This window comes from Neovison vison, chromosome 2 (assembly GCF_020171115.1).
Source record: "Neovison vison isolate M4711 chromosome 2, ASM_NN_V1, whole genome shotgun sequence".
Lineage (NCBI taxonomy): Eukaryota > Metazoa > Chordata > Mammalia > Carnivora > Mustelidae > Neogale > Neogale vison.
The window spans coordinates 52,551,459-53,128,174 of NC_058092.1; the positions used below are offsets into that span (position 1 = coordinate 52,551,459).

At 41.7% G+C, this 576,716-nt stretch overlaps 2 protein-coding genes and 1 pseudogene across 3 annotated transcripts; 2 read left to right on the forward strand and 1 right to left on the reverse strand.

The window, feature by feature from the left end:
* Positions 1–8,983: 8,983 nt before the first annotated feature.
* On the reverse strand, positions 8,984–9,630 carry LOC122899128 (annotated as a pseudogene).
* A 33,280-nt stretch (positions 9,631–42,910) lies between these two features.
* On the forward strand, positions 42,911–455,297 carry ROR1 (receptor tyrosine kinase like orphan receptor 1). 2 transcript variants are annotated; one of them, XM_044238375.1, is made up of 9 exons: positions 42,911–42,952; positions 276,995–277,066; positions 322,018–322,305; positions 322,940–322,970; positions 414,302–414,429; positions 416,517–416,834; positions 418,385–418,630; positions 435,666–435,877; positions 451,197–455,297. In XM_044238375.1, the coding sequence occupies exons 3-9, from the start codon at positions 322,044–322,046 to the stop codon at positions 452,622–452,624; spliced, it is 2,625 nt and encodes an 874-aa protein (XP_044094310.1). In that variant the 5' UTR covers positions 42,911–42,952; positions 276,995–277,066; positions 322,018–322,043; the 3' UTR covers positions 452,625–455,297. The 2 variants fall into 2 exon arrangements, with proteins under 2 accessions (XP_044094310.1, XP_044094309.1); XM_044238374.1 differs by lacking the exons at positions 42,911–42,952; positions 276,995–277,066; positions 322,018–322,305; positions 322,940–322,970 and adding an exon at positions 388,253–388,338.
* Positions 455,298–468,568: 13,271 nt separating this feature from the next.
* UBE2U (ubiquitin conjugating enzyme E2 U) lies at positions 468,569–512,404 on the forward strand. The gene is made up of 8 exons (XM_044236428.1): positions 468,569–468,883; positions 470,659–470,740; positions 472,773–472,865; positions 476,748–476,845; positions 482,716–482,836; positions 498,481–498,529; positions 504,946–505,034; positions 512,319–512,404. Exons 1-8 carry the CDS (start codon positions 468,818–468,820, stop codon positions 512,402–512,404), a joined length of 684 nt encoding a protein of 227 aa, XP_044092363.1. The 5' UTR covers positions 468,569–468,817.
* The last annotated feature ends 64,312 nt before the right edge of the window (positions 512,405–576,716 follow it).

The window sequence follows — 576,716 nt, forward strand, 5'->3', positions numbered from 1 at the left end:
CAGAATAAGACATGAAGATGTATTCATATATATTCCAACTCATAGGACAACAAATGTGTGTATAAAAACATTGTTTTCCACCAAGTTGAAAATTTTTAGAAGTCTGTTTGAACCATTACAACTCTAAACATTAATTTTCAAATAGCTTCTATTACATTTGATGATTCTCCTGAGCAATTTCATACAAAGCAGTTCGAAATGATAGTAAGGACTGCCCTTAAAACACTTTACTAAAATTTGGTAAGAAATGCTAGTGGTTTATGACAGGGATACGATTATTACCCCTATTTTATAGAGCTGGGTCAGGACTAGGGTGAGGCAAGTGAGTTTCCCAGAGCACAAAATTTTATCAAGCCTGCAAGTAGGTGCTTCCTTAAATTTTGAGCGCTGAGTGCCTTGTTTATCTCATTCTAGTCCTGATGCTTTTATAGATGGAGGAACTGGGGTTCTAAGATGCTAATTGTCTGAAGTCCTCACCTAATAAGTGGCAGAGTGAAAATTTGAGCCTGATCCTGGTTAGCCCCAAGTGATTTCAGTTCTTCATTTACCAAATATTGGCTGTTTCCATGGGCACCATGGAAACACAGCTTCTACCCTTCAAGAATTAATAAACACGGAGGGAAACACGTACGTGTAATACTATGTAATACTATGAACTGTGCATTATCTTAACTATAGATATCAACTAGCATCTTTAAGGCAATGAACGTTCTTCATTTGCAAAAACATCTTGATAAATTCCTGAGGTAAAGGAGAAAGTCTATGTTGGCTGAAAAATAAAGAAAAATAGAGTAGTTAATTTGCTCATGGGAAAATGAGAAATTGAAGAAGGAGAAGGAGAGGAAGAAGGATGGAGAGGAGGAGGAGAGGAAGAAGGGAAGGAGGGAGTGGAGAGGGAGGAGTAGGAAGAGTTGGGGGAGGAGGAGGAAGGGGAAGGGAAGGGAAAGGAAGGGGAATATTGCAGAGATGGGTGGGACGAGAGGATCCAATGAGCTGGTGTGAGGTTGGGGATTATAGGAAGAAATGGCACTAGAATTTCCCTGGTAAAGAAGAAACTTAAAATAGTGGGTTTTTTTGTTTGTTTTTTTGTTTTTAAAGATTTTATTCATTTATTTGACAGAGAGAGATCACAAGTAGGCAGAGAGGCAGGCAGAGAGAGAGAGGAGGAAGCAGGCTCCCTGCTGAGCAGAGAGCCCGATGCAGGACTCGATCCCAGGACCCTGAGATCATGACCTGAGCCGAAGGCAGCGGCTTAACCCACTGAGCCACCCAGGCGCCCTAAAATAGTGTTTTAAGAATAGAAATGCCACTGCCTGCATTTCCCCTTGCTCCCCCACCCCAGGTGTTCAAGTAGTCTTCTGTATCACAAATGCTTCCTCTAGGGAATGGTTTGTATTGAAAATTTAGGAAGGGCACGGAACCACTGCCAGTCCATGTTGCACATTTGTGCAAATTGATGAAAGGAGCCCTTTTGGGTGGGTGCAGAAGGTGAGCAGGGCATGAGCTGGTTTTTCCGACCTCCTTGCCCCCTTAGCTTGGTGGTACCCTTGGGCAGAACACAATCTATATAGGCTTATATAATGGCTCTGGTCATATTGGGGTCAACATCGTGCAGATCAGAGGCGACATGCCTACATGCAGAGGTGCAGCTGGGGGCCAAGGAAAATACAGATCCCTGGGAATTCACAGAGGCCATAGGAAAGGCTTCAGACTTCCACAAGGTGCAGAATTAGAATTCAATGAACCTTATCCAGCTCTATGGGACTATGATCTGGATTGCCCTTATAGACACACAAGTACACCATAGCATGGTCCTGCTTGGGAGAACTGGGAGGTTTCTTAGTGGAGGTGACATTTAAGATGCTATTCAAAGGCTGAGCTTGCTGAGAAGATGTTGTGTTAGGCTTAGGGAGAAATCCAATTTAGTAGTAGCAAGGCTTGTGTATGGGGAAGTGACATGGCATGGGAATGGAGGAAAGCCACAGCTGAACTATTAAGGGTCATAAGTGCAAAGTTTTGCACTTTCCATTCCTACAAGAGCAGAGGAACCACTGGAAAATGGCTAAGTAATTAGCAAGTTTTTTTGGCATGGAGGAAGAGGGTGGAGCAGGGTGGGAATCTTTTCCTTATTCCAGGTGGCTCAGGATGAGACCAGAACTAAGGTAATAGCAGTAGGGATGAAGAAAAATGTACTCCGTTAAGCAAAGGGTTTCCAGGACTGAGGAGTCCTATTGGTCATAGCTGAATGGAATTTTCTAGTTTGGACCACTGGGCACATTTTTGTTTTCTAGTCCCCAAACCAAAGTGCTCATTGTTGTATGTTGAGGGTCTCACCTGCCTCCATGCCTTGTGCTAAGGACAACAGAGAAGTTGTTTCTATCCTGGACCCAGGGTCAAGGAAAGGGGGACATCCAAGAACAGGGTAGCTCTGCACAACTTGGCTTTTTCTTACACATTCAGGACAGAGTAGCATCAGGTCAATCTGGAAAGAGCTTTCCAGATGGTGGCTGATGGAGCAGGGAGTAGGCAGAGAGCGAGAAGGAGGCCTTCTATGTGCCTCCGCCAAATTCCCGAGAGCAGAGCAAGTGAGCTGAGCTAGCACTTGGCATGAACGTGGAAGAATGTCACTAGCACTGAATCAGTTGACAAATGTCCTGATAGTAGAAGAATGACTGAACTCCTCTCCCCCCCTCAAGAACCCTATCTTTGTGGGTCAGCCTGAGTCAAGGCTTTGTTCCAAGGGGCTCTCAGGAGCAGGAGAGGCCATCTGAGCTTTGAAGCTGAAGGATCCTCTAAGGTAAGTGCTGTAGGTTTGACAGGTAATATTTCTCCCATTTTACAGATGATGGTATTTAGGCCCAGGGAGACTAAGTAACTTATTCAAGGTCTTCCAGGAAAAAAGGCCCAAAGCCAATAATGGCAGGTCCATCTCTGGTAGTGGATACCCTGGGCAGGCATTTTTCTCAGCATGGTGTTTTTTCTTTCCAGTTTGATTGAGATATGATTGACATATAACATTATATTAATCTAAGGTATACCAAATAATAATTTGATATCTCTATATATTATGAGATGATTACTACAATAAGTTCAGTTAACATCTGACCTCACATAGTTACTATTTCTTTTCCTTTGTGATGAGAACTTTTAAGATATATTCTCTTGCAACTTTCAAATGTATAATCCAGTATTATTAATTATAGTCACCATGCTGTACATTACATCCCCAGGACTTATTTATCTTATAACTGGAAGTGTATACCTTTTTTTTTTTTTTAAATGTGGGACTTAAACTCACAACCCAGAGACCAAGACCTGAACTGAAATCAAGAATCGGATGCTTAACCACGGAGTCACCCGGGTGCCCCAGAAGTTTATACCTTCTGACCACCTTTACCCATTTCTTCAGTCTGCCACCTCTGCTTCTGGCAACCACCAGTCTGTTCTCCGTACCAATGAGTTTGGCTTCTTAGAGTCCACAGACAGGGGAGATCACACTGTATTTATCTTTCTCTGTCTGATTTATTTCATTTAGCGTAATGCCTTCAGGGTCCACCCATGTTGTCACAAATGACAGGATTTCTTTACTTTTTATGGTTGAATAGTATTCACATTTTCTTCCGCCATTCTTCTGTCAATGGACGCTTAGGTTGTTTCTGTGGCTTGGTTCTTGTAAATAATGCAGCCCTGACCATGAGGGTGTAGATATTTTTGAGATGGTGAGTTTGTGGCCTGGTTTTTAGCATCTTCTTTGAATCACATAATCCCTGTGACATTGGCACTTCTTTAAGCCCCATTTCATAGATAGGGAAACCAGGATACAGAGAGCTTAAGTAACCTACTCATATGTATGGAGCTGAATTTCAAATCCAGGCAGTCTAACATCAGAGTGGGCCCCATCTTGCTCCTTTGACTTCAGCACAAGCAAAGTCTGGTCTTTTCAATACATTAACAATCAGTTCTTGGCATACAGATGCCAAATGTGATGGCAATCATTTCACATATAAGGGATTTTAAAGGCATACCTTTGGGAAGCTCACTTCAGCTATATTGTAGGAAATTGCTGGAGTTTAGAGTCTTCAGATCACAAGCACAGTATTAGCAGTGGGGTGGAAGTATTAGTAGTATTCATCTTATTAAAAGAACTTCTTTTTCCTGGAATTCGATGGCATTCCCATATACATACAGACAGGCTGGGATGCTTCATGGAGAAAGTGTAAGTATATTTCCTAATGCAACTTTCTCAGTTATAGAAATTATAGAGATGGAATCAGTGGGTAAGCAATCTGAATTTTAGTACCCCTAAAAACAAGGCATTCTTTTATTTGCCTGACTATAGATTCATTATAACACTCCCTTCCTGATCTGGTACCAATAAGACACACAAAGATTGGACAAAGATATGGCATTTAGTGGACAATAGGTTTTTGGCAGGGAAGTGGGTGTGGCCCAGGATATTGGAAAATGACACTGCTTTTCATCTACTTTTGGGATTGAGATTGAATCCTGTGGTCGAATGACTAAAAAGAAAAAAAAAAAAAAAAGCCTGCCGTTCTCCAAGTACTTTGTCATAGGACTTTGTCAGCCATTAAGAGATGGCATCTTTTACCCTACCCGTTGAATCTGGGTTGTCTTCTGAATTGGATTGGCTGGTAGGATGGGGCAGAAGAGATGGATGTCAGTTCCAAACCTAAAGTCCGGCCCACTTCTGCTCCCCTCTTGCTCTTCTGCCTTCAGTATGAGAACAATACTGAGCTCGCCTGCTGGGAGATGGGATACTATGTGGAGCAGAGCTGAGTCATCCTCTGAGCTGAGGCTGTCCTAGATCAGCCACTTCCAGCAAAATTTCTAGCTGGTGGCAGACATGGGAGCAAGCCCAGCTGACATCATGTGAGCCCATTTCAGATAAGCATAGATGTTCAGCCAGCCCCTAAAATGCACGAGAAACAATAAGTGGTTGTGATTTTTAAACCACTCATTGTTGGGGTGGTTTGTTAGGCAGCAGTTATTAATGGCAGTAGATAAATGATGAAAGTACAAAAGGCAAATCTCATCAGTGATACAGGACGTCTGTTCCCCTCCAACATGCCCTCTTTCCTATGTCCCCGCTTTCTTCTTTTGCATTTGCTTCCAGTAGTGCCTGCAGCTCCTTCCTTACCCAGACCCACAGACGTCAGGCCACGAGTTACCTATTTGGAAAAAGTGGCCAAGTCTTATATTACAAATGTACTGAGGAAACCACACTCATGCTCCCCTAGCCCAGAAAAACAAGTCACCAACATGGAAGGAATCCAGACCTTTCTCCCTTATTCCCGCACTTATATTTTAATCCATTTCCTCTCAATTCTCAGCCCTGGTTTCACTTCCGGTTTAGAGGGGGCTATGGCAGAGAGTTTAGAATCAGGAAACCTGGAGTTGCCCAGATCTGGATTTAAACTCTGGCTCTGTTGCTTACTAGTTGTGTGTTTCTAGAACTGTCCCTTAAATCACTGAGCCTCAGTTTCTTTGTACTAAAAATGGGGATGATACTCTCTATCTCTAGGATTATTGTGAGGATTCAGTGAAGTATATATTTCGGACATATTAAGTGCTCCATAAATAGTAGTTTTGACTAACTGGTTGATTACCTAACCCATTCTAACTCTGGGGCTCCCTTTCAGAACTCGATTTGGATTCATACTGCCCACTCTCCCCACACAGTATTCCCAGGGAATCTGGTCCACTGAGCCCAGTCTCCAGTGCCTGTGAGCCCCGGGCTGACGTATTAGTGGGCCCTGGTACAGATTCACTCTGGAATGGCACAAAATGCAGTCAAGGCCCTTTTGCAAATGGGTCAGTGGGCAAGCCCACCTCCCCAAACCCCCAAGCTCTGCTGACCGCTTGCTATTATTTTCATATGATGCAATGTTCCTTCTCCCCTTTGGAGCAGTATTAAGTTTCCTTCCATTCCCATACACTTCAGAGACTGCTGCCCCTCTCACATTTCAGACGCTGACCCGCTCCTTTGCACTTTTCCCCTCTGCTTGTCTGGAGACCTGCATAATGAAATTCAGACAGCGGTGACTGCTGGGCTCTGTCTAACTTCCCCTCAGTGTGGGTGACGAGGGCTGGGCTGCCGGGCCTTGCAGGGAGCGGGTTCCTCCGATGGCCTAGACGTAAACTGGGGCCACAGCAAGCCTGGTGACTTCATTTCTTTTTGTCAGATCAGAGCTTCCTCGCTCTGAGGAGAAAGGCAAACACTTTTGATCTGACTGTGGGGGGTGGGGTGGAGGATACACGCGATATATAAAATGAAACAAGCTTTCCAAAAACAACAAGGCTGAATCATAATAACTTACATTTGTGGAGCACTGTAGCTTGGAAAGCGCCTTTCACACGCGGTGTCTCCTTGGATTCTCACAGCAGCCCTGGGAGGCAGGCGGGACAGGGATTAACATCCCTGTTTAACCATGAGGTCACACGGCGAGTTGGGCGACAGAGTCCCAGCCCACACACACGTCTCTGGACCCCACACCCAGCACTCCATCCTCTGTTGAATGCTGTCTTCTCTCTTGCATTTCACGCCATGACTTAGGCCCAGCATTTGTAAAACTTTCCCATAGAAACATCCCCTTCGCCAGAGGGGAATGAACATCCTAGAAACGCAAAATTACTACCAGATTCTGTGTTTTATTTTAAAAAAAAAGTTCACTCAAGCGATGAATTCTAATTCAATAGTTATGTCATATTTATATTAAATAGAGCTTTATCGTCTTAATATACAAGCCCGGTTTTATGGTAGCTTCTCTCAGATACCATATTCCAGGAACATGGTTTTGCTTAACCCCTGGTAACCCCTGGGGTTTGTGGCCCCAGGTTCTAGATGCTTCCAACCAGTGGGCAAGATGAGTGTGCAACACACACGCCTATAACCACAGCAACCACCTGAAGAAATGCTTTATATTAGCCCTGACCCTGGTGAGGATGTTCTTTTTTAATTGGCATTTTTGGATGGCCTTCCTTTAAACCATCTGCCGCAAGCATTCCATCTTGTGTCGACAATGGAAAGACACATGTTCCTAAGGTATGTTCAGCATCTGAGAGGCTGAAGGAAGGAGCTTTTCAGGCATTGCCAGATACACCAAGTGCCTGGGCAGAGCAGAACACGCGCACTCTCGGCAGGAACCAAAACCGGAGAGCAAGCCCAGCTGTGCGGCGTCCCATCCAAGGGGTGGAACACGAGATTTAGGACCTTGGAGTAGTCATAAGCTCTACGTAGTACCTTACATCACCCTTTGAGCAACTTTCTTTAGGCAGAGCCTTGAAGAGGGATCCCACTGTCACCCAGGGATCACTATCCTCTCCACTCCCGACAGGTCTCTAAATCCTTGGATTCCAAAGGGCCCCGCTGGCTCCAGCTAGCCTGCCAACCTTGCTCATGGGCTGTTTGCTTCACAGAGGCCTCCTGGTGCCAGCAATCTACGCAGGTGGTAGGGACAATTGCAGCATGCTCATCAGAACAGATGAGATGTAGCCCCGAGTCAGACATAGGTAGACTCTCGTGAGAGCTGATTCCTTTGGTGTGGCTTAAGAAAATGGGAATATATTCCAAAGTGCTCTTTGATTAATTGGTTGCAACCATAGACTTGAGATTTGCTGAAGGAAAGAAAGAGGGATGATCTCAATAGCTAGCATGTACACAAGCTTCTTCTGTGCCAAGAGCTCATCTAAGCATCTTAAATGCATTAGCTCATTGTCTTCTCACCATGATCCTACAAGCTAAGTGCAATTGTGATCATCCCCTTTTCACTAGTAAGCACACTATAGCACAGAGAGGGTAAGCAGCGGGTCCAAAGTAAATGGTTAGTATGTATGGAGCAGAGCTGGGATTTCAACCTAGGGACTCCACACTTTTAATCATACCATGCTGCCTCTTTTTTTTTTTTTTTTGATGTCCATGCTGCCTCTTATTGCCTGCACAATGCACCCAAGGATAATAGTAACAGAACCTTCTTTAGTCTTATTCATGCCAAGCACTGGGCTCAGTGCTTGACACGCTCTATCTCCCACAATCCCTAAAACTGTCTTGGAGAGAAAGTCGTGTCATTACTTCCATTTTCTAAATGAGGAATCTGAGGCTTGGAGATGTTAACTTGCCAGACGTGACATAGCTAGTAAATGACTCGAAAATCCATGCTGTTAATCATTTTAATTTACCGCCCTTCCGTGTAAACTGCACACTGCAAATAGCACAAAACAAATAAAACAGTTTTGCAAAGAATTTCCTTTGTATTTGGGACACTGAATAGGTACAAATTCATTTCCAAGGAAACGCTGTGGGATTTGAGATCTGGGAGGCAGGCAGTGGGGTGAAAAGCAAAGGACCCCAAACTCATGGTCAGAAGATCTAGGTTCACATCCTACCTTTGGTGCCCGCCTTCCAGCCTCAGTTTCCTCATTTGTAAGGTGGTGATGATGGCAAAACCTAGCTGCGGGGATTACATGGTAAGGCATATGTGGTGGTGTTATTATTTAATGTGTATAAGGTGGGGCTTTTTGTTTTTGTTTTTTCATTACAGTTCACTCCTGATGGTGTACATTCTAAGGATTCTGACAAGTATGTAATGACATGTATCTACCATTCTAGTATCATAAGGAAGAATTTTAGTGCTCTAAAATCCTCTGTGCTCCACCTGTTTACCCCTCCCAACCCTCCCAACCCTCCCAACCCCTAGCAATCACTGATCTTTTTAATGTCTCCATAGTTTTACCTTCTCCAGAGTGTCGTGTAGTAGGAATCATATAGTACATAGGAATCATACAGTACATAGCCTTTTCAGCTGCTTTCACTTACAATATACACTTCAGTTCCCTCTGTCATTTCCCTGCTTGATAGTTGATTTCTTTTCAGTGCTGAATATTGATCCATTATCAGGATAATTATAGTTTATGTATTTATTTTTCTTTCCCAAATCAGTGCAGCTTGTGTTCCATTTTTAAAATATCACTGATAAATCTGAGATTTCATCTGGCATCTTGCCATTTCCATAGCTGGACACCTTAGATCTGATTCATCAGTCTGCTGAACCAATCCTTTTTCAGAAACATAGATACCTCATCATCCAGAAGTTTTCTGCTCTCCTTGTTTTCAACTTTTAAGGCGTGCTGCATCACAGCAGATGACTTTGATGTGAGTTCAATGTCATTTCCTTCAAGAACTAACTCAGCTTTTTGGGCTTCAGATACTGAACAAACAACACCTGTCCACATCTGAACTCTGTGGATGTAGTTTTCATCCAGGAAATTCTGGATTTCAACAAGAGAGTCCTTCTCCTGAATAACAACATGGATGGGGAAGTGAGCACACACAGACCTCATCTGGTAACGGGAGCCCAGGGCGACACCCTTGATCATGTTCTGTATGCAACTACAGATAGGGCGAACAGTAGCCAGTTCTTTCCTAGTTCCCCACCATTTGTCAACCCAGAGTGTCGTCTTTTTCTTTCCAAGGAGACTGAACTCTACATTGATGTGATTGAAGTCCCTTTGCAGGGCTCCTCTGGGGCCCTTTGCAATGATAGTGGGTCCTTTCCGAGTGTTGTCCACATCCGTTGGAATGTTGACAGTCTGATTGATGAGAGTGGTCTTCATTCTTGCAGTAGGTGTGGCAAAGAGCAATAATTTATTAAGGTTTATTTTTTTTAAAGCCCAACTCTTCTTTTTATAGTTGAGAAAACTGAATCCTAAGGAAGTTTGAAAAACTTGCTCAAGTCCCGTAGCTAGTTGGTGACAGTCATGACTTGAAAGTAACTCTTCAACCTCCAGTCCAGCACTTTTGGCTCCTTAACTGCGCTAAGTTTCTGACATTTTCTGGAGTTTTTGTTTTAGGATCTCCTCTTGTTACTTGCATCCATTTGCTAATTCTCTTGTATTTGTGGAATCAGAGGTCAAAAAGAGTTTGCATAAGGCAAATGCACATTCTCCACAACCGTCTGGGGGTTTAAGGGCTTCTGCTTCCTTCTTCTTCATGTAGAAGGCGTAGTAGGGATTCCTGAGGTAGTCTCATGTGTTGTAATGGCAGGGGTGGTGTAGTGAGAAGAGAGAATCACGAAAAAAGAAATCCAATCAGAATCAAAAGAAAGCCCCACACTTCAGTTCAAAAAAGCAACTGTACCAGAGGTAGCGAGTGGTAGAATATTCCACACAAATAAGGCCTTGGGATTTTAATTGTGTAAGCTCAGTAGGAAACACAATTGCTACGGGGTTGTCTAAAAAGCTGTCACACTCTTAGAGTGCATTAACAGGGCTGCTTACTGGTGCTGAACCTGTCACAAACTGATGGAGAGACTCGAGTTTTTAAAATGTCGACGAGTGAGGAATGTTGTAATCCCTCTGTATTCTGTATTTACGTACAGATGTACAAGAAGGCCCATTTATGGATGTCATATGCAAACTGTGTATTGGGGCACTGGGGGGCTCAGTCAGTTAAGTGTCTGCCTGGGATGGAGCCCACATCAGGTTCCCTGCTCAGCAGAGAATCTGCTTCTCCCTCTCCCTTTGACCCTCCTCCCTTCTTGGACTCGCTCTCTGTCTCAAATAAATGGATGAAATCTTAAAAAAGAAAGAGAGAGAGAGAGAGAGAGAAAGAAACCATTCACCGACAAGCTGGACTATGACCAGAGGCTGCTGATGGGGCCGTGGGCACTGGAAAGGAACCCACTTTGTGGGGGGCTTCTAAGTACTAGGTACTGGGCCAGGGAGGCTTTAGCTACATGGTTTCACTGCATCTTCATACCAACTCTGAAATAAAGTTCTTATTAATCTCATCTACATATTTTGAGAGGAAGACATTTACCCAAGATCACTCCCCTTGAAAGTGATGGGGCTGGAGCTTAGCACCATGTTCTTCCCACTACCAGGGAAGTGAAAGCTCTTAAAAACCATATCATAAGAGCAGAGAGGAAGAAACCAGGCACACACAGCTATCCAAATATATTTGAAATATTGTCAAGTGAAACCAGAAGCTAGATTTATTCCTCTTTGGTCCCAGAGAAAATTAGAGCCTGAAGATAAGTGTTGCAGGGAAGCACATAAGAAGTTAATGTCAGGAAGAACTTTCTATCAGAGGATGGTTCCGTAAATGATCCAGCCTTCATTCATCCCATGTGCCTCCTCGCTGGAGGAGCATTCAAGGAGAAGCCAACTGGCCAGTTGTCAGGGGTGTTCTTCATTCACTCAACTGGTATTTAATAAGGGTTATCCCTGCTTTAGAACTTGAAGATTCAGCAATGAACAAAACAGGGAAAAAAAAAAAACAAACCAAACCTATAAATACTTGTATTCTTGCCTTAATAGGGTTGACATTGCAATGGAATATAGTGGTAGAGGTCATTGCAGGATTCTCTGGTCTATTCAACTAGCAGTTTGAGGTGACACTAAGACACCAGTCATACATGGTCATTTGTGCCTGCCAGTGTCCCCTCAGCTTTACCACTGCTGGGCATGCTGGCTTAACCTCTAATTCCCAAATCCTGTGAATCTTTGCTGAGGGCACTGTGTGGTCACTGGAGCCCTTTCTAGCCCATATGCTAGAAGTGATGAAGGGATTGGCATTCCCCCAGCAGCTGTCATCCAATGACTGATGAGATTAAAACTGTGGTCTTCTCGTCTCTCAGTTGGGATAACACTGAGGCAGAGGATCCACGGTGCCTCCCTGATTCCCTCAGCAGGATGGCGCTCCCGTTTCCATAGTGGAACCTTGCTTGATTGGTTCTTTCTTGTCCCTATCTGTTTCCCATTGCCTGACTTATGGTCCCTGGAGCTACTTCCCAAATAAACCACGTGCACTTGCATTCTTGCCTCAAAGCCTGCTTCTGGGGGATCTCAAAGTAAGGCAACCCTTATGATTCTTGAACACTGGCTGAATGTCAAAAGATCTGAGTTTTCATCATGGCCCTTGGCTCTGTGCAAGTCACTAACCCTCCCACTCCTCATATTATCACTTGTAAAATAAGAGCATCAGACTAGATGAAATATATGTGCATATAATTTGAAATATATGTCTATATTCCTACCCACAAACATGCCTAGTATTTAATTTTGTAGCCTCCTTTGCATGGTTTTGACAGAGCCTTCACATTCATGTCCCACCGATCCTCAAAATACCTCTGTGAATTAGACTGAATAGGGACAATTTTGCCTATTTAAGAGGTTAGACAATTGCACCACCATAATGACGGGTTTCCTTTTTCCTCTTCTAAACATTTAACTAATGTCCTAGAGTTTGAGTGATCCCCATCCTGTTTTCCTAATCTCTATCTCCAATCTGATGCAAAGAACAAATTTCCTGTTGCTCGATTATTGGATCAAGAGGTTATGGCCAGCAAATGGCAGACTCATGGCTAAAATAAGGGATCCAGATTCTTTGGAATATAAAATTCCATCAGCGACCCATACAGGTTAGGTGCTGTGTGGGACAAGACTCTGGGGGCAGACACAGACCCGGGCTACATGCAAGTAGTTTTGTGAGTCACACACACACACTCTGGTAAGAGGCAGGATGGGATCCATTTTTATATTTTCTACGGTTTATAAAAGCACTTTTTGCACTCACCCCGTGAGATACAAGTTTTATTATTCTCATTTTGATGGGAAAACAGACGCTGGGAGAGGTCAAGTAGTTGTGATAAATGTGCATTCTGCCTTGAAATGTTAAGGCGGGTGCCAGTGGAGGTTTATCATGCCCAGGCCTGTCCCCTGGAGAGCTGTGGTTATGCGTTCTCTTGTAGCCATGTAGATTCAAACAGAGGCGGCTTTCCAGAATACACTGGAAGAGCTCAATCATAAGGAGACGAAGAGTAAAGACAGTGACGTTACAGATTCTCTGAGGTTATAAGTAGAGAGATGTTCCCGTGTCACCAGGCAGAGAGGGAAATCAGATGGTCACACTCCAATGAACCTTAGAGATCATCCTGGTCCAAATTCCTCTGTGAGCCAGAGCACGGAGGTACTTTCTTTAAGGTTACACAACTTGTCGGGTGAGCCATCATCTGGTTTGTCCTGAAAGTCCTGCCTTCCAGGAAACCGGAGTCTGGAGCCAACTAGGACAGTTGGCTACTCTATGACTGATAAATGTATCTGACATTCCCCAGTCTGTCTGGTTCCAGAAGACCACTTGTTTAACTACACCGACACTGAATGTGATCCTGAGGGAGTCACTTTGCCCCCTTCAATTTCATATTCTCATCTGTAAAATGGAAACAAAAATACCAAATATAAAGAGTTGTGCAGGGCGCCTGGGTGGATCAGTTGTTAGGTGTCTGCCTTCGGCTCAGGTCATGATCTCAGGGTCCTGGGATCGAGCCCCGCATTGGGCTCCCTGCTCGGCAGGGATTCTGCTTCTCCCTCTGCCCCTAAACCCTGTGCCCGCTCATGCACACGTGCTCTCTCTCTCAAATTAAAAAAATAATAATAATAAAATAAAAAAGGATCGTGTGGATTAAATCAGAAAATGCATGGAAAATGCTCGCTAAATAACACATACACTACTATTGTCACTACTTACCAACGCTAGAGCTAGGTTATCCTGGACTTTGGTCTTCCTCTCTGTTACTGCTCTTTCTTCCGGCAGGATTCCCAAATCACTATCGTGGTTTTTTCTGCACTTGAAACAAAGTCTTCATTTTATAACTGGAAATGTTGGTAAACTTGTATGCCTGGGAAGCGTACCTCTTTTTAGTGACCAAAAAGCTTTTGCTTTCCATACTTAAAGTCACATGTTCCGAGAAAGGAGTTTTGCCATATGGTTCCACTATACCCAAATGGTCTTTTTTTTTTTTTTTTGGATTGTGAGAATAGCTACTATCCAATGCACAATGAAATGGAAGGATTTAGATGTATGCGGCACCAAGGGCCTCGCTAATGTCGTGGCAGGGGAGAAAGTATATTTCTTAAATCACACCCAATTTGGTAAAATAAGACTATTTTGGATATAGCTACAATTGCCTCACATTTTTCTGTTGCTCTCCCTCCCCATGCAACCAGGCTACATGACGTTATATATAGAGAGAGTAACAATGTCCAGCGTTTCATGCTAGTTGTAGAAGGCTGTCTCCTTCCCCTGTTGACGTGTTCAGAGTGGGCGTTTGAACTCTGAAACCCTGCAGACTGAGCCCCTGAAACAGGCTCTTTCTGTGTCTCAGTGGGAAACTCTTTGCTTCTCTTCTTCAGTTTCTTCAGCTGTAAAACAGGAATCCAAATAATTCCCTTTAGCTCAGGGATTCTCTGAGCTTGTCTGTAAAATGACACAGAGATGAAAACCCTTTAGTGACAATGCATGCCTAACACTGTTATAAGTCTAGAGCTCAGAGTTCAATGAGATTTTTAAAAAAGGAAGAAAGAAAGAAAAAGAAAAAAAATCCTGCATCCAAGAGGAAAACCCAAAGTACTCTCTGATCAAATTTCGTGGATAACTTTTGGGGATCAATTTCCGTGCAACTTCCTGGGGTGAACTTGCAAATGTTTTTCTACTCACTTCCCTAAAGGAAGCCTCCTCCATTCCAGTTTTATAGGATTCCACCCACTTTTTTTTTTTTTTTTTTTTTTTTTTTTAGCTGTAGTAAAGAAAAAAAAATTAAGTACAGCTTCCTTGTAGATTGTGGAGAAGATATCTTGTATCTCATTGGAAGCTTGTTGATCAAAAGATCTGTGTCATCTGTGGGTAGTACATTTCTCTAAGGGGAAAAGAGAGTAATCAAGAATGTTTCTCTTCTGAGAGGAAAACAGATACACTGTGTGTGCATTGGGGCTGTGTTTAAAAAACCAAGTCAAGAGCCTGGGAGAATTATAATGGTGTTCTCCCTGCAAAAATATGTGGGGATAAATGGTGGCTCAAAGAGAGACCTCACATTCCAGAGCTTTTGGTGTCAATGGCAAGAAGCAGATAAAGTGTGACAATAAAACCTGGCATTTATTAGAGAGAGAAAGAAGCCTGGAGTAAATGGTGTACTCTGAATAAGACAGGAAAACAGCATTTCTGTACCTTGTTACCAAATTTTATCTCAGGCCGGGAGGTAACGGGGTTTATTATTTAGAATTTTTAACATATTCCCTTAAAATGATTGTTCCTTTTTGGAGTGCTCTCGTCTTCGCTTGCTAGTGTTTACCAATCACACCCGGCAATAGATTTTAACTCTGTTATTACATAATAATAATAATAGAAAGTGTGTAGTGCATTTTCTCGAGGGAATGAAATCACAAAAATAATTAACCACAAGCATTTCACTATTTGAAAAAGCAAAACAAAACAAACCATAGATGTCCAGAGAGTCAGCTGATTCTCCTCCCAGGGGTAGCTCTTGGTCTAAGGCAATTATGTTTGCAGTGACCTCTGTTTCATAGTGGCAAAATCCAGGATAGTCAGCATACGTAAAAGCTGGTTATTCTCGGGGCATCTGGTGGCTCAGTTAAGTATCTGCTTTTGGCTCAGATCATGAACTCGGGGTCCTGGGATGGAGCCTCTTGTGGAGCTCCCTACTAAACAGGGAGTCTGCTTCTGCCTCTCCCTCTGCCCCTCCCCCTCCACCACTCATGCTCCCCCACATCCCCCCCCCGCCACTGGGCCCCAAACTCCCACCCCCAGCTCATGCTCTCTCTCTCACTCATGCTCTCTCTCTCAAATAAATAAATAAAATCTTTTTAAAAAAAGTTGGATTCTTCTTTGTATTTTGTAGTTATGGTGAGAGACAAATGAGAAGCCCTTTTCTCGGGTTTCAAAAATGTTTTTAGATTGGCTTGTGCTATATAGTTCATTACAGGCTTCCTGATCCACTGTTTAGGATGAAAGAGGAAAAATATTTTGTATTGACAGAAGATCAAGAGCAGATGTACACCAAGGTCTTAGGCATACGTTTTAACTTATTTTTGCGTGCTGTGAGGAACTATTGCAGAGCCAAAAAGTGATTTGTATTCACTAATTGCAGGCAGTTTGGTAGTTTTGTATATAAAAAATAACATTTTAATGTGTTATCTGCTGGTTTTCCTCTCTCTCTCCTCCTGAATATGTTTTGTGTATTTACTTCCTGTGCTCACTTAAAGTTTAATGTGGAACTGTCTCAGTGTCCTGGGCAGCACTAGTTTTCATAACCTCAGCTTCCTTAGAAAGTTTAATGTGGTTATGAACTGCTTAAAATATCGTGGCTCTGGGAGCACGGGTCTATGGAAACAGGGAAGTTGTCTGGTAAATTTGATCAAGGTAGAATGTCAAGTTGGATCATTCAAGAGTCAGGACCCCCAAAATATATCCACTTTTATGCCCAAGAAAGTCCAGATTGAATATCTCCATGCCTCAAAGATGCTGGAAGTTTGCCAGATTTCTGCTTCAGTGGATGTGCATGGAAAACTGCTTACACATGCAGCCTCGAGGGAGGCCATCCTGTAGAGTGGCTGTCCGAGTGTCATCATAGCTCACTGCCATTTCTAGATGACAAATCATAAACACGGCTGGCCCTCTGGAAACGGTGGTTAACTGTGTGAGGCAGAATGGTGGAAAACATGGGTTGCACATACAAATGTCCACAGGTGCCAGGTCTCTATTATAAGTGAGGCAGGTTTAGTGTCAGGGTGTGAGGGATAGTAGGGACTGCAAAGACCTGAGGGGACTCACCCATCTAAAGGGTCATCTGCTCCTCACCTCCAGCTCTCCACTGCCCTTCCTCGGTAGATGCTCAGTGTTGTCAAATATGTTCATTTTTTCCAAAACAATCAGGAAATTCAGATTTTTATGTGAAATTTCGCAAACTTTAAATCTTTACTTAAATTTCTTAAAACACTTTGCACTCAGAATCTAAATAGTTCAGAAGGCTAAGTATGGCCACCAGGCTGCCATTTTGAGACTTCTGAATTAAATGACTCTCTGAGAAGAGAAGACCTTCCCTACTCTACATTTAGAGATGGTTTTTCCAGTAACCTTGGCTAGTGTCTTTTTTTTTTTTTTTTTAAAGAAAAGAACACTGGACTGGGGTTTAGGAGATTGGGTAAAGCCATCTCTATCTTTCCTGATTGCATGATCAAGGGAAAATGCTTAACTTTCCTTATCCTCAGCTTTATAATATATCAATTAATAATGCTTATTCCCCCCATCTATCTCACAAATAAGATTCACTCAATTAATATTTATTACAAATTTACTTGACCAGGGATCCTGGGTAGCTCAGTTGGTTGGGCATCTGCCTTGGGCTCGGGTCATGTTTTCAGCATTCTGAGATCAAGCCTTGCTTGGGGCTCTCTGCCCTATGGGGAATCTGCTCCTCTGTCTCCCTCTGCCCTCCCCCCACCTTGTGCTCGCTCTCCCCTCTCTCTCACTCTCTCCCAAATAAATAAATTTTAAAAAAATTTACTTGACCATAACCTATTCTACTTAATTCTTAAGAAGGGCTTATAAGGTAGGTTTTCTTGAGGTGCCTGCGTGGCTCAGTTTGTTAACATCTGCATTTTGGGTCACGTCAGGATCTTAGGGGCATGAGATCAAGTGCCACATCTCGCTTCCTGCTCAGTGGGGTGTCTGCTTTTCCCTCTCCCTCTGCCCCTCCTCCCTTGTGCACATGCTCTCTCTCTCTTTCAAATAAATAGGTAAAAGCTTTTTAAAAAAATAAGGAAGATATTCTAAACATGGATGTACAGATGAAGAAACTGAGATTCTGCAAATTTTAAGGAAATTGCTCAAGGTCATAGAACTAATTAGTGATGGAGTAGAGATTCAGACCTAGAGCTTTTGATTTTAAGCTCTGCTTTCCATTGTGAAAGCAATTCTTAAAATAGATAAGGAGCTACAGTTAATTTAAATCATCATCCTCATTAAGAACATCATTTTGGCTTGTTCTTGTCTAGACACTAGCTACAGAGTTAGCAAGTATAATCTTACCTGAGCAAATCATTGTATCTCTCTAGGTCTCAGTTTTTTTGAACTCTCGAGTGGTCATTGGTATTTCAGCAGCTATGTTTTGCTCAGAGGTATTTTTAGTTGGGCCTAAATAATTTTTTTGTCTTTTTTTTTAAAAAAACAAGTTATTGTGGGAGTATAGCTGACATAAAGTAAAGAGCACATAAATTAAGTGTATAATTTGGTTAATTTTGACACATGAACATACCTGTGAAAACCATTACCACAATCAAGATGATGAGCATATCCATCACCCCAAAAGTTTCCTTATGAACCTTTATAATCCATCCTTGATATTTCACTCTTTGTTCTAGGTAACAACTGATTTTTCTTTTACTATACATTTGTTTGTATTCCCTAGAATTTAAATAAATGGAACCACACAGATTATACTTTATTTTGATCTAGTTTCTCTCACTCAGCTTAACTATTTTGATATCTATCCATGTTGTAATGTGTATCATTAGTTCATTGTTTATGATAGCTGAGTAGTGTTCCATTATATGAAAGTACAATAGTTTGTTTATTCACTAATCTGTTGATGGACATTCTGAGCTATTCCCTGTTATGAATGTACCTGCTAGATTGTCTAAGCAGAAGATCAACAAGGAAATCAGGGCTTTGAATGACACACTAGACCAGATGGACTTCACAGATATATTCAGAACATCCCTTCTTAAAGCATCAGGTATATATTCTTCTTGAGTGGACATGGAACATTCTCCAGAATGGATCACACGCTGGGTCATAAATCAGGTTTCATCTGGTACCAAAAGATTAGGATTATTTCCTGCATATTTTCAGACCATAGTGCTTTAAGACCTGAACTCAATCACGAGAGAAAATTTGGAAGGAACACAAATACGCAGAGGTTAAAGAGTATCCTACTAAAGAATGAAAGGGTCAACTAGGAAATAAAGAAGGATTTTTTAAAAATTTATGGAGATAAATGAAAATGAAAACACAACTGTTCAAAACTTTTGGGAGTAGCAAAGGCAGTCCTAAGGGGGAAGTATATAGCAATACAAGCCTTTCTCAAGAAACAAGGTCTCAAATACACAATTTAACTTTATACCTAAAGGAGATGGAGAAAGAACAGCAAATAAAGCCTAAATTCTGCAGAAGAGAATTAATAAAAATTAGAACAAAATCAGTGAACTAGAAACCAAAAGAACAGATCAACAAAACTAGGAGCTAGTTCTTTGAAAGAATTAATAAGATCAATAAACTCCTTGCCAGACTTATCAAAAAGAAAAAAGGACCGAAATAAATAAAATCATGAGTGAAAGAGGAGAGATCACAACAAACACCAAAGAAATACAGCAGTAAGAACATATTAAGAGGGGCGTCTAGGTGGCTCAGTGGGTTAAAGCCTCTACCTTCAGCTCAGATTATGATCCTAGGGTCCTGGGATCGAGCGCCGCATTGGGCTCGTTGCTCAGCAGGGAGCCTGCTTCCTCCTCTCTCTCTCTGCCTTGCTTCTCTGCTTACTTCTGATCTCTGTCAAATAAATAAATAAAATCTTAAAAAAAAAAAAGAACATATTATGAGCAACTATATGCCAACAAATTAGGCAATCTGGAAGAAATGGATGCATTCCTAGAAACATATCAACTACCAAAACTGAAAAGGAAGAAATTACTATTATTGTATTACTGTTGATTACTTCTTCTATGTTTGTTATTAGCTCCTTTACATATTTGGGCGCTTCCATGTTGGGTACATAAATATTTATAATTGCTGTGCCCTCTTGGTGGATTTTCCACTTTGTGATTATAAGTGTCATTCTTTGCTTTTTGTTACAGTCTTTGTTTTAAATTTCATTTTGTCCAGTATAAATATCGCTGTTTTCTTTTCACTTCCATTTGCATGCTAAGTGCTTTACCATCCCTTCTCTTCCAATTTGCTTGTGTCTCTAGGTCTGAAATAAGTCTCTTATAAGCGGCATTCAGATGGGTCTAGCTTTTTTATCCATTCCATCACTCTATGTCTTCTGACTGGGGCATTTACTCCATTTACATTCAAAGTAATTACTGATAGGTATGTACTTATTGCCATTTTGTTACTTGTTTTATGGTAATTTTTGTAGTTCTTTCCTGTTCCTTTCTTTTCTTCCTCTCTTCTTTCATGATTTTATGTCTTTACAATATATTTGGATTCGTTACTCTTTTTTCTTTGCTTACCTATTATTAGTTTTTTGATTTGTAGTCACCATTAGATTTGTATATAACATCTTATGCATACGACTGTCTATATTAAGTTAATGGTCATTTAAGTTGAACCCATTCCTTATTCCTTTCTCACCCATGTTTTTGGTATATGATGTCATATTGTACATCCTTTTATTTTGTGAATTTCTTGACTGCTTTTTTTTTTTTAATAGACCTACTTAGTTGTACTGCTTTTGTGCCTCTTACTTTTCTTACTCCTGCTTATGTTCTTTCCTTTCCACTCATTGTTGCTTTAACATTACTTGTAGGGCTGCTTTAGTGGTCATGAATTTCTTTAACTTTTATTTGTCTGGGAAACTCTCTCTCCTTCTATTCTGAATGATAGATTGCTGGATAGGGTACTCTTAGTTGCAGGTTGTTTTCCTTTCAGCACTTTGAATATCTCATGTCACTCCTTCTGACCTGTACTTTCTGCTGAAAAATCAGCTGGTATCCTTATGGGTTTGCTCGCTTGTATATAACTGTTTTCTTTTCGGTTGCTGCTTTTAAAAGTCTCTTTTCATCATTATTTTTTGCCATTTTAATTATGATGTGTCTTAGTGTGGCCCTCCTTGTGTTGATTTTGTTGGGATCTCTGTGTCTTCTGGGTCTGGATTTCTGTTTCCTTCCCAAGATGTGGGAATTTTTCATCTATTATTACTTCAGATAAATTTTCTGTCCTCTTCTGTCTCTCTTTCTGGGATCCTTATAATGGGAATGTTATTATGCTTCATAGTGTCACTGAGTTCTCTTAGTCTACTTTCATCTATTATTACTATTTTTTTTCTCTCTTTCCTGTTCAACTTGATTCTTTCTATTACTCTGTCCCCCAGGTTGTTGATCTGTTCTTGTTACTCTAGTCTACTATTTACTCCATCTAGGGTATTTTTACTTCCAGTTACTGAGTTCTTTATCTCTGATTGATTCTTTTTTATGTTTTCTCTCTCTTTGTTGAGAGTCTCACTGAGGCCCTCTGCTCTTTTCTCAAGTCCAGTTAGTGTTTTGATGACCATTACTTTATTTTTTTAATTAACATATAATGTATTATTTGCTTCAGGGGTACAGGTCTGTGAATCATCAGTCTTACACAATTCATAGAACTCATCATAGCACATACCCTCCCCAGTGTCCATAACCCAGCCACCCTATCCCTTCCTCCGACCCCCAGCAACTCTCTGTTTGTTTCCTGAGATTAAGAGTCTATAACAATTTGTCTCCCTCCACAATCCCATCTTGTTTCATTTTCTCCCTCCCTAGCCCCCCATGACTCCCTGCCCTGCCTCTCAAATTCCTCATATCAAAAAGATCATATGATAATTGGTCTTTCTCTGATTGACTTATTTCACATAGGATAATACCCTCTAGTTCCATCCATGTCATTGCAAATGGCAGGATTTCGTGTGTGTGTGTTTTTTTTAAGATTTTATTTCTTTATTTGACAGAGATTACAAGTAGGCAGAGAGGCAGGCAGAGAGAAGAGAGAGGGGAAGAAGGCTCCCTGCTGAGCAGAGAGCCTAATGTGAGGCTCCATCGCAGGACCCTGGGATCATGGCCTGAGCCGAAGGAAGAGGCTTTAATCCACTGAGCCGCCCAGGTGCCCCGGGATTTCATAGTTTTTTTGATGACTGCATAGTATACCATTGTATATATATACCACATCTTCTTTATCCATTCATCTGTTGATGGATATATAGGTTCTTTCCATAGTTTGGCTATTGCAAACATTGCTGCTATAAACACTCAGGTGCATGTGCCCCTTTGGATCACTACATTTGTATCTTTAGGGTAAATACCCAGTAGTGCGATTGCTGGGTCATAGGGCAGCTCTATTTTCAACTTTTTGAGGAACCTCCATGCTGTTTTCCAGAGTGGTTGCACCAGTTGCATTCCCACCAACAGTGTAAGAAGGTTCCCCTTTCTCCGCATCCTCGCCAGCATCTATCATTTCCTGACTTCTTAATTTGAACCATTCTGACTGGTGTGAGGTGGTATCTCATGGTGGTTTTGATTTGTATTACCCTGATGCCTAGTGATGGTGAGCACTTTTTCATGTGTCTGTTGGCCATCTGGATGTCTTCTTTACAGAAATGTCTGTTCATGTCTTCTGCCCATTTCTTGATTGGGTTATTTGTTCTTTGGATGTTGAGTTGGATACGTTCTTTATAGATTTTGGATACTAGCCCTTTATCTGATATGTCGTTTGCAAATATCTTCTCCCATTCTGTCAGTTGTCTTCTGGTTTTCTTGACTATTTCCTTTGCTGTGCAAAAGCTTTTGATCTTGATGAAGTCCCAATAGTTCATTTTTGTCCTTGCTTCCCTTGCCTTTGGCAATGTTTCTAGGAAGAAGTTGCTCTGACTGAGGTCGAAGAGGTTGCTGCCTATGTTCTCCTCAAGGATTTTGATGGATTCCTTTCTCACATTGAGGTCCTTCATCCATTTTGAGTCTATTTTCACGTGTGGTATAAGGAAATGGTCCATTTTCATTTTTCTGCACGTGGCTGTCCAATTTTCCCAACACCATTTGTTGAAGAGACTGTCTTTTTTCCATGGGGCATTCTTTCCTGCTTTGTCAAAGATTAGTTGACCATAGAGTTGAGGGTCTATTTCTGGGGTCTCTATTCTGTACCACTGATCTATGTGTCTGTTTTTGTGCCAGTACCATACTGTCTAGATGATGACAGCTTTGTAATAGAGCTTGAAGTCTGGAATTGTGATGCCACCAACTTTGGCTTTCTTTTTCAACATTCCTCTGGCTATTTGAGGTCTTTTCTGCTTCCATTTAAATTTTAAGATTATTTGTTCCATTTCTTTGAAAAAAGAAAAAGGGTGGTATTTTGATAGGGATTGCATTAAACGTGCAAAATTGCTTTGGATAGCATGACATTTTCACAATATTTGTTCCTCCAATCCATGAGCATGGAGCATTTTTCCATTTTTTTGTGTCTTCCTCAATTTCTGTCATGAGTACTCTATAGTTTTCTGAGTACAGATTCTTTGCCTCCTTGGTTAGGTTTATTCCTAGGTATCTTATGGTTTTAGGTGCAATTGTAAATGGGATTGAATCCTTAATTTTTTTCCTTCTGTCTTGTTGTTGGTGTATAGAAATGCTATGCATTTCTATGCATTGATTTTATATCCTGACATTTTACTGAACTCCTGCACAAGTTCTAACTGTTTTCAAGTGGAGTCTTTTGGGTTTTCCACATAAAGTATCATATCATCTGCAAAGAGTGAGGGTTTGACTTCTTTTTTGCCAATTTGGATGCCTTTAATTTCTTTTTGTTGTCTGATGGCTGAGGCTAGGACTTCCAGTACTGTGTTGAATAGCAGTGGTGATAATGGACGTCCTTGCTGTGTTCCTGACCTTAGGGCAAAAGTTCTCAGTTTTTCCCCACTGAGAATGATATTCGCTGTGGGTTTCTCATAGATGGCTTTGATAATGTTGAGGTCTGTACCCTCTATGAGTACACTTTGAAGAGTTTTGATCAAGAAAGGATGCTGTATATTGTCAAATGTTTTATCAGCATCTTTTTAGAGTATCACATGGTTCTTGTTTTTTCTTTTATTAATGTATCGTATCACATTGATTGATTTGCGGATTTTGAATGAACCTTGCAGCCCTGGAATAAATCCCACTTGGTTGTGGTGAATAATCCTCTTAATGTACTGTTGGATCCTATTGCCTAGTATTTTGGTGAGAATTTTTGCATCTGTATTCATCAAGTATATTGATCTGTAATTCTCTTTTTCAAAGGGGTCTCTGTCTAGTTTTGGGATCAAGGTAATGCTGGCCTCATAAAATGAGTTTGGAAGTTTTCCTTCTATTTCTATTTTTTTGGTAACAGTTTCAGAATAGATAGTAATTCTTTTTTAAATGTTTGGTCCCCTGGGAAGCTGTCTGGCCCTGGGCTCTTGTTTGTTGGGAGATTTTTGATGACTGCTTCCATCTCCCTACTGGTTATGGGTCTGTTCAGGTTTTCTGTTTCTTCCTGGTTCATATGTCTCTAGGAATGCATCCATTTCTCCCAGATTGTCCAATTTGCTGGCGTTTATTTACTCATAATATGTTCTTGTAATTATTTGTATTTATTTGGTGTTGGTTGTGATCTCTCCTCTTTCATTGATGATTTTATTGATTTGGGTCCTTTCTCTTTTCTTTTTGATAAGTCTGGCCTGGGGTTTATCAATCTTGTTAATTCTTTCAAAGAAACAGCTCCTAGTTTCATTGATTTGTTCTACTGGTGTTTTTTGTTTTTTTTTTTTTGTCTCTATTTCATTGATTTCTGCTCTGCTCTTTATTATTTCTCTTCTCCTGCTGGGTTTAGGCTTTCTTTGCTGTTCTTTCTCCAGCTTCTTTAGGTGTAGGGTTAGATTGTGTACTTGAGACCTTTCTTGTTTCTTGAGAAAGGGTTGTATTGCTATATACTTTCCTCTCAGGATCACCTTTGCTGTGTCCCACAGATTTTAAATGGTTGTGTTTTCATTTCCATTTGTTTCTGTGAATTTTTTCAATTCTTCTTTCATTTTCTGGTTGACCCATTCATTCTTTAGTAGGATGTTCTTGAGCCTCCATGTATTTGAGTTCTTTCCAACTTTCCTCTTGTGATTGAGTTCCAGCTTCAGAGCATCATGGTCTCAAAAAATGCAGGGAATGATCCCAATCTTTTGGTACCAGTTGAGACCTGATTTGTGACCCAGGTTGTGATCTCTTCTGGAGAATGTTCCATGTGCACTAGAGAAGAATATGTATTCTGTTGCTTTTGGATGGAATGTTCTGAATAAGTCTGTGATGTCCATCTGGTCCAGTGTGTCATTTAAGGCCTTTATTTCCTTGTTGATCTTTTGCATGGATGATCTGTCCATTTTAGTGAGGGGGGATGTTAAAGTCCCCTATTATTGTATTATTGTCAATGTGTTTCTTTGATTTTGCTATTAATTAGTTTATATAGTTGGGAGCTCCCATGTGAGGGGCATAGATATTTAAAATTGTTAGATCTTGTTGGACAGACCCTTTGAGTATTGATATAGTGTCCTTCCTCATCTCTTTTTATAGTCCTTGGCTTAAAATCTAATTTATGTGATAGAAGGATTGCCACCCCAACCTTCTTTTGATGTTACTATGGTAAACTCTTTTCTACCCCCTCGTTTTAAATCTGGAGGTGTCTTTGGGTCTAAAATGAGTTTCTTATAGACATCATGTCAATGGGTCTTGTTTCTTTATCCATTCTGATGCCCTGTGTTTTTTGATTGGGGCATTTAGCCCATTTACATGTAGGGTAACTATTGAAAGATATGAATTTAGTGCCATTGTATTGCCTGTAAGGTGATTGTTACTGTATATTGTCTCTTTTCCTTTCCAGTCTGTTAGTTTTAGGCTCTCTCTTTGCCTTGAGGACCCCTTTCAGTATTTCCTGTAGGGCTGGTTTGGTGTTTGCAAATTCTTTTATTTTTTGTTTGTCTTGGAAGCTTTTTATCTCTCATTCTATTTTCAATGACAGCCTACCTGGATATAGTATCCTTGGCTGCATATTTTCTTGTTTAGTGCTCTGAATATATTATGCCAGTCCTTTCTAGTGTGCCGGGTCTCTGTGGATAAGTCTGCTCCCAGTCTAATATTTCTACCATTGTATATTACAGACTTCTTGTCCTGAGCTGCTTTCAGGATTTTCTCTTTGTCACTGAGACTTTTAAGTTTTAACTATTTGATGACAGGGTGTGGACCTCTGTTTGTTGATTTTGAAGGGAGTTCTCTGTGCCTCCTGGATTTTGATGCTTGTTCCCTTTGTCATATTAGGGAAATTCTCTACTATAATTTGCTCCAATATACCATTTGCCCATCTCTCTTTTTTTCTTCTGGGATCCCAATTATTCTAATATTGTTTCATCTTATGGTATCACTTATTTCTTGAATTCTCCTCTTGTGGTCCAGTAGTTCTTTGTCTCTCTTCTGCCCAGCTTCTTTATTCTGCATCATTTGGTCTTCTATATTACTAATTCTCTCTTCTACCTCACTTATCCAAGCAGTAAGAGCCTCCATTTTTTTTGTACCTCCCTCATTAATAGTTTTTTTTTTTTTTAATTTCAACTTGGTTAGACTTTAGTTCTTTTATTTCTCCAGAAAGGGCTTTTATTTCTCCAGATAGATTTCTCTAATATCTTCCATGCCTTTTTGGAGCCCAGGTAGCACCTTGAAAATCATCATTCTGAACTCTAGATCTGACATATTACCAATGTCCATATTGATTAGGTCCTTAGCCTTCAGTACTTCCTCTTGTTCTTTTTTTGTGTGGTGTGTTTTTCCACCTTGTCATTTTATCCAGATAAGAATATATGAGTGAGAGAATAAAATACTAAAAGGGTGGCAAAGACCCCAGAACAATGTATGCTAACCAAATCGGAAGAGACCCCCAATTGTGGGGAGAAGAAAGGGGGTAAAAAGAAGTATAAAAAATTAAAAAAAAATATATATATATGTATATATTAGACTGATAAATAGAACAGAGCCACCCACTTGATTTTGGGTGTATTTTGGTCTCTTAGAAGAAACTATGTCCCCAAAATTTTAAAGAAAGAATAACTTAAATATATACAAAAGCAAGGGTAAACATTATGAAGAGATGGAATATGAAGAGATGTCAATTTAAAAAAATTTAAAAAAGGAATTGATAAGATAAGTTGGTCGGAAAAAGAAAGTAAAAGAAAGTGGAGAGAATTTGCTCAGGCTGGAGACTAGAACAAAGCTCTGTGCTAGATTTAGGGTATATTTTGATCTATTAGAAGAAATTGTATCCCCCAAATTGCTTAGAATAAAAAACCCTATATGTGTACAAAAAATAAAGTTAGATACAATGAAGGATAAAATATGACTATAATAATGAAGGTTTAAAAATATTCTTTTTGGAAAGGTATTGTTAAGATAAACTAGTTTAAAAAACATTAAAAGAGGAAAGAGAAAAAGTCTTAAAAAATTAGAATATGAAAAAGTAAAAACATTAATTAACTTTACAAGACTGAAGAATCATGGGGAGAAAGCCATGAATTCCATGCTTTGCTTTCCCCTCCTCTGGAATTCTGCTCTTTTCCTTGAGCAGTGAGCTTGGTCTTGGCTGGATGTTCTTCCTGATCTTCTGGGGGAGGGGCCAGTTGTAGTGATTCTCAAGTGTCTTTGCCTGAGGTGGAATTGTGCCGCCCTTCCCAGGGGCTGGGCTAAGTAATCTGCTCTGGTTCACTCTCAGGAGATTTTGTTCCCTGAATGCTTTCCATAGAGCTCTGGAGGATGAGAATGAAAATGGTGGCCTCCTAATCTCTGGCCCAGAGGAGCCGAGAGCTTGGGGCCCCACTCCTCAGTGCACCCTCAGAGGAAAGTGCTCAATCACTCCTGTCTCCCTGGTCTCTGGCTGTGCTCCAAGCTCAACTGGCCTGTGACCAGGTGTTTCTGTCTCTGGCACACAGCTCTGTTTGGATTCTCCAAACCCAGCAGATTTCTGCCTCCAGAGAAGGAAGGTGGGTTTCTCTGGATGTGCTACTTGTGGCACATCTGCTCAAAGAGCAGTGGCCTGACTGTGCTGCGGATCACAGTTTAAGGAAACTCGGAGCTGAGAGCTCACTCCTCAGGTCTGTCTCTGAGGTGGGCTTCCCCACTTTAATATCTGTGAGCTCTGAGACACTCAGACACCCCTAATCCTTCTGTGACCCCGTAGGACCTAAGACCACACTGTCTCCAAGAGGCCTCCACCCCTGCTTGGTCTCTGGAATGGTGTCCCTCAGTGGAGCAGACTTTTAGAAGTTTGAATTTTGTGCTTCACTGCTTCACTGCTTGCCAGGAGCTGGTCCCTCCCCCCACGATCTATCTTCCTGTTGCTTCAGATTCACTTCTCCACACATTCTACCTTCAGAAACTGGTCAATTTTCTGTTTCTAGTGCTGCTCTTCTTCTCTTCAATCTCCTGTTGGTTTGTAGGTGTTCGGAATGGGTTGATAACTATCTAGCTGAACTCCTGGGACCTGATGTCATCTCATTCTGATACTCCTCCACCATCTTGACTCCCATATTTATGCCTTTGCAATAAAAGAAATTTTTATTTTCTTGCCTCATGACACTGGCAAACACATTAATGTGATATTGAATAGAAAGTTGAGAATGTACATCCTTGCCTTGTCTCCCACAGTAATGGCAACACGTTTAATAATTCATCATTAATCATGATGTTAGCTGTAGGTTTTTCTTAGACACCTCTTATCAGATTGAGGAGGTTCTCTGTTATTTCCCATTTTATAAGGTATTTCTTTTAAAAGCACAAATGTGTTTTGGACTTTTTCAAGTGGTCTTTTTCCTTAATTATTGAGCTCATTAAATGATTTTATCATTATATTGTTAATTACATTGATTAGATTTGTGAATTACATAGTTTTAGAATGTCAAAGAAACCTTGCATTAGTGGGATAAACTCAACTTGGTCACAATATATATCCTTTTTAAATTATTGAATTTAATTTGTTAATATTTTGTTAAAGAGCTTTATGTCTATTTCATGAGAAATATTGGTTTGAATATTTCTTTTCTTGACATATCTTTTATCAGGGTTTGTTATTAAGGTCATGGGCTTATAAATTAATTAGATGGTGGTCTCTGTTCTGTCTTCCTCCATTTTGTAAGAGTTTATGTGGTATTGGTATTATTTCTTCCTTAAATGTTTATTATAATCCACCTATAAAGCTATCTAGGCTAAGGGTATTCTTTGGTGGAAAGGTTTTAATTTAAGAATTTAGTTTTTTGGGGTGCCTGGGTGGCTCAGTGGGTTAAAGCCTCTGCCTTCGGGCGCGGGTCATGATCCCAGGGTCCTGGGATTGAGTCTTTTATCCGGCTCTCTGCTAGGTGGGGAGCCTTCTTCCCCTTCTCTCTCTGCCTGCCTCTCTGCCTACTTGTGATCTCTTCAAATAAAGAAATAAAATCTTTAAAAAAATTCAATTTTCTTTCATAGGAACACAGCTATCTAAATCTATCAGTTGTATTAGGTTGTGTTATTCAAAAAATTCATTTATTTCACCAACAGTGTTTAATGTGTTGGCATGAAGTTGCTTATAATACACCTTTATAATAGCCCCATCCTATAATGTATATAGGATCTGATCTTGATGTTGGTAATTTGTGGAGTCTTTTCTCTTATTTTTTTATTTTTAAAGATTTTTATCTTCAAGCAATCTCTACATCCAACTTGGGGTTCGAACTTACATCACTGAGATCAAGGGTTACATGCTTTATGTACTCAGCCAGGCACCCCATCTTTCATCTTATTTTTATTGGCCAATATCATTAGCAGTTTACCAATTGTACCAATATTTTCAAAGAGCTCACTCTTGACTTTATTGATTTTCTCTATTATTTGTCCTCTATTTCACTGAAAAATCTTTTTACCCTTGCTTCTTTCTTCCGCTTACTCTGGGCTTATTTTGCTCTTTGTTTTCTAGCTTCCTAATGTGGAAGCTTAAATCATGATTTTAGATTTTCTTGTTTTCTTACATAAATTTTTAAAGTTATGAATTTCCCTTTATATATGAATTTCCTCATTTCGATGAATTCCCCAAATTTTAATGTGTTGTGCTTTCCTTTTCATTTAGTTCAACATATTTTCTAATTTTCTTTGTGAATTGTTCTTTGATCCCAAGGTTATTAAAAATGTTAATTCTCAAGTTTCTTTGGATTTTCTCCATATAATTTTATATTAATTTCTAACTTACTTGACTTGTAGTCAGAGAATATATGCTATGGTTTCAATATTTTGATTTGTTCAGACTTATTTTATTTCTCAGCATGTGGTCTTTCTTTATGAATGTTCTGTAAGTGCTTAAAAAGAAAGTGTATTCTTCAGTTGTTGGATAAAGTGTTCCATAAACATCTGCTATATCATGCTGGTTGATATTGTCCAAATTTTTATATTCTTACTAATTATGTATGTTTATGTCAGTTACTAAGAGACAGGAGTTCAAGTCTCCAACTAGGATTGTTCATTTTCTATTCTCCCTCTACTTTTGTTAATTGTTGTTTTCCATATGGTTTTGAACTCTGCCATTAGGGCATACACATTTAGGAACATATACACATAAGAACACAAAAATTTAGGATTTTTATGTGTTTTTGATTAATTGGCTCTTTTGTCGTTATGAAATACCTCTCTTTAGTGATACTCTTTGTTTTGAAGACTATTTTGTCTATTAATAGGAAAGTCATATCAGCCTTTTAATGTTACTGCTTATGTGGTGTGTCTTTTTCATGTTTTTGCTTTCAGTCTGTGCTTTTATATTTCACATTTTATGTTTCAGCAAATAGGAAATTTGTGGTTACCTTCCTCATAACCCTTGGGTTTTGTCTCCACAGAAAGAACTCTTCCACTATGATCATGATAAAAGTTCTATTATGGGCACCTTGGTGGCCCAGTCAGTTAAGCATCTACCTTTAGCTCAGGTCATGATCTCTGGGTCCTGGTCATAATCTTGGGGTTCTGGGATCCCTGCTTACTGGGGAATGGGCTTCTTCCTCTACTTCTGCCCCTCCCACTGCTTGATCGCTCACTGTCTCTTTCTCAAATATGTAAATAAAAATCTTTAAAAAAAAAAGAGTCCTATTAAAATTTAAGCTGCTGTCTAGTTACTTTGGGTTCCTCATGTCAAGAGACCCATAGGAAAGTAAAGACATTATCATCCTGGGAGAAGTACTAGGCTCTGATCATCATGAAGAGGATGCTGTTTTTTGAAAGCATTTGATTTTTTTACTGTACATGGCATGGCTGTGCAGAACCCTAGTGATCTATACTGTGATTCTCCTATTGAAGATTGCCATTAACTCTATAAAATATATTTTCCTGCCATAGACATCCTCCAATAACATATGGTCTACCAGATCATATGGTCCCAAGCAGCAGGGCCACTTGCACCCCATGTGGTTCTGCAGAGGAACTCTTTCTTTTATATAATTGCTGCACTGCGGTAGGAACCTTCTTCCTGAGGATCTGGCCTCTCACTTAGTCAATTGAGTTCTGGTCAGGAACTGGTCCTGTCCTGGAACCTGGGTAAAGAACCATGAATTTTTATTGGGGGAGCATCCCTGTGTCTCCTAATCATCTGCCCTTGATTTCTTTTGGCTGGCTGGTTTAACAATGCCCTGGGTGGGAGGCCCATGTTTTTTGCTTCTAGGAATGCTGTGTTGTATTAAACATCTCCATCATTCTGTGAGCCAGGCTTCCCTGGTTGCCCCTCCAACCACATTGCTGATCACAATAATTGTGTCCATTTTGTGTCTTCAGTTAAGCACTTCCAGGTTCCAGTCTTAAAACAGCATCTCTTGCCCCAGGCTGCAGGGGGGCGCCATCGCAGAGCACCACAGTGAAGCTGGTGTGCTACCATCATTCATCCCCTTTCCCATGCCTACCCCTTGATTTCAAGTCTTTCTTTCAGCTTTTATCTTCATGATCTTAAAGAACAAGCTACAACTTGATATTTCAGTTTTAGTCATTATCTATTAACTGTCCACTATGAAATGTGAGCTCTGTCTCACAATCCCCAGCACCAGCACCATTACCATACACTTCTCATCCTCTTACTCTTCCATTGTAATTGATAATAATTTCGGCGAGATTCACTATTTGCAATATGATGCAGTTGTTAACTACTGTTAAGCCATGCGGCATACTATGTTTATTTTTCCTTTTTTGGACACATTTTTATATTCCATGGGGTGGTAATTGTTTGTAGCTTTGCTTATTTAGTTTTATATATGTCTATCACCAGTTCATCCCAAATTTCCTGAAAAGCAAAAGTTTCTCTCAGGCCTACATCCACCTGAGAGTCTATCAGATGGTGCCTTTTCTCTCAGAGTCTTAAGACTTCTTCCAGTCTTGGATATTTCCCTCTAATCACTTGTTCAGTTTTCTTTCTGGAACATGCCTTGTTATCCTGGAAATTCCCCTTTTCTCTCTTTTTCCTAGATCCCATGTATTCTTTTTTCTATGTTTATTTCCTGAATAACTGGACTATATCTTCTGATAGTGTCCTTAGGGAGGGTATGTGGCAGGCTGAGCAATGGCTCCCTGAATGTCTTTGTGGCTTAATCCCCAGAACATAGCAAAAGGGACTTTATAAGTGTGAGTTAAGGATTTTGTGATGAGATTATCCTGGATTGTCCAAACCTGTCCTGTGGAATCCCAAGGGTCCTTATAAGAGAGGAGATGTAAACGTGGAAGCACAGTGAGACTTGAAAAACACTACACTGCTGGCTTTAAAGATGGGGAAGGGGACCATGAATCAGGGAATGCGAAACATGGAGCTCTAGAAGCTGGAAAAAACATTCTCTCCTAGAATCTTCAGAAAGAATTAGCTCTGCTCACACCTTGACTTCTTCCCAGTAAAACTGATTTTGGACTTCTGGCCTTCCAGACTAAGAGAATAAATATGTATTCTTTTAACCTACCAGGTTTGTGGTAATTTGTTACAAAGGCCATAGGAAACTCACATAGAGTATATGACAGATAATTTTGAGGCTTTGAATGTCCCAGATGTTCTTCTCTCTCTCTAAATGATAGTTTACCTGAGTATAGAATTCTAAGTAGAAAATAATTTTCCTTCACAATTTTAAAAACATTCCTCCAAGGCCACTTTTTAAAATTTCAGCCATAATCATTATTTTTAATTTCCAGAACTGTTGTTGTCCACTGCCTCTTCCTCCCCTTTCCAAATCCCTGATGTTCTTCTTATTTCAAAAAAGTAATATCTTCACTTATCTCTCTGAATGTATGAATGATAGCATGTGTGTAAGTTTTCTTCTACCTAAATAGTCTATTGTTTACAAGCTGTTTTTTCTTGTTTATTTTTACCTATTTTATGTTTAGAACCTTTCTTCAAATGGTGTTCTTTGACTGTCAGCATGTTGCTTTGAAAGTTTATTGAGGTAGAACTCACATATATTAAACTAACTATATTTAAAGTGTGCAGTTTGGGGTATTTGGGTGGCTCGGTTGGTTAAGTGACTGCCTTTGGCTCAGATCATGATCCTGGAGTCCCAGGATCAAGTCCCACATCAGGCTCCCTGCTCAGCAGGGAGTCTGCTTCTGCCTCTGACGCTCCACTTCTCGAGCTCGCTCTCTCTCTCTCCTATTCTCTCTCTCAAATAAATAAAATCTTTTAAAAAATCTTTAAAAAAAATGAAGTGTGCAATTTGATGAGCAAGTGTTTTGAGTGTGTGAGTTGGGGGAGAGGCAGAGAGGGAGAGAAAGAGACTCTTAAGTAGGCTCCACGTGCAGTGTTAGAACCCAACACGGATTCAATCTCAGGACCCTGAGATCATGATCTGAGAGAAATCAAAAGGTGGATGCTGAACTGACTAAGCCATCCAGGCACCCTTCTACGATGAGTTTTAACATATGTATACACCTATGAAACCATTACCGCATTCAAGATAGTAAATATAATATCACTTCCATGCCATGTCCTTACGCCTGTTTATCTTCTGTTTTCATTTCTCTGGTCCCAGATAAACAGTAGTCTGCTTTTTGTCCTTACAGATTAGTTTGCACTTTCTAGAATTTTATATAAATGAAATCGTGTAGTATATATTCTTTACAGAAAATCTACTTTTACCCAGTATAATTATTTTTATATTCATCCATGTTATTATATGTATTAATAACATTCCTTTTTATTGATGAGTAGTGTTTCATTGTATGAGCACACTGGAGTTTATCCATTTACCTGTTGGTGGACATTTCAGTTGTTTCTAATTTTTGACCATTAAAAATAAAACTGCTTTAAATTTTCTTGAGAAATTTTTTTTGGAGTAGGGAACTATTTGATCCAGTTGCTTTATTTTATAGATGAGAAAATTGAGGTTCAGAGAGGTCAAATGACTTGCTCATTTGGCATATAAAATCCATGACAAAGCTTAGATATCTATGCAATTTTCTCAAACACCAATAAATTGTTTTAACTCACTTGACTGTATTATTCATATTGACATGACTTGGATTAATTAATTCAGGAACTATTTACTTAGCATCTATTTATTAATTTAAACTTCTGGGACACCTGGGTGGCTCAGTTGGTTAAGTATCTGTGTTTGGCTCAGGTCATGATCTCAGAGTCTTGGGAGCCCTGTGTCACTTTGAGCTAACTGCATGGCAGGGATCCTGCTTCTCCCTTTCTCTCTGCTGCTCCCCTGATTGGGCTCTCTCACTGACTCTCCTTCTCTCTCTCAAATAAATAAATAAATAAATAAGCTTTTGTTAGTTACAGAGACTAGGGATAGTTAGGGTGCTTCACTCTTATATTGGTTCAGTTTTACTAATTTTAAAATGCTTTTCTGGGGTCATCTGCCTGGCTCAGTTGTTAGAACATGTGATTCTTGATCTCAGGGTCATGAGTTCCAGCCCAACATTGGGCATGGAGCATACTTTAAAGAAATGAAATAAATGCTTTTCTCTAGTATTTTCTCAGACCTATGCTATGTGAAAATAAGTCTGTTTTTTTTTTTTTTTTTATGAGTCTGACTGAGGTGATATTCACAGCAACATTTTAGGAAGGAATTTTATTACCCCTACCTGAGGAGGCTCTGTTAATAGCCTGGAACAAAGACTGTTCTTGATGACCTCTTTCCTTGATTCTTACAATATGTTCCATTTAAAATATTTTGATAAAAAACACATTTTAAGTTTAAAATATGATCATTGTATTAAGAGCACAGGATTGTGTAAGTCCCTAAATTGAATCAAGTCTGGAAAATATAACCATCATAAATATGTGATAGTAGAGTACGTTAAAGGATATAAGATCAGTTGTCTGAGTCTAGTTCATGATAGGGCTGAGAACAGACATGTTTGGTGCTGTGGGCTTGAGAGAACTGGAGATGGGGAGACCTAGAATTAAACATTCTCACTGGTTAAGGAGTCAATCCCATTTACAATTTACACCAAAAATCATAAGATACTTAGGAATAAACCTAACCAAAGAGGCAAAGAATCTGTATTCAGAAAACTATAAAGTACTCATGACAGAAATTGAGGAATATACAAAGAAATGGAAAAATGTTCCCTGCTCATGGATTGGAAGAACAAATACTGGAAGAATATTGGAAGAACAAATACCTAAAGCAATCTACATGTTTAGTGCAATCCCTACCAAAATACCATCCATTTTTTCCCAAAGAAATGGAACAAATAATCCTAAAATTTATATGGAACCAGGAAAGACCTTGAATAGCCAGAGGAATCCTAAAAAAGAAAGCCAAAGTTGGTGGCATCGCAATTCCAGACTTCAAGCTCTATTACAAAGCTGTCATCATCTAGACAGCTTGGTACTGGCACGAAAACAGACACATAGATCAATGGGACAGAATAGAGACCCCAGAAATAGACCCTCAACTCTATAGTCAACTAATCTCTGACAAAGCAGGAAAGAATGCCCCATGGAAAAAAGACAGTCTCTTCAACAAATGGTGTTGGGAAAATTGGACAGCCACATGCAGAAAAATGAAAATGGACCATTTCCTTATACCACATGTGAAAATAGACTCAAAATGGATGAAGGACCTCAGTGTGAGAAAGGAATCCTTTAGAATCCTTGAGGAGAACACAGGCAGCAACTTCTTCGACCTCAGCCGCAGCAACTTCTTCCTAGAAACATTGCCAAAGGCAATGGAAACAAGGGCAAAAATGAACTATTTGGACTTCATCAAGATCAAAAGCTTTTGCACAAGAAAGAATACAGTCAACGAAACCAGAAGACAACTGACAGAATGGGAGAAGATATTTGCAAACAACATATCAGATAAAGGGCTAGTATCCAAAATCTATAAAGAACTTATCCAACTCAACACCCAAAGAACAAATAACCCAATCAAGAAATGGGCAGAAGACACGAACGGACATTTCTGTAAAGAAGACATCCAGATGGCCAACAGACACATGAAAAAGTGCTCACCATCACTCGGCATCAAGGAAATACAAATCAAAACCACCATGAGATACCACCTCACACCAGTCAGAATGGTTCAAATTAAGAAGTCAGGAAATGATAGATGCTGGCGAGGATGCAGAGAAAGAGGAACCTTCTTACACTGTTGGTGGGAATGCAACTGGTGCAGTCACTCTGGAAAACAGTATGGAGGTTCCTCAAAACGTTGAAAATAGAGCTGCCCTACGACCCAGCAATCGCACTACTGGGTATTTACCCTAAATATACAAATGTAGTGATCTGAAGGGGCACATGCATCTGAATGTTTATAGCAGCAATGGCTACAATAGCCATACTATGGAAAGAAACTAGATGTCCATCAACAGATGAATGGATAAAGAAGATGTGATACACACACACACACACACACAATGGAATACTATGCAGCCATAAAAAATGAGATCTTGCCATTTGTGACGACATGGATGGAACTAGAGGGTATTATGCTGAGCAAAATAAGTCAATCAGGGACAGCCAATTATCATGTGATCTCCCTGATATAAGCAAGTTGAGAGGCAACGTGGGGGAGTTTGGGGGTAAGAAAGGAATAAATGAAACAAGATGGAATTGGGAGGGAGACAAACTGTAAGAGACAGTTAATCTCACAAAACAAACTGAGGGTGGCCAGGGGGAGGGGGATAGGGGCAGGGTGGTTGGGTTATGGACATTGGGGAAAGTATGTTCTATGGTGAGTGCTGTGAAGTGTGTAATCCTGGCGATTCACAGACCTGTACTCTTAGGGCTAATACATTATATGTTAATAAAAAATAAATTATTAAAAAAAATTCTTACTGGGACTGGGTCAAGTATCAAGTAATGGACAGGTATTCAATCCAGCAGACACAGTACAGAGCCCAGAGGGTTTGGATGACATTTGTGCTATAACTGATGTGTTAACTGAGAGTTCTCTGAATGAGGTCTTCCAAAAAGAGAAGGAAAGAATTTGTCATTGCTCATCTAATCAGGTCTGGGAGCCAGAGTGACCTGATTTTGGTGCAATTGTACCTGTTGTCCAGTGGAAATAGGCCCAGAGAAGAAAAATATATCTAATGACTTTAAAAAAAAAATCCTCTAAGACTATCCAATGTCCTTTATTCATGTTCTTTGTTCATTACAACTCCTTTTATTTTATTTGCTCCATGTGAAAGTATTTGTATGGACATATGTTTTGATTGGTCTTGGGTAAATACCTCAAAGTGGAATAGTTGGATCATGTGATAGATATAGTTTAGCTTTTAACTATAAAACTGTTTTCCCAGGGCGCCTGGGTGGCTCAGTGGTTTAAGCCTCTGCCTTCGGCTCAGGTCATGATCTCAGGGTCCTGGAATCGAGGCCTGCATCGGGCTCTCTGCTCAGCAGGGAGTCTGCTTCCCTCTCTCTCTCTATGCCTGCCTCTCTGCCTACTTGTGATCTCCCTCTCTCTGTCAAATAAATAAATAAAATTAAACAACAAAACAAAACCACCAACTCTTTTCCCAGGTGACCATACTGTTTTTCATTTCCATCCGCAATGTATGAAAGCTCTACTTGTTTCATATCTTTGCCAGCACTTGATGTGGTTCATCTTTCTAACTTTAGCTATGCTAGTAAGTATGTAGTAATATCTCATTATGGTTTTAGTTACATTTCCTTGATTATTAGCGATGAAAACATTTTAAAGTATTTCTTTGCCATCTGTATTTTTACTTCAGTGGTGTTTGTTCAAATATTTTGCTCATTTAAACAGTTAGATTTTTGTCTTATCATTGAGTAGTGAGAGTTCTTTGTGTATGCTAGATGCAAGTCTCTAACTAGACATACATATTTTGCAAATATTTTACCTCAATGGCTTACTTTTTATTTTCATAAAAGTGTCTTTTGAAAAGCAAAAGGTTTTAACTTCGAAGAATTCCAACTTATCAATTTTTTCTTTTGTAGTGCTTGGCTTTTGTCTCTTGTTTAAGAAATCTTCGGCAAACCCAAGATCACTAAGATTTTCTCCTATGTTTTCTTTCAGAAGTTTAATAAACTATAGCATCTTGGTATTGGTTTTACTAAAAAAACCCTACTGTTCTTGAATTTCTTGTTTGTGAACTTTGATGATGATACTAGATTAAGGAGCTGTTACACATACACACACACACACACACACACACACACACACACGGCAGCAGAGAGATACAGCATGGACAAGGAGGGCACATGGACTACAGCAGGGAAGCCAATTTGTCTTTTTAATCATCTTTTTTGCCTACTATACAAATGGACCTGTGAAGCTAATGGAACAAAAGATATGAAATCAAGATTGTACTAGAAGTCCAGGCTGTATGATCACCCAATTTATGCCTCTCTTGCACACCATAAGGTAGAGGTTTGAAGAAAAAAAGAATAACAAGTCACAATTTGTTGAATAGGTGCCATGCCAAACACTGTGTTGATAACTTTATATTCTAGGTTATATATTTATATATAAATATATAGGTTATATATTTATATTTATATATATTTATATATAACTTTATATTCTAGGTTATATTCTGTGTTATATTCTAGGTGTAATGTATATTATTTTATACTTAAAATGACTTCCTATGTTGGTTCTATTATTATCTCTTTTTTCTTTTTCCATGAGAAGATTATATCATAAAGAAGTAAAATAACTTACTGAAGTCATCTAGCCATGTCTATCTAATGGTAGAGCCCATGTTCTTAATCACCAATAATTATAGTTAATGAATATTGGCTGCTTACTGTGTGGTAGACACTGTGCTATACCCTTTACAAGTATTAACTAATTAAAATTTTTTTTTAGAGTATTAAGTAAGTTAATCTTCAGAACAAAACTAGATGGTAGGTAGGACTATCATGCCTTTTTTATAGAGGAGGAAACTGACATGCTAGACTCCAGTTCTCACTTCTACTAAGAGCAAAGTCAGGATTTGAATCCCTGTGATCTGGCTCTTGAGTCTTCACTTGTAACCATTATGCTACTCCATTTCTCCAAGAAGAATAACTGATGGCTGAATTTGTTGGGTAAATCAAGCAAATGCCCTCAATGAATCTCCCTCTCCAAAAACTTTTCCAGATGGAAGATGGTTTCTTTTACACCCCTCTTGTCCCCAGCTCTCAGTGACTTGTCACTCTCCTGTTCCTTCCTCACCTTCCCACCACGGCTTACCCTGACTATGCCTTCTAAGTGTCTATGGTGATAATAAACAGAGCCATGAGTGTGCTAGTGGGAGAGGCCAGGGGCGATGTCCGCCTCCCTCAGCAGCAAGAGCCTCAGGGTGTACCATAGAGCTTGAGCTAGGACCTCTAAAGAGAGTGACTCCTCTCGTAGTCTTTAATCCATTTGTTTCCATTGCTGGTTTGGTTAAGGGAGAGGAGAGGGCCATTGAAGACCCAGAAGAGGAACCTATGGACTGCCTGCAGTTTTTTGAACATCCCACCACTTGAGTACTATGCAGAGAGAGATGTGACTTAGGCTTGACTCCTACATTTTTGCCTTAATTACTGTGACTTTGGGCATTTTAAAAAAGATTTTATTTATTTATTTGAGAGAGAGAGAATGAGAGAGAGAGCATGAGAGGGGAGAGAGTCAGAGGGAGAAGCAGATTCCCCGCTGAGCAGGGACCTTGATCCTGGGACTCCGGGATCATGACAAGCCAAAGGCAGTCATTCAGTCAACTGAGCCACCCAGGCTCCCTTTGAGCACGTTTCTTAATCTCATTTCACTTTAGTTTCTTTGTTTGTAAAAGATAGAGATAAGATTGGCTTCATAGGAATTTTCATGGTCTAAGTAAACTGTTATATGTAAATAATATAATAACATCTAACATTAAGTGCCCAGTCTGTGTGAGATACTCATAACAGTACTTTTTGTAAGTTAACTCACTTAAAGTTCATGAGAGTATGGAACAGGTACTATTATTATTATCGCTGTTTTACAGATCAAAGACCAAAGCACAGAGGGGCAAAGATATTTGTCCACAGTCACTCGGCAGAGATCAGAAAAACTGCAGCTTGAGCCTCAGCAGCCTGATGCTAAGTACTGGCATTTACTGAACTTGCCTAAGTATTTCCTTTGTCCTTTAAAAAAACAAAACAAAACAAAACAAGAAGAACCTTTTCTAACCTGTTCTTTGGGAACTACTGTGTTATAGCCAAACTTCAAACCATCTCAGATGCTCGGGTAAGTGGTTACCCAGGTCTGGACTGGTTGATGTAGGATCCAGACTTGGCTCTGACCAGCTGCGTGACCTTGGGCAAGGAGGTTCCACCTCCCTGAGTGCCGTGTTTCTCTCTTATAAAATGTTGAGGGGGGTATACTAGTTAATTTCCAAGGCCTGTTCTAGCTGTCACATTCCTCACGTCTATGATTCTGTGATTAAGTTCCTGGAAGGTTTAAGTACTGATAAAAGTGCCATTAAGTTCTGTATACTCAGCACTGGCAGCCGTCTGTTACCTAAGATACCTGGGACAAGCAGTTTGGGGTGGGGTGGAGGTGGGGGCAGGGTGGGTGGACAGGAAAGGCTCCTTGTCTGGCAACTGTGTGTTGTACTGTGTAGACCATGGGAGACTGTCACCAAAGTGCAGTGTCACTGAGTTTCCTCTGATTCCAGACCATAGTATATTGAGACTGACCATCAAAGACACTTTCCTAACAAGAGAACCTTGTCAGTAAGTTCCTCAGGCAAGTGACCAGATATTTGAGACAGGATTGAATAGGTCTCAGGCAGAGAAACTTGGAGGACAGACCTATTTGGGTAATGAACTGGTTGACCCAGGGCCTCTCTGTCTATCATTCCTTGACCTCAGGTCAGAGTGATAGGAAGGAGGAAAGCTACCAAGGCAGCTGGGGATTCTCTTGCCCTGAAGTCTTAGAGTTGAATAAGTGACTGTTTGTCCTACATGGGTTAGTCATTCACCTGCCTGAAGGCAGAAGGCTACAAGTCTAGGGTCTATGACCTGCTGGACATATTTTGGCCACGAGGTCCTTGCCTCCATATGGTGACTGCTTATTATAAAATCCTAAAACTGGCTTCTTCAACGTGATTGCTGCATCAATGATGACCACCGCCACTGAGCCAGTGCTTGTCCTATGCTAGGTGCTGGCCAAGAACTTTTAGCTCCGTCATGATAAATGCACTGAGTCTTAGCTTGGCCACCCATTGTCTGTTCCACTGCTGGGAAGTCTGGTACTGTCTGCATTTCAGTTTCTAAAACTGTAATCTACGTAAAAGTACAGAGAGGCATCAAAAGTTGTCATGACTTTAAAAAAAAAAGTCAGCGGAAGACCTATGAGCACACACACACAAAGCACCAGGCAAACAGGAAGTATTCAATAAGTGAGTATCATAGACTGGGTTTTTGGTATTCCTCTAAGGCAACACGGATCACTGTCCCTGTGACTCTAGCATCCTTAGAGCCCAAAGCAGGGCCTGGAGCACAGCAGGTACTCACTACATTATATGAGCAAGGGGCCTCTCCACAGGGAAAGTCAAACTGCCATGAATTTTTTTTATGTCTCCCAAAATTCGTAACACCTAAGCTGGAGACACAGACAAAACATACTGTTAGTAGGAGGCTTGAATGATCCCCTTGGCCCATAGTAGAGTGGCTGGACCAAAAATAAATAAATAAATAAAACTTTAAAAAAAAAAAAAATATATATATATATTCCCCCCCTCCCCACAAAGATACAGATGGCTCAAATAACAGATGTAAAGAAGATCAAATTGAGATAGTCAGCTATCTCCACATTCCGAAGTTAGAAAAACACCTTCTTTAAGAGGTCACGAGACATTGACAAAAACTGACCACAGAGAAATCCTCAACACATCTCCAAAAAGAAGTGGTGCAGATGACATTGATTTCAATACAACGAAAGTAGAAATTAAAGACAAAATGGGGGGGGGACAAAATGGGAAGACATAAATCACTAGGGTTAGGGGGAAATCAAAGGGGAAACTGGTATCATAATCAATGTTCTTCCGCCCAGAAGCACACAGCTAGCAGTGGCAGAGCTGAGACCGCTAGAATCTGGCTCTCCTGACGGAGCCATTCAGCCACGGACTGCTTTGCCTCTCAGGACAAGTCTCCCCGAGCCTCGGCTTCCCCATCTGTCAAATGGCCTCTAGAGCCCCAGGTCCAGCTGTGGGTTTGAAGCACGGTGGGGGAGGGGGTGGGTTTGTGAGAGGCGCGGGAGCGACCGGGTTGGGGCAAGTCAGGGAAGGTGCGGGTGTCGAGAGGCGGCAGCAGAGGGCGCTGGGTCGCCGGCCTGAGCCCGCGTCTGCCATTGGTCGGGCTCGGGCGCTGGGCTGGAGAGTTGGTGGAAAGTGACAAGTTGAGGGAGGCTGAGAGCCAGAGAGCGAGGGTGCAGAGCGGGAGGAGCCGCCGCAGCCGCCACCGAGAGAGTCCCGGGACGGGAGCCCCCGGGCGTAGGGCGCAATCCTCTCCGAGTCCGGGCGGGGGGGACCCGCCTTCCGCGAGCGCGACCCCGACAGCCCGGGACTGACCGGCCGGCGGAGGCGAGGCTGCAGCTGCAGGGCTGAGGAGGGACCCGCGCGCGTACGGGGTCCAGAGGCGGCCGGGCGGAGCGAGGGAGCAGGTTAGAGGGACAAAGAACTTTGCAGACGCCCCCGGCATCCTGCGGGGAGAGCGGCCGGAACGAGGTGGCCGGGACACCGGGCAGAGCCCGTGGATGTTCTGCGCGCGGCCTGGGAGCCGTCGCCGCCGCCGCCGCCGCGAGAGGAGGAATGCACCGACCGCGCCGCCGCGGGGCGCGCCCGCCGCTCCTGGCGCTGCTGGCCGGGCTGCTGCTGGCTGCGCGCGGGGCCGCTGCCCAAGGTAAGAGGCGCATCCGCCGGCTCCCCGGCCCGCGCGGACCCCGGGGACCCTCCCGTCCGCCGCCCGGCGCTGGGCAGCAGGGGAGCACCGCGCCCGCCGAGGGGGACGGGGCGGCCGGACACCCCGTCGGGGGTCCCGCAAACGCGACTCCGGGCGCCGGGAAGGCGGGCGAAGATTTGCCCCGGGAGCCCTGCTGCGGTCCGGAGGTATCCCGGGGGCTTCCTCCTGGGCGCCCAGCAGCAATTGTCAGCGCTGACAGAAAGCGTGGAGGGGTCGGGGGGCGTGGGGCGCTGGGGGCGCCTCCGTGCCGTTGTTCCCCCAGTCCCTCGCTGGACCTCTAAAGCGCCGTAAGCGGTGTTCAGGCAAGTCTACGGAGCCCCAAGGAGCAGCCGTCCCGGAAGGCGCGGTCCAGGAGGGAGTTGGTATTTTCGGTGTTGCCTGCGAGAGCCCAGGCTGTCCACACACCGACCCAAACAAAAGCCCTGGAGTCCCGAGCCTCGGGCGGCCTCACAGATCCGCCATCCCCGGCGCTCCTGCCTCTGGAGGCTCACGATGGAGGCCACAACGTGTGCGCTGCCGCGGTCGCCGCCACTTTGTGCAAAATGTGCTGTCAGAGGCGGCCTGCTGCTCCAGAGTTCTCTGAGCACTGTGTGTGTGCATGTGCGTGCGTGTGTGTGTGTGTGTGTGTGTTGCACGCAAGGCAGGGGGGAAAGGCCATCTAATGCATACTTGATTTTGGTAATCTCCAAAGACAATTGCAACAGTTAGAGAAAGACTCCGCCGAAAGCCGGAGCGTCTTAGTTCACTGCGGGAAGCTTGGATCCTTGCTGCGTCCGAGCCGGTACACAATGAGAGGGAAGAGCCCGGCTGCGCCTGTGGAGACAACCGATTCATTCTTTGGAGGTTGGAGGGGGAAAGTTGATTAAAGTCTCCGGGGTCTTGGGCCTCACTTTTAACATGCATCTCTTGAGGGGGTGCTGGAGTCCCTGGATTCTGCCTTCCCCCACTCCCAGCCCAAACCGGTGCAGATAAATAGGTTTCTGCTCTTTTATTATGCATCTTTGATTTTTTAAGTTCGCGCTGTGCTTTGGAAAAGAAAAGACTTTGGGTTATTTAGCAGTTGAGGGGCAAAGATCTATTCAGTACTTAGACTATGGCTGCAGAATTAACTTTTACTAAAATCTAGCTCATAGTTTTTGTGGTAGGAACACACTCGAAAGGAAGTTGAAGTTGTGTGTGAATTTTGATTTCTTAGAGTTGAGTTTGAGAACCACATTTTCTGAGAAATATTCTGAAATTGATCCCCTAGTGTGGTTGTGGTAATCTAGAGGCCCCTCCGGGTAAATACAGTTCCTAATTGTAATTAAGATGTACATCAGCAGGGAGTGCACCTTCCTGATGAAAAATACTAATGAAATGTAAACAGCTTGGTCTCCTGGATGTTTGGTTCCTTCAGGGACGCCAAACATCTGGCCCCACACCACAACACCTGGGTCAGAAGTAAAAACTGGGCCATGCTGCCTAACCCACGGAAACATCCTTCTTATGTCAAGTTGCCCAGCAAATTGAGGTGAAGATAATCAGGGAAGGGCTCTTAGCTTGGGTCCTTGTTTAATTTGGTTATATCCTCTCAACTTCTTTTACTTATACATAATCTTTCAACAGTGGTTGCTTTTGGATCATGGGGGTAGGAGGGGGGAGGAGCGGACCTTTCTTTGGTCACCTGCCTTTAAGTAAACGTCCATGCAGTGATTTTGCTGCGTGTAAGACAATTTTATTATCAGCAGTCAGCCAAATTTTCTTGTCTAACTGTATACAGGCTTTAAAAATTAAAAGAAAAAAAAAAGAGTATTGCCTATTCCAAACTCTTCAGTAGTGAGCTCAAATCTGTTATTTTTGTCTTATTTGTCATAGTATACATCCCTTTCCATTTTTGTGAATGCTTGATTTTTTTCTCTGGGGACAAGTCTTCCAGGGGAACTTGGGTTTACTTTCTTGTCTGATTCAGGATTCTTAAGGTAACCCAACCACTGGCTCAAGAAATGAGCTTAAGGGGAGACAGCTTTCAGTTACTTATTAAAAAAATGCTCAGTATTTCTCCCATTATTTTTTAATTTTGTTAGCCAGGAGGAGCAAACCTTTATATTTACTTTTTCTGGCCTACTTATTGTTGATCTCCTCACCTACCTCCTTCTTACCTAGGACTAAACCTTCCTGGGAAGCTGAAGCCATTAATACTGTGTACTCAGCACTTAGGGCCTTAGGAACCCATTTTGCCTTTCTCAGAATCCTGTAGATTATGTGGTTTGCCTCTTAGAGTCAGAGGGAGGTGGCCAGCTACTGTGTTTGCTCTCATTTCATAAACCTTCCAAACCTTCCAATGCCATTTTAATACCTGTCTGTCCTGTCTACTTTTAGAATAGGAGTCTCTTGAGGGCAGTAAGACTGTCAGCTTTCCTGGTGAAAACACTGAAAGCCAAGTCAGCCAGCCCCAACTTTATTGGAGATGCCTGAAAATCCTCCCTAGGGGGGGCCACACAGTGGCCCAGTGGACAAAGGGTGTGGTCAAGCTGTGTCTGGCTGTGTGTTGGAAATGTTTAATCCTCTATATTGGTTCAGCATACCTGGTAGGCTGTTTTGCTACACGGATGCTGGGCTTATCTTTCTGATATTTACTTAGGAGTCTTTAAAAACTCAGCTTTGGTCTGTATTTTCCTTTCTCACTCTCCTGCCTGGTGAGCCCAGCCTTCAAATTAGACTTTAAAGTTTCTAAATGGTGTGTCGCTTGCATCCATTAGTATCCATTTTGGCTGTGGTTTGATGGAGACCACATACCCCATTTTGAAAATTTTTGAAAAGTTTGCACAGCGTTTATGTAGAATGGAATGCTTTGTAGCCTATGTGTATATTGATGTAAATGTATATCTACATATAAATGACATGCATGTATGCATCTATATAGTAAGTAGTCCATAGATTTTTTATTGAATGGAGAATAACTTTTTTGGTTGCATGTAAAACTGTGGTGTCATATTTGCTCTTAGTAAAAATGTAACATGACATACTTTCAAGGACTTTTTTCTTTTCTTGCCCCATCATTTAGTTTGAATGGTGTATAGTAGAAGTTAACAGTAGAACTTAGTGGTTATGAGCCTAGGCCTTGGAGTTTAAGAGTCATGGGTTTGAATCTTTTCTCTGCTTGTTGACTGGTTTTTCTGAACCAGTAAGTGTTAAGAGATTTAAAATGAAACCATGTGTGTGAAGTACTAGAGAAGAGCACCCATCTGAGAGGTCTTAAGTTGGGGTACCTGAAACCAAGAATATGCAACCCCCCAGAAATAATATACAAAAAATAATTGCATATTTTTGGTTGTATGTTTCTAGCTGTAATCTGATATTCTGAGAAAACAGCAATCCCCCAAAGATGGGAACCATTGTTTTGTGGAGTGTTTGATGCCTGGGGTAATAAGTTGCCTTCCTGGGTAGGTTGTGGGGGCTTGAGGGTTGGTGGTGGATCCTGGGCCCGAGACCAGATCTACAGAATTTGTGGAGTCTCCTCACTTTTGCGGTTTCCCTTCCACCAGGCCAGGTGTCATGGGGTTTAGGAGAAACTAAAGAATGGTGCCAAGTCCTTTGACCTCAAGTAAGTATGTATTTCCTTGAAAACAAGCATTCTGAAATGCCTCTGTTTATACAATTCATTTAATAAACACTTGGGTAGTCCTTATAATGGGCCAGTGACTATTCTGAGCAATTTGCCAATATTAGCTCACTGCCTCCTCACCACAAATCTATGAGGGGACTGGCATAATTAGCTCATTTTAATTTAGACACAGAGAGGTTAAGTGACTTTCTTCAGGTCACATGGCTAGGAAGTGGCTGCTGAGCTTCCAAACCAGTCCCTGAGTTCTTGCTCTTCTCTGCTGCCCTAGACAATCTATGCTGGTTTAAGTCTTAGAATTTACACTACGTATGGGCCAAAGGTGCCAATTCCCCATGTTTTCCAAGAGCAATGGGATGTTTTCTTAGCTCTATCTAGAGGTTACAAGAAATGATTGGAGACAGTTAACTTCAATTTTTCTTTCTGTGCTGGGGTTCCCTGAGCCAGTAGTTCTGCTGCAACTCAGGGATAGACCAGAAGGTTCTTTGGTGGTCTGCACCTCTGATCAGGAGGAATTATGCTGTTGTACTGAACTATAACTTTGATGCGGTCTGAGGAGTGTGTCTGGCAGTTTCTTCCAACCAGCGATGAGATATGTTTTGATGAAGTGCCTTTGTATTTGCATCTTGGTGTACAACTGGGGTTGTAGGCTGAGCAGAGTGATTTATTGGAGTTCTCTTTAGTGGAAGAGCTGGCTTGCCAGCTCCAAGGTCCCTATGTAGACCAGACCCTGGCAAATCCAGCCCCAGCTAGGAAAACACTCGAGTCTCTGAGACCTCCTTTTCAAAGAGAAGGGCCTCAAGCTGGCCTTCCTAATTCCCCTGCGGTGTGACAGGAGAAACTGTTGTGTAGACACATGAAGAGAAAGGAATAGTCTTCTAGGAGTCTGAGAAGGCCCTCTGGAGTTGAGGGGGAGGGGATGGCAGGGGGTGGGGTGGGGTGGGGAAAACTCTTCGAAATCCTTAACTAAATGCAGCTGCTTGTTACACGGAGCCTGACTTGCATGCCAGGAATATCTAAAAAGCTAACGAATACAAAATAAAAATAAACAGCAGTAAAAAGGCTCTCTCTTTGTTGCAGTAAGCTCGGTTGGGGTTTTCAGTTTGTTTAGGAATGGGATAATTGTGGCATCCACTTTATTTTGGTAAGGCAGCGAAACGTGGATTGATGTTATGTCATTGGGATGCTCCCACCACCTGAACTTTTTCCTTCACACCTCCCCCTCCGAGCGCCCCGGCACGGACGTCCACCGGCCCCCGTCGCAAACTGTTGCCCCTGAGTGAATTACACGGGAAGAGGGCAGATAATTTAATGGGATAATCTTGGCAGGGCCAGCAAATTTCACACCCCATCTCTCACTAATAGAAAGGCAGGAGAAGGCTACAACATCCTCAGATGAAAAGGTTGTATAAAAAGGCTCTGCTTAACAGTAACTGTCTGTCCATAAATAAGGTTCTGTAGAGTTTTGATCCAAAAGCTGTTATTAAATACTGATAAGCCAAGCCTCATAATGTTTGGCCTCTTTACATTTCCTTTTTTCTCCTTCTCTCCATAGAATCATAGATTTTTTTTTTAAGAGGGGAAAGGGACCTTAAAAGATCAACCAGTTCAAGCTGTTTATTTTCTACAGTATTGCTATGCAGAAAGGATCTTCGTTTATGGCCATTTAAAGAGGTAATGTGGAATAACAGAAATGGAATGGGATTTAGACCATGACAGACTAGGGTTCGAACGGGGGCTTGGCTACTTGCTGGCTATGTGGACTTGGGCAAAGTTCTTTGAACTTCTGAGCCTCAGTTTCCTTCTCTGCAAGATGGGGTAAGAGTAGTGTCTGACTTACTGGTTTTTTTTTTTTTTTTTGGTGAGAATTAAAGGGGATAATGAACATAGGACACCTAGCGCGGTATCACGGACCTAGTAAACCCACAGTGTGCTCATTACTGTCAGTGTCGGGAGCTTGCTGGAAAAATCACAAAATTTGCCCTCAAAACAATGATTGTTTTTCTGTAAGGTACGAACCAAGACTCAGAGAGCAGCAGTTCTTACAATATTTTAAGACACGTGAGTATTTTGTTTTAAGGGAGCTTGTAGGCCCTCTAGAACGAAGCAGTACTCAGGCCAGTGCTGAGGACCCAGATGGGAGATTCCACAGGGCCGTTTTGTAAGCCTTAAAACAAAGGCTTTTTTCAGAACAGCAAGCTCTTTGGGGAAGAGCAACCCCTCCCTGGTGCTTGGTGTAATTCCAGAATCCTGCAATGGGGAATGTTACATTTCAGGGACCTCCACTTGTAATCTGACCGTTTGTAGCTCCAATATCCAAATAATCTTGCTGAGCACAACTTAAAAGAGAAGGATAATGGCCGGAGGAAAGAATCCTGAGGTGCTCTGTTAGCCATTTAAAATTTCTGAGTACAAAAAAAAAGTTCACGTTACCCAAAAAGAGAAGAGTAATGAAGTGTGGGAAGGGGGAGGGGAGATAAAACGAACTTCTAAAGACCAGGGCACAGTTTGTGTTTTCTATTTTTATTTTTATTTTTAAAAAAATTTTTAAAAGATTTTATTTATTTATTTGACAGAGAACACACGTAGGCAGAGGCAGGCAGAGAGAAAGAGAGAGGGAGGCAGGCTCCCTGCTGAGCAGGGAGCCAAATGTGGGGCTCGATCCCAGGACCCTGGGATCATGAACCGAGCCGAAGGCAGAAGCTTCAACCCACTGAGCCACCCAGGCGCCCCTCTATTTTTATTTTTTAACGGTAAACCTAGTCATTCAATGCGTTGCCACTAACATTTATTATATATTTTAGACAAATATGGTGTGGTGCCCAGGAATAAAACATTACCCTCGCCCTCCAGGAGAGATGGAGGAGGGAAATTCTCAGTTTTTGAAGAACCTATTATGTGCCAGGCCTAGTTCTTTACGGATATCAAGTTTCTATGTTCCAGCAGCCCTTTATGGTTGGACCTCTGACCCCATTTTACAGATAAGGAAATTGAGTCTCAGGCCATGTCTTGGTGAACCTCTCACAAACTATTAGTTGGTATGTGTCATTTGAACGTAGATGTTTGGAACAGATTTTTTTTGACTCTCAAGTGTATGTTATTTCCACTGTCTTTGGAGTATAATTGGGGAGACTGGATGAACAGACATGTACCTCCCTATGCCAACTACCTCTCCCATGAGTGAATTACAGGAAAGTGCTATGGGAACACAGGGTTAGAAGACATCAGTGCTCACCCAAGGGATTGGAGAGAGAATGTTAGTGTCCTTCACAGGCTTGTTGCGAGGATGCAATGGGGTGATGTGTGGAAAATGCCTAGCCCCTTGCCACACACATAGTGAGTGCTCAGTGATAGTCCTGCTATAGTTACATAGCTGGAGAAAGGCCCTGCCATGATTTATCTGCCTCAAAAGCCTGGGCTCTTAATTTTTTCACAGTGTTCCTTTTCAGCAGACATGGATTTGGAAGAATAAGTAGCCGTGTAGTCCCTAAATGGAAAAGATGACACTACGACAGTGTCTCTGGTATTTTTCCCACCTATCCTAATCCAGATTTTTGGACTCAGCTCTGCTTTGTGTGGGGAAGGGGATTTGCACAGGTGTGAATTTGGAGAGAATCACAATGCCTAATCAGGAAGTGTGACATTCCTGGAGCTCTGGCTGGGATCAATCATGTTTTCCACTCATTCACTGAATGTACATCATTTTTTTTTTTTTAAGATTTTATTTATTTATTTGAGAGAGAAAATGCCAGTGCCAGAGAGAAAGCAGGAGCAGAGGCGGGATGGGGGTGTAGTGGGCAGAGGGAGAGGGAGAAGCAGACTCCCCACTGAGCAGGGAGTCTGACCACACAGGGTTAGATTCCAGGATCACAGGGTCCTGACCTGAGCCGGAGGCAGATGCTTAAGAGACTGAGCCACCCAGACATCTTTGGTCATATATTTTCTATGCACTTACTGTGAGCCAAATATTTTGCTAGTCACTAGGACTAAGAGTGAATAAGGCTAGGTCCTTGCCTTGGAGGGTTTTTTCAAACGGCAGATCTCCGGCAGAGATTGCTAGCTGATCAGAAAATCTGTTTCCATATCTTCTTGGTAACTTGGTTAAGATTACACTTCCTAGTTCCCTGTAGTTAAGTGAGGCCATGTGACAAAATATTAGCCAATGGAATGAAGCAAAGAGTGTCACTTACAAGGGACACTTAACGGCTTGGTCCTTAAAAAACATTCCAGGCAGGATTGCTATGATTCTGAACATGGTAACCCAGAAGTCATCTGTTGAAGACATCCCAAGTTAGAAACAACCTGGAACCCTCCCTTCATCATGGCACTGTGGAAGCCACCTGCCCTTCTATACTTGTTCAGGTTTTATGTGAGCAAGAAAAAAACTTCTATGGTAGTAAAGGCTGAGATTTCAGAGTTTTATCAGTAATAGCTTCTAATGTTACCTTAACTAACATTATAGAACTGAATATATATATATATATATGAACTGAGTATTGTTTCAGGAAACTTTAGCTTCAGTTGTGCTTCTGCTGATTTGGGTTATTATTTGGCTCACGCTCAACGGCTTGAAAGCCACTGGTCTGGTAGAGGCAAACCAGGCAACAGCTGTGTACAACGGAGTGCGGTGGTTATGACAATGATGGTTAAGTCCCTGTGCCACAGGGACTCCGTGAAGGAAGTGCCTAGGAAGCAGAGATGGCAAAATGGGTTCATTTTTCTAGCCAGTTGGTATTGGCTGCCTGCAGTGCAGTGTTGAGAAGGATTCCGAGCTTTCTTCCAGGATCTCTGGGAGGGAATGCTGTGACCTGGTAGCAACATTTACCATGGGTTTGGTGGGGAGGAGGAAAGGCTTAGACCTAGCTGGCATCTGACCAGTTCACATGGATTCTGGGCTCCTTCCAGTGAATTAAACCCCTTCCCAAATTATTTATGGCACGTATACGAGGTTTCTAGCACTGGGCTAAGCACTGTGGGGAAGGTAGGAGCACTATGACTAGCCCTTGGGGAGTTTACCTTTTAGGGGCAATAAAATAGGCACTTGTGAAATAATTATACCCCCAGTGAGTACAGAGTTGGCAGTTATAGAAGCAGAATGCTGAGGAGTGAGAGGGCTTTTGGGAAGAAGTGGAATGTGATGTGAGCCTTGAAGGATAGGGAGGATTAAGATGGGGACAGGAGAAGAGGAGCTAGACATTCTGTAGCTGCCCTGGTGTCCACGGACCTGCCCGAGCAGGGCAGGTGTCCTGAGTTCTGAGCAGCTGTCCTGGGTTCTTAAATTGGGCTTCACCCTGGCCTGAGGCTAGTGTCCATGGGATGGATGGAGAGTAACGGAGAAAAAGAGGACCTTAAATGGTGCCTGTTATGTTTTTTGCATATGAAGGAGGGTGGGTGGGGGGAGCAAGGTTTCACTGGGAGCATGAGGATGTACCTTTCTCTCCAGAAGAGTATCCTGGAGAGTTAAAAATGACGTCCATTTCAGGGCTGCTTGTCAAAGGTATAGGATGTCTGCTGTAGCAGTTTCGTTTTATAGTGCGGGCTAATAAATCCCTGTCCATATTTTGCCTCCTTGATGAGAATCATAATAGTATTGTAATGATAACTCATCCAGCATCCTGTCTGCCAAAGAGCCATTTTAAGTAGTCTAAGTACTTTAACTCCCACAGTCTTCAGGGAACCCTATGAGGGAGGCATGAATTATTATCCCCATTTTCGAGATAAGAAAACTGAGGTCCAGAGAAGGTAAGTAACCTGCTCTAAGTCACACAGCAAGTGAAGTGAGAGAACCAGAATCTGAGCCCAGGGTTTTGTCCTTCCTTGAGCATTATGCCATACCACATGCAGCTCAGCATTTTTTAAAAATCTGTCTGATGATTCAAATTCCCTATAAGATCCCAGCCAAATAGTGGAATCAAAATAATTATAATGAAATCCTCTATTTGTATAGGGTTTTGCAGCTTACAAAATTATTTCATGTATAATGTTGTCATTAATTTTCCAAATAATCCAATAAAATGGGATTTCTTTATTTCTGTTTCTCTCTTCCTTTCAAAATTAGGCATGTGTGGTTGGTTGGCAGCTCACCTAAGGTCACTGTAGCGGATGGAAGCTGCTGGAAACCCAGCCTCTTTGACTTCAGGCCCATAGTGCTTTCAGTTTTAAAAGACTACCTGTGTTTGGGATTCGTGACTCCAAGAAACTAATACATGTCTACTTTCACTGTACTTTTACTAGCAGGCGAATTTATCTGATTCCCCTTAAATGAGCATTTTTTTTTTCCCCAGAAATGTTTGTAAGGCATTTGTAGATGGGACCTGGAGCTAGGTTTCCTGTAGCCTAAGGAAAGTCACTTGCAAATAGACTGAGAGAACTTACTTACAGACAAGGAATGAATGTCCTGAGTGGTTGGTGGTTGTGGCAGGGGGAAGAGCCACTGGGGAAAGGGCTTTGGCATCAGGAGGTCTTGGTGTGAAACTGGGTTCACTGCTTCCCTGCCAGCAAATGCCCTGAGCTCTCTGAGACTCACTTTCCTCACCTGCACAATGGGAGGTCCAATGATGCTTATGGTGCTTGGCAGGGTGGTGGTGGGGACCATGGGGAGCTCATACAGTTCCTGGGACATGTTCCGTGTGTGCTCACTTATTCCTCTGACATAAATGGAGACCAGCACGAGGGTACTTCCTCCTTTGAACTTTTCCCAGGATGTGGTGGGGAAAAATTGCTGAAACTTAGCACCTTCTTGGCCTTTATTTTACAATATAATCAATTTTATAACAAAATCATGCAGGCCTTCCTAGCACTTGGAACTTTTAGGTTAAATTATATTAATATTTGTCAAGGACATGACTTTCTTATGCTCTGGGATGGTTAAACACCCTAAGGTAAAGTCAGATCCTGCTGCCCGAAATCCTAGATTTCCTTGAAAGACTCCTATCTGTTTTTTGTGGGGAACTGGCCCTATTTTCTGATGGGTTTGAGGGTACATTAAAGCAATTTATTGTACTTTTTCTCCATAAGAGAGATTATGTCCTCACTCTTGGATTTCACTCCAGCTTGGGTACTTAATAGTTTTTACATAATTTTCATACTCCCTGCAGAGTCTTGGTTGTTTTTCTTTTCCCCACCTGAACTTTCGGTGTGATGAAAGCTACGGATTCCTCTGGAAGGCATGCCTTAAGAAAGCAATGCTTAATTTAGTGGTGGCTGTTTACCTCCTCCCTTCAAAGAACTTCCAGTCCCAAATGTTGCCTGTTTGAGAGGAGCTGTGTAGACTGCTGGCAACAAGAAGCAACATTTTTTGATGATGTTCTGAGTGTGCTGGTGTGTCCTGCGTGTGCTCTTTCTCTCTGTGCTGCTCGGGGCCCTCTGCCCACTCACATCTGGTGTTCTTAAACTGAAGAATCAAGTGCTTTGCCTGTGGCCAGAGAATCTTCAGAGAGTCTCAATGGGCTGGGGGGGAGGGGAGAAGGGTTCTTCCAGGGGACACCTGATAAAGGTAATTTCTCCTCCCTACTGAGCAGGGGAGGAACAGAGCTGAGCATGCCCAGTTTGTTCTACCCAATTTATCAATGAGTCACTGTATTATACTAAGCAAGCTCCTGCAAGAAGTAGCGGGGCAGAGACAGCCCAGCACTTAGCATGAATTTGTTTCCCTCCCCAACAAGTAGCACTGAGTGTGGGGAGGAAAGCATTCCCCCTTACACTGGTTTACAACTTGATTTTTTTTTTTTTTTAAGGGGTAATTGCCAGATTTCATGGTTGTGTTGGGGTTAAAACTATATACACAGATGAGATGGTCATAATTTTTATAATTAACTCTCCCACCTCTTTGCCTCAGGTTTAGAAAGCTTCTCAACCAACCCAGGACGTTGGTGAAAGTGGCTTCTTCCCCCAGACTGATAGAATCAAATCAACACGACAGCTGGTCTCCCTGCTTAGTGTGGGTTCAGGGGAGCAAAGGAAAGAAGGGACCCAAGAGGCAAAGTCCCTTCATCTGTCGAGTGATGTGTCCTGTGTAAACTACCAAGAAGTCACTGGCAATTCTATTTGGTTAAATATTTATTTAGCAACTAAAGTGGATGCCGAAGAAATATATGGGCAACATCCCCTCCCGTAGGACATTCGTTGTTTTTGTTAGGGAGGCAAGGTGGAGACCCCCAAATGGTATGAGAATAACACTGAATCAAAGCTCACTGCTCTGACCTTTGCTTAGGGCGCTTCTATCTTGCAGCTTCTAGAAACTGGGCACTCTAGTACCTGCCCCAGCTCGCTGGCACAGCAGGGTCATGCTGGTTTCTCTCCCCATCTCTCTTTCCTGAAATCTTCTTCTTCAACGCCCTGTCTCTCACACTCAAGAATTCACCTTCCGCCCTTCCTTGCCCTGTGCCCCCACATGCAGTCAGTATTTCCAGAGAGGTCGCCTAAGCCACACTCACTTATTCTGATTCAGCCTAACACCTAGATTTTAATCTTCATAATCATAGTCACTGTCATTTATTGAGCATCTACAATGACGCCTACATCTGGCAAGACATTTTGTATTTTGTAGCAGAATCCTGTTTTTTCGTCTCTCTAGAATTGTTGCCCCCTCCCCTCACTGCTTCCTTCTGCTCCTTTATCAGTTGGGAAAAGAAACTGCGCCTGCCTGTCCTCCAGCGTTGTTATGGGGAGAGCGCCAATTGTAACCTCTGACCCCTACCCTCACTGTGCTGGGGTAACCGTAGTCCATTCCTGGGACTTAGGGGTGGTCCTCCTGGGGCAGGGAAGCTGGGAGATGGCCTTGGCTACGTCTCTGCCCTGGAAAGAAGATTGTGTGAGGGAGAGAATGACTTGATATCCTGGGCAGACATTGTTGAAAGGCCCGCCAGTGGCCCAGTGTCATCTCCACATCTCTGAGCTTTTCTGTTCAGAGCCCGGAGACTCTGCTTTGGGTGAAGTGACCGTGCCCCGACCATACACACAATTTACCTCACTAATAATCACAACAAAATGAAATGATGCCATTATTTTTAACCTGAAGGAAGCATTTTTAGTGCTTTTTCTCATGAGAAAATACACGTTCAATAAAGATAAAATCACAAATGTAGTATGAAAACAAAATCACTAACAATCCTACTATTCAGAGAGCATCTCTGATCATCTTTCCTATACATGATTATATTTCTGTTCATAAAAGAAGCCACACTTTTATTCCCAAGAGAAAACAGAGGCTCAGAGATGTTAAATAACTTCTCCGCTGTCATATAACCAGCCACTTTCCTTTCCATTCACTTCTTTGTGAGCAGGGACTCAATCTTAGTTAACTGCTGTCTGGTCCAGCACATTCCACTCGGTTCGAAATCACCAAGTATGCGTTGAGCGAACGCTGAATTAGTGTGATTGTGTGTCACAAGGAAGCTGCATACATTGTTGTGTAGATCAAGGAGAGAAGTGTGCATTGTTCAGAATTACCGGGAGGGTCTTCTGAAGGAGGTGGAGATGGCCAAGCAACACTAATTTGTTTCTCTCCAATATGCAGTGTCCGAGTGGTCAAAGCTGGAGAGGAGGGACACCTGAGTGCCTCCTGCTGTCAGAATTGGGCACTGCCCAGGACTTAATGACTGTGTGGGAGCTTTTCTGAAAATGCAAAAGGGACTAAGTGAAAAGGTGTGGGTGTGGACTTGGCAAAGAGGGCTGGAGGAAGGGATACATAGTATCCAGAAGGAAATGCACAGGTGTAGGGGCAGGGAATAAGTCCTAAAGGGATCAAGGAGGGGGAGTGAGAGGGTGGGAATATGACCAAAATAGTACCAAGGATACCATGACAGGACTTTCCTGCTTGTCAGTCTGCCTTCCCCCACTCTTTGGTCTCATCTGGCACCTTTGTATGTGGTGGCTTTCCCATGGGCTGTCCCCTGCCACAGAAATGTCCTTTCTCAACCTATCAGCTACCAGTCCTGCTCTGGCTTCATTGTCCTTTCCCTGACTTGCCAGACTCCATTGGGTTCCCACTTCCTCTTCATTGTAGTTTGTAATTAAGTATTTATTTGTGCATCTATGATCTTTTCTTAAAATATATATATTTTTAAATTTTCCTTTTTTAAGAGAGAAAGAGTGAGAGAGAGCATGAGCGGGGAGAAGGTCAGAGGGAGAAGCAGACTCCCCACGGAGCTGGGAACCTGATGCGGGACTTGATCCTGCTACTCTGGCATCATGACCTGAACTGAAGGCAGTTGCCCAACCAACTGAACCACCTAGGCGCCCCATCTATGATCTTTTCTATCACTGGCTTGGATGCTCCTTAGAGTGGGGTCCGGGTCTGGATCACAGCTGATACGGTTACCTGCTGGCCCGCTGAATGGACTCTACTTACTTTTCCCGAGTTTTGGTCTTACTTCCTAGAGCTTGGGATACTTCCAGCTTGCTCTGCCATTACTGTCTGGCCGTTTAAAACTGCATCTTTGAACAACTGAAAATCTCAAGGCTATCTCTTCCAAAAGATGAGGAATTCAACCCTGTAAAAAGTCAATCTGGACTCAATTAAACCTGCTGTGGGCTCTGTTTGCAGGGGAGCAGTGGGTAGCTCGAGAACTGGGCTGTTTTCCCAAGATGAAAAATCTGTGATAACTCTTGAGTTCTGCTGCTATAAATTAGGGTCACTCTGCCCTTAATTGGCAACAAATTAAAATTCTCCCTTACAGTCCTCCTCTTTCTCTTCTTTCATGTACAGTATGTTTGAAAGAAGGTGCTGAAGATATTGGCCCCTTGCCACAGGGGAGAGGGCACCGTGGCTGAGCCTACAGGCAGGTCTGGGCTGTGAGGGCCACCGAGGAGAGGGGGTGGTGAGTGATTCTTCCCTGCCCTGACAACCCTTCTCCTCCCTCCTTTGGTCCTCCTGCTCTTCCCTCCCCTTTCTTTCTTCAGGAATTTTGAAAGGTCTCATTACTAGGGAAATATCCCCTGGGGAACTCTTACTCTCTCTTCTTTCGCTTAATAAGCAGAGGGGAAAAAATTCTCTAAGTTTTGAACTTGCGAGCAATCTGGATGCAAATATGGCCAGAAAGGCCCGGGAGTCTTTGCATTTTAAATCCCTTGAACCATCAATTTCAGGCTGGGCCACCTTTTCTTCATAAGGGGAAGAGGAAAGGGAGTTTAGCAAAGTGGGTTTCTTGGCTGCCAAGGCCATGGTGGGGAGAAGAAGGGCTGGGGCTGTGTCAGTGTTTGCCCTCCCAGTGTTACTTGGGAGGGTAGTTGGTCAGTATATGTACTGAGTAAGGCTTCCCAGGGGCTAGGTACTGGGCTGGGGCTACCCGCACTTCTGGTGGGAGCATGACTGCTGAACAGTCAGGATATGGGCAGATTCTGAATGCGTGGCAGGTGGGCAGCTAATCAGGGCTTGCAGTTGACTGACTGAGAGGGAATCAGGAGGTGACTTGGGGAGGCTTCCCCGAGAGCAGGAGTCTGGAAGGTCCTCAACCCATAATGCATTTTTTTATACAACTGATCCTAACGAGTGCGTTGATTTTGACAAATGAGTTAGCAAGAATCTGCTGTCTGTAATGTTTGGTGCTCGACTAAGTGATAAGAAGCATTTCTCAGTCCCCTCTCTGTAAACCAGCCCTTCTCAGGGAACCTCAGCTGCTCTTCCAGGACCAAAACAACTCAGAGGGAGGCCGAGACCCTTCCATCTGAGTGCTGGAGGCTGGGGTCAGGTTCAGAACCCAAGCCAGGCCTCTCCCTCTCCAGGAAGTTGTCCTGCTTTGGGTTATGGTGTCTCATTTCTTCCTCTCTGTGGTGGGGATTATAACTCCTTCCCTGAAGATTATGGAAGATTAAAGGAGATGAAGGATGTGAAAACACCTGGTAAACTTTCAAATCTTATCTGACATCCAAGGGTCAGATAGCAAGCAAGAGTTTGTCTCCATTTCTTGGTGAATGGACCCATGGGGCTTCCTTTATTCACTCCACAAATATTTATGGGCCTGACACTGTTCTAGATGTGGGGGTGAAGCAGGAAACACAACGAAACCCCTGCTCATGGAGAAGTCTAAAAATGGAGAAATATATGTTCTATAGGGTCACAGTAAGCGCTGAGGAAATGGAAGCCGGAGGGAGAACTTGTGAGGAGGGGAGTGGTGGGGCGGGGCGGACGCCATTTTGTGGAGTGGCAGGGAAGACCCTGGGATAAAGTGACTTTGGAGCCCAGACCTGCGCTAAAAGGCGTGAGCACCATGGCTGTGGGTGGTGAGGGGAGCCCTCCAGCAAGGTCCAGCGAGTACAAAAGCCTGGAAGTGGGAGTGGGTTCTCAGCTAACAGTGCAACAGCAACTACCTCTTGCCACTAGGAACGTTTGTCCAGTGCTTACCTATATGTCAGGTGGTAGGCAAGCCTCCCTTCACCGTTGCATCAGGGAGGCTGGATTATTACTATACCTGTTTCATAGATAATGAGATTCAGGTAGCACCAGCAACAAGCTAAGTGTTCAGACCACTGCTGGAGAGGCAGCAGTGTGTGTGGGAGGCAGCCCTGCACCAAGGGAAGAATGCATGGTTTGGAGAGAACAAGATCCCGGTTGGGTTCATTCACCTGCTGTGGAATCTTGGGCAAGGTGCTTAACCTCTCTGGGCTTCGGTTTCCTAGTTTGTAAAATGAGCTAATAAAATCTCAGAGAATTGTTACGGATATTATGGGGTGAGAAATGAGGTCAAAGGATGCTGCAAACCCCTTACACCACAAAAATGTTACTTCACTACTCCTGCTGCTACACCAGCTCTCCTTTGCATCCTTTTGAAAAGACAGTGAGTGAGAGAGAAATGGAAGTTTATAACTTTTATATAATTTCCTTTGTTCTTTCCTGATGTTTTATTTTTAAAGATTTTATTTATTAGAGAGAGAGGGCGAGAGAGAACATGAACGGGGTGGGGGCTAGGGAGAGGGGGAAGGAGGCTCCCTGCTGAGCAGGGAGTCTGATTTGGGACTAGATCCCAGGACCCTGGGATCATGACCTGAGCCGAAGGCAGACACCCATCTGAAGGAGGCACCCACGTGCGGCTCCTGCTGAGGGTGAATGAGCTACAGTATCCAGTTGAGTTAGAAAGTATTTCTCTGCAAGATCAAAGAACTATGAGGTACGGTTGGTGGTGAGGCTTCTCAGGTTTCTGAGGAAATCGCTTGAGGTCCCAGAACCCCTGGTCCCCTCCCTCTCTCCCTGAAGACCTGGCTCCTTGGAATCCCCAAACCTTGAAGTTTATGGTAGTGTAGTCTCTGATTTTGCCTTGTATAGATAGTAGTTGCTCAATAACTTATAAGTAAGTGGCTCTAAATAATTATAGCCTTTCAGATGATTAAATCATTCATTCTCTGCATTTGTCCCAGGGTCCCATGGGATGACTGGCTAAATCACGGGGATCTGGAGAGATGGGTTTTATTACCTGGAACTACAGAATGGGAAAACTGAGGTGATAGGACCTATCTCAAACTGGAGACTTGATGGTGAGCCTTGGTACCCATTTTCATTTGGCTGAGGAATGCTTTGCTTCCACCCCATGGTCGGGTGTCCTTAAAGTCATTTGTTCATTAACCGACTGAAGACCTGCTCTGTGCCCGGCTCCGTGCTAAGTGCTGGGAATGCAGTGATGGTTGTTCTGGGAACGCCCTTTGGAGATGCTCAGCATGTATTATTTAATTTGAATGCTTGCTGCTGCCCTTCCCGGGACCTCCAGAAATGCAGAGATAGTTGCTTCTTCACCACGTGCTGACCACTGGCAAGCGTGTGCCCATCTAGCTGGCCCATCGTCTGGTGCCAGTGACCTGAGTCATGCAGCCACATTTTGCTTCCCCAGCGCTCCAGTGGCTTTCTGTGATAAGCTCCATCTTGGCTGGGATGCCGCCCTCCCCTGGGGTTGGGATAACAGCCTCCTGGGGACCGTGGCTAATCTCTCGAGAAGCAGAGCCCCCAGGGGAAGAATCCTGTCTCTCCTTGTGTGCACCTAGGGTTAGGCCGAGCTGCTGCTAAGGAGGGATGACTGCTGGGAATAGGAAGCATGGGGGCGAACCTCCTTTCTGCCCCCAGTGAGGACCTTCCTCACTGTTACCTTTTCTTGCAGCTTGAGCCCACTCTCCCCACCCCGCCCGAAAAAATGAAATTAGACCAATATCAAAATACTGGCTCTAGAGCCAGCTAAACCCATTCAATTATCTGAGACCTAAGGCAAACCTCAAAAACCCAGTTTTCCCATGTATAAAACTTGGGGTGCAAATCGTGCCTACCTCATTACCTTTGGGTGAGGATGAACTATGATAATACTCCTGGCCCCCGGGCACACACTAAGTGTACACAGTAAGCATCAGTAACTATGAGCTAAGATGACCATTTTACAGGTGGGCAGCTTGAGGCCCACATTGGGGTTGATTGGAATGAACTACCCAGAGTTCCGGAGGGCTGGAGTCTGGAGTAGAACTCAGCCCTCTTGGACGCCAGCCCTAGGCCACCAATGAGCCAACTTCCTTTTCTCACCGGTGGTGACCTTCTGTGCCCTGCTGCCTGGCCTGGAAATAGAGAAGAGGAGGGACTGGGGTAGTTTAGCAGCAGATGTCAGAGGTTGAGCATCTCTTCCAGCTAGGGAGAAAGAGCGAGTGAGAGAGAGAGAGAGCATGATCGGGGTGAGGGGCAGAGGGAGAAGCAGACTCCCTGCTGAGCAGGGAGCCCCATGTGGCGCTCTATCCCGGGACAATGACCTGAGCCCAAGGCAGACCGCCCAACTGACCTGAGCCACCCAGGCGCCCCGAGCCCTACATGTTTGTAAAGACACCTACTGGAGGAAGCGGACAGCCAGAAGGGAGAAGTGGAGGGAACACATTCATTCATAGTACATATTAAGAAAAACAGTCCTGAGTAGGTACCAGCAGCTATATTGGGTACCAGGGTACCCTGGGACCAGAACATTCTCCCCGTTTTCTAGGGGCTCCGGGACTAGTGGAGCCGGCGGGGCAGTGGGGAGAAGAATGAGGATTTGTTCTGACCTTTGCTGTAAGGGAAATGTGAATGGTGAGCTGTGGCTCTGAGATGTGGCCTTCTACGTCGTGGGGCCGCCCTCGTGGGCAGGGCCATCGGCACACAGGGAGCAATGCTCTGAAAAGGGAGCCAGAGCCCTGTGTGCTGGGGAAAGGGAGTCTGGGGGTCGGGGGTTGGGGGGGTGGTTTGCTGCCAGGCAGCCAGGCCAGAGCTCCAGGGGGCTGATGGATTACATTCCTCCAGTTAGAAACCGTCAGAAGCCCCGCTGAGCAGGACTCTTTGGCTTTGGAACTTTGCTGATGTTTCCTCTGGCCAGGGGAAAAATTAGTTTCTGATTGAAGTGTCACCTTTCTGTCCTCTTGCTTTTCTGAGTGCGGCAAGAACCAAACCCAGATGATTTGCACTAAACTTGTTAATTTTCACAAAGCGGTAGAATAGAGTAAGAATTTGAAACAGCTGAAATACTGCCCATTTTCTTCCCCGGGAGGTTGTGTTTTCTGACCTTCTTAAGAAAGTTCTTTTGAAAACCTGCCTCTAGGTGATAGTGTGGACCTACTACGTACGTGGGTCCTAGCTAAGTAATGTCATGGAACCAGTTTTCTCGAACTCTTAGGATTGTTGAAATACGGTTCAAAAGCCACAAAAGCCTTTGGGAGCGATTCCTGAAAGGTGGGAGGCTGAGGAAGCCTTTGAAGCTGCCCCAAGTGAACACTTAGACTCTCGAGTGCAGCTTTTTAAGCCTTTACGTGCCCGAAATGGTCTAGTGCAAAGCGTATTTGGGAACATAAAATCTCCTGCTGTTACAGGGATAAAAACCCTTATCTCCTCCCTAAATATTGATTTAGAGTAATAGCTTGTTTTGAACTTTCTCTCAATAAATTGATTTTTAATTTAGAAAAATACCTCTAGGGAACACTTAGACAGTATGGAATTCACAGAAAGTTTTGGAGACACAGGTAGGTGATTAGAAGGGTGTCTTTAAAGGAATGAAAAAGGGTGGAAAAAAGGTGAAGGCATTTCTGTAATTAGAAGACTCCTCTTTCCCCCGATTGCATAATCCATCAACACATATTATTTTCATATTATTTTGAGTATCTTTTGTTTTCAAGACCCTGGGCTGGACACTGAGGAAATGATTTGGACACTGAGGAAATGATTTAGCCCCTGTCCTCTGGGGGAGATGTATGTGTGTATTTTTATGTGCTTGTGTGTGTATGTGTGTCTTGTCTTTGATGGGAAAGGAATATAAGATTTCTTTTTTCTTTTCAAGAGAAAGGACAGTATCAGGGCATTAGAAGAAAGGGCTCTGGACTAAAAGTCGACCAAACTTGAATTCACCTTCTAGCCCTGCCAGGCAAGACATTTGCCTACTTTGATCATCAAGTTTTCTTTTACATACAGCAGTGGCGCTGGATCCCGCTCAGTGGACAAGCAACTTTATCTCTCGAGAGTTTGTGAGAAATGCAGAGTCTAAGGCTCCTCTCCAGAACTACTGGATTAGAATCTGCCTTTTAACAAGATCCTCAGGTGAACTGCATGCAAATTCAAGTTGAATAAGCATTATTTTAAAGAATGATTCCTGTTCTAGTACTCTAATGTTCTGTGCTTCTTTCCCCATATTTTATGATACTCTATATTTTCCTAGTTGATTGATGTTAAATGTTAAATCTTTTAGATGGGAGGGGGGCCAATAGGTTTTGCAATAAAAGGTGTCTTTTTCCTTGAAACCATTGGGAACCATTGATATAGGGCATATTAATTAATAATGATACTGATGATTATAACTAACACCTATTGAGAACTTTCTAGACACCAGACACTGTGCCTTACAAGGAAGGACTGTACAAGGAAGGACTGCCAGTCAGTTTATATATATGGAAACTGAGGTTCAGAGCAGGGATGTGACTTGCTCTGATTCACACCTTGAGGGAGTGATCGGGATTGAGGACTAGCACCCAGGTGTCATGGCTGTCAGCCAGACGTTGTTGGTTTGTCAGTCTGCGCGCCAGGGGGAGCGGAGGTGAGATCACTGAATGGAGAGGAAGAAGTTTTCTTCTGTTGGTGCCCTGGAGTCCCAGAACCCAGAACGCTAGGGTTGTGAGGACCTCCTGGGCATCTGGCCGCTGGGACGATCACTGTGTTTACAGGTGAGCCCACCTGGCCCAGCAAGGGAAAGGAACTTGTCGAAGGTCAAAAAGTGAGTTGGGTTTGTTTGCTTGTGTTGGTCTTTCTCTGCCTGAAGCTCAGCTCTTTATAGATACATTTTTTCCCAAGGGGAGCATGTGAGTGAAGCAGGCCCTTCTGTGAAAGCAAATGAACATGGTTTCTAATAACCTCAAGATTTGTAAAGATTTCTATATCTTTAAAAAGGACTTAGCAGGGCGCCTGGGTGGCTTAGTCAGTTGGGCATCTCCCTTTGGCTCAGGTCATGAACCCAGGGTGGTGGGATTGAGCCCCGCATCTAGCTCTCTGCTCAGCAGAAAGCCTGCTTCTCCCTCTCCCACTCCCCTTGCTTGTGTTCCCTCTCTCACTGTGTCTCTCTCTGTCAAATAAATAAATTAAAAAAAAAAAAGGACTTAGCATAGTCACTTGTAATTATAAGCACTCAAATTCTTATTATAATTTATTGTTTCTTATTATTGATATAATTTTGTTTTTTACCAAGCTTTGCACATTACATTTAGGAACAGTTTTGTGTTTTTGGAAGTTGGAATGGGGGCACCTAGGCAGCACAGTCCGTTAAACGTCTGACTCTTGGTTTTGGCTCAGGTTGTGATCTCAGGGTTATGGGATCGAGCCCCACATCGGGCTCCCGGCTCAGTGGGGAGTCTGCTTGCAATTCTGTCTTTCCTTCTCCTTCTGTCCCTCCCCCTGCAGTCTCTCTCTCTCTCAAATAAAGAAAGAAATCTTAAAAAATGAATTTCGAATGATTGTAGCCTTGACTGCCCCTCCTTCCCCCACTGTGTTCTCTATCTTTGAGATAACTTTTGAGGGGGCAGACTTCTAAATTCCTTGTCAATGAATACAGTATCACATAATCACTGGAAACCATATAATGGAAAGGGAGAGAGTTAGCACTGGCCATTGGGGCAGCTTCATCTTGTTAAGAGCTCACAACTTACTACTGACTCTCTTCGAACTTAGAAACTGTCTCCTAGGCTATAGATCTCCTGATACTCATGAAATAAGGCTAGAAGAAGCATTCTCCAGGAAGCAGTCAGGCACCTTTCTGGGCCACATACAATTGTTACCAATCCAGGGAAATAGGACCTGGGTTAGAATCAGGGCCAGTTTCATAGGTATGGGGCCTGTGAGGCTGGACAAGACCCCTGCCTTCAGGCTTAGCCATGGGTGTAATGCTATGTTATTGCTGTCCTGAAATTGTTAATGCAGAACCAGGACCAAGGGCTCCTGAGGAGCAAGTCAGTGGGGATTGCAGCCTTTTGGGGAAGAAGAAGGGGGAGAAGGAAGAGAAGGATATGAAAGAGGATGAGGAGAAAGAAGAGGAGGAGGCAGCCACCTCAGGTCTGACCCCTTGTGGTGGTTTCCAGTACTGTGTGTGGACTGAGACCAGCGGCCTGAGGTCAGTTGTCCTAGGAAGGACAGAAGGGAGGATCTCTCATGTTCCTATTTCTTTGCCTTGTGATTATAGACAACTCCCTCTTTGCATCCCTAGATCTACTCACACATAACACCCAGCACAGAGCAGGTCCTTAACATGGTGTGGCTGTTGACTTTCTTGCTGCCCTGCGGTGCATCATCTCTAGATAGCTTTGGAAAAGTAGATGGACCTTTTTGTGGTGAACTATATTAGGACCTTGTCTGTTTTCAGTGTCCTCACATACCTCTCACCTGCACTCTACAGGCGCCTTACACTAACTTCCTTGCCAGTAATCTCTTCCTCATATTAAGCCAACTAGCCAGATTAACCTTCCCAGGTCCATCATTGACCAGCCATGTGACCTACATACACTTAATGTTTCTGAGTCTCAGTTGCCTCATCTCTAGAAAGGGGATGATCATGTCTATCTTGAAGGGTTGTTAGGAAAATTAGGGATAATATTTGTAAAGCCCTGGAAATGATAGTGATTGGCACATAATAGATGGTCAATAAAGAGTAGATTTTCTTTTTATTAAATTATTTTATATCACATATATCACATACATGATATATGAATGATATACAAGCAGCTTTCATCATGTCGTTTCCCCTCCTCAGAAAAAACTCTTCAATGGTTCCCCATTGCCTATGGCATTGGAGGGTCAAGGCTCTCATGTTCTAGCCACAGTCTCCATTGTTTAACTTTCTCCCAATAGTGTTTAAAAAACTTGTAGAATGCCAGTGTGGTTGGGGTTTTTACTCTTTTCTGTATCTTGTTTCCCAAGAGCATTGAGGACTCCTTGGCAGTGGAATTCTATGTCACCCCTTGACCGTCCAGGAGTGCGCCTGGCTTACAGTGTATGTTTGTGGTTGTTGATTGCTAACCACAATGTATTTCAGGAATATAGTGCGACTTTACTTGTTTTCCATGTGTTTATACTTCTTAGCCCCTTCAGAATGGAAAAGGATTATGATTTTGCATTTGAATCAAGAGGAGGAAAAAAATAGTCATCCTTCTTTTCCTGTGTGTGTGTGTGTGTGTGTGTGTGTGTGTGTGTGTGTGACTGCGTGTGTGACTGCATTTCCTGACTAGCCACTGTAACTCGATTGGGGTTGTTTGTTTACATGTTTGTCTCCCCTCTGGACTGTAAGGATGGGGAGAGAGAAATGGTATTCAATTCTCCTTCCTAGCTTCGGTGTCCAGCCATTGAGCGTGGCACAAATATTCATTAAATATTTGTCAAATCAGTGAATATTGGAAAACCCAAATTTTTATGGCAGACATGGGAGACAGTGGGAGCCGCCTTTTTACTGGAAAAACATTGTTTATTAGATCTGTATGGATCATTTAGAAAATATGCAGTTGGATATTTTTTATAGTCAAAGAAGAAAATCAGTATAAAATGCTTAATTAAAAGCAGAAGCTAACATTTCCCCTTGTAATGAAGGCAGGATCATGAGTATTTTCCTTTTCTCATCCCAGGAGATGGGCAGGCAGCCAGACTCAAAGACAAGGGTGCTGTGCAGACAGATAAGAAGGCCTGACATTAGGAGGGATGGGTCCATGTTTGCTTCAGTGTTTCTCCACATGGAGTTTGAAAATGCAGAATATTATTTATACTCCCTGAAGGTATTCCAAACCATCGTCAACTCCTTTATGATGTTATGCTTTGTTACCTATGAAACTACCATTTGTTTGTGAATTTACTATAATGGCATATTTTCAGGAGTAGGTTCTGGATTTGAGACTAAAATCCCCGAGAGGGGTGGATCTTTTTCTTGTTCTTCTTGGTGTTCCTGGGCCTGTCCAGCCATGAGCTACCTGGAGCCCTTAACCCACATATACCTGTTCAGGATATAAGAAGTTGGTGAGGACCAGGAGCTGGGGAGGCAGAGAGGGTAATGATGTTCTGGATGGCCTCTGCCCTATGGAGGAAACTGAGAAGGGCAATGAGTGGATATGGTCTAGGTCAGGACCTTGCTACTCAGACTGTGATCTGATGACTGAACACATCAGCATCCCCTGGGAGCTGCCTCGAGATGCAGGCTCTGAGATGCCTCCCAAACCTATGGAAGCAGACTCTGCATTTTACCAAGATTCCCGGGTGACTCATACACACATAAATGTTTGAGAAGCTCAGCTCTGATGAGAAAGTCTTTGTCATCTTTGAGGTTTGATAGTCTGGATTTTTGTAATTCGAGGACGAAGCATAATCTTTGATTTGAGAACTGCCTTGAATCCCAGAACTGCCACCATGGCATTTCTACTTGGCTCACTTTAGTCTTAGTTTTCCATCTATGAAATGTATACTTTGAGTGTTTTGCTGGTTTTGTGCATTAAATGAAATAATGTAGTGCTCTTAGCAGATAATAGGAACATAATAAATCCATTTTACTTGTTGCTGATATTAGTATTATTTTTTTAAGCCCTAGCACAGACAGTCAACTATTTATTATGATGGGAGAACTGCTGTGCTATCCTTACTAAGATGTAATTTTCATTAACTTTATGTCTTTTGTGTGACTTAATAAGTGGCCTTAAAGAATCACTGGCTCCTGAAGTGTCCCCCTTTTTACCTGATTTTGTATTTTCAGACCTTAGCATGGACATAGGCATTATGTGCCCCTACTTATGGCCCTCATCTTTTTTAAAATATGACTGAGGGGCACCTGGGTGACCCAGTTGGTTAAGTGGCTGCCTTTGGCTCAGGTCGTGATCCTGGGGTCCTGGGAACAAGCCCCGAGTTGGCCTTCCCACTCAGCGGGGAGTCTCCTTCTCTCTTTCCTCTCTCTTCCTTGACCGCCCCCCCAGCATGCTCTCTCTCTCTCTCAAATAAATAAATGAAATCTTTGAAATATGACTGAGTCATTTACATGTTCTTTTTTTAAAGATTTATTTATTTATTTGATAGAGTGTGTACAAGCAGTAGGGGAGGGGGCAGAAGGAGAAGGACAAGCAGACTCCCCATGAGCAGGGAGACCAATGCCATGCAGGACTTGATCCCAGGACCCTGTGATCATGACCTGAGCCGAAGACAGACACCCAGCCAATGGAGCCAGGCTGGTGCCCTTTTTGAGGTTCTTTCTTCCCCTTTATTCTGATGATAATGATTAAGCAAAAGCTTTTTTATCCAGCACTGGTGAGAGAGTTAATGATAAAGGTCAGTTAAAGCACGGAGTGAAGAGATAGTGAAGACAGAAAGTCAGACTTCTTACTTAACTTTAAATGCCTAGATGTCCATTCATTTGATCTTGTGGTTTAGGGCCAAGGCTTTTCCTTTGACCCCGGGTCTGATATTTGCCCATCCTTATCCTTTGTGTTCACACCTCATTTCTCATACATCTGTGACATCTCGTTTGGGTTTCTCTAAAGTGGATGGAAATTTAAAGCCAACATGGAAAGAAATCCCAAATGGAGAATTCTTTTAGATATTTACCCCCTCCCCGAGTTTTTAATCCTTATCTCAACAGTTAGTGGCGATTTCAGGGAAGGAGGGTACGGCGGGGGGAGGGGCAGTATTTTATCTCACCTTTCCAAATTTGACTTAGTTTTCATAACTAAGAAAAAAGTGGTAACAACCCTCTTTTCATACTCGTTTCATCAATTCATATCTCGTACAGCTGAAGTCATCATTACGGAAAACTGCAAACCAACCCGTGTAATGGATGAGCTTCGGGACCAAACTCTACCTCCCAGTTCTCATCAGGATAAAACTCCAGAGTGGGTGAGGATGAGAAGGGAGCAGAAGGGCAAGGCTTGTCCCGGGGCACCCACAGGCAGCAGGCGGATGCTTTCCAGAGCGAACCTGGGGCTTGACTAGCCCAGGAAGCCCCCTGTGTGGAGGATGCTTAAAAGCTTCTTTCTTTCTCTTTGGGGGCATGCTACTTTACAGTAATTGAGGCACTTCCAAATGGATTATCCTATTTAATTTTTCACCACACTTTTGTGAAATGGGCAAGGCAAGAACTTAGAGGTGAGAAAATGGAGGTTCATAGAAGTTGAAATGTGTGGCCATGAGTAAATAATTTTCCTTGAGGATAGGTTGGGAATAAAATTCTGATCTTTCAGTCATAAGCCAGATCTTTATTCGCCTGTGTTGCCTTTTTTTGTGCAGTTTTGAAAGCAGAGATGGGACCCTGGCTATAGATAATTACCGTTTTCTCACAGCATTATGCTAATGCTATAGAGACTATCAGTAATAGTCACGTACCGTGTATCTCGGTGTTAGATAATAATCATCTCTAGCAACTTAGCTAAAAGCAAATAAATAGACAAACAAAACCCTTCTGGACCAGGGTGGCCCAATAAAATTATAATATGAGCCCTACATATAATTTTAAATTTTCTGGTAGTCTCATTAAAAAAAGTAAAAGGGAACAAATGAAATTGTTTTATAGTGTATTTTCTTTAATCCTATATGTCCAAAATAGCATTTTAACGTATAATCAATATAAAAATTATCAATGGGATATTGTGCATCCCTTTTTTTTTTAAGATTAAAATTGTTTTTTTTTAAATTTATTTGAGAGAAAGAATGAGAAAGAGAAAGAGCCTGAGAGGGGCGAGGGTCGGAGGGAGAAGCAGGCTCCCCGCTGAACAGGGAGCCCAATGCGGGACTTGATTCAGGGACTCCAGGATTATGACCTGAACCGAAGACAGTCGCTTAACCAACTGAGCCACCAAGGCACCCTTGCATTCTTCTTTTTAAACTAAGTCTTCAAAGTCAGGTGTATATTTTACATTTATAGTGCAGCTCAGTTTGGACTTGCCACATTTCAGGTGCTCAATAGTCATATATTCGAGCAACACGCCTTGAGACTTTGAGGAAAATAATTGTAGCAAATGCAGGAATGGGAGCACGTGGAGATCAAAACCTCTAATGCGTTGGGGCAATTTAATGTAGAGACAGGTAGTTTTATAGATTTCGGTGACTCATAATAATGGCCCCAAGTAATTAAAAGTGAGATGAAATGATTTACATTGTACCGTAATTAAAAGCCCAGAGTTCTGTGTGAAACGTGTATTTTTAGAAAACTCCATCCAATTGTGTTTTGAATAAAAAAGGTTGACCTATGACCCAGCTGTTGTACTCCTGTATATTTGTTGCAGAGATATAAAAACATTTGTCCACACAAAACTGGAAATGGTCCAAATGTCCTTTAGTGGATAGATGGTTCAATGAGCTGCGTATGTCCCTACCACGGAATATTGCTCAACAGTAGAAGAAGTGAATGATTGCTGTGTGCGTCAGCTTGGAAGGATCTCAAGGGAACTGTGAAGAGTGAACAGAAACAAATCTCAAAGAAAAGACATATATGACATTTTCAAAATAAAATTATAGGGATGGAGAACAGATGGATGGTTACCAGGTGTTAGGGACTGGGTTGGGGGGCCTTGGTGGGGGGATGTCCGGGACTATAAGATGGTAGCCCGAGGGACCCAGTGGTGATGGAACAGTTTTCATCGTGATGATGATGCTGGTCACGTGAATCTACATGTGATAAGACTGCACGGACTCTTCATGTACCACCCGAATGAGCGCAGGCAAAACCGATAAAACCTAAGGCCCCCGGAGGTCCCAAAGTCAGTTTCCTGATTTTTCTGTGGTATCACAGAGAGGTAAGAAGTCATCTCTGGGGAAACTGGGGAAAGAGCCCTCTCTGTATTATTTTTGCAACTTCTATTGAATCTGTGATTATTTCACATTTAAAAGATGTTTGGTGTTGGAACAGTTGTTCTGTTGTTTGGAAAGCCTCTTGCCCGGAATTCCTAGTGAAGCTGAAAAAATAAAGATGAAGTACATAGACCCTTGTTCAGGTCTTTCTTTTCTGTGCGCTTGGTGCTGGGCTCATGTCTGTGCAGGGGGGAATGGCGGTGGCTGGGCTGCCCACTCTCCCCTGCCTTGATCACTCCACAGGGCACTCTTGTTCTGGTTGCCTGAGGTCCCTGCGTAGAGTGCTTATTCCAAGGCACCCTGCCCAGTCTCTACACCCGAATGCCCCCTGAGGTGCCCTTCTGCTGTTGGAGCCCACCTAGCCAATGCTGGAGACACAGCGTTTTGGCAGCCTGAGCTCGCTCTGCGCGATTCTATATTCATGTGTCACTGGCTTTCAGCACTTGCCTCTCAGTAATGCGGTTAGTCCCTGGTGAGCATTCCAGAGCCAGATGAACTTTAATCCTTGAATGTTCTGAAAGGGAGGGTTCTTTTTCCTCTTTTGAAGATTCTGCTCCCCTATAAGAAAAGTGCATGATTTAATTAATGGATGAAAGAGAAGGGCCCAAACTGAGCCAGAAGGGAGTCCGCGGCATTGCCACCCACCTGCAGACACACAATAAGATAAAAGTAGCATCTGATCTGGGAGGGGAAGGACCCAGGAGGGAGAGGATAGACTTTGCCACCGTTGAAGGCAAGACTTGAGAAGCCTGTTCTCCAGGACCAGCTCAATCACTGACTAAGTGTGACCTTGAAGCTCAGTTTCGTGGGATTCTTTCTTTTCATCCTTTTAAGATGGAGATGAGAATATAGATTCTTCCCACCTCCTGATACGGGTAGATAACAGAATGAGGAAGGAGGCATGTCCATTGCAAGGGCTAAGACGCCATCCAGGGCAGTTTTTTGTTTTTTTTTTTAAGATTTTATTTATTTATTTGAGAGAGAGACAGTGAGAGAGAGCATGAGCAAGGAGAAGGTCAGAGAGCGAAGCAGACTCCCCATGGAGCTGGGAGCCTGATGTGGGACTCGGGGATCATGACCCGAGCTGAAGGCAGTCGTCCAACCGACTGAGCCACCCAGGCGTCCCTTCAGGGCAGCTTTTGACAGTTGCTAGTACACATTATCCAGAATGAAACAACCAAGCCAAATTAAGACAGGAAAGGAGGGAAAATGCAGAACCTTGTTCTTATTCTTTAAAAAAAAGCAAAAATGTGCTCACTTGGTAAGTAGTCTGACATGTCTTATCATGATAATAAAATTAGGGTAGTGATGTTCTGTTCATCCACAGAAGCATTTCCTAAAGTGTGAGACGCTCCATTAAAACACCTAGTAAGAGGCATTGTTCTGCCCTTTGGAGGTTTAGAATGAATGCACTAATGGTTCTGCCAAGCAAGTCCTGCAACCACGAAAGCTGTTTGACTTTGTTGAGTCCAGTAATTCCTGAGTTTATTCTCCATGGATCTCCCAGCTTCCTGCCATTCCTACCCCAACTTTCTCTTAATTTTTACATACTCAGGTTAAATTTCCCGGAACTATTATATGGCTTAGCAAAATTTTGAACTGAGTTCTTGGGGTTTTTATTTTTTTATTAGCTTGTATGTGTTTTTCAGATGGTATAAACGTTGTAAATAATTTAGTTTTCTCTTTTTTTGCTTTGGCTTCAAGGAAGCTCAGGAGAAATTAATAATTTGGGTTAGCTTCCGTTTTAGGACACTGTGACCTTTCTTATCTCTGAACTACGTTTTTCCCCGTTTTTTTTCCTTGTCTTGTTGGTAGACTCACCGAATCTGACTTAAAAATACCTGTTATTATGTTGCTCACTGTGTCATAAGTCACCTGGCATTCTCTCTGGGTTGTGGTGGGGTATGAATATAGATAAAGAAACAACAAACTAATAATAAGATAAACATTCTAAATATGACAGTAATGAGTTTTTACTGAGGGACCATTATTTGTCAGGCACTGTATTGGGTCCTTGGCATGAATGATTTTTTCTGCATTTGATCAAAGTCTTATCCTAGGAAGTTTCAGATCTCAGGGTTCCAACTTAGATGCTCAGAATTTTCTAGCTGGGAGTGACTTTTTGAGAGTATCTGACCCTAAGAAATAACCTCGAAGGAGGTGAAAGTCTAAACCATCCAGGACAGATGGTCTTCTGAGACTCTCCATGGCAACTGCAGCTAATCTCTCCCCTTCTGCCACTTCTGGGAAAATTGCTTTAGGGAAATGCTATTTTAACTGGGACCATGAAATCATTAACGATGGGCAAGCTGGGGGCTTGAGGGGGCTTCTGTTTGGAAGATAAGGATTCAATGCCTATCTCTCTGGGGGGTGGGGGAGGAGCAGCTGTGCACTGGGATTATCAAAGACAATTTCTGCCTGATGAAAGAAGAGGGCGATAACTTCCTCTGCCCAACTGGGCTTACCTAGCAAGGCTCTCTCACATGCTGAGATAGATAGTGCCAGTGTTGGTCCTCTAGTGACCCTGCCTTTACCTATCCCAACATCTCATCTAAGATCTGATCTGCAGGCATGAGTCAACTGATGTCATTCTTCCCCGTCCGGAGCCATCTGTGGCTGTCCCAGGCTTCAAGAGCTTTCCCTCACTTGGCACCAGGCTTCACAGTTCCTCACTGTGTCATCTTTCCATGCATATGTCCCCTCTTGTCCTCTTGACTACTGGGCATTCCCAAGGGCAGGAATGATGCCATATCCACAAGTCCCAGTTTCGTATTGGTCCTGGGGGGTAGAGTTACTATTCCTACCAATTGGCATCGACAAATTTGCTCAGCATCAACAGAGTGCAGGGCTCTGACCTGGTCTCTGGTTATACAAAGGTGCTTGCACACTTTTTAGTTTGTAATAACAACTCTTGAGTTGTTTGAGAGGAAGGACTTGGATTTATTCGTCTCTATTCTTAATACCCAGCATAGTGCCTAGCATCTAGAAGTGTGGCTACTTTTTCTTCCCAGTGTTTGCTGTCCTTCTCCTCTTCCTTCTCTTCCTCTTCTCCTTCGATAGTAATAGGAGCTTTCACTGGGCACATTTCCCAGCCTTTCTTGCAGATGAATGTGGTTATGTGACAAGGTTCTGGCTAAAGGATATGAACAGAGGAAATATATTTAACTTCTGTATTTTGCTCTTAGAAGGAAAGGCCATCTCTTTCTCTTTTTTCTCCATCTTGGGCTGGAGTGCCTATGGGCCAACTTCAAATCTATGAATGAAGGTAACACTTTCAAAATAGTAGAGCAATGAGATGGAAGGATCCTGGGTCCTCATTATCACTGAGCTATCGTTGTAGCTCTAGACTGAATATCTGTACTTTTTATCTGGAAGAGAATGTATACGTGACAGAGAAATGGGCTTCTGTCTTGTTTTAGCTTATTTTTGTAACTTTCTTGTTACAGCAGCCTGGTTTATATTCTGATTAATTCAGTAATTAATAGTTTGTATTTTGATTAATCTAGTAATTCTCTGTTTAGTAAATGTCTTTTGGATGAATTAATGAATATCTGCCATACCTTTCTGTCTTACAGTTTTAGCAGCAGACAGTGCACACATTTATATTGGGAAAAATAGTCTCTCAAGAGACTTTCTTCTACGTTTCACTGGCCAGGACCATGTCAGTTGTATTTCTCTAGCCACAGATGAGGCTGTGAATTTGAATTTCACTTTCTAGCCTCCATAGTTGAAGAAGGCAGAAAAGGGGGCAGGAAAGGGGAGGAATGAGTGAGCCAATCTATAGTGCCTATCAGTTACAAGATTAGCTTTGACTTACATTGTTTAAAATTACAAGGTTTTACATTTTTTTTTAATTAAAAAACAAGACTGTAAGCCACCTAATTTGAGTATTACCAAGAAGAGGTACAGTTCTTATCCCGGATGAACTAGATTCTGGAAGGATAAGATGTCTTCCAAAGAATATGGATAATTATCAGTAGGGACCCTGGGGCTAGATGTAGTCATCTTGTCATACAACTTGATTCATGGCTACCTGGAATTGACTACAAAGGGATATTGATGCTGAGGCCTACCCGCTACATTCAGTGTCTTAAATACTTCTTTGGCGCCATAGCCAGTCCCCAGTAAGGTATGGCCATCCCAGAGTCTGCAGACGAGCTGGAAAAGATAGTAGTATCAATGAAAGACAGAAACATTCAGTAGATACTTAATAAGTTCTGCATACCAGCCTAGCTGGGCTCTGGGGATCCAGAAATAAGCTCTCTTTCTGCCATTAAGAGAGAGATGAAGAGGCAAGCTCCTGAGTATTCTACGTGGATGAAAGTCATATAGAGTGTCTATAATAAGTATTGGGAATGAAGGAAAAAAGGCAGAAAGTCATCCTAAAAGAACAGCAGAAGGTGTCTAGAGCTGAAATCTCTCTCAACACACTCAAACACCCAGTGTGCTTCTAAAACGAGTTTGAATTAGCATGTTTTGTGCCTGTATGCATTGTGGGGAAGGAGAGTTTCAGAGAAGTCTAGAATCAAGGCACCATCCTCCTCTCTGTCTAGAGCAGGCACTTCAGAAAACCTGAGTCCCCTTCCAGTATGACTGCCAAACAGGGGAGCCATGGAAGAACCAAGTTCCATCAAACGAGTTTTTCTCCTTCTGACTAAAGACAGTTGCTTCTGAGTATACTTCACTTTAGGTGGATAGGAAGCCTGAAAATATCTGTGTAAGAAAATCTTGATAAACTAATCATCTGTTATACTTTTCCAAAGCCACGTATAAATTAGACATTTCACTTTTTAGATTTTAGGTTTTCTTAAAACAAGAGTATGAGAAGTTCAAAGAAGGTGCTCGGAGATGTTGACAAAGGAGGTACACAGAGCTCAATTCTGGTTAACTCATCTTACCAGGAAAAATTTCATAAAACAAAGAAAACTCATCCGTGGTTTAACTCACCAATCCTTGGATTCCAATGCTGTGAACAGGCTGGAAGCAGGCAGCGTGCCCAGGTTCAGTGGAGTTTAAAGGCCAGGTGTTTGTGTAGGAGAGGGGAGAAGCATATGAAATGTATTCAGGAAAAATGTATTCAATTAAGAAAAGAGAAACCCATTTGGAGAATTTAGCGCATGTGTTCATTTTATAGGTATGTTGGGAAATTATCAGCAGGTCACTGAATTTGGTCACAAAGCCTTTTTGGTTGATTTGGGGGGAAGAATGTCGCTTCTTGGGAAAGTGGCCAGAGGAGTCGAGATATTTTGGGAACATTCTAAAACATTCTCCTTTCTCCTTTTTGTTGATCCCTTCCCAGTTTTCCGGCCCTGAAACTTTTATATGCATTAGGAAATCACATAGAAGTAGAAGGCACTCTTTCTTTCTTTACTTAGCCATGTGTTCAGGTCTAGGGCTGAGTTCTGGAGATGAAAAGACACAGTTCCAGCCTTTAAAAGACCTCAGAGGTGGGTGGGGACACACATGTATAATCTAAATCATGTAATGTCATGTGATAAGTGGTATAAAGTGTGGCAGTTTTGGAGAAAAAGGATCGATTGATTGTCTGGAGGACATCAGAGAAGGCTTCCCAGGAAAGATGGAGTTTGAGCTGGATGTTGAAGGGTCTTGAAGGTGATTGCCAGGAAAAAGAGGAGAAAAAAGCCGACCAGGTGGAGGGATCTGCATGTGCCAAGGCACGAGGTGTGAAACAGATGTTACTCTTCCAAGCACGGCTGGGAGTTCAGTTAGCCGGAGCAAGGGTTTTGGGAGGCCCATGGAGGGTATTTTGGGAAACAATCCTGAACTACAAATGGCTTGATATTTTAGGCTAGGGAATCTAATTGTCATCTTTTGGGAAGTAAATAGTCTTTCTGTAGACAAGTGACTAAGTGATAGAGAAATATATTATGTCTGTCAAAAAAGCCAGAGCTTCCAAGTGTGGACCCCAGGCACTCCCATGTATTGTCTGGTCTCCTCTTGGTTCCATTGGGGTGCTAGCAACCTGAATTGTGATTCAAAACTGACCCAAAAGGACACAGGAAGTGCTGAGAGGCTGCAGAACCAACCAACTACACAAAACTGTGGGATTGAGGTTGATGGATAATTTGCTGTAACTTGATGAATATAGAGTAGGGAGAATGTCAAGAAGGTAAGTTCGTGGTCATCTGATAATCATGTGCTCTGAGCCCCTTTCCTTTTAAAGAGGCCTGGACATGGAAAGAAACGAGCATCCCTTCATGTAGGCAATGCCTGAAAAGGTCAGAGTAGGAATGGCCAGGAGCTGAGTTGCTTGTGGCTGGAGAACCCCCGAATGGATGGATGTGAATGACCAGAGCTCCTAAAACTGTCAGGCAATTAAGTGTGAGAAACGGGTCCAGGTGTTTAGGTTACTTTTTTTTTTTTTTTTAAAGATATTTATTTATTTGAGAGAGGGAGAGAACACAAGCAGCGTGGAGGGTCAGAAGAAGAGGGAGAAGGAGACCGAGCAGGGAGCCTGAAGTGGGACTTGATCCCAGGACTCTGGGATCACAAGCTGAGGTGAAGGCAGACACTTAATCAACCGAGGTTACGTCTTAAATCAAGATGTCCTGTCTCCTCAGAGTCAGTTGTCACAAAATGCTATTTGGTCAAGGGGAGCCTTGTGGCCTTTTTGCCAAAACACTGCAGGCTTCTGTGGGCAAGCTGCTCTTGGTAGACTTTCTAGGGGAACCCCTCCTTCTATCTTTCTTCCTTCTGGAAAGTGAAGTGGAGTACAGCAGAAGGACCCTGGTCTTTGGAGGCTTGGTTCTAACTCTCCTTCTGCTCTATACCTGGTGACAAGGGACACAAATAACACTTCTTTTCTCTGGGCCCCAGTTTCTTCATTTGTGAGGTAAAGATATTGATGACTCGAGGGTTTTTTTTTTTTTTTTATGATCTTATAAGCTAAGGTTCTCCCTGGCTTCATGGCCCATTTCGGCTCTGTACTCATGGAGTGCCATATGATCTAGAAGGGTCTGGTTGGCTTAGGTATTTGGTACGAGAAGAGCGGTCTTACCCTTGGCTCTGCCTCCTCAGGTCCAGGTTGGAATCATTTCCAATAATAGAGAAGGGTTTTGGGAAATAAAACTATACTCTTAGATTAGGAGCTGGCAAACTAAGGTCTCCAGGCCAAATCTGTTCTGTGGCTTGTTTTTATAAATGAAGTTTTATTGGAACACACCCACACACATTGATCTGCATGTTGTCTCTGGGGGCTTCTGTGCTACCATGTTAGCTAGATTTGAGTAGTCTACAACCCAGATGAGGGCCTGCAAAGGTTAAAATATTATCTGGCCCTTTATAGATATATTTGCTGGTTTCTATTCTGGATCAGAAGCTCTAAGAGGGCTGGAGACATGGCAAGTGCTCAAAAAACTCTGGTTAAGTGAATGGATGGACAAGAACCCTGAATTTATTGGATGAGTACATATGTTGATAACCACCTTTTTGTGGCACACTTGAGGTCCCAATTTCCCTCTAAATAAAATAAGAACAGTAGTAGTTATGAAATAAGCAGCACTTATGAGGATTATTTCCCATAATACAACTTCAAGTGTTTAAATGCTATTAAAAATATAACTACCGTCTATTAAGCTTTATATGTGTCAAGCACTCTATTAAGGACTTTATTTTTATTACCTCATTTAATCTTCATGACCATGGTGAGAGAGGAATTATTGACCCCAATTTATAAATGAAGGAACGGAGCCCAGAGAGGCTGAGTCACCTGCCAAGGTCACACAGTTGGTAAAGGATTGAGCTGGGAGTCTGGTCACACAGTTGGTAAAGGATTGAGTCCAGGGTGTCTGGTTCCAGAGCCTTTCCGCCATGCCCTGCTGCCTCCACATACTCTTAAGTGCTTTCCACCTTGTTTTTAACTAAAAGAAGCAGGTGTTTGTCTTGGGGGTCTCAAGATATGGACCAGCAAAATGAAAAAGAAGAAGACTGGCTTTCCGATTTTTTTTAACCATTTAAATATTTTAAAATGTACACTTCAGACAACTCTCTCTAAAATTCAGCTCAGTTATGTCTTGTGGGAAAAGCTAGATTAGAGACCATGTTTTTTCCCTTAGAAAGACAAATCTTGGTAAGTTTCAGGGAGTTGGAAAATTTTCATTTATTTAGCAATGTTGGGTATAATGGTAACGTGCATTAAATGTTGCCTTGTTCCAGAAATCTTCTGCTCCATTTGGAAAGGACCTCACTCAGAGCTGTGTGCCCAGCACATATCAGACATGAATATATGTTGGTTGAATGACTGAGCAGATGATGGATGGATGAATGAATGAATAAATACCTTCTAATACTTCATAATACTGCTTTCCAGTATACGTGTGTGTGTGTGTGTGTGTGTGTACTTACCTATTACAGAGGAAGTCCCTGTGCCCTTGCCAACTCTTTGTACCCCTTATTAAGTCTGTCTACCATAGTGCTTGGCACTAAGTAGATGCTCAATAAATGTGTGTGGCATTAAAGTGAAGGATGGTCTGTGGCCCCCATAGCTTTTGTGCACGGAATGAAAGAAATGTCAGACACTAGTGTGCAGGGGCACCTGGTGGCTCAGTTGGTTAAATGTCCGACTCTTGGTTTCAGCTCAGGTCATGATCTCAGGATCCTGGGATTGAGCCCTGCCTTAGGCTCTGCACTCAGCATGGAGTCTGCTGGAGATTCCCTTCCTCTTTCCGTCTCCCCCTTCCCTGATTGCACATGCACATGCACACACATGCATACACACTCTCAAAGTACACACTTAAAAAAAAGTATGTTATTTATTTATTTGACAGACAGAGATTACAAGTAGGCAGAGAGGCAGGCAGAGAGAGAGGGGGAAGCAGGCTCCCTGCTGAGTAGAGAGCCCGATGTGGGGCTTGATCCCAGGACCCTGGGCTGAAGGCAGAGCCACGGTGCCCCAAGAAATAACATCTAAAAAAAAGGAAAGAAACTAATGTGTAGATCAGATCAATTTCTCTCTGTATCAGAGAGAGATTTAAACACAATTCTATCAAGGGGGGAAAGTCCAATGAAAGCAAAGAAGAAACAAATTTGTTGCTTTAGATAGGAAAGCATATTTGTTTCTTTTATTCTGGAAAATACATTCACGCAAGGTCATTGAGCTTGCTTTTCTCCCTCTACTAAGTTGCCAGTTTGTGGGCTTGTTTAATGCATATACTTAACTTTTTAAGTGAAACTTTCATAGCATATGTGGCTCCGATTGAGAATTTTTTCCTCATCAGTCTCTTTTGCTGCCAATTATTTGTTTATCTCTCTTGGGCTTTGCGTACAAGCTATTTATTTGCATGCTGTTTGGTTTGCTCAGTGTTCCTGGGAGCATTGTAGCTTTTGGGAGGTGGGCAGCTGGTGGGGGGTGGGGAGCTTTACTCGGCCCAGGGTCGGAGATGCTCACCTGCTTTGATTCCCATGGAAGAAGTTGGCTCAGAGCTCTGGACAGACACTGGTACCTCCCGAGCCTTTTGGCAAACAAGAACAGCAGGCAAAGTCACACACCAAAATCTCAGCTTGGTCTGACCCCTTACAGACCCATTCCCCAGGTTTTTCACCTATTCTTTTTCTTAATTTTTCTTGCAATTGTATATTATTTGGGGTAACTCCTTTAACATGCCAATGCAGCTTTTGAGGCTGCTGAAAGGGTCGTGTGGAGGTTGGAGCATTTTCACGGCCTCTTCCTATTGCTGTATTTCATTGGCATGTCTCTGTTCCGCTCAGCTAGGAGTTTGGATCGGCTCTGCCGGATTCCCCTCTCCACCAGCTTTCTTCTCACTTAATTCGTTTCTGCCCGTGGCTTTGATCTGTTTGGAAAAAAAGCACCCAGGCACTAGAATATTATCACTGGCCTCTGTTAATTTTTGCAAACGCACTATAATTTGTGGTTGGTCTTTTGGCCAGCTCGAGACCACCAGACGCTCAGCAGCCCCAGTCCCGGTAGTTACTTCCCAGGAGAATACCATCCTTGCCCATTTCTGTCGTTGACACTGTTTCAGAGTCTTTGAGCGATGAGGGCTTGTTGGAAATGAAGAAAAGCAGAGCCAGGGGAATACCAGTAATTACGCTAATCTGAGAGCATTAAATCTTCAAATATTATACATTTTTGGATAAGTAATTCTGCCGTTTTTGAAGTTTGGTTGCCTTTTTTTTTTTTTTTTTCCCTTGGGTGGTGGCCTGTAATTTTGTACGAAGGAAAAACGCCTAATCCTCCTATGTTGACTTGCTGTGGAAATAAGGCTGGTTTCTGTTGTTGTTTTCTTGAGTGTTCATGAAAGGAAACCAGGAGAATGTGTCTGTCTAATAATATACTACTTTGTGTATGAAGATGAAACTAATAATAATACCCTGTTCAGTGGTGAAACGCTTTTAACTTTCAAAGCATAGTTCCTTTTATGAATTTATGTTCTCAGCCAGAAAGGTGATTTCAGTTACTTTCCCCTGCAGTGATGGTGGATCTGTGGGAGCTTGTTTCACCGTGCAGGTGAGTTTGAGAGACTCCGTCCCAGTGGGTCTCAGTCAGGGGCAACTACAGAATCATCTGGGAAGCCTCTGTGAATTACACACGCTCGGGTCCTGCTCCGGACTTACAGACACAGGCAGACTGGAGGGAGGGGGATCATGCCCATTTGGAAGAAGCTTCCTGGGTGATTCTGTTGTGTCCTGACTACGCACACCCCTCCGGCACCCCCCCCCGCCCCGTTCACGCCCTCTACTGGACCCCTCCAGTGGTTGTGGTCATCTAGTTTGGCTGGGATGCCATATCCTCTGCGACTGGGACCGAAGCAGAGTGATTACTGATCTAGGATTGTGTAGAACCCCGAGTGGCACTCACTCTTACCTCTTGGCCACAAGCAGAGCTTTATTAAGTATTTTAACAACTGAACATTTTCGTTTGTGCCCAATGACTGTCCCTAGAGGATCCCTACACATTTCATCTCATGTAACCATTTAAACTCGTTCCATCGGCAGAAACATGTGTGACCAACCCCATGAAAGAAAATGAGCCTTGGGATGCCTTGGTGGCTCAATCAGTTAAACGTTTGCCTTCAGCTCAGGTCCCAGATCCTAGGGTCCTGGGTTCGAGTCCCACATCAGGCTTCTTGCTCAGTGGGGAACCTGTTCTTCCTGCTGCCTGCCACTCCCCCTGCTTGTGTTTTCTCTCTCTTGGCAAATGAATAAAATCTTTTTTTTTTTTTAAAGATTTTCTTTATATATTTTATAGAGAGAGATCACAAGTAGACAGAGAGGCAGGCAGAGAGAGAGAGGGAAGCAGGCTCCCTGCTGAGCAGAGAGCCCGATGCGAGACTCGATCCCAGGACCCTGAGATCATGACCTGAGCCGAGGGCAGTGACTTAACCCACTGAGCCACCCAGGCACCCCAAATGAATAAAATCTTTAAAAAAAAAGAAAAGAAAAGAAAAGAAAAGAAAATGAGCCTTCAGTTGGACTTAGGCCATTTCATCCAGGGAGAGTGATTTAATGGATTTTCACCAACATGGATTTCTTTCCCCTCACTGTCTTTGCCTGTGGTGTGGGGCTAATGACACACGCCTCACAGGAGTGGGGTGCTCCCTCTGTTCCTCAGATCTGTCAGCCTCCCTGAGGATCCATGTCCTCATTTGCAAGATGAGGACACACTTACCTACCTTGTGGGTTTGTTGTGAGGATTAGAAAAAGATGGACGTGCTTCGTGACCTCATGGAGCTTAACAATGAGAAAGCCCTAAAGAGAACATTTTCAAAGCATAACCGTTCTGTGTGTGTAAGAGGAAAGCTTTAATGTAATAGGATGGCTTCTAAATGTGTGTTTCATAATGTAGTGGGTAGAGTGTGGAACGTGTCTTCTGGGAGGAAACTGGAGTTTTGCATTTCCTGCCCGCTTGTGCTTTTGAATTTGTGGCTGTAAGGCTGCCCTGCCTGAGGTTTCAGCCGTTAATATTTCCCAGGGCAGCATGATGTAAATGCCTCGTGGTCTGTATACACTAGAATTCTGGGTATGGCCAGGGCAGAAGGGAAAAAGGACCATTTTCAAAGTCTCTCTTGAAGACTTTGTTGAGTTTTAACTTGAATTTCTCCCCATCTTCTTCCTCAAATGTCCCTAGTGCTTGGTACACATAAACCATGCCAATGTTTTGGAAGATTCAGGTTTGACCACTGTAAATTGGTTCATATTTCGAGCAGGGCAGTTATTTAATTTCCTGTTGGAAATCTACAAATGTTGGCACTGTTCGCTCTTTGGCAAACAACCAAAACCCAGTACAGTATCATTAGCAAGCTCTGGTATATAGATTAAAGCATGATTGTCTTACAAAAGAGGCCATCTCTGTAGGATAGGGTTTGGGGGGCTGCAGGGGTGTAGGGAAGCACATTCGAGCTTTCTAATCAAAACCAAAGTGTAGTAACAGGGACCCGCTCAACAGAAAGGTTAGAAAGAGGGCAGAATTTTCTTTTCTTGTCTCGATTTCATTTGTTTGGGTTACTTCTCTCTACACTCTGGGAGAGTTTGGAGGGTGAGTCTTGCTTGGTTTGTGGAATGTCCTCATTGAGATCGTCTGCATCTTCCTGACACCCTCCGTCTGTCGACAATGCTCCTGGGAGCCCACCTATCTCCAAGGTCTTGGGAGAAACACAAGAGTGTCCCTACAGAACCCACCGTAATAACTGAAACGTGATAGAGGGGGCCTTTATTGAAGCTGCGGGATGGAGGAGGCACTTTATATATGCTCCTTCTAATCGTCACAATACCCTCGTGAAATGCAAATTATTATTCCCATGTTGAGGATGAGATTACTTACTCTGTATAGAGATTAAATTATCTGTAGCCAGTGAGTGTCTGAGCTGGGTAAGAACACAGTTCTGTCTCTTTGAAAGGTTCTTGCTCTTTCCATATACCATATTTAAACCCTAGTAGGGTCCTAGAGGGAAAAAAAGGGGGTTTGTGTTTTTGGAGGTAAGGTGAGAAATTGGAAAATGAACTTTGGAGGATTCTTCTAGTTTTTTTTTTTTTTTTTTTTCCTTTTTACACCGCATTAACCCGGTCTTTCATTAGCAAGGATCCTTCTATGTTGGCTCGTTGGTACAATGAACACAGAGATTGTATTTTTTCCCTCCACACATTGTATCACGAAAAATGTCAAATATATTAAAAAGTGGATGATTGTGAATATATAAGTTCTAACCAATTATTATTCTCTTCTTGGTGCCAGGCACAACGCTAACTGTTTTATTAACCGTGATTTCATTTATTAACCATGATCTCATTTATCCTTTCAACAATATCAGTGCATAGATGAGCAAACTGAGCTTTAGAGAGGTTTAACTTCCTGAGTTTCTCTAGCTAGTGAGTTGCATTGCTGGGATTTGAAATTGATGCATGGAGACTGGGGTGTGATTCCTCTGCATTTCAAATTACTCTTACTGGTATTTCTGTTCTTCCTCAATGTCAAATTATTTAGAAAATCAAGTCTAAATGGGAGGTCCTAGAAGGTTACTAATGAGGCAAAATTCCCAAGGTCCCAGAAATTGAAGGCTCTCATAATTTCCAAAGATTCTCTGGGACAAGACCTAGTTCTCCCGAGGATCCTTGTCAGAGTTTCGTCAGGGAAGGGGCAGAAGTTCTGTTCTCTCCAGAGTGTCCCTGAAAGTTTTTGTAGCCTTTGGATTTCTTAGGACTGACTTATATCTTCCTTTCAGACACTTAAAAAAAAAATCCAATCCGTTCTCTTTGGGCAAGGTTAATATTGTTATGATGGCCTCATCTATGGCATCCTCAGACCTACATGGCATCTTTCCTTCCTGGGGAAGAGGATAGCATTTGTGGGCACTGGTTCATATGGAAGCAGGCATCCATGTATATATGCCTTCTGTAAGGGACCATGCTTGAAAGGTAATTGGAGCTTTTTGGCATGTTTATGCTTGAACCTGCTTCGTTGCTGACTGGATGTAACCTTGAGCAAGTCACATAAGTTCCTGAAGCTCTAGGTCTCCCTGCAACAGTAATTACTGTCAGGTGGGTAGAGAAAAGATACAGACATAGTTCCTTCCATCAGAAAATTTAACCTTCTTAAGGAGCCAGGGCATATACCCATGAAGTAGATGCTGCTAAAGACTGAGGATATGGCATAGGGAGGAACTGCTCTAGAAGGCAGCAACCAGAAGACACAGCTGTCAGTTGGGATAGTTGAGGGGAGGAGTTGGGGCATAAGGTCAGGTGCAAATCCCAGTGCTGTAACTCCACAGCTGAATAATCTGGACTCTGGTCCTAAGTTTTCATCATAAAATGGGGTTAATAATACTGGCATCACAGGACTCTTGTGAGGATTAAGCTTATGTCATGTACGTGAAACATGGCAGTTCATAGGCGTTGACAGAGATTTCCCTGTACATGGGAAATGGGGAAGCTGAGATAGCTCTTGAACTCTGAGGAGGATTTGGATGTGTGAAATGACTCACTTCTGAAAGGATCTTACCAGTATCACCATGGAATATGATGTAGGCATCAAGAAGCCTGGTTGAAACCCCAAAACTCGTCTTGTTCTTAGTAAGGCAAAGGTGGTTTATTGACTAAGCCCGAAATTCCAACTTGTTTGATTAAATGTCACTGGGAAGATGTGAAAATGTCTGGTCTCATTTTGGCTGAAGCCCACGTCAGTGAGGGGCAGTTGGCTAGCTGGCTGACACATTGGATGCTCTTTTAATGTTTTAGTGATCTCAGCAAGGCACCTTCCGAGGGTGTTGGCTCCCCTCTGCCCCTCACAGCCCCTGTAAACTGCCGTATTTTCTACACAGCTGTTTGGTTATTTAATGACATTTACCCCCTTATACTGCCCCCGGCACAAAGAACCAATGTTCAGTAAGACAGACTTGGGAAATTGCAGTTGTAATGACGTTGTTGAAGACTTGTTTTTTTTCCTTTTGTTTTTGTTTTCTTTTTGCTTGTAGTTTTTAGTTGGGAGGTCAAGGGGAGGAAAATCATCCCCAGAAAAAGTGAAATCCTAGTCTAGCACTCTGAGGGACTGAGTTTTGTCTTCTCTTTATTCTTTCCTACCTTGTAGTCATTTTTGCTGGGTGCAGATTAAGGTCTGATGTGAATTTTTGGTTTAGCTGGAATTAGGTCTTTTATGGCTTTGAGGAGTATGGGAGGGGTTGGCAGTAAAATCTAAAGGTCAGATGAGGTTCTGAATGTATCACCTGCTTGGAGAGGTTCTGTAGTGAGACTCTTAGGACTTGATAAGAATTTTCCCATATAGTCTTTCTAACAACCCTTTGTTATAAGATAGATCTTTTTTCAATGTATTTTATGTATTTGGATGTATTTATATCTCAATAGGCATTTTTAAAAAAAGTATTTATTTGAGGAAGAAAGTGAAAGATCACAAGCAGGGGGAGCAGTAGAGGAAGAGGGAGAAGCAGGCTTCCCATGAAGCAGGGACCCTGACGTAGACCTCAATCCTAGGACCCTGGGATCATGACCTGAGCCAAAGGCAGATGCTTAAGCCTCTGAGCCATCCAGGTGCCCCTTGATAGGCATTGTTTTTATTGCTGTTGTGCAGATGAGGACACAGAGAGAGGAGATTTAATAACTGCGTGAGGTGATGTAGCTAGGAAGTAGCTGGGACTTGAACTCACGTCTGTGACACCTAGCAGTTGCTCTTTTTTTTTTTTTTTAAGATTTTATTTATTTATTTGACAGAGAGAAATCACAAGTAGGCAGAGAGGCAGGCAGAGAGAGAGAGAGAGGGAAGCAGGCTCCCTGCTGAACAGAGAGCCCGATGTGGGACTCGATCCCAGGACTCTGAGATCATGACCTGAGCCGAAGGCAGTGGCTTAACCCACTGAGCCACCTAGGCACCCCAGCAGTTGCTCTTAATTGCAGTGAAATATACTCTCCCCATTACAGGCTTCTCTCCTAGAGCAGGCTGGGTTTGCTGCTGCACTGTAAGGAGCCGCCAGTTGCAGAGGGAGGAGGAAGAGGACTTCTTTGTGTTCACTTTTCATCCGAATAGGCCTTTTTATGCCCAAGATTATGACAAGGAGAGAAGCACTGGAAATACTGTGTATTAAGGACTCCTTTGTGCCCTGATCAGAGGAAGGTGTGTTGCATAAAGCCCACATTGAACCAGAATGTCATTATCCTTATTGATGAGCTTCCGAAAAGCAAGTACCTTGTGCCCAGGTCCCCCCAAGGGAGAATTGCTGGTGTTAAGCAGGTGTTGAGCACACAGTCTTGCCTATTCAGTTTCTGATGACCTCTGCCTGACAATCATAGGATGTTTGTGGCTTTCCTTTCAAAGACCTTTAAAATAGTTTCATGGTTGATATATTTGGTATCCATTGGAAACTGCCAAAACTTCTCATTGCTACATTTGGAAAAAAAAAATAATAACGAGTTGACGTGTTAGTGATTCAGGACTTCTGGGAAACTGAAAGCACCCATGTGTACTTATTTTTGAGTCAAGACGTTCCGAATGAGTCTGGCCCAAAAGGAGAAATATCTGTCTTCTGAAATTGAGTGCAGGTCTCTTAGTGGCTTACCCCAGCAGGGAGCCTGTTATTAAATAAGCTGAATACCAGGACCATGGGTTTCCTTAGCCCAGGAAAGCAGCAGCATCTGTATTTATGAGGAAAACAGAGAGACCCATTTCTCTGTGGAGTGATCCTTAACAGGCAGCTTCAGCAGAGAGGATATTCTGGCCAAAGGAAAACGTAGCTTAAGAAAAGCCCCAGCTGCTTCAAGTAACCTAAGCCTTGCTATTCATGAAATATTATCTGACAGCTCCCCCCCCCCGCCCCCAGTGGCTAGGGACTGAGTCAGAGTTGCTCCAGGAACCTGTGTTCTCATTCTGACATTCGAGATTTACCCCACTTTGCACACTGGATGGTTTTGTGAAAGGCTGTATTTAGATCACACATTTTTTTGTGTGAATATAAAAGGCATTTAATCAATGTAGTGGAGAGCTTGCTCTGATGATTCCTTCTGGTAAGAAATTAACTGACACTGATTTCTAAATGAGGACTTTCAGGTGCATTCAGCACCGTGCTTGTTGATGGGATAGAGGCAAGGGTCTGAGAAACATTGGAATGGAAGCTCTTTGAGAGCCGGGATTTTGTCTGTTTGTTCACTAATACACAGTAGTGTTTGGAACAGTGTCTGGCACAGAGTGGATGCTAGATGGACACTTGCTGAATGCGTGAGTATAGGTCTCTGCCTATAAGAGCTTGCAACCTAGTTTGCATTAGAATTGTTAATTACTAGGGCTTACAACCTAGTATGTTTGCATTTGATTAATTAATTAACACTAATTAATGAGTAATTTTATTCCTTTATTCTACTTAGGAGTGTCCTGGAGTCCTTGGTTTTATTAGATCCTTAATCTCTTTTACTATGTTATTTTAATTATATTTAAAAATAAAACCAGTGATATGTTTGTTTAGAACATGAGAAAACAGTTAAGGAGAAAAATAGTTCATTAATTATATTCATTTAAGCTTCTATCTTTCAGAACCTTTTTCTATGTAAATAGTAAATATACATTTTTTTTAAAAGATCTATTTATTTATTTGAGAGAGAGAGATAGCGAGAAATTGCATGAGCAGGGAGGAGAGAGAGAAGCAATTACCCTCACCCCTGGCTGAGCAGGGAGCCCAACATGAGGCTGGATCCCAGGGATCTTCTGGGATCTTCCTGATCTTCCTGAGATATTCTGGGATCTTCCTGGGATCCTCACCTGAGCTGAAGGTACTCATTTAACCGATTGAGCTACCCAGGTACCCTAGTAAATATACATTTAAAAAAATAGGCTCGTCTTTAGGCAAAGTTGATTTTTTTTTTTAAAGATTTTATTTATTTATTTGACAGACAGAGGTCACAAGTAGGCAGAGAGACAGGCAGAGAGGCATGCAGAGAGAGAGGAGGAAGCAGGCTTTGTGCGGAGCAGAGTCCGATGCAGGGCTCGATCCCAGGTCCCTGGGGTCATGACCTGAGCCGAAGGCAGATGCTTTAACCCACTGAGCCACCCAGGCACCCTGGCAAAGTTGATTTTATGATTTTGCTTTTTCCCTCCACTTATCAGTGTTATTGTGCAAAGCTTCTCATATCCAAATACATAACTCAATCATTTTTTAAAACATTGCACAGTTTAGTATTATCTGTGATTATATTATAATTTAATTTTTTAAAAAAATATTTATCTTTAGGGAGACGGCATGTGCTCGTGGGAGCAGAAGGAGGAGTGGAATGAGAGGGAGAGAGAGAGAATCTCAAACAAACTCCCCATTGAGCATGGAGGAGCCCTGCTCAGGGTTCATTCTCATGACCCCGAGATCCTGACCTGAGCTGCAATCAGGAGTCGGACACTTAACCAACTGAGCCACCTAGGTGCCCCTATATCACGATTTTCTTAATCCCTATTATTGGACATTAGGTTTTTTCCTCCCTCTCTCTCTCACCCTCCCTCCCTCTCTCTTTAGAATAACCAATGCTGTGATTGTCTGTAAACTTTCCCACATATCCATGATTATTTTCTTGGCAATTATTCTTAGAAGTGGAATTGCAGGTTAAAGGTCAAAGGCTTTTGATGTATATAATCACATTGCCTACCTTAGAGACTGGGAAAATGCATACCCTTCTCCATAGTCTGTTGATGGAAAGAGGCTTTTTCCTTTGCCTGTAATGACACTATGTATTATCATTTTTTAAATAATTGACTGTGTTCCGAGCTAAAAATTGAATATTATGGTTTATATACTTTGGATTTACTAGTGATACTAAATATCATTTCAGATGTTTTTGATCATTTGTATTTCTCCTTTTCCTAGTTCATACCCATTGTCTTACTCAGAGATTCATGAAGACAGATCTTTTCTTGGTCCCTTCCAATCTACAATGGGACTTGCTATGGCACTTACCCCATAGTTAATCCTCAGTAACTATTGATTCTTTACCATCTGTCCATCCATCCATCCATCCATCCACCCATCCACCCACCTGTTATCCATTTATCCAACTGTTTATTTGTTGATTTATTTAATAAGTATTGAGGACCCACTAGATGCCAGGCAGAGAAATACAGGCTTATTTTTACTTATTTATTTATGAAATACAGGCTTATAATCTAAAATACTACTTTGAAAGTTTTCGATATTGCTGTTATCAGCTACCAATCTTATATTTTTAGAAAAGACATAGTAATTTGATTTAATACAAGGAGTGGCTTATCCAGATGTTTCTTTCCCTAATGAATTTTCTTTAGGATAATAAAGGGCAAAGATGAGCTTATCTTTTCTGAATACCCTCTAGATGTCAACAAACTTTTTCTGTAAAGGGCCAGCTAGTAAATATTTTAGGTTTTGCAGGCCATGCTGTCTCTGTAGCAACTACTCACTTTGTTGTAATAGTGCAAAAGCCGCCACAGACAAATGAGCCTGGCTATGTTTCAATAAAAGTTTATTTATAGATGTTGAAATTTACATTTCGGATAACTTTCACATGCCAGGAAATAGCATTTTTCTTTTGATTTTTTTTCCCCATCCTTTAAAAGTGTAAAAACCTCTCTCAGCTTGTAGATTATACAAAAACAGGCAGTGAGCTGGATTTTGGCTTGGGATTTGTAGTGTGCCGACTTCTGGAGTAGTCTCAGAAGCATGCTTTAAAGCAGAGAGAAGTGAGCCTGGTTTTGCAAATTCGCTGTAACCAACTTCCAGAGTAGATAATTCATAAAGGGATGATAGATTGGAGTTTAGAAGAGGCTTGGGTATATCCTATATCCTGACTGTTAATGACTTGCAACACATAGCTAGTGTTTTTGCAATATTTTTGATTTCTGAAGTGTACTTTATTATACATTGACTCATACAGAAATTTCATAGTTAAGTATAAGGAAAAACATGGTCTCTTACCCTTTGTCAAGAATAGATGTATTTTGGATGTTTTTCTTTTTAGTCTTCACATATGTATAGGGCTCACATATGTGGGATTTGTGGGAAGTCATTCTATATAAATAATTTGAATCCTGCTTTGCTTCTCTTAACACTATATGGTAATATTTTTCAGTGCTGCTAAATATTCTAATGTAAACTAAAACCACAGTAAGCTACTATTACACACAGAAAGGCTATAATTAAAAAGCCCCCAAAATTGCTTATCTAAGGGAAATGAAAACACGTGTCTACACAAAGATATGTGTGCAGGTGTTCAAAGCAGCATTATTTGTAATAGCCCAGAAGTAGAAAGCACTGAAATGTTCATCAGGTAATATGTGATAATCTGGTAAATATGTGAACAGAGTATGGCATATTCATACAATACAATACCATTCAGCCATGAAGGGAGAAAAATACAAGTTACAACGTGGATAAACCTCCCAACATTATGTTGAATGAAAGAAGCCAGACTCAGAAGAACAGATACTGTATGATTATAGTTATATGACATTTCTAGGAAAGGCAAAAAATGAGACAGAAAGCAAGTTAGTGTTTGTCTAGGGCTGGGGTTGGAGTGGGACCTAGCTACTAACAGGAACAACAGGACATTTTTGGGGCAATGGAAATGCTCTAAAACTGGAATATGGTGATGAGTGTATAATGAGACACATTAACTTTGGACTGTACTCTTACAACGAGTAAATTTTATGGTCTGTACATTATTCCCCAATAAAATTTTTAAAAATATTCATTGAAAACTGAATTTTTAATAGTACCATACTTCATTGTTTGAATATTTCATTTCTTTATTGTGTGTGACTTGGGAGAAATATCTAGTATATATTCCCTTTTTAGCCAACATCTGTATTCTGTAGGTTACACTTGAGCCATTGGTCTTGAACAAGAATGATTTAGTGGAATGAATCCTAATCCAGTGGGCAAGGAACCTCGAGTGGCCTCAGCTCTGCCTCCAGCTGGGTGGGCCTCAGTTTCTTCATTTGTAAAATCTAGAAAAGAAGCGGATACAAGGAGATACTGGATCCTAGAGGTTAGATGATTGGAAGAGAAAATATGGTGGTAGCAGGAGTAAAAAGACTGATTTCCCCAGAATTATAAGTGTAGTGACTCATTATTTACCCCACATGTCCCTGGAGTGCTCTCCTGCTCTCCTGTGTGGTAGGAAGTCAGTAGGAATTGTATTCAGTGATCCCAGGTGATCGTTGCGAAGGATTCTATCAGACGTTGGAGACTGAGGAGAGACTGCAATGATGAAATGATGACCAGAAGCTGGGGGGGGGGGCAATCTGCTTTGTAAACTGGAAGTTCTTGGCTTTGGCCCTGGCCATGGGAGGAGCCCCAGTGGATGATTTAATCACTGGGAGGCTATCTAGGTTTTGTGCTCCCGAGTAAGAACGTAGAGATCGTTATAGGAATATTGAGGTTGGAAATACTTTAAGAGTCAAGAGTTTAGAAATGTTGCCATGAAAATAATAGGTCATCATGTTTGCTTTCCAAGGGAGGGTTTAAACTGAGGGAGATAGAATTGGTCTCTGATTCCTTGTGTTCTCTGTTTCCAGCCGAGTTCCAGGTTTTCCTAGAGTACAGCCAGCAGCATCTATACCCAGAAAACACAAAAGAAAAGCTATGGAAACGTAACTTGTAAATGTTTTTTTCATTAGCTCCAGGCTCCCAGCCACCAATAAACTGTATGCTTTTAAAAATCCTTTATTATTTTGTGAGCTTAAAAAAAGTGCTTTTTACCCTTACTCATATGCTTTCATACGCTTGGCATTTTCTTAAAATGTTACTTATCAAACATTTATCTGTTTAGTCCCTCCAAAAGGTAACTGCATTCTAAGTTTTTGCTTAAAAGAGAAAAAAAACCCGTTTAATAAACTCGCTGTAACTTGAGCCTGTTGGTGGTCTTGGAAGAAACCCAAATGCAGGTTTGGTTGATACTGTGTAATGTGAATGCAATTAGTAGTGGTTTTTCCAAAGCAGAAAGAGATGTAGAAAAATAATGCACAGCAAATTTAGGTCAGAGCTGGGAAGCTTATAAATCCTTATTTTTGTTTTCATTACCTTAAGTAATAGGGAAGCTTTTGTCTCTATTACGTAATTTCCCTTGCAATAATACGTTTTAAAACATTTCTGTGTTAATTTCGTATGTTTGATCAGAAGGCCAGAGTTCACAAACCCCGTAATGTGGCTGCTGGCACAGTTTACATACAGAAGATTTCTTGTTCATCTCTAGGAAGCCAACACTGAAATTACTGATGGGGGCAACTTTTACCACCTGTTTCTCCGTCCAGTATGAGGTCTGACGAAGCAGTTTTCTAGGGACTGACATCCTCTGGCTCGGTGAGGAATGAAGTGACTTGTATATTGATGTTGTTGTATTTCAGAGCATGGGATTCAATTCTGGAGTATTTAAACCCGTGTGACCAGATGTAAAGCGTGTGAGCACAGGGGATATGTCTTTCTGGTGCATTGTAGATACTCAGGAACTAATAGCTATGGGTATCCTCACCCTCCAATAGTCTCACCTTCTAATGTTGAGAGACAGTGACGCCTCCCAGCTCCACCATCCTCTGCTTCTCCTTAAGTTTGTCAGGCTTGCGCCCGCTTCTGTACCTTGGCATTTTTTATTCCTTCTTCTTGGAGACCTGATACCAGCCTGGACCACTTCCTTACCTCTTCTAGGTCTTTGTTCAAAGATACCATCTTAGTGAGGCCCTATCTATAGGGCCTATTGCTTCGTTTTTTCATTGTCTCATTACTACCGGATAAATGGGTAGGCGGATACGCTGTGTATCCTAGTTGTTTATTTGGTTTATCGTTTGTTCTGCCACCGGAGTCTGAGCTCCATGAGGGCGGGGTTTCTATCTGATTTGGTCATTGCTGTGCACCCACTGCCTAAAGGTCATCATTGCAACAACTTGGTTTACTGGATGAATGTATGAGTGAATATTCCACCATTTACTAGTTCTGTGGCAGTGACGAGTGTGTTCGCTCTGTTGGCTCCTTTGCTTGACTCCCCATTTGTTTCAGGAAGTGCCATGCATGGGTCACGTGATGTGTTGCCCTGTGCGTAGCTCTTTCATGCCATGTTCTGCAAATGCCTTCATTCATGTTTTCATTTAAGAAAGCAGACATCGTTCCTGCCTTCAGAGAGCATAATCTTGGGTGGGAGGCAGGAAGTGGACAAACATACTAGTAGTTCTAGTGACGTGGGCTGGGAACAGTGATAGGAAAGGTACAAGGAGTTATGGGAGCACCCATGAAAGACTCCTAATCCAGATGTGGAGAAAGGGCCATCGAAGGCTTCCGGGAGGGAGGGGCATCCTAGCCGACATCTGGAGGTAGAGTGGGCATGGGGCAGGTGGAGTCAGGTGATGTGATGGGTGATAAGAAGAGGGTTCCAAGGAGGGAAGAATAATGTTCCAAGGAGGGAAGAATAAGTGAGTTAACTGTGGAATATGGGGGAGCTGAAAGGAGAGGCAGCCGGCCCCGGTGGGGAACTTGGATTTGAGGCTAATGGCAGTGTGGAGCAGTGGAAGGATTTGACAGACAGGAGTGACCTGGTCATTTTCATTTTCAACAGTCTTTTAGTGATAAGACAGTTATCTCCCAAGATAAGGAACTCCAACAGAAGTTCCCTGAAGGGATATTTTGAAAACAGTTAAAGGGACTTCCAGAAAGTGAATCTTTAGTCTCTATAAAGTCTGCTGAAATAATATTGAATCTGACCAGTGAGTGTCACAGCAGTAAGTTTAGGGTCCGTTCCTATCCCCAAATGCTTAAGAACCTTCATTATCTTTGGGTGTACAGTCCCTAGCTTGAGTTTAGGGACACAGTATTGCTAAGGACATATAGATATTTCCACCGAACTCAAGATGACTGTAGGGCAGACAAATACAGCAGGAGTGGAGGAGGCAGAGAAAGTTCTAGTCTGCTTTTAGACCCAGAAGGAGTGACAGCACCTCCTCCCCAGTGCTTGTTACTAAATGGAAATAAAGTGGCAACCATGGGGTGTCAGGCAGTGGCCTTCCAGATCTCACCCAGCTTGGTCCTGTCCTGGCTCTGCAACTTATGATGAGTGTTGTGGTGTTGGGACCTACTTAACTTCTACGGTCCTCAGTTTGCTACCTATCTTTCAGGGCTTTGAGGATTCAGGGAGATAAATTATAGTTGGTTCTGCTATAGTACTTGTTTGAAAATATGAATTTGTTCCAACCTGGTTGATGTGTTAGGGAACAATTGGAAGATAACACAGAGGTGATCAATGTTATCCCTAAGAAGAGTTTGGTGTACTCAGAAAGCTGCCCCAAGCGGCAGGGCGCTGTGTAGGAGTGTGCGGAACACACATTTCGAGCATCTAGCGGCTACTGTGCGTTGTGAGTGACGCCCAGCCACGACTGGTGTTACGGTTTTCAGTCTCATTTCTGATCACCCTCCTTCCACCACTGCTCTATAACCCATGAGCCGCAACCCTTCCAACGCCCACTTCTACACTCAGACTTCGGTCTTTTTCAGGGTAAAGAGCCACGATCATTACTTATATAGGTCGTTGTCATTCAGCCTATGTAAACAAACAAACCTGGGCTACCATTTTTATTAGCTTCTTATCTTTTGTTTTGTGTCACTAATGAAGTTTTTGAGTGGCATGCCTCAATCCCATTTTCCCATTAATCTTGTCATTTTTAGTGCGTGGTCTTGCATAGCAGGGTGATATCTTGGAACTTGCCTCCCCTGTGACAGCAAAGCTGACTATATTTAAAGAACCCTGCACAGTTCCCAGCACACAGGTGGCACTTAGGAAAAGGTAGCTGCTTTCTTATTAGTCCGTTTGAGTGGGATGTTGGATTGCAGCAGGAATGGCTAGCATCTAATTATTTGATTGTGAATGTAAGTGAAATGGAGCAGCTGAGTGGGAGGGTTTTCGCTGCTTATCTTTTCCGAGTGTATGCTAGTCGGACCACTGTTGGGGTGTTGTTTGTGACAAACCAGATGTGTCTAGAAGAGAGCAATCCAGGAAGAGAGAAGCCATAAGTGATCTTTAAGCAATTGCGAGGGCCACCTTGGGGAAGAAAGATTGCTTTGCTTTGTGGGGTTTCACACAAAGTAGAAGCTTTCAGGGTCTCGGAGGCTGCTTGGCATAGGAATGGTGTGACCACTCTGGGAAGGGCAAGGACAGGGAAGTGTCAGGCTTGGGCTTGGAGGTTCTACCTTTAAAGTTCCTTTTTTAAAAAAGATAATGTGCAAAGACAGATAACTGCAAGTTTCCCAGAAGAATTTTTACACACAGAAGGAAACCCCGTGAAGTTTTCCTATAATACTTGGGCTCTTGTTTCCTCTTTTTGATGGTCTAAAAGAATAGCTCACATGTGGACATATTTACATACTGACTTTTCTTTAGTTATGCCCTTGAACACTGGAAATCTAAAGACTGTGCTTTACAAATATTTATGGCTTGGGGCATGCTTAGGAATAGTGAAATCACATCACTGTTTTCCATCCAGATTTCTTCCCCTTCCCCTGCCTTTTTTTTTCCCCCCCAACTCAAGGAGAAAGCTCAACTAGTTGCTGATCTGGCTTTAATTTCTCTTTAACATCCTGTATGGGTTTTGTCCTCTCTGCTTGGGCCAGGCTGTTAGGCTCTTGTAATAGGATGATATGACCCTAGTCTTGAACTCTCCCAGTTGAGCTAAGATGGAGAGAAGCACTAGAATGCACGGGGAGTTTGAGTTGAGTGTTCACAGTCTGCTTCAGGTATTTGCAGGGAAACTGAGCCGGCACACTAGAGGGCTAGGTGCAGGATCTCTAGAAGAATTGTTTTTTAGAATTATAATTTTAGAATAAAAATTAATTATTCTGGGCAGCCTGTTTATATACTAATGTAGAAGATTCTAGACTTCTATCTGATCTTGCTATTAAGAACAGATGTTTCAAACATATTTGATTTTATTCAAAGAGTTTTCTCTCTAATCATGGATTGGGAAACACTGTTCCCATGCTAAATCTTTCTTTCTTTTTTTTTTTTGAAGGTTTTATTTATTTATTTTGAAAGAGCAGGAGCGTGTGAGAGCACAAGTGGGGGGAGGGGCAGAGGGATAGGGAGAAGCAGGCTCCGGGCTAGTTTGATCCTGGCACCCTAGAATCATGATCTGAGCCAAAGGCATATGCTTAACCAACTGAGCCACCTAGGTGCCTTCCCATGCTAAATCTTAACAAAACTATTAAACCTAAAATGGCATATTTTAATGATAACCATGTTGCCCTGAGGATTTAAACATGCATGTTACCCTTTTGTTTGTTTCTATGAAGAGCACAGGCGGTTAGACTTGCTCTTAAACTGATTTTTCCAAAGCCAATAAATCTCTTCCTTTGGGATCTGTTCTCCCTTTCGAGCTCAGTGGAGTATGTGGATGGCCTTTCCACATGAGAATTCTTGAGCTAGGTGCATTGGCAGGACGGACATGGGGGAAAGCAGCTGCTGGCTCTGAGAGCTGAGTCTGAGGCATTCTGATTGGCTGGCCTGGACTCCTAGATAGTGACCAGAAGGAGAGGGGCTGGTGGGGCCATTTTCCGCAGCCACTAGCCTGGATGGACAGTTCTGCTTGGCAAATGACCCTAGCCAACATTTCCAGCCCAGCTGGGCATGGTTGCATGGCACATGGTTCAGTCATCAGCGGGGACAACCTGCCCCAACTGGTCAGCCTCTCTCCTTAAGCCTGATCGACCATTTCCCACCTTCTTTCTCCCCTAAAGCCACGTAACTTCAAATAAATAAGGTTGTCCCATCTCTTTTGGTGCTTTCCTCTCTCCCTTAGCCTTGCATAATGGAAAGAACGTGAGTTCCAGAAGCTTGGGTTTAATCCCAGCTCTGTTATTTTTTGGCTTTGTGATTCTGGGCACATGACTTAATCACTCTGAGCCTTTGCTTACTCATTTAAAAAATGATGTCATTCATCTCTCACTACCAGGGCTGTTGAGAAAATATCATGTACGGTGTCTGCTACCGCGTCAGGCACCCAGAAGGCCTTCCAGAACTGGAATCCTCACAAACTTTGACCAATCCCTTGTTTGTTCTGATTAAGCCAGTTGTTTCAATCCCAGTTGACACGTCTCCAGAACAAAAACATTAGTGGATCCTGCTTTCTTCTTTGGGCCAGGCCCTGTCCTAGGCCCAGAGGCTTTAGAGATGAGTAAGTAAGAAGAAGACACGGCCTATGAAGGCATTCCCAGTTTTGCTCAAATCCATTCACTCAACAAACATATTTTGATGCCTACTGTGTGCAAAAGCCCTGTGCCCCGGGGAGGGTACTAAGATGGTTCAGTCACTAATTCATTCCACACTTATTGGTCATCTGTTGTGTGCCAGATATTTTTATAAGTCCTAGGGATAGAAAAAAGCACATAAGGCAGCTCTTCCCTTTGAGAAGCTCACAGTGTAATAAAATAAACCTAAGGGTTGGGAAAGCAGATGGAAAGACAATATGTTCTGGTTGTTAAAAGGCACTTACTTTGCTGAGTAACATAGGCTCCATAGAGCAGTGTAGGTTGCATTTTTCCAAATATGCAGATGTTGAAACTTGGTGTTTCACAGAGGCAGCACTCTTCTTTTACAGCTGAGGAAACAGAGCCCAGGAATCGTGAACACATCACGCATTTTAGGGGCAAGTAATGCTGAGACTGGACCCGCAGCAACTTTGACCTGTATGGTGATTACATTTGAAAATGCCTTCTCTCCTTTCTCAATCCTGCTGTCATCAGATCTGCTCCTTGCTTTCTGTAAACTGTCCCTTTCCATCCCTCCAATAGCTCTCTTGGACCATTATGGTTTTAAGGAACTTGCTCAAGGTCACACAACATAACATACAAAGTCAGGGTTTGTATTCAGGTCTGTCTGGTTCCAGAGGCCAAGCCCTCAGCCTCTGTATCACAGCCCATCCATGATTCATGCTCATTGTAGTGTCTGAAGCTGATTGCAAGCTTTTGAGACAATTCGCTGAAAAGACACATGTCACAAATTGTTTTTAGGACCTGCTTATCGGAACCAGTGGGAAAGCTAAATTTATGAACAATAAATAGAGTCTATAGATGTTGGAATGCTAAGCGAGTCAAGATATAAGTAGGAAAAAAAGTTATGATCAAAATGGTTCTCTCCACACAGTTTCTTTAGATTTTATAATCAGAGCAGTTATTTTGAGCAAACGATATAAAAAGGCCTCTGCAGATAATGCAAGAGATGATACTTAAGTCCAGAGGTCATAAAAAGAAAAAGGAGCAGGAACTGTAGATTTTCCTGGGCTCTGTGATGTCTTATGGCAGAATTTCTACCCTTGGCGCAGATCAAGCCTAAAAATAATTCCTTAAAAATCATTGATACCTTGATTAAAGAGCTCACAGTTTTGAAGATGGCTGCTTCATCACCAAACCAAAACACCCTCTGGTTCCTTGTGACCACTAACGCAGTTGACTTTTCCTCTTTTAAGACTGCTGCCCTCCTTCTCCTCCACCTTGTCTCCCAATTAATCCATGTTTATTTTATAAAAAACATGTGGGTCTGGTGAGCTGATAATGCTAAATGCTGACAGCCATATAGAAGGTAACCTGTTCTAGCGATGAAGTGTGGGAGCATGTTTGCATTTTCTGCCCACTGGCGTCAAGGTGCTGACTCTCTGTCCTGGGTGAATGGTGGGGAGACTAGACTTCACTCGGTCAGAGCAGCAGGCAACTAATAGGATGTTTCTGCTCCCCTTAAAGGTAGTCAAGCGTCTGTGCTTCCAACTGAACTCCGGTTTCCATTCTGCCTTGAAACCCTGCTTGCCCTGTCAGGGAGAGCCAGATGACGAATGCTGAGTATGTCAGATTTGTTTTCCTTTAGAACTACATATGAATTTGACCTCCACAGTAGAGCTGCATGAATTTCCCAAAGCTCTTCCAATAATTGTATTCTTCTTCTTCTTCTTCTTTTTTTTTAATGTGCATACTATTATTCTTTTTTGAGTTGTGTTATGACTGGTGTTTTGAAGCTGGTTGGGGGATTACTGGTTGCATATGGGGTGATGTGTACATGATGTATGTATGTTCCCAGATGTAAACAGCCACTGAAGTTCATTGTGTGGATTGTACAACTATCCTGCTCCTTTTACCAGACTCGACTCAGTCTTTCCCGGCCAGCACAGTATGTTTTCTTCTTCAACTAAGTAAAGTTTGGGCAACCTTTTCTGAAAAGCAGTGTCAGTTTTGTCACATTGATATTTGTATTTGATAATTCCTTGTTTGTGACTGCCAGAGAACACTTGTATCTGATTGTGTGTGTGCTGTTACACTTCCTGTTGTGTCTGTGTGGTGACTAGTTGATACATTAATGGGCTACTTGTGACATCCGTTCAGAGTTTCAGAGGTCAGATCTCTATGTTTAGGACGCCTACGAATAAGTTTCCCTTACTTAAACAAACAAACAAACAAACAAACAACAGTCAATTAGAGAAGAGAGAGGTGGCTGAGGTGGACAGGAAAGTCAGATCTTGAGTATAGTTCTAAGATGAGCTATTCTGGAATGTTTCTGAGGAAAGAATAGCTGTCTCTGTATCCTCTATCCATCTATGTATTTATTGATCAATCTGTGGATCTATCATCCATCTGTCCATTATTCTAACCGTAAAACAAATATTCCAGACATTCAAGAAACATAAGCAGTGCAGATCTTGAAAGAGATTACTACTTTCAGCAGAGAACTCTGAAAGCCTCAAGTAGAGACAGAAAATTAAGTGATCTTGATGAAATGTTCTTTTGATGTCTTCCATCTCCCCATCACCTCTTCTTAAATTGTTTTTAAGTAAGTTTGCTTTAATTAAAAATTACAAATAACATATGTCTATCAGATAAAATAGAGGAACATTGGGAAAATAAAAAACATCAGTCTCCCTTAGGCTCCTATTATAAACATACATAGTTAATTTTTTTTTTTTTTGAGAGAGAGAGAGAGAGACTGTGCAAAATAGGGAAGGGGGCAGAGGGAGAGAGAGAGAATCCTAAGCAGGCTCCACGCCCCGCATGGAGCCCATTGTGGGGCTCAAGCTCATGACCCCTGAGATCATGACTCGAGCTGAAATCATCTGAACACCCAACCAACCGAGCCTTCCAGGCACCCCACAGATAATCACTTTTAACATTTTGGTCTATTTCCTTCCAGCCTCTTTTGCCCTATGTATACATTTTTTAAAATTCCATAGATGTAATTAATAAAAAAATAAAATTCTGCAGATGTATGGATATATGTGTATATATATATATCTTGTATATACTCTTTTGAATTAAGCTTTTTTCACTTAACGTGAAAATATTATTTTTTCTAGGTCTTGATAAATATTTTCTTTTATGTCTGTGTGATAGTACACTGAACAGGCATAGCCTAGTTAGCTGTCACTTGGTGGTTGGATTACTTCAGCATTTCACCTGCCTTGTTTTTGAAAATGGAACCACAATAAAACAACAACAAAAAAACCTGGTTGAAGTTGAAGATGGCCCTGAACAATGTCTATATAGGGTCGCAGTCCATTCCATTATTCACATGGAAACGTGAGGGAAAAAACCCCTTTGTATCTATGAGGAGTATATATTAAACTCTATTTAAGGAGGTGCTTATGAACAGCCAACAGATCTGTTAGAACTGAAGACTGGTAATTGCAGTCATTTTGTTTTAAAAAAGTACCTCAGAGATCAAAGCCTTATACCTCTCTATTTTGAGTCGGTTTTGATTTCATGTCATGAGTCAGGCCACGATGCACCATAACTTTATAGTGTTCAGTATGAGATCTTAAGTCTTCCTTACTCCATTTACAGAATCTGTGAACTAGGACTCCTGTCAACCTAGAAAAGTCTGCTTGTGTGTTTAGATATTTAGGAATAATCTTTCAACACTGAGTAGAAGAATGTTTATAGTTTTAGGTTGAAGGTAAATGCCTCCAAAGTTCCCTGTTTTTTCCTTTTTTTTTCTTTTAAGATTTTATTTCTTTATTTGACAGACAGAAATCACAAGTAGGCAGAGAGGCAGGCAGAGAGAGAGAGAGGAGGAAGCGGGCTCCCTGCCAAGCAGAGAGCCCGATTCGGGGCTCGATCCCAGGACCCTGAGATCATGATCTGAGCCGAATGCAGAGGCTTAACCCATTGTGCCACCCAGGTGCCCCCGTATTTTTGTTTTTTTTTTCATTAAAAAAATATAAGTAATAAAAAATGCATTCTTTTTCTCCTTGAGGATGACAGCCTGAAGCCAGACAGTCTGGGCTTACTTACTGTTCCCCTACTTACTGCAGGGTGGCCTTGAGCAAGTTATTTGAGTTGTCTGGGTGTCAATTTTCTCATCTGGAAAATGGGAATACTACTACTCATTTGTAGGTTTGTTGGAATGTTTTAAATATGTTAAAACACAGTAGGAACCCAATAATGTTAACTACAGTATTACTGTTTTGACCAGGCTCCAGACTGCATTTCTAGGGCTTTAGCCCACTCAGTGGCATTCATAACATTTTTCAGTATCCCTCAGTGAGTGACTTTTCTCTGAGCACTTCTTTCCCAACTGGCTCATGATAATGGTACTAATACTAACTACTACTTTTTGAGGGAATACATTATGCCAGGTGCTCCACATATATTATAAAATGTAATTCTCATCACCTTTTACAAGATTTACATTTTTTATTGTCCCCTTTTCACAAGTGAGGAAACTAAAGGTTACAAAGTTTAAGGAACATGTTCATGGTCATAAAATTGCTAAATAAGGACCTAGGAACTAAATTCTTATCTGGCTTGTTTGTCACCACTCTGCTTTTGTAAATTCCCTCAAGGAGGGACTTTTATACTTTTAGATTTCTTCAGAATTTTAGTGCAGTTCTCTGAACAACATAAGTCTTCAGTACGCAGTTCTGTTCTTTGTTTTTTTAAGACGAATGAATGAAGAAATGATCCTTTGGATAAGAGAAGTTGGACCTTTTCTCCAACAGAAAACCAGAAGTACTGCTTTTTAATGACCATGAAATTATGAGTCTTAGAATTGTGTTCTGCTTCTGGACAGAACATTGCACATGAGAAAATTTTTAATTTTTTGCATATGAAACTATTTCATATGAAACAAATTTTAGATACTGTGTATTTGAGATCCTGATTTGAAAAAATCTGGATTAGCATTACAGAGGTAATTATTGAAGCAAGTCTAATTTAAACGAAGGCTATAAGTAATTCTAGGTTTGGTTTTGGCCATTTGTTTAAGAGACATTTATTTAGCATGTGTAATGTGTCTTGTCCTCTGCCAGACACTGAAGGCTTAAGAATAAATCTGATGATTCCTTTGAATGCTCTGTCTTTGGCTTACTAAGGTCCAACAGTCTTTGTATTTGTTGGAGAGAGGATTTTTTTTTTTTTACTTATATGGTTTCTGCTACCCCCTGATGCCAGTAACCAGTATATCTTTAACCCAGATCCTTTCCTTTTAGCTCATTTCCTTGGCTCTTTGCTGGTATGTCCACATGGATGTTTCAGACACCTCCAAACTGAACTTGCCATCTAATCCCCATCTAAACCTCCTGGCCCCAACTTTGTATCTGTTATATATTTTATCTCAGTTGGTGGCACCAGTGTCCTTATTTATCCAAACTAAAATACCAGAAATAAACTTTGATTTTTTTTTCTCCCTTACTTTCTACATTTAGCCACTCATCAATCAACACTGATCAATCAACCCTCATCAATCCTGCTGGTTTTCCCAGCTAAAATAAGTTCTAAGAACCGTGAAGGATTTGAGACTTTATCTCACTTGCAAATAAATTAGTTAGCCTGGTTTCGTTTCATGGATGCTGGCAGAAGACACGAGAATCCTGGGTTAGAGACAAAGGAATTTGTTACTGATAGCAATAGCAGTAGCTAGAGTTGTTAGCATTTTCTTGTACCAGTTTGCGGATGGTGTCACAGGGAAAGCCAGTTGACAGCTACAGTTGACAGCGTGCAGTGCATTGTGTTATAGGAGAGAAATTTTGAACTTGGGGAAACAAAACCTTTTATGTAGGACAATAAGCAAGCTTTCCCTTTGCTTAGGAGGAAGACCATATCTTCCAAAGCTGTTTTCCACATAAACATCTTTGAAAGGATGATCTGGAACCAAGGGCAACCAGTGTGTTGCTTACAATACGTACAGAAACTCAAGAGACCCGTGGAGCGTTGTCTCCCAACAAATTTGTCTTGTATCTATTCACTGTGCTTCCTTATACGATCAGGGTGCATTCTCACTGTAGTGTTAAATCAGTTCTTAACTAGTCTCCCCGATTCTTCAGATCAGTCCCTCACACTCTGCTGGAACAGCCTCCTGAGACAGATTTGACTGAGCCACCCTCCTCCTTAAAACCATTCATAGCCTCCTCATTGTCCGTGGGAAAGCCCGAGATCCTCGCAGGATACTAATGGGGTTTTCAGAGGAGCCTCTTCCAGTCTTTGAACATTTGCCTCCCTTACTGCCCAGGTTACTTCACCCTTGTGGCCTCAGTTTCCTCACCTGTAACATTAGACTGGGGGAACCTACCTCCACAGGTTCTTCTGAGGACTGGGTTAGCCTCACACAGAGGAAGCCCTCAGTGAGTGTTGCCTGTTACGGTTGTGTCTTTACAGTCTGCCTCACGCTTTTAAGGTCTGGCCACATGGTTTTCTCTTCATTCTGTGCTGCTTTTTGCCACAGGTAGTGCCTTTGCCTCTGCTGCCCCCCAATCCCTGTTGCCTGGGTGTAGACTGGTTACATACATCCTCTCTCCTTGCCCTTGGATGCAGTGTGTGTGTCTCAGCTATTGAGCTAAAGGTATCTGTTAACAAGTCAGTTATCGCTTCTAGAATATGAGCTTTGTGAGGATGGGCTGGCTGTCTTATCTTTGCCTAGCTGGCGCATAGCACGTGTCGAAAAAATTTTGAATGAATAAATGAAAGAATAAAAGGAGATCACAGTCTACTGGGGTGTTTGGAGGTTAGGGAAGAGGAATGGAAGGCAGTTAAGTAGCTTAATAACGGTGAAGGGAATCTGAGCACGTGTTGGGCTGAGGTGAAAATTAGGTCCCAGAAGAGTCCAGCATAGGGAGTTTGCTCATTGAGTAAGTCTGTGTGGTTAGGAAGCCTGTTTAAAGTCATCTCTTGAATGAAAGAAAGCAGCCCCTTCTATGTGATTCTAATTATTCCCCTTCCCTAAAAGAAGCTATTGCAAATGGAAGGTCATGCAATCTGCCTTCTTGTAAGATTTGCAGTTCCTCAGAAGACAATGAATTCTCTGTTACCTGGTGAGATGGGTAGAATGGAACTTCTTTTTAATTAAATCGTCTCTGCAACAGAAAGGGACTCTGTGTGTCCTTCTGAAGTCCTCCAGGTTTCCACGGTCTGGCCCAAGTCACCCTCCTTGGATTTACTGTCCCATTGGTTCACCCTGAATTATGAGTTATGATTTTATATGAATATTGCTAGTTCCCTAATGAAATTGAGACTCTTTGGGAATTTCTATTTGTTTCCTGAAATGTTGAATGCTGTGCTTTTGAATTATGAAGTCTCTGCACATGTATTTATTGACCAACTGGGATTCTCCATATATGTGATAACAATTTTTGAGTAATTAGAACACAGTCCTGGTCTCAGAATGCCAGTGATCTCCAGGACTTCAGGTCCCTCTTACAGGAGCTTCTCAATGCACGTTATTAAATGTTATAAAATTCTATGGAAGTGAGAGTGTGTGTGTGTTTATAAATTCATAAATATATACATATACATAAAACTTTGGAAAATATTGATAGACAAATATAAAACCCTAAAATAACCTGGTATCTAAACCTTGAGATAAGTACTTTCAGTATTTCTGTCTCTTGCCTCTCTTCCTTTGCTTTAGGTTATTTTTTCTCTGTTTTTCTCTCTCTCTCAACATGAAGTGGGATTATATTTTTCCATTCCTCTGGCAACCTGCTTCTCCCCTTCACATCAATAGATATTTATTAGAAGTGATGGTGCTGGAGACTTCCTTGTAGTTTTTTTCAGCCCTTGGCCCGCCATTTTGCCTTGCTTGGCACTATCTTGTCCTTTCTTGATTTCTGTTAGTCTCTCTGGACTGACTCACCACCATGCTCTGATCTTCGATACCTGCATGCATTGTGATAATAAGCTCCAATTTTTTGGAGCATTTTCTGTGTCTCTAATACTTGAGTGTGTTTTAAACACTTTAGAAATCTGTCTTCTATCAGAATATTCTATCTGAATATTCTATCAGAATATCTGAATATTTGTAATATTCATCTTATAGATGAGGAATTTGGTCAAGGGGAAGTTGATCATATAGTTTTTATGCCCAACACCCTCTCTGGTATGTGAAATTGCCACCTTACCTTCACACAACTTAGCTTCAGACTTTTTGTGGAATATTGGTTTTTAGGGGCTGTGTCTAATCAGCATTTGGCTCTATAATATCCCTCCAAGGGCACCACAAGCCACACCCTTTGGGCAACATAGTGAATTTCATATGATGTGTGTGTGTGTGTGTGTGTGATTGAGAGTAGCTGTGGCTTTTGCTTTCATTCCCTATGGTGCTGAAGTGGACTGCCCCTCACATCTGTTTCCAACCCCCAACCCCAATACCAGAGTTATATTCTATTAACTCAATGCACCTTTTCTTTGTAATTCATGTCAGTTTTCCTTCCAGCCACCTGCACAGTCTCTGGCTCTCTCTCTGGCTTGCTCTCAAGACTGTGAGTAAGTTCTTTGTGTATTTGCTGTTTTTGATAACCTCAGCCCAAGATTTAATGTCAAGGTGGGGGCCCTATTAAAGATGCTATTAATCATCCCATCTGTGTTTGAAGATTTCCCTGTTGGCAAGCGAGTAGATAGAAGTAGCTGTATGTTTCGTGACCAGATGTACTGGTAGCTGGGATGGGGGCATTCAGCTGAAGCACATTCCTATCATAATTTGGCAAAGAATGGGCCACTGAGATTAATACAATAATCCTTGCTTGTGATCCAGACTCACCAGCTGAATCACAGAGCCTCAGTGTTAGAAAGGACCTTAAAACTGTCTACTCCAACTGTATGATTTTATACTTCAGGAGACTGAGGCACGGATAAAGGAAGTGATTGAAACTTACAGAATGCTAAGGCTTTGCGGGACTTTAGGCATGACCTTACCCTACTCTCTTATTTGATGGGGAAGGATGGTGAGGCTTAATGTAACCCAGCTTGTTACTGCAGAACAAGGACCCCTCTGGATTCCTGACCTCAGGCCCAGCACGGGTGACCTAGCTCAGTCTCCAGGATGGGTCTTTACAATTTGGCTGGTAGAGGAGCATCCTTTCTCCTTGCATTGTGGGGCCTATTTAGTTCTAGTTGGAGAGAAGGAAGTTTCTTTTGATAAGGGTATAGTCAGACTGAGTCCCCCGATGACCCTTCAGGTTGATTCCCAAGGGTCTCCGTTGGAACTCTTAGTCTGGTGTTCTTGCTTCTGCCCTCTCAGCCATATGGAGGTCTTTTGCCTTGATAGATGGGACTGCCTTCTCCCATGTTCCAGGAGTGAGGGAACCAGTGAGGGCAAGAGAGTAAGACAAGAGGTGCTGGCAGGTGAGAGGTGCTAGTTGCTTGCTCTGGGTTTGAGGTTTTTAGAGGATTCAACTTTGCAGTGAAGACAGGATTGGAAGAATCCCCTCTGTGGCAGGAAAGGTGTATTTTCCACATCCTTCCCAAAGTATTTCACCCCAAGAACTCCTACTCATTCTTCATGACCTAGCTCAGATATACTTGTCCACTCTTGCAGTTTAGCAGTTTAGGATTTTAGCCTATGGATTGGATTGAAGAAAGATGGAGTTTGTAAACCGTTCTTTCTGGTCCTTTCAGGACTAAAGCCCCTTGGACACGTGCCAGGGAGATTCATCTCCCAGAGATTCCTGTGCTCTAGTTGATGGTGGAGGCTTCCTGCCAGAAGGATCTAAGGCCGAGGACATGGGCGCTGCCATGCCTTCATCTCTATGCGTCTGGCAGTGCAACAAAGAACTTCTGTCTGCCTCACAAGGCTGGGTCAGTAAAACCCACTTCAGCTGAAAGCCACTGTAATTTAACAACTTGATAATTAAAATTCTAATATATGAATGAAAGAAGACATGGACAATGTTACTGAAATATTAAAGTCCAGCTGTTGTGATTCTACTATTGTCTCCTCTTCCAGATCTGTGGCTTTCCCACACACCTTCTTTGTTTTAGGCCTTGATTCAGACATCATCTTTGTAGGAAATAAGTCCCATGTGTTTATTCATTGGTTGGATGATGCGTGCAATGATTCTTTTGTGATGGGGGAAATAAAAAATAGTGTCTTCAAATTACGTGAGGTGCTGAGGGGCATCTCATCAATAGAAGAGGGAAACTGAACTGGAAACGGTAGGGAAACTGAACTGGAAACGGTACTTCCGGAGCTCCCATTTTGTTTACCTAGTGATTAAAAACACGAAGGCCAACTAGAAGAAAAAGCTTACAAAGCGATATTGCTGAGGTAGGCCATCAACCTGAACGTATGGATTGATTTATTTCCTTGCATGCTCTGAGAAAATGGCCACTTGTCGCTTTCTGTTGTTAATAAAGAGGTCACTTTATCATTAAGCCTTTGAATCTGCATTTAATGGCTAAAGCAGATGGTTATAATTTCTGGCTTAGTGTGGCCACCTTATTAATAACAAAGAGCTGATGGAAAGGAAAAGGCTTCTTCATTTTTAACTCCAGAAGCATAACACAAATGTTTTCCAGCCTTTCTTTGTGCGGGGAGCAGACCTAGTGACTGCAGTAAGATCCTGTTACACATTTGAAAAAAAGACTTTTTCAGAGTGATGGTAACTCCATTTGAATCCTTCTTTTGTTAAACTTTAAAGGGACACCATAACTATGTGCTCCCCCCCTTCTTGGGGAAGGTATTTTGAAGGAAGCTCCAGGATTATATTTAAAAGTAAATTAATATTTTAATAACATAAAGAAAACAGTAGAAAACATCCACCTCATTTCAGATAGTGGAGGTCTGTGGTATATTCTAAAATTAGTCTTTTTGCTTACACTATTTTAAACTGGTTTTTGGATTTAATTACTAGGATTGGATGAATGTATCATGTATCTTATTTTGATTCTTTTTAAATTCACTTGGAGTTTTGTGGGAAAAAAAATAAACAATGACAGAAATGGGTGTTAGTAGATTTCGGCTTGGTATCACTGAGTACCTATACTCCCCTATAATGGGGAAGAATTTGAAATCACCATGATTACCCTGGCAATTTTTTGTTACATTCTAGCATTTTGAAAAGTTTGGAAACAACTTACATTCATGAAGACAAAATGATTTAGAATCCTAGTGCACCTGGTAAACAAGGCACAAAAAGTCTGGGAACCCTTCACATGAGGCTCAGAAGAGCACTTTAATTGACTGACTTACTTTAAGACTTATTTATATTTCAGGCTATTTGCCATATCCCGGGGTCTGTTATGGCAATGAACTCCCGATCCATTAGATGAGTAGAATGTGATGAGTGTGATATGCCTGTCTCTGAAATAAGGAAAAAGCACTAAATTTTAGAGATATACAAATAATCTTATTTGTATACTTGTTTTCAGGTTTTTTTGTTTTGTTTTGTTTTGCTACTAATGTTGCCTTTAAGAAGAACTCTCCATGAACCTATATGTATAAATAGTTTGAATTTCAAATTATTAACAATAATTATTTGGTTTTTCATTTTTAGTAATCGAAGGCATGTGTAACAACCCATTCAGTTCATTTGGTCATTCACTTGTTTGTTCATTTATTCATTTTTTTCAACATTTAGTCTGTATCACTTTTTAAAAAAAGATTTTATTTATTTATTTATTTTAGAGAGAGGGAGCACATGCACAAGCAGGGGGAGTAGCAGAGAGAGGGAGAAGCAGGCTTCCCACTGAGCAGGGAGCCTGAAGTGGGGCTCGATCCCAGGATTCTGGGATCGTGACCTGAGCCCAATCTGTATCACTTTTGACTTAGGCACTGTGCTGGGGCTTGGGGATGCAGAGGAGTGGTGATGGCCGTCAGACTTGTTACTGTGCCAGAAAGAGTGGGTGGATGATTGTTATTCCCTGCCTTTTCAGACTCCTGGATATCTAGAACAATCCATGGCTAAACAATCATGCTTTGTTTTCTTATTTTATTTTATTTTACTTTTTTAAAAGATTTTATGTATTTATTTGGCAGACAGAGATCACAAGTAGGCAGACAGACAGGCAGAGAGAGAGGGGGAAGCAGGCTCCCTGCTGAGCAGAGAGCCTGATGCAGGGCTCTATCCCAGGACCCTAAGATCATGACTTGAGCTTAAGGCAGAGGCTTAACCCTCTGAGCCACCCAGCGTCCCTGTTTTCTTTTTTTAAAATATTGAAATATTCATAAGCATTTGGAAAATCAGAACTGAAAAGATGACAAATTCCTTTTCAGATAAAAACATTTTGTCAGATTTACCTCAGTTTTTTTTTTTTTTAAAGAAAGAAAATACTGTAGATACAACTTAAGCTCTCCACTAGCCTTCCTAAATACTCTTTCTTTCCTTCTTTGGAGATCATCTCTCAGCTAAATTTAATGTGTTTTTATGTCCATGCATGTTTTTATGCTTTGGCTGCTAAGTATGTTTAAATCCACAAATGATAACATGGTCTTGCTTTTGCCAATTTTTAACCTTTATTATTTTTTTTTTTTTGAAAGTGTGTGCACGCAGGTGCGAAAGAGCGGGAATGGGGGTGGGGGTGGGGAGGGACAGAGGGAGAGGGAGAGCGAGAATCTTAAACAGGTTCCATGTTCAGTGAGCCTGAGGTGAGGCTTGATCTCATAACCCTGAGATCATGACCTGAGTGGAAATCATGAGTTGGATGCTTTTAACTGACTCAGCCACCTAGGCACCCCCCCCCCATTTTTGTAAATTTTATATAAATGGCAGCTTACTGTACCTGACCTTGCACACCTTACTCTTTTTGTTCAGTGTTTAGTGTTTGATAGTTAATCATGTTAATTTAGGAACTGCATGTTAATCTAGAAAGTTACTTTAGCTGGTATGGTAGTAACTTTTTTTTTTTTTAAGATTTTATTTATTCATTTGACACGGATCACAAGTAGGCAGAGAGGCAGGCAGAGAGAGAGGAAGGGAAGCGGGCTCCGCCAAGCAGAGAGCCCAATGCGGGGTTCGATCCCAGAACCCTGAGACCATGACGTGAGCTGAAGGCAGAAGTTTTAACCCACTGAGCCACCCAGGCATCCCTGGTAGTAACTATTAATTGACCATTTCACAATGAATCTATTCATTCTCCTGTTTTTATTTATTTATTTATTTTGTATTATAAGCAATGCTGCTTTGAAAAATTTTGACTTATCTTTCTGTGAACATGTGGGAAAATTTCTCCTGTATACCTAGGAATACCGTGGTGTATGAGTGTCTTTGGCTTACCAGATGTTGCTGAATATGGAATACGGTGGCGTATGAGTGTCTTTCTCTTACCAGATGTTGCTGAATTGTGTTCCAAATGCCTTGTGCCAGTGTGAACTCCTGCCTATGGTACGAATCCCTTATGCTCCTCACTTTCTCTGACTCTTGGTTTAGAAGTATTTTTAGTTTTTGCTTATTTGGTGGGTATGAACTACACTGTCACAGTTGGGTGTACAGAGATGTGTCAAAAGTTGAGTTGAAGACATTGAGCAGAGACTGGAGATTTCTCCTTTTCCTCCTGTTCTAGCTATATTGCAAGGCAAGGTTGAGTTTCTGGTTGAGTAGGGTCCTCAACATCAAGGGCTTCTTTGGCCTTAACAAGCTTGGTCTGCATTGATTGTACACAGGACACGTTCTTGTGGACCTTTCAAAGGAAAATGAAGATGCAAAATCCAAACTCCTAGAATCTATGATGGAGGTGGGTAGCAGTGGTCACTATGCCCTGACTTAAGGTTGATTCATTGCAGGAGACCTGGGTCTCTACTCTAGCAGAGACTGCTCTCAGCTTGTCTTGGGGATTTCGTGTTCTTAACCCATTAAATGAGAAGTTGGATTACTCATTCTTTCTTCAAGTGCTAATTTTTTTTGGTGTCAAAAATTCTGTGTTTCTAAATAGTAATATCCTTTGGTACTGTGAAATGTTTTTGAGTCACTGATGCTCAGTTTGTTTTGAGAACAGAAGAACTTAGGCAGGAGCCATCTCTAAGTGAAGAGCAGATAAAAATGCTAAAAAGTCACCTTTGAAATTGCAACCGAAATTAAAATTCTGTAGAAAAAAGGTCATCGTCACTCATGCCTTAAGACAATAGTGGAGACAGCAGAGCAATGTATAAACTGTGAGTGATTATTCCCCTCACTGTTCCATTTTTCTGTTTTACAAATTTTCTTTAATGGTCACACAGTAATATTCTTGGTATAAAATAATAAACATATGCAAACAATTATAAGCTCATTTGTTGGAAAAGAAGAATGTGATTTACACAAAACATGTGTTGGGCAAAAGAGGAACACCTGTATATGAAAAATGATTTGTAATAATTTCTTAGATAATTCCTATAATCCTTTCCTGGGTTAAAGTTGGTGGATGATAAGTGTCTTTCTTTATGTATTGCTGTTGGAAATACCCAGGGAAGATGAAAAACAGCGAGACCAGCATTTTACATAAAAGCAGTGGCGAAACTGAGCGTAGTAGAATTCGACCATCTCTCAGTAGGTTTTAAGACCAAGGAAGAAGTGGAAAGCACTAGGGAGAAGATTTTAACCATTACATCATGTGGATGAACCTAGCCCAAAGGCACGTGATAAACCTATACCATTTGTCAGAGCAACAATAAGACTGGGAGTAACCATAATGTTTATTACCTTGAGCATCAAATATCTGCATTTTCTCTCAATGCTGGGGCAACCATGGAAGGTAGACTATCCTGATGGATAGTTGAGGGTTAGCCCCACGTGAAGGGCCAATCAGTGGTACGGCGCAGATTTGCTCTAGCCTACGTAACTCTGCTAAGGCACGTGTGTGTGCTCTTATTCTGGGAAACTCCCCTTATATAGACCTGAAAGCTGCCTCCTTGTAACTTTTCCACACGTTTGTTCCCATTCTGCCGTCCTGGGCGCTCAGCATCAGAAGCCTGCTTTTTTCTTTCACATGACAGCCCTTCACATCGCCAAAAAGGGTTCTCGTGCCCAATTTCCAACTACCCCCTACCTCAGTCTGTCATTTCTGAAAAACGTGGAGAGGTGTTTTTATTCACAGATGCCTTGGGAAATTTCATGGTTTTTAGACTCATGCTGAGTTTGTCCAGATGTGCCAATATTTGTCTTCTATGATATAAATTAATTGTCTAGAAGAGGAAGAAACCTTTGTAGGCACTTACTCACTAATGCAAACCAGTTCCTTTGGGTATTGGTGGAAGGGAAAAAATTCAAAATGAACCAGATCATTTTCATTGGGAAAGTGTAGAATTCACATCCTACTTTTTAGGACAAATCTGTAGCATGACAGTTCAGTATTACCACATACTTTCTCCATGGGAAACTCAGGATGACATTTGTAATAGAGCCCAGCTTTTATGTGAGGACATTGCAGAGATGGAGAAAGGGTGATACTCTTCTATTTTATTACCAAGATCTATGACCCTGTGTTTACAGCATAAGGTGGCAAAGAAATTTATAGCTCCCAGACTTAGAAGGGTATTACTATAAGATAAATAATTGTGACAATATTGAGTAAGGTTTAAATTTATGGAAAAACACACTCTTAGGGAGAAGATTTTTTTTTTTAAAAGATTTTATTTATTTGAGAGGGAGAAAGACAGAGAGAGAAAGCATGAGCATGGGGTAGGGGCAGAGGGAGAGAGAGAAGCAGATTCCCTACCGAGGAGGAAGCCCAATGTGGGGCTTGATGCCAGGACCCCAAGATCATGACATGAGCCGAAGGCAGACACTTAACTGACTGAGGCACCCAGGTGTCCCAGGGGGAGGAATTATAAGAATAAACTGTTGTAACATTGTCAGTGCCTGGCATATATGCACCTGAGTTCTCTGTGAGACCCAGAATGAAGAAAGCTCTCCAGGGTGGATGAACCTCAAGATATTCATAATAGTCACGGCCCCTCCACTCCCATCATCACAGTTGACTTCAGCAACAACTGTTTCCAGTGTTTTTTGAACGCCTATGATGTACGTGGCAACGTGCCTTGCATCAACTTATCTCAATGAATTCTCAAAATTCAGAAAGTAGGTACTATTGCTAGCCTCATAACTGAGATTAGGTATCCTGCCTGAGATCATGTACCTTCCACGTAGCAGAGCGAGAGTCTTAGCTCACGCTTCGTTCCTATACCTTGTTTCTTTCCCGGCAAAACAGGCTATACATTGAACATTAAACAGTGCACTAGGGACACATTAAGAAGTCTTTCATTGTAAATGGAACATGAGTGAACATTTTCCCAGTGTGAGATTTTCTTAGTGAGAGCCTCATTCTTAGAAAACTGTTAAACTGAGGCTCATTATAAAGTATCTGTTTCCACATCCAAATATACCTCTTCTATGTTAGTATAATTCTCTATTAAAATCACAGCACTAAGTGGTTCACCCTAAGGGATAAAGGCAACACAATTTACTCTAAATCTCACCAGTTTCTCAGGGGTAGGATGACATGAATTTTAGCTAGCCCTTTCCCTAACCCTCCTTGGCGTTGGCCTTGCCTCTTACTCAGTCTGGGTCTCAGCATTCCCATCTGTAAAATGTGAGTGTTGGAGTCTGATTACAAAAATTCCTTCTAGATTTGCCTAATGTGGAATTTGCATAATGCGTATAAGGTTTGCTAGCTTCAGGAAAAATAAAGTGTCTTTTTTCTTTAATGAGAAAAAAAAAACCCAGATACCCAATCTCTGCCAATTTCTTGCTTTAAAATTTTTTTTTAAAGATTTTATTGATTTGAGAGAGCGAGAAAGAGAATGAGCAGTGGGGAGGGCTAGAGGTGGAGAAAGAGAGCGAGAGAAAAGCAGATTCCCTGCTGAGCAGGAAGCCTGTTGTGGGGCTCAATCCCAGGACCCCAGAGAACATGACCTGAGCCGGAGGCAGACGCTTGTTAACCCACGGAGCCGCCAAGGCTCTCTTCTTGCTTTAAATTTTTTTATTCACGGAAGCTAAGGACCTACCTCTGTCTGCTGCCCATCTCTTTTAAGTCATTTCTCCAGCAATTTGTCAGGGCTTATCTAAATCTTAGTACTGTTTAGGTGTGGCTGATTGCCTGGAAGGAGGAGAGCCCGACGTCTTCCTCAGGTGGATTAGTGAATTGGAATCCCCTGAAACACTGCTTGGCTTCTTGCTTTTTTCCTTGGTGGACTTTGCCACTTATTTTCCTGAAGCACTTTTTGGCAGTCACATCTGAAAGCGGGACAGGATGGAGATTTTAGAAACGGGTGGTAGTTGTCTGTCTCATGAATTTCTTCTCTGTTTGCTTCCTTCTCCAGCCCAGTTAAGTGCCCTCTTCTCCCAGCACTTGAGCACACATCCATTAGAGTTTATCTTGAAGGGTAGTTGGTAGCCATTTCTCTTTTGCCTTCTCTGGATTATAAAACCATCAGGGGTATAGACAGAACATGCCTGTGCTTAGCTAGTATCTGGCATGTAGATACTGCTCAACAAATGGTGAATGAATGAAGAAAGAAGGAAAAAGATTGCATTTCTTTTTTTTTTTAAGAATTTTATTTATTTATTTGACAGAGATCACAAATAGGCAGAGAGGCAGGCAGAGAGAGAGGAAGGGAAGCAGGCTGCCCGCTGAGCAGGGAGCCTGATGTGGGGCTCGATCCCAGGACCCTAGGATCATGACCTGAGCTGAAGGCAGAGGCTTTAACCCACTGAGCCACCCAGGCACCCAAAGATTGCATTTCTAAATATGTACTAGTGAACAATGCTTTAAGTTCTATGAAAATACTCACTTATGAAACCGATGATTCAGATGTTTCCTCTTTGACCATTCTTTACCTGATCTCCCCTGCCTGAAATAGTCTTTTCCTCTCCTCTGAACAGTTAGGTGTGCTATTTGTTTGGTAATTAATGACGTAGTGCCTCATGACATTTTTTTCCTGTTTTATAATGTTTTCTGGTTTTCAATTATTTTATGACTTTATTTTTTTATTATAATTTGTTTCCTCACAAAGGTTGTAAATTATTAGATGCCAGAGATAGATACTGCATTTTTATTAAGTATTAAAATTCATTAATATTAATATTTATTAATAGTAATTAAATAGGACAGTTTTCCTGTTTATATTTTAAATTATATTTTCTCTCATTCTGGATAGTTTTGATTTTTGTGTTTACAGGTTCACTAATCTCTCTTTTCTGTAACATCTAATATGATGTTAATCTAATCCAGAGTATTTATTATCTCATACATTGTAGATTTCCTCTAGAAATTTGATTTGAGTCTTTTTCATACTTTTTTCAAAGTCTCTACTTATTTTTCAGCATGTGGGATATGGTTATAAGAACTGTTTTAATGTCCTTGTCTGCTAATTCTCACATCTGTTGTCAGTTCTAGGTCACTTTTGGTTGATTGATTTTTTTTCTCCCTGTCAGAAGTTGTATATTCCTGCTTTTTTGTATCCAATTTTTGATTGGATATTAGGTGTGATTTTCACCTTGTTGGATGCTAGATATTTTTGTATTTCTGTAATATTCTTTGTTCTGGGATGCAGTGAAATTGCTTAGAAGCAGTTTGATTCATTTGGGTCTTGATTTTAAGAGTCATTAGGCAGGACTGGTACAATACTCAGTTGAGGACTAATCATTCCTCATGACAGACACAAGGCTCTTCTGTGTACTCCTCCCAGTGTTTGGGGAATCATGGAGTTTTCCAGCTGGAACCATACTTATGGATGTTTTTTCCCTGCAACCTTGGGTAGTGGCCTTACATGCATGCCCTGAACAGTATTCCACTGAGGATTAAGAACTTCCTTTGGGTCTCTGAATAGCTCTCCCTTCTCTGGTACTCTGCCTTTTTCTTTTTATCATTTAACACTTTTATTCATTGATGAAATGCAAAAACCCAAGTCTCTTAAATCTACACAGTCTCTTAAAATATTTGACTGTGTCCACAAGACAGATTTCGAGTTGCCTCGGTCTCCCTGGACTGTTAGCTCCCTTTACTCAACCCAGGATGTCCACTTGAGTTCTCCCTTCCCCCACAAACCTCCACCTGGAAGCCCTCTCGGGTAGTAAGTGGGGGCTCAGAGGACTCACTTCGTTTGTTCCTCCAACCCTTTACTGCTTGTTATCCAGTTCTTGACAACTGTCCCTGTAACTCCCAACTTGGCCAGAAGCGGAAGTGATCCATTTAATTCTTTTGCCTTGACTTATCCTCTATTAGTTTCCAAATTTCATCTTCCCTGACTCCATGACCCTGGGAGAGGAGTGCTGCTTCCTCTGTGTCTCCACCAGACCTGTGCTTGCCAGCTCAGCAATCACCTCCCTGTGCTATTACTCTGGTTTTTGCTGTTTCTCCATTAGATATTATTTCCTTGAGGGGAGAGAGTGTCTTTTATCTGGTTTTCCCACACCTCAGGTAGCAGTCCCAGGCATTTAACAGTCGTTCAATAAGCATTTGTTGAACGAATGAATGAACAAATAGGATTCAATTTTCCAAGTATTGGTTTATGAACAACATTCAGGAGCTTGCTTGCTTGCTTGCTTTTTAAAGATTATTTATTTATTTGACACAGAGAAAGATCACAAGTAGGCAGAGAGGCAGTCAGAGAGAGAGAGAGAGGCGGAAGCAGGCTCTCTGCCGAGCAGAGAGCCTGATGTTGGACTTGATTCCAGGACCCTGAGATCATGACCTGAGCCGAAGGCAGAGGCTTACCCACTGAGCCACCCAGGGGCTCAGAAGCTTTCTTTTAACAGAAGATGGACTGTATTTTTATATGTGCAGTTGAAGTCTCTTCTAATTTTTAGATAATCTATTGTTTTTGATGGCTTAGACAAGGTTTTTATCTGTCTGTTTTTTGGTAGCCTTTTAGTCCATCTAGTTAGTGCTTAAATAAAACATGAAAGTAAATAACGAAGAATAGAATAACCATATTATAGATAATCAAAATGAAGACTGACTTTTAGGTAATCCATGTTATGCTTGAGCCTCAGGTGAGGTGTACCCCAAGTCTGAAATTTGGTGAGGTGGTGCTCTTATCTCAAGTGGCTTTTCCATGTTGGATGTACTTGGATATCTGTTATCTGAGGAGACCACAACTGGTCTGCAAATAGCTGTGAGTCTGTGCATTCTTATCAACTGGAGACCATTGACAGTGGATATGTGCCACGGGGGCCATGGTCAAGTGCAAGTCCATACTATATTTGGGTCTTTTAGAGTTGGTAGAAGGAACCATATTTGGTAAGCCTCTTAAGACTATCTTGTTCTATTTCCTCAGCAGCTTTTGGTTCCCGGAGGTGCCCCTGGAGTCCTCTCTCCCCCCATTGCCATCCCTGCTGCACAGTTGGCATGATGGCAGGAGATGGAGGCTTGTGTTCCTCGAGACTCAGTATTTTTTTCTAAGTAGGGATAGTGAGATTTAACTTGGCAGGTTGCCGGGATGATTAAATGAAATAATAAATGTATGGTGCCTATCATGGTTTCAGGCACACAGGTTCCCCCTTTTCCCTCCCCTCCCAGCCTCATCTAGAAGGTAGCTGTCTGCCTCTAATGTTGAACTGTATTAACTGGCTACCAATATACAGACACATGGAGTTATTCTCTCTGTATCTCTTAGCAGCTTTTCCTTTAAGGTTTAATGTGCATTCCTTTACTTTCAGACCAGATGTCTATTTTCCTGAAATGGTATTTTCTTGACTTAAAGTACAGTCTTCTTCTCCTCTTTGTTTTTACCCCTTTGCCTGGTGATCAGATTGTCTAAAGCTACCTTTGCCCTTCTTCCTTCTAATCCATGGCCAAGGCAGGGGGTAGCTTTAATTTACAGAAGCACTCTGCCTTAGTTAAACGATTTCTCATTCTACCTCTCCATTATTGATTAAACCTCTCCCTGATGCACAAATGAAGACTGGGTGTATTTTGCATATTTTCCTAGAATGGCACAGTGATTCTGTGGCTAAACCAAGATTAGACCTTGCAAGTTCTAAAAATCTGAACTTTTGCTTTAAAGAGTAAACTGTGTTGGCTCCAAAACTACTAGTTGAATTTAACTTTCAAGTGTACTTTGTATTTAAATCTGATGATAGTGTTGTTTTTCCTTTTGTCTTGTTTAAATGAAGGAATTGAACCTTTTTCTTTGCTGGTCTGGTCCAGCTGCCCTGACTGTGACCTAGGCAGCAAGTTTCTTGATGTTGTCAAGAATGCTAATTAAGATATTTATTCTCTTTTGTCCTCCTGTTTACGATGCTTGTAATTATGTCTATTAGATGGTAAGCTCTGTTATCTCCCACTGTGATGAGTATAGCACTCTCTACACAGAGAGATTATGAATGTGTGAGTGTGTAAGTGAAGAAATCAACTATATTTAAGAGTTACTGCTTTTAAAGTCTCCAGGTTAGTGGTTGAAATGTATGCGGTCTTGGGATATGAGGTGGGATAATTGAATATGAAATGAGACTATGTTAGGATAGTCAAAGGCCTTTCGGTGCCTTTGTGCAAATTAGGAAAGGTGCCCCTTCCCTTGCGTGTCTGCTGTCCCTGACCACAGTGCTCATTGTGGCTGGAGGATTTCTAGATGGAATTTTGTCCTCACTTGCTCCCTGCGCAGGACCTATCCAGCACAGCCATAGGAGGATCCTCTGACTTTTGTTTTCAGACTGTCTGTGGGTTTCGGTGTCATGTGGTCTCAAGGAGGGCAGCTGCCCTTATCCTAGTGAGTTTTTCCTTGAAGAGCAAGCCTGATGAGCATGAGAATCCTTCATTCTATCTTTGGACTCTTTTGTGATGCTTCTGTCTGCCTCTCCAACTTCAAAAATTCATTTTCTCTGTGAGACTTGTCTGTTTTGTTGAAGATTTGGAGAATGGTCTGTGCCTTGCTGCTTTATTAGCTTCTCCCATTTCCACGGAGTCAAGGCCAGTCACCCATCTGAGTGTTTGAGGTTCCTCTCGTACTGGCCTTACTCTAGACATTTAATCACCTTTCTTTTCATTCTTCCAAAGATAAGCCTTGACTTGGCCTTGCTCTTCTCCTCAGGCCATTGATCACAGTGGGCACATCACTCATACTTCCTGGCTATGGCCTGTGTGTCTCCCTTTGTCTGGATGCCTTCTACTGCCTCTACTAATTCTGTAGAATCCCTTCTGTTCTTTAAAGCTCACTTCAAAGTACCTACTCTTTAATGAAGTAATGCTACTCTCTCCCCCTTGACCTCCCTTGATTTTTTAAGTTGAATATTAAATATTTAGTCAGATGTGAGCACACATTGATTCCTTAGAATGGTACTCAGCACATCGTTCATGCTTAGTACGGAGAGTCCTTATTCATTGTGATTGTTTAATTTGGATCACTTCATTCATTCATTCATTCATTCACCAGGCAAATGTCCCCTCTGCAGGGGCTGCTCCAGGTCTGGGGATGCAGAAATGGACTTGCAGAAATGTAGGAAAGGACTCTGAGCTTGGGTACAAGCGGCAGGGGTGATCCCCTGCTAATTCACTGGAGAGGGATACTGTGGTAGTGGTAAGACAGTCTTCAGGGCTCTCCCAGTTGCCATACTCTAGGCTTCTAAGGTGCCCTCCTCCTCTGTCCTGGTCAGCATGAGAGACGAGAAAGAGAAAAGTCTTCACGTTGGGTGGATGTGGATCTGAATCCCAGCTGCTTCATGTGTTAGCTCTGACCTTCAGCCCCCGTGTCTTAAAATGGGGATGACAGAGTCGTTGCCACAAGTCATTATGAATGAGGTCCTGGGCTAAGTGCTTTACACTTGGGATTTTATGGACTCCTACTTTATTTTACAGATGAAGAGCCAGGGGCACAGAAGGGTGAAAAAAATGGCCTAAGGGCTAGAGCTTTGAACTGAGCCCAGGCCTGTCAGAGAGCAGAAGCCACATTCCTCCTCATCATGTAGTATCATGCTGTGTCATGCTATGTCATGTTAAGATCCCTGGCACACAAGGTCAGAATAGACATCTATGATTTTTTTTTGAAAAGATTTTATTTATTTATTTGGCAGACAAGGATCACAAGTAGGCAGAGAAGCAGGCAGAGAGAGAGGAGGAAGCAGGCTCCCTGTTGAGCGGAGAGCCCAATGCGGGGTCTCAATCCCAGGACCGTGGGATCACGACCTGAGTCGTGAGGCTTTAACCCATTGAGCCACCCAGATGCCCCGACATCTATGATTTTTATTGTTACTTGTATTTTTCTCTAATTTACACTTTTCTTCACCATGCTGCCTAGCAAAGAGCTCTTCAATAAAACTTGATTGGATTTAATTGGTTATGGGTTTTGTGTGTGGAAAGGTGGGTAACTCTGAGTGTCCCAAGGGAAATGCGTAAGACAGTACTACCTTAAAGTGGCAGAAGTTACGACAATATGTAATAGCAGCCATAGAAGCAAACCAGTTAATGAGATTCTGTATTGGAAAGTTGGAAAGAAATTAAAAAGAATTGAAGAAACAGTCTGGCGGTTGACGACACTTAGAAATTTTCTGGCCAGCAGATAGTATTCTTGAGCAAAAGCATCAGAGATGATGAATTACTTAGTTATGTGGCCCTGCCTTCTAATGATGACAGACAGAGAGGAGGCTTTAAAGTTGAAAAAGAAATTTGTCCTTCTGCCATTTCTTCCCTTCCCTGACACCAAGTTGGTCACGACCAGAGGATTCTGTTTTTCCTGATGATGTTTTGAGTAAGTTGGCTTAAGTTGTCTTGAAAATGGCTGTACCAGAAAATAAAAGCCTTTCTTTCTTCGAAAAGGGGCTTTACTCTGGGGAAGAGTACAGCTTTCCAGGAGGAATCTGGGACCACTGAGACCAAAAACTTCTTTCTTTCTGCCTCCTCCCCAGTGTTGCTACACATTGGGATATTGTGCCCAGAACTTTTATCTTTTTTTTTTTTTTTTAGATTTTATTTATTTATTTAACACAGAGAGAAAGATCTCAAGTAGGGGGAGAGGCAGGCAGAGAGAGAGAAGGGAAGCAGGCCCCCTGCCGAGCAGAGGTTCCCATGTGGGGCTCAATCCCAGGACCCTGAGACCATTACCTGAGCTGAAGGCAGAGGCTTAACCCATTGAGCCACCCAGATGCCCCCAGAACTTTTATCTTTATGATTCTCTTGAGTTTGTGGGAGAAGTAATTATAAGGCTGCCTATGCAAATTCAGGGGAACATTGTTCACTTTACTCATAGTCAAGTGGTCTTCTTTTGGATTTGTATCTTTCTCTCTCCTTTGGCTATTGCTTTGTCCCACCCTGAATGAGTCTGGAATCTTTAGGAGGGCCGGAAAGCCAGGTTTGGATGCTGCGTAGCCAAGAACATTTGGTAGCAGTGCCCAGTTATACTATGAGGTGGCTCTAGAGAAATTACCCCTGCCTGAGCGTCTAGCACATTGAACTGACCGGGCTCAGGAGAAAGAGACCATAAGCCCCACCAGAGTCCCCTTTATCGTGGGGCTCGCTGGAAGATTGTGTCCCAGAGAGTAGTTTCTACTTCATGCGATTCCTTCTTCAGCATGTGTTTTTTTTTTTTTTTTTGAGATAATTATTTATTTATTTGACACGGAGAGAGAGAGATCACAAGTAGGCAGAGAGGCAGGCAGAGAGAGAGGGGGAAGCAGGCTCCCTGCTGAGCAGAGAGCCTGATGCAGGGCTCGATCCCAGGACCCTGAGACCATGACCTGAGCCGAAGGCAGAGGCTTTAACCCACTGAACCACCCAGGCGTCCCCAGTGTGTGTGTTTAGAGAGGGCTTGTGGTGGCCTTGCCATATAGTGAACCTGGGAAACACAGTGGTTTTGGATTTTGCTTGGAGATGAGGGCCCTTATCAACCAGGTGGAGAACCACCAGGATGTTTCGAAGGTTGTTTAGTAGGTTTTGGGGAAATCTGGATATCCCTTTCGATCAGCCAGGAGGTTGGTATTGGGCTTTCTGTGACAACATAGGAGAAATTTGGGGGTGGGGTGGCCCTTTGGGGGTGGGGTGGCCCTTTCTGACAAGTATAGGGTTGATTTTATGTATTTGATGATGTGTACTAAAATAAAATTTTAAGAGGGCATATTCTATAAAGAAAGTGAAAGTTCGTGACATTTTCATTCAGCTTCAGCAATACCTAATGAGTATCACATAATTTCCGTTTATTATCACTTTCTGCATTTCAGGATCTTTCTTCCTGTGAAGTATCAGTGAAATGCTGAAAAATACATTTTGCTTTGTTACAGGGAGGAGGCTTTCTTTCCCCTCTGTGTCTGATCCCTCTGCCAAATGCCTCGACTTTATGTCTTCCATAAGACGTCTGATCTTCCTGTGGCCCTAGGAGATGTGTATCTTTGAAAGGAGCATTTTGAATAGAGAAAGCTGGCCCTTAGGGAGTGATGGCCAGGCTCCACAGCCTCTTGTTTATTCTAGCCTGAAACTACACTCTGTCTCCTCTTGGACCCTTCCTCGGCCTTTGAACATCTCCTTTTCTTTCTGTGTGTGAATTCTGCCCTTTGGTGGAGGTAGCATTTGCCACTTAATTCTGATGTAAATATGTGGCTGCTCTGTGCCTTGGTGTCATCATCTATAAAATGGGGCTTTATTTCCTGCCCTACGTCAAGGTTACCAGGAAGATTAAGTGACAATGTACAAAGAAGCCTTTTAAGAATTATCCAGTGTACTATAAGCGTCGAGCAGCATAATTGACTATAGCCTCTATTAGTTAATTCTGTTTTGTGACCTCATAAAATTTGACTCCTTTGGGCTCTCTCAAGGGTCGCACTTTGTCTTGTCATCTTGTCTTGGAAAAGTTAAATGCTGACCCCCAGGTGGAAAGCGGGATAAGGTAAGGTAGACATAGGTCAAGCGCTCAGGTCTCCTGATTCATGGACCAGCAGCACGCTCAGGCTTGATGGCTGCTTTATCATCGGCATCATGTTTTCCATGAGTGGGATAGCACAGTCTCCTCTTGGGGTTTAAAATAATACCTTAGAGGGGCTCCTGGGTGGCTCAGTGGGTTAAAGGCTCTGCCTTCAGCTCAGGTCATGATCCCAGGGTCCTGGGATCGAGCCCCACGTTGGGCTCTTTGCTTCGCGGGGAGCCTTTTTCCTCCTCTCTCTGCCTGCCTCTCTGCCTACTTGTGATCTCTGTCAAATAAATAAATATTAAAATAATACCTTAGAAGAAGGAAAGAACATGGTGCCACTTGGGTTCATCTTAACTCCCATTTATACTTGGCTTCTGTGTCCCCATGTGCTGGGCTGGGTGGAGGGTAGGAAGACGTAGGTGACGAGGTTCTGGCCTTCAAAGGGCTCCAGTCTGGTGGAAGGAGGCTAATGAGCAAAAATTATCCCAGAATCCAAGTTCTTATCTCCGCTCTTTACTCCCAGGGTCTAGCTGGGCAAGCGATGCACATCTCTGGGTTTACGTGTCCCAGCTGCATCATGAGGGCACGGGCCTGGATGCCACCAGCACTGAGGCATCTTTTTTTTTTTTTTTTTTTTTAAAGGTTTTATTTATTTATTTGACAGAGAGAAATCACAAGTAGATGGAGAGGCAGGCAGAGAGAGAGGGAAGCAGGCTCCCTGCTGAGCAGAGAGCCCGATGCGGGACTCGATCCTAGGACCCTGAGATCATGACCTGAGCCGAAGGCAGCAGCTTAACCCACTGAGCCACCCAGGCGCCCCAGCACTGAGGCATCTTTTCATTTGTCACCATCGTGGGTCTGTGACACTGCCAAGCTGCGTGCTGGCCAGGCCTTCACAGACGGATGGCATGTTTTTCTTAATCATCGTTCCGTGATCAAGTTCACAGGCTAACTGCACTCTCTTCTCACTGACGCTACCATCACAACGAAACATAGCTGTGACCCCTTTTTAGTTAACCAGGCAACTTTGCAATGATAGCAAAAAGGGCATTTGGTGGTGATTTAAGAGGGGGCACGAAAGCTAATGCCAGCATTAACTACTACTCTCTGCACTTCTATAGCGCTTTTCTGATAGGAAGCTTTGTAATATTAGGCCATTTTCCTTAAAAAGGCCCATAGGGTAATAATAGCAGCTACACTGATTTCGCAGTTGCCTCTGTGCTAGGAAGGTGTTCTAAGTGCTTTCCATATATTTATCTTTACAACAGTTTCAACTACCTCTGCCTCTGTCCTGGGGTAAGGAAAACAGAGGTACAGAGCAGTAAGGAAAACTTGGTTAAGATCAGCCAGCTCTAGGAGACAGAGGCAGGATCAGAAGCCTCTGCAGCTGCCCTTTTCATGGCTGCACCCTCCCCTAAAACCCGAGCTGCTCACTCGCAGCTCATGTCTGAGAACCCGGGGAGACTCGCATGTTCAAAATAAGCAAGCAGCTGAATCACCTTATTGCCGCTCTAAACTGGGCCAGGTCTGTAAGCGGGAGCGTTCTTACTTATTCTGTACAAGTGTTCTCAGTCTGGATTTTATGTCTCAGGTGACTCACGAACCCTTGGAAATTGTGTGCAAATTGCATTTACGCATCTGTGTGTGTTGGTGTGAGTGGGGGAGGCTGCTTGACGATATCCTGCCCGTTATCAGAGCGGGCTTCCCTCTGCTGCAACTGGGATAATTCTGGCCGTGCAGGCCCTCGTCAGCCCTAAATCTGTGTTGCTATTCCAGGCTGGAAGTTGGGGCGTAACCACCAACTGAACGATCATGTGGCTGTGGGAACACAGAAGAACCAGACTTTCCACGTGTCCCTCCGCTGCTCAGACCTTTGTTGCTTTGGTACAGTTGGGCGGCTCCTTTTTCTCTCCTTAAAGCCTTCCAAAATTTTCAGTCATTTTTTTCCCCTCTCAACAGTTTGGAACCTCAGGTTTTAAGGCCTTTTGTTTTGTTTTGTTTTACTTCTTCCCTATAGGTTTTGTTCAGAAATCAGATGTTCCTAAGCTCTTCATTACTTATCCAACCCATGAGTTCAGTTTCTCGTTTAACTTTTATGACTTTGTTGTTGCTGTTGTTAAGTCCTTTCAAAACCACGTGAGAATGGCTTACTGTATACTAACGTAAGAACAGGATAGTAAAACTAGGAAATCCAACAGGAGACACACACACACATGCTCACAGGCAATTTAGCTTCTCTTCACAGAAATTGAGTGTATCTTCTAGGGAAAACATTGTAAGGATGTTATCATTTTGATAACTGTGTTATGTGGTATCACCTAGTTTTTCCTAGTCTCTGTTTATGGTTGATTACTTGAGATCTTTTTAGGGATGAAAGTGGATGATGCATAGGTTAGAGATGACAAAATTCTACTACAAAGTAATTTTGTTATGCTTTTGGTTTAGATGAGTAATACAACTGTCCTGTTTTGCTATCATCTGTAAAACTTTGCCATCCTTCTTATCCTCATTCACTACAACAAACTTTTAATGTTACTTCAGTGTGATCTTTAAGGATATGAAAGAGACAGGCTTGGGTTCTGATTCCAGCTCTGTTGTTTACAAGCCATGTGACTTTGGGCAAGTTTATTTAATCTCTTGGAATCCTCTTTTCCTCATCTATAAAAGGGGAAAGTAATAATTATATGTTGCTCAAAGGGTTTTGAGGAGTGTTATCAGGCATGTTTCTACATTTACCATAAGCTTCTCCCACAGTAAGCATTTGGTAAATGATTGTTGTTGATTTTATGCTTTCTGATTTTTTGGATTATTTTTTAGGATGATTGTTGTCATTATAATAACATATTATACATATACACACACACACATATGATATCATCAGTCTCACCAGTAAGTTAATATGTATAATTATGCCTAGTACAGTTCCTGGCACATGAATAGGCACCAAACAAATATTTTATTGGATTTGATGGTCCATCATTAGCTTTTGTGACCAAATCAGACTAGGGCTACTTTTTTATTTATTAGATTAACAAGGATGAAATTCCTGGATGGAACAAATGAGGGCTTTACCTTTAAGTTAACAAACTTGGTAGCAAGGTAATCTTGAAAGCCAGCAATGAAGTGTGGCTGGTCTGCTGGGGGAAAACAAACAAAACCCCAAGAACCCTGAAGCTGTTTTAAGGAGCTACAGTTTCCTTGTCACCCTGATGGCGGAAATTTTGCTTCTCTCCCTCAAAGGAGGAGAGGGGAGGAGCATGGGGCAGAAAGGTTACTGTCGTGTTCATTAATTTTCTTTCAAGAGCTGCCACATGTCACCAGGCTGGCCCCTGGCACCAGCACTATTTGGCTGTTCTCTGTTTGCCCACGAGAAGCCAAAATGTTACGTTGGCGGAGCTTACTAGATCTGACAGAGAAATTCTTCACGTCTGGCCTGGATGTCTAAGTAAATTTGGTGTACTTCTTGTGGTCTGGGGCAAATGCTGGAAGCTATTAGGATTCTGAACAAAACCCTCCATTCAAAGACTGCTCGTTTCCTGCTGGGGTAATCCAAGTATCAAACACGAAGAAATATGGGCAAGGAGAATGCGGCTGTTCAATGCAGAACCCACCAAGGTGTCTACGACATCTCCCCAAATGACTTAGAATGTTACTTCCACTTGATCATCTTGAATAAGTGGTTTCTTTTGAAAATAAGAGCTCTCCTTTTCCTGCATCAAGTATGGAGGAGAACAGCTTGGATTTCCTTCCGTCATTCAAAGCAAGGACGGGGTGGTTTGCTCCCTCCCTTGAAGTTCTAAGGACCTCCATTTCTGTTTTTTTGTTTTTTGTTTCCTCATCATTTCTTTTTGAGTTTTCCAAAGTCAGAAGGTATCTTTCATTAGCTCTGGCTGTGGAGTCTACGTTTGGGAGACGAGGCCTGTCCAGGGGCTGGAAACTATTTTATTAAGAAACCTGTATGGAGAAGTGATGGTTTATCTCATGAAATATCTGAGTTTGTCATAAACCGTTTCCTTTCTGTACTGAAATTTATTTTCTGTGAAATTCCAGGTGTTCTTTTATATAGACTTGAAAGGAATAGATTCAGTAGTTCAGGGTTTTTTTTTTTTTCCCTCCAAGAAGCCTATTTTCTTATGATGGAGTAATTGAATAAAGAAATCAGATAACATAGGTGAAGTCATTGGGTATGCATAGTGCAAACCATTATTTTAATTAATTGTCGTTACCCTGAGCTGTAGGGCCGGTTACACAGTTGAAAGGGAGGCCCGCTGTGCTGTCCTGCCCCTGCTCTCCTGTCTGAGAACCCCGAGACAGCCTCTCTCTTGCTGGACTGCGCACTTACCCAGGACTGAGACAAAGCTTTATTCATCACGGCATCCCTAGTTTGTGGCACCACGGTAGGCAGACAATCAATGCTTTTTAAAAATGAAGGAATGCGTATGGTGCTTTTACAAAACCCAAATGTTAGATCAGGTGGTTTCTCAAAACAAAACACCAGCGTTGGTTTACTGGACTTCTTCCTCTTATGTTTTCATCCTCTTCTTCAGCTTCTGTCAATGCTTGGATCCGTCTCTGAGATGGTGTATGTAGGGAGTCCTGTGTTCTTTCATCATGAAGGAATCCAGCCGCATGACTTAATGGTCCCAATCCTGTTCTCTTCCTTGTAGGATCTGCTTGAGATGTGAAATAGGGGACCGATAACCCTGAATGGGAAAAGTTAGCCTATTCGGATGACATTGAAGGAGTTCTACCACATGCGATAGCAGGCAGCCTGCCTATCAGCAGACGGAATCCTGCCTTATGTCAGGGGTCATGTGGTGGTTCATGTTCAGAGAGTTTTTTTGTCTTTTCCTCCAAGTGATGCTGACCCCTCGGACGAAAATATTCCCCGTCTAATAAAAGTCAGAGCAAATTTATGGGCCTGCTCCTGACCACTTGTCCTTTATGCTTTAAAAGAAAAAAATAAATCTAGATTAAGATTCATAGGTTTCTGTTGGATGGTGTAAATGGTGGGGAGGGGCCAAATATTCCCCCATCCTTGGTTTGCCTGGTTATTCCTTGTTCCAGCTGTCTTGGGGGAATAGTGGAGCTTGGGGAGTGGAGGTTCCTACAGAGAATGGTAATGTAGTTAGATCGCTTTAGAAATACAAGCTGTCGTCACTCTCACTGCCTGGGGCTTCATGCTTCAGTACCACACAGGAGACCCCAGGAGGGGCTGAAGTGAGGCCAGTAATAAAAAAGTAGCCAAGGCACGTCAAGGTGAATCAAGGGGGACTGAGTGAAAAGGAGAATGTTTTGTAATTACAAGCCCAGGAAAATATTAGAGCTGTCATTTGTTGCCAACATTATGACAGTTGTCTTTTCTACCTGTTCCCATGGGTTTTCTGTCATTTTGTCATTCATTCAACAAGTGTTTATGAACGACGTACCCTCTTCTGTTCACCACATACTTCAGGTCGTACTTCAGACAGCTCATAAATGAATGTGTGTTGACTCAGACATGGGTCTGACCCTCAAGGACCCTGTCGCCTGGTTAGAGAGATGAATATGAGGCCAAGAGGGGCTGGTCCATGGAATATGGCAGAATGCAGAGCAAAAGGGCTTGGGCTCTGGTAGACCTGGGTTCATATTCAAGGGCTACCACTCATTAGGTCTTTTGACTTCAGCCAGTTGACTCATTCATGTTCAAGGTTGGTTTCTAAGTCTTTCAACCATGCATAATGCATGCCCTTCCTGGAAGAGTTGAGTTAGGCTTTAAAAAAGCTGGAACCAGGGCCTTGGTACAGAGTAGGCACTAGTTACATGGCTGCTCTTATCATCTTACTGTAACCGCCCAGGGTCAGATAAGCTCCTGTGTGAGTTTGAGGGTGGTGAAGGGACAGTATCAATGAAAGGACCAGGGGGTTGATGGGGGGGACATGCATCTGAGCTGAGCTGGGGGAGATGATACGATTTGGGAATGTGGGGAGGGCAGCAGAAAAGATACTGTCTTCAAGACTTATTGTGTATTTTTATACTTTTTTTTTTTGGCTTGTCTTTAGCAAATAGGCACCAATTTTGCATCGTTTTTTATTTGCAATATGTGAATCAGATCATCGTGTCACTTAAACTTTAGCATGGACCCCAATGCCAAGAATCCTATATTTCTTCTGTTTTTCTCCTGTTGCATCACAACCCTCTGTAAACAGCATCTATTGAATGATTGTGGGGGGGTCTCATGTCTTAGCTGTGTTGAAATGTCCTGCCTTGAGTGGGGATGTTCCTCTGAATCCACTGTGATCAGTGATGTTTTTTAAACACCTTTAAAAGTTGCCCAGATCCCAAATTCTAGTTGCTTCTCAGAATAGTGAGAGCCTGGGGACATGTGAGCAGGATCATGGTCTGTGGCCTGTGCTTGGCAAGCCCTCGACTATGCTAATGATAGTTGTGATTATTATTGATTATATGGAACTTCTAATAACTTAGAACTTTATTTACCAAAGACCCCTCACTCCTTGGTGAGTCTGAAAATGCTGGCATTAGCCTAGTATTCTTCTGCACTGGCCTGTGGCTCATTTGGCTTGAGGTAACTTTGGCCCTTGTGCCTAGCTTGTGTGTGTGTGTGTGTGTGTGTGTGTGTGGTGTGTCCCTGTCTGTGTATCTGTCTGTCCCTGGTCTCTGTGCTAGCCTGCCAAGTACTTGAGATAATGCACATCTTAAATCTCTTGTCAGGCCTACTATAAAGGGGCTCTGTGCTGCTGGACAGGCATAACTAGGAGGCCCTTAGTATCCGTCAGACTCACAGTATGCTCCCTCTTTGCACTTTCTGAGCTGAATCTTTCTCTTCCTTACATTTTTTCCCCCCAGAACAGAACTTAGCTTTGTGGTGTCGGGTTGTTAGGAACCCAACCTGTATTCACTCTAGTTGTAGTTTTGCTGGTCTTTCTTCTAGTAGGAGGGCAACCCTTGGAGAAGACCTCATTTTAGAATACTTGTTAAGCTCCAGGAGCAGGTAATGTGCTGTCCATAAGATTTCGACCTGGACACTCAGAGCATATGATCAAAGGAGTCATCAATGGCACCTTGTTCCTTCTGAGGGAGACAGAGGTAAGTAACACCAGAGAGGCGTCCTAACTTGGAATTTTCTAAATGGTTAATGCTTGGCTGACATGTTATAAAGCTAATTTGTTTATACTTGTGTCACATAATTATACACTCTGTATATAATATGCTTTTGAAATTATTATTTATTACACAAATATTGTAACAGAAACTGAACTCAAAGCACAAGGCATAATGTGTGTGGGCTCATCATTTGTACAAATCAAACCTTTTCTGTGTTTTTAGTTCATTAAGAGTCCCTGGCAAGTATCTATGACCGTGTGGTTAACACCGTACTGTAGGCATCGTTTGGTATTCTCCTCTTTCCAGCTACCCACTCCACACACATCATTATGTTACTCATATGCTTTCAGAACTACTTATATCTGCGTGCAAACATTATGCTATTTTTATAGAACCTGTGTTCTAAACTTTGAGCATCTAGAGGAAGCTCCCACCCTATCCCACCCAGGTACTTCCCTTTCTGTTCATGGTAAGAGGGGGAACTAAGGATGGTAACAATGAACCAGGGTTCATTGTCCAAGGCTGTCCTCGGTACTTTCATCAGAAACCTAGAAGCACTATCAGAGTAAAACCTCTTTGCTTTTCGCATTCAAAGAAGAGAATTCAGAAGGGATATTTGAGAATATTTAGAAAGAAATATTTGAGGCTATTTAGAAGGAAATATCTGAAGGTGTCCTGAGACATCCAAGAGATAGACCTACATTATTACTTTGAGTGGAGGCAGTCAGGTGCAGGTAAATGGTGACTGAAGGAACCAGCCCCTTGGTTTATTCTGGAATGCTTTTGCACGTTGGGTTTGAATTCTTCTGATGCTCTAGGCATTTCTCTCTCTCTCTCTCTTTTTCTCTCTCTCTCTCTTCCCTTCCCTTTTCCTTCCCTCTCTTATGTGTAAGAATGCAAACCTCCACAGACTGAGGAAGGTGGTGGCAGAGAATAAGATGATGACTTGAATCTTTCTGAAAGTTCCCAAGGTGGGCATACTGCACATGATGCTTTCCAAAGGGAGCGAGAAGGATCTGGGAATGCAGCTAGGAGGGAGAGGCAGGGGAGCCAGTGGAGTGGAGACGAGCAGTGGCTTTGAAGTCAGATAGCGCGGTTCAGATTTTTGCTCTGGCACTGGTTTGGTGGCCTTGGGCAAATCACTTAACATTTCTGAATATTTCTATGAGAAAGATAATTATAGTGCCTACCTCACAAGGTTGTGGTGAGATTAAATTGGATAATGTAAATAATGCTCTTAGCACAATGCCTGGCATAAATAGTAAGCATTCAGTAGTCGTCAAGTGTTATTACTATTTTTGTTATTTCCTGTTTTATAATACAATCTTACAGCTTTCCAAACTGGTATCCCTGGATGAAGGTAGTCTATGGGATCTGTAAACCTTGTCGGGTCTTCTTGCAAAGTCTAAGAGATGCAGACGATTCTGGTCATTGTAATGAGCACATGGTAGAGTCTTTGAAACAGGACACCCTCAGAGGAAGACTACCAGAAGGGATCCTTGAAGCTGGAAAAGTTGGGTCTTCTAGCTCAGGAAGTTAGCAAGTTCTTTAATGGAAGCTTGGGGGTTTCCAAGTAGGAATGGGTGTAAATAAAGGATGATAAGTGCAAACGATGTGATTGATTGGTACAAGGGATCGTTCCCTTCAGAACTCTAGCCATTGATAAACCGTGGAGTCCTCAGTACTCAGCTGTGCGAACCAGCTTGTTGCGTGTGCTTTTACTGCCAAGGACCTCTTTGGAAGCTGGAAGCAGTGGGAAAACTACTAGGCAAATGGAAACCGGTTTCTCTACCCGACTTGGTAGAGCATTTGCTCTAGGCAACCAGACAGGCTCCAGGAGACATTGTCTTTATGGTGCCTTTCTCTCTCTCTCTCTGTCTCTCTCTCTCTCTTTTTTTAAGCTGTAATTTAAACTGACATCACTTGATTTTGACATTGCAACAAGGTCTCTGGAGACTTAACATTATGTTCATTTTCCCATGTACATCCTCACTGGAGAATGATGGATTTACACCAACATGGAAACTGGTTGGAATGGAAACCATCCAGAAAATGATTAGGGAGCTTGAAGCTTTCTGAAACCGGGCACAGTGTGTATTAAGTCATTATTGTTTTAATGAAACTTGTCTTAGCTGGGGTCTCTTAACCACTTGTTTTCTAGTTTTAATATTAAGTCACTAATTTACACTAATGAGTCACTGTCAAGATAAAATACCAGTCTTATACTGTGTTCGCCAAAGTGTAAGATCTAATGTGAGATGTGGCTTTGCAAAATCCTCTGGGTTAAACTTGCTGGAGAAATAGAAACAAACAAACTGCCTGGTTTCAACAGAAACTGTCAACATCGTATCTGGGAAGAAGTTCACATTGAATATGTTTTATATTATACCAGGGTGGCCTATAGTGGGTCCCATCAGTAAACAGCTAAATATTACCCTTCCCGGGTCACTGTACTCTTATGTCTTGTGTGAAATGCTGTATACACCGGCTTTTGGAGATCTTGGCTGTGGATTACCCACTACAAGAATTGTTCCTTAAAAAATAAGAAGCAGTAAGGCATAGTGGAAAGAACATAAATGGTGGAGCCACACACATCTAGGCCTGTGTCCCAGATTTCTTCTACTCCGTTTGCTTGTCTCGGTAACTTCCTTAACCTCCTTTTGTTTTGATTTTTCTCGTCGGCAGCATGGGGATGGTGATATTCATAGGGGAACATGGTTGAAAGGTTTAGTAGAGGTACTACAAGTAGATCATGTAGTGCTTCAGAAGCAGTTAAGTGCTCACTTAAAGGTCCATTGAGGGGTGCCTGGGTGGCTCAGTGGGTTAGAGCCTCTGCCTTCGGCTCAGGTCATGATCCCACGGTCCTGGGATCGAGCCCCGCATCAGGCTCTCTGCTCGGCAGGGAGCCTGCTTCTCTCTCTCTCTCTCTCTCTCTCTCTCTGCCTGCCTCTCTGCCTACTTGTGATCTCTCTCTGTCAAATAAATAAATAAAATCTTTAAAAAAAAAAAAAAAGGTCCATTGAAAAGTACACACATCATTCAGTTGAATCCCTCCCGGATTTGTCCAAGGCCACCCAGCCTCTCTTGGCCTTCTCCCCTGTTATCAGTTAGTGTGTGTTCTTGAAGGCAGTCCAATTATATCATTGGTTCGGAGGGGGGAAAATAATGAGGAAGGCAAGCCTACCGTAAGAGAACTCCTCTCCCTTGTTGCAGGATCAAATACAGATGGTTTTTGGGTTGTCTGTTATTCACTCCTTCCCTTTGTTAGTGGTGCTCATGGAGACATAATTATTTTACTTTGTCAGGCATAATCTCTTGGTCTCTTCAAGTCCGACGACAGTGAAAATATGTTGTGTCTTAGTGTCCTCTCTCGGCTTTCCGACCCCAAAGAAAGCCGGGGAGAAAGTAGAAGATGATCTGAGAGGTCATTTTGCATACAAGAGTATCGGGATGGGTTGATGATTTTATCTTTATGGAGACAGTATTCCTATAGAGAAGTATCCCCTCCCCGTCTCTCTCAGTTGGAGTTGGAGATATGGTAAGTGATGGGAGAGACACACTCTGAACTGCTTTCAACAAATCCTGCTGTGATTTCTGTTTGCCCTCAGGTCTGAGGCCATCAGTACTGCCTGGAGACTTTTGCCCTCTATGGACCTGTTTGCTTCTAGATTCAGGGAAAAGCCTGGATGCCTCTGTTGGAGTGATTCCAGCTACTGCTGAATGGTGTTTCTGTTTCAATAGTATCATAAACTAAAGAGTAAGATATTTTTTTGGTTGGGAGATCTTGTTTCTCTGCTTAATCCCTCCCCCACACTCACTCCTCCAAACCATTCTTTAAAAAGCAAAACAAAGCAAACAAAAACTTGCATTGAGAAAACATCTGGAAATAAGCAGGCTAGGTCAAAGCCTTTTCCTGATAATACAGCAGAATTCTGTGACCATCCTTTTGATTGGCTAATTTCAGTTGTTTTGGACTGATTCATGCAAATCTCTCTAAGTCTCATGAATGGAGACAAAAAAAGAAAAAGTATCACTAAAAACTATCGAATTGGTTCAGAAAAAAAATACTCTTTCCCTGTGGGAAAATTCATTATCCTATCTAGAAGAATGCCTTGAGATAGCGTAAGATTTACAATGTTGTTGTTGTTTTTTTTTCTTTTACTAAGGATTACATTGTTTAAAAGAAAAGGAAATGAGAAAAAAATTTAAAAAATCATCCTAACAGTATGGCTGCAAGTATGTACGCATCTTCATTTTAACAAAGGCAACAGTTCCTGGGGAGTATTGTCTGACTTAAATTTTAAAACGATCGCAGTGGTTTTGATTGTTTTTTTCTCTTGGAAGTACTCATATTCTGGAATGTGTTTATAGATCTTGACCTCAGATGCTTCTCCTGACTCAGAAATTGGAAAACATTTTGTTGGAAGGGCCAATGGCGAGGGCCTGCCCCTGGTCTAAACAGGGCCCAGGGCTGCCACATTAGGACCTGGTTCTGTGGTCCAGGGAGACCCAGAACGCTGATGCCACAGTTTCTTGCTTAGTATAAAAACATGAAAAAACTGACTGAGACACACCTAGGAACAAGATGATAATGAGGTATGCTAATGAGGAATTTGAGGAGGAGGAAGTGGAGGAAGGAAATTGCATTTTTCCTTCTCAATTATACTCTTGTTTTAGAACACAAGTAGTCCTTTGGCTTATTTTGAGTGTGGTATGTTTTCCCCTTGTTCAGACTTGTCAAATGCTCAGTGCCAAAGGCCACTGAAAACATGTTTCTTCATTTTGGGGGGCGCTGCTACTTTTGGGGGTTTTTTACAGGCTTTTTGTTAGTGGTAGTGCAGGATGGTTAGGTGGCTCATGAGCAGAGTCTCAGAGGTCACGTGCCCACTGTTCCACCCTGTGTGGGGAGCCTCCGTGCTGTCTGATCTGCTGAATCTCCCTGATGAGTGAGCAGAACTTCCGCTTCTGAAATGCAGGAGTTGTTAAGCTAGAGAAATTTCCCTCCGTTTGACACATCCTGGCTACTCAGTAAAATTGATGAGCAAATGAATGGTAAAACAGTCAGGTCCTAGGGCTGCTTCCCACATCTTCTCAGGGTTCTTAGGGCCCTCTTGGCATTTTAGTCAGATGGTGTATGTATGCTCTCGAAATTTCCTTTCCAGGCCAAACAGTCCCTATTACTCCATACTTTTAGGACATCTTTTCCCTGTTTCTTCCCTTTCTTGCTCTCTGCTGGACAAGTTTCAATTTGTTAGTGTTTTTCTCAAAATGTTGTAAAAATACCTGAATGAAATGCCCCAGGTATAGTCAGACAAGCACAGGGTACAGTGGAACATCTCTCTTGTAGTTCTGGACTCTGTTATTATCCTTTTAATGGAACCAGAATTTATCAGACCTCTTGGGGCCACCATGCTTAGACAAATGGCCAGCAGACTGGCAAAGAGAACGGGCTGGTACACAGCTGCCTGGATTTGAATCCAGACCCCATCAGTTATGGACTGTGGGACACTGGCAAGTTGCTTAATCTCCCTGTGCCTCAGTTTCCTCATCTATAAAGTTGGGGATCATCATAGTACTTACCATACAAGTCTATGATAAAGAGTAAATGAGTTATTTTATGCCTAGTACCCACAACAGTGCCCAGAACAAACCATGTTCTCTGTGTTGGCTTTAATTGAACTTAGAGTAGAAAAACTCCAGGTCTTACGATCTCAGGAGGCTCTAGAATTAGGCTGTGCTTAAATTCTAGCCCTACCACACTCTTGTGTGCTTTGGGCAGATTACTTCACCTTTCCAAGTGTGCTTCTGATTCCTCATCTGCATATCGGGCAGGAAGAATAAAACTATCTTCCCTAGAGGCCGGTTGGGAAGAGAAAAAGAGGTAATATGCATGGTATTTGATATATCGTAAGTGCCCTAGAAAGTTTGGCTAGTGGTATCATTTGAACTTGGGGGCCCCAATCAAGATCCTTGATGGCAATGCCCACGGTTTGCTTCTTTTCTTCTTCTTTTTTTTTTTCCTATCTGGTGTGCCACGTGTCTAAGAACTGCTAAATTAAGAGTAAATATTTAAACTGAGTTTTCCCTTTGGGTCTTACGTCTGGTAATTAGAAAAATGAAATTCTTCTCAGCTACTTATAACTGTGTGCTCACAAGTTTATGGTGCTGTTGGCCTGGTTGTTCTGAAGAATGTATTCTGTTTGCTACCGTGCACTGGCTAATTTACTTGGGCTTCAGGATAAATAGACTCTCTTGACCACTTCTCTCCTCATTATTTGCTGTCTAGAGTTTCTAGGGAATATTGAGGCTGGTAACTCTCACCGATCACCAGCTGGAGTCCTCTCCCGCCTTTGCAATGCCTTGTGAGGTGGGTTAAGTAATCTGGGGAGTGACAAAGGTTATAGCCAATTTTCTAGGGACCCTGGGATTCATTTTTCTTATGTTCTTGAAGCCTTAAGCAAGTGCGTTTTAAGGTTGTGGAGAAAGTGGGAGACCATTTAAAAATGGTTTGTAGTTATTAATGTTTTCAAATCTTGGTTGGATTTTAAAGGTGGGTTAAACTGCTAAAGTGAATATAAATTAAAACCAGTTAAACAGAGGAGTCCCTCGTCCATTCTGTCTTTGGTGTGCTTAGAGTTCCATAAATTTTATGGCTTTCAAAATACTTGCCTTGTTTTTGAATGTTTCTAATAAGATGGAGTGAAGTGGCTTACACCTCATGAGATATGGAACTGTTACCCAGGAATGCTGTTTGGCGCACATGTAAAGAAAGCACTGGTCTCTTGATTCATAAAAAATGTGTGGCTCATTTCCCTGGGACATGTGCATTATTTTCACAGAAGAATTTCATTTTTCACTCCCTCCTACCCTGTGCATCACTTGCACACGTTTGCAATTCATCAACTGTGATTTCCAAAATTTCTGCCCCTTCTTCTCTCGGGCCACCTCCATCCAACTAACCAAAGAGAAAGAGATTATGTGGGGAGGAGGGAAATTTCCTTAAATGCCTTATTTTCCTGCATGTAAGGGGCATGGTGAATTTGAGAAGTGGTCTGAGTGTTAGCCCAGATGACTTAGTGCAATTATGAAACAAATTGGAAACTGTTTCCATGAAAGGAGGCCGGGAGGGGGGGTGCGGGGGGCCACATGTGTTTATGTCAGCTCTTTCTCTCTTTTCCTCCGCCTCCTTTTTGCAATCTCAAGGCTATATTTTAGGTTGGCTGTACAGAAGTGAGGTCGTGCTGCAGAACCTCGCCATCTAAACCAAAGTATACCATGTGGAAGACGGCGTAGCTCATCCAATGAGAATCTCATGTATTGCACTCTTGTCAATGAGCTTGCCAGAAAAAAAGTAAATAACTAGCTTTGGCTAAGAAAGCAATGACTCTTTTGCAATGAAAATAACATTTTTTTTCTTTCTGAAAAAATTTTCTTAGGAAATGAGAGCATTCAGGGATTAGTGCTAACTTCTCTAGTTCAAATGTCCACTTTCGTTTTTCTAGTGAGGCGAGATCGTTTTCCATTGGGTGCTTGATGTAGTGGAAAGGAGCACTGGCTTCCAGTTCTGTTCTAATTCAGCCACCAAAACCCAAAGTGTTCATAGGTTTGCCCAATGTTGAAAGAAAAATTCCTCTGGGAGGGAAGTTACATTCCTCTCTGTGGAAGGCCATAGTGGTTAAAAATTTGGCTTCTGGAACCAGATCGATCTGGATTCACATCTGGTTCTGCCACAAGCAGGGCAGATGGCTTAATCAAAGTCTCAGTTTTCTCATCTCTAGAATGGGGCTAACAATGCACACTGCCTGATTTATTGTCATGATTAAGTGACGGTTTAAGGTAGGAGAGTAGAATTGGGCATGTGGACAGAGTTAAAGATAGGGTGAATTGTAAATTTGTGAAGTTACTCTAAGAGGACTGGCCTTGGTGGGAGTCGGGTGAGGAGCCATTTGTGGAAAGGTGGGTTGGTAGCGTTCGAAGACCACAGAAATTCCTGATCTTGCGTGGTTAGAGACTGAGCAATAGCATTTCTTCTTACTGCAGGCCAGAGGAGACCTCTGTATTTTTCTCTACTATTGTTAGAGAAAATGGGTGGGATATTGATTTTTAAGGAAGATTTAGTCTTCCAGTATAAAGGGGAAAGTTTAGCTGCTATATTCTGTGAAAACAATTTATTAGACATTTTGTGGGGCCAGGAAGCATTAAAAGATGAGACTGGGAGCCTTTGATATGTGTGGTCACCGTTTGAGGACTTTATGATGAATTTAGTAAGAACCTGTCACGTATGGCAAAGACTTTTCTTGTTGAGACGGGGAATGGCTGTGTTGGGATGTGGCTTTTGGGTGAGTGTAAAGCCTTTCTTACTTGTGAGTCTTGGTTCTCACCACAAAGACTTCCCTCCTGAGGTATAGAGTGTTTCCCGAGCCCTTTGCCTCCCAGGACCTCTCTGGTATTTTGCTAGATTTCATGCCATCTTTTTTCTCCTTTGCCTCTGCTTCCTTACCGTGCATTGGTACACAGCCAGGAAGAGGGTGGGCTGATGGTGTGAATGCCCTCGCAGCCTTTCCCTGCCAACATGGAAAATGTAACAGGGTTCACCTGTGGGGAACCAGGGAGAGGGATGGATCTTTATAGGATTTTATCTTTATAGGATTCCTGTGGCATGCTTGGGAATGCTTGATTTCCATACATACCATAGCATCTCAAGCTTCTTATGTTCCCGCATTTCCTTTTGGCTTTGAAAACACTGTTAGCATTCCTTGGCAATGAGGAACTGATTGAAAATAAACCTAGTTGTTATTTACCTAACAGTTTCAGACCATGAAACTTGTAGAAGCCTCATGACAGTTTCTGTACATTTTCTCTGCTCCTTCTAATCTGTTTGCCACACTGTAGCTGGAATGATTTTTTTTCAAAAACAGAAATCTGATCACGAGCCTTCCCTGTTTAGAACTCTTTACTGGGTGTCACTTGCCCCTAGGCTAAGGACTGAAACCCTTACCTGGACTTGGCTTACAGGACCCTGTGGGTCTGGCTTTTGCCTGCTTTGCTGTCAGAACTTGCCTGTTTCACCCTTCCCCTTGCCAGAACACCTCATCTTCAGATAGGGTTTCCTCCACCCCCCATCCCATGGTGAGTATTCTCAGTCACCCCAATCTCTCCCTGTCTTTATGAGCACCACCAAACGTTGGTTACTATTATATCATCGTGTGTTTATCTGTCAGTCTCTCCCACAAGACTGTAAACTCCTTGTGGGTGGAGACCATAGTCTGTTTCTTCACTGCTGTACACCTCCTCAATGTGCATTTGTTGAATAGATTCATTTCTTCATTCATTCCTTCCTTCTCTAAAGGGATTGATAACCTAAAATATTAAAACTTATATTGAATGGACAATTTTATTTTAAAGGAAATAAACCATCAGAGGGAGAAATAGAAGTCATAGGAATTTGGAATGAGTCTTAAGGTTGAGTAGGAGCATAAGCTTTGAGCAAAGCTAGCTAGTTTGCTTGCTTGCTTGCTTGCTTCCTTTCTTTCCTTCCTCCTTCCCTCTCTCCCTCCTTCTTCTCTTTTTCCCTTCATTCCTTCCTTCCTCCTCACTTCCTCCTTCCTCCTACTCTTTTTCCTTCCTTCCTTCCTATCACACAATGTTTATTTTTTTCAATTTCCTCTTGATAGTAGAGAAGGAAACACATACAGTTAACCTAGTTCTTACTATCTGGTAAAAGGAAGCTCATTTGGAGGGTAACTATTTCCTGGCAACAAATGTGCCCTGAAGGTTAGATAATGTATCATTAAAGGAAAACAAAAGGAAAAGAACCCAATTCCTGCTCCCATCATGGATGATGTCTTCTATTGTGGTTTTGCCCAAGGGCCACGGTTTATGGGAAGGGGAAAGGCCAGATGAGATGGGAAGTTAAGCGTGTGTATAGTTTAGGGAGAATTGCAGACAGCTAGGAAGATAATCTATAGTCTGATACGAGGGACCAAGGTCACAAAGGACTTGGGGACCACCTCCCCATGAGGCAGTGTTTCTTGTGTGTATTCTGTGGGACATCAATGTATTCTATGGGAAATAAGGGTTCTCTAGTCAGATATCTCTGTAAGATATCCTGGCCTTGTGCTGAAGATGTACTGTGTACACACACAAATAAAGACCTTGAGAAGTTTTACAGCAAAGAAGTGGTTAGAGGTTTGGTCCACCATTTTTCAAACTTACTTGAGCATGGAAAGCATTATTCCAGAGCTTCCCACAGAGCAGACCTGGGGAAATGTGAGAAGTTGATGGGAGGAAGAAGAACTAGCACATTGGATCAACATAGAATTATCTCCTTTTTTGAGAAAAATGGTGAAATAGAATTCTTTCAAAAATTGATTTAAAAAAAAATCATCACGGATCTTCCCTTGATGAAGATGGTGTGGATCACATTTATTTCATAGCGCAACCTGGTCCTGAGGAAGACAGGTTGCTGGCTATGAATTCAGGGTCTCCCATGTCTCAGTTGGGCAACACAGGAAATTACCTAACATCCTGATGTCTATTTCTTCATCTGTGAAATGTGGGTGGTGATAGAAATGATGAGACGCTTCTTCTAGAAGCTAAATATGATGCTGAGAACAGTACCTGGTTCAAAGTAAGAGCTTAATAAATATTGGCTATTAGTAGTAATATTGCTGATTAAGTTATGCCAAGGAATTAATAAGCACAAAAAGATTAGAACCTCTTACTCAGAACAAAATGTAGAAACTTCCAATAGCCAAGTTATTCTACTCATGGGGTCTTTTCTACCTTGAAGCAAGTGATAGTATTTTGAGAAGCTTATGGGGTAATGGTTTCCCAGCTGGAAAAACCCTGGGTTCCACGATAAGCAGAGAGGACCACACTGTGTGGTCCTACAGTACCACTGTGGAAGTCATGCCATATGTGTGTCTGTCCAAACTGTTAATCATAGTTAACTTTGGTGGCCGAATCCCAGTATTCCTTGATAATCTTTTAAATTGTTTCTTTAAGTGATACTCTCCCTATAAAAGAAGTCGAGCCTAATAAGTTTACTTATGAACTTCTTCGAGCTTTGTTTGAGGCGTTGGCTCTCTTCTTAATTATACCAGGGTCTTTTGGTTTCTAGGAAGTGGAATTAAGAGGTAGGATGTCTGGTTTTCCAGTTATTCCAGTGACGGAGTTGCAGGCCACCCATCCTTCCTTTCTTCCAACCATCCACCCACTCATCCACCCACCCATTCGTCCATCTGTCCATCCATCCATCCATCCAATAAACAGTTTCTGACTGCCTAGCTCTCACCAAATGCTGCTAACCACTCCTAATTAACAAAGCCCCAGATGAGGTTTGAATATAGTAGTAGGAATTCTAAAGAGGCCTCTGAAAGTTATTTATGAAAAGCAGGGGGGACTTTGCTCTATCTTAACTTTCTTACCCTCCTCATTGACAATTCTGTTTTGCATACATTGTGGTTCTGTCAAAGTAATATTGAGATTAGATTAAGATTTGGACTATCCTTTCCATAGACAGAGATATACAAAGAAGGGCTGATTACTAAATGATTGGGTCAGTGGTGCTGATGGCCCTATTTTGACCTTTGCATAAGTACAGCTGCCCCTTGACTCATCCCAGGGGCTATCTTTAACAACACTGACATGTGGTAATAAATGAGTCTCTTTAGGAATTCTTCTCTTTGGTTCAAGTGGCTGGTTCTTACAAGTCCCATGGGGGAGCAATCTTCATAATACATATTTCTTGTAGATAAAAATTTGGCAGACCCATTTTCAACCCTGGCATTCAAGCCTCCTAAAATCACTATCAACTAATGGATATTTAGGATACATAAAGCTGGAAAGGCAGTCAGATTGTCTGCAGGCCTCTAAGGACCACCATGTATGTGTATCAAGTGCAGGCTATCAATACCAAGACCAACCAAGCCAGCCGTCTCAGGGAGATCAGTTCAGAATCTGGTGGAGAATGTTTTTAAACACCAGTCAGTTATTATTCTCTAATGTGAATCATAGTTAGTGCAAGTGGCCAGCTCTTGCCATTCCCAAAATTATTTTGTTCATGGGGATCTCATATGTACATGGGAGAATTCATTTTCTGAATGCTAAGCTTCTGCTAAACAAAGTCATTCTATTCAACAGTTACTGAGTTAATTTTATGCCAGATACTTTGCTAGGCCTACCAATACAAACGTGAATGAGGTATGGTCTCTACCCTTAAGGAAATTCAAAAACAATATAGGGTTTCAATTTGAGTGTCAGATCCAATCAAGTAATTGGTAGTGGCTGCCTGGAGGGTTGTGTTGGGAAGAATTCTGAGGCTTCATCCAGACTTAGTGATTGATTAGCACAATTTTCATGAGGGTGGGAGAAGGGATCATGGCAGGTGCACCACCGATTTGCTGTCCCTAGCCTTCTGGGAGAGAGACAGGCAGGTGCACCTGAGCTAGGCACGGTAGTAGAGGACTGAAGAGGATGCTCTGGGAAGACCTGCTTCTGCTTCCAGAGCAGAGAATGGCTGTAGGAGAGCTGGAGCTGAGGCTTGAAAAATAAATAGGCACTCACCAGGTGAATATGCATGCAAAGGGCACCCTAGGCAGAGGAGGTGATGTGAACACACAGAGGCAAGGGATAGCAGGATATGCTTGGGGAAAGGCAAATTTTGCTGTGTGACAGGGAGAATGAGCAACTTTGCAAAGGCCAGATAACACTGAGCAGTTTGGCTGATAAAGCCCAGAAGACAATGAGACAGCACCGTAGACTACTGTTTGTGTCATAAATACTAATCTGGAAAGAAGGCTCTTGCACCCTTTCAGAGTCCTGGTCTCTAGCCTGTTCTGTTCAACTTTTATATCAATGACTTGATTAGACAAAGATGACATACATGCTGATCAGATTAGTAGAAGACAAAATGTTTGGAAGGTTTGTGAATCTGGATGACTTAATCTGAAGCCAGATGTCTCAAACAGCTTGAATGATTCCAACCAGAGGATATTTAATAGGGAAGAATGTTAAATTCTCTACTTTGGTTCAAACAACCAATTGTACAAGAGCAGGATGGAAGAATGGTTGGCCTAGCAATAATATATGTAGAAAGGATCAGATCTGGGTTGCAAACTTTACTAGCCCACACAGTGTGATATGGCCTTATTGAGAAATGGTAATGATGGACACAGAGTATGTGGAAAGAGACTATGTGGAAAGAGACATGATAGGCCTGTCCTTGTCTATCATGTTCAGACCATAGAAGGAATGATCATATTGGTAAAGAATTTAAAGGTAAAACTCAGGTGGCATGTGTCTAGGAAAATAATCAGGACGGGGAGGTCTTTTGGTGTGTGATTCTGATGATTGCTAAATGCAAAAAGAAAAAAACACAGAAACAGTTCTCAAAAATTTTGAAGATTAGTAGTAGGATAAGAATTAGGTTTAAGTTATATGGAATGATGAAAATGCATAGACATTTCTGGAAAGCAAATTTCCGCCCAGTTTCTGAATAGAACCTCCAGTGATGAGTTCCAAAGTGGAAAGTACAAATAGTAAGTTTCCTCTCCCAGAAGTGAGGAGGCAGAGACTGGGTTGGCCCTTGCTAGAGATAAACTGGAGGAGGAATTTATATATTAGATAGGGGTTTGAGCCCCTAGGCGCTTCCATCTCCAAGACTTTTTTACTCTAGAGAAAATAAGATATCCCAACAGTGTACTGTCCTTGCTGAAGCCAGAAAATAAACATCTGTAAACTAGAGCCCAACCTTTACATTGAATCTCTTGGTGGAATTGACTCCTCATTAGGAAAGTTTCCTTGATCTGCTGTGATGACAGCAAAGCTTTTCCCTCTCATCTGGCCCTTCTTTATTCTATTCTTAGAATCCTCATCCTTTTTTCTTTTCTTTCTTTCTTTCTTTCTTTCTTTTTTTTAAGATAATTTCCTCCTCCCTTGCTTTTTTGGGCCACTCACATCAAAGACACTCCATAAAATACTGCCCAGAAAGGAAGGCACCTTTCTATAAAAATTCCTATAACCTGGAGGATAAGACACAAAAAGCCCCATTTCCCAGCTCTGAGCATCTGTTAAAACCTGTGTTATGACTGGGTGAAATGAGCTGGTTTTAGAGTAAAGGCCAGACAACACGAGGAAGCCCTTTTGCTGATTGGCGTTCTGAGCCATTTGCAACTCCACGCAACCCGTGTTGTCTCTGGCTGCCAGCCCCCGTCAGATGTTTTGCCAGCTTCAGTTCTGAGTCTGATTTCTCATGCCAGGTTCATCTTGTTGTTGCTGCATAAACGAGATTCCCACCGTCATGATACTCCTTCCCGCACCTCCAGGAGAAATCTTCATCCAATGGGATGGGCTGCCATTGTGGATGAGATGGCGGTGTGGATATGCTGTCCCTGCGGCAGCTCCCAGGAAGGGGGCGGGAGGAAGCAGAAAATGTACATGCTTATGCCCCAGCTCCTGGGATCCAACTGCTGCTCCCATTTCTTCCAAAACCTGCCTGTTAATCATCTGTTTACATTGCCAAGAATGCTTGACTGGGTAATGATAGTAGGGGGAAAAAGCAATGAAAAGAACATCACAGGTTTTGTTCAAGTAGAGTAATCCCTTCCTGAGTTCCAGGCGTTTCAGTGGCTTTGGTGCAGACAGAGTGGCTGGTCTTTCTTTTCACGCTAATGGCCAGTGGCCTCCAGAAGGCAGCTGACTCTGTGTACCGCTTGGCTGTCCCCTCTCCCGTGTGGAACTTGGTGCCATGGGGCTCGGTATGGTCTTCCGCCTCACCCTTTCCCAGTTAGCATTTTTGCCTGCTGTTTCTGGTGACTATTTGTAAAGTTAGACTGGTGGAGTCATACCTTTGAATTGAGTGAGGGACAAAGACAGGCTTGTCTCCTCCAGTCTCTTCCCTTGTTGACTTGCCTGGATGGCACAATCCTAGGATGCTATAACTGAAAGGGAGCTTCAGAGGTATTCAGTCCTAACCCTGTTACTCTAGTTGTGAGGAGACTGAGGACCAGAGAGGTGAAGGAAATTACTCAAGGTCACACAGCTATTGGTGGCCAAGTTGACCTTGGCCTCTTGACTCACAATCCAGGGATCTTTTCCTCTTTTAACATTAAAATGTCTCCTGTCCCCATCCACTAATTCAATTATTTACATATTTTCACAGTTTTGATAAGATATAATTGATACACATCACTGCATGAATTTAAGGTATATATAGCATGATAATTTGCTTTATATGTATCTTAGAATGATTTTAAGAAGTTTAATTAATATCTATCATGTCATAAAGATATAATAAAGAGAAAAAGCAAAAAGAAGAAAAACAATTTTTCTTCCTTGTGATGAGAACTTTTAGGATTTACTCTCTTAACAGCTTTTTTGTCTATTGTACAGCAATGGTAACTGTAGTCATTACATTGTATGTTATAATCTTTGTGCTTATTTATCCTATAAATGAAAGTTTGTACCTTTTGACCAACTTCCTCCAATTTCTCCTCCCCTTACCTCCTGCCTCTGGTAACTGCAAATCTGATTTCTTTTTCTATGATTTTTTTTAAAGATTTCTCCTATAAATGAAATCATATAGTATTTATCTTTCTCTGACTTATTTCACTTAGTATAATGCCCTCAAGGTCAACCCCATGTCATCACAATGGCAGAATTTCCTTCTCTTTTTATTATTTATTTATTTAATTTATTTTTTAAAGATTTTATTTATTTATTTGACAGACAGATCACAAGTAGGCAGAGAGGCAGGCAGAGAGAGAGGAGGAAGCAGGCTCCCTGCTGAGCAGAGAGCCTGATGCAGGGCTCTATCCCACGACCCTGGGATCATGACCTGAGCCGAAGACAGCGGCTTAACCCACGGAGCCACCCAGGCGCCCCACTCTTTTTTTTTAATGGCTGAATAATATTCCATCAATTAAATCATCCATTAATTAAATAAATAATATTTCAGTGATATCACTCACACATACATACATACTACACACACTTTCTTTATCCATTTATCCATCACTGGACACTTAAGTTTTTTCCGTGTCTTGGCTATTGTAAATAATGCTGCAGATATCTTTCTGAGTTAGTGTTTTCATTTGGATATATTCCCCAAAGTAGCTCATATGGTAGCTATGTTTTGAATTTTTTGAGGAATCTTCATGCTATTTTTTGTTGTGGCTATACCGGTTTACACTCCCACCAATTAGAGCACAAGAATTTCCTTTTCTCCACATCCTTGCCGGTATTGATTATTCCGTGTGTTTTGGATGATGACCATTTTAACAGGTGTGAGGTGATAGATCATTGTGGTTTTGATTTGCATTTCCCTAATGACTCGTGTTTGAGCATCTCTTCATGTACCTATTGGCTATTAGTGTATCTTCTTTAAAAAAAAGTCTGTTCAGGTCTTTTGCCCATTTTAAAAATTGGATACTTTGCTTTTTTTTTTTTTTTTTTTTTTTTGCTTTTGAATTGTATGAGTTCATTTTATATTTTGGATATTAACCGCTTATCAGAGATATGGTTTGCAGATATTTTTTCTCATGCTGTAAGTTGTCTTTTCAATTCTGTTTTTTTGCTGAGCAGAATCTCTTTAGTTTGACGTAGTCCCACTGTTTAGTTTTTTATGTTATTGTTTATACTCTAGGTGTCGTCTCCAAAAAATCATTGCCAAGACTCATGTCAAGGAGCTTTATTCCTATGTTTTCTTTTAGGAGTCTCACAGTTTCAGGGCTTATATTTAAGTCTACAGTCCACTTTGAGTTACTTTTTGTGAATGGCACAAGATTGGGGGTCTCGTTTTATTCTTTTTACATGTGAATATCTGAATTTCCCAGCATCATTTATTGAAAAAAACTATCTTTTCTCCATTGAATATCCTTGGCCCCCTTGTCAAATATTAATTGACTGCATATGCTTGGGTTTATTTCTAATCCAAGGATCTTTATTCTCTCTGAGGTTTAAGTGTTGCCCCCTTTGAAATGGACATAGTCATTAATTAATTTATTTATTCAGATTCAGCAAATATTTATTGAACTGTGACAGAGATGAATAAAGTCTGTCTCCACAAGCAACTTGCAGTCCAGGAAAGAAGACAGGCATTTACAAAAACAGTTTTTACCCAATGTGAAAAGTGCTGACAAATATGGGAACTTAGAGGGGGAAGTGCCTCACTGATTTTTGGAGAGAGGGAGGGAAAAGGCACAAAGGTAATCTAGAGATAGATAATCCAGCATAGTAGTGATCACGAGGTGGGGTCTCAAGCCAGATTACCTGCACTTTCCCACTGAATAACCTTGGGCAAGTTGCTTAATTGCTCTGTGCCTCAGTTTTCCACTCTGGAAAGTGGGAAGAGTAATAATCCTTAACCCCTGGGGTTATTGCAAGGTTTAATGACTTAATACTTGTTTTTTTTTTTAAGATTTTATTTATTTATTTGACAGAGAGAAATCACAAGTAGGCAGAGAGGCAGGCAGAGAGAGAGAGAGAGGGAAGCAGGCCCCCTGCTGAGCAGAGAGCCCGTTGTGGGACTCGATCCCAGGACCCTGAGATCATGACCTGAGCCAAAGGCAGCGGCTTAACCCACTGAGCCACCCAGGTGCCCCAATGACTTAATACTTTTAAAGCATTTTTAAAGTGTAGTAGAAGAGAGTCAAACCCATGGTGATGACGATGATGACGATGATGATGATTGGCAAAAGCTATTCAAAGAGTATGCTGAGGAGTGGGACAGACCTCTTGTTTCAGTGATGACCCAAGATCCAGAAATGGTAGCATAGTTGCTAATGGGAAATAGTGGTTTTGATTGGGGTTCCTCAGAGGACAACCAGGCACCTGGGTTGGAAGTTCCAGGTACCACATGGAGGCAGCAGACAAGAAGGGATTTGGAAGAGAAGAAATTCTGAAGATTGGGATTTTTCCTTTCATGGCTTTGTCGAAATTGGGCCATGGAAGGGGAGGGGGGAGAGTTATTTAGTTGATAAACCACAGATATCAGCAGCGTCTGGGGCTTTGGGGGACTAGTAATTGTTCTGGGCATGATGACTCTTGCTTTGAAGGAATTTCTTTCCAGAGGTGAAAACAAATGTGTCCACAGATATTATGCCCTGGAGAGGTGCTACTTGGGAGCAGTGGGAAAAAGAGGAGAGAAAGCTGCATTTTAGGGTGCTTTCATGTAACAGAGAGATGTCATCTCAAAGAGATGCCAGTTCCCTCTCCTTGTCTCTTTCTTTAGTTTCTCCAGCCTGTTTGTTTACTTCCTGAAAACATTTTCCTCCCAGGAATAGATGCATGGAGATGCCTGTGGATATAGAATCAATGGGAGGGCAGACTTGATCTTTCTGGATGGGAACCCTCCTGTGTGTTAGAAAGCTTATCTCTTTATGGGCTGGATACACTTTCTTTTAGAAAATGAGGTGGTCGAGGTGAATGGTTTCTGGGGTTCCTGCTGGCTCTGACATTCTAGTTCTTGGGCCTTGGCATTATGGATTTTATAGATATTGTTTTCACTTCATGCTAAGAATCTGGGAAGGTGTAAGACACATAGTAATTTGTAAATCTGCTGAGGCAAGACTTTGCCGAGAATGAGTCATATAGCTGATGAGTAAACCTAGCTGACCATTGAATCTCCACACACAGAACACATGAACCTGAAATGTGCAGAGGTCTCTGTGTCTTCTCCTGTTGAAAGCCAGCTGCTGCACCATTTTCTCTCAGATTTAGAGAGGGAAATGTTTTTCTTCTAGGGTTTATATTTCTTTCTTCTCCAAAAAAGACTATTATTTTAAAAATTAGAAACACCCCCACATACTCAACCACTCTCCTGTACACTAGCACAGATCTAGCTGAAATCTGGAATCCTGAGCTATCCCTAAGCTGTGCTGAGTTACCACCACCAAGCAGGTGGGCTGGAGCTGGAGTTAAAGTTTGAGGAACTTTGAATTATTACAGTTACCTGGATATATGATGTTTTTCTACTCTGTCTAAAGGAGGATGGAAGGATCCTGACCCATCCATGCTCCCTCTTCCTCCCAAGTGAATTTCCTGTGTGTTTGAGGGGCTAGAATGGTAGTCCAGGAGACTGAAGCCTTCTCTCTCTACCTGGGCAGGTCAGGCAATGGCTCAGGTGGGTGGTTCAGAGCAAGTCCCTGGAGACTGGGCACAAGACCACCTCTGAGGGAGAGAGAGGAGGTTATCTGAGGGCCCACTGAGGAGCTCACTTTCCTCTGCCCTATTGTTTCCTGTTTGGTCTAGGGATTTTGGGGGAGATAGGGCTGGCATGCTATGTCTGTCCTCTCTGACTTTCTGTCTTTTCTTTCATAAAGAATACATGGAGGGAGGAAGAAGAGAGTGGGCTTGAGGTCATGACAGGGGACCGAAGTTTTGAATATGTACAGTAATTTTGTTTGTTTTTGTCTTTATTTTTCATCATTTTTATTGAGGTGTAATTAATGGAGATAGATTTTAAGTGTTCAGTTCCATCTGTTTTAACAATTGTGACCACTTGTGAAACCACTACCTAAAGGAAATTACAGAATGTTTTCATCATTTCAGAAAGTTCCCTTGTGCCCCTTCTCCCAGTTAATCCATCTCCCATGCCTACTTCTTCTGCCTGACCCAGGCAATCACTTTCTGATGTCTATCACCATAGACTGTACACAGCGCCATTTTGAAAAACACATATTCCCTGCAACCTGTGTAAATCCAAGAAAAGTTCCATTTTATCTAAGATTCTACCTTCAAAAATCAGAATGCTGGAGTTAAGGGCAGCTTTTCCTCCTTACCTTGAACAAATCCTTTGACATGCTGGGCCTAATGAGTACAGTGATAATAATTCCTACCACATAGAAGAAAATGGGAAGAAAAATAGCACACAATTATTGACCACAATTATTGGCACTCTTCTAAACACTTTAGTTCATTATTTCTTTAACCCTCAAAACAATACCCTTAACTAAGTACTGGCATTCCTCTTTTGTACGTGGCAAAACTGAAGCTCAAAGAAGTGAACTAATTTGCTTAAGGCCACAGAGCAGTTGGTCATGATTCAGAGTCAGGAGGACTCTGCATGGAAGACTCTCATTAACTGATATAACAGCTAAGCAGAGGTCATTATTATTTTAAAGGTAGTATCTGTTAGTTACAGAGTATAATCTTCCTTTATTTCCCCATTACCTTTTATAAAAATGTGTAGAAAATTTCTATAGTGCCTCAGAATGCTTGACATCATGAGTTATCTGCCAATTAGAGCTATTGGTGCTAAAATTTAGCCTTGAGCTAACAAAAGGAGATATGAAAAAAAAATCTATCATTAAGATTGATGACCATTCTGCTAGTTTCTTTCCCAGTAGAAAGACATTTGATGAATCTATCATAAAATTATATTTATTATTTTATAATATGGCATTGTTAATAATAAAATAATAAATGATGATATAATTATTAATAACATAATTTTAATTTTCATAGCTACCATTTGAGTGCCAATATGTGCCAAGCATATGCTCAGCATTTGACATATATTATTTTTAAAAAATATTTTATTTATTTATTTGACAGACAGAGATCACAAGTAGGCAGAGAGGCAGGCAGAGAGAGAAAAAGAGAGAGAGAGAGAAGCAGGCTCTCTGCCGAGCAGAGAGCCCGATGCAGGGCTTGATCCCAGGACCCTAAGATCATGACTTGAGCCAAAGGCAGAGGCTTTAACCCACTGAGCCACCCAGGCGCCCCTGACATATATTATTTTTGATCCTCAGCATAATGCAGTGTAACTCTGCTCCGTAGACATTGTGTTAGTTACCTATTGCTGCATAACATATAACATAGCATAACCTCAAAATTAAACAGTTGAGACAATAAACTTTTATTATCTCACCCAGTTTCGAGTGGCTTAGCTCAGTGGTTCATGAGATTGCCATTAAGCTGTTGGCTGAGTCTGCAACCCCTGAAGGCTTGACAGTGCTAGAAGTTCTGTTTCCAGGTTCACTCAGTTACATGTCAGCATCTGCATATGGTGGCTCACAGCGTGGCTTCTCCCAGGGTGAACGATGAGGGAAGACTCCCAAATGGAAGTTGCAGTCTTCTATAACCTGTTCCGAGACATGATATATCACTTCTGTTGTACGATATTGATCATAGAGATAGACCCTGATAATACAGTAAAAGGTGGGAGGGGATCATACAAGAGTGTGACAACAAGGAGATAGGGATCATTGGGGCCATCTTGGAGGCTGGCTACGCTAGGCATTACTAACTTCATTTTCCTGAGGAGAAATGAATGCTCAGAGAGGATCAATGAGTCCCCAAGTTATATATCTAGGAAGTGAGTAAGCTGAAATTTGAACACTGATCTGGTTGACTGCATTGCCTATGTGCTTTCCAGAAGGCCCAGTGCAGGGAAGTCTGAAGAAAGAACAAAGTGCATGCATACCTGGCTTTGAGTATCCTAGCATGTTCCTGAGGGTGCCTTAGAATGCTGTTTGCTCAAAGATACCTATCTTGATAGAGTTAGTATGTCCCTGAAAAGCTTGGCATAACCAAAGATTTCCAAATTCCGTTTTACTAAAAAATGTATGATGGGAGTTCAATATTTAAAAGATTTCTGCTTATATCTCTCTGTAGCATTCTATTGGTATTTGTAATTGATTTTTAAATAAATGTTCAGGTATTAGAGTACACCAGTGGTATTCTAATTGTGTATGAATGGAACTACCCTGAGAAGACGATTTTGCTTTCCTCTTCTAGGGTAAGTGTGGTATTAGATTCTGTTTTAAACTCTTTTGAGATCCATGGAGGACACTAATAAACCATGTGAAAGTCTAGTCTTGTTTAAGATTTTAGGGAGTTGGTGTGTTGATGGTGTTTTCGCAGACCATCCCAAGCCACCCTGGCTTACCACATCCAGGAAAGGACATTTTTATAGTTGGTTCTCCTGCAAGAGGACCTGACCACTGAGATAAATCTCCCTGTCATGACCTACTTAAGGGAATTTCATTTTAGGGAAAGAACTTGGGGAGATTACATGCTCTCTAGCTGGCCCATTAAGAAGGTAAACATTTATCCATTTTTTAATGTCTATACCAAGCTAATAATAAAAGTTACACATAGTTCTCAAGATCTCTCTTTTTTTTTTGAGACTTTGGAATATCTTACAGAAATACGAAAATGTCACCTTCCTAGTCCTGTTCACCAGTTCCTTCTTTTTATTATTAATTTGCCAACTTTTCCTACTTATATTAAGGAAACTCTTTATTCATTCCACTCATTTGTTCAGTTAACATTTATTTTATACCTACTCTGTGCTAGAAGTAATAGGTATAAAATTCCTTCATAGATACTTGGAAAAAAGATGAAAAAAGGTGAATTTCCTACCCTTGCGAAGCTCACAGTCCAATGGGAGATTCTAACAAGAGAACAATGGCTATTACCCAAAGTAATTTTTGATTTCTTATAAATCATAGGGGAAAGAGTACTTTTTTTCCAGATAGGATTTCCCAGAGGTGATGCAGAGGGGTTTGCTAAAAGAGGAAGCAAGGGAGGAAAAATGGAGGGTTAGGATGGTAGCGGAGGAATTCCAGGCATAGAGAATCATTCACAAAGACACAAATTGAGAGACAGCATGGCCCATGTGGGAACAAGTTGTCTGGGTTCTAATTGGTAATGTCTCTCTACCTTCTACAGTTTCGACAATCAGAATGCTGTATTCCTCTAGGACTAGTCCAAAGACAAATGCTGTATCATTTACCACAAAAGAGATGGTATATAGTAAAAATCTCAAAAGATGGCAGCTTTTATTACTCTTCTCATCACCATGACTGATACTTTAAAACTACATTTTCTGCTTAGTGCTCATCATGACCCTTGCAGACAGACACCTCTAAGGACACCTCGTATGGGCCCACCATGAGTCAGACATGAGAGCGTGGTATGTCACACTGCTTCCTGTTAACCAGACTCACCACGATGCTGATTCTCTCAACGTTCTTCAGATTTTTGCAACAGTCACAAGTCCTGGTTTAGTGGGAACTTCTCCGGTGCTCAATTTATAGCATGAAGATTTCCATCTTTTTGCAAGATGCAGGCTCTGTTAAAAATTAAGTGCGTGCACGCGCGCACGTGTGTGTGTGTGTGTGTGTGTGGTGTGAGTTAGGAACACCCCAGAGGCTGTCAGAGTGATATATGGAGAGATTATTACTAGTCCAGTGACAGTGACAGGAGAGTGGGAGTGGAGTCCTTTGTGGGAGGCATTCAGAGCTGCCAAAGTGGGTCACCTGGAGATAGACCTCATAGGCAGACTTCTTGGTGTGAGTGGTTGCCTAGGAGTTTCATTTCAGGATTTGTAAGTCAAAGGAAGATTGTGTGGTCACCTTCAGTTTGTCTTGAATCATCTTGCCGTTTAGTGATTTTGTTCTTTTTTATTATTTCAAAAATAATCATTGAGTTCACTTCTTAGGGGCCAAGAATTGTGCTAGATGCTCAAAGTACAAAGATGATTAAGTCCATTTTTTTGAGACTGTCATAATAAAATGGGGGAGAAGGCACAAAAATCATCATGGTATTGGGCAAGAGAGATGCACGCAGGGTGCCCCTCACTACATCTGTGCGGGCAGGGAGGCACTGGAGGGGATGATAGCAGGTTGAACCTGAGAAGATGGCTAAGAACCCATCTGACCCAGAGACCTAACAGGTCTTTAAACAAATGGAATAAAGTCGGTGTGACGTATGAAGAACAATTTGTCCCCAAAGCTGTAACATTTTACATTTCTACAGGCACTTTCAAATGTATTATTGGAGTTGAGCATGTACTTATGGAGTTGTACTGGTGTTTATTTAATCTATTTTGAGACAGAAGAGCCTGAGAAGGCAGAGATAGGTGAATGTTCTTTCCCTAGCGTCACCAATCAGCAAGTAGCCACTCCAGGACTGAAACCTGGCATTCTTCTTCTTACTATAAGTCCCGTGCTTGTGTAAGTCTCTACTGGACTAGAACCAGCACAGACTAGAACTTGGCCTAGTTCTGCCACCACTAATCAGTCTTGTGAGCTTGGACAAGTTGCCAGATTTCTCCTCGGCACAATGAAGAGAGTAGGCCTTGAGGACCTACAGTGAGGCAGCCTGTGATTCCTAGGAACAGAACCAGAAAGGGCAGTGGGGGTGGCTGAAGGGATGGCAGGAAATACCAGCAGCTGTAGGCACAATGAGTCGCTTTGTGGCAAGTCTGGTTTCCCAAAGGGATAGTCCCTCCCCATCCTTGCCTCTCCACCGTTGGTGCTATGAAATGGGATGTGTTGGGGTTTATCAGGTCTTTGCCAAGGACCAGTTGGCAGAAGAAAGCAGAAAGCGGCACAGTGTGTTTCGAGAAGAGTTCATTTTTATGGCATCAGCCACTGAGGGTACGAGTTTCCTGCCTCAGTGGCGGTGGACACGGTGTGTGCGGGAAGAGTGTTTTCTTTGAGGGCCCATTGACTGCCTTTAGGCAGCAAACATCTTCTGGGCACAGTGTCACTGGAAGGATTTTGTGTGGAGAGCGCAGTGAGGCGTGAAACCGCAGACTTCTGCGGTACTTCCTGCTACCAAAGTGATGTCACAGGTCTGCTGCTCAGAGTTCCCAGCTCTGGTCCTCATTTCTCAGGTTCTTCCCTGAGATGGGGACAGGAGCCGGAGGCATATGCTTAAAGGTGGTGCTGAGAGAAAGGAAAAAAGGATGCATTAAATTTATCCTTGAAGGTAATTACTTACTTGTTTGTGACTGCTTCTATGTCAGGTTGAGTAGAAAAGGGACTGATTTTTGACCATTTTATTCAAATATATCTCCATGAGGTCTAAACAAGGGTTTTTGGGTTTTGTGGGTTTCTTTGTTTTGTTTTTTACTGACTGAATATAGACTTTTTTTTTTTTTCTGGTCTTCTTTGCTAGAATTTATAGGTTTCTACGTTTCTGGGGATATAAGGGAAATAGCGATTTTTTCACTCAATTAATGACATCAGAAGTATTGATAATCTTTGGATGGTGCTATCCCAACTCGATTGGCTGATGTTTTCTACAAGTTTATAATACAAGAGAAAGCAATTTGATGGCTATTACAGATGTCATTGTGTTGCTCTCTGCAGTAACCCCTCCCATTCATTCATTCATTCATTCATGTATATGTAGCCTCTCGCCCCTTTCACACATCACGTGTGTTTAACATTAGTGTGATTGATTTTTGTGAACCTGATGTTTATTCCTGTCATACTCAGGATTGGGCCTCTACAGTACAGGGGAGATTTCTGGTTAGGTGAGTTTAAAAAAAAATAAAAAGCCAAGGAGGAGCAAAGAGGATCTGATTGTTCATTGTTTGTACACAGAAACCTCTGCCCTCTGCATAATCCCCCCTTCAGGGCAATGGACTATGAGTTGGCAAAGTGGGAAGGACGGAAATGGTAGTTACAAATATTCTACAAATTGTAGAATAAAAGCTGGTTTTCATTTGAGTTGGCCATTAGGTTGGAATCTACTTGGCCAGAAGGTCAAACCCCTTTCTCTGGCAAGAGCCATTACATCTTAAATGTATTTTCTTTATTTTGCCAAGTAGACTGAGGTCCTTCAAATCTTTGATGGGAGTGTGGGAAATCCTACAGTACTTATTTTCCCTTGGTCCAGAAAATTCTTGGACATGAATTACAGGAGGTTTTAGGTCACATTATTTAAGCCAGTTTCGAATACCTTTTATAAAACATACTTGGAGGACACATAGCACTGGAAAGTCTCATGGCATGATTGTACTTTATGTAAATATATGACTTGACCAGAGTTGGGGAAAGTTATAAAGCATTTTAGGAAAAATGTCGTAATCCCTGAAGGTGGAGATGGCAGCCAACAATGCGGTGGTTGGCAGATGAAGAACCTTGGACAGAGTCAACAGAGTGTTGCATTCTTGTAATATGTTCATGTTCTTCTTTGGACACAGGCCTATTACTTGGATTTAGAAAATCAAATAGTAGTTACTCACATTTTTCTTTATTGTGTCTGGTTTGGGATATTGTCTTATAAACTACATTTCTGGACTAGAAACTTTGGGTAAAGCCTAACCGGCAACATCCACTCAAGAAAATAAATTCTGTATCTAGGTCTCCTTAGAAAGATGGTTAGAATGGAGGAAGAGAACCATCTCTTAGTCTGTAGTTAGAGTTTGAAGTTGAGGTAGGATGGAGTCAGCCTGAGATTTTGGCTTGTGGAGTCTCCCAGATAGGAAGAGTAATGATTGAGAATTTGTATCTACTTATCTTGATTTGGCAGCCAGTGCACCATTAGCATCTTCTTGAATCATTGAATCAGACTATTTGAGGTCTTCTCTCTGATTTTGTGATAAGTGGTCCAAGACTCAGAGAGTTAAAAATCATTGGTCCTGAGCCCTTCATCAGCTATCAAATACACTGGGTCTTTTGAACACTGCTGGAAAATTTTTAGGACTTTTTTCTCTTCATCTTGATTCTAGACATACCATATTCTCCTTTCTCTTTTATCTTTTTAATTTCTTTGATACTAGGTATGTTTTCTGCTCAGAAAGTAATACCCAGACAGGTCTTAGAGATGGAATCCATAGATTTAAGAGTTAGGATTCCTCTACGTCCTAGATGATCTCTGTTCAGTACAGATGATCACAGGGTCACTAGATGGACTGAGAGGTCATGGTATCCAGCCTCCGACATGATGTATGCTTCCATCTACAGTGTACAAGATGGATTGAATTTTTGAAGTCTTTATTCACAGTGTGCCTTCTCTTTATTTTTTTAAATTTTTACTTATTTATTTAAAAAAAGATTTTATCTATTTATTTGACAGACAGAGACCTCAAGTAGACAGAGAGGCAGGCAGAGAGAGATGGGGAAGCAGGCTCCCTGTTAAGCAGAGAGTCCGATGTGGGGCTTCATCTCAGGACCCTGAGATCATGGCTCAAGCCGAAGGCAGAGGCCTCAACCCACTGAGCCACCCAGGCGCCCCCACAGTGTGTCTTCTCTTAAACTGGTTTCATATTGTGACACCTTCACTCAGTATCTCCTACCATATTATTAAAAGAAACATACAAATAAACAACACATGTGAAGTCATTTTGATAGCAGGTGGAATTTTTACATGAGCTCTTTGGAACCTGAATCCGCAGGCTTTGCTTGGATTGTGGTGGCATTTCTGGAAATACAAGCATGAACCCTCTGGTGTCATATAATTTTCCATTCAATGACTTGAACTTTGTGCTATCTGAAACCTCCAATGTATACTAGCTTTTCCTTTACTCTGAAATTTTTCTTTAACACTTGGTAGGTACTGAAGAATGCTTCCTCCCTCCCCCTTCCCTTTCAGTTTAAAATGGACTTGTTAAAATTATGTGTTTCTTCCTCAACTAACCAGAAGTGGTGGATTCTGTTACCTAATAATACAAGCAGGGTAAGATGATGATGTTGGTGAAGCACTGGCTTCACTGATTGGCAGGACACTGGGGAAAAACTGACTAGTCCATAGTTCTTTTATGAGACAACCTGAGAGTGACCTCTCTATAAGTAGAGGTGAGTTGGTCACTGGAAATGTTGACTAGTGTGTGAACACATTTAACCCTCTGCTCCAGGGAGCCTATCCTATGTAAAGCCCCTTAAGTATGCCTTGCACATTCCCATATCACCTGGGAACCTTATTCCAGATGCAGAAAAAAAGGACCAGAGTTCAAATTCTGACTCTTTATTAATTATTAGCTCTTGAACTTATGCACATCCCGCAATCTCTTTGAGGTTAATAATAACTACTCCAGAGAGCTATTAAATGTGTCAAATGAAGTAATATGTGTGAGAATGCTTTGTAAGCTCTACAAGGTCATAAATAGGTGAGCCGGTATTATTAATGGTATTTTCTGTAAAATTTTCCTGGCTACTTCAGCTCTCAGGATTTTGCCTTTCTCTGAACTCACTGTTGGTACTGTCTTGTGGGCCTTTCATGTGTCCATCTGTGATGCTGCTAAACTCATCCTCTAGGTAGAGCTGCTCTCTCTGGTGGGCCTATTGTTTTAATAGTTTAAATTGGTTTTGTACTACAAAAACAAAATATCTTTTTGTTTTAAGAAATACAAAATATCTTTTGATAAAATAAAAGGATATGTATAACATACATAAATCTTAAAGTATAAGACCAGGTTTTATTCAACATTTATTGAGTGCTTATGAAAGTGTTCTTATCCTAGATCAAGTTGCTGTTTTTAATCAGTTTTTTGGTTTGTTTACTTATTCTTCAGTTCCCCCACTCTTTTTTCTAAAGTGTAAGCTCAGTGAGTCTTGGAGTTATACCTTCAGTAAATTTTTTTTAAAGATTTTACTTATTTATTTGACAGACAGAGATCACAAGTAGGCAGAGAGGCAGGCAGAGGTGAGGGGAAGCAGGCTTCCCACTGAGCAGACAGCCTGATTCTGGACTTGATCCCAGGACTCTGGGATCACTACCCGAGCCTAAGGCAGAGGCTTTAACCCACTGAGCCACCCAGGTGCCCCCAATAAATATTTTTTGAGTATCTACTGTGGTGCTATGTATCCAATAGAATTTTAGCTCCAGGAAGCAGAGATCTTTGTCTCTTTTGTTTACTGATATATCCTTAGAATAGTATCTGGCATATAATATGTAATATATTAAAAATATTTGTTAAATGAAATATCACATTATATTTGTTAAGATAATGCACAGCTGACATAACTGATAATCCTTGAAAACTCAGGGGCTTAATACAATAGAAGTTTGTTTCTTGCTCATGTAAAGACCAATTTGCTGTGGATTAGGTGATTCTGCTCACACAGCAGGCTGATGTGGATTCTGCCATCTTTAACCAACGGCTTCTATGGTTATCTTAATGTTAGTCTTCAGATAGGGAAGAAGGGAGAATGTGGAGCATTACAAAGAGTGTGTTTTTAGCCAGAGCTCACTTTGTTATCTGACCACATTTAGACATCTGGGGTGGGATTGGGGCAAGAGATGTAGATTACTGATGGCTACGTCCCAGCAGTGAGTTTCCATTTTGAAAGAATCACATGAGTCTTTGGGCTGCTGGCCATGACTGCCTCATAGACCAAATGCCATTTATTTTTGTTCACATGTGGGTCTCCCACAACCTGTGAGCTCACTGGGGGCAAAGGCTATATCTTAGTCAATTATTTACGGTTCTTGGCATATTCTAATAGTTCAGTAAATGTTTGAATTGAAATAAAGATATAGTTTTTCTGCTGGGTACCTGGCACCATTTTTTTTTTTAATTGTTTTTTTCACTGTTCCAAGATTCATTGTTTATGCACTACACCCAGTGCTCCATGCAATACGTGCCTTCCTTAATACCCATCACCAGGTTCACCCATCCCCCCACCTTCCTCCCCTCCTACACCCTCAGTTTGTTTCTCAGAGTCCACAGTCTCTCATGCTTCATCTCCCCCTCCAATTTCCCCCAATTCACTTTTCCTTTCCTTCTCCTAATGTCCTCCATGTTATTCCGTATGCTCCACAAGTAAGCGAAACCAATAATTGACTTTCTCTGCTTGACTTATTTCACTCAGCATAATCTCTTCCAGTCCCATCCATGTTGATACAAAAGTTGGGTATTCATCCTTTCTGATGGCTGAGTAATACTCCATTGTATATGTAGACCACATCTTCTTTATCCATTCATCTGTTGAAGGGCATCTTGGTTATTTCCACAGTTTGGCGATTGTGGACATTGCTTCTATGAGCATTGGGGTGCATATGGCCCTTCTTTTCACTACATCTGTGTCTTTGGGGTAAATACCCAGTAGGGCAATTGCAGGGTCATAGGGGAACTCTCTTTTAAATTTTTTTTTTAAAGATTTTATTTATTTGGCAGATCACAAATAGGCAGAGAGGCAGGCAGAGAGAGATGAGGAAGCAGGCTCCCTGCTGAGCAGAGAGCCCAATGCAGGGTTCGATTCCAGGACCCTGGGGTCATGACCTGAGCTGAAGGCAGAGGTCCAAACCCACTGAGCCACCCAGGTGCCACTCTTTTTAATTTTTTGAGGAATCTCAAAAAATCACCGTTTTCCAAAGTAGCTGCACCAACTTGCATTTCCACCAACAGTGTAAGAGGGTTCCCCTTTCTCCACAACCTCTCCAACACTTGTTGTTTCCTGCCTTGTTAATGTTGGCCATTCTAAATGGTGAAATGTGGCATCTCAGTGTAGTACCTGGCACCATAATAGATGCTTAATTTTTGTTGTTATTGAAAGAATTAAAAAAAAAGGGAAAGAATAGAAGAATAAGAAACCATTCACTACAGTAAAGGTATGCCAAATACAACTGGTGCTAAAATGGAAGGTATTCAAGAAGGTTTTTTTTAAAGATTTTATTTACTTCATTTTATTTATTTATTTTTAAAGGTTTTATTTTATTTATTTGACAGAGATCACAAGGAGGCAGAGAGGCAGGCACAGAGAGAGGAAGGGAAGCAGGCTCCCTGCTGCACAGAGAACCCGACGTGGGGCTCGATCCCAGGACTCTGGGATCATGGCCTGAGCTGAAGGCAGAGGCTTTAATCCACTGAGCCACCCAGGCGCCCCTCATTTTATTTTTTATTTAATTTATTTTATTTTTGGATCTTTTAGAATCTCTATTTTTAAAAAATCTTTTTATGACTACTGGATGTTATATGGAACTAATAAATCATTGAACACTACATCAAAAACTAATGATGTGCTATATGTGGGCTAATTGAACATAATACAAAATCAATAAAAAGATTTTATTTATTTATTTTATTTTATTTTTATTTATTTATTTTTTAAAAAAGATTTTATTTATTTATTTGACAGAGACCACAAGTAGACAGGCAGGCAGAGAAAAGGAAGGGAAGCAGGCTCCCCACTGAGCAGAGAGCCCGACACGGGGCTCGATCCCAGGACCCTGGGATCAGGACCAGAGCCGAAGGCAGAGGCTTTAACCCACTGAGCCACCCAGGCGCCCCTATTTATTTATCGAAGACAGAGTCTCAAGCAGACTCATGGCTGAGTTGGGGAGCCTGACCTGGGGGCTTGATCCTAGGACTCTGAGATTGTAACCTGGGCTGAAACCCAGAGTCAGACACTTAACCACCCAGGCGCCCCTCAGTAAAATTTCAAAAGAGAAAGACAAAGGAAAAGAAGAGAAAGAGGGAAGGACAGAAAGGAGGAGAGAGAAGAAAGGAGAGACCGAGTGAGAGAGGAAGAAGAAGGCGATGTGCTGCAGTGAGTGGGAGAAGGAGGGAGACCCCAGAAACAGTGAGAGGGAGAGACGGGAAGAGAAGGAGGGAGAAGAGAGAAGGAGAACACAGGAGGTTCCTAAGAGGTAAGTTTTGTGGGATCGTTCTCATGAAGAGAAGGGTTTCCCCTGAGGAGGTCAGGGAAGGCTTCCCAGAGCAGTCTTGTGTTTGGCTTCTGCTCTTCCTGGTCCCTCTGCCTAACTTCTGGGACTTTACGGCCTGCCCACCCTAACACAGGACAAAAATATCTCCCTGTCCTCTGATGGAGAAATGACGTTCATCAGTCTCCTGGGAAGCTTGTGCTTCTCTATGGAAACGGTACAGAAAGTACCCCTGCCACCCACGGAGAAGGCCCAAGGGGGGCCAACACTCAGTCACACGCGACCTGCTCCCTCCAGCACCCTTTCCCCCAGGTCAGGCTGCTATGTGCAGGCCTGGTGGTGGACCCGGTGGCCTCTGAGGGTCGGAGAATCCCGTGTTTACTTTGCCTCTCTAACCAGCCTCTCTCGCTTCTGGCTCATTGCGTTTCTCCACAAGACGCACTTTCAGAAGTTTTTTGGTGATTTGATTGATGGCAGCTGCAAACATAGGCCTGGGTATGTGGCGCTCAGACGCCTCCCAGAGCCCCCGACCACAAACCCAGCGCTGTTAGCGGTGGCCTCGCCATCCATACACCCTGGAATCTCTGCTTTTGGTGTCCTTCTGTGCCTTGAACATCTTTCCCCCTTTGTGCCTCCTACATTTGCACGTTTGTAGAGGGCCCTACATTTTACCAACCCAGGCCCCCTTCCAACAATGCTTCGACCCTGCTGTCAGGGATGGGGTCGTGAGTCCTAAAGGGGACACACGGTCATGGGTCACACTGGCAGCGGGAAACCAAGCTGTACTTGCATGACCAGGGTCTAGCAGAGAATTTAACACGGAGAGGAGGAAGGGAATTGGTTTTTTTGTTTGTTTGTATATATATATATATATATATATATATATATATATATAGCGACACTATATAGTCGCTTTCTTCTATTTGCTTGGAGTTCACAACATCCTTCTAATTTCTACATGTAGGATTGAAGAAAGCAGTTTTAATGCCACTATAACATTGCTAAAACCATAAGCTGTTACCCTTGGTTTTTAATATCAAACCAGGTGAGGGGGTGGGGGAACTCCCAGTGTCAGGAAAGGGGAAATCATTTAAACAGCAGAATGGACAGCATATGGCGGGTTTTTTTGTTGTTTGTTTTTCCTTTAAAGAGAGTGTTATTTCTTTCCTCTGGATTCCAGTAACCGTCTGTCACCACATAATCTGGGGCTGGGAGAAGTATCGAGGGATTTAGGATTCAATGAGATTGGCATTGTTGAAATTAACTTCGTAAGAGAAATCTGTTTATTCTTTATACTAATTCCCATGCATACCACTGGCTCTGATTTAGTTTGAAGGAAGATATTCTAAGAGGACATTCTTACCATTATGGAAATGAAAAGTAGCTGTGTGAGATTTAATTTTCTTTGGCTGCACCTCTGATCACCCTGTATCAGTGGACAGTGAGAGCCATGGCGTCTTAAAGAATAGGCAGTGCTTTCTCCATCCTATGGATTAGGAAACTGAGGCCTGTGTTATTAATTATAATAAAACATTTTTATAGTACAAGTTATATAGAAAACAAGTTATATAGAGAACAAGATAAAAATGAAACAGTCTCTAATCCCAAATCTAAGAGGGAGCTACTGGTCTATTTTCTGTTCATACACATTACACAGGAGTCTCTCCCCCTTATTCATGGGGGATCTATCCCAAGACCCCCAGCGGATGCCTGAAACTACAGTACTGAACCCTACATACACTTATGTTTTTTCCTATATATACACCTACCCATGATGAAGCTTAATTTATAAAGGAGGCACAGTAAGAGATAAATGACAATAATACTATAATAAAATAGAACAAATATAACAGTATACGATAATAAAAGTTATGAGAATGTGGTCTCTCTCTCTCAGTATCTTGCACTGTACTCACCCTTCTCGTGAGGACGTTGGAGGACAGAGCAGCTGTATGATGAGATGAAGGGAGGGCATGTCAGGCTCCTGATCTTGTGACGACGCGGTGGGGGGGTCATCTGGTTCTGGCGGTTGACCGTGGATAACTGAAACCACAGAAAATGAAGCCAGGGAGAAGTGGGGGGACTACTCTATATCAATTCGGCATGTTTTGAAATATAATTTTTGAGAATTTAAATATATATGTATTCTTTCATTTGACGATTAGTGATAATAGCTCTCCTGTGCGCCCGCACTCTTTATACACATGATAGACAGGGACTTGTTTCATCCGCACGCCACCCTGAGGAGGCAGTGGTACTGTTATTACCCTTGTTTTACCGCCGCGGACATGGAGGCACAGGGGAGTTACACGAACCGCAGGGTCACACAGTTAGGAAGTGGCAGAGCCAGAGTAGACGCCCATGGGGTGTGGCTTCTCGGTCCCCTAGGACCTGACACAGCTCCTGGCCCACAGGAAGCTAGCAACTCTACAAGCTGCGGGAGAGTTGGTGTTGAGAAGACTGGCTTGACGAAGGAGAAGCGGCTCCTCCTGGTTTGAGGATCGATGGCCACACATGCCTGTCTGTGGGTTCCGCACTTGCCCTTCTCTGCCTTGATTCCAGCAAGGCTTCTTAACCAGCAGTGGATTGCCTACGGGTCTGCAGAAGCTGTAACACAGCCACTTTGCATTTGGCCTTGGATCTTGTTGTCTGGCTCCCACTGACCCCCGACTTAATTCTTTTCCAAAGCCGGTATCCTGTGTTGGTAGCTGGAACAGAGGAGGGAGTAGCAGTGTGTTGCCTGGCAGGCTATGCTCTTGGATGTGCCTGCGGTTTCTAGCTAGCCAGAGGGACTCTGTAAAAATTACTCCACTTTTTAAATTCTAATAATGTCTTTGAATTGTTTTAGTGAGAAAATTTTCTCTCAAATCAATGAACAGAGTCTGATTCCAAATACAATTTTTAATTCCAAAGACGCTCCAAATACACTTGCCTTACTTTGGAGTCAGAGCTCTTTATTTATTTATTTTAAAGATTTTATTTACTTGTTTGACAGACAGAGATCACAAGTAGGGAGAGAGGCAGGCAGAGAGAGAGAGGAGGAAGCAGGCTCCCCGTGGAGCAGAGAGCCCAATGCGGGGTTCGATCCCAGGACCCTGAGATCATGACCTGAGCCAAAGGCAGAGACTTTAACCCACTGAGCTACGCAGGCGCCCAGCTCTTTCTTTAAATTGTGCCTTCTGAAGGCCACAAAATTCATCTTTCTCATTCTGTGTTTCGCTTCTCTGAGGTCCCAAATAATTCTTGCTCTAAGTAACATATACACTTCTTTCCATCCGTTTATTGATGAAGACAGTTCTCTTGAGATACACATTATGCTAGCTAGTGGGCATACAAGACCTAATGTCTTGCCCTCAAGAAGCTAGCAGTCCAGTGAGGGTGAAGATCAATGCCAAAGAATTGCAGCACAGTGTTCTCAGTGCTGAGGTAAAGCACAGAGAAGGAAGGTGAGTGCGAAGGTGGAAGTATGGAAGGACCTCTTTGTGGCATGGTGTCCTTTTGCTAAAGCATCCAGACCATGATAAATTCAAGTTATGCTTTCAAGGATTAGCCTTCAAGGCTTTTATGAATATGTGTAGTCTGAGTCTGTAGATGTCGGAGACTTATCCCCAGTTTACAAGCATTCTCTATTATCTAGTTGAAAAGAAAAGAAGGAAGCCTTGGGATAGGCAATGTTTTCAGTGTAATTCACAGAGTTTACTATGAATTAATAGACTATACTTGAAGGTAGGACCCTTAAAGAGGAAATTAAGTTAAAATGAGGTCATTAGGCAGGGTCGTAATCCAATATGACTGATGTCCTTATAAGAAGAGGAGGTTAAGACACTGACATGCACAGAGAAAGGACCAGCTGAAGATACAGAGAGAAGACAGTCATCTGCAAGCCGAAGAGACAGGTCTTGGAAGAAACAATTTTGATCTAGACACCTTAATCTGAGCCTTTTAGCTTTCAGAAATGGGAAAAAATAAGTTTCTGTTGTCTCAGTCCCCCAGTCTGTGGTACTCTGTTATGGCAGTGGGAGCAAACTACAACACAGCCTTAACCAGCTCTTAGAGGCTGCCGGTGGGATCTCACAGCAGCCCATTGTCTCAGCCTTTGATTATTGTAGCTCATCAGCCTCCCCTTGGTGGACCCTGTCCTCTGTCACCCACTCAGCCACCTCGCCCAGAGATAAAAGGACAGGGGAGGAGAGTCTCTTGTGGTACAGAGAAGGGCAAAGGGCAGATCCTGCTGGAGCCTTTCACAACCAAATCCTTAACCACTGGGTTTCAAGGGTGTGGTTGATCTAGGTGTCTTTAAAACAATTTCCAACTGCTAGATTCTACAAGTCCTATAGAAAGAAACTCTTTAGGGCGCCTGGGTGGCTCAGTGGGTTAAGCCGCTGCCTTCGGCTCAGGTCATGATCTCAGAGTCCTGGGATCGAGTCCCGCATCAGGCTCTCTGCTCAGCAGGGAGCCTGCTTCCTCCTCTCTCTCTCTGCCTGCCTCTCTGCCTACTTGTGATCTCTCTCTGTCAAATAAATAAATAAAATCTTTAAAAAAAAATAAAAATAAAAAAAAAAGAAAGAAACTCTTTATTAGTTTTAAATGCATATTCAGGGATTTAAATTTTTGAAACTTTAGAAATTATTATTTTTTTAATTGATAAAGTAAAAAAACTTTTTTTCAATTTGAAAACTTTTTTTTCAAATACTCTGCCTCACTATGGACTTTCATACACCCAACATATTAACATTTTAAAATTAGGTGGTGAGATTATAATTTATTTTCTATTCTTCTTTATGGCTTTGTAGATTTTCAAAATTTTCTTTAATAAATGTACCTGACTTTTATGGCCAAGATTGGGGAAGTGTGGATCATAAAGGTGAAAAGAATTGCAATCCTGTGTTAGAGGCTGATGAGAATAAATGAATCTTCTTAACTTCAAGGAGTTCTAGAGGAAGAAAGCACATTTTTAAAAATGAATGAATAATGAGAATAGTTGTAGGGAACAGGGTGTATGTATTAAGCTCTTGAATTCATGAATATTTAGTATTTTAAAAATTTCTCTCTCTATGGGAAAAAACTAATCATTTTTTTAATGCTAATAGAATGCAACAGTGTACATGATTTTATATTAATTGACATATAGTGTGTAAAAGGGGATGTAGATCTAAAAGTAATAAAATACGAAAATATTAGTCAAGTTGAAAATAGAAAAAAACTATCACAAGATTCTATGATTTGTTATTTGGTTTATGACAAAGGGTAGGTGATAATTGACTTGCAACATTGTGGAAAAACTCCTGTTAGTATCCTGGCTTGGCCTCGATTGTGCTTCGGATGAAGAGGGTGAAAATGACAATATAATTTAAAATTAGAAAAAAGGAAAAAAAGAAGAATTACTGGATCAAACAGTATTCTTAATCCCCCCCCACCAAAAAAAAAAAATAAAATTAGAAAAAGGAACTGGATTCAGAAATTATAGGTACAGCCAAATGGTCTCATAAGAAAAATGAGCAAATTTTGCCATAACTTGAAGTGCAATTTCTCAAGCTACTGTTATTTAAGTTACTCATACTTAAAGTAATGCATTTGACAATATTAAGACTATGTATGCAAGAGAATATTATAGTTATTATCTGTTAGCCAAATGTAATCAAACCTTCCCATTTAGAATACCCTTTGAGTATCTGGATTCTTGTCTTTTCCTGTAGATCTCGTCTAAGCACAGGTAAAATACAACGCCCTTGTAGTATGAAGAAGAACAGATCTTGGCAAATGGGATTGCTTCCAGGCCTTTTGCTAGCTCGCTGACCAAAACAAGCTGGTGATGAAAATCCATCCACCTCGATGCACATTTTAGAGAAAACTGCCTGTTCCCACATGTGCTCAGCCTCATAGATACAGGTCCTGATAACCTGAGACCTCCTCTTTGGTACTGATTGCAGGAATGATCGTTCCTCCTGTAGAGAAGAACATTTTTGTAGAGAGCCAGGATCCTCTTTTGTAGAGAGCCAGGATCATTTTGGAAACATATGGTTTAATCTCAGGAGCACATGTGCTATCAAGATGTGTGTGTGTGTATGTGTGTGTGTGTGTGTGTGTGTGTGTGTGTGTAAAAGTCATTTCGTGTATGCCTGGAGTGACCCTTCCAAGAATCTCACACAGCTTGTGGACATTCTGGCCTGTTCCTTGGATTTCTCTTAAATGCAAATCCAGCTGTGTTAGTTCCCTTAACCCCTCCTGTGCCTGACCACGTTTAAGCGTTGCCGCGTCAGCTTTTTACTAAGTGTCCGGAGAGTAATTACCCAGATGCACCTGGGTGGGGTTTAACCCCTTGCACCCCCACCTTCTCTGTCAGAGTCATGGGGGAGATTCAGATGTTCAAAAGAGGCATAGTCAGTGAAATCACTTCTCTCTCCTGAGGTAACTTGATCTTGTCAAACAAGGCCTTTTACAGAACATGTGTGCTTTAGTTTTATTTTAAGTTTCTGAAATAGAAAAAGAAAACCGTCTTTTGGTTACACATGAAACTTTATTATTATTGTTATTATTATTTTGTCAGAAGAAAAGCCACAAACTTGCCCAAATCAAAATACAAGCGAATACTGCAATGTCACTTCATCCAGAGCCAAAGGCAGGAGGGGAAGGTTGTGAAAATTAAATTCAGGGAAGACCAGAAGGAAACCAAACTGACTTGCCCAGAAATGAGTATTCAGCTGTTGTCCCTTGGCTGGATTTTAGGAGAAGAGAAAATAAGAATTACTTTTAGGGATGCTTGGGTGGCTCAGTTGGTAAGATTCTGCCTTTGGCTCAGATCTCAGGGTCCCGAGATCAAGTCCCGCATCAGGCTCCCTGTTTGGTGGGGAGTCGGCTTCTTCCTCTGCCTGCCATTCCCCCTGCTTGTGCCTGTGCTCTCTGTCTCTGACAAATAAATAAAATCTTAAAAAAAGAAGTATTGTTAAAAACAAAACATGAACTCCTCCAATTATGAATAACTCTCTCCATAATGCTCACCTCTAGATGCCCTAGGTCTGATTTTTGCTGGAAATGAGGTCAGGTCTCATAGACATAGGACTTTCTAGGTGGGAGGTGGTTCTTACTCGACCAGGCCTCTGGTGGCCTAGCAGCACATTAGACAGGGACTTGGGGATTCGCTGGAGGTGGAGTCTAACAGGAGAAGAACGTGGGTTTGGGTGCCCTCTTGTTGGCTCTGTTGTGCAACCTCAGGCAAATTGCTGAAGCTTTCTGAGTCTCAGTTTCCCTCTCTGAAAAGGGGGTGTGGATGTTCATGTCGTAGCGTTGTTGTAAAAATGAAAATGAGGGGCACCTGGTCTGGCTCAGTAGGTAGACCATGTGACTCTTGAGCTTGAGCTTGTGAGCCCCATGTTGGGTGGGGTTAGAGTTAACTTAAAAAAATTTAAATGAAACCAACAATGTCAGGGGTGTAATACATGCCAGGTACATTACAAACACTCAAGTGAAAGCTGTTTATCCTATGTTTACAAAAGACGGCTCTGCCACCAACAGATATGTGACCTTGGGTAATTCATGCTGTGTTAGGTGGCTGTCCTCTGGTTTTCTTATCTATAAAATGTAAATTTTTAAGCTGTAGCTCCTTCTAGTTCCAAAATTGTAGTGAATCTTTGAGGCTCCTCTGAAACCTGGGTGAACCCTTAAGAATATTTTCAGTGCCTAGCAGTGGGCAAAGTGGCCAGAGTTCAGGTTAAGTTCTCGACAGAAGGTGCTCAGAACTTGTCTTAGATCTTAGGCAGTTCTCATCATCCTGGGATCAGGGCAGCTCCTCAGTCTTATTACAAATCTGAAAATCCTCCCATATCCCGAATCTGTATTCTCCCACATCTCCAACTTCTGATCTTCCTTGATGCTTTAAGATACTATCTAATGTGTCGGTAGTACGTTGTTGCTTGCAGACGATCTGGGTGTAGATTATGACCCTGGCTCCTCAGAACAATTCTACAGGGCATGTTCATTATCATCCCCAATTTACAGATGAGGAAACTGAGGTCTGGATTTGTTGAGATCATGAGGTCAAGAGTTGGCAGATACGCAGTTCATACTCAGGTCTTTTACTGCAAAAACATGTCTCTGCTACAGAGCAAGTCTCCCCTGTAAAGTAATGGAGCCTTTCATTTATAAATGAGGAGGAGAGGCAAAGAAAAGGGTAAAGTCACAACTGGAAAGAGGCTATAGAAATCCTGACTCCCTCATGGCTCATAAGCTCAAGCCTGTGATTCCCAACATCTTTTTATATATATGAGGACATATTTTTTTTTTTTTGGGCACACAGTTTATTATTTTGTTATATGTGTAAAATGCAGATGAACAAAAACGAAGATAAATAAAAGGGATTCCTACTCCAGTGATAACCACTGTTAACATTTTAATATAATAACTTCCCAGAGGTTTTTTCCCCCCATATTTCTGTATCGATGTGTATATGAAGAAGATGCACATACTGTTTAAGAACCATCTTCAGTAACAAAAAATAAAGGTCACTCCACAGTCAGGTGGAGGGGACCCAGATCTTGTGTCTCCCTAGAATGGCTCCCCTGCCTGCCTCTTGGGCCCTAGGCTCCTTGCTCTGTGGAGGGCTGGCTGTGGTTCCCTCCACCTCAGTCTTTGGGACAAAGCCTATAGCTCAGCTTCTGTAGCTGCTGCTGCCATTGAACCCAGCAGCGTCAGCACCCACGCCTGACTCCACTCATATCACAGAAGCCCTCCCTTATCCTACTGTGCCAGGACTCAGGTGAGGTGGGGTGCCAGGAGTGGGCACTAGCTTCTCCAGGAGCTCTCCATAGAGACTGGCTGATACCCCCAGAAGGTCCATGCATGAACCTCAGCCAGGGGGAGGCAGAAGCTGGGGAGAGTGTTCTGAGCCATGGTGGGTTCTACACATGCTTGTCCTGGTGACGAAGCAGCCAGCAGCTTCTTGTGAGGTGGTGATAGTTCTGTAATTAATGTGTCACCTTGTTTCTGCTTGCTCTCCCTCCCTGCCTTACCGCTGTTTCCTCTCCAGCTTTCTACCCTGAATTACACCTTCTCTCCACACTCCCATAAGACTAGCATAGAAACTCTCTCTCCAATCCTTTTGTTTTCACTGAGGAAACTGAGCTGAGGTGAAGGCCGCCATGTTTTGTTCTGTCTCTGTGCTCAGTAAACGCATGTGAGAAAATACCCTCAATGCGATCACTTTTATTGAATGTGGGTCTTATTAATGACAACAGCATCTGAATGCTCTTTTTTTTTTTTAAAAGATTTTATTTATTTATTTGTCAGAGACAGAGGGAGAGAGAGCGAGCAAGCACAGGCAGACAGAGAGGCAGGCAGAGGCAGAGGGAGAAGCAGGCTCCCTGCTGAGCAAGGAGCCCGATGTGGGACTCGATCCCAGGATTCTGGGATCATGACCTGAGCCGAAGGCAGCTGCTTAACCAACTGAGCCACCCAGGCGTCCCCTGAATGCTCTTGAAGAAAATTCGTGTATCAAAGTTCTCTTCAGATACCATTTGGTGATTGGTGGATTATAGGACCCCTGGAAACCACTGCCTGCCTCTCCCTACACTTTGGGTCCCCAGGAAGGTCTGAAATCCTTGGTTGGGTCGTTTAGGTGAGATACAGGTCACCCCAGCTCTTTTACCCTTAGCTTGACCTTCCTGCTGCAGTTAAATACTCTCAGACACAAGTGTGGTGTGTGTCCAGCCTCGCCCGCCTGCTGCCTTTCAAGTGTGTGAAGTATTGAAATCTGTGCACATTTTCCCAGGGCGAGGTGCTGTACACATCTGGGTCAACTTTATTCCAGTTTTCTTTCCTTTCTTTTCTTTTTCTTTCTTTCTTTCTTTTTTTTTTTTTAGTCAGTCAGTGTGAGTAACTGCAACATGAAACCGTGAAGAAAATGGAATAAACATGTTAGAAATGCTAGAAAGTGATCTCCGGTTGTTTATTCTCCTCATTCTCAATTCCTGGGCTTATATTTAAGCATTCATAGAGTTTCAGTGATCTCTAAGAGTGTTTGGTGTGCTGCCAGGGGGCGGGAGGGAGTCTGTTCTCTAATAGGAAAGAACGTCCACACTGCGTTTCCTGGTTTGAAAGTATATGGGAATGAGGGGAAAACTAGTCTTGAGGGACAGGGCCTCTCGTGCTGATTCACATTTCTTAATAAGACACTTAGGCTGTGACATCATCATTCAGGGCACTTCATCTATTAAGCAGCATTCACTGGGCCCCTTTTTGTTTCTCTAGGGCAGAGATTCTATCTTGTACATCTTGTGTTCTGCGGCAGTGCTGACATAGCTAATAGGCATTGCCCAAGCTCCTTGAACGATGAGGTGGATGGTGAATTTTTCAATCTAAATAATGGTGAGTTGCAGAAGCTGTCCGTATTGCAAAAAACAAATGCTAGAGACACAATTTATGTGTAAGTAATGAGGGAACAAGACAGTGTATTTGTACAATGTACTATTTTCAGACAGAGCTCACTGGCTCTATTCACAGTAAGGGTTCATTGGCTGGTTTAGGCAGAAACAGAGAAGAGAGATCTGTCAGGGCAGAAATGGTGAAGGAAGGCTTGTGTCCCAGATTCTCATGGGGGTGGCTGAGGGTGAGGCAGTGGACTGTGGTCTCAGAATGCTGGGTTCCGGTTTTGCCTCTTGAAACCTGGTCTAGCCTTTAGGGCCTGTCTCCTCCATCAGTCTTTTCCTGATTCCCGAACTAGATAATTAACCTCCTGGGACCTCAGAGCTCTGTGTTGGGACTTTCTCCTGGCTCTGCTCCCATATGGCCATTTGTGTTGTTGTCTGATTTCCTTCCACTGGATTATGAATAAATTCTGGACTCTTCCTGACTTATCCGTATGACCCCTGTAGTGCCTAGCATAGTGTCTTCTACTCAGGCCACTGCACAGATGCTTGAAGAAGCAGACTTACCAACCCAGAATTTCAGAATGATAAGGGCATTCATCCCAATCTGCAGTGTAGTGGCTCGAATAGTGGCCCCTAAAATGATAGGTCTACATCCTATAATCTGTGAATGTGACCTTATTTTAAAGAAGGATCTTGCAAGTGGAAGTTGAGGATTTGTGCCTTTGGTCTTTTCCCTGTGGTCGTTATCCTTCATAATACATAATCATGGGTTTAATGATCCTTGTTTTGAATAGCTCACCATGAAATAATTAATTATGCTTAGTATCAGTAGGAATTATGAATGGTGATGCTGAATGACACCTTGATACCACAAGAAACAATGATGTTGGTCTCTATCAGCTTACCAACTACTGTGGGTAGGGTGGTGGCTCCCTGGGTCCTAATCCCCAGAAACTGTGAATGTGATATTATTTGGAAAAAGTGTCTTTGTAGATATAATTAAGGGTTTTCAAGGTGAGATCATTCTGAATCACCTGGGTGGGCCCTAAACCAATGACAAGTGTCCTTATAAGAGACATAAGAGGAAAAGACAAAGGGAAGTCCATGGGAAGACAGAGACAAAAGTTGGGGTGTTGCAGCCACAAGTCAAGGAATGACTGGAGCCACTCATTGCTGGAAGAGGCAAGAAAGTATCCGTCTCTGGAGCCTTGGGGAGAAGTATGGTCCTGTGATTTCAGATTCTGACACTGTGATTTCAGATTCTGGTACCTAGAACTTAGAATAAATTTCTGTTGTTTTAAGCCAAAAAGTTTATGATTATTTATTATGGCAGCCTTAGGAAATGAATACATGCAGGCTGGTTTGAAATTTCTATTCTACCTCTATATAAATTCTCTTCTACCCCTAACTATAAATTTCTTAAGGGTAAAGCCTATGTTTGCCTTGTTCCTAGTGGGGGCCCCCTGTGCCTAATTGTATGACAGAGTCATAATGTCATTTCCTTTTCCCTTCTTTCCTCCATGTTGTTCGAAGTTCCTTGTCTGCTGGTATAAGCAGAAGTGCTTCCAGAACACAATTCTGTTCTTCCTTAATTTTGTTTTTTTTTTTTTTTTAATTTTATTTATACCATAACTCAGCCAACCTGTCCCTCCCCACAACCCCCCCCCCGTAACCCTCAGTTTGTTTTCCGAGATTAAGAGTCTCTTATGGTTTGTTTCCCTCTCCTGTCCCATCTTGTTTCATTTTTTTCCCTCCCTATCCCCCACGACCCACTCTTCTGCCTCTCAAATTCCTCATATCAGCGAGATCATATGATAATTGTCTTTCTCTGATTGACTAATTTCGCTTAGCCTAATACCCTCTAGCTTCATCCATGTTGTTGCAAATGGCAAGATTTTTTTTTTTTTTGAGATCTCATTTATTTATTTGACAGAGATCACAAGTAGGCAGAGAGGCAGCAGCGAGAGAGAGGAGGAAGCAGGCTCCCGCCAAGCAGAGAGCCCGATGCGGGACTCGATCCCAGGACCCTGAGATCATGACCTGAGCCGAAGGCAGTGGCCTAACCCACTGAGCCACCCAGGCGCCCCATCAAATGGCAAGATTTTATATTTTTGATGGCTCCATAGTATTCCATTGTGCATATATACACACCACATCTTCTTCTTCTTTTTTTAAATTTTATTTATTTATTTGACAGAGAGAGATCACAAGTAGGCAGAGACGCAGGCAGAGAAAGAGAAGAAGAAGCAGGCTCCCCGCCAAGCAGAGAGCCCAATGTGGGACTCGATCCCAGGACTCTGAGCCAAAGGCAGAGGCTTAACCCACTGAGCCACCCAGGTGCCCTATACCACATCTTCTTTATCCATTCATTTGTTTATAGATATCTAGATTCCTTCGACAAAGCAGGAAAGAATGTCCAATGGAAAAAAGACAGTCTCTTCAACAAATGGTATTGGGAAGATTGGACAGCTACATGCAAGAGAATGAACCTGGACCATTTCCTTATACCACACACAAAAATAAACTCAAAATGGATGAAAGACCTCAATGTGAGATAGGAATCCTTAATTTCCTGTTTGTAGCAGAGGTTGTTAGTTTTTTCCCCCAGGATGTATTCTCTTCTTCTTTTGTGATGCTAGAATACCAGATCTTGGACTGGCCTCCCTTTACATCTGGGTAGGGCTATCCATCCGTTTTCTGGCCTGTGGGCTGTAAATGGGAGTGTGGTGAGGTAGCTTCTGGAAGCATTCCTTAAAAGATAGCTGGTAAATGCCCTTTGTCCCTTCTTCTTCGCTCTTCTTTCTGTCTGCCTGGAACACAGGTGCTACCGTGTTGGACCATGAGAACCAGAGTCCCACATAGGGATGGTGAGCAGTGACTTGAGCACATGTCCCTGTGTGCAGCATAGCTGTCTTTCTGGCGCTGAGTTGCATGCTTCTAGATTTTTGTTTCAGAGGGAAATAAAGTGCTTGTACGAGCCACTGTTATTGAGGATGTGTGTGTGTGTGTGTGTGTGTGTGTGTGTGTGTGTGTGTGTGTGGTGTGTGATTTGTCACCGCTAAAACTTTGGGACTGCAGGAATGTTATTTGCTCTGAGGGGACAGCAACTGAATGAGAGATACTTTGAGCCTCTGTGCTGTTTCAAAACCTGTGGTCTTGATTTTAACTGAGGAAGCCTGTGGCATAAACTCTGAAGTTAAACAGACCTGAGTTTGAACCTTGACCTTATTCCGCCCTCCTGTGGAGTGGCATAACCCCCCTGAGCCTCAGTTTCTCCTCTGTAACATGGAGATAAGGGTACCCACCTGTTGGGGGTTATCATTCTGTGCATCAGAGTGCTACCGTGTCTATCAGGAAATACTGTGGTAGTGGTATATTTTTATTTTGTCTGGACTAGTGAAATTACCAAGGCTGCTGTTCCAGCAAATAAGGAAACAAAAGCTGGATGAATAAAAAGTTTATGCCATAAAGCATTAAAAGGAATGCTTGAACTTTTACGAGAGATATACTTAGGGGGCTGGAGAAGGAAGTCCTGTTCAAGCTGTGAGTATCAGGTTTTGGCCATGTGGACAGGACTGGATTTTTCTGCTCCTTCAGCAGACATTTCTTAGACCCCTCCCATATGCCATGTGTGTAGGGCACACAGAGATAAATGAAGACATAGTGTTGATCTCTGCCCTCAGGAGCCCTTTGTCTAATGGGAAAGACAAAGATTATTATAAGGCAAGGAGAAAACAGCTCTAAATGCAGCATTCACAAAATGCCATGGGAGCACAGGGGGCTGTCTGAAGGAATTGAAGAAAGTCAGACCTGTTTCCCTTCCAGCTGGGTTCTGAAGGATGAGTAGGAGTTCACCAGAAGGCGCAAACAGTCTAACAAGGGGCAATCACATGGACAAAGACAGAGAGACAAAAAAGAGCAATAACATGACGAGGGTTGTGGCTGGCCTTTTCCATTTCAGGAGGTGGGAGAGGAGGGTTAAGGGACATGAGGCTGCAGATGTTGTCTGTGGTGCTATTGCTTACAGAGCTGGATTGTCCCTTTTTCATTTGGACAAGGCCAAGGACCATTTAAAGGAAGGGAATGATGTGGGCAGTTCTCATCTGACGCTTGTGCTCCTCATCTCCCTGTTCTTTTGATTTGGAATACTGCCACTTAGGGCAGAGATGGAGAGATCTTCTGGCAGTCATGGGAAACACAGATATTCTTTATCTTGGTTGAGATTAACAAAACAAATTAACTTCGGGTGTGAGGAGAAGCCCTTCAGATGAAAAATGGGCAAACTCCAGTGAGGTTGCTGGTAGTGACGCCAAATCTTCCCTAATTTTACTTGGCTGGGCCATTTATTTTTATTTTTACTTTATTCCTTCTTTTAAAAAACTATTGTATTTCAAAAAAGCTTCCACGTTCCGGAATGTAGTGTGGTTTTACTTCTGGTCAGAAGTGAAGAAAATAGAGCTTCTGGATTTTTCTATGCTTGATAGAGGGCATAATGTGTAAATGTAGGTTACAAAACTCTATCTCCAACATGATCACAAATTTATAAAAGAAAAACTATGTATGCATATGTAGTATAAATTGCTTTTTGGGTTATAGGATTTTCTTCTCTATTTTCTATGTTTTTTTAAGGGAGCACATGAAACCTAAGTATTTTTATTTTTTTGGAAGATTTTATTTATTTGTTTGAGACAGGGAGAGAGCATGGGTGGTGGGAAGGGACAGAGGCAGAAAGAGAGAGAAGCCGACTCCTTGTTGAGCAGGACACCTGTCCAGGGGCTTGATCCCAGGACCCGGAGATCATGACCTGAGCCAAAGGCAGACACAAACCCGATGGAGCCATACAGGCATTCCCCAGTCTTACGTATTTTAACTCAAGTTCTCAGTGTCATCCCTGTCCTAAACCTGAGAAAGAAAAACAAATTTCTTAGGAGGAGGAAGGCTAGAATTAGAGGTCTACTGTGTGTTTTGGGAAGAGTTTGGTTCGTCCTCTGTTGATCACTTTTACTGAGCTGTTGCTAAAGATTTGGATGGTTGTTTCATTATTCCTTCAATGTGGACTTATTGAGCAACTACTCAGCAACCAGCCATACCTATCTGGGCAGGCTTATTTTAGACAGAAAGCCAATTCCTTGGCTAGCCTTACTGCCTCCCCCTGAGGTTTTCTTAGCTGGGCTCAGTGCGGCCACAACACCCTATGATTCTGTCATCGCCTCTCTTGCTGCAAGGGGCCACTCTGGAGCCCTTCATAAACAGGCTGTCCAGGCTGTTTGGATAAGAGCAGGGAAAAGACAATAATAAACTCAGGAGGATGGCATGGCCAAGGTGGTTCACACTGAGGGTTTTAATGGGTTTTCACACATGAGGAGCACTTTATTGTCTGCCCTTCAAAACGCTATCCTCACACGACCACCCTGTAAAAGCCCACCCCTCCTGGGAGCCTTCTGTCACCGAGCAGCCTCAAGTTCAAGGGAAGGCGCTGGTTGTTTCTTCTGAGAACAAACATAAATACCAGAGGCCCCTCTGCCTGCGTCGGGGGCTGTAGGTTAGATGTGCCGAGCGACAGCCAAGTTTGAGAGGCTGTGGGGGTGTTTTAAAAATAGGTGTTTTGAAGAAAGCTTTAGGAAAAAAATAATGATTGGCTACTGGTAGCTCTCACTCTCTCTTTTTTCAGCACCAGCTGAATAACCAGGACCCTGATGTGAACCAGAGTATTCAGGAAGGTGAAGCACAGAGGGAAATGTTTTATTAAAAACAGGCTTTTTAGTTGTGACAAATTATATGTGAAGTTTCAGGTACAGACCTACAAGGCTGTGATGGCTTCAAGCGTGTTCAAGTGCAGCCGGAAGGAGAAACCTGCCCTGCCTGGTTTATCATTGGTTTTGCTTTCTGGGGGAGAGGGTAGGCAGGGGGAGAGAATGAGGGGGGTATGTTCCAGGTTACTGCTGAGGTCAGGCTGTGGCCATCCTCAGCATCCCAGCTCACGTCGGAGGTCAGAAGATGGAGAGAGTGCATGGAGAGAGCGAGTGAGCTGTTGCTGGTAGGCAAAGCTAGGGACCTGTACGTTGAGGCAGGAAGATAGTCCAGATTCCTTCAATGAATCTCAAGGCTTTTTAACAGTCTGATTCTTTCCAGATCATTCTCTTCACCCGTCCAAGCACCAAATGTTGCTCCTCTTCTGTCTTTGGCAAACTCCGAATCCTCCTTCAAGAATAAGTTCAAAAGTGGTCAGTGAAGTTTGAATCATTTGAAAAAAGAATGGTTTAACTCTGACCCCCTTCTTTCTCTTCATCCCCTCTCTATCCTTCCCCAGGACAGAGTCCATCACTCCTCATGTTGCTTCCGTGTGACTTGGCTCATGACCACTGTTAGAGCTGACAGTCACAGCATGGAGGAACAGATGGGGTCTGGGAGAGCCTCTCCAGGAAACTGGCACAGGATCACACGAGATAATACATGGGGGGGGGTGTTAATTGTAAAGCACTGTGATAGTGTGGTCATCACTACCTTTTATGAATATGTGCTTAGCATTTTCTCAGTAAGTCCTCACAACAACGGGTTAAAGGTAGGGATTATAATCATCTTCCTTTTCAAGATGAGGGAGTTGGGTCTCAGCGTGGTTAAGAAGTGGCCTTCCCAAGGTCACATCAATAAAAGTGGCACAGTTAGAATTTAAACCCAGTTCTGACTCTGTGGTCTTGACCCCACAGCACCGTCTTGCTGGGCCAATGGAGAGCTCAAACAGCAAAGAGATAGCCCACCACAGGCTTCCAAGCTGGGTGGAGAAGTAAGACAGTTGTTGCCAGACAACATATAGCTTAGGATGGTGTAAGGGTTCCAGGAAGGTGCACGGAAAAATTGTTTGGAGATCGGAGTTACATTTTAGGGAGAAAAACAGGCTTTGTGGAAAGTGCTCACTTCACCTATACCTTAAGGAACCGGTCGGGTTTTATACAGCAGAATTGGAGAACAAAGAATGGGAGAACCTACATGAATAAAGACTGGGGGGGGGGGGCAAGAGCATGAGACTCTTTCAGCCACTTCTTCTTATTATTAAGGACTTGGAGCTCATGACATTTACCACCACCCCTCACCCCTGTTCGTCAAGATAGAAGATGGTTGCCCCTAGCACGTAGGAATAATTCTTAGAATGGTTCACACCGGAGGTGCTACTGCTTCCTTGGCCTAGGAAATGTTTTGATTGTCACAGTGATTGGTGGGGTGGGGTGTGTTGATTGTGTGGGAAGAGAGGTGCTGGGCACTTGGTACCCCCCCAACAAAATATGCTAAATATCTCACAATATATAGACCGGTCCTGCCTAAGGAAGAATTCTCCCACTCCAAAGGCCTGTATCTTCAGCTAAGACATAGTGTGGCCTCAGCCTCTAAGCATGCATGGGCAGACTTACCCTGGACCATGCAGTGTCCTTCTGGGAGGCCTGATTCTGTTCCTGGTATCTTTCCCTTATCAGACACCCTACAATGATCTGGGTGTTTTATCTCCAATCTATGCCCACCCTCCAGAAACTGCTTATTTATGCTGCTTCCAAGGCTTAGAACTGAAGTAAAAATGCCTCCCCTATTTCCTCTCCCCTGCAGTCTCCTCTGCTGCAGAGGCCATGTAAGGAGAGTACTGCCCTGAATGGTTTCCAGAACCTTCCTCTTAGTATGAACAATAACTGGAAAATGATCCGTCTGATCTGGCTACCTTTGTGGTTGGGAAGAGGATAAAAAGAGCATTCAGTGGGCCGGGCTCTTCTCCACAAGGGCTCATCAAGGTGGAAAACCAAGTGGCACATACTTGTGGAGAACGTATGAAAGGAGTAGGGGTGGGGGAGCGGTAGGGATGGAGGAAAAGCCTTAATAACATGGTAATAAGAGATATCAGACTACAAAACCCCAGTGAAGCCGGGGATAAAAGAGCCCAGTGCCTCACAAATACAGGACTGAATGAGTTTCGTGTTTAATGTAAATACACCTGCCATTTGTTCTCTGAAGCCTTGGTTCCAGGTTTTAAGATAAAATAGAATTTTGAACACTGTGCCAGTGTAATTTGCCTTTGCCCGTGCACTGACTGTACACTTTGTTCCCAAATAGTCCCCAGAGACCAAATATTGCTCCGGCTACCTCGCGGGTCACACCTCCTGCCATTTTCCTCAGCCAGCTCTGCTTCTACCTGGCATTCAGCTAAGGTTCCTGGGCTGCTGACAGAGCAGAGGGAAGGGAGGCAGCTGGCCAGGAGTAATACGTGCTCGATGCCAAGGAGATCATTTTACTCTCCTGCTTCAAAGTTTCCCCCTGCCTTAAGCAGAAGAGTGAAAACCTCCATCTCTTCTGCAAAGCTCCTGTCTGCTTTTTGCCTCGAGTCCTCACCTCCCTCAGCCCCAGCGCCCAGACGTGCTTGCTTTCATTTCCTGGGCTGTTGGTGGGTCCCGTCTAGCTGCAATGTCCTTGCTGCTCCTCTCTCTGCAATGCTCTCTCCCCGTTCCACCGTCCCCCTTCCGTTCTTCTGTCCAGAATTCAGCCTGACATGGAACTCCTGACGGGATGCTTTCCCGGAGCCCACTCTCACACTAGAAGAGATTGGGGCCCCTCCTGTGTTTGGTCGTGGTGCTCTCTACTTTTCCTTCATGGCTCTTATCCCGGTTGATAATTATATATTTGTGTGATTACTTGATTAATGCCTCCCTCTGCCACTGGACTGTGGTTTCCATGATGGTAAATCTGCTTTGGGCCCCGCAGTCATTCTGGCAGTCAGCACCAGCCCGACATGTGGTAGGTAATCAATCAGTGTTCATTTAACGAGTGAGGTATTGAATATATTACAGATAGATTAGAGAATTCAAATGAGCAGAAGGGAAGAAAGAAGATTAAAAGCAGTTGTAATCTTAAAATCAAAGCGAAAACACTTTCAATTTTGTGTGTGTGTACCTTTCCTGTTTTTTTCATTCTACCAAAGATGATTATTTTTCCCTTGATAATATTGTAAACAAGATTAAACATCCATTAAATTTATTTTAGTGTAGCATCATTTTATTTAATCCTGTATTGTTAGACCCAAATTTGATTATGTGATCTACGCTCCATGGAAACCGATGGAAAATAATAAAGAATTGTGGCATGTTTTACTCACCCGGTCAACCTTCTACCTTGTCCAGAAGGAGTATAAAATGCCAAATTGGGACTGGCTGTCCAGAAACATGGAGCCATGTGGCAGATGGAGCTCTAGACCACAGGGGGAGAGCCCTGGCCACGGGAAATGGCTGTGGTTGCTGGAGGGGAAAGTGGTGGGGCTGTGAAGGAGTTGTCACCTGTTCCTAGCGTCCTTGTAGGGAAAGCCACAGTGCATTATGGCAGGCAGGGTCTTTGCCAGCTCCGTGATGTGGGTGAGCAAAATGGCTGCCTTGGCATTATCTGGGAACTTCTGGGGCTGAGAGGGTGGGGCTAAGCGTGGGGAGAGAATCCCTTAATACTATTTTGCTGGCCTAGTGCAGGGCAGAGAAGATGAGAAAGCCAGCCCCAAGCTGGGAATCCCCACCATCAACCCCTCTCTGTGACTCCTATTTAGTGCCCCCTTGTGGCTGCCCTTGGAGTTAACTCTGACTTGGGTGCCTTGGTATGGTGGTGAAGCCAGGTGAGACTCAAGTTGGAGCAGGAAGAGGTTTTAGGAATTTTTGTTAGTGTTGCACCCATTTGTTCGTTGTGCTGAAGGGTCCCCCCCACAAGTTAGGATGGTGGAAGGCTGACTGAGTTTTCAACCACCACCACCACATCCTGAATGCTTATTATGAATAGATGTATTATACCCCATAAGGATCACAACAATCCAATGAGGTCGATTCCACCATTATCCCCAGTTTGTAAACTAAGTAGCTGAGACTTCGAGAGTGTCACAGTCAGAATCCGAACACAGGTCTGTTTGACTCCAGGCCCTATGCTGTTTTTTTAACCATTATTTTTGAAGAAGCTCAGTAGGTTCTCAAGCACGAGTCATGCTACTTTCTAGAGCATTTGTGACCCAACCGTATGAATTGAAACAAGGCGAGCTCTGTCCTCCCTTTTGGGGAAAGTTAATATTTCACATGCTCTCGAGAATTTAGGAGCTTGGTAAAAACTTACTATTAAACAGGGATTTTCTTTAATTCCTTTTGTTTAAAGATTTTCATGTGAAACACTCTATGTACTGTGCCTCCCTCTGAGACGTCAGTGGTGCCAGAGACCGTTAGGGAGTTTGTGTAAATAGAGAGCAGGCCAAATGCTGCCCACACAAGTAGTGAGGCTCGAGGCCGAGCGTGTGGAATGGTTTCCCGGTTGGCCCAGGGCTTCGTGGAGTGTCCTGAGGCCTCATCCTGGGCTGCAGATCCGTGGACAGACAATGCCAGCGGGGGCCAAGTTGGCTTTTTTCTGTAGGTGTGGTAGACTCCAGCCAGGAGACGAAGGCCAGCGTGAAGAAGTATCTTTAACCATTCGTGTTAAAACAGATAAATTTGCCAAGGAAATAAAACCTGTGAGTCTTGAAAGAGCAATCTTAACTAATGTTAATGTACATCTTGATAATTTTTTTTTTTTTAACTGACACTCCTTACAAAAGACAGAAATATCTAGAGAGTAAGTAACAGGACAAAAATGCTTTGAAACATCTTGGAAATGATGGTTCAGTGCACAGGGTCAAAGGGTGGAACTGGTTCTCTTCAAGCCTTTTTTTTTTTTTTTTAAATGCCTCATTTTTATTTTACTTTGTTTTGGGAAGGACTGCATTCTATTGACATACTGAGAAAAAAAAATTACTTTTTGTTTTTCTAAAACTAATAGGAGCTTAGGCATTATGATTAAGGACCAAAAAGAGCCAACTCTGATGAATGCCCCCTTTCTTAAGCTGCAAAATTTAATAGCTGCCACAGAGAGTTTTTTCTTTTAATCAGCAAAAAATTTATTTTGTCCTTGACATTTTATGCCAAAAATCAGCCTAGAGAGTGTGTTTTATAGCCTGAGCTGAATTGCCCTACAGGTAGTTTTCCTGTGAGTAGTGTTCATTGAATTGGCTTTTTTGCATCAGATAGCCAACCTGTATCAATTTACCAGATCACCTTTTCAGTGTTTCTGAAGGATAAGAGAAACTGAAGCAGCAACAACAGAGCATTATGGGTAAGCACCTAGGTTCTTATGGGAACCAGATATAGGTACCACTGGCCCCATTGCTTCCTAACTCTGTGACCTTGAGTAAATCACCCTCCTAGAGTCTGTTTCTTTTTGCAGTTGGGGACAATGACCGTGCCAATGTCATCACATTGTTGTGATGGTTAATGCACCTAAAGCAAGTTGCGCAGCCTTTAGCACTAAAGGTTGGTGATGCACAGCCCTATATATAATTTAGCACTTTGCCTCAGAGAAAGGCCTTCTTATGATTTGATGGGAGAAGGAGTGAGCAGAAAATAAGATGTTTCGATCGTCCAGGAAAACAACCCGGTATAAGTTTAGCATGGTCCAAATAAATGCAGCTTAAGATACTGAAAGCAGATTTTGTTTCTTGAGTGTTTTGCTTCTTAAATAGAAATGCAATTATTTTATTAAAAGTGATTGGATATACATATGAAATCTCTTGCCTTTCTTTCAGCTGTTTCTAAAATGAGCTGGTGCAGTCCACAAGCCCTGCAACTGTTCGGCGCGAGGGACCAGGATAGGCATAAGGGAGAGCTCATAGAACTGTGACTTGCAATCCCTGCACTGGTGGGAGTTTTAGTGAAACTTGGGGGGAATTAAAAAGAAAAATCGACTAACCTAACAACACCTCGCTGCCAAGTATGTGGGGAAGGAAAGACCCCAGGCTACAACATGGGTGATAGGAAATAGGATGGATTTGAGCTGATACGGAAAGGATGGGAAGCAGAAGAAGTGGAAAGGTCTCTCACAGGAATGGGTTAAGGGCAGGAGCAAAGTTAGTCTAGTGGGAAAGAAGCAAGGCACAAGGAAGGAGACATGGTTGGCAAGTGCAGACTCATTAACTTTGGAAGCTACCTTTGAACCAGAAGTATCTGAGTAGATGGACCACACCTGTCCATCAAGCCATCCTCCACCACCATGATCCATTACCTCAGGGCCTCTTATCTTTATATCAAGAGTAAGACGAGAGGCAGATACAGATAGGAGGAAGTACTTTGCTTTTCACTGCTATGCCAAACATAGTTTACATACCAACACTGATAATCTGTCAGCCCACCTCTCCGGGACACTTAATCATTTTCCTGGAATCCACTGGAATAATTTTTCTGTGCATTACAAAGTAGGCATCAGAGGGTCTGTTTTTAAAGATAAGTTTATATTTTTTCAAGTGGCATTCCCACAAAGATCTAAGGTGGCCCATGTTACACGTTCCTTCTCAAAGTCAAAGTGGCCAGTTTTGAAAGTCGTTACCTTCAGGACCTGTTAATAATGATGTTCGAGACTTCTTGAGCACTTACTATGTGCCAGGCACTGTTCTAAGACTTCACGTATACTGACTAATTCACTGAATTCTCCAGAATAGAGGAGCATGAAGAGAAAGGGGAGATGGAGTCACACAGGGATTAATGGGCTAAAAAATTAACCCATTTGCTGTATAGATCATTAATTTTGTGCCCATTATATGCCAGGTACCATAATTAAATGCTGGTGAAATTAATGAATAAATACTTGAAGATGGAAGCAGCTCAGAAATCGCATCCTAACAGCCACAATGGTTATTTTATCACTATCCCAAATCCTGGATTGACTGTTTATTGAACACATACTGAGTTCTTGAGAGCAGTGCTTATTTGTAATTTAATGTGCCTACAGATCACCTGGGAATCATGTTAAAATGCAGATTCTGAGTTAGAAACTATGTGGTGAAAACTGAGGGTCTGTATTTCTCACTAGCTCCCAAGGGGTGATGATGCTTTTCATGCAAGTGACTTCATTAAATAGCAAGATTTTAGAGAGCTGAGTAAATGGCAGAGGAAACACAAGAAAAATAAAGGCAGGGATATATGGTCACTTTGCCACCAGAGGAGACAGCAGGCCTGGATTCGGCCGTAGACTCCAGCAAGGCACTTAGCATGATTATTACTTGTCATTGTCATTACCATGGGCACCTGCAGAAATGTAAGAGATTGGACCGTCCAGGCATACTGGCTCAGTTACAACTCCTAACACTCATTGAAGTTAAAGGAGCAAAGCAAGCTCTTTTTTTCAGGAACTTGCCTGATAGGGTGTGGCTGAGAAGGAGGTAGACTAGAAGCCGGGAAACCTGCATTCTCGTCAGACCTCATTTATAGACTCACTGTGTGACCCTAGTTAAATCACTTAGCCTTTCTGTGTCTTGGTTTCCACAGCTGTAAAACAGACCAGAAACAGCTGCCCTGCCCCTGCTGGATTAGTAGATGAGATAGGGTGTGTAAAAAATCAACGCTCATGGAAAAACCAAAGGAATGTTACAAATATGCTTTTTTATAATTAAAGATTATAGGGTTTTTAGCAGTAGGCAGGAACGAGAAGGTGTCTTATGAGTTCCTGCTTTGGTTTATATCTCTCTGGGGGATTTTTATGACTCTCAGCTTAGTCTGATTCAGGGCACATACAGAACCCTATGGAAGTTAACTTTGTGCTGTTCAAGAACTGGCCATCTCAGCCGCTACTTGACTCGTGGAAACCTTCAGACTCTAACTACTTGTCCTTCCTTACACCGAACTGGGGAGAGTGTGAAGCAGAGGGAAGGTAGCATTTATGAGTTATTTTGCTTAGTCTTTACAACACTCCTGGAGGAAGGTATTACTGTAGTTTTACAGATGAGACACCTAAAGCCCAGACAAGCTCATTTGCCTGGGGTTTCATTTTGTTCCTCTTAGTAAAATGAGAAGCCTTTTCAACTTTGTAGCTCGATAAAGATGTGATTGCTTCACATTCACAAGGCTGGAAAGTTAGCAAGCTCTGGTATCTTCACGGTTCGTCCCATGCATGTAGACACCATGAGTTTAGGATGAAGCCAGGAATTTTGTGGTTGATGCCCATCTCTTGGTTGCAGCGTTGGAGAACTATTGCAGAATGCTCTGGATTTAAGATCCACAGATTTTTACAAGGACTTCCACAGCTCACCTCTCCTCGGGATACAGGAGGGCTGTAACTGAAGACAGTGGCTTATTCTTTTTAGTATTGGAGGAGGAGGATGATAATGCTGAGTTTTTATGGAGTCATTTTCATGGACCCTGCAGGATGAAGCTTCTTCCACAGGTCGTTCACGTAAATCCTCATAGAGCCCTGTGACATTGGTGGTTTTGTCGTCCATGTTTCAGAGAAGAAGAAACTGGAGGCTCAAAGAGTTAAGAAACTTTATAAGGCCCAGCACCTCCCAGGTAGGTCAGCCTGGGCTGTGGGTCTTTTAGGTCCTCACACTCAACGCTCATTTCCGCCTTCCACCATAGCCAATGGGTGAACCATCATCATTGACTCTCCGGGTTTAGAAATTGGCAGTGGCTCCTGGTGGGAAAGAGCTGCTCAAAACAACTAGCACTGCCATTACTGCTAAAACAACGGCCAGCTTGCTCCTTTGAGGGTAGAGTCCCTTTGGTGTGGGCCCTGTCACATCCCATCACTTCACAGGGCATGTGAGCTCACAGGGCTGAAATAACTCTGGGCGAACGCTGTGCAACAGATTGCACGTGACACCTGCCCTTGGATTTCGCAGCGTCGTTCTTCAGCCCCACTGAGCTCAAAGAATGCTTTATTTACCATCAGAGGACTTAGATCCTGGAAGGGCTTTCTGCAGGCAGTATGACTTTGCAACTTCCCCTGGAAAGGGATCCCAGACTCTGTGGACTCTTGAGAGGCACAGATCACTGGAGGCCCATATTCTAGCTTCTTTTGGGCTAGTTACTTAACCTCTCTTAGCCTCAGTTGGCCCATCTGTTAAGTGGGAGAGGACGGTAGTACCTCCTTCTCAGAGTTGTGCGGTTTAAATGAGCCCGTGGTGGCTGATCCACAGTAGATTCTAGTCAAGGAGAAACATTGTACCTTCTTTTCTTCTGGGTTATATCAAGGCTGATTTTTCTCTTTGTCTTCACTTACAATCCAGTAACACATTCTGTCACTTTATCTCTAAATGATGCCTTAATTTTTTTTTTTTTTGGTACCCAGCTATCATCTCAGTCTAAACCAGCCTTATGTCTCGCCCAGATTCCCAGCCTCCTACCTGGCCTCCCACTTGTACTCCTGTTTGACAGACCATCTGGAGTGATTTTATTAAGATACAAGCAGGATTATCCATTCCTTTTCTTAACCCCGTCCCCCCTCGATGGCTTCCCATTACACTTAGAATTACTCTGTACCCCATTTCCCTGCAAGTCATTACGTGGTATGAAGCCTGCCCACTGCCCCACATTCACCACCAGCCCCTCTCCCACTGTGCTCCAGTCATGGTGACCTGCTTTCTGTTCCATGGATGTGCCAAGCTCAGTGGCCTGAGGGCCTTTGTACTTGCTTGTGTCCCCTCTGTCAGAGGGGATCTTGTTTCTTAATATCTTTGCATAGCTGGAAATGCTTTGTCACTTAGAGTACCCTCCCAAGTTCTCAATAGAAAGTCACCATCTCCCACAATTATTTTCTAACATGCCACTTTGTTTTAATTTTCTTCATGTACTCATCACGACCTAAACTTTTCTTGTTCATTTGTTTAATCATTTGTAGTTTATCTCCCCCAACAAGAAGGTAAATTCCATGACTCTGCTCAGAGTTACACCACTAGTTCTTAGAAAACTGCCTGGTAGAGATGAGCTACTCAGCAAACATCTACTGATTGAATGAATAAATGTCATCTTTATTATAAATTAAAAGGAGACATAAGCAAGCTGAAAAAAAAAAGGTAGACCATCTGGATTTATATTCAACCTGAGGTTTGGAATCTTGTGGCCATGGATAGGCTGAATGGGCACGAGTGAGTGGACGAATCAGCCCATCTTCAGAGCAGGAGGGGTGTTCTAGGAGGGCATCTCCATCAGCCCCCTGCCTCCAACCACACCTGTTTATTTATTGAGCTATTCAATAAGAGCTTGCTGCGTGCTGGACTGTGTGCTGAACTCAGGGCTTACAGCAGCTGACCGTGAGAGATCTAGGCCCAACCTTGACCAAGCTGACAGTTGGTCCAAGACGACTGGCACAGAGCACAAACATTTTCAGAAGAAACAAGTATTTGACAAGGAGACCTGTGCGGAAGCACAAGGAGCATTTTGTAGGAGGGTCTGTTCCGGAGGATCGGGCAGGCATCTGCAAGGGAGTGAGGCTTGAACTAAACCTCAAGGTTGTCTAACTCTGCCCACGCTTTCTCATGAATTTCTTAGAATGAGCCCTTGCAGAGGGTGCAGAGTTGGGGGGGGGCAGCGAAGGGATTGTGCTTTTTTTTTTTTTTCCAGAATTCTCCCACCCAGAAGACACCTTTTTCTCCCTCTGTTTATAAAATAGTCTGTAGGTAGCAGCTTTGGCTGTGTAGGGATGGTGGCCTCTTCATTGCAGGTGAGGGACACTGAGGCTTGGTGAAGTAGGGTAATTGTCCCATTCATGCCACTAGTAAGTGGTGAACGAGGCCCCATGTCTTCATGACTACCCCCCTCCCCCATGCTAAAGACAACTTTAGGAATACCCGCTCCTTGGTGATCGGGAAGGATTTGTGGTTTAGGGTATTCCCTCTTGTTGATATTATGTCCTCCCCCGCTTGGCCTGTTCTGGATTTTTAGGAGTTAAAAAGTGGGCTGATGCTCCTTTCAGTCCTAACAAAGTGTCTCGATATCCATAGTCCTCTGGGATCTCCTGGCAAGTGAGAAACCAAAATGCAAGTAGGTCCTTTTTTGCCAGCCAGCCTAGTGATTTGGCACACTGGACCTGAGTGGTTTTGAACCTTGAGGCCGCCTTGAGTACCTGCATCCCCACACTCCTGCAAGCCCCTGAAACTCTCTGTAAAATGGCCAATACAATCTTATAGAGCTGGTCGGGGAAATGCTCATGAAATTGATCTTGAAGTACTTGGCAATTGCAAGTTTCATGAGAATCCCTAGTAAGAATAATTAACTTATTTTGGAGGATGGATTTACTTAGGAAAGCTCCATCTGCAATGAGGGTGGGCCCCTCTTTCCTGTTGCTCCTGGCACGTGTTCTTCTCTAAGTAACATTTGCAGCAGTCTGGGTGGTTTGTCTGCTTAGAGCCATGCAGTAAAGTCAGTGGGAAAAGCCAACAGGCCATTGGCACTTAGAAACTGGGGTTGGCACCAGTCACGGTGAGACTCATTGCTTTTATTAGCAACGTAGTCATTTCACAGTGGGCAAGGCAAAAGTGCCTCACATGCAGGCTCACGATGGTAATGTGGTTCTCAGGCTAAGAGGAGCGGATACCACCAGCATCCCACAGAAGTCCCAAATTCTAGAACAGCACACCTTTCTCTAATGCGGTGCTAAGACCTGATTTTATATTCTTGTTTCTGGAGAGACTGACTGTCATTCTCTCCCAGGTCACACGGTGTGGTGTTTGAATCCTGGTTCTGCCACTTACTTTCCATGTGGCTTTGTGGTCACAGACCCATCTCTGTTCTTGTTTGTAACACAGGGATGCGAACGGCTTCGGTGGATGTTGGCAACACGGAGTTGTTTGTGGGACTGGGCAGGTTAATACAGGTAAAGCACTTAGAGCACAGTCTGGCATGGAGTAAGTGCTCAATAGCCAGCTGGCTCTGGCTGACACTGAACTGTCGCTGGATCTCCAGACCGCATCTCCCGTTCCCTCCTCAGAGGCCTTTGGGAAACTCCTGGAGAATCTGAGCGGTGTAGCCCACTGCTCCCACAATGAGAGGAAACAATGTGCCCTCACATAGGCCCCTGTTAGAGAACGGAGCTCATAAAAGTCAGAGGGAAGGGTTTGGAAATGTAACACAGCTGGGGAGTCCCAGATGAAAAGGATACATTTTAAAAGACCCATTGCGGTTTATACCAAACACACAAATAGCCAGACTGACACTTCCTGCCTGGAGGATGTGAGGTGTTGACCCTTTCCAGTCCCCCTACCTCCATTGCAAGGATCACTTCCTCTAGGAAGCCTTCCCAGTATTCTCCAGGCATTGTCAGCCGTTTTCTGTTCTTTTGTGGGGGTGGGGGGGTGGGGGAGGTGTTTGCATCCATAAAACTTTGACTTTAACCTCATGGAGATTGTGATTGTTAACTTGTCTGACCTGCATATTCGACTGGGAGTGTCTCGAGGGCAGAGACCCAGGCAGGCAGTCTAGGGGATATTGTGTAGTTTTTACATCTCCACATGGCCTACTGCTTGGACTCGCAGGACCTGTTTGTTGAATGAAGAAGTAAATGTAAATGGTAAATAATGAAATGAGAGCTACCACCGATGTTGTGCTTTTGGAAAAGCAGTTCTTAGTCCTCCAGTGCTCTAATGTAACTAACGTTGACTGAGGGCTTCCTTTGAGATCTGTGTGCTTTTCCTTCAGTAGTAGCTCACTTGATTCTCTGAACTGCCCCAGGAGGAAGTCTATTAGTGTTGCCATTCTATCTATCTGTCTATCTATCTATTTATATTTATTTATTTTGAGAGCAAGAGAGAACATCAGCAGAGGGAGAGGCAGAGGGGAGAGGGAGAAGCAGACTCCTCTGCTGAGCAGGGACCCCGATGTGGAGCTTGATCCCAGGACCCCAGGATCATGACCCTAGCCAAAGGCCGATATTCAACTGACTGAACCACCCAGGTGCCCCTAGTGTTGCCCTTTTATAGGTGGAGACGGAAGGCACAGTGAAGTGTGAGAACTCGTGCTGGAATTCTCACCCAACCATCTGATCCAGAACCTGAACTTTTAGCAGCTACATAAACTGTTTCTCATTGTGAGACTACAGAGAGAACTTTAGAATTAAAAAAAAAAAAAAAAAGATTTTATTTATTTATTTGATAGTGCAAGTAAGCAGAGCAGCAGGCAGAGGGAGAGAGAGAAGCAGGGCTCTCTGCTGAGCAGGAAGCCCTATGCGGGACTCAATCCCAGGACTCTGGAAACATAACCTGAGCTGAAGGCTGCCACTTAACCAACTGAGCCACCCAGGTGCCCCAGAACTTTAGAATTTTCAAAGGGTCCTCCTTTTACTTTGAAGCCAGGGATTCTGGCTTGTTGGACTCTGCTACACACTGACCTAAGTTAATTTGTCCATTCAAGGGTGGTCAGGTTCTTTTTGGTTGGTTTGGGAACTGTATTTCTCCCCAGTAATCTGTGTGACAACGGAAGCAAGTCATAGGCTACATTTTTCACAAGCATAAGCATTTGTTAGCCAGCAAGCCTAAAAGCCATCATAAATCTTTTTCCTTTAGGTTCTGTGAAATTCATTCTCTCTGTCCTGGAGGCCCACCGACTGTACTTGCATAAGAAGTTTAGACTGACACAAGCATAATAATAATCTAGTGTCTGAGTTGGCCAGTCTTCTGGCTGCCTCCGGTGATAAACTCCCAGTGTTGAGGACACAGGATCTTAGAGAATTGCGGACCTAGGTGTAATTCCCTAGTCCTCTTCATGCTAGATTAGAGATACGCATACAGTGCTGCAAGCCAATCAGATCTCTTAAATGTTGCTCATTTTAGCAATGGAGAGTTTTTTCTAATGGCCCTTGTTAGTTAATGTTTATTAATAACTCCTGTGAAGATTAGAAAACAATATTTGAAGTGCCTTATAGTTGCATCATTTATATTCTAACCCTTCCTCACTGTGAATTCCTAATTAGGGGACTTGCGATGTTCATAACCACTCCCCCTAGAATATAGATCTTTGTTCAGTCTACATAAATGTTAATCATCCATCCCTCAGAGGTAAATTAAATTTAACTTAGCAACATGTGTTTATCTTGGGGCACCTGGGTTGAGCATCTGACTCTTGGTTTTGGCTCTCATGTCGGGCTCTGTGCTCAGTGCAGAGTCTGCTTGAGATTCTCTCCTTCTCCTTCTATCCCTCCCACTCATACCCTCTCTCTCTGAAATAAATAAGTCTTTACAAAAAAGAAACGTGCAAATCTCACTGTCATTACTGCAGGGCTTTAAAGTAAATCACAGACAATATGATAGCTTTGCTCAGAGATTGTGTGAAATAGTGGGAGGCCTTTGAGTTCAGGCAGGATTTGAACCTGTGTCCAGCTGACTCGATGGCTCTTGCTGTGGGGGAGGGGCTGTGCATGGGCATTCCCCAGCTGCCTTGGGAAAGCCTGACCATCTGCTGGGTACCCGTTCCAGCGATTTTTACCTGAAGCTTGAAGACTGAGCCTGGGTTTTGGAAGGGCAGATATGGGGCCAGAAAGAGCTGGTGGCATGGACAGTGACCATTCTAAGCCTTTTCTGCCCACCTGCCTTAAAACTCTTTGTCTCTGCATCTTTGCTAGAACTGCCAGCAGTCCCAGAAGATGCCTTTTCCCTTTCGGGTGGCATGCCCTACTCTTGAGGTCAGGATCATGCCAGACTTAATTGACTTGTGTTGAAAGTTGTAAGAACTGATCCTCCCTTTAATTTTTCCTAAATTAAACACCGTGGAAGGATGAGATGATGGGAAATGACCAAGAGTCTGGTAAAGAGTCATCATAGTGGTGACTTATGCTGCCTCTCAGAGCTGTGGGACCTTGACCAAGCTTCTGGGACTTTCAGAATGAGCCTCATATCCTTACATGTAAAACAGGGGCTAATGACATTGGCCTCAAAAATGGTTGTGAGGGTCACTTAGATTCTCCATGTAAGTGCCCGGTGCTAGGTAGGAGCTGAAGCAGTGTTCCATTGCATTCCCAGAAATGTGCCTTGACAGCCTAGTGTGGGTCTCAAACCCTCATTCAAATGACTGGCACACAATAGGTGCTCAGTAAGTGTTTGTTGAATGAATGGATTGGTTGCTCTTCTCTTTCAGAGGTTTTCTGGCTAGATGATAGAAGAGTCAAGAGGCCATTAAAAGATCCTACATTTCCATGGGCAAAAATGCTAATGGTTATTGAACACCAGCTCCCAACAATTGCTATACGTGTAATTGCAACAATCGTGAAAAAATTTATTATGCCTGTTTTTAATGAAGAAAGCTAGGGGTCTGAGAGGTTGAGTGAGAAAGCCAAGGTGACTGATCTAAGTGGTATGGGTGGACCCTGCATCCCAGAGCTGATTCCAGAACCTGTATTCCTAGCTGCCACCATGCAGGTGAGAATGTTGAACCTGCACATCTCAGGTGAGACATACCATCTGCCTGAATTGAATATATAGGACCCAGAATAAGTCCCATATCTTCATATTGGGGTGTGGGTTATGTATGGCTTCTGTATGATCAGCTGCAATAAGGAAGAAATGGAGGGAAGCAGGGTAAGGACAGATTAGACCCTCAGTGCTTAGAAGTTGGGCTTTGTCTCTACTTCTGTCTCCGTTCAGCTACTACTTTGCAGGTGTGAGATTCAGTTTGGGCTGAGGGCATTGGTGAGGCACAATGTCAGGGTGAGCAAGACGCAGTGGTGGCAAACATAAGGGGTTTAACAATAAGGACAAGGTCAAGGGCCCATGGATGACGTAGAGTGGTATGAAACCAGGTGGTTACTGTGGAGTGAGGGACTCGGGAGCTTACCAGTGAGAGCCCTACCTTGGAGCTGCACCCTCCTGGTGTGAACCCAGTCCTGTCACTCACTGTATGACCTTAGACAAGGCTCAGTTTGGTTATCTATATAATGGATCATGATGTGTTTGATACCAACCTCATGGCCTACACTGTGTGTGTAGTCAAAATAGTCTTGGACACATACAGTTTTCAATCCTGTATTTGGCTCTAGTAGGCATCTAAACAAATGTGAGGTGTTATCATTGACCCAAACACCACATTCTATCCAGAACTTTACTTATTTCCTGAATGGATCTTGTGGGGCGATTTTGACAGGTAAAGCTGTTTACTGAATTCTTACCCCCTGATTTAGATTTGGAAGAACGGCTGGGCAGACTCCAATTGAACACATATTTAAATTTCACAGAAAGAAAACATTTGGGTTGGCTTTGGCAGAGTGTTCTTTTTTAAAAAGTTTATTTAAAAATTTTTGGTTTTGCTCTGTCAGGGTCTTGAGTGACGGACAGCGTGTCTAATGTCTGAGGCTGAGAAAATCTAGTTAGAGTCAGGCCCACAGGGTCAAATTGGCCTTTCAGTCAGCCTGCCATAGATTTTCTGAGGATTTAGACGATGTAAGGGGAGTTAACCCATCCCACGTTGTAAATTATTTTTTCAAAGAAGAACCAAGGGAGCCAAGAAACAATTTGTCATGATTTTTTTACATTTGACTCGGCAAGAACTTAGCAATCTGCCATCCATCTCCAGCTCTGTGTGATTGGGGGCTATTTTTATAAACCAAACATTTAAGAGAAACCCGTTGGGTTTTTTTGTTGAAATGTAAAATATGATTCAGTAATCCACCCCACCCCCAACACCACCCGAGGAACAAAAACTATTGTCCTTGTTTGTGGACAGCAAGAATTAATTTTCGGTCTTTGGTCAGGGAGACAGAGTGGGAGAGGTTCATGTCTATGACTGAGCTGGACCAGTCCAGGAGGTCATTAACTAGCATCAGGTGGGCTTCGACACTGCTCTGTACCTTCTGAAGTTCAGGCCCTGTTGACTACTAGTGAACGTGTATTTGTCTGCAAAGTTGAGCACAAAGGCCCGTGTACCTATACTCTTCACATTCTAGGGATAAAAATACAATGATGAGTAGCTCACATGGTTACTGAGGGGGCCTTCAAACTTAACAATATTGATGATGATGATGATGGAGGGAGGAAGAGGGGGAAGAGATGCTGTTCATCGCTTCCGTGCTAGTCGTTCTTCACATCTTTTCTCGTGTAATCATCTCATATGGCCAATGCCTGCTTCAAGCAGGCATTTTTAGCCTCATTGAATAGATGCGGTAGGGAAAGCTCCCTGATAGGAAGCGACTTTCCTAAGTCTCCAAAGGGAGCAAGATCAGCTTGGGTTCGGACCTCAATCTGCCTTTGCAGACTGGTGGAAACCAGGATGCTTCACTGGGCTGTGATAAAAGCAGATGTATATGGAAATCACTAGAATATAGAGTGGTGTGTGTTAAAGCAGAGGTTTCCAAGTTACCTTGGGAACATGGGGTGAGAGAGGCCTCCCTTTGACTGGGATTGTTGGGTGTGAACCCCAAGAGGAGGTTCCACCTGAGCTGGGTCTGGGAGGGGAGTGAGCAGGAGTTCCACTGGTGAGGAAGTGGGGGTGTGTGTGGCTTTGCCAATAGAAGGCACAGGTCATGGGAGGTCGTGGTACGCTGGGGACATGAGGAAGTGGGTAGGTTTATTGTAGAGGATGGTACAGATGAGGCCTAGGTGTAGTGAGCTAGCAAAAATCAAGTTTCTCTGATTGAAACTCCAAATGTGGTTAAGACACTGTAATCACTGCATGGTTAGGTTACCAGGAAGGCCTCTTCTTGTTATTATATATAATGTCCGCATACTTGATTGCTGGGAAAGAAAGCCAAGACCGTATTTAATCACAAAGTACACAGTGTCAACAAAAATCCTGGTACCCTATCTTGTCACTGTGCTGAGTAGCAGTAATTTATAGTCTGAAACAGCAGCTGGAGCCAGAGGGAGCCTTTAAAGCAGTCAGATTTGTTGGTTAACTTAGGTTAACCCAGAGGTCAAAGGCAGTCTCTGTCTAGCACATTAGATAACTTTGGAAACGCTTGACATGTTGCAGGTAACATTACAGGAACATCCACACTTGTGATAAAAGGAGTTATTTATGAGGTAGATGAGGTTTCAAATGTAAAAGGAAAAAATGTCCTGTAAATTATGAAGGCTTTGGAAATAAACCCCAGTTGGATGTTGCTGGGGTTCCTTCGAGGGTGGAAGGGAGATTAGCCAGGAATAAAATGGGAAAGTCCATTTAAGCACTAACTGGAATTCCAGTGGCATTACCTGCTGATTGAAAGTGACAGCCCAAAGAAATGTAAGTGACCGTTGTGGAGAGAGGATTAATGCCTTCAGCCTTCCGATTGGAGGTCTTTTGTGTCATGAGTTGCTATGGAAAACTCTAACCAGTGTTTTCCAGCTGATTTAGTATTGTCTAGAAATAAGTGAAAAAAATCAATTGGTTCCAAAGGCATTATCACAAAGCATTTATAATCTATTAGTTTCCTGCCTTGGCTTATCAAAGCTAAGAAAGAAAGATGGTGCTCTAAAGTGAAAAAAGAGAAACCTCAAATTCAGCTGCTTTCTGGATTTTTTTTTTCCAGCAGAGCAATCGTTGTTGTATTCAACAATAAAGTACATGCTTTTGGGGGGGGCGGGTAATGATTATTTTTTTAAAACACACTTCCCTCAAATGCTAGAAGGTTTACATTCTCTGGGAGACATGATTAAGTCAAGAACCACTTTTTGGGGGTACACATTTATAGTTACTGGAAAAGTGGAAATTAATGAGGAAGAAAGAAATTGTATTTGGCACTATTTAGACTTTCCCCCCTCTTCTTCTTGCTTTCCTTGTCAGCTTGTGTGCATTCAGGTCACCTGCAAGGGGGGGTATAGTGACCTGAAAACTGGCTTTGAAATAACATATCCTGCCAAGGTCACTTCCAGCTGGAGATCTGGGGCAAGTGCCTTAACCCATCTGAACCTCAGGGCCTGACCAGCCCCTGCTTTAGCTCTTCACTAGTTATTACCAGGATCACATGAAGTTCTGTGTATTAAGAATTCTTTTGAGTATTTATAAGGTACCTCTTTGTACCTATTTGTGCAGAGGTACAGTAATGAAAGTAAACTCTCCAAGGGCAGGGGCTGTTTCTGACTTAGGCCCCTCTATATTGCCATTACCAAGCACAGGGCCATTTGTTGAATAAACAAGGCAATCAGCCATTAGACAACTTTATATCATCAGTGGCCCAGTTTTTATTGCATGCCTAGGCTATTTCCTACATATATATGAACATTTTGGTTGATGTGAACCTTTCCTATATGAACATTTTAGTTGATAGTTTTTAGAGCTAGGAGCCAAAGATGATACAGTTTCTCAATTAGGATATGCCTGATAATTGGCCAAAGAAATGGCCAATTAGAAAGATGTTATAATTTTCTGCTTCCTTCGGTGGGGGGGCAGTCATGTCTCATTCATTTTTCTGTCTCTTAGCAACTGGCAGTATGATGTTTTGCATTTGTCACTGAACAAGAGATATTAACTAGATGGAATTTTCCATGGCCCTGGGCCATCTCTTTGCTGCTGTCTTAGACCTGTTTCCACTTCCTGTTCTGGATTGGGATTTGAAGCTAGTGCAGACCTTTGACAGGACTTTGGCTGTGGTCTTGTCCTTCTTGGGCTATCCTGCTTGCTGCCAATACTGTTCTAAGTAGACCCTTCCACATTCCACAATGTGTTTATTACATAATCTCTAATTGCTCACTTGAGAACCCACTGTTCTAACTTCTGCAGATTCATCAAAGATCATATATATATATATATATGAATGATATGGCTGAATCCTTATTCACATGTGGTAACCACTTCTCATTTTCTAATGCAAGCTGCCTCAGATAACCATCTTGGACATGGCCAGCTCAGAGAAGTGAATAATCTTAATCCTGAACAGGGAAAAGGAGAAGGAGAAGCCACATTTGCAGAACAGTTGTAAATCGGAATGCCAAGGTGCTCTTGGAAAGTGGGGCTTACTGTAATAAGCCCATAGGCAAGAAATATGACAGAAGAGGAAATTTGTATTTTGTTGGCATGTTTTTAATGTTCATATGAGACCGATGATAAAGGAGCAACTTGCTAGGTCTGTGAGTTTTGACTAGTTGCTTCTTCTGGTATTTTGGTAGTTCCTATTACCTTAGAGCCTGTTTAGACAGGCTTAGGGTTGACCAGATGATCAGAGGGCTCAGGCCTGGTCTACTGAAATGTTCTGCCTAATACTAACCACCGACAGCTTCTCATCTCCCCTCCCAAATCTTAACTCCGTTTTATCCTCCCAGGCTCAAATGGGATTTTACCTCCTCAGAGAAGTCTTCCATGATATTCCTCAGGGCGTACGCCTGGACTGCTGCTTGCAGAATCCCCTGCACTTGGACTTAGTGACTTTTCTCTAGCACCCTGTACTGTTTATGGGTTTTTACTCAAGGTTTCTTTAGGCCCGAGCACAATGACATGCTCTCCACTATATTCCAGTGCCTTGCCAGGTGCCTAGCACTGAGTTGCTCTGTGAATGCTGATTAAATCATTGTTTCATGAAATCTCAACTTAGTCCATCATTTTAATCATACCTTTTTACAAAGCCAGGTTTTTACATTTTTGTTTGTTGTTTATTTCTGTTTTATTTTTAAATTTCAGAATTTTAGTAAGAAACAAATTTCAGCTCTAACTTCATTTCCTAGAATACCCTGGGTCATTGAAGAAAAAAAGCATCAGGTGAATTTTCAGGATGCTTGATTATCCCTTAAAGAATTGAGAAGTGGTTCCCTTTCCATTTTATTTTCATTGTGTCTGGCATTATTTCCCTAAATTTGCTGCACGTTAGAATCATTTGAGGATCCAGTTGGTTAAGTGTCCAACTCTTGATCTCAGCTCAGGTCTTGATCTCAGGGTGGTGAGTTCAAACCCTGTATTGGGCTCCACCTAGTTAAGGAAAAAAAAGAAAAAAACCCAATGCCCAGCTCAGCTTCAGACCAGTTAAATGAGATATCTGGGGGCAGGAACATCACCAATTTTTAAGGATCCTAGTGATCCAAATGTGTGATAAAATTAAGCAATACTGGTAAATGGATTTTTGTTTTTGTTATTTATGAAAATTATGTATCAAGTATATAACAATAAGGAGTGAAAACTTATTTTTCCCTGAAATGCAGAGAAATGAAGTTCCAAGAAATATCAGGAAATCAGAATATCAGGAAAGACATTACTCACAAAAACACTATAGGTTAAATGTAAAAGACACAAATGGGAGGCAAATCTCTATGGAATGGGTTTCTTCGGTGTATTTCAGAGCTTTTGCCTTAGAGTCAAGTGGTCCCAGGTTTGGATTCTGTAGTTCACTGGCTCTGTGGTCTTAAACAAGGATCATTATACCTCTCTGAGCTGCAAGTGAGAAAATAGGGATGGAAATACATAATATAGACGAGTGTTATAATGATTAGAAATAATGTCCTTCGGGAATTTAGTAATAAACATTGCCCCCATTTCTCTTACCTTTCTCTGTATGTTTTGAGTTCGTGGATTCGGCTCTCTTTTCCTATGCCTTTCACCCAGCAAGAGGCCTGCAGCAAGTGTCCCTGAGGTTTAGAGAGATTCACGTTCCCAAGTGCATTCTGAACTAACAAGGACAATTCAGTGGATGTTTGCACTTTTTTTATTGTGAAGGGTGGAAAGACAAATGGGAAGAAAAGTTAGGAGCTGGACCTGTGTGTTTACAGGCAGGGGTGTGTTAAAGTCTCCGTTCTGATATGCCCACCTTCAGGAAGAGTCAGATGACAGGTTTCTGTCTCTACAGTGATTCATGAGCTGCACAAGGAAGGCAGATTTTCATTCTTTCAGTCATCCTTTCAATGATTATACGCCAGGCTAAAAATCGAAGTGTTGGTTATACCATTCCGCATTACAAAGAACCAGAGGCCTTCAGGGAAAAAGAAAGAAAGAAAGAGAAAAAAAGAAAGGAAGGAAGGAAGGAAAGAAAAGGAAAGGGGAAAAAAAAAAAAGATTGATTCCATTGCTGGAGCTGAAAAGGTACAAATTAAGCCAGGAATGTTTTGTTTTGTGCCAGAAAGTAAGCAAACGTGATTGATGTCAAGAAGATACAAGAACCAGCTTGAAGGCGCTCCTGCCAGCCAACAATCTGGTAATGAAATAAATAAGGATAGTAATGGATAACTATCCATTGAATAAAATAGGAATCCATGAGTCCATCCTGTAATAGATAGATGGATGGATAGATAGATAATGTGAGGAAAGGGAAAGATTCCTCCTTACAGCGTAATGCCAGCTGTTAAACGTGGAGGAAGTGATAGATTTGGAAGGTCACCATTTTGCAACCCTACAATTGTTTGGGCAAGAATCATCAATGGATGTTAAATCTGGAGTGGGAGATTTGATAGGGAACAGATTATTTGTAGGGTCTTAAAATATATCCCTACATATTGCTTATTGGTTACTAGTGGGCAAAAGGTAACTTTACTATAGAGAAAGTAGACACGATCCTGGCCAGACGATCAGGCCGATAGAGCCAATGAGAAACAGACAGACATCACGAGGCATCCAGATGTCCAGATCCAGGAATATGATACACTGAGCAGGGCACAGCTTTGCTGATGTCGTATTCTGGCCAAGAGCGCATAACCTGAATCTAATCACGAGGAAACAGCAGATAAACTCAAGCAACAAGCATCCTGTAAAATAAATGGCCTGTTTTCTTTGCAGGCCAATATCATGAAAGAGAAAGGCTGAGGAATTGTCAAAGTTAGGCACATCTGAGGAGATGTGACCATTAAGTGCATTAAGTGATCCTGGGCTGGATTTTGTACTGGAGGGGGAAGAAATGCCTTGATGGACATTATTGAAACAACTGACAAATGGGAATATGGCCGCTGGATTAGATGAAAATATATATCAGTATTATTAAATTTCCTGAATTTGGTCATTTACTTTGAAATATTTTTATTCTTTTTTTCTAAGTTGAGATATATTCAGTGTATACTATTACATATATTTAAGGTATAAACAGTGTTGATTTGATACATTTATATATTGCAATAAGATTACCATGGTAGCATTAGCTAACACCTCTATCATGTCATACAGTTGTTTATATGGTGAGAACATTGAAGATCTAGTTTCTTAGCAGCTTGAAAGTATATAATATGTTATTTTTGAATATAATCACTATGCCATGCATTAGATCTCCAGAACTTACTATGTTCCAGCTGCAGGAATATTCTTATTCTTAAAAAAAATACATACTGGAGCCTGAGGGGGTGAAGGGACATGATCAGTAACAATGCTCTTCCAACAATTCAGAAAAAAAGCAAGTAACACGGAACAAGGTAGCAGCAGTGGTGAAATGTTGAAGATTGACAGATCAGGTGGAAAAGGGTACATGGGAGTCATTTAGACTATTCTTTAAACTATAAATTTGAAATAATTTCAAATTGAAAGTTTTAAAAAGGATCATGATACAGTAAATAAGTGGAACCCTGCAATCTGCTGTGGCTTAGCTATGTTAGTTTGGACAACTCCTTGAGATTCTCTAATCCTCAGTTTCCTTGCCTTTCAAATTTGGCAGAAATGGGTTTGTGTCATTTCAATTACAAAGATAAAAATATGCCATATAATTTATTTATATGAAAATTTATTTTTGTAGTGTACATAGTAGTCATCAAGTCTTTTGACAGAAGTATATTTTTAAAGAATTTATATGTGATGAATCCATAATGTCTGGAACTTTGCTGAGACATGAGTGGGGCACATTTTTCATTGTAAGTACAGCAGTGTTAAGAGAGTGAGAGATCGAGTATATATTCATGCAATTGTGAAATGTGTATTAGTTACCATTTTGACCTAGTGTGGTTCTCATTTTAAACCTTGGAAGGCAAACATGTACAAACTCTCTAAATATTAATGTTCAAACACTGATAGAAATTCTAACATGGGGGCGCCTGGGTGGCTCAGTGGGTTAAGCCGCTGCCTTCGGCTCAGGTCATGATCTCAGAATCCTGGGATCGAGTCCCGCATCGGGCTCTCTGCTCAGCAGGGAGCCTGCTTCCCTCTCTCTCTCTCTCTGCCTGCCTCTCTGTCTACTTGTGATTTCTCTCTGTCAAATAAATAAATAAAAATATTAAAAAAAAAAAGAAATTCTAACATGAATAAAAAATAATATAACTTGTTGGTTAAAAAATAAATCCTTTCTGCTTTGGAGGGTGTGGGTGTGACAGTCTTTATAATTGCAAAGAGCTGTAGACATATTTTAATCTAAACACTTACTCACTTTTTGGGCTTTGTATTGATCTTGAGGCTTTGGCGTCTTCTGCTTTATTTACCAGTCACTTATGTTTATGAAATCCTTCCTCCCTCATGAAACTAGGACATAAGGGTCATGCTACTACCATCGCTATTAACAACAACACTTGTGGGGCACCTGGGTGGCTCAGTGGGTTAAGCCGCTGCCTTCGGCTCGGGTCATGGTCTCAGAGTCCTGGGATCGAGCCCTGTGTCGGGCTCTCTGCTTCCTCCCTCTGTCTCTGCCTGCCTCTCTGCTTACTTGTGATCTCTGTCTGTCAAATAAATAAATAAAATCTTTTTTTTTTTTAAATCCCAGGACTCTGGGATCATGACCTGAGCCGAAGGCAGAGGCTTTAACCCACTGAGCTACCCACGTGCCCCAATAAATAAAATCGTAAACAGCAACAACCACAACAGCACTTGCACAGCACTCCAGTTTATATAGTGCTTTCTGTGTGCCTGGCCGCATTCCTTTTGCTTTACTTATTACCTCATTTAACCCTTACCAAAATCCCATTAGGTAGGTAAGTTTCCTCCATTTTACAGAGAAGGAAACTGAGGCAAGAAGAGGGAACAGAGCTAGGATTCAAACCTAGGCAGTCTACTCTTAGTTAATGCTCTCAAGTAGACCCTTCTCCTCCTCCTCCTCTTCCTTCTCCTTCTAATTCCTCTTCTTTTTTTTTTTTTAAATTTTTATTTATTTATTTGACAGACGGAGATCACAAATAGACAAGAGAGGCAGGCAGAGAGGAAGGGAAGCAGTCTCCCTGCTGAGCAGAGAGCCCAACTTGGGGCTCCATCCCAGAACCCTGGGATCATTGACCTGAGCCAAAGGCAGAGGCTTTAACCCACTGAGCCACCCAAGCGCCCCATCTTCTTCCTTTTTTAAAAAAGTGGGCTCCATGCTGGAGCCCAGTATGGGTCTTGAACTCACAACCCAGAGATTGAGACCTGAGCCAAGATCACGAGTGGGATGTTTAACTGACTGAGCCACACAGCTCTTCCTCAGCTAGACCCTTCTCTGGCTTCTGAAATCTGTGTCTCCTATGCCCAGCACCCTTCCTGGCACAGCCTGCTACAGACCTGATAAATGTCTGTAGACTAAAGGGTGGGGAACTGAGTGTTTTAGAAAGCATTCTGGAAATAGGTGGGTTGACTTAGAATCTTCATTCTACCTTTACTAGCTACACTTGGCTTCTCTGAGCCTCATTTCCTGTGTTTGATGTGGACAAGAAATGGTCAGAATTCTCTTCCTTTTCCTCTCCTTTATATGTTTCTCCTTATCCTCCTTTTTGAACATTTCACCACTGTGGATAGTGCTTTTAACCAGGCAGTCTTTCTCTGTTGGTTCTTTCGTGATTTTTACATACCATTTTTACGGTAACATGATGCCTTATTACAATTATTTGCTTTCTGTCTCCATCTAGATTAATTTTCTTGAGGGCAAGAGCCATGCCATTTTAATCTTTGTATCGTTATTGCCCAGCAACACATAGCCCAGGAGCAGGGCCCATAGCACACTTTTGTGAAATTTAGGAAGTGGCCTTTCCTTTGGCCAGGTGTAGCTCTGCATGCACTGGTCAGCCGTCACCACCTCTGTACTCAGAAAAGCATGCTTGTTTTGGAGGGCTGCAGTCCTTTGCGAGGAGGCACAGCTTGGCAAACGGAACTGTATTCTACGTCCCATTCTTCCCCATAGCCGGGCCCTATATATGGTGTACAAGGTAAGTGACTGGATGAAACGGCTGTGCCAATAGGCTACTCAGGGCCTGTCTGTGGAATGAAGGAGCGAATGGACGGGTGAGCAGGTGACACGTCGTTTCTGGATTCCTTTCTGCGCTCAGCTGTGGCTCAGCTAGAGAGTGATCCCCTGGTTGCTTTATCCATAACCCCAGAGACTTACCATTATCTTCTTAGTCAGATTTTTCACCCTTAATGATGCTATCAGAAGACGCATCCCTAACTGAATTTCTCAGTCCTAACTGTGAGGATAGCTGTTCCTCTGTGACTGGCCTTGAGTAGAAGCCACTCGAAGCACAAACCTGGGGCAGGGCAACAGCTCTGAATTCCCGTTGCCCCTCCTAGGCCAGAGCAGATGGTCTCTGCGTGGATGTGGCTCAGGGCAGAACCCTGGGCTCTGCTGCCTTGGTCTTTAAGAGGTGTGCGGAGGGGGCGTCTGGATGGCTCAGTCAGTTGAGTAACATTTGATCTCTGCTCAGGTCATGATCCAGGGTCATGAGAGAGAGCCTGATGTCGGGCTCTGTGCTCAGCAGGGAGTCTGCTGGAAGATCCTCTCTCTCTGCTCCTCCAAAGATGCATGCTTGCTTTCTCTCTCTCTCTCTTTCAAAAAACGAACAAACAAAATAACAAAACTTAAAAAAAAAAAGTGTGCAGAGCAACTGGTCTCTGCCAACTCTCCCCAGTGTGGCCTCCAAGTCCCTCTGAAGCCACTCTCCTTAGCCGCAGGAAGGGGAACAAGTTCATCTGGGTAATTGCTGTTATTGGCTGGGCAGGTGGCCCGAGTGCACTCTGGCTGTACTGGTGGGAGCCAGAGCATCATGGTTAATTGGCTCCAGGCTGGTCAGTCACACTTGCAGAGAGAACCTTGATTTTGTCATTTGACGACAGGTAGAGCCATTTTTACTTTTCACTTATGATTTATGATTATTGTGTTTCAGTTAAAACACACATATTTTTAAAGTAGGTTCCCTGCCCAGTGTGGAGCCCAGCTTGGAGCTTGAGCTTGCGACCCTGAGATCAAGATCAAAGCTTGAGCTTTGTCAAAAGTTGGATGCTTAACAGACTGAGCCACCCAGGGGCCCCGGAAATAGTTTTTTTTAAGATTGCAAAGTGATCATTTGTTACAGAAAAGCTATAATAATAGACAAGCAAAAAGAAAAAAAAAGAATATCTATACTCTCAGTGAGTCATAACCACAGTAAATACCTGAGTTTACTCTTCACTCTTGGTCTCTCATAAACACACCTACACACACACACACACACACACACACACTCCATACACTCATCTCCATTTATTCATTGCGTTTTGGAACAGTTTGGAAACTTCGAGATTATGTTGATTGGCAAAAATAATCAAGTAATCGACAAAGGTCAAATGTTATTAGTATGTTGGGAATGAAGGTAAGATTATACCTTAAATTCCACAGATACATGATTCCAGGCTATCATTCCTGAAATAAACTTGCTGGAATGTCTTTCTTTTATGCCAAACGTATACTACTCAAAGAGCCTACTTCCCAGGAGATTGACTAAACCATGCACATTGTGTTCCATCTTTATGATGAAATACAGATTTCCCATTAAAAAGAAAATCTCTTCCTTTCAGAAGGTTGAAAAAGATGATACTTACAGAAAAGGGAGGGAGGGGAAAAAAAAAAAAACCCCAGCTGGTTAAATTTAGGGCGCTGAAAGAGATCCAATTGGCAGATAATCCCTGGCCACAGGCCCACAACATTTTCATTTGATTGTGCATTGGATACATTTTCATTCATTTTAAGCCCTTGCCTTTCAGTATTTTGTTCCTTGGAGACAGGCAAACTAGTATCAATAGCTCTCTCGGCCTCTATCAAATGGCTTGATTTACTTAAGTGGTCTATTTCGTTATTCCAATAAGAAGGGACGTGCCTTTGTTGACGCATTTCTGAGAACGATTATGCAAAGAAATTCTGCGATTCTAACCGTCTTTGTCTGTCCTCTCATTGGTGGCCCTGTTTTAAACTGAAAACTGCTGGATAAAATGGTGAGTGTGGCACACCGGGAAGCGGACACGCTGGCCCCACGGGCAGGAGACCTGGCTTCTCACCCAGCTCTGACACCAATCCATGGACACACGGTTTAGCCTTGGCTCAATCTCCTAACTGCCTTGGATCTTACTCCTTGTCTGAAAAGTAGGGGTAATTGTCTCTTCTCTGTTTTTCCCTCAGGGGTGTTCTGAGGGTAGAATGACCTCATCCAGAGGCGCTCAACCTCGGCTGCACGTTAGAATTACCTGGGGAGGTTGTAAAAAATACCCTTTGCTAGGCCCCACCCAGCCCGATTAGGTCAGAATCCATGGGTGTGGGACCTGGGCACTGATAGTTTTTAATTTCCCAGGACATTCTGGTTTGGAATCAGGGTTGGAATAACCACTGAAAATCAAGGAGATAATACCTCACATTAGGATGATGCTCTGCACCTTTTTCTTTCTTCCTTTCCCTCCCTCCATCTCCCCCCGCCTTCTCTCTTTCTCTCTTTCTCCCTTCCTTCCTTCCTTTCGTCTCTTTCTTCTCTTTGTTTCCCCTCCTTCCCTTCCTCTTCCCCCTTTCCCCCCTCCTGCTTCCTTCCTTCCTTCCAGATTTATTTATTTGAGAGAGAGCACAAGTTGGGGAGGGGCAGAAGGAGAGGGGCAAGCTGAGTCCCCACTGAGCAGGGAGCCTGCCACAAGGCTCCATCTCAGCACCCTGAGCTCATGCCCTGAGCCAAAGTCCGGCATCTAACCAACTGTAGCCACCCAGGAGCCCCTCCTCTACCCCTTCCAAATGGTGTCCCATGGAAACCTATGGGGCCATAAGGCAGTGGATTTCAAACTTTTTTGACTGTAACGTAAAAAAATCCTTTACCTCCCAGTGCACACACTCAGTTACACATAAATACACTCAGATTCATGGCAATACAGCTTTCCCGGAACAATGCTTTTCCCTTTCTGTGTGCGATTCCCTCTAACATTTTTCTCTTCCTGTTCCATCCCGGTTTAGATGGCTCCGCTTCCTTTTTTTCTGTTTATGCGAGTGGAGAGCTGATTTAATGATCTGCTAATGAGTGCTCACTTGTAGTCTGAAAAACTCCGATGAAGAGTGGCATATTTCTGGGAAGCAGGCTTACCCGGTCTTTGATGTTTATTCCCTCGAGGCCCGGGCTGAGACTCCTGGTGCTCAGAGCCGCTTCCATCCGCCCTCTCCCTCCCACCGACACCTCTACCTGCCGCACCAAACCTTCCCACCGACGGCTGTCCTCCTGTGAAATGTATTTGGCCCTGAGTTGGGTGATTTGAACCCTTGCTTTCTCTTCCATCCTGTAACCCCTGAAATGGTGGATCTTCTACCTCGGATATTTTACTTTGCATAGAATTTGTAAATCAAACTCAACCTACGTTATCGATTGAATTATACACACTTCACTGAAGGGCTTCCTTTGCATAAACACAAGAGATTACAGTCGATAGGTCCCTGTAGCTGCAGTGTGGTGGTGCGGATGCTAAGTCCGGGCTCTTTATTTTGGAAACCTGGGGAGGCCCCTAGATCACATGTGGTGGACAAGACTCTGTCCCTCCTGCTCTGCCCAGATCCTCTTCTTCGCGAGCTTTCTGCTCCTGCTCTGTGTTCCGGGCTCTTCTATGTAGGTTTGTTTCAGCTACAGAAAAGGCTCAGCTTCTCTCTTTTTATTCATTAACAGTTTGGCCAGCCCAGCCCGGTATCCTCTGTCATATCCTTAGCCTTGACCTTGATATTGCTTCTGTTGGTTGGTTTGTGACGGTGGGCAGGTGCTCGAAGCTCGTAGTTCTCTCCCAGGACATCCTCTCTAATATGCAGCCTAATCAAATGCCTACCGCTTCCTTCTCTCTGCTGTATTTCCATGGGGAACATTAACTACTTCCAAATTTTTTTTTTTAAAGATTTTATTTATTTATTTGACAGACAGAGATCACAAGTAGGCAGAGAGGCAGGCAGAGGGAGAGGAGGAAGCAGGCTCCCTGCTGAGCAGAGAGCCCGATGCGGGGCTCGATCCCAGGACCCTGGGATCATGACCTGAGCTGAAGGCAGAGGCTTTAACCCACTGAGCCACCCAGGTGCCCCTACTTCCAAATTTTTATACTATTTAGAAGTAGTGTAAGTATTTTTTTTTTTTAAGATTTTATTTATTTATTTGACAGAGATCACAAGTAGGCAGAGAGGCAGGCAGAGAGAGAGGAAGGCAAGCAGGCTCCCTGCTGAGCAGAGAGTTCGATGTGGGACTCGATCCCAGGACCCTGGGACCATGACCTGAGCCGAAGGCGGAGGCTTTAACCCAGTGAGCCCCGCAGGCCCCCCAGTATAAGTATTTCTAAAATGTTCTTCCAGTTTTTCCCCCAATGTCTGTTAACCTTTTTTTTTTTTTCCAGTCTGCTTAATTTGTGCTATCTTGCCTCTCCCTTTATTTGACAATGGCACAAAAACAAATGTATTCAGATCTCCACTTCCAGGAATCGAACGGATTGACGTGCTATTCTCAGGTTCTAAATCAGTGTTGGAAGAGAGATTTTATCATTTAGACTGTAAGAGAATGTTATCTAACAGGCTGGGAGCTGGCTCTCCAGTGTACGAGGTGGGACTTGACCCCGGGTCTTTAGCATGGCTCCTCTCTTACACATCAGGGTTCTGTGTGTGTGGAACAGGCAATTCTTGCTTCCTCGGAGCATTTTTTTTGACCCAAGACTTGAAAGACTGATAGAAAGGGTGTCCCAGCCCCAGGCACAGTGTGTACCCTGATAGGCCTGAGTCCCCGGTGGTAGGTAGGCTTTACCAGACCTGTCACCCTTCTGAAACCTTACTTTGGAGCGGGCTTGCCTGCGGCTACTGTAATCGACCAACATACCAAAATTTTCCTGGCAGTGGGGGCTGAGTGAGGCTGGGAAAGGACTCATGTGAAAAAATAGATCCACCTCACCCCACCCGCGCTCTGCAGGGGATGCGGGCAGGCCTCTCTCAGACAGCTAGTCCCGGCTGTCTCGGTTCCACGGTGATAGGCGTCCTGAGTAAATACTCTGATAGACTAAACACACGTTGCCCGTGTTGGCCCAGAGAGCAGCCGTCCCAGGAGTATTCCCAGTGCAGTCCCCTGCGTGTGGCAGCCCGACTTGTTAATCATCCCACTGGCAGGCGGGCCAGGCTGGAGGTACTTAGCCTGGGACTTGTGCGTTACCCTGTATGCTAATGGGAGCATTCTTAGAACCGTAATTTCCGTTCCGACCTCCGTCGACCGTCCTTATAGAGAACGCAGACATAAAACAATTCCTGAAATGTCAGGACGGAATTGCATCTAATGGGGGGGTACCTCTGCCAAGGAAAACATACTTCATTTTTAAAGCATTCCCATCCAAACAGGGAAATTTGGAAACTGCTCTTGGATCTGCACTGGGGCCTGAGCACTTTCATAAGCTGTAATGTTGTACCCACTAACTCCATTGCATGCCCCCACCATGGGCCGGAGCGCTGTCTATGAAGGAGGTGGGGGCAGGAGGCAGAAGTCCTAGCTAAGACCTGTACGAACTGGTATCCTCTAGAAAACCTTCCCAGGGCTCCAAACAAGAAGATTTACAATGGGAACTGATACTAAATACCATAATGTCCTACCCGCATCTGTTACAATGCAGAGCATGGTCTCCAGTTGGGTCTTAAACCCTTGGCCTTCCTGATACCTGACACTAATGGCTAAGAAGCATGTCCTAGAGCCTTTAGAGTTTTCTGTTTGGAGATATCCTTTCTGTCTCCCAAAATTATGCTTGTGAGCAGATACCACTTAGAATAATAGTAATAACACATTGATTATACTTGCTATCATTATAAATGTCTATAATATGCCAGCAATAAGCATTTCACCTACATTGTCTCACATAACCCTCTCCGATTTAACTTTCTGTCATATGACATCATAAGTTGCTGTTGCATCCTTTTTGCAGAGAAGACTGAAGCACAGGATGGTTGCATAGTGTGCCCAAGGTCACACAGGTAGTAAATGGCTGGCTGGAATTTGAAGATCACACTCTAGAACTGTGCAAGGTGATCCCACTGGGATAACCAAAAAAACAAACAAAAAAAGGAAATAATAGAACTTACATTTTTACTTACTTTTTATCATAAACATGCATTTCTTTTTTTTTTGAAGATTTTATTTATTTATTTATTTATTTATTTATTTATTTATTTAGGAGCGAGTGGGAGGAAGAGTGTGAGCAGGGGGAAGGGTACAGGGAGAGGGAGAGAGAATCTCAAGCAGACTCCCTGCTGAGCCCGGAGCTTGATTTGGACTTGATCCCACAACTCCGAGATCATGACTTGAGCCGAAATCAAGAGTCGGACGCCCAACTGATTGAGTCACCTTTATGCATTTCTATTTGATGACTCTATTTTATAAAATACACTTTGATAGTACAGAACCACATAAAATTAAATTCTGAATATGTATATATATATAATGAAAGATTGTGGTCAGATATTTTTTACTTATGGGTCAAACAAATTTGGAGATCATTTCATTTGAGCACTAAGTCCACTTGAAAGAAGAGTCTCTTTTCCTGAGAAGTAGCTGATGTTGATAATATCATGGGAAATCTGATATTTCCAGAGAGTGTAAGCTTCTTGAAGCAGCTATTTATGTCTGACTGGTTTATTACCCTATTGCCAGGGCCAGACCTAATGCATGATAGGCACTCAATATAAAAGGTGGTAATGAGTGGCGCCTGGGTGGCTCAGTGGGTTAAGCCTCTGCCTTCGGCTCAGGTCATGATCTCAGGGTCCTGTGATTGAGTCCTGTGTCGGACTCTCTGCTTGGCAGGGAACCTGCTTCCTCCTGTCTCTCTGTCTACTTGTGATTTCTCTCTGTCAAAGAAATAAATAAAATCTTTTAAAAAAAGATGGTAATGAAATTTGGAAACATAAGTGAACATCGCTAATGAATAAGTTACTGCTATCACATTATAACACATGCTATGTTCAGTGACATTGCACGGTGTGTTTAATGAATTATCCTTCACTGAGAATTCAGGGCTGGACATGCTGTGCAAAAAAGTACAGTGAGTGTGGTGTGATTTCATCAAACCGTGCATAAGCACTGACCTTTTCCATGTAAGGAAGGCAGGGCTGAGGGCTTTCACTAAGAAAGGTGCTGTGACAAGTTAGGAGAAGGCAGAGGGGAAAGCCAAAAATAAATAAAGGAATCACATCCAAATTCAGTTTCATGAAGTGATTTCAGTGATCGCCTAACTGCTCTTAACCTGCTCGCTGATGAACTTACTTTCCTGTTGCCCACTGTATCCTCATAGAAAAGGGGGTTTTGCCCAAGGTGAGGCAATAGGGGAAGGTCCCTGTAAAGAGGTAAGATCTGAGCTTGGCTTTGGATAGGTGGAGAGGAGAAGAGTCACATCTGAACAGTGTCTTGTGTACAAATTGGAACTTGCTTTATTCTGTGGGGTAGCCTGGTTTTATGCTCATTTTGTAAATGAAGAAATGGGGGCTTGGAGTGGTGAAGCTGCTTGCCCGAGCTCACAAAGCCAGTTTTCTGGTTATGGTGCCACACGCCACCCTGGGCGACACAGCATTCTTAGGATGTGTCTGGTATCTTTTCTGTGTCTGAAATCGATTTCTTCTAGGTGCTACGAGCTTAGTGGTTCTCTCCTTCAGCATCCTGTCTGGTTCTCTCAAAAGAGGAAAGCTTGCATATCATTTGTAGAAGTGCTTCTATTTCTGAAAGGGAATAATCTGGGAACTTGAAGACTTTGGTAATCTTCTCTTCCTTGAATGCCCTAGTCGAGCCAGTGCTGTGACTTGTACAGATCAAGGAAAATTGGGTGTGTGTGTATGTGTGCATATGTGTTTGAAGGGTGGGAGTGGATGCTTTTTTTTTTTTTTTCCATTATGCAGCATTGGTAAACCTACTCAGTTTTCCTGAGTTGGTCCAGTTGTTTTGACTTTTTTCTTGTAAATATCTTGCCGATCCCTTTCTCTTAGAATCCTCATAGCAGTTTCCAAATGGGACTGCACATCTGAACCATCTCAGGGGCTTATTCAACACACAGAATGCCCTGCCAACCTCTGCAGATTCTGATTCAACAGATCTAGAGCAAGGTCCCCAAATACAAGGTGGTAACAAATATCACGGGTAGACTTGAGGGCAGCCATATTTGAGAACCTGTGGGCTACCCTTCACTTAAAAAAGGAAATAAAGACAGCTGTCTCACAGAGGTTCAGCTAGTGTGAAACCACTTTGAAGGAAGCAGAAAATGACACTGAAATGTCATCAATGCTATGAACTTAGTTGGGAGAGATCATGGGGAAGGATGATGAAAATACAACCACAGATTTTCATAAAACAAATGGTAAACCTCACTAAACTCACTAGAAAATCCCAGTATCCACAAATACAGTATGTGAAGTAAAGCCTTTGATCCTTTCTGAGTAAGAAGTTTTTCTGGATATTCTGTTGAACTTTTTGAGTTATTGCAATAAATGGAACCCAGTGAGAGCCACAGGTAACTTGTTGTCTTTGTTCATTAGCAGCAAAATGACCATGTCCCCCTTCTCAGAGATCACTGGAAAAGAGGAGAGTTAACCACCAACTTTCTTTGCCCCTGATCTTACCACTTGGGTTTTCAGAGAAGTGGGGAGATGGTTCTTGGGGTCATTTTATTATGCAGCAAATCTTTTCAGACCATGGTTACATGGCAAACATTGTTCCAGTCTCCTTGTATGGTTGAACTAGGCAGAGTCTCTCATTAGTTGATATTCTTGTGGTAAAAATGGACAGTAAACAAGTAGATGAAATGATAGTAAAGATCATATCCTTGCATGATAAGGGACATAAAGAAAACAGAGTGATGGAGGGGAACTCAGGAGAATTCTTCTCTGAGGGGAGGAACACTTGAATGGAGACCTGGTTGTTAAGGGAAGCGCCATCTGAAGAGTTAAGGGAGAGTGGTCCAGGCAAGGGGAACGTGTAGTGGAAGATTTCCCAGGAAACTCTTGAAGGTGATGCTCTTGGCTCTGACTTATGTGGCCCCTCCAAGTCCTTGAGAAGGGCCTTATTTATTTTGTGTTTTTGATTTCTCTTAAAGGCACACCCCACCCACCTACCCACCTACCCCTGGTTTTCTAAGCTTCAGACCCCATAAAACCTAGACCTACTCCTGGGAATGTGGGGTACAAGGGCGCTGAAGTAGGGATGAACTTAGAAAACCTAAAGGAAAACATAAAACTGGTGTGGAGAAATCTTTGTTTAAGATAAAGTGTGGTGCTAGAGTCATTCATTCATCCATTGAATGATTCATCCATTCATCCATTGATTCACTCATTCATTCATCCATCCAATGTTAATTCATTGAGTAATAGGCACTGATAAATAGCAAAATTAAATCCTTATCCTCCTGGAGCTTCTGTTCTAATGGATACAGGAAAAAAAAAGAAATACATATATAATATGCCAGATAACAGTGGTGAAAAGTAGCAGGCTAAGAGCTGCACAGAGTGTGTGGTGGGGAGGGAGGAAGCAGAGTTTAATTTTTTAAGGGATGGGCAAGGAAGGCCTCTCTTGTAGTTCCCATCTGGAATAAAATCTATTTTTTTAATAAAGAATACGAATATTTTTATTAACATTTGCTATTTGAATTCAATCTATTTTTTATTTTATTCTTTAAAAAATTACATTTTATGTCACTTTTAAAAATTTATTTATTTTTTATTATTGTGTTCAGTCAACCAGCAAATCTAAAGGAAGAAAGAGAACAGGCCATATGAGGGAAGAATATTCCAGGCAATGGAATAGCCAATAGAAAGACCCCAAAGCAGACAGATGCCAGTTCTTTGTGAGGGAGGCCCTAGACATAGAAGAAAGCAGGGCTAGGTTATGGAGGCCCTAGGGAAGGCACTTGGATTTCATTCAAAGAGCCGTGGGCAGCCTTTGGAGTACCAGTACTCTAGAAGTCCAAGGAAGGAGAGAATATTGAGTATCAGAGGCCTCAGATTTGACTTCAAGTTGGGCTTAGAAGGATCCAGTTGGATAAGCTAATAAAGAGAAGCATAAAGAAGAGTCCAAGCAGGAACCAAATCTGGAGACTGGGTGAGGAGCTGTGAAAGGTGCCTTTTTTTGGGCCAGATGACAGGTGAGCTGGAGCTGGAGTTCTATGTGGGAAAGCATGGGGGATGAGGTCACAAAGGCAAGAATTACCTGAATCATGGTGAGCCTTGAAGCCAGGCCAGGGAGTTTGGTATTTATAATGTGGATTCCCAGATGCCACAAGTAGAAGAGTGATGACTCCCAACATTTCTGTCTCGGAACATTTTGGGGATAGCTTTCTGGTTAGAGATAGAAGTGATGGGGTGGGGTAGATGATTTGTCTTAGAGCCAGCAAGCAAAAGTTTTTACCTAATTGGTATGTTTACTTGAGGGTGGCTTTTGGAGAGGGTTGGGGATAAAGATTTGAGGTCTTACCCTAAAGCTACATTGCATAGTAACCGCACTATTTTTACTTGGATGACATCCCTATTTGGGGTTCCTAAGAGGTAGGGGGCAATGGAAATTATGGGTGCTTAACCTTTGGCTCTATCTTGGGAGAATGAAAATTACATAATGGAAGCGTGATTTAGGAATGTTGCTGAGAGTGTTTGGGAGGGGCACTCATTCATTCACTCTCCAGGGGGCCAAGTGGCAGAATAGAAATTGGACATTCCTGAGTTCACACTCAATTTCTACCACTTACTAGCCCCGTGACCTTGGACAGGTTTTATTTAATTTCCTAGAACCTCAGGCTTTTTTACCTGTAAAATTTGATATCTACCTTAGTGGTTGCTATGATCCGAGATAATGTGTATATACTGCCCAACCTAGGGCTTGCCACCACCAGGGGCAAAATAAATGGTAGCTTCTATGGGGACACTGGAAGCAGTATAGGTTTGCTACTACGAGGGCTTTCAGTAACATGAGGGTGGGGACTGCAAGCTGAGGATAGTTTTGAGAGACTTCGAAGACCTCCTTAACTATAACTTACTATATAACCACCTTAACTATAATGAAGGAGAGGCTGTATTCAAAGATAACATGAAGGTTGTTTTTTTTAAAATTTTTAAATTAACATATAATGTATTATTTGCCCCAGGGGTACAGGTCTCTGAATCGTCAGGCTTACACACTTCACGGCACTCACCATATCACATACCCACCCCAATGTACATAACACAACCCCCCTCCCCAACTCCCCTCCCCCCAGCAATCCTCAGTCTGTTTTGTAAGATTAAGAGTCTCTTATGGTTTATCTCTGTCCTGATCCCATCTTGTTCCATTGTTTCTTTCCCTACACCCCCAAGCCCCCCACTTTGCCTTTCAAATTCTTCATATCAGGGAGATCATATGATAATTGTCTTTCTCTGATTGACTTACTTCACTCAGCATAATACCCTCTTGTTCCATCCATGTTGTTGCAAATGGCAAGATTTCATTTCTTTTGATGGCTGCATAGTATTCCATTGTGTGTGTGTGTGTGTGTGTGTGTGTGTGTGTTTGTGTGTTTAAAGAAGGTGTGGTATATATACTACATCTTCTTTATCCATTCTTCTGTTGATGGACATCTAGGTTCTTTCCATAGTTTGGCTATTGTGGACATTGCTGCTATAAACATTTGGGTGCATGTGCCCCCTTCAGATTACTTCATTTGTATCTTTAGGGTAAATACCCAATAGTGCAATTGCTGGGTCATAGGACAGCTCTATTTTCAACTTTTTGAGGAAACTCCATGCTGTTTTCCAGAGTGGTTGTACCAGCTTGCATTCCCACCAACAGTGTAGGACGGTTCCTTTCTCCACATCCTCGCCAGCATCTGTCATTTCCTGACTTGTTAATTTGAGCCATTCTGACTGGTGTGAGGTGGTATCTCATGGTGGTTTTGAAATGTATTTCCCTGATGCTGAGTGATGTGGAGCTCTTTTTCATGTGTCTGTTGGCTATCTGGGTATCTTCTTTGCAGAAATGTCTGTTCATGTCCTCTGCCCATTTCTTGATTGGATTATTTGTTCTTTGGGTGTTGAGTTGGATAAGTTCTTTATAGATTTTGGATACTAGCCCTTTATCTGATATGTCGTTTGCAAATATCTTCTCCCATTCTGTCAGTTGTCCTTTGGTTTTATAGACTGTTTCTTTGCTGTGCAAAAGCTTTTGATCATGATTAAGTCCCAGTAGTTCATTTTTGCCCTTGCTTCCCTTGCCTTTGGTGATGTTTCTAGGAAGAAGTTGCTGTGGCTCAGGTCAAAGAGGTTGCTGCCTGTGTTCTCCTCAAGGATCTTGATGGATTCCTTTCTCACGTTGAGGTCTTTCATCCATTTTGAGTCTAATTTTGTGTGTGGTGTAAGGAAATGGTCCAGTTTCATTTTTCTGCATGTGGCTGTCCAATTTTCCCATCACCATTTGTTGAAGAGACTACCTTTTTTCCATTCCTGCTTTGTCAAAGATTAGTTGACCATAGAATTGAGGGTCTCTATTCTGTCCCATTGATCTATGTGTCTGTTTTTATGCCAATACCATATTGTCTTGATGATGACAGCTTTGTAATAGAGCTTGAAGTCTGGAATTGTGATGCCACCAACTTTGGCCTTCTTTTTCAGCATTCCTATGACTAGTCAAGGTCTTTTCTGGTTCCTTGTAAATTTTGGGATTATTTGTTCCAATTCTTTGGAAAAAAATGGATGGTATTTTGGTAAGGATTGCACTAAACATGTAGATTGCTTTAGATAGCTCAGACATTTTCACAATATTTGTTCTTCCAATCCATAAGCATGGAACATTTTTCCATTTCTTTGTGTCTTCCTCAATTTCTTTCATGAGTACTTTATAGTTTTCTGAGTACAGATTCATTGCCTCTTTGGTTAGGTTTATTCCTAAGTATCATATGGTTTTGGGTATAAATTGTAAATGGGATTACTCCTTAACTTCTCTTTCTTGATGTTTTTGTATAGAAATGCAACTGATTTCTGTGCATTGATTGTATATCCTGACAATTTACTCAATCCCTATTCAAGTTATAGCAGATTTGGAGTGGAGTCTTTGGGGTTTTCCACATATAGTATCATATCATCTGCAAAGAGTGAGAGTTTGACTTTTTCTTTGCTGATTCGGATGCGTTTAATTTCCTTTTGTTGTCTGATTGCTGAGGCTAGGACTTCTAGTACTATATTGAATAGCAGTGGTGATAGTGGACATCCCTGCCATGTTCCTGACCGTAGTGGAAAAGCTCTCAGTTTTTCTCCATTGAGAATGATATTCACCGTGGGTTTTTCATAGATGGCTTTGATGATGTTGAGGTTTGTACCCTCTGTGTGTACACTTTGAAGAGTTTTGATCAAGAAAGGATGCTGTATTTTGTCAAATGCTTTTTCAGCATCTATTGAGTGTATCATATGGTTCTTGTTCTTTCTTTTATTAGTGTATTGCATCGCATTGAGTGATTTGTGGATGTTGAACAACCTTGCAGCTCTGGAATAAATCCCACTTGGGTATGGTGAATAATCCTTTTAATGTACTGTTGAATCCTATTGTCTAGTATTATATATATAAATATAAGGGTAAACACGATGAAGGGATGGAATATAACTAAAGATTAAAATTTATAAATATTCTAAAAAAGGAACTGATAAGATAAGTTGATTGGAAAAAAGAAGTGGAAAAAATTTGCTCAGGCTCAAAACTAGAACAACGCCCTGTGCTAGATTTAGGGTATATTTTGGTCTATTAGAAGAAATTGTATCCCAAAAAATAGTTTAGAAGAAAAAACCCTATATGTATAAAAAAAATAAAGTTAGATACAATGAAGGATAAAATATGGCTGTAATAATGAAGGTTTAAAAAGATTTTCTTAGAAAGGTATTGTCATGATAAACTAGTTAAAAAACTTTAAAAGAGGAAAGAGGAAAAGTAAAAAAATTAGAATAAGAAAGAAATAAAATTAAAAAAATTTAATTAATTTTGCAAGACTAAGGATCATGGGGAGAAAGCCATGAATTCCAGGCTTTGCTTTCCCCTCTGGAATTCCTCTGTTCTCCTTGATCATTGAGCTTGCTCTTGGCTGGATGTACTTGCTGATCTTCTGTGGGAGGGGCCTGTTGCAGTGATTCTCAAATGTCTTTGCCTGAGGCGGAATTGTGCCGCCCTTTCCAGGGGCCTGGCTATGTAATCTGCTTGTTTTGCTCTCGAAAGCTTTTGTTCCCTAAATGCTTTCTGTAGAGCTCTGGAGGATGGGAATGAAAATGGCGGCCTCCCAATCTCTGGCTGGGAGGAGCTGAGAGCTTGGGGCAACACTCCTCAGTGCACCCCGTGGAGAAAAGCACTCAGTCACTCCCGTCTTCTGGTCTCCAGCTGCACTCCAAGCTCACCTAGCCTGTGACTGAGCGTCTCTGAATCTGGTGCACAGCCCCATTTGGAGTTTCCAAACCCAGCAGATTCTTGCCGCGCTGTTCTTCCGGCAGAGGAAGGTGGGTCTCCCTGGATCTGCCACTTGTGGGGTCCCTGCTCAAAGAGCAGTGGTCTGACTGTGACTTGGATCACAGTTTAAGGTAACCCTGAGCTGAGAGCTCACTCCTAGGCTCCATCTCTGTAGTTGGCTTCCCCACTCTGATACCTGTGAGCTCTGCTACACTCAGGAACCTCCAGTCCTTCTGTGGCCCTGCGGGACCTGAGACCACACCATCCCTGCAAGGGCTCCAGCCCCTGCTTAGCCTTTGGAGCGATGTCCCTTAGTAGAGCACACTTCTAAAAGTTTCAATTTTGTGCTCTGTTGCTCCACAGCTTGCTGGGAACCGGCCCCTCCCAGTATGGTCTCTCTTCCTGTCACTTGGGATTCACTTCTCCACATGTCCTACCTTTCAGAAAGTGGTCAATTTTCTGTTTCTAGAATTGCTGCTCTTCTCTTCGATCTCGATCATTGAGTTTGTAGGTGTTCTGAATGGTTTTATGACTATCTAGCTGAACTCCTGTGATGTGATGTCATCTTGGTCTGCTACTCCTCTGCCATCTTTGGCTCTTGTCTAAACATGAAGATTTTTAGCACTATCTGTACATCCCTCCTCCCCTCAGAGAGAAAGAGTGAGAGATAACTGGGAAGAAAGTAGACTGGGAGGAAGTCACAGAGTAGGTTGAATCTGAGGTAGAGCCAAGAGGAAATATGTCTCCAGTTGTGGGGAGACACAATGAATCTCAGGAGTGAGACCAGAGCTAAGCAAAGGGGTTTAGTAAAGTCATCACTGTGACAGAGTACTAGTCGGGGTAGAAATTTGGTTGCTAAAACGAAGACCCCCAAACAACAGTGGCTTCAGCATAAGCCACCCAGGGCTTTTCAGTCTCTTCCTGTTGTTCCATCTTTACTGATTCGTTGTCCTCATCAGATGGGCCAAGATGGCTTATGAGTGTGCCTACTTTCCATCCAAAGGAAAGGGGTCATGGAGGTGGAGGGAGGGCATACCCACTTCTCACATTCTGTTGGCCAGACTTGGTCATATGGTCTCACCTAGCTGCAAGGGAGGCCGAGAAACAGTCTTTGTTCTGTGGAAAGCCAGATGCCTAGGCACAGTTCTACTATTTTGGAAGAGGTGCTGGGGCAGGTGGCCATTTCTGCCACAGGTACCATTAAATAAAGACTGCAGGATGGGTGAGGTCATGGAGCAAAAGGTGAGATGGCAGTAATGAGTTGGGCTTTTTAGTCAGACTGCCTGTTAGGGCAATGGAGGTATCTAAAAAGCTAACAGAAGATGTGGCAGATTAGACCAGTAGGCAGAGCAGGCTGGTGTTGTTTGAGGGATGGAACAGTGGACAGCTTTGTCAGATCCACAGAATCTGAGGGAATTGAATTGGTGATTAGTAGCTCACTGGGGAACATTCTTGGTTGTGGGAGGTGGAGATGGACAACGGCTGAACTGCAGAAGTAAAGCCTGGACAAGTGGAGGCAGCGGGTGTGAGTCCCCCTGGAGAGGTTTGGCAATCAGAAGGACCTCGGAAGATGCTGGAACCCTAAGGGGCAGCCAGGTTAAGTGAAATTAAGTTCACATGTCTGAAGGGGTTTACACATATTAATTTTCCTTTTTTTTTTTTTTTTAATTGGGAAGAGGCTTTTAAAGAAGAAAAATCCTCTTAACCAAAAGGAACTAATCCTTTTAGGGAGTTTGCTAATGTAGACATAAATTTTTTTCTTTGGCAGTTTTTTTTTTCCTCTCCCATCTCCTTCAGATAATCTTATCTCAATTTTGAATCAGAAATCTTATTTATAGCTTTTCTGAAGAGAATTATTTCAATGGGGCCAGATTCTTTGCCCTTTGGGCTTATTTTCTTTTTAAAAACAGATAAGTTATCCCTCCTTTTTCTTGGGAGAGACAGTTAAAGTATTAATTTAAAAACAATGATTGTGAGCTGAAAGGAGGCGTAAATCAAAGTAGGAGAGATAAATTCAGCTGGCTTCCTGTTTTTGTGTTTCTATTTCTTCTGCTGGAGGGAAACTAAAAATGCCAAAATTCCATCTTTCCCTCAGGACCAGAAAGGAACCAAGCACCTCTTACATCCTTAACAAACCTGGAGTAAATGGGAAATAGTGTGTCCTTCTCATGCTCCTTCCTTCACTCTCTATTTCCCCCTTCCCTCCTCCATATCGGATTTAGATGAGCAGCCTTGGCATTCAAGGCTCCAAGATAGCCAGGCACAGGTGCTTTCAAGAGCTGTAGTAATTGCGATTACTTTTTCCTGAGTGCCTACTGTGTGCACTACATTGTATTGTTGGGCTCACAGACTTCCTTGATGTAGCCTCACTTCTGGCTGTCATCCCAAATTCCAACAATGAGGAAACTGTGGCTCAGGGGCCTCTCAGCTAGAGAGGCAGGGGAGCCTGGGTTTGAGGGCCATCTGGATCCAAGGCTCATGTGCCTCACCCGTAATTATCTCTACAAAGATTTAGTCATTGAGTACTTGTTTGGGAGGAGAAGGGAGGACAAGAAGGCTGATCCTCCTGAGCTTGATTGCTATCAGCGTCAGAAAAAAGGTCATTCCAATAGAGGTCAGGGGAGTCACTAAGCAACATAGCACAGCTCTTGGGAGGCTGAAGAGGAAAGCGGATGTAACCAGGGGATTCCCCAAAACAAATATTCCCAGATTTTACATAGAGTTCCCGGATCTAACTCACAACATTGTTGAGGAGTAGGTGAGTTAATATAGGTCAAGTGCTGAACGTGGTACCTAAGACATTAGTAAGCATCAGCTATTATCAGGTGTGCCCAAGGAAGTGGCCCAAATTCCACCCTTGTCCCTTGGCTTCCCTAACTCATTGTGTCTGAGGGGTCCTGTATCACCATCGTATATTTATTTCATGAATTGCTCATAAACATCCCGATATCTTGTGGGAAAATCTTGTGGAATCAACTGTTGAGGAATGTATTTTTAAAACTCATTTTCAAACATTTTAAAAGAGAAGCTTGTGGTAAAAGAATTCAAACCTGACCGAAGAGTATAAAGTATGCCCACCCTTGCCCTGATTCCTGGTGCCATTTACCATTTTCTTGGCTGTCCTTCCATCTAAAACTTTAAAACATGCATACACACAGGTACTGGAGTTGAGAACATTACCTTTGAGATGTGCTAAGAAGAGGTAATGTCTTTCTTATTAACTAGCTAGTCTTCCTCCGCACTGCCTGCTTCCTAGTTACAGTGGGACAGTGGAGGTGGGAAATGGATTTGGATTCAAGCTTGGACCTCCGGCCTTATGGCATCCTCTGCTTTGGGTTTGGCTGGGCCAGTCTTGGGCCTGTGTCTATGGAATAAGTCGGTGACTGATGAACTTGGAGACTATGCTCCCAAGGGAAATGTCCCCCAGATTATATATCATGACATGTGTGGTCAGCTGTCTTCTGTCACCACTGGCTCCTGCTACATCTTTTCGAGAGTCAAGGATGCCCTTGAAGTGCCCTCCTGCAACTGGAAAACAACAGTGTGATGTGCTGATGCAGTTCCATTCAGTACAGGGCCTCAGGCCATGGAGGTCCTCTCTGCCTTCCAGGAGCTCCTGGCAGGAGCATAGTACATGCTCTGAATGGCTTTTGCTTTCCCCTTAACAAGCATAACTCTGAACCCCTTTGCCTTTCTGTAATTTCAGCCCACAGTGTGGGATGAGGCTCCATGATGCCAGGAAGCATCTCTCACATGTCCCCTAAAGGAAGGAGGGGATTCCCCTTATATCCGACTCTCTTCCTGTTCAGCTCCTCTTGCCTCCTAAGGTCATACCCGTGGGATGGCTGCTAGGGAGGAAATGAAAGCACGTTGGTTGCATGTCTTTAAAACAGTCCATCCACTGCATGACTCAGTGTCTGTCTGTCTGTAGTTCTAGCCATTTATGCATTCATTTAACTTTTCCCTATGAAGTGTTTTGCTGTTTGCTTTTGCACTGATCAGTATCCCTTGATAATCTTTCCATTGCAGCAGTTAGAAGAGGACCTCACCCCTTCAAACAGCTGTTTAGAGTTTTGTTGTATGGCTCTATCAAATTTTATTTACTCATTTTCTTATTGACTGGCATAGATTATTTATGGTTATGCAAGTATGTCTGAAAAACACTTCATGGTCTCTGCTCATATTTTCTTCCTTTTTCTTTTGCAAATTCCTTTTTTTGTCACCTCGTACACAAACAACAGTGTGTCAGTTAAGAGTTTCTTATTCCTGGTGAATCCTCCAGCTGCTGCCCATTCTTCCTTTACGCTTATAATCCTTTGCTTGACAATTTTGACAACAGAAATACAGGATTGTGGTTTCAGGGGAAGGAGTAGCAGCAATGGCATATGAGTATGCAAATCCCCAGGTGCATATTTTTTTTTCTTAAGTGCATATTCTGAGTCATGAGTAAGAGAAGCACATTTTCAGACAGGATTGGCATTTCTTTTTCTTTGCCTAGAGGAAAAGAAGGAAAGTAAAACTATATGGCTAGATGGTTGGATAATCTTGAATATATGGTCGCTTTCACAATTTGAAGTTTTTATTTTCTCATGTAAAAGAGGTCTAGAAGTAGGTGACAAGTCCAAGGCTCACATGGTGACCCCATAAGATCATGGCTCCTCCTATCTTTCTGTTCCTTCTACATATATATATACTACCTTCATAACATGTAGTTCCATCTTCAGGATCACAAGATGGCTGCTGGGGCTTTATCCATCACATTGCATTCCAGGCAGGGAAAAGTGAAAGAGTAAAGGACAAAATGAGGCATGTGCCTGCTGTCTTCCTTCTTAGGAGCTTGCATTACATCCCACATAACACTTATCTTTTTATCTCATTGGCCAGAACTTGGTCACATGGCCACACCTAGCTGCACTGGGCTTCTGATAGTACCGGATGAGGGAAGAGTTGATACTGGGTAGGCAGCTAGCAGTTTCCGTCTTGTGTGGTTTGATCCATTGTTTGAATTTCTCATTTCAGCAAGTGCTGACATATATGGAATAGTAGGTTCTTAGAGCAGAGATGTGAAGTAGCTTAAGTTTATATCTCTTTGACCTCGCCCATCATCTAGGTTTCTGCCTCCTTTGTTTTAGGGATCTTGTCATAAACTCTTGTTCCTGGATGATCAGGGAAGTTTAGTATAACACTTGGCCATAATTTAGAAGTAGGCGATGTGTTTAAAGTTTCTTTCCCCCATACTTCTTTAAAACTTCCAAGTTCTGTGTACCATCCTTGCTGGACACAGGTGGGTAGTGGGTTTGCTAACTGAATCAATATGAACTAAGGAGCTAAGAATTCACAGTTTACCATTACAACACCAACTTCCATTGCTTTCCTCATTCTTCCAAATTCTTACCCTGCAACCATGCTGAATTTTCTTCCCTGGGTTCATTGTATCCATTGGTAAATTCATACCAGCCCAAGCTGGCCTTCTGTTTGGGGTGTCTTCATTTCTTAACCCCATCTCCAGCCTCACTGTTAGCATACTTTGCTCACTTTAAATGACCCCATTCAAGCATCATTCTTGCAAGAAGACTTTTCCAAAAAATTTTGAAAGATTTTATTTATTTGAAGGGAAAAGGCTACGTGAGCTGGGGGACGGGGGAGGAGAGGGAGAAACAGACTCCCTGCTAAGCAGGAAGCTCAGTGCAGGGCTCAGTCCCAGGACCCCAGGATGACGACCTGATCGAAGGCAGATGCCTAACCAACTGAGCCACCCAGGTGCCCCTCAAGAAACCTTTTCTAATTCCTTAGCATTAGTATCCTTCCCACTGAGTTCACGGTTTCTCCAGGTCACGCTGTCACAGTTTATCAGACTGTCATCACAATTAATGTACGAGTCTGTCTTCCCCCAGTAGACCCTGAGCTTCTTGAGGGCAGGACAGCGAGTTTACCACTCAACCTCTTAGTATAAAAGGCTTCTCGGCCTTTTGGCTAAGATCATGTGTAAAAGAATCCTCATTACTGTTTATGGGATGAATGAATAAATGAGTGAATGAATGAATGATACTGTTCAGTACTTTGATCCAGAGGAAGAGTAAGTAAGAATTTCCCAGATGGAAATTGTTTTTGGTGATGGAAGACCTACACACAGCCCTATCATGATGAAGATGTCTTCCTACTTCATCAAAGCATATAGCATGCCTGAAATTGCTGTTATTCTAAACCTTCAAATAGCAGCTCTGTGGTTAAGATCGTCAAGGGAGAAAGTCTGAGTTTGTGCAGCTGAAGGGATTCGTGAGACCCCATGAAGAAAATGCTAGGCTTTCTATCATGGTTTATTTTTAAATAGGAACAGGTCTGTGGCACTAATCCCATTTGAATTCTGGGGCTCTGTTTAGCAGAAAGATGAGCCGGAGACCTCAAGTTACATTTGCTGTTAAAGTTTGACCAGATACTTGGTGTAAGTGTGTGTCATGCATGACTTTGCTTAAGTAATTAACATTCTTGTCAAGGCTCCTTAAAAGGGTCCTGTGTTGTAGAGCCCCTCAAAAGACTGGTTGAAACCTTTGAACTCCCAGCCTCTCCATTTCTTGCCAATGACTGATATGCTTAAGTTTCATTTTTCTAAAAAAATACAAAAGGGATTAGATCTTGAAGGAGAAATGTTTATTCTTAGGAGAATCAAGCTTGGAAAAAAGGGGGCAATTTCAAAATGAAGATGTTAAGTATAGACATGGTATTAGAGAATGTGGATTTGGAAAACGTTTAAAGATCATTTTTAAGTTAGGAAAAGAAGAATTAACGTGCCTATGAGCATAGTTTTCAGGTATCTTATGAACTACGAGGAGGCTGAGTAGTTTGATGCCCCAGAGGGCTGAACTGGCATTTAATTATCTCCTTTTCTTTCTTGTCTCTCCTCCTACTTCCTCTTTTTTCCCTTCCTTCCTCCTTCCTCCACCCTTCCTTCCTTTTCTTTATTCCTTCTCCCCTTTCAACTCCTATTAGATGCTATTAAGACTGTAAGGTCTGTCAGAGCAGGGGAGGGATCTAACTTAACTTGTTGGTTCTCTCGAATGAATGGAGAAAGGGATGGATGCTTGCAATGCCCCAAGCCCTGGGGACTACCAAGACAAAAGATGCAATCTGGAAGGGAAACACTAACTTCCCTGCAACACAGGGACATCATGCATGGAGATGCATGCGTGGGGGCTGCTAAGGGAGCAGAAAGAGGGGGGCAGCATCACTCCTAGCTACAGAAAGAAGGAGGCAGGGGCAGAGAGCCTCTCTAGAGTGGGTGATGATTTCACTCGTGTCCATCAGGTAAGGGCGTGGAGGGAGTGCCTCAGGTGGAACCAAGCATGAGCAAAGGCCTGGAGGTGAGAGCGTCATTGCGTAGGTTGTGATTCCACGTTGTCTCTGTGCTACCTCTGAGGAAGGGCAGGGCAGTGGTGATGGGAGGTGATGCTAGGAGATATCAGTGGGGGCCACAGTCCGTGCCAGGTGAAAGATGCAGGTTCTGTCTAGACATAATGGGATGCATGGTGGATCTTAAGCAAGAAGTTTTAAGGGTGCCTTCTGAGGAGAAGAAGAAAATGTGGAAGCTGCTATTAGATTAGATAAGATCGTTCAGTAAAACCAGATAAAGGCCCAAACTTGGATATGGTGGAGGATAAAGAGAGGAGATAGATTTGGGGAAGTGTTAGGACTTAATGCCTGATGACTTTGGTTGACGAGGTAGGGTATGATGATTTGTGTACTAGACAGTGCGTTTCTCACTAACAGATGCCATGTGTTATTTTTATACCCTTAATGCCTACCTAGATCAGTATCTCGTACCTAGTAAAGTTTTAATTTTAATGATGTTTATTTAATGAGTACTTTAATTAACTCATTAATTATAGTATCCCACGCACTGCATGTATGAAAGGGTGCTAGTTACCTCCCAGTATTCATTTCTCTTTTAGTAAAAGAACTGTGATTTGTAGCTATGTACATTGCCTTCCAGCTAAACAAACAAACAAACAAACAAAAAAACCCCTATGTTTTCCAGTCGCCTTTACACCTAGGTGTGGTCATGTGACTAAGTCCTAGTTAATGAGATCCAAATACAAATGCTGTTTGGAACTCAAAAAAGCCTTCTGGAAGACAAGGATGCACCCTTGGCTTCTCCCCTTCCACTCTCTCTCTCTTCCTTGCCGTTGTCTGGAATGCAGATTTGTTGTGTAGGGTACCAGCCTCCATCTTTCTGAGGATGGTAAAGCAGTGAGACAGATGGAATCTGGGTCCCTTCTCTAAAGACAGACATAGTAGTCTGCATTTGATTTCTTCATTCTACTCGTTCCTCATCAAATATTTATGAAAGACCTATTTTATGTCTAGTACTGTCCTAGGAGCAAGGGAATAAAAATAAATAAATCGCACTCCCTGTCCCAAAAGGAACCTACAGCTGATCTCCAGCGTTTTGAAAGAAGGATTTCCTTCCCTTCCTACTCCTGAGGTGAGTGCAGATCAACTTGTGAATTTCATCAGTTTGTGTGAAATGAACTGGGCTATTCACAAAAGCCCGTACCCTTGGCAGCCGGGCCCTTTGATTGCTTTCAGTGTGTATTGGTGCATCCTAACTTCTTGGTTTGAGTTTCAACCCTTGGCTGTATGGGCTGTAGGTATGACCTAAAGCTTTGGCAACTTTTAAAAGGAAATACGAGTTTCTCAGTGGGGCATGAAGAGACTCACAGCTGAAAACCTAAGGTTAAGGGTTCACTTAGGTGTTAACTTTGCATTCCAATGTCCTCATGGCCTTTTCCCCCAGCAGGTACAAGGAAATAGAAGATTACCTAGTATAAATTGCTGCTGTTTCATGAGCCCTTCTTAATTCTTTGTGCCCTTTACCTACCATCAGTTATTTTACTCTAACAACCTTCATGAAGAAGTATCATCATCTATACTTTACAAATGAAGAAATTGAAGTTTGGAGAAGTTAAGAAATCCCAGGTCTTCATGACTCCAAGGATTCCCACTGCAATCTCCTGCCTCCTTAGGTGACTTTAGATGTATATACTTAGAATCTGTCCCTGGTGAGACTAGACAGGAAGGGCTAGACCACCTGACTTCCTGGTGACCATGACTAGTCGTGGCTGGCTATTATCACAAATAGTGTTGTCCCTGGAGACTTCAGTAACGGTGTTCTTACATTTAACATTTTCCCAGACATTACATTTGTTCAGGAAAACACCCAACTTGTTAAACCTCTCTGAGCAGACCGATCATAATTTGTAGTTATTTTCTTTAAAAGATGGAAAATGTCCCTGGGTTTCTGGAAGCGATACGAGGACTCTGCTCCCAGGGACTTGTGGAGTCACACGTCATAGCCTCTGAGAATCAGAAGTGTTCAGAGAGATTGTTTTATGCTGTAGTGCTTTTATTGCTTCATTCAGTAAATTCAGAAAAACAAAAACAAAAAACAAAGAAAAATACCATAAACCGAGTGGCTTATAAACAACCGAATTTTATTCCTCACACTTTTGAAAACTGGAAGTCCAAGACCAAGGTGCTAGGAGGTTCAGTGTCTGGGGAGGGCCTGCTTCCGGATTCATAGATGACTATCTCTGTATAGCTGTAACTTCACATGACAGTAGGGTTTGGAGGCTCTGTGGGTCCTTCTTTATAGGGGCACTAATTCCAATTATGAGGGCTGCACCCTCATGACCTAATCACTCCTGCAGGCCCTACCTGCTAACGCCATCATGCTGGATATTATGTTTTAACATAGGAATTCGGGGGGAACACAACTGATCAGTACATAGGGCCCAGAGTTCTACTTCTTGTGTCTAGGGACTCAGTTTGTCTTAGATTATATGCATATTAAAGATGATAGTTCCTTTTTGGAGACTTTCAGGTTTCAAATTCATTAACAAAATAACAAATTAAGCTTGAGGAACTCCTAAAGTAAATATGGGAGGCAGTGGTTCTAAAAATGAATATCCCAGGGGCTTCCAAGTCTGACAGACATGGATGTGAATTCCATTTCCCCTGCTAGCTGGTAGTGTGGACTCCGGCAAGTCACTAGACCTCTCTCCTCAGCTGATTCCTCTTAAAAGTGGGGATGTGACTATTCGAGATAGTACCCTCAGAGGATTGCCACGGGGACTGAATCCTGCACTGGGTCCAGCTTGAGCGCAGTGCCTGGCACGGGGTAAACGTCGAGTGCCTGTCACCCACAATTCGTTTGCATTCTGATCGTCATGCTCTGTCATGGAACGTCTTGGATGTAGTCAAAACTGGTTAGCTCTTTTGCACGTTGCCAAACAAGTAGGCGAAAAATGCTGAGCAAGTGGGGACGCTGCTTTGTTGGTTCAGTTACCTAGGACTGTCAGAGACAGCTGGAATCTCCCTCATTGAGCGTCAGCTGTGCATGTCAAGATATGCCTCCTGGGTCTCTCCCGCGTGTGGTGCCCTCACGGCTGGCAGGACACACCTGAGCTCAGCGTGTTGACAGAGTCACAACCGTGACTTTTCACAAGAACAGTCTGTCCTACCCTGGAGTCTCTGAGTTTTGCACAGGAATAAACAAAGGCCTCAGTATGTAAAACTTCCCGCTGGGTAATTTGGGAAGGTGGTATGATCTACCTGAGGACTGCAAAAACTTACCTCATCTGAGGTGAGTTTTGAGACCGGAGGAAGCTAAGGGAGGGTTGCCCTGATCCCATCCCCTCAACTCACACTCTGTCTTGGGGGTGAGTCTCTTCTCCAAGCAGTCCTAATTTAGAGCTGCTTTTTTTTTTCTTTTTTTTTTCTATTTTGTAATTAGTGAATTTTCCTCCTTTGTTTGCCTCTGAAAACCTCCTGACTGAGAAAGAAAATAGTATGGGTTCGGGTCAGTCAAATTTTAGTTTCCATTTTCAACTGAGGGAATTGGCACTGCATATTGTGAAACTAATTTTCTTAACTGGAGAATGGACCAAGCATTGAACCAGTTGGTCTGCAAGGTTCTTCGCTTCAGATCAATTTCCTGTGCCAGATGATACCACCTTGCTAGCAAGCCTTCACGTCTTGTTTTTCAAAGACCTTTATTTGTCCCACTTATATGGTTTCATTCTTTGATTAGGTGCTGCCTCATCCGACTGGATTCTCTAAGCTCTGTGAAGTTTAGTTATTTGGCCCCATCAAGTGTGGGATTTTCTCAAATTAGTTCCTAAGAGGACTTGCTTTGATTTAGTAGAAGCTCAATCTAAACAAATTACGGTTAAGTGAAAGGGGTAGAGTGGCACTCCACTTGTAGTAACCGCTCGGTAAATGTGAGCAATTATGGTTGTTTTTATTAGTCTGTTATTTTATGAAACCTGGTGGATATAATTAGTTATGTCCTGTATCCAGTTTGGGTAATAAGTGCAAGAAGTTTTCATTCCTTCCTAAGAAATAACATTGTCAGAACCATCAGAACCCAAGTTGAGAAAAAACAACTTTTTCATAAAATGGAATGTGACAGAGTAGAGATACTGCCCTTCAGTGAGTGGATACATTGGGTGTTTGGGTGGCTCAGTCCTTAAGCATCTGCCTTCGGCTCAGGTCATAATCCCGGGGTCCTGGGATCGAGTCCCACATCAGGCTCCCTGCTCAGTGGGGAGCCTGCTTCTCCCTCTCCTACTCCCCCTGCTTCTGTTCTCTCTCTTGCTCTCTCTCTCTCTGTGTCAAATTAAAAAAAAAAAAATCTTAAAAAAAAAAATGAACTTGCAGAGGAGAATGGATACAATTCCTTTAACAGCTCCTCCTGTCGTTCTCCCCATGCCATCCCCTGCCACTGTCATCAACCCTGTTGTGTTTACCTCTGGATTTCCAAAACTTAACACAGTGTCTGGCATGTGCAAGGTGGTTAATAAGCAGTGACCGGACGTGACCTGCCCTCATCCTAATGCTGCCATTTACTATTTGTGTAGCTTTATCTCTGAAGTGGGAGATGAAGTCAGTCTCTCAGGACTTCAGCTTTCTCATTCATGCAATGGGAGGGGGTTTGCACTAGAGGATGTCCTGAGTCCCTCCTGCCTCTGGCATGTCATGATCCCCTGTGGCCTTCAGTTCCCGTGGCTGGTGGTGTGCTCTAACAGATTATGAGGAAACGTTCATGTGAAGATGAGGTATAGTTCTACACGTTTTGTTTTTTTTTAAATGTAAGTTTTTTGTTTGTTTGTTTTTTAATCCTGGAAAGTGAATTGGGCAGAAATCTGTTTGGGAAGTTTGGGAAGTTCCTCTGACAACTGATGCATAAATTCCTCATTGCATTTTGTACCTTTAGGCTTTTAGAAATTGGTAGGATTATACGTAAGCATTATGTGGACGTATGTATATGTGTATATATCTGTGTATACTTTTGCGTCTGTTTGTGATTTACAGGTAGATGGTAAGAATTTTTTTTCTGTCGGCGTAAAGAAGGTTAAATAGTAATGAAGTTGTATTTGGCCTAGTAATTCACTTTTAGGAATCTGTTTTAGAGAAATGGCCTAGAATGTAGATATGTTATAGACAACAATAATATTATTAACAATATTAATAATCTTATAGTACTGAAACACTGGACACAAAAGAAATGCTTAGCATATCTTTTTCTTAGCATTTCTTCTTAGGGGAGTGATTATAGAAATTTGACACATGTGTGTATATATATATATATAAAATACATATATAATAGAATACTATATATAATATACATACAGTAGAATACTATATATGGTATTCTAATACTATATAGATAATAGAACTCCATATATAATAGAACTACATGTATATAATAACTACTGTATTAGGAAGCATTATACAAAGATACTTTGTTCAGTGTATAAAACAGGAAAGAAGGGCACCTGGGTGGCTCAGTCAGTTAAGCATCTGACTCTTGATCTCAGCTCAGATCTTGGTCCCAGGGTCATGAGTTCAAGCCTGGTGTTGGCTTCCACAATGGAGGTAAAGCCTACTTAAAAAAAGAAAAAAAAAATGAAAGAAAATACCTCAAATGATAATAATGATTATGCTGGATAGTGGAATTATGAAATATTTTTGTCCTCTTATTATTGCTTCTGCTTCTAAGTTTTTTTTTTAAACCTTATACTATTTTTCTTGTGATAAATCTAAAATATAGAAACCTTATCTAAAAACAGAACTTTGTCCAAATATCTAAATATTTCGATGTTTATGTACTTGATTACTTATATATTTAGATAAACTTTACCTAAATATAGAGGCACCTCACCTAAAATATGGATATTCCTGTAACAAATGCTAAAAACAGCAGTGATGATTTCCTTGCATGCCAGAAAAGAGTGAGAGGAATTGAAAAATCCCAGTGTCCACTTTACTGTGCATACCACCACTTTCATGCTTGGCAGCAGGCCTTTCTCTGAAAGGCCCCAACTGTGTCATTCGGTGGACTGCCTGGCTGGGGTCCCTGCCCACTGCACTGTGGTTGCAGACAGAAAGAGAAGGTCACCCTGTACATGGTTCTGCCAGTGATCATGGTGGCACAGCCATCGTGTGTCCAAGTCTGCGGGAATTTGCTCAATCCAGAGCTTGGTGGTGCAGACCCAGGAAATCATAAAATGATTGAGTAATTTCCCATTAAGTGTTTTGGGATGAGGAATATGAAACAGGCTCATCCTTGGAATCCTGGAGTACAGAGCAGTGAGAGAACCTTCCATAGCACTTTACTCTAAATCCTGGATTCTTCTCTCAGTTTGCAAGAAGGTGGGAAATCCTTTTTGGAGTCATCCAGACTACTGTGGCTGTGCCACTTTCTGGTCGTGTGACTTTAGACAATTTACTCAGTCCCTCAAGAAAGAGTCACGGAGTTGCTGCTTTGTGCTAGGCTCTGTGCCATGTGCTGGGAATAAAATCAAGATGAAGGATAAAACAAGATGAAGGATCTGCCCTCACAAAGTTTAATGCCCTCGGGGTGGGGGGAGATACGGACTCGTGATTTCACTTTGTAGGCAACCCCTGTTTTTACCTTTCCACCAAATTCTGCGGTTCCTCATGGATTGGTCTCAGGGACTACCTCCTGAATGATGACTTCCCATCTGTAAGTCCAGCCTGGGTGGCATTTCTGAGCTACAGACTCATGGAACCTATCGTTAGTTGCCCTTGGGAGTCTAAGGACCATCCGACCTCCGCTTATCCCAAACTGGATTTGGTGTCATCTCCCTACCTCCCCACCCAAACTGGCTTCTATCCTGTGTTTCCCATCTCCACGAATAGCCCTGCTGTCCATCCCATGTCCGAACCAGAAATCAGTCTCTCTGCTTCCATTTTCTTGTCTGCTATCCACATCTAATGGCCCACCAACAGACTCCCTCTCCTGTGGAGATAGTGTTCATTTTGGTCCCCTTTTCTTTACCCTAATTTCTGCTTCTTTTTTCAGGTTCATTTCTTTACAGTCCAGACAATTGATGTAACCCCGATGACATCATTCCTCTGCATAGCATCCCCTTTGGCTCCCCAGTGCCCTCAGAATAGGATCTAGTCTCTTCAGCATGTCCTTGCTGACTTTTCCAGTCTAATTTTCTACTCCTTTCTTCCTTAAATCTTAAAGCTTCAGCCACTCCTTCCCTCATATATCTGGACCAGTCCATTTTATTCTGTAGACCTTGGGTCAGTTATTATTTTCTCTAGGAATTCTTGCTCAAATTCCCAAGTCTGGGTTGGGTACCTCTCCTTCTTATTCGCATAGCCCCCCATCCATCACTGTTAGGACCCTGCTTGTGCCGTCTCTCTCACCAGAAGACCGTGGGCTCTGTCGGGGCACGAACATCACACTTTGTGTTTCTAGAATCTAGTCCAATAAGAGGTAATCAATCACTTATTAATAGGTAATAAAACTTAACAAATAGTGATTAAAATAATTCTTTATTTCTCTGGACCATATTAATCTGGGCATAAGGACAAGGTTAGAATAATAATAACAGAAGAGTTGTTTTGTTTTCTTGGTCCTTCCTTGGCCCAGACCTTGGATGTAGCTCTTTATTCCTTTAGAAGATCTCCGGGCTCTCTGGCAAGCTGACCTCGGGTGGTCCACTCTCTCAGGCCCTGCCTGGATGTGACTGAACCCTAAGATCAGCCATACTTAAAACTGGAATAAAACCAACCACACATGGAGCTGCTATGTAAGATTCTGATGAGAAGGAGTGGAAAGCTGAAATGATACCCATCTTCATTGAAAGCTCCTTATATGCCAAACACCATTTTAATCGCTTTACATGAATGATTTTGATCCTCGCAATGACTCTAGGAGGTGAGTCTCATCTGCCATGTGCAGATCAGAAAATTGAGATCCAGAGAAGTTAAGTGACCTACCTTAGGGCACAGAGCAGAAGGTGGAGGAGCCAAGTCTGGCGGGCCGACTGCAGGGCTCACAGTATTAGCCAGCATACTTACTGCTACCTGGGCTGAGCGCTAAAGCTCTGACTACATTTCTCTGGTTCTCAGGAGCAGAAACTGGGTCTGTGGGCAAGAAGGCATTCACTGTCTTCCTCTCCCTCAAATCCTATCCCTGGTTGCCCTTGGACCTAGCCAGTCCAGATGGGGGTCAGCCCCTCTCTCAAAGCCCTCTGTGGCACCATCCTTACCTCCTGCATACATGTACATATGCTTTGTGGGAAGTAGAATAGACTTGGAATTGAGACTACCTGGGCTCAAACCAGCCACTTATTAGATACATGACCTTGGGCAAATTATTTACCCTCCCTATGTGTTGCTCTCTCATCTATAAAATGAAGATACTGGGGCACCTGGGTGGCTCAATGGGTTAAAGCCTCTGCCTTTGGCTCAGGTCATGTTATCAGCGTCCTGGAATCGAGCCCCGCATCGGGCTTTCTTCTCAGGGGGGACCCTGCTTCTCCTTTCTCTGCCTGCCTCTCTGCCTCCTTGTGATCTCTCTCTGTCTCTCTCTCTGTCAAATAAATAAATAAAGTCTTCAAAAAAATAAAATGAAGATACTAATAATATTAGGACTCCATAGGATTACAGGAATTAATGTTATGTTACATGTTTAGAACAAGGCTTGGCATATCATAAGCCCTAAGTATGTGCCTTTAGTGTTTTCGTAATTTAAAATGATCTTGTTCCTATTTATTCGAACTGTTCTTAGGATGCTTTGAGTATTAAGCACCAGGGTAACTCTACTACTGTTAGAGATGTGGAAATATACCAGTTCTTTCATTTCATTGTGGGCTTTAAATATACATATTTTTTCCAGAAAGATAAAAATAAATCATCTGCAAAACTCCACATGAAAGGATTTCATAAATCTTATGAAAGCTGGTCCAAGTTTAAAGATCCATGCCTAGATTGATTTAAAGCCCTTTATTATGGACATTCTAATGGGATTGCTTTTGCTTATAGAGGGAGGCTCTGAAATGGTCTGGCTACCAGTGTGTGTGTGTGTTGGCGGCGGGGGGTGGGGGCGGGAGGGGGGCGTCACTGAAACCATGGTCTTTTATCTACCTGATGGATGTGAGTAAAAGGAATTAGCTTAGGTTTTAAGGGGGCCTGAAAATGATAAAGCCCTTGTCTTGCTCACAACAGTCATGGACAGTATATTGTATGTCTTCAGGTTCTGGGATTTTAGCCTGATGTTCATGGTCTGCACTCCCTGTCCTAATCAAACCCTCCTTGCTACTTGATACCCTTCCATGCTTACCCTTTCTTCTGCCTAGAAGTTTCTCATTTATCTCCCAGTAAGACCCGAGCCTCTGTGGATCTCAGTTAAAGCCCATTTTCTTCCCGAAGCTTTTTCTGAGCCCTTTGGCCTGCTGTATTCTCTTCCTCCTTTGCACTCTGCCCACCTCTCTATGCATATTTTCACTTACTAATTTTGTTGTGCTTCTAGGGAATTTCCCACTAGCCTGGGCTCTCGAATACATTCTCTCATTTAACTCTTAAAACAATCTTGTGAGGTATTATCAGCCTTACTTTCCTGATGAGGAAGCCCAGGCTCAGAAATGTTAAATGATTTGCCTAAAGACACAAAGCTAAGTCAGACTCCAATGCTGGTATACTTCTTCCTGCCCCCAGATTCCTCCTTGAAGTCCTAGGCATGTCTTGCTCAATTTTGTAACTCCCTGAAATATATAGCACAGCTTCAGACTTAATAAATGTCTTTATCCATTCAGCTTATGTTTATTGAACCTATGATGTGTTACTTAGTTCTTGGGCCCTGGCCTTAAAGAAACATAGATGTTTGTGGGAAGAAAGGAGATGATGTGGTTAATGGCATTGGTATTTTACTTGGTGAAATGCATTTCATGGGATTCACAAACTCAGATGCCAATAGGATGGGCAGGTGGTTGAGTTGAGAAGGTTGGATGTAATCCATGGTGGAATGGTGTGGATTCATGCTAATCGGACATCAGTAGTGTGTCTAATGGAAGGTGACCACTCCTTAGTTCCAACCAGTTGTTGCCCCATTAGAATGTGGGCCTAGCATTCTGAGATGTTCAGTTGTTACAGGAAAACTGGAAATTCGGACTTACTTGTAAAATTTCCGTATTTTCAATGTTAGCAGCTAATTTAAATTTTAAAAAGGACTAAAGATGGGGCGCCTGGGTGGCTCAGTGGGTTAAGCCTCTGCCTTCGGCTCAGGTCATGATCTCTGGGTCCTGGGATGGAGCCCCACATCGGGCTCTCTGCCTAGCTTCCCTCTCTGTCTCTGCCTGCCTCTCTGCCTGCTTGTGATCTCTCTCTCTCTCTGTCAAATATATAAATAAAATCTTTTAAAAAATAAAAAATAAAAAATGAATAAAAAGGGCTAAAGGGCTAAAGGACACATGGTGAGTGGTTACCACTCCCTGCCTTGAAAGGCTACATATGGAGCTTTCCATGAAGCTCCCAGGGCCTGTGCTTCTGAGGCAGGAGCTGCTGTTGGGGAAGAATCAGGTCCTTCCTCTTCCTCCTCATCCTCAGTAGCCTGGTTGCATGTCTGCCTCACCTGCAGGCATGCCTGGGTTTGCCTCAGCCACTCCACCTCCTTGCCCCTTGCCCTCTTGGCCTGTTGAGGGGGTGATGACTGTCCTGTCTCTTCTGAAGAGATCACTGATACTGGATCTTGCTCTCTAATTTAGCTCCTTGGCTTCATTGTGATGAATGAGGTTGAGCAGATGACAAGCAGGGATCACTGGGCAGAAGATCAAAAGCTCCCCCTGAGCTGCCTGGAGCATATTTATGACTCTGCTGCCTTGGAAAGTTCCACCCATGAGAATGTGGTGTCTGTGGAGAGTGAACCTCTCCCGCCTGGATACTTCTACTCAGTCCCAGTGGGAGAAGAGAGATTTGTACAGGGACTACCCAAGAAATCAAGGACAACCTGTTTGGAATTTTCTGTGGCTGGTGCACTTCCTAAAATAGGGTCCAAACTAAGGGACCTGTGGAGTCACTTCCACTCTATGACTCAGTAACTATACAGTAATATTGATACTTGTAGAAAGTATGAATGGAGGTTGTTATGCTCAGGGACTCCTGCTTCAGCAAATCATATAGTCCCCAATATTGTGGCACAGGGTTTCTTAAGAGGATTTGAGGAGCATCAGCAACTCCAGACATGCCGGACGTTTGTTAAAAGTGTTAATTCCTGGACTTCATCCCAGATCTAGGAATGGGGTCTGGGAATTTGCATTTAACAAGTATCTTCAGAGTCTCATGTGTGCAAAGATTAGGAAGGTCTGACTAACGATAACAATGATAATGATGAAAACAGAGCCCTAAGTGGTTTAAGAGCTATACATTTATTCCTTACAGCATGCCTGTGAGGTACTGGTTTCTCAAAGCGTGACATCTATATACTGTTCACAGTTGAAATTTCGGATGATGCATAAAGGTTTTTTTTTTTTTTAATTTTCAAAAGTTTTATGTTTAACTTATATATAAAACACATGTATAAAATTAACACACTAGCTCATAATTTCATGGCTATTATATCTTAAGTGAAGACTAAATTTATTTCAGTAAGAATAATGAATCAATTTAAAGGGAAATAGTAAATAATTAATAGCTCCAGTAACAAAAACTATGAAGGTAGGATGTAAATAATTGAAATTTGTGAAGTACTGAGATGAGTAAACAAGCTCTGAATCGAGCCAGAGGACTTGGATTCAGATCTAGGATTAAATCCTTATTAGCTGTGTGCCCTTGAACTGATTCCTTTCCCTTTCTGAGCCTTAGCTTCATTCTCAGCAAAATGGAAATATTAAAACCAACTTTACTGGTCTATGCTGAAGAATATATGTGAAAACATGAAGTAAAAGTGCACATTATATAGGTAGTCAGGAAATATTATTAAATATTACTTGAATTAGCCTGAAATAGTATTTGAACATGAGTCTTTACTGTAGACATTACTTGAATCTTCCTAAGAATGTGTTAGAAAGAGAAACTCTTATCTTTTCATGTCTTTTTTTTTTAAAAGCCATGACTTTACCACACTTACTAAATAGTTTAAGGGGGAGGACTGAACTGGGAGTCTGAAGACGTGGGTCCCAGTTCCAGCTTTGCCTCTGGCTATCTATGTGACATTGAACACAACATTTTTCCTCATCGTACCTCAGTTTTATCATCTATAAAGTAGGTTTGCACTGAAAGGCTTCCGAGGTTTTTTCCAGCTCCAACATTCTATTTGCATCAGAGTTATTTCTTTATTATCTGAAATAAATAGAGGACAGTTAGCATAGATTTACTATTGTTTTAGCCCAGTAGATTTGCCAGAGCCGCCTGACTTCCTGGTTTCATTTTCTCGTGTTCTTTTCGAAGTGCTAAGGAATAGTAAAACCAAATGGCTGGCAGAAGGAACATGAAAAAAGAGGACACTGGAATTAGGAATCTGGGTTCTCCACAAGTTAGAAATAGTTCCCAAATGAATAAAAGTTGATTATGTGTTTACAGTACTATCGTTTAACAATACTGCGTGTCTTGTCAGTGGAATCATGCTAGCATTGGACTAGAGAGTGATTCATAAATTGTGTCTCTGTATTTCTTTCTGCCTTAGAAATAGCAGTGAAATCTGGGCTCTTAAAGCGGAAGACCTTTAGTTTTTAAAAAATGAATTAATAACTATGATGGCATAATTAGCTGCCTGGGTAAATTCCTGAAATGAAGTTTTCTTGAGTCAACTTTCTTTTTCTTTCTTTCTTTCTTTTTTTTTTTTTTTTTGGTTGGGGGTGGGGTATCTACCAGTTAAGCAGTTATGCAGACCTCTTTCTATTTCATGCCCGGAAGTATCAAACAGAAACATCATGGGATGCTGAGATTGCTGAACACACACGAAGTGGTGCCACAGTGTCCTCGCCCTGTGCCAAAGCAAATTTCTGAGCATTATGTAATTTCTCCCTGGCTTTGAGATCCCACGATCCTGTCTGAGGTTGATGCTGTATAATCTGCTGGGGCAGTATTCCATCAGGCATTTTCTTGGTGGGTGAGATCTTGTCAGTGTTGGGGACCTGTGAATGGGAAGCCCAGAGGCTTCCATCATTTCAGCCCACATCCAGTGTCTCCCTGTGTTCCCAAGTTCACGCTGAGGATTGCTAAAACAGATAGCATTTAATTGGCTGAAACATAAATCATGACTTGCAAGGGGACATTCATTCATTTGGAAAGTATTTTTTTTTTAATTTATTTATTTGACAGATAGAGATCACAAGTAGGCAGAGAGGCAGGCAGAGAGAGAGGAGGAAGCAGGCTCCCTGCTGAGCAGAGAGCCCGATGCAGGGGCTCGATCCCAGGACTCTGGGATCATGACCTGAGCCGAAAGCAGAGGCTTTAACCCACTGAGCCACCCAGGCGCCCCTGGAAAGTATTTTTGATCATCCACTGGGCTAGTAGTGCTGTGGAATTTTAAAAAAATGTATTTTATATGGTTTCAAAAACAAGTATATGGTAGAGCTTTTGCCCTGGGAAAATTAACAGTCTGTTAGAGAGCCAAGGCATGCATTCACAAGTTAAATAGCAACAAATATGAAGACGAGGTGCCCGTGCTATGCTCCAGTGATCGAGGCAAGGTAAGGTCAGGGAGTGCGAGTACTGCTGGGGTGCTCTTGTCCAGTTCTCTCACGTTGCCAGTGAGGACACTGAAGCACAGAGAATTTAAAAAGATGGGCCTGAGGAAACGCCAGGCAACGATGGAATAGGGGCTTGAATGCAGACATCCTCATGCCCTCTGACTCTGTTTTCTGCTCCTCTGAGATGGCTGACGCATATAATCAATGATTCTGGAAAAGCTGTAGATGCTCAGTGGGGGATAAATGGCCCACTTTAAAAATCAAAATTCCAGTATTACTTCAGGAAACTCATAGAAGCAAACAGACACAATTTTTTAATGATTATTTTTGTTTTTTTAAATCCCAATGTAATTAACCTACAGTGTTATATTCATTACAGGTATACAATATAGTGATTCAATAATTCTGTACGTTGCTCAGTGCCCATCACGGTTAAGTGTACTCTTAATCCCCTTGGATGGTTTCAATCATCCCTTCCACCCATCTTCCCTCTGGGAACCATCTATTTGCTCTCTCTGGGAGGCACGATTTGACTTGATAAATGCAATATACACGACTCTCCAGTCTAGGGGCAACACGACGCCATTAACTAGATAATACATTATTGCCAAACTATGGTACTGTAGAACCATCATCAATTTTCGCCATGAGGGAGAAATTTCTAGCATGAGGAAAATCTAGATCTCTGGCTTCTCTATGTTTTCTTTTTCCCTCTTCCTTTTGGCAGCCATTTGGTTTTCTTCATTAGCACCTTCAAAGGGGTATAAGAAGATAAAGCTAGTACATTGGCTGGCATTCTGCGGCTCTGGAAAATTGCCTGCCTTCGCCGAATTGCCTCATCAGTAAAGCGGAAATGATCATTAGTGTTGACCTTGTAGAATTGTTCTAAGAATGAAATGAATTCATATAGCTTAGAACCGTGCCAAACACATGGCAAATGTGATGGCATTCTTCGCTGTCTTCAACGCCACCATTATCTGTGTAGTTTGAGCTTGCTTGTCCCTGCCTCTGACACAAACTCCACTCAGGCTGCACAGGGAGGGAGAGGGAGAGGAAGATGGAATGTAAGACATGCTTCACAGAGAGAGTCGATGCTGGCTTCTTGAAAGTACCACTGTAATGACCTGTTAAAAGGGCAAAGCTTTTTCATTTCATGTTAAGGGAGAAGAGTACCTTGAAAAAGGGAAAAGGGCTGGGGTGCCTGGATGGCCTAGTTGGTTAAGTGTCCGGCTATTGGTTTCAGTTCCGGTCATGATCTCAGGGTCTTGAGATCAAGTCCCATGGAGGGCCCTATGCTTAGTGAAGAGTCTGCTTGAGATTCTCTCTCTCCCTCTGCCCCGCCCCTGCAACTTTCCCCAAATAAATAAATCTTTAAAGAAAAGGAGAAGGAGAAAGGCCTATGTGGTGATTTTATGAAGTCTGGAGATTTGTGTTAAGATGGATCTTTGAATCCAAAGACTTGATTGGCGTGCATAAAGATCAAGCTATAATAGTTTAGAATGAGTTAACACTACCATGTATGAGAAAGATGAAGAGGAAGCAGCCATGCCATGCTCTCTATGGAAAAGTTGATCAGTTTGATGTTTCTTAAATAGATTTTCGGGAAGTTATCTGCAATCTTGATCTTTCTGGTTGAGATTTTCCTGGACTGGTGAAGTCATATGGATAAAGATAGTGAAATAGTGATGTCATATGAATGTGGACAGCAAGGCATGTGGAATAGATAATTTTGGTATCAACAATAATTACACATTTCTTAGGCACCAAATATGTGTCAGATTATTTACACACTTTTTTTGCTGAAAGTTCAGTATGGGCAAGCATCACATTGATTTTGTAGACTTTTCTGTGTCGAGTTCCCACATATAGGGACTGGCGCATGGGAAACAATCTGTAAATAATTGCAAAATGTTCTAATTTTTATAACATTTTTCTTTATAACACTTTATAACACTCTACAGTTATCATTCTATGACCTTGAAATTTCACCTCTAGGTATATAAGCCAAGGATGTTCTCATATAGTTCCATAAGGAACATATACAGGAGTGTTCATCCCAACATTGTTGGTGGTAGTTGGGGATTGGAGACAATCTGGATACCCATCTGTGTAAGGGTTCTCCAGAGAAAAAGAGACCAGTAGGATACATGTATTGTCTCTCTCTCTCTCTCTCTCCATATATATATATATATATATATATATATATATATATATATAGGTTCATTTAATTATGGAGACTGACCAGTCCAAAATCTGCAGAGTGGGCTGGCGGGCTGGAGACCAGGGAAGAGCCAATGCTACACAATGCTACAGTTCAATGTGGAAGGCTCTCTGCTGGCAGAAGTCCTTCTTACTTGGGGAAAGTCACCCTTTTGTTCCATTCAGGCCTTCAACTGTTTGGATGAGGCCTACCCACATTATGGAAGGCAATCTTTACTCAAAGTCCACCAATTTAAATGTTAATTTCATTTAAGAACACCCTCACAGAAACATCTGGCTACTGTAGGTCACCCAAGTCAACACAAATTCAGCAATCACACCATTCCTGCAAGATTAGATAGGTAAAGTTTAATGGATATAGACCCTGGGGTACTGTATCAGTGCGTGTCCCAACAGGAAAGAGCTGGCCTGTTCAAGAGAGTTTCAACTGAAAAGAATTTATCAAAGATACTGCTTACGGTGGTGGATCAAGTTAAGGGATAAACAGGGACAGTAAGTAAGTAACCCAGGGGCTATCAAGTAGGGAAAATCCTTATCACCCCTAGGCCTGAAGGATAAGGGGAGAGAATGCTGTAGTTGGAGCCTAGTGAGACCAGAGCCATGGAGGGGAGGTGATCCATCAGAAGCTGGCCATAACCTTAAAGGAATAGACCTACTGCCCCATTCTCAGTAAGGCATGGAGAAAGAGAGAGAGCATGTGGAGAGCCTATAGGGTGGTAGCCTATCCACCTGACCTCTCTTTCTTCCTGCCCTTAGTCTTTTCTTGGTGCCTCGCATTGGTCAGACACAACCAGAAAGAAGCCAGGAGGCCTGGGCTCTGGCAGACATATCTGTAAAGACCAGTCCTTGGGGGGGACACAGAGCTAGGCCAAGAATGACTGAATGGCCCTGAAAGAGCCGAGGACCAATGGCCAGATAGACAGTAGGCAGCAGTTAGAAGTCATGAGGTAGAGAAACTTTTAATGAGGTGGATGAATCTGAAAGGATAATGCATGGCCAAAAAAGGTAAGAAACGGAAAGAGATGTAAAACACAATTCCAGTTTCAAAAATTAAAATACATACGCATCAAACTATAATGCACATTTGCCAGAGTATTTGGGAGCAAAAGCACACAGATCACACACTGTGGGATGGCTGCCTGTGGTAGAGGAGAGGAATGAGGATTTAAAGGGATTTACCAATAGCATGGAGGACAAGGGGCGTTAGAGAGGAGAAGGGAATTTGGGTAAATTGGAAGGGGAGGTGAACCATGAGAGACTATGGACTCTGAAAAACAATCTGAGGGGTTTGAAGTGGCGGGGGGGTGGGAGGTTGGGGTACCAGGTGGTGGGTATTATAGAGGGCACGGCTTGCATGGAGCACTGGGTGTGGTGAAAAAATAATGAATACTGTTTTTCTGAAAATAAATAAATTGGAAAAAAAAAATAAAGGGATTTACCAGGACACCTGGGTGGCTCAGTGGGTTAAGCCTCTGCCTTCGGCTCAGGTCATGATCTCAGGGTCCTGGGGTGGAGCCCTGCATCAGGCTCTCTGCTCAGCGGGGAGCCTGCTTCCCCCCCCCCCTGCCTGCCTCTCTGTCTACTTGAAATCTCTGTCAAATAAATAAATAAAAATCTTTGAAAAAAAAAATAAAATAAAGGGATTTACCAGAAACCTAAATAAGAAAGTGATCTTTCATGGACCAGGGTGGATAAATGTGCTATGAACGAGGGGAGGGATTATCTCAACCTTCTGTGTTAACGGTCCACCTTTTTCACAAAAGCTGAAAATGTAGTTGGTATTAATTTCTCTGTGATAAGGATAGGGCAGCTAAGGCCTGAGAGGTTAGAGGGTCAGCCTGAGGTGATGAAAGTAGTGGGAGATCCCTTGAGAAAACGAGAGGCCAGAACCACCCTTGGTCCTGACGCCATATGGTGATGTGAGACCGTGTTCCCTTCCCTCACTGCTGTTCATTTTTGTGCTGCTGCCTGAAAACCCATGAGGAACTTATGGAGTTTGAGGCTTACCTGAGAAAAGTACCACCCTTGGCCTTAACCCCTGTCCTTAGCCAAAGCTCCTTTAAATGGCATCATTTTGGGGGAGGAGGGGATGGCCAGGTTGGGCCTAAGGAGACACACACCTCAGCTGTTATCTGCAAGGTCGATTTCAATCTCTTGCCCTTTTCCATCTGTCAACAGGCCACTCGCTTGGTTTATGTTAAGCTTAGAAAATGAGGTTTGGGTTTAGCCCGAGGGTGGATGGCCCCTGCCACCTGACTGTGGAAGAAAAGTCTATGGGGATGGTCTTATCCGCTCTGGGGCTCTGCGTAAGAGGGCCAAGGAGCGCTTGCCCCTCAAGGGACACTTGTGTCCAGGGCCATATTGTTGTCAGCCCACAAATAAGATCCTCTCCCTCTCCCTGTCCCGAGAGTTCTCCGTGCTAGGTTTCCAGGTCAGGGCAGTTCTAGGAATGGCCCCACGAATGCTATAGTGATCATACTAGCAGATTATGAGAGGAGAGCAGACAACGCTTTCGATTCTGGGAATCATTAGAAGGCTGATCGACACGCTTGTGTGGCTCCCTCCTGCCGCCGTGCCACAGCAACCCGAATCAGCTTAGAGTGATTTGTAGCAACGACAGTAGTGAGAGGAATCAGAAAATCATCATTTGTTCATTTATTCTACAGGAGGCACAGTGCTCAAGGTTGTTTCTCATTCCATCCTCCTGACAATGTTGCATTTTTCTGGTGGGGAGACCGGAGTCAAACAAGTAAAGCAGCTTGCTGAGCCCGGAATGGAGCTGGGAGATGACGACTCCAGTCCCAGAGCTCCCGCAGCCTCTGTTCCTTCCTCACAGAGGTTCCGCCCCGGCTCCAGGGGTCTAGTGTGTGCCGGGGCTGGGACACGGCGACATGGGGCTTCAGGCTCCGAGAAGGTTGAAGCTTCAGAGGCGGAGTGAAGTGGAACCTTCTTCAAGTCCGGACTGAGGCTTTTCTCCAAGGCAGGATTTCTGTTGGGGGTTATTCTCTCGTCTCCTTCCCTGGGGAGGGGTCCTGTCCTACCTTTGGGAAGGCCCTCGAATGAGAAGGGAGTTTGTGCCATTACCAAGTCAGGACACAAATCAGCCACTCTGGGCTGACAGGCCAAAGCGAACGTGAATGTGGCTCACTTTCTCCAGTTTGTTTTGGTTCTGCGCTCTTGCTGCCTTCCCTTTGGTTTCCTCGTCTAACAGTGTTTTGTTCTGGAAGCAAAAGATACTAAAAATAAAAATTAAAACTAATCCTAATAATAATCGGGGACAGGCTCTGTCCTTGTTGCATTAGGATCTGATCTGATCCTCTGCATAACCTCATACGTTATTATCCCAATGGGCAGATGACGAAACTGAAGCTTGAAAAGGTTAAGAAACTCATTGAGGAGCAGGGAACAGAATCCTATTTTGTCTTCCTTCAAAGCCCAGGATGCTTTCTGCTTGACCACATTGCCTATAAAGTGGGGATGGTAATAATAGTTGCCTTGCTTGCTTTGCAAGCCTGCGGTGAGAATCCAATGAGGCAGTAATTGGGAAAGCACTTTGAAAATTGCAAAGCACTGTGTAAATATATGGTATTATTCTAATGTATCACTGGCCTACAAAAACACTGCTCCAACATTTCATTTAGGAGAAGACACACCAGACCATTATTCAATAAGATAACACCACATGTGATCCTTTTATCATTCAAAGAATGTTTACGAAGTCTATGAAACCAAAGCCATTAGGAAGGTTTTGTTTTCTGGGTAGGCTCAGTAAACTTGGAGCCAGCTCAAGCTGTCTTTAAAGAGCCAGGAAGTTAAACTGAAGAGATTGCATTAAGCGTCAGAGAATTGGATGTCCTTTCACGGACTCGGGGAGTTTAAAATATATGCTTTTGATAAATTAGAATGTTTTCTAGGACTTGCTTTCAAGGAGTTGAATGGCCGTCTTGGGACTAAAGGGAGCTACAGTAGTAATACGAAGTAATAATGATGGTAATTACAACTGGGGGAGTAGCGGGAAGTGCTTTAACTATCTAACCAGACTTCCTGGTTAACTAGATACACTACCCGGTCGAATCATTTAATCTCTGCTGTAGTGTTCTGAGTGGTAAAAGTAGGAATAATAAAAGTACCTATCTTGTAAGGCTGTTGTGATGATTCAATAAGTAATTGAAACCGTGCCTGGCGAATAGTAAGCCCTCAGTGAAAGTTACCTCATGCTATTATTGCGATTTATTGGGCACACAAAACATGAACAATGCAAGAGGAGAAAATTCAGCTGCAACAAAAAAGAATGTCCAGTATGCCAAGTAGTACGCTCCCCACTTTATAAATATTATCTCTTTAATCATCCTAACAACCACGACAAAGATTTTACCAACCCTCATCTCACAGATATGGAAGCTGGGTCCCCAGCGTAACAGTCTGAATTGCTCTCTAAGAGTTCTCATTTTATTTATTTATTTGACAGAGAGAGAGAAAGAGAGAGAGAGAGATCACAAGTAGGCAGAGAGGCAGGCAGAGAGAGAGGGGAAGCAGGCTCCCTGCTGAGCAGAGAGCCTGATGCGGGACTCGATTCCAGAGCCCTGAGATCATGACCTGAGCCGAAGGCAGAGGCTTAACCCACTGAGCCACCCAGGTGCCCGAGTTCTTAGTTTTTACTAACTCTCCAAACTACCAAAGCCCGGCGGCTGGTGGCAGGCCATCTGGCTCTGGATCTGGTTGATCCTGAGGATGGGGAGAGATATTGCCCAGTGTCCTAAGCGCTGCCCACACAGCTGAGTGGTGGGCAACCAGGGGAAGGAAGACCCCTGTAGAAACAATGGCCAAAAAAGTTGAGGTTGGACTTTCCACACCCTTTCAGGGCTCTAGGCTAATCTGTGATTATGCTCCCAAATCAGGGCTATTCTTGAAGCCGCTCTGAACCAGATTTTAAGTTCTAAAAATATTCATCATGGCGGGAGTCCGGGGCTGACACCCCAGGGTTTCCAACTGGGTTGGTACAGGATGACATCACATCAAACCACAGCTTTAAAACTTCCCTTAGCTCCCCGTTGTCGAAAAGGAAAGAATTCCTGTTCTTTGTTATCATGGTAACATGGAGTAAGCTTGGTCTGCAGGGTCCAAGAGACCCAGGTCTGAATCTGGGCTCTGTCATCAAGGAGCTGTGTGAATTTTGGCGAGATTAATTTTCATGCGATAAACAGTTTCTTCTCTATAACGCTTCCTTGCCAGGTGATTGTAAAGATCAAAGAGATACAAAGGGAGGCAAAGTACCCCATCCCAAGCGGTGATTACGTTCTCTTAGTGATTACGTTCTCTTAGCAAGCCTCATATAATCCTTTCTAAACAAGCCTCAGTCTATTCTTTAATAAACTCTCTATGTGCTGTATAGCTCTGGAGGACCAGGTTGAAACATGCCATTGCCAAATTTGCTACAGAAATTAGATCATTTATATGGAATTGCCTAGCTTAATGCCTGGGACAAAATGGGCTCTAAGTAAGGTGGAATGAATGAGAGTGGCCAAAAGTTAGGAGATCAGGTATTGAGAATGTTGTCTCCCAAGGGGTCCCCAGATTGCCCTGGGAACCTCAAACTCAGGGAAGCCAAAAGGTGGGGGAGAGGAGGAAGGGATCTGATTAATGAGAGATCATTTGGGGGCCTGTATACTGCTGCCACTCTCGGTTAAGTATTTGCCTCCTCCACCATCCCCAATCCAGACCACAGCCAATCCCATTTAAAGCTTGTTGCTTTTCACTGTCGAATGAGCGCCATATGGAATAGGAGGAAATTAAGTGCATAGTGATTGCTTGTGGCTCAGAGAGAGACTTGTCCCTGGCTAATTCCATCTTAGGTATTAGTCCTGTAAATGTCATTAGGGTCTCAGAGCTGGCCACTCCTGCTGACTTCATGGTGACTTTGTTTTTATCAAATACAAGCTCCCCAAAGAGTTCCTATGCAGAGAACCATTTAAGAACTCAGGCAGCCTTCAGAAGTTAGGATGCATGGGAATGCAGCCTCTCCTGGAATTGTATTCAGGATCCTGACTTAATGTGTCTTTCACTACTGATGTTTCTTTTGGTCCTTTTCCATGTATGGGATAGCTAGAAATAAACAGATACACAAGATGACGTCTCTTTGGTTTCTGTAGGAACACATTTTATATCTGGCATTGTCTGCTCATTAACTGTTCCACCTAAGTGAATTTTCCAACTAATCATAGCATTCCCTATTAAATGCCAAATGGTTTGCTGTTTAATGGAAATCTTCCTTAATGGGTTGCCCACACACCTCTGTCTTGCTAAAAATGGCTACCGTTTTTCATCACTGCGCGTTACTGGGTAGTGCTGCCTTAGAGTGTATACCCAGGGGCTGGTGAAGTCTGTGCTGATTGCCCCAAGCTGTTAAGCATTTTTTTTTTTTAAGATTTTATTTATTTATTTGACAGACAGAGATCACAAGTAGGCAGAGAGGCAGGCAGAGAGAGAGGAAGGGAAGTAGGCTCCCTACTGAGCAGAGAGCCCGATGCGGGACTTGATCCCAGGATCCTGGGATCATGACCTGAGCTGAAGGCAGAGACTTTAACCCACTGAGCCACCCAGGCGCCCCAAGCTGTTAAGCTTTTTGAGTCCTTGGGTCTCCTTTCTTTCTCCTTAGAGTACTTTCTAGTTTATCTGCCTACATCTCCTTTCCTGCTCTCAATTTGTTGTGTTTAGTCAACTCTCGACTGGGGAATCTGATAACTAAGCTGGTGAAGAGTACATATAAATAGCTTCTCAGTGAAGGTCTTTTGAACATTTCTAAGGAGCAAACCTTCAGTGCATAAATTTAGGTTGGTTCACCAAAACAGAAAGAGTTCTTACTTGAACAATATTTTTGTCAGATATTTATTTACCTAGTCTGCCAAATTTGAGTCACGGGAACCCAGTCCAAGTGTTGACTGGGACCTCCAAGTTACTAGTACCTAAAGTGCTTCCTTTAAGTGGGATTTATGAGACCTTCAGAAGATTCATTAATCATTTTTTGTTTACCGCCAGGCCCTGAGCTAAGCTTTACCAGTCTAGACAGATGTAGTCCCTTCCCTTGGGATTCTTGGAATCTAGGTGAAGAGAAAGTATAGAAATAGATAAACTTGAAAATGGTATGACTAGGTGTATGCAGCTCAGAGTATACAGTATCCATACAGCTCGGAGATGGGAATGGGGTCTGCTTAGAAGGATGAAAGACAAGAGGAAAAATTTGCTCCCTCTCTGCCTCCCTCTTTTATTTCATTTATTGTGTTTCTGTCTAGCTCCCATTCTTATAGTCCACAAACGTTTATTCAGCACCAACTAGATTCCTTGCACTGAGATTACAGTAGTGGATAAAACAGACATGATCCCGTTTCTACTTTGAATATTGGAGAATGAATGGGGAGGCGGAGCAGAGGGATGAAATGGGCAGCCCAGTAAAGAGAGTCAAGGAGAGAAAAGGTGGGGTGTGTTTGGTGGACTGGTGAGTGGTACTTTAGCATAGCTGGAGTAATGGGAGACAAGAAGATCAAGGACTTTGCATGCTTTGCTGAGGGCTTTGAACTTATGTCCTGTGGACAGATGCCCACTGAAGGTTTCTAACCAGGAGGTTCTTAGTAAAAGTGTGGCCATATGGCATTATATTATGACATGGAAGATGGACAACAGCACAGAACCACACCCGTACCATCTAATAAATTATACATAATTTTCAATTTTACTTTTAGGCTTTAATTCTGGGTTTTCAGCTCAATGACCCAGAATTGATCAACAGCATTTTTTTCCGTCCTTTATGCTGTTCTGCAAATCTAAGCAATCAAAACCTGTAAGAGGTAAGAGAGACTGCTGGACTCGGAGAATGGGCTAAGAGATGAGTCAGCTGTGATTGTGCTGTGGAATGATTCCCGTGGAATTTATTAATGACTGAATTACATCCCATGTTGTCCTGGTTCTTAACCCAAATCACAAGGATTAAATGAGATAATGAGTGTGACATTCTTATGCCTGACCCATAAACACTAAATACACAGCAGTTGTTTTTAGCCATGCTTATTCCATTTTGTCATGCTGCCTGCCAGTTTAACGCGCTTTGCCCCCCACCCCTTTTTTTTAAGGTGTGTGGGCTCTTGGCTTATCTGCATTATTCTTTTTTTTTTTTTTAAAGGCATTCAGGTTTATTGTTGTTAACAGACTGTAAAATTTTTAGGTTTTCCTCCATTTCTTTTTTTTTCCAATTTATTTATTTTCAGAAAATCAGTATTCATTATTTTTTCACCACACCCAGTGCTCCATGCAAGCCGTGCCCGCTTATCTGCGTTATTCTGTTAGCTCCTTCAACATTGGGGACTGGGAATGTTAATTAATCTTTGTATTATTCTGACTTATAATTTAGATTATTTAACGTGTCACATCCTGATCAGTAATGCAGACACACACACATACTTTCAGAGAGCACCAGAAATTCAGGTTAAATTTATCATTGCGTTTCAACTGGAGGAAAGTTTAAGGTTAGTGTTCCTGGAGGCTTTAACGAGAACAACATTCTCTTTGCATTATCAATGATCCTCAGTCCTCCCTTGGCTCAAGCAACTACCTCTGGCTTTAGTTAGCTATTTACATTCCTCTATTTTTATATAAATTGTGCTATATTAGCATATATTTCACACTGTGACCTAGTGTTTCCCAGACCCTTTAAGCTGGGCTATTTGTACATTAGTCAACGTCAACGGAAGTAAAATTGCAAATTGAGTACAGACTATAGCCCTGCTACATTGCCCACTCTGTCATGCTGAAATGGATCCCTTGTTCTAAGAAGATTTGCTATGAAATACAGTATATTTACATTAAGAAGACCTCTGTATATTTAAGGCATAATTGTTTCAGGGCCTTCATTAATTCCTGAACTGCAAGACCTGGGTTTTCTTTTCTTGTATCTTTTCTCTAACAATGGTAGTCAGAGGTTCCCCCACAAAAATAATAATAACAAATTCATCCTCATTAAAATGGAGCTGGAAATGGTTTTCTGGTAATATGCTTTACAAACAATGAGAGAATCTGATTGTAAATCAACTCCAGGACCCAGCTGTCTCCAGGCCCAGGCAAGGAAGCTCCAGGATAAAAGGTAGTCTGAATTTTTGTGGAAAAATAAAATAATTCTTTACTTCTGTAATTGATGAAGTGCTTATTTTGTCATAGAATTTTAGAGTTGGAAGGGATCTCAGAGTTTCTTTAATCCAGCCCCTTCCTGGAATAATACTTACTCAGCATCTCTGACATGTGGACATCTAGTCTCTGTTTGAATACTTCCAGCCATGGACAGCTCACTCCTTTAAAAAAAAATAGTGTGGTTAAATAATTCATAGTATAAAAGTAACCATTTTAACCATCTTTATGTATATAGTTCAGTGGTATTAAGTTTAGTCATGCTGTTTTGTAGCCATCACCATTCTCCATCTCTAGAACTTTTTCATCTTTCTAAACTGAAACTGTACCCATCAGACAATAATGCCCCATTCCGTCCTCCCCCTCGTCCTCTGGCAACTATAGCCTGACTTTCTGTTTCCATCAATTTGACTACTTTAAGTACCTCATATAATCGCAATCATACCAGATCTGTCCTTTTGTGTCTGGTTTATTTTACTTAACATACAGTCCTAAATGTTCATCTTCATAACATGTGTCAGAGTTTCCCATCTCTTTAAGGCTTAATGCTATTTCATTGTATGTATAGACCACATTCTGTTTATTCATCTGAAAATGGACATTCGGGTTTTTTCCGTCTATTGACTGTAATGCTGCTATGAACATGTGTGTACAAATATATCTTTAGGTCCTTGCTTTCAGTACTTTTGGGCATATATCCAGAAATAGAATTGCTGGATCCTATGGTAATTCTATGTTTTAAGTTTTTGAGGCATTGCCATACCATTTACCACAGTGGTGGCACCATTTTAGAATTCTGCTAGTAATGAATGAGGGTTCCATTTTCTCTACCTCCTCATCAGCACTTGCTCTTTTCTGTGTGTGTGGCTTTTTTTTTTTTTTTTAACACTTTTTTAAACAGCATGATATAATTGTAAGAGCATGGACTTTGGCTTTGAAACCTGGCTCAATCATACTGATTGTATGAGTTTGGACAAATTCTTTAGTCTCTTTGAGCCTCAGTTGATTTTTTGGTAAAATATAAATAAGGAGCTGATGATGAACCTTACATAGTTATGAGGATAAAATGGATTTTTTCTGTAAAAGATACTTAGTTTAGTGTCTGAAAATAGCAGACTATTACTGAATATTTCTGGTTTTTTTGTATTATTATTATTATTACTATTATTTTATGGTCATCGATCAGTCCATTCTGTTTTGGGGCTGCTCTCATTGTTAGATTATCTTCTTAATTTCCAATGAAAACCTATTTTGATGTAACTTCTCTAACTTGTGGAACAGTTGTTTGCAATTCATCTGTGATTTTTTTTTTTTTTTAAGATTTATGTATTTGAGAGAGAACATGTGCATGTGCACAAGTGTGGTTGGGGGGCAGAGGGTGAGGGAGAAAGAGTCTTAAGCAAACTGGGAGCTGAGTACAGAGGCCCACATGGGGCTCTATCTCAGCACTCTGAGAACACAATGTGAGTGAAACCAAGAGACTGCCACTTAACTGAATGTGCCATCCAGGAGGACCCTGATTCCGGTCTTTACAGTTCCCCAGAATAAATCTTCCCTTTCTTCCACATATCACCCTTCTGATATTTGAAAACACCCATCAGTTATTCACTTGTCTTCCCTTGCTTTGACCAAACATTCTGGGTTTCTTCGTTGTTTCTTGAGGATGTGGTGTTTAGATCTTGTGTCACGTGTCTCAAAAGATTCTGGACCGCAGTTTTTCTCAGATAAGAGGGTGACTGGGAACTTTGTCATCTCTCCCATCCTTTTGGATTTGCTCCCTAACAGTGATGTCCATTAGGAAGAACGTATGTGTAGGTATTGGTGAATCACTTCAACAGACTAAGCTGCCCCTCATTTCTTTCCAGTGTTTCTTCCTCATGGCTCAGAATGCTTCATGTCTATAGTGCTTGCTTTTTCTTCAGTTTCAGATCAGTCTTGAATCATTTCACATCATCTCCATTTGTTTTTTCTTTCCTAGCTCTCTGCTCCTTAAAAGGAAGCAGGTAGTCCCTGCTCCCGTATACCTTCTTCATGGTCCCACCAGCAAACGGAGGACACAAAGAGCTGTATTTTTGAATAAAAGTGAGTGGCACTCTTGGATATGGAGCTGTGTATTCCGACATAGTCACAGGATCCTTTGAGGGCACTGACTGGAAAGAGGTCTTTTCCATTGTTGAAGTGAACACCTGAAGACTTGCCCAGGAAGAGAAGGATGGGGTGGGAGGCTTTTTTGGCTGAAACTCCAAGGAGCACTTTGAACTTGGGTCATCAGACATGAAAGTCTAGGGAGGGCTTGCTTCACCCCACCCCACCCTGTCCTGTAATTCATTGACTCTTCAATGCCAAGCTAAATTGCCAGTTTCCAAATTTGCCCTTAGGAGGCTGAATGGAGTGCCTTGGAAGTAGTGGTGCTGTTTTTGAAGTGACCTGAGCAGTTGAAAGGATTCTACGCATTTCTGATTTGCATGCCTAACTCATCTAAGTGTCTTTTCTTTATGAGCTCTTTAACATTCAAGAAGACTTTTTTGTTCCATCATGAACCTTTTTGACCCTGAAAAACCAAATCCCAAACCTCTTTTCCATAGAAGGGAAGTTGTATTTTTGTCAAGGGTAAAATATTTGAATGGCACTCTTTTCCAGCAACTCAACTGTGTGTGTTTGAAAACCTAGTTACTCATGTATCATGTCATATGTTTACATTTTAAAAAAAGGCAAAAGCCAGATTCTCTTCCTGTCTTTAAAAACAAAAAAAAGTGATGGGGAAAGGGGAATAACTCACTTTCTTGGCATTTTAATAGAGTACCCAGAATCCTCCTGACATAAGGCACTATTATAGTTGAAAGGCATGTTAAAACTCTGTGTAAGCTAAAAACCCTAACTTTAGGAAAGGACTAGTAGATTCACTTACAATTGATATACATGAGCTTTATGGCATAGGTTCTGTGACTTCTACTTTACCCACTCAGAACATTGAAAAATATTTATCTGTAGTTCACAGACATTTTTCAAATATTTGGGGTTGCCAAATTGCTGACATACAGCTAAATGAGGTCTTGCCTTGCAAGGTCAAGACAATGTGGTCACTTCTTAGTTTGCCTGTTTGCCATTTGGAATGACGCCATGCATGCCTTGTGATGAGCACCGAGCACGGGCATTTGTCACCAGTGGTATAGAAAACCAGCCCATCACCAATGAATGAATGGCAGGGAGAGAAAAACTGTGGTCACCATTGTCTCCCAGGTCTAAGCTGGGCTCTTGTTGGTTTATCTGTGCAACAGATTTCACTTTTGTTACACCGTGATTTAGTTGCTATGTACATTGAGGTCTGCCACCTGGGGAAGTTTGCAGACATCAGGAATTAATGCTTTCAAGTTTCTTTAAGGTAAAAAAAAAAGGAAGACCTAGGAGTGTCTACACAGATAGGAATACCCTAAGAGGGAATTATCAGTAGATGTTAACCTCTAAGCATTTTAGGGCATTGAGTCTACCATTACCAACCTCATTGTCATGAAATGTGATGACCCTACTCTCTGCTGTATCAGCTTCTTTGCTTGACTAACTCTATCTCTTACATTTCACATCTTAGTGTGGAGAACATGATAGGACAATAGGAAAGGAGAATGTGATGTCTGTCCACTGTGATGAAAATTCACAGACCTTATATTTTAACACTGACTTTTGGGGAGAATTTCTTCTTTTAGTGTATTTTTTTGTTTTGTTTTGTGAACTTAAAACAAAAACAAAAACAACATAACCCTTGTAGATGACAGAATTCAAACTATAAGTGATCCCTAAAAAGCCCAGGGAATGGAGCAAATATCTCTATATTGGTTAATTGTGTCATGTGGATTTTTTGCTCAGAGTATTTGTGTGTAAAAAGATTGAAATATACACACATCCTAGTAAAAGGATTTCATTGATGATGATTTAAATAGAGGTTACTGTAGAGTAGGGGACAGGACCATGGGCTCAAGTCTTCATTGGCCTCTTTTTAGCAATGACTTCTGGTATGTCACTCTTTAATCCTTGGTTTTGTCTCATTGAAAATGGGGATTATAACCCTTCATAAATGTTTGGGAAAATATGTGTAAATATGTTTTGCAAGCTATCACTGATAGAGGAAGTGTGACTCATATGTTTGTCCCATTAGTGTTCCATTAGTGTGCTGAAGTCCTCCTTCCCCACTGCCTCCTGCTCATTCCCATCTCTGTAAACCATTAGGGCAGGTCCTGCCTCTCTGACGTGTGTCCTCTTCTAACTGCCAGTCGGCAAATGTTAGGTACCTAATAAGTGCCTGGCCCTGGAGGATGTAAAGATGAGTACTCAAAAGAAGCAAAAATGAATGTGCAGTGGTATATAATGAACTGTTTGTAGTTTACCAAATTTGCTCAGCTCCCTGGTGCAAAAGAGCCTTTTGTCTGCCTAGCTGATGTCTACTTGTTCTTAAAGACTCAAGAGTCAACATCCTTTGGCAGCCTTTGATGATCAGTTCTATTACTCTCCCATCCACTCTGATGGCTTTCTTTCTCTGGGGTACTATAATGTGCTGGTCACACCTTGAGAGAAACACTCATCAAACAAAAGAATAATCATCGAGTACTCTTTTTTTTTTTTAACTTTCCCATTTTGCATGTGCTATAAAAATTTATAAGTACAAAAGAATATATAGTTAAAAGTAAGTCTGCTTGTCCCCGACTGCGGGCCCCAGTTCCCCTCCTCAGGTATTGACATTTCCCAACTTTTGTATCCTTTTATAGCTATTTTATAGAAATACATATCTGAATAAGAACATATATTTGTACATAGAAGAATATGTATATATACACAACATATGAATGCGCACATATATAATATTCAACGTAATGTATACTCACAAATACAAGAACATACAAGCATTTTTTTTTCCTTTTTATGTAAGTGCTATTTTTTCTGTATATGGTCAGTACTTTGGTTTTTATTTTTTTTTAATAAATTAAGGTTATATTTTGGTGATTTTTTTTCCAAATCAGTACATACAAATCTTCTTTATTCTTTTTAACAGCTGCAGCATTTTCCACTGTAAATTTTGGATAGGCTGTAATTTATTTAACCAGTCCCCTATTGCTGGACAAGTAGGTTATTTCTTATCTTTTTCGCTTATAAACAATACTACATTGAAAATATTATATAAATAACATTTCATACAGGTTAGAGGACATCTGTAAAATATATTCCCAGAAGTAGAATTGCTGTTCACAAGGCATTTGCATTTAAAATTTCATCAGTTGCCAAGTTGTACCAACTTATACTCCTACCAATATAAGGGTACCTATTGCCTCGTGTCCCTCTCAATATAGTGAGTTATCAAACTCTTTTAAAATTTCTAATCTGATTGGGAGGAAATGACATCTCATTGACATTTTACTTTACATTTCTTATATTGCCAGTGAGTTTAGTACGTTTTCACGCATTTAAGAAAAACACATATATTTCCTTATCTATAATTCATCCATTCATTCTTGCTTACCTCTTAGAATATTAAAGATATTTTTTTCTTGCTGGGGCGCCTAGGTGGCTCAGTGGGTTAAAGCCTCTGCCTTCGGCTCCGGTCATGGTCTCAGGGTCCTGGGATGGAGCCCCACATTGGGCTCTCTGCTCAGCAGGGAGCCTGCTTCCTCCTCTCTCTCTGCCTGCCTCTCTGCCTACTGTGATCTCTGTCTGTCAAATAAATAAATAAGCTCTTTTTTAAAAAAAAAAAGATATTTTTTCTTGCTTATTTGTAGAACTTTTGCTTCCTATGTTATGGCAGCTAGCCCTTTGCCTTTCAAGTTGCAATGATTTTTTTTTCTTCCCTGTTTCTCATTTGTTTTTCTTTTTTTTTCCTCACAATTTTTAAAAAATTTATTTTCAGCATAACAGTATTCATTGTTTTTGCACCACACCCAGTGCTCCATGCAACCCGTGCCCTCTCTAATACCCACTACCTGGTTCCCCCAACCTCCCACCCCCCGCCGCTTCAAACCCTTCAGATTGTTTTTCAGAGTCCATAATCTCTCATGGTTTTCTGAGATTACTTTTGCCATTTGCCTTGTAGGATATTTTTAATGCCATCAAATTTATCATCTTTCTTTTTATGGCTTTTAAATTTCATGTCAAACTTTGAAAAGCCCTCTTCCCTCCAAGATTACTGCATCAGTTTTTTCCCAGGTGCTGAGGATAGGCTGACTGTGTGGGGACCTCAAGGCAGTAGGTCGGGGTAAGTGAGGGCAGGAGAGCAGGCTGGTGAGGAAGGCCTTCTAGTAGATGATGTCACAGCATAGGACCTCGGCCATGAACTCTAGGGAGAGGAAGCCTGACAGGGCCTATCAGGCTGCTCTTCTCTCCCAAATGGTTCCACCGGCCGCAACAAATTTTCCCAGATACCTTGGTCATCCCTCACTGGCAATGGATGACTGCATTCCAAACGGGGAAGGTTTACATCTTCTCTGAGCAAAGCAGCCATTAAGAACATCCTCTTATCAGCCGGAGATCAAGTAGCCCATCTCGGCAGGCGACACACATGAGCGAACAAGCTGCCCCATCCATCATGGGCACGGTAGCATCGGTCGTTCCTGTTCACTGCAGCTGACTGGAAAGGCCTCCCGCAATGCTGCTGTTGGACAGCTCTGGGAGGAGAAAAAGCCATCCTTTTCACATCAGAGGGGCTCTTTGGCAAACCCAAAGCAGGGTCTTTCACTGCTGTGAGAAGTTCCCAGGCCCATAGCCACAAATACCAGGTAGAACTACATTTCAGATGCATATATCAGTCCCTGGGAACTGGCTCAAACTGTTTTCATCGGGTTTGGAAACCAAAACAACCTTGGCAGATGAATGGTGGAAGAGAACAGTCACAAAAATTAACTGCGTGCAAAATTATTTTTTTTTTCTGATTAGAGAAATGAATAAAAAGTATGTCGTACAAGAGAATGACCAAACCGCTAACTTTGAGTAGCAGTGGCTATTAGTTGAGCTCTGGGTTGGTGGGTGTGGGAATAGCATTCCTTCCAGACCATTGTTTGAAAGAGGTTCCGTCAACAAAACAAAGAGGCAACCCATGAAATGGGAGAAGATATTCGCAAATGACAGTACAAAGGGCTGATATCCAAGATCTATAAAGAACTCCTCAAACTCAACACACACAAAACAGATAATCACGTCAAAAAATGGGTAGAAGATATGAACAGACACTTCTCCAAAGAAGACATACAAAATGTTCATCATCATTAGCCATCAGGGAGATTCAATCAAAACTACATTGAGATATCACCTTTAGATATCACCAGTTAGATTGGCCAAAATTAACAAGACAGTAAACAACAAGTGTTGGAGAGAATGTGAAGAAAGGGGAACCATCTTATACTGTTGGTGGGAATGCAAGTTGGTGCAGCCACTTTGGAAAACAGTGTGGAGATTCTTTAAGAAATTAAAAATAGAGCTTCCCTATGACCCGACGATTGCACTATTGAGTATTTACCCCAATGATACACATGTAGTGAAAAGAGCGGCTGTCGTATCCCAATGTTCATAGCAGCAATGGCCACAGTCGCCAAACCAAGATGCCCTTCAGTGGACAAATGGATAAGGAAGATGTGTTCCATATATACAATGGAGTATTATGCCTCCATCAGAAAGGATGAATACCCAACTTTTGTATCCACATGGATGGGACTGGAGGTGATTATGCTGAGTGAAATAAGTCAAGCAGAGAGAGTCAATTATCGTATGGTTTCGCTTATTTGTGGAGCATAAGGAATAACACGGAGGACATGGGGAGATGGAGAGGAAAAGCGAGTTGGGGGAAATTGGAGAGGGAGATAAACCATGAGAGACTGTGGACTCTGAGAAACAAACTGAGGGTTTTAGAGGGGAGGGGGCTGGGGGGATAGGTGAGCCTGCTGGTGGGTATTAAGGAGAGTTATGTATTGCATGGAGCACTGGGTGTAGTACATAAACAATGAATTCTGGAACACCAAAAAGAAAAGATTAAAAAAAAAAAAAAAAAGAGGCACCGTACTTTTGTATCTCTTAAATCTGATCAGATGAGCCACCGACACACAGCCCTGTCCGATGAGGGCATCTCCCTCCCAGGGCAGTTCACAGGCACCAAAGGAAGCTCCTCCCCCATTTGTCTCTTATTTCTGAATGCACAAGAATATTTGAAATTTGGTTAGTTTATTTAGTGGAGAAACTGTGGGCTTTGAAATCAGAAAGGCTGGATCCAAATCCTGGCTTTTTCACTCTTTGGCTTTAGGCTGGTTCCTGACTTCACTGAGCCTCGGTGTTCTTATCTTTAAATGGGTATCTATTTCCCACACATCGTCCTATCTAATCACCCCAAAACTTTTGTAGATAAGCGTTTATCTCCTGAGTCAGTATACTGGCTGTGTGATTCTTTTATCCAGACTAGACCAAGGTCTCGGCACATTCTGTTAGCCAAAGCAAGTCACAAGGGCCAGACCAGATTCCGGCTGGGGAAGGAGACCCCATCTCTTCATGGGAAGAGCTACAAAAAGGTGTGGATAACAGGGAGGAATGACCTGTGGCCATTCTGCTTCCTACCATGCTACCTTACACTGATAAATGTAATAATACATGGAGAGAGTCCTTATTATGTCAGCTCTGCATTCAGAAAAGATTTGTTAGTGCCTACTGTGTGTACAGAGCAACAGTTGAAGCTCTGTGTAATGCAGACATAAGTAAGACTTCATCTGTAGCCACAGGAAACATATAATTTTAGCAGAGAAGCATGCTGAAAGCAATTGTAGGTTACCTTACAAACTCCCTTAAGTAAGGTTACCTTACAAACTCCCTTAAGTGTCTTAAGGGAGGAGTAGATAAAACCCTATGAGACCTCAAAAGTGGGAGAAATTGAACTAAGAGGCTCTGGGAAGAGATTCTGTTGCCAACATAGGCTCTGCATAGTGTTTCCCTCTATTTAGTTTTAATTATTGATCTCTTTAGGCTATCAACAATGACATGGAACAGGAAACCTGGTCCAGATGGGCAAAAGCATTTTAAACTGCAGCAATTTGAGACAAATTAAGTATTTGAAAATTGCCAGCCATCTAGATCCTACACGCCCAGGCTAATACAGCTGGAGCAAAACCATCTCACTATCTTGTAGGATAACAGTAATCCTCCTAAATGTACCTCTCTGATTAAAATAATTTCCACCAATCCAAGAGGTCTTCAATCCTATTAACTTAAATACTTGGTTTCCAGGGCCAACCAGAAGGTAGAAATTATACTTTCAATAGATTTTTTTTTTTCCTGAAAGTAATTCTCTTTAAAAATTTTACTCCTCACTCTTTGGAACTTTGAAATGTTTGAGTTAACAGTGTGGGAGGGAATTAGAGAAAAAATAAGGCTTAGAGCTGAGGAAGCATCTTCACCAGCCGTGTAACAGAGGGGCTGTGTGGAGTCCGGCTGGGTGAGCGAAGGCTGCGGCTACCTTCTCCTGGCAGCTGATGACGTGCCGGGGGACCTTAGGCAAGTTCTCTGGCTGAGTCTGGGTTTCTTCAACTCCAACTGGGGTATGATTATCTCAGGCCTTGATCCTTCCCATGTGGAGTCATGAGCCCATGTCTGTTCTGTGTACAGACTTTCTTGAAAGGAAGAGTGCTACCTAGATGCAAGGTATTTGTGTCACTATAAGGTGCTTGGAATCTTAATAGCTTTTTCAACTGCTTCCAAAGTGGGCTTCTCTTTGCAAATGCTTTAAGTGGCCAAGAATCAAAGCTGAAAAGGGTTTTGTTTCTTTCTCCTTCTATGTCTAGGATAGGATGACTGCATATGTTTAGGGCCTGTCTAAACGTTGGGAAGAGAGTTCCACAAACTGAATTCCCACCCATTGAGATCCTATGTCTGTAGATACTGCTTGAGACAATACTGCTTCGTTCTTCACAGGATGATTTTTCTCCTAAAAGTCTAATTGGCTGAATCATTGGTTAGCCAATTAAGAAAACCTTCAAGTTAAAGAAATGCTTGGCTTTGAAAGTCATTCAAGAGGTACCAATTTTGTCTTCATTAGTATTGAAGGAACGGTCTCAGTATTGAGGTTGCTGACCACCTTGGAGTTTTATAGCAAATATGAGATAAGCTTTGGTTTGCCAATTCCCTTTCCTCTTGATTCTTAAATTATATTAAATTTATCGTTCAGTTAAAGCTTTCTGTGTTTTTCATTTTTTGGCAGGCATATCATTATTTGATTATTTGAGTTTCCCTAAACTGGTGGTTTATAGAAGACTAATGCTGGGTGGTTATGTAAGACTCATTTAGGGAGGTTTGATAGTTTAAAGAGAGAGGTCCCAGATTCTGGATTTCTTTAATGTGCTCCCCAGTTGGTTTTGGGAATCAGTGCATTAAATGCCCTTCAAGATATATCTATGGCCAGTAAAAAAAAAAAAAAAAAAAAAAAAAAAAATTATTGGACAGTGATAGCACTTACTTTACCTTTTGCTGGGCATTGAACTCATTTCTAGATATTTTCCTAAGTAATCATCATCGCAGCCCTGCGAGGTCATCACCCTTACGTTCATTTTATGAACAAGGACCTGAAGTTTAAAGGTGTGAAGTAATTTGCCCAAGGTCATAAGCTAGTATGTGACAGAGCTGGGATTTGAACATATCTGACTCTCAGTCAACATAGCACCTTTCTGTGCTATTCAGGATCATGTAGAAGCCAGGTAGGGTACAAAGGAAGCATAAGACCATAATCCTTGCCCTCAAGAAATTAACTGTCTATTCAGAATGCAAGGAAGACCACTTACTCACTGGTGGCCAAGGACACATGGACCACAGAATTTAGCGCAAATTATAAAGTAGAAAATTAGAGTAATTCCAGGTATTTTTCTGTCTTTTCAACAAAAAAAATGAATATTACTGAATGAGCAAATTTATTTTGTTTTCCTATATACTTGCATGGCTGTATTGCTGCCATTTAAACAGAGAAGTATCCTATTTCAGGTTCAAACATTAGAAAGTTTTTTTTATGTCAGCATTACATTATTTCAAGGAGCTGAAATTTGTGCATCAAACTTTCAGTTTTATGTATTTTATTTCCTCATTGGCCTGGCTGGAGCAGAAGTCATTTAACCTGTACATAATAGCATATTAAATGGATGGTCATTTTCTCTTTCTAGGACCAAATGTAAATTAGAAAGCTAAAAGGAACTGAAAATTTGGAACCTCTTAGGTTAGACTAACCCTCTACTCCCAGCAGGTATTTACATTGCTAAGAAGATAAAAGCACAAAGGACCCAGTCCCAGTTGAAGAATCAGTGTATAGGGCTAAAGTCAAATCATTAAACTTGGGGGAGGACTTCCCTGCTTCTAGTAGAGGCTTCTTTTAATAGTCAACTTCTGTAGCCAAAGGAAATTAAGTGGTTATAGCAGGTGGGACATACCCAGTGTAGAGTTCTCAGCTCCTTATTCACTTTTTGCAGAAAAGTCCAGTTTTATTCAAAGGGGGAAATTAGATTATCCAGGTTCTTTATGTCCATCTAAACATCTGGCTCTCCATAAACCATATAAGGTTTATCACCAAGCAGGATGCTTCAAGACTGTTCTTTCCATTTACCCCCTACCCCCACTTCTACCGCACATACACAAAATTTATCATGCCATATCTTAATTCTTTGTTTACTTCTCTATGTTCCTACCACACAGTGAGTTCCATGAAATAAGAAACAATATTAATTTTGCTCATTACATCCTTAGCACATAGCTAGGACTTAGCTCCTCTGAAACGGGGTAGGTGCTCAATAAATATTTATTGAATGAATGACTGGGTGATTCAATGAACAAACAAATATAATCACATCAAACTCTGGGTGAAAGGAAGGAGTTTTAAAGACATCCTTTGTGGCATTTTGTTTTTACAAAGTTTCTGGCATTACGGATTACCCAGCACAACTTAACTTTATTCTCATTGTGTATGGAACCTAACCAAGATTTCATTTGTTCTTCAAGAGTCAGGAGCCTGGAATTGCAGCTAGGAAAGCATCTTTCTTGGGCCTCTTGTTTCTTCTTAGTGACAGATGACTTTAGATAGTTTGGCTATTATGGACGTTGCTGCTATAAACATTTGGGTGCATGTCCCCACTTCAGATCACTACGTTTGTATCTTTAGGGTAAATACCCAGTAGTGCAATTGCTGGGTCATAGGGTAGCTCTGTTTTCAACTTTTTGAGGAAACTCCATACTGTTTTCCAGAGTGGCTGCAACAGCTTGCATTCCCATCAACAGTGTAGGAGGATTCCCCTTTCTCTGCATCCTTGCCAGCATCTGTCATTTCTTGACTTGTTAATTTGAGCCATTCTGACTGGTGTGAGGTGGTATCTCATTGTGGTTTTGATTTGTATTTCCCTGATGCCGAGTGATGTGGAGCACTCTTTCATGTATCTGTTGACCATTTGGATGTCTTCTTTGCAGAAATGTCTGTTTATGTCTTCTGCCCATTTCTTGATTGGATTATTTGTTCTTTGGGTGTTGCATTGTATAAGTTCTTTATAGATTTTGGATACTAGCCCTTTATCTGATATATCGTTTGTTCTTTATAGATTTTGGATACTAGCCCTTTATCTGATACATCGTTTGCAAATATCTTCTCCCATTCTGTTAGTTGTCTTTTGGTTTTGTAGACTGTTTCTTTGCTGTGCAAAAGCTTTTGATCTCGATGAAGTCTCAATACTTCATTTTTGCCATTGCTGTGGCTGAGGTCAAAGAGGTTACTGCCTGTATTCTCCTCAAGGATTTTGATGGATTCCTGTCTCACATTGAGGTCTTTCATCCAGTTGATGCTATTTTTCTGTGTGGTGTAAGGAAATGGTCCAGTTTCATTCTTCTGCATGTGGCTGTCCAATTCTCCCAACACCATTTGTTGACGAGACTGTTTTTTTTTTCCATAGGACATTCTTTCCTGCTTTGTCAAAGATTAGCTGAACATAGAGTTGAGGGTCCATTTCTGGCCTCTCTATTGTCTTCCATTTTTCTATGTGCCTGTTTTTGTGCCAGTATGATACTGTCTTGATGATTATAGCTTTGCAGTAGAGCTTGAAGTCTGAAATTGTGATGCTGCCAATTTTGGTTTTCTTTTTCAACATTTCTCTGGCTATTCAGGGTCTTTTCTGGTTCTATATAAATAGTAAGATTATTTGTTCCATTTTGTTGAAAAAAATTAATGGTATTTTGATAGGGATTGCATTAAACATGTAGATTACTTTAGGTGGCATAGACATTTTCACAATATTTGTTCTTCCAATCCATGAGCATGGAACATTTTTCCATTTCTTTGTGTCTTCCTCAATTTATTTCATGAGTACTTTGTAATTTTCTGAGTACAGATTCTTTACCTCCTTGGTTAGTTTTATTCCTAGGTATCTTATGGTTTTGGGTGCAATTATAAATGGAATTGACTCCTTAATTTCTCTTTATTCTGTCTTGTTGTTGGTGTATAGAAATGCAACTGATTTCTGTGCATTGTTTGTATCTTGACACTTTACTGAATTCCTGTATGAGTTCTGGCAGTTTTGGAGTGGAGTCTTTGGGGTTTTCCACATAAAGTATCATGTCATCTGCAAAGAGTGATAGTTTGACTTCTTCTTTGCTGATTTGGATGCATTTAATTTCTTTTTGTTGTCTGATTGCTGAGGCTAGGACTTCTAGTACTATGTTGAGTAGCAGTGGTGATAATGGACATCCCTGCCATGTCCCTGACCTTAGCGGAAAAGCTTTCAGTTTTTCTCCATTGAGAATGATATTCGCTGTGGGTTTTTCATAGATGGCTTTGATGATATTGAGGTCTGTACCCTTTATGTGTACACTTTGAAGAGTTTTGACCAAGAAATGATGTTGTCCTTTGTCAAATGCTTTTTCAGCATCTATTGAGAGTATCATGTGGTTCTTGTTCTTTCTTTTATTAATGTATTGTATCACATTGAGTAATTTTCAGATGTAGAACCAAACTTGGAGCCCTGGAATAAATCCCACTTGGTCTTGGTGAATAATCCTTTTAATATACTGTTGGATCCTATTGGCTAGTATTTTGGTGAGAATTTTTGCATTCGTGTTCATCAAGGATATTGGTCTGTAATTCTCTTTTTCAATGGGGTCTTTGTCTGGTTTTGGGATCAAGGTAATGCTGGCTTCATAAAATGAGTTTGGAAGTTTTCCTGCCATTTCTATTTTTTGGAACAATTTCAGAAGAATAGGTATTAATTCTTCTTTAAATGTCTGGTAGAATTCCCCTGGGAAGCTGTCTGGCCCTGGGCTCTTGTTTGTTGGGAGATTTTTGATGACTGCTTCAATCTCCCTACTGGTTATGGGTCTGTTCAGGTTTTCTATTTCTTCCTGGTTCAGTTTTGGTAGTTTATACATGTCTAGGAATGCATCCATTTCTTCCAGATCATCAAATTTGCTGGTGTACTGTTGCTCATCATATGTTCTTGTAATTGTTTGTATTTCTTTGGTGTTGGTTGTAATCTCTCCTCTTGCATTCATGATTTTATTTATTTGGGTCCTTTTTCTTTTCTTTTTGATAAGTCTGGCCAGGGACTTATTAATCTTTTTAATTCTTTCAAAGAAACAACTCCTAGTTTCATTGATTTGTTCTACTGTTCTTTTGGTGTCTATTTCATTGATTTCTGCTCTGATCTTTATTATTTCTGTTCTCCTACTGGGTTTAGGCTTTCTTTGCTGTTCTATCTCCAGCTCCTTTAGGTGTAGGGTTAGGTAGTGTACTTGAGACCTTTCTTGATTCTTGAGAAAAGCTTGTATTGCTATATACTTTCCTTTTATGACTGCCTTTGCTGTGTCCCACAGATTTTAAACAGTTTTGTTTTCATTATCATTTGTTTCCATGAATTTTTTCAATTCTTCTTTCATTTCCTTGTTGACCCATTCATTCTTTAGTAGGATGCTCTTTAGCCACTATGTATTTGGGTTCTTTCCAACTTTCTTTCCTCTTGTGATTGAGTTCTAGTTTCAGAGCATTGTGGTCTGAAAAAATGCGGGGAATGATCTCAATCTTTTGGTACCTGATAAAAGTACCTGATTGAGACCTGATTTGTTGAGACCTGATTTGTGACCAAGGACGTGATCTCTTCTGGAGAATGTTCCATGTGCACTAGAGAAGAATGTGTATTCTGTTGCTTTAGGATGGAATGTTTTAAATATATCTGTGATGTCCATCTGGTCCAGTGTGTCATTTAAAGCCTTTATTTCCTTGTTGATTTTTTGCTTAGGTGATCTGTGCATTTCAGTGAGGCGGGGGTGTTAAAGTCCCCTACTATTATTGTATTATGGTCAATATGTTTCTTTTATTTTGTTATTAATTGGTTATATATTGGCAGTTCCCCTGTTAAGGGCATAGGTATTTATAATTGTTAGATCTTCTTGTTGGACAGACCCTTTGAGTATGATATAGTGTCCTTCCTCATCTCTTATGGTCTTTGGCTTAAAGTCTAATTTATCTGATATAAGGATTGTCACCCTAGCTTTCTTTTGATGTCCATTAGCATGGTAAATTGTTTTCTACCCCCTCACTTTAAATCTGGAGGTGTCTTTGGGTCTACAATGAGGTTCTTGTAGACAGTATATTAGTGGGTCTTGTTTTCTTAATCCATTCTGATACCCTGTATCTTTTGATTGGGGCATTTAGCCCATTTACATTCAGGGTAGCTATTGAAAGATATGAATTGAAAGAAAGATATGAATATGAAAGATATGATAGTGCCATTGTATTGCCTATAAGGTGACTATTACTGTATATTTTCTCTGTTTCTTTCTGGTCTCTTACTTTAAGGCTTTCTCTTTGCTTAGAGGTCCCTTTCAATATTTCCTGTGGGGCTGGTTTGATGTTTTGGTTCTTTTAGTTTTTGTTTCTCCTGGAAACTTTTTATTACTCCTTCTATTTTCAGTGACAGCCTAGTTGGATACAGTATTCTTGGCTGCATGTTTTTCTTGTTTAGTGCTTTGAGTATACCATGTCAGTCCTTACTGGCCTGCCAGGTGTCTATGGATAGATCTGCTGCCAATCTAATATTTCTACCATTGTATTTTACAGACCTCTTGTCCCTAGCTGCTTTCAGGATTGTCTCTTTGTCACTGACACTTTTAAGTTTTACTATTAGATGATGTGTGTACCTATTTTTATTGATTTTGGGGGAGGTTCTCTCTGCCTCCTGGATTTTGATGCTTGTTCCCTTTGCCAAATTAGGAAAATTCACTGCTATAATTTGCTCCTGTTTACCTCTCTTTCTTTCTTCTTTTTCTGGGATCCCAATTATTCTAATATTGTTTTGTTTATGGTATCAGTTATCTCTTGAATTCTCCTCTCGTGGTCCAGTAGTTGCTTTTCTCTCTTTTGTTCAGCTTCTTTATTCTCCATCATTTGGTGTTCTATATCACTAATTCTCCTTCTACCTCATTTATCCTAGCAGCAAGAGCCTCCATTTTTTTTATTGCCCCGCATTAATAGCTTTTTTATTTCAACTTGGTTAGATTTTAGGTTTTTTTCTCTCCAGAAAGGTATGTTATTTCTCCAGAAAGGGATTTTCTAATATCTTCCATGCTTTTTTCAAGCCCATCTAGAACCTTGATAATTATCATTCTGAACTCTATTTCTGACATATTATTAATGTCTGTATTGATTAGGTCCCTAACTGTTGGTACTGCCTCTTGTTCTTTTGTTTTGTGGTGAGTTTTTCTCCCTTGTCATTTTATCCAGATAAGAATAGATGAATAGGAGAACAAAATTCTAAAAGGGTATCAAGGATCCCAAATCAGAAGAGACCTGAAACTGGGGAGAGAAGAAAGGGAGGAAAAAAGAAAAAAAAAGTGTGTGTGTGTGTGTGTGTGTGTGTATTCATATATATGCTCTGTTCTACTCAGCAGTCTAATATACATTAGACTAATGTACATTAGTACCTTCATAATGTATGTGTAGACAAAAGTACATTAGTAATGTATGTACAGGTAGATTAATATATATCAGTCTTATGTATATTAGACTGGTGAATAGAACAGAGCCACACACTTGATTTTGTGTATATTTTGGTCTGTTAGAAGAAACTACCTCCCAAAATTTTAAAGAAAGAAAAAATATATATGTGGATAAACACGATGAAGGGATGAAATAGGATTGTAAAGATGAAAATTTAAAACATTCTAAAAAAGGAATTGATAAGGTAAGAAGTTGGTTGAAAAAAGAAAAAAAAAAAGAGAGTGTGATCAGGCTGAAGACTAGAACAAAGCCATGCACTAGATTTAGGGTATATTTGATCTATTGGAAGAAATTGTATCCTAACATTTTAAAGAAAAAACTCTATGTATATACAAAAAATAAGGTTAAATACAATGAAGGGATAAAATATGGCTATAACAATAAAGGTTTAAAAAAGATTTTTAAAAGGGTATTGGTAAGATAAAATAGTTTAAAAATGTTAATATAGGAAAGAGGAAAAATTTTTTAAAATAGAATAAGAAAAAAATAAAATTTAAAAAATTTAACTTTGTAAGACTATAGGATCATGGGGGAAAAGCCATGAATTCTGTTTGTTGCTTTCCCCTAGCTCTGGAGTTTCACAGTTCTCATTGATCAGAGAACTTGGTCTTGGCTGGATGTTCTTGGTGATCTTCTCGGGGAGGGGCCTGTGGCAGTGATTTTCAAATGTCTTTGCCTGAGGTGGAATTGCACTGCCTCTGCCAGGGGCCGGGGTAAGCAATCTGCTCAGTTTCACTCTTCGTTGCTTTTGTTCCCTGAATGCTCTTTGTAGATCTCTGGAGGACGGGAATGAAGATGGTTGCCTCCCAATCTCTGGGGCTGTGTAGGAGCCAAGAGCTCGGGGCCCTACTCCTCAGTACACTCTCAGAGAAAAGTAGTCAGTTCCTCCCATCTCCCTGGTCTCTGCCGCACTCTGTGCTCACCCAGCCGGTGCCTGAGCATTTCTGTCTCTGGCACATGGCCCCGTTTGGAGTGTCCAAATGCAACAGATTCCTGCAGTGTGCTCCCACACAGCTCCTCCTAGAGAAGGAAGGAAGGGGTCTCTCCAGATCTGCCACCTGTGGAGTCCCTGCTCAAAGAGAAGTGTCCTGACTGTGACTTGGATCACAGTTTAAGGTAACCCTGAGCTGAGAGCTCACTCCTCGTCTCCATCTCTATAGCTGGCTTCCCTGCTCTGATACCTGGGAGCTATGCCACACTCAGGCATCCCTGGTCTTTTTGTGTCCCCACGTTTCCTGAGACCACACTGTCCCTGCAAGGGCTCCACCCACCTGCTTAGCCTCTGGAGCGAGGTCCCTCAGTGGAGCAAAATTCTAAACATTCTGATTTTGTGCTGCACTGCTCTACTGCTTGCCAGGAGGCAGCCCCTCCCCCTGAGGTCTGTCTTCCCTTATGTTGCCTTGGATTCAATTCTACACATGTTCTGCCTTCTGGAAAGTGGTCAATTTTCTGTTCCTAGAATTGCTACTCTTCTTTTCTCCTATCTTCTGTTGAGTTTGTAGGTGTTCAGAATGGTTTGATAACTACCTAGCTGGGACCTAATGATATTTAGTTCTCCTACTCTTCTGCCATTTTGCTCTTCCCTCCCACTGTTTTACTTCTAATCACATATTTATTTTTAGAATCAAGGCTCATTTAATATTTTCAACATATTTTCCAGATTATTTTTTTATTATTGCTTCTTGCATATGACTCCTTCCTTCTAGATTCAGCTTCCTTCTTACTGAAATACAGAATTTAGCACCAAAGGCTATGAGTAGATTTATAACAGTTTTATTTGTAATAGCCAAAAATGGAAACAACCAATCACTGAAGGTCAGGGGTTAAACAAATTGCGGTATATCCATATATGGAATACTAACCAGCAATGAGAAATGAGAAAGAATAAACCATTGATACATGCAGCAAATTGGGTGGGTCCCAAGGGCATTATAGGGGTCTATTTATATATCATTCTCAAAACAACAAAATTATAGAGATGGAGAACAGGTTAGTGTGTGTCAAGTGTTAGGAATGGTTGGGAGGATGGTGATGTGTGTGACTATAAAGGGATAGCATGAGAGAGATCTTAATGGTCATGACAAGATAAAGATCTTGATTACAGAGTGGTTATATAAATCTACATGTGATAAAATGACATAGAACTTGACATATGCATAGTAACAATGTCAAATTCCTCATTTTGATGCTGTACCGTGGTTATATAAGCTGTAATCATGGAGAGAAACTGGGTGAAGGATACACTGGAATTCTCCGGTCTTTACACACCCTTTTCATTTTTTGAAGAGATGTGCCTTCTCCCTTTCCCAATTCTTAGATTCTAGGCATCCAGCAGCTTCATTGGAGGAAATGTTGTTCAGCTCCTTTCCACAGATGGGGATGTTCTCCTAGGCTCTAGTAAAGACTTTAAGCCAGAACCTAGATCTCTCTCTGGCCATACTTTTGGTTTTCAAGTGAGCATTGAAACTGAGCCTCCAGCCCAGAGGGTCTATATTTATAAGGCACCTTCTACATCAGCTTCTACTTACTGTTTTCTTCCTTTTGGGCACCTGAGAATTTCTTTCCTTTAAATCTCAGCTATGCATTATTTATTGTTTTGTGATATTTTATTCAGTCTTCTTGGTGTTTTTAGCCTGCTTGGGGTAAGGTGGGGGGAATGACTCATGGGATGGGGAGATTATTTCTATTAGTTTCTATTGTTGCTCTGCCATGCAGTTTATGGTTGTGTTTCTATATTCTCTTAGTGGACTATGAGTTCTTGAAAATGTCAGGGACCAGGACAAGATTTTTCATCCTAGTTCTTACACATAGGAAGTGCTTATACACATGTGTGTTGAATGAATGAATGAGTGAGGGAGTGAATGGGTGCGTGACTCTTTAGAGTTCCATGGAAGAGAGCCCAAGTGTGGTATTTTTAAGTAAGATAGTTCCCGAGATTATTTTTATTGACTTTAAAGGATGTATGTCATTGTGGTGCTTTGTGTAACATAATTCCTTTAAATACAAGTGCATGTGATCTGTAATATTAATTTAGAAGACTTAAAGAAGCAAATAATGTGTTCAAAGAAAAACAAGGCATTTAAGGATGATTCAAGAAGTTATTTCCCCCGCTCCCTTTGTGTTCCTCACTGTCCTTTTAGGATTTTAGAATTAAGAAACTGGGCATTGATAGGAAGAAGGTATAATATTTCAGATACCCATTGTCAAATTGCTACAGAGCTTAGAATTCACAGGGATCTTCTGGGGCTGAAGGGGGCCTAAGCCAGAGAGAAGTGGCTACACCTTTCAGCATCCCCCCGCCCCCTGATTGGGGCACAGTTGGAGACACTTTGGTTTTGCTGTCAGACTGCTCTGCCCAGATTGATCAGAAATCCTACCCCTTTCCCAACAAGCTGAGTAGATAAGTGCCCTAATATGTCTACCTCCGGTTCTTCAGTCAAGAATGGAGATAGTCATGGTACCTATGAACTTGTTGACAAGATCTTTGAGACCCTCACACATTAAGAAAGCCTGGACTTTTTTTTTTTTTAACAATTCCCTTTCTACAAAAATATGAATAATACCACAAATTTTGGTATACTTAAAATTTTCCTTCAACAAATTAATGGCTTTACCACCTGCATAGTAATTATGCTATTTACAAAGTTATTACAGGTTTTATAAAAAAATATATGATTTCATAGTGTCATGTAGGTAGTGTGGTTAGGGATGGAGCAGGGGGTTTAAGCTGGCAGAATTGTGCTCTTTTTTGGTCTTTGACTGTCCTGATAACTTTGTTCAAAGATTACATCAGAAATCCAAATTTGAGGTCACTGAGGATTATGAGGTCATAGTGGATACTGAGCCTAGTAATTAATTCTCCAGTCCTGACTATCTCACATGGGTTGAGAAAGGCTCTAAGTTTGCTCTCTCCTAGTAAGTTCAGTTCCCAGAGTGGAAGGGCCCCTCTTTCAGGACCCCAGATACAGGGTGATTGTGAACCCAGAACTGGGACAGTGCCCTGGCTGACTGACCCCTTGTACTGTTAGGGAATGTGCCCTGCCCAGCTGTTACTTTTCCAAACAGGTGCTCTCCATGAAGGAAACTTAAAAGTAATGGTAACTTATGGCTATGGGCTTCTCCTCCACTCAGGCACTGGAGACAGGAAGGAACCATGGCTCAGAGCCATCACCAAATAATATCTAGAATGACACGGCTTGGCTGGGAACTTGAAGCCATCAGCATGCCCACCTCCTTCCCACCCTCTGCTGGGTCCCAGTGACCATGAGCAGAGAGGAAAGTGTACCCATTTTGTGTGACTGACCCTAGCTGTTTGAAAATGCCTTCTGTGTGTCTCTGAACTCAGCTTCTAAGGATACATAGCACGTCTTAGGTACACAGACAGAAGATAATGGAACACAGAAGGGAGCATGCATTTATTTCTAAGTCATTTCTAAGGCCTGGGTTTATTTAGAACTTTTGTGATTTTCACCAATTCATTTGACCTCTGTGGCCCTCATTTTCTTCATCTGTAAAGTGAGCCTGTACCATAGGAGAGGCTTAATTTTGTTTGTTTGTTTTGTTTAAAGCATCAGAGACTTTTCCACAATATCTGATAGTTAAAACAGAGATATGGAAAGTTGTTCCTGTTGAAGAAGGGTCTAGAGCCCTGTCCTCTTGTCCTCTCTCCCTCTAAAGCCTCTGATGTTGCTCTATAAAATTACCCCCCACAAAATCCAGTGGGCATAAAAAATATCTAAGGCATACCCGAGTATAACATTCTGGGACTCAGGGGCTCTGGTCAAGAAGGACACTGGGGTAGCCATTTATTCTCTCATACTTGGCCCTGTGACCGTGGGGCTGGCTACGAGTCTCCTGAGTATGCTAGTCTATGTCTGTGTAAGCTCACATGTCCTTGCTTCAGGATACAGGATGTGGCATGGCTGGGTGCTTCTTGCAAGAGCTTCTACATCCTGTGAACGTGGGGTCTCTACCTGCCAACTGCTGAGATGAACCAGTAATCCTTTCAGAAAGCACAGGCTTTTATCAATGAGGAGGATTCAAGGCTTGTTTTTTTTTTTTTTTTTTTTTTTTTTTCCTTTCCTCCAAATAACACTCCCACTGTTCAGGCTTAAATACCAAAACCTTATGGTTTGCAGAATCAGTGCCAAGAAGTCAATCATCAGTGAAACTGCAAAGATAATAGCTCCTATTGATCAAATCGGGAGAAGAATGGTTTGCCCTCCTGTAGAGGTCAGGGAAGATAAGGGCTGGAGTTTTATAAAATACGCTTGATTTGCCTAAATTGGGTAAAAATGCATAAAAGCACTTAATGTTCTTAAGAGAACTGGTGACCAATTCGGGGAAAACCTCACAAAAATGAAAAGATTGGCTTAGATTAGTAGAGCATGAGAAATACAGAGTCTTTCCTAAAAGCATGGAGAATGTGTTATTTCAAACCTAGACAGTGACATAACCGCTAACTGGAGGATGTCTGCTTAGAGGGTGGCTATTATCTGCTTTACTAGACCAGGAGGAAGGCACAGAAGATCGTGGAGGTCCACTCTGTGCTGGACAGTGTACAGGTCCACTTTGGACCATAATCTAATGTAATCCTTACCACAATCCTGTGAGGTGGCTTTTATTGTCCCCATTTTATAGATGAGAAAATAGAGGCCAAACGTTTTTAAGTAACTTGCTCATGATCATGAAATTAGTATTTTAATCTAGGTGTGTGCTTCCATTAAATAGTCTACTATCTCCTAATTGGCCCATATTAGTTTGTTCTTACCACAATAATTTTACACAAAGAGATGTTGCTAGCAGTTATTAAATGTACTTGGAAATATCTTGTCCTTTTGCCATGATGAGGATGTAGGAAAGAAGCTGAATCCATTAATGGAGATCCTACGTGGACAAAGCTGGTGGTTGTGCCTCTCTAAAGCTGCTACTGACTGTGAACTCCATGGAGTGCAAGTTGAGAAGTACTGAATTTTTCTCACATAAAAGTCAGCCTTCCTTTTGGGGGAGGGGAAGCCTATTAACATTTTTTGTGAGGGAGTATTACTATTACTACACTTTGCACAGAAAATAATCGGCCTTTCTTTTAAAAAATGTGGCCTTGGAAGATATTTTTTAGGGAGGTTATTCATATTTTAAAATATTTTATCTGTTTTTATGATCATTTTATCTGAAAAGCTGAACATGTGGTTATCTAAAGGAATAAATCTTGAGACCGAGAACAAAATTCCTCAGAATCATCACAATCACTTAATAAGCTTGTGAATTGAAATTATCGTTGCCTTAGTCCAAGAGCAGAGTAGTCATTAATGTCCAGAGACACATGGGGAACAATTTTGCCATTAGCAGTGCCAAGAATCTATTCATTTGTCATCGGTCCCAAATTATATTCAATCAGCAATTCAAACTCAGGTTAGAAAAACCAAGTGACATCGGGCTAACTTTCTATAAAATTAATACTGTAAAATGAAACCTGTATTTCTGGCAGTGTAACGGTGAGCAGCAGTAAGATGAAGCTATGAAAATGTTGAATGTAAATACTGTCAAGGTCGATCTTAATCCCACCACTTCCCCACCTTTTGCTTCCTTGCCTGAAACGCTGCCTTGGCTGCCATGCTTCTATTCCCCAGCTCCCTGAAGTCTGGGTACTGGAGTGCTTGATGAACTCTTTTATATGGTGAACCGCAGTCATCCATAATACAGCAAACAAGGGGCCATTATTCAAAGAGCCAAAGTGGGTGGCGGCAGGATTGGGGTGAGGGTAGAGCTGTGGTTGGGGTCGTTCATGGAGGGCCCCCAAGTGTAGGCAGTTAGATCCTCCTCGTGGAATCACCTGCACGAATTATTCATTCGCAGGACAAATGGTTCATCGCGGGCAGAAGCACTGTGGTTTTGGGTGAAGCATTTTTCCTATTTGGGATACTTTTTTCTTTTTTCTTTCATATTTTGGAATCTTAAGTGCTTTCAGGTTCCTGCCATACTGCCCATCTAGCTTCAAGTCCCCTTTAAAGAAGCTCTGCTGTTTTTAACTCAGGACATAGGAAGGGACTGGGGCTGTTTGGGTTGGAGTTCTTCGACTTTCTTTCCTAGGTGCCGCTTAGACACGGAAAGAGGCAAACCCTAGGAGATCTGCACAAAGCAAACAACCCCTTTGTCTCTGTTGTGTGTGACAGGTTGATCAGAGACGCAGTAGACAAACTAAAAGTGGGCCTTTGCAAGGTCTCAGTGGGTAAACATCCTGTTCTTGGCAAAGTTCACTGACTATGGTGTGTGGCTTCTATGGCTAAGTGGCAGCCAAGCCCCATCAGTAAATAAGGAAATGGTAGAAAATATGCTTATCTAGGTAAAAAGGTGAAGCCAGAGAGAGAGGCAAGATGAAAAACAAATCAGGTTTCACAGAGTTGAGTACCAGGTAGCATGAGCTATGAGGAGGTGTGTGGGCAGTAACAGAGCTGGATCTGAATCCCAGTTCTTCCACTCACTAAAAAGTTCACCCTGCATTTCAGAACCATTTTTAGTGGCTGCCTAGAGCACTCTGTCAAAAAGACCCTAAGGCAAGTCCCAGGTTTCATAGGCAAAAGGAGCCATACTTGATTAAAGAGGTCTGCACTCGAATGAAGGAAAGGGAATTGACAGCATGGGTGCCATCTCTCTCTCTCTCCTTCTTTTTAAAGAGATTTTATTTGTTTATTTTGAGAGAGAGTGAGTGCGCACAAGCTGGGTGAGGAGTAGAAGGAAAGGGAGAGGGATAACAGACTCCCCACTGAGCGAGGAGCCCAACATGGGACTGGATCCCGGGACCTGGAGATCATGACATGAACTAAAGTCAGACACTTAACTGACGGAGCCGTCCCAGTACCCCTGGGTGCCATGTATCCAATGTCACAGGCTCTGAGTTCTCTGAGATATTGCTCAGTACTATAGTTCTGTAATACTGTGTGTGTGTGTGTGTGTGTGTGTGTGTGTGTGTAGCCTAAGAGAAGTTAGTGAAACCTTATTAAAATGTGCTAGTAGGACAGTGTTGTCACTTAAAATTTCAAAAACAGTAAAAATATAATTTGTATATTTCAGTCTATTACTAAAGAATTTTTATATCTCCATAGTATATTGTACCCTGTAGATTATTGATCTTCATGTTTGCTTTAATTAATGGTGGTTTTGAAAATTGCCTTTTAAATTGAGTTGCCTTGGTTGACTCTCATATTCAAATACTTAGGTTTCGTTTGTCTTGACTATAAGCTTCCACATAGAGACAGATTTCTCTACTAATAAAAATCCCATCAATTCACAAATACAACAAATAAAATCAGCAATGTAGCTCTCATTTTCCATGGAAAGACTATTGAATAGTCTAGCAGTGGTCTTCTAACGAGAAAAAGAAAAGTTGATGTTTGACAATGTTTGGTCATTTCTGCAGGCTTGAATTTTTTTGTTCATGAAATATTTGTATTTTAATTTTCAAGTCCATGTTTCAAAGAAAACAGGCTTGCACGCTGGTCTGCCGATTCTTCCCCTGGATAGCCTCCGTAAATCAGGAGCCTTCCCCGGGTATTCCTGCTTAATAAGCTCTGGGATTGCACTGGTCTCTCTCCCAGGGCAGGGCGTTTGGAAGTCTCCCATAATGCTTCTAACAGCCCATAAGTTACTTATATATTTACACTCACCCTGTCTTTCTCCCCTCCCTTCTTTTTCTTTCCAGAAACAGAGTTGTCAGTCACTGCTGAGTTAGTGCCTACCTCATCGTGGAACATTTCAAGTGAACTCGACAAAGGTACACAATGGGGATGCATAGGATGGGGGGAGGAAAGTGGGGGAGGCATGAAACTCCATTTTTAATCCTGGCTTGCAACTCCATTTTTAATCCTGGCATGGCCTTCTTTGAAATCAACTGCTTTTTAGATCCTTAGAAAGTGGCGGGGGCCAAAATAAATCCCTTACTTACTTTGTGATTATTTAACATTTAATTACTTGGAATTCTATTATTTCTGGGGAGGGTTTTTTTTTCCCCCCTTTTTCCTTTCCCTTCTTCCTCTAAAACGTTCCATATGGTAAAAACGCTTCAAGATGTGAAATAGGGTTGTTTCTGACCTTCCTGACACCGCATCTAGTGGATCTTATTTAGGGGATTTGATTCTGCCTGGGCCAGGATTGATCAGAGCTGTTTGCTGGGTGACCTTTTCCAGCGAGTATTTGATGTGCTTGCAGAGTTCAGGGCAGAGTGTTTGGAATGTTTGTAATTGCCTGTGCGTACAGATGGCGGCTTCCTGCGTGCACGTGGGGAACAGGTTCCTGCTGTGAAGTTGTTGTAGTATTAATTAAGCTCTGCCATACGCTAAGCACTGGCTACTCCATAGAGATCCCGTGTCCTGAAATGGTAAATCGAGACAGTCAAAGCCCCTGCAGGCTGGCTCATCCCACCCTCCCGGGCTTGTTTCCCTTTCCTCCCCTTTATGTCTCTTTATGCATCACCAGCAACATGTCTATTTCTTTGTATTTACCCTGTGCTTTTCTTTCCCTAGCTTTTGCCTAAGCTGTTCTTTCCAACGGAATCACCCCCTTTTTTCTTTGCCACTAACCCTTCTCTGCCTTCTGCATGCCACAAATTACTTATTCTTCAAGACCGAGAACAAATTCTCTATTAGCCACAGTCTTATCTAATCCCTCAGCAGGAAGTGACCTTTCCTTCTTTGGAACTTCCATAGCCCTTTCCTCTGCTTCTTTTCGCATTTTCTGTGTTACATCACGGTGATTTATATACCTGTCTATCTCATTCTGAAGCTTGAAAGTTCCTTGTTAAGTAGGATTTCTGTTTTGTCCTTGGTCTTTGTCTTTGTCTCCATCACCCAGTCTAGGACAGACTCTTGTTCATAGGAAATCCTCAATCAGTATGTGTGGAATAATGAATCACAACTTATCTCAGGACATATACATGGATGGGCACATCTGTATCTCTATGTGCAAATACATTCAACAAAATTACTGAGTTTCTGCTTTAGTTCAGGTATGATTCCAGGTTCTGGGATTATAGTGACAAAAGCTCAAAAGTCACTGTGTCAGACAACTTTGATAATCAGCTCTCTTTGTCAGCCTATGTGTTCCCTGGGAGTTGTATTTTCTTCCTGAAGCGAGAGCAGCTTATAAAACAGTAATAGGCAAGGTTATGTTGGTGGTTATACTTTGTTAGGCATTTTAGGGTGGTGGGATGATGTGAGATATCTTTTCACCTTAAATGAGAGGGTATTTAAAATAATTTTCTCTTGTCAATTTTATTTTGGACATTCTTTTTCTAATTTAGGATGAAAACAGGGACTGTATGTTATTCTCTCCATGTCCAGCACCAAGCCCCATGCCTAGGAGGCAGTGGATTTTCAATAAATAGTTATTATTTTTTTTTGTAATGTGAAAGAAGACGTAAAGCCCGCTAAATGTCTGCTCAGTACCCATTCTGTGACAAGCACTTTGCTAGGTGCCTTCAAGAATCTGAACATAATTGGCAAGCTCCTTATGGCACCAGCAGTAAAAATGATATCATTGTACACACATGTTTTGATCAGGTTCCGGTTATGGCTATAAAAGGACATAGCTACATGCAGTCACGGGGCGAGGCTGCCAGGCTTTGAACTTCTACCAGACCAGCACGGTAATTAGCAGTGGGTGCACTTCAAGAAAAAAGTAGTGTCGATAGCTATGAACCTACTTGCTAAAAAGCTGGTCTAAGACAGACCCCCCGCTTTTTGTTTGTTCAATTTGGCCTTCCAGAGGGCATGGATGGCTTTCCAGAGATTCTTGGTGTTATATTTCTCTAGAAGAAAATTAGTATATGGCCTTCCATTCCCATTAGAATGAGAAAGAAAGCTGATTAATTCTTTCATTCATTGATCAGATCTTTTTTGCTTCCTACTCTGATCTGGGCACCGTCTGAAAAATTAGTATTGAAAGATGAATGAGACAAAGGTCTCCGTCCTTCCTGAACACAGATCCAGGTGGGAAAGACTGATATCTAAGTGTTTAATCAAAGCCTTCTGGTCATTTTGATAGATTTCTGTCAAGGGACATTCCCCCCTAATTACACAGAGATGCTTGTGGAAGGATGCAATGAAAAAAATTCACTGACAGGCTGATACCCCAAAAGAGAAATCTCCAGGTGCCAGAAGAGAAAGCTTCATGGTCGGTAGAGCAATGATCAGCAAGAAGGAATTAAATAAAAGGTTTTATAAAAATATGGGAAATGTGTATGGTTCTCTGGGGCTAGAGTTTCAATATCCCATGGAGATGACAACTGAGGCCATAAGAAACAAGTTCATTGCTTAGACTGTCAGTGAGGGATGACTGAACCGAGCAAGAAAGGCCAGTTCTACTGAGGGTGTGGTGTGGAAGTCTATGAACCACCCTAGGTTGTTGGGATCAACCAGGGGAAATACAGACCCCAACCTGTGTTACATGGGGCTTGGGGGTTGGAGTTCTTCTCATGTCATACACAAGCTACAAACTGAGAAGTGAATGTAAAAACTTGGTCTGGAATTGATTAAACTCTGAGATCCTGACTGGGGACAACGTAAAACCAACTCACAAAATGTCTCGACATCCCAGTGCCTATGGCGCTCCCACCAAAAATGAAATTTTTAAAAAACCATAACCACTAAATAACAACAGCAGATTCCTACTGAGGTTAAGTGTACTTTTAAGAAGTATAGTACGTGCAAAAGAGGAATAAAAGAAACCCAGCATTAGCAAGAGTTGGTAGACAAAACACAGAGGAGGAGCTCAGGCCTTTGAAACTAAAGACAATAGACCGATTTGAGAAAGAAAATATGTTTAAAATGTCTCATGGGAAGAATAAATTAATAAAATGTCTCATGGTGAAGAGGAAATGGAAACCTTAGGGCAAGTACAGGACTAGATGATAAAAAAAGAAGATTTTAAAAGAACCAAGTAGAAATTCTAGAACTGAAAAATAGAGCTATTGAAATTAAAAGCTCATCAAACGGGTCAAACAGTAGATGCATTCAGCTGAAGACAGAAATGATGAAATGAAGGTAGGTTTGAGATAACATGGTGGTTAAGAGAATGAACTCTAGGGCCCAGGTGACTAAGTTTGAATCCTGTATCTACTGCCTACATTCTGTGTGACTTTGGGCAAGCCACTCAACCCATCTGTGCTTTGGTCCCGTATCTTGTAAGATGAGATAACAAAAGTAATTACCTCATCTGGTTGTTGGGAAAATTGACCTGGTTTGCAAATCTGATAAACTAATTGGAGAATAAGAAGTAACAGATGTTTTTGGTTAATATGATTATTACTTTGGGGTTTATTGTAAAAAAAAAAAAGTCATAGGTACTTTGGCAGGCATGTGGGGAAAGCATATTTTCGAGATTTTAGATCCTGTTCAATCAGCCCGTGTCCGCAGCTTTTCCATCCTGGCCTTCCACACCTGTGTGTTCACCCACACCAGCACCACACTCAACTTGATAAGCAAGGTTCTCCATGGTCTTACCCCCACGCTGACTCCTCTCACCTCATCCCTTCCCCCATACTTTATACTCCATATGTTTCAACAACCTGCCTCTAATTCCCTAAATGTATCGCTCTGTTTCTAGTGTCCGTACTTTTGTTCATGTAGTTTCTTCTGAATGGATTGCCTTTAACCTCATTCTCCTCCTGGCTAATTCCTTCTTTACTTAAGACCACCTCAAGCATTCCCTCAGTGCTCCTAATGGGTACAGTGCTGAATACGACAGGCAGTGTTCCTGCTTTGCTGGACCTTGCATTCTGGAGAGAGACAATGAGTGAGTCCTTTTATCAGTTCGATTGACCATGCCATTAACAGTGTCCCTAGACGCTTCATATATGGGGTACACATCACCCCATGGCTATCCTGATTAGGATCCTTACCATGCTGTATTGAAATTATCTGCTTCGTGCCTGCCTGTTTTAAAGCCAGGGACTCTGTGGTCTATAAGTGTGCTCTTATTGCCCAACAGTGTCTGGCATGTAATAGGAAACATGGCGCTACATTGTTTGGGTTCCTATGCTGGTTCTCAGCTGCTGCAAGTGAATACCTACTATGTGCGAGGCACTGGCTAAGCATGTTGCATGCATCATTTGAATTCATAGCACCTTGTATGGGAGAACAGACCAGCTACTAAGGCTCATAAGGCTCATCAGGCTTGAAGGAGTTGACAGAAGGGCACCAGTAGAGAGTGGCAGTGCCAGGATCCCACCAAGGCCTCCAGGCCAAGTCTAGGGATCCACATCTAACATGGCAGCTGATTACATGTGTGTTCCTAGACCAACCTCCTAGGAGCGACTTCGTTACAAGCAGGAGCAATAGAATAAGCCCCGCCCTTGGTGTTCTGTGACGCCTTTCTCTTCACCCAGCTGCTCCGTTCCACCCATCAACCCCACCCTGGTTCCCCAGCCTCACTCAAGTCCTGCTTTTTCTGTTAAATGAGTCCAGTCAGTGGCATTAAACAGTTACCTGTTTATCCTTTCCAACAGGAAATGAAATTGAAAAGAGACAAGGCCACCCGGGAAGGGCCGGGAAGAGCCGTTGAAAGCTACTATTGATGGAGCATGGGGGTAATTTCTGAAACAAATGCTTCAGAACCAAGTACTTCTAAAATAAATGGATCTACAGGGGCCCAACCTCAGCTTCCCCATTGGGGTTTGGGGATGGGGTGTGATGAGGGCCTCTTTCCCCTTCTTCCATTTTCAGTCACATGAGGTCTCAGAGGTTCTCTGTAGAAAGCCAAATGTTTCTTTTGGAGAAAGGACTGGAAATTGCACCCGTAGGTAGCAGAAAGGGAGGGAGCCTCCTACTTAAAAAAATACTGAGGCTTGCTTCCAACTTCAAATAATTCCCTGTGCTAACAGACTAGATTTGGGGGTATTTTTATCCTGCCTTGCTTTTTTAAATGGAGACCTGGTTTTCTCTACTTGCTTAGAGCTATACACATAGTAGGGAAGTGTATGGTGTGGTTCTTATGAGCATGAGCTCTGGAGTTACTATGACTCTGACCTTCCTTTCTCACCTCTGGCATGGGAGCATTTGAATCTATCACCTAAGACTTCTCCTGGCCAAAAAAAAAAATCTATGGGCCACACCTGAGTGTTGTGGAAAGGGCATCTGATTGCATGGTCATAACAGACAGTTACATGCTGGCCTCAGTCCCTTAGCCCACCTTTTCCCTGAAAGCTTGACTGTTAAGAGCTGTGACAGGGTCTCTGGTTCAGGAATGGTTGCTTCCTCTTGTCCCCTTTTCTCTGTCACTGGATTTGTCCTTGGCACTTCAGGAGTCTGTTTAAATGATATTGATGGGCCTATAGCTTGGAGCTTAGTTTACACTTAGCCCACATGGGGTAGCTGGATCCTTTTCTTGTGCTCCTGGTTGTACGGATTTGGAGCAGTGGCAGTAGGGGAAGGAGCTACGTAAGGAAGAACTGAAGAGCAGTCTTCCTGGGACTGGGGTCATTGAGAGCTTATCCATTCAGTGTCCCATGTAGCTGGTTGGAGGAATTCCTGGTGGAATTCCTGGGGTAGCCCTGTGATGTTTAAGACCGCCTCAACTCAGTAGGTGTTGACCTTCCTCTGCCCTTTGAGGTCCTTCTAGATGGACTTAGAATCAAATTTACATGAGACAGAATAACAGGAGAAAATCAAATTTCATAGGCATATTTATGGGGAATCCACACCGACATGAGATTCCAAAAACAATGAAGCATTATGAAGCTTATCTAAGGAGAGAGGTAGGGCCTGAGAATACGAAGGGGGAGGAAGGCTCTTGTGTAAGACCAAGAAAGGAGACAAGGTTGCCCTATTATGCAGATAAGCTTCTTAGGTAAACGGAGTTTCTGTCTGTAGCTCTCTTCCAGTTGCAGGCTCTCCTTTCCAATGTTGAGTTTAGGCAGTTGAGAAGCAGGGAAAGAGCTTTTCCTGTTTCTGCTGGGTTTTGATCACCTTTAACTCAAAATAACACTCATGCTAAAGTGACTCATCCTGGGGCAGCTTGCCCTTGGCCCCTACAGCCTCAAGCATCATCTTCCTCATACTGGTTGTAGCATTTTCTTCCAAGGACAGATGGCATCTTGCCACTGTCAACAGTAGAAGCTCTTGGAGCCTCAGTAGCCTCATGGAAAATGGGAGAAGCGACATCAACTCCACAGGGTCTCTGTAAGAGTTAAATAAAGTATGAAGCCCCAGTGCAGTGTCCAGTACAGATGGGTACTTGTTTCTGGTAGTTCTTATGCTTCCCATTCTTCCTTCTTATTCTCAAGGGGAGGGATGTATGATTTGAGAAAGAGCACTTGACAAGAAATGTAGAGTCTAGTCCTAACTCAACTCCACCACCAGGTCCATGATTTGTCAGTTAGTTTCTGGGCCTCAGTGTTCTCATCTGTAAAGAGGGAGGTATCAGTCCTTGGTCTGGCTGCCTTCCTCATTATGAGGCTCCAGTGTTGGATGGTCTAGTGCAGTAGCCACTAGCCTCCTGTGGCTATGGAACACTTGCAACATGGCCAGTCCAAAATGAGATGTAGCGTAACTGTAAAACACTTCTGGATTTCAAAGGCCTGATATAATAAAAGAACTTAAAATGCTCATTAATAATTTTCATATTGACTGCCTGTTGAAATGATCATTTTCATGTTTTGAATTAAGTGAAATATATCGTAAAATTGATTTTACCTAATCCTTTTTAATGTCACTACTAGCCAACTTAAAATTACACATGATGCTTACATGTGTCGTTTCTGTTATATTTCTTTTCAAAGGTGCTGCTCTAATGGAATAACAGCTAGAATCTGAGGGAAATCTCCTAACCAATGTTTCCTCCTCAGACCATGAGGCGATGTTCTCATGCCCATACTGGCTTTAAAATTCCAAGACCTACTTTGTATGAAAAGAAATTTTTCTAAAACTAATTCCATATCTGTATATAATGCTTTAAAATATCTAAGTATAAGGGATTATCATTACCGATTATAATCTGATCATTAGCTCTCACAAAAGGCAGTATTTTGACTCATAAGGTTTTTGTAGAGCAAAACTTCACAGGTTAGAAATCTGAAGCACAGTGAACGCCTGGGTGCCTCAGTTGGTTAAAAATCTGCCTCTTGGCTCAGGTCGTGATCTCAGGGTCCTGGAACTGAGTCCCGCATCAGGCTCAGTGGGGGGGCGGGGGGTCCTGCTTCTCCCACTCTCTCTGCTCCTTCCTCCTGCTTATTCTTTCTCTCCTGCTCTCCCTCTCTCAAATACATAGATAAAATCTTTAAAAAAAAGATAAAAAGAGATCTGAGGCACAAGGGGTTATAATTTAATAACGGTGACATAAAGGACAGCAGCAGAATCACAGAGCCATGCAGGAATCACAACTTTGGGGCTATAGTTGCGCACATTCAAACAAGGTCCTGTGATCCAACATTGTCCCTCTCTCTCAAAGCCTGCCTTGCACTGGGCTCCTGGGCTGGCCCTGCACCACTTACACTCACTTCCTTGAGGTTCCTCTAGCAAGCCAAGCTCTTTTCTTGTCCAGGGGCATTTGATTGGCCATTCTTTCTACCCCGAATCCTCTTTCCCTCTTCAGATATTGGTGCAGTTGTCAGCCACGCAAATTAAGTTTTTCCTGACCATCCAAAGTTAGTCTCCACTGTTAGTTTCCTTTTCCTTTACAACAATTAAAAAAAAAAAATCTAGTCTCAGGGTACCAATCTCAGTTGGTTGAGCATCTTCCCTTGGCTCAGGTCAAGACCTCGGGGTCCTGGGATGGAGCCCCCAACTAGCTCCTTGCTCAGTGGGGAGCCTACTTCTTTTTCTCCCTCTGCTGCTCCCCCTGCTTGTGCTTTTCTCTCGTCGAATAAATATTTTAAAAATCTTAACCCACTGAGCCACCCAGGTACTTCTAAAAAATCTTAAAACAAAAACAAAAACAAATACCCTCATCCTGGAAGCAGTGAGAATACTTTCTTGATAGGAAAGCAGGGGAGTTCTGCCAGCCCAACTGTGTCTGCTTTAGCCTTTGCTAATTGACAAGTCCCCGCTTCATTGGCCTAGAACCCAGCCTGGAAGCATGTGACATGGACATCAGTTCCCCTTCAACCAAGCTGTTCTCTCTAGAACTCTTGTTAATCCTCTTTACTGGGTAAGTCAAGGCATTTTAGGGAAGGAAACTCCAAGAGGAGGCCTATGGAATTCTGTCATAAAGTACAGGAAGATGCCCCTGGACGGTTCAATTTTGCCTCTTCAAAACCCGCTCAAAAGAGAGGGCCTTGCCAGTGGGCCCCTCACAGAGGGCCAACCTCACCACTCAGTGGTCTTCCCAGGTCCAGCTTCTGACACCACTCCCTCCCATCAGCCCTCCCATCTCCTCCTCCATGGGCTGTTGTCAGTAGGGCGTTCAGCTTAAAGGGATGAGGCCCTAGGGTGTTCCACAAAAAGCCAGCTTGGCTGTGTGAGGAGCACAGGGCTCCCTGCTCCCAGCAACCACCGCCCAGGCGAGACTGAGGAGCAATCAGACAAGCTTGGAAATGTTTATGCTCCTGTTTTTACCATTTAGAATCAGGATAGAGATTTATTTACCTCCTCTCTTGGGTCTCAGATTCCTTACTCCCTTGGAACCATTTTCAGTAGTTGCTGGCTAAGACCAGGCACCATCTTGGAGGCATAAATAATCAGGAGGCAGCAGAGAGTTTCTCGATTTGCAGGCCTTTTCCAGTCCTGCATGTCTTTTAGTTTGGATTTAAACCTCCCTTCCGAGGGAGCCTTCTGTTCACCTACTTTGGAAATGGCTTTGGAGTTTGGCTTCAAGGTGCTTCTAGAACTTTGTGGTCTGAAGTCCTGTTCCTAGAGATCATAGTAGGTCTTTCTGGTCCCGGGACTTTGGCTTTGGTCAAGCTTTGGTCAAGCTTTGCTCAAAGACTCACAGGGACTTTTGGACTTGAGGTCCTTTGGCTAAGGACAGGAGAAGAGAGATCCTACAAAGTGCTTTGCCATCTGGCTCCTGCCTCAGCTCCCACTGATCTGGCCCCTCTTTTCCTGCTTGCTGTGCTCTAGAACCAAACTGCTCATTGCCTCCCACCTTACTCCAGGCCTCTGTGTAAACTTGGGTGTTTGCTATGATGTGAGGACCCTTCTGAACCTTTTGTTATCCTTACAGACCCAGTTCAGACCTCATCTCTTCCAAGAACACTTTCCTGATGTCATAGGTAACCATACCTTACTCTATGGGGGAAGTGAGGAAGGGGATGAGCCTCTCCACATTCCTAGGAGATGCTTATTTTCATGTATGTTTTTCCTCTCCTTCCACTACCTCTTCCCCATGCAAGACATATTCATGAAGCATCTTCTTCATGTTAAGCGAACCCCTCCTGGATCTTCCATTCTAGCAGGAAGGCCAAAGAGGAGGAGCATTGTGAAGAGTGAAAGCAGCAGAACAGCTTGCCAGGATCAGGAATTATGTCTTATTTATGTATCCGGGTAGCTCTGACTCTAATATAGGCGTTTAAATACATAAAAAATATATAAATATATTTTTAATATATTTATTAAAATAAATAAATTTATTAATATATTAATATATTTAAATATATTAAAAATATATACAAAGGGGCGCCTGGGTGGCTCAGTGGGTTAAAGCCTCTGCCTTCAGCTCAGGTCATGATCCTGGGGTCCTGGGATCGAGCCCCGCATCAGGCTCTCTGCTCAGCGGGGAGCCTGCTTCCTCCTTTCTCTCTCTGCCTGCCTCTCTGCCTACTTGTGATCTCTGTCTGTCAAATAAATAAATAAAATCTTTAAAAAATATATATACATATATACATATATATATACACATATATATCAATATATATTATATATATTATATATAAATATATATATTTATTTATATATATACACACACAAATTAAACAAGTGAACCCTGTGTTGGACTCCTCGCTGAGTGTGGAAACTGCTTAAGATTCTCTCTCCCTCTGCCTCACCCTTTGTAAGCACACATGCTCTCTCAAAAAAATCAATTAATCAATCTTTTTTTTTTTAATAAAATGCCTTAGATTCATTCCTGAGTGCCCATAGTGGACAAAGCCTCTACCTGGGGCTGAATATGCAGTAATGAACAAGACAGAAACAGTCTACAGTTTAGTGGAAGAGAGAGACTTTCAACAATGAATCTCACATTCACACATGTACTAAAAATCATTTAATTTTAGCAGGGATGGGTGATTTAAAGGAGAGGTATGAAAACATACCTGTATGAAGACAGCCTGTACCCTGCAACAAAGAATTCTCACATCCTTCCTGGCTAGGCCCTACTAATTGCCACCTAACGTAGGAGGGTCAGCCCTTCATTTTCTTGGCCAGTCTCCTGGGAACTTCCATGCCTACAACTCCGTTTTTTAACCCTCCTGAGCTTATAGGAGAAGTTAGTCTCCAAACAGGGCAAATCCCTTACTGGGATACAGACCCACAACAGGAGGAAGGCGGCGAGGCCTCCCATGGGCAGTGAGCTCTGCAACCCATTACAGACATCATTATGAGGCAGTGGAGTGTGGGGAAACTGTTTTTAGACAAGGTTGGAAAATTTTGCATTCCTGTGCCAGGCAAGATTTCCTGTAGGGCCATGAGAAGCTCACTAATCATCTCTTTAGTTCCAAGCGATATTACTTCAGGGCAGTTCCTGTCAAGGCCCCATGCTTAAATATCTCTTTGCCTGGGTTTATTCCATCAAATGCTTCATTTGCTTTGAAAAAAATCCCTGAGACTCAGCCGGCCCAGCAGCTTAGGAAGTTCAACTCACCACATGCCTCCGAGGGCTCCTAGCTCTGCCCCTGTTACTGCACTGAAGATGAACTTATTTTCTGACCTTCTTCTGCATATGATTCCATTTTACATGAGCCCTAAGTCGGACTTGACCAACATCAGCCACTGGAATATGCTTGTGCCGAATTCAAGATGCCTTGTAAAAATGTTCTGTTGGACGTTACCTATCTTCTGAACTCAGAAAGCTGTGTTTTCCCAGGGCTCTTGCCCAGATCTCTCATTTCAGTTCTTTTCTCCGACATTTATGTTCACTCATTCACTCAACAAATATTTATTGAGTGCCAACTGTGTGCTGGGCACTGCACTAAAGATACAGTGGTAAAAACACAGAATTCCTCTCTTACAAACTTCACGTTATAGTATAGTTAGCAAATCTCCGTGTGGAAAGTACTATTACAACTATTAACAGCCTGAATGCCTGTTTTATCCCAGGGGCTGTACTAGACACTTTAATCACAACATCATCCCATTTAATGTGCTATAAAAACCCTGTGAAATAGGTCCTATCGTGTCTACTTTATAGCTGGGAGAACAAGCTTATAGAGGCGAAGTGACTCAGCTAGTAAATGGCAGAGCCAGGATTCAAATCCAGGTTTTTATGACTACAAAGTCCATACTCTCAGTGATTACCTAGTTCTAAAGTAATAATCTATGTGTCTAGGGAGAAAGGAAGAACAGGGTTGTAAGCTTTTTAGCGTATCTTTTTTAGACTGTTTTTTCTGGAAGAGGATATTCTTAATCACCCTTCAGTGATTTTTTAAAATTTGCATTTTCCCGCCAATTTCTCCATTTTCTTCAATAAATATCCTATATTCTTATAGTCAGGTAAAATAAAAATACATTAAGGAAATAAGAAAACTCATGTATACCCGCAAAGGATTGAAAACAGGTAGTCAAACAATTTCATGGACATACATGTTCCTAGAAGCACGTTGTATGATAGCCAGGAGGCAGTAACAGCCCAAATGTCCTTTAGAATTGGTAGACACATTGTGATATGTGATATGTACATACAATGGAATGCTATTCAGCCATAAAAAAGAACATGCTGCAATGTGGATAAACTTCAAAAATGTTCTACTGAGTGAAGGAAGCCAGATACAAAAAGTCCCATCTAAAAGATATTCATAATAGTTAAATGTACAGAGAGACAGAGAGTAGAGTTTGCCAGGGACTGGCGTGAAGGGGAGTAGGCAGCAACTGCTTAATGGTTATGGGGTTTCCTTTTAGGATGACAAACTAGTTTGGGGGCTGGGTAGAAGTGGTGTTTACATAATATTGTGAATGTCCTCAAAGCCACTGAATTATTTCTTCACTTGAAAGTAGCTCATTTCATGTTATATGAATTTTGCCTAAATGAAACAAAAATAAGAAAACCCCAAATCCATAAAATAGACACACCGAGAAGCTTCTCTGATGCTCTTCTTGGTACCACTAGCCCTCGGAAGACTACACAGGTGGGTATGACAAGTTCTGTGCTGAAACTGTTTACTTAGTGCCACTGTCCCTAACCTGAGGCAGAGCCTTGTGGGCCCACAAGGTCACTAACTGGTAAGGGGACCTTGGCTGGTCACTAGACCCCTCTGAACCTGTCATGCAGGAGTAGTGGTGTCTGCAGAAAGCAGTGCCACATCCTGATCTGATAAAAAGATGCCCTCTGAGCTGTAGACTCGATCTGCATATGCTTTTCTAATCTTTGTCTTTACATCAACAACTGCTAGGTAATCAGAAATCCTCTCCAACTCCTGACCAGGCATGTGCATCCCAAGAACTAGGAAAACAGGCGGTGAAATCTTAGTAGTGTGTGTTTTTAGGGACCTTGACTTTTTGTTGCTGTTGATATTGTTGTTTTTTATTTCTGGATGTTTTGGTCTTGTTTCTTTACTTTATAATAAAGTTTGTTCGGGTAGATGGAAATGTTTGGGCCGGGGAGCTGGAGAAGGAAGACAGGAGTTCCGAGGAAGCCTTCCTGCTGGTGACAGGCATCTCTGTGCTAAAGATTCCCAGCGGCAACCAGCCGATCACGACAATCCCATCAAACTCTGGGCCGGGATCCCAGGTAAATCCTGGGCAGACCTTGAGGTGCTGGCCTTGAAGTGAATACCATTTAGTGCTGATGACACAGGGGTCCTGTATGGAGCCAGGGTCACCTGCTGTCGCCCATCCCTCCCATGCTGCACAAACCTGCTACTTATCTTGCTAAGAGAGAGATTTGGGAAAGGCTTGGGAAACTTGAAAAACCACTTAAGAATCCAGCTAAACAGTTTTGGCTCCTTTTCCCCAGGGTCAGTTGAAGTGGCCTCATCAACTCTTGTTTCAGGAAAACTAAAGTCTTCAGGAGACTTCAGTCAGGAAGTTGGGTTCAGCAGCTCAGCTCTTTTGAGCTGTGGTGGGCCTGGAGGGTCTTCTGTAACTTTTATTGATATTTTCCTCAAAACTTTCTCTTCTTTAAGAAATATCTAAATTTGGGGGCCCTGAGTGGCTGAGTTGGTTAAGCGTCTGACTCTTGATTTTGACTCAGGTCATGATCTCTGGGTTCTGAGATGGAGCCCGTGTTGGGCATGGAACCTGCCTGGGATTCTCTCTCCTCTCCCTCTCCATCTGCCCCTCCTTGCCCCCCAACCACAAACCCCCCTTCACTCCGGGGTAATGCTCACCTCACACTCTCTCTAAAAAAATAAAATAAAATAAAAAATCTAGATTTAAGGGGCACCTGGGTGGCTCAGTGTGTTAAAGCCTCTGCCTTTGGCCCAGGTCATGATCCCAGAGTCCTGGGATCCAGCCGCACATGGGGCTCCCTGCTCAGCGAGGAGCCTGCTTCCCTGCTCCCCCTCCCCACACCGACTACCTCTCTGTCTACTTGTGATCTCTGTCTGTCAAATAAATAAATAAAATCTTAAAAAAAAAATCTAAATTTAAAATTACTTTTAGAAGCTCAATGTATTTGTTGTAGAAAACCTAGAAAAAGCAATGAAACCAAAATTATATAGTCCCTGCTAACATGTATTCTTTCTGTCTTTTCTTTTTTTTTTTTTTTTAATTTCTTTTCAGCGTAACAGTATTCCTTGTTTTTGCACCACACCCATTGCTCCACGCAATACTTGCCCTCCTTAATACCCACCACCTGGCTCCCTCAACCTCCCACCGGCCCCCCCACCTTCAAAACCCTCAGGACTGTCTTTTCTTATGCACAGGTGTTTATATTTATATTTACCAAAATGGAGCCATATCAGGGCATTCCCTGTTCAACGGCATTTGTCTTTTTGCAACATCACCAACCTCTTTGTCACCAGCCCTGTGTCATTAAATATTTTTAATGACATCATTTTTATTGGCCTTATTAAATTATGTTCCATTATAGGGGAATTTCTTAATTTATTTAACCTATCCCCTGTAGTTGAAAAAGTTAGAATTATTCCAGGTTTTGTTGTTATAAATAATACTGTGATGAAAATTGCTTTAAAGGGCCCAGGACAGGCAGTACCTGGCTTCCTGGTGTTATCATAAACCTGTCTGCATATTTACAGTCCCTAGCAATAGGGCAGGAGAGTGCAACATTCTGTTTCCCTTCACCAACAACAGATATTGTCATTTTCTTAGGCATTTTCTGTCTTATTTGTTTATTAAAGATTTTATTTATTTATTTGAGAGAGAGAGAGAACACAAATATGGGCAGGGGGAGGCAGACCCTGGGATCATGATCTGGACCGAAGTCAGATGTTTAACCAGCTGAGCCATCCAGGTGCTTCAGTCATTGTCTGTTTTAAAAGCAACAATAAGGCAGAGGATCATGGGGGAAGAAAGAAAAAATGAAACAGAATGAAACCAGAGAGGGAGACAAACCATAAGAGACTCTTAACCTCAGGACTAACACACTGAGGGTTGCTGGAGTGAAGAGGGAGTGGGAAGGATGGGGGTGGCTGGGTGATGGACATTGGGGAGGGTATGTGCTATGGTGAGTACTGTGAATTGTGTAAGACAGATGATTCACAGACCCGTACCCCTGAAGCAAATAGCACATTATATGTTAATAAAAAATGAAAAAATAAAAACAACAACGCCATGCTGTTGTTGTTTTAGCTTTCATGTCTTTGATAACTAAGACTGAATTTTATTGCCCTTAACAGCCATTACTTTTTCTCTGATGAGTATTTCTTCTTTTCTTCCTCTATTCTACTACAACTTATATTTATATTTTCTTACTGATTTGAAATCCGCATTTTAAAAAGTCAGTTTAACATTCAACTTTGCTTATGACGTGTGTTTTTATAACATAGCAAACTTTTATTTTTATGAAATCAAATAAGTCAATCTTTTTCTTATGATTTTTTACCCTGGTCTCATGCTTAGAAAAGGATTTCCTTCACCAAGATGATGGAATCCCTTTTAGTTCCTTGAAGATATTATAAGTAAACACTTCCTTTCCAAAGTCTGGGTCAAGTTGAGCAATATTTCTAGCCCTAGAGAAGGCAGGAAATTAATCTATTGCCAGAGTCAACTGTTCTTCCACAACCTAGACTCAGAGATACCTCCAAACTGAATGACCCCTAGAGATTATATAATCCAGCCTTCCAGCTGATACATGACTCTCTTCTTCCAAAAGTCTCGTAAGTCCTCTGTATTAACCTTCTACATTAATGCTTTCTTTCTGATTAGAAAGCTTCTACATTAATACTTTCTTTAGCAACATCACACAAGGCTAACCTGTTCTTCTCTTTGAGAAGTCTTAATGTTTGGATGGTCTTTCTCATGCTAAGCCAACTGGTCTTCATTCTCCCTCTCTCTGCCATGCCTACTATTCCTTCTTGGAAAGTCTCTTCTTTGGACTTTGCAGTCATATTGGCCTGGGTTTCTCTTCTAGCACTTAGGAACTATTATACTGTTGAGTAAATTACTTAACCTACTTGGGCCCTGGTTTTATCCTGTATAAGATGGGGATTCAGAAATTCCTATTATTATACATGCTAACTCTGAGACAGACAGAGATAAATGAGAGATTAAAAGAACGTGCGCTCTGCCTTGCTTAGCAGCTGTCTGTGGTCGTTTCAAACTTGATTATGACTTAAGGTTTTTTGGTTTTGGTCTGTTAGTTCAAAGCTTCAAAGGTGTGTATGCAGTATTTGAAGCAGTGACTTATAGCCTCATTTGTGATTAGCAAAGAAAGCCAAACTACAACTAGATAAATTTGTAAGTACATTGAAAGGAAGCAAGAGTCAAAATCAATGTCATAATATAATATTCCCAATAATCTGTTATGAAACTTGTTATACAGATGTGTTCTCATTTGTTCCAGTGTTGCTTTGAACTTTAGAACAAAATGACAAATGACCCTGGGGGTCTTTTCTGTTCTTAGGTGGAGGACCTGGTGTGTGGACACCTAGACCTCAGGAGTTTACTCTGAGGATTGGGGGAGTTCATGTATGACTGTGGTAGTGTGTTAGCATTATATTATTGCCCATGTAATTTGCTTTGAGCAGTTGCCATTCATTATTTCTCCTCCTAATTTGTTTTCCATGTTCCTGCCCCATAAACGGTGGCCTCCTGGAGTGAGCACACTGCACACTGTGGGGACCTGGACCATATAGTATGCAGCAGGACCATCTCTGCCTTTGTTTTGCACTTTTTTCCCCCACAACCAAAATTCTCAGCTTCTGGGTAGCATCATCTTACGATGAACTTCTAGTTAACTAAACCTCCTGCGAGTTTCTCACAATTTAAGCCATATACCTGTATCTCTCTTTTCTCATATTTTTTTTCCAATTTATTTATTTTCAGAAAAACAGTATTCATTATTTTTTCACCACACCCAGTGCTCCATGCAAGCTGTGCCCTCTATAATACCCACCACCTGGTACCCCAACCTCCCACCCCCCCGCCACTTCAAACCCCTCAGATTGTTTTTCAGAGTCCATAGTCTCTCATGGTTCACCTCCCCTTCCAATTTACCCAAAAGCACATACCCTCCCCAATGTCCATAACCCTACCCCCCTTCTCCCAACCCCCCTTCTCATATGTTTTAATTAATATCTTATGTCCCACTATTCACTATACATTATTCCTATTATATTTCGACATGTTTGGTTTATCATGAAAATAATGTGCTGTCATTTAACGTACTCATGATCTCCTGACATTGTGTCCACATTAATTTGGTTCTCATCTAAGACATTGATGTGACTCTTGGCTGGAAAGCATGTAGATACAACTCCTGTCCTGATGATACCTTGTCTTGTTGCCAGTGTGAGAACTGCCTTTCATTTGCATGTATATAGTTCAAGAAATGTTTTTGAGAGTCCACAGGCCTATGTTAGCATCTTTCTGTTTCTGTGAACTTTTTCAATTTAGTATTTGTATTTTGTCCCTATTTTGTCATTTGACAAGCATTTGTTGAGGTATGTATTAGGCACTGTCATAGGTGCTGGGGACAGAAACAAATAATCTGGGTCTGCTTTCAAGCTGTTCGCAGCCCAATGGGAAAACAGACTAAGAGAAGTAGGTGAACAAATAGAAGGAGTTGGGGAGTTGTGGATAAGGCTTTATGGAGGTGGTGACATTAGAGCTGGGTATTATAGATACACAGGAATTTGCAAAGCAGGAAGCAGATCAAGGACCCATCTGGCCATGCTTCAAATTCCATCTCTTAGACCACAAGAATGCCAAAATTGCATGCTCACTTTCTCTCATAGTTCCTGCTGTTCTTCTGCAAACAGTAGTTCTTTGTTGAGAATTAGATTTCTTTTATTGGCATCCTAAGAGAGGCAGTTGCCATCCAGGAATGTTAAGAATAGAGAATATGCTACCATCTTTCAGCTTGTGGACATTTCTAAAAAATAAATTGATCGTTGAATATCCTATATCACTCTTATGGCTTACCTTAGTACCAGTTTTGTGATCAGCAATAATTACAATAATATAATAATAATTCTGAACATTTATAGAGTACCTTCCATATGCCAGACACCACGAATGGTGCCTTATGTAGATTATCTCTTTCTGTCATTAACAAAGAAGAGGTTTGAGCTCAGAGAGTTTGAGTAACTAGCCTACCATCACACAACAAATAAAGCAGCAAAACTGATTTTGAACATTGGTCTCTCTGTCTTCAAAACCTGGCCATTTATTTTCCTCATTCTGGCCAGTTGATCAATATACCCACTCATTCCCCTCTCCAGTCTTTACCCATTGATATTCCTCAGTAGTTGCCCTTTGTATTAGTCTGCTAAGATTGCTGTCACAAATACCACAGATGCATGGCTAAAGCAGCAAATTTGCTTCCTCACAGTTCTGGAGGCTGGAAAATTCAAGATCAAGGTCTGGTGGGGAACTGTTATTGGTGAAGATTCTCTTCCTGGCTTGCAGGTGGCTGCCTTCTCATTGTGTCATCACATGGTGAGGGGGGTTGGGGGAAAAGGAGAGAGAGATCTTCTTCTTCTTATAAGGCCACCAATCCTATCAGATGAAGGCCTCATCCTTCTGATCCCTTTAACTTTAATTATGTTCTCAAAGTTCTGTCTCCAAATACAGCCACATTGGGAGTTTAAGCTTCATCACTAAATTTTGGGGAGACATATTTCAGTCCATAACACCCTTCTTAAAATTAGATTTCATACCTTTTCATTTCTCCACACTTTTGTCTAAGCTGTTCCCCCAGCATAAGCTTCCTGCCTTTCAAAATCCTTCCAGCTCTTGATTACCCAACTCAAATGTCACTTCCCATGAAGCCTTCTCCAGTTTCCAATCATATTTAGTTGCCCCTTCTTATCTATAATAATACTTTGTATTTTGATTTAGCCGCTATTGCACCCACACTGCATTTTAGGCTCCTTAAAAGCAGGCACCCTGCCTAACGTGCTCCCAACTGGTCTAGACCTCATTTTGTTGGTACTCTGTAAAGTTATGTCTTGAGTGATTCATTAGTTCTAAGGAATGGTGGAGGGAATTGCGTGGGTTTAGAAAAGAAGACTGTAGGAAGTTCTGTTGAAAGTGATACCTTACAGAGAGAAAAAATAGTTCCGTGTTTCCCGAGAGGTTTAAATTGAGACTGCCAATTAAGTTTCAAAGAAGCAGGTTTTATTCCAATGTAGGCAAGATCTTTTTAATTAAAAAGGCAGTGAATAACACTCATTGATAACCAGGAGCTAAACTGTTGCTCTACACACATTATTTCTACTTCTACCTGTTCTTATAAAACAGTTCCATCTGTTACAGATGAGAAAATCAAAGTTCCAAAAGGCTAAATACCTAGTGTGAATTCATGTGGTTCATTGATCTCCTCTGCCCATTCCTTCATGAAGAGGCACTCTTCCTCTCCCTAAAGGTATTAAAGCAGGGTTCATGATTATTTTCCAGGAATTCTAGATCAGGCATACTCTGAGGGTCTTGGTATAGTTAATATTTCTGTTTTCTTCCATCTCTCAAATCCTGTGACTCAGAAATTCTCTTTCCCTGACATTGGTTTAATGGGAATTGACCTATAAAACCTGTCTTCTGCCTTTTTTTGGAAAGACATATTATAAAACTTTTATTAAGATTATTACAAATTATCATTACAGTATTAAGTGTGTTATTGGTCCCATTACTTTATATTTATGAAGCTGTTTGGAGAACACAGCTTTGGAAGTACTTACTTACCAATAAAATTGACTTGATCCTAGCCAAGAGGAGCTGCATTTTCAAATAACTCTTCTAGCTGAGGAAAAAATAATATGCACAAGTTGTCACCTGACTCTGGAAGTCAGATGGATGAGGTACTTAGCCATGCTATCCTGATTGCATTCCATACTGAAGGTGGGTCCCTGGAGACTAAGCCCTCCCAGGATCAGCTTCTGGGGCAGACAGCCAATGTTCTGAAGCAGCTGCCATTTTTCTTGGGTGATTCATGTGTGAAAGTGTCTCCTCCGTAGGAATCTGGGTCATCTTGTTCTTCTTCCCAGAGCCAGGCTCTTATCAGACCAGAAGCGTCTGCTCATACAACTATATCCAAGTTGGAGAGTTTATGAATGATAATGATAGCTGCTCATTCCAAATGCATGACTCTTCTGGTCTATAACATCTTCTATTTGGCTGGACTGCTTTTTGTATTCAACACAATTGGGCCTTTGCATCCTGGAACTGGTGTACATGTTGGTGTAACTTTAGAGGCTCTTTAAAAATGATCATTAACTCTCTCTTCTCCATTCAGATGGTTTATTTAGCTCTGGATTTCTCTTTCCTGTTGTGAAGTCATAGCCTTGAATTTGAACAAAACCTTTGTTCCTGTGTACGCATGTCTTTTATTTTTATTTTTATTTTTTTAAGATTTTATTTATTTGACAGGGAGAGAGAGATCACAAGTAGGCAGAGAAGCAGGCAGAGAGAGAGAGGGGTGGAAGCAGGCTCCCTGTGGAGCAGAGAGCCCGACGTGGGGCTCCATCCCAGGACTCTGGGATCCTGACCTAAGCCGAAGGCAGAGGCTTTAGCCCACTGAGCCACCCAGGTGCCCCCGCATGTGTTTTAAATAACATTTCAGCATGTGCTGTGAAACTCTGCAGCACTGTTCCCACCACGACCACCACCACCACCATCAACCCCTGGTCAAAGGAGAGGTGACAACACAGAACGAACTTCCATGAATAGCCAAAAACAGCTCAGTTTTGTTGTTGTTGTTTTGAGTTTTTCTTCACATCTGCTTTGTTTTCCTAGGAAAAAATCACAGATATCATCCTCTCCTTCCATTTTTATTATACAAAATACGTAGTCCTGGATGGAGGTGGAAGGAGGGAGGGAATGACGCATCTGAGTATCTTACAAGGTAGAAATGCCATTAAAACATTTGAACATGAAGTTGACACTACTTTGGGATCATTTAATCCCGTCAGCCTCCAGACATCCTGTCAGTTTAACAGACATGACTCAGAGAGGAGAATGAGTCATTTAATATCAAACAGTACTTTTGTGGTAGAGGTGAGACCAGACCCCGTTCCCCTGTTGTCATTGCATAGCCTTAAAATATCACAGCTTCCAAGAAGTCTTCCAAAATTGCAGTGTAGACCGGACGGCATAATCCACCCCATCAGGGCTTAGGATGCAACCAGGGCAGTGTGCTTTTTGTTCTTAATCACAGTCCTGTCGCAGACCTCAAGGATCTGGAACTCACGAAATGAAATCCTCAACTAACTACCATTGTTTCCTACACTCACCTTTCAAAGGCAAAATGGGAAAGGATGATAAGACAATAAATAAGAGATTTATTTGAAGAAGCAATATCCTATATGATTCTGCATATGTACCTTGAATAGTCAAATTGGTAGAGACTGAAAGGAGAAATGGCGGTTGTCAGGAGCTGGGGAGAAGACAGGTTGGGGAGCTGTTGTTTAACGGGTACTGAGTCTTAGTTTGGGAATATGAAAGAAGTTCTGTGGGTGGATAGGGGTGACGATTGCACATAATGTGTGTGTACTTAATGCCACTGAACTGTACGCTTAAAAGTAGTTAAAATTATAAATTTTGTGTTGTGTATATTTTAACACAGACACACACACACACGCACACACACACACACACACAGAGCTGTTCTTGATGAGATCTTGAATCTCCATTCCCTTGTGTTTGTATCCTCAGAATGCAAACACATTATTTATGTGTTTTTATTATTATACTAATGTTATATTAGTATAATATATTATATCCTAGTATATATATTAGTATGTACTAAGGAGTACTAATAACCAATAAAAGGCAATCTTTTATTTGCTAACATTTTTCATTTTCAAAGTAATGTCACACCCATGATTGTGTTTAGTAGTCATCAACACTATCATGAGAAAGGTGTGACAGCAACCCTTCCTTATTTTACAAATGAGTAAACTGAGGCCCAGAGTTCACAGCTGACAAATCAAAGAGTTGGTACTAAGACCCAGGGCCTCTGATTTGTGTTCCTAGAACCACACACCATCCAACGTAAGAAGTTTTGAATTGATACTGAACATATTATACTTAATTATCCTAGAAAGTAGAGTCTTACATTTTAGAAAGATTTTCAAAGACTTTGAACACGAAAGTAGTTTGAAGGGAGGTTTTTAAAATGCAAATCAAGCAAACTTCCCACGACTGGTGATCTAGACATTCTGCTTGACCGAGGTTTTACTATCAGTAAGAACCCTGACAAACACTTTACTCTGTGCCACGTGCTGTTCTAAGAGGCTTAACCATACTAACTCACTTAAAAAAGTGGATGATTTACAATTCAGAACAGAATTTCTCAAGACGAGCTTGTGCTCAACACCCGCTCAAGCCCTTTTATCCTTTACCTGCTGTAATCCATGTACCAGTCTGAGGGAGCAGGTATCACTGGAGCTTACAGATGTTAAATGACTTGCCAGAGGACGCTTGATAACCAGTGACACAGCCCGGACTCAAAGCCAGGTCCTCCCACCTCTTTCCCACTCAAACAGATGGGGCAGTATGGGCCTTTCTAATCACCGCCATCTCTAAATATTAATTATGTCATTCAGGCAGCTGGGGTGGTGTCCAAGTATGGATGCTGGTTGGCTCATAGTTTGCTTCTTCAGGGACTTCTAAGTTTCACCCTGAAATTCTGGCTGGAAATTTGATTCAGTTGCTGAAAGCGGAAGAAATACGGCTTTTATGTTCATGCGCAATTTGCTTTTTCATTTTCTTTTATTATCCTGAGACTTACTGTAAATCACACTTTCCCATCAGTCCTGGGGGTTCTGATTATGTTCGTGAGGTCCAGCTAAGAGCAAGGGCAGTAAATTACTGCCACTTTGTTTGAAAATTTTTTTAGCCACAGTACATTAGCTGCTTTTGTTTGCTTTTCCACTGGTAGTGTGCACATTTTTATTTCAGAATTGGTGTTTCTTGAATGTCTCATTTGTGAATAATGTAGCTTGCAAAATGGAATGATTGGAGAAAGGTATGCAAGAGAGTATCCTTTGGCATCTGTAAGATTTTAAAGCATTTATAGCTAAAATGAGTTCTGTTTCTCTCTTACACACACACACACACACACACACATTCTCTGCATTTTCCTGTTCTCTTCATTCTTTTCTCCACTTCCCAAAGATCAATTGCACATGGTAATGACCAATGCAACAACTAATATCAGGTAACTACTAAGAAATGCCTTCTTCCAGGGTTCTCTAAGTATTTTTGTTTATTTGAAAGATCAGAGGGTAAGGGGACATATTTTTTGCAAGTTTCTATTTTAAATTTCCTGAAATTTTTAGTTAAAAAAAAAAAAGAAAAAGAAGAAGAAGAAGAAAATACATTTTAAAAGGCAAAAATAGGGCTAATAAGAACCAGACCCCAAAGTGATTATCAAAATGTCAAAACGAGCTACTTTTTCTTTATTCAATACCATTAATCTTGAGGCACTTACCTTTCAGTGAAATCTCCCTAATGGCCTCACTTGATTCTCTTGCTGGGCCATCCACAAATAGAGTGGCTTCTAAAGTGATACCCAAATCCTCAGTGGCTTTCAGTCATTAGTGTGGGAGTTCGGTGGAGACATTTGTTTAGGTTTTTAAAATCCTATCTTTTGATACAGTAGCAAGAAAGGGGGCTTTCTGTCATGCTCTGGCGGCCTTGAGTTAGGTTTCTCTATCAGCATTGTCATAATGTTCACAGGACCATCCTAAAGATGCTAGAATCTAGGACCTGGTTAAGTGTGAAAATTAACTCTTTTTCTGAAATTGGTCAGAGCTTCTAGAGTGGCTTTGGAAAGGATTTTAGTGGGCATGAAGATGGAGCTTAAGTTAGAAAATTTCCATTCTTATCACTAATCCATGCAATAGTCATTTCATTTTCTTGGACTTTATAGCAAACACCTTTACAAGGACCCCATGTTGTCTGATAACTGCTCCCATGACCCATGGTGATAGGCCTTCAGCAACTATGTTTATGTTATGTAACTGTGCCCCTCTCTGGGGAGTTGATCACACCAGGGGAAGGACACTTGACCCAGGTTGGGCCAATCAAGAGTAATTTCCCGGGAACTTGGAATTGGGACTCAGAGACAGTCAATGCTGGTAATGCCATGAGATTAACTTGAGGCAGATAACATGAAATGATTGTCCTCTGCTGTGTGTATAGAAATTCCAAGAACACTGGTTTGCAAAGAGAGATTTAAACAGATTCATCAAAAGGACCAAAGATAGACAGTGGAGGGAGATACCTGATCTGGTTCCCAGAAGCTTTCCAGTCTTGGTTCTAATCCTCCTGAAGCCTGGCTGGACCCCTGCTAGAGTGCCACAGAAACCCCTTGAATCCTAGGTTGAATTCCTCATCCACCTCATCTGGTCCTCCTCACCCTCCTGCAGAGCTTGACTTAGCTCCTGTTACATTCAGTCCGAGTTTTAACAAAGACAGGTTGACCCTCTCTCCAGTGTGTACTTGTTTGATTAAAGAGGTGAACAAGTAAACAAATAAATGAATGTTCATACTTACTCTTGGTGCTCTAGAAGGTTTGAGCTGGGAACAAACCTCAGAGATATCTTAGTCATGTGTTCTCTTCAGAGAGATGAGGAAATTGAAGACTGTAGATGAGAAGTGATTTACTGAGGTTCACACACAGCCAAGACTTGATCCCTGGCCTTCTGGTTCTCAGGGCAGCCAGTGTTCTCAACCAGGTTGTCTCCCTGCTGCCATCCATCCATCCATCCACCCACCCATCTATCCATCCAACCAATAAATAAATAGTGAGCAAGCTCCTAATACATGACAGGTCCTGGAATATATGTTTTCTGTGTTCAGCAAACTGACTGTGTGCTTGGATTAAAGTTCTTTACGCATATTTTCACTTCATTCATTCATTTCCAATCTGAAAGGGCTGTTTCTTACCTTTGCCAGCCCTGCATCAGAGCAAGTGCATTTAGAACTCTCCCAGAGTGTATTCCCATCACATATTCTCTGTGCCTCTCTTGCAGTCTTTTCCTAATATCGATGATGATCTGTGTTCATATCCTATTTCCTTTGGCAGCCCTTTGAAAGCAGGGACTGTGCGTGAATTAGTACCTTCACTTCCTAGTACAGAACCTGTCACAAGGCACGTCCTCAATAAATGTCTGCTGTTCTGGAGAATTTATTTCATCTTATCATCTCAGATGAGGACTGTGTATCAGTTATCTATCACTAGATAACAGACCACTCCATACTTCATGGCTTCAAGCAACAATCATTTATTATTGTTGCTCATGGTTCTGGGAATTGACTGGGCTCAGCCAGATGGTTCTTGTTCCAGATCTCTCATATGGCTGCAGTCAGATGGTGGCTAGAGTGGAGGTTATCTTGAAGGCTTTCTCATTCACATATCTGGTAGACATCTGCGCTGAAAGTATGCAAACAGCTGGAACAGCTGGAGCTCTATGGGAATCTCTCCCCCCACCCCCACCCCCTCTCTTGCCACATGGTGACCTCGGTATAACTGGACTCATTACATGGTGGCTGGAGGCTCCCTGAGAGACCGCCTCCCAGAGAAACTGCCAGAAACTATCAGAACCTACATAGACTTGCCTAGCCTGGCCTCAGCACTCACTTCACATATGGCACTTCTGCAACTTTCTTTTCCTCAAAAGAGTCACAGAGGCCCTGCCAAGTGTAAGGAAAGGCGGCAGAAACGCCATCGTTTGATGAGAGGAGTGTTTGAGAATTTACAGATGTTTCTGCATCTCTGCTTTATACTTCTTCATAGAAGGAGGATATGGAAGGAAGTGAATATTTTATCTCTGGCTCCACCGAGCTTACATTTGAGTTGGGAGCCATGGTTTCAGGTAACTGCTAGATGCCCCACTGACAGCTACATCTTTTCTAACGCCGTTACCTCTCCTGGCCACAATCATTCATAGAGTTTGATAGCCATGTACTTGAGGCCAAGGAGTTAGTTTGGGCAAGCAGGTAGAGACAGGGTCTCATTTTATCATAAAATTCTTGTGTGCTGGGTTTTATGGTGGGCCCTCTGGAGGAATAGACAGATGAGTCACATTCGGAGCCCTGCCAAGAAAGAGGGAGAGACATTTCTAAAAGTGTAACATAAGGAAATATTACAAAAGGGAAAAATTACTTAAGCATAAAGGTATACACAGAAGTATTATTTTTAAAAGTAAAGAAATAGGAGGGAAAAATAAAATTTCCCCAATTTGGGGAATCCTTTCATTGTGATCTCTGATGGAAATCAGAGATCTGTGGCAGCTTTTCCTTAGACTTCTGAGATCACACCTTCTTGGGGAAGAAGAAATAGGGATTCAAAATCAGAACTCCTCTGACTCTTCTTCTCCATCACACTCTTTACCAGCTCTCCCCTCTCTGGCCTGCTGGATCATCTCACACTTCCTGAAGCCCAGGTCTGAGCACATGGTTCTTGGCTTAGTATTGTGTAAAAACTGCTCATTGCTGGCCAGGTAAGGTATGAAATCCTTCGTTACTCTCTGAGGTCTTTCTTCATTCTTGGTCCAGCCTTTCTGGCCTTCTTGCCTACTACTTGTTCATCCATAACCTTCCTAGAAGGTAAATGGGGGCAATTTAGTCTGTGTTGCTCCCACTCACTCTAGACACCCGTGCCTTGGAGCTTTTCCTCAAGCCATTCCTGTACCCACAGAATGCCATCTCTATTTCCACTTTCTGAAAGCAGACATACACCCGCCACCACCACCACCATAAGCCAAGCTGAGGAGTTACCAAGGGGAGGGGCTGGGAGCTTCCCATGAGCACATTCTCCTAAAATGATGTCTTTTATTTTTTTTTAAGATTTTATTTATTTATTTGTCAGAGAGAGAGAGAGAGAGAGAGAGATCAGGAAAGCGAGCACAAGCAGGGAGAACAGCAGACAGAGGCAGAGGTAGGCAAGGAGCCTGAAGCAGGGCTCGATCCTAGGTCCCTGGAATCATGAACTGAGCCAAAGGCAAACACTTAACTGACTGAGCCATCCAGGTGTCCCATGATGTCTTTTAAATAAATGTTAATGGCATTATGTTAACATGATGGTTATTAAGGCCGTGATGAAAAGATGCTTCAGGGCTTTCTAGGGGGCTGGATATGTGTGCTGCTGTTGTTCATTGTTACAGTGATTAGGGGATGCGTGGACATTTATTGGGCAGAGGCCTAGGACGTTACGTGCCTTGCCATGTGCAGGGCCCTCCTGCAGGAGAAAGAAGCCTCCTGCTTCCTTCAGTCACGCCCCACCAAGGAACACAGTGGAGAGAGGAAGCTGGGGAGGCCACCCTGTATAGGCAGAGACATATGGGTCCTATTGGGATGGTCCTCAAGGGTGGCACCTTGGGCATCCCATGCTCCCCAATAGCTGCCGAGCCCCTGCCCTCTGCCCTCACGCCCCCCGGCTCTCCCAGGTTCGCTCTGCCTGGTTTGAGAACCCAGCTCTCAGTCTCTGCTCTCCACTAAGGCCCTGCTCAAGAATGGCCCCATTGCTGTCAAGCCTTCCCTGATTTCTATGGCTGAACATGCTCACCCCTTCTTACATAGAAAATAGCGCTTTTCCCCTTGCATCTTCCTTGTCCTGGTTATTTTTATTGGTCTCTTTTCCACCAATATTTTGTGAAGAGTTATGGGACACATACCTCCCCACTGACTCTACAGGATTTAATTTAAGTATTTGGTTATTTTTCTTCCATTTCCTCCTCATTTCTTCCTCTCCCCCAGTGCCTATGGATGCCAGCAAGAGGACAGGAAGTGTGGGGTTTCTCTGTTCCTCTGCTCTGTTCTGGGTCTTGCCTACTAGGCCTGATAAAAGGACAGGGACCAGCCGGGTTCCTTTGCCACCCAGGCATGGCAGCCTTGACTGCCCACCTTGGTCTCCATGTCTTGACCACATACCTCGCTTTACCCTCACTCTGACTTGTACTTTCAAATTAGATCCTGGCATACCTCCTCTCCTCCCTTCAAGATCTTCAGCAGCTTCTGATGGACAGTGGTCATATCTCCTCCTCTTTAAATATCCTACCGATTGCTTCATGTCTGTTGGAGGCAGGCCCCTGGCCAGGGCGGCCTCTGCCATTAAAATATGGCGCCTGGCTAGTTGCCAGGTTAGGATTGCCTGGTGAGACTAAGCGGAACACCCAAAGAGGAAGTAAATAGCATTGGTTGCTAGCAAAGTTGTTCGTTTAGGTGCACAGCCTGATTCGCTCCCTCTTGTACCCTGCTCACTGATTGGTCATGTAAACATATAAAGTGTGTAGACTTGAGGAAATAGAGAGAAGATACATCTGAACTGGGGCTTCTTGTCGTCCTTGCGGGTCGAGGGTGATAATGTCACCTCTGGCCCAGAAAGCAGGTTCAGCTCCCCCTTTCCTTTTCTATCACATCCTCAGATTGTGGTCTAGTATGACTGTTTCTTTACCTGTTGGATTCCATTGCCAGAATGAGAGATCTTTGAACAGGTCAATCCATTTATTCATTTCTTCATCAAACATCTTCCCCATTTATTCCTAGCAAACCTGTGCAGAGTTTAAGGTACCATCCCCGGGGAAAAGGGCACGCACAGATCCCCAGTATTCCCTGCTTCGTTTGCTTCATTGACTCCTCCTTCTTGCTACTGAGAAAGTAGCACCCACTTCCGTTTTCATCTCCAGATTGCTTAGTAACTTTTCTGTTTTGTTGAAAAGGCAGTCAAGGGGCAGCTGGGTGGCTCAGTGGGTTAAAGCCTCTGCCTTCGGCTCAGGTCATGATCCGGGGGTCCTGGGATCAAGCCCCACATCAGTCTCTCTGTTCAGCGGTGAGCCTGCTTCCCTTCCTCTATCTCTGCCTGCCTCTCTGCCTTCATGTGATCTCTGTTTGTCAAATAAATAAATAAAATCTTTTTTAAAAAAAGTTAAAAAAAAAGAATTTTAAAAAATAAAAAAGAGAAGATAAAACAGTCAAGCAGAGACTGTCTAATTTCTGAGGAATTCGGTTCAAAATTTGAGAGCAAAATCCCCCCCCCATGCTTAACAGAACACTCAGGTGACAGGGTCCCCTCCAGCACTCTGTCCCTCTCACAGCAGATCTGAGTTGGGGCCACGTCAGCAGATTCTTTCAAAATTTGAAATTCAAACCTCGCACAGTGAACGGAGAAGAAGGGAAAGAATGGTTCTTGTGCCCTTTCGTGTCCCCTGACGTTTATATTCTGGGAAAACCTGAAACTGGAATGTTGGCCTCAGCGGAGTTGCCTTGGAATGCTGACTGGCACACAAAGGGATTTGGGATCTGTTCCGTCAAGATGTGACTAGAAAACTGAGCTGGGAGAACCGTGTGGTCCCTCTAGGGACAGAAATTCCTTGGCTGGAATGGCAAATTTTTATTTGGAAAGCCACCTGGGCACCCCTCAGAGCCATCAAATGCTCGAGAATTTATTATGACTGGACAAGACTTGCAGTCAGGCCAGGGAAGTAAAAATACACGGTGACTTCATCTTTGAAGGCCCTAAATGTGGCTCGGTTCTTCCTCGACAAGGGCTCCCGAAAGGGCTGAAGGCCAACTGTGGCCTTTGCGTGATGCAGAAGCATCTAGAAGCTTCCGTAGTAAGCAGCACGCATTGTGCCGTTGCTGAGGCATCTCTCCTACTCCGGGTACTGAAATCGCAGGGATGACTTACGATGTGTGCTGTTTGCATTGGCCCCCAGCCCGAACCAAAGACTTATCTCAGGCTTGGCCTTCTAGATGCTATCTCTGGTAATTTAGAAGTTCATTATGCAAGCCCACTCATCCTGTCCTGCAACAGTTAAGGTCTGTCAGCATTTTACAAAGGCTTCTTACCCACCCATCGAGGGGCAAGAATGTAGTTTTTAGGTTGCAGTATGACAGGCAGGGCCTAAGTCTGAGAGTCAGAAGCTTTAGCTATTTTGTTGTTTTCAAGTTCGAATTTTTCTAAATTCTAGTGAAGCAAAGTAATAGCTGATGGTTTTGCTGGTGTTCTTTGGTTTGGTTTTTCAGGGCTGGGAAAAGCTGCTAAGGATGGCTGGGAATTCTTCTATCTGAAGAATTCTTAGGCCCATGAATTGATTTATCATCCTAGCATTCAGCTGAAGACAGGGATGTGCTAAAATAATCTCTACCTTATAGGGCGCCTGGGTGGCTCAGTGGGTTAAACCTCTGTCTTCGGCTCAGGCCATGATCTCAGGGTCCTGGGATCGAGCCCCGCATCAGGCCCTCTGCTCAGCAGGGAGTCTGCTTCACCCCATCTCTCTGCCTTTCTTTCTGCCTACAGATCTTTCTCATTCTGCCTCAGATCTCTCTCATTCTGTCAAATAAATAAACAAAATCTTTAAAAATAACAATAATAATCTCTACCATATAGTTAGAAACAGAGAAGACCAGGTGAGTCAGAAACAAGATTGGGAATCCTTTAAGATACAGGGCCCAGTTCCCAAACCAGAACCTTGTGCTCCTGTGAAGTTTAGCCAGATGGGACTGATTGTATCCAAGTCAAGTCATTGTTCCGATGGTTCAGTGTGCTTCTGCTCATCATTTTAAAGCATTCTTATGATTTCTGAGCTTAAACAACATATACACATGACAAATATGAATAAAATGATAACCCCCAGATTATTATTAATAATAATAACCCCCACATAATAAAAATGATTGAAAATTGTGGTAAAATACATTGGATACTTAAATAAGTCACGGAAGTCCAAAAAAATTTGAAACTAGACAAAAAGTCATTAGAGTAACCTTGTTGGCAGTTGCCGGCGATCCCGTTAGACGCCCGACTCCTCGAGAGAAAATAAGGGTATATCGAGATCATGGCATCCTTGCTGTGAAAAGGAGGTTTCATCTGGGTGGACTCAGATGAGCTGATTGCGGAAGAAGTTATTAATGCCAGTGGAGTATAAAACAGCAGGTTGAGAGGGGACAAGTTGGGAGTGGAGGCGGGGAAAGTGTCAGGTAGAACTGGGTTTGGTCCCCGCCATGCTGGGTCTGGCTGCACTGAAACCTGTTAGTCTTTCTCTTTTCCTTAAAATTGGGTAACAAAACCCTATATTCACCACAGGTTTTAGAAAGGATAAAATGCAATAATATGTAGAAAGTGCCTGATAGAATCAGTGCTCTACAGGTTTGTTCCTTTTTCCTTCCGCCTTTATTAATTATAGCTGCGGCGGAAAGCGATCTAAAGGCTGGAGGCCAGCCATTCTGTTCCATGGTGATCTTAGCTACTTAAGGGGGAAAAGTAGTTTCCCTGAGCTTTTAAGAGGCCATTTACATACAACTGGCCTACTTGTAAAAGTTGACCTATTCATTAAATCCAGCCTCTAGGTACTTGTCTTAAACTCCTTTTGAGTTGCTGTGTATTTGCTGTGCTTCCTAAAGAAAGGCCTATAGGGGCAGCTGCTTTTCCCCTTAGCCCAGATTTACAGGGGTTTTTGCTCTCCATGCACATTTGCAGACCCATTTCTCCCATCCAAGTACTAACCAGGCCCGACCCTGCTTAGCTTCCGAGATCAGACGAGATCGGGCGCGTTCAGGGTGGTATGGCTGTAGACAGCAGACCCATTTCTGATGTACATGAGTTTGCTCCCCCAAAAGGAACTGCATATTTGGCTATTTATTGTCTTTGGTGCTAGGGACACTCTCTCAACCCCTGTTGTTACTCAGAGGTCCTTAACCCAAGCTCAGCTTGATGCCTTGCTGCGTGAGCTCTCCAGAAAATGGAAGTGACAGGCCCAGCCCCAGCCCAGCCCAGCCCAGCTCTTCCTTTCTTTTGACTGTTAACCATCACATCCCCTAATCTGTAGCAGTTTTGCTTGGTCAGGAATTATTTGCCTTTGTGGAGGTGTCTCTGCACCTTAATGTCTCTGCCTTGGTTTCTTCTGAACGATGGCGATTGTAGTAGAGAATCCTGGAGCGTTTTAAGCAGTAAAAACTGGGCTGAGCAGGAAGCCAGGCCAGACTCAGTGGCCAGAAAGTGGGGGTTATAATCACCGCAGCCACGTGTTTTCCTGTCGACCGCTGGGGAGAATCTTTTGGGGGCACACCTAAAAAAATGCTTATACTCAGACTCCACCCAGGATCAATTACATTAGAACCTCTAGGGGTGAGACCTAGGTATCCGTGTTGGTTTTGTTTGTTATTCTACGAGTGATAGTGATGTTCGCGAGGGTTGAGAATCGCTGGCCCTGGGACGCCTGGGTGGCTCAGTCGGTTAAGCCGCTGCCTTCGGCTCAGGTCATGATTCCAGGGTCCTGGGATCGAGTCCGGCATTGGGCTCTTTGCTCGGCAGGGAGCCTGCTTCTCTCTCCACCTCTGCCTGCTTGTGCGCTTGCACACGCGTGTTCTCTCTCTCTCTCTCTCTGACAAATAAATAAAAAATATCTTTAAAAATTAAAAAAAAAAAAAGAATTGCTGGCTTTTGCTAATTAGAGCTCCCTGTAGTGAGTGCTTTCGATGTTCCCGAAATTGATTATCTCACGTGACCTCCCCACCGCAACAGCATGGGTGGGTAAGTACAAGTATTAGCCCCATTGCACAGGTGAGGAAACTGAGGCCTGGAGATGTCAAGGACCAGCAGGTGGGAGGTGGGACTCGGATATGTAGCCAAGCATCCAACTCCAGGACCATGTTCTTAATTACCACGCCACAGCCCATTCTTATGAATAGTGCCTCCGGTGGGAACGAAGCTTCACCGAGTGGGGTCATCCAGTGGTCTCGAGCTCTCTCCATACCTTCAACTTACCGACCTCCTGCTCCCCGTGTGTTCGAGACTTCCCAGCAGCCCCGCGTCCGATAACGGACTGTGGTTATTCAGAAGTCCCCTGTTATTTCCACTGATTTTTATTAAATGCAGCTTGTGGCTCCAACTCAAGAATGTGCAAGCCGACTTAGATTATGTTTTGCATTGAGTTTATTAAGATAAAAAATATTTCCCGAGATAGTGAGTCAGAAGTATTTATGGTGAAGTGTGCTGAAAGTGAATGCAGGTTGATGGCGTGAACAGAATGTTCTCTCAAAGTCAAATGCGATGACCTAACTGTGTTTGGCAGCCTTCCTTTATGTTTAGCTAAGCATTTTATTTCATGTCGGGAGCCTCCTCCCTCTCCTGAGAAGGATCGGTCCTGTAGGAGACTAGGGTTTTGGCGTGTGCCTCTTTGATACGAAGACCCAGGCCCTGAAGCCTAATTATGACTGGCTCCCCGGCCGACTGGCTGGGTTGCCATGGCAAAGGACCATTAAACTCTTTATATCTCAGTTTCCCTCACCTGTCAAAATGAGAATATAACTCTTGGCCCCACCTCCCTCCCTGAGGAGAGTGGGAGGGCTCTTTGAAAATTAAGCAATAAATGTTGGGAAGGATTTGTGGATGTGACGTCTTGTCAAATGGGTAAGTAATAAATGGGGTGTCTCCAAAGCTCGTTTGCCCTAAATACACTCGAGTCTTCCATTTATTTAATCAACTAGGCTTTATTAAATGCCTACAAAGTTCACAATAACACATGGAGTGCTAAGGGGAATACAAAAAGGAAAAAACGAGGAAATAGAGTCTCAATTCCCAGAAAGCTCATAAACTACTCTTTTCTCGCAGCTCACTTTTTAGGTTGATTAAGCGTCAGCATGAACGATACCTGTACTGTATTTAAAAAGCTCATTCTCGATGGTGAGTTCCAGTTACGTCATACATAACTAGGAGTGATTTAGTTGTTCTCGGTACTAGTGCATATTGTCCCTTGCTGGAGGGATTCATTAAAAGGGCAAGAATATTCCGTAGTCCTGCTTAGGGGGAGTGGACCACAGTCTGGATTCACTGGGAATGGTATATTGGCTAATAGTATGGTCTCCTGTGTCCAAAGGTCTGGCTCTGAGTCTTGGCTCTTCCACTTCCTGGCTGTGTGACTTTCAGTAAACACTTAACCACTCTGTGTCTTATTTCCTTATCTCAAAAATTTGGGTAATAATAGGGTCTAAGTCATGGGATTGTTCTCAGGATTAATAAGTTAATGTGTACAAGATACTTAGGATGGTGTCTGGTACTCTGTAAATGCTCAAACAGTCTTAGCTATAAGCACCACTTTCTACGGGTCGTGGAGGAAATGGTAGCGCTAAAAGATGACTAGTATTTCATTTCCCTGTATTATAAGAAATATCAAGTCCTTTTTCATTGAGTCCCAAAATTTGCCTGGATCGACTGTAATCAAGAGTTGCCCCCAGATCCCAGGCTGCTTATTCACAAATGGGAAACAGGCCATCCAGGCCTTTCTCTGGCTTATGGTGCACAGGGCCTGAGCTAAAAACTATTTTGTTCTGAGAGCTTTACACCAGTCCAGGGCCCAGAGGGGTGGTGAAGGGCAGCTGTGGGGTGTGACAGAAAGAGCACAGAGCTTGGAGTCCAAAGCCTGGCTTTGCCTTTTGTTGCCTGGAATAGTCTTTAAGTCCTTCCAACTGTGGTCTACCCAATCTGATCATATAAAAGCAATGGTGAGGTAACACTGCTGGGGCCCTAGCTTAGATCAAGACAGTCGTGGTAAATGGTATCAGACTCTGCTACAAGTCCTTGTCATCTCCACCAGTATGCGCTTATGGTTTAAAGGAAAAAAAAAAAAAGCCAATTATACCTAAGAGTGTCTTTGATGAAGCAGTAAAAATTAAGTCTTGACCCATGAGTACATACCTTTAATATTCAGTATGGCAAAATGGGAACTACACTGGCTGCTGGAGTCCTACACTTGTCCCAAAGAAAAGTGTATGAGTTGTGACATACACTAGCCACTTTTCTACTTGAAAAAATGACAGAGAAGGACAAACACCATAGGATTTCACTCATACGTGGAATTTAATGAAACAAACGAGTAAACAAAGTAAGAAAAAGCAGAATCAGACCTATAACTACAGAGAACAAACTGATGGTTACCAGGGGATGAGGTGCAAAATTGGTGGAGGGGAAAGGGAGATACACACTTCCAGATATGGAAGGAATAAGTCACCAGAAGAAAAGGTACAGTGGAGGGAATATAATCAGTGGTATGGAGAACTTGAAACACTGTGTTTGTTACACACCTGAAACTCATATAACAGTGTGTGTCAACTATACAAAAAAAAAAAAAAAAGAAGGACTGATAGTCAAACTATGGTTAGTTATTTTTGAATATTCTTGGAAATCAGCAAAGTAAGTCTGGCACTTCAAATAAGCAGGAGATGGTATTAGTCAATAATAAAATTTGAGTTTCTAACCCAAAACTAAAATTTTGGAAACTTTTAGCCACCAGCATGAGCTTGACAGATTTCCAGTCTTTTTTTTTTTTCTTTTTTCAAAGATTTTATTTATTCATTTATTTGAGAGGGGAGAGAGAGAGCGTAACAAAAGGGAGCAGGGAGAAGGGCAGAGGGTAGAGAAGCAGGCTCCCTGCTGGACAGGGATCCCGACACCGGACTCAATCCTAGGACCCCGAGATCATGACTTGAGTTGACTCAAGTCATGCTCAAGTGACTGACTGAGCCACCCAGGCATGATGACAACTTTCTAGTCTTCACTGGTGAGATTGGTGATGCTATTAACAAAAATGACTTTTCTCTGTTATATAATTAAATGTGTTTACATTTGGAAGAGCTACATAACTCATTGGAACAATATTTTCTAAATGAACAATGCATGGTGTTACAAAATCATATGTGGGTAAAAGATCTTAAAGTCAAGATAAACCAACTCATTTTAATACAGCAGATTATGAAAAGTTCACTGAAAATACTTTGAATTCACATCATGACTAACCTTTAGGAAACTACCACTTGTCAAATTTAATATAGTATCACAGAAGGATATTCTAAATTATCTGAAAAGGCTATTAAAATATCCCTCCCTTTTCCAGCTGTGTAAAGCCACATTTTCTTCATATACTTTAACCATAACAACATATCTCAGCAGATTGAATGCAGAAAGAGGAAAATCCAGCTGTCTGGTCTTAAACCAAATAGATTTACAACAATTTTTAAAATGCCATCCTTTTCATTATTTATGTGTGTGTATATAAAATATGGTTATTTTTCATTGAAATATTTAAAAAGTAACATTACTTTTTTCTTTTTCTTTTTTTTTTTAAAGATTTTATTTATTTATTTGACAGAGAGAGATCACAAGTAGGCAGAGAGGCAGGCAGAGAGAGAGAGAGAGGAAGCAAGCTCCCTGCTGAGCAGAGAGCCCGACGTGGGACTCGATCCCAGGATCCTGAAATCATGACCTGAGCCGAAGGCAGCGGCCTAACCCACTGAGCCACCCAGGCGCCCCACTTTTTTATTTTTCAATAAATTAGTAAACAAATGTTTTAAAATTTTCTCTTTGGGATCCTCAGTATTTTAAAGATTTATTTATTTATTTGTTAGAGAGAGAGAGAGCACAAGCAGGGTAAGTGGCAGGCAGAGAGAGAAGCAGACTCCCTGCTGAGCAAGAGCCTGTTGTGGAACTCGGTCCCAGAACCCTGGGGTCATTACCTGAGCCAAAGGCAGACATTTAACCAACTGAGCAACACAGACATTTTGGCCTTGATCTTTTAGAGTCTTTAGGAATCTTGAAACCAGAAAGTTTGAGAATTTGTGTCCTAGAATGAAAATTAGAGCATCTGATTTTTTTAAGACTATTTTTTTAGAGCAGTTTTAGGTTCACAGCAAAATTAAGAGTAAGATACAGAGATTTTCTTTATAACCCCTGCTGCCACAGGTATACAGGCTCCCCCATTATCAACATCCCACACAAGACTGGTACATCTTACAGCTGATGAAGACATCACAATCACCCAAAGTCCATAGCTTACGTAAGAGGTCACTCTTGGTGTTGTACATTCTGTTGGTTTAGATGAATGGGTAATGACGTGTATCCACCATTACAGAATGCCCTACAGTCCTCGGTATTCATCCCCTTCCTGCTTCCCTCTTCCCAACGAGCGTCAACCACTGATCTTTCTACTGTCTCCATAGTGTGACCTTTTCAAGAATGTCATAAGTTGAAATTAGACAGTATGTAGGTTTTTTCAGTTTGGCTTTTATTCACTTAATAATATGAATTTAAGTGTCCTTTATGGCTTTTCATGGCTTGATAGCCCATTTTCTTTTAGGGCTGAATAGTATTCCAGTGTCTAGATGTGTTACAGTTGATCCATTCATCTACTGAAAGACATCTTGGTTTCTTCAAGGCTTTGTCAGTTAGGAGTAAATCTACAAACATCTGTATGCAGGGTTTTGTGTGAACATAAGTTTTCAGCTCCTTTGGGTAAATACCAAGGAGCAAGATTACTGGATCGTATGGTAAGAATATGGTTAGTTTAGTTAGTTAGTTAGTTTTGCCTTCCGGCCAGCAATGAATGAGACTTCCTGTTGTTCCACATCCTCCCTGGCATTCGGTGTTTTCAGTGTTCTGGATTTTGGTCATTCTCGTCAGTATATAGCAGAATCTTTTTGTTTTAATTTGCATTTGCCTGATGACATCTGATGTGGAGTATTTTTTTTTCATATACTTATTTGCCATTTTAGTATCTTTAATGAGGTATCTGTTAAGGTCTTGGCCTGTTTTTAATCAGGTTTTTATTTTCTCATTGGATTTTAAGAGTTCTTTGTATATTTTGGACGACATTCCTTTATCGGATGTTCCTTTTGCAAATACTTTCTCCCAGTTTGCCGCTTGTCTTCTCATTCTCTAGAAATTGTCTTCTTGCACAGCAGAAGTTTTTTTTAACGTTAAGGAAGTCCATCTTATCGATTAACTCCTCCCATGGATTGTGTCTTCCAGGTAGTATCTAAAAAGTCATAATTGTGGAACTCCTGGCTGGCTCAGTCAGTTAAGCATCTGCCTTCTGCTCAGGTCACGATCCCAGGGTCCTGGGATCAAGCCCTACGTCAGGCTCCTTGCCTAGTGGGGAGTCTGCTTGTCCCTATGCCCCTCTCTACTCATGCTTGTGCTCTCTCTGTTTCTGTCTCTCTCTCTCTCTTTCAAATGAATAAGTGAAATCTTTAAAAAAAGTAAAAAGTCATTATCATATTCAAGATCATCTAGGTTTTCTCTGTTATCTTCCAGGAGTTTTATAATTTTGCATTTTGCATTTTACATTTAGGTCTATGATCCATTTTGAGTTCATTTTTGTGAGAAGTATAAGATTTTGCATGTGGATGTACAGTCAGTCCAAGCACCATTTGTTGAAAAGGCTCTCTTTGGTCCTTTGTATTGCCTTTGCTTTTTTGTCAAATGTCAGTTGACAATATTTATGTGGGTCTATTTCTGGACTCTCAGTTCTGTTTCATGGATCTCTTTGTCTGTCTTTTCACCAATACAACACTGTCTTGATTACTGTAGCTTTATATTAAGAATTGGGAAGTATCAATCCTCCAACTCTGATCTTCTCCTTCAGTATTATTTTGGCTATTCTGGATCTTCTGCCTCTCTGTGTAAACATTAGAACCAGCTTGTCAGTCTCCAAGGAATAACTTGCTGGGATCTTGACTATAATTGCAGTGAATCAATAATTTGATTCACTTCTACTCACTGTCTGTGGGACCTCAGACAGCTTCCTTACCCTGTCTGTGCACTAATTTCTGAAGAAAGATGAGGATGATAAAAATAGTTTGTAACAACACCTGCCATAATAGTAAGTACCCTTTAAGTGTCAACTGTTACCACTCTCCTTGCTGTATCATCATCGTTGATGTTTTCATTGTGATCATCCGTATTACTGGTACCACCCCTGGGAGACACAGTAACACAGAGCTAGAGGGTGGAGTCAGCAGAATTGGAATATTTTTCTCTCTGAAGCCAGATTCTGCCCCACCAGCGGCTACTGGCCAGTCTGCCAGCATTTATGGTCTCAGGAAGACGGGAAAGTAGGAGGGGAAAGCTTCCATGGCTCAAGCACACATTGTCAGGGATATTGAATCAAACTGCTGAAAGACAGTATGAGTAGCAAGGTATAAAGGTAGAAGCCCCATGGCTTTGTCTGGCATCAGGCTGAGTTGGCACCTGCTGTTTGCAGTGGCTACTTCCATGGCTACTCCATATGGAAACATAGAGCACTCAGGAGAACAGCCTGCCCAGGCCCATGTAATAGAGCCTGAAGCCAGAGTGTAGGGAGGCGAAGCGACTGATGCAGGTGGCTAGCTAGTGGCCCGGCTGATGTCGGGTCCACTTTGCAGGTGTCCTCTGTACTGGGCTTCTTCCCAGAGATCCCTGGGGGGTTCCCTGAAAGGAATGACTCCTGGGTCAGAACCTGCAGTGGCCACACCAAGCTCTAGGAGTGGAGAAGACAATAGATCCCCCAGCGTGGCCCATGAGGCTGCTACAGAAGGATCCAGCTGGTTCTGGGAAGAGAATGGATTGTAGCCAGGGGCTTGTTAACATCAAGACTGATAGTAATGATGCAGACATGCATTTTTTATTTTATTTTATTCCAGTCACAAAATGCTTTCTTTCATGTTGTTTAGGCCAAATGTTGTTCTGATGCTTCTAGTCTTTGCCAAACTGAGGACCAGACCATTTGCTTGTTCTAAGAGAGCAACTACAGAAGGCAAACAAATTTGAGCATTATTCTTTATCAATAGTTAAATCCAAATTCCCTGTGTTTGTGGCAGGGCTCCTTTGTTCAGTAAACACAAGGATTGGTTTACATTTCCTTTGTTCTCTCTGGACATAATATGGCTTGGGCCAGCTCCTACACTGATTTCAAGATGCCCTGTAATCCTCATTTTTGTTTTTAGGTGGGTATTACATGGAGCTTCACGGACAAGTTAAACACTTGTGCCTGCCGTGTATCAGTTACGTGATCTCAGGCAGGTGACTTTACCCGTGGGGTGTCCTTTTCTGTAAAAGCAAGACTAGACATGGTCAGGACACCCATAAGTTGGATGAATAATCATTCCCTACTTTTAGGAATAAGATATTTGGGGCATCTGCGGGCCTCAGTTGTTATGGGTCTGCCTTCAGCTCAGGTCGTAATCCCAGGGTCCTGGGATCAAGCCCCGCATCAGGCTCCTTGCTTGGTGGAGAGCCTGCTTCTCCCTCTTCCACTCCCCCTGCTTGTGCTCCCTCTCTTGCTCTCTCTCTCTGTCAAGTAAATAAATAAGTAAATCTTTAGAGGGGGGAAGGAATAAGATATTTGTGAGAAAAAGAAAAGAAAAATACAGCTAATAAAATAGCAGAAACCGATGTTACTTGCTTTGTGCCAGAAGGCTATTCTAAGCACTTGCCACGTGTAAGTTCATTTCATCCTTGAAATAGCCCTATAAGGAAGACACAACTAGTATACTAATTTCATACGTAACAACAGTGAGACACAGAGAGGGTACATAACTTATCCAAGGTCACACAGCTGATAAGCAGCAGAACCAGGACATGAATTCAGGCATTCTGGTACCCGAGTCTGTTGTGAGTGGATTTTGTACCTTAAATCAGCCCTTACTAATTTGTTGTCAAAAATTTGAATACACTCTCCGAGGATAATTGGAAAACTACCCCCATGTTATGGAACTCTTTGGTTCTTGGCTACTTTACGTTCCTAGAAGAACAAACTGGAAGCTCTGTATGTCTGTGATTCTGGGATCATGCAAAGTACCTGGAGTTTTAAGTCAAAGAAATAGTTTAACGTGCCAGCTTTTCTGTGATGTGTTATGTGTACTTGGCCATGGAATTTGCTGGTCTTTGGCTCCAACCACCTGTCAGAGAAAATGAAAGAGAAGAAGGAAAAGGGACCGAAACTCAGCAGATAATGTTAACCCCTGAGACATGCACGCAGGAGCTGTCATCCTGGCCTCTGGGAGTGTGGCCTGGTGTTGGTTAGCTTCGGTATTAGTTAGTCGGGTGAGCATCTGACTCTTGTTCTTGGCTCAGGTCATGAACTAAGGACCGTGGAATGGAGCCCCACGTTGGGATCACATTCAGTGGGGAGTCTGCTCGAGATTCTCTCCCTCTTCCCCCCTACCCCCCATAAATAAATAAATAAACCTTTTTTTTCTTTTTTTTTTTTTAAAGAAAAGAAGAAGAAGGGCCTGCCAGGGGATAGGTGGGGGAATTGGGATGCCCATATAGCAGGTCAGGTGAGTTACCTGGCTTCTGGAGGGAAACCAGAATACCAGTCAAAGCTTAGACCCATTTGCTAGACAATCCTGACTGGAGTTAGGGGCAGATCACAGCCCTGTGGTTATGTGGGTATAGGTCCCCAGCTTGCTCTTTTTTAGGGAAGAAACTCACATTTTGTTCCCACCCCTCAGTGGGGTTCAAGCTGCCCAAGCAGTCTGGCAGAAAGGAAAGAGCTAGTTTTGGAGTCCGAGAGCTCTGGATTAGACCTCAGTTCAGCCATGCGACCTTGGACAAGTCACTGAACCTCTCTGATTCCAGGTCTCCTCGTTGTAAAGCACTGATAACAGCTCCTGCCTTGTGGGGTTATTGAGGAGTGAGTACGGAAGTAAAGTCCCTGGCATGTTGTAGGATTCTAAATAGTCTATCTGTGCTCACTACCATACTGACCTGCTGGCTCACTTGGACTTTGTGCTTGGCTGAGTCTGAGACCTGAAGACTGCTAGTGTAGGAGGCTTTGGGCACAGTGGGCCCCGACCTCACAGAGAGACCACAGGCCTGGTCAGTGCATCTCTGAAATATGACTTCCTGATTGTGATAATTAATGCTTCTTTCCTACTTTGCCAGATTCTTAGAGGAGAATGCGAGACTGAGTAACCTGAAAAAGTGTTATACAAAAATTGTTATTACTATAAAAAGAATTGAAGTAACATTGATTAACATGTTGAGTGTTTCCTCCCAACACTAGTTTAAGTGCATCCCATGTCTCCCAATTTAATTTAAATCCTCTAGCAGTTTTTCCTGGTAGAGTCCTTATTATTCCTATTTTTCGGTTAAACTAGGGTACCCAGTGGTTAAGTAACTTGCCTAAGGTCGCTCAGAATTCAGGCCTGACCTGGGATTCAGACCCGGTTAGCAGAGTTCCAGAACCTGCCAGTGGAGTACTAATTTCTGTGCTTATATTGGCATTGCTATTTTTGTGTTTCTTTTCTATCAAGAACATAGAGTTAGCCATGCTCTGGGTAGCAGAAAGGGCTGTGAGGCCATGATGGCAGCTCCATAAAGCCACCGTGGCATTAGTCTCTCTACTCTCTGGTCATACCTCAAACGTCTTAGAAACACACGTGCTCCTATCTGTGAGCAAAAACATTCATAGATTGAGTATATAGGTATACAGATTAGAGAAACAAGTTCAGAGATAAAGATCAGAATATAAATGGAAAGAAGCAAGACATTAGCAAAATAATTTATAGGCTCATGATTGCATTGTGAAGGATAATTATTCATTGGGTTAAGTGGGATGAAAGTGTCATTCTGGTAACACAGTGAGTGATAGTCATACTTAATCTGTTTTCTACCACTCACATAAGATAAATGTCATTCACATGTGTGATGTACTCCTGGGGGGCTGCCCAGACTTTGACATCTCCCCCCAAATATTTTTATGGGAAATTAAGGTATGTAATGAATTATTTATTTTTGGCATTTATGAAAGCATTTTATAGGAATTTGGGTGCTTCAATTAGCCACTTAGCTCTTTCCCCAAAAAAGGTTATTTTTTTAAAAAGGTCCATTAAATTCAACAAATTTATTATGCTCTACCTATACTATGCCATATGGCAGCTTCTAGCCATGTGTGGCTATTAAAATTTAAATTTAAAAATCCAGTTCTTGGGACACCTGATGGCTCAGTCAGTTAAGTGGCTGTATTTGGCTCAGGTCATGATCCCAGGGTCCTAGGATTGAGTACCACCCGAGGCTTCTTGCTAGGCAGGGAACCTGCTTCTCCCTTTGCCTGCCATTCCCCCTGCTTGTACATCCCCTCCCTCTCTCTCTCTCTGGCAAATAAGTACAAAAAATCTTTTTTAAAAAATTCAGTTCTTCATTTGCTCTAGTTCTGTTACATAACTGGTAGCTGCCATTTAGATAATATAGATTGTACAACATTTCTGTCATTACAGAAAGTTCTTTTGGACAATGCTCCTAGGCAAGGATATACTAAAGATACAACGATGACAAGACATTCTAGATGCCTGCCCTTATGGGCTTATAGTCCCACAGAGAGGACAACTAACGAGCCATCCCAGATGGGGGGTCAGGGAAGGACAGAAGGCAATGGGAGGAGGGTATGGCAGAGGTGATCGACATGAGAATGGGTGGTCAGGGAACAAGAAGTCAAAGAAAACTCCTCACACATGAACAACCAATTAAAACCAACAGACCAATTAAAAATATATATATTGAATTTAATTTCTCAAATAGTAAATTACTTTTTCTATAACTGGATTCTGCAACTCATATCAATATGAGGTTTAAAATATATTATTGAAGAATAAACTTAAATAAAATTTACTTCATTATTAAAATGTTTAAGAAATCTCTAAAGAAACCAAATGCAAAATGTACCTTTCAGTCTAATTCTATTAATATGCAGTTCTAGAGCAGACAGAAATAGTCTGTGATGCTAGAAATCAGAACTGCCGGGCTCCTGGGTGGTTCAGTGGGTTAAGCCTCTGCCTTTGGCTCAGGTCATGATCTCAGGGTCCTGGAATCAAGCCCCGCATTGGGCCGTCTGCTCAGCAGGGAGCTTGCTGACCTGTCTTTCTCTGTCAAATAAATAAATAAAATCTTTAAAAAAAAAAAAAAAAAAGAACTGCCCTTTGCCTAGAATGGAGATGGGAGGTGCAGGCAGAAGCAAGGATTGACTACGGAGGATCTTAGGATGTTCTCTGTCTTGGTAAGAGCATTGGTTACTGGAGAGATGTGTTCGTCAATACTTCTGGAGCCATATAACTAAAGATGGGTACATTTTCTAAAATGTAAATTATATCTCAATTAAAAGTTGAACATATAGAATTATATATTGTAACATATTAATGGATGCTATGAGTCACATTATGGAACTCGTCAATGCCTTATTACTTTGTCTGCTGGCGACCTGGCTGGCCTCCAGAAGCCTTCTTTCATCACTGGCGGGAAGATTTTCAGCATCCTTCCTGATCTGGTTCTGTGTGGATATAAATATGTCGTTCCTACTCTTCCAGGCTTTCATGATTGCTTTCTTATCAAAAGTGGACAAGCTGGTCCATATACACTACGGAGTATTATGCCTCCATCAGAAAGGACGAATATCCAACTTTTGTAGCAACATGGATGGGACTGGAAGAGATTATGCTGAGTGAAATCAGTCAAGCAGAGAGAGTTAATTATCATATGGTTTCACTCATTTGTGGAGCATAACCAATAGCATGGAGGACAAGGGGCGTTAGAGAGGAGTAGGGAATTTGGGTAAATTGGAAGGGGAGGTGAACCATGAGAGACTATGGACTCTGAAAAACAGTCTGAGGGGTTTGAAGTCGGGGGGGGATTGGAGGTTGGGGTACCAGGTGGTGGGTATTATAGAGGGCACAGCTTGCATGGAGCACTGGGTGTGGTGAAAAAATAATGAATACTGTTTTTCTAAAAATAAATAAATTGGGAAAAAAAAAAGTGGACAAGCTGGAAGGCTCTTTGCCGGCTTGTTAAAAGAGTGGTGTCATTTTGGGGTAGAAAGATTTGAGATGAGTTTTGTAGCTGTTTCTTCTTCACAGTATTGTTTGAGTCTATCACAAAGACTGTGTATTTTTCTTAGACTTTGCAACACAAAATCTCGTTCTGTCTTGGCTTGGAAAGGACATTTCCTTATCCATGGGTTACCATACGGTCGTTTGAAAACTTTGGGTTTTCAGTGAGGATTAGTGACAAGATGTTAGCAGCAGGCTCCGTGGGTGATTGTTCCACAGTCATGGGATGTCGGTAAATGTGTAATCTCGTGCCCGGTCTGTCTCCACCATGCCCCTCCTGTGCAGTCTCTCTGGGGTCCTGGGGCACACCGGAGTGGATTTGCGTCACGTGGAGGTGCCCATTAGCCGTCTGCCCCTCTCACCTGCCTCCTTCGCCCTGTGCTCGCAGATTCTTACCTGACCCTCGATGAACCGATGAATAACATCACCACGTCCCTCGGGCAGACGGCGGAACTGCACTGCAAAGTCTCTGGGAACCCACCTCCCACCATCCGCTGGTTCAAAAATGACGCACCTGTGGTGCAAGAGCCCCGGAGGATCTCCTTCAGGGCCACCAACTACGGCTCCAGGCTGCGGATTAGAAACCTCGACACCACGGACACAGGCTACTTCCAGTGTGTGGCAACGAATGGCAAGAAGGTGGTTTCTACCACTGGAGTCTTGTTCGTCAAGTTTGGTAAGCCCCCTTCTGCCTGGGAGGGCCTCCACCGGGGTGAGGAGGGAGGGAATGGGCACGTACTGAAAATATCCTGTGCGCCCAGAAACTTGAGACCACTTCTAAAGCCAGTCCAGGTGCACCCATTTTTCAAGTAAGTAAACCAAGGCCAGTGGTTAAGGACCATGCGCAGCGTTGCCCAGTTAGTAAATAGCAGAACAGGTCTGTCTGGTGCCACGGCCCTGCTCGAAACCATCATGCCAGTGAGAGAGCAGAGGGGAAAGTCTATGACATGTATGCCCCCTCGTCTGTCCAGCCACCAGCCAAGACCTCTCCCGCCTCAGCCGGCGTGCTCCTGTGACCACTCAGCCTCCCACGGCAAACCCCCCGTGTAGTGAAGAACGCCGACTGTAGTGACTCGTTTGTCAGCACTTGTTCTAGCGCTTTCCTGAACTGTGGGCTCTAGACAGGTTCTTACTGGTACCTTTTTTTTGTAGAGGTGATTGTGGGGAACCAAAACAAAATAATGAATCCCAGAAAAATAAATATCCCCTCGCGGTGGTTAACTTTCATCTGTGATGGTTTGACTATACCCACGCTCACCCTCCAGTGCCCCAGCCTGACTGTTTCTTTTGTCTTCCTTTCGTTTCTCTAGGGCCCCCTCCCACTGCAAGTCCAGGATCCTCGTAAGTACTTCTATCTCCTTATTTGTCCCTGTTCATCTGTGTCGCTTTCAAGTATTTCTCCAGAAGTTTTTAGGGCAAAGGCAATGTTGTCCTCTGCTTGAGCCAAAATGCTGTTTCCAGATTTCCTTGCCTGTTGCCCTACCTTCATTCCATGTTGCTTTTTCTCTGATACGAAGATTGACAAGAGAATGGCACTGGCATTAACCTCAAGTGTGGTTGATTCTCTCACTGATTCTGAGCATGTTGATGAAAGCAAAAATCTACTTACATTTTCTATTTTAAAATCAATCTAACCTTTAGTTACAACAACGGATTTGGTCAAATCAAACAAGAAAATGATACAGGGCAGGGTTAGGCCTGGAGCCTCCAAGGATCTCTTCTGGGCGCACTGCATTCCTGATGCTCTAGAAGTATGGAACAGGCCAACCGTTAGGCGATCGCTTTATTGGTATTCTCTTTAAAAAACTCAGAGGCAGAAGTTCTGACTCACACAGGAGAGGAAGGAAAGCCTGCTGCTGGGACTAAGAGTTACATGGGCTTGATTCATTTTGAGTGCTTTTGTTAGTGGACTGTAAAGGTCCCATTTCTTAAACTGATGCCATTCATGATGCATTTGTCTTTTCCTCTGGCTAAGGAGTTCCCTTCCTTCACTGTCTCAGCATCCACTTGGGGCATTTTTCTTTATGTATATTTTTACTTGGGGGATTAGAGCCATTTTTTAAAACCCTCACTCTGCAAGAAGATCTGTCCCATGTTTTGTAGACTTCGGAAATAAAATTCACTGGCTTTACCACAAGAGCATCAGAATGTCTGACCTAGACTACACCGACGGCAAATATAACAGCCACTGCATTTGTTCTAATCCCCTCTGTGCCACTTAATTATAGTGTGGGATATTTTAATATATTTGTGTGTGCCTGGAGGGCCTGGTGGCCCACAGTCCCATTAATAAAACAGGTAATGGGTAAAAATAAACATTGGCCTTCAGCCACCCCGTTCTGCTATTTTGTCAGTCGATTAAAGGCAACCGTAAAAGAGCCTTTAAAATCACCCAAGTGCTAATTGCATTCTACTTATCTAGGTAGAAAATGTTGATTGATCTTAAAACAGGTCAGAAACATGGTCACTCCGTGTTGCATTCTTGAAGTTAATATTTTTTTTTTTTTAACGATCTCACTACTGGCCGATATGTGGAATCCTTTTGAAGTCTTCTTTAAACAAAGATTAAAACTTGCGTTACTTGCTGTAAAAATGCTTCCCACCCCTGTGCATTATTTGTTCCTGCTGATCTGTGTTTCAAATGGGGCAGATAATCTGTGTTCGAGGTGGATGAATTCAGTTCACTAATCTGCCTTTACTATGAAGCACCCCGGGCTGCTGATGTTCTGACTGTTGTATTTGCATCAGAGAATTCCTTTTTTATTATCAAAATTATTTTTAAGCATTTCTATATCCTTCCTTCTTGAAGTTTTCATTCTTCCTTTGCTACAGTCTTTCTGATGAGCCCAGTCAGAGTTTCTCATGGTTTTTAATTTTATGCAAAGATAGTATACGGCGTTCGTGAGCTGATGTCTGGAGAGAGGATATTGATATCCTGAAAGATGCTCAGTCACAGCTGAAAGTATCCTTTGATGTCAGGCCCTTCTGTTTCATGTTAGCAATCTGATTATCCATCAGCTTAGTCAGCGAGAGCATGAAATGTATAGCCAGTCGCCATGTTTGCTGGAGGGAGCTATAGTAAAATATACTTGAAGTTGGAAATCCCATGGGACCTTTTGCAGGTCAGTCTTTGTCCTTGGGCATCGACAATGACATTTTCCCTTTCTTTTCTTTTTAAAAATATGTATTTATTTACGTGAGAGAGAGAGCACACAGGGATAGTGGGGGGAGGGCAGAGGGAGAAGGAGACAAAATTCTCCAAGGGACTCCTTGCTCCAGGCAGGGCTGCATCATGACCTTGAGATCATGACCTGAGCTGAAATCAAGAGTCAGATGCTTAACCGACTAAGCCACACAGGCGTCCCAGCAGTTGGTGGGGATTTGTATGTGTGTATTTTATTATTATTATTATTAGGTTCAGTTAGCTCAGTTGGTATTTTTTTTTAAGATTTATTTATTTGACAGAGATTACAAGTAGGCAGAGAGGCAGGCAGAGAGAGAGAGGAGAAAGCAGGCTCCCTGCTGAGCAGAGAGCCCTATGCGGGACTCGATCCCAGGACCCTGAGATCATGACCTGAGCCGAAGGCAGTGGCTTAACCCACTGAGCCACCCAGGCGCCCAGCTCAGTTGGTATTTTGATGCACTTTTTTTCTCTTTTCCTTAGAAACCAGTGACCTCTCCTATTTGTTCTTTTCTCAGCTGCCACCACTTAACCCTGTTTCTAAGTGTTCTTCTCTGAGACTAGGTCCCAGTTAGAATGCTAGTCTCCTTTCCCTCATATCCCCCAGCAAGCAGGCAAACCTGGCCTCAAGAGGACAGGTAGAACCCAACAAAGTGATAGCCAGGGTGACTATCGCGGCTTTGACGATTGCTCTGCAAAACTTATCACCAGTAGGAGTGGCACGTATCTGTAACGTCGCTCTGTTTACTTGCGGGTGGCACAGCGGAGCCCCCGCAAAGGAATACAGTGCAAGCCCATGACACAGCCTTAACACTGGGAACGGTGAAATGTATTAGTATTAGGAACCTGGTGAGAGCCATGTGCCACTTAAGATCACAGAGCCACACAGCACCTGGATGAGAATGACTTGTAGGGTCCTTGAGACAATGACCCAGGAAGGCACAGGTAGTAAGACACTTGTCACCCTTGTAGGGACTACATCAGGTTTCCACATGAAGCTTGCAGAATGGCATTTCAGGGTATAGTAGGAGCAAGTCTGAGACGTTAGTTTGGCTTCTGTTTATAGCTTCAGGCTTTATTTCTTCTGTCATTTCTGGGTCCTGGCCCACCCCTGACAATTACAGGGCCTGGGGCAGGAATACAAGTGGAGGCCCACATACCGCGTGTCTAAATATTTAAAAGTTATAAATCAAGCTAGCAAACTGCTAAGTGAAATATGTTCTGTCCTCCCACATTGACAAATATACCTTCATAATGACAAAATCAAAAAATACTTAAAAGTTATGATTTGTATATGACTAAAAGCCAAGAACTACCAAAAATAACTACTTTTAATCATTATTATGCTTCTCTGGGTGTTCTTTTCATGGCTAGATATTATGTATATATAATGATATATACATATGATTCATAGATTGTTATATATTAGTTCCATTAAAGTTTTTATTGCCTTCAGTTCAGCAAAATGACTATCTCTGTTATTTTACACATTTTCCCACAAGATTTTAGCATGTATTCTTCTCACAACAATGTCAAATTAGATAAACTTTCTTGAGTTATTTTAATTTTTACTTTTTAAAACTAATTTTAATTTGAAGAAACTGAGCCAGTAACAGCTATAATTATCAATGAAATTCCTAAAGCATAGTTCAATTTGCTAACAATTATAGCAAATGAAGTAAGAAATTTATATATCATATTCAAACATAATAATAGGGTCATGGGGGCGCCTGGGTGGCTCAGTGGATTAAAGCCTCTGCCTTCGACTCAGGTCATGATCTCAGGATCCTGGGATCAAGTCCCACATTGGGCTCTTTGCTCAGCAGGGAGCCTGTTTCCCTCTCTCTCTGCCTGCCTCTCTGCCTACTTGTGATCTCTCTCTCTCTCTCTGTCAAATAAATAAATAAATCTTTAAAAAAAATAATGGGGTCATGTGATAAATAATCACATTATTTCACAATGTATTATGAAATATAATAATCAACCTATATTATAATATATATTCTATATGTTATTTTATTATATATTATTATGTAATATATTATGTTTGCGGTCATAATAAGTAATTATATGATAGTATACATTATATTATAAAATATTATATTAATGTATCATACTAGTCTAAAATATGATATATAATATGATTTCATCATATAAATCAGCATCATGCTTCACATATTATCCTATACATGCACAAATTTAAGAACAATACGAGCTGCTTAATATATTAGTGTTTTACAGCTACTGTAACAAAGAATATTGAATTGACTTAAACCACAGAAAGTTACTGTCTCGCAGTTCTAGAAGCTAGAAATCCTAGACCAAGATGTTGACAGGGTTGGTTCTTTCTGAAGGCCGTGAGGATTGCTCTGTTCTTCTGGTGATTTGCCATAATTCCTTGTCTTGTTGATACATCTTGATTTCTGCCATGATATTTACATGGCTTTCTCCCTCCAAGTGCATGTCTCCAAATTTCCCCTTTTTATCATTATATGATGCCAGTCATAATAGACCCACTTCAATGACCTCATTTTAATGTAATTACCTCTGTAAAGACCCTATTTCCAAATCAGATTACATTTTGAGGTCCTGGGGATTAAGCCTTCAACATATGAATTTTGAGGGAACACAATTCAACTCATAACACTGAGTACTGCAGAATTATTCTCAGCCATTAGAACAAAATCTTGCAAATGTTATTCTCTTTTACAGGTCTTATTTATTAGAGAGAGAGAGAGTGGAGGAAGGGCTGAGGGAGAAGGCGAGGGAGAAAGAGAATCCCAGACTTCCCCCAGAACATGGAGGCTGATATAGGTACGGCTTGATATCACAACCTATGAGATCACAACCTGAACCAAAACCAAGTTAGATGCTTAACCAACTGAGCCACCCAGGCACCCCAATCTTGCAGATATTATTTTAATTTGTAAGAACTTTCAGAATTTAAAGAAATGGAAAGAAAAACAAGAAAGTAGATGCTTGGCAGTATTGGGAATGGTAGCTTGTTGTGCAGGCATACACCGAGGAAGAACTCGTCAAGTTGATTATCTTTTCTCTTACTGAAGTGCTTTTGTCACTGCAGTCCTTCCTGGGCTCCAAGCAAGAGCATGTCCATCTCTTCCATTTGTGGTGACACAGCAGATCATCATAGTATAGAATCCCACTTGCCTTCTGTTCTAAGGACATAGGGCAAGAGACATAGAGACATGATTCCTGGGGCCAGATCAGCATCAGGTATGGGAATGGATGTTCAAAGTTTGGGTTATACTGTGTCAGCATCAAGTGCCAGATCTCAAGGGGCAGAGGACCCCTTGTATATATTAACTTATTTTCAGTGTATTTGTTAAATGCTGGTTCAGGACAGGACTCCCCACCCCACCCCCCTTTTTTTACAAAGCAGTTTTCCTGGCATATTTTTCACATACCATAAAATTGACCATTTTAAAGCATAAAACTTAGTGTTTTTAGTATATTCACAGAGTAGTATAACCCTCACTACTATTCTTATTTTAGAACATTCTCATCATCTCATAAAGAAACTTCTCTCATCCCCTGATAACCTCTGATCTACTTCATGTTTCTGTAAGTTTGCCTATTCTAGATATTTTATATACATATCATATACTGTTTGTCCCTGTGTATCTGGCTTCTCTCACTTAGCAAAATGGTTTCAGTATTTATTCATGTTATGGCATGCATTAGTACTTTATCCTCTTTATGCCAAGTTGAGACATGGAACTGACCGTCATGTTCCACAACATTATCCTTGACCTTCTTTTTTGAAATTTTCCTGGGGAGAGTTCTTCTGGGACCTACTGCACTTTCCTATGAACTTTGGGGTCAGTTTGTTCATTTCTGCCTAAGAGCCAGCTAGAGTTGTGATAAGGATTGCAATGAAGCTGTAGATTAATTTGAGGAGGATGGTCATCTAAAGAACATTAAATCTTCCAATTCATGAATTCAGCATATCTTTCCATTTATTAAATTTCTTCCAGTGATGTTTTATAGATTTCAACATTCAAGATTTTCTCCTTTTCTGTTAAATTAATCTTTCTTTCTTTTCTTTCTTTCTTTCTTTCTTTCTTTCTTTCTTTCTTTCTTTCTTTCTTTTTCATTCTTTCAGAGAGAGGGAGACTTAGGGGAAGAGCAGAAGGAGAGGAAAATAGAGAATCTTAAGCATGCTCCATACCCAGCACAGAGACCAACACAGGGCTTGATCTTACAACCCTGAGATATGACCTGAACCAAAGTAGGAGTCAGATGCTCAACCAACTGAACCACCCAGGAGCCCCATTAGTTAAATTTATTTCTAATATTTTATAATTTTTTATACTGTTAGAAACCAAATTCACTTTTTAAATTTCATTTTAAGATTATTCATTGCTTTTCTGCAGGGATAAAACTGATTTTTGTGTACTGATCTGGTATTCTGCATCCTTGCTGAGCTCATTTATTTGCTCTAACAGATTTTTTTGGTGGATTTTTATAATTTTCTACTTATAAGATCATGTCACCTGAAATAGAGATTGTTTTACTTTTTCCTTTTCAATCTGTATGCATTTTATTTTTTTCCTTCTTAACTACTGTGGCTAGAAATTGAACTTCAGTACAATGTTAAATAGAAGTGGCAAGAATGGACATTCTGGGCTTTTTCCTTATTCTTTTTTTTTTTTTTTTTTTTTAAAGATTTTATTTATTTATTTGACAGAGAGAAATCACAAGTAGATGGAGAGGCAGGCAGAGAGAAAGAGAGAGGGAAGCAGGCTCCCCGCTGAGCAGAGAGCCCGATGTGGGACTCGATCCCAGGACCCTGAGATCATGACCTGAGCTGAAGGGAGCAGCTTAACCCACTGAGCCACCCAGGCGCCCCGCTTTTTCCTTATTCTAAGAGGAAAACTTTTATGATGTTAGCAGAGGGTTTTTCTTTAATGTCTTTATCAGATTGTGGAAGTTTTATTCTTATTTTGTTGTGTGATTTTTTTTTATAATGAAAGGGTGTTGGATTTTGTCAAATACTTTTTCTATGTCTATTGAGATGATCACTTTTTAAAACTTTATTCTATTAATGTGATCTACTACATTGATTGATTTTTTTTTTTATTTTAAACAAAGCTCACATTCCTGGAATAATTTCCCCTTGGTCATGGTCTATAATTCCTTTTTATGTGTTGCTAGATTCCATTTACTGGTAATTTGTTGAGGAATTTTGTGTCTGTGTTTACAAAAGGTATTGGTCTGTACTTTTCTTGTGAATCTTTGTCTAGTTCTGATATTGGGATAATTCAGGGCTCTTAAAATGAGTTGGGAAGTATTCCCTTGTCTTCTGTTTTTTTTTTTTTTAAGAGTTTTTGATGGATTTGTGTTAATTCTTTAAATGTTTTTGGTAGAACTTACCAGTAAAGCTATCAGGCATGAATTTTTTTTTATGGGAAGTTTCAAAATTACTAATTCAACTTCTTTGCTTGTTATAGGTCTATTCAGATTTTCTGTTTCTTCCTGAGTCAATTCCAGTAGTTTTGTCTTTCTAAAAATTTCTCTATTTCATCTGGATTATCTAAGTTGTTGGCATAGTTTATAGTTTCCCGTATCATTTCTCTAATTTCTATAAAATCAGTTCCTGATTTCAGTAACTTACGTCTTCTTCTTCTTTTTTTCTTTTCTTTTTTTCTGGTAAGACTACCTAGTCAGCCAAAGTTTATTCAATCAATCTTGTTGATCTTTTCTTTTTTTTTTTTTTCAAAGAACTACCTTTTATTGAAAACTGGACTTGTGTGTGTGTGTGTGTGTGTGTGTGTGTGTGTTTAGTTGACCCACTGTTACATTAGTTTCAGGTATACAACCTAGTGCTTAAACAAGTTTATACATTATGCTATGCTCACAAGTGTAGCTACCATTTCTCACCATACAATGCTATTGTAATATCATTGACTATATTCCTTATGCTGTGCTTTTTATTCCTATTATGTATTCATTCCATACTGAAAGCCTGTATCTCCCACTACCCTCTACCCGTTTTACCTCTGCCCCTACCCCCTTGCCTTCCAGCAACAGTCAGTTTGTTCTCTGTATTTATAGGTCTGATTCCGCTCTTTGTTTACTCATTTTTTTGATTGTTGTTGTTTTTATTCCACATATGAGTGAAGTCATATGGTATTTGCCTTTCTCAATCTGACTTATTTTATTTAGCATTATACTCTGAAGGTCCATTCACGTTGTCACAAATGGCACGATCTTAACCTTTTTATAGCTGTGTGATATTTCATATATGTCTTCCACTTCTTCCTTATCCATTTGTCTTTCAGTGGATGCTTAGGGTTGCTTCCACATCTTGGCCCTTTTAAATAATGCTGCAATAAGCGTAGGATGCCTGTGTGCTTTAGAATTAGTGTTTTCATTTTCTTTGGGTAAATACCTAGTAGTGGAATGACTGTATCATATGGTAATAATATTTTTATGTTTTTGAGGAAACTCCATACTCTTTTCCACAGTGGCTGGACCAATTTAAATTCCCACCAACAGCGTACAAGGGTTCCCTTTCCTCCACATCCTTGCTAACATTTGTATTTTTTTTCTTTTTTGATTTTAGACATTTTGATAGGTGTGAGGTAATATCTCATTGTGGTTTTAACTGGCATTTCCCTGATGGTTAATGATGTTAAGCATCTTTTCATGTGTCTGTTGGTTGTCTGTATGTCTTCTATGGAAAAATGTCCTCTGCCCACCTTTTTTTTTTTTTTTTAAGATTTTATTTATTTATTTGACAGAGAGAGATCACAAGCAGGCAGAGAGGCAGGCAGAGAGAGAGGAGGAAGCAGGCTCCCTGCTGAGCAGAGAGCCCGATGCGGGGCTCGATCCCAGGACCCCAGGATCATGACCTGAGCCGAAGGCAGCGGCTTAACCCACTGAACCATCCAGGTGCCCCCTCTGCCCATGTTTTTAATTGGACTGTTTGTGGGGTTTTCTTTGGTGTTGAGTTGTATAAGTTCTTCATATATTTTTTATATCAACCCCTTATCAGATATGTTATTTGCACATATCTTCTCCCATTCAGTAGGTTGTCTTTTTGTTCTGTTGATCATTCCTTCACCCTGCAAGAGTTTTTATTTTGATGTAGCCCCAACAGTTTATCTTTACTTTTGTTTCCCTTGCCTGAGGAGACTTGTTAAGAAAAATGTTGCTATAACCAGTGTCAGAGAAGTTACTGCCAGTTTCTCTTCTAGAATTTTCATGGTTTCAGGTCTCATATTTCGATCTTTAATCCATTTTGAGTTTATTTTGTGTATATTAAAAAGTGATCCAATTTCACTCTTTTCTATGTAGCTATTCAGATTTTCCAGCACCATTTATTGAAGAGACTGTCTTTTCCCCATTGTATAGTCTTGCCTACTCAGTCATAGATGAATTGACCATATAAACATAGGTTTAACTTTGGGCTCTCTATTCTGTTCTCTTGATCTGTGTGTCTATTTTTGTGCCATACCACACTGTTTGGATTACTACAACTTTGTAGGATATTTTGAAATCTGGAATTGTGATACCTCCAGCTTTGTTTTTCTTTATCAAGATTTCTTTGGCCTTTGGGGGCCTTTTCGGTGAGAATTGGACATTTAAATAATGTAATGTGACAACTCTAATCAGATCACCTCTCCTCTGATGTTGCTGTGTGCTGTTGTTGTTGCTGTTTGTTTAGTAACTTTCCTAGAATGTTGCTGTGTGCTGTTGTTGTTGCTGTTTGTTTAGTAACTTTCCTAGAATAATTCTGTATGGTCTATCTTCCCTCTCACATATGGCTACTGAACTCTTTGCTCAGTTTACTGATCACCTAAGATAGGACAGAGATTTCCTTAAACCTCTGAGTCTCCCACTCTGGTTGTGTTTGGGGGCATGCCTTCAGCAGTCCTGTAATTTTTAACACTGCCTTTGTTTCCATTTCATGCTTACACCGTCTCCTCCAGCCAGAGATGAGGATTCTGGCTTCATCGGGTTTTTCCTGGGTATGCACATAGCCTCTTCACATGAACACATCCTTCTATCTCGCCAGAAATACATAGGAGATTTTAAAGCCTCCCTGTGAACCTCTTGTTCCTTAAATCTTCCCTTTGAGCTTTGGAGCTTTTTGGCCAGTCTCTTGTTTTTCCCAACTTGTATTGTTACCCCAAGCAACTATGAGTTTTTTTCCAACAAATATCCTGAGGCTAGGACTTTTCCCACTAAGAAGTTGTGAATCTAGTCAAATAAAGACAAGCCCTCGAAGTAGGACTTTCCAGAATGCTGCTAGGCAGGTCAAATAGTGCCAGTTCTCTAGAAATGGGAATTTTGAGGCATTCCAGTCCCTTCTGCCCCCTCCAGTGACTGCTAGACTGTTGGTTTTCACAGTTGCTGTGGTGGCGGAGCTGCTGGTTTTCAAGGTTACCACAGAACTCAGGAGGGGAAAATGAGAAGAGAGTATGTTAAAAATCCACAGAACTCTGTTCTTACCAAATTTTAGCCTTTTTTTTTTCCTGGAATAAATGCTCCTCAGAGTGTTGCAAGCCTTTGACTAATTTCCAGAGTTCTGCAAATGTTGATTTTCATGATTTTTTGCTGGCGTGCTCATTGCGTTAGTGGAGGAACAGATTTCTAGAGGTCCTTACTGTCATTCCGTATTTCCTTCCTCCCTCTCCTCCCTGTATAAGGATGATACTGGGTGGGTGCTGTCTTAGAAGGCCTTTGAGGCCCAAGGGCCTTGTTCCATTTGACAGCCTACCTTTTTTGAACAAGGCAGTATGCTGGAGTTCTTCACAAATATCACCTCTCTGTTCCAAACCAGCTCTCCAGGGAAGGTGTTTTGATCCCCATATTATCAAAGATGCTCCACAAACGCTAAATTTAATTGGATCTAGTTCACATCTAATTTCTTCAATTTTAATATTATGGGGGCTGTAAGGGGGAGAGTTGCTTTAGAGCTTCTCCTGGTGTATATCTGGAGGTTTTTGTTTTTGGTTTTTTTAAAGATTTTATTTATTTATAAATAGTTTATATATAATATATTATATATAATAATTTATAATTATAAATTTATTTTATTTATTTATAAATAAAAAAAATTACCTCTCAGAAAGAGAGACAACAAGCAAGGGGAGGGGCAGGCAGAGGGAGAAGCAGGCTCCCTACTGAGCGAGAGGCCCACGTGGGGCTTGATTCTAGGACCCTGGGATCATGAACTATGCCGAAGGCAGATTCTTAACAACTGAGCCATCCAGGCGTCCCTATCTTGCGCTTTTTGATAGGCAAACAGATCCAATCCAACAAACATTAAGCATGGATTCAGTTCAACAAATATTTATTAATTACCTATAAAATGCCAGGCTCTCAGCCAACCTCTGCAGAAACTACAAAGACTGAACTTTGCCCTCAAACTACTTACCCAGTATCCTGGGGCCACAAAAATGGGTCTTGCATAGCATCACTTCAGTGTTCCCAACCAGCCACCCACCCTTCTCGTCTCCCTACCACATCCCCCTCTGAGCCGCCACCATCCCTCTTTTGAGATTCTGTAACAGCCTCAGTACAGACTTACCTCCTTGCACCCTTGCTTCCTACAGCCTATTTCTCATCACAGAGGCCAGAGTGAGCTTTGAACATACCTTCTGCCCCGTTAGGCCCTCTTCCCTGCCCAGGACTTTCCATTTGGAAGAGATTCCCAAACCCATGCCCTCTTCCATTCCCAAATCCATTCCCTCTTCCCTGCTCAGGACTTTCCATTTGGAAGAGATTCCCAAATCCCTGCTCCCTGCCTGCCTCGGTGACTGTCCCTTGTTCTCCTCCCACCTTGATCATTCAGCTCCTGCGCTCCTTCAATACTCCAGGCCTGAGGATTTCTGCGCTAACAGTTCTTTCTGCCTGCAGGGCTTTGTTCTGAGGTCTTTGCAGGACTCTGTCTTGCTATTCAGTTCTCACCTGAAATGTCACCTCCCCAGATGACCCTGAACCTACAGTAGCTCCCAGTCACTTTCTGTCATATAACTCTGTCTCATGTATATCAGGGTAGTTCTCGCCACTAGAGAGGCTGCTTTTAGGCAACAGACTTGAGCCATGGAAACCTGAGCAAGGTAGAAGGGCTGCAGTGACTTCAGGGCTGAATGCAAATGGGCTCTTAGGTGATCCACCTCAAAATAGCCAAAGGCCCTCGCTGACCAGTGGGTTACTCACAACTGGACACAGGTACTAAGGAAGGAAAATTCCATACATTCTCATCCCTCCTCACTTCCCCCAACTACAGTCTCTAACAGCGCCTCTGGCAGACTGTCTCTTCTTGCCATATGTCCTTCCTGCAGCTCCCTTGCACTATATTCAGTAGACTTCTAGCTCCTCGGTTCTGCCTTGGGTGATTTCTTTTACCACCCACAAGGTTGTGTGCTGTCCTCTGTTGTCTGCTGCCCTCGTCAGATTCGGGTTGTATCACAACTACCAACACTGTCTTTTTTTATTCATTTGTTTATGTTTTTGCAAAATAAGCTTCATGAGCTCAGGACCTCATCTCCTTCATATACCATTCTATTCCCAGTCCAAGAATGTAGCTAGCATTTACAATGTCCACAATAGCCAAACTATGGAAAGAACCTAGATGTCCATCAACAGATGAATGGATAAAGAAGATGTGATATATATATATATAGATATCTATATCTATATATATATATAATGGAATACTATGCAGCCATCAAAAGAAATGAAATCTTGCCATTTGCGACGACGTGGATGGAACTAGAGAGTATTATGCTTAGCGAAATAAGTCAATTGGAGAAAGACAACTATCATATGATCTCCCTGATATGAGGAAGTGGAGATGCAATGTGGGGGGATTGGGAGGTAGGAAAAGAAAAAAATGAAAGAAGGTGGGATTGGGAGGGAGACAAACCATAAAAGACTCAATCTCAAAAAACAGACTGAGGGTTGCTGGCGGGAGGGGGGACAGGAGAGGGTGGTGGGGATATGGACATTGGGGAGGGTGTGTGCTATGATGAGTGCTATGAAATGTGTGAACCTGGCAAATTCACAGACCTGTACCCCTAGGGATAAAAATACATTATAGGTTTATTTAAAAAAATAAATAAATTTAATAAAATTTTAAAAAAGCATTTTTTAAGCTATAAAATTTTTAAAAAAAGAATGTAGCTAGCATTTAGTAACTATTCACTAGGAAGAAAGGAGAAAGAGGGAGGGAGGGAGGAGAGAAAGGGAAGGCAGGGAGAAGGAGGGAGGGGGAAGGAGGCAGGGAAGAAGAAAGGGAGGGAGGGATGTCAGGAGAGAGGAAGGAGGAAGGGAGACCATCTAATTGTGCTCTTCTCTGAGAAGGTGATGACAGGATCTATCTCTAGAATTGTCCTTAGCAGTAATGAGACAGTGAATACAGGGTAACTGACACCTGATAGAATTTAGTAGTTATTCCTTAAGTGAATGAGATAATACTTATTGACTGATAATATTTACTGTCTCACATATCTTATGGAAAAATCCTAGCGTAGGGCCTAATATATAAAGTTCAATGAATTTAAGTTGTATTTCTTTCTTTTCTTTCATTCTGGGTGAGATCCAGCGGAATCAGTTTGTAAAAGGGACATGGTAAAAAGAAAAAAAAGAAAAAGGTATCTATTTTGTAGGGTTGTTGCGAAGATTAAATGAAATAATGCGATGATGCAGGTAAAGTAGTAGCTAGCACTGTGCCTGGCACATGTTAGGAGTTTAGTAATCTTGCCTGGCATCATCATCCTCATTGTTGCAATTTCTTTTTTAATTGAAGTATAGTTGACTCATCATTGCTATTTGAGCTAAGAGGCCATACCTTCTTTCCAGCCAGAGCCTTTCTAGACAACATTCCCTGCTGTGAACCCCAACAAGAGACCTTGAAGCCTTTACTTCCTTTTCTCTTGTTGACATTTGGCTAAAGTCCCTTTCTGCCGAAAGACAGAGTGACCAGCTTTTGATGAATTCTTTCCGTCTCTTATCTGTTTCCAAGTCTCAGCCACAGTGAAGAAGTGTAGCTGGGCGCGGGCCCAGCCCAGGAAGCGATAATGGAATTTTCAATTCAAGATAAACTCAAGGATAACTTTCAACGCGGCTACTCAGGCAGTCTACGGGCGGAGGTGCCTTTTGGAGGGGAAACCATGAAGTCACTCAGCAACTGGCCCAGGACACGGGGGGCCATTGCTCCAGTGAAATAACTGACCTCTGTCTCTTCCTCAACTGGCCTGAGACTCAGCGCTCTACAGAGAAGGGGCAGATGGAGGGAATGTGGAGAGATTAGATAAGAAGGATTTCCCAATCCCAGTAGGGGATAGATCCAAAAGCACAGAAGGTAGAGAAGCCAAACTCTCATATCCCAATCGACCCCCATCACTCAACAATTCCCACTGTATGAATGGGGTGTGGAAAGCTTCCAATTAAAACGATACTTGTGAATATTGGCAAAGCTTATCTTTGTGTGCAGGGCACATTTAAAGAGAGAAGAGGGAAGATAAGTTCTTGCTTTCTAGGAACACACATTCTAAAAGTTTGTCCAGCAGGCCGTGAGCTACTCAGTCAACAAGTTAGTCATGAAGGTATCTCCATACCTCACCCAGCACCTAGCATGCTCCACAAATGGGTATTAACTTGGATATTGAGAGTCTGTGTCCTGGAATCTCTTCTCCTTGTATGACAAGGTTTTATTCATTAACTCAACACATTTTTATCAAGTGCCTTCTGTGTCCCAGGCTCTGGTTCTTAGAAGCTTTTTTCAAGTCATACAAGTGAGTGCCACGCAGCAAAACCAATCTAAAAGTCCTCATTCTCCATCATTTACACTTTCCCTTCCTGTGTTTATGAGTTTTAATATCAGCTCCTGCTATAAGTTACAGAGCAAGTACTTTTCAAGAAATGGAGAACATCTCTTTCTTAGCTCTGGCTGTGGGTAGACTAGAAAGCCCCAGAGGAATCAGAGTGTGGTTCATTTCTCTTAGAAAGCTCTGAGTGTACAAATGAGTAATGAACCTGGATTCACACATCACACACGTAAACCAGTTGCCCTTATTTTCCCATCAGCCTCGGGGGCTTGCCAGTCAGGATCAAATTATAATGTGTATGCAAGTCAGCTGGGTGTGTTCTACAGTGCAGACTCCAAAGGCAGAGGTCTGGCTTATAGCTTGACTTTCTACATCTCTTAAAACTTTCCCAGGAGGTGCTGGTGCTGCTCGTCCACATATGTGGAGAAACAAGGGTCTAAAGAAAAGGCACCTATCTGGGTTCTAGTCCTTCCTGTGTCATTTACTAGCCAGCGACCGTGGACATATGGCTTACTTTTGGGGTGTGTGGGGGCTCAGGTTTTTTCTTTGCAACCTGAAGAGCTAGAGTTCAGTGTCATCTAAGAGTGCTTCTAACTCTAAGCTTTATGACTCATTGACATTCAGTTTGCTAGTACCTTTATTAAAGTAAGACCTCTTCAAGTTCTGAATTTTGTGCGATTTACCCTTGGGTTCTTTTTCTCTGCTCTAAGGTGTTAATAGTACTCTTTTATCTGATTGTGCTTGCATGTTGCCCATTCAAAGCTTGACATTATACAGTTAGATCAATCAGTGAGAATAATTTTACAGAAAATTCCCATGCAGGAGGCCCCCCCGCCATGCCTCCCCACCAGCAAATTATGAACTGGTGAGGTATCATGCCTTCCTGGGTAGAGGGGAAGTAGCTATCTGCGGGCTGCATACCTCTGAGGCTAAGCAATGGGATGACAGCAGAAGGCATTGTGATGTGATGGTGGAGACAGCCCTCTTATGGCTTCCATGGATGTTTTGGAAGCACTGATCAGATGACTGTGATGTCTGACTGGCAGACCCTGAAGGCTCATGGGAAAATAAGGACACTGGTGTGCATGTATGACTTGTGGTGACAGGCTCATTACGAATTTGTATACTCATAGAGTTTTCTAAGAGAAACAACCAACTCTTAAACACGGTAAGTCACATGTTATGAGTCATCGTGAGTATGTTGAAAGGTTGGTGATGCTGCTCAAAAGGTCAGCAACAGATAGAAGCCTCAGCCATGCCTAGACTGGAAGGACAAAGAGAAGAGGTGGTTTTACTGGAGCCCAAGGGTAGGGTCATCTCTGGAGGTTGGGATGATGGCAAGCCCACATGAGACGCTATTCCTACTGATCACCCTAGGCAGAAAGAAGGTGAGGGGATATAACTTGGCTTCTCCCTTCCTCTCTGCTTTCAAAACACCAGCCAGCCCCTTCCATTAGGGGAACTCTGCAAGAAGCTACTTGACACAGGAAACTTGAGAATTGAGCCTCCAGAAGTCACCTGTCTTGGGGATCCTGAGCAGAGCAGGGGGGGAGGCAAGGAATGAATCTGATTGCAAACAGGCCCAGCACCAGTGTCAGTACCCCACATTGATTTCCATGCCCCTGGAAAGCTAGGGTGTTGGGAGGCTAGGAGGAAAGCATGAGTGAAAAACAGTATATTCAGCATTGCTATTCTTGCCTAGTCTGTGGGGAGAACCATCAGTGGACAATTTGGGTTGTAGAATTAGGACCTAGGACAGAGGTCAGGACTGAAGGGGTACACACAATGGTCACTTTGCCTAAGTGGGCAAAGCTTTGAAGAGGGTGAAATTCCCAAGAGACGTTATAAAAAGGGACAAGAGTAAGATCTCTTACATTCGTGTGACTAATTTTCAGAACTTGTTTTGCATGTTTTTTTATCTTACAGCATCCCATTGTTTTGTCAAGGTAGCTTGGTGTTTTACTTTCCTCTCTAGAAAAATGGGAAAATTGATAAATGATCATCCCCGTGCTCCTTCTTGTCATTACTAGTTCTTTTTAATTATGTAGAGGGATGCTCTGTTTCTAGACCTCAATATTTATGAACTCTTAGGTGCTAAAAACAAGGACAGAAAACTTGTACAAATTTGCTCCTTGGGACTCTAAGAATCTGTTAAGTGGTAAACACTAAGTATTGTTCTGTGCCAGATAACTTTATAAAACTCTGCACTCAGATGAACTCATTGAATCCTTTGAGCTATGCACTATTAATTTCCCATTGTACACATTAAGTTAGATTGCTATCTTGGTTTGGGTTGAGGTACCAAAGTACCATAGCCTGGGTGGCTTATCCACAACAGAAATCTATTTCTTTCTGTTCTGGAGGCTGGAAGATTGTGATCTGGGTGCCGGCATGGTTGTGTTCTTACGAGAGCCCTTTTCCAGGCTGTAGATGATCTTCTTGCTGTATGCTTACGTGGCCAAATAAGGGAGCTCTCTGGGTCCCTTTGATAAGGGCATTAATCCCATTTCTGAATGGGATTTCATTTCATGGCCTGAGTACTTCTCAGATGCCCCACCTCCTAATACTATCATGTTGAGGGTTAGTTTTCCACATAAAATGGGGGAGAGTGTCTGGGGGCTGGGATGCCATAAATTATGGTGCCACAAATATTCAGTCAATGCACTCACTTCAGGAGACTCAGCAAAGGATGAAGCCTCCATCCAAGCCCAGGCAGTTGGACTCCAGGGCTCAGGCTTTAGACAGTCTGATTTATTGCCTCCTCTCTTGGGGAGGCAATCAGTTGATGAACCCTTACATGAACAACACATGAGTTACATTACGTGTCTGATGGCCAAAAGGACTCACAGCACTCATACAGTTTATCCTCATGGAGGAGTTTTATTATAGACAAGGGATATAGTACAGCAACAGCCAGAGACAGGTATGCAGTGCCAGGATCCAGAGATCTCAGGTGCCAGCTCCCCCCACCCCAACTCCCCACCGCACCTGGGTTGCACAGGATATCCTTTGTCTGCAGGTCTTGAGCTCTACTGGCATGCATGTGAGGCACCTGGGTACCAAGAAGGCCGGTCAGGTCATCACCTCACTATGAGGTCGCATAGTGAGCTGGTCACATAGGCACATTCCACCTGTGAGACAGGATGCCACTGAAACCATGTGCATTATAAATTGTATTATTATTACTAAATGGTAACCAGCTGATACATCCTGACCTAACTTGTGAACTCCTGGAACATCATTTATCTTTAGTAAATACATTCCACAGTGATTGCCAGGGGTTGGTGGCTCTGCAGATTAGTCTGGGCTCAATTTAGGTCACCTGAGTTTAGCCCATGTTATTCAACCCTCTTGCCTTTGCTTAGTGTATAAGTAAAGAACCTGCTCCTAGAACTTTGACAATGAGGTAACCCAAGGGCAAATGCTTGTCATTGGGATGGAAAGTGTTCTATAAATAATGGAAAAGCTCTCATGTATTGTCACTACAAACATCTGCTACTTAGCAGATGACCTAATATTTTTGTGGCTGACTTCTAATGCCCCTACCCTCTACTAATTATTCTAAGACTAGGCTGGGTAGATGTTCTATTTGTTCACTTGAAACCCTAACTTTCTCCGAAGGCCATTAGAATACAATGTGGAGAGTGCTGTGATATTTATCTGTGTCTGTAGAACAGTGTTATCCATTTGAAACAATGCAAGTCATGTAAGTAATTTTTAACTTACTGGTAGCCACATTAAAAAAAAAAGTTAAAAGAAACAAGTAAAATTAATTTTAATGTATATATTCTTAATCAACTACACCCCAAATGTTACAATTTCCATGTGAAATCAGTATAAAGTCTAAAAGGTATTGAGATACATTTTTTTTTGAAGTCTTCAAAATCTGATAGGTGTGTTATATTTACAGCACATGTTAGTTTGGATATTAAATTTTCATTCAAAATACTTGATCTGTACTTATGCTTTATAAAATGAACAATTAAAAACAGATTCCCATTCCCAAATTGCTCCAAATGTACTCAAAGTTTTCTAGTAACCAAATCGAATACCAAAACATTATTTTCTTTTAATATTCACATCCACATTCCAAAACTGATTCATCTTTTCCAGAAGAATTGATTTGACTTTGCGCAATAAACATCAATTTTTAAACTGTGTTTAGGGGTGCCTGGGTGGCTTGGTTGTTAAGTGTCTGCCTTTGGCTCAGGTCATGATCCCAGGGTCCTGGGATCGAGCCCCACATCAAGCTCCCTGCTCAGTGGGGTCCCTGCTTCTCTCTTTCCTGCTCCTGCTGCTTTTTGTCCCCTCTCTCACTGTTTCTCTGTCAAATAAATAAATAAAATCTTAGAAAAGAAAAAAATAAATTAAAAAAACTGTGTCTACCCACACTATTTAAATTTACTAAATCTTACATCAACTTAATATTCATATTGAGTTCAGAGGTCTATTGCATAAATTGAAAATCCCCACTAAATTTATCAATACCAACAAAGCCTTCTTCAAAATTTTCCAGTGGGTTTTGCAAATTACAACGCTCTGCCAGTTACAATTAAAATTTCCTGCACACCAGTTCATCCTAAGTGTGTAAAAGCTGACTGTTAGTTTGTATTATGAAAAGTCTCAGTTACAACATGCATTCTCATACCTGTCTAGTTAGGTTACAATAAGCTTTTCCTTTCCTCGGAGCTGCAAGTTTAGCTTGTTTATATCCAGTGTGGTACCAGTGAGAAAATATAAATCATATTGCCATTTTTTTGTCTTTGATTATTGAGAATTTGGCAAGCATCCTTTCAGTTTCAAAGAAAATCTTGAATTGGAGTTAACAGCAAAGTAAATCTTTGTAAAACCCTTCCACAATTCAATCAACAAGTACTGGCAAAGAGCATGAAATCGTTAAATTCATTGCCTTTGATTCCTTTCAACATTTCTATAAACTGGCAGTGATTCCATTTGCATGCATATACGAAACAGTTTTGACAACGGTATCCATGACGCTTTTCAGAGAGTCTGCTTCAGAAAGCTAAGTACAGATATTTTCAGTATGTATCATACAGTAGAAAAAGCCAATGAGGAAACCATCATTCTCATTTTAAGATTCCACTAAGTCTAGATTTTTACCTAACAGCTAGTCATAGTACCATTATGATAGAAACTAATTTTTTTTATATATCTGACTGAAATTCTTTGACAGCTGTAAAAGATTTAAAAAAAAAAAAAAAACCTACTTCAGGAGTTCAACATTTTTTTAAAGATGTTTATTTATTTATTTATTTATTTATTAGAGAGAGAGCACGGGGGGTGGGGGGCGCAGAGGGAGAGGGAGAAGCAGACTCCCTGCTGAGCAGGGAGCCTGATATGGGGCTTAATCCCACCCAGGACCCTGAGATCATGATTTGAGCCAAAGGCAGTTGCTTAACCAACTGGGCCACCTAGGCGACCCTAGGAGTTCAGTTTTATAGGCTGCAAAATTGACATTTTTTTCCTGAATTTGGAAGTCTTGAGGTAAACATACCTAAAATATTAATTGACCAGTTTCTCTTTTATCTCTTGACTCATCTAAATCAATAGAAAAGTACCTGCAGGTTTTCAAATTATAAATCAATTGATCTTTGATTTTATTAGAAAGGTTTTACATTCTGTAGGCTCTCCATTGCTAAAACAATAATTTCTTTTACTATCTCTTCCTTTCAAAGTGGCTTTATACTTGGTCAAAGTTACAAGCTCAGATTCTGTTAAAATTGTGTAAAAAAACCAGTTTGTTAGGACATTTAGTTCTGATTTTAGGTGGATAATTTCATTCAGTCTTTTTTGACTGTTGAAAGGGACCCGTTTAAAAAAAAAAAGTATTTATTTATTTATTTGACAGAGAGAAAGAGAGAGAGAGAGAGATCACAAGTAAGCAGAGAGGCAGGCAGAGAGAGGGGAGGAGGCAGGCTCCCTGCTGAACAGAGAGGCCGATGTGGGGCTCAACCCCAGAACCCTGAGATCATGACCTGAGCTGAAGGCAGAGGCTTAACCCACTGAGCCACCCAGGTGCCTGAAAGGGATGCTTTTTAAAATCAAAGTCACTACGTGTTATTTGCAGAAAATGCCTCCTCATGTTGTCTATTTTATTATCTTTATTTTTTTTTTTAATACAACAAACAACTTCTTTGGCTCTGCCCAATTGACCTTCATCATGAACTTTGCAGCTTCTTTTTCCAGCCTCTACTTCCCATTACTGTCTGGGTAATCTCCACTCAGTTCTACATCATAGCATGTTTTTATTTGAAACTTAAAATTTTTCCATATTTATTTTTTGAGCTAGAAAAATGAATTAACTGCATTATAATGAAAATAATAGTATTTCAATTTAATTACCAGCTATGATTTACATAGGTTTTGCCATAACTTATGCTGTCTGCATAAAGCATTCAAATTAGCACATTATAACATTACATGACATACAGAAAAAAAAATTATCACTTGAACTGAATCAGTCTGTTTACAGCTTGTAGGTTCATAATGTATTAGTATGTGATTTTGGCAACAATGCACTCACTTAATACATGCAGTGTGGTAAAGAATAAAATCTTACGTGATGCAGCCATTAAAGTAAAATAAAGTCCCACCAGAACAATAAAGTTGTTTTAACAGAAAACGATTTCACGCTGCTTCAATTTTTAATTTAAATTTAAATTCATTAAGACTAAATAAAAATGAAATGGCATTTTCTCAGATTACACTGACCACATTTCAACTTGTTCAGTAGTCACACCTGTTTCGCAGCTACCATATAGGACAGTCCCACTCCACAATATAGCTAGATCACAAAGCAGTGGTGGCAAACAGTGTGTCTTGTTCACTCTTTGTCCCCAGTGTGTAGCAGCACACAGTAGGAATTGAATAACAATATGTTCCACTGAAATGAAATCATGGGCTTAGCAGGGTGTTTGGCACTTTGTAGGTGTTTGTTGCAGAACTGATTGAATGAATGATGTGCCAACTGCTCATTCATTCGTCAGTGACCTGGTCCTCAGCCACAGCCCCTCAATGAGCCCATTCCACCGGGTGACCTTGTTCCCTAGCAAAAGGCAGTGTCTGTCCATACTATGGCTTCATTCTAAGCAGTCCTGAAACCTCTATCCCCCTAGGGCTATTGAGGCGATTTCATTGATTTCAGGGGGAAAAAATCAAGAAGTCAGGCTTTCTAACCCAAGAAAAGCATTCTGTGGTGAAGGCACAGGGAGATACAGTGTTTGGGGGCAGAAGGAGAAGCATTCTGTTAAACTGGGGAAATGGATGAGGTCCTAGCTTTGGGACTGGAAGGAGTGGGGAGGCATCTTCCAGCAAACTGCACCACCCCGATCCCCATCACCTCCTTCCCCACTTCTGTTTCAGAAGGACTTTCCTTGGGGAAAACACTACAGAACTCAGATTTCTCCAGAATATATTTTTTTAAATCATTTTTAGTTTAGGGCTAAAAATAGAAATTCAAAAAACGGGAGCGGCAGTTGGATGGGATTTCAAAGCTGCATTCAGCAGGCTACGTTTCCTCTTGGATTAAAAATATATATGTGTGTGTGTGATTGTTTGGGGGAATTGTCCTGATTAAAGGGAAAGGGTAAACTGCAAAGAGAAACACCACCAACTTGCAAAGTGAAATGTTTTTCTTTTAGATTAGGGTTAATTTTGCAACAGTCCTCCAGGCCCATAGGGAGGTCCTGCAGAGACTCAGGATGGTGGGAGGAGGCAGCCCTGGTCCTATGTCTGCTACCAGGCTCAGTGGAGGGACCAGGAGGCCAGAGCTTTGAGAGGTTGCCTGCCTTGGCCTCCAAATGGCTAGGGGTACCTGCCTGTTCTGAGAGATCTTCCTTGCTTTTTGTCAATGCTATAACTGTGGTAAAATACACATAAAATCTACCATTTCAAGAGTTTTAAAGTCTACAGTTAAGTGGCACTTAGTACATTCCCAGTGTTGTGCAACCATCACCACAATCTAGTTGCAGAACCTTTTTATCTTTCCAAAAGGAAACTGTGTGCCCAGGAAGCACTTGCTCCTCATCTCTCCCTGCCCCCTGCCCCTGGCAACCACTAATCCACTTTTTGTCTCCATGGATTTGCCTCTTCTGGACACTTGATAGAAATGGAATCATGCAGTATGTAGCTTTTCGTGTCTGGTTTCTTTCATTTTGCATAACATTTTGAGGGTTCATCTGTGTTATAGTATGCATCTTTCTTGTGTTGCAATGACCTTGAGTCCCTCTCTGGCGTAGTAACAAGAGGCTTGGCATAGGAGCCATGCAGACCTGGGTTTGAATCCTGGCCCTGCCTTTGAGCTTCAGTTTCTCGAGCTACACAATGAGGATATCCTGAGATGTCTACCCTAGGAGTCCTTAGGAAAGTTCATTTGCTAACACTGAACTATTTACTTGCTAATTCAATAAAGATGAATTGAGCTACCACTATGTACCAGGCCAAGGCTTCAGGGATATATTGATGAACAACACCGGGCAAGTTTTTGGTCCTCATGGAACTCAGTTCTAGTGTGAGAAGTAGGCAATAAACACAGAACAGAAATAAATAGGAAGGAGATTAGGTGAGCTGTAATTGTCTGGGTGAAGGAATGGAACTGCTTTAACAGTTGGGGAGCAAAGGTTTCCCCCTGAGAAGCTGACATTTGAGCCAACATCTGGGGAATGGAATGAGCCAGTCTTGTTAAGAATTGGGGAAGATTGTTCTACGTAAAAGAATAGCAAAAACAAAAACCCTGAAGAAGTAAAGGCTTTGACACTATCATGGAATGGAAAGGAGGCCAATGTGACTGAAAATGGGTGAGTGGCGGTGGGGGTGTGAGGAGACGTTGGAGAGGTAAGCAGGAGCCAAATCCTGCAGCCAGGCCTTGTGGACATTCATTCCTTGTGGACTTCATTCCAAGAGTGATGGCAGGGTTTTCGCTGAAGGAGTGACAAGCTCTAACATACAGTCAGAAGAGCACTCTGGCAGCTGTGAGCAAGATAGAGCAGGCATAGGAGGCTGGAGGACTAGCGGAAGGAAGCTGTGGTACTCGTCCAGACATAGAAAGTAGGTGGTTTGCAGTCAGAATCACTAAAACTAACCAGTCAGGAAACAACAGATGTTGGAGAGGAGGTGGAGAAAGGGGAACCCTCCTACAGTGTTGGTGGGAATGCAAGCTGGTACAGCCACTCTGGAAAACAGCGTGGAGGTTCCTCAAAAAGTTGAAAATAGAGCTACCTTACGACCCAGCAAAAATTGCACTACTGGGTATTTACCCCAAAGATACAGATGTAGTGATCCAAATGGGCACCTGCACCCCAATGTTTATAGCAGCAATGTCCACAATAACCAAACTATGGAAAGAGACCAAATGTCCACCAACAGATGAGTAGATAAAAAGGATGTAGTGTATAGGTACACAATGGAATGCTATGCAGCCATCAAAAAACCCAAAATCTTGCCATTTGCAACGACGTGGATGGAACTAGAGGGTAGTATGCCAAGCAAAATAAGTCAATCAGAGAAAAACAATTATCATATGATCTCACCAGTGTGAGGAATTTGAGAAACAAAACAGAGGATCATAGGGGAAGGGAGGGAAAATGAAACAAGATAAAACCAGAGAGGGAGACAAACCATAAGTCTCCATCTCAGGAAACAAACTGAGGGTTGCTAGAGTGAAGGAGGGGGTGTGAGGGATGGGGTAATTGGGTTATGGACATTGGGGAGGGTATGTGCTTTGGTGAGTGCTGTGAAGTGTGTAAGACTGATGATTCACAGACCTGTATCCCTAAAACAAATAATACATGTTCATTTAAAAAAAAAGGGGGGGGGAGTAGGTGGTTTGGTGACTTGGGCTAGGGTAGGGTTAGGAGAATTATAAAGAAGTGAGAAGTTCTGAGATGCCTGAAGAGGAGGCAAGTGTGAAGATTATGTTAATTAACTAAAAGTAAACAGAAGAAAGGAAATCAAATGAGAAAATGTACACAAAATGCCTGGAAGAGCCTAGGACAGAGCTACACACCCCCAAGCACACACTCACAAACCTTTGAGGCTCATTGAGGAAGCAGAGTACTGGTTCCCCCTTCATCTGGACTTCTCCATCGCCAGGGTTGAGTGGGATCTGTAGAGGGAGAGACGTGGATATGACTCTGGTTCTCATAGGATAAGGAGAATAGAAGTCTCTCACTTTCTGGTCAACTAGAATGCTTGGCCTCTTAGAGCTGCCTGACCTCCAGCAGGGGAGGGAGAAGTAGAGTTCAGTGGGCTGCAGTAATTGGCCATGTTCAAAGAGAAGAGGAGCCAGCCAATGAGAAAGTGTTCTCTCCTTTTTATTATTATTATTATTATTTTTTAAAGATTTTATTTATTTATTTGACAGACAGAGATCATAAGTAGGCAGAGAAGCAGGCAGAGAGAAAGAGGAAGCAGGCTCCCTGCTGAGCAGAGAGCCGATGCATGGCTCGATCCCAAGACCTGGGATCATGACCTGAGCCAAAGACAGAGGCTTTAACCCACTGAGCCACCCAGGCGCCCCACCTTTTTATTATTTTTTAAAGGTTTCATTTATTTATCTTAGAGCGGGGAGGCAGAGGGAGAGAGAACGTGAAGCAGACTTCACACTGAGCACGGAGCCTGGGGGGGACTCAATCCCAAGAACCGAGATCATGACCTAATCTGAAACCAACAGTTAAGACGGTTAAACGCTATTCCCTCCTCTTTTAGCTGGCAGAGCCTACCCGGAAGGAATTTCCTTTCCACTCTCTTGACACATTTTTGCTTCCCTATTTCACGTGGATGGTTTTGGTCCGTGGTTTCACAACCTGAACAGAACCACCCACCTTCGAGTCCCCTCCCCCTCGTGCCAAGAGGACACTTCCTTACTCTCCAGACATTCAGTGGGTGAGTCCCAGAACACACTATTGCTGACTGCCTTCGAGCAGAGAAACTTCTGGGGTTGGAAGAACCAGTGAGTGAGTTTTCCCTTCTGTGAAAATGTGGGTAATAATAGCATCCACTCAAAGGATTGTGAAGATTACGTGCGATAATGTGTGTAATTCACTTAGCACAGTGCCTAGCACATAACAGGCCCTCGATGGAAGTTCGCTAGTGTTCATCTTATTAGGGGTCAGCTTTCTATGGCTTCTTCTTTCAGAGCCGGCGTATGTAAATGGCCTGCAGAGACTCCTTTTGGAGCCCTGGATGAAGAGGGAAATGTGGGCCGATGTCCAAGAAAGAAGGGTTCTGGTTCAAGAACCTGGTCAGCCCTCCCAGTTCTCACTGCCACTCGGGACTGGAAAATGGAATTAATAAAGGGCCTTAGGGTTACCGCCAGTTCCTTCACAGCCCGATTTCCTGTGTACTGGGTACTAGAGGAGACATAAGGGATTGCAAATGCAAATGGAAAGTGGGATGTTGTTAGCTGGGGCCAATATAAATATGTTTGTGGGGGAGGACAGAACAAAGGCCTAAAGGCCTGATGTTGACAGAAACCATGTTATTGTTGAATATATGACTTCATCCTAGTAAAAATGGTAATTCCCCCAGGCCTGCCAGAGAATGGGAGAGATGTGCTCCCTCCCACCTACACATGCCAGCAATCTGGGGAGGGGGACAGCCTGCCTATGACCCTGACTCAGCCCCGCAGTACCCTCCTGCTGTGTCTGAGGGAGGGGCTCAGCCAGTGGTGTCCACCTTGGAGTCAGAAGTCCGGCTCCCTGCTCCGCCAGCCACCAGCTGTCCCAGAGGCCTCATCTGGGAGCCTCCGCTCTCCCTAATACATGCTCCAAAAGCGACTGAAACCCTCTAGAGTAGTTGTGAGGAATAGACAGGATAAATAAGCGATGTTTTAAAGAAATGCTCAGTTAAAGAGACCCGTTGGTATTTGTACTAACCTCACCTGCTTCTGCGTGCCCTCTCCCACCAACACCGGAGGGGGTGCAATTCCTGGCTCCGCCCCCGGCCCCCCCATAGCCCTACCCCTGCACCCCCACACCCCAACCCTACTTTGGTTAGCTTACCTCCTCTATGTAACTCTTTTATTTCATTAGGCCCTTTGCAAGGTGTTACTCAGCTAAAAGAGTAGAACATCTGGGGGAACCTCTTAGAAAGTATTGTCTACTTAGGTCCTTATTCTGGCCCAGCTGGTCAGAAGCGCCCAACAACTCCTCTGCCTGCCTCTTCCCCTCCATGTGCCCCTTTATTTTACCCATTCCCTCCATCGCAGAGGGAAGTGTGGGTCTTTGATGGCACAGAGGGAACCTCCACAAGCACCCAGTGGAAATTCCTAGGTGGTAGGTTGAGGCGTTTTCTTCAATTTTAAGAGCCCTGGGATCCAAGAACCAGGCCTGATGAGGCTCCCCAGTTCGCCACTCGTCACCTTCCATTTCCTTCCCCCAAAAGTTTCCACTGGAAATTCCCCAGCTTTGGTCTGAGTGCTTGGCTCTGTAATCTTGGAGACATTCAGCATACACCCCACAATTAAGACTTTGCAACTCCACGCAGTGTTTCTTAAGAGAAAGTTAGATGCAATTAGATCATTTGAAGATGGATTAGCCTGCCGTCTGCACAATATTAAGAAAAATCATGTTGGCAATTGACAGGGCCTCTTTGAAGAGCTCTGAAGAAAAGCCACTAATGAGCTCTACACTGGGTTGCCCCCCTGTTCCTGAAGGGTTAACACAATTTGTGGGAAAGGGAAAAAATCCCCTGTGGTATTAAAATGCTGTGTCCGAGATTTGTAAGCTCTCCTTTGTAGCTCTGCCCCCAGGCCTGGCTCACTTCAGTGGAGATCAGGTTAATAAGCTGAGCTCAGTTGCTGCCTGGCAGTTCCTAATGGGGTTACAGTCTGGTGCCTGACCAGTGAAGGACAGTTATTAGTAGTAGTAGTAAGTAAGTGGTGAGGAATTTGATTCAATAAGGTAAGGGACATCTGCTGTTCTTGCCTGTCCAGGGGCCATTCATCCTTCATTCGACAAGAGCAGCTTACTTCTCCTTTGGGGAAAACTGCCCCTTGTCCACTCTTGGGCTGGGTGGGGCTGGCACAGTACCCACTTTGGGGTGGCCCTAGGACCAACGCAGCTCCACTGGTGTATTTGAGAAACCAGTTATGGCCCAAGCCATGGGATTTGTTAACAACATGAACCTATAAACATCTATTCCCGCTAACCCCAAACCCTGTTTGTTGTTGGTTCCAGCCTTGCCAGGTAGAGTTAGGTTTTCTGTCCTTTGCACCTGTGAATCCTGATTAATAGGAATATTAGAGGAACTTGTGCTGTCTTAGGCACTCTGAAGAGGTAGAAAAGAAACATGTATACAATTGCCTTGCTCTCAGGAACCAACAACCTAAGAGTATCAGATCTTAGAGACTAACTATTTAAAGGATTAAAAGACATGGTGTATAACTGGCATAGAGAGTACGTTCTGTGGGAAGTCAAGAGTGGGAGAAATTGATGTGAATGGGTGGGCTTCCTGGTGGAAGTTGGACTTAAACTGGGTCCTAAAGGATGGAGAGGATGAGGGGGAGACTGAGGAAATGGAGTGCTCTGCAGAAACCATGGTGTTGGTGAGGGTTGGGGGGGTGGATCTCCGTTAAAAGGGCGATCCTTTGTGAAAGAGAAATTGAAAGTGATTTTGACATATATAGGATAGGGGCAGATAGCAAAGGACTGGGAATCCCAGAATGAAAACTTTGAGCTTCCCAGGACAGTTGGCTAGCGTGGACTTATGTTCAGGTAAGGGAAATCCACCCCAGGCTGTGCTTCCTGTTTAGGCAAGTACATGCCCCCATGTATGTTTCACCTGTGTTGGAGCGAAACCAATACAGGGATCAGGGAGGGCCCTGGAATTGGGCTGCACTGTTTTATAGCTGAGTGACAATGGTTGAGTTACTTAATCCCTCTGAATCTCAATCTTCTGCAAAATGCTGATAATAATAGCTAGGAGAGGTTCTCAAGCAGTGTCTGGCCCTCAGCACTAATAGTAGATAGTGTCTGTTGAGGGCTTTATAGTGTCCCCCAGGCATTGCGCTAAGCACCTGACATGCCTTATCTCATCAATCCTCCCGATAGCCCTAGCTCAGAAAAGTTTGCTGCATCTGATCTGGGGGTAATGTTTTCATTCCTGTGCTTAATGGAACCATAAGCCTTATCGGAGCTCAAATTCACCACCCAATGAGATCTCAGTATATTATCTGAACATTCTTAGAGGTTACACATTCTAATTTCTTCACACACACCTTAAATGTTTTGAATTTAATATAATCTAACTACAGAACATGTGGAGAATAAATTATAAGAAAAGAATGTAAACATAACTCCAGTACCTAGAACACCAAAGTGATTTCCTAATACAGAGGTTAGCAACTACTTCTAGTTTCAGCAGTTAACCACAGTGCCATCTTGGGTAACTTGCTTTAACTTCCCTCAGCCTCCATTTTCTCACCCATCCTTATGGGATAGAACTTTCCTCATGAGAATTTTTGGTAAGAATTAAATGAGATAATTCATGCTTTGCAGAGCGCCTGGTACATAACACACACTCAATAAATGTTATCAGTGCCTTCTGGTCATTTTCCCCATACTCTTTCCATATGATTGCAACTTTGTACATACAATTGCTTCCATCTTCTTTTTCTACTTAATATTTTACCTTAGATGTTTTCCATATAGTAACAGTATCTCTCTGTCTGTCATGACTGATGTCTGTGTTGTCCTGACAGAAATCACTATCATTTTAGCAACTTGTTCCCCCCTTTCTAAACATTTGTAAATAAGGCGGCAGCTCACATCTTTATATGTATGGCTCTTTTTAAGGGCTTAGTCTCAATACACTGTTTCTTTGAACTCAGCTTGTGATTCTGCCCCGCAGCTTTTCAGAAAGTGACACCCAAGTTAGTGACGACCTTTGACAAATGGTGGGTTATGCCAGTTTCAATGGATGGCTATCAGAAGATGTGATTGTCAATGAAATTTTCGTCAGTGAATTCCCTCTGGTGTGATATTCTGTGCCCCGTCTTTCAGATGGTTTTATTTGGGGTCTGAGAGGAATCCCAATACCTTTTAGCTGCAAGTGATTCCCTATTCTTTCTGAATCTTGTTTCTTGGAGTAGGACGGACTTTGCACAACAATTTTGGGCTGTCTTTCTATTGCAAATGAAAGCCTCAAGCCTTTGTTTAGGTCCCAGAGTCCTTTGAAATTGGACCCTCCTGCATACACCTGGAGTCATGGGTAAGCCCAGCCCCCCAGATCTCCTGGCTGAGGGACACACAAGACACACACATCTAAGGGCAAAGGTGAGCTTTTCATTTCTTCCCCCAGGTCCTAAGATTCCTTTGGAATCTTTATGATCTCTACCTTCAGGGATCATGCAAACAGCTGGAGGAAATCCTAAAATTGTGTTTTCTCCAGATAAGCATTCAGGTCAAAGAAAAGACCTTTGCATGCCTTCCTGATGAACAGAATTTTACCTAAGTTTAGAAAAAGTCGCCAAGAACAAAAATGCCATTCAGCATTTATTCAGTACATTGAGAAATTGTTTTCAAAGGATAAACAGCAAAGCCTAGCATCCTAGAGCCATGGTCCATCCTGTAAGTTTAAAGCCCCGAGGACTCTTGCAGTGAGTGATAGAAGTCTGTGAACTATTCATGAAATTTCAAAAGTCTTAATGGTAACTGGACATTACTATCATCTTTAAAAAACAATGTAAAACAATTAGAGCAACAAACTTATTTGTCTTCAATTAGATTAAATGAAAAAAACATTTGCATTCTCATGTTAACTGAAGGCTTTGACCGACAATATTTTAAGATAAATTTTAGCTATTTTTATGTTTTACAAAAATATTTATTGTTTTAATAACAATAAGGGAAACGATTACTCTTTTACTTAATTAGCTATTAGTCAGTTGAAATCATTTGAAAAGCCGTATGACCTTGGACAAGCTGCTTCACTACTAACAAGATCATTCGTAAGGTGCATGGTCCTGAACAAGTTAGCTTCACTCAGTTTCCTCATTTATTAAATAGAAATAATATACTTTTCTCCTACAGTTATTATAAGGAATAAGAGATACAATATGCAAAGCATGGAGGCAAAGTACATGGCACACAGTAAAGGTTCAGCGGTGTGAATATTTTTCCCCTAAAAACTGCAAATTTATATATTAGACTAAAGTATTTAAAGCATGGGCCCTTAGGAGCAAGGAGATGTAAAATTTAAAAAGGCTTCTCTGGTGGCGAAAATGTTGGAGGACAGCTCCTCGGCTCTGACTAGCATTGGTTACTTAAATAAAATAATTATTAACACTATCTTCAGAATGATACATCCACTAAATTCATCTCCATTTTGTAGTTACCAGTCAACATTCTTTTGAGTGCTTTCACACCTAACATCACATACCTTTTCTTCTTAGCTGACATTACTCCAGTTCCTAAAGGCAGGGGAGAGCTGAATGCTATGACCAGGAAGGGAGAAGCTGATGGGCAAGTCCTCTGATCCTTGTCCAAGGGCCTTCTCTGTGAGTGATGGCATCAGTGGGCTTTTGTTCCACCTTCCGTGGCTGGCCCACAGTTGAACCCAGAGATGCTGGCTGTTCTGGGCAACCTTGGCCCACCAAGGACAGCCGGCACCAACCAGAGCCAAGAGTTCACTTGGCCCCCTAGATCTGGCACAGGGGTTCTCCCCACTAGGGAACCAGTGTCAGGGAACATTGACTCCCCCTTTGGCATTTGAAGGCATTCCAGATTTTGTGGAGGTAAATTGGAAGTTTGAAATGCAATGTCACTGCTGAAAAGGGCAGAGCCATCAGCATGGAACCAGTATACCCTTTGCTAATTAAAAGACATAAGAATTACTTTGTAGTCCTATAAGTGAATTGTCCTTCACCCATTCATCAGATAATTGAGTTTCTACTAAGTATTATGCTTCATGTTGGGACATATAGATGAAAAAATGGCATCCCTGTCCTTAGAATCTGGTGGACTGTTGGAGAAGTTGTCACCTGCTTAGGTATGCACAGCCTGGTGTCCTGGAGGCAGTGATAGATACCTAATGAAAAGGAAATAGAGCCTGCCTGAGGGGCTAATAATCATAATAGCTGTCATTTGTCAAGCATTTATCCTGTGCCATTCACTGTGCTAAGCACTTGACATTGATCACCTCATTTAATTCTTAAAACACAACTATAAAATGGATATTCCGGCAGTCTGATTATCTTCCTACCTCTCTAGAGAAGGCCATTCAAAGGACATGGCATCTGAGGGTCTTGAAAAAAAGAATAGCAGGTTGCAAACTGCACATGGTGAGTAGATCATTCCGGGTGTAGAAAACAAAATGGTCTGTTTGGAGACCTGCAGGTTCCCTACTTATGATGCGAAGGGAGTAGAGGGAGAGTGGGCTGTGAAGTAAGAAGTAAATGAGATGAGCTTTCAAGTACCGATGACTCCTAGAGCTATGATGAAGAGGAAGGAGACTCAGTTCTGCAGAACTCTGGGTAGAAGGAAGGATGACCATAAAGACTGGCTGGCTTCTGAGATGGAAAGCCAACACATATAGGTAGGCTTGAGAAGAGGCAATGGGAGGGGAGAACTAAAAATGCAGAACAGAAAGAATGATGGATGGAGACAGGTCTTCACCCTCCCCAGATTGGAAGAAAGATAAAAAGAGACCTAAAGACATAAGTAAGTTCATAAGCATAGGTGTTGTGAGGTGGGGATGGGGGCGAGCGGGGGGGACCACACAGGAAGGTGCAGAAAGAAAGTGTGTGATTTGGAGAGTTGTACCTGCCTGTTGCCTGTTCCATCTGTGAGATCAAAAACAAGTCTGAGGAGAGGAAGAGGTGACGGAGCATTTTAAGGCCTCTACGAAAGGGCTGAAGGTATGGAATCACTGTTGAGGGCAGTTGTGAGGTGCTCAGGATGCCCCTTTGGATCCTGAAGAGAGAGTGTGCAAAGGAGGGAGAGGAGAGTGAAGGTGATGGCATGTGAGAGACAGTTGAGTATACTGGGAACGGTTGACAGGAGTGGAGAAAAGATGATGAAGAGAGGACTTGCTAGGTGATTTCAGGATCTACAGACTTCTCAACAAGGAAGTGGACTTAGTCCATGATGCATCAGGGCACTGCACCAGGTCCAGCAAGTGGTCCTTGTGGAGGCTGGTTCTAGCCCCCAAAGAAAAATGTGTACATAGTGCTACCCAACAATGGGATCATCTGCTTTGCAAAGATTTTCCACCATCTGCCAATGATGTCATGCTGGCAATTGGGTAAGCTGAATCAGATGGCTTCTTAGATCCTTTTAATACTAAGATTTTATGGTTGGATAACATGGAGAGTATCAAAGTAAGGGGAAGCTGGTCTCAGCATTCTTGTAGGTTGTCCTGCTTTCTGAGCATGAACCTCTTGATTATAATGTTCAGTAGGGTTTGTGCATTTCCATAACTGTAGAAACAGCTTCAGAATTTTTGTTAATTGCAGGAGGAATTTTGTGAAGATTGGCAGAAACCATGGTGTGACTTAAGGACTATGTACATGATACTATCTAGCTAGGACACGTGATGGGTCTATAAAACCTATGATCACCGTGGAGAGGCCTTTTTTCTCTTTTTATGCCCATCCCATTTCATCACAGCTAAGAAGACCCTTAGCTGGAGCGACCAAGGAAGACCTTTGGTCCTTATCTACTTTGGAGTCCTTCTTTCATAAGACGTTTTATGCATCTTCCATGTCAAGTCACCTTCTTTTCATTTGCCTTTTGCATTGGAATTGGCTGCTTTCTTCTTTGAAATCTATTAGTCTGCCTCAATGATTCTCTACCAGGCGTGATTCTAACCTCAGAAGACATTTGACAGTGCCCGGGGACAGTTTTGATTGTCACGAATAGAGAGGGGATAGGCAGACATCTGGTTCGTGGAAGGCAGGGATGCTGGTCAGCCACTACAATGATTAGGACAGCCGCCACAGCAAAGAATTGTCCTGCTCAAAATGTCAATAGTCCTGAGGTTGAGAAATCCCGGTCTATTTTTAAGTCTTTTAAGTCAGCTGCTATAACACATTCTATAAAACCCCAGATGCCTACTTTGATTGTCTAATTTGAGAGTTGTTATGTGGCTGAGTGCTCTGACTGCGTTAACTATACAGTTCACCACTGCCCCCCCCCCCATTCCTTCATGCTGTAGCAATAAGAAGGACATCTTTGACTCCCTTCGGCAAGAGAGTCACTTCTTGGTTGGGGTCCAAATACAACCAGATCTCCCCCAAGATAAAGGCAGGGACACCATAACTTCCAGAGTCACAGCATCACATATCTCCTATCTGCAGCAGCTCTAGGCCAAGGGTAACAATGGAGGACAAGTTACAAATACAACTATGTGGGCCATTTGTTTGATTTTGAGTAAGAGTTCATACCATCTTTAAAAGATGGTCAGAGGTGTCAGAGCTCTACCATGAAAGTCCCCTGCAGCCTTTTCAAGCCAGGACAAAACCAAGACAGTGATACTCATGCAAATGTGACTTCGGCATAAATGCACACTGAGAAAATAGTGCTGCACTAGGTTATACCTAATCTTCTGACCTTCTGAAAGAGCCCATGCAACTCATGCTACACGTTCTTAAACCACTGATTCCAAATCAGGCGGAAGTTTTCAGGGAATTAGATAACTTAGCCCTTGGTAGTTTCTAGATCTTCTGCTGCCTAATGAATCCTAGGACAGCATCCCTTCATGAGCCACTATGGGTAGCCTGTCCCAGTAGAAATAACCTAAGGCTGAGACTCATTTCCCTTTTCATCCCCTACCTTTTATAGGCTGAAGTGGCCTTGGGAAAATCATTCAAACTCCTAAAACCTAGATTTTCTTTCTCTGAAATGAAGACATCTACCTTCCCATTTCTGGAAATCCATTCTGAGAAAATATTCTTCTAAAAATTTCAGACAAAACTTTTTGTACAAAGTTATTTATTTCTTCATTATTTAACATTAGACATCATTATAAAACATTAATTATGATATACCCACAAATTGAAATATTATGTACCCACAAAAAATATATATCATGAAGAGTTTTATTGACTAAGAAAATTCTTGTGTTCTAACATCAAGAGTAAGAAGCAACATACAGCAACACATACACACCTATATCCATACAATCTTATTTCAACTATATAAAATACCTGTAGGAAAAAAGTATGGAAGGAAACTAAACTATTGCCAAAAGTTTATGCTTAGTTTTGTATTCATACATATATAACATTTTAAATAAAATAATTTAACACTGGGATATACCATACATTTTTTCCCTTTTAAAGCAGAGCATATAACACTGATGTTTGAGAAACATTGATTCAGAACTCTAGACAGAACTGGCTGGAGATGAAAATTTTGGAGTCATAGGTACTTCAGTAGAAGTCAATTAATGGATGAGACCATCTAGGACAATCCTGTAGCCTGAGAGGAGAGGAGAGTCAAGGACTGAATCCTGGGAAACCGCAACACATATGAAAGTGAGGAAATTGAGCCAGGGAAGGGACTTAACTATGGCAGCAGTAGTATGAGAAGATACTCATAAGAGTATGAGATAATTGTCTCAGTGGATTAGAACAGCTGGATTGAGAAGAGAGATGAGGTGATAAAACTGAAAAGAATTTAAGAGTCACAAGTTTGAGATAAAAGATAAGGGTATTGGAAAAGCCAAAGATACCTTGAAGATACCTAGCTTGGAAGACGGAAGGGTTTTGATATCAAAGGCGGAGATGGGATAATTTGAAGGGAAAGCATAGAGGGTGGAAGAGAAGAAAGGAAAAATTAAATTTAGCTTTGTATAGATTGTGTTTGAGATTTCCTTTTAAGAGGGAGCCTCTAGCTGCAGCAGCTTGGGGATCTGCCATAGTGGACAAGCCAGGATCACACTTCCCAGGCAGCTCACAATCAACCAGTGACTAAGCAAAGAAGGAGTAATAGAGCTGGACCTTTCTGTCCCATGTTGCCTCTTCTGATCAGTAGTTGTTGCTCTGAGACTCCCCTCTGGGCTGGTCCAGACTCTCAGGGCAGCCATGTGGGCTGTTGCTTCTCCTTCCCAACACTCCTTCCTTCCCCCTCCTTATCTCAGACATCAGGCCTGTATCACAATCTGAAATCTCTCCCTGCCTGCTTCAGTCTTGCCCCCCTTTTCACCCATAAACGTGATCCACAATAAATCTCTTGTACTTTTAACTCCCATCTTTGCATCTGCTTCCTGAGGGCTGGAACGGATACAGGTGATGGTTTCATATCCAAACGGAATTATGTGGGAGGGAAAATTGTATGTATCTTAAGGATGATCAGGATTGAGGGACACCTAAATCACAAGGGCCTCCCCAACAGCATTATCACAGAGAGGAATGGAGGACCAAAGTTTGAGCATTAAGTGATACTCAAAATGGGGGGGGGGGGTAACAGGTGAAAGAGAATTCAATATAGGAGTGAAAATATTGACAAATGGAAGGAAAGCACAAGATCAAAGAGACCACAAAAGAGGAAGAGAACTTCTTAGGAGCAGATGATAAACTGATGGGATGTTGGAGGAAACTCTGGGTAGAGCCAAGTTCTTGCATTTAGAAAGGGAAATTGTAGTTGGCCATTGAGAGATCATTTCAGAGGAATAATGGGAATAGGTGCCAAATTTACAGTAATCAAGAAGAAACACAGTGGGAAATTATTGAAGGGAGTGATGGTAGACCATGTTTACAATGTTTGACCAGGATTAGAAGGAGGGAAATTGGGATAGTGAGAAGTAAGACTGTGTGTGTGTGTGTGTGTGTGTGTGTGTGTGTGTGTTTAGGAATATCTGGAAGAGGTCTTTGAAGATGTTAGAGAAAAAAATGACCACTGTGGGATTAAAATCCTGGTGGCAATGGGAAGAAAAAAGCTACTGAGGCCAGGTAGAGGGGTTATATTTCAACAGGAAGGGATAAGTCTCTTCTCTGGAAGTTGGAGAGAAGAAAGAGAATATGGCTGGAATGACAAAGATGAATGAGAATAATGGGTGGGAAGGAGGAATTGCATGCTCAGTATAGATTACAATTACAACAATGATAAGGGCAACCTCTGAGATTAAGGGAATGAGTTGGGGAAACTGTGTAAAGAGAGAGAGGACAGTCAGGAATCACTGGTGTGCACACTGTGTTGTGTAATGGGGTGAAGGAGATTCTTGCCTTGAATGCATGATGTTGGATCTCCATAAAAGCACTGGAGCACAGTCCTTTGGACTGTGACTCTAATTGGCAAAAAGGACAGATAAGTACTAACATTTTTCTGACAGTCTGGGTTTTCCTAGCTCAGATATAACCTGAGTGTTCAGAGATAGCGACTGGCATTAGACAGTCTATTATTGTGATGATCAATACTCAGAGAAAAAGAGCTAGTGCACAGCTATACATTTGCTTTGTTTGGGTGACCATGTACTTTATTTATCATAACAATGGATGATAAAGATGATAAGAAAGCCTGAGAATCACCATGCTCTATGGCAGAGCTGGTATGATCAGAGAAGAAATGTTGGTTGTTCTTGAGCAAAAGGTCCATATAACCAAAGTCTGGATTTGCACAGTGTTAAGGCTTTATAGCTCTATCCTGTCTTCTCAACTCCTAGCTATAAAGGAGAATTTTATTATTGACATTCTTACAGGAAAAAAAAGTCCCTATTACTAAATAGGAAAGTGCCTAGCTCTCAAGTATTTTTCCTATTGAAATAATTATTTCAAGAACTGAGAATTGTAATTTCAATAACTGAGAGTAATTGTTCGGTAATAATATCTGCAAACTGATGATATCTTAGGAACATGACTGTACATTCAGGCCAGAGCAGAGCCCAGCACAGTAGCCTAAAATCACCTGAAAGGCAGAATCCACGGCAACTCTCATTGGTATTGGCCAGACGTGGCTCTAGTTGGCAATTCACAGAGGGGCCCTTCCACTGATCTGAGAAAACCGCTGGGAAGCAAAGAAAGGAGCGAGGCATGTCAGTTTCTCCAACAGGACCAGTGATACTGTCTGCAAGTGTGATGCTTGTTAATTCCCCCTAGAGTCCTGCAACAAGACAAAGTGCGTTATTCTTTGGACTTGGAAGCACCCCTTGGAGACACCTCGATAAGGTCTGATGCTAGGCCAGCTTTTGCCTCATAGCGGGCCATGCAGGTGCTGCCTGTGGGTTTCCAAGCCTGTTTCATTCCAAGGCTGGCCAAGTTTGCAGGAATGTCAGTGAAGAGATTTATAATACTTTCTGATTCCACCCAGCTCCCGGTCACTATATGAATAATCTTTCTCATAGCGCACTAGCAATTCTATGAGCAGTCTTAGCCAAAATCAACGGAATGAGCGAGCTCGAGGAAATAATTTTTTTTTCCCTTTTCAAAGAAATCATTTTGCTGACGTTTTACAAACCTCATAAAAATTAAGGGTTCGTTTGAGTTCAGGAGAAAGGCTCATTTTATCAAAACTCATTGGCCAAAAATATTCAAATGAGCGCATGCTGGATATAAAAGTGCCCAAAAAATAGTATCAGTTATACATTCTAAACCTTCCAGACTCTCCAGAGCCTTTAAAATGCCACGTTTTTCTGCAGGTGTTAATGGGATCCTGCAAAGAGGAAGGCGATTTCAGGTAGGGCTGTGACAGGGTGGCTTGTGGAGTGGGTGCTGTGGAACCCGGTGAGGACTCCTGACCACAGGGCCATTCAGAGCCAACAATGGCCCTCTTTGTTATAAGCAAGTGTCAGTCACGAGAGAGCTGCCATTACAGAGTGGAGCCCCAGTTTCCATATTCCCAACATGGCCAGAGGTTTCATTCCTTGAGAATGTGTTTATTCAGCCTAGTAAAAACATTAAAAAGGGGAATAAATCTCTGCCGACCCCAAAATGCTTTTCACCACAGCTGTAAACCATAAAACATTTAGAAAGGTAAGCAGGACTCAAGATAATCTGGTTTCCCCCCAGCATCATGGACCTGGAGGTGGGCCTTGCAAAGACAGCTGCAGGGCACAGAGCTTCCCTGCAAAATCATTAAGAGAGGGACAGGTTCTATAAGGTGTTAAATTATTAGTAGTAGGGTGTTTTTTTTTTTTAAGGGGGGGGGAAGGCAATAATAAAAACCATGTGCTCAGCAGCCTGCTTGGCCATATAAAATAGAGAGGCCTGTGACTTTAAGTGTTGTAAAAGGGGTTAATTGTCGATTTCTGAATGTGGCAAGTTTATTGATCTTGTTAACAGCAATGGAGCATGTGCCGTTGGTTACCATGGCAGGAAAGAAAAATAGCCTTCTATCCTGTTATTTCATGGACACCCTTACTGGTCTTGGAGCCCAAGTTAAGGAACATATGGGTAAACGTAGCACCGAAACTTCTTCTTTCCCCTTGTCCAAATTTGGAGCCATCCCGAAGGTTCTAGTTCCTTCTTACAGCTACATTTTACTTACTTTCACACACAATGTATTACTTACCCATGTGACAGTTCCGCATGGTGTGTAGAGATTTTATAGCCTTTTTACAGAGGAGGCCACTGAGGTTCAGAGAGGTTAGAATCCAAACCCAGGTCTTCATATTCCAAGTCCAGAGCTTTTCCACGAGTTACTCAAACAGTCCATCCGTCGGTCAACTCCGTGGGCATTTAATACCACCTACTAAAAGCCAGGCACTGGTCTAGTTGCTGGAGATGGAACAAAGGACCGAAGTGACAGCATCTCTACCATTGCGGGACCTGTATTTTAGAGGGCATTCCCCTAGCTTGCGAGACCCACTCTCTTCTAAGCTCTTCTCACGTGCGTGGTCTACACCTGCCGTCTGGCATTTTATTTTACTGTTGAATACTGTCTTGTTATTCCATGCATGTGTTTTCCCTTTGGCTCCTCTAACTGGACAAGAAAGCACTTGAAGGCAAGGCTGCTTTCTGATGTTCCTCTTTTTCACTCTCCTTTGGACGCAACCCATTAGGTAAAGTGCATGGGCTTTTTCTCTGTTGCAGAAACTCCTTATTACTCGAATCTTGCGATCACTGAGGGCCTGATTTAGGGCTGGACTCCAGCAGCTTCAATTACTGAACACTGCGCTCAATGTTAGACCTCCGTGGTCTCTGTAATACTGCAGCAACCCAACTAGAGCTCCCCTTTTACGGTTGAGGAAGATGTGGCTTATGAGGCCAAAAAACTTGCTCAAGTTCTCGCAGTCAGTAAGAAGCAGAGCTGGGATTCTGGCACAGTCTAACTCGAAAGTCCAATTTCTTTCCGCAAGGTACCTGGGCAGACGGAATCTTTCTTTGCTCCCCTGAAATACATAGAGAATATCGAAAGCCCCTGTTACATTATATGAAGGCTACGTAAGGTGGACTCAGCGGTCTACCAGCTGTTCTACCAGGGATTCATCCAATCAGTCAGACTGCTGTTGCAAAGATCATTGTGTATCTTGTTCCCTGCCCCATATCCATTTTGTGTTCCTCTTAAAACGGCATCATAGTTCAAGCGCTATGACAGAATGTTCCAGAGTGGGTGACTTAGACAAGAGAAATTAATTTCTCACAGTCTGGAGGCTGGAAGTCCGACATCAGGATGCCAGCATGGTCAGGTTCTTACTGAGGGCCCTCTTCTTGATTAAGTCTCCTTGTGGCCTTTTTGGTATGGGCACACAAAGAGGGATATCTCTTGTCTCCTCCTCGCTGTATAAGGGCACAGATCTCTCCATGAGGGCCCCACCCCATGACCTAATCTAACCTTGATGACCTTCCCAAAGCACTGCCTTTTAATACCACCTGACTGGGGGTTAGGATTTCAACACAGGAATTTTGGGTGGACCTAAACATGCAGTCCATAACAGCATTTTCTTTTTTTCCAATAAAGCACATTGCAGAGGAATCCCTGTGTTCTTAGAAAAGGGACAAATCAGAGAGTGGCTGAAGTCAGGAGAGCTGTGCTAGGCTCATGCCAGCCTGTGATAACTGGCTTATTAAAAACATTAGTATGAGTGCAATGCACTGGGGTCTGTACCACTACCCACAGTATATTAGTAGTTGGCATCCATTCTGAGAAAAGGCGGTGGGCCAGAGCCAGAGCATGGGTCAGCTGCTGAAAAACAGAACCCAGCTGGAGCCACGGGGGTCCGGGAAACTAGGTAGAGGCTGAACCATTTCAGTTTTGATGGCATAGTTTCCACTTCAAGTAATGTCATCTAATCTTCATTTACATTCCTCCATCTACACAGACATATATTTATTATTGTCGCGTGATAAGCGGTAATGGATGTAAAGCAGGGCTCCTGAAGCTGCCTGACGTTTCCTACAAAATGTATGTGAGGAGTCAAAATTCAGAACGTAGTGAGGAGAGAGCCCTGTAGAGCATGACAGAGTTTATTAAAGTGAGGGAGGGAGGGAGGGAAGGAAGGGAGGAAGGAAAGGAGGGAAGGAAGGGAGGAAAGAAGGAAAGGGGAAAGAGAGGAAGTGAAGGAAGGAAGGAGGGAAGGAACGGGGGAGGGGGGCGGGGAGGAAGGAATCCTTTTTTCTGGAAACTTTATCAGTCAGTCTGTCAACAAGTAACTGATAATTTCTGACTGTGAAGCATGGCTAACAAATGAGCTACATGTGTAATAAGATTTTGTTTGGTTTCTGCATGTGGGTAATGACTCAGCTGGTGAATCAAGGCTGAGAATGGCCGACTAGTAGACTGGGTCTCCTGTGAACACTTGTGATTATGTAAGAGGAGGCTTCTGCTTTTGCTGGGCTTGCTGGAAGAGGGATATGCCTCTTCCATGGCTGCATTTTTGCCAGTTGTGGCTTTGAAATAACGATTTAAAATGTGTATGCCAGACTTAAAGCCCAGCCTTTCTCATACAGGCACAAGTCAATTCCATCTCCTTAATCGAAAGAACATGCCAGCGATTACTGCTTCCCAATGATTGGGCACGAAGCAAGATAAGGAATGATCCAGAAAGAAGTGATCAACTAGTGTTAACACCTTCTCATAAAGGGACCATGGACACCTAGATTTTGTATGTCTAGACCATCTTTTCTTCCTTTGGAGGAAATACTTGTCTCCTTCCCAACTGTAATAATTCTTATGGTGGTGCCAATCAGATTCTTCACACACACTTAGACCACAGAGACCTGTGTAAGGATGAGTAGTGACACAAGCCAGGCCAGTCCTAATATTTCCACAAAATTTTTCTACTATGGAGCTGACAAAAGAGCTTCCTTGTATTTCTAGATTTGTAATTGCTGTATAAATCTGGAACTGCCTATGGCCATAAAACCAAAGAGCTGAGATAGGAGAAATAAAGGATTATCTGATTCTTTGGATGCAAACCTCCCTGAGCCAGCCCCACCCCTGCTTGTCCCAGGCATTGGCTAGTGAGCCAGTAAATATTCCTTTATTGCTTAAGCTAGATCAAGATGGGATTCTGTCATTTGCAACCAAGAATCCTGGGTGATATAAAGGATCAGAAGATGGGGCCAGAGAAATGTGATCCCCAGTTACCTGATAATTGGGAAAAGACTTCAGGCAAGTTTTACATTAAACAAAATGAGGAGAATGCATATGCAAAAGATGGTACACGTTAAGACATCAAGTGCTAGCTTGAAATCTTTGTAAAGAAATATAGACTGTAGAATATAAATCTTACAGGCAAATCAGTCTCTACAATGATTTCTGCAGAAGTGAAAGAGCAGGGCTTAAAAATGGTAAATCTGCTTTGTTCTGGACCCAGGTTTTCAAGAACATGTTTCACTATGTTTTGGAATACATTTCATCATGACTTAAGACTATCACTGGTATTTTCAGATAGATTACTCCAAAAGTGATTTACATGATTGTACTAAAGATCACAGTACATTTAATCTTTGGTACACTATTTTATTTCACAAGTTACTGGTTATCATCTTAGTTAGCCTTGATAATATTAGCTAAATAACCAAAGCAGTAGGTTAGTTAGGATGTGTGGGTATGAACAGCCTCTACTGAGGGTCATTGACTACAAAATAAATAGGTTAGAATGTACATATCAAACTCATTTTTCATCTTCTTTGAAAGTGTTGACAATAACTGGGGCACATTTCTATGTCTCTATCTATACTTTTCATAAATGAGGAGAGAATATGTGAAAATCTGCCCACAACTTATAATTTTTGAAGACAGGAAAATATTTGATATTCCCCATGGAACAAGGGAAATGAAAAAGTCTTCTGCATATTGAGGAGAAAGTGCCTGTTGTGTTCTCAGTGTCCAGATCAATTGCTTTTATCCTAAGCTGAAGGCTATCTCCAAGCTCATTCAAGGAACACCCACAGTGGGTCATGACAGGCCTTTGGGGAGAAACACGATCATGTTCATAAGTATCTATTAAAAAGCAGAAGATCTCAGAAGTCACATTTGGATGAACTTTCTAGTTGATTCATTAAAACGTTAATTATGTCAGATATCCCATGAGCCCTAAGCTGCCTTAGTAGAAACTCTTTGATGCTCTGTTTAGTCAGTACATAAGTACCCCCGATTGTTGTCGAATGTACATAGAGCAACAGTTAACAATGAACAAATAAACAAGTCGGGATATGATATCATCAGAGTGCAAGGAAATGACCCAAAGGCCCAATGTTCTAGCATGAAGTGTTTTCCAAGAGGAAATCAGTTTCTACAACCCATGTGGCCATTGTTACCGACCAGAATCTGGATTTTGTTTGCACTTGATTACACAGAGGAAGAAAGAAAAAATATGTTGTCCTGGTGAGAAGCAAGTGCTGAGATGGTTTTCCTCAGTGAAAATCGATGTGAAGTCTTACTCCCAACATAGAAGAGGGTGAGGGAGTAGGGGAAGGGATGCTGTTTAGCCCATCGATATCATTCAAGTTCCCCTCTTCTTCCCTGGTGGATGTCCACTTTCTGGTTTTACAGCTGAGAGAGTTCAGTTCTATCCAAGGGCGCTGACATTACTGCCCACACTTCTATGGACCTATTGTAATAATAGCCATTTGTAAATTTGTTGAAGTGACCTTCAGAGCACCCCAAATGGTTTGGTACATTTGTCACCATCCCTGTTTGAGACTCAGAGAGGTTCAGTACTTTGCCAAGGGTCCTGTAGATGGGTAGTGGCAGCTAGGATTTGAATACCAGTCTGTCTGGGTCTGAAGCCAACATCTCAACTGTTAAACCCTTTGCAGTGTGCAGTCCACTCCCTCACGTACAAAGCTGTGGCTTCTGATCCATGGGTGCTTTTTTTTTTTAAGTTACTAAGAATGAGCTTCCTCCATCCCCCAGCCAGTCACACTTTAGCCTAGTGGCAGAAGTGTGTGAAAGGTCTGTATACTCTAGGGTAACACAGGTTGGGCCCAGCCACAGAATAAAACCAGTGACATGTTTCTTTCACATTTACATTAACACACCAGAAATAATAATACTAAGGTTATATACTGTAGATGAAGATTAGAGACTATGCCAGAGCTATAACTATAAACTCTTTAATTTATTAAAATTCATCATATTAGTGATCATGTTTTGTTGGTTGAGGTCACTGCTATGGAGAAGAAAATGGCACACTTCAATGCCTTTATATCCTGGGATCCCAAAGATCATTCTCACAGCCTACTGCTTGCTAGTCTGGTTTTTCATATTCCCTTCTGGGCCAGCAGGGCCATGGAAATACCCTCATGTACCTCCTTCCCACACATAAAATGCCTACCTGGTATTCTTCCCTCTGACACCCAACTACTGACCACCATGTTATTCTCTCCCCTCCTCCTCTCCCTTCCCCTGCCCTTCTCTCCCTCATTCTATTCCCAGAATATGATTTAGCACCGAGTATGCCTTTTATCCTCAAGACTGAATTTCCTGAATCTGAAATCATTCACCCCCATATCCTAGCAGCAAGTAGTGTCTCTGAACAGAGTCTATTCATTGGTGGGATGAATCAGTGGATAGATGCAGCCTTGGACCGTTGAGTTCCTTCAAGACTCATTAGAGTCATTGAATTTAATAAACAAATAATCATTTTGAAATGTGTTTCTCCCCCATTCACAGTACTTATTCATACAGTTTTGAGCATGATTCTACAGAGGATGGGGTAGTTGAATGTGCTTTTAATGTTGAGATTTAATTCTCTCTCCCCTCCCTTCCATTCTTTGTCCCTGCATCCCTCTCTCTGTTTCTACTTTCTTTCCAAATATCCTTTAGACAAGCAAGGAAACCAAGCAGTTCATTGATGACTCACCCGAGGTGAAGTGTTGATGGTTTCAGAGGTCTTCTCAGAGTGACCCCGTGTTATATAATGGCAAGAGCACTGGGCTGCATGTCAGGAGGCCTGGCTTTAGCCCTAGTCATCCCTTTCATATTTCAGAGTTCTGGGCAAATCACTTGGCCTTTTTGTTCCTCGTTTTGTCATCTATAAATAGGAGAGTTTGGACTAGTGAGTGATTGGAGGAGTAGGAGCCCTCAGATATTCATGGAGGTGCCTCGGGGTCTGTCCCAAGAGGGCTGTTGTAACAGAGAAAGGTGAGGTTGTATGGAACAAACAGGGCTAATCCCCCCATCCCTCCTTCAACCAGAATAAGTGTTCTTGTTAAACAATCACTCTTGAGCTTCTGCTAGAAATTCTATTCCAAAAAAGGTAGAAAACCACTGGACTAGATTATCCTTAAGGTGCTTTTGGCTTATCTGTTTTCAACATATACATTATCTGTTTATGATCTTCTTCTACAGAAAGAATGGAGACTTTCTCTTTCTCTTACGCTTGCTGCTCTAAGAAAAAAATTTCTTATTACGAGAGTCATCTCCTTTTCATCCAGCTTCTGACCTGGCTCAATATACCACAAAATGCCCAAGCTAACCCTGGTATCCCCTTGTGAATATCTCCTATTTAAACACTTCTGTTAATGGGGGGCTTAAGAAGGACATACATGTTTTCACAGTTGCCACACAGGGCCAACTGTTTTGCTTAGGGATGACCATGTAGGACAGCTTTGGGCTCTTGAGCCATCCTCTGTTAGCTGAGAAGTCATAAGCCATAATCAACACAAAGCCTAGGCTGCTCAGCCACTTTGAAAAAGACATCCTTATGGTCCTACTGATATTTCCTATGTTGCATTAGTCACGTGTTTTGAGAAGGTTCTGTTTGGTTTGTCTTCTGGACAAGTTGGAGGAGTCTCCCTCTCTCTGTTTTAGCCACAGCCCTTTGTAAGGTTTGTTTTCCCTGCTATCCCAAGATAGTTGACTTAATGGGTTGCTGAGAATGTCCAGGCTGCTTCTGGCCCTAGAGGTAGCTCGGCTCCAACAATCAAAAGCAGTTAGCAGAGCCTTGTGGTTTAGAGCAGGAAAGACTTGAGAGGGTATGTCATCTGGCGTTTTCAAGATGCTTTCTAATTTTTTTCAGCAGCATAATTTCCCCCCGTAAAACATATCTCATGCAAAACCTAAATTTATGAAACAGAGGAAAGAAGAGGGGGAGGTAGGAGAATTTTACCCAATAGCGCTACACTTGCTGTTCTCGCTCACACACACCCAGCAACACCTAAGCATCACGAGGAACCCTGTGAGTCCTAGAAATGATTATAAATCCACTGTATCGTCCTCCCCTGAGTCCCTCTTGTCTGTTAGTCAGGAAAGTGAGACACAGTGAGTTTTGGTGACTTGCCTAAGGCCTCCACAGCTAGTCATGTCATTATCATAGTATAGGGTTTCTGATTCTAATTTAATATCCCCCCTTCCATCTTTCCATTCTTCCCACCCCTACCTCTAATTTACTGTGAACCTCACCTTTAAATAGTCAAAAAGAGCAGGACAAACAATTACATACTAGGCAGTGTGATTGATACTTTCATATCTGTCTTTATTCTCAGAGCAACTTTGTGAAGAGGGCAATATTAGTATTATCATTTTATAGATGGGGGATGTGGACAAAGAGAGGTTAAGTAACGTGTTCAGTGAGACTCAGCCAGAAGTGGCTGAACTTGGATTGAAAGCTAGTTTTATCTGATTTTAAAAGCTGTTCTTATTTTACCCCAGGAGAAACACTGCAAAATAATGTATGTCATGAATAAAGCCTTGTCTTAACATGACAAGCTCAGGTAGTAAAGTCTGACTCATCTCTCCTGAGATACTTTGTAACTCTTCTTAAATAACTCCTGTAGATCACCCCTCTCCAGAGTTTCTGTGTCTATTATGAACACCTCGAAGGGTGTATTCCCAAACCTCAACCAACAACACCCCTTCTTAAGAGACCATTCCCCGTCACTCCCCGACCTTACCTCATCTAGAAACAGGGACCTCTAAAGCCATGATTTTAGTGTTTGATTCATTAGGTCTTGAATGGACAAAGGTAGGAATGAGGACCAAGAGAGAATCAACATGTAAAATCAAGAGGCTTACTCACCACATAGATTGAACAATGAAAAGAGAACCAAAGATAGAAATGGAAGGACATCCTGTGATGGCATCCATCTTGGTTCTGTTTTCTGTCCTTCAGTTGAATGGGACACCCTTCTAACTACATAATACAGTCTGCCTTTCCTTTCTTAAACTTTGGTTTCTGTTACTTGCTAACAAAACAATCCTGCTGAATATATCAAATCCAGAGATCTGAGGATTCTTCAGGTGACTTCAGACTGCCTTCCTGTGGCAGGCATGCTTATTGTTTGTACAAACCGTACAATACTACCGTTATTAGAGGCCTTGGCAATGAGCTATTTTATTTCTCTTTGTTTATACAGAAACAAGGAACTCTGTAGAGTCTCTTTTCACACAGATACGCTATCCAGAGAAAGTCGATCTGCTCTGCCCCTATTGACTTTGTCTCTTAGAGTTCTCCCCACTGGACAGAAAATGTAAAATATGTATGTCCAAAATAAATAAGCAAGGAATGCAAAGCTGAAATTAAGTAGAATGAAGTGCTTTATGTTTCACAAACAGATTAATTTGAGGAGCAAAATCTAAGTTATCATAGTTTCCAGATGGAAATAGCCCAAATTTTCATCAACAATAGAATAAATAAATTATGGTATTATATAGTCATAGCATATTGAATAGCAATGAAAAGTGAAATACTGCACAGCAACCAAAAGTAATGAATAACAGCTCTAGGCAACAACATGGATGAAACCCACAAACATATTGGAAGAAAGAAGTCAAGTGCAAGGGAGTAGAAATTATATAATTGAGTTGCTATAAAATCCAAAAAGATGAAAAACTAACATAAGATGATAGAAGTGAGAATAATGGTTACCTTTGGGGGGAATAACCCAACAGGGCCACAAGGGAAGTTGCTGGAGGCTGTCGTGTTCTAGATCTCTTTAGATGGTAGTTACATGGGTGTGTTTACTTTGTAAAAATTCACTAAGCTCTGCATTTATGAGTTGTACTCATTTATGTATGTATATTGTTCTTTGATTTTAAGAGCTTCTCCCCACAAAAGTCAAAATGACTAGAAATTAGACACAAAACCTAATTCCTTTAGGTCTTGGTCTCACACTATATAAATTAAGTATTTAAAATCAACATTCTTAAAACTAGAGGAGCTCTAAGAAAGAGTTATCTAGGTTAATTGTCAATGTTTTACACAAAGAGAAACTGGGCCAAAGAAGTGAAGTGATATGTTGTAAATTTTACTGCTAATAATTAATTGATAGAGCCAAGATTAGTACTTAGATCTCTTAGCTACATTAAAAAAGATATTCCAAATAAACCTCTTAAAAAATAATGGGCTAAAATCAATTCATTCTGAAGTGTACTTTTGTATTAGGAACAAAGGGTTTATAAAATAAATAAATAGCATCGTTCACGATGCTATCGGTGTTGGCCTAGAGAACATTTGTAAAGACAAAATCCCTCTTTGACCCACTCCATGAGATAGCCACCTGGTTTGGTTTCTAAGAATTTTGGCAAAATTATATGTCACTAGAAATCTCATTCCCGGGTGAATATTTGAAATAAAGCCTCGATGATGATGATGATGATGATGATGATGATGAAGGAGATGATCTCAGGGATGATAACAATACCAATAACAACAAGGTCAACAACGATGACGGCAATACAGTTGGACAGTACAATTAGATCAATACACTTGGGTAAGGCTTTAGCTTTCTAATTTGTGAAATTAGTTCTCTAATTGCTGCTACAACAAATTTACTACAAACTCAGTGACTTAAACCAACACGGATTTATTATCTTAACAGATTTGGAGGTCAGAAGTCCAAATTGGGTCTCACTGGGCTAAAATCAAGGTTCCTTCTAGCAGCTCTAAGGAAGAATGCATGTCTTTGCATTTTCAGCCTTTGGAGACTGCCTGCCTTCCTTGGCTGGTGGCCCCTTGCATCTTCAAACCCAACAAGAGCCAGTAGAATCTTTCTCAGCACTGCATCATACACTGACTTTTCGGCCACTTCTTCCCTATTTAAAGAATGCTTGTGATTACATTGGACCCAGTTAATCCAGGATAATCTCTTTATTTCAAGGTCTGTTGATTACTGATTTTAATTATATATGCAACCTTAATTCCCCCTTTGCCATGTAACCTAACATGTGCTGGGAATTGGGACATGAACACCTTTGGGGACCACTGTCCTGCCTATCACAGGTAGATTTGTATTTATGCATTTTTCAAAATAGTGTTCGTGTGTATATATATATATTTTTTCATGTCTGAAAACAATGCTTTACCTAGAACAAAGTCATTCTATTCTGGGTATGATCCATCTCATTTTGCCATGGGAAAAAATAAATAAATAAAAAGAGAAATGACATATATTGTCTACATTTCTGCAGCTGGTTGAGGCAGAGTCAAGTGCTAGAAACCATACTTCCAAACCCACTGCCTGTGTTCTCCAAACCCACTCCCGGCTTCTCCAAGCTCTGTAAAGTCCCGAGGCTGAGCTGTGGTGGGCAGTTTGAAGCGTGTGCGTTGCGGAGGACTGGCAGTAGCTGCATTACTAACTGCTCCTTGATTAATACATATTTGCCAAGAGCCCCATTCTCCGTTAATCTACACACAGTTGCTACTCATCTGTAAGGCTTACCTTTTGCCTCGTTCTCTCGTACAGTTAACCCTCACCCCCTGGGTCATGTGCTTGTCACAAAGCAATATTTCTCTGGTTCTAGGCAAATTTAAGCCCTTTCAGATTTGTTCCAGGTAATGGGGACGGGGAGACAGAGGGCAGTAATGAAATTAAATGACAGCCATGATGGACAGGACTCGAGGGCACGCACTGTGAGGGAACCAGACAGTTGTGGTCAGGGAGGAAGAACGGCATCATAAGCATTTGGGTTTTTAGTTGTGCTGTGCCCCTGCCCAGAGACCGGTGCCCCCTGCCAGTTCATTGCCCTCAGTCATGGCGTCCTCCCAAACAGCCTCTGAAATGGCAGAAGAAGGGGGTCTGATGGTATAAGGTGAGCAACCCGAGTTCGGCACTCTCTCAGGGTTAAATAGAAAAGGGATATTCCTAAGCCTTCTCTTAGCCTGAGGTCTGCTCATGGAGGTTCAGTCTCCTTTGCAGAAACTCAAATGCCCCACTTCTCAGGTTCCTCCATAGGCCAGAATTCACAGCTGAGCTGAGCCTCTGAGCAAACCGGGGCTCCTGACTAATAAGCACGCACAACAGCACAGGCCAGAACTGAGAACGGTGAGCTTGGTGCAGGCCTGGCTTTGTCCGTCCCTCTTCGTGTATCACTCTCCCCTTCCGGTTTCCTCAGCGATCACCCCTCCATGTTCACGAGGATAACATCTAAGACTTCAGGCTCATTCAGCGCCCCTCCTGCGGTCTGGCTAGAGCGGATTACTGTTCATGAACGTGCTACGCACCCTACTCTTTCCTCCTGACTGCTTTGTAGTACTGTTACAGAGCTAAAGCAGACCCTTTCCTACTTCAGGGTTTTGTCAGCCTGAAATAATTTTCTCCTAGTAATAAATAAGTCATCTCCCCCATAACTCTGAGAAATAAATATTAGGGCTATGAACAAAACAAACTACAGAAGAGAGTTGGTGTTATAAATAAAAATAACGGAATCTTGCGTGTTTTACCATTTGTCAAGCTCTTTCACGTATATTACCCACTTAATCAAGAAAAGTTTACTGGAGGACTCCAGGGCTGTAGATACGTCAGGAAGTGAGGCTTATACCCTTCTGGAATTATACGGTGAGTCAGTTGAGGAGGGAACGGGGAATCTTGCCTATCAGAGCATCCCTCTAGGACCAAATTATGTTCCGTTCACAGTGCGTGTTAACAACAAACAGGTCTGAGGCAGGCAGAGTATCCTGCCTCCACCTCAAGGATGAGAAAACCGAAGGCCAGAATGGTAAGAGTCTTGCCAAAGCTCCACAAATTGCCATGTTAGATCTGCCTTAAACCCCAGTATCCTTGGCTTGTCATCAAGCACAGTGCTTGGCCCATAAGCAGCCCTCAGTAAACATTAGTAGCTTCGAAGTGCTCTGTCAACACCCCTTGCTGTTGGGTCAGTCGTTAATGTGGCGTGACAAGGATGGCAAAACTCATTTGAGCATCTGAACTAATCAGAGGCCGCTGAAGGAACATTCTGCATTCTAACTGAAAACTGTAAAAGCAAAAACAAAGTGTTTCTATTTTCCAGTTAGTTGTAAAAAAACAAAAACAAAAAACAAAAAAAAAAACCCAGAAATAATGACAGCAGATTAGTTATCTGGTCCAATATTCTAAAATTTGCATATTGACAGATATTTTTTTCCCCCTGAAATAAATGTAGTTAATACTTATTCATAACGTTTCAAGGAACACATGTTCATTTTACTAAACTATATTTGTGGGGATTTTGTTGGAAACAAATTTAAAAATTTAAAATTTTAAAAATATTACCATGGTAGATACTTAAGAATTGTATGTCAAGCTAAATTGAATTAAATCTAATCTTTTGATGTGATGGTTTTTAAAAAATGTTTATCAATAACATCCCCAAATATTGATGCTGAAACCTTGATTTATAGGTAATTGATCTCCAATGATTTCATGTCATCTCACTTAATTTCAATAAATAAATGCTCCCAACATTCATTCTGTATTTAAGTAAAGTTATAAAATTAAGCTGGGAAAATATCAAAACCCCTGCTAGTTACATGCCCTCAACTGATCAGACCTGTATGTACATATCTGAGTCAGAACAAATCCATTTTAAGGGTATAGTGAATACTAGTGATCAGGCGTCCAAAAGAAAACATCTAACTCTATGGAGTCCAGAGTTAGTCCTGATTCAAAATCCAGACATTCTGGAACCTATAATCCACCCCATGTAGGTGCCCTCTCTTGTGCCAGGACTATGGAATAGATTGCTCCAGAAGATTGCCACATCTCAGGAGACAAGTCTTTTCAGGAACACTCGACAATTAGGCCACAGTATTTAGGAAAACTAGTCACTGTATTTATTTTTACAAGCTAGATGCCACAGTGAATTCTTTTACGTAAATGAAAGGGGTTTGGAAAAAAAGAAAGGTTCAGGGTTATAGATGAAACCATGAGAGTATCTTACAGTTTTACGAATAGGAATTCTCCTTTATTTTTACCTCCTATGATGGTTCTATAAAATACTTTACTGTTCTGAATGCATGAAGTAAACTGGGAAAGAGTTTTAACTTATGCCTAGAAGACAGTCTTTATTAAGACCTGAAAACTGAGATTTTAAGGGACTCTGTACCTGAGGGCATGGAGAGGGTGACCGTGCCATGGGAGAACAGGGGGTCTCTGCTCAGCATAATCTGGTCTCATTGCTAAGGATACTTCAGGAGCCTTTAGTTAGGCTGTTTTGGTAAAAGCTAAGTAATGACTAGATGTGAACATGTGAAATTGATTAAGAGAGGGAGAACACAAACACTCAGTAACCCATCACATGCTCATGGCAGGGGGGAAGGATAGAGGTGGTCATGTACAAGTTCCTGACCAAGTTTGGCCCTGAGACATTCATGTGATCCACACATATTTACTGAGCACTTACTACAAGCCAGCTACCATTTTAGGAGATGAGGATCTACAGTGGGAGAAAAAGACGGAGATTCCGCTCTCTTACAGAGCTTATATTCTTGAGGGGAAACCCAAAGACACCAGAAAGGAATGATTGCTTAAGAAGAAGAGGAAGTGGAACAAGAGCAAAGGAGGTGATAGGGGAGAGGGCGGCTACCTTCCTCAGGTTGGTTAGGGGAGGCCTTTCTGATACGGTAACATTTGAGTAAAGGTTTACATGAAGTGAGGGAGTCTAGTGGAAAGAAGTGTGTTCCAGACAAAGAAGAGAGAGTCAGTGTGAAAGCTTCCTGGTGGAAGCAAGGTTGGCATGATCTAGGAATAGCAAAGAATCTTAGCAACTGACTGAGTGCAGCTTTAAGATCGACTGTGATTATCTTATCAACGTGTTGGAATCCTCGATAGTTATTGGCTGCCCATTAAGAGCTGGTGCCCATTAATAACCATAGCACCTTTGTGTTCAGTCAATGAGGGAAAGAACGCCTTGCTCTCAGGAAGCACATAGTAGGTCTGGGGAGAATGGGAGACTGAGGCATGGACAGCTAACCTCCTACAAGTAGCAGAATCCTGACCTCCACATTTCTCCTGTTTGTTTTAACAGCTCTACTTAGCAGCACCACAAGAAGGAGTGTGAAAAGTGTGGAATCAGATCTGTTTGTTCAGTTTTTACATTTCAGATGATTAAGCGAAATGTTAAATGGAACCAAATCTATATTCCTGTCACTGTGAGGCAGAGAAGGAAAATAAACTCCAGCTCCTGGTGTAGACAGGGAAGAGTGAGGCAAGCAAAGTCCTCTCCTTCTCACCCCCTCTCCCTTCTTGTCACCAGGAGCAGTCCCTCAGAGGCCCTCAGAGGATACATGGGACATGTCTAGAGAGGGAGGTCACGGGAACCCCAGGAGCCCTAAATGCTCAAGTACTCATTGTTGGGTCCCATAGCTGTACATTTACTCAGCTGTCTTTTATTACACATCCACCATGAGCCAGCATTATGCTGGTACCATAGGCACAAAGACCTGTGGTGTCCAGAGAGGGCCTCCCCAGATGTCAGACAAGGAAAACTTCCTGAAGAAGGCAACATGTATCTCAAAGCCAGACAAGCAGGATTTAATTGACTTTGGTGTTTTTTTGTTTTTTGTTTTTAAAGACAGTTTCCTCATTGTTCATTTGCTAAAATCATTCAGAACCAAGGTCTAGAACAGGATTTCTCAATCTTGACACTGCTGACATTTGGAGCTGGATAATTCTTTGTTGTAGAGGGCTGTCTGGTGCATTTTAGGATGTTTAGCAATATCTGTGACCTCTACTCACTGGATGCCAATAGCTCTTTAGTCCCCAGTGGCAACAAAACCCAAAACTGTCTTCAGCCATGGCCAGACATCCCTGTGGTACAAACCTGCCTCCTACTGAGAACCACCGGTCCAGAAGAGGAAGTCCCAGACCAGGCCTGATGCTACTCACAGTCTCCAAGTGTAGGAGAATGAAGCTCTTCTGACGAACAGCTGGTCTCGTTTTCCACTGAAGCTTGAACAATGGAAAACAGGCTAAAAAGGCAGCAGGAAGATGTTAGGTTAGCCATACAAAAGAATTTCCTGTTTAAAAAGTTAGAGGGTAGAAAACCTCAGTGCAGCAGTTATAAAATATCTTTCACTTTTTTTTTTCTTTTAAAGATTTTACTTATTTATTTGACAGAGAGAGATACAGTGAGAGAGGGAACACAAACAGGGGAAGTGGGAGAGGGAGAAGCAGGCTTCCCGCTGAGCAAGGAGCCCGATGTGGGGCTCAATTCCAGGACTTCGGGATCATGACCTGAGCCAAAGGCAGACACTTAACAACTAAGCCACCCAGGCACCCCTGTCCTCCACTTTAGATATGTGGGTGAAACAAAGCCTCATTAACCTGCTTATTTTTTTTTTAAGGTTTTGTTTTCACATAATCGCTATACCCAACATGGGGCTCGAACTCACGGCCCCTAGATCAAGAGTCCCACACTCCGCTGACTGAGCCAGCCAGGCACCCCTTTGCTTATTAAACAAGGGAAAGTTGGTGTTTTGTTTTCTTTGGGTAAATACTCAGCACTGGTATAACTGGATCATATGTTATGTCTATTTTTAATTTTTTGAGGAACTTCCATATTGTTTTCCACAATGGCTGTACCAACTTACATTCCCACCAGCAGTGTACAAGAGTTCCTTTTTCTCCACATCCTTGCCAAAACTTGTTATTTCTTGTCTTTTTTATTTTAGCTATTTTAACAGGTGTGAGGTGATATCTCACTGTAGTTTCGATTGGCATTTCCCTGATGGTGAGTGATGTTGAGCATCTTTTCATGTGTCTGTTAGCCATCTGGATGTCTTCTTTGGAGAAACGTCTGTTCGTGTTTTCTGGGATAACCAGAAACCATCTGTATGTCTTCACTAGAGAAATGTCTGTCCATGTTTCTGGGATAATAATCATGGGATTATTGGGGTGGGATTGTGTTGAGTTGTGTAAGTTCTTTATATAGTTGGCTATTAACCCCTTATTGGATAATGACATTTGTTAATGTAAGAGAAATGTTGCTTGTGTTTTTGTCTAGGTGTTTTATGATTTCAGGTTTCACACTTTGGTCTTTAATTTGTTTGAGTTTGTTTTGTGTGTGGTATAAGAACGTGGTCCAGTTTCATTCAAACATTAACTCAAAGACACATGCACTCTTATGTTTATAACAGCATTATTTACAACAGCCGAGATATGGTAGCAACCCAAGTGTCCATCAGTGGATGAATAGATAAAGAGGATGTGGTCTATTTGTATAATGTAATATTACTCGGCGGTAAAAAAGAATGAGATCTTGCATTTGCAACCACGTGAATAGACCTAACGGGTGTAATGCTATAGGCAATGAGCCAGACAGAGAAGGTTAAATACTATATGATTTCAGTCACATGTGGAATTTAATAAACAAAACAAATGGACAAAGAAAAAAGACCAAAAGACAGCTCTTAAATATAGAGAACAAACTCGTGGTTGCCAGAGGGGAAGTGGGTGGGGACATAGGTAAAATAGATAAAGGGGATTAAGAGGTACAAACTTCAGCTACGAAATAATTTGTGGAGATGAAAAGTACGGCATAGGGATATAGTCAGTAAGATGGTAATAATGTTGTTTGGTGAGAGATGGTGGCAATACTTACTGTGATGAACACTGAGTAATACATAGAATTATTGAATCATATTATACACCGAAACTAATATAACACTGGATGTTAATTATACTTCAGTTTTTTTTAAAAAAGTAATTTTTTAAAGGCAAAGTTAACCTGCATTAGGGGGCAAAATCAGAAATTGCTGGGGTTTTTAAAAATATAATTGCCATTTCAACACTTTTTAAGTGTAGCTATCAAATTAAGTCTGCTTAAAAATGATTGGCAGTCAATGCATTTTTCAAGGCTTTGATAAATGTTTAGGAATTATTTTTACTTGCTACACTAATTGAATGTAAAATGACTTTCACATGAGTGCTTTTATAAATAGTATGTTTGCATAAGTGAATCTTTGTCTTCTGGATTATTGTGTATACTGTTAATTTTTCCCATATTACTGAAAATATGGGCTTTAGTCCTGCCAATATTTGAATTAACACAGACTCCAAATTAGTTGGATCTTACCTCACCAGAAAATTAAGTTTCAGCTATAAAGAGGGGAAGGAAGAACATGTATTGAGCACCCATTATGTGCCAGGCATTGGACTAGGACAGTGGTTCTCAAGCAGAGGTGAATTTGTCCCCCCAGAGGACACTTAACAATGTCTAGAGACATTTTTGGTTATGACAGCTGCAGGGACACTGTGGGCATCTAGCAGGTAGAGACCAGGGATCCTGCCTAACAGACCCTGCGATGCACAGCACAGCCCTCCACAGCAGAGAACGAGCCAACACAAAACATCAGTGGCGGAACTAGGCTACTTATTGATGTTATCCTGTAGACTTCCTTATGGCCTTCCTTACAAAACCCTCAGTCTTGTGAATTGCATATTGAAGATGAAGAAGCTGAGGCTCAGCAGAGGGGTGGGAACTTACTCAAGATCCTACAACTAGTAAATGCAAGAGCCATTGTCCATTTGCACACCTTGTCCCTTATAGCTGGTTATCTGGACTACGCCCAGCTTATCTTCCTAAGAGTAGTTTTCCATCTCTTCTTGTAATTATTTTTTTTATTATTTTTTAAAGATTTTATTTATTTATTTGTCAGAAAGAGAGAGGGAGAAAGCACACAAGCAGGCAGAGAGGCAGGCGGAGGCGGAGAGAGAGGCAGGCTCCCCGCTAAGCAAGGAGCCGGATGCAGGGCTCTATCCCAGGATCCCGTGATCATGACCTGAGCTGAAGGCAGCGGCTTAACCCACTGAGCCACCCAGGCGTCCCAGTCTTCATGTAATTATTTTTACTTAAAGCCATGTGTGTTGGGATTCGCAAGGACAGTGCTGATGAGTGAAGAAGGAAAATCATCAATATGAAATCCTACAAGTCTTGGCCCCGCATAGATAATCAGTTCTTGGCCCATGGTACGGTCCTTTCTTCTATTTTCTAGCTATGGCTTTTTTTTTTTTTTTCCCCGCCTCACACCTTTGTGCCTGTGCTTTGCAATGTGTCGGTCTCCCTCCAGAGTCCCTGCCCTGCCACTAAGGTGGATCATGCAGGTGACAAGTCATTGCTGCCTCATGAACTTCCCTTTCCTCATCTGAAATGGGGATGATGCAGCTGTCACACGGTTGTTGAAATGCTCACGTGAGAAGAAGACTAGCGCTGCCATTTATTTATTTATTTATTTATTAGGATTTTACTTATTTTTTTGAGAAAGAGAGAGAGGTCACAAGTAGGCAGAGAGGCAGGCAGAGGGAGAGGAGGAAGCAGTCTCCATGCTGAGCAGAGAGCCCAATATGAAGCTTGATCCCAGGACCCTGAGATCATGACCTGAGTCGAAGGCAGAGGCTTAACCCACTGAGCCACCCTGGCTGCCGTTTATTACATGCCGTTTATTACATGCATGCTATATTAAGTGTTTAGTATGCTTTATCTCATTTAAGTTTTAGAATAACTTTTACAAGTAGATGTTGTTCCCATTTTACCCATGAGGAAGGTGAGGCACAGAAAAGGTATGTCATTTGCTTGAGCACAGCTGGTCATTAAGAAGCAGAGCCCATGTTTGAACTTGAGGTCTGGTTGAAAGGCACAGCCCCTCTCAACCACATCTGTCAAGCAGTTAAGCAAATGTGAAAATTATCACAAGCAGTGATAACTAGTTGAGAAACTAGTTTAGATTCAGTTAGAAAGGTTAGACAGCCTTTGTGCGCTCCAGAATTTATCACCCAGTGCTTCAGTTTTATTGCTGAGATAATCTTTGTAAGGTGCCTATTCTATTTGACTTTTGTGTTTTCTCAATGTTAAAGCAGGGATCTAGGGGTCTTTTTTTTTCTTTTTTCAAAGTCTGGTTTGGTTAATACATTTTCAGAACACACTTTAAAGTGCCAGCAAATTAAGTCCTTTGATTGATTTGTACAGACTTTTTTTTATCGATTCACATTTTAAGTTTCTATTTTAAGCCCTCCACTTAGGGCTGATTACAATAACCCATGTTTATAAATATAATTGTACTAGGCCTCGCCTCTGAGGTATTTTCAAATGTGGTCTCACTTGCTGTATGACTAAGTAAAATAATCATTCATCAAGCAGAGGTAGGGGAGAGAAAGAGCCTATTTCTCTAGCCACCTCTGTGTTCTGAGAGAGCCAGCCATAAATATTCAGCAGGGTCAAAATTTGGCCCTGTGCTAAATAATAATCATTTTAATGGCAAGGAAATGACAAGTTTAATTATATTATATAGTTATACAAATTTTTGTTTTGATTTGAGCATCATACTTTAGCCATTTGTTGTTTTTGTTTTTACTCACTTGTTAGCTCTAAGTGCTAGGTCACAAAACATGTGGTCTAGCAAAATCTCCAATAACCAGATGTGTTCGGCTTTTCGGCACACCACTTCCAGGATAGAGGTGAGGGATGTGAGCAGAAGCCAGCAATGGGAATGATTATGGGGCTCCTGAGCCCTGAGCAAGACATGTTGAGTGAGCCTTTACTCCACTCTACACACACACACAGACACACACACACCCCAATACCACATTTTAAAACAAAAAAAGTGACTGGATGTTGATCACTAGTGACAGTGATCAGTAATGATAGTGAAGAATGAGGGAGCAGAGGTCCAAGGGACATCCTGTATCCTGGGGTTTACGAGTACAGGGGGAGAGGAGGAAGTGGTTTAGCAACTAGTTTCAACAAGCTTCTGTTACATGGGATCACAAGCATCCCTTGGGGGACGTGACCCCACCCTAGTGCTACTGAATCCAAATGTCTAGAAGAACTGGGGGAAGTGAGTTTTTCAAAGGGCCTCAGGGATCTGGGATCTTCCCTAGACCTGCTGAATCAGAATCTTCAGGGTTGAGGCCAGGGTATAGACATAGGGAAGAAACTCCAGGGCTAATTCCAAAATAAAGCCCTGCTTTAGAGGAAGCTCAGGGTCACCCTCATCCCTTATTCTCTTTGGGGGGATGGTACTCTCCTCTAGCCGCAGCCCCATGTTTCTCGAAGTCTGGTGGGCAGCCCATAGGTAGCTTGTGAGAAATGAACATCTCTGGATCCCACCCTGGACTTCTGAGTCAAATCCCCAGGAATACTTCCTGACCGTCGGCATCGTTGGCCCACCCTCTTAGGGTATCCAAAGTGTACACTCTCTCAAGTGCATCTTCCGGACACCTCAGTTGGAGAAGCACTGTGCCCAGGATTTCTCTGAGCTTTGTCAGCACCTTAGTGAGGTGGGATGGGCAGGGAATATGTGGTCTTTTTTGGGCTTTTGACCTCCAAGGGTCTTACTCTGACCCTGCAGGCTGATAAAACTCAGACCCTATATATATGTCACTCATGTACCACTCATGTCCATACTTGAAACGGGTTTCCATCTACTACCACCAAATAATATTTCTGAGTAGCATTTAACAGACGGGCTGCAATTTGCAAATCATTAGAGCCTTTGATCCGGGCAGTCCCCGCCCAAAGACCCGGAGGGATTTGTTCAATTTTAAGCACTAAAAGTAATCACTGTAAGCACTCGTAGGTCTGAGGCATACTGTATTTAGGAACCGATCTACCTCATATTGCTGGCCCAAAAGGTTGGCTCGTAATCATTACAGGCCTACATTCCAAAGGATGCCCTTTGGTAAAGAAAATCAAGCCAGCTGCAGGGAGCTGTGAGTCACGTGACTCTCCCAGCTGCAGAATGATTGTGCTGTTTAACATCTTCCTGTGTTTCTCTTTTGCCCTCAGGATAAGTACAGACACCTTTCTTTGATGCGTAAAGACACTCTTAATCTGCCCCGTCCTGCTTTGCCCCTCTAGCCTCTTCTGCCCTCATCCCCACCCCCGACCCCTCTATAGTTCAGAACCCTGAATGACTGTTCAGTTGTCCCTCGCTCAGCAGTCTCAGTGCGGGCTGCTCTTTCCATCTGGAACATTCTCACTGCTGCTGTTCCTGTTCTGCTCTCTGTTTAGACACCACTTCGTCTGGGAAGCCTTCACATCACTCCCCCCCACACACCAGTTCAAGGTCACATGCCCTCTTCTGCACCCCCCAGGCTCCCCTCTTTGTCCCTTTTGCATAGGATTGTCTGACTGCTCCCTGAGGGCAAGTTTTCTTCATATATACAATGGGCACATACAAATGCTTAATTAAGTGTTTGTGGAATGAATGTATGACTGAGCAGCTGTGATTAGAATCAGTGTGTAAATCTAAACTCCAGAGCAATGAAGGCGGCTCACTTTCCTCCTAGGCTGGTTCTAAAATGCACCTATTCTCCTCTTATCCATATTGTCCATTTTAACCAGATTTTATTATGTAGATAAATGATAATGTGGGAAGAAAGAACACCAGATGTAAATACTTACTTCCTCCATTTGACATTGAGGAACGTAAGGGTCAGAGATGGCAGGTAACTTTCCCAAGGTCACACAGGTTATGAGATGTAGAGCTGGGATTTGAATAGAGGTCTCTCTGACTTTGAACCCCAAGGGCAGGCAACTAGGGAGTATCATAGCTGGGATTAGAACTCAGGTCTTCTAACTCCCATGCCCATGTTTCTTCTTGCTTCCTACCTGAAAAGGAAAACTAATGAGGGTTGTTTTGTTTTGAATCTCAAGGTTAGTGCTAATGCAATTAAAGCCTATCTTAATGGAAAATCATGTAGTTTTCATTGGCTACATATTCTCTTTCTCCTTGTGAGGGTTAAACTTTGGCCTTCCTCATTTCACCAGATAAGAAACAAAGGCAAGGACGTTTGAACACTCTCACAAGCTCCTCAGAAGCACCATGTATTTTGGAAGCAGAATATAGGATAGTTCTGGAGGGGCCAAGAGTAGATAAGGGTTAAGGGAGTATGTTCAGAGCAGTGGGGTAAAGGCCTTTAACGTGAAACAATTTTTTAAAAATCCTCTCAGACTGTATTTTGTGAGCCAAAGTAATTTCAGGAAAAAGAAGGAAGAAAGGAAAGAAAGAAGAAGAGGAAGGAAGGGGGGGAGGACGAGAAGGAGGGAGGGAGGCAGGGAGGGAGTGAGAAAGAAGGAAGGGACAGTGGTGCTGTGCTGTTTCAGAAACTTGTTCCAAATCCTCTCTCTTCTATCAGAAATCTTCTGCTGTCCTTCCCCAGCATTCCCTGGGGATTTCCTAAGCAAGAGCATTCTTATGTTTTTACTAAACCTCTCCTATAAGAGAATGTTTTGCTTTTAAGAACCAGACTTAAGAAAGCAAATCGGTGTAAAACTACATTTGGTTGTAATTTTTGTCAGTGCTGCCCTCTGACAGGATTTGAGGATGCTTCCATTTCTGCCAGGATAATAGCTTTGTTATCTGCTGAGATCTGCAGGAGCTCGACAACACAGGAAATCTGTGTCTCAGCCCCTTGCTCCAAATTTAGCTCATGCATTACCCTAAAATTGGGTTTACACAAGGAAAATTATTTCAGGGCTAATCCAGTTGACTTGTAAGTAAATTTAGCTTCCCCAGTTTCCTACTCCCACCATCTAAACTGATTTCAAAGGCACTTTAACAGTTTGGCCACACTTCCCCAAAACACTCAGGAGCGTAGATCCCCGACAAGCTGGGCCACAGGCCTGTAGGCCATTGTGAAGCCTTAGGAAATTGTCCTCTAATCTGGTGACACTCACGGCCTTGGTACATGTCTGCAGGCCCACAACTGGGCAGCACAGGGCAGGTCAGGGAACTGGGTTCTGAGAAGATAGATGTGAGCTAGTCATTCCACATTTCTGTGCCTCCACTGTAAAATAACGGGGACAAATGAGGTGCCACAAAGAACAGAAAAAGCTAATAAATTCTTTGACCCCATTAACAGAAAACCTATGGATTAAAAAGCTGTGATTAAAAGTAACAAAATCTCCCTGTTACTTATTTCTTTATTACCACGTGTCAGATCTGGGTTCACTTTCCACAACTTACACCCTGGTCTACTATGATGGTTTTTAAGACTTGTTTCCAGTGGTTTACCCAGAGCTCCTCAATCGAAAGCCCTTATATTTCCAAAACCCTGGTCACTTTGCAGCAATAGCCCCAGAAAATGGTATGGTTCACAAGACATACCTTCCCGAGAATGCCAGCCCCGAGCCTTGGGTTCCATCAGGAAGCAGGGGATGTCCCGCATGAGTGGGAGCCTGGCAGAGGATGAAGGGCTTGATCTGAGCTTTGGCCCCTCAAGTCAGAGGCCAAGAGCTTGGGAAAAACAGGCCTTTCTACATGGATTGGCCCGCCTGTCACAGCTACAGTTACTGAGTGCTCCTCATGTGTCATGAATTGTCCTACGGACTATTGTGGGTGAGGGCTATCGCATTTATGGAGTCCTCTTAATAATCATAGGTTAGAAATAAAGGTATTTTCCTCAACTGAAATATAGAAATAAGCTTAGGTTGTAGAAGTCACATGGCTGATAAGGGACAGAACTGGGATGCAAATCCATACATGCTATCAGGGTTACTGTATGCTAATGCAAGGAACCCTGGAAAGCTCCTAACTGGTAAGTCAGTGGTTTCTTCTCCATGTCAATGTGATATCTGTCTTTGTTGAATGGGATGGTACTGGTTACACTTTTTCATATTTTTTCACCCTTTCTCTACCTCTCTGAGATTTTTTCACCTGCTCTGCTATTCCTTTCAACCTCATATTTGTGGACACCCCACAATTTCTGTCCCTACCCTTCCAACTTATCCACTATGTAATCTCACCTGTATACCTGGGGGAGCACATCAGTACTTATAGCTTCAACTGCTAGCTCTGTAAGGATGACTGCAATCTGCCAACCAACCTTGACTTTTCCTAAGCTTGAAGCCTGCATTACCAACTTCCCATGGGACATTGCCCCATAGACAGCCTGCCAGCATTTCCCATTCAACCTGTCCACGTTGGCTCAGTAACTCACACACTAGCCAGCACGTAATCATGTGGTAAATGTTTAACGGATGAATGAATGCAAAAAAAAATTTTTTTAATTTTAAAGATTTTATTTACTTAAGAGACAGAGAGCACAAGCTGGGAGCAGACAGAGGCAGAGGGAGAGGGATAGGCAGATTCCCCATGGAGCAGGGAGCCTGGGGTGGGATTCGATCCCAGGACCCTGAGATCACAACCTGAGCCAAAGTCAGACACTTACCTGACTGAGCCACCCAGGCACCCCATGAATGCAAAATTTAATGAGACAGTGCCAAGTTGTATAGATTTTTGTCTTCTAGATTGCTTCTTTCATGTTCCTGAATCCGCATCATTTACCCTGCTCAGTGGTTTCATAGCCTCTTATGTTTCTCTTTGTTCTGATGCCTGTTTTTTCCCTACATTCTGTTATAGTTATTCATGTAAATGTCTCTTCAAAAATATACATACTTTAAGAGCAGAGATTACATTTTTATTCCTCTGTATCCACCAGAGAGCATAACACTGTGCTTTTCACAAAGAGGCATTATTAATGTCTGTTGAAAGAATGAGTCACGTAGTAAAAGTGGACCTAATGCTTAGCAGGTTATGAAGGGCTTTGATAGAAAGCTTTTCTTTTTTTATTCCACAGCATGCTAATAAGCAGGTAGGAGGTTGGGTCATTAGCCCCATTTTACAGATGAAGAAGCTAAAGGTTAATGTGGTAGTTAATGGCCCAGAATTTCACTCCTCAGAAGTCAGTAAGCCAGTGTTACAGTTCCAAATTGGAAGACAGATTAACCCCATCAGGACTTCTTCCCCTCACCCCCTACCCAGTGTAATCAAGAAAAACAAGGGACAAAGAGGAAGAGAAATTTGGGGGGAATGTTGCACAGAAACGATTACCAGTGTGTCCAGTTTAATGTGTCAGATGTCACAACATCTCAAGTTCCATGTGTCTGTCAAGAACCCCCAGGCTGAAACTCTGAAGAGGAGCTCCCTTTGGAGGAAATCCAGATGCAAGTTCATCTGGGGGAGTTCCAGGTTTTAGTCTCAGATAATAAAAGCACCAAGTTAAAAATATCCAGGGATTTTTCTTTGGGGGTCAGGCAGATCTGGGTTGGAGGTGCAGCTTGAACATTTAACAACCCCCTTCCCACCTGCACCTATACTGTGACGGTACTAACACTCTGACTTATGGGGACAAGTGCGGATTACAAGGCAGAAAGTTCAAAGTGCTTGGCGTGGGGAGGACGATCCATTCTCTTCCTCTTCCTGGGAATTCTGCCTCCATGCCTTTAACTTGCGAAGTGTGGGGTCACAATCGGTGAACTTGGGCCCCAGATGAGTCTCACCTGTGGGGAGGAGAGAACCAAAAAGACCCAGCTGATGACTGAATCATGAGACAGTGCTGGAAGACGCCGGCTTCTTTTTTTTTTTTTTTTTTTTTTAATTTTATTTGTTTATTTGACAGACAGAGATCACAAGTAGACAGAGAGGCAGGCAGAGAGAGGAGGAAGCAGGCTCCCCGCTGAGCAGAGAGCCCGATGCGGGCCTCGATCCCAGCACCCTGAGATCACGACCCGAGCTGAAGGCAGCGGCTTAACCCACTGAGCCACCCAGGCGCCCAAGACGCTGGCTTCTTAACCCTTGCTGCCCGTCTCAGCAACCCGAGGCCACCGGCAACTTGCAACACGACCAACATAGAGATAGCTGGGCCATCAAGCAGAATTCCTCGAATTCTCCTTGAATATATAGAAATCCTCAGCCAAATAGGACACTTGCCAGTCAGTGAACACCCCATCGATACTATGGTATGAAATGTTGAGACGCGGAAGAGGAGTCGTTTCTGGAGGAGTGACTGATGGGGGAGGGGCCGTGTCGCGGAGAGTACAGAGGAGCCCAGGGCAGGTGAGAAGGACAGAGCTGGCTTCCTCAGAAGGTTAGGACTGGAAGAACACCTGGCCCGTGGCCCTGCCACACCCTTAAAGACAAGGTAGGGGAGACATGCTCAGTCTTTTCTGCTCTGCACCCAGGGCCCAGGTATTGGAAGTGCTGACAGATCAACCGACGGGTGGTGTACAGTGGCGTTAACAAACCTGGCACTTGGCCTTTTCTGATTGACACGATTCAAACACGCGTCACCTGCCTTTCAACACCACAGAGAAGTGGTGAGTGAGGAGGGGATCCTAGTGTTGCCCAAGTCACTTCCTGGCGGGGACCATGAACCACGTTCAACCTGTCCCACCTTCCCTTGGCTCAGGTGAGAAAGCCAGGGCTCGGGACATCCCCCGACTGGCGGTAAATTTTCCATTAACTAGAATATTCAATTAACCAGAATCATTTGACTGTTAAATTGCTCTAGTCCAATTTTCATAAAGTAAGGATAAGTGAGACAAAAATAAGTTGGTTTGGATTTTTTTTTTAAAAAAATAAAGGATAAGTGAATATGTGCAGTGTTGTATCTGGTACCTTAATCCACTTCTTATTTAACTAGGTGACGTTAAGCAACTTTCTTAAATTCTTATATATATATGTCTCATCTTACTCCTCTGTATGAGGGGCTGATTAGAACCTACCTCTTAGGGTTGTAATGATAATTAAAGGAGAGAGAGTGTGTATATTACTTAAAAAGTATACATAATTGATAAATACCAGGTATTTTTATTAACATTGCTTTTATTATCTGCCTTTGTTCTTTCTCTCTCTCTTTTCCTGCCTGATACACATCAAGATTGTGCAGCATTGTAAGCAGAGGTTGGAATCATGAGCGTAGGCATTGAGAGGACCTGGCTGTGAACTTGGGAAAATTGTTTCATTTCTCTACGCCTCAGTTTCTGGTCTATTAAATGGGAGTAATGATAATCTGCCACTTGTGATTATTGTATGGTGCAAATAAGATCATATTTCTAAAGTGCTTACCATACACATGCCAACGAATGGTCAATATTATTATGTTTATAATAAGGCTCTCAAAGTACTAGAGAGTACAAAATCATCAAGGAAAGCAGCTCCTCATTCATTCAACATTTCTTAACATTCATTCAACATTATTTCTTGAGTACTTACTCTGTGCCAGACCCAGAGTTTGGCTTGAGGGGGGACACAGATTTACAATGTGCTGAAACAAACAGGGAATTGCTTGTGAACTCTCGGTCTCTAAGGAAACCAGGCCATCCCACTCCCCTGCACTTTCAAGTTAATCCCTGCTATTCTGTAGGATCCTTACATTCCAGCCAGGGGATGGCTGTGTTTCCTATCTCCTCAGATCAAAAAGTGTTTCTATGAACAGTGATGTCGAACATTACACCGGCTGTATCAAACTTGAAAGGAGGGCGCCGTGGTTTTGTGTCCCAGTTTTTTAAATGTTAGTCCTGGTGAATCTGCACATGGTAGATATAAAGAAGCTTTCAAAAGGCGCAGCTTTACTACTTGGGCGTTTAGATTTCCCGGCTGCATTTTTGAGAAAGCCACATAAAAGAATGCCCTTTCTTTTCTTTTCTTTCTTTCTTTTTTTTTTTTTTTTTAAATGAGTACTACCTCAGAAAGTATAGCTCTTTTACAAGAGCAGTGAATGTGTTATTCTGAGCACTGTCCAGTTTTACTGATGTCATGATGGTCATTTTGACTAGTATATGAACCACTCTTAGATAACAAGCATTCTCTGCTTGGCAGGACTAGTGGTATGTGTGTGTGTGCATGTGTGTTTAAAGTAAAAGACATTTTAAATATATAAACTCCCCTCCCTTCGGCACCAACCTGTATGAAGAAGAATACTTAGCTGGGACTCAGAAACTGGCCTCTGGCCTCTATTCTGCCATGACTTTGAGAGGAAGCTTAAGTTCCACCTCCTCCAGGAAGTTTTCCCCGACTACTCCCAGCCTCCTGTGGTGTTTTCCTCTGTTGAGTCTATCACACTAAGATTCTGTGCAATATGATTTGATGCACTGCCTCTCTTGCAGTTCCAACATTTTATATCTTATCTGTTTAGAAAGACTACATGATCCCTGAGGGTAGAGGTCAAGTATAATCTGTCTTTCAAACCCTCTGAGATACTGGACAGTACTAAAAAACAAATATGCTCCTCAGCCAACACCTGATTAACTAAAAAGACCAGTGATTGACCAGTGATGTTGAATTATATTCTGCTAAACAGTTTTTTGGTCAAGGAATAGATGGGGAAGTGGGAGAATGGAGGCTCAGCTTGGAGGAAACTACGCAAAGAAAAGGACGTTAGATTTCATGTCAACAGACCTGGTCTCGGGCCCCTCACCTTGCCGGCTGACAGCCATTGATCCAGTGGAAGCCAGTCATTCTCTTCATTTTCCTCATCTTTAAAACATCTGCCTCTGAGGGTGGTTTTGAGGATCAAATGAGATAATGCGTGGAAAGTGCTTTGTAAGCAGGATCCCATCGTGTAACACTATTTTCTAATTCAACTCCAATTTGGTTTGGGTTTTTTTAAAAAAGGGATACTTTTCTTTCCTCAAACCAGTGAGGGAGGGAAGAAGTTATACAAATCACATTTTCCAAATCACTCAGGCCTGTAGGAAAAGTCAGATCTCCCCCAGCGATTGCCTTTCTGTATCCCCTGGCGTCCACAGAGCAGTCTGGTAGACTTCAGGTGGAGTTTTAGGGCCAACTAAAGCATTTTCACAGACACTGCCATACAAAACCCCAGGGATCCAGGCCTTGCAGAGACAAATCTTCCCATTTCATTGATAAGCAAAGTAATCCAGAGGTTTGTTGTTGTTGTTGTTTTAAAGATTTTATTTATTTATTTGACAGACAGAGATCGCAAGTAGGCAGAGAGGCAGGCAGAGAGAGACAGGGAAGCAGGCTCCCTGATGAGCAGAGAGCCTGATGCAGGACTCTATCTGAGAACCCTGAGACCATGACTTGAGCCAAAGGCAGAGGCTCCACCCGCTGAGCCACCCAGGTGCCCCTGATCCAGAGATTTAAAAAATGCCCCGACCTCACCCTGGCAGGTTTGCCATCCCTGCCTTCCTCCCTGATATGTTCTGCAGTGCGCATGGCCTTCCCGGAGACATTCCCAATCAAGGACGTACTCCCAGTCCGCTTCCTAGTCAGGGGGATCAGTTCACTAGCGTTTCATCTCCCTAAAAATAATTTAAATATTCAAGGTAAAATTCCATCCTTGGGAATTTAATATTGTATTATAAATGCAAACGTGGTGTCCCTGACTTTTCTATATGTTTAGCAGCATCACCAACCATTAGAGGGATCCGATTCTCACCCTCAGTCTGGTGCTCCCCCGATCAGGGGAAAATCCGAGAAGGCTCTTTGAGGCTTGGAGTACTAGGGTTAAGTCTAGCCAGCTCCCAGTGTTGTGGTAAGAGTGAAATGGAATAATGCATAGAAAGCGTTGACTCCCCAATGTGATTCATGGATGAAAGCTGTTGGTATGTCAACTGTTCCCAGCTCTGTGAAGTCAGGTAAGATTTATGTCTGAGTAACACGTGAAGGTGCAGCATTTGGACCCGTAAATGTTGTCATGATTTGACAGTGTTAATGAAACACTTCATCGTGCGTCAGCCAGCATCACCTTGACAGGCCTTCTCGGGGTGGCGTAACCCGAGGGCTATTGTGAAAAGGACATTTCACGGAGGCTACGCCATGTTGCCCTGTTTTCCCTTCTTCTTGAAGAACCGTTTCAATTAATTTTTTTCGTGCACAGTTCTGACCCCTTAGCCTCCAGGTAGAATGCCGTACGTGCATGACAGGAATTTTGACATTTATTGTGTGTACTTGATGGGAATGTGGTTCCCCTTTTACTGCTTTTCCCAGCCCACTCCCTGTTGGCAGAATTTTTCCGTGAGGCAGTGGAAGCAAAGGTGATTCATACCCCTGTAGTCACATTTTTTTTTTTTTTGTCCTTATTCCTGATTCTAAACAGCTTCTTAAGAGAGATGGCTAGGGGCCTGGGGTCTTTAGTCTGAGAGTTGGACTGTAACCATGGCACGTGTGTTAAAGGTGGAACCGTGGTGTAAGGTGTGGGTCATAGTTTCCTGGCTTTGGAGAAATGGATGCCTGAAACAGCCAAGAAATTCTTCAAGACCATACGGGTGGGGAAGGGCAGAGCTAGAATGTGAACCCTGCTGTACAGGACACGAAGCCCTTCCTCTTGAACACTGTAGCTCAGTTTCCAAAGACCACTTTTCTTTGACTGGGAAACAAAAACATGAAAGTTAAAGACAAAGCCTTCATGGGGTAAGGTCATGTATAGCGGTGGTCCAGTTGGGAAAAGGGGTATTTTTTTGAGAGACAAAGCCTTCTGGTGCTTCTCAGCTGCTCTCCAAAGAGGTAGTTGTGCTCTCTGCCTACAAGTAGGGGCCACTCTCTCCTGGGTCTCCGAAGGAGTCTAATGGATGATCATGATTGCTCTTGATGAAACTTCATACCCAGAGAGCAGGACTTTCTGCCCTGGAGAGGAGTGTGGAAAGACTGGAACCTGGGCGGGTTGGGGGTAGTCAGTGACACGATGGAAGCAGCAGCCTTGGGGAAGAAGGAAGAGGGAAGAGGGAAGAACAGGATCAGAGTTGCTAAAGGGAGATTAAAGCAGCGCCATCCATTAGAAACGTCATGTGAGCCACACAATGTCATTTTACATTTGTAAGTGTAAAATGTAAATGTAAAATGTAAATGTCATTTTACATTTCTCATTTTAAAAAGTAGGAACAGGTGAAATTAATCTTAACTATATTTTATTTAACCCAGCAGATCCAAAATATTATCATTCCAGTGTGTAATCAATATAAAAAATATTAATGAGATACTATGCTTTCATGCTTTGGGTACTAGATCTTTGAAGTCAGAGTGTATTTTACACTTACCATGCAACTCAGTTTGGGCTAGCCACATTCAGGTGCTCAACAACAGGCAGGTGTGGCTAGCAATTACTGTGATGAGCCATGTAGGTCTAAAAGCAATAGTGACATTGTAGCTTCCCATCCACCAGCACTCACTCTCCCTCACCCCTGCTGCAGTTTTCTGCGCACACTTACACTGGACACACTGGGTATTTCCTTTATTTGTTTATAGTCTACTCTCAGTATTAATTTGGATACAGTGTAGGCTGTTGTAATAGATTAATGAATACATAGAACATAGACACATGGATGGATGGATGGATGGATGGATGGATGAATGGATAGGTAGATAGATAGAGATAGATATAGAAATGACTTAAACAAGATAGAAATTGATTTCTCTCTCGTCCAGAGGTTGCTGCCCAGAGCTAGAAATGTACCTCTGTTCCCCATGGCCATCCTGAGACCCAGACCCAGTTTATTATTTTTCTGCCAAACTCAACCCATGGCATTTATCTTGTCCTTGATGGCTTCAGCATCTTTATGACCACATTCCCATCAGGTACACACCCTTTCCTTTCTAAGAGCACAGACCTCTGTTCTTCCTCTCTTTCACCAACCAACCTTCTTTCTTTCCTTCCTTCCTTCCCTTCCCTTCCCTCTCTCCATCCTTTCCTCCCTCCCTCCTTCCTTCTTTCCCTCCCTCTCTCCCCCCTCTATCCATGGCTCTCCTCTCTCTCCCTCCCACCCCTTCCTTCCTTCCTTTTTCCTTCCTTTCTCACTTTCTTTCTACAAGGACTTGACTCAAGAGGTGGTACGTGTCACTTATGCTCACATCTCTCTGGCTACAATGTAGGTACAGAGCCACATGTAACTCTGGTCTCTGACCAGTTAACAGGGGCAGTTCTACTCAAGATGGAAGAAAGCCCCTGCCACCACCCCCCAGAATGTAAGCTTCATGGGGGCAGGAGTTGGGGGATGTTTTGTTGGCTGTGGTAGCAACTGCAGGGGCATACCTAGGGCAGGCAGTGGGATCATCCACCTGGTGGAAAGGAGTATCTTATAGGACACTGTTTGAATCACAGTTCCATGATGGTAATAAAAGCAGACTAGCTTAATAGTTGTTTTCATTATCATTTTTAAATTCTCCATAGATCTTGTACCCTTTGTTGGCTGCGTCCATCAGACAGCTCCCCCTGCCCCACACAGGGTATGCCACTGAGTGCTGGTGCTTAGAATTGGGGCTGACACATAGTAAGCACTCAATACTGCAGCATGAATGGATAGGACTACTGCTGTATCTCTTCCTGCTATTCCCTCCTTACCAGGTAGTAACCCTTATGATAGAGATATAGATCAGGCACTCAATTAATCCCTGTTGAATCAAGGAACCAATAAACGTCATCGAAGGTGCCTCCCTTGGCCACCCTCACCTGCACTTAGACTCCAGATGGGAGTTTTCTGTTTGATTCTTTTCTTTTCATCTGAATAGCAGAGGCTAAGACTGGAAAGACAGGCTCCAATCTGTGAGCTGCCTAATGCATCAGGTTAAGCAACTTGCACTGTGTCATAAAAACAGCAGGGGACGGGAAATGCAGTTTACCCAGCTGGAACTTAGTTGAAGATGTGATTTGGTAATGTGATAATGGAGGAGAAGGAACTAATTTGGCATTTTCTCTGCAAACCTGGCTTCAGCTTTCTAAGCATGGGCATTTCCTGGTCTTCTTCAGCCATTTCTGAGGACACACTCTTCATTTGCTATCTCAGTCCATGCGTTCCCTCCTGTTCACCATTTTGATAAGTATAATTTTTCACTCATTCACTTCTATATCCCTCCACCCTCAATAGCCATGTACTAGATACCTTAAATACATGCACTCCTTTAAGACAGGGGCTCTGTCTTTCCCCTACGGGGAGGGTGTCTGGCCCCTAGTAGGCTATCAGTAAGTAAATGTGTTTTCTCGCTGACTGCCATGTGCCAGGATACTGGAGATGGGAGGTGAAGGGGGGACTTGAAGAGCATACCTGTCTAGTAGGGGCACAGCGTATCCTTCAAGCATTTGAAGAACGTTCTCCTGTTCCTTCAGGTCTTCCTCCCTAGTCACCCCTCTCGCTCCTTCAACCATTCCTCTTGTGGTTGAGTTTAGTTCTCTTCACCAACCTGGTCTCTTTGCTTTCCAGGAATGATGGTGTATGTGTATGTGTCTGGTGCCCAGAGTAGAGCCTGATGCTCTAGCTGAACTTGACCAGTATATAGGAAGACAGGACGGCTCCTCCCTCATTTCAGAATACATTCCAACTCTTGAATGCCCCAGCCTCAATCAGCCTTTCTGGAAGCTTCCTACCCTCTCTCACCAGTAGAATATGCCATCCACATGTACCCTAGGGATCCTCACCTTCCTTGACATCTCTCCGCACATCATCTCTCTGCAGATTTACTTAAGGTTTGCCAATTTGGAAAGAGAACTAGAGATCAGTGGAATGAAACACATTATAAATGTGGTTATTAGGCTACTGCTGTTCTTTGCAAATATTCTAAGCTCAGAGTTTGGCGACTATAATCAAGGAACAAGATATCTGACACTCTTCATTACAGGGCATTGCACCCTGTTGTACTGTTGCGAATTTCCTTGATTTTATTTATTTTGGTGTTCAGTGGATTGGGGGCTTTGGTTTTACCATGCTAGACTTAGGAGATTCTCATGATCCTTGTAAGCTTGTAAGCTTGTAAGCTTATAAGCTTGTCATGACATGAAGCCGACTTAGAAAAACCAAATTAGTCACTTGCTAACTATATGATCTAGGACAAGTCGGTCAGCCTCTGAAAATCAGTTTCTTCACCTAACAAGAATAATAATAGCAACAGTAGAATGAACAGAGAAAATGTACCAAATGTGCAGGCAGTTTACATGATAACTAATACAAATGTTTTACAAACATGAACATATGAAAAAGCTGTTCAACTTCACTGAGGATAAAAATGAGATACAGTCTTAAAAAGCAGTAAGACAGGGACACCTGGGTGGCTCAGTGGGTTAAACCTTTGCCTTCGGCTTAGGTCATGATCCCAGAGTTCTGGGATCGAGCCTCACATCGGGCTCTCTGCTCAGCGGGGAGCCTACTTCCTCCTCTCTCTCTGCCTGCCTCTCTGCCTACTTGTGCTCTCTCTTTCTGTCAAATAAATAAATAAAATCTTTTTTTAAAAAAAGTGATAAGACATAGTAGTTACCTTGCAGGTACTTGTTAGCAGTGAGAGCAGGGAAACAGACACTGTCCAATATGGATGGTGGAAATAGATATCATAACAATTTTCTTAGAAGGCTCTTTAAAATTTATCTAAAAACCTTGAAGCTATGCATACCTTTGGCCTAGAAAATAATTCCACTCATTGTTTTTGGCCTAAGGAAATAACCATAGATGTATATAAAGATTCATACACAGGGATATTCATCTCAACATTTTTTTTTTTTTTTTGAGAGAGAGAGTGAGGGGGGAGGGGCAGAGAGGAGGGAGAGAAAGAATCTTAAGCAGGCTCCACATCCAGCACAGAGCCCCATGTGGGCTTCAGTCTCGTGACCCTGAGATCATGACCTGAGCCAAAATTAAGAATCTGATGCTTAACCGACTGAGCCACCCAGGCTCTCCTCAACATTTTTTATAAATAATGAAAGGTTGGACCCAACCTAAATGTTTAATTGTAGCCACTAAAAATCATTTAGGATTTATTAGAATATTAAATGATATAGAAAATGAATATGACACCAAAGAGAAGAAATTATGTCCAGTATAATTCTACTTTGTAATAAAAGAATTTATTTGTGTGGTTTTATGTGTGCATAAAGATATATGCCATATGTTAATAGCAAGTATCTGGGGGTTCTGGATATAAGGTAATTTTAATTGTCATCTTTGTGCTTCCATTTTTCACAATATCCACAACAATCATTGTCTTTAAAGGGTAGATTAAGAATTGCATATTTTACAAGAGCATGATAAGAATCTAAATTTAAATTATAATTATGTGGAAGTGTTATACAAATCCACTTCATTATTGTTAGATGTGAAAGTAATCTCATATTTTGCTTTTCTTTACCACTTCCTTCTATTCCCCCTGCTTCCCTTTCTTCCCCATTCCCTTCTCTCCACCAAGTCTTTTCCTTTCTCTTCCCCTTACTGCTTTTACCCTTCTCTCTCCGCTCTGCCTGAGTCCTGCTCCTGTCCCTGGGGGCCTCATTCAGCCGCCCAGAGTAAGAGTCCAGCAGTTTGCTGACCCTGCTCTGAAGCTCAGTTGATCCAAACTGAGCAAGAAGTGAACAAGTTTCTTGCATTTCCTTCCAGATCTCTAGTAGCTCTGACACATATCCTGGGCCAATCAAGACTGCGTGAAATGTAGGTCCATCAGTTCAGAGCTGAGCTCTTGTCATATAGGACTGAATTATCAGCTTCTCAATAAGGGCTGGGCATGGGAGCATGTTCTTTTCCTCTACATCCCAAATGCTGGGTTCTTCTGCCTTCCAACACTGCTCTAAAATAGCTTTGTCAAACAAAGCATGAACACTAGGAGTTTCCTGACATTTTCATAACTACGAGCATATGATTTGCAGTTCATATTGAATAACGATGTAAGAAATCTGCCAAGAAAGCTCCAAATACTATTTCCAGCACTGGTTTCTAACCAGTTACAGCTGCCTCACCACAGAATGTGAGCACAATAGACTACCAGGTTCCGTGCTACTCGTGCTCATAGGGTTTGTATTGAGTTACTGGGAGTCACCCTATGGTGGGGTGGGGGGAGTCACTCTCCTGGAAAGCATTTAAGATGAATAAAGCTAAGGGTTTAATGTTCTAATGAAAAAATTTGTCAATATTTAAATCAAACGTGTGAACACTAAGTGTTTTTACATATGCTTGCTACAGAGGTCCAAGGCGGTCTTTGGCTTTCCGGACACGAATAAAGCAGATAGATGCACTGTTAAACTCTCGAACAATGACAAAGGGAAACATGGAGTCTTTGCTTCACTCAAAGCCTGCCAGGAGATTAATTGCCCAAGAGATGTATTTTATGCGGTGTCCAAAAATTGCAGAATCTACGGGAGTGCCTTGCTTTCACTAGGAGAAAACATATGTCACCTCTCACCAGAGATGTTTATGTCTTTTCACAAACCTGTCTTTTTTCAGCCTAAAGACATTCCAACTGGAAATGACTACAAAGCCAGGAGTTGATAGGCTAGGGGTGGTTAGTAATGCTTAAAATAATACCCTAGTGGAGTCCGATACACTTTTGTACCGCGAGGCCTGTAGAACAGCAACCTGGACACCAGGACTGTGAGGACTTTGTGTTTCTGGTTAGAGGAACTGGGGGAAGGAGGTGGGAAGTGGTGAAGCTACCTCTGAACTGCCGACTCTGAAACTAACAGATTTGGGGCTGCAGGGTTCTTGGGGAGCTAGCGAAGTGCACTAGAGAAATAGGGATGGAACCTGCCTTAGTCCACCTTTGGGATCATATTCAAACACGGGCTTGCCGAAGGCCAATGGCGTTGGAGTCCCCAGCAAGTCTTTGTAGCTGTACCTGAGAAGCATAGAGTGCAGTTTCATAAACACTTACTGGATGCCGGCTACGACCATGCTGAATGTCCTGGGAGGGAGATCAGGGATGTGTTCAGACTACAGAGAAAAATAGGAATGGCTGCTGTGCTTTAGGAACATTCTGCCTGGCAGAGGAACCTACATATCAATATTAATCACAGTAGCATGAAGTAGGTGTGGAATGCTAGAGAGAGCATATCTATCTGCTCAGGGACTCATCAAGGAGGTTTCTGGAAAGAACATTAAAGATAGTAAGACTGAGCTAGGACAGTGAACCAGGTGAAGAAAGGTGGAAGTGGGTTTCTTGGAAGGAAATGGCCGGGGCATAAATGTCTGTAACAACACGATGTCCTCAGAAACTGTGAGCTGTTCTTTATCACTAGGGCCTGGAGTTTTAAGGGAGGCAGTAGCAGGTGCTGAAGAGGTGGATGGAGCGAGTCATTCGGGGCCTTATAATCCCTATTAACCTGCTAGGGCTGTCGCTGTGAACTTTCTGCAGTGGAGAGCCACTGCAGTTGTAAGCGGGAGGTGATCTGGTCTACCTACATGCTACCTGTGGCAGCATGAAGGATCAGTCTTCAAGCTAAAGAACAGAGGTAGCGACACCCGTTAGGAGGCGACCACAACTGTCTTGGTGGGACACAATGAGACCTCAAACTGGAGTGACCATAAAAGATTAGAATTGGAAAGAACATACTGTATAGTTTGACTTCTGTAATCTACAAATGGAGTGAATGAGGACAAAAGAGGCTAAGTGACCTATCCAAGGTTAGATCGAAATAAAGTTTTTTGGCAGCTAAATTAGGACCAAGGACCCTGGCCTTCTGATTTCCAGCCCAGTGACTTTTCCAGTCAGCAATGCCAAGATCGGTCCCAGCATCCTGCTTGTTAGGTAATGCCCCAGAGAAACTTGAAACGTTACTTGGCCAGCATTTTTCCTGTCAGTATCTAGGAGGTGGGAACAGTCCTTGCTGGGTAGCGAGGCCTTCAACCAAGCCAGACTGCCAAGGGGGGGATCTTTTTTGTTCATCTTCTTTCTATCTGGCTTTAAATCTATCCCTTACCTTCTTCTCCAGAAAGCCTTCTCCAACTACTGCTTGAGGAATTCTCTCCCTTCTCTTGACTATGCAGTATACCATACAAGTGAGCAACTTTCCTCAAGCTTGTTTTCACAATACTCTTAATCTAACTACTGTATCATTATTAAGCACTGGGACAATTTAGAAGACACGTGGTCCAATAAAATCAACATCAACCCTTTCCATTTAAATGCCTTCCCTGACTGTGTACCTATAACTATTTTATATAGCAGCATTGTCTGTGCAGATGCTGCTTTGTGTTGTGTCTTTTCTACTAAATATATATTCTCATATATATTTTTATAGTATTTCTCATAATGGAAACAGCAGGAAATGTGGAGTGAGTCCTAAGGCTTTGGGCAAGAAACTTAATCCCTGAACTTTGGTTTCCTCAACTAGATAATGTGGAAAATACTACTACCTTGAGGGGTGTTCCTGGCACATGGCAGGTGTAAAAAAACCATCTATTCTCCCCTCCACCCCACCTTCTTGTTGTTGATATCGTAGTTTCTGTGTGGAGCAATGTAGTACTTTTGCAAACATCTAGGTATGATTACAAATGATTCCCATAGCTAGAAGTGAAAGATTACTTTTAAAAATCTACCTCAAAGCTGAGAATATCATTGAGCATAAAGAAAGATCTTGATATCTCGTGAAGGTAGGTGGAAGAAATAAAGAAGAGGGGAGAGAACCCTTGTAACTTGAAAACTAGACTTGCTAAGTAATCCAGTAATCCGTGGCCTTCCAGTCCTATATTCATCGAAGTGATATATTTATTGTGTACCTGAGGATCCCAGTCTGGTTTATGGGGAGCGTCAGCTACATGGGTGACACAGATTTCCATTTTATGTGGCCTTTGGACAGCCTCATGAAGGGTGGATGGGAAGAGCAGAAGACTAAAGGCCAACCTCCCAGTCAGGGGACCGTTCTGGTGAACAGCTGAGAGGCAGTGGGCACCTAAGCCAGGAGGGAGGAGAGGGCTCAAATTCAAGAAGGGCTTTGAAAACAAATTTCGTTTTCAAGTTAGAATGTTGCTACTGATAAAGGTTGCCCTCTCTCCTTCCATTCAACAGAATTCATGGGGAGGCTGACTGCCCAGATGGGGAAGTGGAAAATCTGACAATGTATTTCAGGTTGCTGCATGAACTCAGGCTCTCCCTCTTTGCTGCCACCACCCAGAAGTTAAAATTAAAGCGAGGGAGATTTAATTCACTCTTTTAATATTTTTTAAAATTTTGTCAACAACTAGTTACTTTCAAGGCACAATGGGGATGTAGCAGTGACCAACCAAATCTCCTGTCCCCAGGAAGTATGAATATAAAGAATAAAGGTATCAGTAGATATAGATACAGATAGAGAGTATATCTGATACTAAGATACTAATTAGACAGGTAAGGGTTGGGGAAAGCAATAAGCTTGAGGTCAGAGAAATGGTGGGGTGGCAGGAGACTATGCAAGGGTGTTGTAATGACTCCATTTTCCACTTAGTGTGAGAAGGGAAGTGTGAGAAGCCATTGGAAGAGCTTGAGCAGAGGAAGGATATGAACTGGTTTCTGTCCTCAGAGGATTCCCTCCACCCACCATGTTGAGAATAGATGGTGGAGGATGGACAAGAATGTGAGTAGAAAGACTAGTTGTGAGGCTGTTGGGAAAGATCATGCAGTGGTAATGGTGGCCTGAACCAGAGTTCAGTAAAGGTGAGTTTGGTATAAATTTTGAAGGAGGTGAAAACATGGGCTGATGGTCTGGATAGGGCTATGAGAGAAAGTATAGAGTCAAGGAGAGCCCAGAAGTTTTTGTTGTGAGCAATTGGAAGGAAGGAATTATTATTTACGGGGATGATAGAAGAACTCACAAATGGTCTTGTTGAAAAATAAAGAGTGCAATTTTCGACATGTGAAGTTTGAATTCCTTTTAGATACCCAAGTGGGTATGGAGGCTGAAGTTCAGAGAGTATTCTCAGCTGGTGATATGTATTTGGGGAGTCCTCAGCACAGAAGTGGTCATTTAAAGCTAGGAGAGAGTGCCTGGGTGGCTCAGTTGGCTAAGTGTCCAACTCTTGATTTTGGCTCATGTCATGATATTAGGGTCATGAGATCAAGCCCTGCATGGGGCTCCCTGCTGTTGTGTGGAGCCTGCTTAAGATTCTTTCTCCCTCCTTCTCCTTCTGTCCCTCCTCCATGCTCTCTTGCTCACTCTCTTTTTATAAAAAATAAAAATAAAAAATAAAGCCAGGAAATGGGAAGATCAAGCAGGGAGTGGGAGTAGAAGGAAGAGGTCTGAGGACTGAGCATAGGACTCTCAATGACTGAAGTCTTAAACTAGCAAAGGGACCAAAAAGGCACAGCCAGAGAAATAAGAGGAAAACCAAGTGAGAACAGTATCCTGCAAGCCAAGTGAAGGAAAAGGTTTCAAGGAGTGATGAGCTGTGTCAAATGCTGCTACGAAATCACTAAAGATAAAGACTGGAAATTTACTATTGGATTTGGTAACATGGAGATTGTTGACCTTGACAAGAACTCTTTCAATGGATGGAAGGGCAAAGGCCTGATTGGGTTGGGTCCAAGAGCAAGTGGAAGAACTGGGGGAAACAGGTGTAGAGAACTCCTTTAAGAGAAGTATTGCTATAAACAGGAGCAGAAAAATATGGAGGTAGTTGAACAGGGACAAAATCTAAAAAGAATTTGTTTTAAAATGGGAAATAGGGGCACGCCTGGGTGGCTCATTGGGTTGAAGCCTCTGCCTTCGGCTCAGATCATGACCCCAGGGTCCTGGGATCGAGACCTGTATTGGGCTCTCTGCTCAGTGGGGAGCCTGCTTCCTCCTTTCTCTCTGCCTGCTTTCTGCCTAATTGTGATCTCTCTCTGTCAAATAAATAAAATCTTTTAAAAAAATAAATAAATAAAATGGGAGATAGAGATGCCTAGGTGGTTCAGTCAGTTGACCATCCAACTTTTGATTTTGGCTTGGGTGAACTCAGGATCATTAGATCGAGCCCCACATGGGGCTCAATGCTCAAAGCAGGGGAGCCTACTTCTCTCCTTCGCTCTCTCCCTGTTGCCCCTTCCCCTGGTCCTGTGCTATCCCTTTCTCTTTCTTAAATAAAGAAATAAATCTTTAAAAGGAAAAAATAAGGGGCACCTGGGTGATGCATTTGGTTAAGCAGCTGACTCTTAGTTTCAGCAGGGGTTGTGGTCTCAGGGTCATGGGATCAGTCTCCCACTACCCACCTTCCAGCTCCGTGCTGAATGTGGAATCTACTTAGGTTTCTCTCTGTCCTTCCCACTCATGCTTTCTAAATAAACAAACAAACAAGCAAATAAATAAATCTTTTTTAAAATTAAAAAATAAAAGGAGAAAATAAAATGGGAGATATTACAGCACATTGGTGTATTGATGGGAATGATCCGATAGAGATGGGGGGAAATGGTGATAAACAGAGAAAAAGAACAGCTGCCAGAACAATGCCCATGAGTAAGTGAGGAGGGTAAGATCCACCTGTGCAAGGCAATGGTTGGGCCCATCCCTTCTAATGGGATGGGAGGCAGTTTAGGGAGCAGACCAAGTAGAGGTAGAAGTGGCAGCTTAATCCCAATTCTCTTCCCTACATCTAGGCTCTGAGAGACTCCATACCTAGCCCAGGGCTGCGTGTAGCTAGGAAGCAGCTGTTGAGATTGAACCCGGTATTTTTGTGGGTCTCCAAAGGCCTCTCTTTCCACCGCACTCACTCTGTCCATCTAACTACTTGGTGAACTCGATCAAGTCACACAGCCACTCACTCTTGGTTCTTTCACCTTTAGAAAGGGTTGGACGAGAGGCCTGCAAGGTCCCATTGCAACTGAATGACTCCATGAGATGGTAGACCCAGGGGACAGCCACAGGCATGGCGCCTGCCTGAGTTCACTGTCCCCTTTCCCACCAGATCCGCCAGCAGTCTCACACCATTTTCTGTCACCTCTGACACAGGCACAGCTCTTTCCATTGAAACTGCTGAATGTTCTAGACTCTGTTTCTTGGGTTTATTGCAAGTCCTTATGGGAGATTATGGCTTGGGCCCCTTCAAGCTGAACCAGCCATCTTGGACCCTAATCTTCAGTCTTAGATCTCCAGTCCCACTGTTTGCCACACTATCCCTAATCACATCACTTTCTGGTTTGTTTCCAAGGTAAAAATCCAAGATTTGAGTGAAATAACAGAGAAATAATGGAATGGTGAACCTCTTTACTGGCCCAGACTCTGCAGGTTAACACCCAACCCTTGGGCTTATCCTACTCCCTCCTCCCATTAGTCCCATTTAGCCTTACTCTGCCTCTGACTCCACTTACCTTGGCTAGCATAACATAGCTGACCCTTGAACAGTATGGATTTGAACTGGGGGCCCACTTTTAGGCAGGTTATTTTCAGTAAATACAGTACTACATTATAAATGTATTTTCTCTTATGATTTTCTTAATAATGTTTTCTCTAGCTTACTTTATTATAAGAATACAGTATATGATACCTGTAACATATAAAATAAATTAATTAACCCTTCATGTTATCAGTAAGGCTTGTGGTCAACAGTAGGCTAATAGTAGTTAAGTTTTCAGGGAATCAAAAGTTATTCACAGATTCAGCTCCCCAGCCCCTGTGTTGTTCAAGGCCAACTGCATTGAATCCATGATTTATTGAATTATTTCTCTTTTAAGCTGTCACCTCCTCCAGAAGCCTTCCCAGCCTTAACTGGATGACCTCTTATTCTCAGCTCAAGGCTTCGACAAACTTGTTGATTGAAGAGGAAGAGGAGTGTAGAGTCCTAGTGAGCAGAGATTATATTGTTGCTCTCTGAATACCAAAAATATGAGCCCCTACCCCCAGCAACCCACGACTATTCCACATTTCTCCTTGAAGAACCCATTGAATTTCATAAATTTTTTCCAGAGACCTCTTGTCTAACAGATATTGCTGCTCTAATTACTATATTCCCATTTGGTACTTCACAAATCAATCTTTATTTTAACATGAATTTCTGCTGCTACTACAGTTTTTTTTTTAAAAAACGTGTAAGATTTTAGACTTGACATGGGCCCCTCTGTATTACCGTTATTTTGGATTGGGGGTTGGGAGCAGCATTGAGTTCACCATTGATTTTTATGGAGACTGGTAATCTTTCATAACTGCCATTCACAGAAGCTATGGGAAACAAAGCTAAGCGGAAACAGAAAAGCAGGAATTAGGGACTGGGCTTTACCCCACTTCTGAGTAGCAATATGAAACTAAACCCTCCTAAGAAGTCCCTAAATTCCCTTTACCACTCTTTCCACAGACCTACTCTTTTTTCAATCCATGACCAAAGGCATAAAAGGAAAGTGAAAAACAAGTCAAAGAAATCTTAGTAACATTTGTGGTAGAAAATCTGACCAGATTGGTATGTGTGAATTTCATATTCTTCCAAACTTCTTTTAGTCTCAGTGGGCAAATTTAGGGGTCTTTTGAATGCCTGATACTTGGAGAACTGCCAGAAAACATCCAAAGAGCTTCTAATGAGAACTCGGTTGTTGGGGGCAGGGTGGTGATGGGGGTTCCAAGTCCCACCTATGCATTCCCAGCTCCAGCCTTAAGGTGAGGGGCAAAGTAGGCCCTTCATAGAAGGAAAAGTGAAAATACCCCAGGGCTTCTTATAAGGTACAAAGCTCACCTACCACAAAAACCTCAGTAAATAAGAGAGGGCAAAATATCACCCATTCTTTTATTAGTGATCTTCACATTCTTACAAATAGGTACTAGGGTAGTCCTTTCAGATGTGTCTTTAAATAGGAATAAAATATATTACATGCATAATTTTCCCTCAAATCACATTTGTGAGATACAAGCCTGGGTAATTCTGTTCCTTTTCCAGAGTGAAATGCAACCCTTGTGTTTCCAAACATCATTATGAAGCAAAGCCAATACCTTCCCATTTCTAAGTTGGACACAAGTAACTATTATGTGCTGCTCTGGAAACTATGACAGAACATTATTCATTTGTTTGTTTTAATGGTTCATAGCCAAGAAAAAAAAACTTTTAAAATTTAAATTTTTTTAAAGATTTTACTTACTTATTCTAGAGTGAGAGAAAGGGAAAGAGAGAGTGCAGGAGGAGGAGCCCAGGCAGAGGGGCAAGCAGTCTCCACGCTGAGTGTGGAGCCCAATGCAGGGCTTGATCCCACGACCCCAAGACCACGACCTGAGCCGAAACCAAGAGTCAGATGTTCAACCAACTGAGCTATCCAGGTGCCCCTTAAAATTTAATTATTTAAAGCAAATAAGTGCTGTGAGAAAGAGCAAGGGATGCTTTTGCTAAGGAAATAAATGTTAACACTTGTTAGTGTCCGGATGTGGGAAATAGCTCGTGATACTTGACACAGTCACGTCAGAATTTCTTGAACTCACAGAGGTGTTCTAGTGAGAGAAGGGATGTTAAGAGTTAGGTGAGTTCTCCGCATGATAGATTGAGGCCTTTTCTGTGAGTCATTGCCCCTCTGGGTTGACGGTCTGGATTGGCTTCCTTTGAAAGCTGACCTTAAAGGTCAACTATGTTAACGCATTACCCTCTTTGAGGTCCACTTATAGACAGGTCTGTAGAAGACAGTTTGTGAGATAAGTTTGGGATCACATATTTAACCCATTATCTTTTGGCCACTGCTGGCCTGAAGCAAAGTCTATTCTTGACACACCAGGACCTTCACCTTCTCTCCTTCGTTCTGACCAGCTCTTTCCATGTCTCCACCTGTATTTGTCCTGACACCCCTTCTCTGAGGGTGTGTAGTTATAGCTGATGAGAATTAAATTCTTTTCCTTCCTCTTGGTTTGCAATTAACCAAGGATGCTTCATGGCCCAGAGTCTTCTCAGGAACAAGATAGAGGTATTTTCGGATAGGTAGTTAACTTCTTAGCCCACATCAGATTCTAATCTGTTCTTAAAGTTTTCATGTTTCTGATTATTTATCCATATTGGAATAATTTTGCATTCTTTACTTAGATTCCTAGTTTTATTATGTGCCCCCCCACCCTTTTAAATAAAAAACAGCAGATTTTTACCTTTAAGAAATGTGACCGGGGCACCTGGGTGGCTCAGTTGGTTGGGCGGTCTACTCTTGGTTTTGGCTCAGGTCATGATCTTAGGGTCCTAACTCCATGTGGAGTCTGCTTGTCCCTCTCCCTCTGGTCCTCCCCCACTCAAATAAATAAATGAATAAAATCTTTAAAGAGAGAGAGAAAGAGAGATGTGATTGTACTTCCCAAGGAGATCTCTGTTTCTGAGGTGGGAAACTTTGCCCCCAGGCCCAGAGTTACTTGAGCTGGCCCTGGAGAGCACGATGTGTGTGGATCTGCTGCAGCTATGTTTTAACTGAGCAGCTAATACATGGCCTGATTTATAAATTTTATAAGGTATACTTCCCATCCACCTATGGCCATGATGGTCTTTGGGCAAGTTATTATTTCTTCTCCAGAATAGATCATTTCATTGAGACAGAAAGCAGATTGATGGTTGCCAGGAGCTGGGGAGAGGGAGAAATAGGGAGGAACTACTAAATGAATATGGGATTTTATTTTGCTATAATAAAAATGTTTTGATGGTAGATAAAGGAAGAAAGAAATTACTTCACAAACGAGAGACTAACCCATACTTTGCTAAATTGCTCACTGGAACACACCTAAGGATACTCTATCACACCTAGAGATACTCTGAACTGTGTGAGAGTTTTCCTTCAAACCCAAATTCAGAGGTTTAAGGGTGGGCAGTTTGATGTGATTTCATCTTCATGGCTCAAAATGGAGCTCTTAAGAGGGAGTGAGTGTTGGAATATCCACAAGTGGTGAATTATTTCCTTCACTGCCATCTGTATACATGAGGCCGCCATGCTGTGGGCTCACAGGCCACTCTCTCTGGCATTCTCATGAATAGCCACGAGAATCAGAACTAAGAAACTTGCGGAGACTGTGTGGATTGCCTGTGCTTATAACAGGTCAGCCTGCTTGTAAGCAACTCACAAAGCCATCCCCAAAACTTCTCCCCAGATCTGAAGCTGGAAATTCCAACCTTTGACCCTCTCCCCAGGTCCATCAAGCTTGTCCCTTGGGCATATAAAAATAAATTTTTTAATTGAGGTGAAATTCACATAGCATGAAAAATAACCATTTTAAGGTGGGCCAATGGGTAGCAAGTAACACATCCACAATGTTGTTTAACTATGACCACTTACCTAGTATCAACATATCTTCATCAAGCAAAATGAAACTCCATACCATTGAGTAGTTACTCCCTATTGCTCCCTCTCCCCAGCACTCCTGGTAACCACCAATCTGCTTTCTGTCTCTCTGAGTTTATCTACTCCGGATATTTTATATAAAGGGGATCATTAAAATATGTGGTCTTTCGTGTCTGGCTGAAATGTTTTCAAGATTCTTCCATGTTGTAGCATGTTTCAGTCCTTCATTCCTCTTTTTATTGCTGGATAATATTCTGTTGTGTGTACCTGCCACCTTTCATTGACCCCTTCACCTATTGAGGAGCATTTGGGGGTTGTTTCTACTTTTTGTTTAATATGAATAGCACTGCTATGAATGTTTGTTTTCAAGTATTTGTTTGAGTACCTGTTTACTATTTTTGTTTGTTTAAGATTTTATAGTTAGCAAAGTACTTTTTTTTTTTTTAAAGATTTTATTTATTTATTTGACAGACAGAAATCACAAGTAGGCAGAGAGGCAGGCAGAGAGAGAGGAGAAAGCAGGCTCCCTGCTGAGCAGAGAGCCCGATGCGGGGCTCGATCCCAGGACCCCGGGACCATGACGTGAGCCGAAGGCAGAGGCTTTAACCCACTGAGCCACCCAGGCGCCCCCATATAGTTAGCAAAGTACTTTTATATCCATTCTCTTCCCACTAAGGAGAGGTGTCCATTTTAACTGGTCGTCTTATCCCAATGGGGAGCTTTTTAGGGCCTAACTCATCCATAAGTCTGTTAGGCCTGCCCATGCTCCTGTGTAAAATCTGAGGGGGAAGAGAGTGGCTTCCAGTGTGGAAAGTGCTTCAGACATGTTGGTGGGCTGGCCTGGGACAGCCCCACATCTATGAGATCTGTGTCAGGTGTTGGCCTGTCAGGCAGTGAGTCTTCTTTTTGACTTTGGAAGATCTGGAGGGGGACAGTTCTTGACAGCCCCCTTTCCTTCATTAAGCAGGGCTCCTGCGGTGTGCATTGTATGGGGGCCTTGAGGTGGGAAGCTGAATCAGACATGGTCCTTGCTTTAGAGTGGCGGCGAGATGGGCACTAAAAAGACAAACAGAATATGGGGTCAGAGGTGTGTGGGAGGGGTGTGATGTGTGATAAAGACACTGGCTTAGGGGGCAGTCAGGGATGAACTTTCGTGGAGGGCTTAGCATCTGGAACTTGAAGACAAGAAGGCATTCACAAGGAGAAAAAGAGGGTGGAAGGCTTTCTAAGCCTTGGGAGGAGAGGAAGCCAAGCCAGAGGAACAGCGAACTGCCTCCCCTGTTTTGAGACTAGCAAGGTCATTCGTGTCGCTAGTATGATCAGGTTTGTGTAGGCGTGACTGACAGGAGCAAGGTGGAAAAATGGGCAGGGACTGGATGATGAAGGGTCTGGGAGGCTGCAGTCAGGAAACTGAAGTGAGTGGGAAACGATAATTTTAGGCAGGAAATGACCTGATTGGGTCTGTATTTGAAAAGATCACTTTGTGACAAAGTGAATGATGAACGAGATGACAGAGATCCCCTGTACTAGGGAGTCCCACACCTTCCTTTCCCAGCCTGCCTTCTCAGTCATCCCGGCACAAAGCGGGGTCCAGACCTAACTGTCAAGTCAAGGAAGAGTGCCGCCTTCTTCCAGCACAGACCTCTCCGTTGACCCCACCTTTGTTGCCGTACAGCTTCCAGGAAAGATGAAAGTGCCCGCAGCAGCTAGCAAAAATCAATCTACACTAAGGCTTCCTGACCAAATAGGTCATCTCTCCCGGAAGTGTTTGAATTTAGAAGTAGACCAAGGCTCAAACAAGTAAGTGCATTGTTAGTGAAGAGAATTCCGCCACCCAGGGATAAGCCCAGAGGGAATGTTATAAGGTTTGTTATAAAGAGTAAATGAGGTCATCTGACAGCCTTCCTGACCCCCTCACCCCATAGCATCTCCAGTTGTCTACGCGCAATAAGGTTCCCACCGCTCCCCCATCCTATAAGAGTTCTTTTTTTTTACTTTTTATTTTGAAATATTTTTATACTTAAGAAAAGTTGCAAAAATAGTACAGAGAATTTCCGTATGTCCTTCATCCCATTCCTCCTAATGTTCATGTCTTGCATAAACATAGTGTGATGATCAAAAGTAAGAAATTATTGGGGCGCCTGGGTGGCTCAGCAGGTTAAGTGGCTGACTCTTGATCTTGGCTCTGATATAAACTAATTTACAGACTTTATTTGAATTTTGCCAGTTTTTCCGTCATAGTTCAGGGTTTCTTTTTAAATCATATATCCAAGTCAACTGTTGAGTTTATTCTCTTGCATCCCTTAAATGAAGACAGCCTTTGGAGAGGTAGCCTCCCTGGAAGCTCTGAGGAGAGCTGTCATGGACCTCTCATGGTCCAAAATTGGTACAACCTCCATTTGGGCATCCATTAGGGGCATTCTCCAACTTTTCACTTTTCCTACCCCACCCACCCATCCTTTCTCCTCTTTTCCTTCTCCCTGCTCACAAAACAAGATAGTCTCCACATGCCCTGTACCATGCAATGTGCTTTTTCCATCGTCAGAGTTCTCTGCTTTAGTCAACTAACCTGAGAAGTTGGCCCGGGAATTTGTAGCTGTTGATTTTCACTGTCACTGTAAAACCCCCTTGGGTTGTGACTTGTAATGGCAGCATTTCCCTTTCATTGGTCTCCAGTGGATCCTGGGTAGATGCCCCTACTGCTGCCATGTTGGTCATGGTCACTCTTAGTTAGCCCTGTATGACCATTTCTCATAAGCTCCTTAGGGAGATCCTGGAGGTGGAAGGCTATCAGGGTTGACAACATGGTAACTAAATTACTTTATGAGTTAGACAGCATGAATCCCCATCACAAAGCATCCCTGCTTCTTAACATCACGGTGAGGTCGACGACACATATTGGTGCAAAATTCCATTTGCCCATTCACAGTGCACCCTCCTCTCTGTAGAAAGAACGCAGCCTTGAGCATGCTCACTGCAAGTGCCCTTGCAATTTTGCTGCCATGTGCTCTGCGTTTTTAAGTTTACTCAGCAAAATTAATGATGAAAGAAGCGTGAGCTGGAGAAAAGCTTAGAGCTGATGAATGTTGGAGGAATATTGGTTCCCCTCCAGCCAAAAGACAGGTGGAAAAAGGGAAAGCATGAAAGGTGATGGAGACTCTATATTCCAAAGGAAATCTTTTTGCCATGAGGGAGACACCAAGGCACCTTCACAGCAGAAAGCCCCTATAAGCAGTGCAAAAACCTTCATAAACCTTTGGAGGGAAGCTGTATACCATGGTTACAAGTGCTAGTTTGGGTCAAATCTAGCTTCTCTACTTGCTGTGTAAATCTAGATAAGTTCTTCATTCTTTCTGACCCTCGGTTTTCTCATCTGTAAAATGGGAATGATTACATGTCCCCCTTTTCTGGTAAGATTGTTGTCAGGATTTAATGATTTAATATCAATGGTATATGTAAGTGAAACTTCACAGTTCCTGGTACAGAATAAAGGTTTATTTGAAAGTCTCTTATTTATAATTGGGCTGATCTAATTAAAAGTAATACTGAAGGGCGCCTGGGTGGCTCAGTGGGTTAAGCCGCTGCCTTCCGCTCAGGTCATGATCTCAGGGTCCTGGGATCGAGTCCCGCATCAGGCTCTCTGCTCAGCAGGGAGCCTGCTTCCCTCTCTCTCTCTGCCTGCCTCTCCATCTACTTGTGATTTCTCTCTGTCAAATAAATAAATAAAATCTTTAAAAAAAAAAAAAGTAATACTGAAAAAGGAACGTCATGATAGATTTGATAATATGGCATAATGGTTTAAGCTTGAACATTAAGTTTCAATCCTAGCTCCACCATGAACTGGCTTTGTGAATTTGAGCCATTTATTTCTCCGAACCTGAGTCTCTCCCTCTGTAAAATAAGAATAATAATACTACATAAGGGGCTACTTGGAAGAAAGCACTTAGCATAGTACCCAGCACGGAGAGTGGCAGACACTTAATAGAGGTTTGTTTTTCTAGTGCTGTGGCTCTCAACCACATTCAGATCACCTGAAAGCTTTTTAAAAAGCACGCCTACCCAGCTGCATCCCCAGAGAGGATGATTTAATAGGTCTGAGGTGGGGCGTAGGCATGGGTATTTTCAAAAGCATTCTGAGAAGATTCTGCACAGAAACCAGGGCTGAGAGCTACTCCCTCACAGATGACATTATGCGCTGTTTTTTTGTTTTGTTTTGCTTTTTCTCTCTGTCCTCAAGAGACTGGTCAGAAGATCAGGAATTCTGGGCACAGTCAAAAATTCAATACACCTGCAGCTCTAAGCCCTTGATAAGAAATAAGCAACCAAGGAACTGCATTCCTTTTTATTATGGAAGAAAAAAGTATTCAAAGAGTCTTTTTAGAGTCTTGAACTGGAAAGGTGGTAAGAAGTTTAGCCTAAGCCTCACACATAAAATATGGGAACTCCCAGTAGGCTGGGGATTTATATCTGGGGGTAATTCCAGGGTTTTGTCCTCCCAAGAGATATAAACTGAGGCCTTGAGAGTTTAATGTGGGGGAGGAAGAAGTGTTCTCATAACGACACCTTAAAAGTCCAGGCCTCGGCTAATGCCTAGGGATAGAAAGGCATCATCTATAATAGTCGGGGGAGAGGGGTGGTGTAGAAGTGCATTCTGGTCTCAGTACTTTGGTTTTCAAGATCCAAGGCTAGGTCATCGAGAAACTTCTTTCTCCCCATAGGTTTATGGTATTAGTTACCCAATAAAAGTAGGGTTAATTTTACAACCCAAGTAAAATTTAAGCCAAAAAGGCTTCAACATTGGTCTAGGATTTATGAAAGTAAACATGTGGAGTGCTTGCAGGATTTTACAACATTAAAATTTCAATGTCTTCATGTCAGGCAGGTGACAGATTCTTTTGTGTATGTCCTTAAAGGTTAAGTTTTTAAGAGCTTTGCAAGACAGATTTTTGGGAACGAAAGTGAAGATACTTTCCCCAATCTCCACCTCCAAAAAGACTGTTGGAGTGAATGGGGAGTGGAGAGCCTCTGGACACTGGTCTTTTAATGATCAGCTCTATCAGATTTTTTTCACCTGGTTTCCTGTTACAGTGGGCTTTCTCGACTTCCACACTGAACCCCCAAGGGGGACGTCTAGGGCCATAAGACGGACTCCAAGTCAATTTTACAGAATAGGAGCTTAGTTAATGATTGTCCTTTAAATAAATGTCTTCTTTGGTGATCATAAATACTTCAATAATAAGCATGTGTTACCTCTGAGTAGCACTTTGTAAGAATGTTTACATTATTTCATAGGGTCCTCATGACTTTCACTTATAGGGTAGAGAGGTCAGTGATCATCTTCATCTTACAGATAAAAAAAACCATAGCTCAGAGGACTCAGAGAGATTGGCTAAGGACTTGCAGATGTTAAACCCAGGAAGACAAGTTTTCTCCTGATTTCTGCTCTAAAGTACTTTAACTTAGAAGAAACCAAAGAGGAAAAAATGATCTTTTTATTCACACAATGTTCTGATTCCAGCCAGGTTAACAGAGGAGGAAGAACCAGGCTGAAGTCCGCCCAGAAGCCTGGCAGGTGGCCTTTTGTCTGGCTGTGGTCTGCTTTTGAAATCCAGCTGGATGTTCTGTACTCTGGTGTCTTGTGCTTATGGTAGACCCTCGTGGGATGTTACGACCTTTATCCTTTCAAGCCGAAGCTCCCATCTTGGGTCCCACCCTCCAGCCTTCCACCTCCAGCCGTTTGCCACACTGACACTAACCACACTATCTGGCATCCCCTTGTCTTCGGAATAAAATCTACTCCCCCTACTTTTTTTATTATAATTTTGAGGCCACAGATTTTTTTAAGATTATCTTTAAAGTTTTCGGGGATCACGAAAGCATGATTTTCATTGACACATTCTGTAGATTTCCTGGAATTTAGTGACTCATTTGAAATTGTGCAGTCCCGGGGCTGCCTGGACATCTCTCTGCAGGGTAGAGATAATGGGTCTTAAGCAGCAAGGAGCCACATAGCTGCACTGTCCTCTGGTTTCTTTCCGGCCGCACCCAGCTCCTCACCCCGTGGAGCCCCCAATAGACACATCAGTTGGAGTGCATCTTGTGGATAAGGCGCCCACGCCTTTGTAGCAAATGAAGCAGAAATAATCTGTGCTTAAAAAACAAAACAAAAAATTATAGACCATGGGCCCAGATTCCCAACTCATTTCCTCTTTACTTTTTTAACTACATCATCTTCCAGCCCACCACCAGCTGCGAAAATAAAAATGCTTTCTCCCCTATTTAAGGATGATTTTGCGCTTCAGAATGATTTTCTGGGGGTGAAGGAAACTTGACCAACGAGACCAGCAGATGTTTTAAGTGATGGATGGAACGGAGGAAAAGCCTGACTTCCTTAGCCCAGCCTTGGGTATCCTGTGCTCAGCTTCTCCCCCTAGCGACTGTTTCAGGTATCACACAGTTAGAGCCAACTCACCAGCTAAATGTCTGTGCTCTGTTTTTAGAGATGAGTATGAAGAAGATGGATTCTGTCAGCCATACAGAGGGATTGCATGTGCAAGATTTATTGGCAACCGCACTGTCTATATGGAGTCTTTGCACATGCAAGGGGAAATAGAAAATCAGATCACAGGTAGGTAACACCAGTGAAATTGTATTGATACCTTACATAACACTTTTGAGTTCCTCTCTTGACAAAGGATTGGGCTAGGCATAGAGGTTAGGAACAGGATCATAGAGAAGCAGGAGATATGATCTCCGTGTTCTGGAAGGAACACTAGAATACTTTATGGAAGATTGTTGCTCGTAGAGGAAAAGGGTGCTCTGAAAACTCACATTCATTCAGACACTTGATAAAGATTATTAGTGTTTTGGGCACACCAGGAACTGGACAGGGCACTGGGGATATGCCAATCTGATGAATAAGCCAGCTTACGTCTCTGCCCTCATTGAGCTTACTGTTCGAAGACAACATCGCCTAGACTGAAAGTCATGTAAACTCTAAATCAATTAAGAGTCTAGAATTCTGGACACCATTGCTATGACTTTAAGGTAAACTCTTTAAGGTAAATTCTTCATGAAAAATCTCTCTCTTCATTGGTGAAGTGAGTGATAAGGCAAGATGATCATAAGTCTCTTCTTGCTCTAGCCTTCTCTATTTTACTCTTCATTTTTCTGAATCAGAAGTATCTTTTTAGTGGAAATCTAATAGTGATGCACTTTCTAGCACACATGAGCAAAGCAGTGTGTAGGCTACCTTGTACGATTTTGCACACCTGGTTCTGGTGGTTATAACAGCCTTGTGTTTCTTCCATTAGTGTAGTTGTGCACCATTTCCATATACCCTTGCAAGCCATTAAAATTGCCCTTATGGGATTCTAATAAGGTCGCCAGGCTTAGCAAATAAAAGCACAGGACACCCAGTTACTTCTGAATTTCAAGTAAACAATGGATTATTTTTTAGTATAAGTATGTTCCAAATGTTTACCTGAAATTCAAATGTAACCAAGTACCTTGTAGGTTATGGTAACCTTAGGATTGAACAAACCTGAAGCAGGCACACAGAACAGCAAGGAGTCGAGAAACTATGTCCCATGGGGACTATGAAGGAACTAAGAGGAGCCCCAGAGAGCTCTTTAATCTGGAGAAGCAACTAGAGAAAGCTGGAGTTGTCACTTGCTAAAGAACTTTCAGGAGGAAGAACTGTGCAGTGAGCAGAGGACATAAGCAGGACAGATGAGGAGGGGCTGTGGAAGGCACATTACAACCTAATATAAGAACATTTTAACATATTTTTACTAAGTATTCACAAAAATAAATGGGAGCTCTGAAGTAAATGTTTCATCACCCATGTATAATAATCCTCTCCGACATTTTCAATGGACATCTGCTTACTGGAAAATACTGTCATTAAAGAAGGCCACTTAATTTTGTTTAACCTGGCATTTCCCAAACGTGTTCAGCTCTGGAACCCTAGTTTCTCAAACACTGTGAATATTCTACAGAATGACTTTTCTGAGGAACACCCATTGAGAAACAGTGTACCAAACCCTGCCAGACTATCTTGTGAGGTACAAGCTCCTTGTCAAGGTAAAGGGAGACAGATACTCTTTCTGTACATGGATGTCAAGCTGAAGAGGTCAGGCTAAATGACCACTAATACACACCCCAGAATGACTGAGTTGAGCTTTTCAAGAACTGCCAAGAGAATTGCCTCATTTTCAGAAGATGAAGTAGAAGTATCAAAGGCACAAAGAAATTAAACAAGTTACCCAGAGTCATCCACCTCAGAGGTAAGACGCAGAACTAAATCCTGGGATCAGGCTTGTCCACCGCAGACAGCGAGTTCTGCCCTGCAGCTGTCGAATGTTTTAGAAGCTTCATAAAACTCATAAAAAGAACCGGATGAAACACAAAGTTCTGTTGCTTTGTAGTAAAAATGAAAAATATATTGTGCTTTAACCTAATTAATTCTTTTTATTAGGAAATGGTACATATGTAACCTAATCCTGTTTTTTTAACTTTGTAGTCAAAATTACTTTTTTTCAAGTCAGTGAAAGTAAGCCGCTCGGACATCTGAACTGAATCTCCTCTTGGCCTTGTCTGTTTGAGTGCGGTGGATTCCTTCCCGTGTGTGTTTATATCTGATATCTGTTGACTAGATAACCGGCGGAGATAAACCCTGGCCCCTGGGAGTTAATAACTGTGTTTGTTTTCCAGCTGCCTTCACCATGATCGGCACCTCCAGCCACTTATCTGATAAGTGCTCTCAGTTCGCCATTCCTTCCCTGTGCCACTACGCCTTCCCGTACTGCGATGAGACAGCGTCCATTCCGAAGCCCCGGGACTTGTGTCGCGATGAGTGTGAAATCCTGGAAAACGTTCTGTGTCAAACAGAGTACATTTTTGCAAGATCCAACCCCATGATCCTGATGAGGCTGAAACTGCCAAACTGTGAAGATCTCCCCCAGCCCGAGAGCCCGGAGGCCGCAAACTGCATCCGGATTGGAATTCCCATGGCGGATCCTATCAATAAAAGTAGGTGGTAACTCCTGGCCTTCCGTGCTGCCTGGGGGCCCGCAACCCCAGGGCACAGTGAAAAGTGGACCTTCTTGGCGGGCAGATTACCTTCCGATGGGCTGAATACTGTATGGGACATGGAGCACTCAGTGAGTGGGTTAGATGTGGTCCCTGGCCTAAGATGCTTCATGAAGATGGTCATGTTTAAAATATGGCTGCTGGTTCTTCAGTGACTTAAATAGAATTGCCATACGACCCAGCAATGCTGCACCTGGGGGTACACTCACAAGAATTTGAAAAAGGTGTTCACACAAAAACTTGTATGCCAGTGTTCACGACAGGTCTATTCACAATGGCTGAAAGGTGAAAACAACACAAGTGTCCGTTAGCAGATAAATGGATAAACAAATTGTAGTATATCTATATAATGAAATATGACTCACCCATTAAAAAGGAATAAAATCCTGAAACGTGAAAGGATTATGATAGCAAAAGAAGCCAGACATCATTGTATGATTCTGTTTCTGTGAAACATCCAGAATAGACAAATCTATAGACAGAAAGCAGGTTAGTGGTTGCCAGGGATGGGGTGGGGGGCTTGGGGAGTGACTGCTGAAGGAGTATAGGATTTCCTTGGGGATGATACAGGTGTTCTGGAATGAGAACTGTGTCCTGGAATGGTGAAGGTTGCACAATATTTTCAATGTTCTAAATACTCCAATGGCAAATTTTATGGTATGTATATTGTACCACAATTTAAAATACATATACATGGGGCTTGTCTCTATCCACTGTTCTCTCACCTCTGTTCCTCTATAACTGCCCTTTCCCCTAGAATTAAACTCACTGGCAGTTTTTTTGAGTTTCCTTTTGTAATTTAATATGATGCTATTAGTTAAATGAATTAATGCATCTAAAATGCTGAGAACTACGCTTAGCACGTAATAATAGCAATATCTTCATTGTTGCCATTATTTTATCATTACCTCTCCATATTTTCATTTATTTCAACTCAGCGGATTTTTGCCATGCTTCCAAGAAATAGCCTTGTGGTCCCCTGAGAAGAGGACTTGCTTCTCGAGAAGAGCCAGTCCATCAGCACAGAATGGCCCTAACTCTTACTAGAAACCCATACGCACTGCTCCTAGCAAACATTTTCCGGGAACTAGATTCTTTATCCCATGATTCATGTCTAAAGACATCAAGCAAAAGTGGAAAGAAGAGTTTAGCTTGAACCTTTCCTGAACCATTCACTAGGAAATTACTCCTGTGCCCCCCTGGGCCCTGTCCCCAGTTCTGACTTTTTTTGTGTTCAATATTAAAAATACTTGTGGAGGACTGGTTTTATTCCTGACCCATAAGCTTTAAATCCTCCCAGGAATGTAACTGCAAGGCAGGACCGCTGTCCCAGCCCAGCAAGCAAGGAGACTACCTGCCTGGCCCCCGACCAGCAGGGAAGCCTTAGCCCATGAGGTTAATTGCAAGCCTTTCCAGAAACTTCTGGCTGGAAGCTTCAGCAACTGCTGGTTCTTTCTCACAGTCTGGGCCTTTCTCTTCTGCTTTCTCAGATCACAAGTGCTATAACAGCACAGGTGTGGACTATCGGGGAACAGTCAGTGTGACCAAATCAGGACGCCAGTGCCAGCCGTGGAATTCCCAGTACCCGCACACACACACCTTTACTGCCCTCCGTTTCCCGGAGCTGAACGGGGGCCATTCCTACTGCCGCAATCCAGGGAATCAGAAGGAGGCTCCTTGGTGCTTCACCTTGGATGAAAATTTCAAGTCTGACCTGTGCGACATCCCAGCATGTGGTAAACACCTTTAACGTATTCAGTGACCTTTAAAAGAGCCTCTCTCGTCCCCCTGCGATTAGCAGAGGGGGCCAAGGAGAGCGGGGGTGTTTGTTAGATCTCGAACTATGTTTCTAAGGTGCATAAACCTTGCCCTGTCTATGTGTAACAACTTTTAGGGTACCAGCTCACATTCTCGGGGAGCAAACTGCTTGCTTCCTGCAGCTGTTGCAGTTAGTGGGTGAAACAGGCACAAGGAAACCAGCTCATCCCAATCAGCCATGTAGAAAAAGACATTACCCTCCAGGGTCCATGTCCCTGCGCACCCATTTTCGCATAACAGGTATTATGGGCAGAAGCCAAATAAGAACTGTTTTTCTGTTGTCCTTGAGAACACCCACGAGGTAGGATGAGTCTATGGGTGATAATCAGCCATTCTGAGTAACACATTACTCAGGGCAACGTGTAGAGAAACTCTGTCCTTTGTGTCATCTTCTCATGTCCAGAAGTGTGGGAAGAAAATGAAATTCTCGAGTCAGTTTGTTCCATTTCCTGGAAAAGTGTTTGGCGGGGTAGAAGAAAGAGAAGGAAAATTAGAGTGAAACCCAAAGTGGGGACTATCTAGGAACTGAATCTTCTTCCTGGTCCTAGTTCTTTTTTTTTTTTTTTTTTAAATTTTATTTGACAGACAGAGATCACAAGTAGGCAGAGAGGCAGGCAGAGAGAGAGAGGGAAACAGGCTCCCTGCTGAGCAGAGAGCCCGATGCGATGCAGGGCTCAATCCCAGGACCCTGGTATCATGACCTGAGCTGTAGGCAGAAGCTTTAACCCACTAAACCACCCAGGTGCCCCTCCTGGTCCTAGTTCTTATAGATGATGTCTGCTGGGTTCTCCCGGCTCAGAGTCCAGTGTCACTGCAGGAAAAGCATTAGCAGGAAAATGGACGTAATCATAACATCCTATTGGGAGAATAAATGAGTTGTTAAAAAAAAAAACAAAACTGTATGATGTCTGGAAGGTGGTAAATGCTTAACAAATAATAGTCAGTATATAAGGAGGCATTACTATTGGTATGTAGTCATCATAGAGGAATGTTTGCTCTCAGTTTAGCAAATATTGTTTGAGAGCCCACTGTGGAGCACGGGGTTTGAAAGAGAAATACAATGTGATTCACATTACAATCACAGTGCAGGGTATGTGATGCAAGAGAAGTTAGCACGAATGTTATGGAACAGAGGAAGCGAAAACATACTAAAGAGGTCCATAGGAAGAAGCAATAAAAATGTTGAAAAGAAATCTTAGTGATGAAAATGTGGGAAACTATTATTCTATGATTTCATTCTTATGTGTTACCTGTTACTATATTGTCTTCTCTTGCAAAATGGATTTTATGGGTGGTTAAACATGCCAAGTTTGAGAAAGAGGTGACCAGACCTCTTTTGTGTTGCTGGGCTTTAAAATGCCTTCATATGCAGCATAAAGAACAAATTATGAAGCAAAACTCTTCCAGAGCCACCATTGGAAACTTCAAAGCAAATTATCCCGTACTTTTTAGACGGTGTGCCCTTAATTATTCATGACTTTCCCACATGCTATATTCAACATTCATAGGAACGCATAAAAATAAATGTAGATTTATAATCATTTTCTTGGCTGTCCACCCCTTCTCCTAAACCAAGTGAGGTACAAAGATCTGTAAGAGAGTCAAGGATAAAAAGCATCACGAACTGAGCACCTTCCACGTGTCAGACGTGGTACTCAGGGTTTTCATAGGCTTCTTTTATAGTTGACTTTACACTGTGATGGGTATTATTAACCCTGTGCTGTTGGTGTTACACCCAGCTTCTAAACAGCACATCTGTCTGAGTCTAATCTCATCTTCCCGCTACTCTACCATGCTATCTCGGAATACTGATGTCTGTCCTTAAGGAGACCAGATGAATTATTTTAGGGAAGAAACACATTGTTCGCTCCTCTCTGGATACATGCAATTGTCCTTTGGGTGTCTTCTGACCCCTAATTTCCAACCAATACCCAGCAGAAGTAGGGAAGTAATTTTCTCATAAACTGGAAGATTTGTTGATAAGCTGATTCAAGCTTTATTATAATTTGTTTAGTTTAGTCAGGACTCTAAATTACACCAAAAAGTATGGTTTTCATTTCAGTGACCTTCCTGAAGTCATCAGACCAAGTACACACTCTGAGGGATGAAAGAAATCCTTAAACAGTCTTTCGGACTGTGGACAGAGAGAGAAAGACCCCCTACATCTCACAAAACACTTACCATGTGCCCATACAAAACTCCATGCTTACATACTCATGTGCATTTAAAACTCATATCCACACTGTGGGGTGGGTGTTAAAGTCCACTGAGGTTCAGAAGGGCTAAAGGATGGGTCTGCATCACACAAAGGATGAGATTGGAGTTTAAACCCTCCTCTGTCCGCAAATAGCTGTGACCAAACTCAAAGCTCACAGCTCTTTTCCCAGACCTGCTGCTATCTCCCATTTAAAGATTTTTCATTTTTTCAGAAGTAGATAGAAGAATGACAATAGCCTGCACCTCTGGATTCTAGGATATAGATTTCTCATAATATGCTTTGACATCAAAATACTTTCCCTTGCTGATGAGGAAATCCCCCTTCGTATGACTCTGTATTATCGTAGTGTTAATCAGTACAGTGATGTTAGAAGCACTGAAACTTTCTTTCTGAATATCAATCCACAGAGGACAACTTAACATTCTGACCACTGGTAAGTTCTCGTCGTGTGAGAGATAAATTTAGATGAATACTCAATCTAGAGATGACAAGGCAGTTTCTGGCACTTAAAATAATAATTTTTATCAAAAAGAGCATTTGCATTTCACGTTGAAAGGAAACAGTTCCTCTGGAATTCTTCAAGCCAAGCCACAAGTACATCCATTAAAGGCACAGGGAATCCTTGACATTGATCAAGGAGCAGCTGCTGGGAGGGGGAGTATTAAAGAAGAAGGCAGGTTGCCATCAGCTGTTGGGCAACAGGGGATGTTGCTGGGCAAGTCTTCTCAGAATTAGTCATAATAGCATCCTACTTTTCAAACACTTCCTGCAAGCATTTGATTTCCTTTCTCTCTTCATTCTTTGAAAAAATTCTGAAAGAGAAAGTAGGAATTTCCCACCCTCTTTTACCATATGAGAAAACCAAGGCTCGGGAAGTGGTAGGACTTACCCAAGATCACAAATCAGTTAACAGAAACCAGTTCTCTCTCTAGGACCACTCCCTGCTCTTTGTTCTATAGCAGTGCTTCCCAAACGACAGAAGATTTGTCTCCCAGGGAGCATTTGGCAGTGTCTCAAGATATTTTGGTCATCACTCCTGGGAAGGGGGAGTTGTGTGTTATTTCTGGCATCTGGGGGTAGAGTCCAGAGGTGCTGCTAAACAAGCTAGATGCACAGATTGACCCATACAAAGAATTATGCAGCCCAAAATGTCAACAATGCCAGGGTGTAGGAACCCTGAGACTGGATAGGAATTATCCCATTTAAACTATAGAAAAACAATAACATTAAACAGCAATTGCCATTTATTGAGTGGTTACAATGAGTCAAAGACCATACTAAAAGTTTTTTTTTAGGCATTATGTCATTTATAATAGTCTTATAGCCCTGTGAGTTGGGTTTTCTTCTACCCAAGAAGAGAAAACTGAGACTCAGACTAACTTGTTCAATGCTACATGGTTAGTAAGAATTAAACTAGGATTCCAACCTATAGCCAGTAGTTGTGTGTCAGATAGATAGGTAGATAGATAAATATTGAGAATAACGTTTTATCCTACAGTGAGCTGAAAGCGTGTGGGGCATATTTAAAATGAGTCCTTTTCCTTCTCCCTCGCAAATGGGATGGAGTCTCACGGGAATGTTCTTGCATTCTTTAGTTAAGTCAGAATTAAGGAGATTTCAAAATCTCCATGTGGTTTCTCATTTTCCTACTGATAACTTTTGTTTTCGTTTCAACTAAGTAAGGCTAAAAGAAGTATAGGCCTAATTAAATGCAGAATGTGAGCCTTTGTTGTACTTTCTAGAATAAAGGCATTTGGGAATGGCCTGCCACAGACCGTTTTATCTGCAAACTTTCACTCTAAGACAGAACATAAAGTTAAACACAACCAAATATGTCTGCTGTGAACTCTGGGAATTGGCTCCGCCAGGACTCTCTGCTTGTGCCAGGTAATGCTTGGAGGAGGGGAAAGAACCAAAGATAGTTTGGGCAAGACCTGACCTGTCCCTGACCTGTCCCTGTCTTTTTCAGTCCCTGTCTTTTTCCTTCTTATCCGAGGCATCTAACAATCAGAATGGTTAGTTACTTATTTAGTTATTCACTGAAACTCAGTATGTGTTGAGTTTCTACTATGCCTCAGACTTTGTGGATAGGGTAGATGAAAGCCTGCCCTCATGTAGCTTACAATCTGGTGAGACAGTCCGTTGGAATAAATATGAATCATATTAAGCACTGTTTTATAGTTCCCAACGTTTCTGTGCGCTGTCATGCACTTGGCATTGTCTTAATGGCTGCTGTCTATTCTGTAACACCAGCATCTGGCCTCTGACTTAGTTGATGCGAATAAAATGTGTTGAATGAATGAATCCTCATAATAACTTCAGGATAAAGGAATCTTCTCCATTTTACTGATGGAGAACTGGAGGCCATGTTGTTTTCCGTAAAGCCAACATTAAAACCAGGTCCATAGGACTACAGGTCCAGTCTTCTGTCTACCGTAGCACAACTGCCTCAAGAACAAATTCGGATGATTCAGAGGAATAAACATTCCTTTCTCATTTTCCTCTTTCCTTTGATCATTAGGGACTCTCTAGATCATTGGGATGCTGTCCATTGATTTTCTTGTTCGCAGCTCCACACATGCAGGGGTGCAGCTCCCAGCCATCTACCCTGAGAGATTCTAGTTGCTCGCCTCAGCCTCAGCCCCGGTGGGGACTAGCTCCCCCAGCAGCTCCGCACAAGGCTCACGGCGTCTACCCGTTTCCCGTTAAATCCAGCTCTCCTCCCTTCCCGGCAGCCCCAGGTCCCCAGCCCTCAGAGTTGGCCATTTTCCCTGAGAGCCTGCCTGCAAACCTTCATTCACTATGCCTTTACCTCTAGTCACTGTGGCCACCTTCCAAGCCAAATACTGTGGGTTGGGTGGAAACTACGTCGAAAAAGAAACATTTGCCTATGTTCTTTCCAACTGGCACCTAGACACACCTCCCAGGTTCACAGTTTCACTGTAGCCCTTATCATTGCTTTTTGACACAGCCCTGGGGCAGAACTGTGGAAAATGCCAGTTTCTCTGGGAGCAGTTTTTGCAGGATCTGACTATTTTACTTCGGCTGTATTCTACCAGGTGACCTCTTTTTTCTCTCTCCCCCACTAACTGAGGTTCCCCATTTGTTCCTCTCTTGACTTGTATAGGGAGGTGGAATCTTGATTGTACTAGTGCTTTCATAGTCAAACCTTGGCCCTTTATTTTACTCTAGATTAAGTCCAGAGGCCACATTTCTTTCGCCAGCCGGCCTGACATGCCCAAGAGACCTCAATAAAGGGTCTCTCCCTCTACCAAACAGCTAGAACTTCTAAGCAGTGCTATGGTTTTGACTCCTCAACCAACTTCTCCACTGAGCGCCCACCGATAAGAAAAGTAGGGGGTCATTTGGCTCCAAGGGCACTTTTCGTACCTGGCCTATTACTTTCGTATTTCCTTTTAAGTCCTCGGCTTGCAACAGTTTGCCAAAGGGCACAGCGCCCAGTTCTGTGCCTGAATAGCCCTGACTTGTCCCATAACCTTACAAACACCCGCCCTGGGTTCTGCTTTGTCACAAACCATTTTCTACAATGTGGTGGTTTACAGTTCGGGGCAAGGCAGATGTTTTCCAGATTGCGAACACTAGAGTTTTTAACTCACTCTGTCAGCAGCCTTCTCCCATATTTCATAGAAGACCTGTTGTAAGGCAATTTGTCTTTCAGCCATTTCTTCAAACCAAAATTGAACATTACAGTGAATTGGATGGTGGGGAGGGGGAACGGAGGGAGGAATAGAGCACAGCTTTGTACGGTTTGAAGTTTTCCGGAAGAGTTATTTTTATGCTACAGAGATTTTCAAGATGTACTTTATTCTCCAGTCTCTATATATATTCGACAAAGTAAAGAACAATAGTTACCCAAAACTTATAACAAAGTCATGTTCCATAAACATTTTTAACCATAAAATAATTTTTTCTCAAAGTTTTTTTATCATTCTCAAAATATATTGAGTCACTTATCCAGGGTGTCAGCTGCTGTAGCAATAAGCTTTGGGAAGCTCTTAACTATTTGGGCGGACAGAGACACCACACTGTGCCAATGGGAAGGGTTCCTTAACACTTTAACCCTTTGGTGACAGAATTCTCATGTAACACTGCAATGATCTTTGCTATTGGCTTCCTAGCAGCCATGGTTCTGGCAGGAAACAAAAGGCACAAATAAACACAACATGGAGAATTTTGTAGAGAGACTGTTCATGAAGGTATTGGCAGAGTTAGGGGAAACCAACAAGGTGAAGAACCCACGGTTAGCAGAAGTAGGAGGCATTGCCATCCTAGGCTTCAAGGGTCAAAGGAATGATTAGTTACCTTACCTTGTGGAGCAGAGCTGAGAATGAAAAGAGGTCCATTCAAAGGCTGTGGCCTTTGGTAGAGAGGGGTAGTCAGTCCTCTGCAACTCAGCAAGGCGGAAGCCTGGGAACTAACATGGCAACCATACTCTTCTTGCTCTGGGCAGTTCTTCTTGTCCCTCCAATGTCTCCCATTGGCTGAACCTAACTGGAAGCCAGAGATCAAGCGTGCTCATTGATACTGTCCATACAAGTCAGCCTCAGCATAGACCTGAGTAGAAAAGGGCTGATACTGGATCTTAAGACACATAGGGAAGATATTCATCTCTAGCTTTAAATCACTTGCTTCACAAGAGAGTCAAAAGGACAATAGGAGCCTAAATAAGGTATGTCAACTCAGTTTATAAAATCAGAGAACTTTGAGGGGAACCATTGAAATCATCCAGCCTCTGTCTGAACATTGCCAGAGACCTTCAGAAACAGAGACATCTCACCACCCCGAAGAGGTTATGGGATGGATCCCTCTGCTCAAAATTTGCATTTTTAAGCCTGAACCCAAAATCAATATGGGAAATCTCCTGATTTTGAAAAAATGTTGAGCATGCATCAGGGAAATACAAATCAAAACCACAATGAGATACCACCTCACACCAGTCAGAATGGCTAAAATTAACAAGGAAATGACAGATTTTGGCAAGGATATGGAGAAAGGGGAACCCTTCTACATTGTTGGCACGAATTCAAGCTGGTGCAGCTCTGGAAAATAGTATGGAGGTTCCTCAAAATAGAGCTACCCTACGACCCAGCAATCACACTACTGGGTATTTACCCTAAAGATATAAATGCAGTGATCTGAAGGGGCACGTGCACCCCAATGTTTATAGCAGCAGTGTCTGCAATAGCCAAACTATAGAAAGTACCTACATGTCCATCAACAGATGAAAGGACAAAGAAGATGTAGTGTGTGTATACACACACACATATATACATACAATGGAATACTATGCAGCCATCAGAAGAAATGAAATCTTGCCATTTGCAGTGACCTGTATGAAACTACAGGGTTTTATGCTGAGCAAAATAAGTCAGAGAAAGACAATTATCACATGATATCTCTGATATGAGGAATTTGAGAGACAGGATGGGGATTGTGGGGGGTAGGGAAAGAAAAAAATGAAACAAGATGGGATCGGGAGGGAGACAAACCATAAAAGACTCTTAATCTCACAAAACAAACTGAGGGTTACTGGGGTGGGGGGTAGCAATAGGGTGACTGGGTTATGGACATTGTGCTATGTATGTGCTATGGTGAGTACTGTGAAATGTGTAAGCCTGAGAATTCTCAGACCTGTACCCCTGGGACAAATAATACATTATATGTTATAAATAAATATTAAGTTAAATTAAATTAAGTTGTAAAAGAAAAAAAATGTTGGCCAGGACTTCGAATAAAAATAAATAAATAAATAAACCCTAATAAGGAACAAGTCTAAAACAATGTACTGATCCAGTCTGTAACCTCTGATAATCTTTTATTATCTACGTTTAAGGGTACCTATCACATCCTTCATTCAATTTTTAATTTGTTCTAAAGAGCATGAAGCTCTTCCAACCTTTCTTTACCCATCTTCCTTTTCCTCTGAATGTTTCCTGTTTTTTTGAAGCCTTCCTTAGAAATGTTGCTCTTGGAAGATACCTTTTTTGGTGTTTTTAAACCAGCAAAGGTAGAAAAGACCATGATATTTTCAATCATCACTCAGTATTGCCTATGAAGGGTATTTTTTTGCTAAAAGTACCATATATATAATTTTTGGAGCAATTTCATGGTGTTGTTGCTGGGTCCAACTGAGCCTCAAGTCTTCATTAAAATTTACTAGCCTTTTTTCCTCTCTTTTTTCCTTGGTTCTGTTATACCAAAAATTATCTAGTAGATTTACTTAATCATGGGCTTCTTTAAACAAGAACTTTAACCTAACTGTAAGCTATAATATTTATTTGTAAAGCGTCAACTGTTGGTTTTGGGTAATTGTTTTAGCCTGTCTGTATGAGCCTCTAAAACTTTCTGGTATAGGGGCACCTGGGTGGCTCAGTCAGTTTGGCATCTGCCTTAAGCTCTGGCCATAATCTCAGGGTCCTGGGATCAAGCCCCTCATTTGGCTCCCTGCTTGGTGGGGAGTCTGCCTCTCCCTCTCCCTCTGTCTGCCTCTCCCCCTGTTTGTACACTCTGTCTCTCTGTCTGTCAAAGAAATAAAATCTTAAATAAATGAAAATAAAATTTTATTTCTATAGTCAGATATCTTTCCTAGATTTGAGTCATTTTCAAGTTTGATCGATATGTCATTATTGAATAGTTGATGATAATGTCAAACAGGCAGGTTTGCTCAAGCTTAGCTTTCTACAATTTAAGGTTGATTTGCTGATTAACCCTATTAGGGTACCAGCACATTGGTAAATTATAAATCTATCTAATGATATTATTATCTAGCCCTCCATCTTTGGTACATAAGGATATCATGGGTCACCTGATCAAATGTCTTGCTAAAAGTTTAAATGTGCTTGGTCTACCACTCTAAAATAATCCTATCAAAATGAAAGAGACTTGATTTTATAAAACCTATTGAATTTTAGCACTTAAAGATTAGCCCAATTAAAAAGTGGGCAAAAGACTTAAACAGACATTTCTCCAAAGAAGATATACAAATGGCCAACAGTATATGAAAAGATGTTCAATATCATCAGGCATTAAAGAAATGCAAATCAAAACCACAGTAAGACATAGAATACAGCAATCCTACTTCTGGATATATACCCATGTACATCATGGTATTATTCACAATAGCTGAGAGGTTGAAGCAATCCCATCGATGGAGAAATCCATAAAGAAAATGTAGTATATATGTACAAAGGAATATTATTCAGCCTTAAAAAGGAAGGAAGTGTGACACATGCAACAATATAGATTAAACTTGAGGACATTTTACTGAGTGAAATAAGACAATCATTTAAAGACAAATACTGTATGAGGTATCTAAAGTAATCAAAGTCATAGAAACAAAAAGTAGACCAGTTGTTTTCAGGGGCTAGAGGGAGGGGGAAATGGAGAGTTATTTCCAATGAGTTTAAGTTTTGCAAGATGGAAAAGTTTTGGAGATCTGTGGTATGAATATCTGCATAGGCTTAGCGCTACTAAACTGTACACTTAAAAATGGTTAAGATGGTAAATGTTATTTTTTTTAATGTAATTTAACTTTTTTTTCAATAAAAGAGAAAAGATTAGCTCAACTCTTTCCTTTTATAGAGAAAACTGAGGTCCTAAGAATTTATAGAAACTTTTAGTGAACTCATGTGGATTCTGGTTACTAAGATTTTTCTCAAGTGCTCACAAATGAGCACTTATTGTGGTTAAAACATTGTGGTTATTGTGGTTAAAACGTTTGCTGAAGAGGGACACCTGGGTGGCTCAGTCGGTTAAGTGTCTGCCTTCGTTCGTCTTAGGACATGATCCCTGGGTCTTGGGATCAAGCCCCGCATCTGGCTCCCTGCTCAGCGGAGAGCCTGCTTCTCCCTCTGCCTCTGCTGCTCTGTTTGCTGCTTGTTCTGTCTGTCAAATAAATAAAAATCTTGAAAAAAATTTGCTGAGGAAAAAAAATTTTAATCCCCATGTATGGCCAATCAGAGTCTTTCTAAGGATTAATTTGAGAATGCATAATACAGATCATCTTCTTAGTATTTCCTCTTTGAATTGAGAGACCTAATGGCAGACCTAGCATACCAACTGAAGACCTAGTTAACACGTTTTCTACTTTGTCTTCCTGGCATATGTTTGAATATCACTGGTGCAGGCTCCCATCTGCTACAGACCCCCTTACTTTGTAGTTTTCAAATAATAGATGATAGCAATTCCTATTTGTTTTCTATGGTTTTTATTTTTTCATATAAGACTATAATTTAATGTGTTTATTTGTTTATTTTTGGAATTCTAATGATCTATAAGGTTTTTCCCCCACCTTTGCCATATTGAAGATCTAAGGATTTTTTGTTTTAACTTAAAAGTAATAACTTAAAAAAAAAGTAATAACTTAGATGATGTTTCACTTTATGAAAGTGAAATTTATTTTTTTTTAATTTTTTATTTTTTATAAACATATATTTTTATCCCCAGAGGTACAGGTCTGTAAATCACCAGGTTTACACACTTGAAAGTGAAATTTCTTGAATACGAAAACATGTTTACCTTGTTTTAAGCCCCAGGATAAGAAAGAAGTATTTTCTCTATTATATTTAATTACCAATCAAAGTATTAAATATCTTTGTAAAAATAAAATAGGAATGTCAGATGTGAACTGTGATAACAAATTGTTGATTTTTAAAAGGAAATTAATCATGTGATCCAGACTAAATCATTGGTTTAAAAAATCCCAAGTATTTAACTTGATGTAACTAATAGGTGCATTTAACTTTTAAACAACTATTTCAAAGTATTAAAAATCTTCACCATTCTAATTTTCAGCCAGTTTTCATTGTAATACACTGAGGGTGTCCATTACTCTTTAAAGTGACTGTAAGAATAGGGTCCATTGTTCCAATGTGATTCTGTTTAATAGTGTGATCCCCACCAGCTCTGAGCCCTCACTAAAGGGAGCCTTGGAATCTTAAGGAGAATGATGAAGAACAATTCCATACAGTATTTTAATTTTTATTAGCAATATAATTTTGAAAGCATAGAAACACTGAAGACAGACAGGCTTGCTTTCCAACCCGGACTCCACCACTTTCTGGCTTTGTCAAATTCTTTGTTCTTTCTTAGTCTTAATTTATCTACATGTGAAACCGAAATGACACCAAGTCCCTGGTTGAAGTGATGAGTAAAAACACAAGGCTGTTAAAAAGAGGTTGAGCAAATGTTAGTTTTCTAATTTTCCATGAGTAACATTAGTTGTTCTGTGGAATGTTTTTATTTGAAGTTTCTTGAGTCAGACTGACTCCTTTCTGGCCTAATGTGGAGAGAGGTGTGTGGGGAAGTACATGTGCTGTATCACAGGTTGACATTAGGCCGAAATTTGTTTCCAGTCACTTCCAACATGGCCGCATATCGTTCTGCTTGATTATTTCCATTGGCCAGAAGACAGTGTGGGCTCGTTTGCATATGCTCCGTGTAATCAGAACGAGCCAGGTTTGCTTGTGTTTAAAGGATTCGGCTTCTTGAAGTTTGTTCTCGTGCAGACCCACAGGGGGATTTGTCCCAGACCTCCCGTTTACAATCGCAGGCGTTCTGTGAATAATCTGATACGGAATGAGTACAGAATAGACTCCTTTGTTTGCCAGACAGGTGAGAGCCCTACTTTCTCTTGTTGCTGAAAATCTGGGCCAGAAAAATGACTAGCGTTACATGAGTACTAAATTAACCTCATTCCTTTGTAATCGTTACCCTCGTAATGATTTCACTGAAAATCCAAGAATAACAAGAGGGAATCCCCCCCACCCCCAGCCCGGCACACACTAAGGTACTGAGAAATTGGGAAGTGTTTTTATAATGTTAATAATCCAACAACTGTGTGGCAGTTTTCAATTTTCTGAAGTTTTGTCATGAACACTATCTCTCAAAAAACCAAGTAAGATTGGTAGAGCAATTATTCCCCTTAGGTAAATGAGGAGATGGAGGTCAGGGAGGTTGTTTCCTGATTAAGGTTATTTAGAATTCCTAGCCCAAAGTTTTTATCTCTGAATCCTTTTCTACTCTAAGGGTAAGGGCTAAAACATCAAGTGACTGAGTTGTAGTAGGTACTAGAGGAGATAACTTCCTTTGTTCTTTCATTTACGGTTTACAACAACCCTATGAAATAGGTATTACACTTCTCATTTTACAGATGGGTTTGCTCAGAGAGGCTTAGTGCCTACTGAAGGTTGCACAGATGATGACAAGGGCAGGCTTCAGAAGTTTCTGACTCTAAGATGCATAGTTCCTTTAATCTGTTCTGTCGTCTCTCAAGAGTCCACATAGACAGAGAGATAGATCTCTGATACACAGACAATCTATTCTGGATCTATTATATTCCTGGTATAGAAGATCTATTGATCTGTTAGGCGCTGTGGTAAGCACTTTTCCATGTGATCGCTTTCTCTTTGTCCATCCGCCCATAGACATGCAGGCAGTCATTACAAAAGAACCCAAGAATATTTCCTAGGATGAGAACGACCAGAATGGCCTCCAGAGATGCCTGGGTTATGTGTCACTTGCCACTGTATAAAGTAGGGAGTGCAAAAGCGACATGCCTAGCAAAGCTTCCTACCCCACCACTCAGACCTCCCTCATCCTCCCTACTTTTGTGAAACCAGGGGAGGAGTCCCAGCTTTTGAATTACTAGCTGCATATCCTGGGGCAGGTTACATAACCACTCTGTCCCCTTGGCTTCCTCACCTGTAAAAATGGGCATAAGGATGGCGCCTGCCTCATAAGGAGTTGGTTGTGAAGATAAAATTAATGAGTTAATGAAAAGTACTTCCAACAGTACCTGGCCCATATTAATAATAATAGCTAGAAGACACTCAGTAAATATTAAACCTGTTATTTTTATTATATTCAATAAGCAGATTTTACTCCTCTGAGTATTAACCTTCTCTGAGGGTTAACCCACAGCATAGCACCAACACCCAGGTCTTGGTTCCCCCTCCTACTTTGTGTGTTGAGTCTGCTTGTAGGGAGAAGGCGTTGTGATTTAGTTACTACTATATTTCACTGAATGACAAGTTCCCAAAGCAGGTGTGTACAAGCAAAAACTCTGTATGGTATATTCTCATTTTTTAAAATAATTTTTTATTTTTTTTATAAACATATAATGTATTATTAACCCCAGGGATACAGGTCTGTGAATCACCAGGTTTACACACTTCACAATACTCACCATAGCACATACGATCCCCAATGTCTATAACCCCACCACCCTCTTCCTACTCCCCTCCCCCGGCAACCCTCAGTTTGTTTGGAGATTAAGAGTCTCTTATGGTTTGTCTCCTTCCCAATCCCATCTTGTTTCATTCATTCTTTTCCTACCCCCCAAACCTCCCACATTGCATCTCCACTTCCTCATATCAGGGAGATCATATGATAGTTGTCTTTCTCCAATTGACTTACTTTGCTAAGCATAATGCCCTCTAGTTCCATCCATGTCATCGCAAATGGCAAGATTTCATTTCTTTTGATGGCTGCATAGTATTCCATTGTGTGTATGTGTGTGTGTGTGTGTGTGTAATATCTTCTTTATCCATTCATCTGTTGATGGACATGTAGGTACTTTCCATAGTTTGGCTATTGTGGACATTGCTGCTATAAACATTCGGATGCACTTGCCCCTTTGGATAACTACATTTGTATCTTTAGGGTAAATACCCAGTAGTGCAATTGCTGGGTCGTAGGGGAGCTCTATTTCCAACTTTTTGAGGAACCTCCATGCTCTTTTCTAGAGTGGTTGTACCAGCTTGTATTCCCACCAACAGTGTAGGAGGGTTCTCCTTTCTCCGCATCCTCGCCAGCATCTGTCATTTCCTGACTTGTTAATTTGAGCCATTCTGACTAGTGTGAGGTGGTGTCTCGTTGTGGTTTTGATTTGTATTGCCCTGATGCTGAGTGATGTGGAGCACTTTTTCATGTGTCTGTTGGCCATCTGGATGTCTTCTTTGCAGAAATGTCTGTTCATGTCCTCTGCCCATTTCTTCATTGGATTATTTGTTCTTTGGGTGTTGAGTTTGCTAAGCTCTTTATAGATTTTGGATAATAGCCCTTTATCTGATATGTCATTTGCAAATATTTTCTCCCATTCTGTCAGTTGTCTTTTGGTTTTGTTAACTGTTTCATTTGCTGTGAAAAAGCTTTTGATCTTGATGAAGTCCCAATAGTTCATTTTTGCCCTTGCTTCCCTTGCCTCCAGCAATGTTCCTAGGAAGAAGTTGTTGTGGCTGAGGTCGAAGAGGTTGCTGCCTGTGTTCTCCTCAAGGATTTTGATGGATTCCTTTCTCACATTGAGGTCCTTCATCCATTTTGAGTCTATTTTCACATGTGGTGTAAGGAAATGGTCCAGTTTCATTTTTCTGCATATGTATGTCCAATTTTCCCAACACCATTTGTTGAAGAGACTGTCTTTTTTCCATTGGACATTCTTTCCTGCTTTGTTGAAGATTAGTTGACCATAGAGTTGAGGGTCTATTTCCAGGTTCTCTATTCTGTTCCATTGATCTGTGTATCTGTTTTTGTGCCAGTACCACACTGTGTTGATGATAACAGCTTTGTAATAGAGCTTGAAAGTCTGGAATTGTGATGCCACCAACTTTGGCTTTCTTTTTCAATATTCCTTTGGCTATTCGAGGTCTTTTCTGGTTCCATATAAATTTTAGGATTATTTGTTCAATTTCTTTGAAAAAAATGGATGGTATTTTGATAAGGATTTCATTAAATGTGTAGATTGCTTTAGGAAACATAGACATTTTCACAATATTTTTCTTCCAATCCATGAGCATAGAACATTTTTCCATTTCTTTGTGTCTTCCTCAATTTCTTTCATGAGTACTTTATGGTTTTCTGAGTACAGATTCTTTGCCTCTTTGGTTAGGTTTATTCCTAGGTATCTTATGGTTTGGGGTGCAATTTAAATGGGATTGACTCCTTAATTTCTCTTTCTTCTGTCTTGATGTTGGTGTAAAGAAATGCAACTGATTTCTGTGCATTGATTTTATATCCTGACACTTTACCGAATTTCTGTACAAGTTCTAGCAGATTTGGAGTGGAGTCTTTTGGGTTTTCCACATATAGTATCATATCATCTGCAAAGAGTGATAGTTTGACTTCTTCTTTGCCGATTTGGATGCCTTTAATTACTTTTTGTTGTCTGATTGCTGAGGCTAGGACTTCTAGTACTATGTTGAACAGCAGTGGTGATAATGGACATCCCTGCTGTGTTCCTGACCTTAGTGGAAAAGCTCTCAGTTTTTCTCCTGGTATATTCTCATTTGTATGCACTAAGGAACCTCACTATTTAGAGGGACTTTCTAGGTCTCTTGACTACTCCTACTTCCCTTGTTGCATTTTCAACAACATACTGTAATTATCTTTTCTCTGTTCTTTTTCCCCAACCATGAGCTGCTGAAAGGTAAAGGATATACCATATTTAATTTTACATTCCCAGTATCTAGAATAGTGCTTGGCAGCAGTAGCTTTTGTTTATTGACTTACTGAACATGTGAGAGGATGAGTGAATGGATACATGGTTAATTCTAGGTTGAGTAAATAATCATCTCCAAATTTGGGGTCAATCTGAATTTTCACCCTTTGGAATTTCTTTTTTTTTTTTTTCCAATTTATTTATTTTCAGAAAAACATTATTCATTACCCTTTGGAATTTCTTAAAGCAAGATAGTTGATGAGGTTATTGGGGATCAGGGCATTTATTATGTAACCCCTCTTAATTATGGCCATCATTCTTGTGTTTGTTTGGTTAAGTCAAAGAGTTTATTATTGTATGCCCAAAGTATCTGAAGGTCAGACTCAAATCAATTTTTTAAAAGTATGCCTCTTGTCCTATACAGATTATATTCTCTCCCAAGCAATGGTAGAGTAGATGTAAAAGATTTCAAAAATATACTTCAGAGTGTTAGCACTCATAATTACTGGGTTCATATGAAATCATTTAAGAAGGATTCTGGGGTTTCAAAAAGTGCAAGTTCTTCAGTGATGCTGTGCTGGAGGGAACTGTAGACACCATCCAAAGTAGATACTTCCTTTGTGCAGATGAGAAGAAGTGAGACCCCGAGAGGTGAAGGATCTGTTCAAGGTCACCCAGTTCATCAGGAAGTCAGTTCCCCCATATCCTAAGGTCAGTCCCCCCATATTCTAAGTCAGGTCCCCCATATCCTAAGGCCCGTGGCTTTATGGACCCTGGGAGTAGGATTCCTGGGTGACATTGATTCTGGAAGATGCAGGACTGGCCCTGTAAATCCCAACCTGCCAAGACAAGGGCATGATTTCTAGAAGAGCTCGTTGTAGTGGTTGATCTGGGCTAGCAGCCAAAGGAAAAAGATCCCTGTGATCCACATGCATGCTCTTGGATGTATACAGTCCATTCACATGACGTTTAACTTTGAAGGTGTCAGAGAAATGCAGGTCTGCTGCTGAAGAGAGGCAACATCAGACGGGGACCCACACACATACGAAGGTTTCACAGTGTTCCTCTGCAATTTTTAAACACTTGAACTTAAAACTTTCAGACTTCAATAAATTATGTTGAAGGTTTGATAGAAACAAATTGTAATAAGTAACGGTTCCTTTTTTCTCCAGTGAGTTTGTACGCACAGAAGAGGAGGTCATTTTGAACTACGCAATGTAATGTTACACATGTTATTCAAACTAGTGTGACTTTTGCTCTTTTTTATTTCTGTACCCAGATTCGAAGGATTCCAAGGAGAAGAATAAAATGGAAATCTTGTACATACTGGTGCCAAGTGTTGCCATTCCTCTGGCCATTGCTCTGCTCTTCTTCTTCATTTGTGTCTGCCGCAATAACCAGAAGACCTCATCTCCGCCTGTCCAGAGGCAACCGAAGCACGTCAGAGGTCAAAACGTGGAGATGTCAATGCTGAATGCATATAAACCCAAGGTAAAATTAGCACAAAACATGAAGATGTCAATGCTGAATGCATATAAATCCAAGGTAAAATTAGTAGAACGCAGCTGTACAGATTCTGTAAGCTTCAGGTTAAAGCAGAACTTAGCACCTTCCCCAGTTTCGAAATCAAATGATTTAGACTCAGAGTTTACATGCTCTAGAGTTCATTTTCAGCATAATTTTGTCTTTCTCTAACTTTACCCAAGGCAGCTGGAACATTCTTTCATCAGTGTGTCCACGTCCACGTTGGGCCAGCCCCATCGCTGCCTTAACATGGAGTCTGGACTAGAAAGAATCTTTAAGACATCATCTCTCCTAAAGATTCCAAGTATGAGCTATTTTCACAATTTCAAAGATGGAAAGACTGAACTCTTCCAGTCAAACTGAAAGAAATGAACAGAGAAAAAAAAAAGAAAACAAACATAGTTGACTCAGTTCACTGTCCAAAAACTCCTTTTTATTGCACAACAGCACGCATAGATGGTACACTGAAGAACGGTAAGTTTTATGTGATGTGCTTTTTTGCCACAACAACAAAACCTAAGTCCTAACCTAGGAGCTCAGTTAGGTTTAATGCCTAACCAAAATCCATTTCTCTTTGATTTAAACATATTTAAAGAGAAGTGTTGTCCTTCCTATACTCTTCGAATGCTGTTTTATGATCGCCCACCTTAGCCTTCTCATCTCTGTGCTAAATTAGCCCACTTCCTTTTCGTTTTTCCTCCTCATCTCTCAACACGTGGGTTGCTCCAGGTCTTGGCAATGAACCCAGGGTCACCAGTCCTTACCTTAAACGGAGCACACACACCACATCTTGAAGCTGAAATACAATAGAGGCTTTCTCTCCAGAACTTCAATCTTTAGGCCTCTTAGCAAAGAGATTTCATTTAAATAATTTAGAAGACATCCCAAAAGCCTGTATTTTCTTCTTATTCCAACTCCATAGGCCATTCATTCACTTGTTCTACAAATATTTATCTTCTCTGTGGGCTAGTGACTGTATTACTCATTGGACCTTCATAAAGAAGCTGCATCTCTTTAATAAAATCTTAGAGAAAAATATCTTCACACTGAAATTAACTAATCCTTCGAAATAATTAGTAGAGTTGCCTATTGGGACTGACTCATGGTCCTCGTTTGATTTTAGTCTGCTTTGCAGTTAGATTTTTGTTTGTTTGTTTCATTTAAAAAGTCTTATATATTTTTTTTCTGTTGTAGTCATATTTGTTGGTAAGATTTTCGGATTTCTTAAATGTTAAAAATTCATTTTTTAATTATTCTGTCTCAAGTGAATTCAACAGTTCTCTTCAGTGTGAATTTTTACCATTAAAAAAAACAACAACAATGAACAAACAAATCCAGAGACCCTGAAGACTACAAGTTTCACTCAGTAGGCTGGAGGGACAGGTAGAGGTGGAGGTTCCTTTTTTGTGACATCCTAGCTGCCTGCTAGCCAGCGTACATCCATTACAGCATGTTAGAGAACATCACATTTAATCCTCACAAGGGACTTGAAGAAAAGAGAAGGGTTAATATTGCACATGCAGGAGCTCACACCCAGTTGACCCTTTACACTTCCTAGGCTTGAAAGTTCTGGTGTGATGATGTTTCCTTATGAGAAACTGTCATTTCTGTTATTAAACATGGAGAAACTTTAGAAACGCCAGAACTGTGGACAGGAGAGAGACCCAGGTCAGCCGGCTTAGAGCGGTCATCTTGCTGCAGCCACCGTCCCAGAGAGCGGACTCCTCTGGGCTGCGGCAGGAACCATGGGAAGAGTTCTTTCCATTTGGGAAAACTGTCAGTTGCACAGGTCAGCCTCCATGTGCAACTTAATTCCATTATTAGCAGAGGTTTGCTTTGCAAAGCATGGTGTCCAAGAGGCATGACATTTTGGACTTATGCAGTCTTTCAAAGAAAGATCTCATAGAACTTTGTGGCATAAATGGAGAAAGCTAAAGTGTGTTGAGGGAGATACAAATGGTCAAGAACTGTACTAGGAGCTTTAATATTCATGGTCTCATTTAATCCTTGCAGCTGTTCTAGAATACAGATGTGATTATGGCTACCATACAACCAGAGTAACTGAGACTCCTACAGATTAAGTAATTGTCCAAAATCAAAGAGCTAGAGAGTGGAAGAGGTGTGAACATAGGATTTTTTGTGACTAGAGAAAGTCCTTGCATTCACCTGACCCCGTGAAAACTTTTTCACAGGACAAGTCATGCTGGGAATGGAGAGTAGGAAGAGGGCAGGCAATACTGAATATGATTCTATTTGGTCAGTTTGGGCTGAACGCTGACTGTAGGCATCCCCCTGCCTTGTGATAAATCCTTAAGAGGCTTGTGTAACCGTCACACATCGAAATGGGATAGCTCCAGTTCTGCCAAAGGCATGTGAAATTTGGTCAGAGCAGTAATAGTCCTCTACCATACATGGCTGTAGAGAAAAATCTAAAATATGCTGGGACAGGGGCATCTGGGTGGCTGGCTCAGTCGTTAAGTGTCTGCCTTTGGCTCAGGTCATGATCTCAGGGTCCTGGAATCGAGCCCCGCATCGGGCTCCCTGCTTCATGGGGAACTTGCTCTCTCTCTCCCTCTGTCTGCTGCTCTGCCTACTGGTGCTCTGTCAAATAAATCTTAAAAAAATTTTTTTAAATAATAAAATATACTGGGACAAATTTTCCCAAAGACTTAGTGAAGTAAACATTGTTTTCATCATTTCTGAGGTTTCCCTTGCAAAATCTCCCGGTGCCAAGATTTCTCCACCAAGGCTTAGAATTTAGCCTTAAACAGCTCTCAAGTAATTCCGAACCGCACTGTTAAGTAGGAACAGCTCGAGTATCTTTGACGGGGTTGAGGAGGGCAAAAGAAACAACAAAAACAAATGCTCACTCTTTTTCTCTTACTCTCTTAAGAGATTTGGCTCCAATCAAATTTGAGTTATTCTGTTGTTTGTTTTGGTTCTTACTGAGTGCCTTTCCTGGAAAAAGCACAAAGGACTTTGTAGACCTTAAAGAAAATTCCTAACTGTAAACAGCCAATCTCTAAAAGTGCTTTGAAAGGTCACTGACACATAAATATTACATGTACCTATAAAAGCTAAGGAAGGAACACACATAAGAAAGAAAGGGGGGGTGGGGAAAGTCCTGAAAACAAACACCCTACCAGCGTAAAATCAGAAGGATATTTGGAGGGCTGGGATGTTAAAGAATAAAGTATGGAAACTGGTATGCCTGAGCCTTACTCTTATTTTCCCCTGGTCAATTCAAAAGTTAGAGGCTCCAGAATTTTTATTGATCCAAATGAACATGGCTTTGGGGGTTTAAACTCTTTCTATCTCTCTCCACTTGTTGAGCTGCTAAAATCACCCCCCGCCCCACCACCAAGTGTTTGGATTAGGAAGAGTCTCCTCAGGGAGATTAGAAGCCTTTCAGAGGGCACAAGAGCAGTCAGACTGGTTGAAAGATCCAGCCTGAGTCCCTGGAGAGGTGGGTGAGGCGGCTGAAAGTTAGACCTCCATGAGATTTGAGTTTCCTGCTGATTTGTGGGGAAAGGAAGTCCGTGGACCAGAGAGACACCTCAGTGTGGAGCCATGAACAGTCAGGAAATGGAGATGTTCCTCCTGCTCCTACCTCCAGCCCCCATGGCCCTGAGAAGTCACTTGGCCTCTGTGAGTCTCACATTTCTCAGTTGTTCAGAGAATGATGTAGACCCTGTTTGTGTAAGGTACTGTTCATTTGTTTTCCTTTTATTCTGTTCAGCAGGAGATTTCAAGCCATTCGGTGGGATAAGATAACCTTCTCTTTTGCCTCTGTAAAATCCCCTGATGAGTATTCTAGTGATGGGTGAACTAAGTAGGACTTTTCTGTATTGCATTACAAATGTTATGATCTGAGTGGGTGTTTTTTAAGAGTACTGTGGAAAATGAACCTTCTCCAAGAAGCCTGGGAAACCCTGACTTCCCTTCTCCTGGATTCTTTTCCTTCGCTCCTCCCCCTCCGCTCCCCAGTAGTCATGTGTCTGAAAAACAGGGCAGTGTCTGCAGGGGAGAGAAGGCTGTGGAGCACTCTCCTGGGGAGTGAGAAAGTGCCAGAGCCTCCCACTTGAGCACAGCAGAGGGGGTGGGGGCTTCTGTCCTTCCCTATGTGACTCACCTACATGGGACGCAGGCACACTGAGAAGTTAAGAGTTGGAGGAGTTTGAGGATGGGGGACAAAGAACAGTGGGCTGGAGGTTGGGGAGGGCCACGGCCAAAGCCCAAATAGGCTGTGGGTCAGACTTGGCAGCTCTAGACTGGTATAAGGAACATTTGGTAGAAAGTAGGATTTGCCACGTGTTCTGAAGCTGGTGACTCTATTTTATTTCTCAGTGTACCCTCATCTCTTGCCAACTTCTCTGTTTCTTCACTTCCAGGCAATTCCTCTCCCTTTATCCTTTCCACCCAAAGTAGCTGCTGAATGTACTGACACTTGATGATCTTCTCTGGACCTGTCCTCTTTGCCAGTAATATGCTTCCATCTAAAAAGCTCTGCTGTGGTCTGGCTGCCCCTTTTGAACCCCTGGCCTTACCCAGTGTCACCACATTTACTGCTAAAATGTCCTCAATAGCTTTACTACTCACTCCTTAAAGCCTTTGACCCCCAGACTTCTGAGCTCATCATTCTATTGACAGGACCCTCTAGGGAATCCCCAGTGATGTAATTCAATCTAATGGCCTTTTCCAAGTCTTTATCCTCCTTAATTTCCCTGGAGCCTTGGATATTCTGAACCACCATCTTGAAATACTTTTTCTCTTGGCTTTCCTCCTGTCGCCTCTGTTTCCTTCACTAGTTCCTTTCGTTCCTCTTTTCCTCTCTCCCACCTCCCCCCTTCTCTCTCTCTTTCTTTCTCTCTCTCTCTCATGCCGATTTCATCCTCTAGCCTTGCTTTTGCTCCCACTTGATATAAATTCCCCAATCTGGAAGGACCAATCTCAAGTTAGAAAATTCTTCCTCCCTGCTCCTAAGAATCCATACTCTCTGGGCCTAACTACCTTTCCAGCCACATTTTCTTGGTCGATTTCTGGGAGGTAGTTTGATGCACTCCAAAGGGCAAATACTGTAAGGAGAGAGAGAGATGACTAATGGATCTCAGCTCCATTGATTACCAGCCATGAGGTCTTAAACAAGTTCTCTGAACATTTGTTTTCTCCCCTATAAAACAAGGATACAAATAGTACTTAGAGATTTTTTTTTTTCTTATTTGGATGTTTTTGGGATGGGGGGTGTGCATGGAGCACCGAGGGAAGGAAGAAGGCGAGGGAGAGAGCTCCGAGGGAGCCAGATCAGCTGAATCAACCCTGGAGATCAAGGGGGTGACAGAAGTCACAGCCAGATCACCCCCACATCCGATCTTTTTGGCACCTTGAGATAGCATATTTGGTACTTCACAGGTCCTCGATAACTAGAAGTTACTATTATTTTTGATACATTTGCTAATATGAACAACCACAAATATTTTAATCAACTCCCAAGTGCCGTGCACAGGAAAATGTGGGCTGTGAAGAAGTTCTAGGATCCAGAAGGCCACGTTACCTAGGATGAGGACAGAAGCAAGGGAAGCAGTACAGCAAAGATAATATAGGTAGCTCTTTGGACATCTCAGGTATTGCATTCCTACTCGGTTCGCATAAATGCCCCTGCCCACACCCTGTTGACACCCTGGGTAAAATCCTTCAGGGTGGAGAGGGTCTGAGAGTTCGGGCTGGGAGGCTGTCCAGGACAGAGCCTCGCCTCCAGTCTGTGTCTGTAGAAACTGGACTTCCGGGGAGAATGAGTGTTAGAAGTGGCTATATTATAGGTGATATTACAAACAAGCTAAAGTCCATCACACGCATTATCTCAACGGGATCTCTCTTACGACCTTCTAAAGGAGGAGCTAATTTGAGCCTGATTTGAGAGAGAGAAAACTTGAACCCAGGTCTGCCCAGTCCAGAACCCACGTGTGTCCTTATTGCTTCCGCACTGCACCCTGCTGCCTAACTTTGAGGCTGACTGAACCCCTGAGCTCAAGTTCTGAGCACTTGGTGGCTCAAGCTGACACTGGAAGTACCAGCCTCTGTTCTGCCCATTTCCAGGCAGGATCGAAATTCTCCCATGGACATTATCAAGTAACCACCACAGAATGAACCCTGGGCACCACCAAACATTCACACGAACCATCAGAAAGTTACGTGACAGAGAAAAAAGAACTGCTTTCAAAGAGAACTCACTTCCAGAGAAGTGCCGCTGAACTCTGGGCAAATGTGGCAGACTGTTGGTTGAAACTCCCTCCAGAATTTGATGGCATAAGCTGGAAGGCGCTTAGTTCGGCTGTAGTCTTTGGAAAATGTCCATAACCTCCCAACATGAAAGTGCTCTGGCCTTTAAGTTTTTAAAACATAATCGTTTCCGTTGAGGAGCGGAACCAATTGTTTCGCAATTTGAACACTGTTTACCTCAGAACCAGTAAAAGGCACAAGAATGGAAAATAGCCTTTGGAGTCAAGTAGATTCCTGTCAACGGCTAGGTCCAGATACTAAGAAATCTCTACTCTCCGGGGCTCTCGTGCCCCCATACAGGCATAGGCTGCTGTATTCATTTGTCCCAGTCAACTAATGAGGACAACAGAGAATCAACCAGAGTAAGGTCTAAATCAGAGATCAGGAAGCAATTATACCTCGACATTCCACTTTTATGCCTGTGGGTTTTATGCTTTTAAAATTAAGGAGCCCTTCGAGGATCAAAATGAAAATGCCAATTATTCCCAGAAAAATGCTCCAGCTTTGGAGTCTGGCATATTGGATTTGCATCTTGGCATCACCTCTTAATCGGTGGGCTTCTTTAGGCAAGCCTTTGAGTGTCTCAATTTCCTGATCCATGAAATGGGAACATCATAATGTGACTCTCATAAGATTAGGATGAGGGTTAAATGAGTTGATGCAGTCAGCACTGAGAGAACAAAGGGCCTGTGGAGTAGTCACTAGGAAGACAGGCTCTGCCTTCTGCCATAAAGACCTACCAGCTACGAGATCACTTAAACACTCTGTTTCTCAGAGTTTCCATCTGTAAAATGGGGCTTGTAGTTATAGTGACCAATTTCCTGGGGTTACTGAAAGGATGAAAGGGGTTACTGTGTATCAAGTACTTATAACTTTCCGTATCCAAAACAAATCATTGGCATTGTTACAGTCTCAGTATCTGGCACAGGGAAAGGATTTGGTACATGGTAACTATTATTAAATGAGGAGCACAGACATTTAGGGTAGGAGCTGTGTCCTCACTCCTCATGTTTCTTGCGTGGGTCCTCACATACTCTTCCGTATGTAGGCTCTTTGGTGTGTAGTATATACTGTATCCATTGCCTGACTGATACAACTGGCTTTTTAAAAAGATCCCACACCATTGGCTACCCACGAAAATAGAATAAACTGATGACATAGCCCAATGTATAGAGTGATTTAATTTCAAAACCTTGACTCTCACTAAGACATCAGCAGCCTAGAAACACAGTAAATACCAGCCAGTGCTTCTTATATTTATGTTAGCTGGTATTTCTGAAGCATCTTCTGCAGCCAAGTGTTATTTTCTCTGGCTCCTATAGGTCAAAATTGCTCAACCAGGGCCTTCAGGTGCATTGTAGTGATTCATCATTCAAGGAGCAGAGATCTGGACCACTCGTAATTGTCTGATCCAGAAAGCCATATTCATTCATTCCAGAGATTCTCACAGTAAAGCCTCCAGGTCAGGAGTACCCCCATCACCTTGACTTGTCAGAACTGCAGGATCTCAGACCTACAGAATCAGAAACTCTAGGATTGGGGCCCAGCAATCTGTGTTTTAATAAGCCTTCAGGATGGGGTGGGCGTGAGGGGGAGGGCACCAGGGCTGCTCTGAATTAGCCTGTGCTAGTTACCTGAGAATCAGAGTGCAATCAAGTCCCCAAGGAATACAAATCTCAGGGAGAATTGTGTTTCCAAAGAGAAAAAGAACCTGGTGATGTCCTCTTACCCCAGATCCCGCTCTGATTCTAATGAGGCTGAGGAAAATGCCACTGTTTTTCTCCTGAAGACACCTGAGTCCAGCTAAAATTGGCAAGTGTATAGCAAATGAGATTTGGAAAAAGGCAGCAGTCTTGGAGCATTAAGGCCTGGGAAAGGAACAGGGGAGGGACTCTGGGGGATGGTTTAAGTCAGTCGTGTGAATAGAACTTCAGCTCTTTTTCAGCATCTGCTGTTGGAGCCACCTTCCTGTCTGGGGGAACCACCCTGGGCTCTGTTCCCCTCCACCTCATGTCACTCAACTTTTTCGTGGTGCCCAGCTTTAAGTGGGGCTCGAACGTAGGCATTCATACCCTGCTCAGGTTAGAAGCAAAAAGTCACAAATCCATGGATCCATGCTGCACACAAATGCGAGCCATCACAATATCTTTACCTCCTGTCCTACAGCAGTCCCTTCTGTCAAGCGAGCAGGAAATGGCAGGTTAGCTGTGAGCTATGTCACCCAGAGGAATCATTTCAAATAGATTTTCACCTAAGGTGTAACTTCCCAAAGGTGGAAGGAGATAAAGTCATTGAGTCTGTCCTCCTTATCCAACTGCCCCTACCTCATGACAATTAAAAAAAAAAAAAACTCCATTCACGGTCCCTTGCTTTCATATCTAAAGATAATAGATCTAAAAGGATCCCATGTCCCCATGTAGTAATGTGTCTCAGGTGAAGGAAGCCACCAGCATCTGCCTGGCCTCCATCAGCAGCGTAGACACCGGACGACAATAGCCACATCTGACTCCCAGCGAAGTGACCGTCATCTACAATGTTCTCCCTTCATGTTCCTTCTGTGAAGAGTTCATGTAAACTCTAATACAGTTGCTCTTCAAAACTGTCTAAGGGAAGAGGCAGATTTGGAGTTTAGAATCACGTATCAACTTCCACATCAACTCTGATTTTTCTCCCTGCCCCCAAATTATATAATTTTTAAAACCTCACTGAGGCAGATGTGTGTTTACTTTGAGAAGTAAAAATGTTAAACTGAAAGCCTGTTTCGGTTTTAAGGTACTTAATTGCCTTACAGCATATCCTAAACGGAGCCCATCTTGTCATTCAACTAATGGAGGGAGTGATAAAGAGATAGGAGCCCAGGACCCTATTCATTCCAATTTTCCTTTGTACTTCGTTTACTTTGGCACCACGCCTCATGTGTATTTTACACTTCTTTACATTTTGTACATCCCTGTATGACAAATACTTGTCAAACAAAAACTAAACAGATTTATAACCCCTTAACTTGAAATGAGCCAAAATTGAACTGCCAAAACTTTATGACTTCATTTTCTTTCATAGTTTTCCACTACATTGGTTCAAACAGACAAACCCCACTTGAGGTCAAGCCGAGGTCATTTCACTTTCATTACTAAAATATAATTTACAATATGCCAGACCTAAACAAGTTTAGCCTAAAGGGTTTGTATAATGTAAACCATCTGTTCCTCAACAATACAGCTCATTTCCTGCCGTCACTGGACAGTCTACTGACTGCTGCTTGAAGGGGTTTTATGATTTTTTAACTAGTTCAGGATTTATGTAAAATTTGAAAATGAGTCTGTAGTTAAGACACATTTGTATCGAGTAACTGGAGCATTTTAAAAATGCAGATCACTGTGTAAATTGCTCCCCTGAAGCCAAGGTCCGAGCGGTTTTTCTGGGTACTTCTATGCTGGCTGCCGCACAGGTGTTCCGAGGAAAGGTTTTGTGAAGTCTGCTGTAGTCGTTGCCTTCCATGCTTCTTTCCAAAGCAAAATCCCCAAATTTGGGTATGACTAGCAGTGCTGAGCTGCGACTTCGTGCTGGAGGGCCCACCTGGTACAGCTGGGATCTGACAAGACACACTTGGGGTCAGAATGTCTTCTACTGAGCCTGAACAGGGGATAAAGAACAGTTATAACTCCGTGGAGTGACCACACCCTGAAGGCCTGCAGGCTGGCCTCACGGCCCCATAAGGTGTCAGGACCCCCCGGCTAAGCCTCCAGAGACCTCCTGGATCAAACCGGCCTTGCCAGGCCAGCACGCTTCTCTGGTTTCAGACAGAACAGTGTGGCCCAAAGCAGAAGGCCTTGCAGCAACGTGCAGCTCTTTTTGGCTCTCCTAAAAATTCTTGATACTTCTTAAGTCTTGTTCTCCATCTGTAAAATGGTAAGAGTGAGAGTTCTTTTTTCCAAAGGCGAAGAGAAGAGAACTAATTTGCTTACCTCAGTGGAGGGGAATGCAACCCGTCTTTTAGCCACGAAGCCCCAGGGGCCATGTGTCAGGTCCGTGCCAAGGTCCTGTCCACCCCTCTTCTCTTCCAGTCCCCAGAGGTTTGGCCAGCTTGCTTCCTTGTCCCATCTGCCACCATCTACTCTTCCACATGGGTTCTCGCTCTCTCCAGCCGTCTTCATCTCCCAGAATCCTAGAGGAGCAGCCACTCCAATTGGACCCACCTTTGGGATCCAAAACAAATTCTCTATTTTGAGATTGAAGATTTTAAGATTTCAAGATTTTTGTTTTAAACCAACAACTACAAGAGAGCAGGGAAAGATTAGCAGGAGGAAATTCGATGCTTTTTTTTTTTTTTTTCCAAAAACATGTAAAGGGAATTATACAAAACTATCTAGAACGGCTTAAGGCTGTAAAAAGGTAAATCATTCTCATTTACTCCACTTCCGGGATTACTTCCATAATAAGGATAATAAGATTGATGTGAAGATCACTTACTAGGTGGAAATTGGTTTCCGACATTGTTGAATTTAATCCCTGGTGTCACTGTGGAAGCTGCACGTTATATTGTTTCATGGGTTTGGAAATAGAGGTTCAGCGAAGTGAAGAACCTCATCCAAGGTCAACCAACTAAGATATGGGACCTACCTCACAGGGTTGTTGTCCTAAATGAGTTATATTTGTTAAGTGCTTAGAACAGTGTCTAGCATGTAGTAAATGTTATATAAATATTAACTAGTACTGATAGAATGTAACAGGTCCAAGATGCAAATTCAGATTGGTATGACTCCAGAGATGACATAGTTTGAATATCCTGCACTGGCTGGCTATGCATTATTTTCAGCAGGGGCAGGAAAAAGTAGTCCTAACTTGCCATTACCTCAGTCTAATATTCCTTGAGTGTAGTTACTAATTCTGATTTTCCCTAAAAAAAAAATTGTATTACTCAGTCACATAGGTTTCTCTCTCACTAAAGCCTGGCGATCCTGCTTAGGTGGAAAGGTAAGTAAATACCTACTATCCCATCCAAAGGACCCTCACATAAATTGGATTCTTTTAAATCATTAGGAAAAGGATGCTTGGGTGGCTCAGTCAGTTAAGTGTCTGCCTTCGGCTCAGGTCACGATCCCGCGATCCTGGGATCGAGGCCCCCTTCGGGCTCCCTGCTCAGCAAAGAGTCTGCCTCTCCCTCTCCCTTTGCCACTCCTCCTCCTCTCATGCTCTATCTCTCGCTTTCTCTCAAATAAATAAAATCTTTTAAAAATTAGAAATTATTTTAAAATAAATTTAAAAAAATTTTTTTTAAATCTTGTATATATATATATATATATATATATATATATATATATATATAAAATAAATCATTAGGAAATGTCGTGATAGAAATCCCTACCCTAACATCATGCAGGAGAAATTCACCTTGGATTAGTTGTTCCCCAAAATAAAAATCATCTGAGTGCCAGAAGAGAAAAAGTAAGTTTGGTTCAATTGGTTCCTTTCTCATCACCTGCACGCAGCTCTCCCTGAGGAACAAATGTAGCTTCCAAAAGAATCCAACCCCTGTAAGCAAAAGGAAAAATAGTGGATTTACCTGTGATTGCAAAAGAAATTTACATGTTCAGTCAGATAGAAAGATTGGTCATATGTTTTTCCTTTTTTACTTTTTTCTTGGTTCAAAACGTACAAAGTACAAAAAAGCATGAAGTGAAAACTCTCCCAATTCTGTCTCCTTTCTCCTAGTTCCCATCTCTGTACTTCCCCATAACTCTGCTGTTTCCGGAGTGTCCTTTCAGAGTTTCTTTATATATACACAAATAAACATGAATATTTTCCTTCTCTTTCACTTCCCCCTTCACACAAAAGCAGCATGCAGCATTAACTGTTCTTTTGCTTTTTATTTTTGACTTAGCAGTAGGATTTTGGAGATCTTTCCATGTCGGTACATAGAAAACGTCCTCTTTAATACTCTTTTTTTAGTTCTACCATAATTAACATAACAAGTCTCCTCTAGGTAGACGTTTATGTTGTTTCTTTTTTTTTTTTTTTAAGATTTTTATTTATTTATTTGATGGTCAGAGATCACAAGTAGGCAGAGAGGCAGGCAGAGAGAGAGAGGAGGAAGCAGGCTCCCTGCTGAGCAGTGAACCTGATGCGGGGCTCAGTCCCAGGACCCTGGGATCATGACCTGAGCCGAAGGCAGAGGCTTTAACCCACTGAGCCACCCAGGCGCCCTCGTTTCTTTTTTATTTTAAAGGAAGTTTTATTTTATTTTATTTTATTTTTTAGAGAGCACAAGCATAGGCAGCAGAGGGGAGAGGGGTGCAGAAGGAGAGAGGGAGAGAATTTTAAGCAGGCTCTACTCACTCAGCACAGAGCCCAACACAGGACTCAATCTCACAACCCTGAGATTATGACCTGAGCTGATATCAAGAGTCAGATGCTCAACCAACTAAATCACCCAGGTGCCACATTTAGGTTGTTTCTACTCTTTTGCTCCTACAATACTATGATGAATAGGACTGAATCAATAAATTTTAATTTACTGAATGTTTAAAGCAATGTGTTACCATTCCTTTCAGTAGCAGTTACTTTCCTGTAAGACATTTCCAAATACCAACCCCTTAAGATCTGCTTTAACAAATAAATGAGACCTATTTCTAATAGGAAATATTATTTGCATGGGAAAATTAATGTTTCAAAATTGTCAATTTTAGTTTATCCTTTTAAGTATTTTGCTGCATGTTTATTTACACTTATTAACTTAAGGGGCATTTTGTCCTGGAAAATATCAGCCCAGAACAGAGCCAATCATCATGAATTTTAAACTAATAGAGTTTGGATTAGAGAAATACTTTACTTAATCTTCTAAACTTGTCTTAAACTCTGTACAGAGAATTCTGAATTCTATATGTATTTACAACATTGTCCGCTTTAATTGGAATAGAGCAGTATTCTTTTTCTTAAAAAAAATTTAAAGTGCAGGGATTCTTTTAAAAATTACTTTATGTACAAATGCATTACTTTTATGATTTGCTTCTTAACAACCTCGTCTAGAATTTAGGCTAGATTTGAGGTGAGTTTCAAAAATTATTGCCAAGATGAAATGTGACAATTTAATACTTATTTTCATTGTGAGCTAGGTACGTTTTCCCATTTGTCTTAATATCAATTGGTAAACAAGCCACTTATGAAGCTGTAGGGTTATCAGTTGGCATGAAGGGCAGTGCCTCTCTTCAAGAAATTGAAATCTGATTGAGAGGACAAATTATGCATTAAAAGAAAGGCAACAGCAAAGTAACAACTAAAAGTCACACAGCACTTACTATGTACAAACCATCATGCTGAGTATTTTACAAATACTACTTTATTGCAAGTTCACAAAGAACCCTACAAGATAAGTACAATTATCCATCATAATCATCCCATTTTACAGATGGGGAATTGAGGCACAAGGTGGTTGAACACTGTAGCTAGAGTTACACAGCTGGTAAGTGGCAAAAGCAGGATTCAGATTCAAATTGTCTCGCTGGAGAGGCCACGCATGTGACCAGCCCTCTTTTTTTTTTTTTTTCTGTTTTTTTTTTTTTAGTTTCAATATTAAGGTTTTTTTTTTCCACAGTGAGATTAAGTATCAATTTAAATAATTATCAGAATGTATAAATGAACATTCATTCAGGTAAAATATTACTGCTTTAAAAGTGACTAATAAATATTTTGTATGTAATCAGCATAGTTTATGTTTAGGTTAACAGGCACCATCTTGAGAGCAGAAAAGGTATTTTTAACCAATAAATAAATTACATTCAAGAAAACAAGAAAAAAAAAAGAAAACTAGATATTTATATCTGAAGTATGATACATCCTTAAATGTTTTTCTTCATATAGCACCCAAACTTCCCAAATGTCTAGGAAGTATCTCCCAAAATATAACTCATACCTTAAGTCATTAAAATAAAGCCCAAGAAAAAGCCAATTTAAGACAAAATATACAGTTTATATTCTTAATTCCCCATTCAATAAAATATCAATTGCCCATTTATTAAAAGTAAATGAACTGTATATATGCAATCTGTTAGTGCTGAAAATCTGAAATATAATATTTTTAAAAGTCACTCTTTCTCAAAGTACTTAGAATCTTGCATCCCTGGTGGCAAACCTGGGAACTAGCAAACTTTTACTTCCGCAGTCTTCATTCTTCCACTCCCAGAACAATGGATGGCTCACACTGCCTCTTGAGCATGGTGGCAGTCAGACAGTGAAGCAGAAGGACTCCAGAGAAGGCAAAGACCTTAGCGGTCAGGGAGAGTTACAGAGGGAACAGGATTTGAGAAGCACTGGGGAGCACATTCCAAACCTCCTGCCTCTACCGTGAGCACCGCGGTAGGACAGCCTTTCAGTTGGGTTTCTCTGGCTTTTGCACAATAAATATCCTAAAAATAAGAAAAACATTGCAGGAACAGTCGCTAGGCAAGAATGGCCATGGTGTTTTGGGCTGGACACTGAGGAGACCTATTTCCGTAAAGCGATGCTAACATACAGAGAAGAAGCCAGGGTAGGCGGATTAGGACCAAATCACACACGCTCTGTGTGCCAGGCTGAGAACTGAGGCCATATGCTCTCCAGCAGCACCTCTCACGCTGTAATGTTTACTGAAATCACTGGGGTCTTGTTAAATGCACGTCCTCATCCAGCAGGTTGGAGGTGGGCCACCGAGAGCCCTCATCCGTTTTAAGCTCTGAGTGATGTCGATGCTGCTGGTCTTGGGACCACAGCCCAAGCAGCAAGACTCTAGGCTCTGAGCAGCAAACCGGCTCTGGAGCAGGGGATGTGGATGGGTGGAGAGGGGAGTGATCGAAAGCCCCCTGTGTCACCTCCTCCAAGTCGTGGCCGACAATTTTAAAGACTTCCAGAACTGCGGAATTTTCTTCAGTCTGGTTTATAGAACCTCTCCCTGTATGCCCCACCCCTTCCTTCGGAGGCCAAGACGTCTTACCTTAAGGAAGGTTTTAACCCACACTTTTCCTTTCTTTTGATACAGAGCAAGGCTAAAGAGCTGCCCCTCTCGGCTGTACGTTTTATGGAAGAACTGGGTGAATGTGCCTTCGGAAAGATCTATAAGGGCCATCTCTATCTCCCGGGCATGGACCATGCTCAGCTGGTCGCCATAAAGACCTTGAAAGACTACAACAACCCCCAGCAGTGGACAGAGTTTCAGCAGGAAGCCTCCCTGATGGCCGAACTGCAGCACCCCAATATCGTCTGCCTTCTAGGCGCCGTCACTCAGGAGCAACCGGTGTGTATGCTTTTCGAGTACATGAATCAGGGGGATCTCCACGAGTTCCTCATCATGCGATCCCCGCATTCCGATGTCGGCTGTAGCAGCGACGAAGATGGGACCGTCAAATCCAGCCTGGATCACGGAGATTTTCTGCACATCGCCATCCAGATCGCTGCCGGCATGGAGTACCTGTCTAGTCACTTCTTCGTCCATAAGGACCTTGCAGCTCGCAATATTTTAATCGGGGAGCAGCTTCATGTAAAGGTTTCAGACCTCGGGCTGTCCAGAGAGATCTACTCTGCCGATTACTACAGGGTGCAGAGTAAGTCTCTGCTGCCCATTCGCTGGATGCCCCCGGAAGCCATCATGTATGGCAAATTCTCGTCTGATTCAGATATCTGGTCCTTTGGGGTCGTCTTGTGGGAGATTTTCAGTTTCGGACTGCAGCCCTACTACGGATTCAGCAACCAGGAGGTGATCGAGATGGTGAGGAAGCGACAGCTGTTGCCATGCTCCGAAGACTGCCCGCCCAGAATGTACAGCCTCATGACGGAGTGCTGGAACGAGATTCCCTCCAGGAGACCCAGATTTAAAGATATTCACGTCCGGCTGCGCTCCTGGGAGGGACTGTCCAGTCACACCAGCTCTACGACCCCTTCGGGGGGAAATGCCACCACACAGACCACCTCCCTTAGCGCCAGCCCAGTGAGTAATCTCAGTAACCCCAGATACCCCAACTACATGTTCCCGAGCCAGGGTATCACCCCACAGGGCCAGATTGCTGGTTTCATTGGCCCACCGATACCTCAGAACCAGCGATTCATCCCCATCAATGGATACCCAATACCTCCTGGATATGCGGCGTTCCCAGCCCCCCACTATCAGCCGGCAGGTCCTCCCAGAGTGATTCAGCATTGCCCACCTCCCAAGAGTCGGTCCCCGAGCAGCGCCAGTGGGTCCACGAGCACCGGTCATGTGACCAGCTTGCCCTCTTCAGGATCCAACCAGGAAGCCAATATTCCCTTACTACCGCACATGTCCATTCCAAATCATCCTGGTGGAATGGGTATCACCGTTTTTGGCAACAAATCCCAAAAACCCTACAAAATAGACTCAAAGCAACCATCTTTGCTAGGAGACTCCAATATTCATGGACACACCGAATCTATGATTTCCGCAGAACTGTAAGATGCACGACTTTTGTAAATGTGGTATCCAGGAAAAACTAGAAAGCTGTAGGAAAGATTTAAATTCAAAGGTTTTTTTTTTGTTTTTTTGTTTTTGTTTTTTGTTTTTTGTTTTAATTACAGTGAGGTTCTCATTTAGCAGACATTGCAACAAGTATCTTCTGTGAAGTTTAAGTGTGTCTTACCAAGCAGGGCAGACACCAGCCAGAAAAAAAACCAAACAAAACAAAAACGTTGTGGGATTAACCCTCCATTAGGGGTACATGACATGGCATTGGGATTGGGACATCTGGTTTCAAGTACTAAAAACTGCCAGCCAGTGAAGAGGAAAAGAATTCTGTGATTAAATATCAAACCAAAAAGGAAAGTCAGTGGTGCTTTGTGTATTTGCCTTCGTTCTCCATGACTGGTCTCTCCCCAAAATGTATATACCGTAGCATTTGTCTACCTGCTGTCTTATCTCCAGGACAAATGTTCAGGAATTATGTCCATTCAATTTAGACTTTATGCATGCGTGTATGGAAATGATACTCAGAATCAATAAGGAAACTTTAGGCCAAATTTGAAATCCCAGAGGGAATCGAGCCATAAGACAAGTATTAGATCCCCCAAAGCCTTCTACACAGTGGGGCTTCTTTGGGAAGGTGCAGAGTGTGCCTTTTTGTGAATTTCCTCTGCTGATCAGGAAGGCCTTTTCCACACTAACCTTTTCCACAGTGTGTTTACACAAGCACTTGAAATAATACAGGGCATCAGACCATAAGAGGGCTAGATGTGGATGCCGGAATTGATTGTTGGTTGATAGTTCAATCCATTACATTAGAAATGAGGAACCAAAGGAAGCACAGTCAGGAAAATGGCCCCTCGGTCTAGATCAGCACCCACGGGAGAGGAACAAAGGGGCCCATGGGGACAGCCTCAAAGGGGCTTCCCTGGACCCATAACATTGAAGAGGAGAGGTGTGGCTGCAGACCAGCACATCAGTGCCTACAACCTCCTGCAGAGGGGTGCTCACCCTCCGAGAACTCTGGGCAAGTAGGAAAACTCTATGACACCAGTATCTAGTTCAAGTTTCTCTTTCACCTTTTCTTTTCTGATCTGGAAATGTTCACAAATGTTACGCGAGCACCAGAAGTTACAACGATGTATTCATAGAATTGGTTGGAATCCAAAGACTACGAATTCTAGTTTGCAAAATATCACAGTATTTTTAGAGAACAGGTACTGAGTTCTCATTTCAAAGATTACCGTGAACTGAATTTTTTTAAACTGGTGAATAGAAGGAACGTAATTATTTTTGCCTTAGTTAGGAGGGAGGCATCAGATGTGCATCTCATGATGCCACTTGTCCGCCAGCCATCTTTTGCCAAGTTTAGAATTCTTATGGTTTCAAGTTCTATATAGGAAGGAACGTTATGTTTTATTTTTTTCGCTTGTTAAAAAAATAACTCCTTTATTCTAAGAGCAGTGTCTCAAAGTCTCACTTCTTTTTTTGATTTTACAGCTAAAGAGATTTTTAAAGAGACTTACAGGATATAAAATGATTCCTGGAAATGATATTTAATGAGGAGAATGCAAAGGGATTAGAAGCACATTGATGTTTCAGTTTTGTAAAAAAAAAAAAAAAGCAATTATGTTGAGAAATCAAGGAAAAATGTTTATGAAATGTGTTATAATTTTCCCAAACACTGAATCTTCAAACAATAAACATGGACTTATTGCTACTGTGAACTCAAAGAATTGGCTATATCCAGTTTTATTGGGAGATAAATTAAGAAATATTTTCGTGACACAAATAAGCTGATTCAAAAGTTACATTTCTGAACTTTAGGTAGAGGAGAATATTTGTATCCTTTTGTTGCTATGCAACTGTTTAATGATGAAGATTCAAACCACAATTTTGTATATCATACGACAATCAATTGTTTTCCAAGAATATTTATTATTTTAAGTAAACACAATTTCAGTGAATCTGAGTTTTTCTAGGAGTCCCTTAAAGGGAAATTAGCATTCCATGAGCCAGTAAAATACCTACTCTGGAAAAACATTACTATGGTTAAAAAATAAATTCAAGTTAGTTTTTTATAAAGAACTATAACATTTATTTTAAACATTTTATAATTACTAAGGACATTAAGGTGAGCAAACCAAATTTCAAAACCACTTGTAATAATGTATTTTATAATAGCACTGTGATACTACATAACACAGTCCCTTTTGTATTAAATAGTATTTTTTTCACAAACTGAAAAATACCTTTCGCTTTGTTGACAATGTTTTGTAAGATGACTTTATTTTCAGCTCTTTTCTTTCCTTTTTTTTTTTTTTTGCACAAAATTATGTTTATGGTTTGTATCACAGAAGTGAAAATATATCTCTGCATTTTTATATCTGGTCTGTTTCTTTGTTTCCTTTGTTTGTTTCTTTTTAACTCGATATAGATTTTCTTCAAATATATCATGGCAATATTCAACTATCTCTCCCTCCCATATCCTTTCTTATTTTCACTGCATGCATTTAATCACTGTATTACTTAATGTTTGATTTGTTATTATGGGCATTTCAAATAGACAAGCATGGATGTAATGACAAAAAGGCTATTTTATATTGAGGATATGTGCATTTGTATTTCACACACCAGAGATGATATTAAACACTGATTACTTTATGCTGCTGTTTATTAAAAATGTTTACCATATAATATTATTTCCTGAATATTACTATCATGGAGGTATTTGGGAATTTTAATATTATTTCTCCTAATTATTGACATTTCATAGAAAAGGGAATCATAATTCCTATTCACTGCTTTTTCATTGAAGGGATTTTTTTTCCAAGTAGGCTTTTAACATAGACTTGGGCATTCTTTTGCCAGTGAACACAGGTGGAAGGGAAAAATCCCAATGATTTCATGACCATATATCAACCAACTCTATATGGCAAGATTTTAGTTTTCAAAATCAAAATAATATATTGAATAATTACAACCAAATGGAATGTAAAAATTGGTTTTTCGAAGTTGCATCCTTTTCTGCCTTGTTTCCATGTGAACTTAGACATCAAAAATCATGTCTTAGAACTCTGAAGAAGAAAAAGCTGTGTACATCTTATCGTGTTCAACTTAGATTCCAACCATACTGATAAAATAAAAGAAATGTGGCCATTTAATTGTCACAGCTTATCTTTATGACCTTCTTTGCCCAAAAGAAAGAGTTCCCCATCTGGCAATTAATACACACTGTCAAGGAAAATGAGTATCATTATGAAAGTTCAAAGAACTTGTCCATCCTGCTATTTAATACAGAAGGGAACACAATAAAACCTTCAGGGCCTTATCCATCTGTTTTAGGTACAGTTCTTGTCACCACCTCAGCAATCAAACTCAATAAAGCAGTCACTTCACATGGCAGCGAGATCGATGTCAGGTTGGGTTTCTCCCTCTCACATGAATTCTTCAATCTGCCCTTCACTCCTGTTTCCTTCTGTCTCTCCAGGCTCTTCCCCTCCCACCATCCCTAGTCCCTCGAGCTCTGTGATTTGGGTCTTACCCTTAGTTCCTTAGTCACCAACATCTGCACCTCAGATAATGCTTACTGCAAACCCCTGACTACTGATTAAAGGGAGCTCTGTATCTGCCTTTCCCAGTGGTTCACAAATGATGACCCATCCCAGTGGTTCACAAGAGTGCAGTCCTCAGACTTTGGAACTTGTCAGAAATGCAATTCCCAGGCCCCTCTTTGAAGCACTGAATCAGAAATTCTGGGATGGGACCCAGCAATTTGTGTTTTAACAAACAATTCTGGATTCTAAAGATCGAAGACCTCGGGGTGGATGTGGGGGAATGGTCATTACCCCCTTAGAAATGTATATATAGGCATTTAATAACATTTTGGCCACTTTAGTTCCCCTAAGGAAAATCAAGTTTTACTTAATGAAAAATTTAGCACTAAAACACTTTTTGCTTTAACCATTGCTTTATCCATTTGCTTTAACTATTTAACTATTAACAATTTAAATATAACCATTTAACAATTGGTTAAGTTTTTGTAGTTGTTCTCTTGGATAGAAAGCTAATACCCTGGCCTTTGACAAGACTACTTTGTCTAGTTCACTCAAGACCCATATTCTTGGGTAGTAATCAAATAGTAAACCCTTCTTGTGGACCAGCTCAAAAGACTTGGTCTCCTGGCAGTGACGATTAATACAACTAAAAGAACTCTCTGTGTTGCAACTTGCCAAAATTAGGGTCAGGGGTAGGCTGTTCTTTCTTTTTTTCCTTTTTTTTTTTTTTTCAGTGATGTTCAGTTAGCTACCATATAGTACATCATTAGTTTTTTATGTAGTGTTCAATGATTGATTAGTGAGCCTGTTCTTCAACAGATGAATGGATAAAGAAGATGTGGTCCATAAATGCAGTGGAGTATTACTGAGCCATCAGAAAGGATGAATGCTCACTATTTGCGTCGACATGGATGGAACTGGAGGGGATTATGCCAAGTGAAGTCAAGTAGAGAAAGACGATTATCATGTGGTTTCACTCATATGTGGAACATAAGGAATAGCATGGGAGGCCATAGGAGAAGGGAGGGAAATCCGAAGGGAGAGAAATCAGATGGGAAGTCAAACCATGAGAGACTATGGACCCTGGGAAACAAACTGAGGGTCTCAGAGAGGAGGGAGATGGGGGGAGGGGATAACAAGATGTGCGTGAGGCTGGTCTTTTTGGGGAGGAGGAAAAGATCCAGCTCCCAGTAAGCATCAAGCAGAAACAGCTGCAGAGGCTCCCCCCATCATCCCTCCACCCCCCGCCCCGAGCTTCCTGTGACAAGTTGACCCAGTTGGCTGGATGCAGTCACCTGTGGCGGTTCCCCTATGTTCCTTTGCCAGAGGCAGTCCATCAGTCCTTGCTGGCTGGCTGTGAGGATTCCTCTGCTCAGACTATGCTCCCTACAGCCATTAGAGACAGAACACTGAGGGAAGGCAGCAAGAAGGATTCAAGGGAAGTGCTGGAGGTGAAGCTCATACTGTTCTTAATTTATACAGCATTTTTTTTTCAACTAATAGTTCAAATGCTAGGGAGGAAACGCTCTATTAAAAGAGAAGGAGCAAGGGATCGCACACATAAGAGGAAAATGTTTGCAGCCAAAATATGACTGCACCTGAAGCTTGTTACCATAAATGCCAAGAGTATTAATGAGTCTGTTAACTCAGAGGAAGGAGAGCCTTACAAACCATCAAAGTACTCAAGGTCAATGTAATCCCCTGGGAAATTAGGCGGGGGAAGGCTTAAAAAATAAAGACATGCAGGGAGAAGCTCTGCTGACATATTTATGACTAGCTGAATCCCAAGCACCTAGGAATTGCTTATTCACAAATGAGGACTCTACCATTTGCTGACCAGGCCTGACACGCTGTGCATCCTCACCAGCATGATCAGGTTAGCAAGTACCGTTAGATACTAACAGGGAATGGTTACATTAGGAGAAAGGCCTTTCTTTAAAATTAGATAAGACATTCCTCATACTTTGAAAAAGGCCAGTATCCTGACATGCTGAATACAGATAACTCGGGGAATATTCAGCGTGAAGGAAAGTGGTTCTAAATATCAGTCTTTGTGGACCTGCTCTTGACGGAAATTCAGGTCACACACAAAACAGAACTGACTGCACACAGCCTAGGTTCGTGCTAAAGCTCTCCCTGACCTCAGAGGCACATGGATTTTGAGCAGAAAGGGAGAGGTCAGACTCCGCCCTACAGCAGGTGTTCCTTGACCCCTGCAGGCATTAAAATGGTCATCTCAGTTCTCAGTGGGGCTCATTCTAATACAGTTCTCTGAAAGGTTTCTTTTGAGTCCACACACCTTAAAAATCACTTGGAAATGGAGCACCTGGGTGGCTCAACTGACTAAGTGACCAACTCTTGATGGCAGCTCAGGTCATGGTTTCAGAGTCGCAGGATTGAGCCCCGGGTCCAGTTCCGTGCCACATGGAGTCTGATTCTTTCTCTAATAAATAAACAAAATCTTCAAAAAAAGAAAATCGCTTGAAAGAGACTGAAACTCCCCAATTGCATAATCTAGGTAGTTTACTAAGAGTCAACCTAGTAAGACTAAAACTACTATTCAGGCAAAATGACAGCTTAGGGCCTTTTTATACTTCCAAAGTTCACTCCGCAAACAGTGCATGAGTTGTACTGCTCAGCTGGGCTGCAGTATTTACCCGCAAATCTCAGTGGCTTGCCTTAGATTTACTTCTCACTCATCTCAGCCCCCAGAGATAGGTCTGGTGCTGCAGCCCTGCTCCCAGGTCTCAGAAGGACCAGCTGTTTTCATGGCCCAGAAAAAATATCAAGAGACAGAGCTGAAACACGGGCACCTGAAAACCTGCCTGGATGTGCTCTATGTCATGTCCTTCTCGCACATTCTCTTGACCAACACAAATTCTGAGGATGGACCCGACTGTGGGACATGGATGTATCTCAACCTGCTGAGAGGCACTGTGGCCACCCCATCAGAGTCACAGGCAGGGAGGGAGGGTCTCCTTGCAGGAAGGGGCAAACAGTTGGGAACAAGAACATGATCCCCACCCAGCTGAAGCCCTGAGAGAGTCAGTACAGCAAACCCACAGTGCCTGTGCCCGTCTCACCTCCTGCGTTCATGGCAGACCTCCCCAGCTGATGCTTTTCCAGCCGACTCAGAGTCAGCCTTAAAATTTTCAAAGTATTGTGCTGGATAAGCTACTAATCAGTCAGAAGTAACACGGGAGGTGAAACTTATTAGCCATCCCTGCAGGGAGAGCAATAGTGGTCAAACCGGTTTCTCAAGATTCTCTGGGGAAGATTCTGCAAATTATAACCTCAGGACCATCCAAGAATGTCCTGGGAAAGCTACCTTAAAACCTCTTACAAATTCCTCAGAGCAGAGAACACATTCTCTAGCCCTCCTCCTCGTGCCCTGGATGAAGAGACGGGCATGACTTTTTAACTGCTCCTGCACGGTCGCTGGCTAACCTTGCGTGAGTAAGGCAATCTCTATTTCCTTATCCATAAAATGGTGTGAATGTAGCATAGAGGTGAGGCGTAAAAGTTCTGATATTGGGGCGCCTGGGTGGCCCAGTGGGTTAAAGCCTCTGCCTTCAGCTCAGGTCATGATCCCAGGGTCCTGGGATTGAGCCCCACGTGGCCTCTCTGCTCAGTGGGGAGCTTGCTTCCTCCTCTCTCTCTCTCTCTCTGCCTGCCTCTCTGCCTACTTGTGATCTCTGTCCAAAAATAAATAAATAAATAAATAAAAAGTTGTGATGTCATGCTGCCTGGGCTTAAACCCCCCTCTCACCCATTGGCAACCGTGTAAATGTAGGCAAGTTTCTGAATTGCCTTTTTTATTCATCTGAAAAAGCATCTACATAGAATTGAAGCTAATTAATCTAAATGAGCTAATATTTATGTCAGCTGCAGTGACATGCACCTGACACAAAGTTACCAAAAAATATAATTTTATGATTTTTCTAGAATATCTATCTTTCAGAGTTGATATAAGCCTTTAATGAGAACATGTATAAATATGTTAAGAAGTACCTGGCATGCAGTAGGTGCTCAAAAAATGGTAACATTGCTATTATTCAATGTGTTTTAAAGAACCTTTACAAAAGGATACATTATTTTCTAATGTGGTAAAATACTTAGAGCACAAAGTACTCTACCTAATTCTTCATGCACATGCCATAGTATAAAACACCCAGTACCAGTGCAAATGAGGTGGGGAAGGCTTAGCTCTCCAATAATTTCCATCATTTCCCTTCAAAACGGCCCTAATAAACATACGCTAAATAAAAACAGCTTCAAGACACATCCCTAGACATCCCTCGACCATATGTCATCCTTTAGACCCCCAAGCCGATTGCCACCTCAAAGTTTCTCCCATGATGACATTCTGGAATCATCCCTGGGGGCAACTGAGAGCACCGTGAAGAGGTATATTAAATCAATATATGTAAAGGAAGCCTAGAATAATTACATCTTTTAAGTGGTTCCCTACTCCCCCACCACACACACACATACACACTTAGTCACAGTTGTATTTAGATAATACGAAATGCAGTATCTCTCAACAATTGGTGTCCCCATGTGGGGAATGAATAAAAGGGAGACCTTATCTTCCTAAAATATTTGAGGGAATGTCAAGTGCCCAGCAGGTGCTGCATTTCTTCATCATCAACCAAAATCCACTCCTAATGGGATTCTGAGTACTTGCCCAAGGTAGGGTGACCAACTGTGTCAGTTTGCCAGGGATCATCCCACTGTTAGCACTGAAAGTCCTTTTTTCCAAGAGAGTCCCCATGGGGCAGGGGCTGGGTGGTTCAGTCAGTTAAGCATCTGCCTTGGGCTCAGGGCCTGATTCCTGGGTCCTGGGATGGAGCCCCACTTTGGGGGGGGTGGGGTGGGGGGGAGGTCCCTGCTCAGCAGGCAGTCTGCTTCTCTATTTCCCTCTGCCCTTCCCCTGATCATGCACATGGGCACACACACACACTCTCTCTCTCTCTCTCTGTATCTCTATCTCTCTCCTATGCTCTCTCTCTCTAAAATTAATTAAATAAAAATCTTTAAAAGAGAGAGAGAGAGAGAGCCCCTATGCTTAGGCAAACCCAGACTCTTGGTCATCTTACCTAAAGCAAAGAATGATGTGAAATGAAAGCCAGCATGTACGCGTTCCAAGTTCCTCTCTGTCAGGTAGCCACAAATTCTGATATGAATAGTGTTCCAGTGGCCCCCTGCATTTCAGGTGCCTTAGGGGGAGAGACTGAATTATTCTGTAATTAACACAGTTCTGAAATTTGGGGGAGCCTGCAACCTCAACTTTACAAAGGGGAATGAAACATTTCTTTGAGCCTAGGCTTTTATAAGCTAAAAAAAATTTTTTTAATGAGAAATTTCAGGAATTCAAGTTGCTCAACTATGCTGCCCACCTCTTTCTTCCTGTTTGATCTTTGAAGATTAGCATTCAGTATTTTTCCTGACATTTATATTGAGGAAGGAACATAAGATTATTAAAAACAGAGAAACTCAATATTGGGAATGCACATCAAAAGGTCTTCAAGACAAAGAAGGGATCAGATGATTGGAAACCAGAGTTACTAGAAGCATGTGTGCTGCACTTCATTTTCTAGTTAACAGCGTAACATACGTCAAAATATGATTTAAAACACTTCTCACAGCTGAGCTGACATTTGGCGCTCCTCGGCCTTTTTTTGTTCTTGAGGATGGGGGTTCAAATCCAAATGAGGTTAACACTTTGTACTGGTACATATTCCTGGTGGATGAGGAAAACAGTCTTTTAGTTTAAGTAAAATGAAAACATCTGTCCAAGTCCTGAGGGAAAGAATTGTTTTTAAAAAGAGGGGGAAGGGATGCTTGGTTGTTGAAGCTGGAAGTAACCTCAGTAACTTTGCAAATGTTAAATAATCACACTGCTCATTGTGTCCCTCACCTAAGATGGTGAAAGTTTGTGTATGAGCCTTAGTTCAGTCTTAATTTTTCAGATATCATACTCTTTTTACCCCTTAACACTGTCTAAAGCCATATGGTAATGTCTAGGAATTGGTTTCAAGTTCTTTCCATACTGATCAGGGTAAACCCGGCTCGGTAAGTGACTGAACTTTTGCCACATAACTTGTCTTGGTCAGAAGTTGGATAAGTTGTATTAATAATAATAATATATAATTGTAATTAATACAACTGTATAAGTTATATTAATAGCCATTATTGGATAACAAAATACCACAGACTTAATGTTTTAAAATGATGCCCATTTATTAGCCCACAGTTTTGGTCAGATCTGGCATGGCGTGAAGGAATTCCCTGTTCAGGTTCTCATAAAGTGTTGGCCAAACTGAGTTCTGATCTGGAGCTCAGGTTCTCTTCCACGATCATGCATCTGTAGCAGAATTCAGTAGCTTCTGATTGTAGATCGGGGCCCTGATTCTTTTGCTGGACTTTCTGTGAGCAAGAGACCACAGCAGTTTCTAGAGGCTGCCCACATTCCTTGCCAAATGACCCCCTCAGTTTTCAAAGGTAGCAGAAAAGAATCTGCTTCACAAAGCATCCCTCTCACACTTTAAATTACGGACTTCAGGAAGAGCCCAGTCCTTTTAAGAACTCACCTGATTAGGTCAGGCTCACCCAAGGTGACCTCCTTTTCTTAAAGTCAACTATGCCATATAACTTAACTGAAAGAGTACAAAAATGCATCATATTCAGAGTCCTGAGGATTATGAAGGGGGTGGAGATCTTGAAGGTAAGGTCATCTTAGAATTCTGCCCGCCATAAGAAATAAAATGCAACATTTCTTTTTTCAATCCTTTAGGCTTACTTTTAGGGGGAAAAGACTGAGAGAGAAAGCCCCAAAAAGCATATAAAAGGACTTAATAAAATTTACTCTCCACTTGAAAGTACCAAAGCAATAAAAGTTAATGTAAAAATAATTATTCTGTAGTTGGTATACTTTCTCTGAGCAGCAGGATTCTACATATTTATCTATAAGTTACAGAAGTCAGACTGAGTTCTTAATGAATATATAATCTAAAAGACAAGTCAGAATTCACATTCAGTTAACAGATTTATAGTGGGCCTTTATTACATGTCAGGCACTATATTATTGTACAGTAATGGCCTAGCTTTCTTGGGTTTGCATTTTAGCAGAGGAAGACTCAGAAAGCAAACAAGTAGGAACACAGTTGGAAACAGATGCACCCAAAATCACACACACACACACACACACACACACAAAATAACAAATATGCCAAAAGAAAAATTTATTGAGAGTAGTGATAATTTTTTAAAGAAGGACGGAGACTTCACTTGGTAGAACATGAGACATTTGAGGCTGGGTAGCCAAATGGTTAAAAACATGGGATCTGGAGCTAGATACCCTGGGGCTGCCTCCTGACTCTGCTGCATTCCAGCTCTGTGACTGTGTCCCTCCCTCTTCTGCAAAAAGTAGAATCATAATAGTACCTACCTTATAGAGTTGTTTCTGACTATGAAATGAATCCCCCCAGAACACTGAGAACGGTGTGCCCAGCACGTGGTAAGCACGGGTGTTGACTATCAGTCTGGCCCACCAGTGACTGAGGGGTTGGCAGCCATTACTGCCGTCAGCCTTCACAATGATTCTGAGAAGTGGGTGTCGTTACTGGCCACATCCTACAGGGGAGAAAATGCAGGTACAGGGAGGCTAAGTAACTTCTTCAAGACTCTGCTGGCTATGCAGACATAGGTATCTTGGGACACAACCGGGTCTGTCCAAGAGCACACATTCTTTACCCAGACTAACCAATGAACTACGACAGTGGGAAGGACTACAGATGGGATTTATTTTCCTGAGTGTGCTGGTTTATCTAAAGCACAGACCCCCCACAACAATGCATCTGATGAACAAGGCAGAGAAGGACATGGCTCAGGAATGAGATGCCAGCAAGGCATCCATGCTATCATGTATGGGGAAATTTTATTAAAACATGTGCCATTATAGATGGAAGGTGAGTCCATGCGGAGAAAAACATTTTCAGACAGGCCTCTACTTAGAAGTTTGCGATTTCAAGGGACTCGGATGTCCAAACAGCTGATGCTACTCGTCTCCAGCCCCTGCTGCTGTTAATGCAAGAAGCAAATCTAGCCCGTTGCTACCCCCGTGCTCCATGCGGGCACACGTGTGCACACACAGATGTGCACACACATCTCACTGCCACCCTTCTCCAAAGCCCCAGTTCCACTTATCAGCTCAGGAGCCTCTGTAACTAAAACCCATCTCCCATCCACACAGGAGCTAAGCTAATTGTAAAAACACAGGATGTTGGCCCGCCAGTGAGTACAACTGTGATCCCGTTTACTTAGTACCGCCAAATACAATAGAGCCAAGCCCCCAGAGGCAGACTAGCAGGAAGCTGTCTTTCCCAGAAATTTCATTCCCAAAACGGGTCCAGGAGTTCTAACCGCTTTATTCCTGAGGCCCAAAGGTTGCCGACCTTTCTAAGTGCTTGCACCTTCTTCTTGGTGCCCTGGGGGTTGTGCTTAAAATCTATGCCCTGCCTGCAGCTCTCCAGCCCCTCTGCTCTGTGGGCTCCTACTGTCAGTGATTCTTTTGCTCTATTGTCTACTTTGTCATTATCCTCCCAACTTGAACCTGCGACGTAGCCATGGAGTGGACAACCTCCTCTAAATCACCCACTGCCCTGCATCTCTGCAAACCCTTTCCTCTGCTTATGTCTGGTTCTGTCACAGAAGGGTCACTCTCCTGACCCCCAATGTTTTATCTGCTAAGTTCAATTCAATCAGCATAGACTGATGCCCCTCTGAGCCAGGTGCTTAGTGCTGGGAAAGCAGTGATGAAAAAACAAGTGTCCATGCTCCTTGCCCTTAGGAACTTATATTCTGGTAAGGAAGAAAACCCCAGAAGCAGATCACTTCAAAATAATGTGGCAACGATCTACAAACATGTGCCCAGGTTAAATGAGAACACAACCCATCCTGGTACTTCAGGAAGACTCTGAGAAGGAATTTATGTCTTTTGACATATGTGACAGCTGGTTAGCCAGATAAAGAAGAGGAAGAGAATCTAGGTAGAGAGCCTAGGCACGATGGTATATACAGGGAAGAGACAAGCAGCTCAGGGATGCTGCTTTTTCAAGTGTGAAGCAGAGTGAGCATCAGTAAAGAAAACGTTGATGGGGGGGCGCCTGGGTAGCTCAGATGGTTAAGCGTCTGCCTTTGGCTGAGGTCGCCATCTCAGGGTCCTGAGATGGAGCCCCACGTCAGGCTCCCTGCCTCGCAGGGAATCTACCTCTCCCTCCGCCTCTGTTGCTCCCCTTGCTCCTGCTTTCTCTAGCTCTCCCTCTCAAATGAATAAATAAAATATTAAAACAAAACAAAACAAAACAAGAAAAACGTTGATGGGAATAATAGCACGGGAGGTTTAGTAGCACCATGTTAAGAAGCTTGGATTTAACTCTATAGTGCATGGTTTCTTAAGCTTTTTATGTCACAGGCTAGGCTACACTTAATGCATCCCATGATCCTGTCCTACCAAAAAAAAAAGTCTATGTGCACACATGTACACATATACACATGTATACACATATAAGGTTGCTCACGATTTTAGCCCCCCAACACCGCCAGAAGTCAATCTACATTTAAAACCCTGTAGATGAAAGTAGGGTAAACTGGGGTGGTGAGGGGGATCACTTGCACTATTTTCAGCAGAGAATTACCATGTTAGTTTACATACATTACACAGAGGTGTCATGACATGCAACTCTGGAGTAAAGGAGTGTTGTATAAAGATGTTCTGTGTTCTAGCAAGAAATAACAGGGCTGTGAGCTCAGGCACTGGTGATAAGGCTTGTGAAGAAGCTAGAAAATCATGAGTCATTGAAGTTGAGTCTCGAGGACGGAGTCAGAGGGGCCTTCAGATTTCCAGCTTGAGAAACTGAATGAACAAAAGGGAATAGAAGGCTAGTGGAGAGGAGGAAAAGTAATGAGTTTATTTTGGGACATTCTGAATTTGAAATGTCTTTGAAACAGTTGGTGAAAAACTAGGCAATTGAGTTTACTAGGCTGAAGTCCCGAGGAGAGGTCCAGCAGGGGTCATATGAGAGCCTACCAAATTGATTTTCATTGCATTAAAGTACATTATAAATACCAATTTCTAGAAATTCAGAACAAAGAACGTTTTAATTTTACCTTTCTCTTTGACCTTAACATAATTTCCCCTAGAAAAAAACTTTAATTTTTGTTTGTTTGTTTGAGAGGGGGTGGGAGGAGGGAGAGGGGCAGAGGGAGAGAAAATCTCGAGCAGACTCCATGCTGAGCGTGGAGCCCAACGTGGGCTTGATCTTTCAACCCTGAGATCAGAACCTGAGCTGAAATCAAGAGCCCGACGCTTACCAACTGAGCCACCCAGGCACCCCCAGAACAAGATTTTGAAGAAATAACAAAAGATCCTCCATTTACTATCACAGTTTTTCCCTATTAGCGTCAAAGGAGCCGCAGGACCACTCTAATATCATCAAGAAATTAGCTAAAACCCCCAAACTGGGTGCATTCCCTTCTCACCGAAGTGCCCGTCTTCACTTTCACCTTACACTCATAGACCTACATAAATCCACATTAAAATCTAATGGATATAAAAGGCAGCCAAAAAAATTCAATCTTGGATCCTGGTTGATGTTTTCATAGAAAAAACTCTTTTATAGTCAGTTTTATGAAATATAGACTAAAATAATTTTATTGTGCCAAGATGTCAGTAAAATTAATTTATTGCTGGGAATTTGTAAGCTATCATACCCGGACACGGAATTGAACATGGAGCCTTCTAAATGATTTCCCCCACAATCCATTCTCCACAAAGGGAGCCAGAGTAATTTTGTAAATGTAAATCAGAGCGGAACTCTGTCTCTCTCTCTCTGACTTAAAACCATCCACTGGGTTCCCATTGCTATTCAAATGAAACCTAACCCCCTCCCCCACCAGCGTGTTGAGCCCCACTCTAATTACATCCCACTACCCTTTTCAAGCCCTCTGTGATTCCTTTTTTAAGCCCTGCTTTTTCCTGACTAGAACTATTGTGTTTTCATCTTCCTGGAAGTATCTGCCCTCCATTTGATAAAGCTGGCTCCTTTTCATCTTATCTTCGAGGTACCCCCTCAAACTCCACTCCTGACAGAGGTCTTCCCTGACCACCATGTCTAACCTTCAACTACCTGCTGCACTCTTGGTCACATTACTCTTTTATTGTCCACGTGTCACTGGTCATGTGTTTTTGTTTCGGATGCTTGTTTCATTTTTGAGTGGTTTACTGTATACTGGAACCATAAAGGCAGTCACTTTATTTGAATTGTTCCACAGTACATAATTATAATAAGTCGTTAATATTTGTGGAATGAATGAACTAATTGAACTGACAGTTTCCATAAAATTAGTAAAACAAATAAGCAACCAAAAAGCACTCTGAACCATGTTGCCCATTTCTGCAGTTGGCACTGGTAAATGAACACCTTTCAGTAGCCCCCTGCCTGCTGAAGAAGACAATAGGCAATTGTAATCCAGCGTGATAAATGCTAATTTAGAGGAAGTAAAATAGAAGTTCCTTTAGGATCACAAAAGAGAGGAACCTAATCTTGTCTTAGAGGATGTCCGGAGGAATCGTGGGCAAAGTTAAATCAAAAGATGAGTGAAGAAAAGTGGGGGGTAGGGGGTGGAGAAATGGTGGAAGGGATGTGGTAAATGTCTAGGCAGAAGGAACAGCAGGAGCAAATCCCTGTGGCAAAAGATGGGAATCTGAGACATTTTAAGTACTTCTCTGTTCCTGGAACATCTTCCCAAAGTAACTGTAGGGTACGATGACATAATAATGTACGCGAATGTATTATGAATGGTACCTTGCTATGTAAGTATGATTAATAAGCTCAGACTTGGACGTAATGATCACTTATTATCCGATCGTTCCTGGTATTCAAAGAACAAGGAACGCATTTCAGAGAAGGACTTCTGAAAGAAAGACCCTGGGACTTCACCTACCCTCTACATTAGTTGGGTACAGTCTACGGTCTCTGTTGATGGACTGAGTCGGCTTGGCGTGGGGCCGGGAGGGGGCGGGGATGTTGCTTTGACAACGGATCCCACGCCTGTCAAAGTGAAACGGTTGGACGATTGGCTGCGAAGGTTTCCAGAGGCCTGCCCCCCGTCGCTGATTGGATGAGGGGCGACGAAGCTCCGCGGCTTTCCCGGAGGGTCCTGTTGCTTGGCAACCGCTTTGCGACCTCCGGCAAGGCGGGCACCCAGTAACACCTTCACACCTGTGAAGCGTAGACTACACCGACTAACGACCTCCTCCGCTGCCTCCGCTTTGACCTCTCGCGCCCGCTTCACGCACGAACAACACGAGTTGTCCCAGGTGCTGCTCCAAGTGTCCGTTTTCCTTCTGGAAGTCTCAGCTGGGAGGAGTCAGAGGAGGAAAGAAAGTCTCTGTTGTAAGTCCAACTTAGAGCCGTTTACCTTGGGAGGACAGCGTTCTGGGGCTCTAGAAAACAAGTAGATGAGGTGAGTTTGCTCACCTAACTCGGAGTGGAAGAGAGACCTATAAACTCAGACATCTGTCCCAGAGTAGACGCTTGGGACAAGTGCCAGACCCTTTGCAGCCTTATCATGTACAGCAGAGCTTACTTATTGCTGGAGAGAGACTTCCAGGAGCTGAAGGAGAACAACTTTAAGGTGAGTGCTGGGAACTTGGAGGGATGTGTCTCGTTGGGGTACGAATTTTTAAAAGCATTTCAATCCGTGTTTACTCTGTAAGGCATAATTTAGTTAAGCTTCATTTACCACTGCAGTTTTGTGCTTTAATGAATTGATTGCACCATTAACAATCATCTTATAAAAATAAGAATTACTATGATTTCATAGTAATAAGAGTTAAAAATATCGAGCATACTGTGCTGAGTAATGTATGTGTATTTAAGCCCTGACTATCTGGTAGTGACGGGTAGGTGCGGGGTAGGGCTCATTAATTACAACATTATTAAATAAGGAGTGTGGTGTTTGTCCTACCAGAAACTTAAGCCCCAGAAAGGTTCAGTAAATATTTGGCCCCAAGCTTCCATCACAAGCTTCTTCTTCTTCTTCTTCTTTTTTTTTTTTTAAAGATTTTATTTATTTATTTCACAGAGAAATCACAAGTAGGCGGCGGCGGTGGGGGGGGGCAGGTCCCCCGCTGAGCAGAGAGCCCAATGCGGGGCTTGATCCTAGCACCTGAGATCATGGCTTAACCCACTGAACCACCTAGGTACCCCATCATAGGCTTTTCTGATTCCAGACCCCTTGCTCTTAAGTCTTAAGTTCTACTACTTACTGTCTACTGCACTTTTCACCCAATGCTATCATATATAATACAGAAGTGCCTTTCACTTATAACTTTGACACAGAGGAAGGCTTTGCCCAGAATGCCACCACAGTGAGGTCCACAGGTGCCACAGACTGGTGTATCACTTATTCTACAGAGAATAAAAAACAAAAGGAAGAGGGAGGGAGTCCTTCAGAGGAAGACAAGAGGGAAAGCCACCTTAGAGGGAGGGCGCACAGGGTTACCAACTGTTGCTTCAAGTGTGCTTCCCTGGCGTTCTTCTGTTTCCACCCCTGCTATAGAAGCATTGTCTTCTCTGGATGTCAGGAACAGTGATTGAGTCTAATAAAAATCGCAGGCATACCAACCTAACATTTGATGTTGTTTGTTTCTGCTCTGCCTGCACTCTGTGGTTCTCTTGTGAAAGAGAATTTGATGAAGGAAGTGATACATGACTATAAATAATGTAGATAATAGAGATATAATGTTAATCCAGACGAGCATTTAACACACTTAATACCTGTGTGGTTGGTTAGAGATAGTTGTTGACTCTATTTAAGTGTATCCCTCAGCATAAACGATAAACTTTTCCATGAAATACAGTTTTGTCCCTCCATTGGGATAGAACGATAAACTTTTCCATGAAATACAGTTTTGTCCCTCCATTGGGATAGAACCTCAAGCATAGGAAAATTCTGTTATTGTATACAAGCATAATTTTGGAGTTGTGTTTTTCTTAACGAAAATTTTCTACTTCATGCCTTCCATATGGCATCCATATAGTTCTTTTGTTCTTTAAAGCTTTGAGGAAATGTATCTTTCCAATTATTTCTGTGTTTTCTATTTGGAATCTTAAATTGCCTATTGATTATATAAGCCACATCTCAAGCTTGACTTTGTAGTCCCATTTGTGATTTCCATGCTTATGATTTATTTTAAATTTACCATTGTGTGTGTGTTTTGGAATCTACCTTAATTTCTATGTAAATAAACAATATATAATATATGACATCTCCCCAAATCAACAAATTCATAAATTTATTAGGAAAAGAAAATGTGGAGTTTATGGAATTCACTGTAACTTGACATCTGATTTTCAAAGCTGTATATTAAATATTTTCTTCTGCTTTGATTTTTTTTTTAATTAAAGGGTATTACTGCCTTTCCTATATGTGAAGATCTAATGGAATGGGGAGCTGATATTGAAGGTCTACAGAATACATTTTGGCATGGTTTGTGTTTTCGAAATCAATTTACTTTTTTAAAGTCTTTATACCATTATTAGCTTATCTTCTTTACATGTATAATAAGGTTACAATATATAAATTCTCTAGAATTCTAAAGGTATTCACATGTTGTTTTTTCATCATGTGGCTTAATTTCTTGCCATTTGTTAATGTAGATGGGAATTTTAGATTTGAATTTTTATGCCAAATTTTAATGTTATTACACTTTTAAGAAGCAGACACAATAAAGCACATCATTTGGGAATATCGTGTAAGTTTTCTATGAAATCAGAGAAGAGCTATCAAAATTCCTACTTGCATAAAAATCCCAGTTATCTCTCGTTTTTTTCCTCCATGATTTTTCCCAAAATTTTCATAAATCAAATTCTCAAGAAGACTGGGCCACTATAACCTTTAATGACCATACACTCTTTCTTTATGGATTGACAAAATAGAGTTGTTGAGTCAAGTAGGGGAGAAAATCTAATATGTGCTATTAATGGATCTTAAATGAAATGCTGAGAAGACAGTGATTAGTTAATTTTGCCTTGGAAGGTCAGGAATGCCTGTCTTCTCAAGGAAGTAACATTTGAGTTGAATCCTGAGGAATGGGTAAGTTTGTCAGGTTTGGAAGGAGGGAGAGGAAATTCAGTCTGAGTTAACAGCATGGTAAAAGCTTATAAACAAGAAGACAATTCTAGAACAGTGAGTTCAGGAAATATGAGCAAAACAGTGAAAGGGGCAGGTGTTAGGGGGTGGAAAGGACTGGGGGAAACAGGCTGAAAACACAGTGGAATTAGATTATGAGCAGACTGTCTTTTTTCCACTGTATATTTTTTTCCTGCTTTGTCAAAGATTTGACCATAGAGTTGAGGGTCCATATGGGCTCTCTACTCTGTTTCACTGGTCTGTGTGTCTGTTTTTATGCCAGTGCCATGCTGTCTTGGTGATCACAGCTTTGTAGTAAAGCTTGAAATCAGGCAACGTGATGCCACCAATTTTTTTTTTTTCAACATTTCCTTAGCAATTCCCTGTCTCTTCTGATTCCATACAAATTTTAGGATTATTTGCTCCAGCTTTTTGAAAAATACCAGAGGAATTTTGATCGGAATGGCATTAAAAGTATAGATTGCTCTAGGCAGTATAGACATTTTAACAATGTTTATTCTTCTGATCCAAGAGCATGGAATGGTCTTCCATCTTTTTGTGTCTTCTTCAATTTCTTTCATGAGTATTCTATAGTTCCTCGAATACAGATCTTTTATCTCTTTGGTTAGGTTTATTCCCAGGTATCTTATGGTTCTTGGTGCTATAGTAAATGGAATCTATTCTCTCGTTTCCCTTTCTGTGTTTTCATTGTTAGTGTATAAGAAAGCAACTGATTTCTGTACATTGACTTTGTATCCTGCCACATTACTGAGTTGCTGTATGAGTTCTAGTAGTTTGGGGGTGGAGTCTTTTGGGTTTTCCATATAAAGTATCATGTCATCTGCGAAGAGAGAGTTTGACTTCTTCCTTGCCAATTTGGATACCTTTTATTTCTCTTTGTTGTCTGATTGCTGTTGCTAGGACTTCTAACACTATGTTGAACACGAGTGGTGAGAGTGGGAGATGGAGAGGAGAGGGGAGCTGAGGTAAATTGGAAGGGGAGATGAACCATGAGAGACTATGGACTCAGAAAAACAATCTGAGGGTTTTGAAGAGGGGGGGTGGGAGGTTGGGGGAGCCTGGTGGTGGGTATTATGGAGGGCACATATTGCATGGAGCACTGGGTGTGGTGCATAAACAATGAATTCTGTTACACTGAAAAGAAATTAAATTTTTTAAATGAGGGAAAAAAAGATTATGAGGAGACTGTTAGACTATGTAGAGGACTTTATGTACCGTATGATCCAATTTACTTCTAAAACTCTACGGACCTTGAGGAGTCTAAGCTAAAGAGAAACATCAGAAAAAAAAAAAAAAAAGAGAAACATCAGATTTTAATTAATCAATACAACATTACACTTTAGCAAAAATATTTCTTTCTTTATTATAGGATTATTCTTCCAACTGACAATAAATTTTACATCACAGTACAATTGTGTGCCTCCAGTTGTGAAATTCCTAACAATTCCTTTTCATCCAAATGGTAAGCACCAAATGAGATTTTTATCATTGGGGCTCTGTCCCTATTATCCTTGTTCCTTATAAGTGTTTGATAATGTTTCTAAAAACTTTGTTATGGTTATATTTAGTAAGCATGCCTATTGGGGAAAATACAAAGAGGCGGAAAAATGTTATCACTTTGAATCGTAATTCAGAGAGCTATTCCTCTCAACATATAAATAAATTTATTTGCTTTTTACTATGTATATATTTCTTCCACATAGTTGAAGTATTACATATGAAGTTTATAAAATGACTTTTTTTAAAAAAGATTTTATTTATTTATCGGGCAGAGAGAGGGAGATCACAAATAGGCAGAGAGGCAGGCAGAGACAGAGTGGGAAGCAGGCTTCCTGCTGAGCAGAGAGCCTGTTGCAGGCCTTCATCCCAGGACCCTGAGATCATGACCTGAGCTGAAGGCCACCCAGGCACCGCTAAAGTACATAAACTTTTTAAAACTTCTCTATAGCCAACAATGTGATAAACAGAGACAAAATATGTTGACTTTTGCAAACCAAGGTATAATAATTGCAATGTGTGAAACAGAATATCTGCAACATATAAAGAACACTTAAAAATCACTAAGAAAAATATAAAGCAATAGAAAAACAGACAAAGGTTATAAACAAACACCTGATAGAGGAAACATAACAAAAATAAACATAAAAAGATGTTCAGCTTCACTAGTAAGAAAATAAATGCATATTAAAACAAGAATTTATGATTCATTGCTTATGCTTACAAAATGTTAAAAAATTATCCAATTTTAGTAGGGATGGGCAAACACTAGGTGGGTGGGTTTTCTGATATAATGATGACCTCAGTGTGACATTTCTGGGAAGCAGTTTGATAGTTTCTAATCAGCTATAAAAGGCAAATAGCCCTAAATCCCTGTAGTACCATGTTTATAAATTATCCATAGAAATACTAGCACAGGTGTGGAAGAGTATGCATACTATTTAAAGGTGTTTGTTCCCAGTAATGATGTTGGAAATAGGGAAAAGGGGAGTAATCTCAGTGTCTGTTAATATAGGAATTTTTAAGTAAAATATCCTACTGCTGTGTACATAACACGGAAGAAATAAAAAGCTAGACTTTTTGGTCACTGCTATTCCTAGAATATTCACTACCTGGCACATAGCTAGTACTCAGATATATTTTCATAAACATGTCAAGAAATGTGTTGGTAATTTACTATTAAATGAAAAAAAACCCTCAAAGAATAACACATAAGATATAATTCCATTTAATTAGAAAAACTACATTAACAGTCACACACACACACACACACACGTGTATATGTACATTTGTATAGACCAACTGGTGGATTTTTTAAAAAATTTTATTTATTTATTTTGGAGAGAGAGAACACATGTATGCATGTGCACACAGACGGAGAGGGGAAGGGGGAGAGGGAGAAAGAGAATCCCTGAAGCAGATTCCATTCTAAGCACAGAGCCTGATGTAGGGATTGATCTCAAGACCCTGAAATCATGACCTGAGCCAAAACCGAAAGTCAGATGCTTAACCGACTGAGCCACCTAGGTGCCCCTAGACCAACTGGTAATAACTCTAAAGAGTGGTATTAGTAGACAAGGAAGCTTTTATATTTTACTTTATATACTTTTATGTACTTTTTTCTAAGTACATTATTACTTTGTAACTAAAACCTATTTTAAAGGATAAAATTAAATTTATGGTACTCAATTCATTGTGTACATTTGCTATTATTTGTTTAACATAAACGTAAGTGGAATTACTGGTTAAATGTAGTGAGAGGTGTTGGTGTTCTTATACCCTACTCCTTACGTCTTCCATTTCCAGAATAAAAAGAACCTCTGTCTCTAGGAGGAAAAGTACAGGAAACTTGTGATTGCTCTTCTTTCCCTCCCTCACTCCTTGAGTGACTTACCTATTGGAAAAATAGGGAATAAAAATTGAACACATGTGGCTCAGCACTTTCTCAACACTTTCTTTCCAGTTTCAACCCATTTTCCTTCAAAATGGTGCCCTCTTGCTTTCTCCAGGAAGGAGACAGGCAAGCTTTCGGTTTGGGTGTTAAGTTCAAATCAGGGCGCTTTTGTGGAGCTCAAGTAAAGCCATTGATCACATGCATTCTCCATTTCAGTCTTACCTATAGTAGAGTTGGTGTTTTACTTCCATCTTTCAAAAGTTAGGTCTGTTTCATTATATATGAGCTTGGGAGGAGGGGAGTGTTATTTATTAGCCCCAAACTCCAAAGGATGGCTCTATATGGTTCTAAGTCTTTACATACGTAAAGCCAGGTTGCCTTTCGGGATGTTATTTACACTTCCACCAATAACTGTGTATAAAGCCCTCATTTTAGCACTCCAAATCTGGGCATTGAAACTTCAAAGACATTTTTTTTCCAATTTCATAAGAATGTCACTGTTATTTTAATAAGCACTTCTTTGAATACTTGTGAGTTGAACCATTTTTTTCATGTCTGTTGATTGCATTTCTTATTTTGTGAACCATCAGACTTAACAATGTTATTATATTGTATTAGATATTGCAAATATTTCCCTTTGTCACTAATTTTTAAATTTTTCTTATGCTGGTTTTTTTATATATGGGATTTAAAAATTTTTATGTAGTCTTATCCTTTGAGATTTTTGCAGTTACCTTTAAACTTAGATGACCCTTTCCCCAAACAAAATCAAATCATCATTTTAATTTTTTTTAGTTATTCCATAGTCTTATTTTTCATATTTAACTCCATTCTTTTTTTAAAATAGTGATTTAATTAATTTGTTAGGGCATAGGCCAAGCTTCTCTATATCTTTCCAATCTGTGTATAACAGAACAAAGCTGGCAGCGTGGTTTCACCATCCTCAATGTGCAAGTGTCATTTCTGGATGTAAGACTTTTACTCTGGGACTGTTTCCAGACAGTGGGAAGGGAAAAAAGATAAAGAGGGCAAAGCAGCTTCCTTCAGGAAGTATGACCTAGAAGTTGCATGCTTGCTTTCTGCTGATATCCCACAATTACAACTTAGTTACATGGCCACATCTTGCTGGGGAAAATATGGGCAACCATGTATTTATCGAAAACCACACATAGGGTGGAGACAGGGGTAGGCATAGTGCTCCTTATTCCAGAAGAGATGGAAGGAAGGAAGCCTAAATACTAAAGGATAATGAGTAATTTGCACAGCACTTGTTAATGCCATTGGTTGATAATCTTTTGCTGCTGAGTCATAATTGCACTTTTAACATACAACAATTTTAATACATAGTAGGATTTGTTTCTAAAGGCTCTTATCACATTAATCTCATGTCCCACCCTGCGGTTCTAATTATTGTAGTTTTATAGTACAGTGTCAAATCAAACACCTCTTTTTACCTTTTAAAAATTTCTTTTCAGTTCGTAACTTTTTATTGGGAGATTTTTCTATTAGAGTAGAAATGTTTCTCTTAGTCATTTACAAAAGCTTTTTTTATATATTAGTAAGACTATTATTGATAATGATAATCTGTCATTTAGGAAGATTTGCTACACGTCAGGTACTCTATTTACTTTATTTTTTAATCAGTGAAGGAAGGTACTTTTATGATATCCCCATTTCACAATTTAGGAACATGAGACCTAGAGAGGTAAAGTTAAATTGTTCAACATAGCAGAGCTGACAGGTGGGGGAGTCAACATGCAGATCTATGTGTGTCTGAACCAAAGTCCATGCTTTTAACAGCTATACTCTATCAGCTGTCAGTCACATTCATTGAAGATACTTTTTCTGCTTTGTCTTTTGCTTTCTGATGTTGCCTGTGCTATTTTGATGTTCATAAATTTTAAATAATAATTGTATTATATGTGTCAATATTCATATATTACTTTAATACAGTAGACCAAAATACTGGTCGGGCCTGTATAGATTTTTTGGACGACCCCAATAAGTGGAATACAAGCTATACTTTGAGCAGCATCTTACTAGCCCTCCAGGTAAGAACAGATTAATATAATGGTCTCTTTAATACTTTCAGTTCTCCCAGTTATTCAAAATATAAGGAGTGGGATGTGCAATGAATATTTAAATGATTGAAGGATTTGAGTAAACTTATTTAAATCAACAGCATTTTACGCCAAGGCTATAAAGTGGAACTTAAAAAGATTATTGTTTTAAAATGAAATTGGTAGTTCATGCCCTTTACAGTGAAGGAATATTTATTTTATTTAAAAAAGAACTTTATGATTTCAATTGTAGAAATTTAGTCTCAACCTTTCTTTTGGCTTCTAACTTTATAATACTGGATATGATCTTTCCTCATTCATGAATCTTGCCTTCCTCAGAAAGGTGAATCAGATGACTACAACTTAAAATATTCAGCTTTATTCTTTATTCCTGACAGTGCTAGCTACTTGCTCTTTTATAAACTTTCATATCAAACTCAGTGAATTATTCTTTAATTCACTCATTAAGGCAGAGATTTTTTTCCTCCCTGCAGACTGATGCCTGTTTCTGGAATGGCCCTTTGCCCCCTTGATTCATGGTCCTTAGAAGCATGCCTCAGTAGTTCTGTTATTTCTGACCCTCCAAAAAACCTCCTTTCTCAACTGGTGCTAAAATAAATTATTTCAGTGCCACTTGCTTTGACCACCTATAATCAGGCTCAGCGATGTTTCTGTGGACCTACTCATTATTAATAGTATCTGAAGATAAACTTTTAAATTTTTGTTATTTGGAATACTTACAGAATGAAATATTCTGACTCAATTGAATTCTCTCAATCACATAGAATTATAATACAAATGTTTTCTTATTTTTGAAAAAAAAAATTTCTGTCTAGTCATCTTAGTGTACTGAGAAAAGCAATCTTTTTTTGAGATTAAATGTTCAAACTTATTCTTTCATTCATTCTACAAATATGTATTGTGCACATGCCTGTGCTATGCCATGTTTGGGGAGAGACATTGGAGCAAAACTGTAAAGAATTGAGCAAATATGTGAAGTTGACCTTTTTGAGTCCTTCAAACTGAGTCATATTCCCATCTCTTCTACCTGAATTAGGATCTTCATTAAGAATAGTAAAACTGTGGGGCACTTGGGTGGCTCAGTGGGTTAAAGCCTCTGCCTTCAGCTCAGGTCATGATCCCAGGGTCCTGGAATCAAGTCCTGCATCAGGCTCTCTGCTTGGCAGGGAGTCTGCTTCCCCCTCTCTCTCTGCATGCCTCTCTGCCTACTTGTGATCTGCCAAATAAAAATAAAAAAAAAAAAAATAGCAAAACTGTGGGGCCCCTGGGTGGCTCAGTGGGTTAAGCATCTAACTCTTGATTAGGGCTTATAAGGGTCATGATCTCATTGTGGTGAGATGGAGCCCCACATCAGGCCCTGTGCTCAGCAGGGAGTTTGAGATTCCCTCTCCTCTCTCCCTCTCCCCACACCCAACCCCCTCGCAAGCATGTACGTGCTCTCTCAAATAAATAAATCTTAACAAAAAAAAGGGGGGGAATAGTAAAACAATGTATTGAGGCTCAGCAGGCAGTCTGCTTGGAATTCTCTCTCTCTCCTCCCTCTGCCCCTCTCCCAACCCCATTAATACAACTTATCCAGAGCATGCTCTCTCTCTAAAAAAAAGGGGGGGGCGGGAATGGAAAGGAAAAGAAAATCACTGATAGTCATAAAGAAAAACCTGAACCCTACTATGATTATCATTTCCCTCTAATGTTTTCTCCCATGTTTTTGTTTAAAATCTTGTTTTAAAAAAGTTGCACATTCACTGCAGGTTAGCCTCAGTTCTATCGCCTGACAAAGAATCTACTTGTTCTCACACCTGGGCTTCAGACTCTCCCTAACAGCACTGTGGAGCCCCACTCCTATTATATCTTCATACTGTTCTTCACTCACAGTGCTTGGTTCAATCCAGGTTATAAAACATTTATAGAGGGTCGCCTAGGTCATGATCTCAGGGTTCTGGGATCAGGCCCCACATCTGGCTCTCAGCTCAGCAGGGAGTCTGCTTCTCCTCCTCCCTCTACCTCTCTCCCTGCTCATGCTCTCTATCTCTGTGTCTCAAGTGAATAAATAAAATCCTTTTAAAAAATTATAATAGAGTTCTCAATTCTAAAGTTACAAACCCAAGCAAGTCTTGAACCTTAAAAAGTGCTCAGTCCAGTTTCTGATTGGCAATCCATTTTCTCCTTCCCTCTTGCTCAGTCTGGGAAGCAACTGCATACATTGGAAGAGTCAGGGCCAATGAGTCCTCCACTGGGGTGCCTTTCCTGACCTTTTTCAGAAGTAGAATAGATGCCTTTGGTGTTTGAGGGATTTCTTTTGTCTCCCACCTACTTAGTGGTACTCCAGGCAAATTTCTATCAGAGGACTGTAATATTGTAATGCACATACTGTTTTCTTACCTGCCTTCCCCTATTAGACTACAAGCTCCTCAAGGTCAGAGAACAGGTACAATTCATCTCTGATTCCCCAGTACCTACCTAGAACAATGCTGACAGTAGATGTTAAGTAACATGAATAAAAGAATGAACCTGAATTTTTTACATTGTTCCAAAATATGGTTTATATGTATAAATTATTTGACCTATTTATTTTCCACTTATCATTTTATCTCAAGTAATTTTCAAATTGCTGCAGTTACTATTTTAATGATTATTTGATACTCCTTTCAAGGTCATGCTGCCCAGTAGAACTTTCTACACTGATAGAAATTTCTAATATCTGCAGTGTCCAATATAGTAGGCACTAGCCACCAGCTACTGTGCACTTGAAATGTGGCTAGTGTAACTAAGGAGAACTGGGTTTTTCATTTATTTTGTTTAATTTCAATTTAAATAATCACATATGGCTGATACCTGCTATAATGGACAGTATACAGGCAGACCATAATTTCTGAATATCTCCCTTTGAACAATAGGTGAAACATATGTATAATTATCACATTGTTATTCGAGGGAGTGGCATTTGAAATAGTGCTTAAAATATTTTAGTCTAAATATACTAATCATCTCCTCCTAAAATTTTTATAATCTTATAAAAGATTATAAGAACACTTGTACTTCAGTATTTAGTGGAAAGGTAAATAGCAATACCATCCATAAAAGGAATTCCAAATATATGGGCTTTAACTAATTGGAAATTACAAATTGTACCTACTGTTGCAGTTTTTACTGATGCTCCAGTTTTTTGTCCTTGCCCTCTGGAAAGCTGCTTATGTTGTTCTACACTGTTATATGGCTAATTTAAAGTTGGACCTTGGGACACCTGGGTGGCTCAGTCAGTTAAGTATCTGCCTTCGGTTCAGGTTCGGTTCATGATCCCCGGGTTCTAGGATCCAGTCCCACATCAGGCTCTCTGCTCACTCACTATAGAGCCTGCTTCTCCCTTTGTCCCTCCCCCTGCTTCTGTGCGCACTCGCTCACTCTCTCTTTCTCTTTTTCTCTGACAAATAAAGTAAGTCTTTAAAAAGATAAAAGTACCTTTTCTTTTTACCATTGTAGTAGGGTGTTCGTTTTAATTTATTCATTTTAATGATTCATTTTAATATATTTAAGTTCTTAAAAATCATTAAGTATACTTAGTAGCTTGTATAAACATAATATGAAAAGGTCTTAGACATAGTGTCAATGCAAAGACTATTGAATAAACTTTACCAGATGTGCCTCTCTGAATAGGATTATTACTCCAGCCAAAGACTAAAACTTATTCTTGAAGATAAGTTTCATCTGCTTCCTGCCCGCTTTGACAGGTATAGTGCAATCCACACTGAATCCTTATTTAAGCAACTTAGAATATTCTTGGAGATATAGCTCAAATGTGTTTTCCAAACAGAAAAACTCAATTAACAGCAGTAAATTCTTATTGCCTTTGAAATATCAAATGTCACATTATTGCTTTCATTAGTGATGACTGCCATCATTTCTATGACACTTGAGTCACAGTTATCCACTTTGACCTTCATTTACACTTAGGTATTCTGGTAGTTATTATTTGGGGTATACTAGTTTATGTGTTATAATATTCAAAATACTGAAATTATTGAACAAATACTTGCAGTTTGGGAAAATAATAGTTTTGAGGTGCTAGATAAACAAGATTATGGTTTATCAGAACTATTAAGTTTTGGTTACTACTGGTCCCCTATTTTGTCCAGATGCACATATACTCTAGCAGGCAGAATTTTATTTTATTTTGTTTTAAGATTTTATTTATTTGAGAGAGAGAGAGCACAAGCAGGGGAAGGGGCAGAAGCAGATTCCCTGCTGAGTGAGGAGCCTGATGCAGGGCTCAATCCCAGGACCCCATGGTCATGACCCAAGCCAAAGACAGAGGCTTTACCAACTGAATCACGCAGACAGCAGGCAGAATTTTAAAGATATCTCTCCAAGACTCCCATCCTCTAGTTATTTAATCTAATCTACATACTGCTGTAAAAGGGCTTTGCAGATGGAATTATGGGAAGGTTATCCTGAACTATACAGGTGTACAAAGTAATTATATGACCCCTTAACAATAGAAGAGGAAGGTGGAAAGAGTGGAAGGAGAATGGCTGTGGCAGGAGGGAACATCAGAGAGATTCCAAGTATAAGAAAGATTTTTCATACCGTAACTGCTCTGAAATATAAGGGTCCAGGTATAATTTGCAAGGGACCTCTTGGAGCTAAAGATAGCACCGGGCTAACAGCCAGCAAAGAAAGAGGGACTTCAGTCCTACAAATGCAAGGGACTGAATTCAGCTTACAGACAACACTAATGAGGTTGGAAACAGACTCTTTAAGAATCACTGATAAGAGCCCAATCGGCCAACACTTTTTTTTTTTAAAGGTGTGTTGTCATTTTTTTTTTAATTCATTTTGACAGAGAGAGAGAGAAATCACAAGTAGGGAGAGAGGCAGGCGGAGAGAGAGAGAGAGGAGGAAGCAGGCTCCCCTCGGAGCAGAGAGCCCGACGCGGGGCTCGATCCCAGGATCCTGGGATCGTGACCTGAGGCAAAGGCAGAGACTTTAAGCCACTGAGCCACCCAGGCACCCCCGGCCAACACTTTGATTTTATTATTTTTTTTAAGATTTTATTTATTCATTTGACAGAGAGAGATCACAAGTAGGCAGAGAGGCAGGCAGAGAGAGAGAGAGGAGGAAGCAGGCTCCTCGCTGAGCAGAGAGCCCAATGCGGAACTCGATCCCAGGACCCTGAGATCATGACCTGAGCTGAAGGCAGCAGCTTAACCCACTGAGCCACCCAGGCGCCCCCGGCCAACACTTTGATTTTAGTCTTACTAAATCTGGGAAAGAGAAACCAGACTGACCACCCCAGACTTGCCACCTACAGAAATGTGAGACAATGAATTTGTATTATTTTAAGCTGCTAAATTTGTGTTAGTCACAGCAGCAATAGAAAACTGTAGATACCAAATTCGTTCAATGTTCTGGAGAGATGTTGAAGTATACATAGTATACACAGCCTTATTACATACATTTGTTTATCCATGGCCTAAATATGATCTTATGTTAAAAATTAAACTTGTTTTTTAATGGAAATGTTTCACCGATTCCTAATGTTTAGTTTCCTTTCTATATAAATTGAATTTAAGTTCACTTGATAGAAAGGAATAGGCTAGAGGAAGGAACTTGTAACTTGCTTTGATCCCAGTGTTTGGCTCATGTATGTGCAGAATAACACCAAGATAGACCAAGTTTCTTGAGACTAGAATCTATGTATCATTTGTCTTTGTGTCTGTCTCCAAATGGATACATAGTAGCCATGCAATAAATGCGTGTTACTGTTGTATGTGTTGGCTTGTCTTTCTACTCTAGCAAAAGAGTTTACTTTAAAAACTTAAAAGTTTTTTTTTTTCCCATAGGTTATGCTTTCTAATCCAGAGCTAGAAAATCCAGTGAATTTGGAAGCAGCCCAAATGCTGATTAAAGATGAATCTCTGTATAAACAAGTAGTTCTAAGACTTTTCAACCAACCATCACAATGTAAGAGGTGCTTTTTTATTGTTTTTTTGTCAATTATTTGTTATGCATTTATAGAAAATAAAAGACCTAACAAGTAACTATTACAAAAGGGACTATTTTCTGTATCCATTTAAGTAATGAAATCGTACTAAGATTTCTCCTATTGTACCTCTTTGTCAAGCTAGTCAGTTATCACAAAGTCAATCAAAAAGTGGTTCTTCTTTAAAGATTATCAGTGATCATAAGCTTAGTATTTTTAAATGTTATGGTCATATGGATGGGTGGTGCTGACTGAAACTTATTTCCCCATCATAAAGATACGACATCTGATTTTAACCCTTTGATCTATAATGGATATTTCCCAGATTTCCCGGCAGGAGCCCAGATCTTACTGAACAGCGACTCCTTTCCTTTTGCTTAACAAAATGTTCAGCTTTTTGTTCTGAAGAGTTCACCCCCAAGATATTCCTTCTAAGAGTCCATGTAGAAATGACATCTGAGGCTCTTCAGTCTTTCTGCTTTACTGATCAATGTTTTTTTTTTTTTCCTTTTGATACCCTTGTTTTGTTCTCTCTTATCCTGCCAGTGACCTCTTCATGACTTAGCTCAGTGTCTCTACTGCTTCTCTGTGCTTTCTGCAGTTAGCAGGATAATGCTATTGGTTCCCTGTGCCCAGAGGCATTCATCACAAATGAGGGTTGGGGCCCAAGTGACCCATAGTTCTTTCCTCTCTGTCCTGCCCTCCTTCCAGCCATGCACAGCAGCCAGGCGTAGTAGCTGTTATTATTACCTCTCTAATAGCAAGCCCTGCTGTTCACTCATTCTGCCAAACTCATCTCTCATGTGCTTTTTCTTCAGATGTCCCCTGTTTCTTTCTCCAGTCCCCTTCCAGGGCATGCCAGTCCATTATCTAGGGCTGTACAGTTGTGACCAAATTCAAGTGCTCCTCTAAAGAGCTTTGCATCTGATGGAAATCAAGCAGTGTTGATCAGGTATCCCTTTTGGTAACTTCAAACATGTCATGCTTGTCTTGGAGTCCCTCAAACATTCCCTGACAGTTGTGAAACTGGTTTGTGCACAGAGGAATCCTATTGCTTGATTCTGACCACATTTCTGACCTCCCAGAATACTGTAGCATCCACTACTGTGTCCTCTGTGCTCAGTTGCTATTTGTAGAATGGATAAATGAACAATTTATATCACTTAATCCTTCATTGAGCCCTGCAGTACTATCATCATAAAGAACTATTCTATAGCAAAGCTATATTCTTAGTCTGGCAAGTGGAAATTTAAAAACTGGTTTTAAAGTGTTGTCTATAGTAAATGATTCTGTGCAATAGATTTTGGGTTTAGCCTGCCAAAAGGAAGGATGAGAAAGAAACTGAAGAGAAGTCAGCCCTTCCTTTGTCCTCCTGCCTAGTGGATGCCATCCTTCACTCCTTTCGGTTCTCCAGTTGTACCATCAAGTCAGATAGAAAAGCTGCCCCAACTGCCAAATCATCTCACAGATGAACAAGAGCAATTAGTACTTTGGCAGGTTTTCACTACATTCTTTAGTTATAGTGGTGAAATATGTAGAAATCCAAGACAGCAGTAATCAGCCTGCTTGCCATCTCAGCCCGACTAGGAGTGGTAGCCTCGGGTGCCATGAAGAGAGTGACTTCCTGCAGCTTCCAAGGGAAGGAGTGTCCATGATACAGCAGGCGCGACTGCTCGGGGGTAGGGGAGAAGTTGCAGAAAATGTGTGTACCCTAAATTAGATGGTAGTCTACAACTGTGTGGATTTCTGTGAAAAAATTGCATCCAGTGAGAATTACTTGTAACAACTTGAAAAAAGTTCTCACTAGAATGCTGCAAGAATCACCCTTCATATAATTTCAAAATGTTAACAAAGAGATCTAGAAAAAGCATAAAGGAAATTACTACCTTTTTAGATAACACAAAACTGGAACAGATAGTTAATTGTATAAATGAGAAACTCAAGAGGCAATGAACTATCATCTCTGTAGGCATCGATTATAGACCAGAACTATGTCCTCAGGGTAGTGTCTGGTTGTATTCTATAAATACATAAATTCTATAAAACTTTAGGGAATAATACATAAAAATACATAAGTTCTATAAAAATTTATAGAATTTATTTATAGAATGACCAAATGAAATATATCTGTAAACTTAGATCCTGATTTTATGTCCTAGTTTACACAGGCTTTCACATACATTTATTCATCTGATCCTCTGCTCCTTCCTCAGTAGGAAGTGGTTGGCTTGAGGCCACAGAGAGCAAGCTGTAGAACCAGAACATCAGCCTAGGCACTGCCCTTCCCTGTGCCTCCATATTTAATGGGATGGGCATAAAGCATTCATTTGGGATCAGAGGATTAAAATCTCCAAGTAAAGAATGGGAGAGGCCTGACTTGATAGCAGAACTCTATGAAAAAATTCTTACGGAGCTATTTGATCACCAACTTAATGTTATCCACTCACAGAAAGTGCCATTCCACGGAGCATGTGTTGTACGGTAATTCTGTGCTGCTCTGATGTGCTGGGCCTTCACCTGGAACACCGGCTTGCTCAGTGTGGAGCATCATGTTTCCTGAGCTGAAGAAACCGTGTATGTCCAGCGAGTGGAAGAAATGACCCAAGGCAGTTGTAAAAGCTGTTTTCAAATATTTGAAGGACTTTCATGTAGAAAAGGGCAATTTCTTCTGTTGTCTCAAAAAACCTGACATAGCTACAATCAGCTGCACCTTCTCCAGGCCTACTAGGTTGTAGCCACTATAGTCCAGAATCTGCAGGCTTAGCCCTGCCTTGTGCTAGAACCTATCTTGACTATACGGGGGTCTTTTCCCTCATCATCAGTGGTCTGGAATTAATTTTGTTGCCCTAAGCCTGAGTCCAGTGTTTGGTATGCAGATATGCAAATGCCTCTCCTCCTCAAACATTCTATAATGTGTTGTTTGCCTATCTTGAGCAGCTAGGTCTTCTCGACCTTGGTGTTTTGACAAGAACACACCGAGCTCTGAGCTCAACCTGTAAGGGCCTACTTAGCCAGAGCGAGCCATTTTGTTGTTTATGCAGTAAACGTAGATTGAACCTGCCTCTTCCTCCCAAGAGGAAAGCGCTTAGAAACAGAACTGGTGAAATAGGACTGACCAGCCCCTGATAACGGAGCCCACATACAAGGACGTGTCTGGTCAGGTGGAAACGTCCAATCAGTAAAAGCGTACGTATTACCTCCCTATCTGCCAAGGATGAGCCAGGCCAGGTGGAAACGTCCAATCAAGGCAAAGTGCACGTATTACTTGCCAAGGAGTGTGAGCCCCGCCTATCAGGTGCCAGACAAAGGTGCTGATTCCAGCCAAGGTCATAGGCTGAATTAAATGACTATCATGGGGTGAATTGTAATTCAATTGGCCACCTGTGTGTGGCCAGGCTCAAACACATGGCCTTTACTCTATAAAAGTTAGTCTGTGAGACTGGGAGGGGTCACCTTTTTGCAAGAGACGGCCCTGGCCAGTCAGTTTGATTCTCGATGCTTGGCGCGAAATAAAGCTTTGCTTGACCTTCGCTTTGTATCAGTCTCCTCCTTTTGTCTACCGACCCTTTCAAACCCAGCTGGTGGAGGTCCCGATGACCTTCCCAAATCCTGTCATCCTCTTTTGGACCTGGAACCCCTCTCCCTTACTGATAGTGAGGGTGCTCACATATACCAGACTGCCTGGGACAGCCCCGAGATAATTATTTCTAGCACACCCTTTGACGCTGTGCTCCAGTTTGCATAATAAATTACAAAATCCATTGGGTGCCTGATTGATTTGTCCTATAAGCAAACGCCATAGTAGTTACAACATCCCTGGTGGTAACACCCATCCAGGTCCCAGCTGGCCAAACAGGAAGAAGAATTTTCTAAAAATTCAAGTTGCTTAAGAATTGAGAAGGTCAGGGCGCCTGGGAGACTGTCATTATGTGTCTGCCTTTGGCTCGGGTCCTGATCCCAGGGTCCTGGGATCATGCCCCGAGTCACATGGGGCTCCCTGCTGGGCGGGAAGCCAGTTTCTCCCTCTCCCACTCCCCCTGCTTGTGTTCCCTCTCTCGCTGTGTCTCCCGTCTGTCAAAACAATAAATAAAATCTTTTAATTAAAAAGCACTGAGAAGGCTTGGGGCACCTGGGTAGCTCAGTGGATTAAGCCTCTGCCATTGGCTCAGATCGCGATCTTGGGGTCCTGGAATGGAGCCCCGGATCAGTCTCCTTGCTACTCAGGGAACCTGCTTCTCCTTTACCCTCTGCCTGCTGTTCCCCCTGCTTATGCTCTCTCTCTCTCTGTGAAATAAATGACTAATCTAAAATTAAAAAAATAAAGAGAAGAGAAGGCTACCTTGGAAGGTAGAATCACTAACAGCCTGACTTGAGAAGTGGTGTTCGGTCAGTCAAGTGTAAGAGCTATTTTTCACAGATGTCGTTAGAGAGCTTCTTGTTCAGTGTCAGGAGCTAGGCTAGGGAATTTTTCAAATACCTCCCAAAGTAGGCTTCAGCTTGTTTATAAAGCTTGGAAGAAGGAGGCGAAAAGATCTGGAAGGAGATAACGCATAACTACTGTCTTGCTTCTCAGCTTCTGAGTATTGGTACTTATTTTCTAATGTGTCACAAGGGATTTTATACAAACCTATATTGTCCTTTTTTACCCCAGTCTGAGTGAATTTTTGTTTCTATGGGGTTATATAGTCAAATAAAATTCATTTTGTTTATCATTTTTTTAAGCACAAGGTTTATATAATCTTAAAAAATCTTTGGTTGAAAGAAAATAAGAGTGTAAAAATGGTAAAACTCAGTAACAGTGGCTACACTTAACATAGTATTTTTTCTTTGAGCTAGGCATATTTCTGTAGCTTTTGTTAAATAAAAGAGTCATGGTAATGAGTTTTAGATACTTACCTGAATAAACTGTAATATAATAACTGACAGATATTATGACAGAATGATAATAATAATAGAGAAGAATTATAGAAATATCAGGGAGATTATAATACTAACTTACATTATATAGCTTTTAAAACCTGGTCATTGTGCAAATAAATCCCATTCTTCTTGTGGTTAGGAAGATGTTGTGATAGGCATTTTGTTCCTTCTTCAGTCCAAGCTTCCAATTAGTTCATTGGGTTTTTTGTTTGTTTCATCCTCCTAACAGTAGAACAATTTTAAAGAAAATTTTTTCTACGCTTAAAGTAGGTAATGACTCAGAAGATTTCTGGTTTTGTTTTGTTTTGTTTTTCTTTTTAGAGAGATTGCTTTTTGTTGTTAGGTATAGGAATACCCTTTCCCCTGGAAAATATACTTTCTGGATGTCAGAGGAAAACAAATTTAGTCCAATAGCACAGCTTGTGAAAGAACATGTGCTTTAGCATCTTCATTCAGACCCAGTTTGGTTGTTGATGACTGCAGTATTGTTTGTAGACAGCTTGTTACGCACAGATATGAGGAGATGTGGAGACCAAGTTGAACTGGATGGGGAATATGGATCTACTTGGTGGAGTTACAAACCTCTTTTTTTCCTGTTTGTATTTTGTTGTACCAGATAGTCCAGTAACTTTCAGCAAAGTATCTAGTTGGTAGTTTTAACTAAAAATATTGTATATTTTCTGTCAAAGAAATATATGTTCATAGCTTCAAAACAAAATATATGAATTATTTATTTTTTTTTAAGATTTTATTTATTTATTTGACAGAGAGAAATCACAAATAGACGGAGAGGTAGGAAGAGAGAGAGAGGGAAACAGGCTCCCTGCCGAGCAGAGAGCCCGACGCGGGACTCGATCCCAGGACCCTGAGATCATGACCCGAGCCGAAGGCAGCAGCTTAACCCACTGAGCCACATTCATATATTTTTTTAAATTCCAGGGTAGTTAAAATACAGTGTTATATTCATTTTGGGCATACAGCATAGTGATTCAATAATTCTGTACATTATTCAGTGCTCATGATGATAAGTATATTCTAATCTTCTTCACCTATTTCACTTACCCCCACTGACCTCCCCACTGGTATGAACAAATTTGTTCTCTGTAGTTAGGAGTCTGTTTTCAGGTTTGTCTTTTTTAAATTTTGTTTGTTTCTTAAATTCCACATATGAGTGAAATCATGTTGTATTTGCCTTTCTCTGACTAACTTTTTTCATTTAGCCTAATGCCTTCTAGATCCACCCATGTTGTTATAAATGGCAAGATTTCACTTTTTTATGGCTGAGTAATATTCATGTGTGTGTGTGTATTTCACCTCTTCTTTATTCATTCATCTATCAGTAGACACTTAGGTTGCTTCCATATTTTGGCATTTGTAGATAATGCTGCTATAAACATAGGTGTGCATGTATCTTTTTGAATTACTGTTTTCCAATTCTTTGGGTAAACACCCAGTAATGGGATTACTGGATCTTACAGTAATTCTAATTTTTAATTTTTTGAGGAATCTGCATACTGTTTTCCACAGAGGTTGTACCACTTTGCATTCCACTAATAGTCAAATGAGGATTGATTTTTCTTCATATCCTTGCCAGCACTTGTTGTTTCTTGTGTTTTTTATTTTAGCCATTCTGATAAGCATAAGACGATACCTCATTGTGATTTTGATTTGCATTTCCCTGATGATGAGTCATGTTAAGTATCTTTTCATATGTCTGTTCGTCATCTGGATATCTTCTTTGGAGAAATATCTGCTCATGTTTTCAGCCCATTTTTAATTGGATTATTTGAGCTTTTTTTTATGTTGAATTAAGTTTTTTTTAATATATTTTGATGTTAACCCTTTATCAGTTAAGTCATTTGCAAGTATCTTTACCCATTCAGTAGGTTGCCTTTTAGTTTTATTGATTATTTCCTTTGTTATGCAGAAGCTTTTTATTTAGATATAGTCCTAATAGTTTATTTTTGCTTTTGTTTCCCTTGTCGTAGAAGACATATCTATTAAAGTGTTGTTATGGCCTATGTCAGAGAATTTATGGTCTGTGCTCTCTTCTATTTATTATGGTTTCAGGTCTCACATTTAGGTTCTTTATCCATTTTGAGCATATTTTTGTGTATAGTGTAAGAAAGTGGTCCAGTTTCATTCTTTGACATGTACCTGTCCAGTTTTCCAAGCACCATTCCTATTACATATTCTTGCCTCCTTTGTCATAGAATAATTGGCCGTGTAATCATGGGTTTATTTCTGGGCTCTCTATCCTGTTCTATTGATCTATGTGTCTCTTTTTATGCTAGCACCACACAGTTGTGATTACTATGGCTCTATAGTATATCCTGAAATCTGGTACTGTGCCACCTCCACTTTTGTTCTTTTTCAAGATTGCTTTGGCTATTTGGGGTAATTTGTGGTTCCATACAGATTTTAGGATTATTTGTTCTAGTTCTGTGAAAAATGCTGCTGGTATTTGGATAGGGATTGTATTAAATCTGTAGATTGGTTTGGGGAAGATGGACACTTTTACAATATTTGTTCTTCCAATCCAAGAGCATGGAATATTGTTCTGTTTTTTTGTGTGGTCTTCAATTTCTTTCATCAGTGTTTTATAGTTTTCAGAATATAGGTCTCTTACCTCCTTGGTTAGATTTATTCATAGGTATTTTATAATTTGGGGGGCATTTGCAGATGGGATTGTTTTCTTAATTTCTCTTTCTGCTACTTCATTACTAATGTATAGAAATTCAGTGGATTTCTGTATACTGATTTTTGTATCCTGCGACTTTACTGAATTTATCAGTTCTAATAGTTTTTTGGTAGAGTCTTTCGGGTTTTCTATATATAGCATCATGTCATCTGCAAATAGTAGAAGTGTTACTGGCTCCTTATCAGTTTGGATGCCTTTTATTTCTTTGTCTTGTCAGATTGCTGTGACTAGGACTTCTAACACCCTGTTGAATAAAAGTAGTGAGAATGGACATTTATGTCTTTGTTCCCATCTTAGAGGAAAAGTTCTCAATTTTTCACCATTGACTATAATGTTAGCTTTGGGTTTTCATATATGGCCTATATTATGTTTAGGCTTGTCCCCTCTAAACCTACTTTGTTGAGAGCTTTGATCATGAACAGATTTTATACTTTATCAAATGCTTTTCCTGAATGTATCCTTTCTCTTGTTAATGTGATGTGTCATGTTGATTGATTTTCAAATTTTGAACCACTTATGCATCCCAGGAACAAATCTCCCTTGATTGTGGTGAATGGTTTTTTTTAATGTATTGTTAGATTCAGTTTGCTAATATTTTGTTGAGGATTTTTGCTTGTATGTTTACCAGAGATATTGGCCTCTAATTCTCGCTCTCTCTCTCTCTCTCTCTCTCTCTTTGGTAGTGGCTTTCTCTGCTTTTAGTATCAGGGTAACAGTAGCCTAATAGAATGAATTTGAAAGCTTTCCTTCCTCTTCTACTTTTTGTAATAGTTTGAGAATAAGTGTTAACTCTTCTTTAAATATTCGGTAGAATTCACCTGTGTACCATCTGGTCCTGGACTTTTGTTTGTTGGGTGTTTTTAAATTATTGATTCAGTTTCATTGCTGGTAATCAGTCAGTCTTCTCAAATTTTCTATTTCTTTCTGATTCAGTTTTGAGAGGTTGTATGTTTCAAGGAGCTTATCCATTTCTTCTAGGTTGTCCAATTTGTTGGCATACAATTTTTCATAATATTCTCTTAAAATCCTCTGTATTTCTGTGGTATCAGTTTTTATTCTTCTCTTTCATTTTTGATTTTGAAATTCCCCCTTCCTACCTCCCTTCTTTCCTTTCCTTTCCATTCCTATCCTATTCTATTGAATCCTTTTCCTTTCCTTCCTTTCTTTCTATTCTTTCTTTTCTTCCTTTCTTCCTTCTTTCTTTCTTTCTCTGGCTAAAGTTTTATCGATTTTGTTAATATTTTTATAGAAACAGCTCCTGATTTCATTGAGCTGTTCTATTTTTAAAAGTTTTCTATTTTGTTTATTTCTGCTCTAATCTTTATTATTTCCTTCCTTCAACTGGTTTTACGTTTTGTGGTTCTTTTTTCTAGCTCCTTTAGGTGTAAGGTTAGGTTGTTTGAGATTCTTTTTGCTTAAGTTAGGCCTGTATTGCTCCAAACTTCCTTCATAGAACAGGTTTTGATGCATCCCCCAAATTTTGGACCATTGTGTTTTCACTTTTATCTCCATATATTTTTTGATATCCTCTCTGATTTCCTGGTTGACCCTTTCATTGTTTAGTAACATATTACTTAACTATTTGTGTTCTTTCCAGAATTTTTCTTGCAGTTGATTTGTAGATTCATAGTGTGGTTAGAAAAGATGTGTAGTGTGAATTTAGTCTTTCTGAATTGGTTGACTTGTTTTGTGGCTGAACACGTGATCTGTTCTGAAGAATGTTCCATGTGCACCTGAAAAAAATGTATATTCTGCTGTTTTAGAAAGGAATGTTGTAAATATATCTGTTCAATCCATCTGATCCAATGTGTCCTTAAAAGCCACTGTTTCCTTATTGAATTTCTGTTTGGATGATCTATCCACTGATGTGAGTGGGGTGTTAAAGTTCCCTGCTATTATTGTATTTCTATAAATTTCTTCCTTTATGCTTGTTATTAGCTGCTTTATATATTTGGGTTCTCCAATGTTGGGTGCATAAATATTTACAATTGTTATATCTTCTTGTTGGATTATTCCCTTTATGATTACATAGTGTCCTTCTTTGTCTCTTATTACCATCTTTGTTTAAAATCTATTTTGTTCAATATCAGTATTGCTACTCCAACTTTCTTTTTACTTCCATTTGCATGATAAATCCTTTCCCATTCCTTTACTTTCAATATGCATGTGTCTTTAGATCTGAAATGAGTCTTTTTTAGGCAGCATATAGGTGGGTCTTGCTCTTTTATCCATTCCATCAGCCTGTGTCCTTTGATTGGAATGTTTAGTCCATTTACATTCAAATTAATTATTGATAGGTATGTACTTATTGCCATTTTGTTATTTTGTGATTGTTTGTGTAGTTCTCTGTTGCTTTCTTCTCATGGCTGTCCTTTCTTATGATTCACTGGTTTTCTTTAGTAATATACTTGGGTTCCTTTCTCTCTGTTTTATTTGCATATCTATTACCAGTTTTTGATTTGTGGTTACCATTAGCTTTATATATAACATCTTATATATTTATATTATATTAAGTTTATATTAAGTTGATGGTCATTTAGGCTTGAACCCATTCTTTCCCCTTTCTCGTCTGTTATGGTGTCAGAATTTATATTCTTTTAATTTGTGAATCCTGTGATTTCTATAGATATACTTAATTGTACTGCTCTTGTGCTTCCTACTTTCCTTACTCCCACTTAGGGTCTTTCCATTCCACTCAAAGATACATTTTTAACACTTCTGGTTGGGCTAATTTAGTGGTGATGAATTCCTTTAACTTTTGTATGTCTGGGAAATTCTTTATCTCTTCTTCTTTTCTGAATGAGAGCCTTGCTGGATAGAGTTATTCATGGGTGCAGCTTTCTTTCCTTCAGCATTTTGAATGTATCATGATACTCCCTCTGTCCTGCAAAGTTTCTGCTGAAAAATCAGCCGATAGCCTTATGAGGTTTCCCTTGTATATAACTGTTTTCTTTCTCTTATTGCTTTAAAAATTCTTTTTCATTATTTTTTGCCATTTTAATTACTGCATATCCTTCTGTGGGACTCCTGGGGTTGATTTTCTTGGGGGCTCTCTGTGCCTCTTGCATCTGGATTTCAGCTTCCTCCCCCCTACTCAGGAAGTTTTCAGTTATTATTTCTTCAAATAAATTTTCTCTTCCCTTCTCTCTCTCTTCTTCTAGGATCCCTATGATGCAAATGTTATGCTTAGTGGTGTCACTAAGTTCCCTTAGTTCCCTTAGTCTGTTTTCATTGTTTATTATTTCCTCTCTCTCTTATTCAGCTTGATTTCTTTCTATTACTCTGTCCTCCAGGGCACTGATCCATTTTTCTGCTTCCTCTAGTCTGCTATTTGTTCCATTTAATATATTTCTAATTTTAGTTAATTTTAGTTTTTGAGGTCTTCATTTCTGATTGGTTCTTTTTGTTTTTCATCTTTTTGTTGAGGGTCTCCTTGAGGTCCTCCAGTCTTTTCTGAGGTCCAGTGAATATCTTTTTGACCATTACTTTAAATTATCTATCAAGCATATTACCTAATCTTCATTTTATTTAGCTCTCTTGCTGTGATTTTGTCCTGTTCTTTTATTTGGGACCTATTCATCTGTCTCCTCAGTTTGTCTAACTCTCTGTGTCTGTGTCTTTGTGTTAGGAAGGCAAAGTAGTGACCTCATGAAGAGGTCCTGTAGTGCCCTGCAGTCCAGTATCCCCTCTTCACCAGAACTTGATGATTCAGGGGTATCTACCATGTGTTTTGCATGCTCTGCTGTTGTGGATGAGCCACTTGTTTCTTCCATCCAGTCATTTGCAGTGGCTCTCTTTTCCTGTTGTGAGCAGGCTTTTGTCCTTATGATATTAGTGGGTCAGTGTGGGGCCACTTTGGACTTGAGTTGAGTCAGACCAGGTATTTACCAGAGATGCAGTAGAATCAAATTGCTGGGCACATTCCATGTGTTGTTTCCTGAGAAGCTTTTGTGACCCACTGCTAGGGCCAGAGTTGGACTGGCGTGTGAGGTTCTCTTCCCCTCTCCCCAGTTCAGGAGTCACTTTGGGGTGGCCCTGGCCTCTGTTGGGGCTGCTTGCACACAGCCAGGCTTGTAGTACCAGTTTGGATGGGCTCCCACCAAGGGTGTATTTGAGATGGCAGGTCAGCAGGAGAAAGCAAGGTCAGGGATTAGGGTTTTAGCAAGGTTTGTGTGGGTCTGTTGTGGGAGGGAATCTGCAACTGCCTACGAAAACTATCCAGGCTTGGATGGCATTTCCACAGAAGAACAGGGAGAGAGAGAAAGCTATTAGCCAGCTAGGTGGACTGTTGGTGCTGTACTGGTTCCTGCAGATGTCCATGTGTTTAGGTTTGGTGGCAGAGGAGGCAAATGGCATGCAATAGCTCTTTTGTTCTTGGAGAAGCCTCTCAAAGTTCCTTGCTCATCCAGCACATGCTCTGAGATTGGTAAATAAAGTTTCTTCCCATATACTCCAAGGTACTTTTCAAACTGCTGCTTCTGTGCAGTATCTCAGCAGGGCTGTTTGTTGTTTTGTCTCTTTAAGGTCAGGGACTCAGTTTCCTGTCACTTTCCTGGCTTTCCTAAAACAGAGCTTGCTGATTTTTAAAGTGTTAAGCAGCACTGATTGTTAGGCCTCTCTGGTTTTCAAAGCCGAATGTCATGGGGATTCATCTTCCTCATCCAGGTTCCTTGTCCCTGCAGTGCCTGGTGTGAGGGTCTATTTCTTTCCTGTCTCTGCAACCGTGGTTTCCCTCCATCCTGAAGACAGTCTACAGGTCTGTTTAGCTCCTGACCAAGTCTCTGCCCTTCCTACCCTCTTTGATATGGCCCCTTCACTGCCTTTAGCTGTGAAGAATCTGTTCTGCCAATCTTTGGGTTGTTTTCTGGGTTATTTACACTGATGTGGGTATTATCTAGTTTATCCATGGAATGAGGTGAGCTTAGGATCCTACTCTACCATCTTTTTTTTTTTTTTTTAAGATTTTATTTATTTATTTGACAGAGAGAGATCACAGTAGACAGAGAGGAAGGCAGAGAGAGAGAGAGGGAAGCAGGCTCCCTGCTGAGCAGAGAGCCCGATATGGGACTCGATCCCAGGACCCCGAGATCATGACCTGAGCCGAAGGCAGTGGCCTAACCCACTGAGCCACCCAGGTGCCCCCCTACTCTACCATCTTCTCTGGAAGCATACAAATTGGTTTTTAATGAAACATAGCAGACCTTGGTACTCCACACCTTCCATTGTTGAGTGCTGCCCCACCACCACAAACTACCAACAGCTTTCAAAACGTATTTCTCCTGGAACTTATGACTATATTTCCAGTTTTTTTAATACTAATATTTCTGGGGTGTTCAGTTTTAGATATTATTTATAGGCTTCATCTGAAATTCAAAGATTTGGATTTATACTCCTTCCATCCATATTACTCTCCCTGTCTTCCTAATATAGTTTGATTACATTAATACTTACTATGGCTTAATAATTATTTGTCACAAAGAACCATAAATGATTCTTTTTCTTTCCTTGTACAAATGGCCCAATTTTTCATTACCTTGCTTTTTGTTTTTTAATATATCTACTATCTATTCTTCCCCTAAAATTTGTGACAAATATGTAAAACAACTCCCATGTAGTCCATCAGTTGTATTTCACTCCCTTGGAGACCTCTTTTCTCTGGCACTGCATTCTCCTCCAGTTCCAAGTTGCAGTTCTCTGGTAGGTATCCTGGGATGAAGCTTTGCCTGTTTCTTAAATTAGAGCTTCTGCTTGATCCTTTGCTTTTGTCTTGCTTGGTTTACTCCCTCATTTTATTGGAGCACTTCTTCTAGGAGCTTGCTAGTACATGAAAGCTAAATCTTTTATTACTTTATATGCCTACTAATGTATTTATTTCACTGTCTTATGTTCACAATTTAATTAAATTTTAGTTTGGAAATTTATTTCAGAATTGTAGAGATCCTATTACCTGGTAGTTTCTTGCTCTTAAGAAGTTTGATTTCACTCATATGTCCAATTCTTCACATGTGATTTTTTCCCTTCTAAAACTTTTAAAATTTCCTCTTTATCCCTACGGATCTGAAATTTTTAAAAAGATTTTATTTGAGGTGCCTGGGTGACTCAGTGGGTTGACTATTTGCCTTCATCTTTAGTCATGAATCTGGGGTTCTGGGGTTGAGCCCCATGACAGGCTCCCTCCTCAGCAGGGAGTCTGCTTCTCCCTTTCACTCTGCTATTCTCTGTTTCTCTCTCTCTCTCTCTCTCTCTCTCTGTGTGTGTGTGTCAAATAAATAAATAAAATCTTTTAAAAAATTAAAAATCTTTTAAAAAATAAATAAATGAATTTTTTTTTTTATTTGATGAAGATAAAGCAAGCAGGGGGAGCAGCAGGCCGAGGGAGAAAAAGAAGCAGGCTCCTTGCTGATCAGGGAGCCTGAGGCAGGAGCTTGATCCCAGGACCCTGGGATCATGACCTGAGCTGACACTTAAGCGTCTGAGCCACCCAGGTGCCCCTGAAATTTTTGGACTTTTTTTAAAATTTATTTTTTTATTTATTTTCAGCATAACAGTATTCATTATATTTTCACCACACCCAGTGCTCCATGCAATCCGTGCCCTCTATAATACCCACCACCTTGTACCCCAACTTCCCACCCCCCCACTGTAGTTTTGTGTGTGTCTGTTTTTTTTCTTTCCTTGCTCAACATATAAGGCATTTGCTAGGATGTTTAAATATCAAATTTGAACCCTTTAGTTCTGAAATTTTTTCTTATGTAATTTCTTTTATCATTTCCCTCCTCCGTCTTCACTATTGTGTTTTAAATATCTGCATATTTGGATGTAGGATCTACTGATCCAATCCTCTAATTTTGAAACTTGTATTTTTCCCTACTGTCCATCTCTTGTTTTTTGTTCTATACTCTGGAAAATTTCCAGCAAAATATGTTTCTATTTCCTGCTTTTCTCCTTGCTTATTTGTTTTGGTTGTTATCTTTCATGATACTGACTTTACACAAATTTATAGTGATCCTTGTCCATTGATGGACATATGAAGAATGGAAATCAATCATTAAAAATATTAGAAATATTTGAATACAGACTAGACTTATTGATGGTTTTATATCTTTCATTATTAGTTTATTTAGTGAAGACCTATCCATGTCATAGTCAGGCCTGACTATTTCTCTTGAAAATAATCCTCCAGTCTTGTGCCTGGAGAGAGAGACACTAGTTGCTTAAACTCTGAGAATTGGACAGTGGGAAAGAATAAGGAGTCTGTTCTATCCAATAAGATTTATGTGATTTAATCGCTGCTTCCAGTCCCTCACCATACTCTTATCCTGCTTTGTACCTAATAACTTTCAGTTCTGAGTCTCTGATTGAGTATCTTTCCTCCTGCCTCAGTAGTGGTGATCATTTGCTTGACAGGGTGAAGATATAAGTATTTGATATCTGCACTATACCTCCTACCTTTCAAAGGCATCTAACATTTCCAATTCCTGAATTGTTTCTCAAGTTCTGAAGTGTAAATACACATGCTTTTGATTAGTGTCCCCTCCTCATGTCATAGGTTTCAAATTCCTGGCTAAGACAGTTATCACTTAACATCTTTCCTCTTGGGAAAAAAAAATGAAAGATTTATTTATTTATTTGAGAGAGGGAGAGAGGATGCAAGTAGAGGGAGGGACAGAGCAGGAGGGAAAAAAGCAGACTTCCTGCTGAGCATGGAGCCCAGTGCAGGACTCCACACAGGGCTAGATGCAGGGCTCATACTGGGCTCAATCTCACGATCTGAGATCATGACCTGAGCTGAAATCACAAGTCAGATGCTTAACTGACTGAGCCATCCACACATCCCTCATCTTGAACATTTTTCTTACCATTTTTCTTTACCTCTCCTTGAGGTTTTATACTTTATTTTTATTCTTTTATTACCATTTTATTTAGGTTTTGAGAAGAGTTTACATAAAACCGTATATTCATTCTTCCAAGTCAACCAGAATCCTTTTATGTTTTTCTTTACAGTGAGAGATAATGGCCCTGAGTTTCCCAAAGATCCAGATAAAATTATCAGGTAAGTTTTTCTTTATTAATTCCATGTCTGTTTCTTTCTTTCTTTCTCTCTCTTGCTCTCTCTCTTTCTTTGTTTTTTTATCTCTACACCCAAAATGGGGCTCAAACTCACAAGTCAGCTCAACAGTCGCAGGTCCTACCAACTGAGCCAGCCAAGAGACCTTAAATCAATAGGGCTGATTTAAATCTTGATATTGATTTAAACCATTTTTATATATTTTTTATCATAATTAAATTTTCACTTTTTTAATTTAGAAAAGGAAGTAAATCTCTTTTAAAATGCTTTTTTTAAAAAAAAAAATATTTTATTTATTTATTTAACAGAGAGAGAGAGAGACCACAAGTAGGCAGAGAGGCAGGCAGAGAGAGAGGGGGAAGCAGGCTCCCCTCTGAGCCGAGAGCCCGATGTGGGGCTCGATCCCAGGACCCTGAGACCATGACCTGAGCTGAAGGCAGAGGCTTTAACCCACTGAGCCACCCAGGTGCCCCTAAAATGCTTTTTTTTAATGTTTTCAGGAAGAGTGTGAGAGGTTTTTGAATTCTTTTTAGATGGTTGAATTAAAATTGAATGTAATTATTATATAATGTAATTATATGAACTTGCCTATTCTTTTAATTTTTATTTTTTTTATTGAAAAGGAAAAAAAAAGGTTGGCAACATAATCAGTACAAACAACTATAGATCACAAAATCTAAGTAGTTTAGGAAAAGATAAGGTTCTAGAGGAAAACAGTGAGATAAGGATGAAGCCATTGTATCTTTTAGGAGACAACATGAAAATGTGGCATCAATTTAGCTATGGACACCTGAACAAGGTATAGGTCAGTATTCTCATAATGGTTCTGCAGCATTTAGTTTCTTGAACATTTCTATCAGCCTTAGTTTGATAATCAGTCAGATGTAGAAAACAGCTAGTTAACTAGTATTGAAATAACTTGCTTCAGCTTCAGTCTCCTTGACTGGCCCTGTATAAAAGATGAACAAATTATGTAACTCAAGTGGCTTTGGTTTGTGAAGGTATTGGAAAATTTCAGAAAGACAAGCATAGTCTAGTGGGTGGTGCACCAGGTTGGCATTGAGTAAAGGACATTGCTGCCCCTTAAACTCGTCAATGTGGAGAGAAGCAACTGACCTCTTCTTGACACAGAATAGACCTTTGGTAAATAGTTGTTGAATGCATAAATACTGTTTTATCCCCTATAACGCATGAAGGTTTCTAGAATATTACAAAGTTCTTTCTCTTTGTCGTATAATTATTTGCAATGCATGAAGTTACAGTGCTAGCATTTACTGATAAGGCAGTAAGAGGAGGCCAGAAGAACTTCTGTGGTTCTGGCTTTGGCAGTTCCTCTGAATGAAACTAAGGATAAATGAAGCCAGAATCAGGTCTTATTTGTAGTGTTCACCTAGTGCTAGCCTGAAATCTCTAGAGAAATCTTGGGATTCAGTCAAAGCAATACAATCTAGATTTCAGTGATACTCTACCTCCTAGTGTAGAGAAGGTTGCAATTTATTATGTATCTGTGAATCCAAATGTTTACTCCTAGTACATTTGTTATGAGATAAAGCTCAGTTATGTGTAGCTTTTAGTTTTTAGGCCTCATTGTAAAATGTGGCCCTGCAGAAATTATTCCAAGAGAGATTCTGCTATTAGCCTTGTCAATCTAGCACCATATGCTAGAACTTTACGCTACTTCATGAGCTAAAAGAATTAACCTGATTATAGGAATGGATTCCAGAGGCCTAGCTGACAGTTAAACCCTGTTTCCAAAAAGATATAACAAAACATAGGCAAAGTCTAGTCAACTGAGTAGAATATAGTCAGGGGAATCCAATTGATATTCAGTAATTAAAAGTGATTTAAGCTTGTGCTTGTCCTCTGGAATGTTTGCACCAGGGCTGCAGGATAGCACTTAACAAGATAGAGAGCAGCTTCTGAGAGAACACCTACTTACTCATTTGTTTAAAATGTATTCGCTGAGCATTTCCTCTCTGCCAGGCACCGTGCTCCCATCCTGGGGACACACATCTGAATAATATGTGATCTTTGATCACATGTGATTTATAATCTAAGATTGGAAGCTGCTCTCTGAAAGGTAGATAGTGCAGAAGTATGCCTGACAATCAGTCCTATAGGACCCTATAGGGAGCAGCTTCTACCAGAGGATGTAGTTGGAAGGCCACAGAGCAAATACTAGGATCACGACTGAGGGGGATGCCAAGGTCAGATGAAATCATATTCAAAATGAGTCATATTGGGTAGAAACTTCTTCTCCTATGACTTTTTCTCCCCTCTGTAGAGGCCTTTACTTTTTCACTAAGTCATCAGTGACTGGTTCCACTGCTGTCAAATGCAATCCAACATTTCATTGAGCCATACCCAGTAATTCTTTTATTACATTATTATTTCTAGTAAGTGGTGTTACACAGACAAGATCTAGATACTGGAGAAACTTGGAGGGAGAAATATCTTCCTCAAGCTTGGAGTCCCAGAGTGAGGGAAGGGACATATAAAGGCCAGCTTCCAGGATAAGGTGTTACCTGAAGTGATTTCTAAAGGTAGAATAGGAATTCACCTGCAGGCAATGGAAGGAGGATATTTAGGCAGCGGCAAGAGCACACTCAAAAGCATGGAGATAGGAAAGAGCATATTTTCCACAGTCTGACCCAAGGGAAAGTAAGTTGACATCCAGAATAAAAAGTGAATCCAGATGCCAGAGGCAACCAGAGTGTATCAGGAGCTGAGATACAAAACCAAAGGGAGGAGGGGAGAAGGGGATTGGTTGCCAGATAGCAAGAGAATAGAAGCATCTTTTGGACATGATTCTACAGACTTTTACTTACTAAGGATAAACGGAGGTGAAGGATGGGTTATGAAATATTACACGTGTTATCTGAGCTAGATCTCCTGGATAACTCGTGCAGCTTCTCATCAGCACTTGCTCCTTCCCTTTGCACTTTCATGTTCTAGAGACAGCTTCTTTCCTGAAACCTCACGAGCCAGCCTCTTCTAGCTTCAGCCTTTCCTCCGGCAGCTTCCTTACCTCTCTCAGCCTTCACAGAGTGAGAGAGTTCGGGCCCTGCTCTGGATTAGGCTTTGTCTTAAGGGAATGTTGTAGCTGGTCTGATCTTCTATCCAGGCCACTCAAACTGTCTCATCTCAGCAATAAGGCTGTTTTGCTTCCTATCATTCATGTGTTCACTGGAGTTGCACTTTTAATTTCCTTTGAGTGGTATTCCTTTGCCTTCACGACTTGACTGGTTTACAAGACCTTGTTTTCGGCCTATCTCTGCTTTTCATAAGCCTTCCTTACTCTTAATCATGATATTACGTGACTATAGATCCAGAGATTTGTAAGGCCTTAATCAGGAGGCTTGGGTAATGGCTGGGAGGTTCTTCCATGACCTAGCACTACCCCGACTCTCTTCTTCCCTTAATGATCCTTTTTGTTTCCTTCACTGGCTCCTCTGAACTATGAATTGGTTTCTGATCTTTCTTTTCTAAACACTTACTTACTCTTTCTGTGTTTGTTTCCCCTAATGGCATCATCTATCAACCTTTATGTTGATTTGACCCAAATCTCCTATTTCCAGTCTCAATTTCTCAATCACACTTCTAAAGTTCATCACCTAAAACCCATGTTTAAATTTAAACTCATATTTTACTTCAGAGTCTCTAGATGCTTTCTGTTATTAGCAAAACTAAATGGTCTTCCGGGCTTTAGAAGAATATCTGACCCCAGATTCCTTCACCTTTCACGCCCTATCAGAAAACCAGTCCTGGCATTTCATTAGCTTGTCAGAGATTCATCTAGTCCCTTCATAGTCTTTGCTCCTACCTTCTGTTAGCTCTGCTTTTCTTGCCTGAATTATTGCATCTGTTTCTTAACTTGTCTCCCCGCATTTAATCTCTCATATACTCCACCCTGCATCCTGAGGCCAGAAAAAACTCTTACTCACATACTCGGTTCATAATTTACTTGCCTTATTCAAGAACTTCTGATTGCTCTCTATCACCTAATAAATCATTCCTAAGTCAACTCTAACCCATTCTCTGCCTAAATCTGAAGACCTGCATTGCCCAGTTTCACTTATTTTGTCAAATTCCAAATCCTCTGAAACTGGAACTCTCCACCTTAGTCAATTATCTCGTTACTATCGTCTGTCTCCCCAGCATGCTCTGTTGCACATGCACCATGCTCTTTCCCATCTGAGCTATTGCTAATACTGTTCTCACCCAGATTGCCTCCTCCATCTGTTCCAGATCCATATTCCAAGTTAGTCCTTCCCTAAAGCCTCCAAGACAAAGTTAGATCTCTCTCTTCCAACTTTTTTAGTTTACTGCCCCTGCCAAAGAAGTATCTGTCGTCATCTCCAAATGTCTGTTTAAATGATGTAACACTTTACATGTTAATATGTAAAACCATTCTATTTGCTAATTTGGGTATATATCTTATTTTCCCAATAGGATAATAAACTCTAAAGTTCAGTTTTGGATTATCTTCTACTTTTTCTTATTCATAATGGCAATGACAGTATGCAGTAAATTCCTGTTAATGTTTCTGATTATAAACACATGTATTTTTTATACTTCCTTGTAAACTTAGTAGCTTATCTGAATAATCGTAAAAATTGTTACTGTTTTGTTGTTGTATCTTGTATTATTCTTATTTTAAGGCACTGTTTCTTTTACAGAATTGAAAATGCAGTATTCTCAAATGTTTAAGAGATTCTGCTTTGTATATTCAAACTCTACTAAAGTTATACCTTTTAGGGTAATATTTTTAATTATTCTGGGGAAGAAAAGAAAACCCCTGAAGGCTAACAGTTTGAAATTGAACAGGACACCGCTGGGAAGGGAGAGGGTCATGGGTCATCGTCAAACAGACAAAAAAACAATGGAGACGATTGTGCCTAAAGATGGTGTATTTTTTTTTACGAGACAGTGTGTTGACAGTTTCCTTCCTCTTGGGTCATTGTTGTCTGCTAAATGATCTGTGACAGCAAATTGATCTCAAGCTTTTTCATGCAGGAGATATAATGCAGCCTTTCATTTTGTTACCTCTGCTGCCAAATGCCGAAACATTTCATTGGCAAAATTAATGTTAGTTTAATATGTCATTTAGTGGTGTAAAGCACCGTGCATAGCTCTGGAAGCAATAATAGTACTGATTAATTTATTGTCACCCTGTTTCAGATTTCTACTAGTGTGTTTGCAAAAGCAATAATACATTTGAAAAATGTTACTTTTAAAATTAGACATGTGTAATTATCATTTAAATAAATGATGTGTTCAAGAATTTAGATGTTGTCCCATTCATTTCCAAAATGAGTACAATATTTAAGGTACCTACAGTTCACCTATAAAAATTAATGCTGGTGTACTTTTTCTAATTGAAAAGTTGCTGATTCCTCCGAAGAGCTAAGAACTTAAAATGGAAAACAGACATAAGGTCTTTTATGTCTGATGTTTCAGCATCTACTTAAGCCAGCTGATTGGTGATTTCACATGTCTGAAAAACATCCCAAAGGAAAATTTTGTTTCTAGAGTGTTGAGAATCTCTGCAATTAAGTTGTTTGTAGGAAAAAAATTAGAAATGCAGTTATTTAAGTGCCTGTTAAGCAGATCCCATTCCATATTTTATAACAATATTTGCTCTCCCATTAGGATAGAGTAATATTAGCACAGGGAAGGATAAGTGCAGGCAGGACTGTTAGAAGAGTTGCTTTTTTCCCTGTATGAAAATGGCCAGATTCTGTGTGAAAATGAAACTGATCTCAGTTCTGGTGTTTTACTTCTCCTCACAATGAAAAAGAAATAAAGGTGATCTTACTGAAATTTAGCATAGATTTTTTTTAAAAGATTTTATTTATTCATTTGACAGAGAGAGAGAGAGAGATCACAAGTAGACAGAGAGACAGGCAGAAAGAGATGGGAAGCAGACTCCTCACTGAGCAGAGAGCCCCATGCGGGACTTGATCCCAAAACCCTGAGATCATGACAGGAGCCAAAGGCAGAGGAGTAACCCACTGAGCCACCCAGGTGTTCCCTAGCATAGATATTTAAGAAAACAGTTTATTGTAGAAAGAAAAAATGTGCAAGTATGATGCTTTTCTTAAAATCCTTTTTTAAAGTTAATCTGAAAGGCAGATATCTTAAACTTTTTTTTCTTTTTATAGTACGAACATGGGTGTACAATTTTTACATTTATTTTGAAATATGTTTTGGAGAGTTTTTCTTTTCTGTGATTTGTATGTATTAGTAGAAAAATTGATATATTAGATCATTTGTTAGAAATTACAAATCTGTTTAATGTCTTATGGTAGGATATTACCTGAAACAGTCTACTCTGATAAAATAATTTTAAAAAGGAAACTTGCAAATACTCATTGTCTGATTTTAATGTATATTTTCAGATCAATTAAAGAAATCTCATTTAATGATTACTACAAGACATGGTCTACAATAGCCACATCAAAAGCCACAGAACACTATAGAAGTTCATGTAAGGTGATCTAGCCTTATCTTATGTCCTTTTGGTATATATTAATCTCTTAATTATTCTCAACTTATCTTGCTTTCAAAGACTAATTGGCATATATTTATAATCTGAAGGTGATAAACTTCTTTGTTACCTCTATATAAGAATCATTCAACAACTATTAATTTAGTTCCTCTTTGGTATAGAGTCATGGACTGAAGTCTTATTAAAAGTCAGGAGAAAGATAGACAATTGGAGGAATAAAAGATGAAGCTATCAATCTTATGAGACTTAACTTTACTTCACCCCAAAATGTGGAGCCTTCATAGCAAGAGGAGACTTTTTGATTCTAAATGCAATTATCCTCAAAGCCAGAGAAAGTACTAAGTAGAAAAATAGTGAGAAAACCTATGAACCTAAGGCTTTCAATTCTATCAGTGTAAGGAAAAATCACCTTGTTGCCATTATATATTAGGAGCTAAAAAGACGGAAGGGGAGAGCTGGACAACTTTCTGGTCCCATCTAATCAAATCTTTAGCGTGCTGTTTCATGATTTAGATCCAAGTAGGTTATCCAGTCTGCTGCCCTGCTAGCCTGCTGAAATGGAACATTCAGAAGTGACCCATGACTTCCTAACTTCCAGGTTCAGTGATTACTTTTTAGCCTTTATCTTACTTGTGCTCTTGTTCGCTATGCCTATCTGCCAGTAATTCCCAAAGCCTCATCTCTAATCAGGCCCTCTTATGAATTCTGCGTGCATATTTACAACTGTGCCTGGACATTTACCCATGTGGGTTACAGGCATCTCCTACTTAAGATATGCCAAAGTGAATTCATCATCTTGCCCCAAACCTATCTTCCCATTGCTATCACCTCCCCTGGTTAGCTGTGGATCACCATTATCGAGTTTTCTTGCCTAAACCAAAATCATAGGCGTTTCTTGGAGCTCTTTACTGCCCAAATTAAGCCTTGTTTACTTGATCTCCTACAACATTAAGAATGCTTGTCTCTCCACTCCACCCTGATGACCACAGCCTTAATCTGTGGTCTCACTGAATTTCATCTCGTTATTGTGATAGTCTCATATTTGGTTTCAATAGAACAAAAGATCACCAAAACAGTTTGTAGTTTTAAGGCACAAATTAGAGCAGAAAGTAATACCAAGCTTAACAAATATTTAAAATAAATTAGATGAGTAACTTCTAAGAAATTACATGTTCTTTCAGGATGTTGGTTTTTATCTTGTGATCACCATTACCTTCCTCACTAATCATAGATTAGGATTAAGAACAATAATTAAGGTGCTTAAAGAAACACAATCTTTGGCGACACTATCAGTATAAAGAATTTTATTACTTTTGATGCCAGAGTACATGAATAGTTACTTCTTTTCAAAGATTTGTGGTTGAGTACTGCCTAGTCAACTCGCAAACACATCTTGAGTACCTCCTAGGTGGAAACACTGAGGAACTCAGATGGGATCCAGGAGGCAGGAACCCTTAACAGACAAGGCATCCGGAAACAGTTGGCACAATCCAGGGAAAGACTCAGCATCCAGCCCCTTCAACTGTAAAACAAAACAACTGGTAGAAAATGGTATCTTGGGGAGCCTGGGTGGCTCAGTGGGTTAAAGCCGCTGCCTTCGGCTCAGGTCATGATTCCAGGGCCCTAGGATCGAGCCCTGCGTTGGTCTCTCTGCTCAGTGGGGAGCCTGCTTTCCCCTCTCTCTCTGCCTGCCCTTGTGATCTCTGTCTGTCAAATAGATAAATAAAATCTTTAAAAAAAAATGGTGTCTTATGGAATAACATGTAAATATACAGAAGCATTTGGGAACTTCAAACTGTTAAAAAAAAATAGAAGCGCATGCCAGAAGTTCAGGGAATTTGGAAATGATTCTCTTGCAACAAAGAATAATTAAAAATGGAAGGAAATAATGCAGTACCACTGACTGCAGTTTCTTCCTCAAAAGAGTTAACACGAAAATATTTAATTTGGTTCTCATTTCCATGGCTATCACTACTTAGGATGTAATTCATCCCTTTTTGTGAAGGCAATAACTCTAGTGGCTGTCTCCAGCCCAGAAGAATTTCTGCAACGGATTCTAGCCCTTGGTGCAAGATTTCACAATCACCCTGCCTGTTCTTCCCCTAGGACTTGTTATAAGAATGTTTCAGGAGTTTTCCTTTAATAACAAAGAACATTCACTTTTTAAAAATTAAATTTAAGCCTTACATGTGCTGCTGGCCATTTTATCTTTGGATAATTCAGCTGGATAAGATCCAATACTATTTTTTAAGCAGCCTAATTGCCTGGCAATAATAAAGATGAAACTTTGAGATTATAGAATGCTTCTTCAGCTACAAGAAATAAAAGGGAAATTTCTAATAACTTCAGTTTCTACAGTTACATTCTTTTTTTAAAATTTAATTTAATTTAGTTTCATAGAGAGGAGTAGGAGCAGGGGGGAGAGAGAATGTTAAGCAGACTCCACTCCCAGCACAGTCCAGCATGGGGCTCAGTCTCATGACTCTGATATTGTGACCTGAGCTGAAATCAAGAGTTGGACGCTTAACCAACTGAGCCACCCAGGTGCCCCTCTACAGTTACATTCTTTTTTTTGGGGGGGGGATATTTATTTATTTGAGAGACGGAGATCACAAGTAGGCAGAGAAGCAGACAGAGAGAGAGGGGGAAGCAGGCTCCCCGCTGAGCAGAGAGCCCAATGTGGGCTTGATCCCAGGACCCTGGGATCATGATCTGAGCCGAAGGCAGAGGCTTTAACCCACGGAGCCACCCTGGTGCCCCTACAGTTACATTCTTATCACTGCAAAGATTATGAAACTCTTATGCATATTTGTAAAAGCTTTTTTATTCATATTGATGAGTGGTTATATTTCGATTTGGGGTATTAACTCTTTTCCATATCTTTATGCTACAAATCTACCCATAGTCATGTGTACCATAGTAATGGTAAGTTTATTCATGTACAATGCAGTTTACCAGGTATACTCCATTGTTTGTTTTTTTAATCAATCCCATCTTATTCTTTTATTCATTTGTCAACCAGTATTTATTGAATGCCTAATATATGTCATACATAGTAGTATATCAAGCCAATGAACCAGGCATTATGATTATTACTCTGTCTTACAGATGAGAAAACCAAGATCAAGAGAAGCTAAGTGGGGCGCTGGGTAGCTCAGTGGATTAAAACCACTGCCTTCTGCTCCGGTCATGATTCCAGGGTCCTGGGATTGAGCTCTGCGTTGGGCTCTCTGCTCAGCAAGGAGCCTGCTTCCCTTCCTCTCTGCCTTTCTGCCTGCTTGTGATCTCTGTCTGTCAAATAAATAAATAACATCTTAAAAAAAAAAAGAAGCTAAGTAATTAACCTAAGGTCATACAGGTAGGAGGAAACATTATATAGTGGTAAAGAGTATAAATTCTAGAGCCAGATTGCTGAGATTTAATCCTGGCTCTGCTACTTATTAGCTGTGTGACCTTGGGTGGGTTTCTTAACCTCTCTGTGCAAGTTCCCTTCCCGTCTGTAAAATGAGAATAATTAGAGCACATACCTCATAGCACTGAAGGACTTAAAATAGTGCCTAGCACATAGTGAGTGCTCAGTGAAGGTGGCTGTAATTAATTAGTACCAGTAGGCTGTGGCTCTAAGGACTTGAACCAGATTCTCTGATTCCACATCTATTGCTTTTTTTTTTTTTTATCATGCTATACTGCCTCTATAATGTGGTACAAAAATACTGTCTCTATATGGCCCGAGATTTAAATCGAAACTCTGAAAAACATGCAGTACATTTTTCAAAAATTATTAGTTTATAATCATAGACAATCATATGGGGAAATGTACTGATGATCCACTGTTCCCTGTCCCATCACTATAGAATGACAAATAAAAGTCTGGCAGAGAATGAGCCAACACATATGGCTGTGGGCAATAGCACCCTAATGACAGAATATGATCCCCATAAGGAAATGTTTATGTTACAGGAAAGAAATCCTTCAGACCAGTGTACTCTGTAATACTGAATGGAGGCATCCTGGTGTTTGTGTGCTATCATCAGACAGACCAGACACCCTGAAACATCATGGGGATGCTTGCTTTCACCCTAAAAGACTTCCATTCTTTGAGTCTTTGAGCCAGAAATAAGGACAAGTATCTCCAGAATGCATTCCCATGCAAGAGGCAGCAGCATCTCATTGTGATGCAGGGGCTCTCAGTCTTGACTGCGCCTTAGAACCACCAGAGGCGCTTGTAAAAACTCCCATGTAAAAGGCACACCCCCCAGACTAATTACATCAGGATCTCTGGGAGCAAGACCTGGCAGTAGCCATTTTTAAAGCTCCCCAGGTGATTACAATGTGCAACCAAGGTTGGAAAATCTGCCGTGGGAAGAGCGCGATGTTGGAAGTTAGAGACTCCACAGTTCTGTCCTGGTTCTGCCACCTACAGTTAAATGAATTTAGGTTAGTCATTTAACTCTTTGTGCCTCGTTTTTCCTTTCTTTCCACTGACTGAAGCATTCCACTATATTTTAAGTTGTTCTATGGTTAGTATGAGATAGTATGTGTGGAAGATAAAACGTGCTAAGGCAAGTTGATCCTATGACTTTTCTTTGGATGTGACAGTCCTAGCCATGGAAAAAAAATTTAGATCAATCTATACAGAGGTTGGACAAGAGATGTGTCCTGGAAAAAACAAAGTAAAGGTGATGTACCATGATCTTTAGAAGGAAGGGAAGAAATAAGTATATTATGGAGCCAATAGAAGATGTTTTTCTACCACAGACTACAAAACTGTCACAAGGACAAGATATGGTCATGATGGGGAATTTCAGCTTCAAAAACTTCTGACAAAATTTCGCTGGTCCTTTCCTCCTACTTGCTTTCATGTGCCCCTTCCGCCTGCGTTATTTCCCTCCGGTCACCGTCACTCACTGAGCATCTTCCAGGTCTAGACAATGGACTGCGTGTTAGAGACAACATACATACTATGAGAAGATTTTTAAGAAGTTTATGGTTGCATGGCAGAATGCCGAATGAAAAAATTATAGGAATAAAATAGGAAGCATTAAAATAAAAGTTTGCATAAATACTGTGGCATTTTTTGTCTCTCAGATAGTAGAGAAAGTAAGGAAGAAAATGAGTCAGTGATAAAAGATTAATGGAAATATTCAGGAAGGATGACCATGCCATTTGGGGTTTCATAACATATAAGGAAAAGACTAATGTATATATTCAAATAGAAAATGTGGGAAAGGTGATTTCAAAAAAAAAAAAAAGTAAGGAAATAGATTAATCATCCTTGAATAGAAACCTAAAATTTAAATTTTGTCTAACTGGTAAGAATAGCCCCAATGAGAAGACATTACTCAATTTTCTATTTGTTCCTCTGTAAAATGTATATTGTAATGGAAACCACCTACTTTACAGGTGCCCAGTGTGTAAGAAGAACTCTCTTACTATTAGTTATTATAATCATCTAAAGGAAATAATGAGACCTCACTAAGAACCCTGCAGAGCTCAGATTGCCTTCCTTAGGAGGCCAATCCCTTATCCATTGCCTTCCTTAATGGGAGGAACATAAGTCTAAATACCAACAAAAAGAATATTAATAAAGGATATTTAGAACATGTATGTTCTTAATAGGGGCACCTGGGTGATCCAGTTGGTTAAGCATATGCCTTCGGTTCAGGTCATGATTCTGGGGCCTTAGGATTGAGCCCCACCCAGTGCTCCCTGCTCAGCGGGAGTCCGCTTTTCTCCTTCCCTCTGCCCCTTCCCCTACTTGTGCTCTCTCAAATAAAATAAATAAAATCTTAAAAAAAAAAAAAAAAGAATGTATGTGTATTTGTGTGTGTGTGTGAAAGAAGAAAAAAAAGTCAAAGCCAGAAACTAGCTGTAGCTAGTGAAAATTATGTAATATTAATAGAAGAAAAGGAAAACTATTCAGTTTAATTGTTTCTATCAATGACATATTTCATCAGGCTAGCAGAGGTTAATGAATCATTGTTTGAAGGAAGCTCCAGATAAAGGTAAGACTAGTAGAAAGCATCTGGTCAGTTAAATTGTTCAAGACTAAACCAGGACAATTACAAGAAATAAGGAGATGTTAGATAGATAGATAAGGTGTGTGTGTGTGTGTGTGTGTGTGTATGATCTAGCCTTTTTTTTTTTAAGATTTGATTATTTATTTGATAGACACAGCGAGAGAGGGAATATAAGCAGGAGGAGTGGGAGAAGGAGAAGCAGGCTTCCCACCGAGCAGGGAGCCCGATGTGGGGCTTGATCCCAGGACCCTGGGATCATGTCCCGAGTTGAAGGCAGATGCCTAATGACTGAGCCACCCAGGCACCCCATATGATCTGGCTTTCAACAAATTTTAAGTTAATTTGATTGAAGGTATAAGGCTTATAATTAACAACGAATGTATGTGCCAGTGGTGTAATGTTGTTTCCAGAAAATACTACTGCAGATCTGAGATGAATTGATAGAAGTGTAGCACACAGGTCAAGGGAGGTAGTAACCTGCTTATACCTTTGCTATTTAAAAGAAATCAGGATCCTGAGCCAGTTCTGGATGTGAACTTTAATAGGAACATTAACAAAGTTCACTACCTGGATGGTTAGGTCTCTAGAAGCCATATCTTAAGATAAAGTTGAGGGAACTAAGGCTTCTCTGAGAGCTATCTTCAATATTAGAAGGGCCCTCTCCCATGGGGAAAGAGTAAGCCTGGTTAGTATTGCTCCAGAGGTCAGGACTAGGACCAGTGGAAACTCAGCACTCAGATTAAAAAAGACATTATGGCCTACTATCTGGCAATGGAATAGGCAGTTTCCCAACCACAGGGAGGGGAGTTTTCTGTCATTGGCAAGGGATTGATTCATTCAGAGGCTGGACTGAGTGATCATCCGTTGACAAATCTTGCTTTGTAGAAGATCAAGACCTATGTAATGTCACTTCCAACTCCAAGATTTTATTTTTTTACTCATAGTGCTGAATTAGAACTTTGTTGAACTATGGTGTCTGTAGTTTCTGTATGAGTTATTTTAATGCCTTCTTCATTACTATAAATGGTATATAAACAAGTGTTGTTATAATGAAAACTTTGGAAGAAAAATCTACTTGTTTCAAAGTTCAAGGCAAAGGAAGAAATTTGTAAAGTGAGCATTGTATTATGACTTGGACTATATAGGGTATATCATTGCCATATATCAACTTAATGAAAAGTAAATTATTTTAAACTTTGAGCTATTATTAAAGAATGCTCTTTTTTCAAAACTCTAATTTCAGTGCTTGAAGATCCAGATTTTATTGTAGAGTATTATAAATGGAAGAAAGCTGAATTAAAACATCCTAAAGAATGGAATTTAAAGTAAGTACTTTGTATTGCAATAGATATTATTCTACTTTCTACTGTCTAACTGAATCATCAGAAGAAATCTTTGGAAGTAACAACAGATGCCCTTTTCTAAACATGAGAACAAGAATTAGACATGCCATTTTTTCCTTTCCTATGAACCCAGGTGGGAAACATCTTTGCTACTATTAACCTTAGAAATGTAAGTTATTTGACCAGCAAAAGGGGGTTTATTTAGGAATAGCAGAGAATAGCAATTGGGGATTTGCAAGCTATGTCTAAACCACAGGGCAAGTCCAAGAAATATAGGAAGAGGAATGTCGCTTTGTAGAGAAGGAGGAAGTTGGGAGGAGTTTGAAAGGAAGACCTTTGGAGAAAAGCGAGTGTTCAGAATGATGCCTGTTGGTCATTGGCTGAGTTACTGGAGTAAACAATTTCTTACAGTAGATGGAATGTATATCCTTCCCTCAATCTGTGATTGAGGATTTTGAGGATTTTTTTTCTGTTGATGATTCTTCTGCTGGAGTCTGTAATGGACAGTTCTTATCGTTGATGTGGGTAGTAAAGCTCCAACTTCTGGCCCCCCAACTCCATTTTAGTAAGGATTCCCTTCATTTTTCACCTATTTTTTTTTAAGATTTTATTTATTCATTTGACAGACAGAGATCACAAGTAGGCAGAGAGTCAGGCAGAGAGAGGAGGAAGCAGGCTCCTGGCCAAGCAGAGAGCCGGATGCGGAGCTTGATCCCAGGACCCTGGGATCATGACCTGAGTTGAAGGCAGAGGCTTTAATCCCCTGAGCCACCCAGGCGCCCCAAGTTCTCACTATTGACTGCCCAAAATAGAGATGGGCATGAGTGAAGCACTCTTACAGTACTCTCTGCTTTAATTCTCTTACTCCTGTTCCCATTATCCTTATCAATACGTGACTTAGAACTAGGAAAAGGGCGCCTTGGTGATTCCCTCTTCCACAGATTTTTCATTCAGGAACCAAATTATTTCATCTAACAAGGAAGTATATAGTAAAATATGAAAATAAACTATTAGAGTATCTCCAGAAATCAATGACTATTAGACCACGCTGAAGGGATCTTAATCTCATCTTTGGTCACTTGAGTTCTAAAGGCAGTTTTTCTTTTTTGTCATGGTAGAGGAAACATTGCCTCTCAGCTCTCTGATGTTGGCTTGGCTATAGTACTTATTTATTCTAGTATGCTTATTTCAAAGTACTCAGTAAATATTCTACACAATGCAAGGAGAATTAAAGATCCCTCCTATTTTTTTTTATGGCATTTGCCTCATTTACCTTAGTTTTTAGCTCTTTGCCTTGCTAACAAATGGAAATACAGGATTAATAAAAATAATGTGCTGTATTTTGAATTTGTGTAGAAATTGAAGTTCTTAAGAAAATACACTTTCCTACCCTTTAACATCACAACTCAGATTGGGTTTTTCAGTTGGATATTCTTTTTTCATTTGACTTCTTTTTTCATTTGACAACTTCTCTTCAAGCCTAAGTGGAGAAAAAGCTTTTGCATTTGATACTTTTCTGCTTTCAGAATAAATTATAGGCAGTAGAGAGATTTTTTAAAGCAGAATTTGAAGGAGTACAAGCATTTTTTTTTTTCTTGAAGCCGTGTTTCAAGTTTCGTTTAGAGTTAAAGAAAGCTACTTAGAATATAAGGTTAATTTTGCTTTGACATGACTTCCTTTTTTATTTCCTTTAACAGAACGGCTTTGTTTTATTCGTTTGATCACTGATTCATTATGTAATGCCAGCGTCCCACAGAACCCCACATTTAGAAATAGTAGGGCCGTGTCATTTTCAACTTATCCATCCACTTCTACATATGGCTGAAATAATTGTGAGCTGTTTGAGTGCTAAAACATTTTTCCAAATACATTATTTTGAAGTTACAGGTCAAATTATCATGTGCATGGTTGACCCTGTCAGAATAAAACTCTCACACCTTATGCCATCTGGTGGTTGATGAGAATATATTTGGATCAAATGATAACTCTTTTAAATTTTGGGAACTGATTAATATAAAAACACTAAAGTTTTTAAAAGATACTGCATTTAGCTGAATTTTATTTGGCATAAATATGCAACAATATGTTGTAAAAATCTAAAGTGTGGGGAATCTACTTCTTTTTCAAATAATTATTAGATGTCTTGTGTTCTGTCAAAATACAACATACTTAAGTGATCAACTCCTAGAGACTCAAGTAGAAAACGTTTAGGCATCTTTGCAAGTGTCTGATTTGTGTATACATTCAATGTAATACCATTATGCATTTCTCTGTTTTAATACTGAAAATGCTTTTTTTTGCACAGAAATTTCCTATTTAAAAAAAAGCCAGAAAATGCAAATCAACAGCCTTTCATCTGCATAGCATTAAGGAAAAAGACCAATCTTTCCTGCTTCTTATCCCTCCTCCTACTGTTCTCCCATCTCCTCATCAATCAAGACTTGATTCTTAAGCCACACCAAGTTCTTTTTTCTCACTATTATTTTGAGACATAAGATCTCTTCACCACTTTGTGCCTTCTGCCTGGGATATCTTTCCCAGCAGGGTCTTTGCTGGTGGTCTAGAGTTAGGCTTTGGTCTGAATGAAAAGGTGGAATGTGGAGTCCTTGAGCACAGGGACACGGGAGCCAGACTATCTGAATCTCAGTCCTGGCTCTGCCAGTTACCAACGTCTTGACAGAGCAAGGGCAAGTTATTAGATTACTTTGTGCCTCAGTTTCCTTATCTGTTAAATGGCAGTGAAAAATGTACCTACCGCTCAAGGAGATTGTGAGGATTAATACATTAATACATGTAAAATTCTTCAAACAGTATCTCAGTAAGTACTCAGAAGGTTCATGCTTTTTCTACTGTGGCCCTAGTTCCATTTTCAGACAGAACACTTTCTTTGGAGATAGTATGGGGGCGGGTGGAGTGTGGGCTCTAGGGTCAGATGGATCTTAGAGAAATTCATACCCACTCTCAACTTGTTTCCTTATCTGGTAATTAGAGATAAACTTGACTTACCTTTCAAAGTTGTTTCACATTTGATCTCTTGAGATCACAGATATATAGTCATAGAGTGTTGAGTTAGAGACAGTCAATACATATTAGTTCCTAGGAGAGGAGACAAAAACCCACACTCCCCAACTTTTCAGAGAATAAATACAGTCTCTGTCGGAAACAGGTTAGAACTGTCACAATTTCTCCAGTTAGAACACAAGCACGGCTGCCTATCACAACCACATTTCTTTTAATTCCAGCATACACGTGGTTCTTATCCCTTTTCTGCCACTGTGCTCTCTGCTGCCTGGCAAAGTGCATCACAAGGATGGTGTGACAATCCAGCCCAGCATCTCTTTGTGACAGGGTCCCTGAGTCAGGCTTCCACATTCCCCCATGCTCTCCTTCCAGAACACTCAGTCCCTGTCTCTCTCAGCACCTGTGGTGTGGAAATTGATCAGTTCATGGAGAAGGACCAGGGCAAGACATTATTGTGCTTTCTAGTCTCAGCACTTAGCACAGCACCTGGCACCTACCAGGCACTCAGTCGTGTTTGTTGAATGGTGAATACTTACCCCCGTTTTCTCACTTAATAGGTGAATTAGATGTGAAGGCAGTTAACTTTTAGAAAAATTAAATGTAGATGCTGACTTGAAATAAGGCCAATTCTAATAGAAAGATAATGGTTCTATTTGGGGAATTCTAAGGGTATAGTTATAGAAGAATGATTGAAAACTGGAGATATAAATGACTGCTATGAATATTTTATGCAAATTCTTAAGTTGTACACATGTTTTTAGTTAGTATTAATAGGAACCCATTGTCATTATAAGCAGCTCATAAATATTCATGAATCGATCATTTGGTTTGGTCATTTGATCATTTCTAAGCCTTTTTTCCTCCCCTGTTACTTTGCCTGTCTCTTGACTATTCATGCAAATGCTTTATTTCTACTAAGACATGGGAAAGAATATGAGCTAGAGATGACTCAGTAGTTTGTATTTATTTTCTCTGGAGAAAGAGTGAAAGATTAAAAACCGGAAGGTAGAGCAAGCTGTTCCTTAAATATTCTTTCTTATGCCCATGTAAAACTGTCATACTCTGTGGCTAATGAGTGCTTATGTGGTAATGGAAATACTGTGCCAGGAACCTAAGCTTTGTCAAACAGCAAGTTGTCTAAACAGAAGTTATTGGTTCTGGAGTTTTACATTGTTTGCTGTTTTGGAGAAGAGTATTGCTCTTGTCTACGCATCGGAGGTACAGAAGGGACAGAAACTAAATGGTGAAGCACCTCCTATGTGCCAGACATTCTTTCATTTCCTGATGGCATACTGGCCATGCTGCGGAGTTGACGGTTATACCTCTAAGTTTAAGCCCGCAGTCGCACCCCTCAGCCTCCTGCAAAGCCGTAGCCAGCCAACCCACAGGCCAAGTCAAACCACGTCCTTGTTATACACAGACACAGCTTTGAGACAAAATCCTCAGCCTCCCTCTTCATCTGGGTTGTCACCCCTACGTTTCTCCACAGAGAGTCTGGAAACATTGATGTATCAACAGTGTATTAATGAGAGAAACACGAGATTAGCCAGCTTGCCCAAAGTTACTGATAAATGCATTTTGTATTTGAAAACTAAACCTTAACTATTTCCTAATTTCCTATTAATATATGCTTATTAAAAGCTTAAAATTTTTAGGTAATGTGAAAATATGATTTACCCAACTGCAAGCACAAACCAAATCTTCCTTTTGTGGAAAAGGTTTTTTTGGTCAATCTCAAATTCTATTATTAAACAATGTTAGCTCTTTTCTCCTTCATAAAACACTCCTATATTTATAAAATATACTATGGATATAGTTGTACTATATTTTAAATTAAGGGGTTAGTATATATTATTTCTAAGTTCCTGTATCTGATTTTATAAAGTGTTTTAACTCGCAAAAATATACGATTACTATGTTTGATTCCCTTTTCTCGTTATATAGAAAGCATTTATACTGAATACATTAATTTAATGTATGTTTTGCTGTCCTTTCAGGGTTTTTGAAGTTAAATGTTATTTTTATAGTTTTACATAATTATATATTTAATGCATATTTTTAAGGAGGAATGCTGGCTTTATTTTATTCCCCAAAGATTGAGCCTTGAATGCCATCTTGTGGTTAAAGAGAGAAGCATTAGAATTGGCACTGGAAACATCCTTTTAAAATAGAGACACAGAGAAAATATATAGACAGAGTGAAAAAAATCCCATTAAAAAAATAATTTCTGTCAAGCAACTACTTCATCTCTGCTTGGATGGTTTTAGAGACAAGGAGCTCAGTACTTCAAGGACTACTTAAATAGCTGAAATCTCCCGTATTTCTAGCTCAAATATAATACCTTACGATAATTCAGTAATTCTAGATTTCTTTCATTCACTTAAGATTTTTATTGAGTCCTTACTATGTGTTTTATACATTTGTCTTCAAAACCATCCAGAAAATGAGAAAATATCTCCATTTTATAAAGAGAATGTGCAGGAAAAAGTTTTTGTTTTTTGTTTTTTTTTAATTCCCTAAGTTTGCACATTCTGAAGGTGACCAAGCTGAAATTCAAATCCAGGCCTGCAGATGCTACAACCCATGCTTTTGTCTACTAGATCCAGTGCCAGCTCAGACACTGAGAATGGCTTTGGATATGGGTAGTAGGCGTGGCTCGAGCAGTGATGCTGTGGCAGAGAAGAAAGTGTCTCCACTTGTCCTTGGAAGCAACACAAATAAGGCTCTTCTTTTTTGTGAAATTATCCTTTAAGTCTCAGAAAATAGCTAGTTTGTCTTTTTCCTAAATCCCCTTAAGTTTTCTCTTTTTTCAGAATAAACACATCGAGTTCTTCCAACTGTTTTTTTTTTAACGAATTCCACATTTTTTTATTGTTCCCCTTTGATGGGTTCAATTCATTTAATCAACTTTTCTCTCAGAATGTACCCTAAAACTTTATCATGGATTTCTGGCTGTAGCACAGAATCTGGTGGGATATTCTATATTATAAACACCATGAATTAAAGCTACTTCCTTCTTTACCTCTCAAAAAAAAGGGGGGTGGGATTTTGATAGGAATCAAAAACACATACCAGGTTTGTTTGTTTGGTTTTTTAAGAGAATTGTTCCTTTGGTTCTTCACCTAAGAAGAACACTAAGAGTACACTAATCAGGAGGGGCACCTCATACGTAGAACACTCTTGTGAAAGGTCTCTCTGTTTCTCTTTCTTTCCCCACCTCCCTCTCCCCATCAGCACCCTATCCCACCCCACCCCCAACTGTGGCCAGAGAAATATGATACGTAGTTTAGCTTGGGCCTTCCTCTGAGCAGGGGTGAATTTAAGAAGGGCTGTGGTTTCCCAGAGGCATATTAGATTGTGTGCCACCTGAAGAGAGAAACAGGCAGGAAGCCACGAAGTATCCTTAGAACATGTTACAAAAAATCAGATCACTAGATGGAAGGGATACAGTTACCCTCGTTACATATGTAAAGCTACTTTTCAAGAATAGGTAACAAGTTAAAGTGTCAACAAAATTATTAAGAGTTTAAGATGAACACACATTTGAGTTGCTAGTTATACTTTTTAACTTAATAGATGTAATAAAATACAAGAAACAGCAAGTGTTGACAAGGGTGAGGAAGAAAAGGAACTCTTCGTCCACTACTGGTGGGAAGTAAGGTGGTGTGGCAACAGTGGAAAACAGTATGGAAGTTCTTCAAGAAATTAAAAATAGGATTACACTATGATCCAGTATTTCCACTACTGGGCATTTACCCCAAAAAATAGGAAAAGAGTAATTCAAAAAGATATCTGCATCAGTATGTTTACTGCAGCATAATTTATAATAACCAAACTATGGAAGAAGCCCAAGTGGCCATTGACTCATAAATGGATAAAGAAAAAGTGAGATACACACACACACACACACACACACACACACACACACACACACACAGTAGTATATTACTCAGCCATGAAAAAGAAAAAAGCCTTGCCATTTGAAACAATGTGGATGGCTCTAGAGAGTACAGGGGTAAGCAAAAGTGTCGGTGCAAGAAAGACAAATACCATAGGATTTCAGTCATATGTGGAATTTAAGAAACAAAACAAATGAACAAAGAAAAATAAAGAGACAAACCAAGAAACAGACTCATACCTGTAGAGAATTAATTTGGTTCCCAGAGGGCAGGTGTGTGGGGGAATGGGTAAAACAGGTGAAAGGGATTAAGAGTACACTAATCAGGAGGGGCACTGAGTAATGCATAGAATTGTTGAATCACTTATGTTGTATACCTGATACTAATATAACACTATATATTAATTATACCTGAATAAATACCTGATAAAATAAAAAGAAACAAAATGACTATTTTGTTATCACCTCAATAACAAAGTCAAAGAGTACCAGAAAGAAAATAAAAACCCCATTACAGATAAATACACCTCATATACATTGATGTAAATATTTTAGCTAATTGGATCCCATATGTATAATTATAATAAATAACAAATTTAATAATAAGATAATAAATAATTGATAATTATACATGACCATGTGGGGTTCACGTCAGGAATGTAACCTTAGTTTAATATTTGAAAAATTCGAACAATATAAAATTAAGAAAGAAGAATCATATGATCATCTCAATAGGTGAAGAAAATTTCAACACCAGTTCCAATTAAACAAATTGACAAAATTAAACAAACAAACAAAAAATAAGCCTCTGGTGGCACCTGGGTGGTTCAGTGGGTTAAGCCTCTGCCTTTGGCCCAGGTCATGATCTCAGGGTCCTGGGATCGAGTCCCGAGTCGGGCGCTCTGCTCAGTGGGAAGCCTCCTTCCTCCTCTCTCTCTGCCTGCCTCTCTGTCTACTTGTGATCTCTCTGTGTCAAATAAATAAATAAATAAAATCTTTAAAAAAATAATAAGTCTCCAGAGCTGTGAGAGAATAAACTTGTTAAGGAAGCCCTAGGAAACAAATGCACCTTGCCTTACCAGTTGATGTTTTATTACTTTTACAGTGTTCATCTTACACCGTATTTGTTTGTTTTCGTAATGACTACTATGCTAGGAAACATAATGGAATAATTTCTGTTGACCATTGCATTAGTGAACACTCAGAATGTCACAACAGTCAAACCCCGCTGTTCTGCTTGTCTGTCTGATTTAATATGTTTGCTTTATCTTTCTCAAAAGTGATGTACACTTCCCAGAATTCATTTGGAAATTTAGATGACTTCTTTTTCTCATTCTAGGTATGCAGCTACTGTGGCTCGGCTGGCTAGAGAAAGTAGAAGAAAGCCTTCCAGAGTCAAATATCTAACTGAAAGAGTTCTACTCTGCCCAACTCCAAGTACATGCAGTTCAGCCTATTTGTTTTGCTTTGTTTTTAGAAATAAAATATTAGTTATAATAATAAATGTAAAATTTTTTCAGTTCAGGTAAATGTAAATCTGTGAGGCCTAATCTTGTGTTCCCCTTTTAAGATTGCTTTAAGTCTCTCTGACTAACAAAATAAATCCAGTAAATTACTTACATAGGAATTGGCGCTTGGAAAAAAAATGGAATTACTTACACTTTGAAGCTCACCATCCTTTAATAAGTTAATGTATAATTTGGTAATCTAAGGCTAAGTTTCAAGGTGTGTAAAAGCATTCAAAACAAGAAACGCCAAATAAACCAATCCCTAAAGGTCACTGTAGATTCAGAGATATATGCAATATGGTTGAAAAGAAAGGAATAATGGTGATTGAATTGTTTTTGGTGATCTTTTTTAAAATTAATGTTTTTTAAAGAAATATTTTTGAGGGGGGCATCTGGGTGGCTCAGTCACATAAATGTCTGCCTTCGGCTCAGGTTATGATCCTGGGGTCCTGGGATTGAGCCCCACATCAGGGGGAGCCTGCTTCTCCCTCTCCCTCTGCCACTCCCCCTTCTTGTGTTCCCTTGCGCGCTCTCTCTCTCTCTCTCTCAAATAAGTAAATAAAACCTTAAAAGAAAAAAAGAAAGAAATACTTGGGATAAGTTGAGGGAGGGTCTTGATCAGGAAAAGAGTTGGTAACTTATAATAAAAATCAACTAGTATAGAGGAGAAAGCAAAACATTTGGGGTCAGAGAACTTGTGTTTAGATAACAGATCTGTGCAGTTATGTGAAAGGCATTTAAACTCTGAGTTTCAGTTTCTACATCTTCAGCCAGTACTGAATACATAGAAGATGTTCAGTAAATACTTGTTCCTCATATTCTGGCCTAACACAAAGTATTCTTGTGACTAAATGACTCCATGTATGCAAACATTCTTTGTGAACAGGAAAGTACAAAAGTCTTAGTTATCACATTTCACTGACCCCTGTCCTTCAAACACAACAGCATAGGCATGCCAGACACAGGCAGCAAACTTTATCCAGTGGTTTTCTAAGAGCCCAGTTTCCATACATCTGACTTACATTTCTTTGGCTCAGCTTCTACTTCTCGTTCTCCTTCCTGTTTTGGCGTACCACTCAGATTCCTTCATCTGACTTGCCAGCCTCAATCTTTCTCATTCCACTCTGCCTTCTTCTGCATTTCAGGGTACCTGCAAGCCTTGGTAAGAAATGTTGTCTTTCCCAGCCAGACTCTGCTTCCTCCATGAACTAACTCTCTGCTCTCTGCAACCTTTGTCCTCCCCACACCCCCACATCTGCACCAGTGGAAGAGATCTTTTGGTTCATTTGATGATTACAATAATTCCTGTTCATGCTTTGTCAGACTTCTTTCTACAGCTCACATCTGCTTATGTTTTTCTGAGTCTAAAATCCTTTGTTCTCCATTTCATTCAGGATAAAATTTATACTCTTTGACATGGAAAAGTCCTTAATGCTCTTATATCTGTCTGCTTTTTCAGTGACATCGCTTCCCACTATCCCACTCATACCCTAAACACCACACTGACCTAGTGGCTTATGACTATTTCCTTCCTCACTGCAAAAAAATTTGACAAGTATGCTGCTGTGTTTCTTCATATCCTCATGCCAAACACCCTTTCTTCCTTTCCTTTCTATTACCTACCCATCCTTTGAGATTCAGCTCAGGTATTACCTTCTATATGAAGCTTTCCCTGTGGGCGATTAAGCACTTCTGTCATAATATCATTCTATATTAGTTTTCTATTTCTGTGTAACAAATCACCACACATAATGACTTAAAACAACACATATTTATTGCTCCACCATTTCTCTATGCCCAGAGTCCAGGCATGGTGTGGCTAGATCCCCACCTTGGGATCCCATAAGCTGTGATCAAGGTGTGAGCTGGGCTGCAGTCTCATCTGGAGGCTTGCACGGGGAAGGGCTGCTTCCAAGCTCACTACCGTTATTGGTGGAATTCACTTCCTTCTCTCCTTAAGACTGTGAGCCTAGATTCTTTCTGGCTGTGTGCTAAAGACATCCTTTAGCTCCTAGAGGCTGCAGGCAATTTATTGCCATGTGGGCTTTTCCAACATAGCCCCCTACCTCATCTAGCCAGCAAGGAAAGTCTTTAGAGTGTGTCTGATGGCAAAATGGAGTCATATAATGCAACATAATCATGGGAGTGAGAGTCCTTCATCACTGTCATATTTTATTGATTAGAAATAAGTAATAGGTCCCAACCACATTTAAAATGTAGGGATTTACATAAAGATGTGAACACTGGAATGTGGGATCATGGTGATCACCTTAGATTTAGTCCTCCACATATGCAATGTCATATAAGTCTCTTTACGGCCAGTCTCCTTAGAAAATGACGTCCCGAGGAAAGAGACTCTTACCTCTCAATCTGTCACAGCACAGCACTTCATCCAGTAGCCATTGAGTGCTCATGAATGAATGAGTGAATGAATACTAGAATGAAGTAGAGTTGTTGTGCTTTTATCAGCTCTGATCCTAGAAGAAGGTAAATAAACCCTTGATGAATGAGAATAGTAAGAAAGGTGAGCTGGAAGAGAGAACACTTTAAGGAATTTCTAGAAACTGATTAGATCTCCAATGCTGAGCCTGCCATCTTTGAAAATGGGGTAAAATATATTTTGTGTCTAATCTTATAGCTAAGAGGAGAGACCATCCATAAGAGGTTATAGTAAGTTAGATTATCGTTCAGAAATAGTCACTATCCATAGGGCATCCGGGTGGCTCAGTCAGTTAAGCATCTGACTCTTGATTTCAGCTCAGGTCATGATCTCAGGGTTGTGATATTGAGCCCTGCACCAGGCTTCACAGTCAACATGGAATCTGCTTGAGTTTCTCTGTCTCCCTCCCATTCTTCCCCTAACCCCACACTTTCTCTCTCTCTCTCTCCCCTCCATCAAAATAAATAAATAAATTTTTAAAAAGAAAAAGAAAGAGAGAGAGAGAAATATTCACTATCCTGTTCCACCTCTATAAGCAAAATGTACTCCCTTGACTGTCGACTTTGAATTTTGTCATGTGACTTGTTCTGATCAGTGGAATATTGGTGGGTATGATATGCCCAGAGTTTGGAAACAGCTTGTGCTATCTGGCTTGCTCTTTTTTGCTTCTGCCACCATCACAAGAACATGCCTGGAGTAACCTTCTGGTGACGGAGAAAGATGAAAGCCATAGAGCCGAGCTTCCCTGACAACTTTCCCAGCCACCCCTGCCCAGATAAGCCAATCTCTAGTGGACCTGCAGATGGGTGAACTGAACAAATGCTTGTTGTTGTATGCCACTGAGATTTTGTGGTTGCATATTAGGTAGCAGTAGTGAACTTACAGTGCATATGAAAAGGAAGCATGACTCAGTTGAAAAAGAAATGAACTGTGTGCTCCTCTTTTGTAGAGGTGGTTAGCATGGTTTGTTATTGAGAAAAACTCATCAGAGCTTTAGGAGGTGGGAGGGAGGAAGAGGCCATTAATTCCCGAGAAATTGGCAGTTTCCTCAGACTGCAGTTTCATGCCTGCTTCACAAACTCTCACTTTACAGATATGATGGATTCAGAAATATCTTCATGAACTCTCAATTTTTGTCCCACTTTGGGCTGGATGTGTACAGCTCCTTGTAATGCCCCATGAACTCCTGGTTTTCCCACATCAGGCTAAAGTAGGGAGTGACTTCTTTTCCAGTTCTCCAACTACAATCTTTCAGACCTTCCCACCCCCATGTCTCCCCATACCTGTGTAATCCCTATTTTCTATATTAAACTCCTCCTTCTTGTATTAGCTATAATGTCTCTGTTTTCCTAGCTGACACAGAAGTGAATGGATCTGATTATTTGGCAATAATCAGAGCTCACCAGTCAGAACAAATTTTAATATCTTTATCAATTAAATTATTTTCATATTTAAAAATATATATGAGTTTCCAAGATCGATCCCTAGAGAGGCATACAAACTATATGGCAATCAGCGTTTGTGCTTTTATAAATTATTTTGTTAACATAGTAACAGTTCTGACCTTTAGTATTGATCCCAACTACTAAATTGAAGGTTTCTTGGAGGGATTTGTAATATTTAAGATTTTCTGGAGGAAGGAAGTTGAAAATAATAATTTTTCTGTGTCAAAATGAAACATTTTTATATTTGTTTTACATTATGCTCAGCTACTCTAGGCAGAATGTCTTGCTTTGGGTTTTTTTGTTTTGTTTTGTTTTGTTTTGGTTTGGTTTACTTTTGGTTTTAGTTTGTTAGTTCTTGTTTTTAACAGAGCTAGGACTGGAGGACAAATGGTCAGAGTGATTGACTCTCAGCATTCATTCCTGGCCAACAACTGGTGTCAGCCCACCGTGGTGATCTCATTTCCCTTATCAGGAACTCGCTTAGGAGCAGTGTGTGACTCAATTCTGCCTGAGAAGAAGTATGCTGAGGGTTTCAGGGGATGGTTTTCCTACTCTTAAAAAATGAAACTCTAGAGAGAAAGACCCCTTTTTTTCCTCTGGATATTGTCATATCTGATATGAGTACTAGAATGGCTACAGCTCTCTTGCTGTGAGTCTGAAGGTTGAAAACAACACCAAAGATGGGAAAGCAGAGCAGTGGAAAGAACTGGTCCCTCATGATATTGTTGAATCACTGGCTTATCCAATCCTGTCCTACCTCTGACTTCCCCTCTTCTGTGAGATGAGACATTTGCCTGTTGTTTAAACTGGTTTCAATTGGGCTCTGAATCTCTCATACCCCAAAACATGTAAATTCAAAACAGCCCAAACATAGTTAGAAAGAACGGAGTTAGTCCATCAATGATGAGTTCACAGAAAATAAAGTAGGTTTTCTCAAGGGAAAGACAAAATTTACATTTAAACTAATGAAAGCTAGAGATTAATACTAAGATAAAAACAAAAAACTCAATGATTGGAGACTTCAAGATTCTCCCAGGATAGTGGCAGTTTTCTAAACTAATAGCTCTCTACAAATCTTTCTATAAAACAAAGAGACCAAGAGAACAATTCACTCATAACCCTGGTCCATAGCACAACTAGAAGGTGATGAATATTACACGGTTTATTTGGTATAGTGTTAGGGAAATAAGTATATGAGACAACAGAAAATTTGTCCTGTATCCCTTACTAGGCAACGAACTAGGTAGCTACTGCAGTAAAACATAAATAACACTACTATGGTTAAACATTCCTAGAAAACAGGTTCCCCATGCTGGGTAGAAATATTGAGCAATATAAACACTGTATCTATATTCTTCCTTTAAATGTAATTAGTTTATTTCCCTGTTTACAAGACCTGTAGAAAAAGATGAATTATCTTTGCATGATACAGCAGGCTTTCCTAATCTGGCCTCAGTTTTAACTAGCCAGCCCCCCCCCCCAACTCTCCACTGTAACCCAGGGATTTGGGATCTGAATGACCTGGAATCAATTCTTACTAGCTGAGTGTCCTTGGACAAGTTACTGTAGGTCACTCAGTCTCAATTTCTTCATCTGCAAAATAAGGATAATAATACCTACCTGTCACAAGGGTCATATCTAAGTTAAATAATATAATCTAAAATATATATATATATATATATATATATATATATATATATATATATATATATAATATATATAGACTGCTTAGCAGAGCAGTTGGCTTAGCATAAATGTTGATGTGTCAACTCTGGTTACCTACAAACCTGTCAAGTACTCTTACACCTCTGTGCCTTGGCATGTGCTGTGTTCTCAGTCTAGTGTGCTCATACCTTCCTTCTTTGTCCTTCTCTGTTCAGAAAACTGCCCTTCCTCTGTCAAATCCAAGCCTATTTCACTTAGACACAACGATTCCACCATTGTGTTCTGAAGCCTTCACAGACACTGTTTCCCTTCTATGCCTACCAGTGGTTGGTGGGGACTCAGTAAATACATGTTAAATGAATGAACTAACAAAGCATAAAGAAGATTGACCAGAATGGAAGGAATGATTTTTGAAAAACTGATCGCAAAATGTAAAATTCAGAGAGTTTTAAAAGGTTGCTTGCCTTCACTACACAATCTTAGGCACTATCCCATAAATGCAAGAACACATCTTTTTTTAATCAGGTTCTCTGCCATGTCTAGTAATTTTTTTTTTTAATTTCCTCTTACAGTTCAAAATTTTGCTGACTCACAAACCGAAATGGCCATTGTCATGAAGACTGGTAGAACAAAGGAAAGGTGGAGGAGTGTAGATTTACCAGATGATTGTAGTGCAAATGAGCCATGGGAAGAAGAAGTGGAAGACCTGGTCACTTGGACCAACACTCTTGATACAGACATTTTAGAAGATTCAGTATGATGCTCCAGGATTTAGAAAATGAACAGCCTCAACCACAGCTAGGCTTCATGAGGCAACTTTGGAACTTGGATTCCATTTTTTTTTTTTTCTTTTCAAGTTGGTCTCATGCTCTCACATCAAGTACAAATTAGAAATAAAAATATAAGTCAGTGAATATGTTTCTCTGAATTTTTTGAGCTCTACTTCATTGCTTGAAGCTAAGTTAACTGAATTAGGGGTATTCATTGTGGCATTTCAATCAGTGGTATTACACCCATACTTGTTAGGCTATGGGTTGCAAGTTTTTCCAGAAAGGGACAATATATGAGTCAAGAAGAGGCTGGGATAGGAGGGGAGTTCTTAGGACCTTCAGAGCCTGGACATTAACCAAAGAGGGGGATCTTTACTGATGTCTACATCTGCCTGGTTTAGTGTCATGTTTTCTCCATATTCAAAGGATGAGATGTCATCCTCTTCTCTTTTCATCCAGAAAACATGTTCTGTTTCCTCTTTGACCTTAACCCTCATATTCTCATATTTATTTTCTTCCTCTTTTTTTTTGCTGCATTACCTCAACCTGCAAATGCATGTGGGTCTCTCCTCTTTTAAAATATGTCTCTACCTTTGACCCTACATTTCTACTTCCCTCAGCACTGTATTATTCAGGGGTACCTGGCTAGCTCAGTTAGTGGAGTGTGGGACTCTTGATCTCGGGGTTGTAAGTTTAAGCCACTCGCTGGGTGTAGAGATTAAAAATAAAATCTAAATCTTTAAAAAACAAAACAAACACTATATTATTCATATTTTCTCAGCTATGCTGATTGATAAGTCTATCATTTGCCATCTTTATTTCTTAGATTCCCTTCCCATTTGCATTCCACTGCCCAATAAAATCAGTCTTCTACTTATATTACTTGATTAAAATTCACCAGGATCACCAAAGGCTTCCATACTGCCTGAATTCAATAGCTTCCTTATCTTATTGGACCTCTAGTCTGTATTTGATATTATCGATCACTTCTATCTTTTTTATTCTTTATTGCCTCACCTTTGAAGAGGCTTGTTTTGAGGCCCACAAACACCATAAATATGTATACATATAAATATGTATATCTGCATAGAGACCTAGGTAGATGCCTGACCTTGGATCTAGTTGTTAAATAGGTCTCTCCCTCACTTCTGAGGAAACGGATTTTACTTCCTGTGAAAAAAGAAAAAAGTTGTTATATGTACTCTAGTGTCTGGGCTAGCTAGCTGCTTTCAAGTCGGCCTGTGGTAGTTCAGACAATAAGGCCCCAAGTGACTATAGGGCTTAACACTTTTATTTTCCTCCCCAACCAGAACCAGAAAATTCTAGCAGCTATCCCAGATCTTCCCCTCCTTTTGTCAATGCCAAAGTACAATGAAAAGCCAACTTCATGATCCTGCCCAACTAGATAACAATCAGAGTTATTTTTATACCCAGTGAAAAGTGCCATTGTGAATGGCCTATCCCATACCTCAGTGAAATTATAGAATGTAGTCGAAAAATGCATTTGCTGATGGTCACACTGACGGAGGATGGGCCTCTGACTCTTCTCTAGTTTTCTAGGAGGACAAACTTAGATTGTCAACAGAAATAAAGCAGTCACCAAGAAATTAAAACCAAAAGGACAATGTCAGTCCACCAAAAAAATTTCCTTGATATCTGCTGTCTTATATTTTATTCTTTCCATTTAATCTCTTTCTTTCAGGACAAAGAAGTTACATCTGTTGCTTTCTTTTCCTGCAACCAGAAGACCTGGGGTAAGAGTTGGTGATGGGGGAAGGAGGTATAGGGAACAGAGACACATTTTGGGAACAGAGACTTTAATCAGTACAATAGGACAGTTTATTTAATTACCTTCACTATAACTGGCTATTCATTCTGGGTCTTCAATAGGAATTTCCCATCTACCTCTGACCCTTGGTGAGAGGTTCTTTTGGGTTCCAGCCCAGTGCTCTTCTTTACACATTTTTTAAAAAATGTTGCCACTGTCAGAGTTTTACCTCCCACACATATTGTCATTCTCTAACCTTTTTTCCCTATCTGCCTTAAAAAAGCATCTTCAGGGGCACCTGAGTGGCTCAGTGGGTTGAGCCTCTGTCTTCGGCTCAGGTCATGATCTCAGGGTCCTGGGATCGAGCCCCGCACTGGGCTCTTTGCTCAGCGGGGAGCCTGCTTTCTCCTCTCTCTCTGCTTGCCTCTCTGCCTACTTGTGATCTCTGTCTGTCAAATACATAAATAAAATCTTAAAAAAAAAAAAAAAAGCATCTTCAGTTCAATGTCCCCCATGCATCTGAAACTCAACATGCCTGGTTTAAACTCATTTCTCCTCCTCCACCACCTTCTGCCTCTTGTGTTTCTTTTTCAGTTAATGGAACAATCACAGGATAAAAACTTTGAGATCACTATAGACTTCTCTTTTTCAGTTATGGCCAAATGATCACCAAGACTTGCAATATTATCTTTTAGATATCTCAAATCCATCTTCTCATTCCTGTTCTTACCGTTACTTTACATTATGAAGCCCTTTTAATCAGTAGGTGGGATTATACTTTTCTGTAATGACATCATTCACTTTCCTAAAATTTTTCAGACCATCTCTGCTTAGGAGATAATGTCCAAATCACAATGGCCTTCGTGTCAGCCCTCACCCACCCTCTCCAACTTCATCCACAACTTCCCACATCGTGCCCCATGTTACTGAACTCCGAAGGCTTCTCCAAATGTAACATGCTTTTTTCTGCCTTTGCTTATGCCATTTTCTTTATCTGGAATGGCTTTTCCCTTCTTCACTTGACTAACTCCTATTCATCTCCTAAAGCTTAATTCATCATTTCCACAAAATTTTCTTGGCATGCCTCAGACCCACCCCAGGCTGGGCTCAGTCTTAGTCTCTCTCTCTTCCCCTCTCTCTGCATATGTGTATGTGTGTGTGCAGCTATATTATATTGAAATTTTCTGTTTGCCCATCTGACTCTTACACAAAACCTGGAAAGTATAATCCAATCGGACTCCATCTCAGAGATATTTTATAGTGTAGGACCCACATACCAACAGTTGCCACAATTTCTTCACCTCATACAAAAACTCCTGTTTCACAGTCATAGAATCTGCTGTTAAAAAATGAACTTGGAAAATTTAGCAAATTGGTGAATTTCAAAGTGACAAAGAGGGAAGCTTTTATTAATAAGCAGGAGTACCTTGAAGGAGTTGATTCTGGAAAAAGATGCTAGATTTTTTTTTAAAAACAGCTTTAGTGAGATATGATTGACATACAAGAAATTGAACTACTTTAAGTGTACAATTTGATAACTGACACTCATGTAACCATCACTACTATTAACATTGCGAAGCCATCTGTCACTCCCCACCGAAGTTTCCTCATACCTCTTAGTAATATCACTCCCCTGCCCAGGCACTTCCTGCCTTCACTTCTCATTCCCAGGCAATCACCAATGTGCTTTCTGTCATTATAGATTACTGTGAATTTTCTACATTTTTATGTAAATGGAATCATACTGTAAATACTTGTTTTTGCCTAGCTTCTTCCAGTCAGCATTATTTTGAGATTGATTCATGTTTCGTGTATGTCATTCATTTATCCTTATTGGCAAGTAGTATTCCACTCTATAGGTATACCACAATTTATTTATTCTTTTGCCTGTTGATGGGCAATTTGAGTTGTTTCCAACTTGAGACTACTACAAATATAAAAGCTGGTGAGGCAGATCCACCTGCCAATGACCAACAGTGAGTCATGCCCTTGTATGATCCCCTCCCCATGAGTGGGAAGAATACCCAGGATTTACTTCTAGCCAATGGAATATGACAAAGGTGATTGGATAGTCACCACTGTCATTATGTTACATTAGCTAAGACTCCATCCTAGCAGACAGAGATTCTTCTGCTAAGTTTGAGGACATAAGCTGTCATGATGTAAAAAAGTCTGCATGGCCAGGGACTGCCTGCAACCTCGAGGGGCTGAGAGCAGCCCCTATATGGCAGCCAGGAAAATAAAATAGGGGCTCTGGCCCTACAATGAGAAGAAATTGAATCTTTCTGTAACTATGTGAGTTTGGAAAAGACCTGACTCCCCGAGAGGAACGCAGCTTGGCCAATGCCTTGACTTCAGCTTTGTGAGATCCTGAGCACCCAGCCAGGCCAAGCCTGGACTACAAAATTACAAATGTGTGTTGTTTTTTAAGCTGTTAAATTTGTGGGACTTTATTATGCAATGATAGAAGATTGATCTAGATGATACGAACATTTGTGTAAATGGCTGGATCACATGGTGCATAACTTTTTAAGGGATTGGCAAACTGTCTTTCAAAGGGATTTTACAATTTTACATTCCCACCAATAATGTACAAGAATTCCAGTTCCTTCATATTTTGGCCAACTCCTGGTATGATCAGTCTTTTAAGTGTTGGTCATGCTAAAGGATGTGAAGTGGCCTCTCATTTTAATTTGCATTTCCCTAAAGCCTGTGATGATGAGCACCTTATTATGTACTTACTTGTCATCATCCTCTGTTTTCTGATGAGATATCTGTTGAAATCTTTTGTCCATTTGTTATTGGGTTGGTTGGTTTGTACTATTAAGTTTTGAGAGTTCTTTCTGTACTCTGGATACAAATCCTTTATCAGATAAATGATTTACAAATAGAAAATTTGTGGCAAGTTTGCCACTTGTCTTTTCACTGTCTTAATAATTTTTTCAAAGAATGGTAATTTTCATCAACTCCAGCTTACTGATATTTTTTTCCTTGTATAGATTGTATTTTTGGAGTTGTATCCAAGAAATTCTTGCCTAATTCAAGATTACAAGGATTTTCTTTTATTATTTCTTATAGAAATTTTATAATTTTAGATTATCTTTTAGGTCATTTTGAGTTAATGTTTGTATATGGTAAAAGGAATAGATCAAAATTTGTGTGTTGACTATACTGAGTCTTCCCAGGTATGAATTCCTTATTTATTTGGGTCTTATTTAATATCTCTTAGCAATACTTTATAATTTTCATTGTCCATGTGTTGAATATCTTTTGCCAGGTTTTTCTTTCCTTTTTTTAAATTTTTTTTTTATAAACACATAATGTATTTTTAGCCCCAGGGGTACAGGTCTGTGAATCTCCAGGTTTACACACTTCACTGCACTCACCATAGCACATACCCTCCCCAATGTCCATAACCCCACCACCCTCTCCTGACCCCCCTTCCCCCAGCAACCCTCAGTTTGTTTTGTGACATTAAGAGTCTCTTATGGTTTGTCTCCCTCCTGATTCCATCTTGTTTCATATATTCTTTTCCTAACCCCCAAACCCCCCACATTGCATCTCCACGTCCCCATATCAGGGCAGTCATATGATAATTGTCTTTCCCCAACTGACTTACTTCACTAAGCATAATACCCTCTAGTTCTATCCACGTCATCGCAGATGGCAAGATTTTATTTCTTTTGATGGCAGCATAGTATTCCATTGTGTGTGTGTGTGTGTGTGTGTGTGTGTGTGTGTATATATATATATATATATATATATACCACATCTTCTTTATCCGTTCATCTGTTGATGGACTTCTAGGTTCTTTCCATAGTTTGGTTATTGTTTGCCAGGTTTTTCTTTAAGGATTTCATAATTTTTGGTGCTATTTTAAATAGTGTTGTTTCTTAATTTTCAATTGTTCTTTGCTAGAATATTGAAATACAACTGATTTCTGTACATAGATCTTATATCTTGATACATAGATAATCTTGTTTATTACTTCTAGGAGCTATTTTATAGATTCTCTCAGATTTTCTATGATTGTCTAATCATACTGTTGTCAGATAAAAACAGTTTTGCTTCTTCCTTTTAAATCTAGATTCATTTAGTTCTTTTTCTTGCCTGACTGTACTGGTCAAACTCCCAGTACAATATTGAAAAATAGTGGTAATAAGTGGATACCATTTCGTCTTGTTCCTGAACATAGGAGGAAAGCAATCAGTCTTTTGTCAGTAAGTGTAATGTTAGCCGTATATTTTTCAAAGATGCCCTTTATCCAACTACATTCCTGCCCTTCCCAATTTGCGATGAGTTTTTCATCAGAAATAGAGGTGAGATTTTGTCAGATGCTTTTTTGTGTCTATTGAGATGAGCACGATTTTTCTTCTTTTTAGCATGGTAATCTACATTGACTTACTAACTTAATATTAAAACAACTTTGCATTCCTGGGACAAACCCAGTTTGCTTATGACATATCATCCTTTCATATGTTGTTAATTTGATTCATTAATATTTTGTTTAGAATTTTGACATTATTTCTTGAGGGAAATAAGTTACAGTTTTCTTCAAGTGTCTTTATCTAGATTTGGTGTTAGAGTAATGCCCGGTTTATAGAACGAATTAGGAAGAATCCTCTTCTTTATAATTTTCTGGAAGAGCTTTTGTAGAATTGGTATTATTGCTTCCTTATATGTTTGGTAGAATTCACCAGTATAGCCATTTGGGCCTGGATTTTCCTTTGTGGGATGGCATTAAATTACACTTTATTTTAAATGGCCTCATAGTTATTTAGCTTATGCATTTCTTCTTTAGTGACATTTGGTGGTTTACATCTTTCAAGGAATTTGTTCATTTTGTCTAAGTGGTCTAAATTTTTGGCATAAAGGGATTCATAATATTTCTTTGTTATCCTTTTAATATCTATAAATTCTGTAGTTATACCACTTATGTTTTCTCTTGCTTTTCTGGATTAGTCTGGCTAGAGGTTTATCAATTTTATTGATTATAAAGAATGAGCTTTCAGGTTAATTTATGTTCTTTGTTGTTTCCTGTATCCTATTTTACTGCTTTATACTATAGTACTTATCATTTCCTGTCTTTTGCCTACTTTTGTTTTAATTTACCTTCATTCTCCCTTAATTTGTTAAAATGAAAACTGAGGTCATGGATTTGAGACTTTTGTTCTTTTCTTATTTATTTATTTATTTGAGAGAAGTGTGAACAAGAGTGACAGAGAGAGAACACATTGATATGCACGCATGTGCTCAAGCACAGGGGAGGGGCAGCGGGAGAGGGAGCCCCGGGGAGGGGCTTGATCACAGGATCCCGGGATAATGACCTGGACTGAAGGCAGATGCTTAATCAACTGAGCCACCCAGGTTCCCCTTTTTCATCTTTTCTAATAAAAGAATTTAGTACTGTGAGTTTTCTTCAAAGTCCCATGCTGGCAGATTGCCACTAATTTTTAATGAGTTATATTTTCATTTTCACTCAACATATTTCTAATTTCCTTTTTGGGTCTTCTTTGACCCATATGTTATTTATTTTTTAAATTGTTTTATGTAACTTTAAAACTAGTTATCTTTCTATTGTTGATTTCTACTATAATTCCATGTGGGAAGAGAATACGCTGTGTATGATTTTAATTCTTTTAAACATATTGGTACATGTTTAATGGTTCATAGTATATTCTAGCTAAGCAAATATTCCATATACATTTGAAAAACATGTATATTTTGCTATTGTTGAATGGATAGTTCTATGAATGTCAATTAGGCCAAGGCACTTGGGTGGCTCAGCTGGTTAAGCATCTGCCTTTGGCTCAGGTCATGATCCCAGGGTCTTGGGATGCAGCCCCACATAGAGCCCCACATTGGGCTCCCTGCTCAGAAGCAGGGAACCTGCTTCTCCTTCTCCTCCCCACCCCTGCTCTCTCAGTCTGTCTCATTTTCAAATACATAAATGAAATCTTTTCTTAAAATGTCAATTAGGTCAAGCTGATTGATTGTATTGTTCAAGTTTTCTGCATCTTCATGGATTTTCTGTCTGCTTGCTCTATCAGTTATTGAGAGAGATGTGTTCGACTCTCTGAAACTGTAGGTTAACCTATTTCTCCTATCAGTTCTATCAGTTTTTGCTTTGTGTATTTTGAATCTTTGTTGTTGGGTTTGAAAACATTTAAGGTTATTGTGTCTTCTTGATGAATGGGCCCATTTATCATTATGAAATTATTTTCTTTGCTTTGAAATCTATTTTGTCTGATAATCATATAGTCAATCCAGTTTTCTTCTATTAATATTAACATGATATATCTTTTTCTATTCTTTTGTTTTAAAAAAATTTTTTTTTAAAGATTTTATTTATTTATTTGAGAGAGAGAGACAGTGAGAGAGAGCACGAGCAAGGAGAAGGTCAGAGAGCGAAGCAGACTCCCCATGGAGCTGGGAGCCTGATGCGGGACTCGATCCCGGGACTCCAGGATCACGCCCTGAGCCGAAGGCAGTCGTCCAACCAACTGAGCCACCCAGGCGTCCCTGTTTTAAAAAAATTTTTATTTGACAGAGAGAGAGAGAGAGTGAGAGAGCACAACCAGAGGGAACTGCTCTGGTTGGGAGAGGAAGAAGTAGGCTCCCCAATGAGCAGGGAGCCCCACATGGGACTCAGCCCCGGGACGGCAGGATCATGACCTGAGCTGAAGGCAGATGCTTAACCCACTGAACCACCCAGGTGTCCCTATTCTTTTGCTTTTAACCTATTTGTTACAGTTTTACCTATCTCTGGAGTTTTCAAAAGAATTAAAAAAGATGTATTTCTTATAACAGAGCATAGGACATAGTGAATATTTAGTATCTGTTAATTACTGTGACTATTTGCTATTTCCCTTTATTCAAAGCAATGAGAACCTTTCCTAACATGTCAGACTGCATTCATTACCCGGCTATAGTTACATTTTCTACTTTAGGATGTAAACAGAAAAAAAAAATACTAAAAATACATGAAGGCCAAAATAGAAATTTTTTCTTTAATCAAAGAAAAAAAAAGAGCTTCAATCTGTCATATGCTTACTAGCCATATAACCTTGGGCAAATTACTTAATCTTCCTACATCTTGGTTTCCTAATCAGTCAAAGATGGATAACAATGACACCTAAGTTCCTATAGTTGTTGAGAAAATCTAATGCATCAGTACATTAATATTTGTAAAGTGCTAGGAACAGTGCCTAACCCCTAATAAGTGCCATATATGTTTGATAAAATAAAAAACACATTTTACTTCCTCCCAGTAATTGTTCTAGTGAAGTGTGAAAGAAATTCATATTCAAAAAGCCTAATAAATTGCAGTTTCATGAAATATGCAGGTGATTTTGGTGGAAATTATCAGTGGTTGACACTCTGTGACACAATATCATTCCAAGATTCATTTCCAATCTGATTAACATGGCACAGGTGGTACCATTGGGGGTTGGGAGTGTCACTTTATAACGAAGCCCCGTGACTGAGTGCATAGCCTGATTTGGAGAGAGATGTCCAAGTCTAAATTTGAGGTCCCGTGTGAACATGAGACCCAGCCCCCTTGTGATAAGCCCAGGTGCTTTCAGAGAAGACAGGAGAAAAGGAGCAGGAAATTCCATTTTTTGAAAATTTCCAATAATGTTTGGATTTGTCTTTTGAACCTTAGAGTTAGGTTTTAAAATTTTGCCTTTTTGTTTTTGACTCCTCTTTCCCTCTAGATGGCACCAGTTAGCTGCTATTTTCTGTACTGTAGTCAAGGTGCACTGACTTTCCCTAGAAGCCAGGCACCAACTTACTATGCTTTTAAAGGCTTGCATGGCACATTGACATTTTATAAGGGCAGAAGTATTCTGCTTTCCCTTCCCAGGAAGATGTTTACTCAGTGCTGGGAAAGGTTTACTAAGAGGAAAATAACCCAGAGCTTACACATTATGCAGTTTGATAAAATCACCGAACCAACCTCCTGAAGAAATCCGTCAGTCCTCACCACTGCCTTCAGGCAGGACCACACAGACACCACCCTCTTGTAGATGAGAATAAGTACAAAGAGAGAACAGTAAAGCTCAGGTTTTTGTTTAATGACTTCCAGATATTGTGCATCCACTGAGAGGGGCTTGGCCTCCTACCTAAGGGAGGGAGGAAGTTCTCCAGGGGCTGGCAGAAAGCCAGAAGGCTCCAGGGCCTGTACACCTAGCGAGCCCTTTGCTTTCCCTAGAGATTAAATGCCAAGCATCACTGGGTGGGTCGGGGGGTGGGTCACAGGAGACCTTGTCCTAGGCATCTCTGTTTATTTATTAACAAAGTATACACAGAGACCCAGAACTTAATTATCTTTTTGTTTTGTTTTGTTTTTGGAGTTCCACAATTAAATTTAAGCCACTGTCTCCAGAGAGTGAGATCTAAATCTTACCCAAATATTCAATCCCAGGAGGAATATTCAATATTCACCTTCCAAGAGGGAGTTCTTTTTGCTAATCTGATTCCCAGATGCAAAACCATAAACCCACTTGATTTGAGGTTTTCATCATAAAAGATGGAGAACAGCTGGCTTTCATTTTCTGAGCAGTATCCCTTATTCATCTGAAGGTTAATTTTAAGTGTTCCATACTCTCCCACTATCCGTACTAACTAACCCCAGCCTTTTTTGCTTTTCGTCATGACCTGAATGTCCAAACCCCCTTTCCGACTCTTCATCTCACTTTTAAGTTCTGGAGACTAGACTAGAATTGAAATGAAAAGTGATCACTCTAACAACCACGGATAATTATATTTGCAAGTCGAATTCTGTTTCAACAATACGGTTGCGATATCCAATCTGACCCCCTGAGGCTTTTTATGTGTCTCAACAGCTAGCTCATGTTAATGATGCTCTACTGATAGAAACAAATATTTCCTCGAGAACAAAAGTCATATATAGCAAATGTGTCCACAAGCTGCTATCCATTTCGAAGTCAAGCTACATAATTAAGGTGCTGTTCTGGCTAAGTGTATATATAATAATTAATGTATAATAAGTCTAAAATAAACTTCGGTCCATGTCACCAATAAAGGCTACTAATAAGATATTACTTGAATGTTTAAAAACGTTCAGGTTATAACTCTTGAGTTCTCATATCATGTGACCACAGAAGTAAACTTTTTTTCACATTCAGTTGTGACTCACAAAAGACATAATAGAGGATTAAAGAAATAGAGACTTATTTTTCTCATAGAACAAGGAGCCCTGAGGTGGGAAGTTACTGGCACTGGTCCAGCTACTTATGCAATGATGCTATCAAAGAACAAGCTTTTTCTGTATTTCCCTCTGACGGTTTTAGAGCATTGGCTTTTGTCTTCAGATGTTTTGCTTCATGATTACAACATAGCTGCTGAAGCTCCAGGCTTCACCCCTGTGTTTTACCTCTGTGTGGAAGAAGGAGAAAACAGGAAAGGGGAGTGATGCTGAATGCTATTCCTCTGTTCCAGAGCAAATGCCTACCTCAAAGAGATTCAGTGTCTTCAGAAACCAAAACTGTTAGCAAATTCAAAGTCAGTCCTGTTAACCATTTATCCATACATTCACTGTTTTAATTCATTGCTGATTCAATAGGAAGTTTTCAATATCTTTTGCCATATTTTAAAATGCATTTAATAATTGATAAGGGAGAAAATGGATAAATATATATAAATTAATTGATAGATCATTCATATATTACATATATATCATACATATATATATATATATCAATTTGTATTTTATATTTTTTTACTTGCAAAATGTCCAGGTTACTTTGACATGGATGGGAGACAGGGAATTGAGACTATAAGAAGTCTAGGTATTTTCATCTTGTTTGGGTTAGCAAATATCCTGGCTGGCCTAGGACACAGGCTTTTAACATTTCCCATGAAATGAGTAGATATAAAAAGTCATGATACAGATCCCGCCTTAAAGGAATTTCTTTTCAATCATAAAAAAGCTTATAATTAATAACAGGATGATTAGGCCCATTCTGTATTTCAGAATTTGTAGACTTCAGTAATGTAAGCCATCCATTGACATACAATAAACAAAGGGAGGTTTAGACCACAGCAGCAGTCATGGCTGGTCAGGCCCAAGGTGGCCCCAGAAAGAGACGGCTTAATGTTAGCATCCAGCACAAACTGCAGGTCAAGATCCAAGAGACCTTGATGGGAGAACAAGGTACTCCACGATTAAGAGCAACTTAGGGGCACCTGGGTGGCTCAGTGGGGTAAAGCCTTTGCCTTTGGCTCAGGTCATGGTCCAGGGTCCTGGGATCAAGCCCCAAATCGGGCTCTCTGCTCAGTGGGGAGTCTGTTTCTCCCTCTCTCTCCTCTCTCTCTGCCTGCCTTTCTGCCTACTTGTGATCTCTATTAAATAAATAAATAAATAAAATCTTAAAAAAAAAAAAAAAGGAGAGAGCAACTTAGATCATTATCTAACAGTGGTTAAGCACAGTATCCTGGAGTTGGGGGTGGGGTGGGGTGGGGTGGGGAGACTCAGCATTCAAGACTAACATGTCAGAAAAGCTACGAGATGTAGAACTGCTTTCACTCTATTAATAAAAACATTTTGAGACATATCTAAGTCTCCCAGACTTGGGCCCTCAGTTGATTGCCTAAGTGATAAAATAAGTCCAGAGCCATGGTCCCACATTAAGAAATCTGATTTGTACCAAGAGAGAACCAAAAAATCTCAAGAATTCTTTTTTACCTTTATCTTAATTTTGCCAAAAAAGTTAAAAGAACCTTTTCAAAGAATGTTTAGACTCACAAGATAGCTACATGAAAGTGAACATTTACTTACCCTACAAAGATGTAAACCTCCAGAACATGCTACCTTGTTTTAGTCAGAGCAACTAAAAGATACCCTATCTCACTTTGCCAAAAATAATAAACACACAATTAGTACTAAAGTAAAAGACTTGGAAATGGGGGAAAAAAAGATCTGAATTTCATCAAGGAACTTGGGAAGTTCAGATCTGAATAGATATAATCTTTCAAATTCACTTTGCCTTCCAATTTAAAAATAAGAAAAATATTCATATTTTTAAGAAAAATATACATCTTGGGGCGCCTGGGTGGCTCAGTGGATTAAAGCCTCTGCCTTTGGCTCAGGTCATGATCCCAGGGTCCTAGGATCGAGCTCTGTGTTGGGCTTCCAGCTCAGCGAGGAGTCTGCTTCTCCTTCTCCCTCACCCCCTTCTGTTTTTTCTCTCTCTCTCTCAAAAAAATAAAATCTTAAAAAAATTATAATAAGAGAGGTTGGACCAATTGCTGGTCCCAGTGGGCCTTCAATAAATTTAACCATTGCTACAGGGTTAGAGGTGGAGCTGGGGAGCAAGGCCAGTGCCACCGCAGGCCCATGGGCCCTGTGTTGAAGCAGTGTCCAAATACAGCGGGTGATTAGAGAGGGCCAGTCATCCCGCGCAGCCGGTGCCGGGGTGGGAGGAGGTAACAGTGGCAGTCCTTATTAGTTACTGGGCATTATTTCACTGATGGTCACAATTCACTGGATGGTATTTTGCTCATTGCAGGGATGAGGTCACCGGGGAACTCTGTTGAGATTAGAATCCAAGATTCCATAAAGGTCTTAAAATTTTATTCTGCTAGGGAAAACCTGCAAGTAGATCAGATTTCAGTTGAAACGTAGCTTGGGAGCCTGTGAATGTGCTCCAGAGCTCCAGAATGAGCTCCAGAATCCCCAAACGGCACCTCTTAGACAACCTGGGAATTAAAACAAGGAGAAGACCCCAATTCTGGTGTCCTAGGTGGAATCATCGGGGCTCTTTTGTGGGGCCGGCAGATGTGTCTCCAGTCCCCTGCAGTGCCCCCAGCCTGCCCTGAGTCAGGCCTGGGAGATCCCATCACAGGTCTCCTCCCCTCCCAGCCCAGCCGATTTGGCAAGCTGCCAGCCTAACAGCCTGGGGCATTTGCAGAGGTCTGAATTTAATCAATTTCTACTTCCTGTAGAAAACCGGTTTTCTCAGTGGCTTTGTAACCCAACCATTCTCGATCACATCAGGACTAAACCTGGCAGCCAGCTTGGCAGCTTGTGTGCAAATTATACACAATGGCAGATTGTTTGGTCTTCATTGCAACCCAAAGCAACTTAAGGAAAAGGGATGGAAAGACAAGAAAACAAAAGAAAGAAATCCAAACCTCAACTACAATTACATAATGCAGTAAAGTCCCAATTCTGTTTAAGGAAAATAGAGAATTAATGAGTCAGTTTCTCTCTCTCTCTTACACACACACACACACACACACACACAACTACAAAACAGACAAATGCATTCTTCGTTGAAGTCTCTCCCCACCCCCCCCTTTTTTTTTATATCTTTCCAATTGTTTTTTAAGAGAGAGAGCTTATGCCCACGAGAGAGCAGGGGAGGAGCAGACAGAGAAGGCAAGAGAAAAATCTCAAGCAGACTGCATTCCGCGGGCAGAGCCCAATCCCATGACCCTGAGGTCATGACCTGAGTGGAAGAGTTGGTTGCTTCGCTGACTGAGCCACCCCGGTGCCCCCTGTTTTCCTCTTCTTCACCAGCACATCTCACATTCCAGGAGAACTGGAAGAATGAAAATTAAGGCCTGAGGGAAAGTGGCATGTTTAAGGGATCTTAGAGACAGGAAGAGAACCCAGAGTGAGAGAGAGGGCAAATGAGAAGGAATGAACACCAAATGAGTAACAAGTATCAGCCTATTGATACTGTGATGAGGGAGAATATGTGGTTAGAAACTGAATCGAGTGATCAGCATCCTATTTCATTCCTGTGTTCTCAGACAAAGCATTACATGATGCGTTCCCAGCTTCGTCAAGCATCTTTGCCCTTGACAACACCTGTCTTGGGTCACAAATACACGGATCTCACAGAACCTTAGTAGAGTCCCTTAGCCCTCTCCTTTCCGATCTATCAAAGCCAACTCCACCCACGTTCTACTCTCATCGTCTTTTTCTGAGCTAACTGGACAAACTAGTGAGAGTTTATGGTGTTAATATGCCTTCTTGTTATGTTTGCATTGTTCTGATGGTCAGAAACTTTATAGTTGTCATATCAGAAATTCAAAGTACCTGGGCAGGTCTGTTGGGGAGATGTTTTTTTGGGAGAGCAGTCCTCATTGGTCCAATCAGTCACACCGCCGTGAGACCCATGATTCATCTGCAGTAGAATTGGTCTTATGCACATATATCATAACCAAGGGCAAGGGCAGAGGTACATTGGCTGCCAGCGTGTGCTTCAAATGTGATATAGGGCTTATGTCAATAGTCTGAATAAATTAGAATGTACTGATTCCAATGAGGATAAGTTTTGAAGTAACTTAACATGGATTCCTGTGTAAGAAGATGCCTATGTGGGCAAATGAAAAGAAATTCACTAAATTCAACCAAAAGTAGGTTTGGATAATGGTAGAGTCAAAATCTAGTTGGGTGGGAGATGGGGTACGGAGAGGGAATTTTTAATTCAACTAAATAATTTCCCATTGAAGACCATTATGCCTTGGCATCGTGTTGGATTCAAAGTTTTAGGACGCCATGCTCATCACCAATATTCTGGTCTCTTCTGGGGTTGGGTCGGGGCTGGTCGTGGGGGATTACAGATCATAGTGCTTATACATGAAGCAGTACAAATGGGTTCTTAACCAGGCAGGGATGGAAAGGCAAGGAAACGTAAGAATCACCTAAGAAGTCTTTCTAAAAATATCCTAGATTTCATGAATCTGAAACAGGTGGAGGTGAAAATGGCCTTGCTTGCTTCGGAAGCTTCCTAGGACACTCAGGTGTATGCCCTGTTTATCAACCATTGAATTAGACCAGTGCCTCCCAGCCTTACCTGACCACAACAATCACCTTGGAGCTTGTTAACTCTATGTTTCTGGGCTCCACCCACCACTAGAGTTGCCGACTTAGTGGGTCCAGCCTAGGGCACAAAAATGTATTTTTAACAGTCACTCTAAGTGATTCATATAAAAGCATCTGAAGAATAGTTTGAACAATAGTAAATTAGATAATACTAATTTATCCAAGTAGTCACTGAGCAACTTCTATCGTGCTGAATGCTGAAAAACACAGGAATTAGATCCTTCTGGCCCCGCAGAAGCCCACGGAGGACGCAAACACATGGTAGGCGCAACCAAGGGCTGGGTGAGATTTGCTGATGAGAAATGGACAGAGGTTTTAAGGAGTTCTGCAGGCAAGGGAGATTTGCTGAAAGGGGCGGGAGTTGCCCTGGGCAGTGAAGGATTTGGCTCTGTGGAAGGGAAGAAAGGGGAGATCGTGTGGGCAGGAGGTAGGGATGAGTGTGGCGTGTTCTGAAACACTGAGAAGGGGGAGCAGGCATGGGAGCCCAGACGGATGCCCCTTTGTCAGGACCAGGCCGTCATTCTGTCTGGGGGAAAGCACAAGCTCGAGGGCCATACCGAGAACGCCACTCTGCCACGGGCTGCTGTGTGGCTCGGATGCATTGGTTAGCCCACGTGTCCCTCCGTCATGTTATTGCCAAGGTGGAAACTGTAATAGGCTTTCTAGGTGCTGTGGGATCTGGGTAAGTCTACTACCTGGCATTTCACACTCTCGTTCACTCCATGTTTGTGCTGTTATTCCGTGGTACGGTGTCTAGGGAGTGTTTTCACCAGCACGAATTCATTTTGAGAGGCATGCGTTCTTATTTATCCTGTTTTACAAGTGTGAGAATTGAAGCTAACAGAGGTCAAGAAATCCAAATAAGCAAATCAGCTTGAACTTGAACCTAAGTCTCTTAACGCCACGTGATCTACTCTTTCTCTTACGGCAAAAGGAGAATATCAGATTACTGAGGAGTCCCTGAGTACCAACTTAAGAATGGCTTGTTTCTGCGCGTATTAGGAAGCGTTTCAGCAGAGGAGGGACCTGTCAAAAACAGTGCTGTGGAAAGCTGACTTCTGATTGAGATGGAAAAGGGATGCCAGTGAGGGCGGGAAGAAAGAAAACAGTAACTAAGATGTGGTGTGGGTAACCAGAGCCTGAGCTCAGTGAGGCGGGTATGGAAAGGAGGAGCAGGGGCCCAGCAACTGAGAAGAAATGCACCCTAACAAGCAGTGACAATTGACAGAGAAAATGCTTAGAAGGGGAGAGTCCAACATTCAACATCATAGCTGCTGTTTTCACTTGTAATTGCTGGAATCAAAACCTGGGAGCATTACGTTCTGTTTCATGCGTTCCTTCCGCGTGCTTGAGCCTTCTTTCTATGACTTGGCGCAGTGTTAGATTTGCCAAGAGCTGCAGTCATGATTATTTATTGTTTCTCACATCAAGGGTCCAAGGTCTCAGCACTTAACTCCAGAAAGTGTATTAGAATGCCCTGCGGACCTGACTGTGGGGAAAGCTTTTCAGCATTCTAAGCATAAATATCTTCCAAGTAAAAGCATTGATTGGGAAGCCTGGATGAATAAAATTAACTGCCACAATCTTAAAGACGTCTGGTTCACATCCTGGGTAAAAAGGGGGAAAAGCTTTATGGAGCCCATTAATGTCAATATCAAATGACATGAAACAGTGTTATGCTAACCTCTTCCCCAAATCCCATCCATTCTGTTATCTGCTGCTCCCTCCTTAGTGTGGTTCGGTGTCTGGGAGGGTCCCCTATCATATAGCCAGGTGGGAGTCCTATGCTGCCTGCTTCTCTGTCAAGTGAGGGATTTGATTTCTGCAAAGATTAAATTGATTGCTGAAGGTCACCTAGCTAGTAAATTGCAGAGCCAATATTCAAACAAAGTGTCCTATCTATCTTCATGGCTCTTTTAGGCTTTCTGAGAAATGTGGCATTTAAAAATATTTTTTAAAATAAAATAGCACAGAAGTATGTAAATAAGCAAAGCCCCCTTCCTACCCCCTCTCAGAGATAAGCATAGCTCCTGTTTGATGACCCTCTACTAGGTACCCGCTAGTGCAGAAGCATGTGTACATGTAAATCTCTATCACGCCTTCTTCTAGAATGTAAGCTGGCTCATTCTATTCACACAATTCTGTAACCTACCCTTCTCCCACCCGACCCCACCGCCCCCTCAACAGTACCTTCCATTTGAGTCTTCCTCGCTTGCTTTCAAAGCTGTTTTCCAAGGCATCAAAACCTATTTAACAAATTCCTTATGGATGGCCATGAGGATTGTTTTGACTTATTTCATTAAAAAAAATACTTCTTAAGCTATTTTTTGGCCATGTAGCTTTGTGAACTAGTACTGTTAGGAGAACGATTCCTAGAAATTGGATTGCTGGAGCAAAAGGAATATCTAATTTTGATTCAAATAGGTATTTGAAAATGATTGTCCCAATTTCTCTCCCCTGCCCCTCAAACAGAATATGATGCTATTGTCCCATATCCTCACCACCACTAAATATTACGATCTTTTCAATTTTAATGGATGTGATTCATTCATTCATTCAGTCAGTCAACACATAATGTTCTGAGAGCCTGCCCTGTGCCAGGGATCGTTCTAGTTCCTGAAGATACTTCAGTGCAAGACATGAAATCTCTTTCCACACAACAGTCAACTTTGTTTTAGAGATGAAAGAGATAATAAATGGACTAACAAACATGTACTATGTATACAACAAGCCAGGTAGCAATAAGTGGAGGAAAATACAGCTGAGAAAGTTGCCAGAGAGTATAGGAGAGAGGGTTCAAATTTAATTTTTTTTTTTTAAGATTTTATTTGTTTGACAGAGATGACAGGCAGAGAGAAGCAGTCTCCCTACTGAGCAGAGAGCCCGATGTGGGGCTTGATCCCAGGACCCCAAGGTCATGACCTGAGCCAAAGGCAGAGGCTTAACCCACTGAACCACCCAGGTGCCCCTAAATTCCTTTTTTTTTTAAGATTTTATTTGTCAGAGAAAGAGAGTACAAGCAGGGGGAGTGGCAGGGAGAAAGAGAAGCAGTTTCCCCATTGAGCAAGGAGCTCGGTGCAGAACTCTATCCCAGGACCCTGGGATCATAACCTGAGCCAAAGGCAAGGCAAACACTTAACCAACTCTTGCCACCCAGGGAGGCTTAGAATTTGGTAGACTGTGCACAGGGTAGGCCTCTCCCATCAGAGGCTCTTGAGCAAAAACCTGAATGAAATATGGGAACCAACCAAGCATTTGTCTAAGGGAAGAGTCTCCCTGGCTAAGAGCAGAGCAAATGCTACTAGTGACCATAGGATGGGATCCTACTTGGTGTTTGAAAACAGAGAGAGGCCCATGGGGTTGGAGCAGAGCATGTAAGGTAGGAGGTGGCAGGGTTAGTGAGGGGCCAGGCATATAAGAGCCTCGTGAATTCTTTGGTTTTAACTCTGGATGAAATGAAAACCCTCGGTGGTGTTTTAAAGGATCCCCCAGTTGCTGAGAGGTGACTAGACTGAAGAGGCAAGGGGGGAACTGTGAGCTGAGCTTGGGGGACTAATATAGAGCTCCAAGGGAAGCTTGGGGTAGCAGAGAGCAGGAGGGCACAGAGAAGGAGGGGCCAACTGATCAGTAACTCTGAATATAGAATTTACAGGATTTGCTGATGGTTTGGATACAGGGTGTGAGAAAACGAGGGAAGTCAAGAACGCCCACAAATTTTTCCGCCTGAACAACTCAACACAATAGAACTGTCATTTACTGAAACAGGGGTGATTGTGGGAGGAGCAGGCTTGGGGTTGGGGGATTATTCATGAATTGGATTTTGGTCATGGTAAGTTTGTGAAGAGACAAGACAGTGTGCCAGAATACCCCAGAGGTTCTCTTTGGGTTGCCTGGAAAGGAGCTAGTTGGGATGGGTGGCTCCCCATTCCCACCATCAGGAGGGTCAGGGTTCCAGGTGTGTACAACACCCCTTTTCTCTATGAAGCAGGATACAATAACAGGAAAAGAAAGTGCTAATTGGCTATCTAGTAGAGTGACTAGAATGAGACATGTGGCAGTGGGATTTCTGTCTTACCCTTACTTGCATTCCTAGTGAAGTTCAACCTTTTGTGTGTGTGTGATGATTACACATTAGGGCTGGCTCAGACAATCCTCTGGGCTTCATCTCCCTGTAATGATGCTTCTAGGATCTTTGAGTGAAACTTTGTGTTCTCTTTTGGTAAAAGTATAATTTACTTATTTTAACATTTTAAGCTGTCTTTACTTAGTTGTCTCCTCTGTGCTAAAATTTTACTGTATTTTGCCTTTAGTATAGCCTCTAGTCTAAGCTAAGAAGTACTGTGGGGGCCCCTGGGTGGCTCAGTGGGTTAAGCCTCTGACTTTGGCTCAGGTCATGATCTCAGGGTCCTGGCATCGAGCCCCGCATCAGGCTCTCTGCTCTGCCTGCCTCTCTGCCTACTTGTGATCTCTCTCTCTCTCTCTCTCTCCCCCTCAAATAAATAAACCTTTAAAAAAAGAAAAAGAAGCAGCAGCAGCACTGTGGACAGCCCAGTGCCGACCAGGGACCAGCTATTCCATTCATCCACTGGTGGCATCCTAAAGAATGTGAGAGAAGGCACCTCCAGTAGCTTCCACTGTAATGCTTGGTGGTTTGTGCTGAGCCTCACTGCAGGGGCACTTAGGTATTCAACAAAGTCACTCATTCAAACATCCCTCATTTACTGAGCACTCACTATGTGTCAGGCACCAGAGAAGAAGACGACCTAGGTCCCACTCTCACTGGGCTCACACTTCAAATGAGGAGAGAGGCTCACGGACATAATGATAATAAAGTGAGGAAAATGTTATTAGGGATATTGGAGGAACATAGAGAATGAAAACCGAACCGACCTTGATAGAGTTTGGAAAACTTCCAATGGGACATAGAATAGCCACGCCTTCAAGATGATAGGAGGTTGTCAGTTTCAATGGGGAGAAAGTCTATTACAGGTAGAGGGCACCGCTTGGGTAGAGATGAGAAACCATGTGAGTGCATGGAGAATTAACTACAGGAGTTCAGGGGCCAAAATGACAAGCAATGAGGCTGAAGACTCCAACAAAAGCACCAGTGATGAGGGACCTTCTATACTAGGTCCAGGAGCTTGGACTTCACCCAGGGCTTGGGAAACCAGTGAGGGATTTGGATATGGCATGGGCAGGTCAGCCTTTCCTGACAGTTACTAGACTTAACGTTATTTATGGAGAGCACACTAATGCCTTGCCTGTTCATATTATATAAGAAAAGCAGAATAATACTGCCAATCAAGCAAAGAACTTAGAGCCTGACTCATTTTCCTGTTTGCCGTATGAACTTGGGTTAGTCAACAACTCTGAACCACAATTTTTTTTATCTTTAAAACTGGGATTATGATCTTCATGTAATTTATGGAATTTTTGTGGGATCCAAATGAATAATAATGTACATGGAAGCCTTTTGTAAGCCATAAAAGTACAATTCAAATGAAACTTACTGCATTTCCTCAATACATGGTACTTTCTCCCATCCAAGTACTAACCAGGCCTGACCCTGCTTAGCTTCCGAGATCAGACAAGATCGGGCACATTCAGGGTGGTATGGCCGTAGACTACATGGTACTTTCTAATAGCAGCTTTCATACAGTCCCATATATGTCCCATGTATGCTTTTGTGTTCTCTCTTGTGCTTCGAGATCCTGGGAACATTTATTCATCTTTATGTCCTCATAATGTATTGCATTTTGTTTATATTAAGCACCTGTGTAGGTTTGTAAATAATGTTTATTGAATTGAATTGATGGTGGACATTTATCTTCCTTGTGTATATGTGTTATAATGTGTATATCAGAAAAACCCCTAGCATATGGAAGGAGAAATCTAAATAGCGGTATGTGCAACAGTTCTCAGAGGTTTTCAGGGGAAACAAGTCTTATGCGTTTGTTTGTTTGCCCTTCTGTTTAGAAGTAATTCTCTCCCTCCTTCCTTTCAAAAAACACATGAGGCATCTCCCATGATTAAGCAAAACTTAAAGGACAAAACAAAATTAATCCCATTAAAATGAACAAAGGAATTCAAAGAGCAGAGGAGTATTATCAAGCACCTGGAATGGGTTAGTTACCCTGTTTGAGGCAATGACTGCTGAAAGCCTCAGTGTGTCTCTTTTCTTTTGTTTTATTTATTCCTTAGTGGACAGTAGTTTTCAGGGAATGGAAGAACACTGTTTCATTCCACAGGCCAGACTCTCAGAGTTTTGTGCTAAGGGCTCATCCCTTAATTTCCATCTTCCACAACAACTGTGTGGAAAGTATTTTGGGGACCTGCCCATTACTGGCCCTGAAAGTGTCCTCTTCTTTGGTGTTGAACTGTGTCCATTCTTGAGATAATTATGTCTTAAAATCATGGTACGCTAATTGTTACAGCAGAATTCCCTCGGAAAAGCGTATTACAGCCTCATTAAAACCACATTAGTTTATCATGATTTACATAGAGAGGTCTAGGGAATGAATTATTGAGGAACTTCTTATTAACACAAAAGACATCTGTCACACTAAATTACATACTGTAGTTTAAGGCACCAATTACTGGCTTCAGAAGCAGAGTAGACAAAGATGGTCATTGGCTTCCTATGCAAAGACAGGTTTCCCAGTTAGGTTCTTCACTAATGAATGATACAAAAATGGGTACCTACTAGCAGTCGACACAGCATACACATTTCATTTACTCTTCACAACTATTTGCTCAGCAACCCATTTTTATAGATGAAGAAACTGAGGCTCAGTAGAGTTTAAGAATCTACCCAAGTCATTGAGGGAAAGTAGAGATTAAATCTGATCTGATTCTAAAGCACATCCTTTTTCCACTTCATCATACAACTTTTATATCCATCACTGAAACGTCATGTTTGGGAGCAGAGATACACAAAATAACTAAGTTTTCACTTCAGGTGTAGAGAACTTAAAATGGAAATATATTTCTAAAATATGTTGTTTTGCTACCTGCTACACAGGATATTCAGAATCTAGCTTAACTCTTTTTTGGAAATAGAGGACCATCATATAATAATTCACTTTTCGTGCTATAAATGTAGATTGACTGGAATTTACATGATTCCTTCCCAGGGGCTGTAATACAGCTCTAATGGTGAGCCATCTTCTAGTATGCAGACAGGATGAACATCTAGGGAAGGTCAAATGATAAGACTGAAAGCTCCTGAGCTCTTGAAGACTTCACAGAACAGAGCCATCATAACTGCTCATATATTTACACAAAAGAGAAATTGCGATAGCAAGGGTTGGCAAGAATTTTTTTCTGTAAAGGATCAAATGGTAGAGATGCCTGGCTGGCTCAGTTGGAAGAGTGTGTGACTCTTCCTCTCTGAATTATGAGTTTGAGTTCCGTGTTGGGTGTAGAGAGTACTTAAATTAAAAAAAATTCTTTTAATTTAAAAAAAAAAGGATCAGATAGTAAATATTTTAGACTTCACAGGCCATATGATTCATGCTACAACTACTAACTCTGCCATTGTAGCTCAAAAACAGCTACAGATAATTCATAAATGAAGGGTATGTTGATGTTCTAATAAAACTTTATTTACAAAAATAGGCAATGGGCCAGGTTTGACCCAAGGCCATAGCTTGAGGACTCCTGATGTATATAATTAAAAACATGTTATTTTAAGTCTGTCAGAACAGCTGAACCTCTATCCTAAGTTATTTAAGGGCTAACCTGAAACTTGTTAAACTTGATTTCCTTACCATCTGGTTACTATCTTCCTGGTTTTCTTTTTTCTTATGAAAGTAGAGAGAAAATATTTCAGTTGCATGACCTCTTTGGTAGAGTAATACGACCATCTTTCTATAAAATTATTCACTGCATGAAAGATCAAAGTAGCTGTCTCTTCACTCAAAAGAACCATCATCTTCACAGTCTTTATCAATTTCTTATTTTATTTTGGTAGAACTCAAGCATTATGTTTTTTCAGTAAAAGAATCCCCTTTGCAACTTTGTCAGCTTCAACCCATTTTCTTTTATTTATTTTACAAATATTCTCACATTGGTAATGTATGTCTCAGGCACAGAGCTACTTTTCTTTACTTATTGCTCTGTAAAGTGGAAAGTTTACATGGATAAAAATTTATTTCTTAGGGAATTTTTAAAAGATTTATATTGAAGCCATACAATCTTTTTTGGAGCTATAGCACTGATAGATTTCCCATTGTGGTTTCCATTTATAAGCCCAAGTTCTTTGAGTCTCTATGGTTACATCCAATTTCATTGTGTAAGCTTAGAGTCTATGAGTTTTACATGTACAACAGATTTTATTACAAAACATAACTAATATATGACCTTATGAGAAAATGTACAAGTTCTGTACATGAGATCATTTTATATTTGAAAATAAATAGTTAACAGCACCTATGCTGGAGTAACTTGCAGCAGAACATTGAGGTGAGTAGAAAAGCTAGATAAAACACAACAAAACAGGCAACAAAAATCTGCAGGAAGCCACAGAGATACAGAGGAAATCAGGATGTGAGGGATCAAGATTTTAGAAGAAAATGTTACTGATTTGAGTCTGACAAATGGATCATGACTTTCTCCTCTGACTATTTATCAAATATTAAAGAGTGAGATGAGAGGATGAGAAGAGGGATGGAAGACAGCTGACGTTAGAAGACAAGAGCTTTCAGCAACCTCATGAGACTGGGGAGGCAAAAGTTGCGTTTGGATACGTTATGGCTGCTGTGAATCGAGGGACCAAACTCCAAAAAGAAAAGAGATGCAAGAAATGGAGATCAATGCTCTACTCCCATTTTACTTCAAGGAGTTTGTTGTTTCATAGAACAGATGAAATGAGAGACTAAAAAAATGAGAACAGTATGGCTGGGAATCCAAGAACAAATTTGGAAAGTTTTGTGATGCTGAGGAGTTAAAATTAGAGTTAAGGATCTGCCAAGGGCAGGCACTCTGGTAAGTACTCCGTTCTCTTGGTTGAGACTCTACCTTAGAGCTTGGGGCAAGTCAAAGGGAGAGTAAATCATGCAAATTCTGCAACTAAGCTTTGCAAAGAATGTACCCCAATTTCAAGTGAGCTCAGTCCCTGATTAGGTTAAGATAGTTTGCCTTCCTCCTAGCTACCTGAAAGAAGATAGGACAAATTTTCTCTGGAGAAACATAACATCATTCAGGGCCTCACATTTTTTTCTTAGATAGTTTCTAAGAAACTATTTAAATTAACAGGCTCACCAACAAATAAAACAAAGAGAAAAAGCAGAGGATAAAAACAGACTTACAGGCAATATAAACATTTGTGTTATTAGGCAAAGAGTTTTAAATCGCTGATTATTATCGTCCAAGAAACTGATGACAATATGGAGAATTTCATTTTTAAGATGTGTTCCATTAAAAAAAATCAAATGCATGCAGATGTAAACTGAAGGAAAGCTGTTTTCATCATACTAATATTAGGAGACATATAGACTTCTAGTCAAGAAGACTTACCACAGAAAAGGAAGATATTTCATAAGGATAAAAATCTTCCAGGATAATATAGCAATTCTAAATTTGCATGCATTATTAGCATACTTTCAAAAATTAAGAAGCAAAAATTGGCAGGTCTACAAGAAATAGGCAAACCTATAATTGTAGGATGGGTGGGTATGTATATGTGTGGGGGTATTGCTTTAAAATACCACTCTCAGGAACTGAGAAAACAGCATACGAAAACAAAAATCAATGAAGACATAGAAACTCTGTATAACACAGTAAAACAACTTGACCTAATTGACTTATATGAAACACTGCAGCAAGGACAATATATATGTTATTTTCAAATGCACATGAAACATTACCAAGATTGACCATGTGCAGTGCCATAAAGCAAATTTCAGTGAATTCCAAAGAATGTGATTTATTCATTATAATGTCTTTGGACCACAACAGAATTAAGCATAGAAAATATTCTAACCACATTAGAATTAAACTAGAAAACATTTGAATTATCCAAATGTTGGGAAATTAGGCAACATATTTCTAAGTAAGACGTGAGTCAAAGAATAAACTCAAAACCAGAATAAATTTTTTTTTCCCAATTTATTTATTTTCAGAAAAACAGTATTCATTATTTTTTCACCACACCCAGTGCTCCATGCAAGCTGTGCCCTCTATAATACCCACCACCTGGTACCCCAACCTCCCACCCCCCCGCCACTTCAGACCCCTCAGACTGTTTTTCAGAGTCCATAGTCTCTCATGGTTCACCTCCCCTTCCAATTTACCCAAATTCCCTACTACTCTCTAACGCCCCTTGTCCTCCATGCTATTGGTTATGCTCCACAAATGAGTGAAACCATATGAAAACCAGAATAAATTTTGAACTGAGTAATGAAAATGTGACCTATTAAAACTTGTTGGATGCAGCAGTAGTTGAGATATTATTAGAGCCTTAAATGCATATTTAGAAATAAGGGCTGAAAAGAAATCAATGATTGTAAGTGTCAATTTCAAGAATATAAAAAGACAACAACACAATCCTAAGGAAAATAGAAGACAATAATGTCCTAAGAGAATAAACAAATGAATTAGAAAACAAATGCAAAATAGAAAAAATCAAGAGTTGGCTCTTTGAAAACCTTTAGCAATATAATCAAGAAAAGAAACAGAAAAATCACCAAAATCTGAAATGGAAAGGGGATCATTAGAGATCCAAAAGACATTAAAAAGATAATAACATATTACAAGTAAATTGGTGCCAACAAATTTTTGAAATTTTAAATAAAATGGCCAGTCTTTGAAAAACCTAACTTAGCAAACTGACACAAGAGAAAATAAAAAATCTGCATTGTCCTATTACCAACAACAACAACAAATTTTCTAACAGGAAACAACTATTGTGTTTCAACATAATAGAAAAACAATTATTTAAAGGAATTAATTTTCTAGTTAATAATCTTCCCATAAGGAAATCTTCAAGCCCAGGTGATTTCGCTGGTGAACTTCTCCAGTCTTTTAAGGAGGGAATTATCCCAGTCTTGCATAAACTCATATCTATCTATCTATCTATCTATAAATAAGTTCAGGCCAATCACTCTCATGAACTTAATGTGAAATAAATATCCTACTGGATTAGCAAACCATTTGTATTTATTCCAGGATGGTAAAGGTGATTTAATATTGAACATCAATCAATAAAATTAACTATAGTAACAGAATAAAGGAGAAAAATCATATGTTCATAAAGAAAGAAGCATTTAACAATTCTACATGCATTCAAGATTAAATCTATATTGATAAATATAAAGAAATTTCCTTAACCTCTCATAGTTTTTACCAAAGAACCCCCCCAAACAAGAAATAAAACCCCCCAAAACCACCTCCTATAATATTTACATTTTACCCTGAGATTAGCATAAAACAAGGGTGTCTGCTATTTCTACTCCTAGTCAACATTTCCATGTCAGAAGCAAAGGCTGGAAGAGAAAAATGGGTAGCAAAATCTCTAGAATCATGAGTGACCTAATCATTTTCTATCCCTACCTTATGTCACCCAACATTAATTTATACATTTATCACAGCACCAAAAACATATGATTATACTAATATTTATTTGCAAGTCAGCTTCTATTAAGTGATCAACAAATTCTTTGAGAATAGGGACCTCTTTGACTCTTTGCTCTAATCCCTAGAACCTTGTACAGTGCATCAGGCATAGAAGTTGAATTTTTTGTTAAATTGTAATGTTTCCCCAAAGCTCCTTGCCCAAGTTACTATAGGTGTGGAAAAACCTATTTCAAAACCTAGAGGATGGAAACATTAACTGTTTTGTTGTATGTTGTGAATTTTTTTTTTTTTAGATTTTATTTATTTATTTGAAAGACAGAGATCACAAGCAGGCAGAGAGACAGGCAGAGGGAGAGGAAGGGAAGCAGGCTCCTTGCCGAGCAGAGAGACTGATGCAGGGCTCCATCCCAGAACCCTGGGATCATGACCCAAGCCAAAGGCAGAGGCTTTAACCCACTGAGCCACCCAGGCGTCCCCTATGTTGTGAATTCTGTGGGCAAAGAATTTCAGTAGGGTTTAGTCAGGTGACTGTTCCGTTCTTTAACTGTGGTACTCAGAGGGCAGATGGGCTAGTGTGGAGAGTTTGGAACTACTTCATTAACATATCTGTATCTTAGTGGAGATGGCTGAAAGATTTGGTTTGTCTGTGACTGTCAACTGGTTATCCACATATGGTGTCCCAACATAGAGATCCTGAGGTGATTGGGCTCTCTTCTCGGGGGCTGGCACCCCCTAGAAGGACCCAAGAAAGCCAGGTGGGAGACACAGCTCTTTTCCTAACTTAGCCTCAGAAATCACACAGCAGCACTTCTGCGGCGTTCTTTGGTTATCAGTCACTCCAAGGACAGCTTCAGATTCAAAGTGAGAGAGATTAGACTCTACCTCTTGATGCGGGGCATGACAAGGTCACTTAGTAAAATAGGATGTGGGATGGGAGATACTGATGGGGCCATCTTCAGAAGTCTGCTACCCCCATCTTGTCTCAAGTGGTTTCCCTAACAACTGACCAAGGTTTATGACATTCCATCATTAAAATATATTTAAATAAAATATTAATAATGTGTATTAATAATAAAAATAATATAGGACGTACTGGTAATTAACTAACTAATTAAGCTATACCCTTAAAAAGCAGATAAGCTTTCCCTCTAAGAATTAGACCATGAAATCAGCACATCTTCATGACTGCCCCAACTGTACTAGGAATTTGATAGCGCCAATGAAGTGGAAGTCTGTGAAAGCCTAATTCCTTTCCTTTGCTGTTTTCAAAATCAGTCTTCTGTTGTACCTGATATCTAGCCGGGAACCTGGGAATTTTGGTTTTTGACTTAATATTGTGGAGGCTGAACTCATAATACAGGAATTTCTCCAATTGTAAAAAAAGTTGTCTAAACTGATAGACAACCAAAATTATAAGCACAGATGTTCATTGCTTAGAGCTAGGATCTGAATCATTTTTCTGTCACATATTTTGAAAATGCTTTTCCTAGTTTGCCTTTTCCCTCTTTATTGCATTCATTCGTTGGTTTGGGGTTTTTTTTACCTAAAGAAATTTCTGTCTTTCTCCAGTCCTATTTATTTACTATTTCTTTGTCGTTTCTTACTGGGGAAATCTAGATTATGTTTGAATTCATAAATGGTCTCTATATATAGAGAAACACCTCATCATGCCCATGGGAGCATTCTGACCCATACTCCCCAGTGTTGTTGTCGTCGTCGTCTTCTTCTTCTTCTTTTGCATTTTGCTAATTTTATTAATTTTGTTTTTCATTAAATAAATTTCACTTAAATGTCTTTAACTAATTTTTTCCCTCCCTTTTCTGATACCTTTTTTTGAGATTTTATTTTATTTTATTTCTTTTCAGTGTTCCAGAATTCATTGTTTATGCACCACACCCAGTGCTGCTTGCAATACGTGCCCTCCTTAACACCCACCACCAGGTTCACCAACCCCCCCACCCCCACAAAGCCTTCAGTTTATCCCCAGTGTTTTCTTTCCAGTGGTTAACCCCATACTGATAATGCCATTGCTGTTCTTCAGTGTGTGGAAACAAATCACAAACTTATAATCTTTGTTTCAGCTTTCATTAAAATTAATGGAAATATAGGCCATAAGGCACAAGGGTGTTTAATTAGAAGGCCTGAGAGGAAATAATCTCGTTGACATAAGTACTTTGACAATTCAGAGCACTAGGCTAGTCATTTTTTTCCTCATGAGATAAGAAAAGGAAGCTGGAAAACATTTACATGTCTGTGCTCTCAGGTTGATGTTCTAAGTTTTAAAAAATTCTTCTGGAACTATTCAATTCAGACTTCCTGTTTAATCTCCTAGGAATGTAACCTCCAACTGTAAAACAAGGGATGGCCACAAAAGCTTATAAATATCTTACTGTTCATTTAGCCTCTAGCAAGTTCATTGTAGAAAGAGAACATGTTCTCTTAAATTGCGAATCAACCATCCAGTCTTGTGTTAAACTAACCCATCCCTAAATAAATCAGGTAAGCCCTCCCATTCATCAGAAGGGACCTTAGACTCTTGGGATACATTTTCTCCTCTTTTTTTTTTTTTTTTTAACAATTGAGGCAGTTATGTATCTCTCAGTCAAAAAATTGATTTGGATTTGTACTTCAGCCTTCCATGAGTTTGATTAATATAAATAAATTCTTAAGAGACTGAAAATTACCCCCTAGTACTTGGCAGCTAGATAGTCTCAGTCTTCTTGTGGCCAAAATTTAGTCCAAAATTTTGTAAGTAAGTCAACTATTCCTTTACCTATATAAAAATTTAGATATCTGTAAACAAGGGCTGAGAGAGAAATATAATAATGATAATGATATTAATAGCTACCACTAATTGAGAACATACTCTGGGCCAAGCATCACACAAAGACCTTTAAACATATTTTCTCAGTTCCAAACAACATGACACAGGAATTGTCACTTTTTAGGTAGGGAAATGAGGCTTGGAAATGTTGTGGAATTGGCCCGTGGTCATAGAGCCAGCAAGTGCCAGGGCTGGGATTCAAACCTGTGCCTGTCTAAAAACTATCATCTCAACCAAGAACTACTTCTGACAGGAAAGAACAGGTTAAAATAATGGTTCTATAGGACATTTTTTGCTCTTTAGAAAGACTTTGAAGTTTTTAGGTGGGGAAGGGCCAAAGGAGAGAGAGAGAAACTTAAGCAGGCTCTACACCCAGCATTGAGCCCAATGCAAGGCTTGATCTCAATGACCCTGAAATTATGACCTGAGCAGAAATAAAGAGTTGGATGCTTATTCATTTGACTGAGCCACCCAGGTGCCCCTAATTTTTTTTTTCAAGATTTTATTTATTTGATGGAGAGAGACACAGTGAGAGAGGGAAACACAAGCAGGGGGAGAGGGAGAGGGAGAAGCAGGCTTCCCACTGAGCAGGGCGCCCAGTGCAAGGATATATCCCGGGACCCTGGGATCATGACCTGAGCCAAAGGCAAACGCTTAATGAATGAGCCACCCAGGCATCCCTAAAAATGTTTAAAATATCTTTTCAAGTTTGAAATTCAGGAGAAAAGAAATATATTCTCCTAGGCTCCTGGTAAAACTATAAATGCAGGAACTGTAATATACTATTCTGGTATTTCAGTAACTGTCGACAGCAGAAGCCAGGGTGGGGCCTCAAAGGGTCTGGAGCCCCGTGAGGTCATCACTGAATCAGGAGGTGAGTCAAGAGACCCAAATCAGGGGACCATGCCCAGGGCTGGCTGCTGCTTCTGGAGGACTTCTGCACGCATGAGAGGCGGGTGGGGAAGGAGAAATGAGGTAGCCCAGAAATCAAATTGCAGCCTTCAGGAGTGTGACCAGTGAGTCCTGCTTTTCTCCAGGCCACCTGCATTCCCCAGGGCACAACCGCTGCTGACACAGGGGTGGCCACAGCCCCGCAGCATCAGCCCCACTGAGGCTTCCAATGGGGAAGAGTGAGAAGAGGACTTGAGGTCTGTGCGCACCCACAGCTGGGATCTCTGGCCTTAGGATACTTTTTCTTTCATTCTTCCAGGGATTAAATATTTAATATGATGAAAGACATCAAAACATACACCAAAGTGAGACAATGTTTCAGTGAACACCCACACACCCGCCACCTAGAGTCTGTCCTCTACACGTTGGTATACTCCCTTATTACCTATCTGTTCATCCTTCTACTCACCCCTGATTCAACCTTGACTCTGGAAGTTCAGGATGGAGCAGAGAGGGGTATCCTCAGGGATGAAGCAGCCCCTGGGGGTACCATCCTGTAGTGTAATCTTCCTGATTACTTGCTTGTCTTGGGGTCCTATCCCCTACCCAGTTGTCCAGCTGGAGCTCCTGTCTGTCTGTCTTCCTTCTCTCACCATCAGCACTAGTTCTCACCATCTTTGTGCGTAAGATGTTGGCTCCACAAATCTTAAGTAAGGAAAGGGATTTTAAAGGCTAATGAGGTCCAGCTCTTACAGAGTAAACCTCTCTCTTGGGCGTTTACATCCTCCAATGGATAAGTTCTGTGTAATAACGGCTTTCATTTGCATGATAGCTTGGAGTAACAAAAGGCCTCTCGTATAATGTGGTCACAGAGAAAAGTATTGACATCTATGAACCACACTGGGATAAGCCAAGACAAGAAGTCCATGAGTTTGGGCACCCCAAACCCTGCTTGCTGTGCCTTGTTTGAGGGAGCTGGTACCTCAGCCTACCATAACCTGTTCCAGGCATGGTTGGAAGGTTCCCTTCCCTAGGAATTAATGACACAAACCACTTCCTAATCAAGGCAGTTGCCTAACATCGCCCAGTCAGGACAATTTTCAGTCCAGAAAAATGAGTTTATTGATATTATCTACTTCATTTTTAAAACGGATATACCATATTTTTTTTAGAGAGCGCACATGCAGGAGAGTTGGGGGTGGGGCAGAGGCAGAGGGAGACAGACAGACCCCCGACTGAGTGGGAGCCAGATGCCAAGCTTGATCCCTGACCCTGAAATCATGACCTGAACTGAAATCAAGAATCAGACACAACCGACTGAGTCACCCAGGTTCCCCAATATTATGTACCTCAAAAAATTATTGTGAAAAAAAAATTAGATAATTCACTGAGCCCTTTGCTGTTTATTTCCCTCGGATTATTTAATCCTCTCACTAACCTGCTTATGGTAAGTACTGTTACTTTCCCATTGTAAAGATGAGAAAACTGAGGAGCAAAACTATTAAAAATAACTTTCCTAGGTGACACAGTAAAGTAGGGTCAGTGCCAGTGATGTGGTTTGGAGTGGTGTTGGGGTTGGGGTCTGGAGCCAACAACCAAGAAAGAATTCTTGAGACGTCTTTGGGCAAAATGGTGGTTTTATTAAAGCCCAGGGACAGGACCTGCGGGCAGAAAGAGCTGCGGCCTTGACACTATGAGAGGCAAATGATTATATACTTCGGGGTAGGGGGAGGTAAAGATAAGGGAGGTTCTAAAAGAGTTTTTTTTTTTTTTTTTAAGATTTATTTATTTGACAGAGATCACAAGTAGGCAGAGAGGCAGGCAGAGAGAGAGAGGAGGAAGCAGGCTCCCTGCTGAGCAGAGAGCCCGATGTGGGACTCGATCCCAGGACCCTGAGATCATGACCTGAGCCGAAGGCAGCGGCTTAACCCACTGAGCCACGTTTTAATATGCTAAAGATCCTGTGAGCCTCCCTACTCAGCAGGGAGTCTGCTTGAAGGTTCTCTCCTCTGCCTCTCCCCCTACTCATGCGTGTGTGCTCTCAAAATACATACATAAAGGGGCACCAGGGTGGCTCAGTTAGTTAATCAGCTGCCTTCGGCTCAGGTCATGATCCCAGCGTCCTGGGATCGAGTCCCACATGGGGCTCCTTGCTCTGCAGGGAGCCTGCTTCTCCCTCTGCCTTTGCCTGCCATTCTGTCTGCCTATTCTTATGCTCTCTCTCTGACAAATAAATAAAATCTTTAAAAAAATACATACATATATACATACATACTCTACAGGGTACATGATAGCGCTTTAAGAGCAAGTATTATCCAGCCCAAATGCCAATAGTGCCCAGTTGAGAAGTTAAGAAACCATGTCCTCTGTTTAATGCCTCCAATTAGAGGAAAAACAAAATCTAAAGGTGAAGCGTAGGTTCTAAGTCTTGACTGTTGTTTTAGGATAAGCCACTGAGGAGTGGGGCAGGTTCCCATCAGGATGAACATTCCAGAGGGACGCCAGTGGCAAGCACACCCATAGGACATCATTCCTCTGAATCAGGCACCGTCCCTGTGGCCTGCGAAGCCACAAGTCTCCTTTGGCAAGAGTCTAAAGGATCCACAGCAGCATTAGACTTTTCTATAGTGTCCTTTGTGCCAAAGATCCTAAGCTCCATTGACAGATTATCTGAAGCATGGCGTCCTCTCAGTCACAGCCTTGCTCAGAGGCTCTGGGTGCTAGAAAAAGACAAACCAAGAATTCCGTTAAGGAGGAATGAGACAAACCAGTCAAGGAGCCAAAAGATATTTCCACTGTCGCTTTCTTGGGTGATTGTCCCAGCAGCTGCTCTTTCCAAAGCCTCAGTGGGAAGGTTGTGGCCAAGCAGAGATGGGGTTTGATTGGGGGGGGGGAGGTGGTGGCCAGGGGGTGGCAGCTGGTGTGCCCTGCCCTAAGTCAACTATTGATGTCTGGGGAGGGAAGCCAGCCAGGATGGCAGGGCTGAGAGGGCTGCCAAAATCCAAAAGGAGCAGGGAATGCTCCCGGAAGGGAGAAGAGGGGGTCTCAGAAGGTTGGTCCATGTTTGTCCACAGGGAAACCTGTCTGAGAGGGTGATTTCCTGAGAAGCAGTTCATAGAGTGGCTCAGGGAAGGAGAGCTTTATATTAGAGCGAGTGTATGGCACAGATTGCCTAGATGCTCACCCAAAAAGTGACTGGTGATTACTTCTGAGTGATGGGATTTTGACTAATTCCTATTTTCTTGAGGCTTTCTGGATTCCCTCACTAATAAGGAATTATCGGTGGTGTTCAGAACCCGAAACACCAGTTACGTCTGTGGCAGGGTGGGGGCGGGAGGGAGGAGGCACAGGCAGGGTGTGCGGAGGAGCAGAAGGCCATGGTCAGGCTTTTGGGCATTGCCTGAGTTTTAATTGCTGCTCAGGGGCCCTGTGCCTGGGGCCTTGGCCAGGGAGAGGCCCATTAATGTGACCCAGGAACTGGCTGGCCCACTGGGGCAGGTGAGGGGACAAAACACTGTTTATCGAGACAAGAAAGGCGCTGGCTCCTGCCTCAGCCTTCACAGAGCAGGGCCTTAGGACACCAGCTGTCTCGTCACAGCGGCTCTCCCCCGGAAGCAACTGTTCCCTGAAGCGGCTGGTACAACTGTGCGTTCTAAGCCGGGAGTGCCTCCTGACAGAAACAAAGTCCTGACAGAAACCCATCTAGGCCCCAGTCCAGACTCACAGAATCACAAATTGCAGGGTAGAAGGAACCGGGGAACTCATCGCCCTGTCCAACTCCTGCCCCTCCTGATGTTTGAATTCCTCTGTCATGTGGTGGATTATTCTGGGCTTGTGCCCCCCAAGTACCAGCCCCATGGTGGGGCTCACACCGTTTTGTTTTCTGACTGTGCCAATGTCGGGAAGTTCTCCATTCTTCTGAGCTCCAGTTGGTCTCCCTTGAGCCTCCACGCTTTGGTACAGACAGAACAATTCTACATCCCCCTCCTTTTCTCTGTTTTTAAGTAGTTCTGAGGGTTTCCATCACCTTCCACTAAGTTTAAACTTTGTTTTTTTTCCCTGGTTGTGCAAAATCCCTCAGACCTTGGATTTTAAGTATCACTGGTCGATGGGCCCTAACAGAGGCAGGAAATGGTGGAAATGGGGGAGGCTCACAGACCAAAAGAGCAGGAGCACAGGGAGCTCCTGGAACTGAGGACAGAGGGCAGCTCAGGGACCTGCCAATCATCTCTTCTGCTCTTGCTTGCATCTAGAATTTCTTTTCCTCGGTCTCTCAAGGACACATGGTAGGCAGAAGTTGCCCCCACCCCCACCCCAAGCTCCTGAGTTTGCTTCTTCAAGTTACAAGAGTCAAATCTAGACCCATCTGGCATCTCTCAGTCCCATTTCCAAACTCCTGCAAGACTATTATTGGCCCAGATTGGATCCAGTTCAACCAACTGGAGTCAAAGGAAAGGGGTAAAATGCATTCAGATGTAGCTCCTGACAGTGTCTGGTGGGAAGAAGCACTTGAAAAGGTTATGCGACCTGTACGCATACCCCTCAAAGTGCCTACTTTGTCACACGGGATTTGTTAGTATCTGGGCCCTGTCCACCTCTCTTACATCATCCCTTAGCTCCTTTCCTCTTGTGGCCTCTTCTCCAACTCTTACTCCTTCCTCCACTGCTTCCCTTTCTTCTTAGAAAGTTAGTAAAGTGCAGTGGTTAGATCACAAGTTCCACAACCACATGTGCTGCTCCCAAACCCAGTCTTGTCATTGGTGACTATGTGTCCTTGGGCCCATTACTTCCCTTCTCTGTATCTCCTATTTATCTTTTATAGATGATTATCTATACAGGTGCCTGGGTGGGTCTGATAAAAGGGAAAACAAAATTAATAACATTAAGTATTGGGGAGTCTGGGTGGCTCAGTCCTTAAGCGTCTGCCTTCGGCTCAGGTCATGACCCCCAGGTTCTGGAATTGAGCCCCTCATCGGGCTCTCTGCTCAGGGGCGAGCCTGCTTCCCTCTCTCCCTCTTCCTCTGCTGTGCTTCCTTTCTCACTGTGTCTCTCTCTGTCAAATAAATAAATGAAATATTTAAAATATGTGTGTGTGTGTGTGTAAATGAGTACATTTAAATGATAGACATTAAAATGATAGACATTAAAAATGTCTATCTCATAGATTGCTAATTAAATAAGTTAATAAAGGTAAAGCACTTAGAGCAGCACCTGGAGTCTAACAGTCACTTGATCAGTGTTATGTGTGTTGTATGTTGATGGGTCCCCATACTCACCCCACAAGCCCGGGGACACTGGCTGTATCTAGTCAGGATTCTCCAGAGAAACAGAACATACAGATACAATTACTTTTTAAATGTATGCTTATAAAGAGATTTATTGTCAGGAATCGGCTCACACAATTAATGAAGGCTGAGAAGTCCAAAGTCTAGAGTTGGCATGCTTGAGAGCCAGGAGAACAGGTAGTGAAGTTCTAGTCCTGCTCTGAAGGAAGACCGAGAACTAGAGATCTGAGGGCAGGAGAAGACCAGTCTGAGCTCAAGCAATCAGACAGAATCCCTCTTATCCAATTTTTTTTTTCTCTGTAAGTCTTCAATAGATTGGATGAAGCCCACGCACATACGGAAGGCAACCAGCTTTACTCAGTATACCGATCCTACCAAATTACCCGGGATTCCCATCAGATACGCTGTCACAGACACACCCAGTGTCACGTTTGACAGAATATCTGGGCATTCTGTGACCCAGTCAAGTTGATGCATAACGTTATCCACCACGCTGGACAACAAGCGATCCCCTAAGCATGCATGAAAGAATTCCACAAAACAATGCTTACTTTAAATTATATATTTTTAGAATGGCCACATATTTTGCAGTTCCCACTGAGGTAGTTTTTGAATATATGTGAGGTTCTGTGGGGTCCAGAGGTGATGGCCATGAAAGAATTGGAGATGTCTTTCGTGCAAAATGGTGGTTTTATGAAAGCATGGGTACAGGAATCACAAAAAGAGCGGCTGTTGCTTTCTGCTGCCCCAAGGTTATGAGGAGCAAGTGATTATAAACTTTGGGGTAGGGGTAAGTAAAGATAAGGGAGGGTCCAGAAGGATTTTCGTATGCTAAAGAAGACACACGGGGTACAGGATGCCCTGCTATTGTCAAACTAAGGTTGCTCTTCCCTCTAGCAAGGCATGAACATTAAGACAGGAGCTCCCTGGAGGAGCATTGTACCCTGCCTGCCTCAAGTATTTGTCAATGGGGGGCAGGGTGTACTTTTATCTACATTTCCCTTTGTCTTTGTTTCCCACCTCACCATCATCAATTTCATTTGCCCACTGGTTGAATCTGGGTTTGGTCACAGGACTCGGTTTGAACATGGGGCAAGTAACAAATGAAATGCCCACAGATAACAGAAAAGGGCTTGCTCTCCATCAACTGTTTGTGGAACCCAGCCTCGGTGGGAGGAAGCCTGGGCTTGCAGGCTAGCTGCTGGAGATAGGCGGCCCAGCTGTCCTGCTCCCGCTCACCCTCAGACATGTGCCTGGGCCCTCACTGCTCCTCCAGCTCTAGTCCAGCCAGCGCTGATCAGAAGACCCCTTCAGCCAAACCACAGAAACTTAGGAATAAAAAGAAAACAAGAAAAAGGCTTATTTTTTTTTAAGCCAGTAAGTTTTCTGGATGGTTTGTTGTGCAACATTAGTTACGTGATGCCTAATCGGTACCAGAAGTGGAGTTGCTGCAACCAACACTTAGAAAGAATGAAGTTAAGCATTGGTGATAGGACTGGTTAAGAAGATTCTGGAAAAGCAGTGAGGAAAACATTAGCAAAGACTGGGGAAGTGATCAAGACAACCTTAGGAGACTCCGATGACGACTTGGAAGAATGATGACCCACGTTATCAGTAGCAAAACAACTGACCAAGCGTTGTCTAGAGTAAAGGGAAAGATGGAAAACAGCAAATGTCTGGACCCGGCTAAAATCTCCCAACACATGTCGGAAAAGTACATCGCGGTGCTCTCAGCTGCTGCAGAGAGATGAGCGAAGAAAGAACTCATGTGTTTGCAAGCAGAGTTTAGAGGAAAGGTTGAGGACCGGGGACTTCTAGATTGGAAAATAACACTGTTTCACATTTTTGGTCTCTTGTCTTAAATTAAGAAATAGCTCAAATCAAAGATCTGGCTTAAGACCCTTTGTAAAGATTTTTTGAAATATTTAAGGTGATACTGGTGTGAAATAATAGAAAACGTACATATATTGGTGTCTGCCCTGCATTCCTGGCCCAGAGTTCCTAAAACTCTCATGAGATTTCCTAAGTGGTAAGAGCATTAGAAGCATCTTTTAGTCTACATTTGGCCTTTGACCCCCATTCCTGACACAGAGCTCCTAAATCCCTTGGAATTTCCTGGGTGATAGTAGGATCTTTTGTTCTAATGAGGTGACTTTGGTTGGGCTCCTAGATGTGGGCTGGTCACCAGAAGACCAAGCCAGGGTTAGAAGCTTACGAGTATCAGTCCTACCTCTCATTCGCCAGAGAGGGGAGAGGGACTGGAGACAAGCTTAATGTTCCAGCAGGCCTGTGTAATGAAGTCTCCATAAAAATACCCAAAGAATGGGGATCAGAGAGCTTCTGGGTGGGTAAGCACATCCAAATACTGAGAGGTCAAAGTACCACAGTTCCACAGAAATAAAAGCTCTTATGCTCGGGACTCTTCCGGACTTGTCCTATGTATCATCTGGCTGTTACTCTGTGCCCTTTATCACATCCTTTAATAAACTGGTAACCATAAGGAGGTGTTTCCCTGAGTCCTGTGAGCTGGTGAAGCAAATACTTGAATCTGAGGGGAGAAGGTCATGTGAACCTCTGATCTGTAGCCGAACCAGAGAACTTGTGGGAAACTGGGGGACCTCCGACTTGTGCTTGTCATGTGTGTTGGGGGGTGGGGGGCTAGTCTTGTGGGACTGAGCCCTTAACCTGTGAGATCGGATGCTGTCTCTGGGTTGATAATGTCTGAACTGACTTAAATTATAGGACACCCAGATGGTGTCACAGAATTGCTTGATGTGGGAACCCCCCCACCCCAAATCTGGGGTCAGAGGTGCCAGAGTGTGGTGGTCGTGTGAAAGGAAAGGAGAAATGCAGGAGGAAGACTGAGGTTTTCCTTAAACCTGTATACCCACCGTGCTAGACAAAAGAACTAGCTGCCAGTACATCAGGAAAGAAAGGCCTGTTTGGAAAAGAAGGCTGGGTGTGTAGCTTCTGTCTAATGGAGTGGACTTTAATCCAGTGCAAAGACTTCAAGGGAGTTGAATGAGCATGAGCTAAAACAGACTGAGACAATCAAAATGGAAAGGGGTCTCTTTGCTCTAGAGTGTTTAGGAGCAGAAAGGAGGCTGAGAAAACTACCCAGCTGAACACATGGCAATTTCTTGAAGAAAAGAACATTTCAGAGGGTTCTGTTGGAAACACACGGTCAACCTCTGAGAGTGAGGCCCTCCTTAAGTTGTTCCTCCCCCTAGGCCCGGCCCTGGGTTCTCGAATCATTGCTTGCCACTAGGAACAGTGTGTCCCTAGGCAAGTGACTAAGTACCCGGGTCTCTGCCTCATCCGTGGTAAAATGAGGAACTTGGGCTAGAGAATCTGAAAGTTCTCTGAGGAGTGTTTTCAATAATGGGGTCCTCTTTGCTACAGTCTGACTCAAGAGCTCTGTGATGGTGGAAACGTAGACATACACAAAGTAGTGTAGAGCCTCTGGGCCCGAAGCAAGAGGACGAGGTGAAACAGTCCTTTCTAAGCTGGAGTGGAGAGATGGTGGCTGTACGCCGGAAACGAACCATTTCCCTGACAACAGAGCTGAGATCACATCAAGCAAAATGTCCCGAGTCTTGCCGTACAGGTATCTGAAGTCAGGGACCAGACGTCGGAATATCAGGGTGTGAGTCTCCTGTGGGAAGCAAGGCCTGCGTCAGACAGGAGTCTGCCGGGCGAGAAAGTGAAGGACCGGGCTCAGAGGGGTCCCTTTCACTTCTGCTGCCTCGCGTAGGTCAGAGCTCAGGCACCTGGTCGCATGGAAGGGCCAGGAGGACTAGGAAAGGTGATCTGAATGCCTAGGAGGAAGGGAAAATGCGGGGGGAGGGGTGGTGGAAAAAGAATTGGGGCAAGCTCTGAATGACAATGGAGTTAACATATTTCAGCGTTATTGTGATTCTTATGTTATCTTTAGTATTGGAGGGTTTTTTTTTTCTCAAAATAATATGGTCCCAGGGCACCTGGGTGGCTCAGTCATTAAGCATCTGCCTTCGGCTCAGGACATGATCCTGGGGTCCTGGGATCAAGCCCCACATCAGGCTCCCTGCTCAGCAGAGAGCCTGCTTCTCCCTCTCCCTCTGCTGCTCTCCTAGCTTGTGCGTGTGCACACACACACACTCTCTCTCTCAAATAAATAAATAAAATCTTCTAATAAAATGTTATGGTCCCTAGAACCAAATATATACAGCAGAATGCTCTCTTGGAAGTGCAGGCTTTGGAACAAGGCCAAATCGGGTTCATACCCAGCTTCAGCCACTTGGTATCCAACCCAGGCTTAGGAGACCCCAAGCCCCAGGATTAAGAGCTTGCTCTTTGCAGTCAAGCAAACCTAGGTTATATGCCAGTTCTGTCATTTATTTACTATAGAACATTACTTTTCTGAGCCTCAGTAGTACTATCTATAAAAAAAAAAAATTATATTACCTCTCTCACAGGATTTGGGAGAATTAAATGAATAGTATTATGTGTATTTACTTCCTGTCATCCTCATTGTCAGATAATCAATCAATGATAGAGTGTTTATCATTGCTCTTCCCCAGAGAATGCCCCCTCCTAGGTATGAAAGCAGAAAGCCCCCTTCAGGTTTTGTACAAACACGAACACTAGCAAGTGAACCAAGAGCACGGCCTGTGCCAGTAAAAGGAATAAAAGGCATTCCTGCCATTTCAACTACAGAGGGCCACTCCGGCAGGTGCCGCAGGCAGCCAGGGAGCGGAGTTCTCCCCCAGACTGCAGCCAGATCCTCAGATCCCCAGACCCCCTCCCAGGTGGCCTCCAGAGCGAGTCTGATGCTTCTCATTAAAGACACAGCCAGGAGGTGTTTCGCAAGCCTTCCTCTTTTCATTGTGAACTTCCTCCTTCCTCTCTACTCTCCCTGCTTCCAAATGAAATGCATTTTTGACAGCTAAGATGAGACCCTATATGTTGTGGTTTTAGAAAGTGCAGCGTCTTACTAAGCCATATCGCAATTCAAAGCTAAAACTGGGAAGGAGATGGAAATAATTAGCGAGAAGCGCTGGGATGGGGGAGTTTCTAAAAACACCATGATATTAATATTCTTGGACTGGTTAATATTAGGACCAGAAGGATCCTTAGCAATGATCCAGTTGGGTGCTGGTATTCCAAGCCAGAATAATTAAATATGAATTCTGATTGCACCATTTAATAGCCGTGTGACCTTGGGCTTGCCTCATTTTCCTCAATTATAAGATGGAGGAAATAATAATACTGCTCGAAGTTGTGAGGGTCAGATGAGATCACATGTGGGAAAACTATGATGCAAGCTGTAAAGATCTATGTGGACATTAAATATAGGCTTTATTACATGCCATCACAGTTCCGCAAATCCTGTCAATCCTTGAGACCCTCCTGTAGTCAAGGGGATGCAAAGAATGCTGAGGAACTCGCAGTCTGGCGTGGGAGAGCTAGAACTCATTTGACCCAATGCCAGGAAAGGATGAGTAGCAGAATGGCTTTCCCATCTGCCCTGACCATGCTCCAGCCTAAGGAGAGGAACTGGCCTCCACTGTAGGATCATTACTCATAGCTGGTAAGACCAAGGAACATCTCCGGACCACAGCTGGAGCAGTCAGATTTCCTGAATTAGGCCAATTGCGTCCCTGGGCTGTAGGGGCTGTGCCTGTGAGGTCCTGGAAACTCGGGAGCCAAGGGAGGCATTTGGGTGGGGGCTGCCCATTTGGGGACTTTGGGTGCAGAAATGCAAACAGAAGGCTTGTTTGCAAAGAGAAATAAGAGAAGGGAGCAGATATGCAGCAAGAAAAAAAAGACAAACGAGCATGTCAGAGAGAGAGAGAAAGAGAGAGAATTCCCCTTTGGTGTTTCCTGTCATGAGGCCTGAATGCCTTCATCCTCTTGGGTCAAAGTGAGGCATTCCTAGAGTCTTCTGTTCCTCTCAATGGATGTTGATGGGGTTTCTCTCCAAATCTACAATCCAAAGTAAAACACGATAACTCTACAAAATAAGAACAGAGCACTGCCTTCTTCCAGAACAAGTGGATGGAGAGAGGAGTCTAATTCCCTTGTTTCATTGAACTGGAGACCAAAGTCCAGACTGAGGTAAAGGGAGGTCCCCAAGCTGACACAGCTGCGAAGTGTAGAACCAGGACTTCACCTTGAGTCTGAACTCCTCATTCCAGAGAAAGACCTGATGGTCAAGCCAACGGATAAATGCAAACAAGAAGCTACCCCCTCCCCTTCTCCTATCAGCTTAGCAAGTCTCAATTCAAGATTAATGGAAGTCTCTACTCATCTCCATGCTATCCCAGTACATCCTTTTTCTTCTGATCTGGCCACTTAGTACATACTTCCTTTCATTGCTCTTTGTTGTTTCACTCCTTTCCTTGACCTGCCCATTAGGAAACCACCAAGTCCAGAGCATCTACTTGACTGGGAAGCAGAATTCTAGAGTGAAAAGTACAGAGGATTGTTGAGTCTTATCTGGGGTCAAATCTAGACTCTTGCCTTTTCTTAATAGCATGACCTTGGGACTAATGCCAGTTAATAACCACGATCATTATTTACTGAGCATTCCCTATGTGCCCAATACTGCTCTCTGTGTTTCATGGTACTTACATAATATTGACAACAATGCCAGGAATAGGGATGGTTATTCTGCTTTTACAGAAGACACTGGGGTTGGTAGAAGTGGCAAAGCTAATTCCAGTGGAGAGTTAACAAGAGGCCGACCTGTAGTTAACAGCACCCATGCCGTAGTCACCAGTCAGGAGAAGGGTTACAGCGTGGCTATGCAGGGGTGCTTGCAAACTTGATCTAAATCAAACTTTGCAGAACAATACTTTAAGTTAGAATGCGTTACATATTTTTTTAAAGATTTTATGTGTTAGAGAGAGCGTGTGAGCATGAGTTGGTGGAAGGACAGAGGGAAAGAGGGGGAACAGTCACTCCACTGAGCAGAGAGCCTGATACAGGACTCAATCCCAGGACCCTGAGCAGAAGTCAGAAGTCAAATGCTTAACCGACTGAGAAACACAGGTGCCCCAAATGTATTACATATTAATAGAAATGGCAAAAAAAAAAAAAAAAACCCAAAACAAAAAACCACTACAAATATTTGACTCTTTTTTTTTTTTTTAAGATTTTATTTATTTATTTGACAGAGAGAGAGAGAGCACAAGCAGGGAGGTGGCAGGCAGAGAGAGAGTAAGAAGCAGGTTCCCCACAGAGCAGGGGGAGCCCAATGTGGGCCTCAATCTCAGGACCCTGGGATCATGACCTGAGCCTAAGGCAGTTGCCCAATGAACTGAGCCACTCAGGTTGCATGACTCATTTTTATAGATTGAGGAAAGGATCAGGTGTCCTATAAAAAACTAAGGGCCCCCAAAGTTACCACTTGGTAATGACCAAGGAACATCCCTCCTGGGAGTGTGACTGTGAATTCCCGCTCTCCTCAGGGCAGCACCATGCGTCTCCAGCCCTGCTTGAGCTGTGTGTCCCGGAGCTGCTGTCCTCAAAGGAAAGGATAGGAATAGAGAAGTATATAAAGATCTGAGCATGCCTCCTGCAGTATCAGTAAAGAGAAAAATCATAAAATCAGTTGAATAGTTCATCTGTGATTAATTTCTGGGTCAAAAAAAAAAAGCCCAGAATAATTAGACGAAGTTAATGGGGACAGCAAAGCCCATGGTCTCTGTTCTTCATCTGTTTGTTATAAATGGAGCCGCAGAACCCTCAGGGCAGAAGAAAGGCCTTGGCGTTTATATTTTCTGTTTTAATATTTGGCGAAAGAAAGTATTTTGATCCATGGTCATCATTTGCAGGCTTTATAGACTCTTAGCACTTGTTTGTATTTCCTGTGCTCTGGTTTAAACAGAACCATTGGGAAAGGACTGTTGACAAGATGGTGGGTTTGGCAACTCTGAACCCAGCAATCCCTCCCTGACCAGAGTTGGCCAGCCACCTCCCTATTCCCTCTTGACCCTGGTCTTCTGCATCTGGGGCTTTCCCATTGCCTTCTGGACCCTCTCCTGAATTCTTGTCTCCCACTCTCCCTTCTCTTCCTCCTCCTGTATTCCTTTTAAACTAGGTTTGTCTTATGAAGTCACGCATGTTGAGGCATTCTATAAATAGTAGTGCGTTCTGTTAGATACAAATAGCTCCCACTTCATCAGCATCTACTGGGTTCCCAGCCCGAGAATTTTGTATGTTTAGCTTCCTTTAACCTTTACAACAAGCCTATGAGGGAGAGTCTAATATCCCCATTCTACAGATGAGAAACTGAGATGTTGGAAGGTTCAATGATGTCCTCAAGGTCACAGACCAGATATTGACACAGGGTTTTAGAATTCCGAAGCTCATACCGGTAATGATTCTGCTGTTATTGCTGTTATGAATAATAATTACTGCTGCTAGTAATGCCATTGAGGTTAAGACTAATAATTCTTTTTCAGACTTTAGCTACCTATCTCTTGAGTTGTTAGCCCTCCAAAGAACACTGTGTAATAGTAAACAATGCCGTGGGCCATGACCATCTGAAAGCAGTGAGGCCCGTACCAGATAATGTCTTTTGATGCCCACTACATGGCCCACCCTTTCTAACTCCTCTTTGTACCCTAGAGGTTGAAAACAGAAATTACATTTCCTAGGGCCCCTGGTCAACAGGGGTTTGGCTAGACTCGGCTGATGAGCGATCTGGAAGACAGAGGAGGAGAGACGTTGTTTTCTGGAATAGCTAGTAGTAGTCCTCTGATGCTGCCAACAGCAGGGGTCCTCATGACAGCTTCACTGGGATTCCTACATATACAGGTTCCTTGATGGCGAGCAGCCAGCAGCCTTCCCCATCCTTGCCCCCAGCCCTCCCAACAGTGGTATAGGCCTCTATCTCCCTCTATCACATTTAATTCCAACCTGAAATACCTAGAGTGGTTTCCGTTTTCCTGACAGAACCCTGGCTGATAGACCTTCCAAGGTAATGAAACTTTAATAACAAAATTAAAGCGACAGATAAACTAATATATATGTATTACCGTCTGCATTTAAGACACTGGTTTTGATGTTGGAATAGCAATGTAACTAAGAAATGATTCTTTCCCTTGAAGAATGTCTGCTATTACATTTGGTAAATGTTCATTGAAAATGAATAGAAATAATGAAAAGGAAGAAATTTAGGAACAATAGACTAGCTAGAACCACAGAATGAGTTCGAAATGGCAGGCAAGATGTACCTGCCTTTTTAATTTTTTTAAAGATTTTATTCATTCATTCATTCATTTAAGGGAGAGAGCCTGTACGTGTGCATGTGTGCAGTCGTAAGTGCGGGAGTGGTGGTTGGGTGGTGGGAAGCAGAAGGAGAAAAAATCTGACGCAGACTTAGCTCTGAGCTCTGAGCCCAACTTGGGGCTTGATCTCATGGCTGAAAGATCATAACCTGAGCCAAAACCAAGAGTCAGACACCCCTCTGCAGAACCTCAACACATCTTCCTAACGTTTGTTTTACCCTGCGGAAGCAACATGGATTTTGGATTTGGGTGGACCAAGATGGCTATTGACCTTAGCGTAATACTTTCCATCTGTCAAATGGGTTTTAAAGTACCAAAACTAGGGACGCCTGGGTGGCTCAGTTGGTTAAGCAGCTGCTTTCGGCTCAGGTCATGATCCCAGCGTCCTGGGATCGAGTCCCACATCGGGCTCCTTGCTTGGCAGGGAGCCTGCTTCTCCCTCTGCCTCTGCCTGCCATTCTGTCTACCTGTGCTCGCTCTCTCTCCCTCTCTCTCTCTGACAAATAAATAAAATCTTAAAAAATAAAAATAAAAATAAAGTACCAAAACTAGCACATAAAGCCACAACTCAAAATTGTTCAATTTTCTGCCCGAGCTACAAAACGTTTAATGAATGTGGCCCAGCGTGGAATTTTTCATCTTTTCTTCATGTCATCCTCAAACATAAAAGGATGTCTGTAGTAGCTGGGCCTCCAAGATGGCCCCCAGTGATTTTCCAGTTTTCATGCCCTTGTTTAGGCCTTTCCCACACCAAATAGGGCCGACCCGTGTAACTAATGGGATACTGCTGAAACGACTGTGTGTGGGACACACTGAGAAGTCCATTCTTTCCCTCTTGAATTGCTCACCCTGGGGCAAGGCAGTTATCACATCATGAGGACACTCAGTGGAGAGCTCTGTGATGGCCCCTCACGGAAGTGGCTCTTCAAGGCCTTGTCATGCGGACACCTTGATTGACGCCTCATGTGGACCCTGAGCCAGAACAGTCCTACTAAGCCACTCCCAAAGTCTTGACCCACTGAACTTGTGTGAGATAAGTGCTTATTGTTGTTTTAAGCCACTAATTTTTGAGTTAGTTTATTGAGTTACATAGCAATAGAAAATGAATAGAGAGCCCTAAAATCCACGATTCAAAAATTCAAGATTCCCTGAAATGCATCAGATCTCTTGCCCTCTCCTCCCTTCCAACACACCAACCTCCTGGGACTCCCTTCCATTTCTACTTTAATGGAAGCGTCTCACCAGCCTTCCCTGTTCCTTCAGGTTACACCCGCATCCCCTTTCTCCTCACCACAGTCCCCCGGCCCCCACAACATGTTGTTGACTTGTCATGTCTTTGCACAGAGAACAGCCCTTTAGGGATTCTACTTCTTCTGTTCTCATTGCTTTTCTCCTGAAAACCTGTCTCTGCCATTTTTATCTTTTTTGTCTTCAGAGATGAGGAGAAGAAGGAATGAAGAGATAGTAAGTAGAAAAAGAGAAAGGATGGCTGGCTGTAAGTTTATCCCATCCTAGAACACACAGGGCTGATGTTAGAATTAATCAAGGTGATGGATGTGTGATGCCCAGTGGAGTGGATGACAGACCAACAATCTCAGTCCCCTTCTTTCTCTTCCATGCCCCACTCCACCTCTTTTCAAGGTGCGTGGAGCCCCTTGAGGTTCCCCTCAGCCCTTCACATCTATTTACATTCACATTTTTTCTCCTGTCTGATAGGAATACCGTGTCTCTTCTTGACTCTTTAGTGACCTCTCATTCAATCTACTAAATCAGCTCACATTTTAACAGTTCTGGAAAGTTTTCTGTGTCCTCCCCAGGCCAGTAGCACTGTCCAGGTTCTTCCTCTGTGTTCCCTTCTCAGTATTACTAGCATTTGTCTGTTGCTATAATTATTGCTCTCCTTTACCACTCTCTGCCCTGTCTTGAAGGCCTGAAGGGCAGAAAATATGTTCTCATGTATTTAACCTCTGCCGTGGCACAAAATTTGCCAGAGATTGTGTTCTCACAAGAAAGGAAAGAAGGAAGGAGGTAGTAAACACGATTGGTTGCTTCTCAGCTTCCATTTGCTACTTTTCTGACTTCCTGTGAGGGAATCACTGTTCCCAGTGCTCATTTCGGTATTGGAGTCTAATTGACCCCACCACAAACCTGACTGGCCCAGAGAAATCACAGAATTCCAATTCTCTGACTACAGATTGTTTCAGAGATGGTGTAAAACCCAATCAGAGACATTTCCTGGGTCTTCAGAGGAAGACAAGCCTCCTTCTTGATGAGAGATACCAGAGATGCTCTTCTCTTCCTGACTGACACAAGGAAGGGTTCAGCCCTGGGATTTGCTGACACTCTTTTGTACTTCAAAGGGAAAATCTATCTGGGAATGAAGCAAATATTTAAGAGAGAGAGAGGCCAGAAATGGGGAGAGGAAACCAAAAAGCAAAAAAAACTACATCCTGATCACATTCTCTGAGCCTTGGATCAAGCCCCAGCTGAAAGTGTGAACCTCCGGTTTTCAGATCAGAAAATTCAATTATCAAAGTCAATTTCAATTCTGCCACGGGCAGCCTAAAGAGTAATAACTACTGGAAGAAGAAAGGAAAGGAAGAAGTTAAGTTTTCTCATCTAAATTGTCTAAGATAAACACAATTTGATAGTTTCACTTATCTAGAAAATGTATCTAGAATTTTTTTACTCCTCAGTGATGTCAGGTGAGAAAGACGTTGCTGTACCTGTCTGCCCGACTAGATGACAGGCTCATTAAAGGCAGAGACTATTTCTTCATTTGTTTAGTCATTCATCTGACAAATACTGAGCATCTTCCGAAAGTCAGGCACGGTGCTAACACAAGGAGAAGATAAGGTCCTTGCCGAGTGGAGGAGACAGACACATCTGTTTGTCCTCTACATTCTCTAGCAGAGCCCGCACATCAAGGGTGGGCAATAAAAATCGATGAATTATTTCATGACTTTTCAAGTGCAGCTGCACAGCAGCTGAGAGCTGGTGACCAGGGATAAGAAGAGGATAGGAAGCTAGAGCCTGGAAAGAATGCTAATTTGGTCCAGGTTGAAGGAACTGTAGAGGGAGTTATATAAGAGAATGTCATCTGAGAGACCAGCTCAAACAGAGAAAACATGAGTTCAGGACCAGCTGAACGACAAGCTGACCAGTTTCAGGCTTGCTGGCAAAGTGGGAGGAGCCTGGGAGAAAACACCTTAGTTCCCTGGGTCCAGAGTGAAGAACATTATGAGCCAACCTAGGGAGGACAGAGCCGGGAATACACGTGCCGACCATCCTGATATGCCAAGTCCGGTGGTCTGTATCTGCAGTCCTTCCCCACCTCTCCTCAAAGTGGCCTCCTGGCCCCTGGCTGTGACCAACCCCTTCCTACAGAGCCCTCTCTACCAGCCTCCTGAGCCAGGTACTGAGCCTAGCTTCAGTGCCTTTGTCCACGCCAGTCTGCAGCCAGATTCTAGATTCATGTTTTACCTTTAATCCATGTGGAACTTGATACTTATATTATGACTTTTTTTTTTTTTTTTTTAGAGGTCCTTCTTTTTTTTTTTTTTTTTAAGAGTTTATTTATTTATTTGAGAGAGAACAGGAGCAGCGGGGAGGGACAAGGGGGGAGAGGGAGAAGCAGACTCCTGGCTGAGCAGGGAGCCCAATGAGGGGCTCAATCCCAGGACCTGGGATCATGACCTGAGCCAAAGGGAGAGGCTTAACCAAATGAGCACCCCCCCCCAGGCACCCAGGACACTCACATGAATCTACTTTGCTCACATTTTTTCTTGCCCCTGCTTCTGGGCACAGACTGTATTGTATTTACCCATGCAGCCTCAGCCCCTGGCTCCATTTCTGGCTTCTAAGCTCTTAGGAACTGATGGGCCCCGTGTTGTGGTCAAATGACCAAGTGGCTAGGCAGGGCCCCTGTCTGGCACTGGCTTCCACACTAAACTCACTGTAGAATTTGGGGCAAGTTATCAGACTTCTCTATACTCAAAATTTCTCATCCCAACACAGCAACTGTAGTTATAGTCAGTTATAGTCATTGCTTAATGACTCCTGGTCATTAAGAA

What these genes read in the sequence shown, in the direction of transcription:
- ROR1 (XM_044238375.1), top strand. Translation starts at nt 322,044, where the DNA reads ATGAATAACATCACCACGTCCCTCGGGCAGACGGCGGAACTGCACTGC. An exon ending in AATAGAAAATCAGATCACAG is followed by an intron (nt 414,430 to 416,516) that starts GTAGGTAACACC and finishes TTTGTTTTCCAG; the next exon opens with CTGCCTTCACCATGATCGGC. An exon ending in GGCGGATCCTATCAATAAAA is followed by an intron (nt 416,835 to 418,384) that starts GTAGGTGGTAAC and finishes CTGCTTTCTCAG; the next exon opens with ATCACAAGTGCTATAACAGC.
- UBE2U (XM_044236428.1), top strand. Translation starts at nt 468,818, where the DNA reads ATGTACAGCAGAGCTTACTTATTGCTGGAGAGAGACTTCCAGGAGCTG. An exon ending in TGAAGGAGAACAACTTTAAG is followed by an intron (nt 468,884 to 470,658) that starts GTGAGTGCTGGG and finishes TTTTAATTAAAG; the next exon opens with GGTATTACTGCCTTTCCTAT. An exon ending in AATTCCTTTTCATCCAAATG is followed by an intron (nt 472,866 to 476,747) that starts GTAAGCACCAAA and finishes ACTTTAATACAG; the next exon opens with TAGACCAAAATACTGGTCGG.